Source organism: Sturnira hondurensis, unplaced genomic scaffold (genome assembly GCF_014824575.4).
Source record: "Sturnira hondurensis isolate 20B ecotype Veracruz unplaced genomic scaffold, ASM1482457v3 Scaffold0006505, whole genome shotgun sequence".
In the NCBI taxonomy this organism is placed as follows: domain Eukaryota; kingdom Metazoa; phylum Chordata; class Mammalia; order Chiroptera; family Phyllostomidae; genus Sturnira; species Sturnira hondurensis.
The window spans coordinates 4,057,950-4,634,665 of NW_028079136.1; the positions used below are offsets into that span (position 1 = coordinate 4,057,950).

General features: G+C 44.1%; 2 protein-coding genes, 1 long non-coding RNA gene and 3 pseudogenes across 9 annotated transcripts; 2 read left to right on the plus strand and 4 right to left on the minus strand.

Annotated features, from left to right (window-relative positions):
- Positions 1–78,073: 78,073 nt before the first annotated feature.
- On the minus strand, positions 78,074–80,421 carry LOC118989796 (L-lactate dehydrogenase A chain-like; annotated as a pseudogene).
- Positions 80,422–124,416: 43,995 nt separating this feature from the next.
- Positions 124,417–128,687, plus strand: LOC118989797 (ATP synthase subunit f, mitochondrial-like; annotated as a pseudogene).
- Positions 128,688–174,631: 45,944 nt separating this feature from the next.
- LOC118989798 (60S ribosomal protein L15-like) lies at positions 174,632–175,221 on the minus strand (annotated as a pseudogene).
- A 5,643-nt stretch (positions 175,222–180,864) lies between these two features.
- On the minus strand, positions 180,865–185,647 carry RASSF10 (Ras association domain family member 10). Its single transcript, XM_037050047.1, has one exon. The coding sequence runs from the start codon at positions 185,405–185,407 to the stop codon at positions 183,881–183,883; it is 1,527 nt and encodes a 508-aa protein (XP_036905942.1). The 5' UTR covers positions 185,408–185,647; the 3' UTR covers positions 180,865–183,880.
- Positions 185,648–225,444: 39,797 nt separating this feature from the next.
- Positions 225,445–473,865, minus strand: TEAD1 (TEA domain transcription factor 1). 7 transcript variants are annotated; one of them, XM_037050048.1, is made up of 14 exons: positions 473,800–473,865; positions 398,431–398,686; positions 303,393–303,457; positions 300,930–300,992; positions 300,778–300,840; positions 288,243–288,254; positions 287,300–287,434; positions 286,132–286,178; positions 285,206–285,267; positions 284,156–284,280; positions 267,329–267,502; positions 243,455–243,595; positions 238,544–238,696; positions 225,445–232,987 (listed from the first exon to the last, which is right to left on the minus strand). In XM_037050048.1, the coding sequence occupies exons 2-14, from the start codon at positions 398,585–398,587 to the stop codon at positions 232,874–232,876; spliced, it is 1,311 nt and encodes a 436-aa protein (XP_036905943.1). In that variant the 5' UTR covers positions 398,588–398,686; positions 473,800–473,865; the 3' UTR covers positions 225,445–232,873. The 7 variants fall into 7 exon arrangements, with proteins under 7 accessions (XP_036905943.1, XP_036905945.1, XP_036905946.1 ...); XM_037050050.1 differs by lacking the exon at positions 300,930–300,992; XM_037050051.1 differs by lacking the exon at positions 300,778–300,840.
- Positions 473,866–501,770: 27,905 nt separating this feature from the next.
- Positions 501,771–506,252, plus strand: LOC118989742 (uncharacterized). Its single transcript, XR_005067076.1, has 3 exons — positions 501,771–501,999; positions 502,210–502,249; positions 505,580–506,252. It is a non-coding gene; the product is annotated as an uncharacterized LOC118989742 (long non-coding RNA).
- Positions 506,253–576,716: the final 70,464 nt, after the last annotated feature.

Consider the following 576,716-nt stretch of genomic DNA (forward strand, 5'->3'; position numbering starts at 1 on the left):
ACAGAAGGGGAAACTGAGACTCAACAACATGAGCTACTTGCTCAGTCACACACATACACACATGTCTCACACACAGGTCACACCAGCTAAGAGTGGCAAGGGTGGGACATAAACCATTCTGATTCCTTTATTGATGTTCCTGCCATTCTTCACAGCTTCCTCTGCAGAACAGCACTCACTCATTCTTTCATTCATAAACTATTTATTGAGCACCTACTATGCACCAGGCGCTATGCAAGGCTCTGGTGATACGGCAGTAGAAACAATAAGCAAAACCTGCTGCCTCCAAGGAGCTTACATTTTAGTGAACAAACAACTCAATTCTGTGACTTGGCAAATGGTTCACCTTCATTGGATGGTGTGGAGGGAGAGGGACATGACAGAATGCAGAGGTGGCTGGGAGCAGGGTCTCTGTTCCTCCCCTGATCCCACCAGCATGGGACGGGCCCAAGGCAGGCACTTGGGGAAGGTCTGAAAAGAGTGGTGGTCCATGAAGCTGTGACAGCTCCTATCAGGGCCCTGTTCCCCCCACCCCTGGCAATGTTTAGGTTGTCTTTGGGGGCTCAGGGTTTTGACAACACGAACTGCTGCTCTAGGGAAGGTAGAGACCAAGCCGTGGGGCAAGGCACTGTCAAAGTGGTGAGGACAGAGAAGGACCGGGATCTCCAGGTATTCAACAAATAATAGTGGGCACCCTGTGACCACAAATAGCCCCCTCCTCAAAATTCTGTGGTTGAGTCGATGGAAAAATAAAACTTACCTTCTTGCTGTTATTTTCCAAAGCAATATTGCTAGCTACCATTCATTCAACAATTCCTCTGTGTCAGGCGCCTGACACAGAGGAATGCACAAAGTTCTTTGTGCACATTGTCTAGTTTAATTTCAACAATTCTCTGAGTAGTTGAAACTCAAAGACTCTAGTGAATGGAGGAAGTAAACTTTGAATTCGAATCTGTCCAACTGTAAAGCTCTTGTCCCTGCCCCTGCCCCCCATACCACACTGCCCTGTGGATCCCCAGAAGGCTTTAAGGAGAATGTGGAAATAATTCATTGTTTCCTCTGTGTCTTTATAATCTGAATTGTTGTTCACAGGCCAGCAACATTGGCAGCGCTTGGGAGCTAGTTAAAAATGCAGGGCCACAGGCCTGCTTCAGACCTACTGAGGCAGAATTGCTTTTTTAATGAGACTCCTGGGAGCACTGGAGTTTGGAAAACACTCCTCTGTGGCTCTTGCTGAAAGAGATGAACGTAAATACTCTGAAAAATGGTGGGGAGATACTTATCGCTGACTGCAAAAATGATCATTTCTAGAATTGAATTCATGGTGACTATTCGATTTAGTCAAAAAGTGAAAGTTTAAAAAAATTGTCTGGGCACCTGTTAAAAAGAACTGGAATGGAAGAACCCCTGAGTGATCTAGGAAGTTAGCTAAAGTGTAGGAGATGAATTTCTCCTTCAAGAATGTTCTCATAGGCTTTTTAGAAAAGGGTACCTTTTTCATGTGAGAATTTTTTCCTCAGGGGGCATCTCAATCTTATAGACAGCTGGTGAAAGGAGGAGGAACAGTTTATTACCTATGAACCTGGATATAGGCTCAAGCGTGGTAAACTTGAACTTTCACCTCACATTTGTCCCTCAATTCACTTTAAGTTCTTAGGAAAATAATCAGCAGCTTTCTGTTTATCTAGTGCTCTTGACCTGGGAAAATTCAGTGTAACGGGTGTGTTCCTATGCTGATAAAATTGGGAAACTTCTTTTGAAGGCAAGTATATTAAGTAGATTAACATTAAGGAATCTCAAAAATTCATAGGAGTTTACTAAATGATTTACTAGTGCCTTCCATCAGCCAATGACCCACTCAACCAAACCATTAAAAAGTGTTTATTGGGAAGTCGCCACGTGTCTTAAACTACAAAGGGAGTTTTGCTCCTGGGACAGAAAGTAGTAACTCGGAATCGCTTTTCACCTGCTCTTTGTCCCACAAAAGCCAAGCGCGGTGACAAGCGTAAGGAAGCCGGAGGCAGGGCCTGTGCACAGGGAGGGGGCGGGTGTCGGGAAGGGGACCCGTGGCTGTCCTGTTTTCCTGCTCAGTCGGGTCTGACCCCTCTTGCCTGGCGTCCAGAGCAGACTTTCCAAAGGCCTGTTGAACCTACACCTGGAACGCAGACGGAGTCCAGGTGCCGTGCTACAAAGGAGAGGAAGTTGGGGCTTGCAGTCTCCTCAGTCCTTCCTCCCTCACATCTCCATCCAAACCCTGAGTCCTAACCATCGTGCCTCAGTGATATCTTTTCTACCTGCCCTCCACTCGCCATTCATTAGCTCGAGCTATCTGAGGCCTTCGGAAATCCAGGACAGGTCAAGTCCCTTGCTTCCTCCACAACCTTTAAAAGCTCCACATCGGAAGTGTAAGTCAGTCCCACCACCTTAGCCTGGCACTCAGGATCCTGCACCGCTTGGCCCTACACTGTCTCTCCAGCCTCTTGTTTCATTCTCGTCGTCTCTCCCCAGTCTCCAGTCATGACGCTGCCATTGCCGTGTCCACACCACACCACGCCTGTAGCAACGCCACACTCACTCACACCCGACTGTTCATTCCACTTAGCCTGCTCTGTCTGACCACTCTGCAGGCAGCAAAATCTTCCTTCTCCCGTGAGTGTGTTTGTACGTGATGTTTGTGCAAATGTTCCTAAACTGTACTTACTCCTTATCACAGTCTGTTTGGCATTAAGGTTTATCGATTTATTTTTCTCTTTTGTCAGGCTCTGGGCTCCCTGAGGACAGTGATCATATCTTAACCACCTTTGTGTCATCAGAGGCTAACCCAGTTGATGTTTCTTACATGAAAAAGATCCCCAGGCAAGGGCCACCATGACGGGATGCCACAGGACATACTAAGGGATAAACAGTGCGAAGAGGCTCTGGAGGGTTCTTCATAATAAGACAGTAGGGTGCTATCGCTTACCAGCTGTGTGATAACAGGACACTGACTTAGCTTCTCTGCGTTCTCCATGACAAAGGGGGACCCTAACGACGTCTGCTTCGTGGAGCTGCTGCGAGGACGCAGGTGAGTGTAAGTGCGGGAGCGTGCGGTTCCTGTTTTCTGAACCTTCCAGTCTGTGGCTGTTGCCCTCGCCTCTGCCCACACCCCTTCCCTTTCACCTGGCCTCCTCCACCGCTCCTTCAAATCCCAACTTCGACGCCGCTTTCTCCTGCGCATGTTCCCTGACCCCCAAGTCTGTGGGCCGTGCCGCTGGCCCGTCTTCCCACAGGACCCTGGAGATCCTCCATCGCACACGCGTTTCACTGTGGCATAGTTCCTTCTTAATAAGTCAGTAAGTGGAACAAGAATGGTAATATTTGTTGAGCCAAGGACTCTGTGCCAAGGACTATGGCAAGTTCTTACAAGCACTGCCCTCATCCATCCTCATGATGACTCTAGAAGACAAGGCTTTATTATTTCCATTTTACAAATGAGGAAATGGGACAAAATAGATTCGGTAAACTGTCCAAGATCACCCAGCCAGTGAGTTTCAGGACTGAGATCCAGACCCAGCTCTGTCTAATGTTGGTCCATATTCTCAACATTGTGCTGAGTGGCCTCGGCTCCACCTCCCATCGGGGTCTACCAGGGGTGTCCTGCCTGTAGCCTGTGGACCGCATGCCGCCCACGATGGCTGTGAATGCAGCCCAACATAAAATCACAAATTTACCTAAAACATTATGAGATTCTTTTTGTGTGGTTGCATGTTGCAATGTATTTAATGTGTGGCCCAAGACAACTCCTCTTCTTCCAGTGTGGGGCAGAGATGTCAAAAGGTTGGACACCCCTGTTATAGAATATGCTAAAGCCAACAAAACTTGAACCCAAACTGTGTTGAAAGCAAGTGCTTAGTAAACTGATCAGCTCCGAACGTCTCCGCCGCCTTTCCCCTGGTTCTTTGGTTTGCGGCGTCACCGGGACTGGGGAACTGCTGCGGTGAACTGAGCTTGTGAGAAACCCACGGAAGTGAATTAAGGAAGCATGATTATGCCAGCCTACCTAGCCACATTGCAGGTTCTTGGGGCATATGGGCACCCGCTCATTAAAAAGCATTTTTAACAAAAGTACACAACAGAAATGTTCAGCATATGTCAGAGTAGGTAGGGATTCATGAAATCTTAAATCAACTTGCTTTTTATAGCCATTTGGAAAGGGGCAAATTAACATGAGCCCTCATTTCCTGCAGCGCACACTGAGCAGCGGCGGGGCTGAGGGGAGGGGGCAGGGCCAGTGTCCATGGTGAGGACTGGGGGTCCCGAGCTCCCAGCCCCCAGCCTGTCTCCCACCCACCCACCTTCCCACGCTCACCCCCCCAGCGCAGTGCCAACTATAAACACTCCCCCCAAGAGAGGTTTTTTGATGACATAAGTAATGCATGCTAACTCAAAGATAAGTTTAAGTTTTTTAAAAAATCTTTACTCCCATTCTCCTAAAAAAAATTGGGTGTGTATCCTTCCAGCACTTTAGGGCTTTGTTGATGATATATATGATATGATATATAGACACATGGAATTACACGTGCACATATATACACTTACCATACATATATGTATGTGTGTGCTTCCTTCCCCAAATTGTGATTACATTAAATGTTGTGTAATTTGCACCCCCTTTAATCTGACCATTTCAAGTCAATAATACACACCTACATTGTCATTCTAAATGGTGCTATGGCATTCTGTTGTGTGACTTGCCGTAATTTATTTAACAGCCCAGTATTGTTGAATATTTACATTGCCTAACCAGCTGCTATTGTCAACAGCCCCTCCAGGAGCATCTTCATACTCACCACTGTGAGCACCTGTCCCATTATTTCTTAAAATAAACTTCCAAGGCACCATATCTTAAAAACAAGTTACTAATTACCACCAGGGGTTGTAATCACTCCTTAATAGCTTGGTGTGACTTAATTTGAAGACTCCTCTTTTATCAAAGTTATGAGCCCTGCCAATAAAAGGACGCTTGTTGAAGGTGAGGTTGGATAGGCGTTTGGGGGAGGAGAGGTCAGGAGAAAAAACATCTTGGGGGTAGAAGACATTGTCAGAGAAAGATAGGACCTGGTGCCACGGGACTAACTGGAAATTTTAGGACCAGGCTGAGGAACGTGGATTAAACAAAACAAAAAAAAAACCACACAGAGAGTAGAGATGGAAAGCCTTCACGAGGAGTGTACCTCCTCGATGTGCCATTTCGCCAGCACTGGACCTTTGGCGTGGAACCTGGCCATGGCCTTCTTTGTGGATCTTTTGTAAATATTTTAGCAATCAAGAGCCACAAAAATATTCAGAATATTTGCTTCAGTAATAATATTTCTGGAAGTACATTCTAAGAAACTAACATCAAAGAAATATATAGCTATTGCACCAAGATGTTCCTTGCAGAGTTATATAAAATAACAGAAATTGTACTCAGTGAAAATAGCCAACAATTAACTATGGTACACCTCTCTAATAGAATAGTATGTAGCTATCTGACTCTAGCTGTGTGATCTTGGACAAATTATTTAGTCTGTTAAATGGGGGTAAAGACATTTATTCTTGCAGGCTTGTTGTCAGGATTAAATGAGGTAATACTTGAAAAGCACCTAGCATGGTGCCTGACACATGGGAAGTGTTGAACAACTAGCAGCTAAGTATACAAAGAATCTGTTACACTTATGGAAATGAATGTGATACAAATAAGAAGCTGCCTACGAAGCAGATGTGTACTTGTCAGGCACAGGGAAGCCCTGCATTAGGCACTGTGCATCTCTTTGTCTCAGTGTGGCCTTTGTGAGTCCCCAGGCCCAACACCTGGGCACTTAGTCCTGTCAATGCCCTGGGGTGTCAGGCTGTGAGAGTCTGTCCTTTCCCTAAATAACAAAAGCCTGAAGTAGACACTAGAGTGCCAATGTATTGACTTACTAAGAGAATTGTAAATGCCATGTGGAACAGACTCCTACCCTGGCACCATGGTGCTTTCTCTCCCCAGAGGCTAGGAACAGAGGGAGACAAAGCAGAATTCATAATATAGGATAAAATTATGGCAGTGACAAACCCTAATGGGAGAAAAAAAGACCCAAATCTTCATCAATGGATGAATGGAAAAACAAAGAGGCGATAAATACCTGCAATGGAACACTATTCAGCTTTTAAAAAGGCAAACGAAATTCTGAAATTTGCTGCGACACGGATGAGCCTTGACAACATTATGCAAAGTGAAATAAAACAGACACAAAAGGACAAATACTGTAGAATTCTACTTCTATGAGGTGCCGAGAATAGGCAAACTCTGAGAGACAGGAAGTAGAACAGAGGTCACCAGGGGCTGCTGGGAGCAGGACTGGGGAGTTATTGTTTAATAGGGACAGAGTTTCAGCTTGGGATGACGGTAAAGCTCTGAAGATAGGTGGTGGAAATGGTCGCACCGCAGTGTGAGTGTACTGAACACCACTGGGTTGTACACTAAAACGTGTTTAAGGTGGTAAATGTAATGTTACAAACATCTCTAAGAAACCTCTAAAGACCTCAAACTTAACAAGAGAGGCTGCGCAGCCTGGTGGTTAAGGCGTGGGCTGCCGTCTGGCTCCGCCTCTTCACCAGCCAGGTGTCGTCAGACAAACTACTTCTGTTACCCGTCAGCACAGTGCAGGCTCTAACAGTGTTTGCAGTTCCTAGAGCCTCAAGAGGATTCAAACGAGGAGATTTATGTGAAGTAGTGAGTGTTAGAACAATGCTGGGCACAGAGCAAGTCCTGTGTAATTGAGAGAGAGAGAGAGAGAGGGAGAGAGAGAGAGAGAGAGAGAAAGACTTTCTTGGTTTCCCATGGAAGATCGTTAACATGGGGATCAGAGTCATTCAGGGTCGTTGGAACTGGAGCATCGCCTTTGTGCAGCAGATCTACGGAGCCATGAGGGGCTCGGCAACCATGGGACCAGAAGAGAGGAGTTAGGGAAATTGTGTATCGAATAGTATCCAGCTAAGACAGCCCGATTTTATCACAGGGATGGTCTTGCCAGCAGAACTGGCAATGGTCGAAACCCATTGACTAAAGCCCTGTGTCTCCCAAGAGGGTGCTGGTCAGCGTGGCTGTGGCTTGGTTTGGACGCTCTCCATCACCAGCCCCTCCAAGGCCGACCAAGGCACTCTCCAAAGCTTGTGAACACCCCAACTCCTCTGGGGAACCTTCCTCTTTCCACCCCATGTTAGGGTATGGTCTTCACAGTCTTGTTCCCTGAGAGGTTTCTAGTTCTCTGGAAGGAAACCTGGAAAACGACAGCAGCCTGATTTATTGGTGGGTGCAGAATTGTGGGTAAAATATTTTGAGTTCTGTTACTTCAGCTATCATGGCTGCCAATTTTTAAAAACAGATTTTAAATGTATTAGTGTTGCCCAGCATTTTCCCATTTGTAAGCGATTTTCAGCTGCTCTCTGATTGTTCGGGGCACTGCACGCAGCGTGAGTAATGGATGTGAAAGGGGGCCGGACCAGGTCACTGGGTCCCATATTCATTCCAGCCTGGTACCCATCTCTGGGCTGTCTTTGAATCCTGAGCAAGTGTAATGAGGGGCTTGACGTGGTGTCTGAATGTATGATGAGCCCCATTCACTTGCTTTTACGCTCCAGCAAACAGATGTTCAGCTTCTCCTGAGTGGTTTATTCTTAGCTTTCTATGGCTTGAAGTAACTTCAGAACCAGCAGTGCCGTACGCACTCGTGTGGGTCTGCATGTCCCCACCCACCCGTGTCAGGAGCTGTTGCTGCTCTTAGGGTGTGATTTCCAGATGTGGCTCTGTTGGAATGAATGGTCCCTTTACATCTCACCTTACCCTAAACAGGGGCTTGTTCTCCCTGGATGCTGTTGGAGTCTGAGATGATCATTACTTCTTGTACTTGGCTGGTAAGGAGAAGAAGGAAGGAGCTGGGCTGGGCCCCCTAAGGCATGGAGTGGTGGGCCTTGTTAGTCTGTTATTCACATGCCTCCAGGCTAACCGAGCCAGGTGCCTGGGCCAACCTGTCTGTGTCTGGTGTCTGAGGATTTTTTTCCAGAACTGCAACAAGCTGGAAGTGCTGTGGAATTAATACACCTGGGAGAATCCCTAAAGCAAGGATCCTTGGTAACTGGGGCATAGACAGGAAAGCTTCCTCATCCCTGGGGTGGGAGGATTCCGAGGCTTGTGTTTTGGATTGTTTCCCAGATTTCTCCTGTAGGGTCCAGTTCCAGTTGCCCACTGAGTTCACTGGTTCAATGCACGCTCCTGACGTGCTGCCTCCTCCTCCTGTGTCACGTTCTCGTCCCCGACTAGTGGCCCTGGAGCCATCCGATTGCACCCTGGCCCTGGAATCCCTGTCTTGAGGTCTGCTTCTGGGAGAACCCACAGTGAGATACATGGTGCTGAGAGAAGAACACAGGTTTAGAAGTAGATGTGGCTCTGGTACCTGTCCCATGACTTTAGGTCACAGATTTCAATCTCTCTGTCAGTTCTCTTAACTATAAAAGCCAGAGGAAGATAGCCCCTATGTTATTCAATGGGCCATTTGTAAGGCCTAAGAGAGAATATGTAAGAGGAGGAGCTCAACAGGATGAAGATCTTTAGAGATGTTCATCGTGTTGTTTTACGTGGCTCTGCCACATCCCCTATTGTCTATAGAATGTCCCCCCAAATATTTATTGACACTTTCTCTTATCTGTATCCACACAAAATCCTGTGTACAACTCAGGTGAATCAGCACTGTTATGAAAACACCAGGATTTTTGTATTTTTATGACTAATTCTTTCTTTATAATTTTAATACCTATTTTTTATTATGAAAATTTTCAAACATAAAAAAATTCAAACAACAGGCCAATAAACCTTGGACTTTGATTCAACAACTGTAAACATTTTGCTATATTTACATTATCTTTTGGCCTATCTATCTATCTTTCTATACTATTTAAAATTAATTTCCAGACCCCAGACACCTCACTCATAAGTATTTCAGTGCACATTTCCCAGCCAGGCCAGTATCTCACATGCACAACACCCTTCTTGTACCTAAGAAGATTAGCCTGATTTTTATATCATCTAACATTCTACCTGTATTCAAATGTTCCAATTGTGCCGGACTATCTTCTGTAGCTCATGTGTTTTCTAGCTGAGATCCATTCTAGGTTCATTGCCAAATGCCTTTGCTTAGAACAACCATCCTGGCTCTGACTCTGTGTGTGTGTGCACATGTGTGTGGGTGTGTGTGTGTGTGTGTGTGACATGGTTGTCCCTCAGCATTCTTTTTCTTTTTTTTTTAAATATTTTTAATTTATTTATCTTTAGAGGGGAAGGGAAGGAGAGAGGGAGAGAAACATCAATGTATGGTTGCCTCCCGTGAGTCCCCTGCTGGGAACTGACCCGCAACCCAGGCATGTGCCCTGACTGGGAATCGAACCGCGATCGTGTAGTTCCCAGGCCCGCGCTCAATCCACTGAGCTACACCAGCCAGGGCTCAGCATTCTTTTTCAATGAAGGCAGATCAGCCCCGTGGCTCTCTGGGCACTGGTTGACAATGGCACAAACCTGAGCCTTGTCTGGATGCGTGATCTTGCTCAGCTTGGTGGCCTCTGCCAGCAGCAGAGGATTCCAAGCAGGTGGCACCTGCCAAGTCTGCTGGGCCACTCACGTCAGGGTGGCACTAACCACCTCTGTGGCCGTCTTCAGTGGTCACCTGCCAGCCACGGAAGTGCTGCCAGTGGCATCAGCTATGAGGTCAGGAAGAAGGCATCCTGCCCACTGATTAAATGAGAGATAGATTTTATCCTTTCAGGGGAAAAAGTCAAACTACTTGGCAGGTAGAATGCCTGTCTAGACAAGTCAGTATACGCTGTTACTCCAAATTATCAATGCTCTTCTGTCCCTTCCTGTCTTCACAGAGATGTTGAAATAATGGAGGCAAAGGTTATGGAGTTTAGAGAGCAAACAAGAATGCAGACCAGGATGATAGTAATAAATATTAATCCCCTGTGGAATTCACTTAAATCTTGTCGGCCAAAGTCTTCTCCTTTTTCTGTACTTTCTATTTTAATTCACAATAGCACCAGAGAGTCATTCAAACTAGAAAAACAAACAGGAGAGACAAACGGAGTTTCATTTTTCTGCCGATGCCAATCATGTGGGAAGGGCTGCCTGGCACGGTGTGTCGAGGAGGATTCTGAGGCCACATCATGGCTGGGGTGGTGGGCAGGGAAGGAGGGCGAAGGGTAGGAGTGATCCTTGCATTGAGCACAGGGAGGGGGCTGGCGGCCCTCTGTCTGCCAGCCAAGACTTACAGTTAGCTGAACTCTTTTTCCTCACCTTTCAAACGTGTAGGGTCCCAGAGCCTTGCTTCTCTAGCCGATTCCTTTCTCTCCATCCTTACCATGCCTTCTCAGTCCTGGCCTCCTTGTGTCTCATGTGGCTGTATTGCTGGGCTCTCTGCCTTCAGGCTCTCTCAGATCTAATCCATCTGGCCCACAGAGCAATTGTTCTCAGCACATCCCCACACTGCTGAACATCTTCCATCGGCTCTCTACCATGTGCAGGGCAAAATCTAGAGTCTTCAGCAAGAAATATTAGACCCTCGATGACCTGGTCCCTGTTGATTGTTCTATCTCTTTTCCTGTCACCCCACGACTTCCTCCTCAGGTAAATATGCCAGGTGCGTGGAGCTCCTTGTGGCTACCCCTAGGCCATGCTTATCCGGGCTCTGCCACACCAGGTTTCACTCCGTGCAGTTTCCCCGTGCTGGGTATGGGCGAGTGCCCCTGGTGTGTGTGAGGTGAGGGATGCGCCAGGAGGGGCAGGAAGTGAGTGAGGCTGAAGGAGCAACAGGAAACATGTCAAAGTCAGAAGGAAAAGAGGTGGGGCCATCGCATACTGGTCCTTCTGGAAGAGAATAAGGGCTTTGGAGTTATTCTGCACGATCAGGGAAGTGTTGGATGCATTTTGTGCAGAGGGGTGACATAATCTGCCTTGTTCTTTAAACGCACCGGGCTGGGCTGGCTTTTGTGTCGAGAATAGACCGTAGTGATGAAGATAGAGACAGTACTCCAGGCAGACATGAGGGCTGACCGGGGTGGGAGCAGGGGTGATGGTGGGAGAGGATGAATTTGTGACAGATTTTCAAGGCAGAGCCAGTAGGATTTTCTGACAGTTTGGACGTGGGGCGAGAGAGAACTGGTCAGTTAAAGGTGACTGCAAGAAACTGCACCTGAACAGTCAGTGTACACGCCACTATCTCCTACATCAGTGGTTCTTAACCATCTCCCCCCACCCCACGTTTCTTAAATTCCAGATGTCTTTGAGAATCTTGTCAGAGGTATGGGTTTTTCTCCCTGAAAAATTCACAGTGTGCATACACACAAACAATTTTGTCTATAATTTCAGAGGGTCTTGGACCTCCTGACTCCCACCCATGAACCCTGGGGTAACGCCGCCGTATGCATTTGTTTCCTGAAGACAGTGGCTGATCAGTAAATGTGCTGGAATGAACGTGTGAACACCAGCTGCTTCTTCATTCTATTTGTCCTGGCAACAAGGAAGCCTGTCTCGTTTACACCCCTACCAATAACTGGGGCTATTATTGCACTACAATGATAGCCAAACAGGAAAGCTGGGGAGAGGGGAGAGGGAAGATGAGGCAAGGGAATTATAGCAGAAAAGCATTTTTTAAAATGTTCTTTTCAAAAAGCGTTGGTGGAGGAAAACATGGGAGCAAAAATGTAATCATTGTACTGGTAACGTTGGGACATTTTCCACCTCAGCTGCAGGCAGAGGGAGTGGCTTGCCGTAGAATCTCTGCCCAAGAAGAGGGGGATTCGGGGGGTTCCCGCTGTAGTCAAGCCCCAGGCCAGGCTCCCGGGAACACATTATCCTGAGCATCCTAACCTCAAGACCCAAGGTGGGGGAGGCAGCGCTGCCAGAGGACAGTCTGATGGGATTGGTGACTGGAACTAGAAGCAGGACAGCTCGGAATGATCACCCCGGCTCTCAGGAGTCAGAGGATTAACCTGGTTGTGAGGACACACTGGTCATACAAAACATGTGGTTTTCTGGAAGGTGCCAAGAGAATATTGTCAAGACAAGGCTTTTCTCTTTGTGAATTTAACAGGAGCCTTATTTAGAAATTGAAGAAATCCAGGAAGAAGTCTCCATCTTCTTTTAACTCTTTTTAACAAAGGAGTTTGGAACCGTAAAAATAGGTAAAAACAGCTTTAAATTAGGCTTGTTATTCTTGAATCTGCCCATTGAACATAACTGCCGATCTCAATTGAGTAGACATTTGTGGAGTCCAGCCCTTCCAGTACCATATTTCCTCTAATCCTGATAACGACCCAGCAGGTTGTTATCATGCCTGTTCCCCTGACAGGTGAAGGATACGAGGCTTAGGGACATGCTCACTGCTAGAAAGAGGTAGAGCAAGAGCCAGATATGGCCAATACCAAGTCCAAGTTCTCTCATTCACTAAGCAGCCTTCTTAAATGCCTACATGCTCATCCAAGAGAAAAACAAGGAGCTCTCCTTTGTCCTGTGAGTCAGGGAGCTCGGAAAGGGCTTCCTGCTCACGACCCTTTTCCCAGCGTACACAGCTCTCACAGGAATGCCGAGGGGAGCCCCAGCCCCGCCGGAGAGCCAGGCCTGGGCTGGCGGCTGCTGGGGAACGGGGCTCTGGCTGCCTGGGTCCCGCTGCGGACATCTCTTTGCACCTTGTTCTCGCTAGTTCCTGCCTGAGGAGCCAGCCTGGAACACTGCTGCTGTTTGGGGAGAAAGAATGTTCTCGTCTTGTCCTTTTCTGGGAGGAGGCAGCTGGCCCAGTGGAGACATAGCAATCAGAGCAGATTATATTCAGATCTTGTTCATTTTACTCCTGTGCCCAGGGGCTCAAGGACTGATGATAATTTTGGTCTTCATTTTCCGGATGTTTTTTATTTTTGCCTCAGAGTGGAAAAAGGTAGCACAAACTTTTGAAATGATGTACAGCAAAGGGCAAGAGAAGGAGGTGGGGGCACTCGGGGGAGAAAACGACCTGAGTCTCTAATGTGTCTGTTTGGAGCTTCTTACAGTAAAGAGAGAGGAGCCCCAGACGGGGAAATCTTAAGAGGCTCTCGATGGGAAAGAGGCTGGCACTTGTCAGCTACCCAGAGGCTCCTAACCCTCTTTCCCGAGCTGACATCCCCTCGAATGGGGCTATAATATTCCTCTTGGTAGAAGGCTCTTCACTTGAAAATGCAAAACCCTTCACTGAGAGAGAAAACAAACACCAATTTGAAATGTCTTGCCTTAGGAAAGAAGATGGAGGCAGAAGCCTGAAGGAGCCCTGCTCCTACCTGTTGACGTCTCAGTTCGCAGGTGTGAGGGGAGCTCGGAGGCCTGGAGGTGAGGGCATCCCTTCCCGCGCCCTCTTCGAGTCAATTGGCATTTCTTTCCCCAGGAGTCGTTGCTTTGACTTGTTTTTAAAAATTAAGCATTCAGCAAAGGGAAAAAAAAACCTTGTCTAGAAGACAAATAGCCCTTTGAAATGGCCCGTAATTGGATCAAAGTTTCCCTCAATGCAGGAATAATTGCTGGTAACTGGCAAAAGCCTACGACCTGGGATGACATTGACAACTCAGGGGGATTAGAGATAAACTGGCAAAGACTGAGGGGCAGAGGGAAGGGCAGTTGCTGGAGCGTTTTCTTGCTGACAGCAGCTCGGATGGCTCTCACAGACCGTAGGATCCTTCCCCGGCTGCGCACCCCACCCCTGCTATACGTCCTGCCTCTGACCTGTTCCTGCCATCTCCCGTCATCCCATTCTCTCTTCCGTCTCCTGGAGTGCAGTTTGGCAACAGTGTACCTGAGTTTTCTGAACACCGCTCCAGGTTTGCCAGGGTAGGGGCTGGGACTCTGCTGCGTCTGGAGGAGGGAAAGCAGCGTCTGGGAAGAGCGGGGCCTCGGTTAGGAGCGGAAAAGTGTCCCTAACTCCCCGTGCCGCCCAGGGGGTACCATCCCCAGGATGCCGTTAAGCATCTCAGCGGTAGGAACTGAGACCCACCGCTGCTTCATCACTTTGTGCTTGACATTGTGCAGGTTTTTTAAAGGGCTGGCAATTATGGGATTTCCTTAGTCGGCTGTGTTAGGATCTGCAAAAACTGGGGCTGCCTCCACACTCTGAGGTGTTTATCTCTCTCTCTCTCTCACACACACACACACACACACACTCAGGAATTGTATCAAGAAGCAGATGGGTCAAAGAGTCCCAACTCTCCTGGATAATCTATGCACGTGATGCAAAGTTGAAAAGATCCCCAAGAGCAGACAGTGAGAAAGACGTTTCCCCCCTCTCTTCTGGGCCCAGCTCACCTCTGGGTGACAGTGGTGTTTGGGAGAGACTGGGAGTAGGAGACAGGAGTGAGGCACTCAGCTCCCAGCCTGGTGTGAGAGAGGACAGGGGTGTGAAGAGAGAGGGCTGGGCGGGGAAGGACAGAGCCGGCTGGTGAGATGTCACTGTGGAGGAGGAGTGGGCAGGCCTTGGGGCTGATTGGAAGTGAGGAGGGGCAGGGCGTAAATATGGGGGTCCCAGGGACAGCGAGTCAGTTATGGAAGGAGAATGAGGGGCCTGGCTAAAAAGCACAACCGAGGGTTGGGGCAACACCGACTGCAGGTGCTGGAAGGCGCAGCGGAGGCCAAGGGCGGACCCAGCAAAGTGGAGTTTTTTCTCATAGACAGTGAGTGAGTTTGTGTGTGTGTGTTTGTCTGTGGCTGTCTGTCTGTCTGTCTCATAAGGGACAGGATTTCTGCAGGGCAGGCAGCCTGCTGGAGAAACTTTTCTTAGGTTAATGAAGCCGTGCCTGGTGGCTTTCTACCACAGACAGTAAGTCCTCAGTTTAGCGTATTGACAGTAACCATACTTTCCAAACCCCCAACTGGGGCACGACGTCTGACTGAGCACTGAGTTCTGTTTCATGAATGCAGTCCCGTGAGCTTCTCCCCGAGACACATCATCTGTCATCAGCCATGTTAAGCATCACCTTCAAGGGAGAGATAAAGGCAGCATGTCAGGACCACAGGACCCCCAGCACCAGGGGCCTTTCGGGAGAGATGCTGAGTGGAGCCTCTGCCCCACAGACTGAGTGGGCCTTGGTGACCGACCTTGCTCACATCCCTGCGGTTAATGAGCTCACCCCTGGGCCGCCGGCGGGTCTGCTGCTAGCCAGCTGCCAGCCTCTCGGGCTCTGTGTGAGTCAGTCATGGTCTGTCACTCGATCCAGAGCCTCGGAGCCTCCCCAAACCCCATGCTGCTCTTGCAGCTGGAGTGTGGCGGGAAGCCTGCCCTGCCCAGGCCCCCTCCGGGCCTCCCTTGCCCTGGTGCCAGCCGGGGCAACAGCTCAGTGGATCAGCATTCAGGGCATCGTTAAGAAGCTCCTTGTCCCGTGCACAGTCCTGCTGCCCCTGCCAGAGGAGCAGAGCCCAGCTTGGGAAAGGACTCCCCACACACAGGGTTTCTTTGAAGCACTCCAGAGATTTTACTGAATTAATCTCCTTTGTCCTTCACATAATTCCAGTAGCATTAGTCAGCTTTAGTGGGTAGCATTTCATCCCACTTCTCTTTCTGCCTGGAAGCACACCCACGAGATTCTCCCTCCAAACCCTCCGTTTTCAGTTCCTGGTTGGTGGCTATTCAGACTGTGCTGTTAACCCTTACACAGCCGCACTGGACGCAGAGGAGGGACGCCGTCTGTGTCGAAGTTGGCTAAGGCAGCTGCTGTAGTAGGAGTGTTTCCATGTTTCATCCCATTGAATCTGCACCTTAGGCCTCCCAGACAGGAGTTACTGTCTTATGGATAAAGAAACTGAAGGTTGTGCAAGGTGTACAATTTGTTCAAAGTCTCACGGCTGGTGAGGGGCAGAGCATGGATTCAAATTGGAGTCCATATGATTCCTTAAGCCCTGCTAATTCTCCTAACAAGCAGAGATGTTCAGGGAAACCTCTATTCCTCATACTGCTTTTGTTTATGGTTGGGGTTTGTTCTTCTTATTTAAAAAAAAATTCTCCCAAAGTCCCTCATTTTAGGAAATATCATTGACTGCATGACCCTGTTCTCAGTCATGGGCCGATTTGGGGTGGTGCCGTGACACAGTGTTGCAAATCGCAGACAGGGTGCGGCCCCCTGCTTGTCCAGGCCACTTACCGGTCTGGACGATACCCAGACTCTTCCGGAAGCCGAAGATCAGGCTGTTGCTGGGCTTTCATCCTAGGAGTTCAGAGAACAGTCACTTACCAAGCCCGTGCGCCTGCCGGCCGCTGTGCTCCCCGCTACCCCAGCCTCTCCCCGCCTCACTCTCCTGCCCTGGCCTCCAGGCCTCTGCTCTGTGCTCTTTCTTCCTCACTCTTCCTCCTAGAAACTTCTAAGCCCAGATTCATATAGCATCGTCTGTTAAAAACTGCCATAGGATCCAGCAGTCTCACTCTGGGTATACATCCAAGGAAATGAGCTCGGGATCTCGAAGGGACACCTGCCTCCCCATGTTCACTGCAGCTTTACTCACAATAGCCAAGACATGGACATGACCTAAGTGCTCACTGGTGGGGGAACGGGGGGTGGAAATGTGGTGTATGCCTACAGTGGGATGTTACTCAGCCTTGAGAAGGAGGCGAATGCTTCCGTGTGTCATTTGCAACGACATGAATAAAAGTGGAGGGCGTCACACTAAATGAGATAAGCCAGACCCAGAAAGATGCACACGGCATGAGCCCACTCTCGTGTGGAATCTAAAATAGCTGAACGCACAGAGCAGAGCGGTAGCTGCCAGAGGTTTGGCGGCGGGGGCAGGAGGGACAGTGGGAGGCAGGGGAGATGGTGGCCAGAGAGTAGCACATTTCAGTTGTGTGAGATGAGGAAGCTCTGGAGACCTCGTGTGCGGCACAGTGACTGTAGTTACCAGTGCTGTACAGCACCCTTGACATCTGCGTAGAGGGTAGATCTCAAGTGTTCTCACCACAGGAAAAAGAAACGTAACTATGAGAGGTGTTGGATATGTCATCTGGCTGGATTGTGGGTAATCATGTCACCATGTATATGCACATCAAGACATCCATTGCACACCTTAACTATATACAATTTTTATTTGTCAACTGTGCCTCAATAAAGCTGGGGGAAAAAACAACCCCAATCCAATACTTCCATGACTCCCAAACTCGGGGGAAAACAGTCAAAACCCCTAGATGAGTCACACAGGCCTTTGCTGTTCTGCTCCTTTGTCGGCACCACCCCCAGACGTCACCACACGTGCACCAGGGTTAAGCCCCTGAGAAGGTGCACCGCCCCTAACCGGGCAGCCCTTGCCAGTTCCCCCAGGCTTTGCAGGTGCTCTCCCTTCTACCTGGAACGGCCTTCACTCCTGCTCCGAATGGCAGCCCTCCACCTTCAAGAGCTAGATCTAATGTCACTTCCTCTGTGAACGCATGTGCCCTTCAGGGCATGCTGTGGGTGCCAACCCCACCCTTGGCTCCCTGAATTGTCCCCAGTAGCCCAGCACCCTTCAACAAAGGGGGCAGCATTTGCTGGCATGCTGCACTTGGGCAAGCAATTTACATTATTACTAGTAAAAGCACCAGCATTTCCAAATGAGCTGCCTTTGTTATAAATGGGAGCAGATTCAACGTTGTTCGTATAATGTCATTTTCACTTGCTTGCATGTTTTCCTGAGTAGGCGAGAAAGGGGTGGGCTGCAGCTAGCTTGCTGATAATTGTTCCAAGTGCTAAAGAAAAAGGATTAAGAAAGCATCAACAGACCCCGAGGCTCACTGGTGGGCTGTGGCTAACCCACGATGCCGGCAGGGGCGCCTGTCTGCACGGACAATCTATTATTTGTGTTTGTGTGTGCAGATGTGTGTCAGTGTGCATGTGTGGGGGTAGGGTGCCTTACATGTTCATGATAAAAGGTACCCCCGGGGTAAGAGCCACAGTGACTTCCACTGTATTGAAGGTTAACTGTGATAAAGATGGAAGGATGTGGACAACAACTCATGTAATCTTAGGAGGAGATGAAAGACGAAATCCCAAACTATGTGTACATTATAAGAACAAAAAAGTCAATGAGAATCTGAAAGGAAGGCAAGCTAAGAAACAGAAAAGCTCTGATTTGTCAGATGGTGAGGTTTTAGGTGAGATTTTTTAAATAGTGGTTTGAGCAGCTTCTCTGTCTTGTAGACCCATCCCCCAGGTCTGCTCTCAAGTCCGCCCGACGCCGTGTGGCGGGCAGTCCTGCAGCTACAATCGGCCCACCTGTCTGGCTTGATGTTCCCGAGTGTCGGCGGGTAACAGACAACCCCATCTGCAGCCGGTAGATCTAGTGCCCACCCTCCTCCGAGGAATATTTGAAATAAAATGCTCCATGCTGGTCATCCCTATTGTAATCAGTCAATAACCCAAGTATGAGTCATCTCAGATGTCACTTGGCTAATGTTCCCTCCTTACCATCATGCCTTGGACCTCCATGCCTTTGACCTAGCTCTTGATGACTGAGACCTCTGGAATTGCTTGTTCCCCAACCACCAAACCACTAGAGATTTCCACCTTCTTGTCTGAGTGCTCCTACCCACCCCTTCCTTGTAACAAAGGCTGGCTTGCCCCGAGGATGCCATGCACCCTGTAGCCCTGTCCAGTCTTGGCATTCCTTCCTCTGCACCCTACAGTCTTGGGGTTGGAAAGCATTGTTGCTGTCATTGTTCCCAAATGCTGCTTCCACAATATTCTGTCTCTCTCCTTGGCGGGCCGCACTGCCGTCATTTTCCTGGCCGCCATTGTGACTGTGTACCCGTGGGAGACTCGAGCGCTTGGCTGTGGTCTTCCCCCCTACTCTCATCTCTGCCTCCAATCTGGTAGACTGGTTTCGGTGAGGATGTCTCATTCAGCAAGCACCATGGCCCTGTCCATTCTTTTCCTTTCCAGTTACGTCCCTCCCTCCAGAGAACTGCCTCTACTTCCTGTCTCTATTTTCCTTGCTCCCCAACCCCCCCCAGAAACTCTAAGAAGCGGCATGCTGGTCCTGCATGCCACCAGAGCAGCTCCAATTCAGGTCACTGACGACTTCCATGCCATCCAATTGAAGGGACCCCGTCCCACCCTCATCTCACTCGCCCCCACAGCAGCACTGGACACCGTGGACCACTCATTCCTTCTAAAACCACTTTTCTTTTGGTGGTAAAGACAAAATACTCCCCTGGTTTCCGGTACGCCTCGCAGGCATGCCCTTCTCATTTTTACCCGCGAAGGCTGACGGCCCTCTCCTCTGCTCCCTCTGGAATCTCCTCCTGGGTGATCACATCCGCAGGCGCAGCTCCAGTTCTCTATAGAGAACACGGAAATTCACGTCTCCAGATTCGACCTCTTCTCTGGATTCCAGGCCCATGGCTCCACCTCTTGACTTGCTGGTTCCACAGGGAGGCAGCTCAGACTCAGCAGGCCCCATGCCGAACCCACGGTCCTCCCCCCACAGCTGGTCCTGTCTCTGTCTTGGAGGAGGGCACTTTGTCCATCCAGTGGCACAAGCCAGGAATCCGAGGGTCATTCTTGCTGTCTTCTTATTGTGCATATCCTATCTGCAATTGATTGCCAAGGACTATTTCTTCTCCCTCCTAAAAGTTTCTCAAATTCGTCTGTTGTTCTTGACCGCCAACTCCATGCCCTAGTCCAACGTCATGATTTGTAAAGACTGTTGCGGCAATTTGGGCTGTTGCACATTTAGTCGGAGTCTTTCCAGTCCAGTCTCTACACAGTACCTGTAAGCATCTTTTTGAAGTCGTCATCTCATTATGGCATCTGATGCTTCAAACCCATGATGACGTTCACCCCCTGCCCGGTATCCCATTCCCTCCTCTCTGGCCTCTTTTCTTTCCGCTCCTTCCCATTTGCCCTTGCTCCCTGGTGCCCCAGGGCCTTCGCACGGCAGCTCCTTCTGCCCGGAACATTCCCCATGCCCTCAGCACAGTTAACTTCTACTTCTACTTACATGTCAAGTGCAAACATTCCTTTCTCGGGGAAGTCTTTCCTGGCTTCCCCCCCAAAGGCCAAATTTTCCTATGATAAGTTTTCCAACACCACGCACACACTTCACCGTGGCGCTAACAGCAATGGGCAATCACGCGCGCCCTCATGTGAGCAGTGGCTTCCTCTTCCCCTGACAGAGTCCCTCGGGGGGACGGGAATCATATCCGATTTTGACCAGCACAGAACCTCCAGCACCTGTACAGTACTGGATCTCCTAATTTAAAATACCAGCCCCCGTCACGTTATTTTTTATATATATTCTTTTTCATAGTAATACCGCTATATTCTTTTTCACTTGCCACACACACACACACACACACACACACACAGGTTTATTTTTTTTATCTCTTTCATGAGATTAAAGGTCTCATGCGGGCAGATAATTGTATTGTCACCAAGGTATGTTATTATTTTTTTAAATTTTTAAAAAATTTATTTAATTATTTTTCAAGTACAGTTTTCTGTCTATTACTCCCATCCCATCTCACCTCCTGTGCTCCCCCCTCCCTCCCATTTCCACCCTTCTCAGTTGTTGTCCACGTATCCTTTATATCTGTTCCTCTAAATCCCTCCCCTATTTCGAGGTATGTTATTCTTAGCCTCTAAACAGTAGCACCTAAAACTACTCTATACGTAGTTTTTATTAGTGTCTAATAAATAATTGTTTCAAGAATAAAAGTATTTTGCATAATATCAAAACCAGCAACTCTCCCCAGCAACAATACATTATTTAATTAGCCCACCTAACTATTAAATAATTATGTACTTGGGTACCTGGTTATGCCATAAAAATCCATTATATACAGTTATGACAATAACTCCCAAATTTACCAAATTGACTACCTTACCCTAATGAATATATAACAGAACATTGCCTACAGTCAGCAGGCAACTTGTTTGTTTGCTTATCGACCATTAAAATGACTCACTAATCAACTGATCCCCAAAGAGGAAATTCAAATAGCAATTAACATCTCACCTATAATTACGGTGCAATCTTTTAAGTAAGTCTGGAGTTACTGCTTGTCTCCTCCGGGCAAGTGTTCTCCTTTTCATAGGCACTGCTGAATTGCCCTTCAAAGGGGTTTTGCTAGTATTTACCGCCGCTGGTGGAAACGAAAATGCTCATTTTTTTTCTCACAAGAATGAGGGTTTTCAAAGAACCAAACTGGCCATAGTGAGGGTGGATTAAAGAGGGTGGAGAACAGAGGCCAGAAAGCCAGATATCTAGGAGCTGAAATCGTAGGAGGGCACACTGACATCTACCATTATGTCTTGTACCACAACAGGATTGGGAGAACAGGCTCAGGATAATGCTACCATCGCCCCAGTTTTCCCCAAACCCTACCTTGTGCCTTCCTAGGGGATGGCTGAAGAAATCTAGGTCACTTGTGCCACCTGCTGTCCAGATTGGGTAATTGCTGGCCAACGTCAGTGTCTTGAGATTTTTGTTTCAGATTTCTACTCGGCTCTCTTCCTTCTATGGCTTTCTTCTCCTTTTCTCCTTACAGCACACCTTCTGAGCTATGAATGGACACAAAGGCATGGTGTGAGAGGGTGGCTTTGGGGAAACTTGGGCTCAGAGCTTCCACCTGTTCTTATGTCTGACAACGTTTTAGCCACGTATTTCAATTCACTGCGCCATCAGGCCTTGAGTAGGCCCCACCTGGAGTAACGAAGATGAATGAGGTGTGAGTCTGCTTCCCAGGGATCTCACAGGCTAGCAGGGAAGTCAGACACCCAAAGAAATAATTTCAATGCCAACGTCATGATAGAAATGATGCAGTCATGGAGGGAAATGAGAAGTCCCCTGGTGGGAATGCAGAGGGCTTTGAGAGATGACCTCTCCCTAAGCTCTGAAGGACCAGCGGGGGCTCACAGGTGGAGAGGAGGGTTAGCATTTGAGGCAGAAGAAGGGCGCATGTTAACGCCGGGCAGTGAAAACATCTATAACCTATTCTGGGAGCAGCAGGAAGTGGGTAACTACTGTTAAAAATTTGTTACAGGTCCTTTCATGCTTTTGAGATGCATTTTCATGTGAATATTTGAGGACAAATATGTGTGTGTCTCTGACTTTCTTTCATTCACTGTATTTAGAAATCCGTGTGGGTGAGTCAAGACTCATCTCATTGTTTCACTTTTGTGCAGGTTCCATTGTGTTGAAGCATCATAGTCCCTCTTTTTTAAAAAAATTTTGTTAAATTTTATTTATTTATTTTCAGAGAGAGGGGAAGGGAAGGAGAGAGGGAGAGAAATATCAATGTGTGGTTTCCTCTCATGTGTCCCCCACTGGGAACTGGCCTGCAACCCAGGCATGTGCCCTGACTGGGAATCAAACCGAGATCCTTTGCTTCACAGGCCCACACTCAATCCACTGAGCTACACCAGCCAGGGCCATCATAGTCCCTCTTGAACAGACATTTTAGGCGGTTTCCACTTTTTCACCTGTATGCCTACCTTTACAAACACACACAGGTATTTCCTAGAAGACAACTTGCCAAGTCATTTAAATTTTGCTCAGTGTTGCCTAAATTCTGCAGAAACATTGCTACATTTAAGTTTTGATTGCTATTTCTTAATGGCCTTCCAAAAATGTTCTACCAATTAACACTCCTTATGGAGCAGCTAATGTAAGTCGTGTAAGCTAGTAACTTTTTCAAATTGTTCCCTTTCTGGTTTAATCCATGCATGTAATGTTTTTTTGTCCCTGAAATCATGATTGTGAAAGTAATTTTATATGCACTGAGCGGTTTGCTTTTCAACCACTAAGTCACTGCAACAACCACCTAAGACTATTGGTGCTGTCCCCACTTTACAGACAACAATAAACTGAGACTCGGAGGAGCTGGGTCTTGGCCACAGTGACCTCAGGTAGTCAGAGTGAGAACTAGAACTCAGGCGTCCAGAATCCTAAAGCTCTTTCTAATATTCGGTTGCTAGGCAACACTTCTCCCTTTTGATTCTTGTGCCAATGCTACTTGTTGCCATGGTACTGCTGGGACAAGGAGCAGTAAGTTGTAATTAAGCAGTGAGCTAGAATCTTTGCTCTTAACAGAAAAGAGTCTTTATGCCCTTATACGCGTAGGTGGATGGAGAGGGACAGCTGGTTGGAGCTGGCTATCGTGTGAGTTTCGTGTGGGCCAGATGCTTGTCCCCACCTCGGTCCACTCGAAATGGCTGCTCAGGAGTGGGCAGGCAGGAGTGCTGTGTGGGGTCCCTGCCCTCACACTGTCTCGTCAAAATCAGCACCCAGCTACAGCGCGTGCTTTCTCTGCTCAGTCTGGAAGAGACGGGGGCATTGGAAAGGGCAGCATTTTGGAATCAGACAGACCTGAATTCCAATCTTGTTTCCGACACTTTCCTGCAAATTACTGTATTTTTAGGACTACGAGACACACTGGACCATAAGACGCACCTAGGTTTTAGAGGAGGAAAATTGGAAAAATAATTTTGAAGCAAGAAATGTGGTAAAATATTTAATAATGTAAATAACATAATATTTCACCAATGTAAATGTACACTACATTTACTAGCCAGGTAAGCTATATTCGGACTATAAGACACATTCCCTCTTCCTCCTAAATTGGGGTGGGGTGCATCTTACAGTCTGAAAAATGTGCTCCCTACATTTTCTGATTCTTGGTTCTCTCATGTGAATGAAGACAATCACGCTCATCTTGTAAGGCTCTAAATGTGGATAAAATGAGAGAGGGGACACCAGCCACTTAGCCAAATGTCCAACATTCTGTACCATTTTTTTTGAAGCACTCAGTACATGTAGTCAATGTTTCGATTGTTATTTTTATTTTTCACCCACCCATTTCTCTTTGGATATTTTGCAGTAATCAAAGAGGCTCCAAAACATCTTTAGCATTCTACCACTCAGCGCCTGAGTTAAGGGATTACAAAAGCTCCTCATGCTTTTGTCTTTGGAGAAGAACACTCACGGATTTTCAAAAGATTTGGTGTAGTGAAATTCTGTACTTAGAAATGCATTATCTGCCCCAGGAATGAGTCATTTGTAGTAGGAGGAAAAATGAAACTTTTTAAAAAACAGCAAAATGGAAATAGCACAATTCAAATGACTGCAATTGCCTTTTCAATTGAATCCAAGGAATTTAAAAAAAAAATCCATTCACTTGACTTTTTGAACACCTACTATATGTCAGGCCCTATGCAGGGGGTGAAAAGATGAATAGGGTCTGACCCTTGCCCGGGGAGCTCGCAGATTAGCAACGGAGACAGGCAGNAACATTCTGTACCATTTTTTTTGAAGCACTCAGTACATGTAGTCAATGTTTCGATTGTTATTTTTATTTTTCACCCACCCATTTCTCTTTGGATATTTTGCAGTAATCAAAGAGGCTCCAAAACATCTTTAGCATTGTACCACTCAGCGCCTGAGTTAAGGGATTACAAAAGCTCCTCATGCTTTTGTCTTTGGAGAAGAACACTCACGGATTTTCAAAAGATTTGGTGTAGTGAAATTCTGTACTTAGAAATGCATTATCTGCCCCAGGAATGAGTCATTTGTAGTAGGAGGAAAAATGAAACTTTTAAAAAAACAGCAAAATGGAAATAGCACAATTCAAATTACTGCAATTGCCTTTTCAATTGAATCCAAGGAATTTAAAAAAAAATCCATTCACTTGACTTTTTGAACACCTACTATATGTCAGGCCCTATGCAGGGGGTGAAAAGATGAATAGGGTCTGACCCTTGCACTGGGGGAGCTCGCAGATTAGCAACGGAGACAGGCAGTTAAAATAATTACAGCCACATGACAACGGCTGCTGCAACAGGTCTGTGGATGGTGCTCTGGGGACACAGAGCAGGATGTCCTTAACCTTCCCGGGGGAAGGGGTCGTACAGGGAACAGTCCACAGAGCTGGAGCTGGCAGAGCAGGCAGACGGGGCAAAGGCACGTAGAATGGTGGGCAAGCAGGAGAGGGCACGTGTGCTCAGACCTGGCGCAGGCTGCACACAGGGGGAGGTGAGGAATGAGACCGAAGAGGCAAATGTCTACCCACATCCCTCTCCCGTGGCCAGGCCTGGCTGGGCCTCACAGAACTCAGCCCTTCCGGAAGCACCCCTGCCTGTTCCCACTCTGGCAGTGTTCTCAGCTGCAGGGCTGAACCTCCTGTTCGCCCTGTGTCTGCTCCTCCTCTTGCTCCAAACCCGTGTCTTCTTACCCCACAATTTACCTTCTTCCTTTCTCTGATCCTCAGGCACTCATCTTTTGCAAAGATGGCCCGCGGCCTCTGGACTCCTCGAATAAAAGATACTTGATCTTATCCTGGTGCAACCCTCAGCAAGCTCAGAACCTGACACTGGTTTTGCCCCATCAGGATGTGAGCCTCACTCCAGGGCAGCCAGAGGGACTTGTCTCTGTTGTGAACGGCGCTGATTCCCATTCCAAGGCTGTGTCCTGGGCACAGGCTCAGGTCTCAGACCTCCAATGTAGGGACGGCCTCATGTCGGCAGGTGAGGCAGAGCAAATGCCATTTCTGGCCTCTCACTGACCCGGGAGGGGAAGACATAGGTCGCCCCCCACACGTGGTTCCCGTGGGGTCCTGGCAGTGCCCGAGGATGCGACTTTTTGTTGTTCTACCTCTGATTAGTGAAACAATACCAAACTGCCTTTCATCCTTTCTCCTGGGCCATCGAATGTCAGCTATGGCCCCACGGAGTTCTGTGAGCTGAGGACTCTCCTTTGGGATGGAATTGTCTGCTCTGTGGGTGCAGTTCTGGGACTGTGAACCCATCCATGATGCGCTGTCCCAGGTAACCGAGGACAGATGCCTGTGTGAGGCTGCTGGTCTGAACACTGCACTGAACGAACCTATCTGAGCAGGGCCAGGCTTCCGACAGCACTTCTCATGGGGATGCCAGGCCCTGGAGCAGGATGTGAACGTCGCCTCCCGGTTGACGGTTTTGCAATGCAGGGCCCTCCCCTGCAAGCTCTGGGCAGATCCCTTCAAGGCCGAGAAGGTACAAATGTGTGCATGAGGGAGAGGAGAGGGGGAGTACAGCGGCACCCCACCCGCCCTCGTGACAGTGCCTGCGTCACCCCCTCAAATACTGTTGCGTCTGAATGGGCTCCAGGACATGAAGTTTATCACGATCATCTTTGTACTGTGCCCTGGCTGCGTGGAGGCTAGGTTCTCCTCTTCCTCCTGGAGCTCCTGGCCCAGATTAAGATAAAGTAAATCCAGGTATCACCTCTTCTTCATAACACGCAGAAATGAATCTCACTGCTGGTAACCTGTTATTAATTTTCCTTTTCTGGGTGTATTACTGGAGAGTGTTAGTGAACATTAAGCTCCTGACCGGTAGAAAATGTTTGGCTTAGATGTTTGTCTCTTTCCTGCATTACTGAATGTTTACCGAAGTAGTCCAGGGAAATTAACGATCCTTGAGTCTTATTTCTGACCCAATGGCCTAAAACTGTTCTTTATTTCCGGAATTAAAAACAGAAGTAACAGGCTTTCCTGCTCAAAGATATATACCTGTGCTTCCTATCAACTTAGAACATCTTTTAAAAATAGAAATACCCACTAGGACACTGAGTCCCGGGAGTCACTTTGGGATGCCCCCCGTCAGGCACATGTGGGGAAGTGAAAAGAGCCGAAGACCCTGTTGCACTAACTGAGAGAAGACCAAAGAGTCTTCTTCCAAACTGGCTTTTCCACTTGCTGTGGGATCTTAGATAAATTACTGAAGTCTCCATTTTCTCAAATAGGTGTAACAGTAGTGCCTGCCTTAGGGGTGTTTCCAAGATTAATGAGATATTTAGCTGGAAAATACTTAGCACTGACTTGGCACAAGTAAGCTGTCAGGAATAGACTTCGGCCAAGACGGAAGCATAGGTAGACACACTTTGCCTCCTCGCACAACCAAAAGAACAACAACAACTTTAAAATAAAATTAAAAACAAAACAAAACAAGAACTGCCAGAAAATCAAACTATATGGAAGTCTGACGGCCAAGGAGTTAGAGAAGAAACATTTACCCAGACCAGTAGGAGGGGCGGAGACGTGCTGCTGGGGTGGAGAGGACTCTTGCTCGGCAAGGCGGTGGCTGGTGGACCCCGTGAGGAGGTGGCTGGCAGACTGGGCAGTCCCACATTTGCATTAGGATAAACTGGGAGGAGCAACTGGGGAGCAAGAGAGATGGCTTAACCCAGGCTTCCAGTGTGAGGAAATGAAGCTTCAGAACCTCTGACTGACAACACCTGTGGTGGCTGTGGGAGAAACTCCCAGCTTCGCAGGAGAGTTCATTGGAGAGATCCACAGGGTCCTGGAATGTACACAAACTCACCCACTCAGGAATCAGCACCAGAAAGGCACAATTTGCTTGTGGATGGCAGAGGAAGTGACTGAAAGTCAGCCAAGAGCCAAGCAAATGGCATTGTTTTCACTCAGACCCCTCCCCCACTGACAGCGCCCCAAGGCAGCCATGTGGTTTGCTCTGCCCTGGCAATACCTAAGGCTCCACGTCTTACTATGTAACAGATGAGCCAAGACAAAAAAATATGGCCCAAATGAAAGAACAGATCAGAGCTCCAGAAAAAATACAACTAAGCGATGAAGAGATAGCTAACATATCAGATGCGGAGTTCAAAATACTGGTAATCAGGATGCTCACAGAAATGGTTGAGTATGGTCGCAAAATAGAGGAAAATGTACAGGGAACCAACAGAGAAGGGAGGGAAACTGAAGCGCAAATCAATGGTTTGGGGCAGAAGGAAGAAATAAACGTTTAACCTGAACAGAATGAAGAAACAAGAATTTTAAAAAATGAGGACAGGCTTAGGAACCTCTAGGACAATTTTCAGCATTCCAACATCTGAATCATAGTGGTGCCAGAAGGAGAAGAGCAAGAAATTGAAAATTTATTTGAAAAAATAATGGAGAACTTCCCCAATCTGGCAAAGGAAACAGACTCCCCAGAGAGTCCCAAAGAAGCCCAGGAAGCCCAGAGAGTTTCAAAGAAGTTTGACCCAAGGAAGCACACACCAAGGCACATCATAATTACATCATCCAAGATTAAAGATAAGCAAAGAATCTTAAAAGCAGCAAGAGAAGAGACAGTTACCTACAAAGGAGTTCCCACAAGACTCTCAGCTGATTTCTCAAAAGAAACCTTGCAGGCCAGAAGGGGCTGGGAAGAAGTATTCCAAGTCATGAAACCCAAAGACCTACATCCAAGATTACTCTATCCAGCAAAGCTATATAATTTAGAATGGAAGGGCAGATAAAGTGCTTCCCAGATAAGGTCAAGTTAAAGGAGTTCATCATCACCAAGCCCTTATTATATGAAATGTTAAATGGACTTATCTTAAAAAAAAAATCAAAACTATGAACAGCAAAGTGACAACAGACCCACAACTATTAACAACCAAACCAAAAAACAAAACAAAACAAAACAAAAATGAACTAAGAAAACAACTAGAACAGTAACAGATTCACAGAAATAGAGATCACATGGAGGGTTATCAGTGGGGAGGGTGAGGGGTGTAGGGGAGAATGGGGGAAAATGTACAGAGAATAAGAAGGGTAAATGGTAGTTACAAAATAGGGGGAGGTTAAGAATAGTATGGGAAATGGAGAAGCCAAAGAACTTTTATGTATGACCCATGGACATGAAGTAAGGTGGGGGAATGATGGTGGGCAGGGGGGTACAGGGCAGAGAGGAATAAAGGTGAGAAAAAAATGGAATAACTGTAATAGTATAATCAATAAAATATATTTTAAAAAACCTAAGGAAATCTGAATGAGGTATGGGTTTTAGCTAATTAAAAAAAACAAACAAAACAAAATGAAAGCTCTCAGGAATACTAGCTACAATGGTTATTGTTTTATTTTTATTGCCAAGCATCTGAGTATTTCTCATAAGGGGTCAGAGATAAATGGACAGTTTGGGGCAATGGTCCTTATCTGAATACACTTACCTGTATCGCCGAATACAACCTGGGCCGTGTACTGATTAACCTCACATATCTCCATCCTATCTCTGATTTTAAGACGTACAAGTTCACAGGAGCAGCCAATTGTTCGAACCAAGCCAGGAGTGGGGTCACTGTGGTTGGCATCTCTCAGCTGCCTGAGAGATCGACCGCTGCTTTTCCATTCAAGTCCCAAGTTGATGGAAATGACCACAGGAAGGCCAGGCAGCCAGGATGGTACAGAGAAGTCTTCCCCCGTATCCACTCTTCTGCATGAGAAGACCCAAAGGCAGGGCAATCCTAACCACAAGTCTGCCCTTGTACGAATAGGGGGGAAGCAAAGGAGAGGATATACCATGACTTCTCTCCGAGACCTGGACCCAAGCAAATGGCTTTTATTTTAAGGCGCCGAAAGTCAGGAAAGCTTTCCTTGCACTACCCTGGGAAAACAGTAGCTGGAGGAGCTGGAGACAGCTCTTCCTTCCGCCAGGACAGCGATGCTAGCATGACTGTGGGTGGCTCAACCCCATTCCCCATCTTACCTCTACTCCCCCTCAAACTGTGAGGACTGAAGGCCCGCGTGCTAGAATATTCCAGCACTCCCTTGCCAGGGCTGCGTGCGAGAGTCAGAGGTATCAGTTGCACAAGATTGGGGACGTGGAAGGTAGGTGGAAACCATCGTCTTGCTCCTCTGACAGGGGTGAACAGGTGTGTGGCGTTAGCAGGTGTGACGCACTGCAGAGGTCTCCCCTCTTCCGCGTGCACCAGCAGGCCGGGCGCTGTGGCCAGCTGTGAGCATCGCTCCTTTCCTCCGGCTGCTGTGATGACCTGCAGTAGGTCTGCAAGCCAGCCACGGCTTTCCCTGACTTTTGCTCTTTCAGCCCTTTAAATTGTCAGTAAGTATTGAATACTCTGTATTAAACCCTTTCCTTCTTAAAATTCCTGGGAAGGTATTTCTGTTTCCTTGACCAGCAGAAAAGGCTTGGCTTAGAACTTTGTCTTTTTCCTGCATTATTGAATGTTCACTGAAGTAGTCCAGGCAAATTAATAATCCTCGAGTTTTATTTCTGGCCCAGTGGCCCAAAACTGTTCTTTATTTCCAGGAGTAAAAACAGAAAGAACAGGCTTTCCTGCTGAGAGATGTAGGCCCGTGCTTCCTGTCAATTTCAAACGTCTTTTAAAAATATAAACACCCACTAGGCCACTAAACCTCATGCATTCTTTGATTTGATAATCACCTCATTTAACCCATAACGAATACCATTTTAGGAAAAAGCTTAGTTTAATTTCATGCATAAAGAACAATATTACTGCATTAACAGTTTTCAAATAAGAGAAAATGTATATCTGTATTTAAGCATCTTGACAGATTTACTGAAATTTTTTTTTGCAGTCTGCTTGTCTTATCCACTGCATATGAGATTTTACATGGTGCTAACTACTGTGAACACACGTTTTTATAGTTTGCTTTTTGTACTTAACAGTACATTAATAAAATTTCCATCTTGTTATATAGACTCCCTTATTGTCATATTTAATTACTTCATACTATGTAATTGATTAAATTACTCGTAATGTACTAGCCTTTTCCCCCATGGCTGAGTGTGTAGGCAGGTTCTAATTATTTTGTTACTATGCCTACTGCACCCGTGAACATCCTTTTGCGTCTGTTAATTAATCTCCTTGGGATAAATCCCCATGAGTAGAATTTCTAGGCCAGGAAGCCTAATTGACACCTTTGGAGTGGCTTTCCACTCTTGTCTTACCTAACCTCTTGTTTATGCTTGAGTGGGACAGAGGGATAGATGGACAAGGGAGAAGTAATCAGAGGTCCTGTGGTGGTTCTACAGTCAAGCCCACAGAGATGCAGGGGACTCTGCCACCAAGCGGCTGTGTGAGGAGAAAGGGCCTGAGAGATTCAGAAGAGAGATTCCGGGAGTGGGACAGACACAGACGTAGCCTCCGAATTAGTCAGGAGAGGTAACCACAGCGCAGCTTTTCACAGAAAGAAGGTGTGTATTTCGTACATAGTGATAGGCAGGGTGAAGGACCACCCCTTGTTCAGGCTGTCTCATGCTGGGGCTTCACACTGCTGGTGTTGGGCGGGTGGCTCTCCGCGAAGCCAGGGGGTAGAGAAAGAGCGAGTGCAGTAGCGCCCCCTCTCGTTCGCAGTTTTGCTTTCTGCAGTGTCAGTTACCCATGCTCAACTGCAGTTCTCAAAAATATTAAATGAAAAATTCCAGAAATAAACAATTAGTAAGGTTTGAACTGCCAGCTATTCTGAGGAGTGTGATGAAATCACGAGAGTCGTCCTCCGTCTGGTGCAGGAAGTGAATTATCTCGGTGTTCAGCGCATCCAGCATCCACGTGATACCCTCCCGTCAGTCAGTAGCCAACCGGGATATCAGACCAACTCTTCAAGTAGCTCTTACTTTATTGGGTTGACCAAAAAGTTTGTTTAGTTTTTTCCATATGATGGTTCTAGTAGCGATTAGTTGTCTTTAACTTCCTCCAAAACAATTTTGTTAGACCGTATTGTGACAGCTGTGTCATATCAGCATGCATTAACTATTTTTTTAATCAAAATTGGTGAATTTTTGTGCGGCCATTGTATAGTGAAGATGGAAGAAAATATGTAACATTTTTGTTGTATTATGCTTTATTACTTCAAGAAAAGTAAAAATGCAACTGAAATGCATGAAAAGATTTGTGCCATGTATGGAGAAGGTTCTAGACTGATCAAATGTGTGGTTTGTGATGTGTCTTGGTACTGTTGACATTTTGGCCAAATAATTCTTTGCTGTGGGGCTGTCTTATGCACTGGAAGATGTTTAGCCGCATCCCTGGCCTCTACACTAGAAGCCAATAGCGGGAGACAGCCGACATACTCAAAATATCCAAATCAATAAAGTTATTGGTGAAAATGAAAAAGGTATCTTTTATTTGACAGAAAAAACCTAAATGGACTTTTTGGCCAACCCATATTTAATAGTAGCCCCAACGCACAAGAATAGTGATACTGGCAAGTCATATGCCAATAGAGAAGTTGTCAAATGCTTGTTATGTATTGTCAGAAAGTCAATAGTAGCCTCCATCATTCACTCACCTCACTTCATCTCATCACACAGGCATTGTCTCATCTCACATCATTACAAGAAGGGCAAGCACAATAGTACAACATTTTGAGAGACAGGGAGATACCACATTCACATAACTTGTTCTTTTCATTACTAGTTATTGTTATGACTTACTGTTCCGAGTATTGGTATTGCATGTCATTCTCTTACTGTGCCTAATTTAGAAGTTAAACTTTATCACAGACATGTGGGTGTAGGATAAAACATAGGTTGGTACTCTCTGTGGTTTCAGACATCTACTGGGGGTCTTGGAAAGCATTTCCCAGGAACCAGAAGGGACCACTGCATCACGTAGGAAAGTTTTCATGGGTCAGAGGTGTAAGTGGTCTCCACTACTTCTGCTTCTGTTCCATTGTCCAGAGCCCGAGGCGCAAGCCGTCACTTAACTGCAAGGGAAGCAGAGTTTAGGCTCAGGAGGAAGAGGGGGCTCTGGGTGCAGGTGTGCACAGGCAAGTCCCTCCCAGAGTCGTTTTTGAAATCGAGCCAATGAAGCCTGCAGGGCCGGGCAGTGGGGAACATGGGACTCTGCGGCTGGCACACACTGTGCATGCAAAGTGGTGCATATAGAATATGCCTTCCCAGGTTCGGGCAGCTTTCAGCACTAGTCAGGGGCACACAGTTCCTGAGATATCTGTCCTCCCTGCTCCTCCCACTCTCGCCACCTCCAGTCAACACAGGAAGAGGGACAAAAGGAGTCATTTTTTTACTTTTTCCTGGATTTCAGGGGAGGTAGACAGTAGTAACCTGCTAACCCTGTCTCCTGTCTGTCCACTCCCTCTTTGCAGCCTGGTTCTTTCCATCCTAAAGCTTCAGCTCTTTGGTTCCAGAGTTTGGCTCCAGACCTTTTTTTTTCAATTTTTCCAGTTTTATTGAAAAATAATTTGGCATACATCACTATGTGAGTTGAAAGTGTACAGCATAATGGTTTGATGTACATATGTTGCAAAATGATTACAGCAGGTTCAGCTAACACCCATCTTCTCGTATAGACACGATAAAAAGAAAAAAGACAAAAAATTTTACTTGTGATGAGGACTCTTAGGAGTCATTCTGTAACAATGGTCACACATACCACACAGCAGTGTCAGCTGTGGTCGTCCTGTTGTGCTGTGCATTAATTACATCCTATATGTACCTCGTAACGGGGAGGCCATGCCTTCTGACTGTCTTTCTCGGACTTCCCCTCTCCTCCACCCCACTGCTGGTAACCGCAAGTCCGACCTCTATTTCCATGAGTTTTGGTGGGTTTTGTCATTGTTGTTTTGTGCTAGAGTCCATATATAAGCTTACACAGTATTTATCTATCCCCGACCCACCTCACTTGCTGTTTTCCACAGTGGCTGCACCTGCCTCCAGATTTTTAATCTCATTTGCCCCATTTCCTGCTCTCAAGTCTTCCTACCCTATTTATTAGTTATTTATTCTGTGCTAGTCACTGTGTTAAGACTTTTATACATGTCATGGGAGGAAAAAGAAACATTGCTGCAGTTTGAGCTTCTTTACCTACAAAAATGGCAGAGATTTGTTAAGGATGAAAACGATCTTTTTGTTAGGGACACACCTTAATGGACTTGTCTGGCTATAAAAGTGGAGGTTCCCTGGGCAGAAACAAGCAGGAAGAGGTTTAGCAGGCAACCAGGCTTGGCTGTTGGCTGTGTCCCTTGGCCGAGGAACTCCTCTCTGACATCCCTCTCCTGCAGCTATCGTCTCTGGGTCCTGGTGCCCTCTCCCTTCTCTTATTCCTTCAGGCCTGCAAATACCAAAGACAATGAGATGTCCTTCTTTACCAGGTGAGGACAGAACACATACAATCCACCTGTTCTTTTACACTGATGCAAAGTGGGTCTCGAGGTTCCTAAATTGTAGGAAAGTTGCCCCTGCTCCCTGGCTGGTGTGGCTCAGTGGATTGAGTGCCAGCCTGTGAACCAAAAGGTCGCTGGTTTGATTCCCAGTCTAGGGGACATACCTGGGTTGTTGGCCAGGTCCCCAGTGGGGGGAGTGAGAGAAGCAACCACACATTGGTGTTTCTCTCCCTCTCCATCTCCCTCCTTTCCCTTCTCTAAAAATAAATAAATACAATCTTTTAAAAAATAAATAGCACAACAAATAACTGATAAGAAAAGAAAAAGAAAAGTCGCCCCTGCCCTTCTCTGTCTCCCAAGGAGACTTCCCAGCTGCTCTGTTTGGCAGCCCAGTGGGGCTGGAGTGAGTCACTAAGGGAACCCACTAGCCTGCCAGGGGCATGGACACATCAGCCAAATAATTACCCCCTCCCTGTACAGAACAGTGCCTGGGAGTCACTCTGTCAGGCCTTTCTGGTTCACCTTTGATGATATCTCAGCAGCCAGCAACATCCCCTGCAGGTGAGATTGCTTGGTTTGGGTCTTCTGCGGCTGTGCTGAATTCCTCTAGCAACTCCGTTCCTACCCAGGTCCTTAAACATCCACACCCTAAGCCACACAGTCCTCAGAAACAGCACCAGCCCTGACATGCATCTGCTTGGGAGCCCTTAGGTGCTGCGGTCCAATTGTGCACTTGATGAGGGAGAAGTGTGTGTGACCAGAAAGCACGTTTATGTCATCTGAATGCTTCCTTGAGTTAGCATTTGAGTGGTTGTCTCGTCTTTAGTATGGGCTGTGATCAGTTTTGTGTTTGAATGTGTGCGTCTGAAGTGGCTCTCTGAAATGATCCTAGATATCAACAAGTATATGGGTGCATCTGCTTAATAAATTGTAAGATTATAACCAAGCTGGAGGCAATATGATATGAAACAAAACAAAACAAAACAAAAAACCCATGAGCTTTAGCATTAAATCAGAGTTACAGTTCAGGAACTTGACTTAGCGATATGTCCTCAGCAAGGATACTTAACTGCTCTGAGTATTTTTCCTTGAATGTGAAATAGGAACAATCACACCTGACTTAGCTCACATGGCTGTAGTAAGTATTCAGTGGGTCAAGCATGTAAAGCATCTACTCATTACCAGGCACGTTTGAAGCTGCTCTGTAAAAACATATTCAGTATCTCATTTCAAACACAAAATAAATCTACGCCTATTGGCTGCATTTACTATAATGAACAGTAGAGGGCAGACCTTACAAAGTTATTTGTAATACGTTGTCTTTCAAAGCATTTCCAACAGGAAAGCCCAAATTCCAGAAATGACTTTCTTAAGCACTTTGGCTGAAAGATGCCTCCCTCTATCACTACTTTTAATTCCTTCACAGAAACTGGGGTTTTCCTGTTTTGCAAGAATTTCAAAGAAGGCTGTTGAGCAATGTTTAGCTGACAACTTTTGTCACTGTGATGCATCCCCAGATTAAGGTGGAGCATTTTTGACAGGTTTCTCTGACCACCTTTCTGCCTGACATCGATTTGATGACAAATAGAGGCAATAAAAGATGCCAACCTCTCCTGACATTATTTCAAGTTGCATAATTTCAAAATAGCCTGCAGTTTGTGACGAGAAGCTGTGTGGAATTTGGAAAGTCAGCCTGCAGCGGGCTGGAGGTCAGAACATGTTTCGTTAATGACTGGGGTTGCAGTGGATGGGACTTCTGCCCCGACGAGGAGAGAATAAGGGGGTATTTGCGGAACTCTGAAGAGGTTCTGAAGTGTAAGTGTTTGTTCCGGTTGACATTGCCACCCTCAGTCTGTGGGAACCAGCCTCACCTGCTCTCTACAACATTAAGTGGTAACACTGCTTGACATTTTTGGTGATTTAGAGACGAAAAATGGCAGCTCACGTTGCTTAAAACTGGCATTTCTCAGGTTACTAAAGATGGACATTTTTTTCCTCTGTGAATTTGAATGTTATTTCTTCTCTTATGAATAGCCTAAACGATATGTTTGACTTATTCTTCTGTTTGAGTCCTGATGATTTATTTTTCTTAACTTCTGCAAAGGGTTCATTGTAAATGATCGATATCATCCTTGGAAAACATAAGTGATCCAGTTCCATCAGTCTGTGATTTTCCTAACATATCACATAGCATATGTTTAGCATTCAAAATGCTTATTGAATTGTTTTTCTAATTATTTTATATTTTAAAATATAGCTTTTAAATATAAATAAAATAAATACTCATTATTTTTAAAAATCTTGGATATATAAACAAAATAAGAAGATCACCAACCAAAGGCAAACACTGTAGTTTTACTAGACACTTTTTATTTTAATGGTTAACCACTGTTCCATTGACCTATTATCTCACTCTTTTTTGTTGTTCATTTTCAGTTTGGCTCTATGATAATCTTATATGAACAGAAACACCAAATTATCAATGTTTGTATTTATAGTCTAAGCCCTCTCCACGCCACATAATCCACACTACCCACTGCGACATACACCGACTCTTCACCCTCCCATCCCATGTCCCTGTTCAGAACCACAGGTCCAGAGGAAGGCACTTTTGCGTCTCTGAGCTGGGGGAAGGAGAAGCCTTATGAATAGCTGAAGGTGTGAGGAACAGTTTACTAAGAAAGTAAGTGCAGTTACCCAAAGGGATCGAATATCAGAAACGTAGGTTTTGAGACAGAGAAGAACAGAGAGCTGAGCATTGAAAAGAGAGAGATGGTCAAAGAAGTTTAAGAAAGTTTTTGCAGATTTCTCTATTCTGAGTGTCATTAAAGCACGTACATAAAGAGCGCAGGGATGTGTTGTCCCCCATGAATCATGTGTCATCCGTCTAACCTGGGCCAAACAAGTTAAAGGAAGAAGGAAGCTCATTTTTCACATCAAAAGTTTCAATTTTTTTACTATTATAAATATTGCGGCTTTTCAAAGTCTGAGTATAGAAGTTGAACATGAATAATTGCTATTTTACTCATAATTTTTTCCTTGTTTACATTGTTTAGTTACAATTACAGAATGACAAAAGTTACAAGTGTAACAATTATTTTCTCTATCAATGACATATGTGCACAATTTCTATCAGTGCATAAAGTTCCTGTATTTTATTTCTTATGTTATTCTAGTTCTGATTATACTTATTGAAATTTAATTGTTTGTTGAATCTAATAATAAAATTAGACTTTGCATATATTTTAAAATTTCATTTCTCTAATTACTTATTTTGATTGCCTCTTATGAAAATACCAGACCATGATGGATTGGAGATTTTAAAATCCTGGTCCTTCAGTACAGTTTGAGAAGCACCCGTGAAAGGACTTCTAAGGGCTCCGTTGAGGTTTGCGATGAGAACCTACATTAGCAATCAAAGCTTTGGGAAGGCAGTTTTGCTTGCTTTCCAAGCCCCAGCTATTCCGAGTTGTGATCGTGAGTAACCCCCTTGCTGAGGGAGGCTTACAGCAGAAGCAGGTTCAGGGTTAGCCAGGTCACCGTTTTGTCATTCTGACTTGGATCGCATTTATATTATATGCAAATTGTGAAATTATATTAATTTCCTCAGAAAGCATCCGAGAAGTGGAAGGTTAATTTATCAATTAATTTCAAAGCTTGAAATCGCAAGTTTTATAAAATTTGTTTGACATATTAGAGGCAAGAGAGACGGCTCTGGATCCCAATAAGAATCAAGTCCTGATGGTGAGAAGACCTGAAGTCCGATCTTAACTCACCTAATCTACAACCAATAAAGACCTACAAACATTTCCCTTGATCTCGCTCCTTCTACAGACCACCGTCCCCACTCTCTTTTGGACATAGTAGCCAAATGTTTCAACTTCCCTTAAAACCGGTGCCCCACACCTATTGCCTTCCTTTCTGGTTTGCTTGGGTCTCCACTCGCTGCTTGCCTCGCCCTTCCACCGCACGCCTCACACCCAAGATCGCTGCTCTCTCCCTGGCCAGTAGCATTGCTGATTTCCTGTTCCTTGCCTTCCGTGACACTCTTGGTTCTTCTCTCACTTCTGACTCATCTTTAATCTCCCTCACTCTCCACCTTTTCTTTCCACACCCTCAAGGAAGGTGTTTCTCAACCCTTTCCCTTCCATCCCCTTGGGGATCTCACTGAAACTCACAGGTCCCAGTGTTCATCTCTCATATTTTTACATAAGCCACATAGCAGTGGGTACACATTTTCCAAAATTCTAACTATTGTTTCGCAGCTCCAAGTTTGGTACTGATTTTTGAAAAGTCAGTTGTTTTCTTGAACTTCATTCATTTTCATAGACTTACTTCATAGGCTTGCTTAATTCATGTTCAAGAAAATATGTACCGAATTCCCACTCTGAATGGCAATAGTTTATCAGTCCACGAGAAGAGCAACTGCGTCAGTTCATAGGTCGAGTGATGGCGCATACGCTTTTCCTTGGTGCGCAGCATCCTACTTGCCGTCTTGACAGCGTCATGGCTGACAAATAATACGCTTTCTCTTTGCTTCGAGACTCAACAAATTATTCCCAGTCTTTGGGCTTTAAACTGTGATGATTTTATTTTCTGCATCTCAGATCAGATCACAGTTTGCAAAACTATGCCAGTTTGAGATACAAGAGGCAAGATAAAAGGTAGGTATTTTAATGGCTTTCGTAGTTTCTGATTGACCACGAGAATGCTTGAAATTGAAATGGTATGTAGAATGCTTGACATAAGCCCCCAGTGACACTGCTGAATGCCAAGTGCCCTCATGAAGCTGATGAGGAGCCATGGGACCCTGTTGCCGGCCCACTTGGAAACAGGCAATCCTTGAAAGTCAGACCAGTCATGGCCTGATTTAAGTTGACATTCGCAAATGGAGCTGCTCAGAACTGTCTCATCAACGCTGTCACCAGATACCAGATACTGAGATACCAAGTTAAGGGCCAGTCTGGTAAAGACCACACCTGTCCTACCTGCCCGCTTGCATACACGGCTGGCGAACATGTATACTAGAAAGGCTGGATGGACTGTTTATCTGCCTGATTTTGGAGGTGGATCAGATGGGGTCATGTGATCACAGGTACCACCTGCTGGGGAGGCGAGGCTCATCATTAATCCATGATTGTTGGAGAAGTGAAAAAACGGGGCATTGTTGAGGGAGGGAACTGGTTACGGTCTCCACGCCTCGCCCACCTGGCAGAGTTAAAACACAGCACACGCTGACATATGGCCACTAGCTGGAGAGGAGAGAGAATTACAAGATACAAGTGATAAACAGACACCATAGCTTCCCTTTGTGGCCAGTATGGGAGGGGTATTCTTTTTAAATTTTCTTAAAAGTATTTGTGAAGAAAAAGTTCTTTTCCTTTTAGGCCCAGTTCTGTTGTCCGGGCATTTGAAGGCTCTAGCTGAGCATGCCGCCTCTCCGTTCTCTCAAACAGGAACTGTGAATATTTCTGCTCGTTTGCCTTTCTGCAATGTGTGCATTTTAACTGATGTTGGATGATGGATGGTGGGGGATTTATGGAGGAAATGTTATATATGTGTATGAGCCATCATTACTGTATTATTGTAATTTCTCTCACGTTCCTTATTTGGTATAAAGGCAATATGTAATGTGAAGTGACATTTACTGGGTTATTGTGTGGTGGGCATTTCAAATGCACAACGTGTTAACTCATTGAAGTCTCATGAAAGTCATACAATATAGAAACCGTTTACCATCCTTCACTATCCCTGTTCTACAGAGGAAGAAACAGACATGGTGTAATTAAGGAACTCGTCCAAAGGCACACAGCTAATAAAATGGCAGAGTGAGCTGATCTGACTGTTGGATTCCAAAACTTGTGTTCTTCACCATTTTGCTTTACTGTAGGTAAAATGGAAAGAACATAAAATAAGGGGAAGATCCCTTCATTGTCTATGTGCGCTTTAACAGTGTCTGAAATAAAGGGCCTCCAGGTTCATTTTGTCTTGAGTGTCCCCAGTTCTGTGAGTATCGCTCTGCTGGTATCCTCTCCTGGGAGGAGGGAGGTTGGGAGGGAGAATGTGTTCTGGAGGTGGATGGTCTGGATCTAGGGCCTGCTTCTATCCATCCTAGCGCTCAAAATGGGAACGATGGCAGCCCCGTCACAGTAAGACTGCAAGAATTAAACGAGGTGGTGTGCATGACTAGTACTTTGCAAACCATGATGTATTTTGCAACTGTTGGTAATTATTAACATTATTAGACCAAAAGGACTCTAATTCATCCATTTGTAGGTTTCTTTCCCACAAGGTTTTCAGCTTCTGTGATGGGAGGGGTGCCCTCTCTCAAAGCACTAAAGATCCAATACTCAGTTATACCAAAGGAGAAAAGAGAATTGCTGTTTAGCGCTAATATGTAATTAGTACTTGAAAATAAGATTAATTGTGCAGGCCTTTGTTCCACTAAATGGTACCTCTGTGGCTTTCCAGACTTACATGCTCCAGTGCAGTCAAAGGGGAAACAATCGACCCTGCTCCAGTGGAGGTGTGTGATATAATTGCCTGTTAAGTGATAGTTAGCATTCGAAAGAAAGCTGAGTCGGCAGCAAAGCCAAAGGGCTGTGCCACTTTAGCAGTGCTGCTGATTCTCATCGGCTGGCACCTCAAAGAGTAATTCTGCTCCATTCGGCTCAACTCAACTCTACTCCATTCAATAAAATGAGGTTTGCTGGACATTGTGACAGGTGGTCTCAATGAGCCCAGGAAGGAGTATGATACAGCTTCTGCCCTCCTGGAGCTCACAGCTACAGGAAGGACACAGACAGAAACTCCGAGATATGGTGTGGGAGCAGTTAGGCTGGAGGAAATAAATCCTAGAGGGGAGCAAAGACAAGGTTTCTTCTTCACAGACTTGTTCTCACTGCGGGAGCACGAGAGTGGGTGAGCTTTACAAGGACAATGTGCATTTTTGCTGGTCTCTGTCTTGCCAAGGCACATTCCTAAGGGGGGAGGGGGCGTCCAACGTTAGCAGGTGCCTGTAGAGAGGTTTTTTTCCCTTGATATGTCCCCACCTTTTTAATGACTATTTCTGTTCCTTCAACTTGAGATACTGGCATGATTTTAAAACTTTTATTTTTAACAGCTTCATAAATGGGAGCTTTATGAGTTGGTTTTGCTGACAATTTCCTTATTTGAAAAGTAGCAGAAGCAAGAAGGTTTAGTTGTTCAAGATTAACTTCTGTCAAGAAAACTTGTTGAAAGGCTTTGAAATGAAAGAAAAAGATTGCTGGGTGTCCTGTCTAGCGCATCCTGTGGGTTCTCTTTCTGTCATGTATCTGAGCTGGGGGACAGAGCTGTAAGTGGTAGAAAAGGTAACGCAGATGGCTCTCACACTAAGTGTCCTTTTCTAACAGGGGAATTTGGAGACATACACAGAGAGAACACCATGTGACTGTGGAGACAGAGAACTGAGTGATGCACGTACAAGCCAAGGCGTGCCCTAAATTGCCAGCAAACACCAGGAGCCAGGAAGGAGGCATGGGACCGGTCCCCCCTCAGCCCTTGGGAGAAACCTGCAGACACTTTGACCTTTAACCTTCAGACTCTGGCACTGGGTGACAAAAATTCCTATTGCTTTAAGCCACTCCGCTGTGGTACGTTATTACAACAGCCCTGGCCAACCAATACAGGCCATTTCAAAATTCTATATATTTTTCTACTTTAAAGAACCACTTCTATTTCATTACATATGTAAGGGACCATCCAGTGCAGGAAGACCCATTTCTTAGTCAAACCCCATTGTTAGCTCACAAGCTCACAGTGAGATCTAAGTTGAATTAGCAGCCCTGAGTATCTGACAGATATCTGGACCTCAGGCAAGGGGATTGGCAGGCAGGGGACTGCCGTGTGTGCCACCTAGGCGAAGGACCAAACAGCAGGGACATATCACCTCCCTCACACCAGGTTCCAGTGACAGGAAAACTAGCCGAGGCTCCTAGCTATCACCAGCCTAAATGGATCACATTATCCTCTGCTGTCCTTAAGTTTAGTGGCATTTGTGTAACAAAATGAAATGGCACGACCTTTTCCTCTTGGAATGACCTGAAATAAATGATACCGTGAAAAGGAGTTGAGATTTTATTCCAAGTGTTACAGGGAAGCGATGGAGGGTTTGAGCAGCAGGGGCCCTGAGCTAGTTGATATTTATAAAGGACCATTCTGGTGACTGAGCAGAGAGTGGAGTTGCCTGTGGGCTGCAGGGGGGGGGGGGGGGGTGGGGAACATGCAAGTGGGGAGACCACACTGGAGGCTGTTACAGTAGACTAAGGGAGAATGGATGCTGGCTTGCATCCCGAGGCTGCTGTAGAAATATTAAGAAATAATCAGGCTCAGGATATTGGGAGGGAGAACTTGGAGAGTTGAAGGTGGCAGGCATTAGAAGGAGAAAAAATCAAGGTCGGCTCCAATGTTGTATTTCTTTCCCCAGTAAACTGGATGGGAGCCAAATAACCAGGAGGGGAAAGGCTTGGAGAAAAGCTTGTTTTTTGATGTCTACCATGGAGGTAAATGCTGAGAGGGGCCCTGGTCTCTCAGAAAGCATATTCATAGAAGTTCATAGAAGCTTAAATGCTCTTTTTCCTTCAGATAAACAACACTAATTATATGATTACCATGACAAAGTGCTGTGTAGGAAGCTGCCAGTCTCCTAGACACAGATGGAACAATGGGGGCCTAGAAAAAAGGGTGATACGGATCCTGAGTAGAAGGGAGAGCTCTTCAGCATCCTTACCCGCTCGGGAGAAGTGTTATAACTCCCGAAGTAGAGGCAAGTTTGTAGGAAGCTTTCAGCCCATGGGAGCCACTGGGACAAAGACAGCCAGCTGTCTTTGGTCAGGAAGCTCCAGGCTTGGGATCCCAGGGGCTGAGATCCCATCCTGGCTCCTCTCTCTGTGGGAAACCCAGTTCCCAACTCTACATTTGACCACAAGTTTTAGTCTTATCTCCCCACCCAGGGTCTACACAATGCTTCACATAGGAGACTCAATAAATCTTGTTGAATACATGAAGAATGTATGTGAGGGGTGTAATTATTTCCTTTTCTAAGCAGGTTATGAGGTTGGCAAATAAGTGAATACTATAGAGAAGGTATCTCTTAATTTCAACAACACATTTGAGAGAATGCTCCTAATATTTTGAGATTATTATGAAAGTATCTGGAAATGAATATGGGCTAGATGGTCATACACTTAGGAGAATGAATTACTATTGACTTACTACACAAAAGGAAGCTGATGTATGAATTACTGTTCCACAGGAGGTGGGGGAGGAATCAAGTGACCTCAGAGCTAACCCCTGTCCTGTACAACATTTCTAACAATGACTTTGATGAATATGTAAAAAACTAAAAGTCATCAACTACACAGCTCTTTTAAAATTGAGAGGGCTGATAATGCCAAAGAGATAAGAATCAAGATTCCAAATTTATCTAAATGGCATTGTATTCTGTATCACAACTAATAACGTTTTATACAACAGGAATAACTTTTTAAATGTAATAAATAAATGTGATCAAGAAGAGAAGAGGGGACTCTCAATCTTTCAGCACTTCCTATAGAAAAAGCCTAGACCATTACTGAACATAAATTCAGTATGAGCTCACGTATTAACCAGGCTGTTAAAAAAATCAAATGCAGTGTTAGGGTATGTTACTAGAATTAAAATACCTAGGACATAGGAGGTGAAACCCATAGCACTCAGCACTATTTTGAGTACCTGTGCTGTCCACAGTTCCAGAGGGTATACTGATAAACCAGAATTTGTTTATCCTATTTTACTGCTTTCTAACTGTTGAAGGAATACATGCTCCTGACAAAAAAAAAAAAAAAATTCAAAACCATGAAAAATATAAAAACCACCCAGAATCCATGATCCAGAGGTAATATTTCTTTCTAGTTCTTTTCCTGTGTATAATGTTTCCACTATTGGACTTCTGGTCAAGGTGGAGGTATGGGGAGACATGCTTTGTCTCCTCATGCAACCATAAAAAGAATTGCAAATAAATCTCAAAACTACACCCAGAACCATCAGAAAATCAAACTGTATGGAAGTCCAACAACCAAGAATTTAAAGAAGACCCAATCACCCACACAGGTAGGAGTGGGTAGGGAAGGAACAGAGAGGCGAGGAGACACTGTGTGACACGCAAAGGCAGTGGTGGCAGGGGAGTGAGCATGGGGCGGGGGGTGTCCCACATTCATGTGTGGTAAATAAAAATAGAGAGGAATATCTTATGAGAAAGCAATGCCAGCTCCAAACCAGACCACATGCCCAGGGTTCCAGTGCTGGGAAGATAAATTCCCATAACTTCTGGCTGTGAAAACCAGTGGGGAATTGGGATGGTGAAGAAACTGGTGGGTTTCCAGAAAACTGCACCTAAGGAGCCTGCACAGTCTTAAAATGTACACAAACCCACCCACTTTGGGATTCAACACTAGGGCAACAACTGGAAAAGTGCTAGTCACATATGGGGAGTGGATGACTGGAAACAGGGCAAGTACTGGCAAACCCGTAGAAGCTAGGCAGCAGCACAGTTCCCCCTATAATCCCTCCCCCTACACAGAGCCACAAAGTGGTGAAGCAGGTTGCCCCACCCTGGTGATTTACCTAAGGCTCTGCCCCACACAATTTATAGGTGCCTGTAACAGGGGCCAAAGTAGCTCTACTTAACACACAGAAACAAACACAGGGAGGATGCTAAATTGAGGAGACAAAGAGATATGGCCCCAATGAAAGAACAGAACAAAACCCCAGAAAAAGAACTAAACTAAATGGAGATAGCCAACCTATCAGATGCAGAGTTCAAAACACTGGTGGTCAGGAATCTCAGAGAACTCATTGAGTATGGCAACAACATAAAGGAAGAAGTGAAGGTTGCACTAAATGAAATAAAGAAAACTCTACAGGGAACCAACAGTGAAGAGAAGGAAGCCAGGATTCAAATCAATGATTTGGAATTGTCTGAAACAGAAAGAAGAAACGAGACTTCAAAAAAAATGAGGGTAGTATAAGAAGACTCTAGGGCATCTTCAAACATGCCAATAGCTGGATCATGGGGATACCAGAATGAGAAGAGGAAGAGCAAGAGATTGAAAACTTATTTGAAAAAAGAGTGAAAGAAAACTTCCCTAATTTGGTGAGGGAAATAGACATACAAGACTAGGAAGCACAGAGAGTCCCAAACAAGTTGGACTCAAAAAGGACCACACCAAGACATAATTAAACTGCCAACGGTTAAAGATAAAGAGAGAATTTTAAGAACAGAAAGAGAAAAACAGTTACCTACAAAGTAATTTCCAAAAGACTATCAGCTTATTTCTGAAAAGAAACTTTGCAGGCAAGAAGGGACTAGTAAGAAGTATTCAAAGTGATGGAAAGCAAAGACCTATATCCAAGATTACTCTATCTAACAAAGCTATCATTTAGAATGGGAGGGCAGATAAATTGCTTCCCAGACAAGGTAAAGCTAAAGGAATTCATTATCACTAAGGCATTATTACATGAAATGTTGAAAGGACTTATTTAAGAAAAAGGAGAAGATTAAAACTATGAACATTCAAATGCCAATAAATTCATAACCATCAACATTAGATTCTGTTTAGATTTGGAATTGTCTGAAACAGAATCTAAAACGAAACAAATAAAGCAAACAACCAGAACAGGAACAGAATCATAGGTATGGAGACCATTTGGAGGGTTATCAACTAGGAGGGAGAAGGGGATGAATGGGGAAAATATGCAGTGATTAAGAAGTTTAATTGGTAGGTCCAAAATGGACAGGGGGATGTTAACAATGGAGATGCCAAAGAACTTATATGCATGATCCATAGACATGAACTAATGGTGGGGACTGCGGGGGGGGGAAGGGGGGTACCAGGTGGAGAGGGCAAAAGGGGGAAAATTGGGACAACTGTAATAATATAACCAATAAAATACACTTAAATTATTTCTACTATTAATATTGTACCATATATGTAATTTGTATCCTGCCTTATATTTCTTTGTATAACATTATATCAAACACTTGATCACAGGTGAGTAAGCCTTTTGGCTCAGAATCAGATAAGTTGAAATTAGAATCTTGGTTCCACCACTTACCTAGCCAATTTGATCTCAGATAAGTCAGTGAACATTAGTTTCTACATCTGCAAAGTAAGAATAATATTAGCATCATTTCAAAGAGCTTGTTACTCATGTTTACTTTATCATCATAATCACCATCATTATAAACTACTTTTTGAGTTTCATTTGAAATCAAAACTTCCTTTTCCCCCAAAAACTTATTTCTAGTTCACAGTAAAAACAAATTTAGTTTTAGGACAAAAAATTCTTTTTGAAAGTACCTAAAGAATAATAATTGTTTAGTATTCTATATAACAGAATCTCATTAGTGTTTTCTATATCAGTTTATATTTGGTCTGTGTAATTTTATAGAAGCAAATACATTTTTTAAAAAGATTTCTTTATTTATCTTTAGAGGGGAAGGGAACGAGAGAAGGAGAGAAATATCAATGTATGGTTGCCTCTCGTGAGTCCCCTGCTGGGAACTGGCCCGCAACCCAGGCATGTGCCCTGACTGGGAATCGAACCGGGATTGTGTGGTTCACAGGCCCAGGCCAAATACATTTTTAAGAGCTTTATTTCTTGAAATCTTAAGAGATGTACTGCAACCAGATGTTGAGTTCTTAAGAACAAGCAGAACTTCTCTGATCTCCTCACCAGAACCTGGCAAGAGACCCAGTCAGTCCTGGCTGCTACTCTGAAGGCGCATCCTCTCGGGACAAGACACCACGGGATGGTGCCCCTGGAACTAAAAGAAGTGGTAAAACTCCTTCATCATCTTCTTTGACTCAACATTCCAGGGAAGTAAGTGGGTAGACAGGAAGAAGTGAGGACATTTCTGGCCCTGCAGGAATTCCTGGCTATCCTTCTGTTTCTCCCCAAAGACCACGTGGGGGGAAGGACAGTATTTTATGCTTCTTGGTTTCCCTAGTACTAAAACTTGGCAAACTGAGGCAAATGGCGTTATTCTCTTTGTAGTTTTCTCTCTCTCTTTTTCCCTAAGCATATTGCAAAAGTCTTTCAATGAAAATGCAATAATCAGTTGTGTGATGTTGGGCAAAGTGACTTAATACTTTCTTTCCCTATCTGTGAAATGAAGATGTGAAGTTGGTATGTTAAGAGAAGGCTGAAAGGCAAAAAAGTGCTATGTGAATATGCCAGGCTTTTCTGTTGGTGTTGTCAATGCTGTGACTGCTGTAAATTTTCAAAAATGTTTCTTGGGGATTTTGCTTGGCATGAACTTCTTAACAAATAACATTTCCACACAGCTGAGTTTTTTTTTTTTCTGCCCAGACTCTGCTTAGCTCCGTGGGAATGTGTTCTCAGCTCACATAGTGGGCAGCTCAGAGCCTGGCGGCACTCCTAGCCCGGATCAGACAATTGGGCAACTCGGCAGCTTGGAGTCTCACCTGCTGGTGTGCACTTCCTTTCTAAAGCTCAAATCTTTGTACTTTCTCAGTCCCAGGGGCTGAGTCACAGCCTTCAGAAGGCCTTAGATATTTGAATAACCACAGAAGCCCAGGAAAGTCCTGAATTCCATTAGATATTCATGGAGTGCTTCCTGCATGGAACATCAGGCCTCTGGGGGGAAGGTGAGGTCAGGTGGAAAGATCAGTGGGCAGGCCGTCAGACTGAAGAGAGTTCTAGTTCTTACTTTGCCCTTGTGCCCATGTTCAAATCACTCTAGGAGCCTCAGTTTCTACTTTTGTAAATCAAGAATCCTTTTCCTGCTTGCACAGCCATGGAACACCAGTCACTGTATCTATGTGGATGGTGCCTTTTATATGTATGACTTGAATGGTGCTCTTGGAGTTGTAGAAGGCCTGCTTACGGGTGTTCTTTTCCCTGTAAGAATCAAAATGTAACATATACAGAGGTTTGTATAAATGGGAATCCTTATGTATTTTTAAAACTAGACGGCTGTCCTCATTGTTAACTAAACCTTTGTATAAACCATTTAAACTTAAAAGTATTATGGTGGGCAGGGTGAGCTCAGACGGAATTTGGATTCCTTATGCTGATGGCCAGACCTGGAAGGCCAGGATGTCCCCTTGCTTGAGAGAATGACAGAGAGTGTTCGGGCTGCCCACTCTTTCTTTGCAGAAGCTTCTCAAGACTCAAGTTCATGACAGTGACTGGCCTCCTGTAGCGCTCCCACTCTGGCAACACTCCAGAGCCCACAGCTGGTGTTTTGTCAACCACAGGACATGGCAAGCCAGGGTTGACTCAGGGTGGCACTGAGGTCTAGAGCCCTGGTGTCTGGGCACACCTTCTCTGCCCGGCTCACTTTCTGCTTTGACTGACCCTTAAGAAAGACTCTCAAAGGCAGACTGCCTTCTGCTGTGGTAGCTGAAGCTCTTTCCTTTTAATCAGACCCTTCCGGGCACAGATAAAAACTCAGCTCCTTCAAGGAGCATGAAAAAAGTCACCAAAGTGATGGCCTCGTGCAGATGTGTCAGGTTTACGTGTTACTCAGTTTGGGTTTCTAACCACAAGCACGCCTGCTCTGGGACAAGGGGGTGGGAAGACCTGCTGGACATTTTCCCTGAGATTAGCGGCTGAGAGATATTGCAACAAACCCGAACCCCTTCTGGGAATGGGCGTGCTGCTTATCTCTGGATTCCACCGCCATGGTGGTGAAGGCTCAGGGAGCGCTCCACACCCTTTTTGCATCGCTCCAGTCCAACATGCGGCTCTAGCTGTAGCATCAGGTTCCAGCCTGCAGAGCCGTGTGGGCTGCTGGACAGAAAGAAATGGTACTTTTCCTGTGGTCAGTTCGGGCTCCGTTCCCCAGGGGAACACTGTGCGTCCTTTGAGGCTTGGTTCTTTAGCCTTTGCAGCTAAGCCAAATGGCCTGTCCGGGAGAGGGCCCTGCCTTCCGGTGTGTGGATGCTCTGGTCAGGGCTGAGGAGGTTCCAGCTCAGAGTGTTGGGAAAGGCACTTTCGGCCCTGGACCTTCGCCTTCCAAGTGCGGCACCTGTCTGACAGGACACGGCCTCTCTTTGCAGTTGGAGCAAAATCTCACTTCTACCCAACCCTCTTCAGGGTTGGGGTGGCGATGGGGGTGAGACCACAGTTGTATACATTCTCTCCCCACCCAGAAATGGCTGACTCAGCAACGAGACCCTTTCTCGGAATTCCCTCTTCTCACTCACATAGTTCGAATAACTATGAGCAAAAAAAGAAAGAGTACTAAATAACTTTTTACAAATAAATCTAGTACCTTTGGATATTCTCTTCTTTGGGAAGTTAGCTCCAGTTATACCCACTAGAAAGCTCTGTCTACGTTGTGCCCACACAATGGGCTGAAAGTGAACCCCGAACCAGATCACTTGCTCTCTGTCTATGAATGAATGAGTTCCTCTGGGCGAATAGCTAGTTTTGTTTTGCTGCTTTGGTTAAAAAAAAAAAGTGCCTAAAACACAAAGCTGAATTAATTATAAATGCCTTATCTATTCTTTTTAAAAAGATTTTATTTATTTATTTTTATAGAGGGGAAGAGAGGAAGAAAGAGAGGGAGAGAAACACCAATGTGTGGCTGCCTCTTGAGCACCCCTCACTGGGAACCTGGCCCGCAACCCAGGCATGTGCCCTGCCTGGGAATCGAACTGGCAACCCTTTGGCTGGCAGGCTGGCACTCAGTTTATTGAGCCATACCAGCCAGGGCAACCTTATCTATTCTTGAATATGGATTTCAGAACCAGACAGGAATGGATTAAAATTCCACTTGAAAAACTTGGCAGCTCCATGACTTTGGCTAATTCACATGTAAACAACTTGAGGATCAGGTGAGAAATTTTCACCTATAAAATTGTACTAACAAGGCTGGCTCATAGTTCATCATGAAGATTAGATGAGATAGCAGATGTAAAAGTACCCCAATGATGTCACATGTGGAGGTAGGTCTAGTGAGAGAGTCAGGGACTGAGCCAAGCAGCCTTAGAAACCATAGGAAACGTCTTTATTCTAAAAGCATTGGGAGATAAAAGGAGGTTTAACCATGGCAGCGATTAGTGGCTGTGGCATGGAGAAGGCATCAGCAGAAGTGGAAAGGGTCAAGATCAGAGGCAGGGAGACCAGCTTGCTGCTGCAGGAGTCCACGTGACTGCATAGGTGGCCCTCTGTGACTTCCTGGCTTTAGGCACTGCACCTGCCTCTAATTCCATGAAAGGGCCTTCACTTCATGTTCCTAATGACGGGCACACCATTGTTACTAAGTTCATTCCTTCGGTCAAATATAGTTTCAGTTTGGTTTGGTCGAATCAATATTTATTATATGTGCTAAAAAATAACTCTACTGGCTGAATATAGAGTTTAATGCAGAGAGGGCAAGTAGTGTTCAACTACTCACTAGTAGAGCATGCAGTGAAAGGATGCCAGGGCCCCACAGTGTAGAGGGCTGGGACTGGGTAGCTGAGTCTGCTGCGGGTGAGGGGTGCGTGGGCAGCATGTACGTCTCATGTTCCACCTTGGCCCTGTGGCTCCCAGCTCCTATATTCTACCCTAGCTTGATCCTGGTTCTGCCTGGACCACATTACATTCAGACAGCTCCCACTAGTCTAGACAGAGCAGTAGACATCTGTACTTGTTTCCTGCCTTGGAACCATTGGACAATGGACTGCTCTGCTAGCAGTTTGTTAGCTGACAGGGACCTCCACATGGAGAGAATGTGCTTGATAATGAACATGGAGGAAAGTGAAGCTGAGTGATAAAGAGGCTGATCAGGAGTAATAGTTTGAAGCCCTGGATCTATCTGGAAGCTCTCCTCCAGGGGAAGGCATCCACTTGGGGGGAGGGGTTGGAGTCTTGGAACGTATCTCCCATGGATAAGAGATTACTGTAAAGGCAGTAATCAGAGCAAGTGATTTCTGCAAGTTGGGGAGATTTTACGAGTGATGCTCGCCTCTCACTTGACCTCTGACCTCTGCTGGGAAGGAAGATAGAGGGAGCAGGGTGGAGTGCTCAGGGGAAAGTTGGGTTGGGGTGGGGTGAGGAGCAAGAGTAAGAGGAAGAAGGCATAAGAAAGAGAGAAAGAGCCTGAAGGTAGTAGATTCTAGAGAAAAACATATTTAACTCCTAGCATTGCAGAGGGATGTCAGTAGGGAATTTGCAACAGAATGACCAGAGTTATTGAATTACAAGAAGGTGATGCTTAAATAATTTCAGGTGGAGAGACTAAGGATTCTCTGCACTGATTAGCAAAAGCCTTAGTATCTAGAGGCATGCATTATGATGTAATGGACCCAGATTAGCATTACCAAAGAATAATAATAATTTTAAAAAGAGTTGAGTATTTGAGCATCCAAATATGACCAAAATGAAGGCATTTCCCTTAGTCTGAAGAGGAGGATTTAGATTTAAGATCACATCAGGGTTGTATGGTTTTCATTACTTGTGTTAATGTTCCCCTGTGGCTCCAGAGATACAAATGGGAATATCTGATAGAGGAAAAACTGGGTGTGGGCCTTCTCCATAATTAACATACTTAGTACAGCATAGTGAATTGGAGGAGTATGTGAAGCACATGGAGTCAACTCTTTCATTGCCTCATTGATTCATTAATTCCTTTACTCACTCATTCAACACATGTGTGCTGCGAGTTGGCTGAAATGTGCACAGGGTCTCATGGGGAAGGCAACCATGCACATTAACCCATCATTACACAGTGTGAGAAGTATTGTCCTGATGGAAGGTCCAAAGTGCAGAGAGCATAGCCTCAATGGGATAGTATATTCATGAACCTGTAGGACTTCCTGGCCAAGGGATGGGAAATCACAGGCCATGGAAGGAGCATGACATGCAGAGTCAGAGAGGTAATAGGTGTGGCCAGTTTGGAGGACCAAGAAATATTTTGTGTGGCTGAAGCTTAGGTGTGGGGAGTAGTAGCCTGTGGTTCTGGAGCTAGATGGTGAGTGGCCTCCTTCCTGCACGCAACAGTTCTCAACCTTGGCCAAGCATTGGTGGGGGAGTTTTCAAATATTGGTGTCTGGGTCCCAGGCAGGGGTTCCAGTTTAATAGGCCTGGAGAATGGGGTGGCCATTGGGACCTTAAAATCTCTCCCAGATGAATCTGTTGTGCAGCCAGGGTTGAGGGCCATTGCTCAAGGAGTTGGAAAGTCCTTGAATAACTGGATCAATTTTGGAGTTTACAACATTACTTTGGCATTAATATAGAGACCAGAGACTAGTTGCAGAGAGGCATGCTAGAGATCAAGTGCACTTGTCCAGGTACGGGAAGGTGGAGATCTTAAACAAGACACTGACTGTGAGGAAGGAGGGAAGGAAACCGATCTGAAAGATATCGAGGAGGGAGAATTGGTGGGCTGGGATGAGGGGAGGGGGAAACAACTGTCAATACTCCAATTTCTTGCATAAATGCCAGTAACTTCACTGAGATAGGAAACCCGGGAGAAGAAGATAGGTTGGTAAGTGCTTAGGTATTAGGGAAACAGGACTGAAAATGATAAATGGTCTGTTGTTGAGTTTGAGGAGCTTGTCTAAGTTCCCATCTTTCAAGGCCTAGCCAACAACTTACAGACTTTTCTGGTCGTGTGAATACTGCAGCTCGATTGCTCGTTATTCATCTCAGCCTTCTTCTAGGTGCTTTCTGACACGATGAAAAGGCTGCACAGGAAAAGACTATTTGCTAGACCCAATACAGCAAGGGTTCTGCGTGATCTTTAGGCTCTGTCAATCAGATATATCCACGTTCGGCTCAGCAGGTGGAAGTAAATCATGATGTGTTGGAAGCCGCTATCCTGCTGCTTCTAGTTCTGCTGGCAGGAACGCTCATGCAGGCACTTGGGTTTGGGTTGGGGTTTGTCTGGTGCAAATTAACTTCCACACCGGCTGGAGTAAAATGCCCCTGGATGCATCAGCCTGCTACTGAGGACCAGTGTTCGAATACATCCCAAACTAAAACAGAAGGAAAGATTTCAGGTCATTGGCTGCTTGCGTTATTCCTGCCAACGGTCCCCTCTGTCGGGCTAATCCAGACTTGACAAAAATGAAAAAAGTGTGAGCATGTCTTGCTGGGATGTGTCACACACGTCACTCCACCATTTACACACGGCTGATTTTACAACTGTTTACAACTTTCATTGACCGGCTGGAACATGTTAGTTTGTTTATTAATTGCTGTTTTGGTAAGTGTCAAGGGTTTATGAATTGTTCCATATTATGGAGCAAGTGAAAAATGGGCCACTGACATGCTATTCTTCACCTTCCTTCTCCACTTGGCCCCCATCTTGGAGGTTCCCTCCTTTACCTGCACACTTGAGGCCCTGCCTGGCTCTTGTGAATGGAAAGATTTTAAAACTCACTGGGGGGTCTGGGGTGGTCTCCAGGCGACTTCTCACCTCAAACTGCCTGTCTGCCCAAGAGTTAGAAACCCCACTGAGAGCTTGCCATCTTCCAGTCTTTGTTGGGGAGCCAAAACCCTCCGGCAGCTTCCCCGTTGTCAGCGCCTTGGCAACGCCCTGGTTTGAACACAGTCTTAACAGTGGCTAATTCCCTCAGCTAAGGCACTGCCACAAATGGCTCATCGTTTACAGGCAAGTTTCAACAGTCGTGTAACCAGAGGAGAATATTTGTCCAAATAACAGCATTGTGGCAGAAAACAGCTAAGGCACGCCAGGGGGACAGCTGTGAAGCAGGTGACAAATGGGAGGTGGGATGAATGACCTGCTCTCTTGGGTGACTACTTACTTTTTAAAAAGTTTTAAAAGTTTTAAAGCTTTCAAAGTTTCTGAAGGAAAGAGGGTTGTTGGCAACTACAGGCATTTATAATGTTCAAGAGGGCGTTTGCACTCAGGGATGATGGCTACCAAAAATGGGGGCCTAGACGGTGAGAGGACTTATTCCTCAGTTACAAGTCAAGGCTGGTGAGAGGGAAAAGCCACCCTCTGAAACACTGCTGGAGACGTGTAGGCTTGAAGCCAAATTCATCCGTGGCATTTGAGGTGCCACCACCCCATCCTCCCCACCCCCTACACCCACCCAGGGGTCGTCGGAAATTCTGCTGCTCCTTTGGGTGCTCCAGTGGTTCATCATGCAGGATTCTGCTCCAGGATGGTGATGGGTGGTGGGAGGGCACCAGGAGACAATGTGCCTGAGGCTAGGATGTTCAGTCTCTGCCATGTCAACCTCTGAGACATATGGCGTTACTCAAACATTTGTCATTTGCCTTTTAGCCTGTTATAAACCAACCTACCAATTCATTTAGAACCACGCTGACTCTAGCTGGAGGTTCAGCTTGGGCCACCTCCAGCCATACAAAAGCACAGATGACGCATACTCATGAAAAGCTCACATTTTCCTGCATTCATTTCCAATGAGAGTTATTGCTCTCTGAAAATCTGCTTTGGGACAGGGTCTTTTAGCAGACTAATGTGAATTCTCATCTTTGTGCTACCAAGGAAATAGTCTTCCCCCCTTTTCTCCAGATAAAGAAGCTGAGGCTCAGGGAATGATTGAATTTTCCCCAAGTGAGTGGCTTCTATGGAGAAGAATCTAGTTTATCTCACTTGGGAGTTTGGGCCATTTCTACTACATTTGCTACCATTACCTCTGCTTTCCCTGAACTTGGGGTAATAAGTCCACAGTCTTGACCATGTGCCTTGTGATTGTGTAGACTTTGGCATCTCTGAGTTTTCCCAACAATCAAGTCCTGTTTGTCTTAGAATCCATGAGAAGCGAGTGGCTCTAGGCTGCCACTTCTCTCAGATGCCCTTCTCTGGAGCTTCTCCGGATTTGCCAAATTTCCCTTGAGTTTGAAAGGCCAGGCCTGCAACCAGTGCCTGAGAGGCCAACGTTCTTTGCTTTGGTGTAAGGATAAGGAGCTATTTCTTGCTTGTGTTTTAATTCCCAACATTGACCACAAATTCCCAAAAATTTGAGCTGGAAAGAAGCTTGGGAATCATATACCAGTGGTACTCAAACTTAAGTGCGCATCAGAATCACCGGCAGGGCCCGCACTGTTGTTGTATAAGTTACCCAAAACTTAACAGCTTAAAGTAAGAAAAATGCATTGTCTCACACAGTTTCTGAGGGTCAGGAATTCAGGAGTGGCTTAGCAGAGTGGTTCTGGCTCAAGGTCTCTGATGAGGTTGCAATCAAGGCACTTGTTAGGACTGCTGTCATCTGAAGGCTCGACTGGGGCTGCGTCATGAGCTACAGAAAGAGCTTATGTCCACATGGGCCTCTCCATAAAGTTGCCTGAATGTCCTCACAACTTGGTGGCTGGCTTTTCCAAAGCCAGCAACCCTAGAAGGAGCAAGAGAATAACCAAGACAAAGGCCACAGTGCACTTTGTAACATAATCTTGGAAGAGGCATATCTTCACTTTTGATGTATGTTAGTCATCAGACAGACCAATTTTAGTTCGAGGTGGGACACAACTACAAGGGTGTGAATTCCAGGAAGTGGGGATCACTGGGGACTGTCTAGGGGTTTCGACATCAGAGCTTGTTGTAACACGGATTTCTGGGCCCGGTCCCTTGGGTTTCTGATTCAGTGTGTTTGAAATGGGGTCCCAGGCTTTTCTAACAGGTTCCCAGGTAATGCTGATGCTACTTATCTGGGACACACGCTTTGAGAACCAGTGATCTATCTCTTATCCTGGTTTTGTAAATGATGAAATTGAGTCTCACAAGAATGGAGAAATACACGAAGCAGGGAAGTATACCAACAATTAACTACTGAATATCTACTATGTGTCAGGCACCAGGCAGGAGGCTTTATGTACATTTTCTTCTTTAACACACCAAATTTCACGCATTCCATGGATGAGAAAACCAAGAGCAGTTAAGCAAAGTGCTCAGATTTACCTGCATCGTTCCTGACCAGGCAAGGATTGGAACGCAGATCTCCTGACTCTCAACTCAAAGTCAAAGTGCTTTTTAAAATCCAGGTAGCCCCCAAATCTACTATTCTCTCATATGTGGAATTATTTTTCTTGAAAATGCGTTAACTGAAGTATTATGGCTCAATCACACAAGAGTTGGGAATGACCCTGTAAATTATACCCACTGGATTTGTAGCCTATAGGCTAAAAATTAACCTTAGTTTCATTTGAGGACTTAGGGAGTCAACATTCACGGTGCTTTCTAAGTCTGGCAGCACATGTATATATATAAAAACAACCAAACAAACAACCAAACTGGCTTTAATAGGAATTTTCCAGAGGACTCTGACAATTACACCAATTACCCAGAGGATATAACTTCAATCCATCGAGGTGTTGAACTTGCTCCCTGAAGTCACAGTTCCACCATAACCTTGGCCAAGTCTCTTAAAAGCACTGTCTCTTTGGTTGATTATTTGTACAACAGAAAGAATAATACTTGCTTCTTTGCCCACCTCATACAGTTATTGTGAAGACTAAATGAAGTAACATATATAAGGTCTTGCAAACTGCCAAGTGCCTCGAATGTAGAAGATCTTATTGCTATTAACTGTATTTATTGATCCAGTATCTGCTTATTTCTGCTCTTTGGTTCTTATCTCCTATTCTTAAAAACAGGATGCTGGACTTTATTGAAAATCCTTTAGACATCTAAATAATGATTTGATTTTTTTAATAATTTTTTAAAAGATTTTATTTATTTATTTATCTTTAGAGGGGAAGGAGAGGGAGAGAAACATCAATGTATGGTTGCCTCTCGAGCATCCCCTGCTGGGAGTTGGCCTGCAGGGAACCGGTCTGCAACCCAGGCATGTGCCCTGACTGGGAATCGAACCGTGATCCTCTGGTTCACAGGCCCGCGCTCAATCCACTGAGCTACACCAGCCAGGGCTGATTTGATTTTTTTTGTATAACAGGTACTTCTCCAGGCAAAAATCAAGTACAGTGTAAGGATTTAAAAAAATAAAATATATATAGGGAGAAAACCAACTCATACACTCATGGCCCTGTGCTGGATGCTTAACTTATTTGACTCCTTGTAACAAGTCTGTAAGGGTGACAGCAAGATCTTTGTTTTAGATGTAGAAACTGAGGAAAAGAGACATTAGGTCACTGCTGTCAGTAGGAAAGCCAGAATTTTACTCTCTTAAAAGTACTCAGCACAGGGTCCGGCTCACAGAAAAGGTTCAGTGAATGGAAACTCTCAATGTCGCACAGATGCGTCTGTTGGTAACGATCAGGACTCCTTCCCACCCGGTTGGTGGGCTTGCTGGAGTCAGGTATTTGGAAAGCAGCCACAGGAAGGACTTACAGATCCTTTCTTCTCAGTGTGGAGTATGGTAGAAAGACTTCCTCTGGTAGAAGGTCAGATTTCTACTAAGCCTGCTGTTGCTGACTTTTTCCTTTATTGTGGACAATATTGAAGCAGGATCTCCCAGTGCTGACTGCTCGGTAGCATTTTAGCACATCCAGAATGTGCAGTGGTCACTAGGAGGCAGCATGGGTTAACTAAGAACCAGAGTGATTTGGGGCTGGATTATTAGATGTGTAAATGAGAAAAATGCCATAAATGTAGTGCACCTTGATTTCCACAAAATGCTTTCAGTCAGATGGAGAAAAGGGAACTGGATGCAGGGAGCTTCAAACAGCTGGTTGGAAATACTTGAGAAAATACTGATGCAGTGACATGTTACAAGGTTTCCTTGTGGATCCTGTCTTATGCACCACTCTCATTAGTGCATTTGTCAAAGGTTGATGACTTGCTTACCACATCTAGGGGTGTTGTAAATCTGGGAGGGGTAGAGAATATGCTGTATGACAGATTAAATGTTTAAAGTGGGTACAACTAATTCAATAAAAGCAAAATCATAAAGACAGGAGGGAGGACTGGTTTGTCTGTAGCTCATACAGTAGTAACTTGGGTGTTTTGTTTCATCATAACCACAGTCAGTATTTTTCAAGTTCATTTAACTTAGTTAAGAAGGTAGTGAGTTAGAGAACTTGAGACAATATACTTTACTCATGGCTCCCCTTGGGCTATGCTGATGGATGAGAAGGGGAAACATAGTTGTAAATTTTCAACACAGCTGTACCATGGCTGGGGGTTTTGGCTGCTGCCCTCCCAGAGGGAAACTGACATATCTTGATGTACAGAAGATGGAAATTATAAGTATTAGAGACACAGATGCAGGAAAATTTTGTAGGACCTGGGACTATTCAGTCTGAGGAAGAAAAAGCTGGAGGGGGAGCTTGGTGGTTATGCTGAAATAGCTGCTGGAAGGGTTAGAGCCATCGTGGACCGCGTACATGAAGGGTGAAGGTCGTCACGATCTGCGTTATTGCCTTTACCCCTGAACCTACTTTATGCTCTCTCCTTTGCCTTTCTTGGTGTGTATTCTCTTTTTAATTAAAAACTACTACTGAGATATAATATATCAGCAATATATGTTATGTATACAGCATGATGGGTTTTTATATAGGTATCTACCTGTGTGGTCCCCCACTCAGATCAAGTTGTAGAGCAGGTTCTCTCGGGCCCCAGAAGTAACCACTATCATTACCTTTATGACTCCAGGTTAGTTTTATCCTCACTGGCATTACATAGAATAGACACTCTTTGTCTAGGCTTTTGTCATCCACGTTATTTTGAGCGCATCAGCCATACTGTTGGGGGAAGTGGCAGTTCGTGATTTTTCACTGCTGCTTGCTATTCTGTTGTGTAATACAGGGTAGAGCCAAAGTAGGAAGATAATATAATGATTAATAAATAATACAAGGATAAACTCTGTGTCTCGCATACTCATAACTGTGAACCTACTTTGGCCCCACCCTGTATACTACAGCTTATTCCGTCCACCACTGATTGACATTTGGGTTGTTTAGAGTATTGGCCTGTTTTCATGTGCCCTTTCTTTAAAGCCATAGTAGCTTGTCTTCTTATAAATATTTATAGTTTACTTAAAGTAATTTTTTACATAAACCCCTAATTTGCTGAAGAATTAGATTGACTCTGTGTTGCTCCACAGGCAGAAACCAGCACTCAGCGTCTTTGCTGGCACACGAAACATGCTCAGCAAACGCCCGTCTGATGAGTGTGATGAGCTGTTGGTCAGCTGCTCAGAACCAATGAGTAGAAGTTACAGAGGCGCACATTTTAGCCCCTGTAAGGAAGAATTTTCTCGATGTTAATCCCAACGAACACTGGGAAAGGATCAATTGTAAAACAGGAAGTACTTCTTTTCCTAAAAGTGTGAAAACAGAAAACAGGATCCCCCAACAGGCAAGTTAGTGTAGTGGACACTGTGTGGGCTCTGCCCAGATCTCCCTGGACCCCCTTTGCCATTTCTTGTGCCTCCCTCTCAGCTTCTGTGTTCTTTTGCATTTAATGGTCAGCACTGCAGCCGCTGGGAGCCCAGCTCCCTTGCTTGGCATTTGGAGAAACTCAGATGTGTAATTTGTCTTCCAGGGCTCACCTGTGGTGTCAGGCAGAGGCTGTGACTCGGTCTCAAGTCTCACTCTGGGTTGTCCTCTTTCTCTTCCCTTTCCTGCTCCTCCCATCCTCTTATTAATTTCTTTTGGGAGTGATTCCCTTAATATATTGCTTAGATATAAGTCCTTATCGCAGGGCTTGTTTCTAGAGAACCTGACCAAAGACATTTGGTAAAGAATGAATTGATCTGATCGTGTCTGACAGATGATAATTCAGCCCAATTTGTGTGAAGATAGAATGATTTAGAAAACTCACTGTATCTGCCATTCAAAAACCTAGATGATATGCAGTCCTGAATTCTGACTATGTAAAGTCAGAATTCACAGTTAAAACCTGAAGGAGCTGAGTTACCAGGCAGTGCTGGAAACTCAGATGGGGGATCAGCTTACGGAGAAAGAATGAGCTAGGAAAATGGTAATTGTAGGGAATGCCCTCTATGCAGAGGTAATCAATGATCCAAATCACAGGATCCAAATTACGTGACTACTCAGACTCCAGCATTTATCTCCAAGGGAAATAGTCAGAGCCCATTGGGAACAGCACCAGGGTTCCTTGAGGTTAGTTCAGGATCCCAGCTAGTGTCTGGTCGCCATTATCCAAGGCAAAAACCTATTCATACTGGCTAGCCAGGAAAGCCAGGACCAGGAAAATGTGTGACTTAGGGACATAGAGGTGTCTAGCTCTCAACAGAGGTAACCAGAGCTGGACTTGTTTGCAAAACAACATTCAAACTTCTAGTGTTAGGGGAGTAGCAATTTCTAATAAATAGATGCCGTGATCTGGTTGGGGCTGGAGACAGGTTAGGAAAAAGAAAACAGGCAGGGAAATATGTTAGAAATAATATATGCCAGGTGCACTAGTAGGTACTCTTCATACAGTATCTTTAATTTTTGCAACAACTCTATAAAGAAAGTGTTATTAGCCCTAGGTGGTGGAGCTCAGTGGATTGAGCACGGGCCTGTGACGCAAAGGGTAGCCGGTTCGATTCCCAGTCAGGGCACATGCCTGGGTTGCAGGCCAGGTCCCCAGTAGGGGACACATGAGAGGCAACCACACATTAATGTTTCTCTCCCACTCTTTCTCCTTCCCTTCCTCTCTCTCTAAAAATAAATAAATAAAATATTTTTAAAAAAGAAAGCGTTATTAACCCCATTTTTCAAATTTGGAGAATGAGCCTCAGAGAGGTTAAATTCAGTGCCCTAAGCCACTGGTGAGGGCAGAATTCACACACACTGAACAATAGCTAATTGAACAATATCCTCTGCATCTGTGCCGGGGGAGTGGCACAAGTGATCACTGCCACAGGGGTGTAAACAGGATGGACAGAGGTGCCAAACCAACTTTGTGATAAATGAAAACAATCAATCAACCTCATGTGTTGCCCCTAGTGACAGGTGTTGGGAACTAGAACATTACTTCCCCCAAAGCACTGTCCTGGGCTGTATGGTCCAGAAACTTTCCTTCCCTATTCATAGAAACTCCTCACTGGCCTGGGGCAGAGGAGGATGGAGCAGATTGTTGTAGTCCTTTTATCTAGGTAACCTTATTTAACCTTCTCAATAGCAGTGAGGAATGTACACCATCTTTTTATTTAAGAGATGGGAGTACTGAACCCCAGAAAACTTGAACTTTCCCCAAGTCTCACAACCTATAAAGTAATCCGCTTTTTTTTCTGATCCCGAGTGTATGTGGATTATTCTTTACCCACACTCCTCTCTCTGTCATGTTCTTGAAATTATCATGGAATTCATCAACCTGTGGCTGGTTTGTTGCTTGGCCTTTACACCTACTTCTTCACCAGTTGAGGTATTTTTCCCCTTGCTATGTGAATGAGTGTTCTTGGTGTATGTCGCCTACTCAGGCCACAGCCTTGGTAATAATCATTCGGGTCCTTGGTCAGTCAGTATAGGCAACCAAACATGAGAACTTGTGTCTACCTTCAAATTGAGGTTATCCAGATAGATGGGGCATACTTATGAAATACAGATATTTTCAAAGTCCCCCGTTATGAATGCATATTATCCTGACTAACCAGGACCCTTTTTATCTTCTAGAAGTAGAACTTCTCCAGCCCTGACCAGTGTGGCTCAGTTGGTTGGAGGTCATCCCGCAAAGTGAAAATTTGCTGGTTTGATTCCCTGTCACGGCACAGGCCTGGATTGCGGGTTTGTCCCCAATCAGGGTGCCTTTGAGAGGCAACTGGTCAATGTTTCTTTCCCTCTTTTTCTCCTTCCCCTCCCCTCGCTCTAAAAATAAATACATAAAATCCTTTTTTAAAAAAGAAAGAAATAGACCTTTTCTGTTTGGAGAACTCTGACACTCACTCCAACACGGCTTTAGCGGAGACTGACATCCTCCGCTTTGGCCGTAGAAGTTGGTCCAGGGAATGGGCACCTGACCCAAAGCAGATCAATCAGAATAGTTCCCTGGCATTATTTGAACTGGAACTGAGTTGACTTTTCCTCCGATGGTAATGAGGGGAAGATAGGAACCTGCATCTTTTGGGAGCATAGGTCAATCTTTGGAGAGAAAGCCAGTTTTGAAGGATGAGCTTGTCATGTGGAGAGAGGCCGAGATCAGAAAGAGAGTGAGAGCACCTGAGTGATGGAACGCTGATGACCGCCATGTCCTGGGTCTCTGGTTTCAGCTCCCCGGTTGCCCCACGGTTATTTGACCCCAAAATATCTCCTTGTTGCCCAGGGATAGTCAGCGCCATCCTCCTGTAAGTGGGAGCCCCTGGGAGACACAGGCAAAGTGCACCTCCCCCATCTGTGTAGCACAAGGGGATTTTGTGCAGCACCCTGTACGGCGTGTGAACTCAGCCAGTGTTGGCTGCATGGAATATTTATGCCTTGAAGTACTTATTAAGCAGATACACCTAAAAGAAATCAATTTGACTGATAGGCATTAGTCATAACCTGGATTTCTAGTCTTTTACATTTAAAGGGAGCCTAACATTTACTTGTTGCAGAAACTTTGAATATATACTTTCAGTGAACTCTTCAGAATAAGTCTCACCTTCATTTTTATAGGTTAGGGAATTGACCATCAAAGAAGTGCAGCGCATGCCCCTGAACCTGACCTGAGCTGCCCACCACACCAACTGGAGTCTGCGCTGTTTGGGGGCTTCATTCTTCAGAGTGCCATTTCACACCGTAGAGGCTGAAAGGGAAACACTACACAGCCCATACTCTTTGATAGGTTGGGTTCGGGGTGTGGCTCAGGTGCCCCCACCTGATGCTGCACTTCACTGACTGGGGAACTGAATTAATTCCACCAGGTGAGAAGACTGCCCAGGGCACCCTTGTTTGGGGGCAGGTCACGGCCGCAGCAGGGTAGTCCTGGAGCCAGCAGATGCACGTTCCCACTCTAGTGGGAGTGACTTCCTGATCCTGGTGGGAGCCGCAGCCCCCCGCCCCGCCCCGGGACCCAGATCCAGAGTGGTTTTGGCTGTGGATACAGCCAAAATACAGGTATTTTCAAGCTACAAGCTCAGCCTGGAGTCTGATTCTCCACTTCTGCCACTGATTCTTTCTGTAAGTGAACTTTCACTTTTGGATGATGTCTGCACAGACCTAGGGGCGTCACATTTAAGATTCAAAACAGCAAGATGGGTTGATTTCACTTCTCTCTCAATATAAGCTATTCATTTTCTTCTTCCCTTTGGTAGTGGAGACAGGATCTAAGGATCCTCATCGAGGCTTCTGGTTCCTCATTCAGTACCAGAGAGGTCAATACCTGCTCACTTCCAGCTGTCGTCTGCCTGGTGGATCATGGTCACTGCCGAATCTGATTCAGACAGAGTCAAACGGACAAAGGACCAGCATAATCATGACCACCCCCTGCCCCGCCCCGCTGTACTGATGTAACCATGAGATAATGGTCTAGAGCTTCCCTTAGATTGATATATATGGTATTGTAGAACTTTCTTTTTCTTTATATCAGGGTCAAGTGAAGGTATGTGTCTTTTATTTATGGCCTTGAAATGATTCTTAGATGATAATTTTCCTTAGCATAATCACAGCATGGTTTCACATCCTCACAACTGAGCATTTTTCTTTTCTTTTGGGAGGAGATAACTGGGAATCATAGAGAAATATTAATCATTTTATGTGGTTTTCTTGATTAAAGGAATTATAAATGGCTATTTGAAAAACTCAAGGAAGGCTCATTCTTGGATTAATATCAGATAAAACTTGTGTCTGTAATTCATCTTAGAGAGCAATTGACTATTCTCTAAAGGTTCAAACACAGTAAAATAAGGAAAATGAGAATAATCATGCCGTTAAGCCTCAATTAGCAAAATGTCTCAGGGAATGGGCTGTCTGGTTATTAGAGTAAGTAGAAGGACTTTTCTCACTAATTTCCATGTAGTGTAATTTGGGCAGCCTCAAGAAAGACCCACACATCCAAGAAATTCCCCTCCCCTGGCTCACAAGTGACGTTGAATTTCTTTAGGAAGGTGTGATGGTTAATTTTACGTGTCCTGACTGGGCCATGGGGTGCCCAGACATTTGATCAAACTTGATTCTGGGTGTTTCTGTGAGGGTGTTTGGGGATGAGAATAACATTTGAATTGGTAATGTAGGTGGGCCTCATCCAATCAGTTAAAGGCCTAGATAGAACAAAAAGTCTGACCCTCTGCTGGGAAAGAGAATTCTCTTGCCTGACCTCCTTCAAGCTGGGACATTCCCTTTTTTTCTGCCTTCACACAAAAACATCTGTCATTACTGGGCTTCGAGCCAGCCCACCTTCATAGTGGAACCACATCACTGACTCTCCTGGGTCTCCGGACGGACAACTCACCCTGCAGATCTTGGGACTTCTCAGCTTCCCTAATTGTGTGAGCCAATTCCTTATGACGTGCAGGTACAATATTATTACAACATGTATTAATCGTATTGGTTTAGAGAATCCTGACTAACACAGAAGGGACCCCCCCCCCCGAAAGTGCCCACATAGTCCAGAGGGGAAGTGGGACTCATATCTGCACACTAAAGAGTAACTGATTTCTCTGATTTCATCTCTCTCTTGCTCTTTGTACAGCTTTAACTCCCAAATATCTTGGAGCAGATATTATTCCCAACAACACATTTTCCCCCCAAAGGAAACTAGGTAATGTGTGTTTTTTTGTTTGTTTCATTTTTTAAGAAGAGATGGTTATCCTGGTGTTGTTATCTTGGTAATTACAAATTACTTAACACCTGAAAAAAGTAGCCGCCCAGGGGATGGGAGGAACCCATTGGAAGGTGGTTATCACACAGCATTTGCTCCCTGCCCTGCCCATTCTTCTGGACCAACTCCCCACCTCAAGCCTCTCACGTACCCCTGGCTGCGTTACTCCCATCTCTCATCCTGGGTGTGGTGTGGCCTCAGGAAGTCTGCCTTGGCCCATAGAATGGGGTTGGGTGCCTGGATCAGACACTGATGCTCCATTAGATCCTCTGGGGTCCCTTTACTATTTTTCTGTACCCCTCCCTACCTTCCTCTGTTTCCCTTTTGGAATGTTTTTGCTTCTTGCAGCCTACACCTACTATTCTCCAGCGGAGGTGCCCTGGGCCCCCTGGCAGTGGCATGTATAGTGTCTGGGGATGTATGTGCCTGTCTTTACAGCAGCTCTTAACTAATGACCAGTAGGGTGGGAGTCTGAAATCCCAGGTTCTTCCTTCCTGTAGAAAAATTCTGAGGCCTGGCTTAAACTCTAGTCCCTCTTCAAGGTCAGCTCCAAACCACTCTCAATGGGACTTATGACTCCAATCTCACCTTTGTTGGTGAGAGGCTTCTTACCCTACCCCGCCCTGCTTTCCCACTCTCTGGTTATCCCTGGGAGCACTACTTGACAAGTTGCTTATGCAACAGTCTATCAGGGAGCCAAAGCTACGCTGTGCTCCTGTGGCCCCCTGGACATGCCCCTATTACAGTACCGATCACGATGAGTTAAAATTCCTTGTCCTCTAGCCAGCCCCTGCCACTGGACTGGGAGCTTTCTGAAGACAGGGACTGTTTGGCTCACAGAAGTATCTCAACCAACTCAGGTCCTGCCAATGGACTCAACAAGAGCTCATGAATGAATGGATGAACCATGACCTCCAGCTATCAGAACCAATCCCAATGGAAGGCAGAACTCGGAAAATATCTGGGCACCTCTAAGAAAGAACAGGTATTAAACAGAAACTGAATTGAATGCTTTCCTGAAAATAGGGTGAGAGGGGTCACCAGCCTCTGGGCCTAGAATGAAGTAACCATTTCTTCCTCACGCTGTTCTGTGGATTGTCACCTGCACAGTCTTGGCCTTTGGTTGTGAATCCTACTTCCCAACAGGCCTTCCTCTTAGAAATGTGCATATGTTATATTTACATCTGTCTTCTTAATTTTTAAGTCCTTTGCAGCTTCTGTGTCCAGAGTCTTAGATTCCACCACAGGGTCTATATTTGTCTCTTAGCTTCTATCTCACCGTTGGCTACTGACCTGTCTTAGCATTCCACCTTGACCCTTACAGCTGCCTCATTAGGTGTGCTGACCTCTGCCCTCAGAGGTCTCCAGTCTCCGGGTAGTCACCGTCAGCTGCCCTTTCCAGATGGCAGGACCCGAGGTGTTAGACTCTAATCACAATACCCCCTGGCCCACATCTCTGTCCCCACCCAGTGCCAGCACAGTGTGGAATGTGGTTGTGACAGAGAAGCACAGTCTGTTACCACCACACCATCTCCGGCACGTCCAGGCAGGCCTGGGCAGGTTGCCAGGGGTTTTGTTGACATGAAGGATGGCCCATAGGTTTCCCGGAAGAAACTGTGATGAAGCCTTGGAACTGACACTGGGCCCAGATGGGACCTGAGCAGATTGGAAGGCCTTGCACCCTTAGCTATTTGGAGTTCAGGAAGTTGGTTGGCCACAGGCTCAATTTATTGTGAGGGAAGATACCAAGGCCCACTTGCCCAATTTATTTGGGGCTAAGTGAGGCACAGAAAGAACAAGCGGTATAAAAGATATGAAAGAGCCCAAGAAAAAGAGGGCCCTGCCAGAAGAGAAGGCCACCAGTTCAGGAAGAGGGTCCTCCAAACAGTTCTAAGAGGAGAGAGAGCCATTGGAAAGGGCTGTTTAGTTGTTGAGAAAAAGTGCCTAAATCTTATGGACTGAAAAAAAAAAAAGTGCTTGAAAACGAACTTTGTGAACTTAGGTTCCTTTCCCCTTGCTAAGGTGGCAAATGTCATCCTTTCATCAAACATTCACAGGTAAGCTGTGAGCACTTGGGAGTCAGGCAGTGCAGGAAATGATGGTGACCTTGGCTGAGCAGTCGGAGGGCAGAGGAGATGTTAATGGTTTACAAGCCAGAGGCCTGGGGATTCTTCCACACCGACTCACTACAGATCACAGCACTGGGGGCTACAGAAGGAACTGCAAAGATGAAAAGGCTCCATGCAAGATGATCCCAGGAGGAAGGTCTGGGCAAACAGGCCTGGTTTCAAGTTCTCTCTCATTATCTCTACCACACGGCCCATTCCAGATCCTCATCCCTCACACCCGCGCAGTTGTTAGAAACGCCAAACAAATCTCCTCTCCTTCCTCCTTCCTCCTTCTTTCCTTCAACAAATATGTATTGAGTGTCTGCCTTGCACCAAGCACTAGGGAGCCGACAGTGAAGACAACAGATCAAAATCTCTGACCTGGTGGATTTGCATTCTGGAAGAAGTACACAGACACACACATAGCGTGTCAGAGAGCAATAAGCCATGGAGAGGAGGGGAAAAGGGAGTACTGGTGATAGTGGGTGGGGGAGGGGTGGCAATGTTAAAGACAGAGGTCAGAGAAGGCCTTGCATTTGAAATCTTTATTAAGCTCCTTCTCCACACCAGGCATTGTGCTGGCCACTGTGTTGGGCATAAATTCTGAATAAAAAGATATGATTTTTATCCTTATAAAGCTTATCCTTGTAAAACTAGTTCCTTTTCTGCACACCTTGAATCTCTCCTCAATAGGGCTACCCTGATGATCTTCCTACAACATGGGACAATCATATCATTACCCTGCTTAAAAGTCTTCAGCCCTGGCTGGTGTGGCTCAGAGGATTGAGTACCAGTCACGGAGCATGCAAGAGACAACTAACTGATGTATCTCTCGCACAATGATGTTTCTCTCCCTTTCTTTCTTCCTCCTTTCCTCTCTCTCTAGAATAAATAAATAAATAAATAAATAAATAAATAAATAAAATCTTTTAAGAAAAAATCCACACCTTCAATTCTGGCTCCAGAGGAGGGTTAAACCCTTTATCTCCTACCCCACTCACATTCCAGTCCAGTGCCCAGTCATGGCCATCCTCTAGGTAGGTGGCCACAATTTGCCTGAAATAGTCCTGGTTTATGCTGTTATTCTGCCATCACTGTTAATAGTGTGTTGCTTTACTTTCAAAAGTGTCTCAGTTTCTAAATTATAGTCACACTCTATGTAACACCCACCCAATGCTTCAGCTACACAAACGCCACAGTTCTTCCAAAACACACTTTACTTCCAGCTCAGCACTTTGCTCATGCTTGCCCCTCGGTTTAGGCTACCCTTTCCTGCCTTACTCGTCTGATGAAGTTCTCTTTATTGTTGAAAACCAGCTAAAATGTTCCTGTTGCTCTGCCTTCTGGTTTGTCTCACCACCTGCAACCCTCTCCTCGACAGCATTATGTAGCCCCTCCTCCACATCATCCTTTCTCGAGTACCATGTGCTGTTCACCGTTGTCTTGGGTGGTCTCCCACTCTGCACTGGGAGGCCCGTGCCCTGTCGAGCCCTGTGACCCCAAGGCAGGTTCTGAGTAAGTGCTGATGAGGTTGACTGCAAAGAGGTTGTGCAGTAGCTGCACATACAATGGCCGAAAGCTTCAAATGTTTTCAAGGAAATTGCTAGAACTGGAAGACAGGATTCACCATTCATTTCTGTCCATCACCGCCTGCCCCCCAAAATCTATCACATAATTTCTTCAACATAGGGTGAAATTTGTGCCCCAACAGTGGCTTTCTTGTTGATCTGCGCCTTAATTTTCCAGCTCACAGGTGCTCACTCACTGGTACTCCGTAATGGCGCGCCCTTTCAGCTTCCCAGCCTCCCTGGGGAGAGCCGTTGTGACATGTGCCTTAGCACCGAGTCTTGGGTCAGGGGAGCAAAGAAGAATATTTTCAGCCCAAGGACTGGCACAGAACGGAAGTGACATGTGGTGTCAACAGTGGGAGCAAGGAAAAAGCACCCCTTAGTCAAAACTCACATGAGAACTTTCTGAAAAGGGAAACATCTGAGGGTAAAGTTTTGGTATCAGCAGCAATTTTTCAAGCAGCTGGAAAAGACATGAGCAATTTTAAGTTTATCAGTTCTGAGAAAAGGAAGACAATGGAGGACATTTAACTAAAAACTTTAAACCCAGGAGGCAATGGTTGGAAGAGGGGGCAGGAGCAGTGGAATGAGCACAGACTGTGATGCTTAAATCTTGGCCTACCATTGAGTCAATGGTAAGCCAGGTGTTGTTTTATTCATTGCCATCAGTCATATTTAAACAATGAATATGGAGTGCCTACCTTAGAGTGGGCACTGTGTGAGGCATTCAAAGTACAATGGTGTGGGAAACAAGAGACCCCATCCATACCAGTCTAGTAAGGAAGTCGGAAGACAATCAAATGGTCATAAGATAAAAATGCCCATTTTAAGTGGTGGTAAGTGCTCTGAAAGAAGCATACACAGGCTTCCAAGTGTGTGTAACAATGCTGGGGAGCAAGTCCAGGCTTACCCGGGGGAAGAGATGGGTGAATTGTGAGATGATGGATGAATAGGAGTGAACTGAGGTCTGGGTGGGGCCAGGGAGATGGGCCTGGCTCCCGAGGTGGAGGTAATAGCACGTGGGAAGGTCTTGGGCCAGAGAAGCATGGCACACAGAGTTGATTTAGAGCCCAGAGGGTGAAAGGAAAGCAGGACAAGATGAAGCTGAAGAGAGAGGAGGGGACAGATGATGCAGTTCACATTGCTTACCCTGGGGCTTGTGCCAGGAGCATGGGATGACAATGGAGGATTTATAGCATTAGGGTGGAATGAGGGGTTGGGTAATATATGAGTCACTTGATCAGATGTGCACTTTGAACACTTCATTTTAGCTTCAGGGTAAAAAGATTTCTAAGTGGAGAAAGCCCTTAGAAATACATGACAAGAATTCAGGTCAGAAATGGGTGAGAGTTTGGACTAAGGAGGGGGCTATCAGACTTCGCATCACCTCCCTGAGTCTCAGTGTATAATCCTATAAAGGAGATAATAAGACAAGGCTTAGGAGGAGTAAATAGGCAAAGTAGCTCACTGAAAGTGCTCAGTAGATATGTGGTCTCCCCTCCTCCTGACATGAGGCGGGCTATTTGGCCGAAGCTCCTGAGCCTGATCAGCTCTGCTTTTTGAGCTGATTTTTGTTTTGTTCACAGATGCTACCCTGTGTTTGTGCAGGGAAGTGAGGACAGGAAGCAGCCCAAGACACATTGTAGAAAAGTTCCTTTCCAAAATATTTTTGAGGTATAAAATAATATAGATCCCAGGAGCATCTCTTTGCTCTCTCTCTCTTTCAATTTCTCGCCCCACCCACCATGCCAACACACACCATTGTGAGGTTCCTTATGTAAAAAATGACATTGGTCCTGGCTCACTATAGGGAGGACAAGTGTTCTGGTTAGGAAGGCTGTCGACTCTGGAAAGTGTTGTTATATCTGAGGCTTCCTTGGAAGCCCCTTCCGGTCTCTTGCAGCCAATTCAGTAATGAAAGTTTCATAGGACTGATCAGGTAACCCAGATAAAGGCCTCTTCTGTTCATCCCAGTAGGTGCAATATCAGATAACATGCTCTTCCAATAAAATAAAGAGTGGCCATCCTTCAACTCAGAAGGCCTTCCCTCATTTCATGTGGACAGCTGGAACAAAGTCTTCTTCATTGGTTAGTTTACCAAGTGCACAGCAGAGGGAGACCCTCACATTTGCACTAATCAGATGGTGTTATTGTAAGTACAACCAGAGATGCTTCTGGTTGAAAGGAGAATGTAATTTCACTCTTTTTCCCTGTGGAAGAAACAACCAATGCAGGAAAGTTCATGTTGAAGGACTGAAAGTAAATCGTTCATTCCTGAAGATGAATCTGGGCAAGAACATTTTTCCAAACTTACTGTAACATAAATAATTTCTGCCTTAAGGCCTGGCTGGTGTAGCTCAGTGGATTGAGCGTGGGCCTGCGAACCACACGATCGCGGTTCGATTCCCAGTCAGGCCACATGCCTGGGGTGCAGGCCAGTTCCCAGCAGGGGACTCACAAGAAGTAACCATACATTGATATTTCTCTCCTTCTCTCCTTCCCTTCCTCTCTAAAGACAAATAAATAAAATCTTTAAAAAATAAAAAATAATAATTTCTGTCTTAAAAGCCTGCAGTCAAGAAGTTCACACTTTCCTTTTCTAGATAATGATGGCATTAGCTCTTGCAACTGGATTGCCAATAAATAGCTTTTCTCAAAGTGTTCCTCGGGACTTCTGGCTGTAAAAACCTGTGGGGTTGTGGCAGTGGGAGAAACTCCAAGTTTTACAGGAGAGTCCATTGGAGGGACCCATGAGGTCCTAGAATGTACACAAATCCACCCACCTTGGAATCAGTACCAAAATGGCTCAATTCACTTGTGGGTAGCAGGGGAAGTGATGCAAACTGGGGTGAGAGCCAAGAAAGCAGCGTGGTTCTCTTCCAGATGCCTCCCCCATAGACAGTGCCACAACACAGCAAAGTGTGTTGCCTTGCCCTGGTGAACACCTAAGGCTTCGCCCCTTATAAGGTAACAGGTATGCTGAGACCAAAAAAATATGGCTCAAAAGAAAGAAAAAAGAACAGAACTCCAGAAAAAGAATAAAGTGATGAGGAGATAGACAACGTATCAGATACAGACTTCAAAACACTGGTAATCTGAATGCTCACGGAAATGACTGAGTACAGATGCAAAATAAAGGAAGAAGTGAAGGCTATGCAAAGTGAAATAAAGGAAAATATACAGGAACCAACAGTGAAGGTAAGCAAACTGAGCCTCACATCAATGATTTAGAACAGAAGAAAGAAATGAACATTCAACCAGAACAGAATGAAGAAACAAAAATTCAAAAAAATGAGGAGAGGCTTAGGAACTTCTGGGACAACTTTAAACACCCCAACATCTGAATAATAGGGGTGCCAGAAGGGGAAGAGGAAGAACAAGAAATTGAGAATTTATTTGAAAAAATAACGAAGGAAAATTTCCCCAATCTGGCAAAGAAAATAGACTTCCAGGAAGTCCAGGAAGCTCAGAGAGTCCCAAAGAGGTTAAACCCAAAGAGGCACACACCAAGGCACATAATAATTACATTACCCAAGTTTAAAGATAGAAAGAGAATTGTAAAAGCAGCCAGAGAAAAGGAGACAGTCACCTACAAAGGAGTTCCCGTAAGCCTAACAGCTGTTTCTCAAAAGAGACCTTACAGGCAAAAAGGGGCTGGAAAGAAGTATTCCAAGTCATGAAAGACAAGGACCTACATCCAAGATTGCTCTATCCAGCAAAGCTTTCATTTAGAATGGAAGGGCAGATAAAGTACTTCTCAGATAAGGTCAAGTTCAAGGAGTTCATCATCATCATCAAGCCTTATTATATGAAATGTTAAAGGGACTTATCTAAGAAAAAGAAGAAGATCAAAACTACGAACAGTAAAACAACAACAAACAACTATCAACAACGGAACCTAAAAAGCAAAAACAAAAACAAACTCAGCAAACAATTAAAACAGGTACAGAATCACAGAAATGATCACATGAGGGTTACTGGTGGGGAGGGGAAGGAGGGAAAATGTGGGAAAAGGTACAGGGAATAAGAAGCATAATTGGTAGGTACAAAACAGACAGGGGTGGGGGCCATTAAACATAACGTAGGAAATGGAAAAGCCAAACAGCTTATGTGCATGACCCATGGACATAAACTAAGAGGGGGGCAATGCTGGTGGGAATTGGGGTACCAGGTAGAGAGGGAGAAAGGGGAGGAAAAACTGGGACAACTGTAATAGCATAATCAATAAAATATACTAAAAACAAATAAGTGTCCTTTGGTTATTTCAGAGTTCCCTATGTCCCAGTCCCTGCTTCCTCCTTTCCCCGTGGGCTGTCCACTCAGCTGGAGCTTCCCTGCCCTTCCAGCCTGCCAGGAGAGTGCCCATGGTCCCACCAAAGGGCTGCTCCACGAAAAAGGAAGTTGCTGTTTGTTGGTCAGGAAATATCGGAGGGTTCTGTGCAGAGCGAATGGTCTCCTTACATTTAACAAGATACAATTGCTGCTGCGTTCAAAACAAACTGTAGGGGGCAAGAGGGGCCCCAGGGAGGCCTGTTAAGAACTTCCTGATTGCAGGTGAGAGCTGATGTAGTTTATACCTGGGTGGTGGCAGTGGAAGTGATGACATGTGGTTGGATTCTGGGTAGATTTTGAATACACAGTATTTCCTAATTGGAAAGTGAGAGAAAAAGAGGAGCCCAGGATAACTCCACGGTCTTTGGCAGAGAACTAACGTGGATGGAGCTGCTGTCAGTTGCCATTGCATTCCCTGAGAAGAAAATTAGCTCATCTATGTTGCTTGGTATTTTTTCATCTTATTTATTGAAGATTATAATTACAGCAAACACACTAGAAGTCACTTGTCAAGCCCAAAAGGGAAACTTTCAATATATCATTTTAAAGTAGCAATTTGAGGAGCAAAATTTTTTATCATACTCTAATATCTAATATCTGTAAAAATAAGTTATTAAAAGATAAGGAAAAATATATATTTAAGTGTTAAGAAATATGCATCTAGTTTTTGGCTCAATGTGGACATCAGAAGGGAAATTTTTATTGCTAAAAGAAAGAGAAACACAAAACTAAAAACCAATGACCTAGCAAAAGTTATCCTCAGAGGAAATTCATGGCCTATAACACTCTTATAATTAGAGAAAAAAGATAAAAATGGAAGGAAACTAAGGACTTGTCTGAAAGAACTAGAGAAGCAACAATAAACCAAAGGAAACTGGAAAGAGGACATTTATTAAAATTAAAGATAAACTTAATTAAATATTAGTTAATTAAAATTTAATTTATTGATTTATTAAAATGTAGCTATAACATTTATGTAATGCTTAAATAAACCTAAAAGCTAGTTCCTTAAAATAGCTAAATCCTTAAGACACCTAAATAAGTAACAAAGATGAAACAAAACAGGGAGATTCAACCCTCTGGCAATAAATTCAAGAATTTAGAGAGAAAAGATGACTTCCTGGCATAGGACATATTATTAACACTGGCTGAAGAAGAAGGGAGAAACTTGACCAGATCAGTTACTGTAACTTTAAAAGCTGATTAAAGATGTGCACTTCAAAACAATCCCAGAACCAGGTGGGTTCACAGCTTGGTAACAGAAATTTTTCCTCCCTCTCCCTCTTTTATAACCCAGTCACTGCACTTGGTTCTGTGAATAATTATTACCTAGTTGTATTATTTGAATTCTGTTTATTGGTTTTCTACTTTAGAAGTGAACCTATTGACCAAGAAAATCCAATTATGACTGTACTACAATATTCAAATGTTATGAATACCTTGTCATGTTAAAATATGGTGAGCTGACAAAATAGGATGATATAAGGAGAGAAGGAAATGGCAGTGTAAATGCATTTAATAGAAAGCAAGTGTATAAATATATGCAAATTTGATAGATCAAGATATAGAAGCTTTAGTATATTATTAATGATACTTATCAGAAGAACTCAGATTAAGGCTATGGCAAAGATCAAGCAAGGAGAGAGGGGATGGAGAAAGAAAGTAGGAGGTGGACCAAGTATGCTGATTTCATTGTATTTCCCATTGTGGAGTTGGAAGAGACAGTCTATGTAGATAAATAATAAAGATCTAAGTGTAGAAGTTAAGGTTAGGGTGGTAACCACCGGAAGAACTCGAAAGAGAAACAGTGTAAAGAACGCAGTCATTTCTGGAAAGGGACACTGGCTATAAAATAGATACAGTACTTTAATTTTATTTTCCACTCTTATCTTCTGCTTGCATTTTTATTAATTCTTGTAAATATCAATATCCATATATGCATATATAAAAATAGGGGAGGGAAGAGCCAACACAATGGAATACCCTTTAGGGGAAGGGAAGCGAGAAAAGCCCTTGGTTGTAGCATGGCCAAGGAGGAAATTTCATGGGAAGACAACTGATGAGCAGCATTCAGGTGTTTGCGGTCGGGTGTGCCCTGTGAGTCACTCATGATCACTCCCACGAAGTCTGCTTTGTTCCCAGATGGATCAGCGTTCCTCAAGAGCCCCTGCCTTGAGCACTCAGGTGGGCTCGGGGGGAACACGGACAGCACATGTGGGTTTCGGAGCTGCACGGCACAAAGACAGCCAGCACGCTGGTTACACAAAGATGGATCCTCTAGTTTCTATCTTCAGGAGTTCAAGGTCTATAGGGAGAATCAGATCTGGAAACAGTCCTTTGCTTGGGACTGTGTGAAGATGGAAACAAACTGCTAGGTAAATGTGGAAAAGGAAACTCCTGGAAGAGTTAGGGAGGTCACTGTAGAGAAGGTGACTTCTGAGTTGTACGGTGAAGGCTGAGTAGAAACTTGCCAAAAGAGACAAGCCTTCCAGGCACGGGAAGAGGAAGGGGGCCTAAAAGGAGGAGGCTTGTTCTTGAAACGATGGTTGGTCGGTGTGGCTAGACCAGAGGCTCTATGGGGTGGGGAGACTGGCAGGAAGTAAAGCCAGAATAGTAGGCTGAGGCAGATCACGAAACACACATATGTAAATGGAGAGCATTAGCCCATGGGCGGTGAAGCATCGATGAGGGGCTAGGAGTGGGAAAATTGTATGACCAGCTTCAGGTTTTTAAAAGGTCACTATAACTTCTGATGCTTATTCAGGGAACAATTAATATTAGCTGTTATTATTAATATTATTTCAGTGGAGTCTTACTGTCTCGGGATGAGAGAGATGACACACAGAAGTTTCTACGTGCAAAAAGAAGCCTGGAGGGACATGGCAGGGACTAGAAGCATTAGACTTCTCTTTGGGATTTTGATACAAAAGTAATGTTAATCATTGGACAAAGTCCTGCTTTAGGACAATACACTATGGCCAGTTTTGTTCTGAGATATGCCCGCTGGCACCACTGAGCAGGGGTGTGGGTGGGGGAGGGGCACAGCATCAGCAGGAATTCTGTCATCAGGAGACAGTACCTTCGTAGAGTGAGGCCTTAGCTCCCACCCCACACCCAGCTATAGGGTCTGATTCCCCTCTAGCCTAGCTCCAGCCTGGGCTTTAAATCTTGTTTGCCCGACACAGCTGGCAGCCGCTGTCTTCTTGTTTCCTGGGCCTTCTCTCCACTGATACTGTCTCTCACTAGACCACTCTTGGCTGAATGGCACCAAGAATCATCCACCCTGTGTGAGAGAGGCCTATTCAATATGCTTTGGAACAGATCAGAAGCTAGGCTTCGTTTTGTTTTGTTACTTGCATGCCAAGCTGTCACCTAGAACTTAGTGAAGGGTATGAACATGCCTATCAATTATCCAGTATTCAAAGGCGATTTTGATATTCCTACCAGGAGTCTCTTTATGCTCAAATGAGCATGCAGTATTTCGCAAAGGTAAGCGTTCCAGGAGGGCTGCTAATTATTTGAAACTAAGGTTCTTGGGTGACTGCGAACAGCAATTGATAGACCCCAGGAATGGTTCCCCGTTGGACACGATCTACAGTTGGTGAGGAACTCTCTGGGGAGCTATTTGAAAAAGTAAGGGGGACCCACTGGATGTTTCATTAGCAGCTCATGTGAGAGCAGCGATGAGACTCGAAGGGAACTGCAGGCATTTTTGTGTCCCTGATGGGAAGCGGCATTGCCCCTGGGCAGCACTGTGGTTACTGAGGGGCTCGGGTGGTGGCCTGAGGGCAGCATTGAGTCGCGGCTATTGAAGGAGCAGAACCTGCAATAAAATTCTTCTGGGGTGTGGGAGAGGGAACAGTTCATCTGAGGCCCATGCCCTCTCCCTTTTTCTCTACTCCTGCAGCTGGATCTGTGGATGGTTCCAACTTCAAGGTCAAGCCTGTTTCAAATTCTGAGCCAATCTCAACAGGCAAGGGCAGGGACTTTCAGTCATTCATCTTGTCATGCTTTCATTTATTCAACACATACACACGCACTCAGTGACAGGCATTGTTCAAGGCATAAAGGGATAAGAATATGGAAGGCATGATTTTTTCCCCACAAAGCAGCTCCCCACCTACAGCTAGAAATGGACACATAAATCACCCTAATCTTTGATTTGTTCTTCAGGTCCTGCCCCGCCCCAGAGTCAGTCTCTGCCGGACTCTGACTTGCTCCACAATCTCTGCCCCGATCGGCTCCTCTTTCTAGCCCTATGCTGCCAGGAAGCAACAGTGTTTCGTGCCTCCCTTCCAAGGTATGGGATCGTCTCACACACAGCGAAGTGAAAAACGAAGGGGGAGGCCAGAAGAATGAAGGAGTAGGCCCTACTGAGAAGGCAAGGGTGTCAAGAGTAGATGCGGGACAAGGCTAGAACATTCGACGGGACAAGGAGGAAAGGGGCAACACAGTAGGCCTGCCCGTGTCTGTGTCGCTGTTATCTAAAGCTTAAATTTCTAGCTTTGTCATGAAAAGGAAGTTTGGTATGATTCCCAATATTTCACAGTGGTCATGATCAGTGGTTGGAAGTCAGGCCAACCTGAATCCAAGCCAGCACTTCTCTTAGACCCAAGTGGAAGGGGCCCCTCCCTGCCCAGGCCCCACTCTCCTACACACGTGCACATGCACACTCACTGAAAAGAGACTTCCTTGAAATTTTCCACGTGCTTGTCTGGTGCTGTAAAGGTCCCCTAATCTCAGACAGGATCTGCACGGTCCCTGTCCTTGTTTGTCCCCTTGGGATGTGTATGACCTTCTACCCATGCATGGGGTCAACAAGATGTCCCCTGTCCCCTTCCCAGAAAAGCAGCCTGGCCATTCGTTGCTTCTGCTGGGTCGCATGGTATTTCTTTCACATGATATTAAGCTGCCTGAACAGTAATGATAGGCTGAATTTTGTACTTTCACTCCTGTACCACAGAAGACTCCTTCATGGCTCTGGGTTACCAATGTCCACCCCTGGCCCTTGGGCTTGAGTGGCATGCGTGCCTGTGCTTAGACTCACGTGTCTGCATTCTGATCACAGTGCTGGCTCCAGACTGTAGGCCCATCAGGGCTGAGGTGACGCAAGCTGCATTACTCTGCACACTCCTCCTCAGCAGTCTTCCGGGCAGCTGTGTCTGTCTCCTCTGAGGGGTTTTGGAGAACAACTGTCACTCTGCAAGACCAATTGGTCTTCTGATTGATGATGTCCTCTCCTTCCTCCAGCCAATGTGATGACATCTGTTTCCCGAGTTAGTTTGGACTCCTGGGCCATGCAGACAGTCCCGTCCTGAAGGGACTGTTTGTTCTTGCTCTGCAATGAACCTCTTACCTGTCTTTCTTCCCCACTGTTCAAGGTTTATTTGGTGTTTTTTAGTTGGTATGACATTGAATAGTTGGCTGTATTATTTATATGTAGACTCTTCATTTTACATTATATGGCAAGGTACACTAATTTGATACATGTGGTACACAAAATAAAATCCTTAAGGACAGTTATGCACAAGATATGCAACACTGGATTTAAACATTGGATCCCAGGATGTGATTGACTGGAGAGGAAAGAGTTACACTAGGCACTCTGGGTAAAAGAACCACAAGTTACGTAACACACAGCGAACACTCATCTAGTTTGAAGGGCAACTGCGGTGTGTGCAACATTGGCAGTGGTGCCTTGAGGAGGTGGAACTGTTTCACACTAACCAGGTTAGGACTACGTAAGGTAAGTACCACCCAGCATCAGGTCAGAGATGCAGGTGAACCATTATATTTCTGTCTTTAGGACATTGGTGTTTTTAGTCACAGATCAGATAAAGGGGACAATATGCACTAAATCTCCAACTAAAATCCTGTGGTAGCCTCGACAGTGAGGCGGCACGGCATTAGAAGACTTTAAAACTGCAGCTCCTTCTGGATCCCCCACAGCGTATCTGCACTCTTCTTCAAACGGGCCTCCTCCTCAGGTGTCAGGGTCACCTTCACTACATCTGAGATTCCATTCTGCCCCAAGATACAAGGAACCAAGGCAGATGACTTATTTTATTCCATAGAGACCCTTAATTATGATAGAAATTAGATGCCCCTGCCTAAGATTTTCCATTTTTCCTTTTCCGAAATCTGCCACAGACAGTCCAGTGGTGTAGGAGGTGTAACCTTTCAGTTTGACCACCTCATCCGCACTGTTAACCACCTGCTTGTGAACTTTCCCCCGCTGTTCCTCATCTACATCAGTGCCTAAACCAGGGTGCAGAGTCTTTAGAGATAACAGCAACTTTTACTCTACTGCATATAGGCACTCTACTACATACAGGGAGTCTCCATGCTCCCCAAGGACCCACCCATGACAGCGTAATGAGTGAACTCTCAGCCCTTCCCCCATTAGGTAAGGGATTGGGCTGAATCCAGATTGCAACTACTTCAAATACTTAGCGTTTGGGAAGCTGCCTATCTCCCAAGACACGTCGGTCAAGACATCCACTGGCTTGGAAACAGTAAGCAATTTGCAGTTAGGACTGTATTTTACAACATTAGGAATGATGAATGTAAAGATGTTCATGTTGTCCTGGACCAAATGAAGATGGTTCCTCCCTCTTGTTGGTGTGCCCCAGCTGTGGCAATAACCAGCTTAGAATTGGGAGTCATATTCTGGTCTTTGCCACAGACAATTTTTGGTGTTCTAAGGAAAAGGCTGAGAGCCTTTTCATCTCTTCCTTCAATTTGCTTTTCGTGACATCAACAAGAACAAGTTTATCTGCCAAGTTCTTCATTACGATGCTGATGGCACAGATCATGCCAACAGCACTAACCCCAGTGACTGTGATTTTATTCTGGGCACTTTTTTTTGAGAAGAAGATTCACAATCAGCTGATCATTGAGAACTGCCCTACTGGGCTCAGAACCAAAAAGAATGGCATGTGGGCCTCAGTGGCACGTGGCATTGGATCCGGACTTGGCAGCGGCCGATCCAGTCCTCACCTGTCTTAAGAAAGACTATTTTGGTTTTATGTTTCCTCTTTAATTTTAGTTCATGCATTTGGACAAGAGGGCTCAGGGAAAGAGACAGAGATTAAAATGACCTTATGAAGTTAAGGTTGTGGGACAAAACTGAATTTTTTATGAAAACAGTTAAGGAATCAATTTTGAGGTCTTTTTGGGAGAAGGCAAATGGGTGGTTAAATTATTGCCTTTGAGTACAGGCAATGATTTTATGCAGGATATATAGAAAATGTATTCCTTATGTCTGAAAAGACTAACAGTAGGAAATGAAATTAAGTTAGGGCCAGAGAGATTTCAGAATAATAAAGGCTAACCAGAGAAAGCCTTCCCCTGGGAGGGCATTGGAAGGGAATTAGACAACCACTCACTCAACCAGTGTTCTCTTGAGAATTGTCAGGGTTTAGGGAAGGGGGGGTGTTGCAGGTGTGATCCCAGCCGTTTTTATCCAGATGTTCGGCCTCAGCAGAAATGTAACTGCTTAGCTGGGGACCCTGAAGAGGTAACAAGTCTTGACCTCAGGAGCAAATGATTTTCAGGGACGACCCTGGACAGCATAACAGACCTTCTGGACTGTGCTTTTCCCCTTCCCTGGCTGTAAAAAGGGAACCTTGTCTTTGCTCTTTAATGTCCAGGAAAAGTCACTGAGACTTATATGCAAAAATAAGTTCTTTGGAGGATTCACAGTCTCACCCAAGCCCACATCAGCCAACTTTCTGTGCACCATGTTCTGGGCACACCGAATGTTCCCACCATTTCTCAAACATACACTGCTCCTTCATCATGACATCTTCTTTTCTTAAAATGAGTTTCCCTACTCTTCCCCATCCCTACTGTGGCCAATTCCTACTCATCTTTTAAGCTCAGCTTAAATGTCATTGCCTCTGTGGAAAGTTCCCCGCTGCCTCAAACTGAGTCAGACTGAGTCCTATTTCTGTGTTGCTGAACTGCCCTGACCACACTGTTGTCTCCTCTCAGGACTGAGCTCAGTGTGGATAGAAGTCATATTTCAGTCAGTTTTTCAGTTGCTCCATCGATAAGCAAATGATTTGTTAGGCACCTTCCATGTCACAGGCACCATGCCAAGTACTGCAGACACACACAGGAACAAGATGGATGGGATTACTTCCCATCTGGGTGGGATGCTAATAAATAAAGAGGCAGTTACAATACAATTTGATCAGTTGAATTCCTGTAGATGAAGAGGATGCAGAAAAGTGTTTCAGGCAGAGGGAACCACATATGTAAATGTTGGCAGCCAGGCAAAACATGGTACATTTGAGGAAGAAAAAGAAGCTCATTATTGCTGGAGAATACTGGCAAGAAGCTAGAATGACATGGGGATAGAGAGAGGACCAGGAGCTGTGTTATCCTGTGCCGCCCGAGCCCTCAAAGAAGACTAAACTTCATCCTAAGAGCAAGGAGGACCATCTGGAGGGTTTTAGGCAGGTAAGTGCTATCTCCGATTTGCATGTTGAAAGATGATTTTGGCTGCATTTAAGGAACAGATAAGCAGAAAATTAAAGGCCAGGATAGCAGTTAGGAAGGATTCTAGTGAAATCAGGGTAGCCTGCTCCAAGCGGGTAGCAGCAAGAAGACTAACGGATTGTTAGCAGAGGCAATAAACCAAATGGCTACGGGTGGAAGGTAGAGGTGGTAATGGAGGAAAGGGCTCAGTGGAAGCTTCTTGGCTCCTTTCTTGGACGATGTTTAGTGAAGGTGTGCTAGCTTCCCAGGGCTTCCGTAACAAGCATCACAAATTATGTGGCTTAGAGCAACAGCATTTATTGTCTTGTAGTCTTGAGGTCAGAAGTCCGAAAGCAAAGTGCTGGCAGTGCCATGCACCATCCAATGGGGTTAGAAAGAATCTGTTCCAGGCATCTCCCTAGCTTCTTGTAGCCTCAGGAGTCCCTGGCTTGTAGGTGGCTGTCTGCCCCATGTGTCTCCCCACATGGCATTCTTACTGTGTCTGTGTCCAAATATCCCCTCTGCATGAGCCTACTCTGTTCCAGTATGACCTCATCTTAATTAATGACTTCGGTAACAACCCTATTTCCAAATAAGGTGACATGATGAGGTACTGAGAGTGAGGATGTCAATATATACATTTTGAGGGGATATAATTCAGCCCATATTGGGGGAGGGAGTGTCATTCATTAAGACCAAGAGCTCTTGTAGGGAAGCAAGTTTGAACTTGGGGCATGTTGTGCTTGTTGGCCTTGTGAAAATTCTACAAGAAGGTATTTAGAAAACTATCTGATATATTGGGTTGATGTTTAGGAGGAGGAGGGTATGGGATGGGCTGGGCTGGGAGTACAGATGTGAGTCTTCAGCCTACAGAGTGGGTGAGATGGTGAGCCTTTGGGCAAAGTCAAACCATTTGGGGAAAATGACCAGTTCATCTTTGTAAACCCAGAGCCTAACTCAGCCTCTGCCATGGTTCTAAATGTTGGGTGAATAAGTGCCTGTTAAAATACAAGTATTTCCTCAACTCTCCATTTGTTAGGAAGAAGAAGGCTTTGCATGGACGATGTCTTCCAACCCCACACCGGCTCTGTGACATGAGGGGAATGTCATTTGTAGGAATGAGAAATATGCATCTTTAGGTTTCACCTTACATTCACCTAGAGAAGCAATTTTCATCAACTGGTGTGCTGCAGGAATTTCTAAAACGTGCAATATCTAACTACTAGGTCAGGGGCACTGACCTCCTTTCCCTTGGATGGTCAAGTTAAAAATGACAAAAGTTTAGTTTTCAATAAACTAAACTATGCTGCAGTTTCCAAGTAAAGCCCTTTCTACACCACCTCCTTTCCCCCCAAATCCAGAAACTAAAAATCCAGATAGTAATTTGATCTTGAGGGAATTTTGGGCCAAGTGGCTCTCCCACCTGGCTGCACTGGAGTGTGGGCTATGGGGGGGCAGGGGGTGGGGGCGAGGAGCTGGGGGGCAGTGTAATCGGCTGCCGGAGGGTTGATCCAGCCTTCTTTGTGTCTGTTGCCAGGTGACATCCAGAGGCCCTTATCTCAGAACCATATTCTGGCTTGCTATTGGTCCGGTGGTGGCATTTGTTGACAATAGACACTTCATTGGCCCTGGACTCTGAAAGAGACCTCAGGAGCTTGGGTTTCAGGCTGCAGTGCTTGTCCAAATGAAATTCCTTAACTCTTGATGTTCCTGGCTAAGAGGGCCCAGCTGCAGCCCTAGATTGCTGTGAGTGTGTGCTCCCAGATCGACAGCCCCACCCTCCTCTGCTTCCAAGTGTGCAGTCCGACTAGGCATTTCCCTTTCTGCTAGGTTTCTGTGGCCGGACAGGATTGGGTGATTGCTGTGGTTTTTTAATCTTCTCACATCTTCCTGGGTTTTCTTGTGAGACAGTTTAAAACAGACTTTGTTGGCATAACAAGTCATCTGAGCTGAGCTAGGAGAGGCAGTCGATATTAGCAAGAGGAAAGGTTTGTTTTGGCAATCTTCTAGTCTGGAGAGTCTAAAAGACCTAAAACCTCTTCTTGGGGTGCTCAGGAATCTGTGGGTGTGACTACAGCTTTTTTGAATGGAGCTGGGGCCAGGCAGGAGAAGAGAGACTGAAAGACCAGAGGACCATGGGGGAGGGAAAGGGGGAGGGACCACAGGAGGAATCCTGGATGCTTCCAAGGTGGACCCTGTTGGACCTATGAATGAATCCAGCCCAAAGGGGTGCTGCCATTTATGGAGGTCAGCTCTCTACTTAGATGAGCGCTCAGCGACGGACACAATTCCTGTGTCCTCCCCATCTTCTGCCTCCAGCACCCTTTAGAAAATGGGCCAGCTGAGGGTCAGGCAGTGACAAGCTACCTCAGGGCAGCCGCAGTGAGAATTGGAGGTTGCCCAGTTAAGGGAAGCAGCGTTCTGCCGGGTCTCCTCAAAGGTCCCAGCTCTAATCTTTTAAACCCATCACTGCTTGGAGGAATGTATAGGCCCAGCTTCCTGGAAAAGCCCCCATTCCCTTCCCTGCACCCTCATGTCTTTCTCTTCTCCCACCTATAACAAAACTGATACAGGGTGCAGCCAAAAGGCAGGGGGCAGAAAAAGGGATTTGGAATGGGGTCCAGAAATCAGAGTGTCCAGGAAATATTAGAAAGACATATAAGATGTCCTCACCCCTTCCCCCCTCAGGTGGGAGTTGGGGGAAGGGACACATGGAGCAGGAATATGCAGAGCTGCTTTGTACAGCAACAGCTTTGCAGCTAATTGATGGCGTGGTCATCTAACATATCTGTAGCCTTTGGCTGGTTGCTTAGATATGTTAAATAGCAGTGGCCATGCTCTGAGCCAGGGGCATGGAAAGGGACTCCCCCCCAAGAGGTAATGGGGGGCAGGTCCCCCAAGTTACGGTGTCTGTGTGGGAGCTTGAAGAAGATTGGCTCCATGACATGGGGCCACCCCTGCCCTGACTCACAATGGCAGCCCAGTAAATTTGGAATAATACAGGAATGCTGGCAGGTATAACTGATTGTAGGAGGAGTTGGAAATGGGGGTACAGAGGAAGATTGGTGTGGGGATTTAAACACAGACATGGCAGCCACTGGGGAAGAACCACGAGTTTTTGGCCAGAGTGAGGACCCCCACAGCTCTGATGGAGAGAAGAACCATTCAGTTTTGGCCAGAGTGGGGACCCCTGCATCTTTGGTAGAAGAGGACCATGTGGTTTTGGGGTGCTCCCTTTGGCCGTGTGACCTGGAAAGCAGGAGAAACTTTGACTGGATGAAGGGGGAAAGAACCCTTGCCAGTAGGTCATGAGAAGGTGACACATGGCTTTGTATTAATTAGAGATCCTGCCTGGAGGGTGACACAGCTGACGATGCTAGCAGCCTGAATCATGGACACCTGCTTCTTTTATGGAGCTATGGTACCCCAAATTAGGGCAGGGGGAGAAGGAAGCACTGTGGGCATCTGTGGGTATGCTAAAGGGCTTTGATATTTTTAATGAAGACACTAGGTCTCTATTTAAGTCTGTATAGCATTAAACAAACATTTCCTTTCCTTTTCACAAATCTCTGTCATTGAGAGACATCTTTCCTATCTGACGATGGACAATTGAGCCCCGTAGGGGTCCTTTTGGTAACAGTATATCGTGACCCCCCTTGGCCCTGTATGTTGGCCCTTTGTGTTCTGTAACAAAACCACTAACTTTTAGGCAGGGAAAGCAGAGAATCTTTCAAAGACCAAGCCAGGTTGCGCGTCAGGCGTGAGGGAACACTGGGAAACAGGTTCCCTTATGCCTTCTCCTGACCCTTGCAACCAATCGCCTAAGCCCAAAGTACGTTCCAAGAGAGGGGCCCAAAGAGGAGGATCTCAAAATAGGAAAAGTACTATGGGTTTCAAGCTGCAAATTCAAGATCAATAGACCTATGTCCTCCAAAGCAAGCAGGGTTTGGGGCTGGGGCAGAAGGGCCAGGATCCCAAGTTTAGGGAGAGACGTCTACAGGGTCCCAGTGACCCATGGGTCACGGAGATTCTGCTGAGACCCACGGGAGCCCAGATGTCTTGGCTGTCTCTGTCTAAAGGCCACTGTTGGGTTGGATGCAGAGAAAGGACTCCTGTCTCCAGCAGGGCTGTGGATCACATTCATGCTGCGTCTTTCATTTCCTGAGGTTGTCTTTCTGCCAACAACGGTTGTTCCTCAGGGCTTCTAGTGTGACTCTGCCTTCTCTGTGCCTCTGAGATCCAAGGAAAAGGAGCCACTTATACCCAACGCAGGGGTAATGGGCCTGCTGAGAATGCAGTGGTGCTTTGCTACCATCCGTTTCCACATGCTTTTGGGGCTAAGAACCAGTAGAAAATATCTCCTGAATTGGGCACAGCTAGATTTTTGTTGTATGTTTCTTTTTCCCCCCAGAAAGAGGGGACTGGTTCTGATTTAAGCACAGTCACTTGCAACCATTTTGCGGTTTTGCATTTTGCTTATAGGCATTGCAGAGAGTGAAAGACGTGTTGGGATGATAATTATGTTAAGATCCATTCCAAAATGAAAAGTAGAAAACAGGTCAATTTCACATAGCAAGGATCAGTGACCTTGAAATCACTCTGAGAACGATTGTAAAACAAAATTTTTGAGAGAGATTGTTAGCTTCCTAGGGCCACGATAACAAAAGACGCCAAACTGGGCAGCTTAAACGACAGGAATTTATTGGTTCACGGTTCCGGAGGCTGGAGGCCTGAAATCGAGGTGTTAGCAAAGTGGGTTCCTTCTAAGAGCTGTGGAGGAGAATCTGTTCCCTGCCTCTCCCCTCACTTCTGGTGGTTGGCTGGCAATCTTTGACATTCCTTGAGACGTTTATCTTCACACAATGTTCCCTCTACGTGCATGTCTGTGTCCAGATGCCTTCTTTTTATAAGGATCCCTGCCATACTGTGTTAGGCCCCTTCCTATTCCAGTACGGCCTCATCTTAACCAATTATATCTGCAATGACCCTATCTCCAAATAAGGTCACATTCTAAGGCACTGAGAGTTAAAGTTTTTTTCATTTAAGGGGAACGCAACCATAAAAGAAAGTTGTTTTTTTTTCAATTCTTACCCAAGGACATTTTTTTTCATTATTTCTTAGAGAGAGGGAGAGAGAGAAACGGCAGTGAGAGAGAGGAGCATCGGTTGGTGGCCTCTCGTACATGCCCAGACTGGAGACCAAACCTGCAACCTTTTGGTTATGAGACTATGCTCCAACCAACTGAGTCACACCTGCCAGGGCAAAAATAGAGAACTTTTGAGCATTTAGTAGAATAAATCAGTCATCCCTGGGAACCAGTGTGAGCCCACGGAGAACATCCTACTCTCACAGTGTTAAAGCCGAGTAACTAGACTCACCTGGAGAGAGGGGCGGGGGCCAGAGCCGGACTGCCTGTGTGTGGCACACCAAAGGAGGAGGAATGCTGGCCCGCATCACGCAAGGCCTGACTTCTCGTTTGTTCCAGGGTCTCTAAAGTTCAGAAGTGAAACCGTTTGACAAGGAAAGTACAGTCAGCCCCAGTGGCTTCGACATTTGGCCTGGTGGGCAAGGAGCTATAAGAATTACGAGGGTGACAGCCAGTATGTGTCCAGGGGAGGAATTTTCAGAATCATTTACGCTGAAATCTCTAAAGCTCAAAAAACAACCTCCTAACACTTCCCTTGTCATCATACGACTTCCTTTCAATTTCCAAGCCTCATTTGCACCTTTTCCCACAGAGTCTGTCTGAACGAAAGCAAATCTCTGTTTTCGCCAGGAATAACAGTGCGAAGGAGTGTGGATGGCAGAGCCCTAAAGCCCAAGCTTGGGCCTCCATTTCCCGCCATTGTTCCCTCAGTCAGGTTCCCAAACCCTCGCCTGAGCTGTCCGGGGGCAGTTTTTCCAGATAAAAATGGCCTGGTTGGCTGCCAGTGATTCAGGCAAGTTCACAGCCCCAAACCTGTTTTATCTCTCCTGCTTATCACTTATCACCAGCTGCCAGCAGACAGACAATAGGGGCAAAGAGGCATTTTGGCTGAGCCAGGTCTTAGGGAGCCCCGAGGGGTTTAGGGGCCTCCAAACAACCAGACTCCGGCAGTCTCGGGTCCCTGGAGGCTTCCCTGCTAGGAGTCCTTTCCAAGGGAAAGTGGGAAAGGGGCAAGGATTCAGGGAGGTCCGTGGGCAACGCAACACTCCCCTGGGGCCCACAGAGCAGGAATGGGTCTCTGTGTGTGTTGATTCAGCCCTTCTTCAGATCATTGTTTCAAGAAGCCCCCAACTTCAGTGAGTATTCAAGCGTCCACGGAAGAAGAGGCTCTGAAAGACCTTTCAGGAAGTCTTTTTAGTTTATTCCCCCCCCGCCCCCAGAAAATTTGTTTAACTTAAAAAGTAACCTGGTGGTAAAACTAGTAAAATCTGAATAAACCCTGCATTGAACGAATGTCCATTTCCTGATTTTGATATTGTACTACCGTTAAACAAGGGTATGATTTTTGCAACTTGCTGTGAATCTGTCATTACTCCAAAGTAAAAACAACATTTATTTAAAAAGTAATCATGATGGCTTCCCCAAACTCAGTCAATAGGCCTTGTCTTTGAAAAGCCGCAGAGTATGAATAACTGAGAGCACAGGATTCAGGCCAGACAGACCTCGATTCAAATGCAGGCTTCACGCCTACAAGCTGTGTGGCTTGGGCAAGTTACTTAATCTCTCTGAGTCTGATTTCCTTATCTATAAAATAAATCTCAATGCTTCCGGGAGGGGGGGAGTATGAAGACTAAATGAGGTAACTCATGGAAAGCACCTAACAGGATGAATGGTAAAGCAGTTACTAAATGTCCTTTGAAAACTAATCTATTGAATAGAAAAGCCAGGTGTGTGTTTTTGAGAAGCTCAGCAGGTCACCTGCGTAGCTGAAAGAAGTTTTTAGAGGCCCCGGGATGAGGGTCCACACCTGGACATGATACTAACATGAGTCAAGTGGCTGTGGAAGAATTGTTTGAATTCTGCCCTAATGTTTTCCCTATAAATTGTCCAAAGTCCCACGTTTCCTAATGTGGAATTAGATTATGCAATTAACATCACAGAATAAACAATGTTCCATTTCCACTTCAAATAGGAATTGGCCGAAGCCTACCAGCCAGGTGCCTGGGGCTACGGTAGGGCAGGAAGCAGCAGGGGCTAGGAGGTATTGGACCCTGTTGTCCCCACCTCCTGAGTGAGAGCTAATTAAAGGAAAAATACTTGTGAAGCATCCCAGGTGCATGCACTCTGGGAGGAGAAGGGCCACCTCCAGCAGAACTATCTCCAGCAGAAGCCTTTGGCCACCCATCACCTCCTCCTGGAGATTTAATAGATTGAGAAGCCAATTTTGGTCATTCTCTTTCTAGTCCTACTCCATTTTCCAAGCCCTATATTCCAGACATGCCAGTTACTCATTTCTCAGACACCACCTGGGTTTTTCCGATGAGGTTGTCCATCCAGCTAGAAAGCCCCTTGCTCCACCTACTCCTTCAGGCTCATTCCCCCTGGCAGGTTCCATCCCACCCACTTTTCAAAGCTTCCACCAAATGCTTTGTATTCCTTGCAGCCTTCTCTGGACCACCATCCAGAGGCCATCCCCCTCCTTTAAACTCTCCCAGCTCCTGGTTCATCTCTTTGTCATAGCCTTTACCACATTCATTCAAAAAAAAAATCTAAGTGTTGTGTCACCAAGCTCTGTGCTGGGCCGCAGAGATTTGGGGGTGGATAACTCTGTGTGTGTGTGTGTGTGTGCGCGTGTGTGTGCATGTGTGGGTGTTGGGGTAGGGGTGCCAGGGATGGGTGTCAAACAAACATTCCCACAAATAAGTACACATCTGCAAATTGTGTTATGTACTCTAAGGGATTAAAGAATTATGATGCGTGCTATAAAGGCAGCTCTAGTTTAAAAGGAGAGACCGGGAAAGGCCCTTCTGAGGAATAAATGTTTAAACTGAGATTTGATGGAGCAGTTGCAGTTGTATGTTATGTAAGCGAAGAGAGGGAACAAGAGCCTTTCGTGAAAAACAGGAGATCTGAAGCCCAGGAGGCCAGAGAATGACGCGGTATTCGAAGAGCTGAAAGGAGGCCAGTGAGGCTGCACAGAGTGGAATTGAAGTGGAAGTAGTAGGAAGTCCAATCAAGAAGGACTGTGAGGTCATGGTAAGCATTTTTGAAAAATTTCCCAAGTACAAGAGACTTCTAAGCAGTAAGCAGTGTGGTCTGATATGTAATTTTAAATATTCCTCTGGCTGCTATCTAAAAACAGAAGCAAGACTACAAAAGACGTCTACCAAGAGCGGGTCGTCCCATCCCCTGGTAAGAGATGGTGGTGGCGGCAGCAGGGGTGGTGAGAGAGGAGAGACCCGAGATCTGTCTGGAGGCCTGACATTTTACTGGATGTGGAGACTGGGAGAGAAGGAGGTGTTAAAGATGACTCCCAGATGAATGGCTCGGACGTCTGAGTGGACGGTGCAGCCACCCAGTGAGAAGAGCCATGTTGGAAGAATTGCAGGTTAAAGCAGAAATTGTCTGAGGTGTAATTTTAGACATAATATTGAAAGCAGAGATGTCAAGTAGGCAGTTAGATCTATTGATCTCGAGCTAAGAAGAGAGGTCCGGGCCGAAGACATACTCAGAAAGCAATCAATGTGCAGCTTTAAGTCGTGTGAGTGAATGAGGTTGCCGTGGATCAGGGTGTAGAAAGAGATGATAAGATGCAAATAGGAGAGCAAAGAGGAGAGGGGAGCAGAGGAGAGTTGAGAAAAGATGGGAAGAACATACAGAATCAAGCTCCAGAGGACCCTATGTCCTACTTTGTATAAAAATAATCTCTGTTCCTCTGATCTGAGTCAAATTTGTATCCTGGGTTCAGCACTGAATCTGAACTAATTTCCTGGGGTCTGAATTGTAAATGTAAATTGTTCAGCAAACATTGACTGAGCATCTACTGTGTGCCAGGCACTGCGGTAGGAAAGGAGGGTAAAATATGCAAAAGACCGTCTCTGCTTCCAGGGACCTCCCAGATTAATGAGGGGAACAGATGTGGAAAGACACCAACATCTGTGACACCTACGTTGAATACAGTGAGTGCTCCCTAGATCTGAGGTATATGCCTACAGAGTTTCACTGTAATATTTCACATAATACTGAAATCGACCCAATGGGATGGGTAATATAATCCTCATTTTATAGATAAAGGAGATGAGATGAACAGAATTTGCATTATTTGCCAAGATCACACAACTGGCTGATGGCAGAGTAAAGATGGAAACCCAGGCTTGCCTGGCTGTCACTCTGTGTTCTTAGATTTGAGAAATACTCAGGCCCCTTATTCCTAAGTCAGATGTCACTGCCCTCTTATTTCTTGCCTTGGGTTTCTGCCACAGCCTCTTTACAGCTCCCTGCCTCAAATCTCTCTCTAGTCAGATCCATTCTTTACTTTGTAGCCAGAGTGGTCCTGAATGACAGACCTCAGGTCTAGCCCTTGCTTAAAACCCTCAATGGCACACCACGATCCTCCAGATGAATCCCAAATTCTGAGCCTGATGCTCTAGGCTCTTCTCTTCTGCCTTGCACATTCCACACTTTAACAACGTTCTTTGCTCCAGCAAGAAGGAGATGCTTGGCCCTGACTAGTGTGACTTGGTTGGAGTGTTGTCCTGTGAACCGAAAAATTATGGGTTCAGTTCCTGGTCAGGGCATGTGCCTGGGTTGTGGGTTTGGTCCCTGGTCAGGGCATGTTCAAGAGGCAGCCAGTTGATGTTACATCAATGCTTCTCTCACTTGTTTTTTCCCTCCCTTCCCCTCTAAAGATAAATAAATAAAATCTTGGAAAAAATAAAGAAGGATTTGCTTTTAATCTCCTTCCACACACTTGGCTGCTCCTTGGCTCTGGGCCCCTATCCTTGAAAACATGCTCTCTCTCCATCTTTACCTGGATGACTTCTACTCATTCCTCAAGACTTAGCCAAGTGCAGAAATCACACAGGACCTCTTCTCGGACCTTCACCTGGTCATACTGTACAACACCCATCTCCTTATGTGTTGGTTTTCACCACTAGATTGTGGGGACAACCAAGGTTTCTTCATTATCTCTCTATCTCCAGCACCTACCATGGTGACCAAAAATAAGTCACTCAGTAAATGCTTGTTTAAGTAAATGAATGAGAGAGTGAGTGAGTGATTATAAGGACTAGGATGTATTGGGTGCCAAATGAGTAGGATAGACAATAAATGTAAGAGAAAGGAGGAAGTGGCCACTTCCAGTTGAGATAGCTCCAGAAGCCTCACAGATAAGAAGAAATTTATGCTAGGCCTTGCAGGATGAGATAACACATGGGAAAGTGCTGGCCCCGTGCCGACCTGCAGTTGGTGTTGAATAAAGGTGAAATGAATCTGATTTGGCTAGGCTGAAAGAAGCAGGGAGACATTCCATCAGAGCAGGTGGTGAGGACAAAGGTTCAGAGGTTCTGAAGTGGAAAAGCGCAAGGCAAGTTCAGGGAACAAATAAGAGACCTGTTTGACTGAAGCGAAGAATTTGCATCCAGAAAAACAAGTAGGTTGGAAGCGCAGGTGGGGGCAAGCAGTGGACAATGAAGAGATGTCTCATACGTTTGTCCAGAGTGGTAAATGTACAAGAGCCACAGTTCTGTCTACACCTGTCTTTTCCACCAAAGAGGTATCAATTTGAACTTGATTAAGGGAACATTTAAACAATGCAATCAAAGCGTCCAAACACTCAGGGTCCTGAGACGGGGGCAGAGAGAGTGAGGTGCAGAATAGGCAATTACTTGGTGTGTCTGCAGTGGAAACAATAGGTGACAATAACTGACCAGTTTTCACTTTTCTCTCTTTGTAGTTTTCTCTGAATCAGAGAGCAGATGAATTGAACTAGGAAAAAAATTGCTTTGGGCAGGAAATGCAGTAGGGAGGAGAATGGGAAATCCTCAAATCACGCCAGGAGAGGAAGCAGTCAGTGCTGGTCAGGCTGAGAAGAATGGGGCCTGCTTGCTGCACTTGGCTCCTGGCCTGTTCTTGGGAACAGCCTACCTGTGAGATGCTTGACAGTACAGCAAATGGGCATGTGTCCTGGTGGCCACCACTGGCTGTTTGGAGCCAACACCAATAATATACTGTGTTTGGAGAAGGAAAGCAAAGAATGTAGTTGGGCAACACAGAGGACAGCTCTCTCCCCTCCTCAGCCCCACCTGCATCCTGCGTATGACTCAAAGGAGACAACATGCCGCAGTGCAAAGACACTGGGAGCTCGTCCACACAGCTGCCGTGTACCGGCTGCGTGTTCTTCACAAGCCACTGAAACTCTCCGAGATGTGGTCTTCTTTCCCTTCTGTTGTTCTAATGAGGAAGGTGGGTTAAGGGTTCCTTCCAGATCTCAAGTTCTATGAGTCTCTCATGCTTTGGCTCTAAAAAGAGAACCAGTAGAATGTATATAAAGAGAAACAGATTTGCTCTAAGGAACTGGTGATCGTGGAGGCTGGCAGGTCGCACAGCCACAGGGTAGGTTGGCAGGCTGGAGATCAGGGGGGCTGATGCTGCCGTCTCGGTCTGCAGGCTGCCCCCATGGAACAGGGAAGGGACGGTGCTGCAGATGAAGTCGGAAGGCAGGCTTTCTTGCCTGGGGGAAGCTGACCTTTTGTTCTATTGGGGATCTCAACTGATCAAATGAGGCCCAGCCCCACTAGGAAGGGCAATCGCTTTACTCAAGGTTCGCCGATTTAAAATATTAATCTCAAAAAAGGAATCTAAAATATTAATCTCATCCAACGAACACTCTTACAGAAACACCCAGAATAACATTTGACCAGATACCTGGGTACCTATGGCCCAGCCAAGTGGCACATAAAATTAGCCATTATACCTGGTTATCCAGCCTTACATCCTATGCCAGATCTCACTCACCCTTTGATCCACAGAAGCACCTTCTCCACACTGGCCCTATATTTGCCATCCTTCACTCCTTTGCTTGCATGGTACCTCCCATCCCTCCCCATCCATCTCTCTGTTCCACTTATTTAAATCCTACATTTCTTTCATTTAGCACCTCCTCCTGAGAGCAGTGTCACATTCTAATAGGAAACTTCAGATAATTTCCACAACCTTTGGATATCTTAGTTTCCTCTTCTGTGAAATAAGGATGATGACCCCTATCACAGTGAAAGTTCACGAGCTAATACACATCAGATAGTTGGAATGATTGTCTCTCTCTCTTGAGAGCATTGACTTTTTATTGCTATTCTCTGCCTCCCTCTCCCTTCTAGAGATGTGTGAAGAAAATAATGGTGGCTCGGGGTTTCAGTTACCTTAAAAGTAAAGTGATTTGAACACAGACACTTACGCACAGCCTTTACGTTTGTTCCTCACTTTTGTTTGTAACTCAGTGGGCTTGAACTTCCCATGGTTATGAGAATTACTGCCCAGAGTTTTAAACACGCAACAATGTCTGCTCTACCCACAGGCATTGAAGGATGTTGAAGGATTCATGTGACTGTACGTGATTTTCATCCTATGCACTGATTCTGTGTAGAATCTAAACAGTGGCTCTGCTGTGTGGGTTTGGTTTTAACTACCAACTCCTTTGTCCCTAGGGAACTGACGAAGCCCTGTGTGGGAAGGGAGCAGCGAAATGTCGTCAGCTCTAGGCAAGGCGGAGTTGCTCTTAGTTGTCTCACGATGCCTCTACTTTCAACGGTGTGCCACAGAGCACATGCTTACTGATGCCTACAAGGTCAGAGCTAGCACAAGGGCCCCAAGTCCAAACCTTAAAGGGCAGGCTTTCTGGCTCAGTTACTAGATGTTTAGCAACTGTATTTCAAAATTCTGTAAGTCATTCCCTACTGTGGGGAACTGTAAATGAGGGACAAATGCCTAATCAAGCCAGTGCCATCCAGGCATAAAGGCCACAGAGATGCAAACGACCAATCTGAGACAAAGGGACACCTATTGTCATGCTTGGATGTCACCTTCAGCTGTGAAACTGGGAAGGGAAAACAATGGCCCCAGGACCCTTGATACAGAGCCAGAAGAGGAGGGGGGAGGTAAACATCATCCTTGAAAATGAAGGTGGAGGTTAAAAGTTTACACACGCTTTTATTTACTACATTTGGGGATTTATCAGGAAGTCTGGCCCAGTGGAGAATAAAAAACTTTGTAAGAGTCCAGTATCTGTGTTCTTTTCCTATATTTGCAACTTGTTTGCCCAGTATCTGTGTTCTTTTCCCATATTTGCAACTTGTTTGCCCAGTATCTGTGTTCTTTTCCCATATTTGCAACTTGTTTGCTCTCAGGCTGGGCTGCCGCTGGGAACAGCAGTGAGACCTGCGAACCTGTCTTTGAGGCTGCCAGGAGAGGTGGCGGGAGTGGCTGCCTCCCTCCTCGTCAGGCTCTGGTGGGGAGGAACGGGTCCTTAAGGTAAATGACAGGTGGAGGCAGCCCCTCAGAGGCCAAGTTTGAATCCCTGGGAACTGCTGTAAACTAAGCCGACAGAGAAAGCTTAACTAGCAGGCCTGGGGCTGAGCAGACCCTAGTTCCAAGAAGTATGAAGTCCCCTGTGAGGCTCCTCAACAGACTCCGCAATGTTAAAATGACAATGCCTGCCCCCTTGCTCCAGGGTGCCACAGAGACCTGCTTTTATATACATGTGTGCGGTATCCCCCTTTGGACTCTCGGCTCATGGAGGGTGGGGGACATCCCCGGTTATGTTGTCATTCCCAGGGTCTGTTGTAGGGTGTTGCCTACAGAGGCTGCACTTCAACTATTTGTTGCTACATTACAACAAACTCCCCCAAAGGAAGCAGCTTGAGACGGTAGCGCTGTATTATTTCTCTCAGTTCTGCCAGGTGGGTTGTGTTTAGCCAGATGAGTGGTACCCCGTGGCACTGGCTGGGACACTAGCTGTGCTGCATTCAGCTGGTCACTTTGGCTGTGCCGGAAGGTCCTAGAAGGCCTCGCGCTCACGTCTGGTCTTTCGGTGATCTTCCACCTGCCCGCGCGCTCTCTCAGTCTCTCTGTGTGTCCCTCTAATAGTCTAGCTACCGCTTCTTTACAGTACGGTAGTGGCTTCCAAGAACAAAAGTAAAAGTGGACATACTACATATGGGTACATCACATATATGTCAGTGACATGCTTTCGATAAAAAATAATGGGATATTTTACATCCTGATTTAAATTTTTGTACTAAATTCCAAGATTTGGTGTGGACTTTACACCTACAGGACACCTTCATTCGCACTGGCCACATTTTGAGTGCCGCAGAGTCCCAGTAACGAGCGGCTACCATACTGGAGACCGCAGAGCTGGAGAATCTAGTCATTTTCCTCATCTCTGAAGTAAGGATGGTAAGGTAGAGGAAACACACATAACGAATGAAATAAGGTAGAATATAATGTGTATATTTAGTGCTGTTATGGCTACAAATGAGAAAGAATGCACCAAACATTTAGCAAACACCTTGCACATACTAAGTGCTCATTTAATGTTTGTCTTAGTCCATCCAGGCTGTCATATAACCAAGTACCATCGACTGGGTGGCTAATGAAAAAACAGAAATATACTTCTCACAGGTTTGGAGGTAGGAAGTCTGAAGTCTAGATGACAGTAAAATCTAGATTTCAGTGTCTGGTGAAGCCACTTCCTGGTTCATAGGCAGCCATTTTTTGCCATGTCCTCACATAGTAGAAGGCGGTGAAGTTGTTCTCCAGGGCCTCTTTTATATGGGTGCTAATCTCATTCATGAAGCCCCCTGCCCATGACCTAGTCACCTCCCAAAGGCCCTATCCCTTAATACCACACTGAGGGGTAGGTTTCAACCTATGAATTGGGGTGAGTCTGCTGTTGTTCCCATTTCACTGTGTATGGGTATTTCAGGAATGGAGGTCCTCTCAGGCTTGCTCAAGGAAGGCTACGTGGTCCGCGAGCTGGAGGCCATTTATGACCCGCTCTTACCTGGGGCTCTCAACCAGGTTTCTCATTTTTCTCATTTCTCGGATTTTCTTGAAACTCCTGTTCCCTCTGCATATCCGCTTTGCTTTCTCCATCATTCTTTTCCTCTTCATTACAGCTCCTGCAGCCTTTCCTGCTATGACATGACCTTTGATGAACTATGACCGACTAATAACTGCTTTGGGTTCTCCAGGTTTTCTGATTCAAATTCCCAGGACAGGTAATCTAGTTGGCCTGGTTCGTCCTTTCATGCCAGTTCATGTCCTATTTCACCTGAGAACTGGCTGCCTTGGGTTCAGGTACCCATCCTTGGTCTAATCATATGTGGCTAGGGATGCACCTTCTTACGGTACTCGACCTGGCCACCTGGAAATGAGGGGGTGTGGGGGGGGCAGTTTCCCTCAGTGCAGGTATGGGCAGACAGTCACTGACTGTTACCACAACACACTGTTTCTTCCTGTCACTGAGACTTACCAGTTGAGCTCATCCGTCTGACCATTTACTTGTTACTCTCCTTGACTTTTGGGATAGCTTCACCCAACAGCCAGAGCCCTACCTGCTGAGAAAGTCTGCTTAGGGATCAGGAAGCGCTCAACTTCCCAGCAGGTGGGGCATGCACAGTTTTCCTTCTGTGATTCTTGAGGAACGAATGGCCCAGACACTTATCACAATAGACTGATGCAAGTGCTTATTTTGCCAACATCTCCGTAAGTCAGTGTTTTTAGAAGTCAGTGTTTGTATAATTTGTCACATGACCCTTTTGCATTAGAATCAGTTGGTAATGCTCATCGAAAACTGTGGATCCCTAGTCCTCACTCAAAGTCTATGGATGAGAAGCCCCGGGAATGTGGCTTAGGAATCTGTGTGTTTATAAGCTCCATTGGTAACTGCAATGCGCAGTGAGTTTAAGAAGCATTGAACTAACCCATCCCGTGAACCTCATCTGTTTCAAACAGTGCTGCTCCATTCCCTGGATTTCATGAAAACCCCTCAGGACACTTGATTTGCAAAACCTAGAATTTTTCTAGAAATGTCCAGGTAGTTGTAGGTCCATCCAAGGATTCTCAGAAGCAGACATAAGTAAGCATGCAGGCCCTGGGCACCATCTATCCTGACCCAAACCCCTGAATTCAATCAGGGAGCACCCAAACTTTGCCCCCGACTTGACATTTCCCTTGGGACAGCAAAGGGATTTACCTGGCATCTCTTGTGCAATAAATCAGCACAAATCTCAAGGCACCACCCTGGCAAGAGGGCCTCCTGGCTGTCTGCCGGAGTCACAGCTCAATGGGATAAGCCCTAAGAAACCCCAGGCAGTGCAAGCGGGCTGCCTCTCTGCGGAATCACAATGGAGCCAGTGTTTGCAGTAGAGCCAGACAATGACTCTGATTCAAGGGACAGGATGCCAAGGCTGAAGGGCGCTCTGGGTGAGGGGGAGGACCTGGGCCCCTTTCTTGGCTCAGTCTTTGCCTGGAAGTGATTCCACTTTTGTCTTTAATCTTATTTGGGCTTTTTTTCCCCTCATGTCTTTAGAAGCACAAATAAATGACCATCCTTTTCTTCCAGGGTATTCACATCTTTTCCGTATTTGACCCAAGAATTCAGACACAATCTATGCCGGCCTGTCCTTGCAGTAAGTGTGAGCAAGCGAGGTGCACTGCCCAGATTCTGGAGAAATGAAGTAATCTCCCTAACAATGGGTCAAAATTAGCATTCAGCCAGGCTCAGCAGTTGACACTGAACACTCCTTTGCAATGCCTCTCTGCGATGTGTCACGGGTTTCCAGCTTTAGTCACTCTAGGACAGAAACCACCATTGGGTTTGTGGACACTGAATGAATTATGTACTTCCTAGAGAGCCTGTCCCCTAAGCACTTGTCTTTAATCATGTCTGAGAAGTTTTCAAAGTAGGTCAAATGTACAAATATGGTTCCTATAGGGTGCCTATTTTTTCACTTACCAGAAAACCTACTACGACTCTCTTTCCGGCCTGGAGCTGAATGAAGTATATTTAATTTTCTAGTCTCAACCTGAGTATATCTCATCCCTAACAGAGTGACTGAGGGGAGAAAGAAATAAAGGTAGGCCTATGAAAATCAACTTTAACATATGAGAAGGAGAAAAATGGCCCAATATTCTAGAGTAAAATGCAGATTTTTCTCCCTCTGATACAGATGTTTTTGCATTAAATCAAAATATGTTTGGACACGATTTGCCTTGTGTTTGCAGTAACTATTACTGAAATTCTCCTATGAGATAGGAACCAGGCTTATTGAAAATACAATTGGCCAAATTAGAAAAAGTATATTAAGAAAGAGAGAAACTGAAGAAATTATACTAAAAAATAGAAGAGAAGAAAAAGATACGTAAGTGAAGTATAAAAAAGGCTAGGGTGAAAAACAGATCCTGAGATCTATCTTATTAATTAATACTATTGAGAAAGGGAAACTGAAGCAGAAATAAAGGAAAATATTCTTGACTTTACAAAAAAAACCTAACCCAATTGAGTGTGCATTCAGTGTGTTTGATCCAGAATAACCAACAGCTATGAAGATACTGGCAACTAAAAAACTTTGGACAGAAAGAATGATTCAGTCTCACACAAAAGAAAGGGGCTCTTGACAAAAAGGGAACAAGAGACTGGCCTCCCTTAGTTAGGCCTTCCCTTCACAGAAACAAGTGCAAAGGCTGATGGGAAAATGTCCACAGAGATGCGTGTAGATGAGATTACTACCTACAAATCCAGGAAACTTGTTACCTGTGTGATAGGACAATAGAAGTATATTCTCAGAAATGCAAGAACTAAGGAAAGGACATCTCATTCACGCTTCCTGAGAGTCTCCTGAGAGTGTTCACTCTAACTTCATGAAACGGGTCCCAAGGAAGGTCTCAGGACAAGGAGGGGGAAAGAACTGGAAACGGGCACCAAAACCAGTTGCAGACCTACGCACATCCACTTACGCACACACACACCATCATATATGCGCTTATAGAGACCTGAACCCTGAAAAGTACTAAATGGATAATTATATCTTGTTTATTTTTTATCTTTATTGTTTTTTTCCATTACCATTAGTTCCCTTACACTCCCCTACCCCAGCCATCAACACACTGTTGTGTATGTTCACAGTCCTTTTTCCTTTTGTGCAACGTCTCCACCCCCTGGCCTCCCCCACAACTAGCGGCCATCCTGCTCTCCATCTATGAGTCTGCCTTCAACAAATGGATAATTTTATTTTAAATGGTTCAGTTAAAATTGCTGGAAAAGTGGATGAGGAAGAACATTTGATTCCTCATTTTGTATAAAGAGAAGTGAAAGCCTAATGGTTTTTTTTTTTTTTACTACAACAATAAATATGGTCTTCTGGTTGTCTATTACCAACTTGCTATCACACTGCACGGCTGCAGAGAAGCCAGGAGCTACCTTCCCTAGAATCACCTTCCCCACGTGGTTCTAGAAGGAGAAGCCATTGTTCTCCCCAGACGCTTGTGATTACAAAAATAGGTAATCCGGGACTTCACAGTGGCTCCTCACTGAGTCCTGAGAAATCACCTGCCTCAGACCCTCTGGCTCAGATCGTGGTAGTCAATTTGCTGACTTTTAAAAAGCTCTGCTCTCTCGAAGTAGTGCCAACCCTAGGTCCTGCATGAACCCCTTAATTCCTGGAATCCTAGATAGATGTTTTCATGACTGAATCCTTGGCTGATACATTTGCATTTAAGAATTACTTCATAATTTAGTCACCAGTCACAGAATTTGAAGTAGAAAGTCTACTTTTCAAATCATTGCAGAAAACAAAAGCAAACAAAATACTATCCATAGAGCAAAAGACAAAATAGAAAGTACACAAAGAAAATGTAAGGCATTAGCAAGATGACAGAAATAACACCAGGCAAAACAGTTATGTCAACAAATGTCAATTCTTTTAAACCCCTTTAAAAATAGTCAAAGGCTCAGGCTGGAGCAAAACCAACAAAGCAATCCAATGGCTGCTTACTGAAGATGGCTTAAAGTGATATTGCAAGGTTGAAAATGAAGAATGAGGTAGGGGAATGTCAGGCAAAGGCAAACAAAAAGAAAACAAGACAGGGCTTAAGGTAATAAAGATTAAACAGGGTGATTTAATTGAAAAGATGTTTACACAAGTAGTTCATGAACACCTTCTCATTGTAAAAAGTTCAAACAATACAAAATTAAATAGAAATAAACGTAAGCACTGCTAACGCTTTGGTGCTTATCTTTTTAGTCTCCTATCTACTTATCCACTTATCTATTTACCTACCTATGCTGTATTGACTCTAAGATGCATCTAATTTTAAAAATACTATTATTTTCTGTACATCTAAGGAAGGAAAACTACCAATTAAATTATGACATGCTAGAAATTATGAGATGCATTTCAATTTCAAACAGTAAAAAATAGCTAAGCCTATTATTTGTTTGTTTGTTTATTCAGAGGGGAGGGGAGGGAGACAGAAAGGGAGAGAAACAGGGATGCAAGAGAGAAATATCAGTTGCCTCTCTCACGCTCCCCACCCAGGTACCAGGTCTGCCACCCCAGCCTGTGCCCTGACCACCAGGAATTGAACTGATAACCTTTCACTTCCTGGGAAGATGCCTAACCAATTGAGCCATGCCAGTCAGGGCAGTGTCTCATAATTTACATGTACCATCATTTATTGATTCTTTCCTCTGAATGTTAAAATTAATATTTAGGTTTTTTCCATCTTTTGCAATGACGATGCTACAGTGACCGCCTTCATACATTCCTATGGAACACTGTGTGCAGAGATTTTGGAACAGATAACTTGATGGACACATGCCCTTTCAAGTATAAGCACCTTTAAAAGGTGGGTAAATGCTAGCAAATTGTCTTGCTACAAGACCGTAGCAATTTACATCCCCATCAGTACGTGCTTTCTCCCATCCAAGTACTGACTAGACCTGACACTGCTTAGCTTCCAAGATCAGATGAAATCGGGCACATTCAGGGTGACATGGCTGTAGCCAATACCTGCTTTCTCATCAGAATGAATATTGTTATCATTATTTAAATTTTTGCCAGTTTGGTGGATTGCTTTCACGTTTCCTGTCTTGATGACCAGAGCAGCTGATCACCTTACCATGTTTATCATTCATCACAATTTTTCTTCTATGAATGACCTTTCTATATTCTTCAGTCATTTTTCTACTGGAGATTTTTCTTTTTCTTTCTCATTGATTTCTGGATCTCCTTGGGGCTATGCATCACAGTCCATTGATCTGGTTTGTACCTTACAAATATTGTCTTGCCTTGTGCTGCTTCTATCTTCACTTTGTTTGATGAGGTCAGTCATGTGGAGTACTGAGTGTCCACAATCAGTTATGTTGGTCTTTTTCCTTCACGGATTTTAGTGTCTATGTCCTGGCTAAAAAAATACTTTTAAATTCCAAATTATTTAAAGTATTCTCCTGTATGTTCTCACAATAAGGAAATGTATTAAATGCAGAAAGAGCGAGGTCTTTCTCTTTCTATAAGGTCAGAGTCCCATTGGTTTAGGGCCCCGGCCTCACCACTTATTTAACTTTGCCTCCTGAAGACCCTATTTCCAGAGACAGTCACACTGGGGGTTAGGACTTCTGCACACAGTTCTGGGGTGGGGATACAGGCGGTCTATAACATTAGGCTTATTATTGGCGTTTCATGTGTTTGAAGCTACTGTGAGCAGAGAAAGAACTGTTTGGCAGAGCAGATTCACGAGAAAGCATGGGGAAAAGTGAAAGTTGGTCTTTGCCTGTACCCTATGGAGTCCAGTTATTCAATAAAGGTTTCATTCTGATCGACCCTCCAAAAATAGCTCTACCAATATATCTTCCCACCAACAGACTCCCAGCTTTCCCAGAGCATGACCTTCTCTTGTATTTCTAAATTCTTTGCTATGCCAATGAGTGAAACCTTATAACTTGTTTTTATTTGCATTGCCTGATTGATAGTGAGGGTGAGCATCTTTCATGCGTTTCTGCTCCACTCAGTTTTTCTCTTTCTGCGCATTACTTGTGTGTATCTTTTCCCATTGCTCTGTTGGGATGCTGTCTCTTCCTTTTAAGTTGTAGACCTCCTTTATATATTTGTGACACAGCTACTTTGTACATTATATATGTGTGAATATTTCTTCCATAGTGTCTCTTATCTTTTTGTATTTTAAAAATGATATCTTCTGATAAACCAAAATTTTTCACTTGAATATAGCCATATTTATAATTCTTTTATTAGCGCTCTCTCCTCTGTTGTATTCTACTAGATTCCTTTCACTTCTGTTTTAGTTTCCAAGCTCTTCACTCAGCTCCTGCAGTGTCTCAGTCTCCTCCTGTATCCAGAGGCAGCTGGCCTTGTAACAGGAAGGACGGTGCATGTGGGTGTCTGTGTACGTTTGACAGGGAAGGGTGGGAGTTGGATCCTGTGGTAGCGTTTCAGATCTGAAAGGTTTACTTAGCTATCAAAAGCTGCGCCCTCTTAAAGATTTACGATAGGGTCCCGTGTGTCAAGAACTATTGCTCTAATGCTATAAAAACCTTGGTTTGCAGCACCCAGAGTTTTTGCCAGCAGATGAAGTGAGCTAGTCAAACTCACTTTTGTACCCGAAAGCATAACCACAGTTGCCTTGCAATAGTTCAAACAAGGTGACTTTGAGAGTAATGGAGAATGTCCTTCTCATTCTATGGCATTGTTTGGAGTGTGGGGGTTGGGGAGGGTTGAAATTGTGCATAATTCCCCTCCTCCTTTAAGCTTTTCTATATTTTCTCAATTTTCTACAGTGTACACATTTGGCTTCTATTTGCCTATCTATTAGGAGTGTTGCAAGAGTTCTCAGTGACAAGAATAGAAAACCCGACTAATCATGGCTTAAAGGAATAGGGAAGTCATTGGGCAGAGAGCCCAGGGCTGAGCCAGGGCCATAATACTGTCAGGAACAAGTCTTCTTAGATGCGGGCCTTCATCCTCATGCTTGTCACCTCATTGTTACAAGATGGCTGCTGCTCCCCCAGGCTTCATGCTCATATTAAACGAAGGGAGAAAATGGAAAAGGAAAGAGGAAGTGGTGTCACCTTCGTTAAGAAAACAGAAGCGTTTCTGGAAATCCATCACAGTAGTCTACTGATGTCTCATTGGCCATCATTACTTACAGGTGTAAGAGTGTCTGTTGCACGGAAGGTCGTAATATGGGAGGCTGGCAAAGAAGGGTCCACCGGCCGGATCTAGCCTGATGCCTGTTTTTTTTTTTCATTATCATTTAACCCTCTTATACACATACCCCCATGCAATCACCACACTGCTGTCCATGTCTGATGCCTATTTTTGAAAATAAAGTCTTGTTACAACACAGGCACGCTCATTCATTTACATAATCTCTATGGTTGCTTTTGCTACAACACAGAATTAAGTAGGCACAACATACCACATAGCCACAAAACCAAAAATACTTACTGTATGGCCCTGTATAGAGAAAGTCTGTGGGCCCCGAATGTAAGGAAGAAGGGAAAAAGAACAGATGTTGGGAGGCAACTAGTAAGCATGAAAGGAAATCCAACACTACATTGGCTGCCAGTATAACCGTTAAGGAATGACACGCGGTCATCCTAGGGGTGTAAGTTGTCTTGATGGACACATCCCACGAAGAAAAAGACAAATGTTTAAAAATAAAAGCCTAAGTTAGAAAGGGACTTATTGGAATAAATATGTTTCTATGCAGTGTCTAGGTCCTGCCAGGCACCAGTTCTGATATCTGAAGGGCAATGGCTTCATCCTCTATCCCTATTATTTTCTCATCATTTTTTTTCTCATTAGGACAGAGGAGAACTCTCCTCAGGTTTCGTAAATCCCTTCTTGGGTGCTTTAGGAGGGAAGCAGCAAGGTGAGAAGGCTATGAGAAGTAACCTGTTGTCTGTCCTCACACTGCAAGAAAGGGAAACGAACCTTACACTGCATTCAAGTCACACCAAGAGGAACGCTTCTCATCGGATCTGAAAGAGCGTGCGGTGGTAGCTGAAAAGGAGGTCATGGTATCAGCAAGAAGGTGCCCTCTGAGCTTTTGTACAAGTCCCACTGGCCACTGGTATCTTAGCTTAGGTTCCCTTTCAATAGTCTCATGGTATAGACAGATCATTCTGTACTTTTGACTTGCTTGACTATGGAAGACGAGCCTGTGTAACCTGGCAAAATGAATAATGCTCATCCTCTTTGATCCTAAGTAAGGAAAATAAATCCAATATGAGACACAGATGATACAATGTTCTCATGACAGTCCCTGGCTGAGCTGACTCAGGGATGAGGCACCAGGGGAGAATGGGGCAACCACATGTGTGCCTGTGGCTCACACTCCCTCTGCAGTGACCCTCATCCACAGTCAGGGTCACGGCAGCTTTTTTCCTTTTCCTTTTTAAAATTTTTATGCAATTTCTTGGGGGTGATATTGGTTAATGAAATTGTATATGTTCAAGTGTACAATTCTATAATACATTGTCTGTATACAGTATTGTGTGTTCAGCACCCAAAGTCACCATTTATCTCCCTTAACCCTCTTCTACCTAACCCCCACCCACTTTCCCTCTGGTAATCACCATATTGTTGTCTGAGACTATGAGTCTATTCATTTGCTTAATCCCTTCCCCTTTTTCATTTAGCCCCAAACTGCTCTCCTCTCTGACAACTATTCTCTGTACCCAGGAGTGTTTCTATTTTGTTTGTTTGTTTTGTTGATTAGATTCCACATATAAGTGAGAACAAATGGTATTTGTCTTTTTCTAAGTGGCTTATTTCACTTAGCATAATGTTCTCCAGGTCCATCCATAGTGTGGCAAAGGTAAGATTTCTTTCTCTTTTTTTTTGTAGCCAAGTAGTATTCCATTGTATAAATTTACTGCAGCTTCTTTATCCACTTATCTAATGAGGGGCATCTGGGCTGCTTCCAAGTCCAGGCTACTGTAAGTAACACTGCAGTGAACATAGAGGGGCACATATTCTTTTGAATGAGTGTTTTGGGTTTCTTTAGATACACACCCACAAGTTGAGTCACTGGGCCATAGGCAGTTCTGTCTTTCATTTTTTGAGGAAACTCCACACTGTTTTCCACAGTGACTGCACCAGTCTGCATTCCCACCAAACAGTGCAACAGGGTTCCCTTTTCTTCACATCCTCCCCAATACTTGTAGTTTGTTGACTTATTGATGAGAGACATTCTGATAGGTGTGAGGTGATATCTCATTGTGGCTTTAATTTGTATTTTCCTGATGATTAGTAACACTGAGCATTTTGTCACATGTCTTTTGGTCATCTGTATGTCCTCTTTGGAGAAGTGTCTTTTCAGTTTTGTTGTCATGACAGCTCTTTACAATTTACATTTGAGATGTCCACGGAGTGTTTTAAGACTGAGGCCAACCAAAGGCCCATGGCTTATAAGGATTTCACCTTCATCATGGCTGTCAAGGGGACCCATTCGTAAATGCAAATCTGATAAGGGATTTGGCGAGCTTCACCTGGTGAAGACACTGCGGTCAAAAGTTGCTGTCTGGAGCCCTTGTGCGCATGCGAGTCTGTGTTTGGGCTGCTGTCACTGGATTGGGAGGTCTGCATGGATGTGGAAGGAAGAAGTAGTGTCACAAATACCAGGCATTTATAATAACTGCCCATAGCACAGTCTTAACTTCCCTATCTTATAGATCCTGCCAACTTCTCCAGCCTCCTCTGTTACAAATTTACCAAAACATTTGTTAGAGGTCAGCTCAACCCTCACATTTTTCCTGATTTTTTCCAGGCTTTCACCTCTGCCTTCCAACAGGCAAATCTTTATCTCAACAACTCCACATTGATGAATGATGTTTTGCCTTTCTGGTTCCTGTAAGTTTTTAAGGGAACCTATGCAAACTCTGTGTGCCCACCACAATTCTTGGCACATAGTAGGCACTTAATAATGGGTTGCTTTTTGGTAAAATTCCCTTCATGGACAGATGGAGAATGTGGGCTTTGCACAGGGCTAGGGTTCAGAGCAGGGCGAAGCAAGGAATGCCTCACTGACAAGGTGCTGCTCTAGTTGAGTTTTGAAGGCCTTCCCTAAGCGGCATAGGAGCCTCTTGGGAAGAAAAAGCCAAATTTGCAAATGTACTAAGACAAGGAACAACATGATGTGTCCAGAAAACTGCTAGGAGCTTCATCAAGAAGTCAGAAATGTTGAAGCAGCAGAAAGAGGTTGCAGAGGCTGGTCCGACCAGATCATAAAGAATCTTGTGAATTAAACCAAAGATTCCAAACCTCATCTTAAAGCTGGAGAAAACATTGAAAGTTTGTGAGCAGGGGAGCAACATGGTGATATTTGAATTTAAGAAAGTTCACTCTGGTTGCAGAGTTGAGGATGGCTCGCTGAGGGGGAAGCTGGAGGCAATAACCATGCCAACTGCAATATTTCAGAGGAGAAAGGCTGAGCTGGAGTGGTGAAGAGCCTCTGATTGGAGAGAATTTTAGGAGGCAGAAGTTATAGGAATTGGTATCTCTTTGGATAGTAGAGTTGAGGGAGGTGCCCTGAATGACTTTGGCTTGGGTGTGTAGATGGAAAGTGGTGCCTTTCATCAAGACGGGTCCTCTGGAAAAGGAGCAGGTGTGCTGGGGAAGATGGCGAGTTAAGTTTCTGGTATATTTTTGCCATCAACTTTCTCAAGTTGTTGGAAGGGGGTGGGAATTGTACAATCCTTTGCAAAATAATAAGTAGCTTTTGACCAAGTGCCAATACCATTATCTTCTAGCATCCATTCCTTTGTCTGTTGCTGTTCCGTTTCTTCAGAAGTTTTGAATGTCTTAGGTGTGGGTTTTTGGCTTCCATCTTGTTCAGAGTTCATAGAGCCTTTGAATTCTAAGTCTCATGACTTTCTTTTACTGAAAAATGGTTATGTTCTATTTCAATGAATTAATATTCTCTCCTCCTTGGTTTTTTCCTGGTCTCTCTTTCTAACACTCCTAATGGTTGGACATTGGAGCATCTGGATTGAGTCTATGTCTTCTTCGGTTTCCTTCATATTTGCTATACTTTTATATTTCTTACATTTATGAGATTTTTTCTAGACTTTATCATTTAAATTTTTTTATATTTATTGCTAACATTTATTGAATGGTAAACTGTATATATTAGACACTGAGCTAACTGCTTTACTTGCATTATCTCTTTTTTAATATATTTTATTGATTATGCCATTACAGTTGTCCCATTCCCCACCTTCATTCCCCTCCACCCTGCACACCCCTTCCCTCCACATGCCCCCCTTTAGTTTATGTCCATGTGTCACAAGTTCTTTAGATTCTATATTTCCCATACTATTCTTGCCCTCCCCTCTGTCTATTTTCTACCTACCATCTATGCTACTTATTCTCTGTACCTTCTCTCCGCTTCTCCTCCTCCGACTCCTTTGTTGCTAACCCTCCATGTGGTCTCCTGATCTAGCTGTCCACTTAGTTTGCTTTTCTTTTAGGTGTGGTTGTTAATAATTGTGAGTTTGCTGTCCTTTCACTGTTCATATTTTTTATCTTCTTTTTCTTAGATAAGTTCCTTTAACATTTCATATAATAAGGACTTGGCGATGATGAACTCCTTTAACTTGACCTTATCTAGAAGCGCTTTATCTGCCCTTCCATTCTAAATCCTTCCAAGATTTCTGGATAGAGCAATCTTGGATATAGGTCTTTGGATTTCATGAGTTGGAGTACTTCCCAGCCCCTTCTTGCCTGTAAGGTCTCTTTTGAGAAATCAGCTGACAGTCTGATGAGAAGTCCTCTGTAGGTGACTGTCCCCTTATCTCTTGCTGCTTCTAGAATTCTCTCCTTCATTTTAATCTTGGGTAATGTAATTCTGATGTGCTTTGGTGTGTTCCTCCTTGGGTCCAACTTCTTTGGGACTCTCTGAGCTTCCTGGACTTCCTGGAAGTCTATTTCCTTTGCCACATTGGGGAAGTTCTCCTTTATTATTTGTTCAAATGACTTTTCCACTTGTTGCTTTTACTCTTTCCCTTCTGGTACCCCTATAATTTGGATGTTGGAACATTTAAAGATGTCCTAGAGGTTCCTAAGCCTCTCCTCATTTTCTGAATTCTTGTTTCTTCATTCTTTTCTGTTTGGTTGTTTCTTTCTTCCTTGTAATCCACTCCATTGATTTGAGTTCTAGTTTTGTTTCCATCACTCTTGGTTCCCTGTGCATTTTCCTTCATTTCACTTAATTAGTGTAGCCTTCATTTTTTAATCTAATTTGAGACCAATATCAACCAGTTCTGTGAGCATCCTGATCACCAGTATTTTGAACTGTGTATCCAATGGGTTGGCTATCTCTTGGTCGCTTAGAAATAGTGGCTCTGGGGCTTTGAGCTATTCTTCTGCTTGAGCCATAATGTTTTAGTCTGTTGGCACCTGCTATGTATGAGGGGCAGAGCCTTAGGTGTTCATAAGGTGGGGCAACCCAGTTGCTGGGTTGTGATGCTGTATGTAGGGTCAGGGTCAGAGAAAGAGCAATGGCACTTGTTCTACTCTCTCTCAAATTTCGGTCCCCTCTGTCACTTCCCACAAGAAAATTGGGCCCTTCTGGTGCTGGTTCTCAGGTGGGTGGGCTTGTGTACATTCTAGGACCCTGTGGATCTCTGCAACAAACTCCTGTGAGGCTGGGAGCCTCTCCCAGCACCTTAAGCCCCAAAAGTTTTTCCAATTGGTGCTTTATTTCCCATCACTGGGGCCCTGGGTTGTGTGGTCTGTCTCACTGCCTGTTTTTCGCCTGGTTTATCTGTGCATGAATGTGTGTCTGTGGTCAGCCAACCACCTTGTGCCCCTTACTGGGTTTGCTCATTTGCTCCTTGAGCCCGGGTCCACTAAACACTGCCTTTTCCTGCCAGGACTCCTCTCCACCAGCTACTGACTCCGCCCCTCTTACCAATCTGGATGAATGGTTCGTTGTTCTCGGACTTTGGTACAGTTCAATTTTCTGTCTGTTCTGATTGTGTTTTTTGTTTCTAAATCTTTGTTGTCCTTAAATTTGGTTGTATGAGGAGGTACAGTATTTCCACCTATGCCTCCATCTTGGCTGGAAGTCCTCATCTAAATTTTTTTTGAATTTTGTTTGGTAACCACGTTTTTGGTTTTTTTTTTCAATTCCAAAACCACTTTCTCTCTGTTTTTTCTTTATTGCATCTTTTAAAAAATAATTATTTTATGAATGTAATATTGTCTCAAAATTTCTCCAACAATACTAGTTGAAGTTTTGTCAAAATATGTTTTTTTTTCTGTTTTCTAGAGTATGTGTTTCCTTTGAAGTAAGTTTTTCAATAAATATTGGTCTTTCTTTTTCATGTCAGGGTCTTTATTGTCTGGCTGTATCATTCAGCATCCTTGTAGGAAATAGCTGACAAACATGCACTGAGTACTCAAGGCAAGTTTACTAAGGAGATTATTTATGAAGGTGTGAGAAAGACTGAAGGAAAGCAATGAAGAGTAACTTGGGGTAGCAACTGCTGGAAACTATACCTCCCCTAGGCCAGTAAGGGTATGGAGATGGAGTCATTACAGGGAGCCACAGAAGGTAGCTGTTTGGGGAGAGCTGTGCGCAGGACCTGTGGTCTCTCAGAGGGATACAGGCAAACCACAACAACTCAGAAGGGAGGGGTCCAGGGAAATGAATAGCTTGATGTCATTGTTCTTCCTTCTCCCCATCTCCCACCAGCACTTGCCATTGATGTGAAGCTGGAGATCAAGGAAGCTCCCGGATGCAGCTCACACGCGACAACCTCCTGATTACACTGCAGAGAGGGGAAGAGTAGAGAATGGATCTGGAGGGAGAGGCAGAGGTAACTATCACAGTGGTGGTCCTTGATTAGCTGTTCACATGGGAAGTCCGAACAACAGAAGACAGGGAGTCCTGGGGTACATGGCTGGGACTTTTGAATGATGTTTATTTCAGGGCAGGGAACTCCAAAATTATAAAAGTGTAGGATGTTACCAAGGCGGGGGGAGGCAATTTCCCCCTAACTGTTCCAGGACATATGGTTCACATTTTCTTTGCTTGGCTGTCTTACATAGATTACTTCATTTTCTTCTGGTACAGAGAGCATTGCTGTTGAAAAGTCTGGTGATAATGTTAGTTTTTATTAAATGCTCAAAAAATTTTTTTTCTTTAAAGGCTACTAATTATTAGAATATATCTTGGTGATGTTTGTTCTAGGTCAATGTTCTTTCATATGGGGTGTGCTTTTTAATATGTTTTATATCTTTTTAAAGGAAAGTTTAATTGTGTTACAGTTTTCAATATTTGCTTTTTTAAAAGATTTTATTTATTTTTAGACAGAGGGGAAGGCAGGGAGAGAAGGAAAGAAATATCAATGTGTGGTTGCCTCCCACGCACCCCAGGCATGTGTCCTGAATGGGGACCTGGCCCGCAACCCAGAAATGTGTTCTAGACTGAGAATTGAACCGGCGATCTTCTGGTTCCCAGGCCGGCACTCAGTCCAANTGTTCTTTCATATGGGGTGTGCTTTTTAATATGTTTTATATCTTTTTAAAGGAAAGTTTAATTGTGTTACAGTTTTCAATATTTGCTTTTTTAAAAGATTTTATTTATTTTTAGACAGAGGGGAAGGCAGGGAGAGAAGGAAAGAAATATCAATGTGTGGTTGCCTCCCACGCACCCCAGGCATGTGTCCTGAATGGGGACCTGGCCCGCAACCCAGAAATGTGTTCTAGACTGAGAATTGAACTGGTGATCTTCTGGTTCCCAGGCCGGCACTCAGTCCAATGAGCCACACCAGCCAGGGTCAATAGTTGTGGTACACTCTTGTTTTCTTACTCAGGGACTCCTACTATCTGTATGTTAAATCTTCTAAATCTATCTTCAAATATTTGCCACTTTCTAATTCTTTCTTTTTAATATTTTATTTATTTTTAGAGAGAAGGGAAGAGAGGGAAAAAGAGAGGGAAAAAAACATTGATGTGTGAGAGGCACATCAACTGATTGCCTCTCGTACTCCCTCAGCTGGAAACCTGGCCTGTGACCCAGGCATGTGTCCCAACTGGGAATCGAACTGGCGATGTTGGGTGCAAGCTGGCACCCAATCTACTGAGCCACACCAGCCAAAGCTCTAATTCTTTTTATCCCTCTTAATTCCAATATGATTTTAAAAATAACCTGCTTTGGGACTTCCGCCAAGATGGAGGCATAGGTGGAAACACTGTGCCTTCTCCCACAACCAAGTTTGAATACAACAAAGGTTTGGAGAAACAAAGACACAACCAAAGGACAGAAAATTGAATTATACGGAAGTCCGACTACATCTAACCATTCAACGGGGACGGTAAGAGGGGCGGAGCCAGCAGCGAGCAGGGTCGGGCAGGACAGGGCCCCCGACCCAGGCGTGCAGGCAGACGAGAACCAGTTGGGGTGAAGGGCAGACCGCGGGCGCATATTCGTGCACAGTGAGATGGACCACGCAGGCCCCAGGGGGCGAGGGCTAATGGCGGTGGCACACTCGAGTGCGGTGGGACGAAACGCGTGGGCCCGGTGACGGCAGCAACTGCGGCACCAGTGAGGGCCGTGGCGGCAGGCGGCGGACAGGACGCCATAGTCCCTCTTTGACCCTGCCCCCACATACAGCGTCACAACCCAGCGACTTAGTTGCCCTGTTCTAGTGAACACTTTAGGGCTCTGATCCTGCTATGGAACAGGCACGAACAACCCGAAAGATGGCACAAGAAGAACTCAAAGTCCCAGAGCCAATAACTCTAAGCGACCGAGAAATTGCCAGCCTCTCAGAAGCACAATTCAGGACACTATTTATCAGGATGCTCACAGAACTGGTAGATTATAGTCACAAATTAGAGGAACAAAGTCACAAATTAGAGGAACATATGAAGGCTAAACTAATTGAAATGAAGGGAGATGCACAGGAAACCAATAGTGATGGAAAGGAAACGGGGACTCAAATCAATGGAATGGACCAGAAGGAAGAACAAAACATCCCACCAGAAAGGAATGAAGAAATGAGAATTCAAAAAAATGAGGAGAGGCTTAGGAACCTCCAGGACATCTTTAAACGTTCCAACATCCGAATTATAGGGGTACCAGAAGGGGGAAAGAAACAGCCACGAGTGGAAAACGTATTTGAACAAATAATAAAGGAGAACTTCCCCAGTCTGGCAAAGGAAATAGACTTCCAGGAAATCCAGGAAGCTCAGAGAGTGCCAAAGAAGTTGGACCCAAGAAGGAACACACCAAGGCACATCATAATTACATTAGCCAAGACCAAAATGAAGGAGAGAATCCTAGAAGCATCAAGGGATAAGGGGACAGTCACCTACAAAGGAGTACCCATCAGACTGTCAGCGGATTTCTCAAAAGAGACCTTACAGGCAAGAAGGGGCTGGAAAGAAGTATTCCAAGTCATGAAATCCAAAGACCTACAGCCAAGATTGCTTTATCCAGCAAAGCTTTCATTTAGAATGGAAGGACAGATAAAGTGCTTCTCAGATAAGGTCAAGTTCAAGGAGTTCATCATCACCAAGCCCTTATTATATGAAATGCTAAAGGGACTTATATAAGAAAAAGAAGATGAAAAATATTAACAGTGAAAGGACAGCAAACACACAGCTATTAACAACCACACCTAAAACAAAAGCAAACCAAGAGGACAGCTAGATCAGGAGTGGAACCATAGAAATGAAGAACACATGGAGGGTTAGAAACAGGGGGGTGGGAGGGGGAGAAGGGGGGAGAAGGCACAGAAAATAGCATAGATGGTAGGTAGAAAATAGATAGGGGGGAGGGCGAGAATAGTGGGGGAAATATAGAATCCAAAGAACTTGAGACACGTGGTTATAAACTAAGGGGGGCAGAATGGTGGGGGAGGGAGTGTGCGGGTGGAAGGGATTGAAGGGGGGGAATAGAACAACTGTAATGGTATAATCAATAAAATATATTTAAAAAAATAAAATAAATAAATAAATAAATAAAAATAACCTGCTTTGGATATTCTTTTTTCTTTGTTCCTTCTATATTATTCTTAATTTCTAATAGTATTTTTTCTATTTATTTTATTTCTTTGAGTGTTGTCCCCATATTTTTGAGGTTCTTGAATTATAATTTATGTTGTTTTTTCATATCTTTTAGCTAATTTTGAAATAGAATGTTATGGTTTCCATTTCTGTGGGTACATCATTCTAGCATTCTTTCATTATCTGTTCAGATAATAGCTAGGTTCTTATTCTCTTTTTTCTTATAATAACTTGTATCATATTTGACCTCAGTTATTTTGGAGTGCTCATTTTAGTGAAAAATTAATTTTGTTGAACTTTTAGAATGGGTCATGGTTTAAGGTAGCCTTATTTGCTTTAAATTCAGAATTCCCTCTTCTGTTGTTTTCATGTAGTGAGGAGGGAAGCAAATCCAAATCTAGAAAAAGCATCTATTGCACATAAAACAAATCACTGCTTCCTCCATGGCAGAAGGAATCTAGTGCAACCAACTGCCCCCAGGGTGGAGGGTCATATTAGCAGTTCAAGTTTGGTCCTAGTTACTGGCAGTTGACTACTTAGCAGTGACCAGTCAGCCTTGGTGAGAGTAAATCTATTTTGCCGACTCCCTCACCTCCATCTTTGCAGCAATGGTGACCATGTTTATAAAACTGTTGAAAAAGTAGGGGGTGACTGGGGGAGAGGTGGAAGGACATCCATAGGGTGTTGTAGACCGCTCTGCCTGGTTCTAGGAATTGTATCTTGACCCCTTGTGGCTAAGGACGAGGGATGACCTTTGGAATGTGAGCTGCAGGAGACAAAGTTTGTCTCTGGTAGCAAATGCTGCCTCAGTTTCCTCTCCCTGCCCCCAAAGCTTGGTCGGAAGTCAATGATGGGTAAGACCCCTCACAGTGGGGACAACCTAAGCCAGACTCCATCACTTGGGAGGCCTTCATGGAAGGACTTGGGGTGGGGGGGCGGGGGGAGTGGCACTGCAACAAAGAGCAATGGACTCTCGCCCCCCAGCTTTGACAAAGCCTGTGTCCCCATGTTCTCTGGGAGAAGCCCTTCCTGGCTCTAATCCCCTAAAGCCTGAATACCTGATGGGGAGGGGTGCACCTCCTTGCCTTGCTAGAGCATGTCCTAGGGAAAAATCTGGCATTGCCAAGACTTCCTGATAAACTGGGGAAATCTGCTCTGCTAAGAGTGCTTTCATTCATATGTTAAGGATTTGAGCAGGAAACCCTAAAACTCTTTTTCTGACAGACTCGGACTCATATTAAGCCCTCAGATTTCTTTGAAATGTTATCTACTGTTTGATCCTTGCCACCCTGTATTCCTGTGTATTAGAACCCAATAAAAGGCCTTGGAGGAGGGGCCTCGAGGAGAAACTGGCCGCTGATCATGGCCTTTTTCCTCCAGGAAAATGGCCACTTCTCCTCCCTAAGCAGATCACATCATGTCTCAGTCCGTGGCACGTGGGGGGACTTGCGAGGAAAGTCGCCCCCACAATAGGGCAATTCTTCTTGTCTGCCTAATCATCTTACATGCCTTAGGACTTTCCTTGGTTAAGATTCTTCTGACTAAAATTCCAGCTTTGATGTCTATTGTGGCAACCATGCCAACTTTGCCTTTGGTAATTTAGTGCTGCTACGTGGCTTCTGCCACCCTAAGCTCCTTGTCCCATATTGCAGTTGTCCCATAAGGGGCCAACTGCAACTTCTGTACTTCTTACCATAGATCTCACCACAGTGCTGTTCAAGGACATTGGGTGTCCTTTCAGTAACACTAATGGGTAAAAGTTAATGGAAAACTATAGTAAGGCAGGACCACCAAGGCCAGTAAGCATATAATTATTAATAATTAAAAGCTAAAAATTGAAACAAGAATATGCCAATTTTCACCTATGAAATTGACAGTTGTACTTTTTACAAAGCCCTGTATTGATAAAAGTATGGGAATATTATATACTGCTGGTGCAAATGAAAATTCATACAACCTTTTTGGAAAGCAACTTGGCAACATGCAGAGCTTCAAAGCTGTCATAACCTTGGTAACCTTGACGAATCAATTACACCCAAGGAGTGTATCCTGAGAAATTAACTAGGTGCACAGATTTTATTTGTATCATTATTTATGATGACAAATTTTTAAAAAATGACTGTAACTTTCACCAGTGGGAGGTTGGTTAGATAAATTATGGTCCATCTACTGTACATGGAAAAGCATGTTCTACACCTGTGCTGTCCAGTATGGTAGCTGCTAGTGACCTGTGGCTATTGAACAGTTGACATGTGGCTAGTCCGAATTAAGATGTATTATAAGCATGATATATACACTGAAGTTTTGAGGACTTGGAATAAAAAAACTTAAATTATGCCCCTTGGTACTTTTTTTTTTTGTATTGATTGCATGTTGAAATGATAGTATTTTGGATCGGCTGGGTTAAATAAAATATATTTTAAAAATTAATTTGACCTGATTTTTCTTACTTTTTAAATGTAGCTATTAGGAAATTTAAAATTAATATGTGGCTTACAGTATATATCTATTGGACAATGTGTTCTTGATTAAAAAAATTACAAGGTGGGGAAAGTATGTTTTCAAACAATATTATGTGACAGGATGTTTTTATGGCTTAATATTATGCACCAACCAGCGTGGGAACTTGTCATGGGGTGAACTGACATCATGCACCTCCTGATGAGATGTACCAAAAGGCACACCGCATCACTCAGGAAGTATTCCTGCCTGGAATATATAGCCTGGATCTAATCAGGAGGAAACATCAGACAAACCCAAACTGAGGGACAGTCTAGCCTGTACTCTCCAAATATATCGACGTCATAAAAGACAAAGAAAGGCTGAGAAACAACACTAGATTAAAGGGATTTAATGACCAAATGCCACATTTTTTTAAATGTTCAAAGGTCATTATCGGGACAATGGGAAGAATATGAATATGGACTATATAATTATATTGTTTTAATGTTAAACTTCCTGATTGAAAGTACCACCTTAGGAAGGCTCACAACTAACTCCCGGAATGAATATTTCTAACCCTGCCTGGCTGGCTTTTTCCTACTGCTTGCTACTCTGCTCTCAGCTGAAATGACACCCACTCTGAGGCCTTCCCTTACCATCCAGCTAATGCTGCAACCAGCGACCCCTGCCCCACCCAGCCATGACTTCACCTCACCCTCCCTTATGGTCTACACAGCACTTAACACTCCTGAAAATACTTTGTTTATTCATTTGTTTCCTTATTTATGATCAGTCTCCTCTACTGTAACTTACATGAAAGCGGAGAATTTCACCTGTCTTATTTATCACTATGGCCTCAGCCTAATACCTGTCAGAGAACAGACATTCAATAAACATTTGTTTAAGATACATATCTGTAATCCAGCCCTTCTCATGCATTCCTCCTGAAGTTTCTCCCTGGAGGGGGCGTAAACATGAAATCCCACAGGGTCTTGGAAGATGGACCCAGAGAGCTCATAGCAAGCCAAAAGTTAATATGAACTATTTCTTATTCTAAAAACTCAATGTATTATTTTTCTATTGCCACATAACAAATTACCAGAAATGTAGTATCTTAAAAATAGCTAAGTTCTCTGCTCAATCTCATAATGAAATGACAGTGTCAGCTGCTTGTGTCCTCATTCAGAGGCTTGACTGGGGAAAGCTCCCCCAGGGTGTTAGTAGAATTCAGTTCCTTGTGGTTGTAGGACTAATGGCTTGCTAGCTGCAGACCAGCTACTGCTCTTAGACTAGAGGCCACTCTCAGCTCCTTGTCATGTGGTCCCCTGCACCTCAGCAAAGGAGAACATCCCCACCCCTGCACACACAATCCTTCTTGGAATCTCTCTAACATCTCCTTCTGCTACTGATCAGAGAAAACGCTTTGCTTTTAAAGGGCTCAGGTGATTGTGTCAGGCCCACCTAGACCCTCTCCCTATCTTAAGGTCAACTATGCCATATAATATCGTCTAAATCGTCTATCGGCGGAAGTAAAATGTGTCATATTCAGAGTGCTGAGGATTACTCAGGGCACATACATCTGGGCCAGAAAATCTTAGGGGACATCTCAGAATTCTGCCTACCATGGTCAAGTTCATTCTTCTGTGTACTTCATTATTTAGTTTTTTATAAATATGTATATTTATATAAATATGCCTATTTATAATATATAGTTTATACACTTATATTTCATATACTTAAATATATTATATATTGCTTACATGTATCAATATTTATATGTAAGCAATATATAATTATATCACAATATATTATACTATAGCCAATATATATTTTATATAAAATAATTTCATTATATCATAATATATAGTTATGTATTAAACACACATTATTTACACAAATATAAGTGCATATATAAAACATGTATATATATATCAATCAAAATGTATACCTGTATATAATTTATATAAAACAATATTTAAATAAAATTAACTGGCTAGGAAGCTGCAGGATGCCCCCTGTGGCATCATGTCTCCTCGCCCACCGCTGCACACCCAGTTTGAAAAGCCCAGGTAGATGGATCCATCGACGTGATGGCATAAGCACCATGTGAAGCACAGCATGAGAGAGAAAGGAGAGCAGCGTGGAGTGGGTGTTGCATCTGCCTCTGCTGGAGTTGAGTCAAAGCCTTAGCCTCCCTCACTTGAGAGTACCCTAGACTTACACAGGTGGTGGCAGGAAGCTGGGGCCTGGCAGGGCTCGGGGAGAGAGCTGCTGTGGGTAGAAGGGGAAGCAATCGGAACTTCTGACTTGGAGCCAGACAGACACAAGCTTTAATCATGTCTCTTCCACTTGCCAGCTCTGTATCCTTAGATCATTCGTTAATTTGTTTTTGAGTTGGGGCTTCTTCATCCTAAAGCGAGGACAATTAGACTTGCTTGATAGATTTGCAGAAATGAGATAATGGTGTTCTCAGTCCGGGGCTCATATCAGAGTAGGTTCTCTGTAAATGCTTGTGGATTCCAAATCTGGAATTTCCCCCACTGAGCTGAACCTCTGAGTTAGGGCACTGTGTCTCCATGGAGGCTTTATCACAAGGCAAATATGTTCCTAAAGGGGAAAGACCTTAACCTTGGCTCTGTGCTTAGCACCTGCTAGACAAAGAGAAAAAAACCCTTTGGTCCTAAGCAGTCAGCCCTGATGAGAGGAGGGCAGTCCAGGCAGAGAGCTGGTGGCAGAGGCAATGGGACTGGAGGCCTGGGGTTGGCAGGGACACGTAAGAAAGTGCAGATCAATCACATGTGCCCCTGGGCTCAGGACTCAGTGGCAAATCTGTCAGGCCCCGGGCATCCGTGAGGCAGTGCACACTCTCTATGCCCGTTCTTCCCCAGAAGGAAGGGGGTCAACGCCTCACAGGCTGCAGGCCAGAAGCACACTCCCTCACCTCAGCTGACCTGTCACTCCACTTCAGCAACCCTCCCTCCCTGCCCTAATCCCCTCCCAGCCCACTCCCACTCTATCTGCCATCCGGGCAGATCTCTGACCTACAAATCCAGTTACCTTCTTCTGAGGGGCTCTCACCACACTTACGAGTAACTGTAACCTAAAGCAACTCATTTTTCCATCAGTACATAGGCAGAGGGCTATGGTAGCAGCAAGAAGGGCCCCTCAGCTGAGGGCGGGATGGGAGGGGAGGTGACCGCTGGAAGGCTCGGTGAGCTTGCTGAGTTGCAAGGGAGGGACTTCTCGAGGGAACAGGTTCCACAAACATTCTAGCTCTTTCCTGGGCACATGGTACCACTGCATTTCCCTGCTGCTGCTTCAGAACTAGGAGGGCAGAAAGAAAGGGAGGGGGGTGACGCGTGTGGGGAGGAACCGTGAGAAGAGAAACATAGTCAGAAGTTTTCTTCTCAACCTTTATTTACTTTAGATATTTAGCTAAATGTCTGTTTACTTATTTATTTTCAATTACAGTTGACCTTCAACATTACTTTATGTGAGTTCAGGCGTATGGCATAGTGGTTACATGTTATATAACTTACAAAGTCATTGCTTTTCTTAGACTGTGGAGAAAAACTATCTGTGAGGAGTGTGGTGCGGGTGATGTGAGTAGGTCATTTAGGATATGTGTGAGTGTGTGTGTGTGTGTGTGTGTGTGCATTAGATGAGTGTGAGTGTGTCTGTGTGAGTGTGTCTATGTGAGCATGTATTTCTCTGTGTGCATGTGTATGTATGTATGTGTGAGCGTGTCTGCATCGTATTTGTCTCTCTGCGTATGTGTTTATGTATGTGTGTGAGTGTGTGTATTTGTATATAAGTGTGTACAAGTGTCAGTGTGTGTGTGTGCGTAAGAGAACAGGGGCAGGGCTAGGAAGCCAGCGAGTATTTAAAAGTGAATCAAGCAAGAACCAGGCTGACTGGGAGGCAGCCCAAAGACCCTTCAATACTGAGGTAAGTCAAGGCATCTGGGGGCACCAATGTAAGGTCTGGTCAGGTGTTATTGCCCAACCTGTATGCTCTTTAACCACATCCCTTCCTATGAAAGGCCACACCAAAAATAGGAGGGATTTACAAGGTCCCCACTCTCTCACTACAGAGGATTTTTGCTCAGATTTGGGCTTGCAGAGTTATAGAGCCAACGAGCCCAGAGTCATAGAATGTACTGGGCCTTCTACTACGTCCTTTGGATACCCTCAGTGCTGCTAGCTGCCTCTGTAACTGCAAACTGACTCTCAGAAAGGGGAGGGGGCCTGCCCTTAACCTGACTGTAGACCAGGCAGGGAGTCTGCCGCCCAACAGGAATCCCACTGAATAACCCTTGGATTATTTGGAATCAGGAGCAGGTCCCAGGTAGGGCACTTCGCCCCAACACCTTGCTTCCCTGCATGTGTTCTGACCTGAATAGCATAGTCTATAATTACTGCGCTGATCATATTGAAATTATCAAATCAGCTAATCAAGTCCTAGGGTGATTAGTTGTAAAACAAAACAGAACAAAACAAAAATCCTAGGCTTGCAGATTCTTTAGCTCCCCATTGCAGATTTCACTCCCACAGTTGCCTGGCCTGGGCATTGACTTGCCCTCTCCTCTGAATGGTGAAGGGACTCGCGTGGGTGATCAGGACACCAGGAGGAGGAAGAGGAAAGGGAGGTGGAAGAGAGGGTGGAAGGGAAAGGCGTGACCAGGTGTTATTTTTCCAAGCAAACAACCTGGGTATTGCATAAGTTGTGAGGAATCATGAGATGGGAAACCCAGAGTTTCCAAGCAGCATAACAAAATGAATCAAGGAAAAGAAAGAGGATTCCCAAAGATCTGGCTCTGGGACACTTGGAAGGTCTTGTGATTTTTCTCTAGTTCTTATCATTGTGCACTGAACCTGGAGCATTCTGGCTCCTTGACAATAGGGAGAGGAGGGAAAGAGAGTAAGGCCAGGTTGGGATAATAATGCCAGGCAGAGAGGACAACCGAGAAAGGTAACCTGCCTTCTGAGGCAGCCCAGAGCAAGACAATGGGCAGTGCAGGTATACCCTACACAGTCCTGATGGAAGCTTGCTAAAGAGGGAGAAGTTGGGCTGCCAGCCTGGGACGTGGAGGGACTGTCTAGGGAGAACCCTCAGAGGAGGTATTAGGGACCGTGTTCTGCATAAGGGGGAAGCTGTCTTCAGCTCCAGGTCCAGAAAGGAAGAGACTCTTTCCAATTAAAGAGGAGTGGACTCCCTTCCCATTGCCATTGTGTGTCCCCCAACATAGTCCACAGAGAGAACAGGGACCCAAAGCCAGGAGACAGCCAGCAAGAGGCAGTACCACAATGCTGTCCTGGGCATTGCAAGCCACAGCAAGAATGTTCTTCCAGTGGAACTGAGTTTCCAAAGCAGGACTTGGCCTGGCACATGCTCCAAACTGAGTCGAAGAGCAATGAGGCACATGCAAAAGAGGATGACCCCCTCCTCTTTCTAAGAAGCTTCAGGACTACCCAGCAGTGGGCAGCTGGGCCCCCTCATCTCTCCCCTGCAGGCCCAGTACTCCTAACCTAGGCAAGACGAGGGCCATTGGCCTTGGCCTCCTTGTCCGTGATCCTGTAACTTGGTGACACTTGAACTCATCCTGAGTACCACTTTTCTCTCTTGACTGCTTGCATACCTGTCTGAAAGCACTTCTTTCCCTTTTGGGCTGCCATGTTCTAGCAGTACACAAGACTGAGCTTCGTCTTCCTCCACCTAAAGTCCTAGAGCACGCACACTGGCCGGTACTCCACCCCTCTCAATCCCAACCCCTGAATCTGCTCACCCAGCCCTTTCTCAGGGCTGGGTCCTGATTTTCTGCCTCCCTGGGGTTTGGCCACTACCTGGATCTCTCTGTCCTTTATCTCCCAAGTCCTGGGTACCAACCCACTCCTGAAATGCTATGTCTGTGTGCAGAGTCTCACCTCTAGAGAAAGCAAGGTCCCCTCAGACCCAAGTTTATCTAGGGAGTTGCTCTACTGATTTGCCCATTCTGGAACCAGAAACTGGATTCTAAAACTCATATTTAGAATCACTCATATTTTCAGCACTCATATTTAACAACACAGAATGTTGAGAATGAGACTTGAAACATCAAGAAGCTATAACATTGCCATTTCTGAGAACAACAGGGTCCATATTCACTCAGGAGAATCATACTCAAGAAACAAAAAGGACATACAGTGGCTGGAGTCCCTCATTTCACTGGCAGTTGGTAGACGTTTGTCCTTTGGTCTCATCTTGGTACATGCTCCAGTGAATTCTGATGTGACTTAGAGAGCAGTTTTCTGCTCTCTATAGACAGTTTTTCACTTTAAGTCCATTCTCCTCTCAACCTGCTTGGGCTTCAGGGTCTGAAAAATGTACTTTTAGGCATACATCTGCCTATCTTTCCATTGACTCATTCATTCAGTACATAATTCCAGTGACCTGCTATGCAGGAGATCCTGGCCTGGGGCCTGCAGCTTCCGTAGAATGATGGCATCACACAGTGGTTGTGAGTGCAGACTCATGCCTGGATCCAATTCCTGGGATCCATACTCACCAGGTGTGTAACTTTGACCCAATTATCAACATTCTGAACTTCAGCTTTCTCATAAGTAAAAAGGACAGGTGATGGTTGTGCCCAACCCATGGGGTTTTGTTATGCTGGGCATATAGTAACTGCTCAATATCTGTGAGCTAATATCTTGGTGGTTTTTTTTGCTGATCCCACCATAAAATAAGGACGCCTGTAGGGTTGTTTCCCATTTTTCTTCCTGTTCTGCCAGGAACAGAGGGGCATCATCATCTAGGGAGCGATGAGGTGGGATTTAGCAGGACCTTTCTTTGGAGATCTCTGCAAGCATAAGCCTGCTTATTGCCCCAGATCCTGCCTCCCCAGCCTCTCAAGCTGGGCATCCCCATATACCCCAGTTCATGAGCTTATCCAGAATAAAGCAGGACATTTATCAGTGGCCTTCACTGCTCCACTTTGCAAGGCTTAGGATGTAGTTGCTAACTCAGTTTGGGGCTTGGGGTCCAGAGTCAGGCAGTGGTGTCTCCCATGCCCTCTACCAGGTCCCCTTTTGTGCCAGCAGACCCAGCAACCATTGGCCTGGAGATCGTTCTGGGCGTCCATGTATCCTTCATACCCTATCACGTCACAGCAACCCAGTCCTCCTCCTGTGTTGGCCAACTACAAAGAATAGGCTTCTGCTTATGTTTCCTCTCCTTAATTCCCATGTAGGGCAATACCTCCTCCCTGGGCCAGGGGCCCTGCTCTGCATCTCAGACAGTGGTGGACCCAATTCCTACCTAGACTCTGAATCCTTCTCCTCAAGGCTGAGGTCTTTTTCCCATCCCCGTCTGCTGCTCCATTTGTATGGATAATATCCTTGGCTTATCTGGTTAGATATGCCCCTGCTTACTGCCCAGGCTGAATTTGAAAATTGTTTGCTGCTGTGTTCCTTCTGTTACCCTTGGGTGGACCAAACCACTTGGGTTTAGATTTCCGAGTCTCTATATCAGGACAGTTTTTCCAACCTTGAGACCACCCAGTTCAGACTTGGGGACTCAGGGAGAATGCAGCACTTGCTAGTAGTATGAGCTTGATAAAGTTAAAAACTTTCTTGCCCCAACTGTCTCAAGTATAAAGTTGGAAAATAAGGCCTATCTCATAGGCCTGTTGTGAGGATTAAACAAGGTAATACACACAGGGCACATAGTACAATGCCTGGCACTTAGTAAGTCAACAATAAAACACAACCACAGAAGTGTTTAAAGCAACAGATAAAAGGAAATTTGTTCACTTTTTGGCACTTAATTTTGTGTTCACATATTTCTTGTCACTCCCTTGAAAACTGTAATCATGCTCCCTTCTCCATGCAGCTCACGCTGTTCCCAACCACAGGGCCCAAGGTGGGGGTGCTGAAGAGCTTTGAGGTGGGTAGAACAGAGTCTGCCCTGGTACTGGGCAGAGTGGTTTGGGGGTCCAGTCACCTCCTGGTCACCAAAGGAGCAGCTGGTGCTCAGAACCATAGTGTAATGGCTGTAGGCATGAGCATGCACCAGGGGAGAGGAGAAGGAAAAGAGACGGGAGAGGAGGGAGAACCCAGGAAACGGGAATGGGAACATGAACAAAGGGCCTCCCGTAAATAGGGCAGAGACAAACCTAAAGGCTCTTCTGTGCTAGGCCAACTTGGGTGTGACAGCACACCAAAGCCAGGCTGCTCCTCCGCCCTCTCTGTTCCACACTTTCAGGACCCATGGGCAGGGCTGGGCTGGGAAAACGCTGTTCCACATTGATGCTATCTTCTCAGCAATTAGCCCAGCTTCATCAGCCCTCCAAGGCTCCACAATGCTCTAATTACACTTCCCACCAGAGACACGTTTCACAGATGGAGGTAGTGATAAGAGCACTTAGCCTTGGTCTGTGGGTCAAAGTTGCCTCTGATCTGGGCCTCTCCAAGCACAGTGCTCCCCCTCATCCTGGGGAAGATGAGCAGAAGTGATCTGTCAACTCATTAAGCCTGGGGCAAAGAAGGACACAAAGCAGGTACCTAGAACCTCCTTCCTCTGGTCCCAAGGAGGTCAGCTTAACTATTGCCATAAATGAGAAGCGGGAGGGGACCCCACCTGGATAGGATTGAAAAATTTGAGTTCAAGGGCTGGTTCTGCCACAGACTCCTCAGGTGAGACACTAAACTAAACTACAGAAAGAGATGCTCATCATCGCCATCATTGTCACCATCAGCAACATCATTTCACAACTGTGGGTTCATCCCCACGCACACAGTTGTACCTTCCTGCTCTGTGCTGCACTGGGTCAATGAACCTTTGTGGACTGAGGCTGGAGAGAACAAACCATGGGTGAATGCCGCATCACAGACTGCAACTACTCGAAGTCTTCGGGGCCATGTCAGCCTGGACACAAGATGATCACCAGCCTGATGTGGGTCAACTGGGTGAGGGCACAATAGTTGTGAATGTGTTTCATGAAACCAAGCAGCCTGTTAGTGCTCTGCTGTGTGTTCCCCAACATCACCTACCTGAGATCCAGGAGGGGTTTCCTTGAGCCTCACCTGTGTTTTCCAATCAAGAGAGCCCTCTCTGCTTGAATGAAGTTCCACAAGGTCATGGAGTTCTAGCTGTATTGTTCATAGCTGTATCCACTGTACAGAACACATAGGAGAAGAGTCAATAAATGTTTGATGAAAGAATGAATGAAGTTCTCCACTTCACACACTCGGGCCCCCAAGTGTCAGCCTGGAGCCATGCTCACCATAGAACTTAGCCTCTACTCGACTACAATTGAATACAGTTGGCCTCTTCTTAATATCCTCCTCAATCTTTTAGATCTTAACTATACATAAGAACCACCAGAGGAGCTTCTTTTAAAAATCTACTGCCCAGACCCCACTTCCAGAAGCTAGGTTGGGAGTAAGACCTCTCGTTGCTATATTTTTGAAATACCAATTAAACATTAGTGATTCCAACATGCAGCTGAGACTGAGAACTGCTGTTGTAGACAGAGCGGAAGGACAGAAGGGCAGAAAGAGATGAGGTCATTTTGTAACACTTTTAGCAACTTTTCCCAACAACACACCCTACAGCCTTTTCCTGTCACCTCTAAACTGGCAGGTGACTCTCTCTGGAAAGTCCCAGCCCTGTGTTTCAAGCCTAATTACCTCCCCCAGTGTACGCTTACCCCAAAGGAAAATCACGCTTCCTCTTCACACTAAAGCTGGTCTTTTTCTGTTCACTCTCTTTGCCGTGCCTTAGTGGGTGACTTCAGCCATGCTCTTGCCTTCCAAATTTAGCAGGGGACAGGCTGAGAGTCTCCGAACTCCCAAAGCTCTCTCAAATAGACCCACAAGTTTTGCAGCAGATTGGGACTATAAGATACCAGTCTGTTGTTTTTTTTTTTTGTCTCAATTTTGTCAGTGTCCCTTCTCTTGTTTTGAGGTGATGGAAGAGAAAAGAAAGATCACAGCACCCCCTGCTAAGCTAACCCTCTGCCTCAATAGCTCTCTTAAAGAATGCCCTCCAAATGTCTTGTTTTCTGTATAAGCTTGGCTGGGTCAACAGTTGCTAGACATATTTTTCTTTAACCTCTGAGAAGTCCCTTGTGGATATATTTAGCACCTCTCTCTAGAGTCGTTGGTACGTCTCACCTATGTCTTTGGTACAAGGGCTTCCTCACCAAAATTTTGGATCCATGGGAAGTGTTCCATTTCATATCACTTTATACCACCAATTCCTATTCCCTGGGGCCCTGAAACAAGGAAAAGCTGGTGGCAGTGACCGCCCGGATCGACCTCTGGGATTACATGCTGTTGTGCCCCGTCTGCAGTGGCACTGAGCTGGCCCGTGTCACATCGCGCTGCTCCGAGCTCAAGTGCTGCTGCCCAGACTTCGCAACCACTTAGGGGCGAGTTTCTTATTCTAACAATTCCTATTCTTAGTCGCTAAGTGTCCCACCACAAAGGTCGGAGGTTTAGCTCTCTCTCTTTGTAATAGGTGGAGCAGATCTTCTCGGAGTTAGTCAAAAAACAAGAGAGAATGTCCCGGGCTCAACACTTCCCGGAATCCTTTCCCCGACCGCTCAGAAATCTGTCCCTCCACGGTTGTTTCTCGTGTCACTTTCCCAAACATCTACCCAGCGGCAGCCCTTATGTGGCCTACTTCACGTCTCCCGAGAGTTTGGCTGATTATATGAGTTCATGGGTTACATACTTTGGCTTTATTTCTCTGTGTCCTCCCCATTCTCTTCTTCTGGTCTTGTTCTGCTTCCTTCCTTTTTCTCACTTGTGCCTCTGTTATGCTGGAGACTCAAAATCAAAGAGGTTTCTGAGCCCTGAATAAAAGCTCAACATGGCCTCAGTGGCTCCAAGATGCTCTGCGGTCTCGCTTCCCCGGGCTGGGCGGGGTCTCTATGCCCACTTTCAGGCCACCTATATGCTGTAGCCACTTTGACAAAAGCTGTTGACGTCCCACCAATATTGCCTCTACCTTTTCCACCTTCACACGTGCCAACCTGCTTCAACGGCTGCACCTGGCCCTCGTGCTAGGGTTCTTCTCCAGCTGCCGACCTGCAGTGGGTCAGGTGCTAGGAATTAACACCCTCACCATCCCCTAGAAATAGCTCTCCGTCAGTGACTAATGGAAAATAGTAGCTAAAGAAACCATTTCCCTGCTTCTTCAGTAGGATAACTCAGTGCTGTTCTACACCAGTTCCCAGGCTTGCTCAGAAGGATGAGGTTGCCACAACTTCACTGGGTGTCTTCCCTTCCCTGTTACGTTTTTCTGTTCCCCTAGCAGTCAGTATGCTGTCTCAGGGTGTGCTTCTAGGGGAACCCCGACCAAAAAAGGTTCTGAGTCAGAAATAAAATTATTGTGGGCGGATTGGAGGGACCGACAGATGCCAAATAGGTATTGCATCTCTCATTACAAGACTACGTATAGACAGGACATCTTTAAGAGAACAAACCTAGAAGCAGCCCGAAAAGGATGAAGAAAATGTATTCCTCTCTCTGTTCCTCTTCCTACTCCTTCCTTTTCTCTTCCCCTCTTCCTCCACTGCCTCCAACCTTTAGAGTATGACCCAAGGCTCTCTTACAGCTCAGCCCATTCTCCTCCCTTCACAGCACCCAGCTTTGTGCTGACCTGGGTGTGGGGCCTGTCTCCCTTTTCTGCCCGGCAAGTGGCCCTCAGGAGCAGCTGGCCTGCCATTGCCTGTGAGCACACCCCCAGGTGCCAACCTTTGTCTAGGTCTTTTAGAAAGAAGTCAGCAAAATTATTCACTGATGAAAGAATCTAGGCTTAGGAAAGAAATCTAATCAAACCTAGGCATTTTCTCCCCCTATCAGATGATGGGAAATCTCTTATCTTGGCGTCAGCTGTGTCAGGAAAGGAGCTACCTCATTATTTAATATTGGCAGATGCGACTTAAGGACTTGAGATAGAGGCCAGTAAAAATGCACACAACAGCAGTGATGGGGGTGCGGAGAAGGTGGTGCTTGTTCACCACCCCCCAAGCCTATGGGACCCCGCGGGCTGTTTTTCACTCAGCATGTGTTCATGCCGAAACCCCACGTGGGTTCTGAGGTGCACGGTGAGTGGGGTGTCAGTGACCTGACAGGGCTCATCGCCACAGCAAAATCACGGCCATGGAGAGCCACTGTCACTGCTTGGCATCACAACCCTCAAGGGCATGGGATACAGGAAAGGTTGAGGGACCCCTAAGAACGGTGACACTTCCACCTGGACCACTCCTTGTGGAGCAGATGGTGTCTGATACCCACCTGCAGGGGAGGGGAGTTGTACACCCATCCCTTTTCTGCTCCCAGAATGAGCTCGGGGCTCCACAGCAGCAGGGCTCCTCGGCCTATCTGCATGGGTGGGTCAAACACAGTCGTCCTTGGAGCTCAGGAGCTGGAGGGATGTCTTGCCTGCCCATTCTGCCGACACACAAATTTTCTCTGCCAGGGAGAATGATTTATTTGTATGTCTTCATTGAAGGCAATTATTTTTAAGCACCTTGCTGGGCATGCTGGGTGATCTCATGAGCGCCTGTCTCGCTTGGAGGGAAAGCGGGAAAAGCAGCCGCCCTTCTCCTGACTCATCCAGGGGATTCTCTTCTTTCTCTGGCGCTTTCATGCAAAGATGAGGAGCCTGCCTTTCCCTCTTGAGAGGCACCAATTCACTAATAAAACTCATCAAGGAGGATATTTTAAAAGCACTTCCCTTTGGGAAAGAATTTTTCTTTTTTAGAAAAAATATTCAGCTCTCCTGTTTTTTTTTTTTTTACATTAAAAACAAGTTGCGCCCAGACTTTAAGACAGCGTCGGTCGTACCACTGAAGGAGAAGAGGGAGACTCATGGATATCAGACTAGGGGAGCTGCCAAGCCGGATACTGATGTGGGATGTCCCCCCTAAAGGCATTGCGGGAGCATTTCAAGGAGATTGCTATTGGTCTTACAACAAGTATGTCAATGTGAAGAAAGGGAGTGTTGCTGGAGTTTCCATGGTGCTGGCAGCTTACGTGCTTTTTAACTACGGCTGTTCTTACAAGGAACCCAAACATGAGCGGCGACGCAAGTGCCGCTGAAGCGGACCTGGGGTGGACTCCCGCTTCCTGACCCTCACCTTTGCACAGCACCTCTGAATCCTTTTACGTCAGAATCAACACCTAATAAAAGGTGGCTGGTACTGGGTTGCTTCAAAAAAAAAATCCAAGTTGCATAAAACTTTATTCAATAAGTAAACTTAACACTAAACATGTCCTAGATGTTCAGAGTAAATAGTCGTGCTTGGGAAAGAGGGAAAGGAGTGGGAAGGAAAAGAGGCAGAAAGGACAGAGGACGAACCCTGGCAACAGAAAAGTATCCATAGAAAACAGGGGAAAGAGACAGAGTATTCCGGGTTCTCCTTTCCCTACTCGCCAGTTTCTCAAACAAGGGGCGGTTCTGCCTCATTCACCCCTCACTGCCTCCACCACTCCTCCACCATCCACACCTCGGTTCAGATCTCCACTGCCACTGACCCTGCTCCTAAAAGGCTTCTATGCCAGTTGTGTTTCCTCCGTAAATCGGTGCTGGATTTGACATAATATCCCCTCTCTGTTTTCTTTCCTTCCACACCACCCATGATGCTGGGGCTGTGTGTGGGGGTACATAGATTCCCACATTAGATCTGGTGTTTAATAATAAAATCCACCTGAGAAATAGGATGAGGTCTCAGCGTGATGAAATACTAGATGACAGTGTAGGGAGGTGAGGCCAAGAAGGCACCTCTGGGGCTAGAGGTTCTGCAGACACTTCTCAAGCACCAGGGACTGAGGGGTGGCAGGAGGATGATGCTTCCCACAGCAGGGCGGCAGGCCTCGCTATAGCAAGCTGGCGAAATAGCAGAGGTTTAGTGCACGGACTCAGCAGCCAAATCTTGGCTTTACTACTCGCTAGCTGTGTTACTTTGGGAAACTTTCTTAATGTCTCTGTGCCTCAGTCTTCTTGTCTATAAAATGGGTTGCCATGAGGATAATTCCTCAGATAAATTAGATAAATTCGTGTAGGGTGCTTACAACAGTGCATGAAGAAAGTGCCATCTGAGTCCTTCATTTAACAAAAGCTATGTTAGCTCTCAGTGACATTTTCCTCAAACGTTGCATGTTTACTTTTTTACTCAGGAGGGTTTGGGGGCCTTGCGGCAGCTGGAAAGCAAGGGGCCTGAGGACAGTCTCCACCATGCCTCACACAAAATCTTGCTTCATCTTCCTTTGTGCCATAATTCTCTCTCTGAAGTGAGACCAAGTGGGTGTTCATCATTTTCCATCCCACCCCCTGCCTCAGAGCCCAGCATGAGCCTCGGCACCTGCACCCAGGCCAGTGACATCACCAGGCAAGGCAGCCGAGCTTGTGTGGACAAGGAGCTGGCGTGAGGGAGGGATGAAAAGTGCCTCCAGGTCCCAGTTTCCCCTGCCCAGGTGACTCAGGCACATGGCGTCGTGGGTCATTCTTGGCGCCGTGGCCGGACAAGGAGGCAGAGGAGCTGGGTCCTGGAGAAAGAAAGAGAAATGGGTCCGAGGAGACAAGGATGAGGTTGCGGAGGGGCTCGTGCCCTGTGAAAGGGCTGACTTGGTCTGAAAGGGAGCAAGGAGAGACACGAGCAGAGTGTTCTTTGAGTAATCTCTCTGGCTCCTGGGTGGAGAACAGGGCTTTAGTGCAGGGCAAGGTAGGAAGTGAGGAGAGCAGGTACAGAGCTGTTGTGGAAGGAAGGTGGAGACCTGAATCTAGGCGTTAGTAGTGGGGAGGAGTGGAGAGTCTTGTCTGGCATGAGGACTTCGGAATAACAGATGAGAGAACGGCTTGTCAGCTATGACAAGTTTTATACTTGTTAAGGTGCTGCTTTCCACCTGGGAGATTCCACCAGGAAAAGGGCAAAATTGCAGTGTTCATCGTCTCCTTTGGCACCGTGCCTTTGGGGGGTTCGTGTCCGAGCTCGGGAGGCAGGCCTTCTGACCAAGCAGGCCCATACTGTACTGCCTGCCTCAGCCGGGCTCAGGTGAGAACCAGGGAGGACATGAGCTTCCCCCAAGGGAACGAACTCCAAGTGAGGCCAGCCTGAGATTCTACCCTGTCTACCCCTCACACCTATCCCTACAGCACTGGGGTGACATGGAGGTTCACATCCCAGTTACTGCCTTATCAAGACATTTGTCAGCTGGTCGCTCCATTTGTAAAATGGGATGATAATAAGAGAAGGAATCAGTTAAGTGATACATGTAAAGTTCGAAGCACAACGTTGTCACATAGTAAGTGTTCAGTTAAATGAGGCACTATGACTATTACATTATGATTATTATCAAATTCCCAATGGGCTCTTTTCTCTTCTTGCCTTTAATACCTCCAGCACGTCCCAGTCATTCTCCCTCTATGACTCATCTGAGACACAGTTAAACCCCCTCTCCACACACCAGAGAACTTGGTGAGCATCAGAACAAATTGCTGTAGGTTCCAGGCAGGTGGCGTCTGCTTCCTTCAGTGAGTGACCTGCTCTTCCAGCAAGCAAGGAGTCAGACAGAATCAGGGAGGAGAAAGGACTTTCCGGTTCCTAAGCCCTGCTCAGCATTGGACATGTCACTATACCACCTGGTGGAAGCCTCATGGCCCTAGCAGGTAGTATCATTGTCCGCAATTTACGGAACATGTAGAATGAAGTATGGAGAGCTCAACTGGCATGACTGAGGTTGCACAGAAGTAATCGGGGAGGCCAGTATTAAATGGGGGGAGCTATCTGACTCCAAGTCTGGGCCTTTACTTCTAACCTCGAAAATCTCATAAGACCTACTCTCCCTGGGTGAGCAGCTGCGGCCTTCTCTTTGGATAACAACCCAAAGCAGAAAGAAGTCATTCAGTTCCACAAGGCCTTCCTAATGTAATCACCAAAGGAACGAAGTATGTTTTCAACCTAAATTACACGGACTAGCTGTGTCAGGGGAATAGGGTTACTGTCTGGTTCCATCCTTTCTTGGTGTGGCCCAGACACAGCAATGGTTGTGAAATGGAAGGGCTTTTAAAGGAGTCAGGCCAGATACTTATCTCCAGGGCATCCAGGATTCTAGCCCAGCCTTTTCCCCAGCCAGGCTGCAAAGCAGGAGAAATTCCCAGTCATAAACTCCTCTGCTCTGACCAATGGGAAACAAACTTCATCTGCCCCCAACCGTCCTTCCTAGCTACTGGCTCTGGGAGGAGGAGTCTATAGTTATCACAGGGAGCACTTCTGCATTCAGTTTAGACAGCTCTTCCTCATCCATGATCTCATCCAATCACATGCAGAGGTGGAATCAAGAATCCTAGGTTCAAATTCAAGCTCTGCCAATTACTGGCTATGGGCTTTGGGTAAATACTTCTCTCTGTGTGGCCTTGTGAGATTTTCACTGGATTGATGAGGAACTTCAGCTCAAGAAGGGCACCAGGGCGATTGGCAGAAAAAGGTTTTGTATCCAAATTCAAGGTTCTTTCCAAAAGAATATCTGGTCCTTGGAGAAAGGAAAACCTCAAAATACAGCATCTTTGCTACTTCTCCACAATCAGCCAAACAAGTAGCCAAACTCAATTATTGATCAATTCAACATATTACACAGAAGGGCACAGCTCTCTGTGGAGCTAGAATGCATGTCCTCTCTGTACTATTCAGGTTCCACCAGTAAAGACACCCTCTGCATGCATGAGATTTTCCTCCTCTGTGGGATCCCATGCTATTTTCTGGGTAGTGTCTGGTTCAGCACAAACTAACTGTGGGCCGGCTTTAGCTCTGGAGTGTGCAGCTTCCCTCTGGGCTGCAAACGCTGACCAGCAATTTAAGAGGGTGGGAGTCTGGGAACTGGGGCTGAGACAATTCAGGTACCTCAGAGGAGGATCCTAGTAGGGAACTGGCTAGCTGAGGACCATATACAAGGCCAAGAGAAAAGGGAAGCTCTGAGGTATTCCCTCCTCAATTCCTGTACCTGTGAAGGGCTCAAATCAATGAGACTTCTGGACACTGGGCTGCTGTCCAGCACCCAGCAACATTATACAAACAGGCTGTACCTTCTCTGACTTGTCCTTCTTGGTCTCCTTTTTCCAGGAGTAGCCGAAGCCATGCTTTGCAATATCTGGTCTCACTGTCCAAGAGTGCATTTTACTACTCATTCATATATTCATTCTTCCTGCCAGGCCCTGGGGACACCACTGTAACAAGACAGAACATGGCCCTGGCCCTCCCAAGCTGAGTGAAATGACATGAGATTTGGAGCAGGTGGACAAGGCTCTCCTCTCCGCCCAGCCCTTACTGTCCAGGTGATCTCACTTGTTCCTAAACCCGCTGAACCTCAGTTCCCTCAGGAGTCTGGTGTGTGTGATGACGCCTCCCTCGTCTGGTTCAAGTGAGTGGAAGGATTTAATCAAATAAATGCGAAAGCACTTTGTTAACCATAAAGATCATATCAATCTTAATTTGTACTGTTAGTAATGTGACTATTATCATATTATTATTATTGCTTCATTTTTCCATTTGAGAACTTTTCCCTGTACAACCTGCTTGTTCTGCCAGAATCTGAGTGAAACAATGACTTTGCTCAGCAGGTCCTGACAATACTGATTGATCTACTCTGGATCATTAGCCTACCTTTTTTTTAAGGTACAAATTCACATATTATACAATATGTGAATATTTTAAGTGCACAATTCAGTGTTTTATAGTACATTTGCAGTGTTGTATAACCATCACCAAATACAATTTTAGAACATTTTTATTCCCCCTAAAAATATTCTACACTCTATGGCAGTAATCCCCCATCCCTCTGACCAACCCCCTCTCCTCACTGTAAGCGACACATAACCTTTTGTTTCTGAAGATTTGCCCAGTGTGAACATTTCCTATAAATGGAATCATAATTTGTGTGGTCTCTTGAGTCTGACTTCTTCTACTCAGCATAATGCTTTCAAAATTCATCCATCTGGAATTTTGTTTCTTTTTATTGCTTAATATTATTCTATCACATAGATAGATATTTTATTTATCCAATCATCAGCTGGTTAGATATTAGGTTATTTATGCTTTTTGGCTATTATAAAAATACTGCTGTGGACATTTCATGTAGAAATTTCTATGTAGACATGTGTTTTCATTTCTCATAGGTTTATACCGAGGAGTGGAATTGCTGGGTCATGTGATCTGTTTAATATTTTGAGAAACTGCCAGACTGTTTTGCAAAGGAGCTGCATCAATTTACTCCGATACATTCCCACAAACAATTTACAAGTGTTCCAGTTTCTTCACATCCTCATCAACACTTGTTATCCTCGGTCTTCTCTACTACAGTCAGCCCAGTAGATTGAAGTGATGTCTCACTGTGGTTTTCATTTGCACTTCCCTGATGACGAGTGATATCACACATCTTCTCACCTGCTTGTCGGTNGACATTTCATGTAGAAATTTCTATGTAGACATGTGTTTTCATTTCTCATAGGTTTATACCGAGGAGTGGAATTGCTGGGTCATGTGATCTGTTTAATATTTTGAGAAACTGCCAGACTGTTTTGCAAAGGAGCTGCATCAATTTACTCCAATACATTCCCACAAACAATTTACAAGTGTTCCAGTTTCTTCACATCCTCATCAACACTTGTTATCCTTGGTCTTTTCTACTACAGTCAGCCCAGTAGATTGAAGTGATGTCTCACTGTGGTTTTCATTTGCACTTCCCTGATGACAAATGATATCACACATCTTCTCACCTGCTTGTCGGTCCTTTTCGTATCTTATTGGGAGAAATCTTTATTGGAATCTATTTGTTTATTCACCCATGTTTACATTCATCAGTTGTGTTTTTATTATGAGTAATGAGAGTTCTTTATATATTTTGGATACAAGTCTCATCAAATACAGGGTGGGGCAAAAGTAGGTTTTCAGTTGCTCACATGGAAAAGAATATAATAATTAATAAATAAGAATATAAGAATAAACTCTATTTCTCATACTCACAACAGTAAACCTCTGTCTGTCCCACCCTGTACTGATACACACATATTAATCCCATTCTGTGAGTTGTCTTTTCACTTCCTTGACCCTATTGTTTTCAGTACAAAAGTTTAAAATTTTGATACAATTTATCTTTTCTCTTGTCGCTCATGCTTTTGGAGTCATGTAAGGTCTATTTATTAAAAGGGCTCTGATTTTAAAAACACATGTCTATTATTGAAGTAAGGCTTTGATATTAAATATCTAGCCCTAATTCCAAATCAGGGAAAATATCAATGTATCATCACTATGATTTTACATAAGTTACAATAACTGAATACAGGCACTGGAAACCTTCCTGCCATGAAGGAAACGGGGGAAGGATGGAGTTTCTACGCTGGCAGGAGAGCAATTGAGGTGAGCAAAAAGAGGTGTGGGGGGTCGGCTGGGTGAAGGACTGGGGAGCCGGAACATTCCAGGCAGAGGCAGCAGTGAGTTCAAAGGCCCTGTGCCCTGTCAAACCTCTTGAAGAGCTCCATCGTGCCCACAGGCGCTCCCAGGTGGTAAGCGGGAAGGGGTGGGTGAGAAGAGCGGCCTGGAAATCCAGTCCTGGCCTTGCTTGGCCGCTGGGTCATGTGACAGCCGGGCTTCATTCCTTGACGACTCAGTCCCAGTACTTCTTCCTCCCGTATAGCTAGTCCCACTGCAAGTATGTCGCACTGGACTAGCCTAAAGAAGATGCTCAGGAAATATTTGTGGAATAAATGAATGTATGAATGAATGAATGAATTACAGAAACAGGAAATCCCTCCAGAATGACCCATTTTTTTCAGAGGGGTTTATTTTCAGGGACCCCATGGAAGTAGAATAATACAAAAAGGTCACTTCTCAGCAAACAGAGTAGAAAAAAGAGCATCTTCTTGGTCTGCGAGGTGATTTCAGTAGTTCAGGACCTGCTCTGCCATAGGAACTGACAAGAATCTCAGGAAGGGCAGGGAGAACGTGGAGGCAGCGTGAGAAGCATAAGCAGCTCAAGAGGTCAGCATTCCAGGGTGGCAGGCACAGAGATTTATTATAAGGTATTGGCTCAGGCAATTATGGGGGCTGAGAGGTCCCGTGATCTCTGTCTGCAAGCTGGAGATCCAGAAAGGTCGGTGGTGTAGACCGAGGGCCTGAGCCAGAGAGCCAGGGGTGCAGGTTCCAACCCAAGTCTGAGGCTGAGAACAGGAGCACTGCAGGCAGATCTGTGTCAGCTCAGATAGTCAGGGAGTGAAGTCAATCTCCCTGCACTGTTTTGCTCCATTCAGACCTTCAGCAATCGGATAATACCCACTCACATTAGGAAGGGCCATCTGCTTTACTCAAGCTGCAGATTCAAATGTTAATCTCTTCTAGAAACACCCTCACAGACACACCCAGAAGCAACGTTTAACCACTATCTGGGCATCACTGTGATCCAGTCAGGTTGACACATAAAATTAACTGTCCATAGGGGTAGGGAGGAGGGTAGGTGTCAAGAGCACACAGAGCTCATGATTATTCTCTGGACATCAGCTGATGGAGAAATGGAGGCTGGAGGTGGGCATCTTGCAGAAAACAAGGACTGACGTGGGGCGCTCTCTTGATTTCTGACAATGGCACCCAAGAGGGTGGGGGAGGGCATTCATCGCTTGGCAAGAACTCAGGATGGAATCCAGGTGAGAATGCTGCAGAGTCAGAAGGGTCAAGGTGCTCAGGGAAGCAGGCGGTGCTACTTCTCCAGCGGGCCAAGGATGGTGGGGGTAGGAGGGCAGGAGTGTTCTGCAGGACAAAAGACGCTGCCAAGTTGCTCAATGTCAGAGTCTAGTAGTCTATTGTTTACCTAGGGTATGAGTAGGTGGCATTGCTTTATTTTAACAGCTGTGCTGTGTCCCCAAAGGCTTCCTGGGCTCTTCTATTCTGAACGCAGTCCCCTAATGTTTGGAGAGTATAATTGAAGAGCTACAAATAAAGATCAGCCTAGATTGGTTTTGAGAGATTTGGCAATCAGTCAAATTTCACCTCATTTGGGTCAAGTTTTCCTGCTTCTTTACATTCCTAAAAGTATTTTTTATTGCATGCCAGACACTGCGAGTTTTATTATGTTGGGTGCAGGATATTTTTATATTCCCAATAAATATTCCTGAGCTCTGTTCTAAGCTACAGTTAGTTTAATTGAAAGCAGCCTGATCCTTTCAGGTATTGCTTTTATGATTCATAAGATGAGTTCAGAGCAATGCTTAGTCCAGGGATAATTATCTCTGTTACTGAGCAAGACCTTCTAGAGTATTCTACTCAATACCCCTTGAGTTGTGCATGTTTCCTTCATGGCTGATGGCAACAGGCCTATTCCTGGCCTTAAAGGTGCACTGGAGACTATTCCTTGAATATTTGGGGATGGTTCTTTCTCCAACCTTTGCCAGTTTCCTCACACTTACGTGCTGACCATGTCCTGCTAAACACTTGAGGGGAGGGAGCGCTCTCTGCAGATCTGAGAGGTTTTCTCGCTGTGCAGCTCCGTCCTCTTTGGTCCTCTCTCCTGTGCTGATCATTCGAGCCACCTTGTCTCTTGGCTCTCTCACCCCGACTCTTCAACTCAGGAAGTCTGGCTGGGCCTTGCTTGCAGGCCCCCTCCCGAGTGATGAACCGGAAATTCTCCCCTGGCAATAAGTGTGGGCAGTCGCTGGGCCCCCTGAGTTTGTTTCTCATATCTCAGGCATCACTGTAATTTATTGTCTGCTCTCAGTGTCTTCAAAACTGTTCTATATTTTGGGTTTTGTTGTTTCAGGGTATAATCCGGTCCTTATTATTCCATCTTGGTCAAAAGGAGAGTCTCTCTCCATTTGTTTTCTTCCTTTCTCTACAATGAGATTTGTGGAGGAAGATCTTTTTTAGAAATTAACCATAAGCCGTCAAGATAATCATGCCATTCTCCATTGGCCCAGATCACGTTACTAATATGATAAAATTTGATTTAAAAACAAAACAAAAATATTTCTTGATTCTTCTGAAAGCTTGAGGATCTTTTAAAAAAAATGTATTACACTTGGCCACTGACTTCCAGAAACTCACAATCTAATGAGACCAAGGCTATCCCAAAATAACTCCAGCAAGACTAACTGAGCTGTCATCCTAACTGCTGAAAAACTGATGCACCGTCTCTCCCTTCAGCCTGCGGGGCTGAGAGGAGGGTAGGGTGGGGCCCGACAGGGGCACGCAACCCAGGGTATTCATCCCTGAATTGTAGATTTCAAAAGACTCACTGATAAATGGAGAGTCATAAATTTATCTGCGATGTTTATCTTCAGAGATTTAGGGCAGCAGCTTGAAAGACGCTAATATAGATGTAATCTTAGTTTCAGTCCAAGTTGGCAGCTGGGTTTGGTGTGTATGAGATTAAAGTCTTCCTGGGGCCCTGGAATTGCCATCAGCATTCTTGGCTGTAGAGCTAGTGGTTCCGATGGCTTCCTGAGCTGAAGGTGGCATTGTGGACCATGTGTGGGTCTTAGATTTGGGGGGGAGATGGCCTCAGGTTGAAATTCCAGCATCGCTGTTTACTTTTTCTGTAACCTGGGGCAAATTAATTGTTCTCTCTGAACCTCAATTTCCCCAGGCTATATTCTTCTCTTTAAATCACTACATCTCAAGTGATAAAGTAACACCAGTAATAATTCCCTATTTGAAATCCCATTCAAATCATCTACCTTCTGTTAATAGTCCTCTCCCACACAGTGGTACATAATTGTTGAGCTTTCAGCTTTATTTGCTGAGAATTTTGTGCTTGCCAGGCCCAGGCGTCTAAGCTGAATGTGTGCAGCCCATGTCTCTAAAGTTTATTTGCAGACTTGCCTTGGGTCACCACCAGTGATAGTTACTCTCCATGTGTGCCGTTTCCGTCTTCTTCTTGGAGGTTTCCAAACACAAACTGGGCCAATCTTCATTACAGTGTTTATCACACTGCTTTGGGAATTATTTGTTATTTTTCCTGAATGCCCACCAGAAGATGAAACCCTTAAAAGCTAGAACTTAGTATTACTCATCTTGATATGACCAACACCTGCACTATGGAAGAAAACAGAGCGGGTTCTTTTGGAAAGAACAAATAAATGATGAAGGCACATTGTATCTGGAAAGGATGCACCCGAAATGGATCAGAGATTGGAGACCAGCAAGTGAAGAGCCCTGTGGGAATAATTAAGTGAGGTTAGTCAGAGCCCAAAGAACATGCGGGGCAACCTTTCTGGAAAGCAGCTCCGACAAACAGCAGAGTGTTGGAGCGGAAATAGCACAGACTCCATTGTCAGATGGACTTCGGTTGAAATTCTAGATTTCCAGTAGTTAAAATATGTGACCTTGGACAAGCCATTAAACCAGTCTGAGATTTATTTTTATTTAAAAAGTAAAAAGGGAGAAATTATAATAATATTGTAATACTCATTAATGCCTGTCACCAAATATTTCTGCCTCTTCTTCAGGCATTTGGTCAGGCTGAATGTCCCTTCTCCCTTGAAATATGGGAGGCTTTAAATCAGTACAAATTTTGCCACTGTTCCTTGAGGGGTTGGGAACGTTCCAGAGGTGAAGCTCCACCAGCTGGGTGTCTGAGTGAGTGAGTATGAATCACAGCAGAGCCCCACTGACCTAAAGAAATACACCTCTGTTGTAAGATTTCAAGGTTGTTTGCTATTGTAGCATAACCAAGTCCATTGTCATTGATGGAAACATTGATACATTGTTGAAATTATTAAATGAGATGTCTTTAAAGTGGCTTGTCCATTTTCAAGTCTTTGTGAGTGGACATTTCTGGGTTGAAAAGTGTAAAAAAACTTATAAGCTATGTACTTTGATTATGGGGATCTTTGTGGCGAGGCAATAACATAGTGAAGTCTATCAATAAGAGAACTCTTGGCCTCAATAATTCTCAACTGATTGAGGTGCTAATAGCCTTGTTAGCACACACACACTGTCAAGTAAACATACTTAGTGCATACCTAGTGTTGGCAATCTGTATTTAGCAAGACCTAATAAAGTGTGCAATGCGTGGCAAAGAGAGTTAGTGGAAGGAGTCCAGTTGTTACTAGAGGAAATGGTGAAGGGAGTTTCAAGAGAAGTCCTGAAGAAAGGCTGGGTGGGTATAAGTAGACGGAGGTTAGAGAAGACTATAAATTTCTAAAACAGCTAAGCCTTGTTCTTCTTATTGCATTCCTTCAATAAGAAATTGTATCTGAATATGAAAAGCTGCATTTTTACTTTTCTTTCCAGGGAGTACAGTATCATCAAAACAATATGACCTAGCACAGTTCTCGGCACATAGTAGGGACTCAATAAATACTTGGTGATGTGAAGTATGAACGCGCAGATGGTTGGACTACACAGAAAGGCAGACCTGGCTTTAAATCTCGGCTCTCTCTCTTAGTGTGTGACCTTATAAAGGCTACTTATCGTTTCTGTGGCTTACTTTGTACACCTCAGCATAGTTTTCTGTTTAAACATGACACAGTGCCCCACAGAAGGCAGCTCAATAAAGAGAAGAGTCTATCCCTTCCCCATGTGGCAACACAGCTTTCATAATTATCACAGCCAACACTCTTCACAAAGTGGATATACATTCTTGGCATGAACGGAACTTTCTAATGTATCTCTAACATAGAAAATAAACCTATAAACATTATTAGGCCTCTAGTTTCTTTTTTCACATGATTTGCAGGCCCCAGGCTCCTGTTAGGGGAAGGAGAAGGGTTGATTGTAACAATAGCTGGCACAATTGTTTTGGTGCCATCTGAGTATAGGCTATTCCATAATAGGACTGATCCAACATTTCACCTCTGGCCTAGTCCAGGACAGCACTGGGTTACATACACCTGGTACGTGAGAATCAATTCTCAAAAACAGCCAAAAGAGGCAGGGATGTTCACTCGTCAAGTGAGGAAATGGAGGTTTGGGAAGTCAAAGAGAGTCACCTGGATACACAGAGTTGGTCACTGTCAGGGTCAGGATTGAACTAGCATGTCGGTCATGGTCTCTCTCTCTCTCTAGAGTGGAGCCAGTGCTCCTTCTTCTACCCCGTGTAGCCTACACGAACACATTCCGGGAAAGGCCAAACAACATGAGCGTGGCCTCACAGTTTGTGTCTGAAGGGGCCCAAATGCTACCCACTCACTCTTTGACCCTATCTTTATTTACATATATATTTCTTATGGTTTATGCTCTTATAGTCCCCCCTCCCCCTTTGTCCCTATAGTTTCTTTTTATTGGATATTTTCTTTAGGATCAGTTCTGAAGTTTGGACTCATTGCGTCAAATGAAATAAACGTATCCATGGAAAAATCAACATCTCGAAGGAGGCAGACCCAGCTAGTGGCAGGATGGAGCATAATTGGAAGAGCCCAAATTCAGCTGATGAACCAAGATGGGATCGAAAGATCTGCCCAGGCTTGTTGGCTGAGTCTGCCTAGCAAAAATTGTTTTCCTGTGAAAACTCATTCCCAGCTTTAAATTAATCTTTAGTCTTCCATCTCGCTGCTTCTCCCATCTCTCAAATTTATCACTGTGACCACTGGAGTCATTTCAATTCCTTACTAGCGAATGATACCATCTGAGGGTAGTATAGCTGGCTGGATGTTGCTTAATTATTTACTGTGCAATGTGTGGGCCTGTCCTCACTCCTCAGGTGTCCCGGGTTCCTTTTCATATTTTTCTACACTAAAGCTTCTCAATGTGTTTACCATGTAAGTTATAGAAACTAATTCAAGTTACAGCAGAGAAGGTAAATTCCATAATGTTATGACAATGATGGCATTTCTAAGAACTCTTCTGGGAACTGAATTGTGTCTGTGCGTGTCACTCCCCAGTACATCCAGTTCATTCAACAGCATCTCATCTCTAAAAGCAAGCTCATGACCTTCTACTTTCTCGTATTTCATCTTTTCCAGAGTTAACTTGGTGAATTGTACCATCCATCCATCCCATTGGGCCAAAGCAGAAACCTGGGAGTTATTCTTGATTCTTCTTTTTTCCTCAACACCTCCACCCTCTCTGCATCAAATCCATTAAGAGCTGTAGCATTTCAACAACTGAACCATCCTAGAATCTGGCCGCTTTTCTCTGCTTCCACTGCCACCATGCTGATTCAGGCCACCATCATCTCTCTCCTGAACTACTTGTTACCTAAGGTCCTTTCAGCCTCTTGTAGTAGAAAAGGAGATGTGCAGCCCAGATCCCCTTTCGGGGAAAGACTTACTGCCCAGCTGTAGGGAGTGTACCCAGCAGGCAGCCTTCAACTGCTAGCTCCTGCAGAGTGTGCTAACGCTGCAGGCAGCCACCTCACCCACGACATCCTCTACAGATGACTGGCCACCATGGGAATATAAAAGCCCGGTTCCTTCAGCCAATGCAGCACAACTCTGATCAACCATACTCCAGAACGCCTCAGGAGGTCAGCTAAGCTCCTGTCAGCTGAAGCACTATTTCAGTGTCTCTTCCTTGGGAATGCAACCTACAACACCTGTCACCCCTGTGACTGCACCTGTCACTGCAGTCACTTAGAACTGCTCAATACCGTCCCATTGCTTTAAGGCTAAAGCTCAAGATCTTAAACACAGATACGTGGCCTTTTCAACCATTCCTTTCTCATCTCATACTCCTCTCCCACTCTCCACCTGATGACTCAACCACTCTAGCTCCATTAGTTTCCTGGGTGCTCCCATAAGAAAGTTCCACAGACTCAGTGGCTTACATGATAGAGGTGGAATCCCAACGCAGGTGCAATCTGGAAGCTAGAAGTCCACAAACAAGCTGTTGGCAGAACCATGCTTTCTCTGAAGACTATAAGGGAGCCCTTCTCTGCTTCTTTCTAGCTTTTGGTCGTTTGCAGGCAACCTTAGGCATTTCTTGGTTGTAGATGCGTCACTCCAGTCCTCCGTCATCACATGGCACTCTGGCTGTGTCTCTGTCTTCACGTGGCCTTCTTTTAAGGGTGCCAGTCATATATTGGATAACGGGTTCACTCTACTCCATTGTGACCTCATCTTGACTAATTGCATCCACAACAACCTATTCCTAAATAAGGTCTTATTCTGAGGTAGAGGAATTGGAACTTCAACATGTCTTTCTTTTTTCCCCCAACATACCTTTGTCCGAGAGAACACAATTTAATCCATAGCACTGGCATTCATTCAACCCCTGAAACCAGCCACACTCATCTCACTCGGGGTCTTTTGTGTATGCTGTCCACAATTCCCCAATTATCCTATCTGTCCTTCATTATCTCAATCTTGGTTAAAAACTCATTCTCCTTAGACAACCTCCCCTTGAGTTAGGTCAACTCTTCCTACTCACAGCACCATGTGTTTCCTTTCCCAGCATTTGCCGACACTTTTAATTATATATTTGTTTGGGTAAATCTCTAAAACATGGCTGTCTCCTCCACTAGTGCATAAGCTCCGTGAAAGCCCAGATTGTGTGTCTTGCACACTATTGTATTTCCAGTGCTGAGCATGGTGCCTGGCACATACTAAGTGCATAATAAATATGTATTAAATCAGTGACTTCAGAAATCTTTTACTGAGCTATTAGGTTTTATTCCTCCTTATGATTTTTAAGTCATAGGTGTCCCTATTTCCAGGAGATATGGTGTTCTCCTGACACAAATAAGACCACTTGCTGAGGAAATGGAGAAGGGAAATAGAGTAAGTCCCAGCGAATTGCACTTATAGTTGATGCTCAAGATATCCCCTTCAGAGAGAGAATAACTCATATTCCTAGCAGACAAAACCTTCTTCCAGGGGCCAGTTGCAAGTATTTGCTACCCAACATAGAAAGCAGGCAAGGACTATATTACTCTCTTGAATTGTGAAATTATCTGAAATCAGGACTCTGCAGAATCTCAGGCTTCTCACAGGGACCATGCCAGAAAGCTTAATGAATAACAAGGGGCAGTATGCAATCCCTTAAATATTCCTCCTAGAGAGGAAAGGATGTCTCATTCATCCAAGTGATATTCTGGAAGGTAGAATAGCAGAAACAACCCAAATACAGGAAAATAACGATTTACAGAAGGTTGACATTTGGAGAGATAGAGAAGAAAGTTCTAGTCAAGATGTTAATAAACTATACCTATCAGATGAAGGGTTACTGGTCAGCTGGCTATTTCATGAAAAGAGAGGAGTAATTCTTATTTGATGAAATACCATTTTAGCTATTTGTGGGCTATGCTTCCTGAAGTGTCCTTTCACCCTCTCTTTTTGGGTGAGGTCCTTTCTTTTTTCCTTCTGTCACGAGCCACAGCCATTGTCATCCCATCCTTGACTAGGACCAAGACTTACCCGGCTGTTTCCTGGTTGGGGTACTCTCATCACACTGCACTGTGGTGTACCAGAGCAGAAGGATCTTTTAAAGGGGCGGGTCTAAGAGGAAGAGTTAATATTTTGAACTCTTTAAAATTGTTGTATTCTAACCTTCCCAAATACATGAACTTTATCACAGAATGCCTTAGAAAGATTTGATTTTATGGCAGAAAGAATGTAAAAAGAAATACCAAGGTAGTAATTAGCTCTGGCACTCACAATTTAGGCAGCAGGATAATAACTTTGCACCCAAAGCTACTACTGTCTTGATAGATGGGTTTCCAAATTCTTTTGTCTCCTTCTTAGAGGGTCAGCAGAAGGACCGGGTTCAGAGGGTGCTTCCATGGGGTAGAGACGATACCCTTGCCCTATGGGAGCTCGTTGCACTCTATGTGAAACAAAATGGAGCAGAAGTAAAAGACAGGCCTTCCACTTCCTGGAGCAGGGAATAGCAGGAGGCAGAAAGAACAGCAGTCAGGAGAGCAAAGCTATTGGTCTTGTTGGCTCCCCCTTGGCAGGCCAAGGAAAGAGATGTGTTGGGTAAGTCTAGGAGAGCCAAGAAGCCTGGACACTCTGTTCTGCAACCCACTGAAGACTGGGAGGAGAAGGCTAATTGCCAAGGGGCATACACTGAGCGGGGGAACCACCTCCTTGCCCTGGTGGCTCATCAGTAAGGCAGAGGCAGGCCCTAAAGCTCAACTCTGCTAAGTCACCTTTGGTTCTGACACAGGGTGCAGCCAAGGGAGGGCAGGGGCAAAAAAAGGTTTGGAATGGTGTCCAGAAGTCCAAAGTATATAGGAATATTGGAGAGACATATAAGATGTCCTCACCCCTTCCCTCACAGGTGTGAGTTGGGGGAAGAGACACATGGACCAGGAACATGCAGGGCTGTTTTGTAAAGCTACAGCCTTGCAGCTAATCCACGGCATGGTCATTTAACATATCTATAGCCTTTGGCGGGTCACTTGGATATGTTAAATGGCTGTGGCCAGGCTTGGAGCTAGGGGAATGAAGTCACTTCCCTCCAAGATGTAACTGGGGGGCAGGTCCCCTGAGTTACAGTGCCTGTGTGGGAGCTTTGGGGCAATTGGCTCCAGGACATGGGGCCATACCTGCCCAGACTCACGATGGCAGCCCAGTAAAGTTGTAATAATACAGAAATACTGGCAGGTGTAACTGATCGTGGGAGGAGTCGCAAATAGGGGTACAGAGGAAGACTGGCGTGGGGATTTAAACCCAGACACAGCAGCCACTGGGGGGACAGCCATGAGGTTTTGGGCAGAGTGAGGACCCCTTCTTTCCCAGGTGAAAGGGAAAACCATGCAGCTTTGCCAGAGTGGAGATCCCTGCAGCCAGGTGAAGGAGAAAGCCACGTGCTTTTGGTGGAGTGCGGACCCCTGCAGCTTTGGTAGAAGAGGCCCACGCAGCTTTGGGGTGCTCCCTTTGGCCACATGGCCTGCAGGAGAGACTTTGACTGGAAAACTTGGTACAATGAACTCTTTATTTTATTTTATTTTTTAATTTTTATTTATTTATCTTTAGAGGGGAAGGGAAGGAGAGAGGAAGAGAAATATCAATGTATGGTTGCCTCTCGTGTTGGGAACTGGCCTGCAACACAGGCATGTGCCCTGACTGGGAATCAAACCGTGATCGTGTGGTTTGCAGGCCCGCACTCAATCCACTGAGCTACACCAGCCAGGGCTGGTACAAAGAACTCTTGCCAGTGGAAGGTGCCGCATGATTTTGGATTAATTGGAGATCCTGCCTGGACATCAACGCAGCTGACGATATCAGTGACCTGGAAAAATGAACGTGTGCTCTTTTCCTGATTTACAGTACCTGGAATTAGGACAGAGGGAGAAGGGAGTGCTCTGTGTGTGTGTGTGTGTGTGTGTGTGTGTGTAGGTGTATACCTGAAAGGACTTTGATATTTTAATGAAGGTGTTAGGCCTGAATAGCATTAAATAAACACTTTGTTTCCTTTTCACAAATATCTGGCATTGCGAAATGTCTTTCCAATTGGCTACGGACCATTGAGCCCAGTAGGGGGGTCCGGACGGTATTAATATACCATCCTCTAGAGTCTGGGGCCCTGGTGTATCTGTTCTTTAACAGGTTTTTTTGGCGTCCCTGGCTGGGCCAAATATTGCCCGCCCTTGGTCCTCTGCTCAGTAACAGTTCCAGGGTGGTATAGACAAGCTTCAGAAATACCTGAGAATCCAGCAAAGGAACTTGCCAGAGGATCACTGTGGTGAGGGTGAGGGATCTCAATTCCCAGGGCTACTAAGGAGAAATAGGGGCTACTAAGTGAAATACTCCCTCAGGCCAAATAGAAGTCTCATCAGAGAAGTTTCTGATACTTGAGAGAGCTAAAGTCAGGATGAGTCAGCCTGAGGGTGCTCCCAGTCCCTGAGCAAGCTGAGTGAGGCCAGATCCAGAGCTTACTTCCAGGGGCTAGACAAAGGGGGCGGGGCATAAGCACAGAGACTGAATCTTCCCCATGGCCATGAGGTTGCACAAACCACCACCAATCCTCAAACACATGTCTGGACACATCTTTGGGAATAAAAGAGATGAAGGAAAATTTTTATATGAGAGACTGAGCAGTTTTATCCAAGAGAGGTTAATCTAAATAAATATTGGATTCCACTGAATTAAACTTTAAAGTGAATACATTTTCTCTGTGCTAACCAGCTGGGAGGAAGGCTACCTGAGATATCAAAGGCAAAAAGTATATTTTCTCAGCTCATCCAAATTATAGTGTGAAGTTAGTATTCTGCCTATGACACACAGAAATAAAGGAACCGTGAAATCACATGTCAGAAATCTCAGCAATGTTTAAAAAAACACAGTTGTGGCAGGGTTGGGTGGTCACATTCCAAAGGCCCCACTAACAGGGCTGACTGCAACTTTCCCAGCGGCACAAAACTACGGGAGGAAATTCAGGAGTGTGCCGGGGTGGTGGGTTCCTCCCGCAGTCACTCTGCTCTGCACTTGGGGGAGAGGCGCCCATGCTCAACCCACCTCCTAGGGGTGGGTCTGACTGGTTTGCAATTTGAATAATGAACTCATGGTGGCCCCCCTGTGATGTCCACAGAGAAGGGACCTGCCCATTCACTTTCCCTCTTGAGCAACACTGTGGGGGGTATGTCATCAAAAAGATCTGTTTAAAATAACCAAGCCCACAATATATGATAAACCACACACACGTTACAAAATTGTTAACTTGAGCATAAATATTGTGATAGTAGGAAAAATATAGTATGTGATTAAAACAACCCCATGGATCTGGTGATCACTACCTGTCCCTCCCCATTGGACAAGCCATAGTCACTTGAGCAGTCTCTTCCCTATTTCTGTTCTAGATTCCCTTCTTTCCTTAGCCAGGTGATTCTCCCTGGATCTCCTCCCGCATGCTGTGCTGGGCCACCTTCCATCGCTTCCCCTGCTGGTCCACGAGGGCCTGTTGTTCACTGCATCTGGGATGAAGCAGTAACAATCAGCAAGCTCTTTGTCCTTCCAACTTCATAGTTTTCATCTTCTATAACTCTGTCCATCCTTTTGTTTGTTTCTGTTTGTACAACAAACTTGTCCAGTGAAAACTCACTTGGTTAAGTGCCCATTGCCAAAGGTCAGTGGATGTCAGCTTCCCATCAGTGCTGTGCACGCAGCCCTTCGTAATGCTGGTGGGAGAGAACCGCCCGCAGACCAGGTGCCTCCTCTCTCCCAACGCATTATTCACAAGCTTTTACTCTGAATCCCGCCTATCCCCACTAGTATGTGTCCTGCCAGATGCTCCCTCAATGGCTTTTTCTGCTTAGTTCTGTAATTCTTTCTGCATATATAGATAAAACCATTCTTATGCATGCACACTTAGTCACAGGCTTATTAATTCGGAACCCTCAATATTGTCATTAGAAAAGTCTATAAAAGTACAGAGATGTTGCTTTATACTTCTTTTAATTCCCTCAGGGCCAAGCAAAAAAGTTACTACTTTGATTTGAGATGACTTCATATCCAATTAATATTTGAAATCTAACCCGTGTTTAATAATTGTTTGCAATAGGCCTGAGCCTTTCTTACATGTTCTCTTATTCAGTCTTCACAACAACCTTAGGGATTATAGTATATTTCCACATTTACAGAAACAAAACAAACCCAAACAAAATGGGTTCAAGGAAGTCAAGTGACTCGCCCAATTACTGAGCTAGAAGGTGGCAATCCTGAAATTGGAACACGCTTTTTTCCTGCTTCATGGTACAGGGCTACTTTCTAACTCACCGCTGCTTCTCCAGTGGTCATTCTTGCCTTAAAGAAGAGGTGTTTTAAGGTTACAAGAATTGCTCACTTAAGAAGAAGTCCCTGCTATGAAAAGGGAAGATCCCAGCTACATGGAGCAGGGTCTAGAGGCCTCAGCGCATAATAGGCACCAGACTGGCAGGTTCCCAGGTCTCTGGTTGGGTCAGAGAACTGGCCACAAAGTAGTTTTTGATGCATGTGCAAGGACAGTCTGGGTCCATCTCACTACTCCTGCTAGGGATGGGACAGAGGAGGATAAAGTCTGGCTTGGCAGGGTCTTCTCATTCACAGTGCCCAGGCTTCGGCATTAGCCCTTTCATTAAGAGGGTTATCTGGAATCAATCCAGCCTTCCAAATTCAAGAAGGCTGTGGTGGAAGTGACAAGTGAGACTCCCATATCCTGCCTATTTTTGACCATGATCATGCAAGGCCCTAGGTGCCATCCCTTGAGCAAGTAATGGAGTCATTCATGTTATCCAAGCAGGCTTAGCAGGAGTTGACAGAGCCAGAGACGGCCAGGTAAGTCTACCCTGTCCCATGAGCTCCGTGAGAGCTGAGACCTTAAATGTCTTGCTCCCTGCTTTTTCCTAGTGCCTTGACTATGCCTGCCACGCAGCACGCACCCAACAGATATTGCTGAATGGATGATCAGACTGAAGAGCAAAAGAACCAAGAGACATGGTGTATCTTTTAAAATTTTTTTTTAAATTAGTTTACATTGAATATTATTTTGTGTTAGTTTGATGTGTATAGCATATTGGTTGGACACTCACATACTTTACCAAGTGTTCCCCCTGATATTTCAAGGTTCCCACCACCACCATACAGTTATTACAATATTGTTGACTATCTTTCCTATGCTGTACTTGAGATCCCCATGACTATTTTGTAACTACCAATCTGTACCTCTCGATCTGGGTACCTTTACCCTTTCTGCCCAGTCCTCTGACTCCCCTCCCCTCTGGCAACCTTTAGTCTGTCCTATCTGAGTCTGTTTCTGTTTGTTTGCTCAGTTCTATTGTTTGCACAGAATCCCATCTGCAAGAGAGACCTACACACAGGCCTCCTATTTTTAAAGCACTCCCCTTATGCCCTGCCAGCCCTACTTTCTTCTTCAACACGTAGTGTTTCCTGAAAAAACATCTCTGAATGATCTCTAAGCATTGCCCTTAAGCTGGCACCTTCTTTTCCAAAGGCAAGAAAAACTTGTCCATCAAGTTTCTTTTAGTTTGAGCAGAGGCCACTGCCACCAGCTTCAGAACCAAGGATCTCTCACCAGCAGCTGAGCCCTGTCCACTGGACCCCACTCTCCTAAGCTGGGCAGGCAGAAGCATGCCGGGATCTGGGCTCGCTCTCCCAGCCTCCAGCTGCCTGAGGCAAGCCCTGCTGTGAGGCCAGGCTCTGCTGGACATCGGAGAGACGTCACCACTGCCCCTGGACTCAGGCAACTCTCGTCTACACTCCTACACAGTTCGTTGTCTGAGAAAATCTGTAGTGTGCGTGGCCAAGAGTCTCACCGGATATTTGACAACTGGAAAGTTTCTTACCTTGGCAAAGCCTCAGTTTTCTTTGTCTATAAAATCGGACAAACAATACTATCAGCCTCATTGAATCATTATGGGAACTAAATAAGAGAATATGTGTAAAGTATTTAGCACAGTGCTTGCCATATCACAAGAGCTCAATAAATCATAGTCTTTATCATTCCTGTTTGATATGACTTGCTCCCGTGCTTTTGTTGTACAAAACAAACACAACTCACCATCTGTGACAAAGGGAAAAAACCCACTCAGCACTACTATCAATACGTTCAACAACGACTGCCTCAGGTCCTGTGCCAGGTCCCGGGCGGGATGGGGAGTGTTTGTAGAACATCTGAGCTGAGTCTGTAAGTTCTCTGGGATGTCCCTTATGCTGAGCCCTCGAATGAATCACATATACTCTCTGTTTGCTTGTCTCCCTTTTAGTTCCAAGACGCAGCCACATGGAACCTCCTCCAGGATGCTTCCCCTGACTGGGTGCATTCCAGGCTGAATTGTTTGGGATTCCACGAAGGAAATTTATAGAGGAGTGCTTGTGGGATGGCTACATGTAGAAGGGAGCAGAAGAAAGTAGGACGGGTAGAAGGAGAGGTTGAGCAGCAATACAGCCCCAACAACCTGTTGCAAATTGCAGTCAGTGGGCCAGGCCTTTGAGTTCCCAAGTTGAATCAGTCACTGGATGCAGGCTGCCTCTGGGAGGTGAGACCTTGGGTGAGACAGTTATCTTCAGCCAAGACAATCCCCAGAGAGGGCTGTCAGCTGACGGCTAGCTCTGGAAGCACTCCCTGGAGCTGGGGAGTGAGCTCTTCCTTCCTGAAAGAGGTTTCGGGCAGTGCAATAGCATCCGCTATGTACTCCAGCCTAGATTTTATCAGTAATAAAGAGATGTTGATTTCCATCTGCTTGCCTCCTATCTCTCAGTTGGTATATTACATGGATGGGAAAAAAGAAAAGGCATGAATTGGGCCCCTGAACTTCAACTCCATTAAAATCTGTTTTATCCAAATTGGGAGGCCCTCCTCTTCCATTCCACAGCTCTGGGTCCTTTCTTCACTGCTAAGCATTCTTGCTGTCAAGGCTGGAAGTCAACAAACATTGGCAGAATTGATGATAAATGCAGTGAGTCAAAGAATGTAAAGTAATAAACATGGAATAATGGCTGAAGAGTTGGAGAAAGGACACGAATTGAGTTTATCTCCAGAGTGGCCTGAGCCGTTTGATTTTCTCCTTATATATATTCTCACCTGAGGACATTTTTCATTGCTCTTAGAGAGGGGAAGGGAGAGAGAGAAACAGAGATGTGAGAGAGAATCATCAATTGCCTTCTGTACACACCCTGACTGGGGATCAGACCTATAATCTAGGTATGTGCCCTGACCAGGAATTGAACATGCAACCTCTTGGTTACAGGACAGCACTCCAACCAACTGAGCCACACCTGCCAGGGTGCCCCACGCCTAGTTTGAGACAATTTTTGATCCTTCTGCACCAAAGGAGAGAGAAGAGGGCAGGCAGATCTCAGCTTCCCCTGCGAGAGCAGCGGGGAATTGTTTCCTTGGGCTCCCAGGTAGATGTGCTGCCCTCGTCAGTTTAGTACAATCTGTCTGAACAAAACGTAGCCGATCGTCCTGTTGTCTGTCAGCACGCTCCAACCATGCCAAATTCGAGACATATTGAGCATAAATGCCTATCTGAATGAATTCTGGGATTACACGGTGGATTTGCAAGCATGTTCTTAATTAAAGGCTTCCTTCAGGAAGCTGCAGCTGCCTTTCCGCCCCAGAAAGAAAATAGCCACAAGTCCAGCTTCAAACCGAGAACTGAACTTGTACTTCAGGCTCATAACAGACTTTTATCAAGGGTTTCTAAGTCCCCAGGATATTTTTCAGATACCTCATTGAAAAATTATGAAAACTTTCATGGAGTTAAAGAATTGTAAACAAATCCTAACTCACTTTAGGAAGGTTATGGTAATGGCACAGGTGAAGCAGCTCTGAAGCCATTGTGTATGTGGTATAAGATTGAGGAGTAAATCCATTCGTGGTAAGGTTTTCACTGTGGAAGAAGGGACACACAAATATGGGTTGATAAACATGTGAGGTGATAATGTGTTAATTAACTAGATGATGGGAATTCTTTCATAATGCATGCATATATCAAAATCACCATAATGTACACTTAAAATATCTTAAAATTTTGTTTGTTGATTATACTTCAGTAAAATTAAAATGAAAAAAAATGGATTGGGAAAAGGCAAGAAAAAAATCCCAGGGGACGGCAATGGAGATACCAGTGTAAACACATGATTTCTAAAACATGTATATGTGGTGGATATGCATGTTTTATGTGCATATATGTATGAATATGTGTGTATTGTCACCTGGGCCGGTCTACTAAAAGGTCGAGAAGCACACATGTCCATCCCTAATGAGCACACCTATGGCTAAGACCATTGCCCACTAAGGGGAAACAAGCTTCTCAGAGAAATGGCAAATTCCAGGGTTGAGGGCAGGTAGGGGTGACATGAGCCTAGAATATCTCGTCATGCCAGGAATGAGTGAGAGAGAGTGAGAAAGAGGATACAAGTGTGCTATTGGGGCGTGTCGCAAGGACACAGGAGCCGCAGTAGAGGGACTCCCACTGGCCAAACCAACTGAGCACAGTAATGGATTATAAAGCATTGGAAAAAACAAGAATGTGTACTTCCTTACAAAAACAAACAAACAAACAAACAAATAAATAGAGAAGGAAGAGCTCTAGCTTATAATAAAATGACAAGGGCCAGCAGATAAGTGTGGAGAGAGGGCTATAGCTGAAAATACTCATTTTGCAATCATGATAAAGATAGGATTAGGCAAAAATCACCAGTGGAGGCTAAATCTAGGAAGACATTTTGACTAAGAACGGAATATCTGAATCATCTCTAAATGACTCCTACACAAATTGTTTGTTACAAAGAATAAAAAAGAGTAATTATAGGGTGGAGAACAAACAACACCCTGACTGGGTGGTCAAAATTAACATCACCAAGAGGGACAAGTGGACATCATGAGCTTCCAGATGTGACACCCTGAGAGGACACAATGTCACCTATGCGGTGTTCTGGCCAAGAATGAACACCCCCAATGTAATTATGAGGCAACATCAGATAAGCCTAAAATGAAGATCATCCTGTTTTTAACACAGAGGGGAAAGGAATTTCGTTCTCTGAAAATAGAAATATCATAAAAGGCAAAACATAGACAAAGAAATGTGGATAAAGAAGACCGAACACCAAAGGCAGATAATAAGTGTTAGGGAGAATGCACAGAAAGTTGGACCCTCAGACACGGCTGATTGAATGTGAAATGCTGCAACTGCCTTGGAAAGCAGTCTGACAGTTCCTCAGACTTTCGACATTGAGTTGCGATGTAACTCAGCAATTCCTCCCCTACATATACACTCAAGAGAAATGAGAATATACACGTATGTCCACATAAAAGCTTGATATTTGTAGAAGCACCATATATAATAGCCAAAAAGTATATAACAGGCAACAGGCAAGTGCCTATGAATTAAAGTACAGGTAAATATAAGGTCAATATAATGAGGTATATACATCCCAGGGGTTATTATTTGGCAGTGGAAATGAATGAAGCACCTATACGTGCAACATGGATGACCCTCATGAACATTTCACTAAGTGGAAGATGCCAGTCACAAATGACCACATATTGTATGATTCCATTTATATAAAATGTTCAGAACAGGCAAAACTGTAAGAACACAAGGCAGTTCTGTGGTTGCTGAGGACTAGAGAAGGGTGTGGGTGGCGATTTCTAATGGGGGGAGGGTTTATTTGGGGCCATAAAAATGTTTAAACTTCAGTTGTGGTGATGGCTCCACAATTCTGGGAATATACTAAAAATCATTGAACTGCATGCTTTAATGGATAAATTTTATGGTCTTCAAATTATATTAATATCTAAATAAAAGAGTTTTAAAGGTCTAATGTTGTTTATTCAAAATAACTGGGGAGCAACGATATTTAGTAGTATGATTTCTCTCTATAAAAAGCAATTTAAAAAATAAAGAAAGAAAACTCATACGCATACGGATGGACTGAGAAGCATGGAGGCCATTTGTGACCTTGGACACAGAAGCTTTAGTAGAGAAATAAAGACAGAAGGCAGACCGGACTGGCTCAGGGGAATGGAAAGTGAGGACGAAAGCACATCTGTAGTGTAGACAGCTCTTTGAAGGAGCTTCCCCGCGAAGGAAAGCAGAGAGATGGAATGAGAGCTGGTGGCATGTGGGGGCCGGAGAAGACTTTCATCTCAGACAACGCGTATGCTTGAACCACAGTTCCAGACCCACATACTGCATTTGGTTGTTACGTCTCTTAAAACTTTTTAGCCTAGAGCTTCTCTTTCCCAAGCCCCCACCTTAATTTTTGATGCCAGGGCTTCAGGGGAACTAGACCCCAGAGTCTTACAAAGAGCCCCGATTCCTAGATGAACTTTTTATGTCCTGTAGTGGAATTTAACTTGCTCATTCTCCCCCATAATTTTTGTAAGTTAGAAGCTGGCTTTAGACATTCGATCCACTTCAGCACTCTCGCCAATGATTCTTTGAGGTGGTGCTGTGTGCTTCACGCTGGGCCACGTTGGGAGGTCACTGCTGATTATCCCACTGTTGACAATGCCAGGGTTGATCACTGGGCTCAGGTGGTTGTCCTGCCCTTCTCTAGGGTATAGCAACCATGACGTAAGTCACCATCAGCCAGCCACTCCATTGAGGAAATACAACATAAATAAAAAATTCTCTCCCTGCCCTTGAGAGAACTCAGTGGGGTGATAGAAAATAAACATGCCAATTGTTTTGGTCTTACCTTATAAATGCCTTCCACCTATGTAGGTTCACAGCCTTATAAATACTTATAAGACACATCCTGGGGGCCAGGAAGTGCTAACACTATCTCCTAAAACTTCATATTGCCTTGAGCCTACAGCTTTCTGGAACTACTGGTCGCTTGGGACTCTCCTGTTCTGCCTAAAGAAATGACGAGTTTAATAACCATAAGACACCCAGGTCGAGTCTACTTTGAATTCTGAAAAGTTTGACTTTATAATCCCATGGGCAGTTGAACTTCTTGTCTTGTCTGCCAGATTTTACCAAGTTAAAAAAAAAACAAAAAACCAAAGCCCACTTCCCATGGAGTGAAAGGGTCTCAAATGCAGTCGCTTTAAAATGCCTGTGTCTTAAGTGCCATGCGGCTACGTGTGACTGGGAAGACAAGTCAGCACTTGGCAAAATTAGAATTTTAGAACTGGGTCAACTCAGCTTTTGTGTGCTGTTCAAATGCCTCACCCTTCCAGAGCTCTCACTCTGCTCGAAACCCCCCAACAAGCCTTCTCTGCTTGAATTCAAGAGTATTTTGTATTCAGACCTTGTGTGTGGGATCTGTGAAAACAGGGCGTGTAACTCACCACCAGTGCTGACACCTCAGAGAAAGGATGTCAAGTGTACTCTGACGTTCAGTATCCTTTAAAAGAGGCTCTGCCGAGTCACCTGGTGTCAGGTGTCCTCGGAGGCGAACAGAGTGGGAGCAGCTGAGGGCTTTTTTTCCCCAGCAGGGTGGACACTCCATGCAGGGCCACTTATTTCTTGGTGTATTTGTATTATGGATATAGACACCTTTAAAAAGTGATGCAAGCCATCTCTATTGCACAATCTCCCTCTGTTTGCATTTCTAGCAACGTTTCCTAGCCAGTGTTTGGCGTTGGAACAAATTCTTTCCTCCACCTGCCCCTCCTTCCCCTTTTCTCTTGAATGCCATGCCAGCCCTGGAGACTGGAACAACAAATGACACATCCGCCCTGCTGCTTCTCCTCGGTGCCCCACCCACCGCCTCGGGGACCTCCTCCCAGGAGAGGTCACCCTGGTCCTCACCAGGGCTCAGGGCCTTCCCCACAGGTTCAGTTGAACAAGGTTCCCTTGACAACTGCCCTGGAGCCTGAAGAGATCCAAAGGGGGATTTGCCTCCCTCCTCACCTGCACTGGAGCCCAACCAGCCACCAAAGGCCAGCAGCTGCGACACCAGTTGCATCATCCCCAGTCACCTAGTTTGACACAGTCTTTCTTCTGTTTTGTTGTTAACCTTATATAACTTTGGCTCATGTCATTGGGAGGCCTCCAGACTTGCCTGTTTGGGGATTTATGAGACAATTCTGAAGAATATCCAAATGAAGGGAAATGAAAATCCCAGTTGCTAGGGCGGTAGGGTTGAGGTGAGATGAGGATGGTTTTGCGTACGCTTGCATATCTAACATCTCCGATACGTATACATGCCACGTACACTTCCAGTGACCCTGAAATAATAGTTGCAGTGGGAAAATCACCAGAGTTACAGCGGGTCTTTTCCCAGCTGTTTTTTTTAATAATCATTTAAAGTAAGACATTTTGATTTATTTGCAGTTTCTTGTATCTGGGTCATAAATTAATATTTTATTAAAACAAATTTACAAATCGTTAAAAGTCAGATGCTCTCATATGTGTATCCTTTGCATTAGAAGGAGGGAGCAAAAGAGACCTATAAAATCTAAACCATCATTGAGAACCTCCAATGTGCTCAACCTTTTTCTAGGAAGGCAGGATGGTGTAGCTTTTTCTATTGCACCAGGGTTCAGATTCTAAGCCGACCACTTGTCAGTCCTGTGCAGCTAACACTCCACCTTCTCATGCATAATTAGGGAAGCTAACACCCAGTGCTAATAAGTGTGTTGAGAGACTTAAAAAAGAGAGCACATGTACAATATTATCCCCCAGCGAGTGCTTATTACCAGTTAGTCCTCTTCCCTATCATATTAAAATGTGAACGCTTTTTAAGAATTCACTGAATCAGTACAGTTACATGAGCTTTGAAGTTCAACTCCCTGAGGTTAAATCCTGCTTCCCCCTCTTATAAGCCCTATGACCTTGAACGTGTTCATTATGTTTGCCCTGTCCAAGTATCCTCATCTGGAAAGTGGATGAAGGTAGTGGCAATAGGTATCTCATTAGGCTGTTGTAGGGTTTAATTGAGATAACAGTCCCTGGCACCTAGTAAGTGCTCAATAAATATTAGCTACTATATTCCAGAAGCTGAGAAGTATGAGAGTTGGGACCAAATTGTGCTTTCTACTTGACTCGGTCATTACAAAAAATTTTTCTCAATTGTAAAGAAAGATGCTGTCACTTTTCCCTAAGTGAGCAAAACTGGCCTTTTGTGCCATTGCTTGAGTGGAAACTTGCCACCAGCAAGTCTTACTTTTGATGGATCATGGAAAGTTCTGTACAGCACGCAACCTGTGAAACGAAATAGGTTACGTTTCTGTAAGCGCTTCCCACTCTGAGGTGAGTGCCATTCAGGGTTCTCCAGGGACAATGCTTGCTTTTGTTGGGGACTGACATTTAAAAGTGTTTGATTGTTCAGTACATGTTGTTTGAAGAGTTGCTTTACTACAATTTAATGGCAAATTCCACTCTGGATTTCCTGCCAACAAATCTATAAAGCTTTGTGTGAGACTGAAAGCATTCAGAAGCTTTTTTTAAAAGTGGGAGGTGCTGGGTATACATTAAAAACAAAAAGGAAGAAAAGGAGGAGGAGGACAAATCCTGTGGGTGTAGGATGAGTGTTTGATGTAAGAACTGGCTGGTCGGCTCCAGAGTGAAGCAATTAAGAAAGCTGTAAAGGGCCAAGATGAAGAGTGGGCATGGCAAGCAAGCAGCTCCATCAACGCCCAACCCAGAAGACACAGACTGGACTCCCTGCCTCTCATTCAACAACTTGATTCCTGTGCTGAGGTGATGTGCTGACAAAGCAGCTTCAAGGTCATGCTCACCAGAATGTAACCTTACATAACACTTGCTCCGCATGGCCTGACGTGTGTGTCACAGGTTAATATCCAAGACTGGCATTCCAGTGTTAGGCTCAAGAAATAAACATGTAGTAGTTTTCATACCAATGTTCGCAGATGGCACCTGGTTAAAGAACATTTCAGGCCTATGTCCCTAAGATTGTATTTGTGTAAACTATTCTATATCCATGTTGAAATAACACAGGTTAGAAATGAAAGTGTCCAGCCCTGGCTGGTGTAGCTCAGTGGATTGAGCGTGGGCCTGCAAACCAAAGGATTGTGGTTTGATTCCCAGTCAGGGCACATGCCTGGGTTGCAGGCCAGTTCCCAGCAGGGGACTCACGAGAGGCAACCGTACATTGATATTTCTCTCTCTCTCTCCTTCCCTTCTCCTCTGACGATAAATAAATAAAATCTTTGAAAAAATTGAAAGTGTCCATTAATAGATGGCTTTTTAAAGCTGGGTAAATATTGTACATAAAATGTAAAGTGAAAAGAGATATTTCAAAAGGATATGCAACTGTATGAATCAATTTATGTGAATTTTAAAATAACACTATATTACATCTCATTTACAGAAGCAAAAATGTGTCTAAAGTAGAAAAAAAAATAAGAAATGCCCTGAGATTTCATATACCAACTTCTTCTGGAGAAGAATGAAAAGATGAAGGAAGAGAAGGAGAGGAACAGGAGCAGGACCTTAACTGTATTTGAAAAATCTTTTCTTTAAATCCAAAATGAGAAGACCTAAAATTAATATGTCAAATTGTTGACATCTATTAAACCTGGGTGATGGATACATAGATATATGTTACCTATTCTGTAATTTGATGTTTTCCAAATATTTCAGAATTTAAACTTTTTAATTAAAAATAATGGCTTATTTTTAGAACAACATGTCATGCAACCATTGAAAAGATAAAGGAATTGTATAGATTATTAATGAAGTCTATAGAATAAATATTTTAAATCAAGACTTCTGGTCAAGATGGAAGCATAGGTAGAAAAGCGTTGCCTTGTCAACAACCGCAAAAAAGAATTACAACTAAATCTCAAAACAAATAACACCCAGAACTGTCAGAAAAATCAAACTGCATGGAAGTCCAACAACCAAGGATTTAAAGAAGCCACGTTCATCCAGACAGGTAGGAGGGGTGGAGACACAGAGATGGTGCAGAGAGGCAAGGAGACGCAGTGTGGCATGGAGAGGCAGGCAGCAGACTAGGCACTCGGGCTCCCACATTCACAGGTGGTAGGTAAAAACCAGGAGGGACACCTTGGGAGCGAGCGATCCCAGCCCCAGGCCAGACTGCACAGCCCAGGGTTCCAGTGTTGGGAAGGAATATCCCATAACTTCTGGCTGTAAAAACCAATGGGGATTGGGGCAGCAGAAGAAACTGCCAGATTTTCAGGAGACTCCACTTACAAGGCCTGCACAGACTTAAAACATATGCAAACCCACCCACTCTGGGAATCACCACCAGGGCAACAGCTGGAAGGGCACCAACTGCATGTGGAGAGTGGGTGAAATGACTGGAAATGGGGTGACTGCTGGGCAAACTGTCAGAAACTAGACAGCAGCACAGTCCCCTCTCTGAACCTCTCCCCACACAGAGCCACAAAGCAGTGAAGTGGGTTGCCCCACTCTGATAATTACATAAGGCTCCACCCCACACAATTTACAGGTGCTTTTACAGGGAGTCAAAGCAGCTCTACCTAATACACAGAAACAAACACAGGAATGCTGCTAAATTGAGAAGAAAAAGAAATATGGCCCAAATGAAAGCACAGGACAAAACCTCAGAAAAAGAACCAAACAAAACTGAGATAGCCAACCTATCAGATACAGAGTTCAAAACACTGGTGATCAGGATGCTCAGAGAATTCATTGAGTAAGGCAACAACATAAAGGAAGAAATGAAGTTTACACTAAGTAAAATAAAGAAAAATCTATAAGGAGCCACAGTGAAAGAAAGGAATCTGGAATTCAAATCAACAATTTGGAACATAAGGAAAAAATAAACACTCAACAAGAACAGAAAGATGAAACAAGCATTAAAAAAAAAATAAGGATAGGATAAGAAGACTCTGGGTTATTTCCAAATGTGCCAATATTTGAATCATAGAGATGCCAGAAGAGAAAGAGCAAAAAACTGAAAACTTATTTGAAAGAATAATGAAAGAAAACTTCCCTAATTTGGCAAGGGAAATAGACATACAAGCCCAGGAAGCACACAGTGTCACAAACAAGTTGGACCCAAAGAGACATCAAGACACATCAAGACACATTATAATTAAAATGCCAAAGGTTAATGATAAAGAGAGAATCTTAAAAGCAGTAGAGAAAAACAGAGAGTTACCTACAAAGGTGTACCCATAATACTGTCAGCTGATTTCTCAAGGAAACCTTACAAGCAAGAAGAGACTGGTTAGAAGTATTCAAAGTGATGAAAAGCAAGGACCTACAACCTAGATTACTCTGTCCAGCAAAGCTATCATTTAGAATGAAGGGTCAATAAAGTGCTTTCCAGATAAGGTAAAACTAAAGGAGTTCATCATCATCAAGCCATTATTACATGAAATGTTAAAGGGACTTATTTAAGAAAAAGAAGAAGACCAAAACTATGAACATTAAAAAGGCAACAAATACACAACTATCAACAAATGAATTTTAAAAAACTAAGCAAACAATAAGAATAGGAACAGAATCATAGATATGGAGATCATTTGGAGGGTTATCAGCTGAGAAGAGGATGAATGGGGGAAAGCTGCAGGGATTAAGAAGCATAATTTGTAGGTACAAAATAGAGGGATGTTAAGAATGGTGTAGGAAATGCAGAAGCCAAAGTACTTATATGCAATTTTAGACTTCCGGCCAAGATGGAGGAATAGGTAGATATACTTTGTCTCCTCCCACAACCAAAAGAAGAACAACAAATTTAAAAACATAAAACAACCAGAACTGCCAGAAAATCGAACTGCATGGAAGTCTGACAACCAAGGAGTTAAAAAGGAAACATTCATCCAGACTAGTAGGAGGGGCAGAGACAGGCAGCCAGGGTGGAGAGGATGTGAGGCAAGGCGGAGGCTGGAGGACCTGGCAGGCAAGGTGGCAGCTGGCAGACCAGGCAATCCCACATTTGCATGCAGATAAACCAGGAGGAACAACTGGGGAGTGAGACAGACCACACAACCCAGGGTTCCAGTGCAGGGAAATAAAGCCTCAAAACCTCTCATTGCAAAAACCTATGGAGTTTGTGGCAGCAGAAAAAACTCCCAACCTCACAAGAAAGTTTTCTGGAGAGACCCACAGGATCCTAGAATGTACACAAACCTACCCATGCTGGAATTAGCACCAGAAGGGTCCAATTTGCTTGTGGGTGGACCCTTGTTTGCAGAGGAAGTGACTGAAAGCCACTGAGAACAGAGCAAGTAGCATTGTTCCCCTCTGACCCCTCCTCCAGACACAGCACCACAAGGCTGTGACCTGGGTTGCCCTATCTGGGTGAGTACCTAAGGCTCTACCCATTACAACATAATAGGTGCACTAAGACAAAGAAGTATGGCCTTTGCCTCCAGACAAGGTAAAGTTAAAGGAGTTCATCATCACCAAGCCCTTATTATATGAAATGTTAAAGGGACTTGGCTAAGTAAAAGAAGATGATAAAAAATATGAACAGTAAAATGACAACAAACTCACAGCTATCAAAAACTGAACCTTAAACAAAAATAATAAAAAACTACGCAAACAACTAGAACAGGAACAGAATCACAGAAATGGAGATCACATGGAGGGGTATCAGTGGGGAGGGGGAGGGAGGAGAATGGGGGAAAAGGTACAGAGAATAAGAAGCACAAATGGTAGGTACAAAATAGACAGGGGGAGGTTAAGAATAGTATAGAAGCCCTGGCTGGTGTAGCTCAGTGGATTGAGCACAGGCCTGCGAACCAAAAGATTGCAGTTTGATTCCCAGTCAGGGCACCTGCCTGGGTCACAGGCCAGTTCCTAGTAGAGGACGCAGGAGAGGCAACCATACATTGATATTTCTCCCCCTCTCTCCTTTTCTTCCCCTATAAAGATAAATAACCAAAATCTAGGGGGAAAAAAGAGAGAATAGTATAGGAAATGTGGTTGATGTGGTTCAGTGGATCAAGTGCCGGCCTGTGAACCAAGGTACTGCTGGTTTGATTCCCAGTCAGGACACATGCCTGGATTGCGGGCAAGGTCCCTAGTTGGGGACCCATGAGAGGCAACTACACATTCATGTTTCTCTCCCTCTTTTTCTCTCTCCCTTCCCCTCTCTCTAAAAAGAAATAAATAAAATCTTAAAAAAAAGAATAGTATAGGAAATGGAGAAGCCAAAGATCTTATACGTATGACCCATGGACATGAACTAATGGCAGTGGGGGAATGCTGGTGGGAGGGGGGTGCAGGGAAGAGGGGAATAAAGGGGAGAAATAAGTGGGACAACTGTAATAGCATAATCAATAAAATATACTTTAAAAAGAGAAACCAAAGAACTTATATGCACAACCCATAGACATGAATTAACGGGGCAATTGCTGAAGGGAAGTGGGGTACTGGGTGGAGGAGGCAACGGGAAAAATTGACAAAACTATAATAACATAATCAATAAAATATACTAAAAAACAGGCTGATGCACTGTTTTTTAAATAGTATTATCTATTTTTTGTGTAATATGATATGCGCATACACAAACACACACCCCACACATTGGTCTAAACCTTCCACTGGGCCTGAAATCTCTATTTGCATGTTATTCAAGTAATCAAAAAAATCTACTGGGTCCAAAACCAACCTCTTGACTTTCTCTCCAGATATTCTCATCTTCTACTGTTCTCCATATCAGTACTTGACATCCATCAGTTGCTCAGGTGAGGGTTGATGATAATGTCTCCTTTTCCCTTCGCCCCGCTGCCCTACCTGCCTCCTCTCTCATCCTTCCCGTCTCCCCTCTCACTCTCCCCCGCCCCAGTCCATTCCCTCACTGGAGGCTTTGCAGGAATTTCCCAACAGCTCTCCCGCATCAACTGTTGCTCTTACAATCCATTCTCCATATAGCAGCCAGAGTGCTGTTCAGTAAAGACATAAATCAGCCCTTACTTAAAATCCATCAATATTCCCACTGTTCTCAACTCCTTAATTATAGGTCTGGATCTCTGACCTTCCCCTGCCTCACCCAGCCCTGGCTGCCCCCTCACCTCTGCACTCCAGTCACCCTGGAGAGCTTTCATTTCCCTGGGGACGTCGTGCTCCCTCCAGGGCCACTGCACCTGGCTGTTCGTTCCTCTTGCTTCAAATGCTTGATTCTTTTTTGTTTTGTCATCAGAAATAACCCATAAATATAATTCCAACATCCACACTGACGGAAGATCAAATGCATTTGTTGAGCGTATTTGTTTGCTCACCATGTTGTTTATTTACTTAACGTAGCAAGCGTGGAGCCACCAGCTAGGTGTTGTGGTTCTCTCGTTCGGCCTTTATGTCTCAAACGCAGTGACTACAAGGTTTATATTAGGGCTTTCATTTTTATTGTAGCCCTTAGTACAGAAACATCTACGGTAGTTCTGCTCTGTGGTGGGTGAGACGCAAGAGAAATGCAAGCACACTTTCACTTCTCATTGGGCAGAAAAGTATTGTGATAACAAGCCACCTTCTTAGAGAGACGAGGCTAAACAGCTGCCAGTGCAGTCGCTTCCCTCTTGCTATGGACAGCTGCCCGTCCAGAACACCAGGGGTTTTCACCGTGTTGCCACTGAGCACGTGTTCTGAGAGCTCTGCATCAACCCTCTCGTAAGTCTGCAGCCCTGTTGCTAACTTTGTGTCTCTAAATGGTTTGCCTGGAACCTCACCGAGGAGCTTCGGGGCCGGAGGCCAGTGTGAGCAATTTCTGGGACAGACAAACAAGTGCTCAGTGTGCTGTGTGCCCTGCCCGGTAGAGCTGTCTCCTCTCCCCGGGCGCAACAAACGCCTCACGTCGATATCCTCAGGGTAGAAATCTGCAAGGAAAACATCTCTTTGAAATACCTGAATTCTTTATGTTAGTTATTAATAGTAAGTCAGTTTCAGTTTTTCCTTCTTGTCTCCCTTACACACCTGAGTGCGCAAGAAAATACTCAGGGAACATCTAATTGTGAGATGACTGGGGATAGTTCAGCATGGCGTTTAAAGTATGGGCTTTAGAGCGGAAGAAATCTTGCTCAGGATGCTCTTTCCTTCGACCCTGACCTTTGCTTTCAGATAAACTCCTACTCATTCATTAACACCGCCTTGAACATCAGTTGTGGACAATTTTCCCCAGTGCAATCTGAGAAGGCAGCTCTTTTTTTTCTGGATTCCTAGACCACACCTATTATACCTAATTTACTACTCACTGTATTGTTTTATAATTATTTGTTTATTTATATGTCTCTTGTGTTGAATAACTAGGTTCTTCAAAGCCCAAACCATATCTTACTCAGTTTACCATAGGGTCTGTCATGTATAATAGTGGTCAAATATGAGCACTAGTGATCAGATATGAGTCAAACCGGGGTCCAAATTCTGCCTTCACTGGTTCCTAGCTATCTGACCATGTGAAGTTACTTAATGTCTACAGATTTCTGTTGCATCATCTAAAAAGATATCTACCTTTGCCCTGGCCAGTGTGGCTCAGTGTATTGAGCAATGGCCTGAGAACCAGAGTCACTGGTTTGATTCCCAGTCAAGGCACATACCTGGGTTTCGGGCCAGATCCCCAGTAGGGAGTGTGCAAGAGGCAACCACACATTGATGTTTCTCTCCGTCTCATTCTCCTTCCCTTCCCTCTCTAAAAAACAAAATGAAAATAAAAATCTTTAAAAGATATCTACCTTCAAAAATCATACTCTTAGAAAATTAAATTAGGCATAGCACATAAATACTTGACGCAGTAATTGGTCCATAGTGAGAAATTTTACACTCTCGTTTTCACTAATCACTGCATAAATGTTTGTTAGCCAAACTAATAAATGAATGGCCTAAATCTCTGATCACAACTCCATAGTGCAGACCAAAGAAATCATTGTGAATTAAATGCTGTGGAAAATGTCATTGACATAATGTTCACTTTTTTCCCCCATAAAAATACAGCTTGTTTGTTAGAAGAAAATAGGCTAACCTTTCTATACTGCTCCTTAAGCTATGGTAAAAATGAAACTCAATTTGAATGCTGAAGGTCTTATAATATACGCTTCAGTCTACCTGTTTGGGCAAGTGATTTTCTCTGGGAGCCTGCAAGAGACAGTTTAATTAGTGGTCATTAGAATAGATGCAGCTAATTATACATCATGTAAAAGCATTTCAGGTTGATTTTTTTTTCACTTTGTAATCATCTACCCTTATCCTTCCCTGGCAGATTTTCTGCTTACTCCTCATTGAAGTTTAAGAGATAGACATATTTTCATAAAAATTTACAGCCTGTCAGTCTGCCTCGGGTTCTTCATCTTTCCTTAATTATGGTAATAGTAGCACCAGTTTCTAAAATGCCTACTATGTGCTAGCCAGATAGAGTGCTAGGTGCCTGGTATACCTTATCTCTCCATTTCCCAGAGCTTCTCACTGTCTAACATATCAGATGATTTTATGCCCCATTATTTCATTATTTATCTTCTAACTCTCCTTCTCTCCCACCTTTTACCTCCTAGGAAAGTAAGAGCCCAAGCAGGAACCTTTGTGTCCTGATATATCCCAAGAAATTAGAACAATGCCTGGCATATAGTAGATACTCAAAAAAATATTTGTTGAACGAACACATCTTCACACAGCCATGAAAGACCTAGCATTATCTTTATTTTGAGGTTGGGGAAACTGAGGCCAAGATGTAAAATACACAGCCCTGCATTACACAATGAGTAAGTAGTAGCTGCGACCCTTGGAGTCATGTTTGACTCTAACTTCTGTACTTTCTCCTCGAGGGGACACCTTGTTGAAATCAAGTTCTCTTCTGGAACACACACATCCCCTCTGCTTGGTCTGCCTTGAGATCTGGATTTGAGATCTGGAATTGGCCAGGCCAGGAGGGCAGGCATGTGAGGGTGTTGTCAGATCTAGACAAGGAAACAGGTCTGGCTTACGGCCACAAGGACGGGGCTTGGAGTCAGGTTGTCTGACCATAACATTCTCTGGCTTTGTGCTCAAAGAACTTTCTGGTGTTCTCAGAATATTTTTTGTGTGTGGGAAGCAGTATAATCTCCCAGCCTGGAACAGATCTCCCAAACTTTCTGTGAAGACTCATGGTGTCTGGGCAGAGGTTCCAGTTCTTAGGAGAAAGGTGCTCTCGAAATGCCAAGGGATATTAGTGATCACTTACTCTTACTCATTCCCTTTGCTCTTCAGTATTAGGTACCTACCTTAGTTCCTGGACCTCTCTAGTCAAAACCCAAGCCTATTTTATCCCCAGTTCCTTTCTTTTATATTTAAAGGTTAAGAAAATGTTGGCTGAGTTCCGTATTCCCATTCTGGGGGTGGGTTTTGGTGAATGAGCCAACTTAGGAAACCATGACCTATTGCAGGAGGTTTGGTACCTGCTCCTCTTCTCATTGTACATACTTCCTGGGAAAAGCCTCCCAGTTCCATCGCTTCTGCTGCCGTTTCCACGTTAATAGCTCCCCAATTAGCATCACCCTTCCACGTTGTTTTCCAAACTCCAAACCCATTTTGCAGCAGCCTCCTGCAGACCTCCCCACCTGCGTATCTGAAAAGCATCTCACATCCAGCATGTTCAAAGCTCAGCTTATCTCACCCCTAAGTCTGAACAGCCTTCTCAGTTCTTCATCCAACTAAATGGTATCTGTCATCTTACTTCTCAATTCCAATTTCCTCACCACCCACATTCAGGCACCAAGTTCTATCTGTTCCACATCATAAATGCCTCACATCTGTTTCTCCCTCTCCATGTCTACAAACACTGCCTGAGTGCTGGCCCTAAGCCCTTGCTTGCCTCCTCTCTGCTCTTTCTGTATGGATTTCTTTCCTGCGTACATGGCCACCACAGCCGTCTTTTGACATGACAGGTGAGATGATGTCACACGCTCCAACTCTAGGATCTTCAGAGCTGGTCCCAGTCTACCATGCTAGCATCATGTGTCCCATCATGTGCCAACATCTGTCTTCACTACTCTCTTCCATATATACCCTATGCTTCATATTTTCCCCTCTCCCCTAACATGCAGTGGCCCTCAATTCTTTATGCCTTTGCATACTCTGTTCCCCCTGTCTGAAATGCCTTTCCTCCTCTTTGCTACCCATCACTCTCACATATATCTTTTTTTTTTAAGATTTTATTTACTTATTTTTAGAGGCAGGAAAAGAGAAGGAGAAAGAGGAAAAAAACCCATCAATGTGTAGGTGCCTCTCATGTGCATCCTACTGGGGACCTGGCCCAAAACCCAGGTATGTGTCCTGACCGGGAATTGAACAAGCAACCCTTTGATTTGCAGGCTGGCATTCAATGCACTGAGCCACACCAGCCAGGGTTCACATACATCTTTCAGGTCCCATCTCCTCAGTTTTCTCAAATTCCTGCAGGTGAAGTAACAGCCTCCTCTACAGTTCTGTAGCCCTTTGTAAATGCCCTCTTATATTATTAGTCAGGGTTCTCCAGATAAACAGAGCCAATAGGAGGATGTGTGTGTGTATGTGTTTATTGTAAGAAAATGGCTCACGTTATGTGAAGGCTGAGAAGTCATGCACTCTGTTGTCTGCACGCTGGAGACTCAGGAAAGCCAGTGGTGCAATCCAGTCCAAGTCTGAACACCTGAGTACCAGGAGCACCAAGGGCAAAACAAGGTCAATGTCCCAGCTCAAGCAATCATGCGGGACATATTTGACCACTATTTGGTCATATTTGACCACTATTATACATGACAGACCCTATGGTAAATCCAACTTTTTGTTCGGTACAGGCCCTCAACAGATTGGATGATGCCCACCCACATTTGAGAGAGCAAATTGTTTTATTGATAAAACCAATTTAATGCTAATTTCATTAGGAAACACCCTCACAGAGACCCCCCAGAAATAATGTTTAGCCAAACATCTAGGCACCCTGTGATCCAGTCAAGTTGATGCAAAAAAAATTAACTATTACACCTCTCAAAACAGTCTCTAATAATAGCAGACATATAACATATGTTTTTCCATGTCATTTTTCTTATCTCTTTTATACATTCATCTAATCTTTGCAACAACCCAAAGCGTAATTATTATCTTTATCCTCATTTTATGGATCAAGAGGCTGAGATTAGAATTAACTCACTTGTTCAAGGTCACCCAGCTAGGAAGTACAACTGCCCAACCCAATCGTGGCAGTCTGAACAAGAGGCCATGCACTTGACTGCTCCTTTTTCTGACTCTCACTGTGAGAGTTCTGTATCTGCCTAGACCGTAAGTTTCTTAGCACTTCTAACTCCAAAACTTGGTTAATAATTACTAATGCTTATTTTTCAGGCTTTGGGAGAACACTAACAAAACTTAGAAAGTAAACAGAGATGAAGATGGTGAAATGCTAATTGAATATTAAGCTATTACGATTATCACCCTCAACTGCTGCACCAGTCTCCTGACTATAATTCATCCTTCCAGTCCATCGTCATTTCTGCTGCTAGGTCAGTCTCCTAGAACACAGATTAACACAAATCTGAGGCTTAAAATCCTTCAACAACTCTGTAATGTCTCAAGCACACTATCTAAACTCTTTAGTGAGAAGTACGGACCTTTCATAACCTGACACTGCTATGCCCTATGCTATTTTCTCTGCCGTTTTCTTGCAGGTAACTTACACTTAGCCAGCCATATAAAATCACTAGCCATATGCTGAACACACCCATAACCCAGTTCCTCCCAGATCTTTGCCCAATCTGTTCCTTCAACTTGGAATTCCTTCTCCCTTTACCTATTCCATGAACATCTACTCATTCATTAAGACAACTCTATGACACTCCTTTTGTGAAGCTTACCCTGACATCCTCAGGCAGAATTAGGTCCCCTTACTTCATGCTACCATAGCCCTTGAGACACAATGTTTTGTCTCACCCCACCATAGAGGAAGTTCCACTAATTTAATTCACTTAACTGAATTCGTGTAACCAGGTGTCAGGTAGAACTCCCTCCCCCATGGACATGTGAGTTTTCTAGGGCAGCAATAACAAAGCACTATAAATGGAGTGATTTCAAACAACAGGAAACTTCTTGTCTCACAGTTCTGGCGGCTGAAGTCTGAAATCAAGGTGTTGCCAGGGCCTTGATGTGTCTGACAGGTCTATGGGAAGACCATTCCTGGACTCTTCTACCTTCTGGTGTTTGCCAGCAACCGTTGCCGTTTCTTGGCTTGTTAGATGCATCACTCTGGTCACACGGTCATCACCCCCTATATGTCTTCACATTGTCTTCCCCCTGTGTATGCCTGTCCTGTGTCCAACGTCCTTCTTTTTATAAGAGTGCCAGTCATATTGGGTTAGTACCAACCCTACTGGCTTCATTTTAACTTGATTATCTTTGTAAAGACCCTATTTTCAAATAAAATTACATTCTGAGGTGACACTCTGAAGACCTTATTTTCAAATAAGGTTACATTCTGAAATTTCATATATTTTGGTTGGGGGTGGGGAGTTACATAATTTACCTCATAACAATGGGAACTTGTACTCATCCAGAACCTACAATTCTGTAGCCTCAGGCAGTCAAAAGCTTTCTACAGAATGTCCATTTATTCCCATGGCTCACCTCATCCTTTTTCTATAGCCTCTTCTGTGTTCAAATACACAATTTCAGTTCCAACATATGAGTTCCATACCGCATGTCTTCAGTAGTTTCAATAACTAATCCAGTAAGCTCAGGGATTCCAAGCATTTAGCAACATCGCTTATTATGAGGAGCTGGGTACATCACTCATCTGCCTTTTTCCTCACTGTATCTCTCTCCACAAGCTTAGTCAACTTTCCACCCAGGAGACTCCCAAGAGACCTTCTTTTTCATTGCCGCCAGCTCCCCGGGAGACATACTCCGGTTCTCATCCCCCACCTCCACTTGCACTGCTTCCCTCACCGAGATCACCCCTGTCGAAGCAGCTTGGCTTCCTCCACCACCTTCCTCCGGCTGGGGATTCTAGCAAGGAAAAATTTGCTCCATTGTTGCATTTTTTATTGATCAGTTACATGCTGGCATGAGATGTTACACAGAGAATGAGACAGATATACTTCCTGTATATAGGAGTGGCAGCGGGGGATAGCTATTACGTGTGTGGTTGCAAGTATGATGAGTTACGATAGGGGGCAACATATAACAACAATAACAATAAGTGATGCAACTTCATAATGAAGATACACTGTGTGCCAGGCACTGTTCTAGACCACGAGAAATCACTATTTTCATGGAGTTTACATTAATGGGAAACATACATCAATAAAAATGTCAGTAGTGGTGTTACAAAGAAAAATAAATCAGGATAAGAGGGATAAAACAGTCTAGGGGGTGTGGTGGTTAGGATTAGTTTCACGGCAAAATAAGGAGGCTTCATATGGGGTTCATCTGTTTCTCTGAAATTAAGAAATTCAGAGACAGGCAGGCCAAGATTTTAGAGTAGTTATCAGGCTCCCTCTATCTTTCTTTTCAGCTCTTCTTAATGTCTTACTTTTTCAAGACTACCTCATTGTTCAAAATAGCTGCAACAGCACCAGCCATCACATCTGAGGCCAAGAAATGAAGAGGAAAGGGGGGTAGTGAGGCCAAATAGAAGACACCTCTTAACTAAGTCAACTTTTTAAAAGCCCATTTACCAGAAATCTCATAAAACATCTTTCTCTTAACATCTTAATAACCACTGTAAAGAAGACTGGGAAATGCAACTCATTGGCTGCATACAATACTATCTAGAATATAGCCAGAGTTTATTCATAGGAAGGGGGGGAAAATGGTATTGGATGGACAACTCACCGTATCTACTGGGGCCTATGGAAGGCTCTCCAGAAAAAGGGAGGCTTAGGCTAACAGTTGAAAGGTGAGTTGCAGTGGCCAATAGGAAGGCAAAAGAAAGAACACAGCTGCAGGTAGACCAGCAGCAGCTCTGATGCTCCCAGGGGGCTAGGACCAAGCTCATCTGTGTTTTGCCGTGCCTAGCTCAGAACCTAGCACAGTGCTCATCTTAAGAAATATTTGTTGACTAAGTGTTGGCCCCTGATCAGGTGCTTCTGCCACCCAATGTGTAATCATTACCCCAAGGGGAGTAGCCCCCAAAGAGATTCTCTCAGTTATTTCCATTCTGCTTACAGCAAAGCAAATGAATCTTGGTGAAAAAAAAATCATCCGGTGTCCAGATCCAGAAAGACTGTGCACATGGGTAACCAGAAATCAAGATATGAAGCACGTATAGCAATAAAACCTGACCACAACTTCCTAATGAAGCAGGAACACTGCTTCACAGACCAATGCATCTCACATATTAAATACCCTTTGTTGTTTATAGCTGCAGAAGCTGCTGAGGTTGAAATTAAGGCAAGGAAATGAGAAGAAACCTGCCCAGCCCTTCCTGTTGATGAAATTCCAGTGGAGCCTTGTTCTCAGGTGTGATGATTACTGGGCCAAGTCTGGGAGCTCTGACACTGAACCAGTCTCCCCTTTGCTCACAGCCCTGGAAAGCTTGGGTGGGGTAGCACGGAGGAAGGACCACATGAATACATGCCTCATTCAGAGGCTGGCACATGCTAGATGTTCGATAAATACCAGCTCCCTGAATAAATGGTGTGGGCATTTAACAAAGGGTTTTAGAAGTATGACATTTGAACCAAGCCATAAAGGTTGACTAGAGGTTCTTGCAAGGATAGGAAAAAGAAACAGACATCCTTCGTGATGAAAGGAACAGTATGGCCCTGGCTGGTGTAGCTCAGTGGATTGAGCTCTGCCTGCAAACCACACGATCGCGGTTTGATTCCCAGTCAGGGCACATGCCTGGGTTGCAGCCCAGTTCCCAGCAGGGGACTCACGAGAGGCAACCATACATTGATGTTTCTCTCCTTCTCTCCTTCCCTTCCTCTCTAAAGATAAGTAAATAAAATCTTTAAAAAAAAAGAGAAAGGAACAGTATGTGCAAAGGGAGAGAGGTGTGAACAGGAAAACTCAACTGGTTCAGTGATGCTGGCGAGGGAGGAGGTGGGAGGTGAGGATCTTAAAATATATTGTGCAGATCAGTGCTAAGATGTTTGGATTTTCTCCAGTGGGAAATGGGAACTTATGATAAATGCTGAGCTGAGTAGGGACATGATCAGAGTCACAGGGCCATTTGCCCTCTCCTCCCCAGCACTGCTCCAATGCAGGCCTCCTTTATTGCCAATTGTCACAATATTGCTTCTATTGACTTACCTCTCTCTGTTCCTTCACTCCCAGGTCTTTTTCTCTCCCCATACCAATTCCTGACATCATCATGGGGGCCTTCACTATCCACCTACATCCATGTAGGTGGATATCCTAACATCTTTGGCCTTCCACCTTTGATGATCTTGGTCTTCAGCCATTCCCATTAGCCATCCACTCCCAGAGCCACATCATGGACTTTCTCCACCTTATGATGCTCAAAGCCCAGGTGTCCCCCACTTTTGTCATCCATCAAGCAGCCAGGGGAATTCAGCCATGTCATTCTGCTGCTTAGCGCCCTCCAGTGATTCCCAGAGCATTGCATACAGACATCCCAACCCCTCCCTGGCCCCTGAGATTTTCCTAACCATGGCTTGGGCCACTCGCCTTCCACGCTTCCCTTCTTGGTCCCTCACTTTTTACAACTATAGTCAATCCCTGCTCCCACCACACCAGACTTCTTAGACAAATTCTCATGACTCGCTACCCCCACCTTTCTACCTTCCATTCACTCCTCAAGCCACTAAATGTGTCTTCATCTCCCACCAATCCACAGAGATACTCCTCTCTCCAGGGTTGTATTTATGAACTGTCGAATTTAATGGGTCCAAGTGGGCAGCCTTGTCTTAAAACTCACTTCCCTCAAACATGGTTTCTATAGGACTTCCGCCAAGATGGAGGCATAGGTGGAAACACTGTGCCTTCTCCCACAACCAAGTTTGAATACAACAAAGGTTTGGAGAACAAAGACACAGCCAAAGAACAGAAAATTGAATTATACAGAAGTCCGACAACAACGAACCATTCAACCAGGACAGTAAGAGGGGCGGAGCCAGTAGCAGAGCAGGGTCGGGCAGGAAAGATCCCCAGACCTAGGCGCGCAAGTAGCCTGGACCCAGTCAGGGTGCGGGGCAGACTGACTGTGGTTGCACATTTGCGCACAGTGAGACAGACCGCGCAGGCCTCAGGGGGCGAACCCAGTGGTGGAGGGCTGATGGCGGTGGCACACTCGCGTGCAGTGGGATGAAACGCTCGGGCCCTGGTGACCGTGGCAGCTGCCGCACCTGTGGGGGCCGCAGCAGGAGACAGCAGATGGGACGTCATTGCTCCTCATTGACCCCGCCCCCAACATACAGTGTCACAACCCAGCAACTGAGTTGCCCTGCTCTGGTGAAGACCTAGGGCTCCGATCCTGCTATGAAACAGGCACGAACAGCCCAAAAGATGGCGCAAGAAGAACTCAAAGTCCCAGAGCCAATAACTCTAAGCGACCGAGAAATTGCCAGCCTCTCAGAAGCACAATTCAAGACACTATTTATCAGGATGCTCACAGAACTGGTAGATTATAGTCACAAATTAGAGGAACATAGTCACAAATTAGAGGAACATATGAAGGCTAAACTAATTGAAATGAAGGGAGATGCACAGGAAACCAATAGTGATGGAAAGGAAACTGGGACTCAAATCAATGGAATGGACCAGAAGGAAGAACAAAACATCCCACCAGAAAGGAATGAAGAAATGAGAATTCAAAAAAATGAGGAGAGGCTTAGGAACCTCCAGGACATCTTTAAACGTTCCAACATCCGGATTATAGGGGTACCAGAAGGGGGAAAGAAACAGCCACGAGTGGAAAACTTATTTGAACAAATAATAAAGGAGAACTTCCCCAGTCTGGCAAAGGAAATAGACTTCCAGGAAATCCAGGAAGCTCAGAGAGTGCCAAAGAAGTTGGACCCAAGAAGGAACACACCAAGGCACATCATAATTACATTAGCCAAGACCAAAATGAAGGAGAGAATCCTAGAAGCAGCAAGGGATAAGGGGACAGTCACCTACAAAGGAGTACCCATCAGACTGTCAGCGGATTTCTCAAAAGAGACCTTACAGGCAAGAAGGGGCTGGAAAGAAGTATTCCAAGTCATGAAATCCAAAGACCTACAGCCAAGATTGCTTTATCCAGCAAAGCTTTCATTTAGAATGGAAGGACAGATAAAGTGCTTCTCAGATAAGGTCAAGTTCAAGGAGTTCATCATCACCAAGCCCTTATTATATGAAATGCTAAAGGGACTTATATAAGAAAAAGAAGATGAAAAATATGAACAGTGAAAGGACAGCAAACTCACAGTTATTAACAACCACACCTAAAACAAAAGCAAACCTAGAGGACAGCTAAAATAGGAGTGGAACCATAGAAATGAAGAACACATGGAGGGTTAGCAACAGGGGAGTGGGAGGAGGAGAAGGGGGGAGAAGATACAGAAAATAGCATAGATGGTAGGTAGAAAATAGATAGGGGGAGGGCAAGAATAGTGGGGGAAATATAGAATCTAAAGAACTTGAGACACGTGGTTATAAAATAAGGGGGGGAGAATGGTGGGGGAGGGAGTGCGCAGGTGGAGGGGAATGAAGGGGGGAATAGAACAACTGTAATGGTATAATCAATAAAATACATTTAAAAAAACATGGTTTCTATAATGTTACTTTCTCCTTCTTTTCCTACTTTTCTGTTCTTTCTTAGTCTTTGTAAATTCCTCTCCCTCTTTTGACAATTCATTTTTTTGGACGGTCCTAAATTGCTTATTAGGTAAGAATGTTACAAATAGGACACGTATTAGCAGTGATGGTGAAGCTAGAGAGTACTGTGCCTTCTCCAAGCTGCACGGCAAGAACCATCAACAGTGTGGTGCAACCTGTGGTCCTTTCCAAGGCCATGGCTCTGAGGCCTGCTGATGTCAGCCCTCATGTCTCCCTGTGCTTGTGGACAGGTTTGGTGATGCATTGGGTGTCAGGATTTCTTCTGACAGCCTTATGGAATGGATCAATGAGGATAACCTCAAAGAATCTGTACACGGAATCTTCACCAACCCAGTAAGAATTCAAGACTCTTAGAGCCCTGCAGAGGCAGCCAGCCTGCTCCTCTGAAGGCTTTGGGAAAACTTCAGCTGGTTAGCACCATGATAGACAGCTTTGCCACTTAGGAACAGGCCGTTTGTGGCCACCACGGCACACGTGAATCCAATATACGACATAACCTTGCTTGGCCTTGTATCCCAGTCTGCGCTTTATCGGGCCTGGTGGGGCAGGCGTCTCTGTGGAGCACAGAGAGCTGGCGGCCCGGCCAGCAGCGCACCCTGAGAAGGAAGCGCATCACATTGGGCTGTGTCCCCCCCACAGCTCCTGGATGTACTGGTAAGTCCCCATCTTGGCTAACCTGATGGCTGCGGCCAGACAGAAAGAAACTTTTCTCTCTTCCAACAATTTAAATATCAGTGTTCTCCAGAGCTCTACCGTTAGTCCCCTTATCTTCCTACTCTACTTTTCTTTGAGCATCTGAATCCTTGTCCATGGCTCCCCCACCTCCCTGTATGATAACACCCACAGGCACCTCAACATATTCCAAACTGAGTTCACCACCTTCCACACCCACCCCTTGTCGAGACCCACTTCGTAACATCCGAGGAAAGCACACACCTGTATCTTTCCATTTGTCCAGGCTGGAAACCTGGGGGTCATTCTAAGCTACTCCCTCTCCTTCCTGGTCTACCCATAACTAATTACCACATGGGTGGGGCTAGCTTCTAAATGTCTTGGATCTCAGTTTTTCCCCCTCCTCTAGTTCAGATCTTCCTCATCTCTCTTCCAAACTGTTGGACCACCTGATCACTCAGTTCCCTGCCTTTGTTCTGTAACTCTTTTCCTCACTGGACTATGAAAACCATGTCTTACTCAGCTTCATCTCACAGCCAGAGTGGCGGACACATAATATGTATTTGCAGTAGATGTTTGTGACCACATGAATAAAGTGAATATGTAAATAGATGAATAAAAGAAACCACTTTCACAGCAACCCCATGAGGTGTTTATTATTGTTCCTAACCTATGTGGTTAAATAATTTGACCAAAGCCATAGAATTAGTAAGTCATAGAATTAGCAAATGGGAAAGCATGGATTTGAATCCCTGCATCCAAATCTTAAGCTTGTACCAAATTAGAGAACTTTTCTCAGTGATTGTATTATTGTTAGGTCTTACCAAAGAGCTGGTATTAGCCAAACTGATTATCTATTCTGTTTAGTAGCCTTATTTCTAAGTGACATGTTTTTGCCCTCAGAAAGTGAAGGTGTTCATTTCCTCAAAGCACAAAGATTTGTCTTCATTGTTGCTGTTTCAAAGACTGTGTGATATCGTGTGCAAGCCCAGGCAGAGATTTCAGTCCTAGTGTGTATGTTCAATATCTGACCCCAAGTACCAAAGGCAAGAAATTTGAATGCTCCTCTGTAACTCCAGACATCGCCTTCCTTGGTGATTCCGCAGCCAGTCATCTCTTAAAAACGCTGAAGTCAATAAAACACTATCCAAACAGTTTGATTTCCTGTGCTCTCTTCCCCCACACCTCTTCCTCCTCCCATACCTCCTGTCTCAGTGAGTGTCACCCATCCCCCAGGCCAGAAACCGGCTCATCACCTCTGGGTCCTCCCTCTGCCCAGCTAATCTGTCCACTCAGTCAGCTTGTCCATCAGGTGGCCCCTGAGTTTAGACGAAACCACAAAAATATGTAACAGTTCTTCACTTCTAAGGAACATTAAATATCAGAAATTTGAAATTTCATAATGATCCCCCAAAAGATGAAGAAAAATGAAAAAAACTCATTAGTCACCTTTGGAAAATGCCAAGGAACAACCACATTTCTTGCAACACTGGTAAATAAAAATGAAAGGTAAGAATGTTGATTTTGTTCTGTATTTTAGGAGAATCAGGATTTAAATTGTCCTTCAGGGTGACACTTGATAAAAGGAAGAAACTTCTTATAAAAGTACTCCAGTTAATCAGTGATGAAGGAATGAGGGGAAGAGATGAGGGAGAAAGGAGTAAAAGAAAAAGAGAAAAGAAAAAGAAAAAAAGTATGAGGCTAATAGAAGAACATATAGAAGCAGATCTCTGTGACTTAATTTCTTAAACAAAAACCCTAAACCCTAAACCCTAAACCCTAAATCAGAGGGACTTGGTGGCACTGAAACTGACTGTATTAAAATTAAAGACGTTTTTCAGCAATGAATGCCATAGATAGTCTTTAAAAATGGAGGAAAGATCAGAATGCTTACATTTGCTCTAAGGGTAACAAAAAGGTAGTATTCAGGACATATAAGTAACTCCTACAAACCTCCCGGAAAGGAGACCCAAAGGAAAAATGGTTGGTAACAACAGGCAGTTAACAGAAGGGGAACCCAAATGACAATAAGCTCATTAAGGTCAGTTTCATGAGAATTCAAAGATTTGCAAGTTAAAGCAAATCTGTACACAGTAGAAAGCTGGATAATGCCAAGTCCTGGTGAGGCTTTGGGGAAAAAAAGAATCTCTGCCTCTAGTAAGTGCCGACCCTGATTAGCTGTTCAGGAGAACATTCCAGTAGTCCAGACCTCAGAAATTCCGGGTTTTAAGCCTCAAATTCTCACATATATCTACCAATTTCTACAACGTTAGAAATGTGTTCTTACAATGTTGTTTGACATAGCTAGGAACAGCTAACAACCAGGTTGCTAAGAAATATGTAAATTAAAATGAGGAAAGACCATGCAGGTCAGAAAACAATTAACTAGATTTGCATACTGCAATGTAGAGCGCCCACACAAGCATAACGTCATGTGAAAGAAGAAAGGAATATAATGAGCTTTATAGCCCAATAAATGTCATGTATATTAAACATAAGCACATCGATAGCTTCATTCTACTTTTCAAGGATGCATAAAGTACCTGAGCAAATGGATTATGCCAGCATATTGCTCAACTTCAGAATTCCCATTCAAAGTGCCTCATGTGAATGGTGCCCTCTGGGGTGTGGCTCCAGAACACATGAAGAGCGCCCCCTGGAGGTGTGCAACATGGCACATCCTACATATGCAGGGTGCATATGTAGGATGGCTTGGAAGCTCATGGGTTAAACACACTGGGATAGGTGCCTCTGGGGGAGTAAAAAGGGAAATAAGAGCAGAAATGGGAGAGGAAAGGTAATATGAAGTAAAATAAGACAGAAGAGAACACTTGCACGAATGGAGGAAGACAATGAATAAAGAAATAGAATCCACTCAATTCTGTGGTCTTATGGTCGGGGGAAGGGTGGACTTGGGAGAGGGTTTTGAGTTGGATAACCAACCACCTAATAAATCCTGCTAGAAACGTAAATTTTATCCTGAAATCTGTGGGGAATCCTGGAAGTGTCTGCGAAAGGAGAAGTTTTCATGGGGACAGAGGCTGGGGTGGCATCCTTCCAGGCAATCCATGCTAGTCTCCGCATGGACAGTGAAGTCAACACAGCCAAAGACGCTCTCAGGCAGGGATGCAGGCCTGAGTCCTTGGACACGGGAGTCCGAGGAAGGCCCCTCCCTCCCTCCCTCAACCCTTCCCTGATCCGCACGTACCTGGAGGCGCAACCAGAAACAAGGCCTGGGTAGAAGTGCTGGGGACAATTCTGACACAGGCATGGTGGCTGATACTGCTTTCCAGATGTNTCTTATGGTCGGGGGAAGGGTGGACTTGGGAGAGGGTTTTGAGTTGGATAACCAACCACCTAATAAATCCTGCTAGAAACGTAAATTTTATCCTGAAATCTGTGGGGAATCCTGGAAGTGTCTGCGAAAGGAGAAGTTTTCATGGGGACAGAGGCTGGGGTGGCATCCTTCCAGGCAATCCATGCTAGTCTCCACATGGACAGTGAAGTCAACGCAGCCAAAGACGCTCTCAGGCAGGGATGCAGGCCTGAGTCCTTGGACACGGGAGTCCGAGGAAGGCCCCTCCCTCCCTCCCTCCCTCAACCCTTCCCTGATCCGCACGTACCTGGAGGCACGACCAGAAACAAGGCCTGGGTAGAAGTGCTGGGGACAATTCTGACACAGGCATGGTGGTTGATACTGCTTTCCAGATGTGACAGTAAATAGTGCACAGCTGTCTGCCCCGACAGCTGGGGATTTCATGCCGTTTTGTGCACCTGTGCTCTTGAGGGGTTCCATCAAAACTTTCGTACTGATGCACAGGACATTAATCTTTTGTGAGACATATTTTTCACTGGCAAAGACTGCATCCCTCAGACAGATGCCCAGAGATTTATGTAGGAATTTCTCCTCCTTTGTCTTTTCCTAAATCCTCACCTGGAAGATAGTTACTGGCTCTGCGATCCTGAGAAAGCCTCTCCACAGCCGTAGTGGAAACACTTGGACAAGACTCAATAATCTCTGAGTCCATTCCAATGCCAACACTCAGGGGCTACGCCACTCTGAGGGATGTTTTCTCCGAGTGTGCCAAGTGCTTCGTGGGTATAATGCGCTGGGTGTGACATAGCAAAATGGACACACATTTTGGAGTTAGATCCCTGCATCTGCTACTTACCAACTTGGTTTCTTTTATCTGTATAATGAGAGGTTAAAAGCTCTGTATCATGAGATGAATGCATGTGAAAAACTCAGCACCAGGGTCTGGCACTTGGAAAGCACTCAACAAAAGACAGTTCCTCCCATCCTCCTTCCTATCTGGTCCCAAGAACGCATCTGACAAACATTTTCAGAGTGAAAAATTCACAAAGTGTCATGATCAAGTTTTCCCTTGTCAAGAACTTAAGGATGCGCTCAGGTGTAGCATCACTTGTATTTCACTTATTTTGCGTATTTATTTTATTTTGCTTCATTTTTGACACAGGTGGTGATAAGCACAAAATCAAGCATGGCATCACCTTCTAAGCGTAAGCTTTTCTGATAGACTCGAAATGAGAAGAGATAATGAATTTTTAAAAATAAATCTGGTTGGGCCCTGCTGGCGTAGCTCAGTGGATTGAGCGCGGGCCTGCGAACCACAGGATCGCGGTTCGATTCCCAGTCAGGGCACATGCCTGGGTTGCAGGCTGGTTCCTTGCAGGCTAACTCCCAGCAGGGGACGCACGAAAGGCAACCATACATTGATGTTTCTCTCCCTCTCTAAAGATAAATAAATAAATAAAATCTTTAAATAAATAAATAAATAAATAAATCTGGTTGGCTTATTTGTTAATCCCCTTACTCTTGCTACTATGGAGTTTTGGCCCCTCGTTCGGAGAGTTCCTTGGCCAGCTCTGATATGGGATGAGATTGCTATTCTGAAGCCGAGCTCAGGGAACGCAAGGAGAGGGGAAGGAGAGGAGGTGCCATGTCCTTTTAATACTCGTGGGAGGACGGCCTGCCTTTTGTGTTATACGGGTCCTTTGTGTACGGGTATTTTAAGGCAGTCCTGTGTTGTATGGGTATTTATTGCCAGCCCTGGCTTCCTGGGGTTATAAAGAATGAATTCATTAATTTTGATTAATAGATTTTCTCACCAAAATATAGTATCTAATGAAAGCCAGGGGGTGGTGAAACGGTAACTATCATGCATAATGGATTGTAACTAGAACAAATCCTTTGAAAATCAATTTGGCAATTAAGTATCAAGTTTTTAAGTGTTTGTACTCTGGGAATTTTCTTTTCTGGGAACCTATCTTTTTGGCAGGGGTCTAATTAGGGAAACAGATGTGGGTACAAAAAGCTTATCACAATGTTACTTTATAATAGTAAAAAATACTGGGAACAATTTAATAACAGAACAGTTATATGCATTGTATATAGTGCATCCAACAGATAGGGCCACTTACAAGGAGTTTGTTGAAACCTGAGCATAAAAACATATATACAATCTCATTAACATTACATACATATTTAAAATATAAGCAAAATATTAAAATCCACAATTCAAAAGATCTGGAAGGAAATATATCAAACTTCGACTGCGATAAGCTTTTAGTGTCAAGACTTTGAGTGATTTTCCTTTCTTTTTACTATTTATTTTCAGGCCCATCACAAGGACTACAGTGTATAACTTTTCCAATGAGCAAATCGTCTTCTTCATCTTGCTTTATAAGGAAGTAAAGAGAAACGCCAGATGGGATCTTTTGGTCTGGTCAGATGGCCAAGAGTGGGATAATGAAGATAAAAAATACAATAAATTGTATTCATTCCAAAAGAGGGATGGGGCTCTCTGGGAGGAGCCTGTTTCGTACTCGCCCCACCGGGGTCCCGGGTCCCCCTGAAGAACAGGAGAGGGGTGACTCTTACCAGGGGCACTGAAATCCTGGCGCAGGGGCCGTGAATGCTATGCATTCATTTTCATTCTTAATGCCATGAGGCTTATTTAAAAAGGGAATGAAATATTTTAAATGCCTAGCATTTATTAGCCACTTTCTAGGAACAGGCCCTGGTTTACTTTTTTATGTCCATATTTCACCTTTCTCAGGCCCAAAAAAGCACTTAGTAAAAGGAACTATTGTCTCCTTTCTTTTTCCCTCACCTGTTGTGTTTTCTCCTACCCACAAGAGAGTGCCTTTTGGGGATATAAGTGATTTAGATGGAGAGGGAAATGGGCAGACTGGGCTTCTTTTCATTACAAAACAAAGCCTGCTTGGTGCCTGAGAGTTGACTGCAGGGGCATCTTGAGGTGGCCAGGACAGGAAGGTTCTGGAAAAAGGACACCAGGAAAACCCCACAGGCCTTCTCTCTGTGATGTGGCTTTATTTGCTTTACAGGCTGCAGGCATATTTGCTGACGTCAAAAGTTTAAAATAATAATAGTGAAAAGGAAAAACAGACCCTTTCTGCCAGGCAGTCCTGTTCTGCCAACTTCTGTGTTCCCTTCAGAGTTAATAAATGTCCGAGAACCACCTCCCTTCCCACCCTGAGGGGGGAAAAAAAGCACAATAATTTTAAAACCACTAGGTCAGCCCATTGCCAGCATAAACCATTCAGACAAGTAGCGTTTGTCACACTCTAATGAGGATTTTACCTTTGCCTCAAAAGTAAAGTTATCATTAGACTTTGTGTTTACAGGAGCAAATGATTGTCTAGGGACAGTGGGTTTCTTTCGGTCCCTTCCTCATTTTAATCATGCTCAAGAGCAAATACATAGATGTTTTCTGCATCAGACGAAACTGAAAAACCATAATTATGTGAGCTAATGTCTTTTGAAAACATCAATTAAGAAACCAGCCTTTTAATTCCCATTTTACTTGAAAATTTGAGAATATCTACACATGTTGTCATAGCATTGGTGGGAGTGGGGGTGGGGGTGGGGGGAGGAGGTACCAACTCTCAAAAAGATACACCCCAAAAGGCTCCAAGAGTTCAGGTGAATGGGCCCGGGTGGCAACAAGCAGACAAAGAATCTCTCTCCAAGGGAAGAAACCTCTGTAAAGCAAGACCTCTGAAGTTATCTTCACATGTAGAGTTGAAACTGGAGCCGGCCCCTCCTGGGTTAGGTTGATACCAGGCTTCTGCACCAGGCTGGCACCACACACACACCCCATTGTTCACACCTCCTCCGGACAGATTAGATCCCACATTCCTCGGAAGCATGGCTGCCTCTGGAGGGAACACTGCCAGCAGGCTCCTTCCACAGGGGCAACAGCTAGCTACAACTGATAAGTTTGCATTGAAGTAAACTGCAACAATTACATCTGGTCCCCACCAGGGCTGTCTCCAGCTATCTCGAGAGAGATGTTGCACTTGCACCTCCTGGCATGTGCAAAGGTGTGAGCCAGACGAGAGTAACTGGAGTCAAATCCTTAGCTCACTTTTACATGCTTTTTATCTACGGCTAAACGCTGCTGTTAATCATATTGTTCACCCAAGGTGTACTATGAGATTGTATTTTTTTTCTTTTTGGGGGCCTGATCTAGTAAACCCTGGTATCTACACTATCTCATTTTCAGTTTGGACAAGTAACTAATTAATCCCCAACCAAAGATACTGGAGTTAGACGAGGGTTGGGTAAAATGTGTTGAGGTCAGAGTTGGTTTTCAGCACATAGCTCAGTTCAAAAGCTGAACGCTAACAAAAATCTCTGCTGTCAAATCTTAGTTTCAACAAGAGTGCTCGTTACACAGCAAGTTGACTTGTACTTCACCCGGATTCTAAAACTTCCCTTTTATTTTTTTACGAAATAAGTCACTGAGGGGATGAAGTAGCAACATGAATGAAAGGGCAACACACACACCTTTGCAGGAGCAAATCCCAAAGGCCCAGATTACATTTTAACCAAGGCCTGTGTGTGCCAGGAGTTTTTATCTCAAAGCGGGTGTGCTTGGCTTTTGTAATAATAAAGCATTATTTTGGGAAAAGAACCCCATTTTAGTATATACTGCATTTACTAGGAGGAAATGTGGGTTAAACTTCAATAGTTTAGAAGTTGAAAGAAAATAGGGGCAAAGATTCGCAGGTGGGCAATTCTCAGATCTGCAGAAATGTAAACAGCCAGGATTTTAGTGCCTATGGGTTTTATGGAAGATGTAAGCAAGGCTGAGACCAACGCCAGTGAGCCCTCTTTGGCTAGTTTTAACACGTTCAGCATCACAATTAACATTCAAGGAATTTCCTTTTCACCCAAGTGTTTCTTTTAAAAGCACGTTATGCTACCACCTAAAATTCTAGCTGCCATCCGTCTTTCCCGCACAGAAGAGTGGTGACATTTCCGTAATACCTTTGTTTCTGTTTTTGAAAATGGGCTCGGACCACGTCAATTTTCCTGGAGCGTTTGTTTTCTGCTATAAGGGTTCTCACATCTCCCTCCCTCCTTTCCCTAAAAGTGCTTGGATTGGAGACGCAGCTTCCTTGCCCAGCACTCTCCTCCACACTCACCCCCAGCCAGAGGAGCGCCGCTGCCAGGGAGCCCTTCTGGGCCCAGTTGTAGCCCTGCTGCCTCGCAAGAGCCCCGGGCCCACTTCCAGCCCGGTTTCTACGTCCCTGAGCCGGCCGGGCCTGGACTTTTTGCAAGAAGGGGGAAAGCTTCCGTCTCCCTCTCCGGCCCTGCCCCCTCCTATACTAGGGATTCACACACGGGCACGGAGTCTGAGTCCTGGCTGTGCATAGAGCTCAGCCCGGTGTCTGAGTCCTCGTCGTTACCAGGACAGCTTTTGGCCAGTCCACGGGCCTGGTCCACCCACACCTCAGCGCAGGCCTGAGGCCTGGGTTCCCGCGAGGGTCCGGCAGAGCCGGTAGACCCATTCGGTGCTACCGTCAACTCCAACGTGTGCAAAGTCTGGAGAAGGCCCTGCAGCTCGCGCTCCTTGCTGTCCCACTGCTGCTGGCTGTAATCCAAGTCCGACTTGATGGCCTCCAGGTCCGTGTTGAGCCGGAGCCCAATGTAGAGGCTGGTGCTGAGCTGAGTTTGGACCCGCTCCTGCTCCAGCAGCAGTTCACCGTCGGGGTTGCCATCGGACTCCGGGGACTCCTCTCGAGCTGCGAGCTCCTCCTGGCGCCGCCGCATCCACCTCTGGTTCAGCTCCTCCTGAATCTCTGCGGAGAGGCGCTCCAGCAACTCCTCCTGCTGGGCTCGCTGCTCCTGCAGCCGGAGAAGGTCATCGCAGCGCCTGGCCAGCTCCTCCAGTGCCTCTGCCTGCACCTTGCTGTCCAGGGGTGCTGCAGCTGCCACAGCCGCCGTAGCCGCTGCCTCTGGCTCCTCTCCCGGGCTGGGCCCGTCGAGCTCGATGCCGGAGCCCACCAAGTAGGTGTCCTGCACATAGTTGACTCCATGCCGCCGCATGCGGTCCAGGTGCACCTTGGCCTCGTAGCGATCGATCTCGCGGTCCAGCTCCCGGAGCCGCTGCACCTGCTGACGGATGGTATGGTCCTGGGAAAGCACCAAATGCACCAACGTCTCCATGTGCTCCACGGACGCGCTCTCACTGGCGTGCGGCGGCGACGACGACGAGCAGGAAGAAGTAGTGGACGACGAAGTGGAGGAACAGGGCGACGACAGCTGCTGCTGGCGCCGGCGATTGAGCTTGGCCAGCTTGCGGAAGGCCTTGCGCACCACCCGCCGCTGCTTCTCCTGCGTCATGACCACGCTGGGCCTCGGTGGGACCCCCCGGGCCGAGCAGGGGCGCTCACGGCTGAGCACCACGCGCGCTTCGGCACTGCGAGGACCTGTATTGGGAAGCGATGCTTCGCTGCGCACCAGCACGAAGCGCACATTCTCCTGCTCATCGCCCCAGGCTGCCCAGAGGCGCAAGATGCGCGTCTTGTTGGGCAGAATGCGCTCAAAGCCCCGCCACTTCTCCACGATACAATAGCACTGCGGGGGCCCGCACAACAAGCCTGGCGGCAGTGCCTCATCATCCTCCTCTTCATCGTCATCGTCCATGGCTTCTGGGAGCTCCCCGGGGCCTGGCGGGTTGCTGACCACCCCCCGCCGCCGGCCACGCCGCTGTTTCCGTCGTCGCCGGCAGCCGTCTTCCAGCAGCACACGGACCACATCAGAGCAAGTAGTGCGACGAGAGAGCCCTGAGACCAGCTTTTCCTCCTGGCAGATCCACACTGATATCTTCTTCTCCGAATGATCCATGGTGTAATTGGGATGCAGGTGGCGGGGCGGAATACACTGGGGCGCAGGGACAGAGGGCAGCCCAGCAGCTCTGGGACAGGATAGGAACCTGAGACCCTCGCCCCTCTCAGCACTGGCCCCTTGCCTCCGCTGTGCACCAGGGCAAGCGCGGGGGTAAGCTGGAGCGACTGCGGCTGAGATCCGCCCGGACGGCGCGCGCTCCCGGGGCAGTGCGCCCGGGATCAGGCCCCCGCGGTTCTGGCTCTGCGCAAGGTTGCTGGGGCCTCCGGGTTTTGCTCCTCCTCCCGTCGCTCCTCCCCCTCCCGCCCCCAGCGCCCTGAGCTGTGGCCAGATCCTGGAGGCGCGGCTCGCAGACCCGCCCCTCTGCGGAGCTGTTAGCTTCGGGAGTTTCGGGCCCCCTCACAAAGTCACTTCTCCCTTGCGCGTGGGCTGGAGGGAGGACTCGAGGTCCCTCTCGCTGCCGAGCCTGCAGCCCGGGCCTAGTCAGGGATCAGCTTTGTGTCTCCCTTGGCTCTCTGGCTCCTCTCCTGGAGTCTAGGGCTCGCTAGACTAATGTTGACTTTCCCGAGCTCCCAGACCAGGTTCCTGGTCCTTCATGGCGGGGCCCTCTAGGAAATGCCCATGAGCAGACGGGGAAACCAAGGCACCCGGTGTCTCTAACAGAGACCAACTGCATTGCGTGACCTCCAGCTCCAGCTGGGAGCTAGAAGCGCTGCCTTGAATGTGGAAGGCCCTCCAGTCTTCCTAATCAGAGAGCAGTGTTTGCATACCTGAGAAGAACAAGATATGGCAGTTCACTTTGCGAACAAGTGTAGATGCACAGTCATGCGGAGGACAGGGATGTGTTCTGGGAAACACGTCCTTGAGCAATGTCATGGTTGCAGGAACACTATGGAGGGCACGGACACCATCCTAGATTTACAGCCTTCTGCACTCCTCCACGGTACAGTATAGCTCATTGTTGCTAGCTACAGACCTGCATGACACGCTACTGTACCGAACACTGTATGCAACTGCAACACAGTGGTGTTCGTGCATCTAAATGTACAAAAAGGTACAGTCAGAATAAAGTATAAAAGACAAAAAATGGTACATCTGTCTAGGGCACTTACCCTGAAGGGAACGTGCAGGACTAGACGTTGCTCTGGGTGAACGGGGGAGTGAGCGGATATGAAGGCCTAGGACGTTACTGTTGTCAATGAAAGGTGGCAGCCACCAATTCAATTCCAACAGGAGTCCCCAGTCTGAGGCACGCGAGTAAAAAGAGACACTTTATGCAAGTGAACAGTTTGCAAACTGGGAAATGTAGCCTCTGATGAAAACCGAAAATGCTCTCCCAAAGACCATTGGGAAAAAGTTCCTGATTGGTCCATATTTATGCCCATGAGGAATCCGAGTTTAATTGTTTCAAACAGCACTGTCCTGATTGGTTAGATTCATGTGTTCTCATCGGTCATTACGGACCTGTTCTGATTGGGCAGTAAAGATGCAAATGAGGATAAAACTCTATAGTTCTGATTGGACAGAACAGGCCTCAGCCCACTGGTTGAAAGATGCTTCCAGGAACACCTTTATAAGGGTTGGCTCCCAGAGCAGGAACATAGAGCAGGAGGCTGGCAGTTCAGTCTGTGGCTTCCTGCTGAAATGCAGTGTTGGTGAGAGGCCCCTGTCAGCAATGGCTGCTAGACTCTGATTATAAACTTGAGCCCGGTTAACCACATGGATTCCTTCTTGGAAGGTATGTTCCTTCTTGGGGTCAACATCGTACACTATTGTGGACTTTATAAATACTGTACACTTAGACTACACTAAATTTATAAGATAACATGAGAGTAAACCAAGCACAAGAGAAAATGATGTGATCAAGAGACTTGGTAAACAGGAGCTGTAGGATGCTGCTGCCAGTGTAACACAGCATACTGTTCCACAGCTAACAGTTTTTAACAAGTAGAACGAGTATACTATAACAATAAACAATAATACATAAGCCAGTCACATAGTTGTTTATCATTATAGAGTATCATGTACTGCGTATCCCTGTGTGTGTTATATTTTCATATGACTGGCAGCACAGTAGGTTTCTTTATACCAGCGTCACCACAGATGTATGAGTAATGGCTACAAGGTCACTAGGCCATAGTTTTTCAACTCCATTGTAATCTTACGGGACCACGGTTGTATACAAAGTCAGTCCCTTGTTAACTGAAACACCAGTTATGCGGTGCATGACTGTGGAAAGGTCCGGGCTGGAAGGGGGTGTTTAGAGGCTGCTCCCGGTGTCCCGTAGGGTCATGTCTGTGGTCCCTCACATCATCTAGGCTTCCCACAGCCTTCTCGGCAGGGGGACTCCTGATTCTAGTCTGAGATGGAGGCCCAGACCCAAGTCACAAGCTCTTGTTCCACAGCCCAGATTACATAAAGGGAAGCCTAGTCACTACTATGACAGTTTCTGGCATTTTCCAGCACCTGATGTGGTCAAGAAGAGATAGGAACCACGTTTCACAGCTCACAAGAACCAAGAACACAATGCGAATAAGCTTTCTTTCCTCCTTAGGTGCCGGTGAGAATGGTCCTTGTGGATAAGGCTTACCTTGAACTTAACCACATGAGCGCAAGCCTGATAAAGTCACTCCCTTGCTTCAAGACCTTGGATGGCTCCCCTTTGCCTCCTGAATGAAGCACTTTTATTCATTCACTCAGTAAATATTTATTAAGTACCTACTGTGCTCTAGGCACTGTGCTGGGGCCTCAATGATGAACAAATCACACTTTTGGCCTCCAGGGAGCTCCCAATGCAGTGGAGAGCACAGCTGAGTGAATGTTTCCAAAACAGGGTCTTCTGCTATCTAAGGAGGAAGTTGAGGTATCAGGGGAATGCTGGAGTAGCATGCTACCTAGTCTGGAAGAGTCAATGAAGGCTTCCCTGGTGAGGTAGCGTTTGAGGCAAGACCTGAAGCACCATGAACCTGCCAAGGAAACATAGATGGAGGGGAGGAGGCAGGCAACATTCCAGGCAGAAGGAACCATATGTGCAAAGTCAAGGAATGAAAAGATCATGGCAGTTACTGGAGCTGCAGGGAGTTTAAGTGAGAGGAGTAGCTAGCTAAGAATGAGGTTGGGTGAATGAGTGAGCAGGAGCTGGATTCCTTTAAGCAAGAAAAATTGAAGGAGCAAGAAGGACCTTTAATTCCATGCATCTATATTTGGACCCATCCTAAGGGCAATGAGAAGCCACAGAATGCCGATTCTGAGGTCACACTGGATTGGAGGGGGATTTCCATCTCCTTAGCATGGTGTGCCTGTGTGTGTGTGTGGAACATCTCATAGTCTGTCCCGGCCCACTCCTTAACTCCTCCCTCTTATGCTTGAATATCCTTTTCTCTTTTATTTCTCACACGTGATTATTAGAGTTTCGTCATCGGTTGTCATCCCTACTGGATTTTAAGTTCTACAGGGGTGGATAGAGGTCATACCTCTTTGGCTCACTTTTGAACCCTCTGCATTTAGCACAGTGCCTGGCACATTCTAGGTTTGCTCTGTTGACTAAATGGATGAAGGAATGAATCCTACATTATAGTAACACCCGACTCATCTGGAACAGCACCTGCATCCTGATGCATCATGCTTTGGTACACGTTTCCCCCACTGATTAGAATCCCTCTTCACTGAAAAACTCCTAGTCATCCTTCCGAAACTCAGCTCAAAGATCCCATGCTCTGGGAATCCTTTCTGCCCGCCCTGTTCCTTGCTCTTCGTCTGCCTCTCTTAATGAAGAGGTTGCATTGTGTTGTGATGCATTTTAAATGTTTGTTTATTCCATAAGACTTCACTTTTCAAGAGCGTGGGTTGCTCTCTTATTTATATTTTGGTCTTCTGTGCCTGGAGAATGCCTGGCATATAGCAAGCTCTTGATCTTCCTCAACGCTGTAAAGGAACACTAAGATGAATAATACCTAAGGGGTTTTGCCACCCTCAAGATTATTATAATTGCTTTCTAGAGGCAGATGGACACATGGAATTCCTGTTGTAGGAATAATATGTGAAATTTCTGCTTGGGTAGTTAAAGGCTGGAGGGATTGAGGGGGCCTGGGAAGGCTGAGAAGGTGGGGCTTTAATACTTGGAGGGGAGCAGCTGGGGATAGCCTTGGTGGGAGAAATTACAACCTCGTGTTAAGTTGGGTGTGCATGGGGTTGTGCACCAGTGCTTCAGAGTGCGGGTTCTGGGGTTGTCTGCCTAGATTTGAATACCAGCTATGAACGTTCTAAGCTTTAATTTGTTCATCTGGGGAGAGGGGCAGAGAATAATAGAACCTTCCCTATAGAGTTGCCATGAAGATGAAATGAAATACAACACATAAAAGATTTAGCACAGTGTCTGGCACATAGCCATTGCTCAATAAAACATTGCTAGCTTTATTCAGAACCTACTCCATGCTGTGTCCTGAGCTAGACATTGAGGATACAGCAGCGAACTAGATAGGCACGGTTCCTGTCCTTACAATGCTCACAGTCGGGACTAGTTTGGTATTTGATTAGAAATGTATATGTTAAATTAGGCTAGGCTAGAGTAGCAAACAAATCAAACATGTATAATGGCTCAAACATAACAAACTTTGTTTTTGTTCATATAATACTCAAAAGCAGGTGCCCTAGTTAGGAGGTGGCTTTATTCCAGAAAATGATACAGGGACCCTGGTTCTCTCCATCTTGTGGCTCCAGAATCCCCTAGACCTCATCATCTATATCCAGCCATAAAAAAAAGAGAGGAGGAGAGGGGCCACACCCTCTTCTTGGAGAACTTGGCCGGGAAATGGAGCACACTACTTCTGCTCACTGGCTAAAGAATCCAGTCACGTGGCCACTTGTATTGGCAAGGGAGGCTGGAAATGCAGTGAGTGTGTCAAAAGAAGATGAAGTGGATTTTTTTAAAGATTTTATTTATTTATCTTTAGAGGGGAAGGGAAGGAGATAGGAAGAGAAATATCAATGTATGGTTGCCTCTCGTGTGTCCTCTGCTGGGAACTGGCCTGCAACCCAGGCATGTGCCCTGACTGGGAATCAAACCACAATACTCTGGTTCGCAGGCCCATGCTCAATCCACGGAGCTATACCAGCCAAGGCCTGAAGTGGATTTTTATAAGCAGCTAGCTACCTACCTTAGTATCTTTATAAGAAATGGGAGATAAGGCACAGAGAGAAATTTCAAAAGTCTATAAGTTGCAAACAAGCAGTGCAAAGGCCAAATTTGGCTGCCTTCCACAGAATACATTCTTTCCAGGTAGCCATGAACCCAACACTCTCTGTGTCTCATATATGACCCAATTCACACACAGACAACATGGCCTGACCACTGTAAACATTTGAGTTTGACTCTTGCTTCCCGGAATTATCCCATTCATTGCAGGGACTTAATACTATTGAAACGCCATGGTTCCCAAAGCTCCACATCCCTTTCCTATCTCCAAATACACATATTCAACTGCTTGCCTCATACCTCTACCTACATATGCCCAAAACACCTTAAACATTTGCCAAAAAGATAAGCTGAACCTAACATGTATCTTCCCAAACCTGTTCTGCCTCCTGAACTTCTACCCGGAGAATGGCCTCATCGTTCACCAACTGAGATCAGTAACCTAAGGATCACCCCGCATGACTCACCACCTACCTCATTTGCCCCACAGTGTATTGAAGTTCTGTGAGGGCAGGGACTTTTGTCTGTTTTGTTCTCTGTTTCATTTTTGGTGCCTAGGACATCAACCAGCACACTGTAGGTGCTCTGTGTTTGTGAAAGGAATGAATGAGTGAATGAATGAATGAATGAATTGCCTTCACTTATACCCTTATTATTTCTTACCTGGATCCTGCACTTCACACTACTTTCCTTGTTTCTGGTCTTGCCTTTCCCTCATACTCCCTACTGACAAATGTTTCATGACTCCCTGTTATCTTCAGAATCAAGTCCAACCTCCTCAGCAGAGCTTGTACGCTCTCAGGATCCGATGTCCGCTTTCCCCAGTCTGGACGCTCTAGCCACTGCCTTGCTCACAGTGTTCCCTCTGACCCCCTGGCTAAGACCTACTCACCCTTCAGGTTTCAGCTTAATTGTCGCTTCCTCCTAGAAGTCTTCACTCACAACATCTTCTCCAGGAAATAATCCAAATAAAACTATTTATTTTAGAAAAATTCATCTATGTCAGTAGGTGTAATAAATTGAATATATGATATGCTTTTGTTAGGAAAAACAATGAGCTATAGGGGAAGGTGAAGAATGGACTTAAAAAATTTAGACTGTGGTCACTCAAACAGTCAAATATAAACAGAGGAGATGCCTCTCAGTACATCATGGACATTTTCAGTATTAACCCTCAGGTTGGCACTACCCAATACAGTAGCCACTAAGTATATGTAGGTAGTGAGCACGTGAAATGTGGCTGTTTGCACTGAGACATGCTATTAGTACAAAATGCACACTAAATGTCAAAGACTCAGTACAAAAAATGGTGTCAATACCTTATTAATAATATGCTATGTGAACTATGTGTTGAAATGTCACTATTTTGGAAATATTAGATTAAATCACTGAAACTATTTACCTGTTTTTTACTTATATTTTAATGTAGCTACTAGAAATTTAAAAGTATCTTTGTAGTTCACATTATATTTCCACTGGACAGTGTTGCTTATACAAAGGTCCCAGAAACTTGAGCAGATTGAGGCTCTGCAAGTGTAGACTTACCGTAAATATTCTAAACGAGTGCATGCATATCTGGATGGCGACTATCTCCAAAGAAAGCCATTGCATACCTTTTCTGATTTTATAATTTGAATGTTTCTTTTTGTTTTGTGATGTTCCTCAAGAAAGCTTCTTTGCCCTGGCTAGTGTTGCTCAGTGGATTGAGTGCCAGCCTGCAAACCAGTCAGGGCATATGCCTGGGTTATGGGCCAGGTCCCCACTTGGGGGCATGTGAGAAGCAACCACACATTGATGTTCCTTTTCCTTCCTTTCTCCCTTTTCCCCCTTCCTCTAAAAATAAAAAATAAAAATTTAAAAAGCTTCTTTCTACCTAAGCTGCTCCTCTTAGGCATCCTAAGGAACACACTCTTTTTTTTTTTTTTTAAGATTTTATTTATTTATCTTAGAGGAGAAGGGAAGGAGAGAGGGAGAGAGAAATATCAATGTATGGTTGCCTCTCGTGTGTCCCTTGCTGGAACCGGGAACTGTCCTGCAACCCAGGCATGTGCCCTGACTGGGAATCGAACTGCGATTGTGTGGTTTGCAGGCCCGCGCTCAATCCACTGAGCTACACCAGCCAGGGCTGGAACACACTCTTAAATCCCACCTTCCAGTTAGATCCGATGAAAAGTCCAAGTACAAATGGTTGCCTCCCAGACAGGACCTCAGTGTCCTTGCTCATCTACTACTGCTAATCCCTAGAGGTGGCACATAGATTCATTCAGTCAGTGCTCTGAGCCAGAGAAACATATAGGCCTCACAACAGGAGAACGTACACAAAAAGTACAATTATAACCTGGAGGGAGGCACTCATAAACTCTACATAAAGATGCAAAATTCACAAAAGAAAGGAGGAATAAATATGACCACCTCAAAATGTAAACCTTCTTACTAAGAAAATACACAAGGATATCATATATAATTTTTTAAAGTCAAACCCAGGAGAACATATTTGCAGCATAAATACTAAAAGATAAGGATTTTGAATGTATAAGAACTCCCAAAATTTAATTTACAAAAATATCATGCAATAATTTGTACAATGGATGAAGAGTGGATTACTAGTAAAGGACAAAAGAAGAAACAAATAGCTAAGAAATGAACTAATGCCCAACTGGATCAGAAATCAGGAAATTGTAAATTTAAGTGAAACAAGGTGTCCTTTTTTCTGCCAGCAGATTGGCTCATTAAAAAATATATGATGACAGACTTCTTGTCAAGCATAAGCATGCTTCACCTCTTCATGCAACTAGAGAAAGAATTACAACTAGATCCCGAAACAAATAACACCCAGAGCTGTCAGAAAATTGAGCTGTATGGAAGTCAGACAACCAAGGATTTAAAGAGGACATGTTCATCCAGATGGGTAAGAGGGGCAGAGATGCAGGGACAGGTGGGGAGGCAAGGTGACGTGGCATGGAGAGGTGGTAGTGGTGGAACAGGTGGTCCCACATTCATGTGTGGTGGGTAAAAATCAGGGGGGATACCTTGGGAGAGAGGAATCCTAGTCCCAGACCAGACCACATAGCCCAGGGTTCCAGCATCGGGAAAATAAATCCCTATAACTTCTGGCTGTAAAAACTGGTAGGGGTTGGGGTGGTAGAAGAAACTGATAAATTTTCAGGAAATTCCACTTAAAAGTATTGTATGGACTTAAAACATATGCAGACTCACCCACTCCAGGATTCGGTACCAGGGTGACAGCTGAAAGGGCACCAGTCACATGGGGCAAGTGCCAGGAACCCTCCATCAGCCAGGCAGTAGCACTGGTCCCTCTCCAAGCCCTCCCGCCACACAGAGCGACAAAGCAGTAAAGCAGGTTTGCCCTGCCTTGGCGGTAACCTAAGGCTCTGCGCCACACAATTTACAGGTGCCTTTTCTATAATGGGCCACACTACTAAGACAGGGAGTCACAGTGGCTCTACCTAATAACACACAGAAACCAACATAGGGACACTGCCAAATTGAGGAGACAAAGAAATATGGCCAAAATGAAAGAACAGAACAAAACCCCAGAAAAAGAACTACATGAAATGGAGATAACCAACTTATCAGATACAGAGTTTAAAACACTGGTGATCAGGATACTCAAAGAACTCATTGAGCACGGCAACAAAATAAAAAAAGAGGAAATGAAGGTAACACTAAGTGAAATAAAGAAAAATCTACAGGGAACCAAAAGTGGAGGGGATGAAACTGGGAATCAGATCAATGACTTGGAATGTAAGGAAGTAATAAACATCAAACCAGAAAGGCAAGAAGAAAGAATTACAAAAAAATGAGGGTAGTCTAAGGTGCCTCTGGGACATCTCCAAATGTACCAAGAGCTGAATCATAGGGAGGCAAGAAGAAGAGAAAGAGCAAAAAATTGAAAACTTATCTAAAAAAATAATAAAAGAAACTTTCCCAATTTAGTAAAAGAAATAGACATACAAATCTAGGAAGTACAGAAAGTCTCAAACAAGTTGGACCCAAAGAGGACCACACCAAGAAACATCATAATTAAAATGTCGAAGGTTAAAGATAAAGAATCTTAAAAGCAGCAAGAGAAAAGGAGAGAGTTACCCACAAAGGAGTGTCGTTAAGAATGTCAGCTAATTTCTCAAAAGAAACCTTACAAGCAAGAAGAGACTGGCAAGAAGTATTCAAAGTGATGAAAAGCAAGGACCTATATCGAAGATATAGCCAGCAAAGCTGTCATTTAGAATGGAAGGACAGATAAAGTGCTCCCCAGACAAGGTCAAGTTAAAGGAGTTCCTCATCATAAAGCCTTTATTACATGAAATGTTAAAGGGACTTATTTAAGAAAAAGAAGATCAAAACTATGAACATTAAAAAGGCAACGAGTTTACAATGATCAACAACTGAATCTAAAACAAACAAACAAAGTAAACAACTAGAATACGAACAGAATCATAGGTATGGAGATCATTTGGAGGGCTGTCAGCTGGGAGCAGGAAGGGGGAGGATTGGGGAAAAGGTGCAGGGATTAAGAAGCATAATTGGTAGGTTAAAAATAGACAGGGGGAGGTTAAGAATGGCATAGGAAATGGAGAAGCCAATGAACCTATCTGCACGACCCATGGACCTGAACTAAGCTGAGGGATTGCCGGAGGGAATGGGGGTACCAGGCTGATGGGGTCAAAGGGGGAAAACTGGGACAACTGTAATAGCATAATCAATAAAATATATTAAAAAATAAAAATATAAATGTATAATAACATCACTAGCCAAGATTAGGGGATATATCCTCTCATGTACCACTGGTTTAAATCAATCTACTTATTTTGGTAATGTCTATTAAAAATAAAAATGTGCATACCCCACATCCCAGCAATTTGACTTTATATTATCTCCCTTAGGAATCACACATGCTCAAGAGGAATGTATGGGGATGTGCACCAAACCTATTCTGTTTTAGCAAAACAATGGATACAATCAGAGTTCACCAATAAGGGAATGGCTGGTAGCCCTGGGGGGGTGGGGGGGGTGGGGGAGGGTAGCTGCAATTTGAAGGCTCAGCAGCAGTTAAAGCCAGTAGGTTAGATTTATGTACACAGGCAATAACAAACCTCTAAGATGTATTGTTCAGTGTAAAAGGCAAGTTTCAGATTGATGTGTATGAGGGGTTCCTATGTATATTTAAAAACATATGCACAAAACACATATACGTAAAGTCACGTTTTCTAGGGATACAGGCATCGGTGCCTGCATAGAGCAAGGTATAGAAGGATATTCACTGCATTGAGAGCAGTGAATCCCTCCTGGAAGAATAAGACATTTGCAGAGAGAGAGGATCAAAGAGGAAGTTAGCTTCATCTGCAATGATTTTATGAGGAGGATTCAGTCACATATTACTTAAGTATGCAATTACAGTGTATGATTTTCAAGAGTGAAAGGGTGCGGGTTGGGATCACCAAGTTCTGGTTCTCCTTTAGTTCTTTCCTTCTGTGGATGCTGCCCCAGGACAAGTGGCATCTCTGCTCCCTGACATCTGAAGGAACATGTATAATCCACTACGGTATTTCAAAGGGGTGCGAAGATTAAATGGGCTACTGGCTGAGGAGGAGTCCAGTTGAATGCCTGGTTTAAAGAATGTGCTTCACACTGGATCTTCTCTTTTTCTTGTGGGCAAGGTTTTAAGGAGACTGTGCAGTTCTCACAGTGGCAACATAGATATTTGCTATGTAAGTCACCAGGTTGGATCTCAAGGGTGGCATGTCATTTGATACTGTGGCTTTTTATTCATTTATCTTCTTAACACCTATGAGAGGTAAGACATAGTTCCCTAACCCATGAGAAAACGGAGGCCAAAGGGAAGGGATTGGCCAGTTTCCCAGCTCACAAAGCTCTGCGAGCCGGCATTTTGTCTGGAATTTCTACCTGTCCAATCTGTCAGTCACAGTTCATGGCGGCCGTGGAACAGCCCAAACAGAAACTTCCGCCCTTAATTACCTTGAGCCCTGTGGAAGCGTGACTGGGCCTTGCTGTCTGAACCAGTTCCTCCTAACGTTTAACCACAGAAAATAATCCAGCCAATTGTGTTGATGGAAACATTTGGCTGCTCCCAGATGCTCTGGGGAAAATCTGGGAACTGCCACACTCATCCCCATCATTCTTGACTAAACTGAGCTCCCAGCTGGGGCGGAGACGCCAGGCGATCATCCTCAAAGACACTGCTTCTTAAAGTGTGGTCCGCGGGCCACCTACCCAGAATTGCTCGTGGTGTTATTAAAACGCAGGTTCCTGGGCCAAACTCTCGATCTAGTGAGTCAGAGTCCCTGGAATTTGCACTGAAAGCAGTCTCCCCTGGGGCCATGGCTGGGTGGCTCAGTTGACTGAAGCATCATCCCATACATGAGAAGGTTGAGGGTTCGATCCCTGGTCAGGGTACATACTAGAGGAACTGATTGATATTTCCCACATTGATGTTTCTCTCTCTCTCTCAAATCAATAAACATATCCTTGGGTAAGGATTAAAAATAATAATAAAATAAAACGGTCTCCCTGGAGAGTCTTAGGCACACTACAAGTTGATCCCCAACTGCATTAGAGGAAAGAGCCAGAGACAAGAATGCTCTTCAGCCGCCTTGGCTCCATAGACGGCGATGATACATAAATGAGACACATACACAATAGGGCAGTGGCAATGTGACAGGTGAGAAAGAGATGCCCCTGGGAAGAAGGGAAAGGAGAGACAGGACAGAGCAGGGGAGAAACCATTCATTCTTTACCCTCTGAATTTTATTTCTTTGGTAGAAGCCTAGATTACGAGGTGATAACATAGAAACGTTTAGGTAAGTGAGTCTAAGGTAGCAGTGACTTCAGTCATTTGAAAAACATTCTGGAAGATATTTAGCGTTCTGAGTCTTTGTTCCAACAAAACTGACTTAGCTCCCGATTCACAAATCATCCTGGGAATGTATAGCACTTCCAGTCAGAGAGAAGTCTCTCGAGGAAAAAAGCATCATTTAGTCAATGGTCTATGACATCACCACTGAAGACTATATCAAAAGGGGTTTTGTTTGATTAATTTTCATTATCTGTTGTTACCCGATTAATGAAAGGTGATACTATTAATGAGTGTGTGAACGAGACAGTGTCTTGGTTGCCACATCTGAAACACTCCCCAGCTTTTTCAGGGGAGAATAGCGCTGACCCAAAGTGTGGCCTTTCTTCTTTATAAAGAGATACCAACGCTTTCCCTCCAACTGCCCCAACACCAAATTATTGTGTGCCAGCTGCTCACACCCGTGACAATATGAGGCCTGTACTTGAGTTACAGTTATGTGAGCAAAATGCTAGCTTTCTTTTTTTCAGTGAAGTCCATTGAGTTGGGAGAAGTTTCAATACCGCATTTCTTGGCTTGAAAGCGTGATTGTTTTCGTTGCTGGTGTGAGCGCACAGACCTCGCCAGTTCCCTTTAAGAAATTATTGTCTAGTAGAAGTTAAATTTGATTAAATGGAACCTTTGATACAAATAATGAAGCCATCTTCACAAGGAGATGCTCTTTTCCCCACTGAGGAAGAAACGGAGACGTGTTTCCATTGTCATTTCGTCCTGTCCGGATTGAAAAGGAAGGCTGTGGGCCAGATAAGCAAAACTGGGCTACGTCTGGGTAACGCAGCAGCCCCTCCCTGCTTGCTGAAGAAGTTCCTCTTTGTCTCACTCTGAAGCACAGCGTTGTTTTCTTTGGGCCCAGGCTCTGAGTTAAACCTGGGTTAAACTATGGATCTCTTCCACTTGATTCTGTGATTGGGAGACCTACACAAATGCAAACCCAGACCACAATTGAACCCTTAACAGCTTAAATCTCCGTGAATAGGAAAGAAGCCACCTGATCTTCCCAAAGGTTTGTCTGGCTGCTTTCTCTCTTATATCTCTTGTTAAACTATAAAATGAAATCACTGAATTTTCCCGTCTGTGAGTATTTGCTACTTTAAAATATACATTAAAGAGTTTTATGAAACAGAGCTGTCCTATAAAAGGTATTTCATTGATATGACCCAGCAATTCCACTTCTCAATATGTATATATACCCACAAGAATTGAAAGCAAGGTTTCAGAAAAATATTTGTACACCCATGTATGTCCACGGCAACGTTATTTACTATAGCCCCAAAGTGGAAGCCACCCAAAAGCCCATCAGTGGATAAATAAAATGGGGTATATACATTTAATCCCACTTTAAAAAGGAAGGAAATTCTGCACATGCTATGACACAGATGAATCTTAAGGATATTATGCAAAATGAAATCCACGAATCATAAAAGAGACAAATACTGTATAATTCTACTTACATGAGGTACCTAGAGTAGTCAGTCCTATTTACACAGCCAAGCAGTGGGGTGATGGTTGCCAGGGGCGGGGCCAGAGGAGTGATTGTCCCCAGGTGTGGGGTTTCAGTTTTACAAGATAAAACGTTAGGGCAGGGACAGTGGTGTGGTCACACAGCACTGTGAATGTCCGTAATGGCACAGAAATGGTCACCTCAAACTAGTGAAGATGGTAAATTGTTTGTTGCATGCATCTTACCACAATTTAAAAATCATAACAATTTTTAAAAAGTATTTCAGATTTAATGCCAAAGCTCTTATCAAGGGAAGCTTCAACTTTTTCAAAGAAGTATAAATGCTTTCCACATGGCTTTCAGCGTAAATGTTATATTCTGCTAATTCCCTGGGTCTTTCGGGAAACCAAATTTCTGATCCCTGTTCATTTGAAGAACATCTTGGTTCTGTTCTGCTTTCATACCTGTTCTCCCTGGCTCCACCTATCAGCCAGCTTTCCCAGCATGCGATTTGAGGCTTTAGTGCTCAGGTCTTTATCAGAAACATAGGTAAATAGCTGAAAGCTTTGGTAAACCTGAAAAGTGATAGCTGGGGACTGATACGTCTTTATGTGAAGAAGCCTGTAACTATAAAGCATATTTTTAATAAAATGAATGTTCTACCTAGCTCACAAAGTTGTGTATAGACTAAAAGCACAAGACCTGTTGAAGTGCCTGGAGACAACATGAACACCATGCTGTCCTATAGGTATTTGCTTTTATTTTCCAAGATTTTACTTATTTATTTTTGGAGAGGAGAAGAGAGGGAGAAAGAAAGGAAAAGGAACATCAGCGTGTGGTTGCCTCTCACAGGTTTCCAACTGAGGACCTGGGCCCACAGCCCAGGCATGTACCCTGACTGGGAATCGAACCTGCAACCCTTTGGTTTGCAGGCAGGCACTCAATCCACTGAGCCACACCAGCCAGGGCAGTATTTGCTTATTAAGCAATAGCAAGGAATAGAGCTGGATGGACTCAAAGATAGTTGTATCCTTGCTTTCTGGAACACTGGGTTTCTAAACAGCTCTCTTAGAAGCAACAAAAGGCAGGACTCTAGACCCCCACTCCTATATCAGCTTGTGAAGCTCCATTTACTTATATTTTATATTTGGGGTTTTGAAATCCACTGACCATGAACTTGTATTGCTTGACTCTGCACCGTTCTTCCTGCACTTCCTGCTTCCCAACCTTTCCGATTCCCCTTGAGAATGAGTATAGTCATTGGAAGACTAAATCCACCCTCAGCAGTGGGAAGGGACCTAGAACCACATGACTTAGGCCTGGCCAATCATCATATTCCATCCCCTCTCACAATGATTGGTCCAAGGACCAGCATGTGACCTCCGAGGGTGTGGCAGAGTAAATCTTGGGATTTCTGCTGGTAGTGCTGCCACTAAGAGTTTGTGTTTGTCCTGTCCTTGCAGGTGGGCACACAGCCCCAGGGAACAGCTGGAAGCTATTTCGCACTGAAATGAGGCAATGCTGAGGAAGCAGAGCCGAGAAAGGAATGTAAGGGGGAAATTGGTTCCCAGTTACATTGTTTGAGCCAGCTCTGAAGTTTTTCAAATCATTTTGGACTTTTCAATAATGTAAGCTAGTATGAGCCAGATTTTCCATGGAGCAAGAAAGATTTTAACTGCTACACCATTGATTCATGTCAAACGGTCTCTTCATTTTATAGATGAGGAAAAAGTCCCATCAATGCTACATGGCTGGTTAAGAGGCATAACCTTCTAAGTCCCAGGCCTTTTTTTTTTCTGCTATCCTAGTCATTTAGAGCATTTTTGTGGTGAGCGTGGCAACCATGAATAAAATGTTAATTCTCCTTATTAGTAAGCACCAGCTGGGTGGCTCTGAAGCATTGAAACAATGTTCCTTGTTTGACTTTTGGTAATCAACCACATTGCTTTATGGCCACTCTGGGTATATGGGTCCTGTTAATTCATTAGAAAATACAAAAAAAATCAAATAGTTGGAGAAAGGTGTGGGGACCTCATTTAAGAATTTTATTTAATTTGTAACTAGTTTACCAGTAACTTAGGAAGCTACTTTGCCATTTTCTCCTAGACTTGTCATATACTTTCATTTCTTGGTAATTCTTTATTACCATTTCTTATCTTTAGAAATCACAGACTCATTTCTGTCTCCCTACCTTCTGGCCACCTCTACAGCTTGAATTTTCAGATTGTGTGGGCTCTTCCCCTGTACATGGAAAATTCCAATTCACCCTTCTATTCACATACCATCTTTTCCACCAACATCGATCTTATCTTTCCTTGGGACTCTGTTATCTATCCTTAACTCTAAAACTACTTTTTTAAAATGCTCGTTGACTCTTCAAGACAAGGTCCCACAGTGGAGAGAAACGAGAGCAGAATCTACATTTATTGTGTGTTTGGAGAGGCACTAGATGCTTTACAAATATGCTCACAACCACCCGATGCCCCAAAAATAAAGAAACTGAGATTGGGTGAGGTCCAAGGTGGAGAATCGAACCTGGGTGTGTGCAATTCCATGACATTTCCTTCCACTGCTTGTGCTGGACAATAGGCTCTGCACGTTTTTTGCCAGCTCCGGATGACAGTGATAGCACCTGGATCTAGTGCCAGCACCTGGATCTAGTGCTGAGGAGGCTGAGGCCTGATTCAGATCAATAAAGATGTCTGTCAATCATTGCCTTGCTCACTGCAGTGCCTTCCCAGTATTGCCGGAGGCACAGCCCGGAAGCAAGAGGCATCGGGGAAAGAAATTTTCCAATCTGGTCTCCCGCTTCCCTTTGATCTCCAAACTGCGCCTCCCTTTGTCGAACCCAAAAGGCACCACAAGGCGAGGGGCTGCGGTGATACTTTCCAGAGGGGTTAGGCCCCCAGGGCCCAGAGCAGGCTGAGAAAGGCAACAAGTGGTACTGCGTTGAGAGAGCAGGGGCGGGGAGGGAATAACCAGCTCTTAGAATAAGGCAAAAGAAATCTGAAAGGAATCACTTGTAACCTTGAAGTCTCAAGTAAGGAACTGAAAGGTTTAGGATCCCAATAAGAATGTTAATTTTTTTCTTTCTGTGGTCGTAGATTGTTGAAGGGATGACATGAAGATAGAGTTTGGCATGAAGACAGTGCTTAATAATTGATGGTTTTTAATGATAAAATTATGTTTTAAGCAAGGAAGGGTAGAAAATATATCCAAAGAAAATAGGATAATGATGACACAAAAATAACACTGAGGTTTCAAAGGGCAGGTTCTCCCTATTTTCTTGATCTTGGCATCCCGGGTACCAAGCCTGGGCCTGGCAATGAGGAGTCACTCAAGGCTGATAAGTTCGTAGAAGTGACCTGGAGAAAATGTTAATGGGAGAGAGGCCCAGAGGTCTGGAGCAGGTGGCCACACATGGGATGGAGTTAACAAGCCAAACTTGAAGTTTTAATCGAAGGATGCACATACCATTTAACTCATGCCTTTGGAGAGTGAGGGAATGGAATTACAGCTGAGTACTGTTGGAGAACCCTGAGACTGACTGTTCAAAGTAAAACAGTGGAGCCAGGAGACAAAGACAGCAGCCCTGCACGGGAAGGTCTGAACGTGCCAGTCTCTGCATGTGAGCACCCAGGTGGAGAAGCCAGGTGAGAGCACAGCGGGGCTCTGTAGAGCTCTCTTGAGGTCATTGGCTTAAGGACGCTGTGAACTGAGATCCCCTTAATAATAGCTAACCTTTATTATTGTTTACTACCAGCCAGGGGATTTTTGGAAATCATGTTTATTAGGCTCAGCAACAACCCACGTATCTTACAGATGTGGAAAGCAGAACTCAGAGAGGTTAGATAACTCATGTATGGTAGCACAGCTAATACATGGTGGAGCCAGGATTTGAACCTGCGTCTTATGCATTTTGAGTCTATGCTCTTAATTACTTCTTGTGCTAGCCGGCTTACACATAGCCCCCAACGATCCTGATTACTTGGTATTTATGCCCTGTGTGGTCTTCTTCCCCACTGTTTGTGCGACTGATAGAACATGGTAGCAGTGATGGTATGGCACCTACAAGCATAGGTCACAAAAGACACTGTGGTTTCTGCCTCTCAGGTAACTTGCTCCAGGGAGGGCCGCTGCCATGTCATAGGAAAAGCCTGGTTGCTGAGAAACTAAGGCTTCCAGCCGAGCCGCATGAGTGAGCTTGCAAGTGGACCTTCCAGCCCGAGCCGAGCCTTCAGAGGACTACAGTCACTATTGACATTCTTGCCCGCAACCTCATGAGATAGAACCGCCCATGAGATAGCTGGAACTCCAAAAGTCCTGATCCACAGAAACTGTGCGCAAATAAATGTTTGTTGTTGTAAGCTACCAAGTTGTTGGGCAATTTGTTGTGGAGAAATAGATAAGTAATATAATACTACAGCAGCAACACAAGCTCAGAAACCAAATGTCTTTCTCGGAATTCCAAAGTGTCTAATCTGGGCCTGAGGAGATGAGGAGGGACTCTCCTGGAAGGAAGGGCAAAGGACACAGATGTGCAAAAGTAGAGTACAAAGGGACCCTGGAGAGCTTTTAAATCATACGGTTCAGCTGTGAAGAAATGAGCAGAAAAAGTGGGGCTGATGAGGAGGGAGTTGTCATCTTTAAGATGGACTCTGTCCTGTACGTGAGGAGGAGCTGCTGACCAAGAACAAAAATGGGCCATAACAGTGAGGGCAGATTTTTTTAATGACCTAAGGAGAATGAACAACTCAATTTTTAAAAGAGCAAATGATTGGAAGACCTTCTAATCTTTTTTTTTTTTGAAGACAAAAGAACAAACATGGATGGCAACCAAATAAGCCTATAAATGTGCTCAGTAACATCAGTCATTAGGGAAATACAAATTAAAACCACAAATCAATACCCAATCACACCTATTAAAATGACTAACATTTCTTAAAACGCGTTTTACAGTCCGACCATACTGCGTACTTGGAAAAGTGTGGTGAAAGTGGAACTCTCCTACAGCAGACCCGCTCACAGGTGTGTACCCGAGATAAGTGAAAAGCAGCACTCGGACAAAACCTGCACATAAACGTGCGTAATGGCTCTTGATAATCACCAAAAACAGAAAACAACCCAAATGTGTGTCCTTCAGTGGATGAATGGGTAAACCTATGGCGGTGCTTCCAGGCAAGAGAGGACCATGGGGCAATCTAAAAGAAAGAACTACCGATTCCTGCCACAACAGGGATGAGAGCCGAATGAAATCGAATCAGTAGTGTTTGTAGATCTAAAATTGCAAAGCGACCCCGTCTGCTTGGCAATTCACGTCGACTCGTCATGAGCGTTTACCTTTGCACAGGTGCCGTCCGTCAGTGCGCGGTGGCTCTGTGAGAAGGTCTAGAAGGTCTCCCCCTCATCAAACAGAGTGCAGAGGGGAATGCAAGTGGTTTCCCTTTTCTGTCACTTCAGCATATAATTAACATGTGGTTTTCCGTATGTGCCCGTTTGAATTGGAATGGTTTCTGACAGTATTCATTTACCGTTGCAGGTGATCACTGCAGGATTTTTATGAAATCAGATCTTATGGCTTATGTGTTCTCCTTTATTCTTGGATTTGGGCTACTTGCTACTGAAATTTTTTTACCACACACCCCAAATCCCTTTTATGATACTACATTTAAGAAAAAGTAAAAGTCACTGAAACCTGACATTCGGTCCACATTTCCCCTTCCCCACAATGTGATATGAAACCGTAGAGATGGATACTTATCAGGAGGCTCATTGCTCTAGTCCCGATGGGAGCTGGTGAGAGCCCGGAGCTGAGCAGGGATGTGGGGCTGCAAGGAAGGGACAATATATAGAATAGACTTGGCAAAAAAATCCCCATGTGTCCGAGAGAGAGAGAGAGAGAGAGAGAGAGAGAGAGAGAAAGTCTTGGCACAAGGGACACTGATTTGCCTCTTATTCTTGAAATATAGGACAAGACCGGGAATTAATATGTCCAAAAAATCTGTAAGGAAAACCTTTAGAAGATAGGCGCACGCTGTCTCTCTCTCTCTCTCTCTCTCTCTCTCTCTCTCTGTCTGCACAGGGAGAAAGTTTAAGCTCTCCTCACTATGAGTTTTCAAGTATAAAAGACTTTTTCTTCCACAAAGTTGACATCTTTGGACTGCTGAGATAAGGATAAGAGGAAAGCAGCTGTAACAAGAGCTCTTGGTTCTGTTGAGGCTTCCACACCCCGAGGGTTGCCAGGCGCCCAGAGAGAATAAGGGGTGCCACCACCACGCTGTAGGTTCTCCAAGAGAACAGTTGCCCACAGGAAGGGGCAGGCTGGACGCTCCCTCCAGTCTCTTTCAGCAGCTGGAGCTCTGTGGGCAGATTGAGCGCTCTCTGAGGACTTAGAGGGGAGGGATCCACTCATCCATCACTAGCAGAGTGTTGTTTCCACACTTCAGAGCATCCTCTTGTTATTTAAAGGGTTTTTGCCTTCTCAAGTTCCTTTGTCAACAGTCTCCAGGAAGAAGCCCAGGCTGCCCCTGGCAGAAACAAATGCAGGCTCACATTTTATCTGTGACCGCTTAATCATTGCCAGTCACCACTCCGGCACTGCCTTTGTTTACAAAGGTTACATGTGGGAAAACTTTCTTTCTATGTTGAAATTAACAGTGGGGCAGACAGAGTCCACTGATAAGCACAACATTAAAACTCATGAAGGGAAGATCTTTTCTGTTTCTTTTTTTTTTTTTTTAAGAAAGAACTTTCCTTAGTGCGTGTGAGTGGACCATAAAGGACTCAGAGTGACAGCAATGATCGTTGCAGGTGAAGACATTTCTAAGTATCTGACAGTATCTGACATTTCTCAGTATCATTTCTAAGTATCCTGACACCTCTGTCTCCTCTCTTCCCCTCCCACGGGCCTGTAGGACCCAGCTACCCAGACAGGCAGGTCAAGAGAAACTGTGACTTAAAAAAACAAACAAAAAAACAAACCCCCCAAAAACCCTTTAGGTTCAACACAGGTGGCATGGAAGATGTAAACCATGGGAGGAAGGGACAGTGACTCTCACTTTTCCCTCTTTTGTTTCTTAAGCAGCATTTTTCATCTTCATTTATTTTGTCCATGTCTTTGTTTTTATTATTATCCGTCTCCTCTCCTCAAATGAAAACTCCTTGAGAGTATGGCTGTTTTCAGTCTTACCCGTCACTGCTTCTCAGGCTGTGGACAGAGGTAGACATTCAGTAAACATGTGGTGAATGAATGTGAAAATGACCCCAAAGGTGAACTCTCAGGAAAGAGGGCCTGGCCAAAAATGTTCAGCTCCAGCTCCATCCAGACCACACCACTGCATGTCATAGGAAAAGCCCGGTTGCGGAGAAACTATTCTAAAACTAGAATGCATTCATTTCGCTTTGTCGCACACTCCCAGACTCACTTGGGGAAACGAGCATCCCTTAGAGCTGCAGCATCTCTGGGGGTATTAGTGGCTGCTCCCAGTGCCCCCTGATCCCAATCTGCAAGCTTTCCCGAGGACAGGCACTCAGATCACCAGCACTGAGGAGATGGGCATAAAGGGCAGCGGGGCACTGGGAGCAGAACAGCCTTGATGGGTCCATGCAGTCCTGGATTGAGGGCCAGCGGGCAGAGCCCCAGGGGCAGCAGGAAGAGGGAAGAGCACCTGATGTGAATTGTACCTGTCTACAAGCTTTCCAGATAGCTGGACTTGTCTGTGCCTTAGGGAAAACAAAATGTGTTTCTCCTCCTTCTTCTGTTATCTCTTGGTGCCAGACTCTGCCGGACCGGGACTTGAGTCATATCTAGCTACCTCATTCATTCATTTATACATTCATTTAGTCAGTATTTATCGAGCACAAATTTGTGCTGGAAATTGTGCCTCTGTGTCCTCAAGGGGTTCAGACTTGTGAATTCCAAAACTTGTTGTGGCCTACTGGGTAGTACATTGCTTTCTGAAGTGAGAGTCTGATGGCTGAATAACACATAGAAGAAACCTCCTGGGACACAAGCCATGCTCCGAGTGGGATTTGTCTGCATTGCCTGACACTGTTAATGAGTTGTTTCCCAGGCTGAGGGGTGATCCTGGAAGACACGCCTGGGTCTCACCCTTGTAGACATTGCTGACGTGGGGGTCTAATTCTGCTGCTTTGTGACTGCTTTGCAGTTGGTTTGTTTCTGTTGCTCCCTGTGAGATTGTTTCCCTGTGTGTTCCACGAGTTTGGATTGTGGGCTCGTGTCCAAGGGTGTTTAACTGTGGGATTTCTGTAACCCGGGTGGTAAGTTTGTCTTGAAAGAAGTTTTGCATTTGCTTCTGCCAGTCTTGTCACCGGATGGGGATGTTTCAATTGCTGGGGACTTTCCTGCCACTCAGGTGGTGTAGATTTGAACTTTAAACCCTGAGGGTATAAAGCCTATAGTTATAATTGTTTTTTTCCTAAATTTCTCAGAAGGGAATTTTTTTTCTTATCCAGAGCCCTTTACAGGTGAGTAGAATTTTTCCACAATGTGCCATTAAAAGGTATCGGCTCTCTGCAGAGGACTGTGTAAGGCACAGGTGTAAGGCACAGGCGGCAACACGAGGCCCTCGGGCTGAATCCAGCCCTCCACCTTGTTTTATCCCGTCCGGCACACTGTTTCTACCGCAGTTAAGCAAGAGCTTAACTGGGAAGGAGCAGTTACATTTACACAGTCCTAAAATTACATTCGGCCCTTTGAAGGTGATGGCGAGGCTGGGTGGCTGTCAGTGAACATGAGTTGCACACCCCTGGTGTGAGGCCTTGTTCCTATCCCTGAATGGACAATGAACCTCCCATGTGACAACTCCACCGCAAGGACAGCCAAAATGTCATCCACTTAAAACTCCCCTTTTCAGCTTCTACTCCATGTTTGGACCCTGAGCATTTCCTCTTTTTCTCTCTCGTTCTTCTGGAGAAGTGTATTGCAAAAATAGGTGTCTACATTTATTCTACGACTGTTCTCTAATTGTTCATAACTCACAATCGACATGGTTTTAAAACCAAATCAATGGACTTTCAAAACATGCTTTATAGGAGGTCCATGTGACTCACAAAGAGGGAGAAAACGCTGTGAGCCGCACACCTGAGACATTCACGCATGTTGCCCTGTTTTATTCGCACACCAACCTTAAGCAGCTCACTTAGTCACTTATCTCATCGGTGACCAAACCAGCATTAAATCCACATCCGTCTGACTCCACACCCTGTGCTCCCCAATCCTGCCCTGCCAAGGGTTCACGGTGTAGCTGAAGAGAGAAGACGTAACCAAAAAAGGGCGCAACACAAAACGAGAGCAGAGAAAGAGAATAATAAAAACTGCATTGCAAGAGATGTTACAAGGAAGTAAGGATGTGAGTGGTTGCTGGTGGTACAGGCCAGGGGGCGGTGACTGCAGGGGGGACATGGGGAGCTAGGAGGAGGAGAGACTCCACTTAGGCCTTAAAGATCCTGTCTCAGTGAAGCAGGGGAGAAACACATTCCTGACAAAGTGGGGAGCATGGAATGAGGCACGGAGGAGAGAAGGCACATACCTGTTCTGGTCTCCATGAGCAGGCAGGCCACGGTTTTGTGGCATGTGGTTGGAAGATAAGAAGGCAGAAGGCTGAGGCCCGGTATGGAAGGCCTTGAGTGCTAATGTGTTTGGGTTATATTGCATAGGTAATAGAGCCTTTGAAGGCTTTCAGCTGGGGTGATGCGGTTCAGGAATACGTACCTGGTTCAGGTAAGTGGAAGGTAAACCGTGTAGTGGTTTAGGTAAATGGAAGTCAGCGACAAGATTGGCAGGAGAAAACAGAGGAGAGCAGAGAAGCCAGTGAGCCTGGATTAAGGCAGAGCAGTGAAAGCAAAGGGGAGGGATGGATAAACAGACATTTGTCCTATGCAGGGGGCTGAGGCCTGTTGTTTTTAATTAAGCACCAGTTCAATGGGTATTTCCAATATTACAAGGAAAACAGAACTGCAACATTCTGGGGTGGACACAGCACCAGCCAGGTCACTGGGGCTGAGGCCGTCAGGCAAGCGCTGGGCCAGAAAGCGATTGGCCAAAGTTGCCAGGAGAAAGGGGGTCAGTGTAGGCCACATCCTGGGAAACACACTGAATTTCAATGCTGGAAAATTCTGAGTTATACCTCTAAGCTCATGGGTGAGAATGTGACACAGAGTAGGAGGCAAAGATAAAAGGTGAAAAGACAGGTGTTGAGTATTATGAGCAAAGGGGACTAGAAGCAATGAATGGAAAGTGAGACTTATTTTAATTGGCCTTACGATGCCTTGAACATGGTGGGTCAGCTTAGTTTAAGAGGCTAAAATGAGCAGCTTTAATGTCTGAGCTGGAAGGGGATGTAAAGGTTGAATTCCCTCCTCCGAACTGCATGTCTCTGTCACAGCACTCACCACAATGGGTTACAATGACCTAGTTCTGTATCTGTCTTCCCACCTAGACTGCGTGCTTTCTGTGGGCTGGGAGTGTGTCCTGTTTATCTACATTCCTGCATCGACACAAGGGCCAGCACGAGTAGGGGCCCAAGTTAATTTAATGATGGCTTAACAGCAGTTGGAGTGCTGAGAATCGGTCCGTTTCTAGACACATTTTGAAGGTAAAGCCAAATGAGTTTCCTAATGGATTGGATGTGGGATATGCAAGCAAGAGTGGAATAAAGAATGAGTCAAGGTTTTTTGCCTTCAGAAATGGGAAGGATAAAATGACAAGCATCCAAGAAGGAGAAGACTGCAAGTAGAACAGGTTTCAGTGGAAAGATGAGGGGTGGGTGTTTGAACAAGCTGGGCTGGGGTGTCCATTAGCTATCCAAGTAGAGATCCAAGTGGCGGTTTATTTCTCAAGTTTGAAAACTGCAGGGAGGTTTGGCCCAAAGAAGTAAGTTGGGGGGTCGTATACACAAAAGAGGGTATGGAAACCCTTGAAATGGGGCATTACCATAAAGAGAGTAAGTTCAGACAGAAAAAGGAAATCCAAGGTCTGAGCCCCAGGATATTGCAAACAATCTGGGGAAAAGCAAAGACGGCAGCATCTCAGCCTGATCAAGAGCAAACAAGGAGACGGGGGTGGGGGTGGGGTGGGGTGGGGAACCCAAGAGAAAGGAGAGTCCTGGAGGCCCAGGGATGACCATGATGAGACTTCCATGGCTCAGTGGGGGCAAAAGCCTGGGGGTGAGTTTAAGAAAGAATAGGAGGCACGGCATTGGAGACAAAAGGGCTGTAAGGAGAAAGGAAAAGATGGGGCAGTAACTGGGTGAAATGGGATCGAGAGCAGGCATTTGTTCAGATGGGAGAGATACTAGCATGTTTGCACACTGATCCAGTGCATAGAAAAGACCAAGATCTTAGACAGACCTAAGCTCAAATTCTCAGTCTTCCATCTTCTAGATAGTACTCTGTTAATGGGTCGAATGTTTGTGTTCCCCACTCCCAAATTCGGATGTCGAAGCCCTACCCCACAACGGGAAGGTGCCTGGGAGGTAATCAGGACTAGATTAGGCCATGAGGGTAGAGGCCTCACGGGTAGAGCCCCGGAGAATGGGGCTTATTTCCTCTCTGCCTCCTGCCATGTGACGATGTAGTGAGAAATCAGAAGTTTGCAACCTGGAGGAGGACTCTCACCAGAATCAGATCGTGTGAGTGCCCTGATCTTGGACTTCCAGCCTCCAGAACAGTAAGAAATAAATATCTGGTATTTAAGCCATCCAGTCTATGATATTTTGCTACGCAGCAGCCTGGGCCGACTAAGATAGATTCCTACATTGTGAGGCTCTTCCAGACTGTGCGTTCATCAAGAATGAGGGCGAAGTGTCTTTCCTGATCTTTGACAACTGATATGTAGTAGATGCTTAGTAAATATTATTCCAATACATTCTGTACATAAAATACTTTTTATCATCTTTGAGCTATATTTTCAGGCACTAAACGAAGGTAATAGCATCTACTTCAGAGGATGAAATAAGATAAGGCATGTATATAGTGCATAGCAAAGGGCCTGGTACTTAGTCTGCACTCAGTAATTGCCATTCTATTATTAGTCCAATGCCCTCAATTTATGGATTAGCTACTTGAGGCCCTGAAAACAGTTTGCTTTAAGTTGCACGGTTAGTGACAGAGCAGTTAAGTCTACTGGACTCAGATTCCTTAACTCTCCCCACATACCCAAGAGAAATCACCTACAATGCTCGGGGAACAAGGATGGGATGTGCTTCAGCCGCTGTAGACGGGCTGGGTTGCTGAGAAACCTAGATAACGAGAGTGCACAGCAGCTCTGAAATCTCTCCAGAACCTTCCCATGGGACCAACATGGTCGCCCACCCGACTTCCTGTCTGGTTTGTCAGGCAGGAAAGTTTGGATTGAGTTTGGATCAGGGTGCTCAGCCAAGGGGATCCTCAGACAAGGTCCACATTTCTCTCACAGCTTTTTCTTCTTTTACCAGAATTCTGGTTTTAACTTTTTCGGTAGCAATCTTTGTCATTCTTTTCATTCCTAAGTCAAGAGACAAAGCTGGGCAACATGCCTGTTCTGTTCATTATTAGTTATTAGAGTATTAGAAATCTAGATGGCCAATTCTATTAGTGGTAATTCCAGGTGACACTATAGATATAGATCCAAAATATGTTTCTGGGCAATATTAATATAAAATTTTATGACCTTGAAAAACACCCTCTCTTATCATACTTTGCAATAGATGAATAGCTTGTCTTTACCAGGATGAATGAAGAACATTCAGTTTGTCAACATTTATTAGTGGAGTTCTATATGCTGCTATTTTTTTAATAAGACAGTAAATCTTCAGCAGAGTTTATAGGTTGTCTTTAATCTGAAGACCTCAAAGTAACTTTTCTAACACTGTGTCATTATTAATCATCCAATTTGCCCAAGGAGGCAAGCCGTGGTTGTTTCAAAGGGAGAAACTGAGGTTCCAAGAAGGTGATGGGACTTCTTAGGGTTGTGAACAGGGTCAGAGACAAGAACTGGGAGCAGAACCCACATTCCTGTCTCTCAGACCAGAGACTCAGCTCTCCCCCAAAATTCTCTAAACGTTTCCTCTTGATAGAAAATATGATTCTCCATCTTGATCTGTTAAGCAGAAATGAACTCTGGACCCTTCTTCAATGACTTTGGGACACAAAAGTTTATTTTTGAAGTTACTTCAAGTCATCAAATGCTTGATTCAGTAGACTGAATAATAACATTGCAGTAAGTGAATAGCTTTGTAGTCGTAACGACAGCGTGGGCTTCCGTGCTGCCTGAGCTCTGAGGAGCGCTGCAGTTCACAGGCTGCTAACGACCTCTGCTCATTGTTATCTGCTCCTCTTCGACTTCAACTCTTTCTCATGTCTTTTCTCCACTCCCCACTTCCTTCACACACTCCCTTTTCCACTTATCACATTATTTATTCTGACGCACTGGGAGCACCCTCGAGATAAAAATAATTCTGCTTTTGAAGGATACGAAGGACTCCCAGGGCCTCTGGAACGGGGTGCGGAACCCCATTCTAGCAGATCCTCTAACAGGCTCCTCTGCGGTTGAGTTTGGATCCAATCTTGCTTAGAGATCAAGGATCAAAGTCACAAAGACTTATTAGATCTCATCACACATTCAAATGGTCCCCTAAATATCCCAGCCCCCCTCATCCTTAGATTGGCAACTAGTCGTTGCCAGATAACTAGTCTGGCAACGAGAGGAAAGTCAGTTGAGAACAGCACACATCCTCTACCTCTCCCAACGTGCTGAGTGACTGTGGAGGTCACACCCTGATGGTACAGATACAAGATGGAGCGATGTTGCCACCCAACTTCAGACGTTGAATGAGTAAGACACAAACTTTGATCTGCTTGAACCCTAGAGATTTCGATTGTGTCAGCTGCTGCTGTTAAGCCTCCTGACTAGTACCAGGGGTGGGATATCGCCATAGCTAAGAAATTGGAGCTATGTGGCTCGAGCTTAGCAGTCAGGCTCCCAGGATGGCAATCCGTGATCGACAGTGGCAAAAAGCTGAATAAATCTGGGCCTGCAATAACTTGGAAAGCAGACCTTGAGCCGACGCAAATTTTAGGTCCAGAGGCAGGGGTCAGCCCTGGCTGGTGTAGCTCGGTGGATTGATCACGGGCCTGCGAACCAGAGGATCGAGGTTCGATTCCCAGTCAGGGCACATGCCTGGGTTGCAGACCAGTTCCCAGCAGGGGACGCACGAGAAGCAATCATACATTGATATTTTTCTTTCTCTCTCCTTCCCCTCCCCTCTAAAGATAAGTAAATAAAATCTTAAAAAAATAATAAAAATAAAGGCAGGGGTCAGCAAAGTTTGTGGTAAAGAGCTAGATAGTGAGCTTTTCAGCTTTATGGGCAATATGGTTTCTTTTGCAGTTCCTCAAATGTGCCGTTGTAGCATGAAGACAGCCGCAGATGATATGTAAATGAATGAGCATAGCTATGATCCAATAAAGCTTTATTTACATTACAAAACAGGCAGTGGTGGATTTGGCCTGTTGGCTGTCATTTGCCAACCCCTGGTCTTGGGGAAGAGTTTGGATAACAGAATGTTAAATTTGTGTTGTCCCTGACTGCATGTGACAAGAAATTTCAATAATGAGATAAGTTCCAAAAGTATTGGCTTGTTTTCAAGCAGAAATTGAAGAGAGAAATCAGAAATTTGGGTCACTAACTTTTCATAAACTGTTAGTGTGCTAAGAACTAGGTTAGCTGCCCTGAAAGCCACCCCTTGGGAGGACGAGGACAAATGCACAAGAAGGAACCTTCTACAGAGTAGAGCAGGGTCCAGTGTGAGAAAATTAATATTTTCATAAAGACCTGAAAAAAACTGAAGGACAGGCTAGGTGAATAGATGGAAAAGAACAGAATTACAAGCAGATGCAAAGGCCCTGAGGCAGGAGCCTGCACTGGGCCTTCAAGAAACCACAGGAGGCTGGTGTGGCTGGAGCAGAGGAAATAAGGGTGGAGGGTTAGCAAGAGATGACATCAGAGAGGGTGGTGGATAGGCCTGGGGTTCCTGCAGGGCAAATCACACAGGGCCTTGTTGGTCATTTCAAAGATGCTAACTCTGAATGATATGGGGAGCCAACTAATGAGGTTGCTGAGAGTGTGAACACAGACACACTCTGACTTATGTTTTTAAAAGAATTATTTTGGTTACTGGATTGAGAAACAAAAAACAAACAGGGGGAAATGTAAGCGAGAAACCAGCCTGGAATCTATTGCAATAATCCAAGCAGGAGGTCATTCATTCACTCACTGAACAAATCTTCCTTGGACACCTCCTAAAATGACGTTGCCAGAGATAATTTTCCTGTATCACAGTTATGGTGGGAGATTTTGCTTAAACAACAATACTGTAACCATGCTATGAGAGAAAAGGTTCAATGTGGGAGTATGTTGTGAGTTCTTTGAGATCTAATGGTTTGAAAAATCATGAGAAAAATTTTCATTTTTAACTTTTGAAGAAATTTTTAATTAAAACATTTGCCTTCTACATTTTGAGAATGAAAAATGTTATGCTTAAAAGTCAGATGACAATCTTCCTTATGTTAATTGTTATAGAGTAAAAAAAAAAAATTAATGTAAATCTCTCTTTCCCTACCAGGAAATTTAAGCTGTAAACAAATGCAATGTGTGATTTGAGATTGGACCCTGAATTGGAGGAAAAACACCTGCAAAAGACATCACTGAAACAACTGAAATATTGGAATACAAACTGTAGATTGGATAATGGTATTATAGTGATGTCAAAATTTCTGAATTTTGTATCTGTACTGTGTTTATGAGACAATGTTTTTGTTCTTGGGAAATAGTGGAGTATTAAGGACAAAGGGGCACTTATGGATAGAAAAGAGGTGTGGTGCATGCAACTGACCCTTAAGTGGTTGAGAAAAAAGTATAGCAACATATGTGTACATATGTGTGCAAATATACACAGTGACTTATATGTATATGTGTGTATAGATAGAGCTGTAAATGTATATGTGTATATTTGTGTATATATGCATATATAAGTATTGGGTTGGCCATAAAGCCCATTTTATTTTTTTTCCACAAAATAAAAGACACATTTTTTATTTTCATCAGTACCTTGATTGATTTGGATATTTTGCATATGTTCACTATCTCCCACATGCTATAATGTTGATTGTTCTCAATTACTATCTGGATTTGATCGCTTTCAACTTCAACTGGTCTACCCGACTGTGGAGCATCGCCCAGCAAGAAATCTCCAGCACAAAACTTTGCAAACCACTTTTGACGCGTTTGATCAGACACAGCACCTTCTCCATACGCTGCACAAATCTTTTGTGTGTGTTTTTACCTTTCTTAAAATAAGAAAGCATAGTATACAAAGACCACACTTATTTTCTTCCATCTTTGGTATTAAAATGGCTACACCAAAATTCACCAATTTTGATAAGTTTTTTTTAATTCACACTGATATGACAGCTATCACAATACCATCTAACAAAATTGTTTCAAATGAAGTTAAAGAGAACTAGGCATTAACCAGAGCCATCATATGGAAAAAACCAAACAAACTTTTTGGACAACTCAATATATATGTGCGCACATTTATCAACAAATGTGGCCAAATATTAACAATTAGTGCTTCTGGATAAAGAGTATATAAGGGTTGTATTTATTATCTTGAAATTTCTCTAAATTTGAAATTATTTCCAAAAAAAGCTTTTTTAAAACTTTTATAACCACTCCAAAGTCAAGTTTACAAATAAAACAGTTAAACTAGTTAAGCTGTAGAGTTCCCTTCCAATGGAAGAAGTAGAAATATTTCTATCCCAAAGGACATCAAATTTTCATAGAAAAGGAAGGAGGATTCTAAGTCTTCTCTGGCTGATCACTTTCCTATCCAACCAGAACCTGATAAACCTTCTGTCTCCCTGCTGGGCCCTGGAGTCTCAGCATCACCTCAACCATTTAAACTAGTTCTCAAACTTGGCTACATGTTAGAATCACCTGAAAAGCTTGACATATGACTGATGCTTGGGTCCTACCTGAAGAGATTCTGAAGGGAATTGGGGGGGGGGGGTTGGAAGGGTGGGCTGTGCATCAGCATTTTTAAAAACTACCCACATGATTCTCCAGGACAGTCAGCGTGGAGAGCTCGCTGGTCTACACCATATTACCTCCTGCTCCGAGCCGAGCTCAGAGCCGGTTGGGGTCCCAGGTACCCAATAATCCCCCAGGTCTCTGGCTTTAGTCTTTGGCTTCAGGGAGACTGGCTTCGCTGTTCCTATCTGGGATGCAGGACCATAGGGTTCTCGGAAGTTTCCATCCTAGAGGGCCATGAGCACCACCAAAGGCCCGTTTGCCCCGGGGGGTTTCTGAAGTCAAGCTCCAAACTAGGGGTGTACGTGGGGGCTATTGGGCATTGCTGTGGGAAGGTGGTCTTCTGAAGAGCACTCAGGGCTTAGGGGAGTCTTTTCTTTCTATTAACATCCCTGTTCTACCCTGGAAGCCTTGGCCCGCTTCTCTAACAGCTGAGCAAATCCAGGGGCAGCAGGTAACGCTGCATCTGAAACTGGCAATCAGAGGACAGGTCCCTGCACAACAGGCACAGAGTGGCCCAGGGAGGTGGGTGGTCCCCAAATCGTCCTACCACACAGGTATGCTCTTTGTTCCCTCTCCCCTTTAAGTCACCCTCCTCCTGCATTCTTCTAAAGAAAGCCATTTTCACCAACCTTGCGATGCCAGCTTGGAAGAGGCCCTGATACTGCGGAAGGCACTGTGCACACGGTTTTTCATCTCTAATCGTCCTGCTTCACCTATTCAAAGATACATTTTCAAAGCAATGGGAGTAAGTTCCTCATTCAGATGCTGTTAACAAATAACAGGATTTAACTGTGTAATAGGTAGTTACTCGGCTTTGAAAATTTCCCCGGAAGAGTTAAAATTTCTGCTTCACTGGGAATTGAGGGTTGGGGGCAGAATGGACTAATGGGAGGAATTTCCAGCCCCTGGAATTTTACATCTGATCCCCCTCCCTGCATGTGAGCTGGAACGGGAGGGGGGGGCGGATCCAGTGAGAGACTGCAGGCAAGGGAGGGCTGGGGACAGTGCTGGGGCCTGCAGGTGTTCAGCTGCCAGGCCATGAGGCTGCTCCCCTCCCCTGCTGGCGGACACCTGCCAGGACTTGCTGGAGCCCATGTTGGGGAGTCAGCTTGTAAATTACGCTCTGGATCATCCTTCCAGGTTGGATGGGATCACAGAGGGTGGAGTGAGGAGGCGCTGCAGCCCAAGCCTCAGGTGGAGGTTCATCACGGAAAGGCTGATGGTCCGGCCTGACATGCCACACCCTCCCAGCCGACCCAGCAGGGCCTACTCCTTCTCACCGCAACTGCCACCTCTGCCGCAGCTGGGAGGGGAGCTGTACACTGGGGGACGGCACCCTTCTCTCCCCTGTCTAGTATAATTATGGCTTTTTTTCTTTAAAAAAATATTTTCTGAAGTCCTCTACTATGAGAACATGACATGAAGCCCTGCACTGGAAGACATCCTACACTATGGGGGCAACAATCCCCTGCAGGGGGTCTGCAGTCTGGTCCATATAGTAAGTGCTCAATAAATACCAGTTCTCCTCTGTGTTTAGGAAAACACACAGGCCCCAGGGTGGTACTAAAAGGTATCTGAGTCCTACAGTTGGGCAACGAGGGTGTTGAGGATGCTAAGACCACAGAGCAGGGCAGGAGAGGTGTCTCCCTCTGTTGGCCAACCACCCATTATTCTCCAGTTTGGCTCTTCTGTGGACCAGTCCCCACTGAAAAGAATTCTCACAGTTTAGGAATTCAGAAAATATTCATGGAAAGAAGAGATGCTGATTAAGTTAGAGATGTGTGAGGGCAAGCGCAGAGCCAGGTGAGTGGCAGAAGGAAAGGACTTGAGTTTCCACCTGAGGTGGCTCCTGAGTCTGAGCCTTAGGCAGAAAGCTGGGGAGGCAAAGGGCCGTAGAGAACGCCACTCTCCCCCCTTGGAGCTTCAAAGGGGGTGTGGGGGATGGGAGGAGGGGGAGAAAGAGGCTGAAGGAGAAAGAGCAGGAAGAGAGGAGTCAAGGGTCAAGTTCTCAAGTTCTTCTTTTCTGGTGATGAGACCAGCAGGCTCTCCTCAGGGGAAATTCAGCCCCCTTCAGGTCCCCTCTCCTCATAGATTTGGCCTCATCAGCCTTCACAGTCGCTGCAGGCCACCCACAGACAGGCACTCAAAGATTATACCTTGAGAGTAAATGCATTCAAGACCCAACCCAGTGCTTTACATATCTCACGTCCAAATCTAGAAATAATGCCTGAGCTCATTAGGATCCTACAACTTGGCTTTCTCTGCATAATCCCCTTTCAAAGTCCTTGTCTTAGATCCTGATCTGGATACCAATCTACATTTTTGTGATAATATTTCAATTACACACACACTTATGTATTGATTTTCAGACTGAGCCTCAGTCCAAGAAAGATTGGAGTCAGCTTCTAAAGTTTCAATGTGGCAACTGCAGGGTTGGGGGGTGTAGGGGGGGGAGTGGTAATGGAAAAAATACAATAAAAGCAAACACCTTGGGAGAAAGAAGTTTCGATGTGGTAACTTCTTTGATCAATCTGGTTTCCTCCTTCACAACAGCTGTATCCACAGCCACAAAATATAGTTCTTTCCAGTTCAATCATAAAACAGCATACAATGCACCTTTGGAATCTTTTAAATATGTGTAGCTTACTTTGTATCCCAAGAAGATCCAGGCAGCAAACTCCGCGTGTTGCGGGGGACCTGAGCCGCCTGCCTGTCGGAGCTGCTGGAGAAATGCCTATGCCCGTCCAAGTATGCACCCCCGCCCCTCCCCCCCCACCCCCCTCCAGCATGGTGCTGGTCCCGGTGCTGTGCTCGGGTCTGGCTGCAGAGTTTGGGACGTCCAAACGTCACACGGCCTCCTTGATTCTCTTTCCTTTGTTAGGTGGGGAGATGAAAGGTGAAAAGGTTGTCCTGGAGAGAGAAATTTTGTTCAAATGGAGGGGCAATAGAGGGGGTTCCCCTCTTCCAGGAGCCCCCGCTGTGCCCCTGACCTTTACCCAGCCACACCTGCCTCCTTTCCCCCAGGGAGTCAGCTGATCCAAACTGGACCTGTAATCCTTTGCTAAAAGGCCTCTTGGCCGATGATGCCCAGCTCAGCGTGGGAAGGTCCAGCTTTGTCCTTGGCAGGCTTGCTGTGTGGGGTCCCCCCCTCCGGAGCTCCCACCGTGTGGGAAGCTAGCAGGTGCCCCTTCCCACATTCCTAGAGGTTGCTTTCGGAGTTGCAAAGGGACTCACCTCTCTGGCGCCACCTCGGGGAAACTCCAGAAAATCCCTGTGCAGCCTCACAGGCGGGGTGAGGTCGGGGATTGGACCAAGGTCTCCTTTCTGCCAGAGTTGGGACCAGACCTGTTCTGCGCTCGCCCAAAGGGCTAAAGAAAGGGCAGCAGGGACAAAAAAGGGGGGCATTTCTCTCATTTTTTTGTTGTTTATTAATTTAAAATATATACCTTTCTTCTGAAAACACCTGAGAGGGCTCACAGAAAGCACGACCCGGAAGCAGGTATTTCAACATTCAATGAAGCAGCCTCTTGGGTCCCGGCAGGGTACCTGATTACCTGATGCCAGCTCGAGCGTGGGGGAGGGGTGGGGGTGGGGTGGGGGTGGAGGGTAATCCGAGTTTCCATCGGTGAGTCTGACCAACGCTTGGCATCTAATCATCCTGCTCATTTCTCACGACACTGTGATGGGATTTGTTGTCAGCACCATTTGACAGATCAAGAAACTGAGGCTCAGAGAGATGGAGTAAATTTCCCGAGGACCCGCAGCGAGTCATGGGTAGAAGCCACCAGGCTGGGCGACTGTGAGCCGTTCACTCAGCCCCTGCGTCGTGCTCCTGCTCTGGTGCTGTCACCGCCCGGAGCTCTCCCGCCCTGCTCCCCGCAGCCGCCAAGGCAGAGCGGGCGAGCCGCAGGCCACAGGAGCTCGCCGCGCACTCAGAGGGGCGCGGGGGCTCCGGGCTGACTGTTCGAACGGTCGATGTCTGTGGGTGAGACGTGCCCTGCCTGTCGCAGCTGACTGTCTCGTCTGTGGCGGTGGCCCAGCCCCGGCCTGAGTCGCAGGTCGCAACCTCCCTGCTACAGCATTTCCTTCGACTCCGAAAAATTCCAGCTCTGTCTCACTGTGACACCAGGGTCCCTGGGGACCTCTCCTTGGAGGTTACAAAAGTCCCCTGGATAGCTTCTAAATTTAATCCATTTGTATAAAGCTCTTATAAATGATTGGGCATGTAGGAGAGCTCACCAAAGACTGTTTTCGTTAGGTTTGACTCAAGGCCGAGTTTCTCCGTACAATAATAGGCTTGGAGGGAGAGCAGAGTGAGCTGTTGGATTATGGTAAAAAGAAAAAAATGTTTTAAAAAGTCCTTTTTTGTTTGTTTGGTGAGATGTGACCCAGGTCAGAGCCCTTGGGTATATGTCAGTTTTCTCGTTTCCCTGGGCCTGGGATAGGGTGGGGGTAGTCACAGGGGATTTGTTTCCCCTGACAAAGAAAAAAAAGGTATTTCCCTTTTTCCTTTTGTAAAGGTGGAATGAATTTATGAAAAGAACGCGCTTTGTCGGACCTAGGTAGATCAGGGTTCAAAGTGACATTTTCTCACTTCACAGCTGGTGACCCGTCACATCAAAGTGCATTTTTGAGCCCGGTTCCCGCCGGATGGTACTGCAGACCTTGCTGGGCGCTCCGAGGATGGGAGGCAACCCTTGGAAGACCGCTGGCCGGATCCCCGGGAAGGCCCTTTGAGCAGGTCTGGCTCTTGCAGGAGCAGAATGGCACGCGGCCCCCCTCGGGTCCCTGCTGCTCTCCTGGTTGAAAGGCACCGCTCTCATTCAACACGGAGACAGGCTACACAGGAGCAGCAAGGGCTGCGTGCCACCACACCTAGACCGGGCTCAGGAGTGCAGAGTTTCTGGCTCTCAAAGATTAAACGAAGCGGACACTCAGCAGCACCGCTGCCTCTGTCACCCGTCTTCCTTTAACAAACGTTTAGAGAAGTTTGCAAACCCCTAGTCCTCCCGAGAAGCTCTTTAGTGGCGGTTTGCTGCCCTCTGGCGTCCACCTGGAGAACTCCCTGGGCGCGTTTGGCCTCGCGGCCGGCCTGAAAATACCAAGGAGCTTGGCCGCTCAGAACTGCCCAACCATTTGGAAGGGTACGCCCCGGGAGGGGCGTTAATACCAGGACCGGCTACATAATCCGAAGGGTCCAGTGAAAAAAGCAGGGTATTTTGCTAGAAAATTTACTGAGAGTTTCGAGACAGTGACGACAGAAACATTAAGACCAAGTGATGAGCACTCTTTAGGGCAGGATTCTGTGCAGCTGCAGGTACGGTTGGCATGCCCAGGAAGCTGGCCTTTTCGCGTCACTACCTGCTCCTGACAGTAGACTTCTGGACCTATGGTGGAGTCTCAATAATTCCCCAAGGAACTGAAGTTAGTAGGACATGTTCCAAGAGGGGACGTGGGAGCAAAAATATTAAGCAATTTTTAAAAAAGCATACCTTGTCCTAACCTTGGGAATGAATTCAGACTTAGGAATTAAGAGATTCAAATATCAATTTTATTGCAGGACAGGCTGTACTTAAAGACAGAGCCTATGTATAGCTAAAGAGTGTGCTAAAATCCACTCTTGAAGTCCACAAGGAGAGATCAGCCCCGATGACAATGTGGACAGACTGCTGTCACCAGCTCACCGGGAACTCAGTGCACTGCCATGGGGGGAAGGAAGGGATAGAGCAGGGTGCGAAGAGTACTTAGGGGAAAATCCCTGTCTGTGGAACCCAGAGCAGTGACGAGAACGGGTATTAGTCAGGCACTAACTGGAAAAACAGAAACCACTCAAGTGTTTACAACCAAGGGCATCTGATGCAAAGCATTGGTTTCACAGGTGGCAAAGGTGCTGAGATGCCAAAGCCCAAGGTGAACAGGAAGGGGAAGTTGCCCCCACTTTCAGGAGCAGAGGGGTGAGGGGGTGTTCCAGATCACTCGTAGAAGCTAGAACCCTGGTGGGCGCCCCCCAGAAGAGCTGGAGCCCTGGAGGAGACAGAGGGGCTGGTCTTCCTCAAACAGAAAGAGGTGGAGAGCTGCGCTCTGGATCCTCCCCACGTCCCACCCTCAGTCCCCTCCCAGTCCCCTCCACTGGCCACACTCAGCTGATTTAAGCAGCTGACACAGGCACCTGGAGAAGACAGACAACAGGGGTCCACTCCCCTGCATTTCAGAGAAGGGGGAAGGCAAGGAGTGGGTGGGGCAGGGACACACTCAGAACCAGAGTGTGCCCTCAATGGGTAAAAACTCAGATGGCCAACTGCCTGGTGGCTAAAAGCTAAATTCTGCCCCGTGACGTGAAAGGTCTTTCACAGGACAGACCACTTTATGAACCATATTTCCTGCTGTTCCCTTTTTCTTGTTCTGTCAGGCCACTTCCCAATTCTAACCCCTTTGCCCTGCTCCCTATTCCTGGAATGTCCTTTGCCCACACCATCCTCTCCTGCCTTCCCTTTTCTCCTCACTCCCCCTCCATCCAGCCTCCTTCTCTTCACTCCATGCTTCTCCCCTTTTTCTTCCCTTCCCCTCCCTCTTTGTTGCCTATTAATGTGTATTAGTTGTTACTGTTTTCCAATAAGTGGAAACTATTAAATATTAAACCACTGTAACTGCTAGCCTCTGCTCCACCTCCACAGGTAGGAAGCCCGGACTCCAGATGTAACTCGTTAAAACCCGTCCCAACGTTATCAAGCCACTAGATGTCCTACTGATTTCACAGCACAATGGGGAAGCCCATATGAGAATCTAAAACCTGCAAAAAACAAACGAGCATCTTAATATTTGCACCTGAAACAGACTTCTGTTTACAGTAACGATTGAATGAGATTTGACTGGGTAGACATAAAAATGGAAGCACTGGGGGGTGAACAGAAACAGGCAGATTTTGGTGGAAAGTCGCTCTCCATGTCGGAAGTGGTAGGAAGTGAGCGCCCCATTTCTGCTGCTTTCAGCCAGGGGCCAGGTGCGGGGCCACGCTGTGCAAGCCAGTGGTTGTGCCGCGGGGAGGGCCGTAGTTTCAGTCCATGAAAATAGAACAGTGAGTCCAGGGCAATGACAGCTGCAAAGGGAGGAGAGGGAGGCCTGGAAGGGACAGAGCCAGAGAAGGGACAGAGCCAGAGAAGGGATCCCCACATTCTATCTGCTCATCCCTCAGGCCGACCGCTACACCGCGCCACACAGGACAGATGCCCCCACGCCTCAGCGGAAGAGCAGAGGACCTGAGATTGGAGCCCCCGCCAGACACAGAGTGTGTAGTTTAATCAAGGAAAATGCCTGCTAAAAATGAAACGAAATAACCTGTTTGAGAAAAATATCAAAATGGAGAACCTCCACAATGAACATTAGTAATATATACAACCTAAAATTCCCTAACAGGCAGAGAATCAGAAGAACAGGACCTATTCTCACGTGAAAAGATGTCATGCTAAGTAAAAGGAATCAAACACAAAGAACTATGTGCGGTGTGATTCTATTTAAGTAAAATTCTAGAAAAGGCAAAATATCACAGGCAAGGAAAGCAGATCTGAGCTTGCATGCGGTTGAGAGAGGCGGGGATGAACTGTGAAGGGGTACGGGCAACTTTGGGGGTGATGAGTACGTTCTGCATTGCGATTGTGGTGGCATACAACTATCAATATACACAATCACTCAATCTTAACAAATGCATTAAAATGAATTTTACTTTATATAAATTATCCTTCAATAAAGTTGGAGAAAAAGTGAGTGAAAATATCGCAGGCAACGGGCTCTTTCTCAAGGCTGTGAGATATCGGTACACATTTCAAGTGTTCTTTGTACTCATATTATGCTTATGTAAATGAGTCCATCTATTTTCTAACTCTACTGTCACCAGGCTGGATGAATGGGGCTAGAACGTTCTCGTACAAGCAGCTGAACCGGTTTGCAGCATGCACAAAAGCTCCATGGCCCCCTATCTTCACCCACACTTGGTATTATGAGATTTAAAAGCTTTACATCTACTGGGCAAATGTCATTGTGATTTTGAACTTACATTTCCCTGATGAGTCATAGAGCTGAGTATCTTTTCACGTTTATTGGCCGAGTGGATTTTTTTTTCAGGGTGGGGGGTACTGTCCTGCATCTGGCACGTCACACAGAGGCAAGGCTCTTTGGAAATGACCTCTTTATCCAGCAGGTGTGGGCTAAGGGAGACAGTGACTAGGGAGTATGAGGGTGCCTTCCACAGAGTAAGGACTCGGCAAAGCGCTCCACGGCCTGCCCGCTCTGCTCCGAGCGGCTCCCTGGCAAAGGCATGCCTCTCAAACAGTGGCTCGCTGGAAATGCGACTCTTTGAAGAAGCTGGAATGTCACTTCTTCTCTGTTCTCACTCCCGCCAGTGCCTCTTGGGATTTGAGGCAGGCTTTCCCTCAAAATTTCACAGAAATGGGGAGAAGCAAGACCCAAGGTCTAGTGCAAACCAAAGAATCCCAAGGAGCATGCGGTCCTGTTGTCAAAAGCCCACGGTCATCACGGTTTAAGAAAGTTGTCCCCTTCTCCAATCCAAACTTCTCCCTAGCCGTGAGCTGCATCCACGGACTGACACGAGCCAAAGCGCAGGGGCCAGGAGTCCAGGCCAAATACTCAGTGACTATTTAAGGCTCCCCCACTCCCCACCCCTCTGGATGACCTATCCTTTCGGAGCTCAGTGTGGGGGCAATAACGTCACTGCCATTGGGACTATTCTGAGAACCAAAGGGAACAACGCCGTATGCACTCCACACCAATACACTGGGCCCTGTGCCCAGCACACAGTGAAAACTGAGTGAATCCAGGTTTTGTTATACATGTGTGCTGCACACCTGAATCACGAATCCCACGGTGATGCTGAGGACAGGGGCAAGGGGTTACAGAGCAACACAACCCCGCTACTGAGAATGTAAGCACTGTGAAGACCAGAACCATGGCGTATTCACGTCGGTCCCCCATTGTCTGCTCTACCCCCGGTTCCTGGCGTAGGCCCAGCAAGTTGGGCTAACAGTCATAAACGCTCAGTGGCTGAGCTGCTGTGCCTTTTGGTTCTCCAGGGCCCTACTGTGGTACCATGAACATGGGGCGTGGCTTCTCAGGGTGGCCTGGGATCCACTGATTGGCTGTTCTGCAAAAGCTCTCTCGATTTTAACAAAGCACTGAAGTGGGGGAGAGAGAGAAACAAGCAGACAGACTGACTGACTTGTGGATGCTCTTGAGAAACCCGGCTGGAGTAACACCTAACGCTCCAATTACTGAGCCTGGGGGACACTGTCGAAAGAATGGTGGCTTTGGCCTCCTTTACCCTGTCCTTTATGCACACCCCCACAGTGCAGACAGCGTGTTCCATTTTCGACAACATACACTTTTGCGAGATAAAAAAGGTGACCCACACTTTCATTTTCTTTATTTTTCATTGATACCGTATGAATACAAAGTTTCTAGAAAGCTACAAAATGTCTACCACTTTATCAAGAAGGCATCAAAATGTGTCACTTTGCAAAGACATGAAAACACCTGCAGGAACTGACACAAAAATAGCATTTTTAGAGTGATGAAATAATTGCACTTAACTGTCATGGATATTAAAGTTATCACACATATGTACCGCAAAAGCTAGAATACATTTTTTTTTACAAAGCACTTTATAAAAAAATTCTCTGCACACAAACCCTATAATTTTCATATAACTATCATACTAAAGATAAATTCACTTTAAAGCCAACACTTAGAACATTTTTAAACAGAAAGGTACCAGTACCTAAACACAGACGTTAACAAATACGAGAATACTGTACTGCTGAGAGGGATAGCCAAATGCCTTGAGTTTCTGCAAACAAGTTAAGAAAACGTGTGTGAGAACTTACCCCCCGCCCCCCAAACTCTCCAGTCTACGCACCCGGAACCTCACGACCGAAGGCGGGTCGCACCGCCCACTCCCAGCAGCAGTACAACATCAAAGGAACCACCGAGCAGATGAAATGCGTACGTCACAAGCCCATTTTATACAAGTGACATGAAGACACAGACTGTGAGAATCCCATTACGTCATTTAGAATGTGAACAAACACACGTGGCAAAAACCGATTTACATAACATTTAAGCATATTAAAGAATTAAAGGCTATTCAGGTTTTTTTTCAATGTTACAAAATTTTTTTTGTCGTTTTTCAGGCACATACTGTTTTTGTTTTTACTCTTTTTTCTGTATCTGCAGTCATGAGCCTATTGAAAAAAGGCCTACAGAAGTGAATCAAGGAGGTAACAGGGAGATTTTTTTTTTAAAGAAGTGCAGTTAATATCTAATTTACACAGTGAAACTAATCAGAGAAAATGACTGATGCGAAAAAAATCAAAGAAAATCAGAGACTGGTTTCCAATTGATTTACACCTAGATTCTGTCAGCTTCTCTTAAAGAAAGGGGGAAGGAGAAATGACCTCATGATGGAAGCCAGACAAGAGTCACCCTGACAGATGGAATCTGCTGGAATCTGACCCCTTTGATGGATGAACAAGTGGGGAACATCAGAGCCATCCCAAACACGAGAACGTGGCATGGCATGTGACTGACCAAATGCAGATTCAGAGAATGAAACAGGATACGGATTAAGAAGCAGGACAATAAATACAAATATTTCATCTTACTGAATGGTGCATGACTTCGGTGAAACCATCCTTTGCGATGCAATAAATTTTAAATACAAAACCTTCATTCTTAACAGTCTAAGCAACGCGTTTCTGAAAGGAAACTGTTGCCAATCGGAGCCCAGCAACAGCTGAAAAGGGCAGCGGAAACACGTATTGGATGCATCTCTTCCAAGTTGTGGTAAAGTGCACGGACGGGGAGGGGCTGAATCCAAGCAGCTAACCACAACTTGTGTGGAGCAATTTCCTTTCCATTTGATTTTTTTCTCTTGTAGAAATTCTTATAAATACTCACAACTTGATGTGGATAGAAAGCACTCTTGAAATCTCAGAGCCCAGAGAGGGTAACCAGAAAGACACCAGGTAGAGATGGATGGGAACATAGGTGTTAAGAGTTCAGAGGTGAAACTTTCAAAGGTGTCTAATGTCATTTTGAAGTCTATACGGGTAAAGAAAAATCTTTTTTCCTTGGCTTGTTTGGCTGGTGTTTTGCTTTCTTGTCCTTCTCACTGCTTTTCTTTACCTCTATCTGCTTTCCCAGTTTGCACAAGGTTTTAATAAAAGCCAGCAAGGACTTTACAGAACCGCCCCCTTGAGGGCTGGAGCATTCTCGGAAAATGCCGAATCGTGAATGGTGCTCTTTGGAAGTTTCTCACAGCACAGTCGTCTGAGACACTCAGAGTCCACACTCCGCACTAAGGAGAACACTTCAATTGTCATGACCCTAACTCGTTTTTGTTCTGCACTGTCATCTCAGCTTGAGGCTTCCAACTTCCAACACGGTGTCACTGCATGAACCAGGTAGGTGTGCACGGTCGTCTGACCGGGAAAGAAACCTCCGCAGAGACCACGCTCGGACGTCAGGAAGAGGGCCGATCTGTCCACCAGCCAAGAGTCTGTTGCTTGTGGGGATGCATGGCCGGGTGACAAGCAGAGACGACGCGCTGGGTCGTTGGCACACACACACACACACAACAGTTCCTGGGGGCGCTCCGGCTGCAGTGTGCTCCTGGCGAGCGGTGGCGGAGGCTCTTCCACGGCACACGGACTCGCCGCAGGCAGGGGATCCACGTGGTGCGCACGCGCACAGAGGCCTGTGGTTGGTGACTCATTCCGGTGAACCAAAGGCATTACGGTGATCTCAAAATATTTTTGGTCTCTCTACAAATTATCGTTATTATGGCAGCACTTTTCTAAGCTGGAATCTCAAACCAAAGGCACTTTCATGCTAGAGTGCAGAAGAGTCACAAATAGCTAAGTATTTGGTCGTGAATTTAAAAGGCAACATTGAAAGTACAACTTGCTTTTCATAGTCAACTATGAAGATGCAAAACCTTTTGTTTGGTATATGCATTTGAGAGTCTGGTTAAAGAGCCGACATATGTTTGGTTTCAGATTTTGGACCAAGCAGTCAGCTTCCTGTAGAACTGGAGACAAATGGGCTTCCTAAACAAAATGCAAACGATTTTTGCATGTTCTGTGATAAATATGGGGCCAATCAGTGAATGGGCACTGGGAACAGGTGTCAGAGAAGGCTGGTGGCACGACTAAGGTATCACTAAGGCACTGCTTACTGGGACACTTTGGCAGCTCTAAATTTAAAACTTCCTAAAAAAGTAACAGTAGTAAGAGAAACGCTTCCAGCTTACAAAAGGGCTCGCGGTTCCGAGGCAGCCTTGTGCACACCCTACACGCGACATCTCGAAGGTTTAAGGCTTTTCAGAAACGACATGTGCAGGGCTTTGCCACAGCGACAGCGACAGAAAGAAATGAGCAATGCAGACACAGCCCCTTCACGTCACAGGTGCGAACACCAACAAAGTTGGTTCTAGCCTTTGTGAGGATAAGTGTGGTGTACCAGAGCATAGACAAAATCATACACATCATATGTACCTGGTTCGTAAAACTGACTGTAGTCTCATGATTTAAATAATTTACTGTTATACAAAAAGGAAAACAAACTGCTAAAGCCACTGCAGTATTGAAACCTAGCAACTCAGGTTTTAAAGTCACTCGGGTAACTGTACCACCAAGTGCTTGGAACGGGCCTGTTTTTTAGCTGGTCTGAGCATGAGACTTGGCTGCCGAGATGCCTGGCTATTAGAACTTTGACTCGGAGCCCGTGGCTGGTGAACTGTCCTCAGAGGAAGTGAAAAGGCTCATCAGTTTTCACATCTGCTTGCAGATGCCTCCAATAGCTCCAGCCAGACGAGACTCACCAGTTCTCTGTCCCCCTCTCTTCTGAGCAGACACTGCCCACGCATCTGCAGGGTCGTTTGGCGTGAGCACCACAGAGGAACCACCTCCACCAAAGGGACCCAGGGTTGAGTGGCAGGAGTGCTCGAGTCTCGCCCTTATTCTGTCACTGACCGAGCTGGGTGGCTTTGGGCAAGTCCTCTCCCCTCTGAGCCTCAACTTTATCGCTCACACAGTGAAGGAGAGGAGACTGCTCTTTTAGCTTGATAAAGAAAAAGTCCTATCAGCCTTCTTCTGGAACTGATCCCTCTCTCCTCCACCCCTGAAGATGAGAACACGTTCCAGAGGTTTCCATAAATACAAACAGCACTGAGTATAAGGCAGAAAAGTAGAAGACGACCAGAGGAAATTTACTGAAACAATTAAAGGTTTGATAATGAGACCCATGAGCTTATGAGAAATAAGGAAAATAAGCTGTTTTTTTTTTAACCCAGTAAACTAAGGACTGAAGGTCAAAATAGAAATGCTTTCTAAATAGGAGTGAGCTGATCACAGGGATAGTGGTGACCAGCCGTTCCCAGCTTCCCCCGGCATGAGTGAAAAGATAATGGGAGGAGGAAAGACTCGATCGTAAAGGAGAGGTTCTGAAACAGGAAGAAACGTGGACACAACGTCGCTTGTTGCTTGTGTGATGTCACTTGATGACCGACACAAGCAGAGATGCTATCTTGGGGTGAAGTGGAAGGAAAAAGAAACCCTCAAACAAGGTACCTGTGACCTGTGTGGCTTGGGCAGTGGCCCTCAGCTGGGGGAGACTTTGTGCCTCAGGGACATCTGGCAGAGTCTGAAGACGTCCGGGGGTGTGACCCTGAGGGAAGAGTCCTGCTGGTGCCTAGTGAGCAGAGGCCAGGGATGCTGCCAAACCTCCTGTGATGAATGCACAGGACAGTCCCCGCGACAAAGAACTTCCTGGTGTAAATGTCAACAGTGTCGAGGCTGACACGGGTCCCAGGCAGCTTGGGTGTTCTGGAATTCTAGGACGTGTTCTGGAAGAAGTCCTGATTTTATTGTAGGTCTCTTGCTAAGGTGGGAAAGATCATGCCAACAGACCAGAACCCAGTTTTCTAGCTACTCTGTGTAGGGAGTGAAAAGTTGGCCTCCGAGTTTGTGAAAGCATCTCCTGTGATGTCCCTCCTGTGATGTCCCTGAATCAGACCTGGTAGTGGCAAGTCACCAGGAGGTACAGCACCTGGGGGTGAGCGGTAAGACTCTGCCATAAAGGGTGAAAGACCGCAGGCAGACACGGGGTAGATGTTAAGCAAATGCCACCTAGATCTAATTCAGGAGAGACAGAGAGAGGGCCCAGAGTTTGGGTAACTGGACCAGTGGACAAGATGGGGAAAATACCTATTTTGGAGAAAATTTGAGAAGAATGAGACAAGAAGTAACATTAAAAAAATCTTAGAGCAAAAGATTTAAGAGCAAAAAGCTATCCTCAGGGTAGTTCAAGTAAACCCACCACACTCAACTACAGAGGGTCCAGAAAGAAGACACTGGCGGTGAGGCACTGGGGCCCAGCCCAACTCCGGGAGTCGGTGGACCAGCGCACGGCCTTCTCTGCCACCCACAGAACTACCCTCACCCTCCGGTGGGTCTTCTTGGGTCTCAGTCTATTTGTGCTGTGACAAGTAAATCCCAAGAGCTCTCCGGGCAGCATAGTAGAGCCCCGTTCCTGGGTGGGAGCGTGACCCAGACACCTTTCCCCTGAAGTTCTGGGATGGCCTGGCTTTGAGCCACATACATCATCTGCACGCTTCCAGTTCTAGGGTCCTGCTCCTGGAAGAGTGGAGGGTCCCTTGAGGAAAGACGCAAGAGACAGGAGCAAAAGCAACATCCCCAAGATAGGTGTCCAACAGAAGAAGCTTAAATGCTTGGGCTGAAGACCAGATGGAAGAGCAGACAACCGGGGCAATCCTTTGAGGGCCCAGCTGGGATCAGGGAACAAAAGCTAGTCTCTTGATGGAGGGAAATGTACACCTTCCTCCTGATTTCCGTAAGGAATATCCACTCCAAAAGGGGAAAATTTTGCACCTTCTCCTCTGGCCTCCCCAGCAACCAGGGATATGAGTCTGGAAGGCACCAGGCTTGTGCTGGTGTTCTGCTCGCCTCCAGCCCGTCATACCCTCAGGCTTGGGACCACCGGACACGAACCAGTGTGCAGGCCGGGTCGGAGCAGGCGGAGAGACAGGAGAGGGGGTGTCTAAGTTACCTGAATGTGACTGGACGAGGATTTTATTTTCTGGCTTGATGGAAAGGTCTTGATATGTCACATCCTATACAACTTACTTCACATTCTATTGGGTTAACACGTCCCCAACAGTGATAAAAATGCCCCCTTCTTCAGGGAAGTTGGGGGTGTGTCCGCGAGGGCACTTCCTAATGAAGCTCTACGGCGGGGACCTAAGAACTGTTCCGTGGCTGCGTGACACCAAGTCTGCCTGGCCCATACTTTGGAATATTTGGGTTGGAAGGCTGAATCTCTTCTGGGGAGGGAACCTCCCAAATGAGCCTGTTTGAAAGGTCACAGATAGAGAGCTGGGCCTCTTAAACCTCCGTCAGTAAAGTACTGCGCCTTACTGAGAGACGGCAAGAAAGTGGGTGTCCTTGGAGAACAGATCGAGATCTACAGAAACAGATGGAAATATACACAGAAATCAGCACCCAGCAAACTTAGTGACACTGACTAGGTGTGCCATAAACACACGTTAAACAACTACACATGTGTGTGTAGGTTTACACACACACACATATGTGTAGTTATAGCAGGTTAATATGCATACTGGATCACCAGAAATAAACAATGTATCTGCAGGCTGGTGAGGATGCTTGCCAGTTTCCGGGGAGCAGAGGTGCTAAGACTGATGAGCCTTCCACTGGTCTGGTTGGTGACATTTCCTCCCAGCCACAGGGTTTTCTGTACTCTGCAGCTCACAGTGCAGTATTCGTGCCAATTTCAATCGTCTGTTAGCAAATTTCAGTGGTTCAAATATTTACTCATCTGAATAAAAAAATTTGGTTGTCCATATAAAATATAACTGCACACATAAGACTATAAACATTGTAAGTTTAGATTTTCAGTATTTATCTACTTATTGCAAAAAAAGCCATCCTTTCTTTTTCATTAAATAATCAATTATCACATTAGTACAATACACTTTTATATTTTTAAATATACTATATATGTTAAGGATAAGGGGTGAAGTTTTCTTCCTTTGTAATACCTGTTCAAGAGTTTAATGGGTTAGGAGATTAGTTTTATCCTTGTGAAAAAGGTACAAATTTGTCTCTTTAGGGTATTTCTACCAAGGACTTCTTAAGGCTATATTTTAACATTTGGTTTCAAAAAGAAAGAAAAGTTTCATTTAAAAAATAATTTAGTGAATTACATTCTTTCATAACTTCCACCCTAATTAGTTACAAAGATAAGTCTAAAGATTCTTAGTTTTGTGTACTAATTTACATTTATATTTAAAGATTAATTTTACTTGTATCTTAAAACAAGAATTTTATGTTGGAAAAAAAAGAACTAAATACATTTGTATAAAGGCTGTAAATGTCCCATGGCCAATGCTCTGTCTGAGTATTTCCTACCACAATTCGGAGCAGGCCTCTGTGGACAGAGACGTGGGGTCTGAGGTTCACCTTTCCCGAGGGACGGTGGGCTGCAGATCTGAGGATCAGAGAGCAACGACTCGATTCTCTTTTCACAACTGTACCAGAACTTCACAGCTATGACGACAGTATGAACACATGGAAAGAATGACTTCACTCACACAGGATTTAGAAAAGTCAGGGGCGGCCTCAGGGCCGGGCACCACCCTGCGTGGTGAGGGTTACAGTCTGTCGGTAATGGAGAGGGTGTGTGTGCGCACAGGTGTGTGTGTATGTACAGGTATCTCTCTATATAAATAACCACGTTCAGTCCTTCACAAGCCTGTAAATATGATGTTGTGCTCCATGTTCACTATTTGAAACTTCAAATACGCAGGCCATGCAGAGGAGAGTTTCTTGTGTGTCCCTGTTTGTTACCACCTGTTTAAAAAAAGCACATACACACATAAGTGAAAATGAAACACCGCGTGGTGACCACACTGTCCGCCTCTGCCTTGAGGACTCTGATTTACCTGGAGGGGAATGGGCTAAAGTCGAGTAAGTGGATTACTGGGAATCTGTCCTGTCTCACTCTGCCCCATCCTTCTGGCTGGATTCAGGATATCACGGATGGGACTTGAAGCCTATCTGAGTTGCCTTAGGTAGGAAAGACCTTGCTGAAAGGGCCTTGCCCATAACCTGAGTCCCAGGAGAGACCAGAGGAATTAGTGTGTGGGTTTTTTTTGTGGGGGAGGGAAGCTGATTTTTTTACAACAAAGACAATTTCCTCCAATTTTGTCCCATGAGGCAGTCATTTACCCTGGGAATCATCTATCTCACTCCTAAACTTTTACTTAATCTTCTCCACCACAGCCCGAGATAGATACAGGCTTCCGGAGTGCCTTCCTCACCACTCTGAGCCAGCAGCGCCCGGACTGGTGAAACCTATGCCAAGTAAAGGAACAGCGCTATCATCATGTCAAATGATTGTTCTTTTAGTCCACACAAGCTTTACTTTTCAGAATGCAGTTTGAAATATTTGTTTCCCCTCGTGAGCGGAGTAGCTCAGATCCGTCTTCCTCCTCAGGAGCAGGCTCCTCGGCCTTTGTCCGCACCGTGGGCCGTCCAGCCCGGGTCACGGCAGCCCCCCTCACCAGACCTGCCTCTTTCCTCTCCTTGCTCTGTCTGAGGCCCCCATGCTGCTCTCAGAGGAACTTTCTGAAAGCACATCCAACCCAACTTCCCTACTTTCAATGTTTCCAGGACTCTGCTACCTGCGTGTTTCATTAGGCCAGCTCAGCGTTTTCAAATATTTTGAATTTGAGAGCCTAGTCCAGTTTTTCATGGGTCTCATTCTCCCCAGGTATCAGTCAGGCTGCTTCACCCACTTAGTTTCCCTTACCCTTAAGGCATCCAAGTTCATGGTCCCTGACTAAAGTCTCACAGTGCTCGTCATTTTCCTGGCACAGCAGCCTAAAGTAAGTAAGCCAGTTTGCATTATTTGTAAGTATATTGGCATTACTTATTTTTAATGCCCATCTCATCCAATGGACTGTGAGTTCCTGAAGAACAGGGACCATGTTTCCCAGTCACTAGCTCAGTGTTTGGCACACAACAATTAATAAATATTTGCTGGATGAATGAAAATGTACATGACAATAGCTAACATATAATGACTGTCTACTATGCACCTGCTCAGTATGAAATGCTTTACCCACACAGTCTCATATGGCAATAACCACTTCTATGAGCAGGTGCTGACAGGGAAGGAAGCTGAGGGTTAATTTGTTTAAGGGTATAGAGACTTTTTTCCATATTGGTATCCATGTGCTTTTCTAGGTTTATTTCCTGCCATTTCCCTCAGAGGTCGAATACTCCAAGCATGTGGTTCTTTCAACCTCTCATCCTCCTCCCTGCACCCAAACAAGCACCGTTTCCTGCTGCTTTTACCCCTGAATGCCTCACCACAAGCCCCACCCAGAGTCCTGTACCAGGATCACTCCGCACCAGACCCGCCTGTGCACAGCAGCCACAGAACCCTTCCGAGAGATGTACATCTGACAAGAGTGTACTCTTGTTGAAAAGCCCTGATGACCTCTCTTACACTTTTGAACTTCAGATGAAGAGAACACCTGTTCTCCTCCTACAGGGCCGAGGAGACCCTGCCCACTCTGGCCATTCCTCCCTCCCTCTGCGCCAGCCGCACGACCCTATTTCCGGTTCCACTTGCCTCCGCCTGCTTGCCTGCCCACCTGCAGTACCCTTCCCCACCCTCTGTTCACCTGGCAGGTATCTTTTAATTGCTCCTTCCTTAGGGAAGCCTTCTCTGACCTCTGAACTAGGTCACCCCCCCCCCCCCCCCCATTACATGTGCTCCCTTGGTACCAAGTACCTACCTCTGCAGCCATCAGCCACTGTTTAGTTTACACTCATTCTGTGCTTACTCGAGGAATGCCTGCCTCCCTCACCAGACTCCAGGGTGGCTGTGCCATCTGGCTAGCTCACGGAATCCTAGAACCTGACACTTAATTAGGCACCCATGAAATGGCACTCTTCTTGGTAAATCTGAAAAATGTCTGTTTATCCATCAAGAAAATTTAAAACATCATCTTTTAACACCTCTGAGACTCCTCTACCTCACCCCAACTGCAGGTACCTGCTCAGGTACCTGTGCTTCCACGGTGCCTGTCTTGTAAGCACACTACAGCCACTATGAACTTGTACTGCAATCATATGTTTACCTGCCTCATGCCGCTGCCAGGCCAAGGTTTACTGTGAGACAGGTATGTGTTTTATTTGTACTGTATTCTGGCAACTAGTTTAGCTGAATGAATTGAACCGCTATCAATAACTTTGAGATGGAGAGTACAGATTTGAGCATTCTGTTTGTAAACAGAGGAAGAAACTGAGGTCTCCAGATTTTTTTTTCCTGGAGTCTTATGATTTTAAATGGCTTATCCAAGGTCATAAACCCAAGTCTTCTGATTCTGTGACCATAAAATATGCTGCAAAGTATCTTTTCCATCAATTCAAGTCTTAACTTGTGCCCTCATTGGCTCTGTGACTGAACACATCAGGGTAGACCTGACATTCCCTATCCATAAAATGGAAATAAAAATGACCTCAGAGTTCTGCGATGAGAATTTCATACTATAACATTTACAAAAGGTTTAATGTGTGCCTGGAACATCTGTGATCTATCCTACCCTCTTGCAAATTTTCTGTGAAAGAATAGATGCTATTTAGGCTTCACGACCGAGATTCGAAAGGAGGAAAGAGAAAAAAAATGTTTCTAGCAACCTGTAAGTCTGAACACAGCCTCAAAAGGAGACAGGAAGACGTGGCCTATGGTTCGGCTGCCGTCTTCCTCTGCCTGTCTGGATGCTGTCGCGAGGGCCCTGCCTCTAAGGCTCTCTGCGATTCCATTAGAACCCTGATGGGACAGGAGAGTCGAGCCTGCCAGGCGGTCGGGTATGGAAATGGTCTTGCTGACACAGGCTTTGTGCCCAAGGCACCTAGGAAGACGTCTGCAGCCTCCACCCCTGCTGTGTCCCCACCCCCATCCCTGAGGAAAGCGGACAAGTACTCCTCACTCCTCTTGTCAATGACAGGAGTCTGTTCTCATAACCCAGGAGTGCTGGCTTAATCTCAGCTTTTCTGAAGCCGAAATGCTATTCTAGCAGGTATTTATTGACAGGCACTACTTCTTCATATCGAAGGGATTCATTTAGTTGCTTAAGAATACATTTTGAAATTAATTTAATACGTTGTGTTCTCCAGACCTCTAGGCTGCGTTAAATCACGTGTTCCGAGGCAGCACTACTAACCTAGTTACATGCGTGTTACGGGTAGTGGGTGCCTTAAATTTTCTCCCGGCCTATTTTCCATGGCTGTGCTCTATGAGGTAGGGCTTCAGGGACTGAGGGCACATTCTTTAAAATGCTGAACTAGACACAGAGCTGGTTTTCGTGAAACAGCTAAGACTCCTTCCAAGAGGTGGCGTGGCCATCCACTCAAAGAGCTGTGGTTGCTTCCTAATGTCCGCACCAGGGCGCCATACTCAACTTCTGCTCATCTGAGCACTGCGGTGACCTGTTCTTAAACTCAACGGGGAGTACCTACATGACAAGGGCCTGCCAGGCCCGCAAACCTCAAATTTCTCAATATTCACTAAAGTCCATCAGAGACAGGATACTAATGACAACTAGTTACTAAAGAACATGTTTTCCAAACTTTCCCCCACACTACCAGTTCCTCAGTTTCAGGGGGGGCCTGGATAAACTTAAGAATCCACTGAAGTTCTCTCCCTGAAATGAATAAAAATCAGCTCATTTTCTAGTCCCTCAGAGCAGGGATGCCAACCCCTGTGTGCAAAACTACCTGGGGATTCTGATTTCATTCGCCTCAGGCGGGGCTTAGGACTCAGAATTTTCAAAAGCTTCCTGGATGGATCTGATATGCAGAAAAATTTAAATTTTAAAATTTTTATTTATTCATTTTTTACATTGAATGGTGTGGGGAAATGGGCTCCTATTGTTTCTTCCAAGTTATTATTAAATAGCAAAAAATTTCATGAGTGGGACCACCACTGGTAGCTTGAAATTGCCTGTGGAGGGCGAGTTTACACCGTGGAAAGGAGCAGTCAGGGTCTGGGTCAACCTAAAATCTCCAGGTAAAGAGTTCCTACTTCGCGTGCTTTAGTTCTTACTTCTAGGCATGAAGCAGGCCTTTTGGAGAGCTATTTGACCACAATGTCATGTTGCTGCCCCTTTTAGCAAAATTCTTTCCACCAAGTTTTGTTTTGGCATTTTCCCTGCAATTTGATTAACAAATGCCATTTATTCTTAAAATGGTCTTTATGAAACCATTACTGTGTATACATTCTATAGGTATATTTTGAGGACAACTACTATTCTTTTTTTCCCTTTATATTTTATTTATTTATTTTTAGAGAGAGGGGAAGGGAAAGAGTGGGAGAGAAACATCAATGTGTGGTTGCCTCTCATGTGTCCCTCACTGGGGACCCAGCCCACAACCCAGGCATGTGGCCTGACTGGGAATCGAACCAGTGACCCTTTGCTTCACAGCCCCATAGGCCCGTGCTCAATCCACTGAGCCACACCAGCCAGGGCAGACAACTACTATTCTTAATAATCTTCCCAAGTCCCCCAGTGAAGCCTCCATGAGAAATATGCTTTAAAGTTGAATATCAAGGGGATCACCCCTCGCCCCCCGGCACCGCCCAGGGGAACCAGAAAGCTTCCCCACTGTGGACACCGAGCACCATCAATGTTTCCTTCCCCTTCACCCAGGAAGTTTCGATCTTCAGCCTCTGGAAAATATTTCCAACCCTTCCTGGCCATGACATTCTATTGTAATTTATATTTCTTCAGCACTGAGAGTTCATAGTTTGCTGCTTCTTATCAAGCCTTGTAAATCCTTCATGAAATGAATCAAGGTATGTTTGAAACACAAACCTATTCACTCAGTTTTTGCCTCATTTATGGTTGACATAGTATGTTTCTGCTAAGACTCAACCTTGGCTAATGCTCGACTTTCCTAGGGAACTTAAAAAAAAAAACCCACATGCCTGGATCCTATCCTTAGAGACACTGAGTCACCTGACATACGTTGCCGTTTGGCATCAGGGTGTGTAGGTCTCAAGGTCAGAGTGTTTGGTCTCAAGGTCTTTCACCAGTTCTTTCTAATACGTAGCCCGAATTGAGAACCTAAGACCAGCGCTTTTTATTACCCTTCCGAATCCCAGTTCTGTCAGGTTTAGAAACTGCAGCAGATGAGACCCCTTCTCTTCCACAGACTTGAGCCTGAACTAAAGCCAGGTGTACCTCGTGGATGCGTGAAGTCAGCTGCTGACTGACCACCCAGGACCCACCCCAGCAGCCCATGCAGTTGCCTCCCAGTCCCCACTCCATCCTGGCTTTCCTCACCAGCCTCAGGGCTAAGTCTCCCAGAACGAGAAAGAGACCAAACAGTTACCAATAAAATTGTGAAGTTTTCCAAAACACTATTCATCATATATTTCTCTGGTAAGTGTTTGAGCTTGTGGATGAAGTTGATCATATATTCACACATCGGGGAGCGGTTTATTCGGTATACAAATCGGCCATTCTCAAACCTTGCATACTCCGTCTGTGAGGGGAAAAAAAATGATTTGAACATTTTTACCGTCCTGACTTTGAAGCATGAGAAAAGATATTATTGCCTGTAAAAGCATTTTACTCTTTCAAAACGCAATGTCTGCTATGTACTGTACTGTTTATTCAGTTCACTTAATTTTTAAAAAAAATCCTTTATCCATACTTAATACTTATACTCAGAATTCATTAGTTTTCTGGAAATTAACAAAAAATTGGAAGGTGCCTCAGCACAGTAAGGAGTGCATCAGACACATTTAAAAAAAAAAACTGGAAAGATGATAGCTTTAAAAAGAGTTGTATAAACCCTTTTCGGCAAAGGTGAGGAAAAAACCACAACCACCTACTTAGTGACTTTCTGCCCTGAGAGCTGCAAGAGCAGGACACGCCATTGACAAGTCTTCAAGGAGCCCAAAGAAGGTCCTCTTTACTGTGATAAGGCCTCCCAGGCGGACAACCAATTCAGCTGATTTCTCTACTTTAGGAAAAACTACTTCAACACTCACCATGAGCCCCTGATGGTTAGTTATTTATGCCTTTAATTAAAAAAAGAAAGAAAAAATACTTGTATATACGCAGTTTGAAGATCGCACTGAAGCACTCGGAAATAAGAAACACACCCCTGGATAACCTCGGATCAGAGAGGAATTAAAAAGGAAATTGCAAACTCCCCAAAGAATAATGAAAAGGGACACGCATCAGAAGTCAGGGGACCCAGGGGGGCCGTACTTGCAGGAAACCTAATGAAGCAGCTCCGTGTCTCCATCATTAAAGATGAGAAATTACAGAAATAAGTACACATCTTAAAAATAATTAAAACCCCACAAAATAAACCAAAGCCACAAAAAAATTCAAAAGAAACCAAGAATAGGAAATTAATAAAAAGCTGAAATCAATGTAATAGAAATTTAAAGTGCACACAGAATAAATATAAAAGCTGGTTCCTTTAAAAGACAAAATAAAATATCTAAACCCTTTACAAATCTAAGAAGGAGAAGGAAGGAAAGGGATGAAACCAAGCTCACAGTACAGATTAGAAGCTTTACAAAGGGGTTACTGCACATAACTGTAAGGAGAAAAGCAAAGAAGACCCGGAGGACAGGATGCTTGCCTAGCAAAATGCAGATTTTCCAATACTGGGCCCTTTTAAGTTGAAAAATTCAATTAGTCAGTGATTGTGGAAATGGCTAGAAAGTTGCTCAGAGATCTACTGCTGAAAAGGGTACAAAGACCATATGGTTTTACAGCCAGATTTTAGGTAATCTTTAAAGAAGTTATTTTCACTGTTATTCATACTATGCCAGAGCACAGAAATGGGTAGGTGTCCCGATGATTTTTATGAAAATAATACACATTCAATACTGAAGTTTGATAGATTATTATAAAAAGCATAGACCAGTATCACTTACGACAGCAATTTTCAACCTTTTTCTTCTCATGGCACACATAAACTAATCAGTAAAATTCTGCAACCCACAAAAAAATATAGTAAACTTTTTACCAGTCTGACCAAAAAAATCAGGTATAATTGTGGTTCATTCACACTGTACAACTATTGTTATGTTGGCTGTTGCCTTTTTTAAATTGGACCATCTAAGGGAAAAGAGGTCCATGCCCTTGAGTAAGTAGCCAGGTATCGCACGTTTTACAAACTCTTGCAGCACATCAGTGCGCCTCCTACACCATGCTGGGTGAGGTCGCTGGCTTAGGAGAGGCAGAAACACTGTGCCAAACAGCCAACAGCACGCAGCAGCGGGACCCACCCAGGGCTTTCTTCAGAAAGCTGTGGCGGTGCACGCGCAGGACATAGACTAACTCGTGGTGTTAACAAATGGGAGAAAAATCGGAGAAAAATCATATAGTAAGAGTTGCTGAAAAGGAATTTGATAAAATACTATAGCTATTACTCATAAAAACTGCAAGTGAAATAATTATAAAAAGAAAGTACTTACATGTAAAATAAAAACCAAGAATAAATATAATCTGACATGGAAAAACACCAAAACCACATCTATTAACATCAGGAACTGTACCAGGATGCTACTACTCATACAGCACTATTTCTTTTTAACAACCATGTTGGAGGTTTTAATAAACCAAAAGGTGAGAAAATAATAATTTTTATTTCATTATTTGTTTTATTATTATTTTAAAAATCAGATAAGATTTTATTACACGGAATAATTTTTTAGTTTTTAAAAATTTTGTTCATTTATTTTTAGAGAGGGGAAAGGAGGGAGAAAGAAAGAGAGAGAAACATCAATGTGCGGTTGTCTCTTGTGTGCCCCCCACTGGGGACCTAGCCTGCAACCTAGGCATGTGCCCTGACTGGGAATCGAACCAGCGATGCTTTGGTCTGCAGGCCCACACTCAATCCACTGAGCCATACCAGCCAGGGCAGAAAGTAATAATTTCTTAAAAAGTAACACAAACATTGGCAAAGAAGAGATAAACTAAAGCTGCTGATGATATTATATACATAGAAAACTCAAGAGAAATACGGCAAGGTGATTTGAAAGAACACAGAAATACAAAAACCAAGAGCTTTTCTCTCTTCTAGTAATTAAAATCTAGAAAGGGAAAATTGTATTAATAAATTATGTAATACTTAGAAATACATTTCTCCAGAAAGGGATAAATCTATACATAAAAACTATAAAATGAGATTGAGATGTAAATAGGTTCTTAACTGGGAAGGTTTAATATCAATAATATATCAATTGATCCCAAAATAATATCTAAATCAAATGCGATTACAATTCAATTGCTCAACTAAGATTTTGTTTCTACATTTTTAAAATGATCTCATTATGTGGAAGAACGAATGCTCCTTACGAAGCTAGAACATACATGAAAAGGAAGACCAGTGGGACCGACTTCCTCGCCAGACACCAGAACACACCATAAAGCCACTGTAACTGAACCAACAGGGCATTGGGACAGGTAGAGATAGAGGGTGGAGAGAACAGAGAGATGCCAGGAACAGCTACCGGTTTGTGTGGTAACTTCAAGGGCACAGATTCACTGAGTTGGAAAAGGATGAATCACTTAATAAGTGGTTTTGACAGAAATGCCTATTTGGGAGAAAATGTAAGCAGACCCCCCCTTACACACACAACACAGAAACACATTCTAAATGGCTTGAAGGCTTCATTATAAAGCTCCACCCACCACATTCGCTACCTTCTCTGTGAAAATTCCTGGGATTTCGTCAGTCAAAAGCAATTTGCACTGCCGCCTGAACTAATACCTGAGGACGCAAGGAAGGATCATTTAAAGTCTGGGAAACTGACTTGTGTGGGTCACCTTTTCTCATGTGCACCTGTCCAGGCACGAAGTCCACTTACAGACAAGCCCTGACAACCTGGCTACTGGGGAGCGGTGCACAACACCAGTCTTCCGTGTCCCCAACAACAGACGGGTAACATTGCTTCCTCCTCCAAGGAGACAGAGGCCAGCGGTTCTAGTCTCCTGGTCTGTTTCTCACGCAGTGACCTTCTCCCCTCCCCCTCCCCAAGCTTCCCAGACCCTGCAGAGCTGGCTCCCCTCCTCCCTCCTTGCCCTCCGCTCCTCTGTGTCTCCCTTGCACTCACTGCAGGGCTGGCAGCTGCTTCCCAAACTGACTCCTTATTTCTATGCTCTTGCTGTTCCCTCTATGCAGCTACATCTACATCCCTGTAGCTTTAATTATCCTTAATGCTATGATTCTCAATTAACATTTTCAGTCTTTACCCATCTCCCAAGTTTCAGTCCTGTGTCTATAATCATGCCCTATTTCCCCCTGAACACCCCATTTCCTTATCTCTGCCGGTGACAGCACTGTCCTTCCAAGGATAAAGTGTGTGACCGTTGACTCTTCCTCTTTGATCTTAAATATTCAGTCAGTTTTTCAAGCCCCATTCAGAATGTGTTACTGGATTCCACTGCCACCAGCTTAGTAAAGCCCGTGACCCCTAAGCTAAATGGATCATCTAGTCAACCCACCTACATCCTCCTCTGCCGGTGTCCCCTCCTTAACGTCGCTCTCAGGACCCCTGTCCTGTACTCAGGTAGCAAGGGCTGCAGCCCCCAAATCCTCACTGTTCAGCCCAAGGTCTAAAAAACACACCCTTCCTCCTCTTACTCCCCAGTGCACACCCCCTCTCATGCATCTGCACAAAGTCTTTGTCACAGTCGGGTTGGGCTGCCAGGCCTGCGAGGCCCAGCACAGCTGTGATAAAAGTCTCTCACTGCTTTGGATTGACTGGGTGATGAGCAGAGACACTGGAAAAAACTTTAAGTGGAATGGCAACTGCAAATATCATTCACACGAAGCAACCCACTCTGACAAAACAGATATATATATATTTTTGAAAGGGAGGGAGGCATGAAATTACAAAGCCATACATTCCTACAGTGCCTGGGAGTGCCCTTGGACCTGGGGGTCAGGGGGGGAAGGCTTCCTCTGATGGGCAGCAGCTTCCAGAGCAGGGCACTCCTGTGAGACCTCATGCAGGCCCGGACACTGGTGGCCGGCTGGGCAGGGTCAACTTCAACAGCCAAGGAGGCTGGCACGGGACTTCCTCCTGGCCTTTCAGTTGCTTTCAAATTATTTTGCCTTGTCAGAAGCAATGGGGAAAAAATTGAGAGAAGGGGCGGGGGCTGGAAAGGAAGAGACACCGAAAAAAGTAGAACACTCTGCCCCAGTGAAGATTTAAAAGATGGCAACAGCCTGGTCTTGAATGGAGGTGCCAGTATACAGAGGCCAACTTACCTCTACTTTTTCTACTACTTGCTTCCCAAAGGAGCAGACTTTGGTGGAACAGGTGACTGTCATATTTTCCGAACTCTCATACTGACTGGTTACACCATAAAAAGCCCCCGCGTCATCTTGAATATTGCAGTTTAAATCGGCCTGTGGGAAAGGAAACAGAGGTGAGGGTCACGCTGGCACAGCAGGCATCATGGCAACAGTGGCTGCCCTCAGGGTCAGACCTGCACCCGGGTGAGGAGGGCCGGGTGGCTGGGGAGGCCGCAAGGGGATGCTCTCCCAGAAACAAGTGCTGTGGTCCATTGTCCTTTTATTTTGAAGCGAGTACTACCTGGGGCAGTCTTCACTTGAAATAACACGCTACGCGAACCTGCTTTGTTTCACTTTCTTGTATTCACTATCAGAATAAGGTTGTACCTTTGTAAAAAATGATCCATGAGGTCTTAAAATTGTGCAGAAAGCAGTACTGCTGACGCTTGAGCACCATGGGAATCAGGGGCTCTGACTACCCATACAGCTGAAAATGTGCATATAACTTTTGACCTTCCTCAAAACTTTACTAATACTTACTGTTGGCCAGCCCTAGAGATGATATGAAAAACTGATTAACACAGTTTGTGTGTGGCATGCGTTGTATACTGTATTCTTACAATAGCTAAAGGAAAAGATAGTTTAAAAAGTCGTAAGGAAAATACATTTACAACATTTGTTTAAAAAATCTGCATTGAAATGGACCCATGCAGTTCAAAATCATGTTGTTTAAGGATCAACTACATATGCACTGAATTCATATTCACTCGTCACTAGAGACTGAAAAGAACAGGAGAATCTACAGTTGACCGGCCATTTGTTATGTATGTAAAAACAGAAACTTTACTACAAATTAAACCTCTAGAGGGGAAATGGCTGTTGTGAAAGGCTCTCGTACAAAGATGCTAACGTTTACCAAAACCACCACTGTTTTAACACATTTTAACGAGTACCTGCCATGCGAGGCTCGTGCTGGACAGACACTGCATAGGACTTGACTACAACCTCGTGTGGCAGATACGTACATAAAATAGTTATAATTTAGACAGCAAATCAGTACCATGTCAAAGGCACTCAGAGTTCAGATAATGGGGGGACTTGCTTTCCCCTCGGAGTGTTACTGAGGGATGGTGAGACTTAAACATGCAGAGAGGGGCTGAGGGAGTAGTATAAAGGCCCAGAGAGCTTTATTCTTGCTATGGTGCAAGGTGTAAGGAACCTGGGAAAAACAAGTTTGGAAATGCAACTGGGCCCGGTTCGTGGAGGGCCAAACAAGGAGTCTGGATTGTATTCTAGAGAAACTGGGGACCCCTTGAAAGTTTTGGCACAAGGAAGAGATGTGATCAGATCAGTGCCTCAGAGGCACGTCTCAGCATGGCATAAGGTCCATTGGAAGGGAGGCAGGGAGGCTGAGAGGCTGTAGAGCCAACTGATGGTTTCCTTCCCCTGAATATCTTCTGGTCCCCTACTGCTCACCGGGTAGGGGGTGTGAAGCTGGGGTCTAAGACTAAGCACAAATCCCCGCTGTCAAGGGACTTACAGTTTCATAGAGAGGATATCACAACAGAGATTTGCACTCCTGAGAGAGGCACAGAGGGACAGAAGAACAAACAACAGTGGGCAGGGTGCCTCTGGGAGTCGGGAAGGCTTCTGTGGAGGATGTGGCTCAGACCCAAAGGAAGACTTGCTGGCTTAGGCAGGCAGAGCATGCTGTGAGAGGGGCGATGTTCAAAGGGCACATGGCCAGAAACAAGGACTAAAGAAAGCCTGGAACAGACAGCACCGGAGAGACAGTGGCAGACAAGGCTGGGGAGGCGGGAACATTTGGGTCTTACATCCTGAAACCAGAGAGATTTAGGAGTTATAAGCACATGGGATGGAGACAGTGATGGGGTGTGATCAAATCTGCATTCCAAAAAGGCAGCCCTAACCACAGCCTGGAGGGGACTCTGGGAGGATGAGTGAATGTGGAGATAGATGAGGGGCCCTTTACAGTAGTTCACATGAGAGAGGGTGTGAGGCCGCTGTTGTAATGTGGAGACAAAGACAGTAGTTCCAACATGCAAATGACTATACATATTTTGCAAGGTGTGGCATATTGTGACCGGCTCATTTCAATACCTTGACAGGCACTAATTAACCACCATGAAGGCCTGAGTCATTCTCTCTATATTTTTAATAAGGACCTGCATTTTGAGTTTCCTTCTTGAAGTGAGGATCAGGAAACTGTCCATTTCCTTAGGCAAAACTTGCTATTTTCTGGCTTCATATAAAAAGAACTATATACTTTATATTCCTCCTTTCATCTTACGTGCCCCCAAATTTAAAGCTAACGCCAGCGTTCAGCTGCAGCACCGAACTCCCCCTAGATCCTTCCGGTGGCCGCTAAAAATCAGTGTCCTGCTCCTTTTACTGGGTCCCAATCTGTTTTCACTCGTACTTGTCCAGTTTTATATCATCCATAAATTTAGTAACACTCCCTCGCACTCAGCTTCTTGGAATTATATGGGGCATAAATTGTAAATAAATAAAAATACCCAAGTGTGCACTTTTCTCAGAGGTTTGGCACTTGGCTCCATGAAAGAGCAGCTCGGCGGGGAAGGGGGCGGACGTGCCCCCAACTGAAATCTGTACCTACACTACCCGAGGCTGAGGAGGCTCCCCGAGCTCCTGCCTCCAGAGGAGAAAGGTGGCAACATACCCGAGGCGCACAGCGGCTCTGACACTGGAATTACCAGCCAGCTTTCCACCGGGCACCCGAAGTGGGCCTTCAAGAACGGCCACTGCCTCGCTCTGCCACCAGCTGAGAACACAGGGCTCTGAGAAGTGGCTCGGGTGTTGTGTGGCGCCAGGGTTACCAGCAATTGTCTTCATGGGATTTACGCCCCCACTAGAGCCAGCCCTCCCTATTTGTGGGTTCTGCAGCCATAGACTCAAGCAACCGTGGGCTGAATGTGTAACGGAAAAAAATGTTACGCTGTCGCCAATGTCTGCCACGTGGTGAGGCCTGCAATGGTTGCGTCTGCGCTGCTGTGAACAGACTTTCTTGTCATTATTACATCAAGAGTAGAGTGTGTTGACTCCTTCCACAGCAATTACACTGCATTCGGCATTACGTGTAATGTAGAGACGCTTTGAAGTTTATGGGGTGTGTGTGTGTAGATTATATGCAAGTACTACATTATTTTAGGTAAGGGACCTGGGAACTTGCGGGTTTGGGGATCTGCAGAGGTCCCTGGAGACAGTTCCGTGCGAGCACTGAGGGGCGACTGTATTACAAATGTACTTTGTGTCAACAAGATTCTGCATTTTTTAAATGTAAAAACACTCACATAGCAGTGAAGAAATCAAACCGGGAAAAGGGTGCACGCCTCCTTTCGACCCCTGAACTTCCCCGCCTCCCCAGGTGACCAGTGTTATCGGTGTCTCAAGTGGCCTTTTAGAAATATTTAGCATTTAGATATTTAAACATACACACCCCCTATTTTTGTACAAACAGCACTCTTCTAAACCTTATTTTAAAAAATATATCTAGACCCTGGCTGGTTTAGCTCAGTGGATTGATCGCGGGCCTGCAGACCAAATAACTGCAGTTCGATTCCCAGTCAGGGCACATGCCTGGGTTGCAGGCCAGTTCCCAGCAGGGGTCGCATGAGAGGCAACCATACATTGATATTTCTCTCTCCCTCTCTCCTTCCCTTCTCCTCTAAAAATAAATAAATAAAATCTTTAAAAAATATATATCTATAACTATGTCTTGGAATTCACATAGTCCTGATACAGAATGTCAGTATTAAAAAGAACAGCTATTGAAAAAATGAACAGCGGCTGTGTACTGCCCCACGGCCCCAGTGCTCCCTGAGTGAGTGAGTGCCCTCCTGACGGGTACGCAGGCTGCTTCCCAGCTGTGGTGCGACGGTGTGTCTATGTGGAGCAGCAGAGGGCGTGAGAATTACTTTTACTTTCCTTTCTTTCAATATTAAAAAAGAGATTCCAAGCTTGGAGAGAGTGGGCTAGAGATGCATTGCTGGCTAATACCGAACAAACTTGCTACTTTGATATGATCCAGCTGCTCTGAAAGACTGGCGAGCCGTCAGAAGCAGTTAGGTGCTTGTGGCGTACTGGGCGCAGTGTCGTGGGAGCGCAGGGAAATACGCCCCAGGTAGAGGCAGTGCAGGGAGAGTATGGGCAATTAGGTTTTTTTTAAACTGTCAACCTTAACTTACTTTGGTGATTGAACAGGGAGGGAGATTTCTTAAGAATTACACCACTACTTTCTAGGCACAATGATTTGCTTTCTTTCATTCTTTCTTAATGCTCTGTTTTTCTTTCTATTCATTTCCATGGCATTAGTTTTGACAAACAAAAGATCTGCAACGTAAACAAACCTGGGCACTGAAGATCTAAAGCAAACACAGAAATAAATACACAAAACAATCTGTCAATGGATACAACTTAAAGATGCTAATCAAATTCAGAAGGTATTCACCATAACGTGATGTTGGTAGGATTGCTGGACATCCTCACAGCTCTGTTTCCGTGCCCGAGTCCGCAGCCTAAGGCTGGGAAAGGAGCTGCCCAGGGCAGCGGCGTGCCTAGGGCACTTTGACGACCACGGTGGATCATTGTCAAGACCCTCTTCCTTTCTTGGACACAATTCTCTTTAATAATAATCAGCGTTCTGTTTCACTTTAAATTTTAAACACAGAAACTCCAAAAGCAGTAACAGAGAATAAGAGAATTGGGGTCGCTGAAGTTGTTTCCTGATTTTCATAATTAGTGTCATCATTCCTCATTTCCGACTCTGTGTTTGACCTGTGAAGGAGCAACACCCTGCAGGCTGCAGTTCAAATGATTCCAAACTGCTAAGGCCTTAATTTAGAAACAAATACAAGGCTGAGTCCACAGGTGTTATTAAAGGATTAGTGATACAATGAGTTTATGTAATACAAGCGTGTTAATTTAAAGTGTATTATACGTGTACATACATATGTTTATATGAAATAAAAACACAACGCTAACTTCACCAATACTTTAGGGCTTAGGCCAACACAGGATTGGTTTTAGGAGTATTTTTCAATGGCACTGTTTAGAACTGTGAACACACGGGGACAACAGAAACGAAAACGATTCTCCATGGCAGAACCATCCGCAGACAATAAATGTCCTCACTGAGGACCCGAGGCAGGCGACCCCCACCCTCTCACCTTCAGTTTACCACTGTCCCTTAGAATTCTCGAAATAATGCTAATTAGTTTTAATTGGGAACGAATAACCTGTAGCTATAATGACCGGAATTACCAAAAATGAAATGATGAAAGGATACACACTATGAAAACCTGTTCTTAGAAGCTCTCTCAACAAATTATGAGTTATAAAGTTATCCTGATTAACTTGTAAGTGAAATTGAAGTGTAACATATATTTAGAGAAACGCATAAATCACCAGCATGCTTAATTTTGCTTAATTACAGCATGCTTAATTTTCATAAAGGGAACGTTCCCATGCAACCAGCATCCAGATAAAGAAACAGAATAGAAGCCTTTCCACGCATGCTCCTTCCAGAACAGTCATCCCTGCACGCCACGAGTGTAACCTTGACCCTGAAACACTGCACATTAGTTCTGCCTGGTATTAGAACCTCAGCACGAGTTGACTCCCTTGTGTTTGGTTCACCCAGCATCGTGCAGAGAGAGTCGCCCGTGCTGCTGTGTGGAGGTCTCCCATCCTTGCTGGGTGTGAGTACTCTGCTGAAGGGAGAACACCACAGTCTATCGGTCCCACTACTGAAGGGCGCTGCAGTGTCCACATGTCAGAGCGGTGAAGAGTGCGACTCCGACTGTTCTCGACTGCTGGGGCACTGGGCTATGGACATTTTGGCCTTCATTTACCTAAGAGGGACAGAAACTTTCTCAATTTCCTTGTCTTTTTTTTTAAATAGTTTGAGAAAGCTTTAATTATTAGTGTGAATTTAATAAGTTTGATTTTAAAAGGCTTCCCGGCCAACAGTAAATAACCAATTTGCTATTATAACTGCTTTGTGATTACCCTTGAACATGAAAAATAATCATGGAGCCAACCAACCATAAGCACAGCTGCCCTTCAGGAATTTTCTAGGAGGAGGTACTGATGTGAAAAGATAATTATCTGTCAGTTGATGATATTACGATTAGCCCAGAAGAAATGCAGTCGCTGCATTCCCATGGAGCAAAGGTAGCATCAAAGAAGGAATGCTGGCACTGAATCAAAACCGAAGGGGGCAAACTCTGTGGTGAGGCTGCAAGTCAAGCTGTGTTCATCACCCACCCTGCAGAAAACTCACGGCAAACACTTCATAGAATTCTGAAGGCAAAAAAAAAAAAAAGAAAAAATGTGCTGGTATCAGAGATGCAAACTATTCCTGCTTAATTGGCTTTTCCCTGACCACAAGATATTCTCTTAAAGCAAATGAATACAAAAATCCAAGAAACAGCTAAAACCATCAAACTTATCTTCCCAACAAATTCCAAAGGCAGACCATACCCTATCCTTTGGAAGCAGACAAATCAGCCTAACATACGTAGTTGGTCAGAGGTGTTCAAACCAACCAACCAACCAACCTTTGCAAATATGGCTGGATGGGGAGGGCAAGCACAGGCAAAAGGGTCCTTCTAAGCAATCTTGACCAGCGTGTCTTAGAACAGAGATTACTACATATGTGCTGGGCTCAGAGGCCAGCACTTAGTCCTACCACTCAATGCAGAAATCCTTTCTACCGTATCCTGACCTGCTCTGCATTCTGGCTAAATATGTTGAGATACAGGAGAATCATTACTTAAAATACTCATATGTGCTACACAGTCCTAATTATAAGGTACTTCTTTTTCCAGCTGTATTAGTTTTCACTGTATAATACTGCTTTAACAAACTACCACAAATTTAGTGGCTTAAAACACCACAAACTTTGATCTTGTAATTCCGTACATCAGACATCCAACATGGGTCTCATGAGGCTAAGGTCGAGGTACTGGCAGGACTGCATTCCTTTTTGGAGGTTGTGGGGAAGGGTCTCTTCTCTTGTCTCTTCCAGACTGTAGAGACCACCCACACTCCTTGCTTCAGCCTCTTCCCTCACTTTCAGAGCCAGTGACCCCAGCTGAATCTTACACCACCAGCTGTCATCTCTCTAGATCTCTTCTTTTGCCTTCCTCTGTCATTTCTTTGAAATTTTATTTTATTGATTATCTTGTTACAGTTGTCCCAATTCTTCCTTCTTTGCCCTTCCCCGAGCATACTCCACTCCCTCAGGCAATCCCCACACCTTTGTTCAGGTCCACAGGTCAGGTATGTAAGTTCTTTGACTACTCCACTTCCTACACTGTACTTTATACCCCCCTGGCTATTCTGTGACTACCAGTTAGTACTGCTTAATCCCTTTACGTTTTCATCCCAAATGGCCCTCCCATCTGGAAACCACCAAAATGTTCTCCATATCCGTTTCTCAGTTCTTCTTGTTTGCTTAGTTTGTTGGTCAGATTCCATCGTTGTTAGATATGTGTTTACTGCCATTTTATTGTTCATAGTATTGAGCTTCTTTTTCTTAAATAAGTCCCTTAACATTTCATATAATAATGGTTCGGTGATGATGAATTCCTTTAGTTTTATCTTGTCTGAGAAGCCCTTTATCTGCCTTTTGATTCTAAATGATATCTTTTCTGGGTAGAGTAATCTTGGCTATAGGTTCTTGCTTTTTATGACTTTGAATATTTCTTGCCAATCCCTTTTAGCCTGCACAGTTTCTTTTGAGAAATCAACTGATAGTCTTATGGAAACTCTTCTGTAGGTAACTGACTGCTTTTCTCTTAACTGCTTTTAAGATTCTCTATCTTTAACCTCTGACACTGTAATTATGATGTATCTTGGTGTGGGCCTGTGTGCGCCCATCTTGTTTGAAACTCTCTGTGCTTCCTAGACTTGCATGTCTATTTCCTTTGCCAAATTGAGAAAGTTTTATTATTTATTCAAATAGATTTCCAATTTCTTGCTACTTCTCTATACCTTCTAGCACCCCTATGATGTGAATGTTGGATTGCTTGAAGTTGTCCCAGAGGCTCCTTACATTATCCTCAGCTTTTGGATTAGTTTTTCATCTTGTTCTGATTGACCACTTTTTGTTTGTTTGTTTGTTTCCTTATGTTCCAAAACATTGATTTGATTCTTGGCTTCATGTACTCTACCACTGATTCCCCATAAATTGTTCTTTATTTGTGTTAGTGTGTCTTTCATTTCTGCCTGGATCTTTTTCATGCTTTTGAGGTATTCATTGAGTTCTTGGCATCCTTATAAAGAATGTTTGAATTCTGTATCTGATAGGTTGCTCATCTCCATTTTGTTTAGTTCTTTTTCTGGAGTTTTGACCTGTTCTTTCATTTGGGCCATGTTTCTTGATGTCCTCATTTTGGTAGCCTCCCTGTGTTTGTTTTACTGCATTAGGTACAGCTGTTATGACTCCATGTCTTGGTAGTGTGGCCTAATATGGCAGGTATCCTGTAGGGTACAGTGGAACAGCCTCCCCTATCACCCCAGCTGGGTACTCGAGGTATACCCTCCATGTGGGGTGAATACCCCTCTTCTTGTAGTTGAGCCTTGGCTGCTGTTGGCAGATAAATGGGAAGGATTAACCCAGGCCAGTCAGCTGCAAGGATTGGCTGTAATCACTGACCACCAAGGTCCACCGTCCATCGAGTGTCAGCTAGCTGTGCAGAGGCAGGGTGGTGGTGCTCTGACATGGTCTGTAGCTGTCAACTGGGTATGCTGGCTCTGGGGTTTCCTGGGTGGGGCAGACCAAGGTCAGCTACCATCTGTGTTCCACCCCGGGGTCAGCCTACGCAAGGTATGAAGCAATCTAAGATGGCTGCTACTTGTGCTGGGCTTGGAGGTTCTCAGGCAGAGCCAGCCTGCTCCAAAGCTAGCTGCTGCTAGTGTCAGGCCTGGGGCTGCTTAGCCAGAGGTACAGGGGCTGGGGGCTCACTGAGGTTGGCTGTTGCTTGTTTGAGAGGATTTAGGAAGTTATGAAGCCTGAGCTGAATCACCAGCCATCCACTCATAAGGAAAAGCCACTGTTAACAACTTGGGTGGGCCCATAATTGAGGGGGTGGAGCCTCAGGGATTCACTAGGGTGGAGAGCAAACCATTTGAGCCAGGCTGATGGAGTCTCAATATGGCCCCCACCTGCAGGCTCTGTGGGCAGAGGTCAGAAGAAAAACAATGACCTCTGCCTGCCTTTCTGTGCAGGAGAAAACTGTCCCCCAGCTCTCACCCTGATGCCAGACAACTCAGTTCCTTCCTGTATACCACTGGTGCCTTTCAAGCTACTACCCCAGTGCTGAAGCTCAGAGGGAGTCAGTCTAAGTAAGTCTATATGTAGGCCCTTTAAGAGTAATTGCTTGGGAATCCAGTATTTTCTTTTACCAACTCAAACCCCTGCTGGTTTTTACAGCCAGAACTTGTGGGAACTTATCTTCCTGGCACTGGAACCCTGGGCTGGGGGGCCTGATGTGGGGTTGGGGACCTTTGCTCCCAAAATATTAAAAGGGGGTACAAAGCAAAGGACCCTGATATAGAGCATGTTCTCCCACAGCCCCTGGCTGGGGGTTGGAAGATGGGGGAAATGGACAATAGACAGTTAAGATAGTTTTCCTAACAATGGCAACCTGATGACTAGGTAATAGCTGTGCTACTGACCCAGGGAAAATGGTGTGTTTGTGACTTTAAGAATGTATCCTGATTTGTGACATAGCCAGGGGAGGCGGTTCCCTTTGCGTCCACTGAGTCACGTTTGCCCTGACTGAAGGTGGTAGCCAGGAGAATGTAAATGATATGGGAAACTGCAAATGTAGCTCATTGTAGGAGGAGCCACACAGGAAGTCATGTAGAAATCTCTGGGTCAAGACTAAAACTAAGGGCAGGCAGGGAAAGGCAGATCTGCCATGAGGGCTGAGAGACAAATTCAGCCATGTGGGTGGAGTAAGTATAGAGGAGAAGGAGCCATGATGTAGCTGCTAGGTAGTTTGTAGTCAGGATTCGGCCACGTGGCCTGGTGTAGTAAGAGAGAGAATGGCATGCTGCCTCTGATCATGGCCACTCCAGCTGACTCCAAAGCCATCAAGGACCCTTCCCTGCAAGACACTGACCTGCTGCCTCATGGCCCCAAACACTACCTGGACTCTTGGGACTTGGGATGTAGGGAAGGGCCACCCTCTTGGGACTCGCGCTTTTCTTGGACTTCACTGTAATCCAGTTCAACACGGCACATGCTTTTCTGGACTATAACACGGAGGTCAATGCCAATGTGCCCCAGATCCCGAAGGAGAAAGCTGCTGTGAGACTGTTTGCACAGCTGGCTTAAGCACAGATAAGGATGTGGGGAACCACTGGGCGTGGCTTTGGCTGTTAGCCTTTTTAGCAAGGGAAGTGCCAAATCTTGGGAAAGAACAGGCTTCTGAGCATAAGTGCTCTCAACTCCCCCAGGTTCAAAATCTGGTAAATCTCCACACTGCTGGATCATGCACCAAGGCGCCACGTGAATGGGCCCTGCCTGCTCGGTGACAATATCCCCCCAAATTTCATCCACCACACATGGGTGTGGGAGTAGCCCATTCTGCATTCCCTACCGGCCTGGATGGATATGGTTTCTTGAGTTCCATTGTTGTCGGATTCCATTCAACTTGATTTCTGACGGTTCTGTAGTTTGGTCATAATTTTGATGTGGTTGTGCAAGGAAGTGAGCTGTGTTTACCTACACCATCTTGACCAGAAGTCCCTCTCTTCCACTTTTGAGGAATCTTGTGAATACATTGCTCAGATCAAGAAGAGATTTTCCCTATCTGTTGATTAGCAACCCTGATTCTCCTTTTCTATGTAATGTAATATATTCATGAATATCATGGAGAAGGACTGGACATGACTCTACCTTCCACTCCCATTAAGTTGCAACTGGCTTCCCTGTAACTTCTACTCACAGCTCTGCCTTCAGGAATCACGCCAACCTAAGGACACATCTGTAAGACAATTCTGCAATTCTCTTGCATTTCCCCCTCAATCTCACCTTTCCTGACCCCTTCTCACCCACAAGGGTTCACATTACTTTTATTAAACTGCACCCTGACTTCAGACCTCCCTTCTATCTAGTCCAGATTGGGACTCTTTTATCTGCTGCATTCTCACCTCAGACATCTGCCTACAGCATGGGTGGCAGGCACTTACTTTGAGTCGCACTGTCCTCATTTTTAACCACAGAGAAGACCTGCTTCCAAAGGCCACCCTGGTGATAGGAGATGATTATAACATGCTACACAAGTGACAGCCATTAATAATATTGACAACCACTCTTATTAGCTTATTGATTTAAAAGATAGACCAGGACAAAGATAAACACAGAGCTTCATAACATCTACCGAGGTGGGATGCCTCGGTTTGTTATCAATAAACAAGATAAAAACTGTCCCCACAGAGCCAGTCTGAGCCCCAGTCAACTCTTATCAGCACAGATGCAACAATGGCTTTTTCCAAACAAAAATCAGTACCTTTTCTGATCTGTGAGTTTATGAAAAGTCCTAAGTGTGGGGTATAACTGCTCAAACAGGTTCAAAATTATCGTTTTTCCCACACAGAAACGATTAGAAATGTTACAGAATTCTTTCTGGAAAGAAAAAAAGGCAATCACTAATAAATGGGTATTGAATGAATTAAAAACTTTCTGGTATATTTGTGGGCAATCCCTGGGAAACAATGTAAGCTCGAAGGACAGGCAGTTACAATATCAGGCAGCAAAAGCTGCCTGCATCAGACACAAGGAAACAGCGTTTTCCCAAATTCTTCCTCAAACCTTCCTTCTCTTCACACTCATTACTTTACACCTGTCGCTAAAACATCCAGGTCACCAGATAAGACGCTGGGTTAGTTTCTCTGTAACCTTTCCTTCAGTCCGCTCGTTTTTAAAAATAGAAGTGTTCTGCTGTTTCATTTCATGCTTTTGAAATTTAAAAAAAATTAAAACGTCATTTTTAATTACAACTTTTAAATTACACATTCAAAAAATGATCCTTCCCATTTCGTGGGTGTGGAAAAGTGAGGCCTAGCCCAGTTTAGCAGGATCCAGAGTTCTAAGGGGCGGGCTGGGCCAGAGGTCACCTCTGCAAAGCCTTGGGCCTCTGGAAACCTGGCTCCTGGGGCTGAAGTAGGAGATAGTGATCACTAAGGTTGCCAAGTGAAGGATGGCCTTGTGAAGCTCACTCAGAAGCAACGTGGGGCTGATGACAACTGCTTTGTCATCAGCTTCACAGGGAAAAAACCTGCTGGGACAAAGAGGACACAGACAACCCCACAGGCTGGGACATTTGTCCCTGCGACACTCCCTCCCCACCCTCTTCTCCCTTTCACCCCAAGGCTTAGAGGGGCTGGGCAGGAATTACTTGGTTGTAAAAATGAAAACATCAAGAGGACAGTCCTTGACAAGAGAGAGTCTAATAGGCACTGATGGATATAAGGAGACGTTGGCATTTTCAAACCACCACTTTGAACTGCTCCTCTTCATCCTCTCTGAGCAATGATCAAAGGACCAAGATTTCAAATTGTGAAGCAATTTCTTCCGATGGCAGCATCTGGCTCCTTGGCAGGCAGCACAGGAGCTGGGCTCAGTTGTGGGCGGGTATCCAGGTCTGCTGCATGCTGAGGCTGAGGCTGAGGCAGGCAGGGCACCTCAAGGGCCCAGCAGCTGCTCCTCAGGGCGCCAAAGGACCACTGCTCTGCACCAGGCTGTGAGCTGTGAGCAGTGAGCATTAGGCAGAAGTGCCCCACCAGGCAGTGCTGCAGGGGGGTCTCTCTGGGGGCGTCTCAGAGGAAGCTGGCTCCTCCCAAACTCTCTTGCCTGACATCTTTGCACATATCTGCCCCTCGCCAAGACCTCTCAAGCTGGCCTGTATTAGCAAACAGAGGCTGAGGGTGGAGGAAGCTGGAAGGCAGTGGGAGAATTCCCCAGGAAGGCAACCTGCACTTGGGGAGAACGATGAAGCCGCCCACAGGGAAGCGAGTCTTTGCAATCTGTTCACTTGGGGCCCTTGTACCGCCTGTCCAGCACAAAGGGACAGCAGCTGTAGTTCTCCCGCTACAGCTGTTTTTAATAAGAATAACAGGACCAAACTCAGCCTCCACTCTTCAAGTTACTGCCCACTAATTATGGCATATATTTACATCTACAAAATAGAAGATTTTTAAAAACACCAGCAAGAGCCCCTTTATTGTGCAGATTGGCACCCCTATTTGAATTTCATAAACAATTCGTACTTCAAAGAATCTTAAAAGCTTGCTCTAATTACAATATGCACCACTTGAAAGGCTGGCTGTTTGCATTGCAAATTCCCACAAATACCAGCATTCATTAAGAAAAAATTCAATTAATATCACCCACATGACTTCAGGTACCTGCCACTGGTGACTCCCCACAGCAGCTGAGATGAAAGAGCCGAGGTCTCAGCCCCGCGTACAAAGCAGCTGCACAGGCCAGCGCTTTCGATGGAGGCCGTTAATGAGCCCTGGGCGCCCAGCTGAGCTGGCCCTGCAGGCGCCACATTCATCCGCATTCATCAGGTGTGCGAGCACTGGCCCGGGACCACTCTTTCCAAACCCAGGAACAGGGCCTTTTTCTGGTCTGGAGTGTTTGTGTAAGCGAAGTTGTACAGAAAGCTACAAGAAGATCATCAATCAACTAAAAAGTCTAGAGTTGCCAAATAAACTGCAGGTCACCCAGTTAAATTTGATTTTTAGATAAACAACATTGGTTTTTGTTGTTGTTGTTGATGTATCTGTATGTCCCAAAGATTGTATGGGGACATAGACTACATAGTATGTATTGTTAACTTGAAATTCAAATTTAACTGGGTGGCCTGTGTTTTCTTTTAAAGATTTTTATTTATTTTTAGAGAGAGGGAGAGAGAGAGAGAGAGAGAGAGAGCTAAACATCAATCTGTTGCCTTTCCTATGCTCTCCCACCCAAACCTGCAACCCAGGCAGGAACTGAGTGTGACCTGGAATTGCGCCCTGACCAGGAATCGAACCAGCGACCTTTCCCTTTGTAGGATGGTGCCCAACCCACTGAGCCACACCCGTCAGGGCAGGTGGCCTGCATTTTCATTTGCTGAATCTGGCAACGACAAGTTACCTTTACTGAAAAGAATAACAACAATTGGGGCTTACCCTCAAATTCTCACTGCTGTAAGAAGATATCTTATGCTTAAGATACTTTAAGTGCGAAATAAGTGAAACTGACAAACACTACACGAAGTGAGACTCTGGTCTAAGTAGAAACCAGCAGTGCACGCACATTTGTAGGTGCAGATCAAAGTGCAGAAGGACACAGCGCTCAGGGGGAACGCTGCTTTCTCTTCTATAGTCTTCTGAACCGCTAGGACTATTGACAAGAAGTTTACATTGCTTTTGTAATGTAAAAAAGTCTATTAAAACGGATGGGTGGGTAGATGTATCTGCTCAAGGCAGAAAGGATTTCACCCATCCACAGGGGCCGAGTCCAAGTTTAGACACCTGGCCAAAATCCAGGGGGGTGGGGATGGGGGGGTTATGACTATGTCCAGATAATCCACTCCTTCCTTGCCAAATTAAGTCTGGAAATTAGCAGCGTCTCTGACTGTCAGGTCAACTTTTCCCTTCTCAGGCTTTTCTTGAGGTGCGATTACAGAGAAAAGCTAATTATGTCTCCATCAATAGGACAAATGCTGGGAAGTAGAGGAGTGCCCTGAGTCTGCTCTCCCCTGGACCTGAGGTTAGCAGCAGCTTTTCTCAGGACTGTGGCTTTGCATCCCAGCCTGTAACCATGGCAGGGAGCAGAGTTAAATAGCCCCACACACAAAAGGATGAACCCATGACCTCAGCTTTGTTAGCAACTACTGGGCCAAATGACCTAGGACACAAAGCATTAGAGGAACAGCTGTCAGATGGATTCTCCCATGAGGTGCAGGAAACTCCCGATTTAGATTCTGCATAGATGTCCAGAAGAGTTCAAGGTTAAAACAAAGAAAGTATCCATGGTGCAACTGAGGTTAAAAGACTGGGGGAAAAGGAGAGTGAGCCTCTGATCCCATTTTCCAGGCTATCCTGTTCTACCAGAAAGCGTCTTTTTAAATGAAGTGACGGCTGCCGAAAGGGTAAGAGTTTCCCCCTTGCCTCTCTCCATCCTCCAGGGTCCAGAGTCCAACCCATGGCCCAACACAAAATTGTAAATTTACTTAAAACATTATGAGATTTTTTTGTTTGTTTTCGTTAGTGTTTGTGTATTTAATGTGTGGCCCAAAACAACTCTTCTTCCATTGTGGCCTGAGATGCCAGAAGGCTGGACATCCCTGTTGAATCTCTAAGGTCCTGCAGTCGCAGGGACCTCTGCCACTTCCCAGTAGGACGGTCTGCACAAACATCCACTTCCCCTGAAAACTCCTTCCCACTTCCCTTCCACCGACCAAACTCTTAAGATTCAGCTCAAGTACCAGGTCTTTGCGAGGCCTTCTGAAACATTTCCAGGCAAACAGGTCCCTCCTTCTATCGCCGTGTGCCCACATTTCCCTTACAGCTTCGACCCTACATTGCCGTCACTCGTCGGCCTGTGTGTCTGCCTCTCACTCATGGCTGTCTCCCCAGCTCTCTAGGGATGTTTGCTGAATGACTCACTACAGATGCGTGTATTTATTACTAATGCAAATAATCACTTTTATAAGGGCCTAACAACTCCAGCCACAGTCTGCAACTGTTTCTGGGTGACTCTCTTGAGGTCTCCTCCCTGCTCTTCAGTAAATTCCTGGAGAAAGATCACCAAAATGTGATCAGATGCTGCCTGTGTCTGCCCACCCGATCAGAGCTGGCTCAGTGGCGATTACAGTACTGGATGTACACCAGTTTCACTAGTTGAATGAATTAACTTTCTGCCAAGGGGACGGGCACGTTGTGGGGAACGACACTATTGCAAATCTACCATGGACATTGCCCTGCTGAATAAATGATAGCTATAGATAGGACCCTGCTCTGTGGGGAGGCCTACAGAGAAGTTTAGAACCTGCAGCTGGGCCAACAGGAATAAAGCAATAACACACAGTGCTCAATGCAGGCATTTTTCCTATGGACTCAAACCCAAATGGGTGGGTGTGCAAGTTTACTGACTCCCTCTCCCCCTACATGAAATACCAGAACCTGCCTATCTAGAGACGCTATTTCAAAGGGCGGATTTGCAGGGAAGACAATCACGTAGCCACAGTCTACCTGAAGGGAATTACTGCATATTAGCCCGTAAGTACCTCTGAATATGGTGGTATTTCTAGCTAATCTTCCTTCCACCTACATCATTCCATCATTTAATATTGTTCACCCAATTTTAGAACTTTGAGATGTGACAGAAGGAAGAGAAATGGACAGTGTGCACTGAAAGGCCCTTTCCTTGGTGACAGCAGTTTAAAACGTGGGGAGGTAGTGATCCCATTTTGCTAACCTCCTTTTCCATGAATAGCAACGGGGACATGTGGTTCCAAATGATAAACTCAAGTCTACAGTTCACCCTAAATCGTGCAGAATCCAATTAGAACTGGGCTGAAACTCACCAGGCGTCCGTTTGGCGAGTTTACAGGTGCACCCGCACAAGTTTTTAATGTAGAGTGCCAGTCACTGCGTCCAACAAGTGTGATTCCATTCCTACTGAGATAAAAAAGCACCTTCCAAAGGCTGCCCTCTTTCCAGGTACACTGCTTTCCTTTCTGTGTTTCATAAAATCTCTGCTTTGGTCAGTAAAACTAGCCTTTCTCTCCCTGCCTAACCCCTCCAGAAAAAATAGGTTAAGGAAGTAAGTTGAATGACTATAAATATATTAATTGTTGACACGGAAAGTTCATAATTCCAAGAATTTTAAATAGATAACATTTATAACCTTAGGGTGACATCATATATCCTGGTTTCTAAGACACCACTACTATAAGAATGATTTCGAAGAAAAGAAATATTGCATTAAATATATATATATATATAAATTTTTGTTTTTTAACAACAGGATATACATATCCATTCAATTCCATTTTCATAGTATTTCCTTCTTTATGATTCCAATCCAATTTGAGACTAAGCCTTCATCACACTCACGGTTCTTCTGGATAGTTTTTGGCTGTAAGGTTATAAGGACCATGTTAGCAACATGTGCTTAACACTTGGTGCTCTTGAGCATTGTTAGGACAGAGAGTCGGATTTTGAGGCCCCTCAAGATATGACAGTTTCACTGAGTTTATTTGGTTAAATCCATAATTTCATTGTTTCCTTAAGTAAATTACATGGGGCTGGAAAGGAACTTTTTTGAAAGTCAGCTCAAGCTGCAGTCGGGTTTTCGCCTTCCAGGATGCATGACTGAATCATAGCCACCTCTTCTAGCTTTGGAAATTCTATGATCAATTCCAAGACAGTTGGCACTTCGTCTTACATTGGCGGCACTGCCTGCCATTGCACTAGTGATCCATCTGCGTGAATTCGATGTGGAAACGAAGCTTGGCTCTGCCTGCCTGTGGGTGGACATCTTCCTTTCTCAGGGCCCACACAGCACCTGATCGTTGTTTTATAAGGAAGAAAAGAAGGATGGTTTTCTGCCAGTACAAAATGTTGGCCTCTCTCATCACAAATCTGCTTCCATACTTGCCCTCAATAATAATAACAATTTCAATGGTGCATCAAACTGTAATGTTTTGAGACATTTGAATTAGGAACTAACATTTAAGCTGGAATGTTCACCAGATATGTTCAGTGCTACGAGCACAAATAACTCAGGTGACCAGGAGGTGACGAGAGGCCCTGTACCAGCGAGGGTCACCGAAGGCAGCAGGAACCACATCATTGCCTACCCCTCTGTGGAGGGGCGGGCGAGGTGCTTACGAGGTCAACTATAAGAAGCACCCACTTCTAGAACTATTGAAATGGGAACAAGTATATGCCTTAGAAGGGAGGAAACCGAGAATGAAGAATTAGAGACTAAGTAGAAAGAAAAATAACTGCAGACGTCAAGGAATTAAAAAGACAGAATGACGACGAGACAGTTGTTTAGCTTTTAACTTACGCCACACAAGGCTGACAGGATGTCTGGTATATACTCACTGCTTGACGATCTTAGAAAGCAATTTGGTTATTTATGCACGTACACAAATACACATATACACACATATATTAAAAGCCATATTATCGATGTCTAATAGAGAATGGTTAAATGTGACACACCCAGTAAATAAGATATCACATAGTCATTAAAAACAGTAATTAGGGATATAATGACATATGGCTACATGGAAGGGTGTTTGATAAAGAAAAAAAGCAGGGTGCCAGATTTAATGCATTCTTCAAGTCAAACTACGCGAACCAACTTTATATTATATTCACGATGAATTAGGAATTAAAATGTATACATCTCCAAGGCTGTCTAGAATATTTTATTGATGCCTTTATAATCAATCATAATGTAAAACGTATGCTGCTTTTCCTCCCAAAGGCGGCAAACAGGGAGGTGTCAACCTCTCGAGAAGACTTAGGCTAAACCTGAACTTCCTGGTAACGGCGGTGTACTCACTTCAGCTCTCGCGCAAACGACCCCGGAGCATCCCGTAATGGCAGGGCTTCCCAGAGAGACTGGGCTACTGCATTTGCCATCACCGGCTGCCGTGCAAAGGAAATGATGTCAGTGACAGAGCTGTGCTCCCTGAAGGGGCCAAGCGTGGACCTAGTGGGAAGAGCACGCATGCTGGAGTCCAGCACGCCAGCTGTTTACTAGCTGTGTGACTTTGCATAAGTCACTCTGCCTCTCGGTGACTCAATTTCTCTGTGTGTCAAATGAGAATAATCACATGTACCTCACAGCGATTAAATAAACACTCGACACATTGCTGAAGCCTGGCACCAGTGCGTGGCCCAAAGAGGGACTCATCAAAGGTCACGTTCACATGCTGCTGAAAAGAGGGGCACCCCTTCCCCTCCAGTCCTGAGAATCGCTCTTCTTCCCTGTGTAATCAAATGTGGCGTAGAGCTGAAAAGTACAGGAATGAATAATAAGTAGGTAAGAAGGAAAAGAAAATAAATAGGAGGCTGTCATAAGAAGGAAATATTAAAGAATAAAAATAGAAAAGGTAAAATGCAGAAAATGTCACTGTAACACTCGTCTTGGCTTGAAAATTGTTAAAACTGCCCTGGCTGGTGTAGCTCAGTGGATTGAGCGCTGGTCTGAGAACCAAAGGGTCGCTGGTTCGATTCCCAGTCAGGGCACACACCTGGGTTGCGGGCCAGGTCCCTAGTTGAGGGTACACGAAAGGCAACCACACACTGATGTTTCTCCCCGTCTCTTTCTCCCTCCCTTCCCCTCTGTAAAAATAAATAAAACCTTTAAAAATTGTTAAAACCACTGACTGCTTCCTACTGCTATCACGGCTGGATCCTGATTCCCTGTGTTTTCTAACTTTTCTACTCACCTACATTCCCACACAAGTGAAGACCCACCCACAAAGCCCCTCAATGCACACGAACTCCCCCGAATGCACCGCTCACATCCCCTGTCTTGGTGCTTTTGCTCGCCAGCCCCTTATCTAGAACGTCCGCGTGTGGTCTCTCCCTACCCTAACACTTGCAGACAAAACGGCAGGAGGAGGCGACCCCTAACATCTCAGGGTAGAATGTGGACTGGTACAACCACCTTAGAAAAGTGTGGCAATTTTTTAAAATGTTAAACATATGCCCAGCAATTTACTCCTAGGTAGTTACCTATGAAAAATAAAAACATATGCCCACACAAGGACTCCACAGAGCATTATTCAGAAAAACCCAAAGTGGAAATAATCCACAAGCCTGTCAACTAGTAAACAGAAAAGCAAACACGGCACATCCATTCGATGAGACAGCAACGGCGGTGAGCTCACGGCTCACGCACGCCGCAGCACGGATGCGCCTCAAAACACAGGAAGTGAAGGAAGCCAGATGAAAACCACCACGTGTCGAATAATTCCATTCACATGAAATGTTGCAAAAAAGGCAGGTCAGTACAGGCAGAAAGGAGACCAGCAGTAGCCAGGGGCTGGCAGTGGGGACAGGGATTAACCGTAAGTGGTCACAGATCTGTTTGGGTGACAGGAACATTCTGACATTTAATCGTAGTGACAGTTACTCAAGTCTGTCAATTTTTCTAAAACTTGGTACATGTTATGGTGTGTAAATTTTATAAATTATACCTCAATAAGGCTCTTTAAAAAAAAAAGACCTCATCAGGGGCCCTCAAGCGACCACACCACTAAGGCGTGAGCTATCATAAGGCTCACAGGGTAGAGAGACGGCCATGCTCTGCCATTCATTCATGCGTTGGGGGACCAGGCAGTGTTCTGAAACCAGTGGAGTGACTGCCACGTGGCCCCCCACTACCCCTTCCACCTGAAAGTGTCAACTGGCAAAGAGCTGAGGTGGCCACAGCGTGGGGTTAGGTGCAGTTACTACACGTGGCGCTCGGTATGCCTCCCCCAGCAAACCCCTGACCTGGTCTAGGCCCACTGAGCCCAGGTTAGACATGGCAGACATTTGGAAAACAGAATTTCAGGAGGAATTGTATGAACGAATTAACAGTAAGTCTGATTTTGACAACCTAGAGATCTTATGTGCCCTGAGAAAGAGGAAAAAGGGGGAAGGAAGAGTGAGTCTAGAATCTGTCCAAATTTACTGAATTCATAAAAATTTAGAAAATCTGCTAAGCAAATTGCTCACATGAAAGATATTTCAAAGGGAGTGTTACACCTATTAAGCAACACCGACTGGGGAGGAAAAAAAAGAAACACCTATTGGAAACACCGACTGATATCTACGAGGAGCTATGATGACTGTATTTCATGCTTAGTCATTAGAGGAAGCCAATGAGATTGAAAATTGTAGCAAATTGTGAACCTACAGTTGTCTTTCCTCACTTCCTTTAACATAGTTATGGATGAATTTCTCTATAAAGGTTAATTAAGTACTGTTAACTATATAGTAAGAAGTGATGTCTGCTATCATATTCATAGAAGTGCTCAATGTTAATTCTGCAAATCTGAATTCAATAAACTGGTAACTGATCTTGGAGTAATGAAGTCTAAATTTGCACCTCTCCTGCCAGCCACCACACTCAAAACATCCCTGAGTGATGGAAGGGCCCCAACCCTTTTATTAAAATCATTTATTCAAATCACCTTGTGAGTTAAATGGGTGAAATTCTGGAAGCAAAAACAAGAAAAACTTTCAAAGTACCTTCCATTCCACATTATAGTCAAATAACAGACTAATTATAAAAAGCTTATCATTAAAAACCAATACAATTTAACTTCAAAGTACTGAAAATGCTTTCTTTTCACCACATCTTGTAACTTCTGATGCAAGCTCACTAACCGGGTGGAACAGCCTCTTTTCCTACCCTTACAGCTGCGACTCTCAGTCATTTTGATCTCGGGTCCCCTTTCCACCAGAAAGAGCTTCTGTTCTGCAGGTTATATCTACCTATAATTTCTGTATTGGAAATGTAAACTGAAAAAAAGTTTAAATACTTATTACCTAAATAAAACAGTAATAACCTCATTATATGTTAACGTACATTTTTAAACAATTAGACATACCTCTATTTAAAAAAAGCAACAAGAGTAGTGTTGTTTTACAGTTTGCACACCTATTTAATGTGTGAATTAGCGGAAAACATCCAGATTCTCGTACTTGCTTCTACATTCAATTTGTCATGACACACTCCTTTAGTTAAAGTACACGAAGAAAATCCAACCTCACATAAATGTGTAACTGGAGATATGAAGAGTATTTTAATGTGCTCATTAGATAACTGTGGTCACTTTTCCTTGATATTACAGAAAAACTTGAAAACCGGTACTTTCAGAATGGCTAGCGGCAGGGTTGAAACTGCATCAATAAACTTACTCTGTTACATTAAAATCCTTTGGTCCACCCTGTACCGTATCAAGAAACCACATTTGTTACTATGACTGTGGACCTTACCAGAAAGGTCTTTTAAGTACTGGGAAGCTGTCACGTTTCCCGAGGTAGATAAAAGTTTTGCAAAATTCTTACTTTTACTTGAACACCCTAATTTTCTCTCCGGTGACAAACACTGTCAGCTGCTGTCCATCGAGTGGCAGGCAGGCTCCTGGCAGCCGTTCATGGAGAACATTCTAGGTCTGACTGCTTCTTGCTTTCCTTCGTTGGTGCCCGTGAGCACCTGCCAGCCCGATGGTGCTAAGGCTTCAGCGGTTTCACCCTACTGCTCCTGAACCACCAGAGTGCGCACACTGGCAGAGTGCGGAAGGCAGGCCATGTCACAAGGTCATGGTGAAAATACTCCCGACCTTGTTGATCCACTGACAGGATGTGGAGGATGCCCCTGGGGGTCTGCGGGCCACACTTTGAAAACTGCTGTGGTACCATATACCTGAGCCCCCAGCACCATGCAAATCACTACGTGGCAGCCTCCAGTTTAGAAAGGGGGAAATGACTATTATTGCTCGTTCACATTGTCCACACGAAATTACTCATCCCAAGAGCATTAGTGTAAGTAAAAGGCTACTTCTACAATTCAAGTTCAATCCAAAAGCATGAAAAATGAAAGCCAGTTACCATGCAAGGATAATAAAAACTAAAACTTAATATGTAAACTTCCCTCCAAGGAATTTAAAACATAAATTTTTCCTTAATTCATCCCCTTGTTTCCCCACATCTTGGGCTTTTCAGTACTGGAGATACGGAAAGTCCTCTGTTGATGGAGTCAGTGGCCACGGTCCACTGGGTGTGAAGCAGCCAGGAAATAGCAGGAGCACTAAAGTGAAACTCGACCAATTTCACAACCCTGGTTCCCACCCTGCAAGTAGCCTGTCCCGTGTAATCTCTAACTCTTTGTTTTCTTGGTTGAATGGGAGGCACATTCCCCTGAACACTGTGAGGCCTGGATGAGATGCATGTACAGCATTAGCGCAGCTCCCAGCCCACAGCAGGTATTCACTAGATGGTAGCCACTATTACCAACAAGGTCCCCTGGAGTAGTCGGAAGTCCAGAGAGGAGTGGGACATATTCAAATGATTATGACACAGCATGGGAACTGATTAACTACCAAGGAATTATACACACTCAGTGCTAGCCCGTCGTCAGGTCTCCTGTTGCCCTCTAGCCTCCCAGTACACACGCCATTACACTTACGGCTGCTTTAACATCTCTGACCCGTCAGCAGTGCCCCGGCCTGAGCCTGACTAGTGGAGAAGAAAGAACAGAGCTCCTCTCAGAGGCCGAGGGGCATCAGCAAGCCCCAGCAGCTGGCAGAATCTGCACTCAATGTTTTCAAGCATAAAGGAGGCGCAGACTGGGCAGAGCCATTTTGTATTCTCTCAGACACGTGTGAACTCCCGAGCATGTGACTTTGTCTTCATCCCAGCGCCACCTATGCTCCAGTGGAATCCACTGCTTTGCTTCATGGAGTGAGAAGAAAAAGAGGGCCTAGTGCCCTATGCTTCCCATCTGACTCCATCCATCTGTGAGGCCTCTTGTCACTGCATGAGTGAGTCCCGAAGCCCAGAGAGGCCACCAGTCTCTTGCTCTTCAGCAGGGGCCGCAGGGCACCACAGGCCAGCACATGGACCACACACAGGTGCCAGTCTGTGACCCACGGCGATCCTGCAGGTGTACACGACTGTGTCATTGGTGTGAGTCCACGGCCCCTGTGCTGGTCCACGCTCGTGTATGGGACTCGACCTTTCAGACAAAAACCAGTGAAATCAAAGCAACGTCTTACTCACCCAGAATTTTACGAGGAAGAAGGCATTCTGAGGGCCCTTTCCAAACAGTTCCTTTAAGCCACCTTTCTTTTCAGGAAATTTGTCATAAATCTGACGAATGTCCACGGATTCGAGCAATGGGTCACTGTAAGAATGGTTGGCATGCCCAATGTGCACGAAGAGGTGTTTGTTGTACTGTAAGAAACCAACAGAAACATTCCCATTACAAACCCTTCGATCAAACTGGGACACATCTACCTTGAGCTGGATAAAGAGCAAGCAGTCTTAAAACCCCAGAATTATGTTTTGAATGGCCCAGGGTCTGTCCTTTGAAAATGATGAAGATGTTAAGAAAAGCCATTATAGTTCAGGGTAAAACGGTCACTGTCTTTTTTAAAAATTAAAATTGACATACAGTAATATACCAGTTTCAGGTACACAGCATAGTGAGACAGTCATTGTCTTTTATTGACAAGGGTATATATATTTTCTAAATGCCTAAAAAAGGCTTTTTTTTTTTTTGTAGACACAGTAGGAAACAACAGCTTAAGTTACCCAGGTGCCAAACCAAGAAGCCATTCTATTACCCAGTTTCACAAGACTCAGCTGAAAATGACAGTGACATCCTTTGGAGCCTGCTGTTGACGGGCATAAGCCCAGTAACAAGTATGCGTGTGGTCAGCTGACGTCATCACCCGGAGCGCGCTTCTCATTCCAGCTCCCCAAGCAGCAGCGTGGATGTAGCCCTCCAAGCAGTGGTGCCGCCTGCTTCTTCCAGCAGGAGTAAGAGGGCTGAGCCTCTTTCTCATCACTCCCCTGGCAACCAATGGAAAAATTCTGCACAAGGGCTGGTCAATATGGGGTTATCCGTGCAAAGTTAGGGTCCGGGGAGAGGATTCATGGTGTAAGGCTATGAGAGGCTGGCAAAAAGGAATACCAGTCACCCATTTACACAAAAAAAGAAAGAAACAATGCCCCGGGGAAAAGGGCAGAAAACTGTACTTGAACAACAATTAAAATGTATTTTTAAAAAACAGACACTTAACTTACAAAAGAAAATCTTTTCCCTGCTTTGATATCAGATAGGGTAACCAGACCACGAAGGAGAATGCCCAAACCAATGGTTCTCACCCAGGCTGCAGCGGCATTACCGGGGAGCGTTTAAAAGCCACCAGTGCCTGGGCTCCGCCCGGACAAGCTGGAATCCCTGAGAACAGGGCCAGACAGCAGTCACTTTCAGTGCTCTACAGGAGAATTCCAATACGCACCCAAGTGTGAGAAGCACTGGCCTAGACTTCCTACTTCAGACCCTCCATGCCTGCCTTTCCTGCTGAACAGGCTGCAAGACCAACCTAATGTGACGCGGACAAAGACATCTGGGGGGTCCAGGGAGCTCAGAACCCAACAGGGTTCATAGGAGAAACCCCAAATCCTGATCACCTAGCAGTCTCTCTTCACTTTCTGAGTTTACATTGGCATTCCTCCAACTAGAGCCCTTTCAAGTATTGATCCCATAGGAAATAGAAAGCCCCAAATAAAAGAGGGATCGGAAGCAGCTGCCTACCAAGAGCGCTACAAATCAGCTATGACACTGGACGGGGGCTTCCCCAGCCTCTAAAGTGGGGACAGTGATGGCATCTACTTCAAGGGTTGCTAGAGAATTTCAATGAGACGCTTCTTACAGGAGGGTCCAACCTTTCGGTGTCTCTGGGTCACATTGGAAGAAGAAGAGTTGTTTGGGGCCACACATTAAATACATGACGACATGTAATCATCCCCCCCAAAATCTCATAATGCTATAAGTAAACTGATGACATTGTGTTGGGCCGCATTCACAGGTGTCCTGGGTTGCATGTGGCCTGTGGGCCGCAGGTTGGACACCCCTGGAAAGATCCAATAAAGAGTAAACACTCAATAAATGCTGGTTATCGTGATTTTTTTATAAAGCTTTCTTCTTTGAGATTCACAGCAAATACTGGCATAGTAAAAGCACTATAGTAAAGAAACATACCTTTAACCTTATATGACCCCAACTTCCCAAACTCATTTGACCACAAAGCCTGTAAAAATATTCTGAGGAAGTGCTGGTTCACATGGTGACCTGCTCCCCACACCATGAACCTCGGGCCACAACACCAAAGGGCAAGAGGCCTAACCCCCCCCCCACCCCACCCAGTGCCACTGCCGTCTGTATCACACATACGGCGAGTGTGCCAGGGCCTGGCACCTTCTGGGAGAAGGCTGAGCCCCTCTCCTGATGGACATTGGAGAGATGCCTTAACCAAGCCTTCAAAATCCCTAAACAGTATCAGGTGAAACCTAAAAGAAAAGGAACCTATCAGACTCTGAGTGGCCCCAGCCTCTGCTCCTTCCAGCAGCCCGGTGCCTTTCAGGTAGGCCTGGGACCTGGAAACCACTACGGAAGAACAGAGTGCACCTGTGCTGGAAGAGAAATGAAAGACATTTTAAAACCAAGCAAAAGCCGGTGCTGTGTTGGGGAGAGGAGGCTACAGGGCAGGGTGGGGCGCCTTTGATCCTTTTCTGCGTTTCCTTCTGTGCTGCTGCATCGCCTTTTCAGTTACAAGCAAATGGAAGCCCAGAGAGAAATGTGCAAAGCCCTACTGCGCAAGAGCTTCTGGTCTCCTCAGCAGGTGAAGGAGAAAGCGCAACACAGGCAGAGCTGGGGGCACAGACTCTGGGGTGAAGGTGAGGAGAGGTGAGGAGATGAGTGAGGGTGTGTGCCTCCCGTCTGGCTGCCCTGTCCACTCTGTGGTCGCCCACCCGAACAGGGGCTGAGGCCAGCTGTCTGTCCACTCCCTCAGCCGTATCAATAACCTTGCCTACAGCAAACTCCCTTTCTGTCATTACCTGTGTCGCCCGCAGGCAGTGAGTTCGTGGGGAAGAATGGAATATACGCAGCGCCTCGGGGACACCTGTGAATGAGACCCGAGTCTCTGTTGAGCTCTATCCTCTCAGCTCTTCTGCCCGGCCAGCCCCCACATTCCAGCACGGGGCCAGAGCGAGGTTAAGAAGCTGTGAGACTTGGTCTTTTTGCTCTTGACACTGAAAGCCCCAGCCGCGTGCTGTTGGAACTCAGGGTGAAAGCCCAGATTGCTCCATGTTGAGAGGTCAGGAAGGTGAATGGAGGGTAAAATTCACTGGGGGCCCTGAGGATATAGCTGAAAAGCAAGGTGCTGAGTGGGAAGCATGAAAATACTGGGGTCACACAAGAACCTGAATCCTCAGTTTTCTCATATGTACAATGGGGATATAATACTGTAAGAACGGGTTTGAGGATGAAAGGAAATAATGCACAGAAGGGGCTTGGCATAGGGCCTAGCATATAAGAGTTCGATAAACCATAGCTGCTGAGATTACTACTGTGTTGGTTTATTATTATGTGAGATTAACTAAATTCTGGGGTAGAAGCACAAAAAAGTTCCTATTTCAGCTGTCCCTCCTGCCCAGCAAAGAAAAAATAAACACAAGTGAGTCCACGCTGCGAGCAGGCTGTGAAGCGTGTGACTGTACTGTTCCTTGATGGTGACTGTCCTTTATAAGCTTCCCAGGGAGTGGGCCTCTCATCCGTGCTGGAAGGAAAAGAACCTGTGTCCGTTCCGAGTGTGGAGTAATGTGCTTTCTATACATGTGACCACAGGCACCCCCTGCCTCACAAGGACACTGTAGGTAGATTTTACTAACACCATTTTACAGCGGAGGAAATGGAAGCTCCAGGATGAACGGACTCGCCTGAGGGCGCATTTCCGGGAATAGTCCCGGAGTCAAGAATAAAACTTGGATCAGTCAAGGCCACCACCCATGCACTTGCTGCAGATACCAACCGCACAGTCTCCCAGAAAAAAATGCCCAGGCCCTTCTAACGGAGATCTACTTTTTTTCTGAGAGTTGATTTGGGGGGGAAAAAAAGGACCTAAATAGTGTTTTCAAAATTCTACGATATTAAATTAAAATTTGGGGGAAACATAATGATTCACAGATGCATTAGGTAGAGCCTTCAAAGGTTTCTATTTTGAGGACGTTACCTTTGTGCCCCAGCGGCCGAGTGAGCTGGGAAGGGGCAGGCTGTCCCTGCCAAAGGAAGTCGGGCACGGCCTCTCCAAGGCTGGTGACTTGAAACCAAACCCTGACTGCTGGCATCTGAGTGGCTTTACTCCTGCCAAGAGGCGACTTTGTTGCTAAGAATACAAAGGACTAAAGAAAGTGTTCTGGAGACCACAGCAGTGAGACAAACAGATCACGGGCCCCCCTTTAATTCCACCAGAGGAGGTCGGAGTCCCTCTGCCCCCAAATCCAGAAGGCTGAAGAGATCTACCTGGTAGGTTTGGGTTCAAGCTCCAATGAAACCAGAACTCCACAAACCATTCGGTGAGGCTGCTGCGTCCCATCCCGCCGGTTTTCCTCGCAAGGGAAGGAGGCCAGAGCAGGTGCTTCCTCCCTTTCTCTCCCCTCCCTCCCCAATAAATCCCATTTTCCTTCTAGCAGTGGTGGTTCCCCAAAACTAAAGGTGAAACCTAAAACCAAAAAAGGGTAATTCGATGCTATAAGGCAGAAAACAAACACGTGGAAACAAACAACAAACCAAAATCTCAAGTATCTGGGGCAACATCTAAGCAGAAACAGGGTGAATGCCAAGGAGTCACTTACACCAAAGCCTAAGACTAAACATCCTCTGCATCTAAAACAGAGATTGACATCGGCTTGTTCAATTACCAAAAAAGAAAAGAGTCTCCTTGGCACTCGGCAGATATGTCGATTATCAACATATCAAAAGCAACTTATGGATTTCAGCAGAACAACCAACACACCTATCATCCACTGTACGCCAGGCCCAGGGAACCTATGAGCCCGGAATACAAAGTCTTCCCTTTGCAGGCCCTACAGCGGAGCGGCTACAGAGAACCAGCTCACTGTCTCTACAGTCAGCCATGTGTTGCCCATGTGAACATGTGTCCCCAAAGATTCCTAGAGAAAAGACTGGGGTTATATAAAGACAGTCAACACCCCCATGCTTGCACATCTCATGACTTCAATCAGCATTTACCTGCTTTTTTATACGGCTGAGTTTGTTCCCCAGTGTGAAACATGCAGTGTCACTCATTAGCAAGGAGAACACCTCTAAGGCAAAACCATGACGAAAACCAAGTCATCCATCACATGTGAGAATATAAGGCACTCTCAGATCTGTAAGGCTTTGGAAAATTGACCCTCCTTGTAACCTCTCTCAGGTCACTACAGGGGGATAGGTTCCTATGAAATGCAGTAAATCAGAACCGAGGGAGATGGGGCCCTCCCCCAGCAGACAGGAAGAGAGACTCGGGCCCTGACCAGGACAGCTGCCAGGCCAGAGAGGACGAGGGGCTGGAGGGGTCCTGGGGGGGGGGGAGTGGGTGTGAGAGATTCCCTGACTTACAGGACCATCTGGAGAAGATTTGGAGAATTCTGTTAGAAATTTTGAGGATGATTGTGTCATGTAGAAACTGAACAGATAAAAAAAAGAGGACAGGACAAACCCTAGAAAAAAGCAAGTTTTACAATCAAGCAATCAAGAAATGGTTCTATTATATCACACATTAACCACACTGTGTACAAAACGGACACAGGTTTGCAATATAAACACTGAGTGTTAAGCCAAAACGTGTGCTATAACCACACTGGGAGGATTAGAAGTTAAAGAAGGAGGTGGGGGGGGCAGGGGGGAGTCACGTGCTACATTTAGAGACCTAAGTCCTGATCTTCCATAGTAAAAAATCAAGGGAAAATGTCTAAAACTGATGGATGGAGACAGAGGGTATGAGCATGCCCTCTGGAAACATGGGGACGATGCATAAAGAAACGGCTGAAGAGCTGCGCGCAGCCGTCCCCAAGAACAGTTCTGGGAGGTGGAAGACGGGGCTGGGGACGGCTGCTTATCCTCACAGGCCATGAATGAGGCTCAGTTTGACTCACACACAAAGCATGTACATTGTATTAAATTAAACAGCCAATCAAAAATTACCTTGAAGTAGCCTGGATTTTTTGAGGAAGGGAAAAAACTATAAAGGGAAACAAAAATATTAAGAGTCATGCTTCAAGATGTTTATCCTAGCTGGCCGCAAGTCTTCCTATGGCTCAGCCGCTCAGGATGACTACAGGCTCACCAAAACAAACAAACAAACAAACAAATGATGAAAAATGATGTTACACCAGCAAAATCCTACCTGGATCAAATCATCCCGCAGGGCCTGACACCATTCTTAATACAAGGATTTCTATACTGACTTGGGGAGACAATCATTTTCTCTTTTTACTGCTACAATCCCTCCAGTTCTTTTCACAGCAGTTTTAAACAGTGACAAAGGTAGATATAATCCTAGAAACTCAACAAAGTTACTTGTAAAGGGTTACTGAGCTACTCTGGGGGTTTCACACGGGACTTTCCTCCTCCCCCACGGCTGTTCCAAGAGGTCACTCTCTCCTGGCTCCCGGCTCTCCTCCTCCCTGCTGCTGAGGGGGGGCTGCAGAGAGGAGAGCTGACCTCCCAGACAGACTCCGGAGTCAGACGAGATCTGGTCTGAACCCGGGGGCTGGCACCACTGTCTAGTTGAGTCATCTGAGACCGAGATTCCAGCCCTCCCAGCTGCCTTTTCCACACAGTAATGCAGGGATCAGGAAAGTCACTATCTCCAAGGATGGTCACAGGATTAAATGAGATAGTGCGTGGAAAATACACTGCTGTGCCAAGCACATCATTTATTATTATTGTTGCTATTACTAGTTCCCCAAGTAATCCTGATGCTTTACGTTGGAAGAGATCATCTGAAATTCAGGCTGTCCTTCTCACAGCAACTCAAGGGAAATACTAAAATTCAAAGCAGAAACGAAGAGGTTCCAAGAGGTCACTCTCTCCTGGCTCCCGGCTCTCCTCCTCCCTGCTGCTGAGGGGGGGCTGCAGAGAGGAGAGCTGACCTCCCAGACAGACTCCGGAGTCAGACGAGATCTGGTCTGAACCCGGGGGCTGGCACCACTGTCTAGTTGAGTCATCTGAGACCGCGATTCCAGCCCTCCCAGCTGCCTTTTCCACACAGTAATGCAGGGATCAGGAAAGTCACTATCTCCAAGGATGGTCACAGGATTAAATGAGATAGTGCGTGGAAAATACACTGCTGTGCCAAGCACATCATTTATTATTATTGTTGCTATTACTAGTTCCCCAAGTAATCCTGATGCTTTACGTTGGAAGAGATCATCTGAAATTCAGGCTGTCCTTCTCACAGCAACTAAAGGGAAATACTAAAATTCAAAGCAGAAACGAAGAGAGGAAAGTCTCAGACATATCCCTACTGGTCCAACAGTGCCATTACCGACTGTAACATACGGTGGCTGAGAAGGTGGTGACATGCACGTGGAGCCTGGAGGGCCCTGCAGGCGTGCTTCCCTCAGGCACATCAGAGCTCACTCTGAACCATGAAAAATCCGTCCTCACAGGGCAGCCTGGGCGGCAGCCCATCACCACAAATGAGACAAAACAGAAAAACAAAACTCCCACAGTAGCCACTGAGGTTTTATTTTCTTCCTTTTCTCTTTTCTCAAAGTACTGCCAATACATTTTACTCTAGAGACCTCTGATGAGGCAGTTCACTTTTTGTGGAAAAGGAAGGAAAAGTCCTATAAATCTGCTAGTCCTTGGCATCCGAACTACTCCCCTGGACATGCCTTGGTGCTGCAGTACATAATCTGACCTGAAGATGGCGGTCTTTTCCCAAGCTTGTTCCAAAAATTCCAAGTATTTGAAGAACGCAGTTAAACCTTGAAAAATGACTGCTGTCAAATAATACCAAGAGAGAAATTATAATCCACTTAGGAATTTTAAAGAAACCAAGACAAATAACTCATGTCAAGGGATGGTAATGTACAAGTTGGAACAGAACAAGGACAAATCACCTACAGTTGCCTCTTGTCACGCTCTTGCCAGTACTATCCCTCCAGACACTCCCAGGGCAGCCCTCGCAACCTGTGATGACTCCAGGGAGTGGCTGTAGGGCCAAGCCAAGGAAAGTGACCTGCATGCTCAGCTCCTGCTACGGCTGAGGGGCTGGAGGGGTCACCCCGTGCTCCTACACCAACAGGCTCTGTCCTCAGCTGACTGCTCAGACACCAGCCCTGTTCTAGTCGCCTGTCCCAGGTGCCGCTTCATCCCTTCCCTGGGCCCTTCCCAGAAAGAGACAGGGAAAACAAGCAACTAGAAGCAAGTAAGTCCTTCCTTCCCAGATCCCACACCACAGTGATCACACCACCTGCACCCCCACTTCCCCCTTCCCCCACCATCTCTGTAGAGAGGCTGCTGTTTTCTTAGAAAGAGGTGCATCTTCCCCACCCAGTGCAGCTGTAAGGGCCAGTGGCTGAGTGCAGGGACCGCAACCGGGAAGGCAAGCGGGTGTGGTGCTGACCTGCCAAGGAAAGCAGATGGAACCTGGCTGGGGCCTCTGTGAAATGTCCATAAAACCCAGATTTCCAGATGCTTTCAATTGCCTCATCCCCAAATGGTATGAAGAAAGAGGGTGAGTGCCCAGAGCAGCTCAGACACTGGAAACAAACCATCCATTGCTGTTGCCAGAGGTGCACAGATGAGCCCACAGGACAGCTCGGCAGTCCTGCATGACAGGGTGGGAAACCCATACCGCACCACGGGGAGCCATGGATGTAGTCGCGGGAAGACACTTCATCTCCCACGACCTACTGGAATAGAAGCCCATACTTGGTAAAAATGTACAAGGAAAACCTGGGAGCCGCAAAAACACTGGGCACAGCCAACCGTCAGACCAGCTGTAGCCTTCCTCTGAGAACCTGGAGGGCAAGTGGGCTTTCTGACCATGTATTCGAAGCATGGGATGCAGACATTGACAACACATGGGTTAGAATCCAGGCTCTATTGGTTTGGGGCTGTGTGACTGGAGGCAAGTTGCTTAGCCTTTCTGGGCCTTGGCTTTTCCCTCTGAACACAGGGATGACACCTGGCTGACTCATCTCCAGGGGTCGATGTGAAGGTCAAATGAAACAGTAAACAGGATGGTTCTGTGTAAGCCATAGGGAGCTGCATAGATGCTGGCTCGAAGGTTTCCTGTTAATGAGATCCACACACAAGCTTTGAACTGGGGTAGAGGAACCTCTTTTCTAAAGGACCAGAAACCGGAGCTGCCCAAACAGCTGTTTCCCATCAATACAGAACCCTACTCTGAGATGTTGCATCAGCCTCAGCATCCAGTGCAGTGCTTGGAAGCTTCTCCACAGAAACATTGCCCTTCTTCGTCTTCTTGTCCAGGACACCAGCAAGGACCCTCCTGGCAACCTGCAACTTCAACCTTGCTTCTGATCTTGTTTCCTGATTTCTCCGATCTATGCCCCATACAAACTGCCCACCCTTCTTTCTGCCACAGGCCTCATCCATGTCACATTTCCTTAGAGCTGCACTGGTCACATTTTCCAAAGCAGAGCCAGGATCTGTGGTCTAACAAAGGAATTTTAGCTGATCTGTGAATTGCCTTTGAACGAAGCTATAAAGATACGAAGATTAAATCATGCTTGGGCCCACATTTGACCAAATGCCTTTATGGAAAAGAATGAGGTTATCTGCAGGATGTATTTGCATAACCTCAATGCAGCCCGCCCTAACTGGGAGCGCTAGGCTAGCTCAGGCTGTAAAGGTAGAGGCCCTACTCTTTCCCATCCAGGGGGGCTCCATAAACATCACAGAGGGTGATGTTTGTGCACCATCCGGGGGAGTCGAGAAGACAAAGCTTTTATCATTTCACAGGTGGCAGCCAGTGAAGGAAGATGGTCAGGACATTTGGAGTAAGAGAAAAGTAAGGGCACTTGATCTGAGTTCCCCAGGAGGAGAGAATTCCTGAAGGGTGCCCAGGCTTGGGTGACGGATGGCAGGTCTGCAGTCTGGAGGCAGGGGGTTGCTGCCCAGGCTGTCACACCTCTTATCTTTATTTCTAAGTGGCTTAGAAATACTATGTGGCGAAGCACTCGGGACATGATAAGATCTCCCTAAATGTTGGTGATTGCTACTCCCTTCCCCAACTTCTCAAACCATGGGCTCTGGGGTTAGGACAAAGTTCAACTGTCCAACCCTGCCATCTGTGCGCTGGGTGTTGGGCTGTTACTCAAACTTGCTGAAGGACTGTGTTTCCAATATCCACTTCCATGGGTTTCTTTTGAAGACAAAAGAAACAGCATTATTACAACGGCAGTCTGCTCTCCGCTCTCTAACCTTTCAAATTATACCACCGTCTGCAGTCTCAAAAACTCAGTCATTTCCAGTATCCTCTTCCTCCACAGCTAATCAATCCCTAAGACCCTTTAATGGTATCAACACAATGTTTATCTCCCCCGTCACTGCCCGTGCCCTCGTTTGGCCCTTGTCACCCACCTCCTGGACCAGTGATGTTGTTTCCCTAGCTCCAGCCTGTTCTCTGACCGACCGCAGCCATCGTCATCCTGCAGCCTGTATCGGATCACAGTGTCTCTTTAAAAGGGGGTGAGGTGGAGGAATTCGTGTTCATATTATACTGTGTGTGTGTATTAAAATCTATGGAAAGATTCATAGGAAACTAGCAACAATGATTCCCTATTTGGGGTGGGATAGGAATGAGAAAGTAGTGAAATCTCTCTCTATTCTTTTATGCTTAGAGATTTTGGATCACACAAGTTTACTACCTACTAAAAATTAATTAGTTAACTTAAAAAATGTTAGCTCCTGCCTGAGTTTCAACAGAGTCCAAACCACCCAGTGAGCAGACCTTCCCAAGCCAGGCCCCTCCACTGGTCTGGCCCACTTTTCCTGCTGCATTGCTCCAAGACATTCAAGGTTCAGAGAACATGTGTGGGGTGTTCAATAGGCCGAGGGGTGTCGCTGACTGCAATGGCCACAGCAGTGCAGGGAGAGTGGCCCTATCACGCCCGCTGTGCCAGGCTGAGCCGTGAAGTGACTGCCCCAAACCCTGTACTGCTGGTAAGAACTCCCATACCGGCTTCCTCACTCAACTGGAATGAGCGTGTTGTCCCAAGAGCACAGCAGGGGATATGTTCTAAGGTCCAAGTGGGAACATCCCTGGCTTTTTGTGCCTTGCCCCAAACCCTGAGAAGATGGACAGAACCACAGATTGGAAAGGGAGCTCAGAGAAATCCCAGCCCAATTCTCGCCCTCATGTGAAGGGCCCTCCTACAGGCAGCCTGTGCTTGGGGGGCGCATGCTTTGGAAGGCAGTGGTTTTATGTTTAAATAATTTTTTGGTTTCCCAAAAACTACGGTGCAGTGGTTAAGAATACAGAGTGGGGCCAAACCTTGGGACAGCCACTCCCTGGAGGTGGACCTTGATAACGCACCCTAACGTTTCCGAGCCTCCGTTCCTCCCGGGAAAGACCGTACATGGGAGCAGTACCTGTGTCAGCATGCTTGGCAGACAGTGCTTATCACACAGGTCGGTAGGTGCTGGTGATGATCAGCATCGCGTAATACAGCGAAGTGTTTGTTAGGGGCTGGATGTGCCTTCCCCGTTCGGGTCTGTTACCGTACCACCATGGAACTCTTCCTCTGCTTTGGTGAGACAGTGCTTTACCAAAACCTAAAGAGACAATCTCCTGTCCCTCCCTCCCCAGGCCGAGGTTTTCCCTTCTCTGGCTGTGTAACTCCTACCTAACTCAACCCTCACACACTCTCTTCCTGTACATGGTCCTGCTTATTCTGGTATCCGGACCATGACAGGCATTGAACACAGAAGCCTGGGCCTGGGCAGTCTGACCCGGCAGGGTTTTGCCATCTGTGGGTCAGGAAGTGGCTGAGCTGTGGGGGCTGGAGCAACCTGCCCTGTCCCAGGGTGGGGGTGGAGGAATTCCGTTAGGCTTTATCAGGAAAACCACTCCCCATGCACGCACAGGATTTGGCCTAGAGCTCACCAAGAGCAGGTTTTCGTCAGTCTCAGTCAGCAGCTGCTAACTCAGTCTCCAGGAACTGGGCCCTGATTGCAGACAAGGCACTGTTACACAGCCCACCACAGGTGGAGGATCGCACGTGTAACGTTTGAAGTCCCTTGATATGCAACACTGAAATCATGTAGAAAGTGTATTTTCAAGCACTACTAACCACTTCTAAAATTGCCTTAGTTTTTTAGATCTTCCTTTCTTCACCCTCTGCTGTTTTTCTCTTAGCTTCTAGTGGAGCCAAAGGTAACAGAGGGACTGACTTGCTGGTTCTCCACCAACATAAACAATCGACTTGGGGAAATGCTGCCTCATCTGGTTTACACTTGATGCAGAGCCAGCAGGGGGCGCTCACCCACCAGATTATTCTGCCTTTAGCTCTTTACAGATTACAGCCAGCTATGGGCTATAAAACAGGTTACTCATTGCCTACAAATGGCCAGACCATACACTCTGGTTACAATCTCAGGATGTGGAATCAGCAGACCTGGATCTGAAGCCCATTTCCAGAGTCAGCTGCCTGCCTAACACTGGGCAGGCCACGTATGAAAGAATTGCACAGTGTTGGCTATCTCCACAGGGGGTACTACTGCTGGCCCTATTACCAGTACTACCAATGCTAAGGGCGGCAGGGTCATGTATAAGTCTTCAGTGGTGGCAATGATGGCCTCTGTGGTAACCTGAAGAGTGAATCTGCAGAACAATGGTAACTACGGGAGGCCACCCTGGACCCAGGCAAACTAGGTTCTCCCCTTGGCTTTGTTGTTCATGCTTATTATGTACTGCTGGGAAACAGTACAGCCACAGGTTCGAACCTGGCCCCAGACACTGGCTACCTGCAAGACGGCAATTTCTCCAAGCCTCTTCTGTAGAAATGAATAAAATTACCTGCCTCATCAGGCTGTGATGAGGACAGAAGAAATCACTAATGAAAAATAGTTAGCACTGCCTCCGGTTTATTGATTTATTTATTGGCTTTTTGCCAGCACTATCTATTACCCCATGATTCCAATGAGCTTAAGCCGCTGCTGGAAGTAGGGAGAAATGTGTGTGTTCATGCCTGTATATAGACAAAGATCTACAGAGTCCAAACACCGAGCTGAATCTGTTTAGGGACCTTTGTTTGTTACCTTGTGGGCTTCCTTATCAAAGAAACATGCTTAATGTTTAATGTTCATTTTTTTAGTATATCCATCTTAGTTTAAATGTCCCAGATGAATTTTTAAGTTACTTTAAATTTATCTACAGTTGGAAAAAATATAGTAAAACAAAGTCTCAGAAGGCACAAAAAGTCCGAGAGCCAAAGAAATGTTCCACATGCTACAAGTGTCTCAGTGTGACCTTGGTCCTGAAGTGCCATTACACGTTCACGATGACAGCACCTTCTGTTTGCAAAATAAAGCGCCGATTACATAACCTGAGGAGCTGGTGCTGAAGACATCGCTGAAATGCTGTAAACACTTTCTGTAATTCTCCCTCATTTCAACCTGTCAATCACTTTCCCCCCAAGGGTCCCCTGCTTCCTCCAGCACGACCACCCTCTTTCGGACCCTTGTATTTCCACTAAAATCAAATACACATACTGTTCACACTCTGCTATGAATTCTTCTGTATATATTGAACTCATTTTTTAAAACCAATGCAAAATAGGGGGGTGTAACTCAGGAATATTAGAAGTGACATTTACAAGTGAGGCTGATGTTGCAACTTAGTACAATAATTTCAGGACAGTGGCACAGTTTTGGCTGGCATTATCTGATAGACACAACTTATACGCAGACTGTAACAAGCCGGAGCCATCCACATATACATGACATTTTCTGAAATTATACTTTTGTAAGCTAAAGAGCAAGTGATTTTCTACTGTGAAGAAGGAGCATTATCCACACGGGCACTTAATGTCACCTCACATTCTGTGAGTGTGTATGGGCACTGGTTTGGGTGGCTACGGTCTGTCTTCTCACTAGGATGGAGGCTCCACGAGAGTGAGGACGTAGTTTCCTTTGCTTTTGCATCCCTAAAACCTGAAACAGGGGCTGGTGTGCAGTGTTTAGAAAGGACTTGTTGCTCTGGCCGGGTACACAGTTAGAGCCTCTTCCCCACACACCAGCGTTGCAGGTTTGATCCCCGGTCAGGGCACATACAAGAATCAACCAATGAGTGCATAAATAAGTGGAACAACAGACCAATGCTTCTCTTTTCCTTTCCTCCCTCTAAAAATCAATCAAAAAGCATTTGTTGGTTTAATTCCAATTTCTCTCAGTCCCCATCTTGTGTCCCTTAAAATATAATTTTTTTTTTCAAGAGGCCCAACGGTGTTGACTCACACCAAGCATTCCATTTATAACAGGACTGTTTACGTCATGTGTTAAGAGTCCAAGCTATAGAGCCAAACCCTTTCATTCATCAGGGAAAGGCCAGTCAAGCTGAGCCATTCGGACTGCTACGTACATTCTCGCTTATGCACGGAACATTAGCTCTAGACCCCACTCCAAGGACCTGGTGGGCCCTGCCTTTAAAACTGTCCACCAACTTTCCCTTACTGCTTCCATACCTCACAGGCATCACCCTGGGATGTTCTCCATGCCTCCCCATTCCAAATAATCCTCCTCCCCTCAGTGTAGGGCTTACTCCCCAAGGAAGCTGTTCCACGTCAGTCGCTCCCAGCTTCAGTATTCTTCCTTCCCCGCGGTCACCGCGCTCCACAGTGACCTCCCTTGTGATTACTGCTTCACGCGAGTCTCTTCACAAGACATTGCCTCCACCAGGGAGGGGAATGGCTGCAGCGAGGACTGGACCCTCCTTGGTCCAGGGCCACGTATTGAATGATTAGAGAATGGACTGAGTCTATCAGGGATTCACAGAAGCCTGACAAACACTAACCACAAGAGAAGCTGGGCCTTCAGGGCTCTGTAGGTCCCTAACTGGAGGGGATAGTCACAATGTGGGGCGGCCACGGGCTTTTCAATTTAAAAAATTTTGTTTATTTTGATAAAGCATTCTATAATCTTTTTACCCAGAACAACGACCACCTTGGGACTTTTGCTTCCCAGTGCCTTGGAGTTTTATTCCTAGGGGGAAAAAAGTTCACAAGCAAAGAGAGAGATTTGTTCATGTTCGTGTAGTGGATACACAGACTGAATGTGCAATTCGAGAGACCTGCATAATAGGGATGGCTTACACTAGTGTAAAAGAATACTCTCGAGTAGATTTTGGCTCCTGGTCATGCTGCTCATTGGCTAAGCAACTTCAGTAAGTCCCTCAGTGAGCCTGGGCCTCAGTTTCTTCACCTATAAAATGGGGAAACAGCACCTACCTCGTTGGTACTGTGAGGACAGAATAAAACGGCAAATGACCAAGTACTGTGCAGGCAATGAGGTGCTATACAAACAGGAATCAGGAAAAGCAGAAGTATCTTGCCAAAGCCATGCCTTCAGCCAAAAAATCCTCTACGCCTCCCAGAAGGAGGCAGCAGCCCAGAGTCATGAAGGTGATCTGTGTACTTCAATGCCACCGGATACGGATTCAAGCCATCAGCACCCCTGTTCCCATAAACCACTCGGCCCCGTGAGAGGAGTGACGGCACTGGCTTCCTCTTCCCTGTTTCTCTCCCCCCATTTTCCCATGCCTGCCTTGACAGGCCCATGACCAATTTTACAGCTCCTTCATTTCTCCCTAATCTTGGAGCAGGCTTTGTTTTTCTACCAGCTCCCGGTGCTCACAGCTCCCAAACTGAAATGTTGGTGGGCTGCACTTGGTTCCCCCGAGTGTCTACTCTGGTGATGGCTGGTGGAAGCCCCTCTGCCCAGGCTGCCTCCCCTTCCTACCATCAGAGGCTTTCCACCAAGCTCAAGTGCAAATACTACCAGGAGAGGTAGTGTTTGTTCGGTATCTGAGGTATTTACAACAGACGGTGAAATCATTCATGACACTTTTCCCTGATAACAAACAGAATGACAGCAAGGCAGGGGACACATGGACGCACGGCACCTATGGCTATTGGAGGCCCTGGAGAGCAGCAAGGTGGGTGGACAGAATAGGGAAAGGAGTTGGTGAAGACCCCGAAGACAAACTCACAATTTCTTCAGTTTTGGCCTTGGACTCAACCGCACACAGATGCAGCACTGGCACTCACAGCCAGGGCATGGGGTGAGAAAGAGGTCTTGGGCTTGCTGGGCGGGAAGGAGGGGAGGCTGGTAGGTGTGGGAGACGAGGGGCCTAGCTGGGGACAATGGGCGGTGGGCGCTCGACGGGGTGAGGGGCGCAACCAGCAGAGTTGGTTGCGGACCTTACTGGTATTGATGAAATTAAAGTGCCTCGCATTCTACATCGAATTGTTAAAGTATCACCTTGTTACTTCCTCCTAAAGAGGTAACTCACTATCCTGAGGAAACAGACTTGGAAAGGCAGTACCAAATAATGGCTCAGTGTTAGGCTTGAGTTTTAAAGACACAAGTTTGAATCTCTAATCCATCAGATGATAACTGGGTGACTTTAGGGAAATTTCTTAACCTCTGTTTCTTCATCACACAGGGTTTTGCTGAAGATACAATGTGATGGTGTCTATACCAGTGAATAGCTTTGCCATGGACCAGCCACGTGCAATAAATGTTAATGCTACCAAATGCCAGAGCCTACTAAGCCCCTGCCCGTCAGCACCAGTATTCGCTGGAGTTTTAGGCCCAAAGCATCCTAACTTCCAGCTCTAACTTCTACATATTTGTCAATGGAAATACCTTTTACTTAATTGAAAGGCTGCTTGGTTTTTCCTCCCCAGGTCCGTGGACACTCAGGGGAAAGGACTTCGGGGATGAGTGGGAATGAACAGGAAATTCTAGGTACAAGGTACACCTCTGGGCACACTCACCGAGTCTGGGTCTCGCTGCTGTTCGAGGAAAGCGGAGAATTCCACCAGGCGAAGTTTGGTTGTGCCAATGGAGCGGCCCTGCCAGGCAGGGACTGAGGGAGCTGGGGCTGACGCAGGCTCAAACCCTGGAAGACCAATTGTCACCTTTACTGCTGGCCCATCGCCTCCCCTTGGCCTCGGGCCTGCACTGGGGCAGGAAAGGCCAGCAGCTGCTCCCGCTGTGTCTTGCGGTGGAGCTATTAGGGTGGGACGAGATTCTGTCCAGGATCCCAGAGGCAGGGTCCTGGAGAAGCTCGGTGCATGCGGCTTCTTGTAAAGCCAACATTAGCTCGTGTTATAGGCTGTGGCATGAGGTCATCCCGGACAAAGGGGCCTAGCTGGGGACCAAGACGAAACTGACTGAAGAGTGACAACTGCTGGACACTTTCTGGTGTCTCTCCACCTCCCTTCCCAAGGCTGCAGTCACCAACGCTACAGGACACTCTCAGAATGCTCCCTGATACGGAGCAGAGGGCATTTTCAGCGTGCGGCCTCTGTAAGGGAGAGCGGCTATACCAAGTAATTCTACATGCACCTGTGTGGGGTGGGGGTGGGGCTGGGGGCCAAGCAGACGCTTGTTTTCTAGCTTGGGCCTCCATGTGAGCTCTCCTATAAAGAAAGGGTACTAGGAATTGAAACCTACTTTAGTCACCCTATCTAAGAAAGGGTGACTAAAATCCCATCTGTCCTCAGGACTTGTATTGCCCAATTTAGCCTGTTAATGATGAGGAAGGAACTACAGCAACTTCCCCTTCCCAGGATGACCCAGGGTGCTGAGTGAAAGTGACCAGGCTTCCTCGTTCCTTAAAAATGCATCTCAGGAGCTCTGAGCTCTGAGGAGATGACGCATAGGAACCAGGACCTGGGAGGGGACACCTGCGTGACCCTCCTACAGGCCAGGCTAATACCTGCCTTAAGCAAGTTGAGGGTGAGGAGGGGCATTCATAGGTCTGCAAATAGGAGGGGCCATGCAGCTGTGGAACCAAGTGGGAGGGAGCCCACGAGACTCACCTGGAATGGGGGCTGTGACCGCTGGCTGGATGGGGTACGCCTGCTGCACAAAAGGCTTGACGCTGGGAACAAAGATGAAGAGTCAGAAAAGGAAGCTGTAGCAGCGCTACACCTGAGTTCTGGCCTTGGCCTCCTACAGCTAGGGAGCCAACCTGGGTCCTCCCTGCTCTGAGGGTCCCGCCTGCAGGCTGGGGGCACAGCCCAGGCAGAACTCCATCAAGACTGAGAGGGTTACTCTCTCCAATTGAGAGGGGCCAGCAGGCTGCTAGGGACGAAACCACCAAGCTCACGCCAGCTCAATGGGATGAGCCGGGCACCTGTCTCTGAAGTCTCATCCCTGCAGAGGCCGAGGTTACTGGTCACCATTTCTGGGCAAGGTTTGGGGCATGAATCAGGCTCTCCTTCTCTAAGCCAAATAGCTCATGTTCTTTTGAGAATGTCTGAGCAGGATTTCCCTTCTGCTTTCATCCCAGACTGCCCTCATCTTCTGGTTTACTGAGCTGGCCCCCCGGGCCCTGAGAGCATCAGTGGGATTTTCTTTTAGCTGCCACAACACAGGGAAAGACAGGATGGAATGGGCTAAAGCATCGCCCCCACCGCCCTCGCTCCCGGGCAGGCACTTCAGGAAGAGCCCAGGCTTTGCCCTTCAGAGCCATGAAGGGACAGGCATCCTAGTCCTGTTTCGGGCTAGATGAGCACTAAATCTAAGGCAGGAGGGATGTTTACACGTCTCCCGGATCTGAGCCATCAGAGCCTGCTATTGGCTTCAGTGGATAACAACAGGGCAGGACTTTGGTGATCTCAGGTTAAATCTTTCTCTCCCCCCGCCCCCCCAACCTCCGAGGCAATCTGGACCCAGGAAAACACCACCCGGCTGGGCTGTGACCAGCCCTTTGTCGTGAGGGCCGGCCCCTCCTCGGACTTACTCTTGTGAGGATCCTGGCTGCCCTGTTTGTATCATTCCTGGCCAGAACTGGAAGGCAAAATGCAAGAGGCTTCAGGATTATGAGTTCACTTCAAAGCACTATTCAGGATGTGTACGCATAGCAACCCCTGATAGAGACAGCAGGTTAAGATCGTCCACCAGCTGCAGTGACCCTCTCTAAATGCAGATGTGGTCACTGCTGCACACGAAATCAGAACCTATGGCCTTGGCCTGGCAACCCGGGGCTCTCTCTAGCTCCTCTTCCAGATAACCTCCAAGGGCAGGGACCAGGCAGCCGCTTCCGTGTTCTCCTGACACGTGGCAGAGATCGGGGCGTGCTGCAATGTTCATGAGTGTCTCACCCGACTGCCCTGTCCGTGGACCCACCCACCCTTCCCTTCTCCACTCTACTCTGAAATGCACCGGGGGTAACATTCTGCCTCCACCACTCACAGCATGGAGGGAGGGCCCAGTCAGGGGGAGGACAAAGCTCAGAACGAGAGGCCAGCACCAAATAGCAGACACCGCCTTTGCTGTGAGTTTTCCTGAGGCTACTGGCACGTGTTGACCCCTGACTCCCTGCTGGAGGAAGCACTATAAAGGAAGTCACAGCACCCTGGGTTTGAGTCCTGACATCACTATCCATGATATTATGATCACCTCATCCAAACTCTTGTTTTACTACTAAGTAACCTTGGTTTTCTCATCTGTAAATCAGCAGTAGCAATAAGAGGCATTTGAGATCATTATGAGGATAAAATGGGACAAGGACATTCAGCTTCTCTGCCCTTGCAGGTGCAAAATGAAAATGTTAATAGAATTATTTGTCGCTTTAGGAGCTAGCTGTCATAAAGTGACCTCAGGACACAGGGACAGAGACCAAGGGCTAGAAAAAAAAGATGCAGATCACAACTCAGAGGGACACCGGAAAAGTGACGCGGGACTCGGTGTCTTTGGGGACTGAGGCTCCCTCCTCTGCCCACTCTCTCCCTCTCACTCCCCGCCTGCTCTTCCTTCCTCCCCTTCCCCTATGTGCACCCATCACCAGCTCAGGTGGTTCTCTTATACCTGACCCAACCATGAGAAGTGCTAGGTGAACAGCTTCGTACTGGCCCACAGTGACCCCATGCCCCGAAGGCCACCGTTCCTAGATGCAGCCTGCGACTCACCCCCGGTGCCCCTGGGAAGGTGGGGCGTGGAATCCCAGGCAGCCCCAGCTTGTTGTGAATGGCAGTGGCCGAGACGATCTGGGCAGATGACATGGCAGCCATGTGTTGAAGGGCCTTATCCTTTGCGGTCTGATCCTTGAAGGTGACAGTGACACACAGACTTAATACCCAGGCACGGCTACCAGGCAGCTTACAGAGCACAGACACGAGCACATGGACTAAAATACAGAGCCACAAAAGAGGCCAAAAAAGCAAACATGCACGGATAAATAAACACGGCCAGAAGGCTGAACACACGGAACCTAATGTAACTCTGCACATTTACTGAGGATACCCAGTGGCAAGGTTTAAAAAAAATTTTTTTTTGTTAATCCATTTTCCAAAAGAATGGGAAGCCTCTGAGAAAAAATGGGCAAAGTTATTTATTTTTCCAGTTTCCAAAGGGAGAGTTCTCCAATTACTTGACACACTCAAGGAAAAAAAGGCCCTGCTTTAAAGCGTGTACATGGGGTGGGGGTGTGACTGTGGATCTGGGGTGGGACCGTCCAGGGTGGGGGGAGGCCTGGACAGTGTGCGCCATCCAGGGGCCACAGTCCCTGGAGCTGCTGGAGTCACTCATGCGAGGCCTGGAAGCCCTGGCAGAGGCCTGGTGGGGAGGCTCAGAAGCAGCGGGGTGGGTGGGGTGGGTGCGGTTGGGGGCGGTGACGGGGCCAAGCAGCATGCTGGTGGGGCGCATGCTCTCTCAGGTGTCCCCGCTGTGGGTCTAAGGCTCCTTGGGCTCCTTCTGTAGCAGAGGACAGAGAGGATGCTACAAGGTAAGAAGTTTCTCCCTTCCCTAAATGGGTCTTTTCTTAAAAAGCCAAGGCTGATAACACAAAGCTAGCCAAAAAGTCTGCCAAGCACAGCTAAAATACAGAATACTCAATGTGGTGAAAATACTTACCATGCTTGTCACCTGGATACAACAATAAACAATTTGTTAAAAGGATTATGTATAAAGGCAGGGTTATTTTTCTTCTTCAGTTAAAAAGTATATATGCATACAAACACACAATGGGCATCATAAAATAGGTAGGAGTGTGGGTTTTTTTCACATTTTAGGAAGAATGTACGACCCATGTAACTATCTAGAGGGGCAGTTATTGACAATGGCAACTACCCCAAACTACCCCCACCCCCTCCGAGTTGCCTCTGTGGCTCCCCCAGGACAGATGGGGGAATGGCCACGGCCCCAGTAGGGGACAGGCCCCAGTGACGCAGGCAGAGCTTCATGCTTGGAAAACATGTTGAGGTCCCTGGCTGCTGGTAGAAAGCCCATAATCTACCCGGCCCCAGAATCCAGGAAAGCAGAAAGGAAAGGCGACATCAAAAACAGAGAGCGCCCTGCCCAGCTGCCGTTCAGAGTCAGAGAGGGAGAGAAGGCCGAGGGAGGCCTCAGGGAAGACACTGCGCATCCGCAGAGAGGTGGCGTCAACAGGTACAGATTTACCCCAAGGTGATGCGTAAACATGCAGAAGTGCCAAGGGCGAGGCCAAAAGGAGACGTTAAAAAATAAATGAAAGCCTACAAGACATTTATTAAGGGCGTCTACGAAAGACCAAAGTGGTATAGACACCACTTTGCCCCAGTGACAGCCAGGAATACCATGTGAGTTTTCAAAAAGTCTCTATTAACCCTCGAAAAAGAGACTGACACTTGCATACATTTTATAATATTTTATATATTTCTTTGGCTGTTAACTGAAAAACTAATGAGCTCTTCAGGGATGTGCGCGGTCACTATGTGCACATGTGGGTCATGAGCTACAGCTGAAGGACACCATCGGGGCCCAGGCCTGCAGGACTGCTGGTCCCCAGCACAAGGACCATGGGTGACTGGAGTGAGGCTTTTGCCACCTGTGGTCAGATGTCATTCTTTGAGCTGAAGCAACATTTATTCATCTGCTCAATGCGCTAACCTAAAGCTAGATTCCTCTGGTAACTATTTTAAAAACATCCAAAACATTTTGGAAACTGAATAAAGACAAATCCTGAAGTCTGGAATTTTATGATAAACTGACGGAGCACGTGCAGGTGCCCGGAAGCAACACACAGCTCTCAGCACTGGTCAGTCTACTCTCAGCCGATCCTGAGGCTTCTCACCTGCCGCCTGCCCCATCACCTGCGCAGGGGGAGCCCACATATAACAAGCAGAAAAACACGGCTCTGGTCACAATTAACCCCCACCTCTGTCAACAGCACCTTCTCTGTGGACACAAACTTGCTGGAGGCTAGCCCCCAAGCCACTTCATCTCTAATGAGAGGTTATAAACGCCCTGGAGGTGATTTCTGAGACTGAAATAATGGTGGAGACATGACCTCTGGAGCCTTTCCCAACAGGGGACCCGCCTTACAACTTCTCCAGGGCCCAGGCTAGGGCAGCTGGGAAAATGGCAGCCCAGACTTCCTGCCTACCTGGCTGACTCAAATTCAGGAAGAGCCGCTTCCAGAAGCACATCACGGGGCCCGTCTCAGACCTGAGAGTTCTGTGTTTGTGAAATGCTGGCGACAAGGGCAATGCTGCTTGCCCAGATACACGGGGCATTCGTTTGGTGCACTTGGTGGAGGGACGTGGGAACTGGATGCCCAGGTCCAAGAGGAAATGAGTTCCCTACATCTCCACAGCCCACTCATGCTATTCCAGTTTGCTTGAGGTGTTTCCTTTTGCTAGGATGATTAAAAAGTTCCTCCCAACACTCATGAAAGTCTGACAGTTCTCTTTTTTAACAGAGACATCAGTCAACGAGGAAGGGAGAAACGTCACCAGCGTTGCTGTTTATGTCACAGAGCTTCAGAACGTGGCCTTTTTCTTTTGTTAAATGAAGTTTGACTCCCTTACTGCCCATCACTCCACGAGGTACTTGAATGAAAACAAAAGTTCAAAAGCAAGAGAGCAAACCAAAGGCTTCTATCACACCAACTTGCTCTATGCCAGGAAACGGCCCACTCGCCAGGAATCTGGACACCTGGTTCTGTACCTGCCTTGGCCTGGTGTCGATGAGTTGTATGACCTCGGGCAAGTTGTTTAGGACTCTAATTTTCTACATAATCAAGATTTGCACTCTATTCTCGAAACTAAGGCTCTTCTGGTTCTGAAAGTATTTGTGGCTATGAGTGTGAGTTCTGCACCAGGCAAATACATCTTAATACATAGAGCCAAGAAACTGCTAGTGAAAAGACAGCAGAATGTTAAAATTTGGGCAGCCCTTGGCCACCTATCCTAATAGAGAGAAAGCCAAGTGTGGAGAGGAAATTGCAGCTCAAGTAGAGGTTCTTTCTGCACTTGACCTACCTACTTGAGAATAGGCAATTTTCTGCAAATGGACTAAAATATCTGTACCAGCGATTTCCCACCTTTTGTGGCAGAGACACTGACTACTCCTTTCATTTCATAACCTCTCTCCTTTACATATCATATACATTTGAAAATTAAAAGGATTCAAGGTTTTTGTGTGTGTAAAATGTAAAGTAACCCTGCGGATAATAAGCCCCACCAGGGAGAGTTCAGGAACAGGCCAGGCGGCCTGGCTGCAGACCCACTCGTCCTGAAATGGGAGGAAGGGGGGGCGCCAAGCTGAGAGAGTTCAATGGCAGGATCTCCAAATTGTCATTTCTGGCCTAGAGATACATGCCTGGCTTTGAAGAAATTGTAACTCTAAGTGTCAGACCTAAGTAAATGACCTCTCCGTGTTCCTCTATTCTAATACCCTGGACTATCAAACATCCCACTCTAGCCTCACCACTCGTATCCCCAGACTACAGCGGGGAGAGGGGAGGGCATGTTGTTAATCTATCCAAACACTGGAGCTGAAGTAAATTCAAAAATAGATGCTACCGTTGCATACCATAATTTTATCCTAAAATGTTTTTACACCAACATTTATGAGATGAGGCTGAGATTTTCAAATTTCAAAGGATGAGCACATTGTTTTGTCTTGAAAAAACTGTTTTAATACTGAGTAATCATCTATGATATCTTAGGTTACAGGAAACACTGAGTGTGTGAGTGTGTGTGTGTACATTATGAGCATGCATGAACAAGAAAAATGGTTCCTAGGAAAAAGCTTGGACAACTTCACATGACTCCTTATTACTGAATTTAAGTCCCTCTATCCCTAAGATTACAAAGAATGAGGCCAAGAAAGCTGAATGTGGGGGCAATGAGAAGAGGCAAACCCTCCTTTTCCAACTAAACCCTAACTCAAGCCCATGACCTGGAATATAGGAACTGTTTATGAAGCAGGCAGCACAGGTCTGCCACTGCTGACGGGCTGCTAAGGACGAATGGCCCACCTGACCCGAGAATGAGGGCAGACGAAGCGCTGTAACTTGGGGTGCGCATCCCAGTAGCAACTCAACTCTCCTCCCTGTCCAATTTCTGCACACCACGCTATCAGTGGCCTCACTACCTCAGCCACATGGGGTCTAGCTGGATGTGTCAGTACAAACTCCTCAGCCTGAAGCCTTTCAAACTGTTATTGTTACTAAGTAAACAGGCTTTCATATTTCATGAAGCACAGCAAGGCTGCTGCTGCAGCTCTGGGTACGGCCGACTGCTCCTTGTAATGGTTGAAATGTACCCAATGTTTGGGAAGTGTCTACATGTAATATATGCGGCGGGAAGGCAGCTGCATCCCCATGACACGGCTGGAGTGGTGTGCTCCTCAAACTCATGGGCATGTCATGAATCAGTTTCTGGATAGTCAGGGAGCCTTATTCCCCTTTCTCCTCTGCTTCTCCAGCTGTTGGTAATTCTGGAGAATCAACCATTTCCTAATTTGTAGGCATTAACCATAAACAAATTGTAAAAATAGTGTCAAAGGTCACATGCTTGCATGTACCATATTATAGCTGTCAAATATAAAAATTTTAATGAACAGCTTACTAAACCAATATATTCCAAAGAGTTTATTCAGGGGCCATTCATTTCAGAATTTAAAGACTCCAATCTAATTTATTCACATGGAAGTCTCCTAATACATCAGGAAAAATAAAGTAAAAAAAAGGGGGGCCATGGATTCAAGACTCTTGATAGCTATTCAATGTTTCTCTCCAACTATACTTTTTCCAGCAATATAAAAATATAGTGCAAGAGAGGAAAGACAGCAATTTGCTTGCAAGATCACTTTTGCAGAAAAAGATAAAACAGAATACTTTTCTAAGAAGTAATTTTGCAGATGCTGTTTCTAATCTTGCACTATGTGGATTCACACGACCTCTGCAATTATTAGCAGTAGCCCCTGAGCGGATAAACATCACACAACTCTATGAGGGTTTTGGAGAAAGGATGAAGGGCACTTGAATTTTTCTAGCCATGATCTCCAATTTGCTTATTATTAGAGAAAGCAGGAGTAAATACAAAAGGGGGCTATTTCGGTCAGGCAACAGCTAATGCCGAGGAGAGAAGGCACATTCATACCTCTCCTGACTTGCCATGTAATGAGGAGCAATTAATTCATCTTATTGTATTTCCAAATGCCAAAGGCTCCATTCACATCAAAGGAAAATGTTTCAAGGCTTTTACTATTGTTCACTTTTAAATGTACTGAGCTATATTTAGCATTTATAATTGTCCATGGTGTTTTCTTTCATTCTGATGTGGGGCTTAGCATCATTAGGGATTGTAGAGGATCCCAGTGATTTCTAGGTGTGGACTATCCACCAGGAAGCCTGGGTTTAGTTCTAGGTGTGGACTCTCCACCAGGAAGCCTGGGTTTTAGATCAGCTAATGCTGAGTCTGAGGGCTGGGGAGAAGACATCCTTCTGATCCAGCCCCCTTCCCTTCAGAGGTAACAGTAAGAGGCAGGGAGGAAATCTTCCCTGAAAAGCCAGAGGAACCCAAGCAGGAGGCAGACTGAAGTTTAGCTCCAAGACTCAGTAACAACTCCCACCACTCACCTTCTCTGTTTAATCCAGACACAATGAAAAAGAGCTCAGTTGAGGGGAGAGAATGCAAAGGTATCTCAAGCCAAAGAAAGGAACCCTCATCCTTGACCAGCACTCTTTGGGGAGGCACCATGGCATCATGCAAAGAGCTTGAGCTTTTGTGCCAGATAGAACCCGTAACCAAATCTAGCCATTCCCCATCTATGAAGTGAGGGCAACAGCGCCCACTACAGGACTGGGTTGAGAATTGCATCAAGCACTTGACCGGGTGCCAACAGCCTTGCCATTCTGTGAACTTGTATCTGTGGGGCCCAGGTGACTGACCATCAGGCTCGCTCCTGCTCAAGACCTCAAATGCTTCGGATCCCTGGTCCTGATTACATGATCTTGGGGCTCACTGTTATTCTCAGTTATGTCTGCACTAGATCCTAATCAACAATGGGATTACTGTTGGAAGGGATAGAAACGTAGAATGACACTGTTTCTGTTACCCTTAGAAGGAGAAACCAGACCTGGCTCAGTTCACAGGGGAACATAAATGGTCCAGCCCTCTGGTTTACACTGTGAGCTCTGCATCACCACATCACTGAGAAGTTCTAATTTCAACACACCCAAGCCTGAGAAATTAACTGTCTTCTAATCTTAGTTTTAACTTGGTTAAATTAAAAACAAGGTAATGAAAACATCGTTGAGGAGACACGGTACATGTCATGAATGCAAAAGAACCCCCCGAAGACTGGGCAATGCCAGGCAAGGCAATGCATCATTTCCCAAATCCTGCGACAAGGCCAAGCGTCTCGGTGCTGGCGCGGAGACAAAGGAGGTGGCTGTTCCAGGCTTTCTTTGCCTTGTGCACTGCTAACGGCCACCCCCTGATGGCGCTGAGGGGCTCGGAGGGCGGTGGGGAGCACCAGTGGATGAAGTGAGGCGTGTCTTCCCAGTGGACAGGCCCACTCATGGATGAATCCACGGTGCTACAAGCAGGATTTGGGAGTGGGCTGCAGCAATGCCTCAGCGAAGTTCTTGAACTCCTCAGGAGAATTAAATCAACAATTTGAACTTTAAGCTCTCTGCTTATTGGAAGAAATGGCAGATTGGGAAGAATGGCCTGTTCAGAAATCAAATCACAAAGGCCACCAGGGTGAGAATGAAGAAAATGGCCTCAGGGAGCACATGTGGCTCATAAATTAGTCACCGGACGAATGGACACAATCAGAGAAACTCAGGCTTTTTTCTGCTCTACTGGGATGATGCAATGTCAGCAAGTACAGGCTTTTCTTTAATGCACATTCAGAGCTTGACACGAATATGTCCACTGTCTAAGATGCATTCCTGCTGAGGTTAGGGCAGAGTTCTGAAGCCTTCCCTTCTTACTGCTGTCCTGAGTCATCGCGCACCCACACACACTTTAGTCCAGAAATGGCCTGGTCCACCTTCATAGGAGCATGACGGTCGTGCCCAGTGTGGCTGTGGCTCCCACGGGCCTCTGCAGCTTGGGGAAAGGTGGTCTCTGGGCAGGGCCCGGACAATCTCAGGACAATCAAATACATGGAGATCCAGCGTGGCAAACTCTAAGTAGGAACTCTGAAGTAGGAAAGAAGACTGCCTAACTCACGGAGAAGGCCTCTGTGCTCCTTCTGCAGGCTGGGGATAATAAATCCCTGGAGCTTAAAAAGGTAGTTAATGACCTTTTCACGAATTGCTAGTGAGTAAAATAGTTCAAGGTACAGACTAATTTCTAAACTCTCAGGCCAGGTCTTCGCAGACAGGCTGCTGCCTCTCCCGACTCCATCGAAGCGAGGGGCGGAACGAGGGAACCGGCAGAGATGCTAGACAGCAAATGAAACTGGTGGAGGTGGCACTGCTGGAGATGCAGGTGGTGATGAAGGTCCGAGAGAGGTCTCTAAGCCACCATTCTAGGAATCCCTAATTGCATGCTCCATCTACCTACAAGCGACTTGCACAGTAACTGCACGGACCCGTCCTCTGCTTCATAACTAGAACCAGGCCTCACACACACACCTGTGGGTCGCTCAGAACCCACTGAACGCCTGGAAAGCAGTGGGTCCAAAGGGTTCTGCCCGGGCAGGGGCCAAACCCATGGCACTCCCATCACTGAGAAGTGACTCCCTCAAAGGTGAGTTCTCTTCACAAGCAGCAGTTAGCACTCTGACTTCTCTCTTAAAATTTTTAAAAATGAAAACAAAACTGAAAGTATATGTTCGATGTCCCCAAATCTGGCACTCTGGTCACAAATGCCTTGCATTTCCTTATCCACATCAACAGGCTCTTGAATCTCAGCCACATTCTGTCGCCCCTTCCCCCGATGTCCAGTTTCTCTGCGCCTCGTTCTTCACCTCCTCACACCACCTCTAGAGCACCCCACTATTCCCTGGGTTGTCTTGCCCCTTGCACCTCCCCTTACGGTTGTGTCTGTGTCCAAGGTCATCCCAAATTCTTGGCTAGGTCTATCCTGGGTGAGGTTGCTGGAAGTTGTAGAGAAAAAGTCTCATGATGTGTGTGCCAGAGGCTTCAGCACAAATTCATGGTAGACAGTGGGCAACAATCTAGACTAGTTTTATGACAGGGAAAAGAGAACAGACCGTGTTTATTGGATTTGATTTTTCTCAGAAAAATAAATGGCAAGGAAAGACACTGCTGGTGGAGGAATGGGTGGGGGAGACTGAGATCGGCTGGGGAGTGAGGGTGAGTTGAAGGAATTAGAGAACATAAGAATAATTTTAGCCACTTGATTTCTTCCACTTAAAAAAGGCTTCTAAAAACATGTCAAAATGAAAATGAGCATTTCCGGGTAACAGAAACATGGATGTTTAATATGGCCCGCTCTGCACTTTTGAACTTTGTTGCATTTTAAACTTAGCAACAATAAAAACTTTATGGTTAACCTTGATGCACACCCTCAGCGAACTGCCATTACTTTAAGAAAACCCAACCTTAAATAACCTACATTTTAAATGGTGCTATTGAAAAGTTTCAGTGCACACTTTCAGACTTAATAAGGACAAAACTTTTAAGCATAATTTACTCTTTAAAAACAACGGGGAAGGAAGTGCACTCAGAGTGGACTGGAATGGGGAGCCAGACCAGAATGGCCAGAAGGAGCACTGAAGGCCCCGAGCCGGGCCCCAGCGTGTGTGGTGGGCCCTGGCCCTCGCACCTCTCTCACTTGGACTTCATAGCGCTCCCTAAACCAGCAAGTATCAACGACCCCTGCTGCTCCCATGGCCCACAGGGGAACCTCACTGTCTGGGACGGTCCTGGACCTTCCTGTGAGACTCCCCCAGTGGCATCTCCCACTGGCGCCTCCAGCTAAAGTGGTGTTCTTCACGCTTCTCCAGACACCCTGCTGCTCAGTGGACACTCTGCCTCCCTCTTCGCTCAGTTCTGAGGGCTGCTCTCCACAAGGCTTTAACTCCCCCACCCTCTGAATTAATCATCCTGGCCCTAAGCCATCTTCACACCGCTCTGTTCAATTTCTCCCACAGGGCCCCACCAGCCCCCAGCTGAGGATAATCTACTGGAAATCTTCTGTACTCCCCAAAGCTAGCCAAAGACAACAGAAAAGCTGAGTGTTCCTCACGAACAGAGGTCCTGCTGATGACTCTCTGACATCTACTGAGGAGCCCAGAACACAGTGGATTCTCATGAAAAGTTCACTGGACTGAATGAAGTCATCACTTCTGTGCTTTCAGGTTCAAATCTACCGCACATGGAATCTTAAACCTTCACCATAACAAGTTCTGTTATAAAAATGAAAATGAAGTTAAAAAGTCTGCACAAAAAGGCGAGTGCCATGGCTCACAAACGAGGGCTGTGAGAGCCCTGCAGCCAGCAAAGACATGAGGCTGACCTTTGGAACCCTGACTTCTGCCGTCAGGGTGACGCACCCACAACTGTGGCGTGAGAGCGACCACTCTCGTCCAGAGTCTATTTCTGCAGACGAGCGTGGCAGAACAGGCGACACAGACCAGACAATCTGGGCTTCAGGTGGGGCATCGGAGCTTCCCTGTAAAGTGTGGGAGGGTGGGCCGAGAGGCAGCCACCTCCTTTTCTTTCCGCCTAAAGCAGCGTGGTTTTTCATACCTTATTCACCAGAGCAGCCAAAGAGGCCACTGCTAAGGATGAAAGAGTGTGAGCTTCCATTAAAACCGCCTTTATTCTTTTGTATGTTGAAGGCTTCAAGTAAGATTTCAATCTGAAACATGAGTTTTGCTGCTTAAAAAAAGTCTGGAAAATCACCTGACAAAAAATTCTACCACACCCTTCCCTGGGAAATGAAGAGAGGCTTATAGGCAAGAGGGCTCCCATGGAAGCCACACCGGGCAGGGGCCCCAGGTGTGAGCAAACCATTCATTCAAACTCCAAGAGAGGGCAGGACATGGAGTTTGGCTTCAGTCTTCATGGGAGGGCTACAGGCCTTCGTCCACCCCAGAGAACAGAAGTCCTGGGACTTCAGAGAATGTAGAAATAGTGAGGAGGCTGAGTGAGGCAGGAACTGCAAGGATAGGTCCTGAGATGGTCAGTCACCAGCCACCATCTCCAGGAAGCCGTGATCCATCTTCGTAGGCAAAGCACAGTGTTTCTTGTAAGTCTGGGTACTTCCTGCCACCTTCAGTGCCCGCCCACAAGCTACCCTGGTAGCTAGTTGGGATGACTTCAACTTTCTATAGCAAATTTATCTCCTTAGTTAGTGCGGAGGCCAAGAAGCTGTGGCTATCGGGCTGACCCCACGATGGTGTCAGCGAAGATGCGCATCCCCACCTCCCTCAGACGCAGGTTAGACTCTGGAGCTACATAGGCGAGTACAGATAGAGCGGTGAGATCTACTCTGTATAAGGCCAGCAGACCCAAGTCCATTTCCTGGCAATGGCCGGCTGGGAGGGTTGGTGAGGGTGTCTTTAACACAAAATGCCCATGGGAGGTCAAGGCGGTGACATCTCTGCCGGCAAGTGCAGCCTTATTCTCAACTGTCGTAACGCCCTCAGAGTGGTGACACAGCAGTTCTGCAGCTGGGGTCACCCCACCCCTAGTTATGACAATCACCAGTGTCTACCTCAAATGAAGTCCATGTTTTCAGCAAGAGCTCCAAGTTAAATATTCATCTCCTAAAATGTGCGTGCTAAGTAAAGGTTGGTAGCAAGGGCTGCCTGCCTAGTTCTAAGGGGCGTGAGGGGTGATTGGCTATCTACAGTGCGTGCTGGTGTGAAGCCTTCTACTTGAAAACATTCCCCCATCTCTAATGGATAAACACTATTTCTGAAAGAGCAGTGGTTTAGGATTCGGAAAGATCTGAGTTCAAATCCTGACTCTGACGCGAACTAGGAGTGGTAGTTTTTGGCAAGTCAATTAAGCTGCTGGAACCCTGGTTTCCTAAATACTATTCCTCAACAATGAGGCTTTTTCTGTAGTGTGGGTACACGAGTGAACAGGTGAGAGGTTCTGCACCACACTGACTGCCACCTTGCAGTTCCCCGACAGCAGCATGTTCTCCATGCAGCTTGTCCCTGAGATTCCCTCCACGTTTTACTCTGGCTCTGTTCGCTGACCCTTATCCAACAGTGCCCTAATTTCACATTCCCGTCTGCATGGCCAGCTCTGTGAATAAGGGGTTGGCTGTTAACTGCCCACCGTGATGAGCACCATGCCTGGAACACGCAACTGGTATTAGCTGATGGGAAGAACAAAGGCCTCCATTTTTCCAAGAATAATGTGGCCGGGAGGAAGGAAAGAAACTACAAGAAGATGGAGGTGGTTCTTGGACCTGAAACGCTGAGCCAGTTGCTACCCGACCGCCTCTGCTTCCGCCTCCTCCTCCTTGTGTTTGCCCCAAAGGAGAGTGGGCCAGGGTTCCCAGTGTGGGGAAGTCTTTTATTTATTTGTTTATTTTATTTTTGAAGAGCAAACGCAAATACCACTGTGTGTTTCTATGTGTGGTATGTATAAAGTAAAGGTAACATTGTTTCCACTGAGGAAGATTCTTAGAATCACCGAGAGAGAAAAAGAGCACACCCCATGGGGATCCCTTCTGAACAGGAGAGGATCATTCATCACTGAGAGGGTTTTTGGTTCAGGGCCGTGCGCCCTGGAGAGTCCACAGGAACCACACAGACAGCATAGAAATAGAGCAATTTATAACATCACAGATGGAAACACAAAATTGATGTCTGTAAACTTCTTGTACACCATTAATCTGTTAGCTCAGAGAAACTAGAAACAGTCAGAATGTGAGCAAATACTGCGGGAGTTACATCCACATAGAGAGGAATGCCCCTTTGGTTAAAAAGCAGGATCTAAGAGGTTATCTTAGCCTTTTTGACTGCTCAGCCAGTGCAGCTAAAAGCCAGCCACCATCAGCCACACGTGCCAGCGAGCCAGCATGCTGCCCACCGCAGAGGGCACACCAAATGCTTCTTCCTAGTCACTGCCTGCTACTCCACAGCCAGACTTGCTTGCATAAAAAAAGTTGGAGGGCTTTGGGAAGGGTCCCAGAGTTCACCACTCAGTGCTATGAAATCTCGCTTTATTCTTTCTTTAGGTTCACAATGAAAACACAAATTTACCTAAATGTATGGGGGGGCGGGGAGACAGAACAAAAAAGCATTTTTTGTCTTTCCCATTTTTTGACATATGGGAAAGACAACAACAGGAGCTACAAAGTCATTTTTATCATAAAGCAAAACCTGTTCGCGTTAAACTACAATCTATGCGTTTCTAAAACAGGTTACTATGGGGAAAAAGAAGTCATGTGAGCTAACCCTGGAAGGTAGAACTTGCCACTGAAAATACCGTCCTTGCCTTCATTTTTGCTATGAAATATATTTTAAGAGATGGGAAACTGAGGCATGTGTAAAAACATTTTAAAGTAAACTTAATTATAAAAGGAATTGCAAATATGGATTTGATCAGGGCCTTTTCCACTTTTAAGGTCTATCTTGATTTTTTTTTTAAGGCCTCAACTCAAGTTTCTTTTTCAACTTAGAAAACAACATTAAGTTAAGCACCGTGGAGGAAATCTGGCAGAAAATATTCTTCTGTGTTGGAAGGACACAAGAAAAATTAGACGAATAGCATGTGTTTTTCCTGAGCACTTTTGAAAATACATCAAAAGCCCAAGTTAATTTCTAGATATCTGATTAAAAGCAATTTCATGATGGCTGCTGTGGAAACGATTCTTGTTTATAATTTCTACACTAACTTTATGTTTCTGGATTCTTTTTTCCCTCTCCTAGCCCAGGGCTGCTTGGTGGACATTTGAAGGTTAAAAAAAAAAAATCATGTCTCTGTGCTGAAAAGTTATCAAGACCAGCTCCTGCTGCATTTGCATTGTTATTAGGGACACACGCGCACACACACTGGGCTCGCTGTGAGGCTAGTACAGAAACAGAGAGATTAGACACAAAGAAATGTAAACAGCTCTCACATGCGAGGAAACTAGGTTACGAGAATCCCAGCACCAGGCATTCGCCAGTCACCATGGAAAACAGGAAGTGAGATGCATAGCAACCACAAGCCAAAAAGCAGGAAAGCGCATACCTTTAGCTTGGAATGAAAATCACGAGATTTCCTTCTGGCAAGAACCTGAATGTGACTAGACACCTGCAGGGTAGGGGAAGGGAGGAAAACAAAGGAAAAGCCTGTAACCATGGAGATGAAAAGCCCCCTACAACTGGGCAAGCCAGACGTACCTTAATGGCGGCTTGAATTTCTCGAACTTTCTTTCTTGCTAAGACCTGTATATGACTAGACACCTACATTGTTCGGGTTTATGAGGGGAAACAAAACAAAACAAAACAAAACAAAAAAAGGAAATCAAATATAAAATTGCTACTCCTTAGGAGGGTTTTGGGGTGGGGTGGGGGTGGGGGGGAGGTTATTTGCATCGCAACAAAGCTCTGCAGTTAGGAGTACACAGTCCCAGCCAGACACCAAGCCCCCAGCGCTGCTCTCAGCTTTTCAGACTGGGTCATCACTGCAGTGACTCGATTCAGGAGGAAAGTTTAGGCTAATCTAGTTTTCTCTCACCCGGGAGCAATCACGGGAGCAATCACGGGAACGGGGTGAGAGAGGGAACGTGGGGTTGTTTTCTTTATAAAATTAAAAAGGTGGGGGTAGAGGTAAATGAAAATATTTATAGCTTCTCAGTATCAGGAGGGAAAATCCCTTTTTCTCAATTTAGAAGAGACGATCCATAAATTAGCACATTCTGCAGAATCAAGAAGCTGAAGCTATCAGCTGTATTCTGATCTCATTAAGAGCTCTGGATTCTGTAGCAAATGTTAAAATAATACTGACATGTAAATTAGATCTCAAAGTGAAATGGAAAGACCCAGTTAGCAGAGCATTTTCCCCCTTATAAATATCTTTAATCCTTCCACTCTTTTGGGTATTGACTGGGCGCCAAGTGGATTTGCATATTACTACAAAGCGCAAAGTGTGAATACAGCCAGCCAGCCATCCTGTTAAAAATCTGGGTTGAAAACCACATGGATTTGCTGAACAACAAATTCACATTGGAGAGGTATCACCAACTGCTGCCTAAAAACATCCCCAGGATGCCGGGCTGTGGAAACCAAGCCAAGCCTGGCTTCTGAAACACAGTGATTCCACTGGGTAAACAAATTTGCATCTCTTTCCACAGGACTTGGTTAAATTTAGAAGAGTCCCCCGTGAAGGGGTGGGGCACATGAGCAGAGCTCACAGAGCTGCGGACAGCCCAGGTCCAGCCCGTTCAGTGTATTGAGAATTAGATCTTGTCTGTTTTCGCCTGTTTCAGGAATTTAGGGCATTCTGTGTAAAAGTTCAGCAACTCAGACAGAGACCATCCATTCATTCCAAACAGTCTAGCAACTTTAAAAAACAGGTTTATGATCATAAAAGATCCCTTTATCTTTAACTTTGTCTTTGAGTTTAAATTATCATTTTTTTTCAATTTGCATTTTTTTTAAAGTATGGAGAAGCAGGAACTCCCCCATCCTCTTCACCCCTCCATCCGGCTCCTGCTTTTACTTGTTTCCGCCCGAATTTTGTTCTTATGTGGTTCTCGGACTTAATGAGGACCACCGTCCACTGTGGGCGGAACATCCACTGAATAGACAATGTCCTGTGTCTGAGCGCTGGCAGGGGGCCACCTCCTTCTGTGCTGACTCAGCAGCCAGGCTCCGGCTGGGGCACACGCATGCAGCACTCCTGGGGAAGAGCTCAACCCCGTCATAAACACTCAGGAAAACAACTCATCACCGAGCAGAGGACTGGAATCTGCGGCTCAGGCTTAAGGAGACCAAAGTCGAGCTTGTCTTTTGGTTTGATTATAGTTTTTAAAATCCACAGATCCATCAGCATCAGTCAACATTTAAAAAATGGGTTTTTTTTTTCTGTTAACAACTCACCAATGAAATTTGCTTGATTTTTCCCCCCTTAACCCTTACTTTACTTTTGCTTTTAGTTAAACACGAATTTCTCATCCATTCCAGTTCTGAACTGGGTCAGAAATTTGGGCTGCTTTATATCCGAAAGCAGGAGAGCCAGAGCTCTGACCAAGGGCAGAGGAAAATTCCTGATACTGCTCTGAACAAAGGTATTTAAGTCGTAACTTCATTTCAGTCACAGCAGCTACTGACAAAAAGCCACAGCTCACGGAGCAACAGTTCCCTGGACGCACATCATTCAGTACCGTATTCAGGCCAGTACTCATGGCTGCTAGTGTTACTTTTTCATCGAAATGATGACTCATATGTAATTGTTCCAGGATTTTACAATGCACAAAAATCTCCAACTTTCATGACTTGCAAGCATATCTGCACCTGCAGCATCTGTAGTGTTTGCAGGTGCATGGTTTGGGAAAGAAGGAAAGCTTCTGAAGTACAGTACAGGAGCAGTTCATACACCGTCCTTAGTAGAACTTTCCCAAAACAAGCATATAAAAGAATTCATAAAAAGAATTCTGGAGACCACATAGTCAAGGGTCACTGAAATGATGAACAGTGAAAACTGAGCCAATTTAAAACACCAATTCAACATCACTGACGTCCTTACAGGGAACTAAAATTGGGGGCTCCTAGGAGCCAAAGCACAGACAGCCACTGCAGCCAAAATGCCTCCTCGGGCCATTCGCTGACATGCACAATTTCCAGGTAAGGTTATTACTGTACCTGTTTTCTGGTCCTCGTCTTCCCTGTCCTGAGTTTGATGTATCTGGCTATCAATTCATTCCTACCTGCAAGAAAGAAGAATTTACAATAAGGTGGATGACAAAAACAAACAAACAAAAAACGCCTCTGAGAGCTAAGAAAAGAATTCAGTCAGTTGCAGCTGTAAGTTTATCAGTGCTAGAAAAATAAAACAGGACAGTTGTTTGGGAAAATACTTACTAGGGGAAAAGAAGACGAGGAACATTACATTATGAAGTACAATCAGCAATCGAGGATAGAAGTGTGCTTTTTAAAGTGTGTCTTTTTGTTTCTTTGCTAGCTTGCTTCTAAACAGGTGGTCCCTCGTATAAGCAATAAATACAAGGATCAGTGTGGGAGTCCATAGACCCCGTTCCGTTCTAGTCCGATTGTTCATACCCATTCCTCCTCACCCAGACTTCTCCTCGTGTTACCTCCAGTTAGTCATTGTAACCACAAGAGAATGAGCCACTGTGGCCACAGAAACACTACAATGATAAGGAGTTAACAGTACGAAAGCAGACTCCCCAGGAGCAGTCACTGCACCAGTAACTACATGTAAGACCGCGTTGGTGAGAAAGAGCAACTCGGCTCCTCAGAGTTTTGTATCCTTTTGGGGAAAGAAAATGCCTTGAAGTCTAAACAAGTACCTCCCGTCCATACCCCACGAGGAGACTGAGGGTGTTTCGAAGAGACAACCTGACTCTGAAGAACTGTAATATAATGGGAAAGTATAGCCCCAAAGCTAAGTGGGGAAATGCAATACCATTTTACATGAAGAAAAAAAAGCTCACTCTTACAAGACATAGGTCCAAACTGTAACTATAATTATGACCCTATACCTCGTTGTATAATTTGTGCTTGCTGTCTCACTTCCCAGATGCACTGCATACATGAAGGGAGCAGGAAGTTTGTCTTATTCCCCGGGGCCGCCACTGCCCCCACTGCCCCCAGCCCGGGCACACGGCGCCCTGCAGGACACACAGGAAGAATAAATGAGGAAACAGCCCAGCCTCTGCTGAATCAGGACAGTGACTGTCCTCGCCAGATCCCCCAGGCAGAGTGAAGAACTGGCAGCACTAACGAAGACCAGTGGGGGCATTATCTTCACAGGAATTTTGTCTGAGAAGTCTAAATACTGTTCCTTCACTGACAAGGGTGATCAACCTCTTGGCATCTCTGGGCCACACTAGAAGAAAAAGTGCCATCTCAGGCGACACATTAAATACACAAACATTAACAAAAGCTGATGAACAAAAAAAGGTTTTAAGTAAATTTAGGATTTTGTGTTGGGTTGCATTCATAGCCATCCTGGGCTGCAGGTTGGGCACCCCTGGTAGAACACCCCTGGTAGAACATGGCCAGTCTGTCCACCACCTGCCTGTGTTAGGGCTGTGACCTATGCACGGTCACCACTAGAAGATAAAGGAATTGTGGAAGTTTGGGACTGGAGAGTAACTCGGTGTCATCCATTCCCACCCTTAAAAGTCAAAGTCCTTATTAGTGTAAGCTAGCACTCCTACTAGAGTTCAGGAAGCAGTCCTTTTTATTTTAAAACATTCAAGAATAAAAGGACCCTCCTTACTATGGCCTCTTGAAAATTTCACCTTCATATTCTTGTTCCTCTTAACAAGACACAAGGCTAGTCACTTATACACATGACCAACTTCCAGATATTAATGGTGGCTTTTAGGTCCTCTTGAAGTTGTGTCCAGGCCAAACCTCCCGTTCCGTCATGTCTGTGAGCTGCTTTGTAACACCTCCCCATACATTCTCTGACCAACCTTTGTCTACCTCCCGCTCACAGCCCGAAGGCCAGAACTGCTGTGATGCTCCTGCTAGAATGAGTGGGTCTGTCACCTTACTCATACTCCTCAATTCCCCACTTCTGTTAACGCAGCACTTAGTCTGGGGGGACAACAAGAAACTGTCAACTTACGTCAATTTGAACTTCTAGGTTCTTTTCACATGGGCTACCTACCACTCCAATATATCCCTACCCCCACGCCCAGTCTGTTTATATGTAGTTAGAATATTCAGATGAAAATATAGAACCTTACATTACTTTCTATTGCATTTCATCCTGTTCGATTAAACCTGTCTTTCTGGCTTGTCAGGATCTTCTCAGATCCTGATTCTATGACTGAACTTTTACCCTTTAACCACAGAAAAGGGACCTGGAAATTCAGTTTTGAGAATTGCTTCTCTAAGGATTCTCTTTCAAACTTTTGAGAATTACCAGTATCTCCTGTAGTGTCATTGGGTCTACTTCATCTCTCAGATGGTTGTACAGATTTTGCAATTTGTCTCAAAGGCTCACTGACAGCAGAGCCCAGCTAGGAGTGCCCAATTACCTGAAGCCAGACTGAAATGACAATGTCTTCTGGCTTGGGGCCTCACTGTGCACCCTGTTCAGGGCGGTCTGAGTGGCCATGACAAAATAAATCCAGAGCTCCGTATTACATGTAATTCCATCTGAACCGTGTCCAGATGGCAAAAACATCTCTTACTCCATACTTGCTTATTTTCTGTGAAAGCAGACAGAATTCCTTGTTATGGGCGACATAGCATCTATATAACTAGCTTTCAATTTCTTAGGGCATTTATTTGGTGGAACGGATGAAGCCAACACCCAGGACAGCCACACTTGACTGTACACCCTGCTGTCCATGCAAATGGCACGCCTTGGAGTTAAACAATATCAACTTATCCGTTGTTGACAGTACCTCTGAAAATTGGTACCCCTACAACGGGCCCTCACTGGGCACCTACTATGTGCAGAGAGCGCGGTGCTCCTGTCGTCATCTCACTGAGAGCTCATCAGGCTCTCATGTCTCTGTGCTTTACAGAATCACCTTTCAAAAACCCCGTGTCCTCACTTTCACACCATGTTTCAGGCCATTATGAGGAATTAACTTTAGGTTCTTATGTGTTTTTTCTTGTCTCCACCAGAAATATTGTTGATTCAATTTTTAAATTCAAATTCAAGTAACACTAAGCATCTACTGTGATCTAGGTAGTGTCATTCACTTTATTTTATGTGAATTTTTTAACGACCACGAGGTGGCTTTGTGCACAGAAAATCACTGTTTGGGTTCACCCGGTTTGTAGAAATATGTATTTCATGTGGTTAGTTATTTTTTAAAACTGAAATACCTAGTTCATCTTTTAAGTTTAACTCACATATCTCACAATTTTTATAATCACTTATAAAATCACTTTTATAATCACTCCATTCAAATAATGTTTAGTCCATTGTATAAACCTAAAGTCCTTTAAACATTTAAAACCATGAATTTAATTTAGAATGTGACCAATTCTTTTAAATATTAAAACTATTTGACCTAACTTATAAAATATTTCCTTAAACAGATCTTAGAAACCTAATAAATTACCTTAAATTCTCTAATATTGCTTGTTTCTAGTAAGACTTCAATCCTTCCACAGAGCAAGTCTAAAATAATTACCCTGTGGAACATTTTAATTTGAAAATACAGGTGAACCTGTTGTATGGGCCAAATCATTTTACATAATTGCCTGAAATATCAACTATGCATAATTCTTTTAAATAAACACATCACTTGACTTTATTAATATCTTCTATTTTCATTTCTAAATCTTCTCAGAATTAAAATATGCTTACCTATTAGGAAAACAAGTATGCCATTCCAGATTATTTTGGAATATCTTTTTGGTTGCTTGGGATTACCCATATTTGGGGGAAATCAACAAGGCTCTGAATGGGGATTCTTTCTCGTCAGAGATCTTGACAGGTCGTCCTGAGACCGAAGAGACCTGCTTATATTTTATAGTATGGCCCTCTAAACGGGTGGCTCCATATAGTCCAGAGCTCTGGATGTGAATCGTGTGTTACGACACAGAATTCCCTCAGCAAGGCCCGGGGGCGCCATGGCACCAGCCATCATTAACGTAACTGGCCGTGGGCCTCCGGTCCACACAGCCGACTTGTTTGCAGCCACGATCAGGGTGTTGGGTATTGGAAATGCTAATCCTCATTTCTCTCTCTCCCAACACACACACACACACACACACTACAAAAATGAATTTCAATGAAGTTAACTTTAATCACTATATTCCTAAAGGAATCCTAAAGTCCTGTGGGGACAATCCGCTTTGTGCCTTAAGATGCCTGTCTGAGGCATCGGGGATGTAAAGAGAGGACAGCCTGTGTGTCAACACAGAGGTCGCTGTCCAATACAAGGGCTCAGACGTGAGAGCAAATCAGCTCCACATGCCCGATGATGACTACTGCCATAAAAGAGGATCTGGTCAAGGGCACGGGTATTTGGCCATGAATAATTTGGGGACTCCAGAAAGCCTCCCCCAAAGCACTAGATCTTAAGCTAGGCCTTTAAGGATAAATTATATTTTCTCCATCATTTTATTATGACCAATTTCAGACATACAGAAAAGTCTTTTACAGGGGAATGTTACAGTTACTATAGACCCACCACCTAGATCCTGCCATTCACTTTTTCTATACCTGCTTTATCACACCTTTCCCATCTCTCTACTCCTCTACCCATTTTACCAAGCCCCCTTATTTCATCATTGCTGTTGTTTCAAAATAAGTGGCAGGCATAATAACACTTCCCTCTATATACTTTAGTGTACACATTGCTAACCAGAGCAACAAGACTGTTTTTGCCAGGCAGAATGGAGGGGGTCAGGTAAAGACCATTTTAGACAAAGGAAGAAGCATTTCTATAAATACATAAGCAAAAAACTGGGGCTCTTAATTAACACACACATGCCTGCTGACCCTCAAGCTCCCCAAACCACTGCACACTCTTCCCTTCTTTCCTTCTGAGCCCAGGACCATCCAGGTTCTATACTCATAGCATCCACAGCCGTCATGACTCATCTCCTTTATGCTTCTTCTATACAACCCTGGTAGTAGCTTACAGAGCTGAGTGGCGATGTCACACGTCACCACTCAGAGTACTTACCCTACTGGTTCTCTGTAGCATACAATTTCCTCCAGCAATGTATACCCTATCTAGATTCTACAGCTGCAGCTGCCCTTGCTTTTCCCACAGACAGCAGCAAAGATAAACACAGCCTGACCTCCCACTTTCATACTATGATCTCCACCAGGCACTGCAATCCAGTTTTTATTTTATTTTTCCTTTTACCTGAATAACATAACACAGTTGAAAGTGAGCCCATCACTGGCTTCTCCTGCATCCCTATTGCCTTAAAATTTCCTGCTAACGGGGCGGGCAATAGAGAGAGATTTCCGCAGAAAGACTTGGAGTTTGCACTGGGCTTGCCTTACCGAGACAGAAGACTGGTTAACAAACGTTGTTGTGGGCTGTGTGTGTAATAGGATGTGGCCTCAAGGTCATGTTTAAGGCACAGCAAATGCACGGTCTGTGGCTAGAAATTGTAGCCCTGAGACTCTGGGCTTTAACAGCCTAGGAGCCACTTTGTAATTGAATGGAGTCGGGGAGCCACAGAGAAAGAACTAACAAGTGGACGCTCCCTTCCTTGGCTGCAGCCATTCCTCCAGCAAATTCACACCTGTGTGGGTGGGTAGGGGCTGGGGGAGCTGAACTGGCCTGGGCCCGGGGAAGGGGCTCTTGTTATTTTTTGAGAGGAACTCTCTGCTGGCCCTCCCTTCGCTTGGAGAGAGGTAAGGATTCCCATACTAAAAGAATAAGAATCAGAAAGAAAACAAAACCTCAAGCCTCTCTTGATTGCTAGACCAAAGCTGTATCAGAGGGCACCCTCTCTGTGGTTGCAGCCACAGGATCCTCTACTCGCCCCCACAAACCCTAACTTAGTCTAATAGCACCAGCAGACTACTAGAATGTTCCTTGTTAACTAACACCTTGACCTTTCTGAGCTCTGTACCTGTGTGCACAATTGCCTTCATGGCCTCTATTGCCCTTGCCCACTTCTGCATGTCTGGATTCTGCCCACCTTTCAAATGCTCCGCCCTTCGTAGGCTTTTCGGCTGAAGACACCTCTCCCCTCCCTAAACATCCACAGTCCTTGAGGCTGGCCTCCTCACTTTGGACTTGTGTCTTTTCTGCCTTATAGTTTATCATTTTGGTACATGTCATGGCTCCATCCAGATCATTAAGATATTAAGAACAAAAACTAATGCCATCCATCTTTTCTCTGCTTCTCCGAGTGCTTGTGGAGTGAGTCACTGTTAGAGGCAGAAAATGGTTTCCACGCCCTTACAGTCCAGTGTGCCCCCGAATCATCAACATAAAGTGAAACCGTGAATTAAGGAAAGAAGATGACCGAGTGGGAAGAAGCAAACAAAGCTGCCTTCCACAAGCGACAAGAGCATGGAGCATGGCTCAGTCCTCCAGAGGACGGAGCAGCAGCAGCAGCACCCAACACTGAGTGGTTTCCAAGGACCTTCCCATTTCTGCAAGATGGCGTTAAAATTGTTTCTAATGATGGACCTTTTTTATCAGCTGGCGTTCATCTAAAGGAAAAAAATATCTTAGGATTTTAACATGACCAACCAAAAAGGACAGATGTAGGGGACATGGTGGGAATCAAGTGTCACCAGTTAGGAAGAGGTCTCCAGAGGGATGTTTAATGACCCTGTCCTGAAGAGCTGGGGACTTCATATCTATGCACATGGCCACAGGAGGCAGAGTCTTTATTAACTAACCACTGAGGAGTTAATAATCAACCTTTTCCCCCACACTGCTGGAATTGCCTCAAGTGACACTGGGAGAGAAAGATCTACCAGAGCTGACAAGTCATCCACGGTCAGACACCAACTGCACCTACAAAAGCAGAAACAACATGCTAGAATTAGAGGGGTAAAAAGATGCCACGTCTACCTCTAAGGAGCTTACATCCGTGGAGGACTCTTACCCATGTCTACTCACCCTACCCTTCCCCAAGCCTCTCATTCACAGGGGGGTGCATCCAGCCGCCATTAATTGGAATGACTGCATGTTGAATGCCTGCCTCCCCCACTACCAGACGGGACATTCCAGAGGAACACAGACCACAGATTGGGTTGTGCTCCTCACTGTAATTCTGGTGCCAGGAATACGGGGGGTCCTCAGTATGCAGACCATGGTTGAATGAATGACTGAATGAGAGGGATGGAGACCCAGAGGGGGGGCGCTGCACAAGACTAGGACTGGGGGTAAAGGAAGGTTCATGAAAAAGAGCATCTGAACCAGCCCTATAGTGTTACCAGTGAGGACGTTCAGACACCAGTGCCTCGGTTAAGCCCTAACATAAATCATTGACTAAAACACAGCACCAATGTGGAAAATCACCAGGAAGGGCCAGGAGGCTTGTTCTGGGTTGTCAGGGTTGGTGCTCCGTGTTCCTGATCTTCAGGTTTACAAAAGGGACTGATGGCCTTCGGGAGGTAAACAGTGGCGAGTCCCTGACATATCCTGTGTTTGCATTCACTCGGGGGCTTATAGGAAACAGCTTTAGAAGAACACACAGAGGAAGGCTGCTTTAACCCCTCCTTAGTCAGAACTTACTCCTCTCATCCCTTCCAAATACCCAGCAATAGCCCAAGTCCCACCTTCCTGGAGTTCCTATCACTCCATTGCAGCTGATAACGCATCAAGCAATGGCCCCACAAAACACTACGTCCCCGTTCATCTTAGTGGGAAGCTTACCGACAGCACATTTGCATTAGACTACAAGGGTCAAGTAAAAATGTCTAATGCTACACATTGAATACAATCCCTCTACAGTGCATAGAAGTTCTTTTTACTGTGGGTATTTCTAGAAGGAAAACAGGAATAAAGTAAGTTTTTCTAATGGCTTATTCTCAATGAAGCAATAAAGAGATGCTACCCAACCACCTTTTAATCCTCTTAACAAATAATTTTGCTAGCCTTAATACTTTACTCTTCCCATTACTCTTCTTTTTAATCCATACTACACAGCTATCTAGAACAGAGCTGTTTCATGCGCGCTACTGCCTCAAAACATTCAATGGCTCCCCACTATCCACAGTCCGAGGGTCAAACTGCTTTAGTGTAGTGTTCAGTGTTGTCCCGTCTGCTCCCAACCTTTTAGTTTTCACCACCGCCAGCCACCACCTCCACCATCACCTCAGTCCACTTTACCAGCATCAAAATGCACCCCTAGCTCCGGCTCCCTGAACCGTTCTGCCTGAGGTTTTGCTCATACCTACAATATTGCTTAAGACTAGCAACCAGAACCCTTCCAGATTCAGCTCAGATGGTGTCTCCTCCATGAAACCCCCTTGAGGCATGTCTGAAACATGCACTAGCCATGCATAAGACCTGTTGAGAAGTGAGCCAGGGAGCCAGGAGCTGGAAGCTCACCTTGTAGACCAATATTAGAAAGCAAACCAAAACAAAAGACACAGAGTTAAAAACAAATTGCTCCTTATGGGAGGGAAGTGATGGCTTGACGATGATGGGAAGAGTAGTGTGGACTAACCATTCTGTCCTGGACCCCCAAGTGTATTACTTCTGCACGTATCAGAGTACTGCCCACATTCTGGCTCCAGTCAGAGTTCTTTGCACAACAGGGACCCACATAACAGGGTTAGTGTCTACAGCATCTCTGTATTCCATACATCCAAGGTGTGCCTTGGATTTAATGAAACCAAGTTTTGTTGTCCCCAATGGAAACCTAAATAGACCCTCACCCACAGGCTCTCAGGGGACTATCCACTCATCTTGTGAACACTCACCTTTTCTTCCATGCCCATTCCTCATTATGTTGCCTTCCTACATTAATTGTTCCTTGTCCATATAGGAACAACGTAAACTCCTTAGCCTGATGCCTAGGCCTAACAGCCCATTGCTGTACAGGGCTCCTCTGTTCTCACACAAGGAGCTTCACAGAGTTCCCCAAGTCACTGCCACGTTTTTCCATACCACTCCTCTATGGCTCTGTACAACCATCCATGCTTGCATGTTCTTTCCTGCAAACTCCTCTTCATCTTTGTAAGCCCCAACGGAAGTATTCCTCCCTGGGAGCCACACAAACTGAGCTGGTCATTTCTTCCTCTGTACCCCTATGTGCCAAGCACATGCACCCACTGCTGCTGCACTGCCGTGGCTCACCTAGGGGGCTATTCACTCCCGGTTTAGAACAGTGACTGCTCCATGGGAAGAACCCACCTAGTTCTCTGCAACCCCACACCTGATAGAAGTGGAGACTTCTCCATGAAGTGGAGACTCAGTAAGTGTTTTCCATAAATGAATGAATGAATGAGCTCATTTCTTTTCTATATGAAGAAAAATGACCCAGAAAGGGTTAATTGGACAGAACTGACAGCACCACCTGAGTGGTGTGAGCCCTTCTACAGTCAGGACCACCCCAGTGACAGGCAGCACCACTTTCCAGACCTTCGCTCTGCTCCCTCAAGTCGGCACAAGTGACGCCGACACACGCTCTTTTCCTCCTCGCTTCTCTCCCGCCGCCGCCCTCCATGTGCCATGGTGATGTGGACCTAGTCCAAAAAAAGCTAATCTCAACATTAACCCAGGAGAGTCTTGTTAATGAAAAACTTTGCTAAGAACACTCTGTTTATTTATTAATTATTTGACATTACAGAAGTGTGAAATCCACACATTCCAAAAGCTGAAATAAAACTGTTGGTCTTTAATAGAGAATGGATCTCTAATGGTAGCAATGCTGCAGACTCAGTTTTTAGTTCTCTTCTCTTTCTTTCCTGTGTTAAAATCAGATATCTGATTGCCTAGATCCTTCTAGGGCAGCTGGACTTATACTTATTGGCTGTGTGAACATAGGCAACTTGCTTAACTTCTCTGGATCTCTATTTCCTCGCCTGTAAAATGGGGACAGAGCACCTACCTGGCAGGACTGCTGCATGCATTCGCAAGAACAAACGGAGGCTAACCCCAAGACAATTTAAAGCGGTTCTATGCAATGTCACTGCATTTAGTTCATACGTTTTTATTGCTTGAACGGATATGCAAGGCTTCTGTCTAGGACACCATACCACATGACAACCAATACAAATGTCCAATGCTTCTACTTTCAATGTTATTGAAACTCAACATCTTTTCCATGCTTTCCTAAAAATGTTCACAAAATCTTTGTATCACCCTACATTTTCAAAATGTCATGGCCATAAGCACTAGTTCCTAGTTAAAGAAGCCATTTACTGTGATATCTTAAAATTAAGAGGGCATCATGCAACCTACTTCCTTGCCACAATAATCTTTTAATTTAGAAGAGATTCTTCATTAAATAAAATAGCAGAAATTAGGTTTTTTGCCCAGGGATAAACAGGGCCAAAATTCTTATAAAGTATTGCAGATCATAAAATGATCTCTATGAATAGGCCGGAGGCGTTGCATTATAACAGCATGCCCCTCCCCACACCTACACACTAGATTCCCAGAATCTAGTTCTTAGTGTAAAAACACAACTATCACTAAAAGAATGAAGTGTTAACCTCTGTAACTACTATTTAGTAGTAGCTATACAAAGGTAAATTATGCAAGCCTTAAATTAAAATGACACTCACATGGGATTATGTGCTGCTTAGAAAACATGCTCAAGAGAAATCTAAATGTCTAGGCAATTAGCGATCCCTTTAAGAATAATGCGGGATCCATGCTCGTAAAGGGTATTTTTTAAATGAATGCAAAGGGCAGAAAATAGAATCTGGGGGTTGCCTAGATGCAACAGTATGGTGTGGCAGATAGAGACAAAGTGAGAGAGTGGAGAGCTGGATGACACGTGTGCTGGATGCCCTCTGTGTGTCAGCACTACGGAGTGCACTACGTGTGTCAGCACTACGTGTGTCAGCACTACGGAGTACACTACGTGTGATACGTGTGCTGGATACCCTCCGTGTGTCAGCACTACGGAGTGCACTACGCTTTGACACATCTTCAACCCCCACGCCCACCTAATCATTCCCATTTTACAAATGGCAAACCTAAGGTTCAAAAAAGTTAGGAAACTTGCCTAAGTTCCTACACCAGTAGTAGGTGGTAGAGTTGGGATTCGAGCACAGCTTTATCTTCCAAGCTCATTATTGCTTTAGACAAACTGCTCAGGAAATAGCCTCGATAGTAAGTTAACTTACAACAACTCATGACTAAGTATTTAATGGGAACAAAATCTGACAAGGGGGCACAACCCAATCATGAAGTGGACTGAATTGCATATGCACCATTTTAAAAGTTCTATATTCATTACCTACAAAACAGGATAAAACCTCACTGTTCTGTATATGCAAGGCCTGCAGAGTCTGGCCCCAATGCATTCTCCTCTCCCCTGTTCAGTAACATCTGTTGAATGTTTTCTACGTAAAAAGCATTGTGCTAGGCACTGCAGGGGATACATGCTGGAATAGACATATACCTACTGTTCTCAAGGAGCTTATCGTTTAGGAAGAGAAATGGGGCAAGAAGCCATGCAATAGTAATACAAGGAAGAATATTAGGAGAGGAAACACTGAAAAACAGTCAGATCCAAGTCCAGAGATGTTTCCTCCCCTTGGTTTGCAATGCTCAGACAACGTTCCACTGATCTCAAAGCAGAGAGAAGCCAACGGCAATAAATAATGTGCGGGCCAATCGTTAAGGAGAATGTGTGTCGTACGCAATGGGCTTTCTGCTTTAGATGGTGATCAAGCAAACCAAACAGATGCCCTTTCTTGGTTGAGTTTTAGATTCAGGAGAGTCAACTCATTTTTATTCTCCTTTTAAATTTCTAATTACCCAGCTATTATGCAATGTATTCTCCCTGTAAAAAATAAAAATGTTACAATACATGTATAAACTCACTGATTTGGCCTTTCTTCCCGCCACTCTCTATACACACCGCCATGTCGTGTTGGGTGTTACTGCCAACATGTGAATGACTGACTCCTAGACCCCCTGACCTCAAGGTTCCACCCAACTTTCCTGAACACTGACTTCAGAGCTGCCAAGACTCAGTTTAAACGGCACTTCCCAGCTCCCTGGCAGTTGCTTTGCTCTCCCCCTTTGGCTCGCCACACCTCATGCACACATCCAGCACGGTGTCTGCCTTACTGCACTCTTCCTGGAAGTGTTATTGCTCATCTTTGAAAAACTATGAACTTGTGAAGAAGGTAGGGTCCATCCACATCGTGCTCCCATGGGCCCCCATCCTGCAAATCCTGGCACTGTACTGAGAACATGCTCCTTAAGGCTAATGCTACTGTGGATTTTAGCCCCTTCTTGGAATAAAAAAATATCTGAAGAAGTGACATCATGGCATACAGGAGGTGATGACTGAGTGTCTTCTTTAAAGAGGCAGGAAGAGAGGGAGGGAGGAGGGGTGGGAAGAGCAGAAAAAGCAGACACAGGGGTATAAAAAACAAAACAAAAAAGAGTTCCTGCCTTTGAGGAACTCATTGTCTAGTTTAGTGATTTTCAACCTTTTTCATCTTATGGAACATATAAACTAATTACTAAAATTCTGCAGCACCACAAACAACACATTACATTTTTTGTGGATCTGACACACAAAAAAATAGGCATAATTTTGACTCATTCACACAGGACAGCTATTGTTGTGTTGGCCTTTTTCATTTTTTTATTTGACCATCGAAAGGAAAAGAGGTCAGGGCCTCTGACTAAGCAGTCAGGTGTTGCATGTTTTAAAAACTCTCGCAGCGAACCAGTTCAAAGTCGCTGGTCTAGCTGAGTGCTCTTGGAATGCCGAAATACCCAGGAAACCTTTCCTCTTCCCAAACTCCCAGATATGGGAGAGGCACCCATAGGCATTAACTGGGATGGAAGGTGGCAATAAAGAATAGTGGGTGGCTATTTTATTCCTAATGGAAAGAACCTAAAAAACTCAATGCAGTTCCCTCTTCTCAGTCTACTCTTTTCTTAATTCTTACGTCATTCCTTAATTTCAGATTGAGCATCCTGTCCAATCCTCCAACCACACAGATAATGACATTCAGTTATTGATAGAAAAAAATAAATTTTCTAAGAAACATCTCAACTTTTTCATAGGTAGAATAGGTAAGAATGAACCGGATAAAATGCAGATGGATCGATGTGGCTTCATCCGCAAGCTCATTTAACACACATAAGTTTGATTTTTAAAGGCAGAGCCCAAACTACTTATCCTTCACATGGCTCCAGCCCTGACGGTTGGATTGCAAAGATATGTCAGAGTAAAATTACCCAGCAAAACCTTGTGTGGATGCAAGGTTCCGCAAGTCAACAACAACAATCGCTTAAGCAGTTTAAACCAACAAGCAAGATGCCCTCTATTTAAACGCTTGAGAGACTCTATTTTAAGCTTTTAAAAAATCCTTCGGGCAGGTGTTTAAGCTGTGTACAGACTGAGCCTGTGTAGGCTCTGGGGGTGGGGGAGGGTGGGCTCCACTCTCCACGCAGGCAACATTTTGTTCAGGCAATCTTCCTGCAGCAGGTCACGTGACAAAGGCCAAATAAACAGCATCTGGGGATTTTCAATTACAGACCTTCGCCCAGCATGCCTGCACTGTAATCTCTACCAGATGAGGCTCAGGCCTCCCTATTTTCAATAATTCACACACTGTGTACACATAACATGACAATAAGGGCATTCATGGTGTGGCCTGATTCGCAGATCAAAGCTAGCAAAGGGCCAGCTGTAAGCACGCTCTGCTGCTGGATGATTCGTGCTTTTCACAGGCTTGGAAAGACACTCTGCAGGACCTGGCAAACTGGCTGCTTTCCTGTGCGGTACGCTGAGCAAACTCGGAGCATGAAATGGGCACATCCACCCAAGATGGCCAGAGGGGCACCCAATTCCATGTGCCTTTGCAAGTACTGGGCAACTTCAAACCCCAATCTACTCAACACGCTGCCTCTGAGAGAGAGGGACTTGCCTTTGCCAGTGCAAGACCTGTGCAAAAACTCTATCAATACTGCAGGCAGGTGGTTCGTGAAAACAAAAGCTGCTCTAAAAAGACAGTGAGGTTCCTGCACTTAATAAACCCTCAGATACATGTTCAAGTTTATAAATCTACTGTCTGTGTAGATTCCATTTAGCTGTCCCACACATACAAGAGACTCAGACACAAACTACATGGAAGTATATTTTTAATGCATGGCACAGAGCTTTGAGTCTGGGAGATGAAATAGGACACTTGTTATTACTGAAATCCCTACACATTAACTCAATTAACGTGTGTGTGTAGACTAACGAATTTAGCCAGTATGTGTATGCGCACGCACACACGAGGGCTTTAACAGCATTCAGAATCCTCAAGTCTGCAACATTCCAAATGTCTATTGCCCTGCAGGAACAGTTGGGACCGGAGGAAATAAGGACACTGCTTCCTCATATAGAGATTTCATACCCGTCAATCAGGGCAGGAACCCAGGGAAAACCATAACAGTGACTTCCTTGGCAGCAAACACATGCTGTTCACCAGCTGTAGGCTGTGTGTCCTTACCCCCTTTTCTCTCTCATTCAGAATGGTTCCCTCTTAATCACAATAATCCCCAAAGTGCTAAAACATATCAATCGTTGGATAAGCCCTGCCTACAAAGGGCCAGCCGGCTGGCTTTTATGGGCTTGTCCAACAGCAGCTGATACTTCATTCAGTGACAAATCCAATTTAGCAGTTACAAGAGGTTTTAGCATCCCTGAAAAAAAAATATTGGGGTTGATCTGGCATTCTGAAGTCAGCAAATGCTCCGCTGCCATATTGTTGCAAAGATTATTCTGCTGTCGTATTTGGACGTCTACAGCCGTCTAGCACCTTCTCTGTTCCTGCCCCCCACGATCTGATGGTGGGGACAGTAGTGGTGGCGGCAATAACAATTTAATCCCCAAGTAAAAAATAACAGGCAACAATCATACTTGAAAACTGACTAAATAATATGATTTTACCACCCCCCACCTCACACAGAGTAATAATTGGTTCTATTTTTCAAAAAGGGATTTCTAATACAATGAAGGAAAAAGCTACGGTGTAAAATTGATTTCACTGTAACCTTTGGATTCTAGATCAGCTTTGAAGAGTAAAAGGAGAAAAGCAGAGTCTAAAGATTTAACCCTTGGATCAAAATTTGTCTTGTTAAAAAATTATTGCAGAACATGAAGATCTTGTAATTAAATTCTTTGCATGCATTTCAAACATCAAAATGTTAAAACAAAGAAAAGTTTTAAGTCATGATGAAGGGAAACAACTAAATTGACCCCCCCAAACTGATGGTTTTTAAATATTTAATCTTCTCAACTGATATATAGTCTTTACAGACAACTACATAAATTCAAGTTAAGAAAATCTGCAACGAAAACAACTTGAATAATTTAGGTGTAAAAGGGACACACAGCCAACAAAATACCATTTTTAATCAATACCACAAGGTAATGTACAGAGTAAAATAAAAGGGAAATGATCTAATAGGAACATGGGCTGATTATTTCTATTTCTTTAATATTAGACTTTGGAGTCAACAGTTGCTTATTCATCCTAGCTTCAGTTTTAATGATACCAAAAAAGTGACCACAGAGACATCTGGCTCACACACATAAAAAAAAGGTTTCAATGCCATAAATGAGACGCAGGCAATTGTGGTTGGCAAGATGTCAACGATGGAATATTCCATACATGGAGTTCTTATTTCATGTGGTTTTAAAACTGTATTCTTCTCTCTGAATTTTTGCAAACATATACTGAAAATTAAAACAAAACAAACACCCAAAGCCTGCAGACTACAGAAGACATTTAGCTTCTGTGAACAACAATCCATTAGATTAATATTTTGTTAATGTCACTTGTCACAACAAAAGCAGCAGCATTTATAATTTACTCTAAGACTGGTTTAATTAAAATTCAAAAAACCACGACAAAGTTATATTGAATTTCATTTGCTGCATTGTAATTACTTACTTTGTAGCTGACTATAAACAGTATTTTATTACATCCACAAAAATGCATTTAAAAACTAACAGCCATTTACAGACACTGGAAGAACTAACGGAACAAGTCCAGTACTTCTACTCTGAGTACAGTTAGTTCCTACGTTAATATGACATCGGAAAGTAAGGACCCACAATCCTTCTCAATGCAAGGGGTTCCACCAGCCTCCCACATTACCTCGCTCGGACTCCCCAGGAACACAGATTTGGCGGAACCCTCCCAAGACTAAGAAAGAGTCTCACTTGGCTCAAACTCAACAATGAGACAAAAGGGGCTGCCAGGCATGATGGATGACTTAAAGGCTTAAAACCACCATTTGCATCCTCCCAGATAAACAATTAGCTGGGGGAAAAATTTTTTTTCCTGGAGGCAATTTCCAACACTGTTAGTATGCCTGGCAGGGGAGAGTTGGTTTAGTAAAATTATTTTCTGAAAACATTTCTAAGACATTTTCTGAAAACATCTTACTGGAATGGGAAGAAATAAGCCTTTCATTTTTGGAAAACAACAACAACAATAAAGTTTGGAATATTAAAAGTTAGGAAAAGCTTAGAAACTTTTAACTCCCTTAAGACCAGTATCAAGGTTTTCAATGTATTTGATTAGTTAAATTTTCCATTCCCTCTTCCTTTTAAATCCATGTAAGTCAAAAAGTTATTGAGCATAATTCAAATTTCACTTATTGAACAAGGCAGGCGGGCAGGCATAAACATGATTTAAGCATGAAAGAAAGGAAATGGCCCCCACACAGGCTTGGTGGTGCTGAAACTGCGTATGGGCAATTTGCTGGAGCTTGTGAGGACTCAGGAGCGAATGCTTGAAAAATGAGAGAAATATCTTAAAAGTCAACCTGCATTTCTCTAGAATGAATTTACAGGACAGGGCAGGAGTGCCTCCGGAAGTTCACCAAGCCGCCATTAATAAATGAGGCAGAGTGTGGTTTCTGTGGCAACAGCGATCCCAAGTCTCCAGCAAGCTTAGTGCATAACCACCAAAGGTTCCTCCTGAAAGCTCGACTTCCAGTTCCCAGGTGCTGACAAAATGAACTGTACTTTTGAGCTCGCGCGGGGGAGGGGGGGTGGCCTGTGCGGGGATTTTCAAAGGGGATTTTCTCACACGGTTTCGGCAGAGGGGGCGTGGCAGCGCCACAGAACCTACAGCTCCATCTTGCTATAACAGAGGCTTGGAACATGATTTTAAAGGGAGTTAAGAGCCCCCTGAGACTGTTCCTACGAGTTAAGTATATTTCTGTAATATTATAATGTGTTATGACAAGTTATATATCACTGTAATAGGCTCCCATGATTAATATTAGTCTGACTTTTTTCTTTGCTCTGCAGAACTCAATTGAGGGGTTGGGATCAGCCTGCTCACTAGGATTCTGAGGAACAATGACTACATTTCTTTAACATATGTAACCTTGAGGTTTATACTTCATGAGGTCATGATACGTTTTCTTTTTTTTTAATATTTTATTTACTTATTTTTAGAGAGAGGGGAAGGGAGGGAGAAAGAGAGAGAGAATCATCAATGTGTGGTTGCCTCTCATGAGGCCCCCACTGGGACTAGGCCCCCAATCCAGGCACGTGTCCTGACTGGGAATCGAACCAACAACTCTTTGGTTCGCAGCCCGCGCTCAATCCACTGAGCCACGCCAGCCAGGGCATGATACATTTTCAAAAGAGACTTTTCCAGACTCCTCCATATGAACAAGGGAGTGTGGGAAAATATAGACTCTAAAACTCTGCCACCAACTACTCACTCACTTCAGGAAAAGTTACGAACTTTGTTGAGCCTCAGTTTCCCCAAAGCTCTAATACCTTATAATGCTAAGATATTGTGATGAGATCTACCTACTTTTACATCCCCTCCAAACACAGCACGAGGACACCAGAAAGCACTGGTATCCTTCGATCCTCCACCTTCTAATTTCCTCTGTACACTGAAAAGAGCCGTCTCCAGGGTGCAAACCAAAGGAAACTGGCATACTTTCCAGCAAATGCAAGAAGCTATAAGAAGGACCAACCCTTCCAAGAACAACATAAACTCAACATTCACCATAGAGTTTCACTTGGGGAAAGATGAGGAGAGTAAGTACCATCTGTGTGCTAAAGTAGAAACACATTTCGTCTCCAGCATCCACTTCTGCCATGTCAAGAGCTGTGTCCTCAGCGGGAGGAGACACTCTCTACAGCCAGTGACTTCTGCGCACCCATTATGACAGACGTGACTTGGGCTACGCACCAAAGAAAGACAAAGGGCAGCACTTCTGTGCCCGCAGAGCCAACAATCTATCTAACTTCATGGCGTATAGGAGTTGCAGTTAGGGGGACAAAAAAAGCCACAGGAGCTATTTATTTTTTAAGGGTTCTCCTTTTTAATTTCATTCCTTTTTTCCCCTTTCACATGTACAGAGTCAAGTTTTAAGTCCTCTTCTGTACCCACATGATAATATATCTTCCCACATGACACTCTCATACATGTACTGTCTTTAGCATGTTTTCATGCTAAAGGCTTTAGCAGACAGTAACAAATTCCTGACAGCTACAACTGATAACTTGAAAAGAAAAATAGTACTCCATTTCAATGTTCAGACAGGGCTGGCTCGGGGGCAAACCAGCTGAAGGACAGGGAGGCTAAATTTCCTGTACAACTCTCTCTGTAAAAGCCATAAAGTTACTTTCCTGGGGGAGCAATGAAATATCTACCAGCACTCTGAAAACCACTGCATATCTGATTTCATTCCACTCATGAGGTCACATACAAGGAGCCTCCGTGTACATATAAACTCCGTTAATATGAAGCCTACATCACATTTTTCTACCTCAGAGAAAAGAGGTTTCTGATGCAAATGGGCCCCCGCTGTCCTTGAGACCCGCAGCAGCCTGACATACCTATGAACACACGCAGCACTCCCCACTCAGGGGCTGCACACACGGAGAAGTGTCACAGTGACGCACATCTGAGTCCTAGACCAAGGCATCAGGGTGCCACAGGATGATCATTTATGTCATGAGAATAAAAATAAAAGTTGAGAAAGAAAGACGGCTCCTCAGAAACAACCATCCCCATGATGTGAATTTTGATTGACCCTTTTCTCCAATTTCATTACAGACCTTTCGATGTGAGTGAGCAATCAGCAGCATTTATTTGCTTGGTTTCTGAAGTAAGTAGCTAGAGGAACAGCAGAAGATGAGTGACGTTTGCTATAGTGAGATAGCCATGCCCAGAGTTTGGTGTGCATCCTGCAGACAGTGGAAAGTGCTAACATGTGTGCTCAAGAAAGAGCATGGTCCAACACTGCACCAGGGCTTTGGAAGGATACACCTATGGAGTGTAGACTGGATGGACTGAGCAGGCTAATTGGAGACTGGGAGCCGGGCAAGAAGAACAGGCAGCAGTTCAGGTGAGAGGTGAACACCTGATTTGGGGAAGCAACCCTGAACAAAATAAGGCCTGGTACTGAAGCAAAGATGTAAAAAGGCCGCATCTCCTTGACATACCTGGTATGAGTGGGAAGGAAACAATTTAATGGCAGCTGGCAGTCTTAGCTCCAAGATGATAATCACATCTTAGACACAAAGAATTCAGAAAAATCAGGAGATTGGAACAAAGGAGGCAATACACTTCATTTTGGGTATTGAAATTTGAGGGCACAAAGTGATATCCATGTGGAGCTGCCCAGCAAGCAGCTGGATGTACAGGGCTGGAGATTAAAAGGTTTGGGCTGAGCAGGAAACACAAGTCTACCAGTCGAGGGCCTATGGCTGGTAATTGCACCCTGAGAGCAATGAATTGCACCCCAGGCAAAGTGTGAAAGGAACAGAGAGCAGGGGAGAACTGAGGGTTGAATAGAGGAAAAGGAATCAGTAGAGGAAGCTGAGAAATGGAAAAGGGAGGTGTACTTGGCCCAGTAAAAACATGGAAGGCAAGCATAAATAAAAGTTAAAAAAAAAAAAAGAAGAGTTAAGAAAGTTAACCATTTCAACTGCTGGAGAAAGGTCAAGAAGCATGGAACCAGGAAGCTATGTTATGGGACACATTAAATCCTATCTCGTAAATGCTGTGATCAACATGCAGGAGTAGCTGTGTTGGTGCCTGCTGCCCACCCACCCATCGGTTTGACCTAGGATGAATCTGGTTCTGTGACAAGGGTTCTCAAGAGGGATTTCAAGGATCATGGGTCCCTTTGGGACTTTCATGACTCTCATATGACCTCACATGCCAGGACCCTAAACACTGACCTAGGATGTGGGGAAACGAAAGGAAACAATATCCAAGCAGTTGCTGGATGGTACTCTCCAGGGGAGAGTACTGACGAAGTGTGGGCCTGCATCCAGCAGTCCTTCGGGCGTAGAGTGCGGGAGGTGAGGCTTCAGGGCCCACGTCCCCAGACCTACATGCAAAGGCGGGGGCTCCGGAATAATCAGTTTCTGCTCCACTCTAATCACAGTTTGACTATGAATACAAGAGTCCAGAAAAAAAATTGGTAAAACTATTTCATGATAACCATTTGACTATATAAAATTTACAATCAAAAGCATTATGCATTTTATTATCATCTACACATGCTTTACATTAGTAAAAATTTTAGGCAACACATATATATGTGTGTATATGGATGTGTGTGTGGTTTAAAATATTTACCAGCACATCACTTGGTATCACATCTTAGTTCTAGTCATTGCTTCTAAAAGTTTCACCAAAATGGTAGTACTTCTTGTATCATCAAGAGATGCCATATTTGAAGATCCAAAGAGCACTCCCTCGCCAGGGAGTCTCAAAGCTGATCCAGGAAACGCCCACAAGCTGGAGACCCCACCGCCACGCAGAGCTTCCTCTGCCGGCGCCCCACCCTCACAACATCCTTCCACTGCACAGATACCCATGCCTCACATCCACCCACGCCTTCAACCCTCCCTGCCTCCGGCCTTGCCATTTTCTTTCCGACATTTTGAAGTAGCCTGATAACCGCTTTCCTTATCCACTGTCCCCAACTCTCACCCTTTTTTAAGGTTACTGCCAGAGTGACCTTAAGATATCAACAGCGCTTTCTGTCACGCAGCTCACAGCACCCAGAATGCCAACTCTTGTTGCTGTCTCCAAACTTCTACTCATCTTTCGGGGACCAGCAAGTAGTGATTCCCTGATCATGCTCCTTGTGTTCTCCTGCTCTCGTAACCCCATCACATCAATCATCATTTGTTTCCATGACCACCTTCTCTACTAGTCTTTGAGGTTCTAAATGGCAGGGGCTTTTTCCTCTAATTTTCCTCTAATCTGTCCCCAGGATACCACCTGATACACAGATGATCAATAAATGCTGACTGAATGAATGGACCACAAAAAATACACAGAGTGTGTACAGTACTTCTTTCTGAAGCTTAGGATCTTCAAAAATTGTTTTACTTTATTATTTTATTTCTTTTTAAAATTTTTACTGAATGTATTGCGGTGACATTGGTTAATAAAATTATATAGGTTTCACATGTACAATTCTATAATAATCATCTGTATATTGTATTGTGTTCACCCTCCCAAGTCAAGTTTCCTTCCATCACCATCTATCCCCCCTCTTACCTCCCCCTACCCCACCTTCCCTCTGGTAATCGCCACCCTGTTGTCTGTGTCTATGAGTTTTATTTGGTTTGTTTGCTTAATCCCTTCACCTTTTTTCACCCATTTTAATAAGTTGGAAGAAAAATATTATTTTTAAAACATATTATTTGGGAACATTCCCAAGACTAAGAACAGCAATGTGCAAAGGTCCTTCATGAGTTGCTTGTGTAATAACAAGGTTTCTGTAACGAGAAATTGATCAGCCCAGTTCTCTAGTCGGTAACACAGATTTTATGTGGCAACAAACTTTTATGCCATGTGTGTGGTTCTGCATCTACCCAATGCTCATAATTACAAAATATTTTCCCTAAAACCAAGATGCAAACAATAAAAATATTTGCAGCCAGAATGCCTGGACTTAGAGAAACTCCCTTATAGATTTTAAAGATTTAGAAACGCTTGTCTCTAGAAGATACTTTAGAGACAATTTCATCCAATAATGTAAACTTGTTTTGCAGATGAGAAAATTAAAGCAAAGAGAAGCCAGAAGACAGGCCTACGACCACACCACACAGAAGCCTGCAGCTGGGAAGGGCTGAGGACTCCTGCCCGGAGGCAGTCAGCACTCCCTCCAGAACCGCTCTGTAACAAACCGCTGTTGACTACTGACCTTTTACTTAAACGTTAAAATTTATCTTTGAAGTGCATCTTATCACTTAGTAAATGCATATGATAGTCCCTAACTTTGTTTCCAGTAAGATTTAAGTCCAAAATTCTTCTTTGTTAGACTGAAAACGCTAATCAGTTAAGACTGGTTCTCCCCTCAAAGCACCCGAGGTCCTGAAATACTCTGGGATGCTACACGGCACTGTGCACATTCTACTACCCAAGGGCTGGTCAGTGGTCCAAAAGTCCCTTGACCCTGGAATCCTGTCACACATTTCTCGCGAATGCATTTAAAATCTCACAAAAGAGAATTTCGTACCAACACAACACCCATAAATTCTGTCACTAGGATTCGCAGGGATATGCTGTATGTCATGGGGTAACAGGGCTGTTTTCACAGATTCCAAGTTCCCCTTAAGAGAGAATGAAATATCTTTTTTTAACCAAATGGACAATGTGGCAAAGACAAGAGGAAGTTATGAGATTTGTTATGAGCAAGCCCGCAGTGCAGTCCCACCCGTGACAGATGACAAAAGCCATCCTTTTGATTCCCTGCTTTACCCATAAAGAGTCATCTACCGGGGTACAGATGGCCTGCCCCTCAGGCCCAGTCTGCCTCGGGTAGCTGGGGGAGACACTCTGGTCCTCCACCCATAATGGCAATCTTAAAAGTTCTCTCTCCAACGCACGCTGATCCACCGAATCATTCACTCTCAGAATCATTCTCAATGGATCATTCCTTCATCCACACAATGTCTACACCAATTAAATTTCAGCTGTAACAAGATTTGAAGTGGATAATGCAACCCTCTCTCCTAAAAAAAAAACAAAAAAAAACCTCCCTTTTATTTTCTAATCACATCATCATTGAAGCATTTAAGAAAACAATGGATAAATCTACATTCATCCTTTTTGATTGCAAGTTTCCTTCACGTCTCCCTTTAAATTTCCTTCCTGTCAGAAGGCGCCCAATGTCTTTATCCATCCTTACCTAAAAGCAATCCCCAGGATCATTTTTGTTGATGAGAAGTATGTGCCTCTCTTCATACCTGCTGCAGCAGCACCAGCATCATTAACACTGCACAGGGTATTCCCAGGGCCAACTCAAAACACATGGGATAGATGCTTGTATGAAAATACAGAGACCGACCATCTTCTACAAAGGGGAGGTTTAATGCTTTCGAAGGCAGGGCCCAGGTTCAGGTGTTGGGAGACCCGGCTCAAACTCCAGTTTGAATTTGTCCAAACCTCAGTTCTCCTATGTGTAAACGAAGTCTAAAGCTCCCTTTCAAAAGTGTTGTGAGGACAGACAAAAAATGTTTCTGTGAACTCAGCAGGCACAGTGTCTGGCACATAACGAACACACTGTACGTATGAGCTGAATATCGAATCGGATATAAATGAACCCCTCACTGTTAGGATTTCTCATCCACATTACTTTAAAGAGGATGGGAATGCGACGACTCCTGCACTCCCCAACACACACCACTGCCCGTTCAATGAGGGGAGAGAGGACACAGACTCCTCTGCGACTCTTTGTTCACCTCAAAGCTCAACTACAGCCATAGGAAGGCTGGTCAAAGGACAGTGAAGACTAATTCACAGAAGAGGAAACTTAAATGATTTGGTAAAATGACAAAAAGTTTCCACCTCATATACACAGCCAAGTCAATGCAACGTGAAACATCAATAAAACACCTTCTTTTGCCTATATTGGTCGCCTGGGAGCATATATTGCTGTTGGTGGTACACAAGGTATGTCCAGAAAGTATCTAGCCATGTGCTATGAAAACTATTGAAGATGATACAACTATTTATTGAAGATGATACAAGAAACCTTGTGCATAGGACAATGACACTTCAGTCCCCTTCAATGTAGGCACCTTGGGGCCTCACACAGTTCTTCCAGTATCTCTTCCACCATTGAAAACACTCTACAAAATCCTTATTTGGAATCACCATCACTTGTCCCACTGCATTTTCCTGCATCTCAATGATGGTCTGCAAACTCTTCTCTTTCAGAGGTGATTTTAATTTTGGAAAAGGCCTGAAATCGCAGGGTGCCAAATCTGGGTGGCAGGGGGGCTGGCTGAATCACCTGGGTGATTGGATATTGCACCAAAAAATTCTTGTGAGACATCATGCATGAGCGGGCGCATTGTCGTTATGAGGACGCCAATCACCAGCTGCCCACAGCTGTGGCGATTGTCATGGTATTGCAGCTCTCAACGATGAAAGAACATTGAGAAAGTACTTATTATTAGTTGTTTGGCCTGGAGGGGCATACTTGTGATGGACAACGCCTTTCCAATCAAAAACCATGGTTAACATGGTCGTGATCTTGCTGTGACTTTGCTGTACCTTTTGCAGGTGTGGAGAGCCAGGTGATTTTCATCGGGATGCTAGCACCTTCATTTCCAGATCGTAATTGCAGACCCACAAGTATGTCTCTGGTTATGACCTTCTTAAGGAAATCTGGTTCACTGGTAGCAGTCTGAATCAAGTCATTAGTGATGATGTTCCTTCTGCCCTGGTAGCAGAAGCTGCAGATCGAATTTTGCCACAACATGTTTCATGCCAAGGTCCTGCATCAAAATCTCGGACACAGTAGTTTTTGGAATCCCCAGATCAGCTTCTAGTTCTTGCACTGTTCGTCGCTAATCTTTGTTGACTGCAACCCGCACATGTTCAGCATTCTCAGGTGTTCTGTTTCTTGCAGGCCTTCCAGTATGTGAATTACTTTCAACAGATTCTCGACCATCTTTGAAGTGTTTGTGCCACACTTTTATTTGCACTGCACTTATTTCATCATCCCTGAAAGCCTTTGAATAGTTTCAGCAAAGGAATGTTCAAGCAAAATTTGATGCAGATTACTTGCTCAGTCATTTTGAGTACAACAGCCACACAGTACAGATGCTCATTCGGTGGCATCTACCAACTGAATAGTGAAGTGAAGTCATCATTGTTCATACACGTGCATTCCAGTCTACTCTCCTTGGCTGCCAGGGTAGATCGATGTCATGCAAACTGTTCTCATAATATTAACAGTGGTTGGGCTTTTTCATATATTGGTATACTGACTCAACCTTTTTGGGTAGCAATTTGATTATAAAAATAGCCTTTGATCCTAATATAATTTAGGGAAATCATATGAAATATTGGAGGGGGTATTATTAAGAGATGTCTGTCGGTTATCTCAGTGGTGAGGGAAAAACCCTCAACAACTAAAATTAAGGAATCATTAAATAAACTCCAAGTAGAACATTAAAAATTATACTTAACAGGAAAGGCTTATGTTAATCCTTTAACATAAGGTAAAGGTAAAAACACAGAATCATCACACTTTGTAAAATAAAAAGTCATATGAAGGAAATACTCAAAATGTTAACAGTGGATGGTTCTGAGTGGTAGGTACATGGGTGGGTCTTTCCCCTTCCCCCATCTCCTATTTTTCACTTGGTCAATCCACTTTGCCCTTAAGCCCACCTGCCAAGCAATTGCCTGCAGAGAGGTGGCACCTGTAGGTGGTAAAGGAGAGGGCAGCCGAGAAACCCAAACAGAGCAGAACAGGTACGTGGGGAGGATGCTTACGCGGTCAATCCCATTTCATAGCCCTGATTCTGCAGAGGTAAAAGGAACCTGCATTTCATGCCACTTTCACGTGAACACCACTCACAGATCCAAGGACAGGACACACTGAGTTTGCAGAGTTGATGCAATCAAAGCTATAATTTATGTGCACATGCATTCAAACTTAAGGGTGAAAAGAAGCAACTATTTCTAAATTCAGTCACACTGTACCCTGACATTTGCCCATGTCCCTGGACCTGCAAACATGTAACCTAACGTATTTCTCCCCTCCCTTTCTACCTGGCCAATTCCTACTTCCATGCCAGTCTGCATCTCAGACAGCCCTCATCTCCACTAACTCTGCCCTGACCTGGAGTGGGGGCATGCACAGGGGGCCGCCTCCACCCATGTCAGTGATTATTAATGTGTGTTATAGAGTAACTGAATTTATATGGTAAAGCCCTAACTCCAATGTGACTGTATTCAGAGACAGAACCTTTAAAGAGGTAATTATGGTTCAATGAAGTCATGAGAGTGGGGCCCTAGTCAGATATGACCGGTGTCCTTACAAGAAGAGAAAGAGACATCAGGGATGGGTGTGCACAGGGGAGGGCCACACAGTAGGAAGGCAGCAATCTGCAAGCTCAGAAGCGAGGCCTAAGGAGAAACCAAACCTGCTGACCCCTTGGTCTTGGATTTCTAGCCTCCAGAACTGTGAGCAAATACATTTGTTAACGTGTGGTCTTTTGTTATGGCAGCCCTAGCAAACTAACACAATGTGTCTGTAGCTTCCAGAGACTAAATTCATAGTCATCACATTTGCCATGCCCACTACTGAGGGTCCACAACGGCTCCCACAGGGCAAGGGCTCAATGAAAAAAATAACACCCCCTGAAATAAGAAATAACAAACGAGAAATCTTGAGTGCTGGGGGAAATGAATAACCATTTCAAGCAAGCAGCCACAGAACATGACGGGAGTGGCTACTATCATATTCCCAGCTGCGCGGTCCAAGAGCGGAAAGAGAGGGTAGCCCATCGTGCTGATCCTTTTACTCAGATTTGAAGATGCACTTGCAGTGCCAACTCTTGGACACAACAGCTCAAGATAATCATGGACAGAAAGTAAGTTAATTAAGTTGTTTGCCTCTATGCACTGGGGTATACGTGCAAGTGCGCCTGCTTAAGAAAGAGTCACTAAGGGATGCACAGCCACTAATTAACGGGGGCTTAGTTGCTGAATGTAAAGAAGGAAGCGCACATTAAGTCTGAGTGAGTTGCACTGAAGGAGACGACTTTTCATAATTCAACACTTTTCAAAGGCAATCTTTGTCGAAGGAAAATAGATCTGCTCACTCTTCCTATGACAAACGTGCCGTTGCTCTTCATCTTTACTGCACTACAACCACAACCACAGCCACAATATGGTGACGAGTCATCCAAATTACCCTCCGGGATGAGAAATCTGTAGGGGTTGTTTTCCACAGCCAAAAGCCAAAAACTGAAAGGTGGTGTAACCTTCGCCTGAAAGACAATGTATACAGCTAATTTCCAGCTCATCCACAAAACCTTGGTGAGCTCATAAATGCAACATTGGTCCACAAAAATCATCCAATAAGAGAAAGACTACTGCCAGTGACAACCTGTGTTCTGAGTTGCTAAAAAAAAGAGAGAGACTTCATCCACTCTACCCCAGTCCCCCCTAACCCCCAGTTAAAAACAAGGATTTCTTCTATCACTCCCCCGCCAGCTCCGCTTCTCGTCACAATCCCACCACCTCTTTCTCCATGTGCTCTACCCCTGAAGTCCAACAGGCTCCAGACTCACTAAGCTCCCCCTGCTCCAAGTTAAATTCCCATCCCCTCAGTGTAAGGATCCCAGTTAGGGGTTAGGGGGACCTGACTGACCTCGTTCACACCACCACACTCAGGGCCTGTGTTTGTCATTGCAGGAAAAGTAACATTTTTTTTAAAAGATTAGTATTGCCTACAAATATAACTCATTGGAAAGCAGCCTTAAGACATTCATGCATTCATCCACTCATCGATCCAACAACTTGCAAACCTACTCAGTGCCAACCCTTTCCATTTGGAGAGATTTGTGTCAGTCAGGTTCACATGTAAGTACCAGCTTCGGTTTCCCAGGACTGAGGTCCCTGAGTTTGCCTCTTTGCAGAAATTCTTTCCCTGAAAGTCAGAGAGAAGCAATACATACTTCTAGGCCAGTCATAAGTCAAAAGCCAAGGTTTCCTTATATAATTTCACCATTTATAATCTTGCTGCCAAACAAATGTATTCTCCTACAAACATGAAATGTTCTGTAAGTATAAAAGGCCAGACCTAGATTGGGCAACAAACTATCGGCATCACCAGAAATCTATCCCAAATCAGTGGAAGTTAAATACCGTCTATCACAATGGCAGATCTGCTGCTTTCTAGTAAAAGGTATTAACCCTCCCCCCCAAACAAGATTTGATATCACACATATTTTCTGTTGGTGTGTTGGCACACTGCTGCCGCCTTCCCCCTGCTGCATTTTGACTGTAGCACGATGCTCTGAGTCCCATGGAAGCTACATGTAATCTCTTAGGCGTCCAAGGCACCCTCATGCAACTACAGGCAGGGTTAAGAAAAAACAGAAAACTCTAAGGCATTTCCCTACACACACACTGCATCTACTCTCCACCTTTCTGAGAAGGAAGTGTCAAAACATAAATCGTAACAGGTGCCATTTACGGAGTGCCTACTGCGTACCGGCTATGGTGCAACCCATTTCCTAAGCATCACTCTTTATTATCACAAAAGCCCTGCAAGACAGGGACTATTTTTACGCCCAGTTTACAGGTGAGGAAGCTGAGCCTTACGGCAGTTAAAGGGCTCATTCGAAGCACGCAGCTATTAAACGGCAAAGCTGAGCTGCAATCAGAGCCCCAGTCTGTCGGGCTGCATTGCCCTTAAAAGGAGGCCATGTGGGATGTTTGCAAGTCCAAAGTCTCTGTGGATATCTGTTCCAGCCACTGTCGGCCTAAGAAACGCGTGGCCTAAAAAGGATGAACAGTCTGTAAATCACACATGAGAAAACCTAGTCTGCAAAGCTCATACCTCACCCTTCCCTCACCAAATGTGAACTGGGTAATTGATCTTTCACACCTCAAATGGCTTGTTTTACATCAAACTATAATTATCTCCCAATGCTGGTTGCCAGCCACTTGTTGACACTGGCTCTGAGACATACTGCTTAACGTCTAATTTTAGCCAAGTCATCTTTCTTGAATTGAAACTTTTAAATGCTCATTCCCCAAGATGTAACTATTGCAATGCACCTTAACAGATATCTAGTAAGTCCTTAGGTAATCACAGATGACGAGGGATGCAGCCCTTGCACAAGGCTAGCTGAAAGTCTAGTCGGGGAAACCTGGAACCCAATGTGTAAGGTCCTCGGAGCAGGCGGCTCATCACGTTTGAGACATTCGAAGGAGGCACCCAACGGGGTTCTTGAAGTACAAATGGGGATTTCTAAAATGGCTATGTAGTATTAGACCTTGGACATACTGACAAATTGTGTGTGACTACCAGTGTAGGGGGAATAAACAGTGGTAACGGGTTGTGAACATTTTTATACGTGAAAAACTTTACCCTGTGGGAAAAAGGAAGCCAACACTCTTTTCAGCAGCATAGTGCCAGGAGTAAATTTAAGTTTCAGGAAGATGAGACAACTTACCCAAACATTCTGGGGTGTGACTTACTCTCGAAGTAAGAGGTGAGAAATTTCCACATTTTCAGGTTTTATGTGCCCCGTCGGGCAGGTTACTAATGATGCATGTCAAATAGAGCCCATTAAATTAAGCTGTAGCACTCACCTGCTTTGCATACATCGGATTCGAGTTATACCCTGCACGTAAGCATTTCAGCAACAGGCGGCTGGGGGAGGCAGACCCGCATTTTAGCACACCTCTGTGGGCTAGAAAGCAATGTTCATAATTAAGACGATCTGAATTCCAGCCAAGTCTTTTTTTTTTCCAGTTCATTGATAAAGTGTTGATTAAAAATACAGACGTTTTGTCATCCTTACTACATTTACCTCATCTCAAAACTCTCTTGACTGGGTGAAAGCTAATGCTGCTTCTTCTGTCTGGTCAATTATTGCATGGACACAAGGGACCAATTAATGCCATCCATAAAAGCCTGAATCATTCTGTCAATTAACGAGAACTAACTATGTCATCAGATATATTACTGGTGAGCAAGTCTATTTGGTTGCAATATGTCTTGAAGGAGAGCAGTATCAAATGAATCACAATTGACTTGGACAACTGCTAGCATAATTTCGGAAGATGAAAAGACAGATGTGGTAGTTATTAGTGGTCCCCTGAGGAATTACAGCCAAGCAATTGCAATGTGCTAAGACTGCACTAGCAGGTGCCTGCAGTACAAATCAGACAGAGGGTTAAATCAATATTTTCAATTTCTTAGGATCAATCTGGTGTTTGAATGAGATGGAAACTTGTTAGCAATTGGCAGGATGTGTAAATGAAAAGTCAAACTTCTTATTATTTGTTAAAAAGGAATGAGTGTACTGCATCATGCCCTTGGCACCGGGTGATACTTTCATGATCCAGTAGCTGGGGCATTCACCAAGGATCAAGGGGTTCTTAAATTTTAATAGAGTGCAAAAGGTTAGCTTTATGCAGGTTGAACATTCAGGATCTTTAAAAATGATTGAAGTGTCAATAGGGAAGTTTGAGCTGTGACGACGGTCTGGTTATTAACAATTAGTGCAGGAACCAGAAGGAAACCTTAGACTCAACAGAAAGAGGGAAAAATAAGGTCTTACTGAGAATGCGCCAATTAAATACAGCCTTGGGAACATTCCTACTCTTCTCTTGTTTTACTAAAAAAGCAGTCTGGCTTTGAATATGATTTACCAAGAAACTTTGATTAATTTTCCTCAGTCATCAATATTGTGGTTATAACCCTTGATGAGTGAGTGTCTACATGGACTGAATGACCATCTATGACAATACTTCATCTTGGGCTTTGTTCATCTGCTTGCTTTTAATTCAGCAATAGACAATCCTTCATATGCCATCAAATTAAGAAGATCCAATAAATACAAACAGAGCTTGGCATGGTACACAAATAAAACTCTCAACCTAATGTCTTCTGTGAGCACACAGTAACCAGCCGACCCATCACTGGGGAGGGGAGCAGAGGTGGGGTTCAGTGGAAGGAGATGGAGAAACGTGACTGTGAATCTGGAACCTGTAGACCCCTTGCTGCTTCTGGACGACAAGTCACATCGAGGCTCTAGGGTCAGTTACCCCACCGGCACCAGAACGGGCACTAACACTTCCTACACCTGGGAAGCAGTAAATCTCCAGCCCGGCACATCCATTAGAAGGGCCAATGTTCCCTTCCTGTTTAAAATAAAGTGGCACACTTCAGTAAGAAACAGGTAAATATGAAACAGCACAACATGAAACTTAAATATGTAAAGCCAACAGAAATAGTCCCAGACAAATTGAGGCTTTATAATTTCCCTTTTGCTTAAAAAAAGGAAAAACCCTCTCCAGAGTCTATTAAAAAACTAATTCAAGCAAGCACTTCTTGACAGTGTAAGAGCAAATTTTTGAGACACAAAGATAATGAGGCAGAGCATGTGCCCTCAAGGAGTTGGAGGGGAATGTGCGCCCAATTAATGGTAAACAAGGTATATCCCAGATCAGCTCGGGGCACTGGGGGAATTCTGGGAATGGAGAAAGGCAGGGGGGTGACGAGGGAAGGGCAGGATCTGTGAGGAAAAAAAATCCATAGAAGGAGTGATATTTCAGACAGGCTCTGAAGGACAAGATTTAGACAGGACAAGCTGGAAAGGAAGAGTAGGACACAGAAAAACAGGCAAGGCAGGCTTCATGGAGAAGGGATCCTGAAAATCTGGTGACTAAAAGGGGGTGGGGGGACAGTATTCAGGCAGAGACCTTCATTTGCAGAACTAAATGGTGGGAACTGGCCTATACAGCAGGGGAATGGGGGCAGAGGAGGGCACACCTTACCAGCCCTGAGTCAGGACACAGGGGAAGGCAGAAGGCTCAGCTAGAGAAAGAAAGGACAGCGAAGGAAAGGGGACCCAGAGTGGGTGAGGGGGCCTCACTCACTCTCCTTACACTTCTGGCTTGACTTCTGCTTTTACACTGGCCAAAAATAGGAACTAAACTTAGGGCATACGTGCATAAAATGCAATTATAAATATAATTAATATACAATATACATACCACCAACTTACAACTGTGTAAAAACATTGTGTGTATACATATTTATGTGTATTACTCACACGCCAACAGGTTTTTTTTTAAAGAATGAACATGTTCTAGATCCTGTTTATTAACCATACACAAGAGGCTGACACCTAAGAACAAATGGGGCTGGGCTGTGTTGTACAGGGAGGCAGTTCTCCCAGACGAGATGAGGCCCTGACAACTTGGGCACAACCCCCGCCCGCCTCTGCATACGAAGATCCCTGTGCCCAGAGGTAACTGGGTGAAGCTGTCCCTTCACCTGCTTAGGATGAGAAAGGGCCAGCCAGTTCTCAGGCTGCTCAAATGGGTGACCAGGTTTGGGTTGAGTGTTCTTTAGGGGCCAGGACTCGGGTTGTGTCACCAGCCCTGGAGGGCAAGAGCAAACTGCCTGGTTAGCCCAATGAAAGAGGTATACCAACCAAAGGGAGGCTGCCCACTTCCTGCCAAGACAATGTAAGTAGATGCAATATAAGTAAAAACAACATAAACAGAGAACTAACAAGATGAGCAGTTCTGATTTCACTAAGGGCTTCAGAAATTAAAATCATAATAGAAAAAGTAGCTTCTTAGAATTCACAGCATATTATTTCTTTTTATTAAAGAAATGCTAAAGAATTCACTGGAGGAACTGAGCATCTTGGAATTTGCAGGGAAGTGTAAGAGTAAGCTGATTCCTCTAAGACACAACAGGGGCTCCCACCTCTTGCTTATCCCCACTCTACCCACCAGGATACCTCCACTGGCAGCCTTTGTGGGTTTCTGCAGGGCAGGCTGTCCTGTGACCTCACCTGCCCAGTGAGGTGAGGTACAGGTCAGTCTCCAGCATGTTCTTTTTCTTTATTTGGTCATTGTTACCCTACCTCTCTCTTGGTTCTCTTCACCAATTTTAGCAAAGCTAAGCTCTTCTACTTCCTAATGACACATGGGCCTCTGCCACACGCTCCTGCAAGGTCCTTTCTCCACTGTCCTTTTGACCTCCAAGTCCTTGTACCCTCCTCCTTCAATCTCTCCATCCCCAAGGCCAACCTCAGCAAAATTCTTCCCAATAAGAAATGTCCTCGTCCTGTTTTGGGCATAGTCACTAACTAACCCTCCCCCTGCGAACCCTTCAGTTAAAAAGCCTAAGTGTCTTGTCGTGAGTATTACAGAGAAATAAAGATGGCCTCAATAGTCTTGCGATGTTAACACATGTGTCCTAGCTCATGAATTACACAGCCAAATCCAATTAGGGCACCAGGCGCTGTCATCAGGATACAGCACATGCTCAATATACTCTAACTCTTGTAGCTTTCACGGTGATTGTACTGCAAACAATTAAGCACATGCTTAATCTCTACACCTCAGTAGTAAGGGATCTGCAGAAGCATCATATATCTTCATGCTTTTCCATCTCTCATGCTAACACTGGACCCTCAAATGTAGAATATGCTCAATAAATGGATAAAGGGAGAAAACTATTTGGCCAGAAGATCAGTATAAGCACTATAGCCAATGTTCAAAGTCAGTGAGAATATGAAGCTTTCAAGATCCTTTCGTCTGGTTTAGGTTTTCCCTCTAAAGACAATAAGCAATGTTTTATGCTTTCAGCACAGTTGGCACCAACTGCTTCAGAGATTTCAGTTGTTCCTCAAGGCACACCCAGGGTCCCTTGATGACCACAGCTCCGTGGCACAACTGAATGGGCTGGGTGAAGGCTCTCTGGTTCAGGCGAAGCTAAAGGGATGCTTACTCCGAGGGAGGTGAAGGCTGGGTGGATGGGCGCATTTGCTCATTCATTCTCACATATATTTTTTGAATAACAACCTTGGGCCAGGTACCACAGTAGGCCCTGAGAATTCAAGGGTGAACACGAGTCACTGCCATGCAGAACCGTAAGGTCTACTGGGGCAGAACTGGATGATAATCCTGCCTGCTGCGTCTCAGTCCGGGACTCTCCTGCGACGTGGGTGCCTCTGCAGTCACCATCACTAGGTACATTACTCAGGCTGGGGAGCTGAACCCACAGTGAAGGAGGAAAAAAAGGAAGCAAGAAATTTATTTTCCCTTTTCGCTCGACTGTCTAACATTTAAAAATCCTCACAAGCTTAAAACAGAGAATCCATGCTCCATAAACATTATCATCTGCGAAAACAGTCTGAAGGATATTTGTAATAGAACTTAACTAATTCATTTATACTCCACCTTGTTCCCAGAGGGTTTGAGACAAGTTCAGTTAAAAAGAAACAACTGTCTCAAACCAGGGAAATAAAGTGTGAAAACAAAACAGGAGTAAGATTATACGGAAAAAACATAAAGCAAGATGAAACATGGATTCACCAGTGAAGAGACGTGTGTAGAAAAACCATTCACTTGTACTTTCGGTTAGTAAGTACTATTAATATGTATATCAATCGCTTAAAAAGTAAAATCGCACTGCCCTGGGGTGGGCTGTGTGTATTGCTTGACTTCAATTCTGTGAAAAGAAAAGCTATGGCTTTAAGAAATTCAACTCCCAAAAGCCAGCTTTTGAAAACCAAGGTTCAGCCAAGAAGAGCCAATAAAAATGCTGTAACTTGAAACCAACCCACAGAGCACAAAAAGAAAGGAGAGAGGTTGCCTGGTTGCCCTAAAACACACCCTTCTAACTTAGTTCTAGAACAGCAGTGCCCAGTTTGCAAGACAAGAAGCTAATTGACTCGAATGTCTGCTGCATAAGCTATAAAATAAGTACATAAAGAACAATATGAACATACAGCGCCATCAGTTACATAAAAAGGCCTGCTGTCCGACGCCACACTGTGCACCAAACAAGCTGGGCGATTGTTTCAGCAGGCTGCAAGAAGGAAGAATGAATAATTAGTGTACTTGTGAACCGAGTGTCCACCAGGAAGAGATCTCCGTCCTGGAGCAGCAGCAGGGCAGCCCCCCTCAGCCCTGCAGAGTCAAGCTGGGGTTTTTTAAGACCTTTCTTGACAATCGTGATGCAAGCAGATACATCCTTCAGCCAAATAAACCAACAACTGGCTCCACTGTGGCCGTTTCTTATTCAGCAAAACACACACACACACAGCCAACATTTCTAAAGTTTCACCAACTGCTACTTTCTATTACCAGGAAATGTCATTTTTTCTTAGTTTTTTATTGGCTAGGAAGACAACGACTCCTGCCAAAAAAGTAGGGGTGGTGACAAAAGCATCCATTTGAGCTGTCCTGGCACAAAGGGCAAAACATGATATGAAGTCCATAAACCATAAACGTTTGTCCAGAAGGATGGGAGGGTAGGGGGTGGGGGGTGGGAGGAGTAAATACCTTTGCTCCTAGGATTTTTCTCATTCTCTAACATACTGAAGGTGAAAAAACTTTTTTCTTCCTCCAGAAAACCTAAAACTAGGCAAGCAGGATGCACGGTCTATCGCTTGGTCAAAACTCATTGCTATGATGACATTTGATCTAGGTGATAATCTGCAACACAAGCAGCAGGAAGCTATAGAATATGCCTTTCTGACCCAGAGTCCACAGATCTGTGTTCAAATCTCTGCTCTCCCCCTAAGAGCTTCATCATTTTTAGTAAGTCATTAACTTACCTAATTTTTCTATTTTCAGAATAAGGAAAATGTGCTACCATTCTCATGACCTCCCTCCAAGGATTGTTAAGAGGACAAAAGGGATCATAAATATGACTGTCATTGGACATAAGTATGATTCCTTGACTTAGTCTATTTGGAAACACAGAAAATGTCAGGCGCATTCCCGGCATTTCCAGAATGCTTGCTGTTTGCCCAGCACTGAGGCAGGTGCCTAGGAGACACAGAGAATTAAAAGGTGCAGTTCCTGACTGTGAAGTACTCTCAGGCTAGTTAGAGGCAAAACATGCAAGTTTAGGGCTAAAGCCAGAGTAGGCAAAGTTTGATTTAGATAATAAACTCCAAATGGATTCCCCACACCTCACTTAATTCTTCTGTACTCGAGAAAATCCACCGGGTTCTACCCAGAAGGCTTACAGCTCTAAAAACACTAACAACAGAACAGATGAGTGGCATCTCACCAGCACCCAGAGGGATTCTCAGAGACAGAGAGTTGAGAGAGATTCCCTCTTGTCCTTTAGTTACTCTATGAATTCAAACCACAGGGAGCACTGCAGCCCCAAAGGGAATCATGTCTAGAGTGACAAAAAGACCTTGCTCCCCACCTTTCCACTGAACTGTACTTGCAAAAGAAGAGAAGACTGCATGGAATGCCTGGAAGAACCTCCTTCAGGAAGCTCCAGGGTCCAGGCTTCAAGCCCAGGGACCTGAAATCCAATCCATGACAGTATCAATTAATAATGGATTCCTATATGTCAGGTACAGTGCTAAACCTTATTTCACTTGATGAAACAAATGAGACACAGCATTTCACTTTCTGTTCAAAGCCACCTTAAGAGAGGGAAGTAATTTCCATTTCTCCATTTTGCAGAAGATGTTAAGGACCTGATGAGGTTAAGTACAAGTCCCAAGGTCTGCATAGCTGGTAAGGAGCAAACCACGATTTGAACCCAAGCTGATGGATTTAAAACCCCACACTATTTTTAATCACACCTGATTATTGTAATAGTCAGGTCTATGTCTACTTACTACTTTGCTGTTCATTTCTTGAAAATTTAATCACTCACTATTTTTTTGCAAAAGGTCGAAAAACACCATGGATCTACCCTGGAGGCCCATTAAACCTACAGTTGGTCAGAAAAGTATAATTCAACGTATAAAGTCCTATAAACTATGTTCCTCTTCAAGGAAACATTTTCCATTTTCCATGGAAAGGTTTGGTAGGTTAGGAAAAGACAGGACAGAGAGGTAGAATAGTCCAGAGAGTTTTAATATTTTGAATGGTTAATAAACTTTAAAAATTCAACCTTACTGTGAACTAGAGAATATTGTTCAGTAATATGTTCACTTTTACCTACTGAATAAGTGAAGATTTTAAAAAAGACATGTTTCAATGCTAGCAAAAAAAGACTGAGATGCTCTCATAGGCACAGCCATTAACCCTCCTAGATAGTAGTTTGGCTGCGCTTCCAGTTTCATGTCTAAGAACTCTTTGCTTAACCCAAGGTAATAAAGATTTTTTTACTACATTTTTTTCTAGATGACTAGTATTAACTTTTACACTTAGGTGTACAATCCATTTTGAGTTCACTTCTGTGTATGGCGTGAGGTAAAGGTTTGAACTGATTTTTTTCTTTTTTTGGACATACGGATATCCAATTGTCCCAGCACTATTTGTTGAAAAGACGACCTTTTCTCTATTAAATTGCTTTGGCATCATTACAGAAAAGTCAACTGACAAGAAATGTAATGGTTTATTTCTAGCTTCTGAACTCAGCAGCACTGGTCCCCAGTAACAACACACCGTCCTGATGACCACAGCATGGTAGAGAGTTTTGAAGCCAAAAAGTATAATCCTCTATTTTCTTCTTTTTCAAAACTATTTTCTTTATCCCAACTCCTCTGCATTTCTGTGTAAATGTTAGAAGCAGCTTGTCCATTTCTATACAGAAAAGCATGCTGAGATTTGTATAGGGATTCTACACATCCATCTGGGGAGAATTAACAATATTGAGTCTTCCAATCTATGAACATGGGACACAGCTCCATTAGTTTAGGTCTTTAATTTTTCTCAGCCATGTTCTATAGTTTCCAGGGTGCAAATCTTACATTTCTTTTCGAAGTTTATCCCCGTGAATTTTACTTTTGACACTATTTTAAGTGGAATTAATTGTTTTTTAAATTTAATTTTCAGATTGTTTTTGCTAGCATATACAATTGATTTTTGTATGTCGATCTCATACCCCCCAACTTTGCTGAACTTGTAAGTTCTAACAGGTTTGTGGCGTGTGTATGTGTGTGTGTGTATCTCCTAAGATATTCTATATGCAGGCTCAATCCATCTGCAGATAAAGACAGTTTTACTTCTTCCTTTACAATCTGAATGTCTTTAATGTTAATCTACAGTACAATTTTGGAGAGAAGTGGCAAGAGTGAACATCTCTGCCTTGTACCAGATCGTAGGAGGAAGCCATACCCATAATTTGCACAAAGTATTCTACTCATGCTATTATCTTTCCTGAAGACTTTCCAAAACAGAGCTCCATAAATATTTCTCATACTGTTGATCCATGATCGCACACAAATAAAAAACACACTCATTAACTTCCAAAAATATCAACGCCTGTTTTAACTTGAGAACAGAGAACTGAAAATGTCATCTAATTAGATAAAACATATAAGCGTATTAACAACTAAATCTATGAAAGAGCAGCACTGTTTCATGCAAAGATTGTGTAAAGTGGAGAGAAGGAGACGTGAGGGGGGACAAACGGGCAGCGCAGTCGGGAAGGTGACACCACCGCAGGCTGCTGAGCAGCCCCCAGGGCGGCAGGGCCCCACCAACTCTCCCCACCCTTCACTCACCCCGGTTTCCAGAACTGGGAGGGACTAGGGAAAAGGAAGCTCTGGAAACGTGAGCAGCTGGGAGTGAGCTGGGCCGGGGTCTGGAGGAGAGGGGCCTTCAGTGGGAGCTCTCACGCAGCAACTTTCACACAACAGTCTCTTATCTTAACAAAGCAGTTGGACTTCTTGTTTTAAAAAAAAAAAATTGGTTCCAGAATGGAAACAACCCGGCAGCATCCAGCATGGTTTGAAAGAACACACTGGTTCCAAAGACCTTGTTTTCTCTGAAAGGTGAACATTTAGATGCCCCAGCAAGAGGCACAGATGGGTGTTCAGAGTCCAAATGGTGGGCGCCACTGCCAGCTATGACACACCCTCACATGCGATCCCGTACACAGTTTCCAGCCTCTGCCATGGCGCTTGCCTAGAACGACTACTGTTTACACTCTCAGACAAGTTGGCAGACAATGACTGAATACCCACTGCATGTAGCACCCAGCACCCACGGTGCACATTTAGTGCCTCACAATTCATGGATTCACGCACAGTGCAGTAAATCTGGTAAGAAAAGATGAACAGATGAATATACAAACTAGACATTACAAGTGAGGATTTCATAGAGAATAAATTAAAAATAAAAGTCTCAAAGGATTTAAAATCTACTCAAAGAAAATTAATGAAGTGTATGAGCAGAATTAGAGTTCATTTCCCTAATTGTATAGAAGTTATCATTTTGCAGTACCTCACAGAGGTCTAAAGCAAAAATCACTTGGTTTCTCTAAGATCTAAAATAAATATTTGTTTCAGGTGGGGCAGCCGGACCTCCACCTGCTGAAGGGAAAGCTGGCGACACAAGTGCTCCTCTGGGACCCTTTGCTTACCCCCCCCCCACATGTTCACCACGTTCCATGGACCATAACTCTTTAGCTGCCACCCCCTCACACCCTCCACACCTCCCAACAGCGGACTGTGCTGAATCCAGTGCCACCTGTACACCTTAAGGTTCCTCACGAGACAGGAGGCCACCTCCCATCCCAAACGGTCTAACCACCCCAGAGCCGTGCAGATGGGGCTCTTAATTTCCGTCTGCATGCTGAGGGGACTCCCAGTGAAGGCCTCAGTTATGTCCCCTTTTCACTGAAGAAACTAAACTACACTGTGACAGAGGTTAACTTTCCTCTGTGTCTGCATTAGCCTCTCACGGTGAATACAGACAGCTCTGACAGTTTCTAAAAGATTTCAGGACGAGGCCAGGGTTGCCAGGCAAGAAAATGACAAAACTGAGGCCAGAATTTTAAAATGTAGACTTGTCTGCACATAGGAAATGGCAAATCACTGCTCTGAAAGCCCCATGTGCTAGTCAAGCCCTGCGTGTTACCTCACACACTTCTACTCGATGACTCATCACACTGGGGCCTTGAAGAAAGTCAGCCCACACAGAGTCCAGCGTTGGGGAGCAATAGGGAAGTGGACAAACTGGCAAACAGGACGTTGCTTCTAGAAACCCTGGACAATAGCAGGAGTACACTTGCCCGTGTTTAAGGGCATACAGTCTAGCTCAAAGTCCAAGGCAAAGCCTGAACAAAGCACTCAGAAAGGTACCGAGCCCCTAAATGCCTACAAACACCTCCCCAGCCCCAAAGCCCTTTATGAAATCAGCCTTGGGGAGACTTTTGTACGATGAACCTTCCTGGGTTCCTTGCTTGAGTTTCAGACTCACGTTTGCCACCTTATTATGATTCAAATTTGCTTTCTTTAAATTAATCTATATCGGTGGCCCAACAAAATACTATCATAATGGGCTCATTTTATTTTGGGAAACCATTCCTCACCATACCACAGCCCGTGCAAGCCAACGGTCTTCCCTGGTTGGGGTTCCCTTTTGGCCCTTGACCCTGAAACAGTAGCCATAATCATGAAAGAGGCACAACTTTGTATTCTACTTTTTCTTCATATAATCACACTTCCTCAATGCAGGCATGCCGTGTGACCCTGGCGAGCTCCTTCTCCAAAGGCTTCTTTTAGGTGTTCTAATTGCGTCACCAGTGTAGACAACTGATCTCAAAGAAGCTCCATGAACTGTCTGACTCGTAACTCCTAAGGTCTGAGATCATGGTTTGGGTGGGAAGGAGGATGCTCTGGGGGCAGGAGAGGGAGAAGGGAAAAACAACCGCGCCTTTCTTCTCAGGAGACAAAGTGCTGTTAGAGGCGAAGGCTTTGGATGGCCTGTGGGTGGGTGGGGGCTGGGGAACGTCTCTGCTCTTAGGCTACGCAGCCATGATGTTGCCACAGAATCCAGCCACTCTCCACTCCCCAGAACAGCAGTGTCCTGGGGTTGCTGCATATTACTCTACGGCAAGAGCTTGAACACATTTCATTCAAACTGAACCATGTTATACCAACATGCTTTCCCACTAATGTAACACTTGCCACCTGGCTCTGCGCTGGTGGAGGAAATGATACTCTGCAGTATGGCACACAGTTCCCTCCAATGCCCAGCCCTCAGCCGCGCCCCTGCACAGGCCCTGAGTGCCAGCCACCGGGTTCCTGCCCATCTGGGCACTCGGTGCACTTAGTTCCTCCACCTCCAATCCCAGGAAGCGTGAGAAACTGTCCTTGTCTTCAAGGAGCTCACAATCAAGATAAGAAAACAAAGATTTTGAGTGTAGGTTTATCATATGAAAATCAACAAGCCATTTGGTTGTTTGTGAAACCATAACAACATGTTAACCCCTCATTTCAGATGAGTTAAAACGGGCCAATAAATGACAAAATAAGACTGCTTCTAAACATTTTTTCTACTGTGATATATAACAGACACATAAAAAGTACACAAGACATAAATGAAGGATTATAAAAGGAATACTCATATACAGTATTTTTTTAAATTAAAAAATAATCCCCTTTATACAACCATCTCAGGGTTTCCCTACCAGTGATAACAATGCGGTCACACAGCCTCCACCCATGGTACAAGGAGAAGATGCTGAAACCCAGGCCTCTTCCTTAATTGGCTCACAATTTGCATGACTCTGAATACCACACCATCTGTATTTCAGTCGAGATAAATTCAGGTTTTCCAGGACAATACCAATTCCAAAATTTAGGTTTTCCAGTCTCCATAAACCATCAATCAATAGTGCCCCCAAATTCCTATAGATCTCCCAGACTTCCTGTTGAACCAAAAACATCATTAAAAAACCTTGAACACGCCATAAATGCTAGTTTGGGGTTCAAAATATATTTACATTACATTTTCTCAGTCTGCTTTCTATTTATAGCCCTCTTGCAAACCCTAAGAGGATCCAGTCGCTTCCTATGGGTTCCAAGTCAGTCCCCAACTGGCTCACATAGATTTTCTCATTTCCACCAGTAAGCGTGATAAAGGTTACAAGTATTTCCAGTGCAATTATAAATTGCATCTGCACACCCCAGCTTGTGAGTGCCTCGGGACAACTTCACACTCCCCTGGTTCAGTGTCTCCCTGTTCCTCTCTATGCTTGAGAAACCCATTGGTATTGAATCTCCTTTGACAGCAAAGGCAATTACGAGATTTCCATGTGGGGGGAGAGGGGAGGGCCCGGCAAGGCTCAGACAGAGGGCAGTTCTGAGGAGCTGGACTTGACTGACCCTCCCAGACTCAAAGGGCTTTCATCTCTCAAGCAACTGGACACCCTGACTCTGGGTCATCAGCACCACCACCGATCCCCAAACCAGACATGTCCTCAGAGAGGACCCAAAGTGCTACTTCCTCACCTTTCATTTTTTGACTCTGGGGGAAAACCTCCCCCCAAAAAACCTTGTCATTAGAAAGAGCTTAATGAGATTTGGCCACATGAGAACGGTCCAAAACGCATCACTCTTTATACAAATGTTGACAGTGGTTCCAGCGACAATGTCTGTGACCCCAAATGTAATGGAGGCAGAACGATTCTAAGTCTAGATACACTCTGGAGCACATCTGCTGTGTGCTATCAGATGGATGAAAAGTAAGCATGCAATTTCGCTCTCTCAGAGTTCAGGACAAAGGTTAAAACTAAAAGGTGTCTAATGGTTATTAGGTGCAACCACCCACATACATGAAAAGTAATGAGGGCATGTCTCCCAATTTCCTACAGGTTGTCTGCCAAATTCCTGCCTCCCTCATAAGACAGAATATGCAGTGTTTTCTTTGCCATACAGATACACCCCATGTCACGATAAACAAACGCCGCTTTCTCTGCAGCTAATAACCACAATGTGTGGGTAAGAAACCTCTCCAGTGTAAATCCGTGGGGACAAGGCTGCATTGTGGGCATTAAATAATTATAACAATCTGACATGAGGCAGAGGATTGTTTTTCAATGGCCCTGTTGCACTGCAAACTTTCAAGTCAACCCCAAACTCTCTTTCCTGGCACTCTGTCCATGTGCTGGGCTATTATGAAACAATTCTCATTCTTTATAGTTTGGTCCCATTGCAAGGAGCTGGCAACGTGGGCACTCATGAAATATTAACACATCACATTGATTTTTTTTGTAAGTGTGGCCAACAGTGGATCAATTATATTACTATGAAAAGCTTTTCATAATTCATTTGGGGGGCATCAAGATCTCATTTCTAGACAGCACACAGATGATGAAGTCGACAGTTTTGAAGAGGCCGGCACTCACACGCACAGAATACATTAAATGTGATAGATGGAACAAATACACTGTTTACAAAAGGGGGGAAATGTTTAAATCTGGCAAACTGATTAAAATAGGGCACACATATCAACAAGATGGGAATTATGAGCATGGAAGTCTCTCTTTGTAAACAAGAATGGAAAGACTCCAAACGTTGGCAACTGATACCCCTTCTGCTGACCACCATATGTTTACCCCAGCCTCCCTTAAAAGTAAAACTTGCTAATATCTAAATAATAGATAAATTATCCTATCCCTGCCCTGAAATACCTTTTATTCCAAGAACATTAACAGCTGGACTGAAGGAATCAAATCTCCTGGTTGGTGTGAGCCCACGGAGTGCCTGGAGTGAGGTTCTGCTGATCTGGCAGCTGGTGAACACGAGACACTTTTCTCTTCAGTTGTGCAGTGTGCATGAACTTCACACAGGCCACGCCACCAAATGTGGGGCCCTTCTTTCATCAGGCCTGGGCACAAACAATACTCTAAGCCAGCAGGCCTGTGGCCATGCTGCCTAGGGGGGGCATCATGAAGAGAAAGGGGCCCGGCTATTGGTTCTCAGTTCTCCACTTTCACGTTGTAACACTGGAGTGACCTGTGTCCAATGTTGCCCCCTCCACTAAACTGTGAGTATCTTGAGAGCAAGAACTCAGTCTTATTCATCTTGATATCTCTTACTCTGGTAATAGAGATTGGTACAAAATACATGTTAAGTGAATAGCCACAAGGTATAAATTTTCCCTCCCACTCTGAGAGTCTTGCATCTGGCTTGTGTGTACAAATTAAATTTACCCTTTCTCTTGCATGGGTCTCTAGTCTCTCTGGGAGAAAAAAAGTCACTCAAAGGTCCATCTTCCTGATCTTTGGTATTAAGGGCCCCATATGGAATTGCCCCTAATTATCTAACAAACACTTTCTATTACTTTGGAGCTTATAAGCTATTAAAGAGGGGCAGAATGAGTTAGACTGCTGAAGCAGCCCTGAAATCCCCTGGAAAATAGACATGCAGAAGAAAAGAAGCTCCTAGGGGCGCACAACCGACAACGCTGGCTCAAGTGTCTTGAGACCTGGACCACATGCGAGAGAACCACTGCTTGAATGCTTTCCAAAACACTATGGGGGCTTTTCAGGGGGCCACATGGGAATATGGTCACATAGGCACTAGAGTGAGAGAAGGGGATAGCAAGGTAGGCAATCTGACCTCTATTTAGCCCTAGGTGAGACATGAGTGCAATGGTATTGGATTGGTTAAAAAGAAAAAAATAATAAAAAACTAACCCACACAATGGCGCAAAAGTAGATGGACAGCCATCAGTGGCTCCCAAGAAAGAGAGGACAGGGCGGTCACCAGCTTGCTTGGCCTCACCAGAGACCCTGCCTGGACTACANAAGGGGATAGCAAGGTAGGCAATCTGACCTCTATTTAGCCCTAGGTGAGACATGAGTGCAATGGTATTGGATTGGTTAAAAAGAAAAAAATAATAAAAAACTAACCCACACAATGGCGTAAAAGTAGATGGACAGCCATCAGTGGCTCCCAAGAAAGAGAGGACAGGGCGGTCACCAGCTTGCTTGGCCTCACCAGAGACCCTGCCTGGACTACAAAGAACCTTCTATCTTCTGAAAAGCTAAAAAGACTCCAATCAGGACCAAATCAAAACTGAAATGCTGTTAAAAATAATTTAAAAGGATTGGGTTTATGTCATGCTTATGATCCTAACTTTGTGCCTTCCTTCTTTTCCCTGAGCTAGTGAGGCCAGAGAAAATAATTCGCCACCTTTAAGGTAGACAATTCATGTGCGCTGACGTGGCCAGAACCTGCTCTTCCCCTAGGCCCTCGTGCTGAACACATACGCTTCTCCTTTGTCCCCACCTGTGTTCTGAAGAACAGGTGAGCAACACACACACACACACACACGACACAAGCACTCTGTGAATCATCTGATGCCTGTGCGTCTGCCTAGACTACAGCCTAGTCCCACCGTCACCCAACTGTTACAACAACTCTCTGCTTGATTTCATTTAGCCAAATTTTCCACCTGGAACACACCCGTTATCAGCGACATGACATCACATCCACACTAAAGTTTAATTGAGGAAGAAGGCCAATGCACACCCAGCCTCACGAGTGTGTTTTACATTTTTGTACCTTAGGTCTGTTACATTTCTGAGATCTCTTCTTCTCCAGATTCCTCTATTTAATATCTGTATTTTCTAAGTCATTTTAAATGGTGTGTTCAAGTAGCAATGAAAAATTTTGAAGGACAAAAATCAAGTGGAAACCATTGCGGCGAAGAGAGCATTGTTCACTGCAGAGGCAGCGGGGAACCCTCGTTCTTGCCCAAGGATCTCCACTGCAAACAAGGGCAATGGCCTGGCATTCTGGCCTCAGCAGGCCTGCCGGCCAGTTAACTGGCAGGGTGGGGTTGGGGGTGGCAGGAGAGACAGCCAGCTTCCATTTTAGAACTAACCCTGTCTGCGATTTGGGGACAGGGGCTCTGGAGCCCCCCCGCAAAATGAAACCTACTCTTATCTATAAACAAAAACCAGCTTTGATGTTGGCCAGCTTGCTTGTTTCTTTCCTTTTTCAACTGTGTTTTATCAGCAGCAATATCTCCATTAAGCACTTAGTCAGCAGCTCTTAGGGAGCCCAGTGCTCCACTGGGTGCTGTTCCTGAAAGGAAAGGAAAAAGCATGCACCCTGCCCACACGGAGGGTGGGTGGGTGGGGAGACACACACAACAGTGCTTTGGGACAATCAGACGACTGGAGATCACAATTCCTCACTCTCTCTTTGGGGGACATATTTCCTAACCTGTCTGAACCTCTACACCCTTCCTGCTGCTGGGGATGGAATGAGATGACGTGTGTCGAGATTATCAAGTGCTGCTGCTTTATGCCTTTACTTGACTTCTGAAATCACTTCTGATGCGGACTCCCTCTCCAACAAGTTGAGGAAGCGCCCTAGCACTCCTGATGGGGGCAAGCCCCTAAAGGCTCTTTCTGGAGGGTCCCTTCCATAAAGTTTCTAGCTAGGCCAGTGGGGACTCAAACAATTGGGTGTGTGTGTGCATGTATGTCAACTGAACCTCTTCAGTGCTGGCCACAGCCGCTGTCACATACTCTTATGTTGGTTCCTGCAGCTTTCTAAGGTACCCTTGGCCACATGCACATCTGTTTCAAAGGGAAACAAAACCAAACTCTCTCTTCAAGAGTGGAACCAGCACTCAGACACAGGACCAGTGACCCAGGGCACCATGCTCTGAGGACAGAGGTTCCTATGCACTCCCAAGGCACCCAGCGCCTCTGTGGCCTCCAGCCCAAGTGTGGTCTCCAGTCTCTGCCAGACACCCCCCTTCCACAGAGTGCAAACAATGACATACACTGTCGGTGAGGCTGCTTTCCTCTCCTCCCCACATGTCAGCCCTGGTGACCAGCAAGGGTGGCAAGCAGCATGCAGGAGGCAAAAGGGAATAAGAAACAGCTACCAGAACAGTTTGTTTGTGTCAAACTGTCAAGAACTGAATGCAGTGCCAGCGGGGAAAGAAACACCCTCCTTGTAGCATTTTTTCAGGGCCTCAGACCTGTGGTCAGCACCTTGAAACCTGGTCCAAGAGAGCTTGACCCAGGCTGGACCCCACCCTCTCTCCTTTACCATGGACTGTGACTCAAGATACCACCTGCAGGCGGACAGGACACTAGCACCCCAGCTAAATCTGTGCAACAGGGAGATCCCAGGTGAACTTGCGACTCAGTGCTCTGTCCGCCATCATCGGTACCCTCCTCAAAGAAAAGAAGGACCGGATGTCATCTGATCCTGTCATTAACACAAACTTGCAAAGGCGTGAACACAAACTTGCAAACTCACAGACTAAGCTCCGAGAAGTTGTGTAGCTCATATAAAAATTCACACAGCCCTTATCTTGTACAGAGGCCTCTGGGCTCATGTTTCATTTCTAGAAATGAAAAGCACAGTTCTTGGCATTAACATTATACTGCTTACCAAAAGAGCCCCTGTAAAGAATGAGATGAATGAACAAGCAATGAAATTTGAAATTTTATTTTCCTAGGCTGAAACCTAGGATGCACAGTCCACATAGGCTGCTGAAAGGTCTTGGGGACCCTGGGCACTCACTTTACCTCAGCAACTCTTCCCTCTCTCTTATCCCCCTATTTGGCTCCCTTGAAGCTCTCTTAAAGTGAGCTCCCCAATGGTTGACTGAAAGACAGTGTCTCTACAATTTCATAAAGAAAAGAAACACCCAACAGCACTTCCATTTATCAAGCGTCAGAGTGGTAGAAGCTACTACCGGGGAGCCCCCAGCTTGCCTCCCACTTGCCCCTGGAGCTTTAACACTGCCAGCCCTGTGAACATCCTCACCAGACTGAATTCCTCCCTTCCAGCTGCAGGCCGTCCCTCGATGATGTCTGCATTAGGTGCTCCTTCCAGGCTTTCTGACCAACAGAGCCTACTGGTACAGGCTCGGCAGGAGCACTTGGGCACCAGCGATTCTGCCATAACTACCCAACCCACTCTGAAAGACAGCGGGCTGCAAGTCTTGTATCATAACATCACGGTCACTAACCCTTTGCTTTACCCCAGGCACCTGCCGGCAGCCTGCCCGGGTGCCTTCAGAGAGGTAGTGGTCTATCGTGTACTGTCGTGTTTGTATTCTCACTCGGGATAGACAACCTGCTGCACAGCCCATCTCGGGCGATGCTCTGGCTCAGTGTCCTGAACCCAGAAGAGCGCTCAGCCATCCCCTCCCCAAAGAGAGTGATTTCAGTGAAGATACGTGGCATGGTTCTCTCTGGTCCTCAATGGAAAGGATTCGTTCTTATCAGGGAGAATTCAAGAAAAATGCCAGCATCTCCAAGATTTATCTTTCTCTTGATAAACATCCTAAGTTTCACATTAGACACTACATTTGAGAAAAGACTGGATACCATCAGTAATTCAGAATTCTGTTTAAATTTATTTTTTAAAAACTGTGCCAATGTGAATCTGTCCATCTGTTATCACTTATCACATTTATTACAGATCTGTTGTCCAGGAGGCTGAGAACTACTACAGGTTAGAGACAAAACCTTCATCATTTCTATCTCCCCAGGGACCGACAGACAGTGAGTGCCCTCCCAATGGCCACCTTTGTGAGGTTCTAGTAACAACAATGTGCTAGGTAGGATCAGGATGTACTCTCCACCCTGCCTGCCCAACTGCCTCCCTGCAAACCCCTGAAGTTTGCCTGTCACTCACCTTCCGCCCCAAGTGCCCACACCAGGAAGCCGTACTGACTAAGTGGTGGCAAGAGGGTCATTCCCCTACCTTCCCCGTAAACCCAGGAAGCAATTTTCTCAGTCCACAACCACAAGTCCAAAACCACAAGCTCCCAAGTCCCCGTGCACCGTCAGGACGGTATTTCTGAGCCTGGCCTGGCCCTGCGGTGAGCCCCACTGCTGTCAACGGCTGTGTGAGAGGCGCTGTCCAATGCAGGTGTGAGTCATTATCGACAATGAACAGCGGCTTCGAGGGGCTCTTCTCGGCATAAAGGCAGGAGGTATTTCAAGTGAGAAAGAGACAGCAGAGACCACTTCCAGAGAAGGTACATCTACAATGGTCCGGACTCCCCGACGTTACAGATCTTACACTTGCCCCCACACCCCAATACTCACTCACAGTCTGCAACAACTGAGGATCTAGGATCTCCATCTCCGTCCTGGAAACGTTTTTTTTAATAGACTTTTTTCCTTAGGGCCAGTGGAGCTTCACAGCAACACTGAGTAGAAGGTGCAGAGACTTCCCATACACCCACAGTCCCCATTACCAACGTCCCCTATTAGAGTGGTATGTTTGCTACAACTCATGAGCCTACACTGGCACATCATTACTACACCTAGTCTGTAGCTTGCATTAGGGCTCACTCTTGGTGGTATGTGTTTCATAAGTTTGGCCAAATTCATAACGACATATACCCCTCCTGGAATCTTGGATGGATTGCCACTGTGAACAAGGCTGCTCCCTGCTACCAGTCCCAGACCACCCGGGGATCCCTTCCAACCCACTGTTCCTCTCCGGGTCCCTGAGTTTTTGGGTCCCACCTCAGGCTGCTTTTCAGGGACTAGAGACACCCTTTTCTGGCCCTGGCCCCCTCAGCAGAAAGTAGGAGCCATGCTCAGGACCTACCTGCCACAGCTGACGGGAGGGAGGGCCTCCGGCTCCATGGATGCCGACACCCAGCCATGGTACAGTCTTGGAAGGAGTTTGTTAGAAATTCTTCAACAAACTCTCAGTAGGAAGGGTCTTCTTATCAGGTTACTATGTTCCAAGAAACAACTGAAATTGGCTTTTAAGCCAAGGACAAGGGAAGAAGTCTTACCAGCACATTTAACTAAGAAATCTTGTTCCAGCCACTCTGATGACATCATCACAAATCTACCCCCCACTGAGTTAGCTACTGGTTACAACAAGTGACCAGTCCTGTATATGTGTAGGTTCCTCATGAAGGAGAACTGCTACCACAGTCCTGACCTCGTGTCCTCATAACCATACCATCCACGGGACATGAGAGTCTCATCCAGAATCTTCAGCAAAAGAAAGCTTTTCTTTTCAAAAAGTACAGAAGAAAATCTTACCTACTTGACTGGCTCTGACTGGGTAACCAATCCCCACGGACATCTGCTATTTGGCTTGTGTCTAATTGGTGTTAACTGCAGGCAGCCAATGGACGCGGAAGAATCAGTGTCCCAAAAGAATTTACCTCAGGGCCAGGACCAAGGAGCAGCTTCTTCAGGGGCACAAAACTGTCTGAGACCACTATGGCCCAAAGCTACGGGAAGAACTTCAAAGGAATACTCACGGCGACTAAATGGACTCCTGGGCCCAAATTCCCGCATGTGGACGGTGGATGGTTTCCTGCACCACCAGTGAGCCATTCCTGGACACCAGCAGGGTGCCTAAGAATTCCACTCAGTTCTGATGCCTATTTACTCAGAGGCAGCACCAGGTTCCACAGGCGCAGTCCCACAAAACTGCTGCCCTCAGCCCCCAGCATCCACATCTTTAGACACCATGTAAAAGCCCAGGCTGTTGCCTGTGCTTCTGATCTACTAGCTACACAGACTGGAGGCCTGTGCATCAACCACTGGGCATCAACCACAGCTGGTGACAACTAACTGCCAGACCCAGGGAGGTACAGCACAGGTCCCGGTCACACTATAAGGACAGAACCATCAACTACCAGAAACCCTGAGTCTACAAAAACACTTAGAAGACTTAGACAGACATGGAGAGGGAGTAAAATGTGCCTTGGCCAGAGGTGTCAAGACGAAAGCTTCCTCGGCTCTCCTGTGGGCAAGGAGCCCAGAGTTCTCCCAGCACACCCCGACCCTGAGAAAATGGGGAGCCATCTGAGATGTTCCTAGGCTTAAACCCCAACAGAGAATACGCTCCAGCTTCCGTACATCTGTATGTAAATTCCCAAACTCCTTCAATTCTAAAAAGCCTCACCTGTCACCAATTACTTAAGATTAACACCACAGTTTTTTTTTAATTCTTCCTTTTTCTTAGTCTAAAGAAGGGACCCTCGTGCCTTAGGAGCATTTCCATAAGAATATGGCTATATGGCTCACTCGTCAGGCATGGGGGGTGTCTGGGAACTCGCAAGGTAAAGCCCAGTTCCTATGACTGGAGCTGGGGCTGCACAGAAGGTTACTGTCACCCTCTCCTGCATACATACGTCTCCACTTCTAAAGATCTTAGTGGTCTCCCTTACAGCAGTCAAGGGTGAGGCACAGGAAGTTGGATTTTGGTGGGCCCGCCCTAAGCTTCCGGGGCAGCATTAATGTTTTATGCCCACTTCAAAGAAGAGTGGTATCCCCGAGGCACAGAAAGGCTGTGTCTCAGACTGCTGGCAGGAAGGGGCCCTGTGGCCAGATCAAGAAATATGGTCTTTGAAAATCTGGGGATATACACAAGGACATCAACCACATTGGTGACATTCCTCCCAATGGCACTTCCTGAAAGTCTATTAGGTACTCAGTGGGTTCAGAAATGGGGGCCGGTGATGTGTAAAACATGGTGCCTCCCCCCAACGCTCTCAATGTCAGCGGGGAAAGCAGTGCTTTTGAATCTTCCAGATTCCACGTGCCTCCACGTGGAGTGGGCTTCTGGGCTCTACCACTGAGTAAAGGGAAGGGTAGAGTTCATTATGAAGGAGCAGGAAACGGAACAGCCAGAAATCCTAAGGGGGGATTTCAATCTTCTCTGGTAGGACCGGGGTCCGACTGTGACAGGTTCCACCACTGGGGTCCTCTGAGTTCCCAGGTTCCTTCACTCTTGTGGGGTCTGCGAGGCTGCAACTCCAATCTTTACCAACCACATTAGGAATGAAAACCAGTGTTCATGCCCTATTCAATGAGGATACCTTTGGCTTCTACTTTGAGATGGGTCTCATTCCTTTTCTTAATACGGGTTCAGAATTCAAACCCCCAGTTCCCAACAGGTCTCGCAGTTCCCTGCCTCCTTTCCCCAGAAGCACCACGCTCCTACTGGAGTCACCCAGCCTTTCACCAGCATTACTCGGCCCTTACGACCAGCAGCTTTATGAGGTGGGCACTGTTCTTTCCCCCTACTGACAGAGGAAGAATCTAAAACGTAAGAGGTGAAGGTTTTGAACACCAAGAATGGAAAAGAAAACACAGTTGACAACTTTAAAGTACGTGTATGAGGGTGAGCATGGGTAGAAATGTTGAAATGGTGCCTGTTCAGGAAATTGTGAATCACACGTGTTGCTTTCTCCCTAGTGTTTCAAAGAGGGGCTTGGCGACTAGTGAAGCCATCCGCCTTCCCACCAACAAGAGAAAGAGAAAGCTAGCGCACTCTGGGCATCCCAGTGCCAGAAGCCTACTGCTTCAATCTCACAGCACCTTGGCAAACTGGGCACTTGTCTCCCTTGTTACTAGGGAGAAAACTGAAGCTTAGAGACGAGGAAGACAAGAGGTGCATGCACTGGGGCTGCTAGAAATCAATTAAGTAGCAGCTACTCCAGCAAGGAGGTCACACCCTGCACCTTATGGGCGATTTGATCCCCTCTGGAGAAGGTTCCGGGGCACAGCTGAGGACACAGGAATGGTAGGAGCTAGGAGCCTGCTGCCCCATTCCACGTCCAATTGCCAAGTTCACTCCAGGCACTATTTTATGAGCCTGCTATGACCTATAATTCCCATCTATGTTCAAGGCCAGTATTTGATTATTCCTAAGGGAAACTAAGCATAAATCACTAAAAAAATAATGATAGCCACAAGTTACTTGGGAAGTGGTATGAATAAGTGCATTTAGAAACAAAAATAATTTTCTTTCTCATCCTTTCCCCCATATTTTCTGAGGCTGTGCATTGTATTCACTTAGGAAAAGAAACTTCTAATTTTTCCTTGATCCTCTTTCGTTTTATACCCAAAGAGGAAAAAGCATATCCTTCAAAACTACTTTGCAGATAAGGAATAAGTCATATCAAGGGCTCCGGTCACTCAGGGCCCTTTGTGGACGGGTGAGGACTACCACTAGGACAGGAGGCGAGGACACGACAACCATAGGGGCCACTGAGGCCTCAGCACTGTCCAGGGCTGGTCACTGCCAACACTTAGCAGGTAAGTTCCAGAAGAAAGCCAACCATCCACAATGCTTTTTCCTTGCAGCCCTCTGGAGTTTTCACAGGTTCCCCTGGGAAGGTTATTTTGCCATAAAATGTTGCCTTTATATAAATCTTTAGACCTCCCTCACACAAGAGAGCTAATGATGATTATTAGTTTCCATTTATTAATCTGCCAATTAACTATTACCAACAGTTTCCTATGTGCTAAGCTCTATACTTGTATTTTTAAAAATACTTACGAACACCTTATAGCAAAGATGCTATTATTCAATGCATTAAAATTCGAATTAAAATGCTTTAAAATTCAAAGCATTTTAAAGATGAAAAAATTGACTTGCAGACAGGTGAAGTGACTTGCTCCAGGTCACACAGGTAACCAGGAAGTGGCAGAACCAAGGGCAAGATCCAGGACTGTAATTTCAGAACGCATCAATCCACACCAAATCATGGTGTATGTGTGTATATAATATTAGCCTTCATAAAAACTATTTTGAATTGACACAAACAGAACTATACCCTGTGGCAAAGAAAACACTAAAGGTTGATCAGTTGTCCTTGCCTTAAAAAACTCATGAGACTAAAAATTATCTTAGGCTGATCAACTTAACTGCACATGCAAACATTATTATTTCCAAATGCCTTTGCAAAAAAGGAAGGCTTTCATACTCAGGGATTTTACTGTGAAAACTGGCATAACATTTCTACCTGTGCTATTATGCTAAGTGTTTTCTCATCATGCTTTAAAACAACCTGCAATGCAATCTACTTCTCCAGAAAAATGTATTATATTTGATTCTTTACTACTTAGTTATAATTTGTAAGTTTTTTTCCAAACGGCCTCAGGATTTTGCCCTTGGGAGCCTACTTACCAATTTGTTTGACTGTTCAGCACAACCTGAAATTTTTATGAGTAATTTCATAGTTGCAGGGATTTCCTAGTACACGTCTGCATATCTACAAACTAAAAAATATAAGAAAATTCAAACCTGACCTAATGATCATTACCTATGTTTTACTCAACTCTCAGACCATGGTGTTTAGATCATTTATAAACTGAAATGGCCAAAGCTACTTAGGCCAACCCAACTACTTGGTTCAAACTACCTGGTTTCAAGCTCAGAAGCTTAAAAGTGAGTTGGAAATTGGTTTTCATCCACATTCATTACTGTCCTCAGACCTGGGCCAGAGGGCCTAACTGGTGCCCTAGGCTTCAGAAGGCCCTGCTCTGGTCCTCTTTCAGTCATACTCCTCCTCTCCAAGTGAGGGGTCTTGAGGGTCAAGGAGGCAGCCCACTCAAGCACCCCTTACCTTTTAGACCATGAACTAAGGACCTGAGTCCTCAGAATTACTCACCGAAGAACCCCATTCCTTTTCTAGGGCCTGTGGTGGCCACTTCCCTGATCTGTCCTCAAAAGAATGTTTTTGTCACTGGTGTGTGCACCTTTAGCTACAAGGAATGGACAAGTGGCCCCTGTTTGGGGGAGGAGGGAGTAGAAAAGGGTTTGCTTGTCTGGGGTAGTCACACACACACACAAGATTCCAACCAGGATGGAAAGGGAGGGGAACAGACGCCTAAATTTAAAGGCGATTCCAGGTTATTATGAAAGTATATTTGTCAGAGCAAGAGGTTAGGAAAAGTTATTTAACAGTTTACTATCTTGATTTATGACTTTTAAATAATTGGACATATAGCATATGAGCTTCCACTTTACACATTCTTGCTTCAGGCTCCATAAATGTTATGGGCAGGTCTGGCCAGCCACACTGAAATAGGAAAGTGCTGCCATTATAAATAGACAAATTAAGAAGCTCCCACAGACCTCAAAACTTATAAACCAATCTGTTCATTCCAGCATTAAAAACTACCAAGTAAGCCCTGACTGGTGTAGCTCAGTGGATTGAGCACAGGCCTGCGAACCAGAGTATCGCAGTTCGATTCCCAGTCAGGGCACATGCCTGGGTTGCAGGCCAGGTCCCCAGTGGGGGCCAAGTGAGAGGCAACCACACACTGATGTTTCTCTCCCTCTCTTCCCTTCCCCTCTAAAGATAAATAAATAAAATCTTTTTTTAAATCACTAAGTAAAATTACTAATGAAAGAACAAAAGAAACTCCATAAAAGTATCTAATCAACCTAGAGGAGCAGCAAATGGAGCTGTGATACTAAATTAATTTAAATAGATCGGTTGTTTAGAAGGTACAAGGTGTACCCATCGATGCTTCAACAAGTTTCTATAACTACTAATCTTTATTTAATCACTCAATGCCTGACTTTTCAGGCAGACTCCATTTCTAAAACTCCATGGGTTGTCTTAAAACTATGACACACAACTATCAAAAGCAAAAAGATCACTATTATGTTTATTGTTCATGGAAATTTGTAGCACCCTTAGGAACAAGCATTTTTAAAACAAAAAGAAAAAAATTCAATATGGGTACACCTAAGACTCAAACTGTAGTGGTTCTACATCAGAGGCAATTTTTATAATAGCTGTAATGCTTTTACAATATCTAGGATATATGTCACACACTTTTCTAGGCTCAAAAAATAATGAGACACCAGATATCTCATTAGGACGCAACAACTACAGTGAACTGCTAACCTCATAAACCACAGTTACAAATGTTCTAATGTCTCCACATTTATCATATTCAGCTGTACCTCAAAAGAGATAAATAAATAATTAAACAGGTAGACACCTTAACTGTGATACATATCTTCCCTCACTATTAGCATTTATCTTTCAGGCAGATGACATGCCTGGTCTGCAATAAAATTTTTATGACTAGAATTTTAAAGAAAGTTAATTGTATTCTTTGATCTGTACAGCAAGCCACCATGTGGACATCTGACCCTTTCTTGACTGTTTCTCACTCTGTCCTACAACAGAAGCCTGGTCCACCCTTGCAGGGCTATCAGAAAACACTCCTTTTATAATTAAGCCAAAGTGTGTTTACTTCCATTATTCCTAGGGACGACAAGACCCATGTGCCTCCTCTTGGCCCATGAGCACGTTTCCCTCGTTTTCATACAACTCTCACAGCTTTTGCTGATTCTTCAATAAGCTGGGCCACAAAGCTCCTAACCCCTTTGATGACTTTGGGCAGCATATGGTTCTTGTTCTCTTTATTTTCTGGGTTGTTTCCCACTGAACAAAGTTCACAATACTCACATTCTCTCTAAAGACTGCTTTCTTTGGCCCACCCCTGCATCCCCAACACGCAGAAAGGTGCCTAGCACAGGCTACAGGAGAGAGGGAGAGGAGGGTGGAAAGCAGGAAGGAAACAGAACACCTGCCTCCAGGCTCAGTCTAACATGGTGATCGTCCTCCTCTCTTCTGTCACCTCGGTCTGAGATGACATTCACTTCCGCAGAAGCCATGTCTGTGAACCTACTGTGAGTGAACAAAACTCACAGGATCCTGCCACGTCACCTGTTTATCGTCTACACTGGGACTTCTGGGTGCCTTTACCCCGCCAGCATGGGCCGCGTTTTCCACTCTGAATCAGGACTCTACTGAGGGGTTTTCATGTTATCTTAACCAGGACACCATACAAATGTTGGTCAGAGCACAAGACAGTGTGGCAACCACCAAAAAACATTCTCTCGTTTTGCCACCTGCTCGGCACCTCAGGCATTAAACCAGCTACAGGTTAGAACCAGGGTCCTTGCATTCAGCACACTGAATACGTCTCCATTTTTAACAAAGGAAATATGATGTAAAATGTTACCAAAAGTCTTGTTTATCCTCTATGTCAAGTGCAGTTTTCTGCTGTCTAACACATTTTTCAAAGAAAAAAGAGAAGCTGGATTGGTAAGAGCTGTTCTCAGTAAACCCACGCGAGGCCCAGTGATAGCCACTAGGGAACAACTATACTTTTCAGCCCACAGTTGCAGAAGTTTTGTGCTCAAGAGTTGTGTGTTGCATTGAATTCAAAGCTGTGTCCCAAGCTCGGAGAGCCCTTTCCCCCACAGAGGTCCCTTAAAAACGTTGGAAGAGTGGCGACGTCATGAAGCACAGTCTTTTCAAATTAATACTTTGAAGACAGCGACACTGACTTAGGTATCTATATAAGCCCTGGTACTGTACATTGTCTAAAAATTAAACTCAACCACTTTATCACTGGACCCAAGAAAACCTCAGAAACACGGTTTTCCTGGACATAACTGAGGGATCTGATTACTCACATACACCACCAGGTCCAACCGGCCCCTTGGGCAAAAGTCTCCCAGAGCGCTCGGACCGAAATCCTAACTGAGCCCTTCACCAGGTATGGACAAAACCCTCCAGTACCAAATCCTGACAGAAGGCTCTGCGTCCATCCTGCTTCCTGACTTCAGGGAAGAGCTGTGTCTTACAGACCAACAGAGTTGGCATTCTACAATTCTGGTCTGGCGGCAACATTTTAAAACACGGATTTTCTGTCTTTAAAACACAGATCCCAGACCTTCCCTTTGCAGATGTGAGCTAAAGCTCCTACAAGTCCCAGCACAGCGGTCCATACAATAGGTACTAATCAAAGACAGCCTCGAAAATTATCGTCTTTGTTGCATGGCTAATGAAAAGCCACAGTTCCCGTCCTATTTACCAACAAGCCACCGGAAGTCATCTTTTTTCACTCCCTATTGACTTAAATCATCTAAGCCACAGGGTAAGGAGGAGAGCAGCTATTGTAACTAAAAACAAAACTGCTCTGACTAATTCACATGCAGACTCATAATCCTTCATCCAAGGGCCTTCAGAAATGCCAAGACCCTCAGGGAAGTAAAATTTCCTCGAATGTACAGCAGCAGCCGAGAGCACCCGGGGTTTCAAGATGACTAATAATGGAAATGTACTATAAACAGGGAATATTAAAGAGCTTAGAAAGCCTCTGAGGGAAAGGGGGACAAATCCTCATAATTCTGGGCTTGGTGGAGAGAATGGCACTTTTCTGGCAAACAAAAAAAATGAAGGTGTAAATGTTAGGCCCTCACAACTTTTGTTTACACAGAACTCGGAGCCCAGGTTGGTCCGGTCAGGGAGAAGCTTCTTGCTACCATGGTGTTTTTTTCTATCTTGACAATTCACTTCCCCAACAGGCATGCCGCCAACTCAAATGAGACTCAGAGCAGTGAAAAGCCCTTCAGGTAAACAGTGTGATAAGCTAAACTGAAAAACTAGACAATGTTTTTGGACTATGAGGTAGTTGCTATGGAGACAGTTGCTAATTAACTGCTTTCAACCAGGAGAACAAAGGGCTCGGGGCAGGCAGGCCGCTGTATCTCTGAGTGAGCAATGCTCCGAGCCTTGCACAATCGGCACATCGCTCATATCTGGAATACCTGAGACCGGACTGGGTTTGCAACATGCCTAAAGAAATGACAAAAGTGAATTTTCTCCATCTTTACCTGGATGAATAGCACCTGGCCACCTGCACCTCTTGGGGAAGCAAGCTGCACAGGAAAATGAGGATTAATGGGCACTAGCTCGCCACCTACCCCCTATCAGGCACTTTCATAAATACTATCTTCCTCCGTGTCCAACAACTAAATTGAACTACTTAGAGGAAGGGAGTGAGGGGACAGACACGATGACATATAATTGTTTTACTTTACATGTTTTACTAAAGAGAACAAAATACAACTCCTAGGTTCAAAGGGGAACAAATAAATCTCTCCTTCAGGATTATCTTCCTCATGTGAAAAAAACCGACAGGATATTTCTCAAAAACAAACAGCAAAACCCACGATCATTCCATATTTCTAAGCCCCATGTACTGAGGACACTCAGTAAATAACAAAAACCTTAACTGTAATCTGACTTATCACTGATGAATCTTCTCCTCCGACACCATCCCGTGCTGACCCAGCTGCCTCAAATGTGCTCTCATCTCAGGAAGTTAAAATTGGTGCCCTGAGACCGAAATGCTCTGTTCTGAAGGGCTGACCTTTGAGCTACATCCAGTTAAAACCAAAGATCTATGTTTCGTTCAGAAATATTTAAAATCAAGCTCAAAAGGCAAAGAACAGAGCTGAGCATAACTACCTCTACTTACTACGCAGCACCCCCCAGAGGGCCTATTTCAGCCCTCTGCCTAATTTCAGTTTACACTAAATATATCCACATTAAGTAAACATCAAACTCAGCCACACTATGGTGTGATCCATTCTGCCTCCACTGAATATCATCAAATGGTCTTTTCTTTCCCTCCCTCCCTCCCTCCCTCCCTTCCCTCCCTTCCTTCCTTCCTTCCCTCCCGCCCTCCTTCCTTCCTTTTCTTTTTTTTTTGCTTGTAAGAAGTGCCAATCAATATAGCCTGTGAGCCACCTACCTTCATCACCTGAGGCAGAATCTGGATGAAGGCACCTTATGATTCTGGCGGAAATGCAGCAATATGATTCTCAGTTTGACTCAGGGATAATGCGCATAAACATCTTTAGGGACGTCCAATCACCTGGTCTCACTGAGATCTATTTAAGAGCAGGAGCTTTGGAAGCAAATGGGCCCAGGTTCAAACCACAGCTCCAATTCTACTGACGGTTCGATACTGACCTTTCAGAGCTTCCGCTTGCATGGCTGTAAAAAAAGGACACTAAAACCTACTTCAGAAAGTTGCTGGGCAAATTAAAGTTTTTACTACAGACCCTAGCCTATGGCAGTTACTCAAGATATTGTAGCTATCAATTAAAGCCTCCATTAACTTACTGCTTTTCTTTAACATGGGATAAAACTGCTGTAAGGCCTTAGTTTCTACCTGGGGAGCCGAATTCATGAACACAGACAAGGAGAGTACTTTTAGGCTGAGCTGGGACCTTTTCTGTCCACCAAGAACCCATTTCTCTCCACACCAGTCACCAGGTAGAAGTTTCACTACTGCACAAACTGCAGGTTTTAGGCGTAAATGTCAAACCAAGCCATTTCTTGGGCAAACTCAGTCCTTTCTTGTGAAACTAAGGAGTTAAATTCTTACTTAGCAGATGGCAACATTTTAACAATGCTTCCAGCACAAGCCCCTCCCTGCCTGGGTTAAATTTTAGTAGCCACTGCCCAAGAGCATCTCATCTCTTCTCATTTCAGTCTCTCTTTCCTCTGCTCCTTCCAGCAAACCCTCAACCATCCATCCACCCATCCATCCACACGCTCAACAGACCTTATCAGCCACCAACTTTGTGTCAGACACAGTGCTGATGCCAAGAACACAAAGATGTAATTGACTCCATTTGTAAGGGATTCTAAGGTCAGCGAGAGATACAGACATATACACAGGATACTTTAATAAATCTGAGGTTAGCCCTGTGTTAGGAGAAGCACGTGGTCCTCAGGGGCACAAGCACCAAGGGGAGATCAGGTGCCTGATCACAGTATTTAGAAAGGAGCGGAGGAGTATGGCTGAGCCTCTTCTTCCTTTTGGGGTCACCATTTGCTTTCATCACATACCCTACTGCACTCCCACCTACAAGCTGAGTACCAGGGTCAAGGAGGGATACCGAAAGGGGGGGGGGGGCAAGGTTTAGGAGATGGAAAGAGAAGGAAGCTAATATTAACTCAGTATATTAGGGAACATTCTCTGATTGACATGTAGCTCTACTGTCTGGCTTATTGCCTCCCACCATCTCATTAAGCCCCCAGGGCTTATCTCTAGCACAGAAAGAACCATAACTGTGTTTCCTGGCAGGCTCCTCCACTGGTCTGACAGTGCTTCCAGAGCAGAAACTTTATCTGATTTGAATAACTATCTAGAGGACCTATCACAGTGCCTGGCACACAGCTACTCCATAAAAGCCTGCTACCCTGAACTGAGGTTTAGATGATGTGGGTGACTTATGCAAGAGCACATTAGGGAACACAGCTAAGTGGTGGAACTGGACTGAAACCTGGAGCTCTGACTCATACTGCAGGGTCTTCCTAGAGGAGACCATTTAGCTCTAGAAAGTACAGGAGGTAATCATCTCCAGACTTGGGTATTTACGTAAAAATGGACTCTCTAGCCTCTAATCTCTTGCAGAAACCTCTCACTCAATTTTAATGGCCCAGGTAGGTAGAACTGCAAACACTCCCTTATTAGAAACTGTATTTAATCATTTGCATTATGCACACATTTCCCTGCAGTGTCCAAGTCCAGAGATACCAAGAAAAACCCTGCAAAAAAAATCTTCTGGGCATATGATAATCTCCCCTCTTTCAAAGAGATTGCATACTCAATACCCTGTGGGAAGAGCAAAGGATTAAGAAGACTTGGGTTCAAATTCCGATGAACTAATCATGTAAAGGCCACAGTCCAATCCCTTAACCTCTCTAAGCCACTTACTGCATCTAATAAATGAAAATTAATAGTAACTCTTCTCACCAGGGTTGTTGGACTAAGGGAGACAGCATTTAAAAAAGCACTTATAACCTATATGGCAGTGTAGATCTTTATCAGAAGATGCTAAAATGTAGGCTCGCACACACACACAACTGTTGCCCGTCATAGAGAGGAACACAACTACAGCCAGGACCATAGAAAGAAATCAGAATGATGTGTAAGAATAAAAGAACCAGACACGTGATTGGGAATAACAGACAGTCACCTGAAGAATTACTGGAGGTCAAGAAATATGAAAAATAACAATTGTTAAGTCTTTCAAAAAATAATTGCCCTAAACTAGGTGTGTGATTGTTAACAAGCCCCTCGACCACCTTCGTACGCAGGTTCCTCATCTGTGCAATGAGCTAATGACAGTAGAGTACCCACATCATGGGGTGGTTACAAAATTTTAGAGAGTTAATATCTGTAAAGCCCTTAGGTCAATGCCTGGCACATTTTTAATTTTATAGCTGGGTAGGGAGATAAGTAAACAATTAGTGGATAAATATGTATGTCTCACTTTTCCACAGTACCTACTCAATCAGATTTTGACCTCCCCCCACCCCACTGATGAGGAAGGCCTAGATTGATACCTCAAACTTCACCTGAATGAGCAAACATAGACATTATGCATTAAAATCTATTTTGCTATGGTGCCGGCATCAGCATGCCAGACTTTTTGTTCTTTTGCATGTGGGGAGGTAGGGGGAGGAGGAGAGCAAAAGCAAACCAATTCAGAGACCAAGCCCAGATCGACACTGCGATGCTTCCTAGTAAGAGAGATGGCACTGCCTCGAGACATGTGACATCCATCACCACCTCTGCAGAAGTTCATGCTCCTTTTACAGAAACAGCGCATTCGAGGTTTTGTAACATCTGTACCAACGAGGCAGAAACCAGTGCGGATTTGGTGCCGAACTTGACTATAAATACAGTGTTTTTTAAATTGGTAGTTAAAGATGAGAACTTCACACTACTGGCATATACAGTGTAAGCATTCTTGCTTTATATATGTAAATAAATATACCCACCACAGGTTCCAATTCCCTTCATTCATTTATTTAACTACACATAAGGCACCGAGTTCCCACCATGTGCAGAGCAACGCCTTGCATGGGAGCGAGGGGGCAAACCCTGAAGGAGAGAGAGTATACCACCAGTGCAGCCCTGCCTCGACAGAACTCCCAATTAAGGGAGGAAACAGAACACCAGCATGTTACAAGTTTGAAATCAATATAAGTGAGATCAAAAGAGAGTCAATGAAAAGGTACGAGAGAAGATGCGTGCTCTGTGAGTCAGAAGAAAAGAAAGAAAAATCAAGGCAGGATTGAGGGTGAGGAAAGACCTGGTGGAAGTGGAACTGGAACCAGGAATCTTGGAAAGCAGGAAGGCATAGATAGGCAGGGGGAGGTGGGCCGTGTAGCGGATAGGCATGTACCCCCTCCAATCAGCCAGCCAACTTCCACAGAACCTTTCAACGCCAATCACAGAGTATGGATGTGGAAGGGAAGTGTGGAGAAAGCAATAAAACTGGTGTGGCTGGAGCTGAGGTCACCGAAGTAGTAGTAGAAGATGGAAGTGGAAATATAAGTAGAGTTTATATTTTATGCAAAAACCCTTAGTAGCATACACACAAACACTCATACCAGTTGTGTGTGGCTCAATGACGAGGATACGTTCTGAGAATACATCCTGATCCTGAGGCGATTTTTGTCTTTGTACAAACAGCATAGAGTGTACATACACAAACCTAGACGGTAAAGCCTACCACACACCTAGACTACACAGTATAGCCTATTGCTCCTAGGCTACAAGCCTCTACAGCATGTTACAGTACTAAATACTGTACTCCGGGGGCCCCAACCTCCAGGCTGTGGACTGGTACTGGTCCAGGCCTGTTAGGACCAAGGCCACACAGCAGAAGATGAGCTTGAATGTAACATGCTTGAATTATCCCCAAATCAGCCCCGCTACAAAACCTGTCCCTGGTGCCCCAGAAGTTGGGGACCACTGCCACAGGTGATTGTAACACAGTGGTGTTTGGGTATCTAAACATATCTAAACAGAAAAGGTACAAAAATACAACATAAAAATGATACAGGGCACTGTGGAGTTTGCAGGACTGAAAGTTGTTCTAGGTGAGTCAGTGAGCAAGTGGTGAGTGCATGTGAAGTCCTGGGACAGTACTGGACACGACTGTCCACTTTATAAATACTATTCCACAAGCCCTCCCCCCCACCTTCCAAAAGGGTCGGAACTGAAATCGTCAGTGTTGCTCCTTGAACAGGGATGTGGGCTGCCTGACTGGAAGTACCAAGGAGACACTGGCTGGGGAGGGTGCAGATCACGGCGACAGGGACTGCCAGGACAGAGTACGAGGTGGCGTTAGCACCAGAAGGACTAAGAAATCGAGAAACACAGGGGGTGGTCATGGCCGTGTAATTTTGGTTATTGCATGTTGGAGTAAGGAGCTTTTGTGTAATTCATCCCCCCAAAAAGGGGAGGGAGGTATTTAATATGGAGAAGGTATAGAACTAAGGATTCAATATTTTGACTTTGGAAAATTATTTTTGGTTCCATTAACCCTATTTGGCACAAAGGGCTCTCTCTAGCATTGAACTAATTAAAGAAATTAAACGTGTCTACTTTTTACATCACTACAACCTGACACGGAGAGATTTTACTAAAGTGGGGTGGTACTCCCTCCCTGCTAAGGTTCTATCTACATCCTTGTACAGGATCTTAGGTCCTCAACCAAGAATTGACAGCAATGTGCTCGGAAGACCATAACGCTGGATCTAGAAGGGCTGTAGTGCCCTTTGAACTCGTAGTGCTGGGGAGACAGGCTCCTGCGTGCTGAAACTGGTCAGTGGCTGACTGGGACGTAATCTGTGCACTCAAAGCGGAGGTGCTATGAGTGAGAGCGAACCCCTTGTCCAGCCCCACAGACAGTGCTCTCGTCAGAGGAAAATCCCTCCTGAACCACACATCCTCCCACTTCTTACAGGAATTCCAGCTCCATTATAATCTTATGAGACCACTGTCATATAGGTGGTGCATTCATATGACTGTCATGTGTCATGTGAGCCACATGTATATATGTGTATGTACATGCACATGCATGTGTGTGTAGAGGACTACCATTTCCCACCCAGATGGATGTCTGGATGGATGTATATGTGCATATTTATGGAGAGAGAGGAGGAGAAGTGAGTTCCAATTTACACGGCAGTGACAGAAAACATGGTTAGAGGCTCCTCCCAGTATCAGGTAATTAGAATTTGGGTGGTGGAAAAGGTAAGGGAAAAAATGGACACGTTGTCCCAAAGGAGAATACAGGAGTCAAGGATTCCACAGGGTCCAGTGGTAGAGCTAACTAGGTAGGCAGTTTCAAGGATAAAGAGTTTGGGAAAAAAGTATGGTAGATGGGACATAAAAAAAGGAAGTCGGAAAACCAGTTAAGAGAAGTCAGTGGGTTCCGCTTTGACTGTGTGGAGTGTTTTTGCAGACTGAAGGACATCCATCGGGAAGGGAAATGATGGTCCTCTGCACAGAGGTAGCAGTCAAGTTGGCAGAGCAGAGGAAACTCTTAGAAAGAGGGGAAAAAAACCTTGAAGATAACCATTTAGTAGAGTCCAGACGAGGAAGAAAGGTCAGTGAAAGAAGACCAAGAAAGTATCTAAGATGTCCGTGGAGTTCAAGCGAGGGGAGACTTTCGGGATGGCGGCGGGGGGTGGGAAGGATTGGTGGGCGTCAGGAGTACAAGATGCTGCACCAATGTCAAGGCTTCCGGGATCGAGAAAAGCACACTAGAACTGTCCATGGAGAGTTGCCCACTATCTCTGAGATGCCTGGTCTCAGGACTGAATGCATGCTAAAGCAAGACCCCCCCCCAATTAAAATGAGCACTTCCCTCATGTTCTAAAACTTCCAAAGTATCAGCCAGGAGAAGGAGGACCAGAGATGCAACAGAGTTTGAAGGCACAGCAGGGGCCTTTCACCCGTAAGCCCATTTGGGTGAAGGGTTAAAACCTAAGATGTCACCACACAGAGTAACAGTGCCTCCCCTCACCAACAAAATCTACTGCAGGAAATAAGTCTGTAGGTGGTAAGGGTTATTCAGATTTTATTCTCAAAGCTTCCAATAACCCATTTGCTTTTACTGATATTTCACAAACTAATAAGCATCTTAAGTGCTTGTGTGGCCTTCCATGTCTGCAATGTTTCCTTGTACCCCAAAGCGGCACAAGGACTTCCCTATAAATGACAAAACTCAGTGAGACAAACCATGCTGTTTTTCTGTGTGTTTCTTTTTTAATTTAATAAACACTGAGTGCCTGCTACGTGCTGTCTCCATACCACCTTTCATGCTCCCCCAGGCTCCCAAGCTCCATAACTCCATTGCTGTCCTTCACTTAGTAAGAGGTAAGGTTGGAAAAGAAATGCAGTGTGACTGTCTTCACTCCAGTCTTCTGCGCTCCCTGAAATAAACTTTCCCCAACTGTGTCCACACACATAGAGTCCCCAATCTTAGTATTGAAGGTTCTTGACACTCTTGCAGAAATAAGTACCTCCAGGCCCCCTTTGGTTCCCAACTCCCATGGTGAATCAGAATGGCCTGGGCAGCTTTGAAAAGAACAATGTCCACTGCCCAATCAGACATCTGATTTGATCAGCTTGGGTGAGGCTGCTATTGCTGTTGTTTGGTTGGTTTGTGTGCTTTAAGGCTTCTCAAGAAATTCTAACATGCAGTTAGTGAGAAGCAGGACTCTGCCTGAGTCAGGTGTCTCACCAACACAAGTGTGCATATACACAAACCCCTGGGGACTTGTAACTGCACAGTCTGATTCAATAGGTCTGCAGTGGGCCTGAGGACCCACATTTCCAACCAGCTCCCAGGCAATTTGATGCTGCTGGTCCAAGGATCACAGATGGAGAGGCAATGGAGTACAGCCCAGGGCTCTGTGTTGTTTTATTAGCTCTTCAAGTGATTCTGATGCACCAGTTTAGTGGAAAGAGAATTAACTGGCTTTGGGGTCGGACTGACCTGGGTCACAATCCTGGGCCCGAAACATCCTCATTGCAACTGTGGCCACATTACTGATCCACTTTAACCCTACATCCCTGTGTACAACATGAGTGTTACAGAGTGAACTGTGCCCCTAGAAAGGTATGTTAAACCCTGGCCCTGACCGGTGTGGCTCAGTTAGCTGGATGTTGCCCCATAGAGTGAAGGGTCACTCATTCAATTCCCAGCAGAGCACATGCCTGGGTTGCAGGCCTGGCCCCGGCTGGGGTGCTTGTGAGAGGCAACTGATAAATGTTTCTCTCACACATTGATGGTCCTCTCTCTCTTTCTTTCCCCTTTCCCCCCTCTCTAAAAATAAATAACATCTTTAAAAAAAAAAGATACTTAACCCTCAATACCTCAGAATGAGATCTTCCTTACTTGGAAATGGGATGGCTGCAGATGTAATTAGTTAAGTTGAGGTCATGCTGGAGTAGGGTGGGCCCTTAATGCAATAGAACTGGGGTCCCGAGTCATGCAGAGACACATTAGGAACAGACGTTACGTGACGAGGGAAGCAGAGACTAAGGGATTCAGCTGCCAGACCAGGAAAACCTAGTACTGAGAGGGTGACACCACAGGTCTTGGATGAAGGCGTGGAAAAGACTGCCCTCTGAGCCTCCAGAGAGCTGGGCCATCCCGACTCCCTGACTTTACACTTCTAGCCTCCAAACAGTGAGACAAGAAACTTCTCTGGTTGTGAGCCAGCCAGTGTACGGTCCTTTGTTTGGGCAGCCCCAGCAAACTGACACAATGGCACACTAACATCTCCCTTGCAGGACGGCTGTCAGAATTGGGCTCTGTGGGGAGTGCAGGCACTGCTGATCAGAGCCGGAGAGATTTCCTTTTCTTGTGAGAAGTGTTAGGGGAGAGTCCCAGGCCATAAGCATCCCCTTTCAAGGAAAAGTAACTGCTCGGAGATGAGTCCTGGCACCTGGCCTCTGCTACAGCCACAGCGGAGCCCATTATGTGTCTGCACATCCGCTCGGGCGCTCCCAGTGGGTCGCAGAAGCAGCTCTGCTCTGTCTTGAGTGGAAACAATTACAGGCCCGGCTGCGCCTCGGCAGCCCATTCTGGCCCAGTAGGTTCTACCGGGTACTGGGAGGACTACCCAGGGGGAAACTCAAGGTTCCAGGGCCCACCTGGGTAGGCCCAATCAGCACTGTGGCATCAGCCCTACCCCTAACGCACAGGGGCCTGTCACAATCCCAAAGAGAGGATTCCAGGCCACAAATTAAGCAAGACACTCCCAAGTCAGTGTGCCTTGATTACCCAAAGTCATGAACACTATAAAGTATTTTAATACTTTTATACCTGTTTATAAAAGTAATGCACAGAAAATGTTTAGAAGTCAATTCTCACTTTTCAAAGTGATTCTACACTTATGTGAGCTGCTGTGCTTGGCCCCATTCATTCAGTCGGCAGATAATCACTAAGGGAATAAGGGGCTAAGGGGCTGTTGTGCACATGCAGTAAGTACCGTGGTGGACGCGACATAGAACAGGCCTGGAGAAGCTCACGGTCTCTGGTGCAAAGAGAAAAAGTAACTGGCAAACATTCACCGGATGTCTAGGACATACCAAGTGGAACATATATATTATCTGTTTTACCAACACAGCAAACCCAGAAAACTGAGACTAAGCAACATTATAGAATCTGTGCAGGGTTACACAGCTGACAAGTAGAAGAGGTAGGATTTGAACTTTTGGCTCCATGCCCTTCTCACTATCCCATAGCTGTTTCCTATCAGATTTGGCCAAAGCAAGCAAAATTTAAGATGGGATGGAGTAGACCAAAGGTCATGGCCATTTGACTCCAGGGCCGTAAGAATGAAACGCTTGCTTCCGATATCCTCCAGAGTGATCCCAAAGTGATTCTCCAAAGCAATGCACTGCACATGTACCTGGGACCTCCTCAAGGAATATCCCGTGTCCTGACTTGCCTGGTGAGGAAGGGCTTCTGAACAGTTGCAGTGAATCAGAAGGAAAAGATATTTGGCGCTCAACAAGACCCCCACCTGCCCTCTGTGTCGCAAGCAATCACTGGGCCTGAACAAGAGAGAAGCCGTTCTGGATAGTTTTTTGCGTCCACGTTCCACAACCTGCATGCCTTTTCCCAACAAAGTCATACTGTCAGTGGTACCTAGATCTGCTTTAGGGGGGAAAAAAACAAAGAAGAAGAAATGAAATGAAAAACTTAGTACATCTACGATATACATGAAAAGGTTCAACAGCCTACAACAAACTAATAAAAAAGATAATATTCTAATGGAAACATTGAGGAAAATACTAAATAAATAATTTATAAAAGAAATAAATACACAATAAACAGATACAATTATTTAAGCTCAACTGTAACCACAGAAATACACATTGTATTCACAGTAAGATACTTTCTACCTATCAAAATAGCAAAGCCATTTCAAAAATTAAACACCCAGCACTGATGGTGGAAAATGAGCGTTCTTACTGCTTTTTTCATGGTGTCGACACAGGTGATTTGGCAATGTTTTCATAGCTCTTAAGGAAACCAATCTACACTTAGACCATGCCATTCCACTTCCTGGACCTGATCCTAAAGAATAATCAGGTATAATATTCAAGAGCATTCACTATAATTACTTGTGGGAGGGAAACTGCTTTAATTGTTCAAAAAAGGGCAACTGGTTGAATAAAGTATACACACGCGTGCGTGCACACACACACACAATTCTAGATAGTGTTAAAAATAATTTTACAGATCAAGGGTGGGGATGGCTGGGGGGAGTAATGGAGAAAAAATGGAGACAACTGCGCTTGAACAATTAAAAAAATAACTTTACAGATTGTCAATAATAAGCAAAAACCTAAATTATGATGCCAATGGTTCAATGGTATAAAATAAAATGTATATATAGGCATAGAAAAAAATGGACCAAATATATAAATACTAAATTGATTAATTTCCAGACAATTGGAATTTGATTTCCACTTGTTATGCTTTTCAAATATTTCTAATGTTAAAGTCAGAAGAAACACAATAAACGAGTATGTATTTTAAATCTAGATATTCCTAACTGTAACTTGCGCTGTAAGATAATTACTTCTATATAAGGTAATGAAACTAACACTTGAAGGTTTACCATGTTCCTCGCATTATAATGGACGCTTTACTGCGTATCTCATTTAATCCTCACATCAACCACACATGTTGGTATAACTGCCCCTTTAAAGATAGAGAGAGGCTGAGGGACTTGCCGAGAGTTGCTCAGATGAAAGCTAGCCAGCACGTATTCACGACTGATGCTCTAAAGCCAGGGCGCTGTTCTGACAGAGCAACACTGTGGGTCCCAAGAACAATTCCCCATTTCCGTTTCAGCGACCGTCACAAGGATATGAATAGAAACAGACTTACATTAAAGAAAGCAAACGAGAGGAAAAAAAGCAACAAGTTTTCAGATTTGCCTGTTTTTATGTCTGGGCCAAACTTTCATCATCATACTACACAGTACAATTAAGCTTTTCTCCCCTTACTTTCCTGGTTACTATAGTAATAGCCTTAGAACTGCTCCTTCCCCAAACATACGAGGGGTCAATAACAGCTGCCTAGAGAGAAAATGCCCCAGAGCAGAGAGGAACTATTTATCTACCAAACAAAGCTTAATGGAAATCTCCCTTAAAAAACACTCACTGGCTTTTGTCCTATTTCTGGACTCAACAAACAAGTCTCTAATCAGTGAGGTGATCTCCAAGTGTCCCCGTGCACCTGAGGGAGTGACCTAAGCAGATGCCCAATGTCCATCACCCTGCAGCCTCGTCTCCCAGGGGGCACTTTCAACGGTCATCTAGCATTTTCCCCTACCATTATAGTTTTATTATAGGATGAATTTGTATCCCAAATACCAAGAAAATTACTACTTAGAGAACTGGCTTAAACTGGCCCCAAATCTCAGTCCAGAGGCTGATACTCACTGACTCCTCACCTTCACAAACTCACGGAAGAGGTTCCGTTCCCACGCCCGCCTGCCCATAACCCACCGCTAGTCAGAGCCAGGAAAAAGCCTGCTGACTAGGTACCTCAGCCACGAGAGACCTCTATACGGAGGAACCCCCTCCTCCTGAAAGTGACCAGGCCCTTTTCAGCACCTTCCAGAGATACCCCATCATTGACAGAATCTTTTATCTGACCAGGAAGTCATGGTTTTAACTTGGACTTTCCTAATGAATAAAGATGTTGAGCATCTTTACATGTGGTTTTTGTTTTGCTTTGTTTCGAATAATTGCTAAACCTTTTCTAAAGAGATATCTATCAGGATTCACCTGCTAAGCCAGTACAAGTTTAAGTCAGTAAACGAATATACACAAATTTGCTTCTTTTTAAGTTCTGAGTTTCTTGACACAGTGGAAATCTGGAAGGATCAGAGCCTCATCAGGAAATGAAAGGGCCCTCCCCTATTCCTCATAACAATGTTCTTCCCTCCCCAGCACCACTCAGGTCTGGGGATATGTGGGTAACATATCCCCATTTTTTCAAATTTAAGCTATTGTTTACTGAGCACTTACTATGTCCAAGGGACACAACAATGAAGATGACATGTTAAAAAGTTCACTGCCTATTAACAGAGGAAACAAATCCCAAACAGCACCAAGCTGCCCCAAGTCATTTAACCTTGATGCCCAAGCCTGGGTGTCACAGTGCCCTCATGCAGGAAGAAAACCCCAGGCTCTGGCTGTGCCATGGAGAAAGGTCCACTAAGGGGGACAGGCACTGGTAGGGCCAGTAGAGCCAAACGCTGGGCCCACCCTCTGCAGGGCTGGGACTGGCACAGGAAGGCTGCAGTACAGGCCTCCCCACCTCCCTTAGCCACCAGGCAGGACTCCCACAGAGGTAATGAGTTGAAGCCTGTAGCATACACACACTCTGTCTGCATAGGCTAGAAGCAGTCGCCACTGATGATGGATTTAAATAGCAGAGCAGGGGCTTGAACTGTCCTGGCTCAAGAGAGACTGCAAAGCAGCTGGAGGCCATAGGCCTCAAAAGGGGCATGTCTGCTCCTCAGAGCCTTAGGCAGGGACAGTGTCTGGGCACCAGCTGAGACCCAGGAGGGCCCAAGTCAAGGCAACACCTCCACCAGCCCAGCTGAGCCCTGCTGCACACCCCAAGCAGGCTCAGGCCTCCTGTGCCACGTGCTCCTCTGGCTACATATCCACGCTGCAGAAAGCTCCCCCGGAGACTCTCGGCTTGCGTCTGTTGAAGCTAATTATCAACCTGCTGAATGGCCATCTGGAGGGTGATGTCAAGTGTAATGGCACATTCACCAGGATTCTGGGTTCCTACTTCCCACTTATTCTGAGCCAAAGTCTCCCCTGTCTACTTGTTATCTCCCAAGGCATTCAAACACATGTTAGCTGCACACCCACTACCTGAATCTGGGGGACCCTGGAAGTCATTAAGTCATACACACTGTACAGTCTCAGTCAGGAAATAACAAGCACTGCCAATAAGAATGACTCCCACTCACCGAGATCTCACCATGTGTCAGCACTGTCTGAGGGACTGGTACATGTCACCCCACTTCATTAGCACAAACACCCCACTAAGTAAGTTTCACTTCCCCCATTTTACAGAGAGGAAACTAAAGGTTAGAGAAATTAGGTCATACAGGTTGAGGTGGTAGTGCTACACCTTTCTAACTCTAAAGTAAATATACTTCTACACTGTAATTCTAAACTGAGGTGGCAAAAATCTCAATTTATCATGGCTGGGGTCTCCATTACATTATAGTGGTCTACACTGAATTTTAATCCCTGCTTAAGAAAACAGCTAAAAGCACTAATCTAGAATAGGCTGAGTCTAAAATGCCTTTCTTTTTAACTGTACAATGTACATACCTCTGTTTTAGCGCAATTATATTTATTCAATGTTTTTACAGTGTCTTGCAATTCTATATTCTTTGTACCCAGCATATAACCCTCAAATAAGTCTGCTTATATCTTACTTTACTTTAAATATTGACTCAGTCTTAATATATTCCTCACTGCTCTGGTAAATGGTCCATTTTCACATTTGGAATGTGTACATTATACATTTTCAGAAGTGCTTCATTCCTGTGTACTTTCAACTATATTTATGGCTATATGTGAAAACTTAAATATGTATTAGTAATACTACCTACCACAGCTAGTTTACCAGTACGCCATCTCTAAGTCAATAGGTTTGCCAAAGATATTTGAAAAGCATTTATCACCCCTTCAGAATCACAACTCTCATCATCAAAATTTGCTGACATTTAAAATAATCTTACTTACAAGGCAAGTTTTTATAGGCTCAGTATTTTTCTCTAAAAATGTAATTATTTTAAATAATAACAAGCATGTATTCTTTGATTTTTACAGGATTTAATTATAAATACAAAATGCTGGCTTTCTGAAAGAAAGTCTAAGTCAGAGCATTCTATACAGGTGAGGCCGAGGAGGTTCTTTACTACACAGCTCGCTCTTCCCTTTCCATTTAAAGCCTGGAAGAGAAAGACGTGCCTTCAAACTCTTTAAGCTCTTAAATAATTTAAATTTAATTTAGTCCAAAAAAATGTCCCCACAACTTCCTTCTACTTTAGGAAAAACCAATCCACTGAAAGCTCCAAAATTCCAGATGCATAATGTCCAGCGAGTCACTATTTTTTCTAAAGCTTAATAGGAAACCTTAAAGAACTGTCCCTCAAACCAGGCATATACCATGGAGTGATTGACAAAAATGAATAGATAATTACAACATGTCCCTCCCCTTCTCTAGTAGGAATATAGCACTCAAATGGAAAAGCCAAAGTTAGGAGAAAAGATCCTATAAAGTGTAGTGTCCAGGTAACAATATCCCTTTATCCCAAGTGACAGGCATGTCTCAGACCCCACAGTCCACCTCAGGAGACAGAGTGGGAGAACCTGAAACCTGGCTGGCTTTTAGTCTGTTCTCCACCAGTAGCCAGTGACTCTTAAAACCTGATCAGATCACACCCCGTCCGGTTCAATACCCTGCAATGGCCTACCATTCAGAGTGAAAGCCAAAATCCTGAACAGAGGCTTCCTGGGTTCTACAGGCCCTGTGCCCATGGAGGAGTTGGCTCTTCTCCCACACTTTCCTCCTGTGCTGTCCCCGCTCCAGCTCACACCGACTCTCACACCCTTCAGACACGTCAGGCACACCAGGGCTTCAATGTGTGAGCCGCCCTCTGTCTAGAATGTTCTTCCCCAAATATCTGTTTGGCCTGTCCCCTGAACCCCTCACCTCCTCCAGGTGTGAGCCCTCCCTATTCCCACTTTCTCTGCCGTACATTCCACTGCTCTACATTCACCATCGGACGTATTCACTGCCTTATTATCACCCCATTAGACGGGAACTTCCTGATATCAGGAACTCTGGTCATCTGTCGCTCACTGCATATCCCAGAGCCTAGAGCAGCATCTGACATACAACAGGCACCCAATAAATACCTGCCGAGTGAAGGTCTTACTGTGAATGGTTCCATCATACTCTACAGGCAAGCAAAACCTGACCAGTCCCTACTAACTAGAGTTGCCATATAATCTACAACTATGGTGTGAGATATACTAAAAACCTATGTGCACTTCAAATTTAAATGAAAATCAAAATGGTAAACCTGGCAACTATATTCCTAACTCTAGTAAATAAAAAAAAGGGTCAGATCCAGGCCTTCCAGGTCACCTGGGGGAGCAGAGGTCAGAGGACATAGTCAGGAGACCAAGGGAGAAGCCATTTCCTCTCCTCAGACCTTTTTCATTGAAGCCCAGTGGAGATCCGCCAGCTTTGGGTACAAAGTCAGGCCAGTGCAGGCTGAGAAAGCCAGCAGACTGACATCTCATATCCACCTCCTGTACTCTCAAAAAGGAATACCTTCTTTCCCTAAATCCCATTTGGCTTGATATCAGAGAAGCGCAGATGCTTGAGTTCCCTCCCACCATCCTCTGTGCTGTGGAAACCACACACACACAGCATAAACAAGCCACTTATTCCTCTTCTCCCCTCGCGCCCATCAGGAGCCCAGAGCTTGGAACTCCCCCACAGCCACTTCTGGGTCAGGACACTGCGTGGCTCTGCTTCTGAGCTCTCTACCAGGGCCACAGATTTGCAGAGAAGGATGTTTCTCTCATTCTTTGCACCTTAGCTGCAGGCCACCTTATGCCACATATGAGAAGACTGAATATATGTGAAAACGATTTACTGCTTACAATAAAAATAAGTAAATTCTGAAATACCCATACTGTCTACTCTGAACAGATTTTCAGATACATGCTTCCCATGGTTATCCCCAAATTTCCTGATCCTACAAACTTGGAAGATCCCTAAGGTTTCTGTTCTCCAGACCAAATCTCAAAGGTCCAAAATATGTAAGTCCTGGCCCCCAAAGTCCGGACATGGAATCGGGGGAATTGAGGTTGGAGGGGACCACCTGGGGTGGAGGTAAACATTGAGCCCAAAGTAAAAGCTCAGGTAGAAAGATCGTATATTCAGGTTCGCCGAGGAGGGTCCCCATTTATTTCTGTTTTCCTGGTGTTATTGCCAGCTGCTGTTCCGTTTTATTCTCCAAGGTGTCTTGTTTGGACACCAGTAAAGTACATTGTCATCCTAGGCACAAGGCAAACTGAGAATGACCTCTGCACCCTGGAGCCCAAGATCTGTGGGACAGGAGGAAATGGCCATGCAGGAGCAGCTGGGATCAAGCCAGGCCAGCTTGCCCCAGAACTTAATTGGGAAAAGGGCATCCGTGGGCAGCAGCTTCCAACATGACAACTGAGGAGGCCAGGCTCATCTCTCCAGATCCCTCCAGCTCTGAATTGGAAGGGAGCAGCTGGAAGAGGTGCCTGTCACAGAGCACATGCCGGCTCACACGTTCCCCACAGCTCCCAGGCACAGGCCAGCAGGAGCCTCAGCCCTGGCACAGACACAGCCTCACATTAGAGTGTCAAATGACTGAAAAGTCAGTCTTTGATCTGACACAGAGAGGGCAGGCCCTCATTCTTGTGACAAGTCATGCCTACTGTCTCTGGGTTTTCTCCAGTCCTCTCAACCCTCAGGCTGGCCCCAGCAGAGCAAGCTGAAGCAGAGTGTGAAGGGGCCTGAGGCCCCCAAGATCCCCTGGACCGGACATGACTTTCAGGGGCTCCAGGCAGCTTGTCACTTCCATCCAGTGCACACTGAGAGAGCACTTCTCAGTTGCAGGAGCTACAGTTAACAGGGTAGCTGATGCTTTACAACTACAACTACTGAAGGGAGCTCAGCAACACTCCCAGGGAGCCTGGAAGGAAGGAAATCACACTTCAGGCCTAGATCAGATTTGGCTTAAGGAAAAGGAAGGAGCCAAACTAAGGATCACAGTGTGACCCATTAACTCACCCTAGGGAGCCACAGAGAGGAACATGCCAAGACATTCAGCACCCCATTAACCTACAAGAAAAGCATCCATGCTTCCAACAACACATGGCCAGGAGACAAACTTAAATATTTCCGCATACTTAGTACAGGAAAAATGCAGGAATTCAGGCTCCCTGGCTCCAGCATTTGTAAAGTTTCACGTGGAATGCAAGATGCTTACCAAGATGCTCATGTAAGCATGAATTGGGGCTTGACATACTGGTTCTTAATTGGCTGCTGGGTTCTCCCCTTTACCTTCCTCTCTCTTTGCCTTTGCTGTCTCCTAGAGGCTTCATCTACTTCCAAGGTCTCAGCTACAAACTCTGAGATGTTACCTTCCAAACTGTTCTCAACCAAGGATGCTGAATACCCAAGTGTCTTTTGGTCCCCACCCCAAGGAGAGTCCCAAAGCCCTGCAAACCCCATACAATTCAAACTCATGACTCCAGTCCTACCCCTTAAAACCTACCCTCCCATGCTGTATGCTGTCCTTGTCTCTACAGATGCACAACTGTCCACACAGCTGAAACTATCTCTTCCCTTGCCATCAAACCCTACAGAGCCTTCTGATCTTGAAGGCTGATATCCAGTGTGAATATCTAACATACCTTTCCAACAACCTCTGACTTAGTTCAAGCCCTCCACCTCTCCTGCCAGGAGCACTGCAGTGATATCAGCCTCCTCATGGGTCATCAGGCCTCCAGAATAATTCTCCTCAAATACCAGTTCTATGTCCCCAAAACAAGGGCTCCCACCCTACCCTCATGCCTTCCAGAAATGTGCTGTTTATATAGACAAATTGATCTTTAGTGTTTAAATGCGATCGTTACTACATAATCTCTCATCCCACCTTTCTGAGCAACTAGGCCACTCCACTCCATCCTTCACAGCACCCATGCTCCAGCTCTCCCAGACTTCTCACTGATCCCGAGAACATACATGTGCTGTAACGCTTCCCTGCCTTCTACTCTCTTTCTCCTCTGCTTCGTGGAGCCCTAGGAGGTAGTTCAGCCTATTGGTGAAGACTAAGAGTAAACTGTCTCGTCAGACAAACAGACATAGGGGGTTTCTGTGTCCTGGCTCCATCACTTAGTACTGCACGACCGTGGGTGCTAGTGTGTGGTCTAAGCATCTGAAAAGTAGCTCACCTGGTTTTCTTTAACACTGAAATGGGAAATTCCCTATAGTGGTAGATTCTAGGGAAAAAATAGTGTGAGCCATGTTAGCAAATTAATGCATCTTAGCAGAGAAGTTCCCTCTAGTGACACATGACTTCCAGCTTCTAAAGGAGGAGACACTGGTCACCAGCTTAGGACATCTACGGTGCTGATGTGAAGCCTCTGCAGGGACCCATCTCCACAGTATGAGGACTTGGGCTCTGGCCTCCTCTGCTTGAGGGGTTCAAATATTCAGGCCCCCCAAAACAGGGTGCAAAATGCAGAACCATCTGCCTTGGACTGAGTGTGGGCGCTTTGTCGACCCAGACAGTGTCTGGGAGAAATATATAGTGCCAGAATGAAAACTCTGGTCTTCATGCCATCGTTACTGTGATTTAAAAAGGAAAGGCACATCTGGTTTAGTGACTCCTAGACACAAAGACCCTGGCTTTATCACATTAATTTGTGAAAAGCACCTGGTTTAGTGACATCTAAGGTCCCCAGGCCCAAGTTCAACCACATTTTAAGGGCAACTAAACTCAGATTTCCTTCACAGTCTTAGGTGCCAGGCAGTTGTGCCACATAACTTCACTTAACCTTTACATTAGTTCTCCTAAATCAGCACTCGGCTCCTAGCCCAGACCTGTCACAGAGCTCTCACCTTCTCTATCACCTGGTGTCTGGCTTAATTGGTATGGTCACCTAGTTTCTCAGTGTTCTCCTCTCATTCCATCTTTACTGCCACAAAAATGAAGAAGGACAGTTATTACCACAATGCTAGCTAACATTTATTCACTACTTTCAAAGGGCCAGGAGGAATGCTAAGCATATACATATATAGATCAGCTTTATTGAGACGGAATTCATATACTATATAATTCCCTCATTGAAAGTGTACAATTAAGTAATTTTAGTTTATTTGGAGAGTTGTATAACCATCGCCACAACCAATTTAGAACATATTAATCATCCCCAAACAAAACCAACCCCATACCCATTATCAGTTACTCCTCAATTTCTCTCAAACTCACCAATTGTAGGTAACCATTAAACTACTTCCTGTCTTTACAGACTTGCCTATCAGGGCATTTCACATACACAGAATCATACTATATGTAGTCTTGTGACTATCTTCTTTTGCTTAGCATAATGTTTTCAAGAGTTGCTTATGTTATAATATGATATTAGTACCCCATTCCTTTTTAATGTCAAATAATATAATCTACTGTATGAATATACCAAATTTTATTTATGCAGTCATCAGTTTATGGACATTTGGGGTACTTGTACTTTTTGGCTATTGAATAATGCTGCCGTGAATACTGGTGTACAAGTTTTTGTAGGGACATATGTTTTCATTTCTCTTAGTTGAATACCTGTGAGTAGAACATCTGGGTCTATGATAATTCTATGCTGAACCTTCTGAGAAACCCCTGGGCTATTTCCCAGCATGGCTGTGCCATTTCATATTCCCACCAGCAATGTATGGGGGCTCCTGGTTCTCCACGTCCATGGCGATACCTACAACCATCGGTCTTTCTGACTGTAGTCTTTAAACGTGGCATGAAGAAGCAGGTACCTTGCCGAGGTTTTAGTTTGAATTTCTCTGATGCCCACAGGTGCTGAGCACCTTTGGATGTGCTTACATGGCCACTTAATGCATCTTCTTTGAAACAAGGCCTGTTCAGATCTTTCGCCTACTTTTTGACTGGATTATTTGTCTTTCTGTTAGGATTCTAAGAATTCTTTATATACACTAGACATAGGTCCTTTGTCAAATTTAAGATCTGAGAAAACTTTTCTCCTCTTCTCTGGGTTGTCTTTGTATTTTCTTGATAGTATCCTTGAATCAGAAAGGTTATCATTTTAATGTAGTATCAATTTATCTATTTTTATTTTCATTACTTATGCTCTTGATGTCATATCTAAGCAGACTTTACCTAACTCAAGTTGGAAAAACACTCTTTTCTTCTAGAGTTTTATAGTTCTATCTCTTACAGTTACATCCATGACCCATTTTTAGTTAATTCTGGTACAGGATATGATAAGTGGGTTCAACTTCCTTCTTTGCACGTGGATATTTAATAGTCTCAGCACCGTGTGTTGAAAAGGCAATGCCTCCCCTCTACCCTGGAACTGCCTTGGCACATTTGCTGGAAATCAATTTATCAAATGAGAAAACGGAGGTGCAGGAATACTAACTTGCCCGTGGTTACACACCCAGCCCAGTCGCAGAACCAGGATTAAAACCCAGACAGCCCCACTCCTGACCCCATGCCCTTAATAACCATGATGAACTTACTACCAGAGGCTAATTGATAAACCCCCATATAAATCAGCCAGTAAACTGATTAGTGGCAGGTTAAATCTACACTAACCAGATTTTGTGACCTGGTCATAAAGGTCTGGTAACTTGCCCTAACTTAACATCCTTCTGAACTCCACAGTGATACTTAGGGCATTGTTCCGCTTAAGTGAATCACTCAGGATCAACACTGTCATCTTAGAATAATCAGTGGTGGGCAATCAGATGTTCAGATAGCTGAAACTAAACCCAGCCTGAAACAAGTAATGTGCACACATTTGGAGACATCTCAAAGAAGCTTACCAAATCAGGGGTGGGAGGAAGGTACGTTCAAGTCACCACCATAAGCAAAAGAACTCAGCAATCCTTTATAGCCACTGAGCTCAGCAATCTTTTGGGGAGGGGAGAGGGGGCATAAAATTTTTTCATCTTTAATTTTTGTTTTTAGTTCTTTCTTAATTTTTTGCTCAATCCCTCCATCATGCCCACCAGCAATCCTTCATGGCCACTGTATGTCCATCCACAGAATCACTGTACTATGGACCTAAAAACACAAACTAAAATAAACTGGTTTTGTTCACACCTTAGGCACATGGGCAGTACAGCTGTACTGGAAAAGTGTACACATGTGAGTCGCTGCCGTTGGTTCTCCCCTAAGTTCCACTTCACCAGGAAGTTCCTCAAAATAAAATGTCCTAATGGAAAACTTACTGGGCTCTGTGCCTCAGGTTCCTACCTCTGAAATTATAATAGTTGCCCTCTTTTCATTACTATGTTATAACAATGTGATAACAGTGATAAGACTATGGGCAAGAACATCTTCTAGAGATAAAAGGTGGAATTGTTCTTATTAGCAACTTCCACTAATTCAAAGATTTTTTTGAGGGCCTAATGTATGCCAGGTACTGTGTCCGAGACCAGAGCTACAGACACGCCAAAGTCACAGCACTGTCTCTGAAGGGGACCGAGATACAGACACACATGCGTAAAAGGAATCTGAAAAGTGCTTTGACAGATGGGCGAATAATGTGTGGTGGAAACACAAAACAGAGGGCTAAGCTAACTCTGCCGATGGAGATATGGGAAGGCTTCAGAGAGGAAGGGGTATTTTTTCCAGGGTCTTGAAGGACCAGTAGGAGTTTGCCAGGCAGGAAAAAAAATGAAGAGCAGCCCAGACGCCAAGGAAGCCCATTTTCCTTTTCATTGTTTACTTAGAACCAAAACTCTCCTCTGCACCAGCCAGGCAGCAATATGGGGATGCTATGTCCTGACAACCGCGGCTTGTAGTTGGGTCGCAACCTGGGGTCAACGGAAAGCAGTGGGTACGAGCTCAAGCACTGGAGCCAAAATGACAAGGATTCACATCCTGGCTCCAGAAATTGCTAGTTGTGTGATCCTGGACAATGCACTTAACCTTCCTGGGCTCTGGTTTCCTCATCTGTGATATGGGAATAATAGGAGCTATTTATAAAATTTGGAATGAGGCCTAAATGACTTGACAGTAAGTGTTTAGAACAGTAAGTACCCAGCACACTGTAAGCACTGGGTAAATATTTATTATTATCATTCTGAATCCCTATCACAGAGCCGCTCCAGTTGGTCCAGGCCTTACAAAGATTTGGCCACCTCAAAAGGCCCTTATCCCAACACATGTCGTCACCCCACCTGGCACTTCCCTTCACCTAACAACTGTTCATGTGGTTGTCTCAGGACACATGGGAACTGAGAGAATGCTTCCTAATACATGTGGCTTACGATCCAAGTAACCCAAATAGCATCTTTCATAATCAGGATCGTATCGCCATTGCATTTTGTGTTGCTGTGAGACAGCAAATACAAAGGCACCTCCGAGAACAGAGATTGCAGTAACAGTTGAATAAACATGCAATCCGATACCTCACATATGGCATGTCATCAGCCTGATACCTTCTTCGCAATCAAATATGTTTAAGGCTGTGGCTACTTTACAGGTAAAAATATCTTTATCAGGACATTAATGTGCACCAAACCTCTCTCAATAAAAGGAGTAATAAACAACAATCTCTTCTAAGCTGTCACGGAAGCTACTGTGTTTGTAATAGAACCATTCATCTAAGAGACAGTTGCCAAAGCCTGTCTCAACACAATAGCAAGGAGTCACAGGGCACAGAGGCAGACCCAGTGAAGAGGGCAGGCAAAGAGTGAGTAATTAGGACCTTTGTAAATGACTGGAAAAGAAAAAAAAAAAACAAAACTCAGCTTATTAACATATGTTAACTATTACCCCGGATGCTGCAAAGCTTTGGGGTGATCAATTACATTTCCCCCAGAGCATTCTCTTTTAAGGTAGCCTAAAAGTTCCCCTGACCTTTACCAAAGGAATAATGTCTATGGAAATTTCCAGCTAATGACCAACTTAACTGGCTGTGAAGAAAAGCAGTAATTCTATTTTTAAAAATTCTTAATAAACTGAATGTCCTAGGCAGCAGGTCTCATTGTCACACCTTTCAGAATGCGTTCTGAAGGGCTAAGTAAGAAGGGAGTATACAGATACAGCAAGAGGCTTTAAAGAAATAATAACCATATGGGCGTAGAAGAAATAATTTGATGTGAAGCATTTGAGAGAAGAGAAGGTGGGCAGACCGAATAATCTGCAGTGTACGCAGAGCTGGTAAATATCAAGCAAATGGAACATACCCAGGGTTAAACCTAATGATTATAATCACAGGAGAATTTGTAGCACACCATAATATCTCCAGAGCATTTCCATACACCGAAAGCCACCCACCTCTGCCCAAAGTCAATGCTGGGAATCTTGTTACAGAAATCTGTTACAGAGAGTAACATGGACCCAAAAAACCTACCAACATTTTTAAAAGAGAGGCCCCCAATCCTTCAGGAGTAAAGCATGTCAGCGCTCAACTATAAGTGACACGGTAGCTACTGGCTCAGCGGAGACATGGCATGCTCATTTCTGGTCTTTCTGGGGTGGCACTTTAGCGTGGGCACGTGGACACCGAAAGACCAGATCTGAACGCTTTCTTCTCTCTCCTATCCCTGTTTCGCCAGAATACATGAATGTCAGAACAACGCCACTGTTAGTCCGGACAGCTGACGGACAGATCCAACTGACCGGGGCACCTGTTGAACTGCCCGACTAATGTCCTGAAACCTACAATAAGAACACCCTGTCCTGCTTCCCAGCCCTAGAGCCATCACTGTCTGACCATCTGTCCTTCCAGATCACTGCCCTGACAACCCATACCTGAAAGGGAGAGCTCTCCGGCACGGCCTCCTCTCCCAACACCACCCTGCTGCCCACTGCGACCCTGCAGCAGCGTCCCCTCCCCGATGCACCTCGGTGAACACACCAAAGTGAAGCAAGATGGTTTGCTTCTAATGCTCGGTATTTTCCACATTGTTTTTTAATGAGTGCTCCTTACTCAGAATCGGAGGGAAAAAAAATAAGCTTAATATATTTATTTTCCCCTCTAATTCCAAAAGTAACATATGTTCACTATAAAAACCTCTATTAATAAAGAAACATATAACAGAAAAGGAACGAGTTGCCTATAATGCCTGCAGCAACCCCTATTGCTATGCTGTAAATTCCTTCGGATTTTTTTTATCCCAACCACAGAATAAATCTATATATTTAAATTTACCAAGTTGAAGGTTCTCTAAGATATCACCTTTACTACAGAGGTCAGTGGAACAGTATCATAATAATAATAATAATAATAATAATAATAATAATAATGATACTTATTATTAACATGACCACTTTAAGCACTATCGATGCAATGGGACACAAATAACAATGATAAGAAATTAGAGATGCAGGCCACAGCTACAGGGGAGCAAGGAACCGAAGCTCTGGCCCTGGAAGTCTGTGGGGGAGGAACAGAGGCGGCCTGGGGACCCGGCCCTGTGCTGCTACCCACAAGGAAGCCTGTCCTGCCCCGCCCCGTGGATGCCAGGGAGAGCCAACTCTGTCAGGCAGCAGGTCCCCTCCACCATCACTGGTGACTCTGATCCAGGCAAGTTACTCCTGGATCTCCGCTCTCCAACCCCTTCCTTGGAAAGGAGGAAAGGAAGAAAGGAAGAAAGGAAGAAACCCTCAAAGGCTGGGGGGTAGAGCTCAGTTCAATCCCTGCCTTAACCAAATCCTCTTCTACCAAGGCCAAGGAAGCTCAATCCTGTGTGACAGCTCCCAAATGGTCTCTTCTACCTTCGCAACAAGCTGCCCCAAAAGGGCTTAACCTCATGAAAGTATTCTTTTTAGAATTCAGTTTGAAGCACTTTCCCATACATAACTGTATTTTCTCTCAACATTGCTGAGAGGTAGGGAGAAACATGTTGAATTCCTCACTCCACTCCACAGCTGACGGTGACAGAACGCAAAGAGCTTATATGGATGCCCAAAGGTACTCCGCAAATAGGTATAGTAAGTTGGGATCAGCCAAAGAATTTGGGAGAGGGGAGGTACGGAATGTTGGAACTTTCTTGTAACCCAATGTTCCTTCTGTCCCACCAATCTGCCACCTGCTTTTCACAAGGTCCACACCACTCACTTATACCAAGCTCTTTCCATTCACATCCATGGGGCCATCCAGAAGTTTTTCCAACACCTGTTTACTTTGGTACAAGTATTTACAAATCCACACTTCACTACTGTGAACTTCAAGGCCAGTGATTAATCAGTCCAGTGCTGATGGGCCTCACAGTACTTCCCGCCTGGCCTCCCGTGGCCGATGACCACATTCATATCAGTCGTCCACATTTGTGGCCACACCTCGAAACTCATCACCTGAAACCTCTCCACCTCTCATCTCAGCTGCTGCCTCTCCCATGCATGACCGCAGCCTCCTGTCCTGCCACAGCTTCTAGTACAGCAGAGCCTCTGAGCTCCACACGTCACAACGTACCAGCCCCTCCAGCGCCACCTTGTCCCTTTCAGCACCTACACTGGTGCAGCGACGCACTCACTGGCACTTGAGTGGATCCCAAGCCTTAACAATTGTCAAAATACGAATAAACCCTAATCATACATATATAATGTAATCATGCCAATGGACTCTCCCAAGAGTAACACTCCACCTTATATAAAAGCTAATCCCAAATGGATCATATACTCAAATGTTAAAAAAACAAAAACAAAAGCTAAGTATAAACCTTTTAGAAAAAAAACACAGAAGAAAACTTTCAGAATCTAGGTCTAGGCAAAGAATTCTTACACTTGACACCAAAAGTTAAAATCTACAAAAAGGAAAATTAATAAATTGGATTTCATCAAGATTAAAACTTTTACTCTACAGAAGTCCATGTGAAGAAGGTGAAAAGATAAAAGTGAGAGACAAGGGAAAAATATCTGCAAACTATGTATGTGAGAAACGACTTGTATCTAGCATAAAGAACTCCCAAAGTGCAACAGGCAAAGTATAAATAATCCAATTAGAAAATGAGACAAAAGACACAGGCATTTCACTGACAGGAATATACAGATGGCAAATAAGCACATGAAAAGATGTTCAACATCATTAGTTATTAGGAAAATGCAAATGGGAACCACACGAGCTACCACATGAGCCACACACCGACCAGGACGGCGAGAACGGCTAGGATAAGCTACAGGGACAACAGTGGATGCTGGCGAGGGTGCAGGGAACCTGGACTGCAGGTGAGAGTATAAAACGGTACAGCTGCCCTGGAACACAGTCGAGCATTTAGTGAAAACCTAAGGACAGAACTATGATATGACCCAGTAATTACACTCCTGGACATTTATCCCACAGAAGTAAAAACTTATGTGAAAAAAAACCTTGCAAATAAATGGTCATAGAAGCTTTATTTTTAATCCCCAAAGTGTAGAGTCAGCCCAGATACCTTTGAACAGGTGAAGAGTTAAAACACACTACAGCTCTGGCTGGTGTGGGTCGGGGGACTGAGTGCCAGCCTGTAAACCAAATGGTTGCTAGTTCAATTCCCAGTCAGGGCATGTGCCTGGCTTGTAGGCCAGGTCCCCAGTTGGGGGAATGCGAGAGGCAGCCATGTATCTCTCGTACATTGAGGTTTCTCTCACTCTCTTTTTCCCTCCTTTCCCCTCTAAAAAAAAAAAAAAAAGCTAAATACATAAAATCATTAAAAACAAACAACAACAAAAAAACATGCTCCAGTACATATATGCCATGGACTACCACCCAACAATGAAAAGGAACAAGCCATTGATAGACACAGCAACATGAATACATCTCCAGGGAATTATGCTAAATGGAAAGGAAAAAAGCCAACCCCAAAAGGTTATATACTGTATAATGCTATTACATAACACATTTGAAAAGACAACATTTTAGAAATAGAAGATCAATCAATGGTTGCCAGGAGTTTGGGATAAGGTGGGTTGTAGGTGGGAGAGAACAGGACAGAGTTTGGTATAGCTGTGAAAAGATAACCCCAGGGATCCTTGAGGTATTGGGACTGTCCTATGTCTTCACTGTGGTGGTGGACGCCTGAACCTACACAGGTGATACCATTATATAGAACTTAAAACACATATCCATACACACAAGGACAAGTAGAACTGGGGAAACGTGACTAAGATCAGTGCACTGCTCAGCAATTCTTTCTCACTCCTCCCATCCATATCCCATTCCCCCACAATATCTCTGCTACGCTTACTCTACGTTTCAAAAGCCCACCATCAGGCCCTCCCTGGACCCTCCACCCATCTGATTATGCAACAGAATGAAAAAAGCCTCTTTCCCTTTGAAGTTTCTCCTGGGTTTTCTTCCACCAGATACAGCGTTAATCTATAAATTTTTCTCCCCTAGTAACTAAATGACCAAGTCTCTCCCCTGTTCTAAAGTAAGTCTTCCACCCTGGCTGGTGTAGCTCAGTGGATTGAGTGTGGGCTTGAGAACCAAAGGGTCACTAGTTTAATTCCCAGTTGGGACACACGCCTGGGTTGGGGGCGCACACAGTGGCAATCACACGTTGATGTTTCTCTACCTCCTTCCCTTCTCTCTAAAAATAAAACAAATAATTTTTTTTTAAAGTAAGTGTTCCTTTAACTTTTTAGGCCCTTCAAGATACCACCTCGTGGTTCCTTCCCTGCACGGCCAAATCTCTCCACAGAGAGGGCCAGAGTAATGCCCCCTCTCAGTACAGAGGGGCATACACTGGATGATACAGTTCATCTCCTGCACTCCAACCCTGTAAAGACTGCTTCGTATGCTGGGCTCATTCTCTCCTCATCTATTTCTTTTACCAATCTAAAAATGTGGTCCTGTCCTCTTGGACTCAGGCTGCAGCCTAACTCAATGGCTCTCACACTGGACTGATCACCCAAACTACCCACAGAGCTTTCAGAAATACAGGTTCCCAGACCACACACACTCCCAGAGTCTGATTCCACTGGTTTGTGTCTGTTTGGTTTTGTCTTCTTTAAGTTTCTCAAAAGCTTCTGCTGATGATGGTAAGGCTTGGGAGTCACTGATGCTATCTTCCTTCTCCTTAAAAAGGCAATCTCTGTCTTCTCCCCACTGTTACTGGTATGTCATTGAAAATCTATGCCAATTTTATCACAAGACATTGTGAGTCTATACTTTGCAGGCCATTGTCACCCACTCTTATAGCTTCAGGGACCACCTCTCTGAAGGTGAGCCCCAAACTATTCCTGTAACTTCAACAGGTAACCTACATCTGGACAGCAATCCAGTAGTGCCCGAGTGCATGGCAAAACTCAACTCCTCATTCCTTTCCTCTCTACAAACCTGCTCCTCCTGTCTCCACTCCCCATTTCATTTGATAGTCCCACCATCCTCCCTACTACCCAGGAGCAGAACTCTAAAATCATCGCCAACTCCTCCTTCTCTTTCACAAATTGCCTTTAGTCAGCCAGTCCAGTCGGTTGCACCTCTTAAACTTCCCCACCAACACTGCCAGCAACTTGATTTGGGTCTCATCCTTTCCCAATGGACTATTGCAACAGCCATCCAACCTGTCTTCACGCCTTCAGAGCTGGCTTTGTCAAACACTGAGTCATGGCTGTCTCCTAAAACAGAATGTTATGGCTTCCTTTGTCCTCCGAATGAGCACCAGATACCACGGGGAGGCATTCGAGGCCCTCCAGGATGCAGCCCACATTTCCAGGTGTGTGTACCCTCCGGGACACACCCTTGTTTCTGAGAGTATCACAGCTATGCCCTTTTGAACTCTGCACATTTATCACACTGTTCCCTTAGGCTTGAATGCCTTTTCCCCCCCCCTCTCTCTCTGCCCACAGTAGCACGCCTGAATCTGGGCTCCAGAAATCACCTGAAGTTTCATGCAGCAATCCTATAACTACACACAAACATGCACTGTTCTGCAGAAAAGATCCACAACTTTCTATACATTCTCAAATAGGTCTACACCCAAAGTAGGTTTAAAAAAGAAAAGACAAGAAATAAAAACAAAAAACTTAGTGGCCTTTTCCTGTTACTCAGACAAGTCTATCTGTCGGACTCCCTTCCACTCCCTTGCATTCTTAAATACAGTCATGTGCATCCCCCAATCATACGCGACTTCATTTGCGTTGCCCTACCACTAAGCTGTGTCTATCTCTAGTACAGAATGTACTGTGCTTCCTTAAATGTCAGTGATGCAGTTAGTGTATCAACTGGCTTGGTTTCAAATGTCAGCTCCACCACTTATTTCCAGTGTAACCTTGAACGAGTAACTTGACCTTTGAGGGCCTCGACTTCCTCAGCTGTAAAATGGGGATAATCACAGTACCTGTACCATTGGATTATTGTGAGAAATAAACAGATAATACATTCTAAAGCAGAGAAAATGACTAGCACATGTAACTGGTCAAACAGGACGGTTATTTTTATTATTTTTTATCTGTTGTCCCCACATCAAAGTACAGTGCAGGCCCTCAATGAATAATTGATGAATTTCTGTCTTTTTCAATCCCACGGCTCATCCACTGCCCCAGCAAAGCTGTTGGAAAGCATAACTTGGTAATAATTTAACATCCTTTCCTCTTTCTCCATATGACCAGTTCCTGAGCCATCCTAATTAGCTTTTTTTTAACCCGGATTGCACGAGGACTCACACCTTGTGTACAAATCTCTACATGGCCCCCACACATTCAACCTCCCAATCAAAATGCTGACGACGCCGGCTTTGCTATTCTCACAGGAACCAAACTATTTCTAAACCCCTCATTACTCATCTGTGCTGAGGATTCCAGAATGAACCCTTATTCTACTACTGTGCCAATCTGGGCAAAAATCTCCCCTAGCTCTTGACTTAACATTTTCGAACACACAGCAAAAAGCAGGCTCTCTTCTTTCACATCTGGAAAGACCATTAAATATGCTAACATCTTCCTCTTTTTCTCTCTCTGTCTTCCTGTCCTCCCAGCCAGTTCTTGCAACAGCAGAGGCCCTGGGGCCTAGAGGCTTAATTGCCTTCTTTTATTTTAATCAACAATTCATGTATTCATATATTTGAGAAAAAAGTTACTGACACTTCCTATGTCCCATAAGACAGCAGGATGAGTTCCCTGTCACATGGAGCTTCCAGCCTGTTCTGGGGGTCTTTGTTCTTCCTGTTTCTGGTCAATTCACTTGAAATACTGCCCTGAAACACAGGTCAGAGAACAGAGGAAATCAATCAGTGCTGCTGCCTGATGTTCAGATGGAGAGATGGGAAGAACACTTCAGCTCAGGCCCCAAGGGGCACTTCCCCCTCGGACTGTATGAATAGTCACTTCCACATAAGGGCCTCTAGGGCCTCCACAGACACAGACCACCTTCCTGGACCTCAGAGAGATGTTGTGCAAGTCCCCTGTCTTCCAAAGGGACATTCCTACCTTTCCTTGACCAGTTCTCCAGATCAGATTTCAGTCTCCTTGCCCACATTGCTTAGTACACACTCAGTCTGCTTGTGGGCACTCACTGTGCTGTTCCCTGGTCTGTTCTGCCACCACTTCACTAAAGCAGCCCCCTTCCCTCACCTGTCCTGTGTTTGAATGAGGTAAGCAGCGGGGCAACCCCAAGTCTTGTGCTTCCCTGACTGGCAGGTCTCAGGGCAGCAATCGGGGAAGGCTGGCCCAGAGGTGCCTTCCTCCTCACCTGCTCCAGGCCTCACAACTCAGCTCTGTAGGGCTAACTGGTAGACCTGGCATCCCAGCAAGAAAGAGGTCGTCCCTGGACCTGTGCAAAGTAAGAACCTGAAGACATCTGCTCAGAAAGAAGAGAAAGTCATTGTCCAGCCATTGTTCTTCCCAGGCTGCCTGTAGCATCCTAGGGCACCAGAATCTTCCAGACATCTTTCTGGCCACCATCAAGGCCAGCCTTGTGATCTAGGATCGTCCCGCTGTGTCATTTGAGAAGCTTTCTTCCTGCCAGCAATTGGGCCAGGTGCCCTGGACATCTGTGGCCAAGAACAGGCTGCAAAAGGCTAAGTAGAAGGTGACCATCTTCAAAGGGCCCTCAGACTTCCCAGAAAGCTCTGGCACACAGCCTTGACCTCAGGTCAGTGTTTCCTGCAAATGAACTTGTGATGGCTCCATGAGGGCAGGGGCCATGTCTGTCTAAGGGTTGTGTCCTTGACAACCCTTAGTACAGGGCTGACATACAGGCGGCGCTCAGTGCTTACTTGCTGGATTAATATATGACTGCCACCAAGGAAGGAATGAAAACCCAATGGAAAGAGCCCAGGTTTTGGAGTCAGAAAAACCTGGATTTGCAACTTTCTAGCTCTGCAATTTATAATGATCATGTGCAAGCCATTTTACCCCTCTTAGCCTCAGCTTCCTCACCTACAAGGTGGGGTTCATAATATCCACCTCAAAATGGTGCTGGGAGCATTAGATGGAAATTATATGTAATCTAGCACATGGCAGACAACACTTGTTTTTAGTTCATAAACACTCTTACAGCTTTCAGTGTGCACCAGACATTGTTCAAACATGGTAGGGGAGATCCTAGATCACAATTAGTTTTAATTCTTATAATAATCCACTGAAACAGGATCTATTTAAATCCCTACTGCACTTGAGAAAATGGAGCCACACAAAAGAAGAACAGCTTGCCCAAAGTCCGATACCAACAAATGGCTGAGCTGGGATTCATATCAATGTCAAAGCCCAAGACTTGAAGTGCTAGGCTTCTCTGTCTGTAAAGGAAGCAATCACTGAATATTAGCTCCTGTTCCTCCCCTGGCTTGATTATGGGAGATAGATGACTACACAGCCAGACTGGGGTTTTCAGTTGCCACAGACACACATCTGGGCATTCTCATGTTCGTCGTTTTGTTCTGTCTTGCTTCAAACTAAGGTCTGCTCCTCTGAAATGCAATTCCAGACGACTGCTGATCAAGAACCGCCCTCCCACCTTGTGCCCCTGCTATCCCCTCCCCAACTTTCCACCAGAGAGAGGGATACACAGCTGTGTAAAGTAGGAAAAGAAAATATACAGGTCATTACCAAAAGAATAAATGATCCAATTTAAAAACGAGCAAAGGACCTGAATAGATACTTCTTCAAAGAGGACGCACAGATGGCCAATAGACCTATAAAAAGATGCTCAATGTCACTAATCATCAGAGAGATGCAAGTTAAAAGCGCAACGAGCTATCACCTCGCACCTGTAGGAACAGCCATGATCAATAAATCAACAAACAACAAGTGCTGGAGAGGATGAGGAGAAAGGGGAACCCTAGTCCCTGTGCACTGCTGGTGGGGGAGCGCAGACTGGTGCAGCCACTGTGGAGGGCAATGGGGATAGACCTCAAAACATTAAAGATGGAACTGCCTTATAACCCAGCAATTCCACTTCTGGTAATATATCTGAAGAAACTCAAAACACTAATTTGAAAGAATATAAATTCCCCTATGTTCACTGCAGTGTTATTTACAATAGTCAAGATCTGGAAGTAGCCCAAGTGCCCATCAGTAGATGAGTGGACAAAAAATCTGTGGCACGTTTACACAATGGAATACTGCTCAGCCATTAAAAAGAATAAAATGTAGCCCTGGCTGGTGTAGCTCAGTGGATTGAGCACGGGCTGTGAACCAATTTCCTCTCCCTCTCTTTCTCCTTCTCTTCCCCTCTCTAAAAATTAAAAAGAAAATAAAATATTTTTTATAAGAATAAAATCTTACCTTTTGTGACAGCATGAATGAACCTAGAGAATATGACACTAAGTGAAATAAGCCAGTCAAAGAAAGACAAATATCACAGGATTTCACTTCCATGTGGAATCTAATGGAAAAATAAAATAAAATAGAACCACAGAAAAACAGACTCATAGATACAGAGAACAGACTGGCAATTTTTAGATGGGAGAGGAGCAGGAGGGCTGGGTTAAAAAGGTGAAAGAATTATGGGGGGAAAAACACCTCACAGATATAGACAACAGTTTGGAGATTACCAGAGGGAAAGGGGAGTCGGAGGAGGTAAGAGAGGGTAAAGGGGGGATAAATGGTAACAGAAGGAGACTTGACTTTGGGTGGTGAATACACAATACAATACAAATATAGATGATATATTATAGAATTATATGACTGAAGCCCTGGCTGGCGTAGCTCAGTAGACTGAGTGAGGGCTGCAAACCAAAGAGTCGCTGGTTCGATTCCCAGTCAGGGCACATGCCTGGGTTGCTGGCCAAGTCCCCACTTCGGGGCACGCAAGAGGCAACCACACATTGATGTTTCTCTTCTTCCCTTCCTCTCTCTCTAAATATAAATAAAAATAAAATATTTTTAAAAAGAATTACATAATTGAAACCTACATAATTTTATTAACCAGCATCACCCCAATAAATTCAGTATTTTTTTTAAAAAAGAAAGAAAAGGAAAGGAAAACACAGCGAAAGAGAATGAGTATGCAAGCTCTCAGAAACAAAATTAAAGAGGTCTTATCCTCCTTCTAACTACCCCTAAGAACAACTGTCCACACATACGGTGCCGAAGACAGAAGTAATCCGTCCACATGGAGACCGACCATACAAGTCTCAGCTTCCCTACAGAACCAGGGATGTCAGCCATCTCTTCTGATGGCCCAAACCTCATCATAAAGAGAGCTTTCTCTTCTTCCCCAATATAAGATTGCATTTGCCCTACTGCCAACCACAGAGGAAATTTCATTACCAAAATAAATCAGTGCTGCACTTGACCTTGCTTCTCCCATAGCTCAGGATTAGTGACATCACAATGCGCTCTACAAATGCTCAGAAATATCAAAATAACCCCCTCAGGTCAAAAACACTTGGTATTTCACTAAAAGCCATTAAATTATTTTGATTTTACTCCATGGAATCCAAAATGCTTTCAATGTTTTCATTTTCAAAATGCTTAAGAGAGAAAGTATGTACTCTGGACCTTAAGAAACCTCGACTCCCGGTCTGGTTTGTGTCCTGATTCACTTATGGTAGGATGGGGAACAGGCCGAATGCCAAGGAACAGTAGCCCTGGCCCACAGTACTCGCATGACTCCATCCCCGAGTGGCTGGGGCCTCATTCTGGAGGCTCCCAACTCAACCTTTGCTCATCCTCAAAGTCACAAACAGGTCATAGGCAGCTCCAGGGCACCCGAGGCAGTTCTTCTTAAGGGGTCCAGTCTCCACTCTCCAGGGCCCAGCTAACTACCGCATTTCCTTCCAAAGTAGTAGTAGAAGCAAAGCTCTGTGTGGAGAGTAAGTTCGGGGCAGCTGTCTGGAGTCAGGTGGCTTTAGGGCCACTGCAGCAAATGCATCTCCTACACCCCCACATCAGGACACATGGCCCTGCAGCTATAATTCCTAATGCCACTTGCTCAAAAAGATGGCCCCATTTTTAAATCAGGTTGGCCACTGACACAGCCAGTAAATGGCAGGCCAATTTAAGGGGGAAAAGGAACTGCCCATCAAGAGTATCTCCTCAAGAGCTGATAACCATGGGTATTAAGGACATGCTCCGACAACTACTGCCACATGTTTGTCAATGCACTGATCACTCGTACTGAGGTGCGTCACAAAATCACACCTCATAAAAGGGAAATATCCCAAGGATCCACGGACACGATCTACTTCACCCTCTTTTCTTACAGGGGGAAAATCTGAGACGCAGACCAAAGGTAGGACTGTCTGAGTTCACTGCTGGTAGATGACTCAAATCCAAATCTTCTCACAGTTGTTTTTTAGCCAGCTGCCTCTGACATCCAGTTATCAACAAGAGCTCGTACACAGTTGTTTTTGCAAACAAAAAATTATATTTATGATACAAGTTATCAGCAAACTGGTTATATCTTCCATGGCTGCTACCTAAAAAGTACACTCAACAGAGAAAACAAAACTGAAGATGAAAAGATTAACTTTTGTTTTGAATTATGTTCTTAGCCCTGCAACCTAAAGAGACAGTGACTTTCCCAGAAATAAAGGGACATAGTTGCTCTCCACCAGGGTTCCCAATACTAGGCCAGTATTTTTGGTTACGACAATTTCTGGGTAAATAAACGAGAGCTGTACAACGTAAAGTGGCCTGAAGCCACCCTCACTACTCATGATAAAATCAGTTTCAAAGAAGGCTTGAAGATTAAAGTGCTTTTCTCTGCCTTTAAAATGGGGATGATACATTTTTAGGTATAAAGACAAGACCCTGAAAGCAAATACAGGCCGAGAACGAGCAGCCCAGGAAAGATACAAACACAGAGAAAACTAAAGGCCTAAGAGTTCCTACCCCCAGCAGCTGAGACATTTCACCCTGACCATTTCAGCAAACCCAGAGAAAGTTCTCTGGCTACAGTGGATCACATGAGAGCATAAAACAAATGATGAAGGGTTGGGTTCTCTCTCTCCCCCCATGTGTGTGACACAGACAGGCTTAGAGACTCCAGTGCTGCAGAAAGCGAAATTTTCCTTGTTTCCATTACATCATCCAAGTTGGAGAGGGGGAGGGGGAGGGGGGCACAGCTGGTGGCAGCTGCACCACCATCTGCTTTCTCCTTAGTAGTGTGTGCTAGTTTGAGTTCCAGCCTCCTACGGCTCCTGATAGAGGAGACACAGTATTAAAGGTACAACACCCTATTATGAACAAGCTTTCAAATTAGTTAGAAATAAACCACACTTGTGATAAGTTAACAACCTAAGGTAGGTTGCTGAGCCGGTTCTCTTTGCGTTTAGGTTATTTGTTTGCATCTCTTTACACTCAGCTATTGTGCACACTCTGGCAACTCAATGTACCTATTAGACAAGCAGAATGTACAAGCAACCACCTGCCATCTGGTTCCTAAAAGGTAAGCAGCCAAAAAGTACAGGTCTGAAACCAGAAGCCTTAGTGAAAGAAGTGGGAAATGCCCAAACCTAGCACACAAACTCCAGACTTCAGCACCCCAAGCCATCTGGTCAACTAGTCTTACCATCTTAGACACTCACGCAGTTTCCCTCAGAACACACTGCCTGGTGTCCCCATCTACAAGGGCAGATGGGTGAGAAAAGCCTGGGAGGAGGAGTTGATGCCTGGACTACCATTCAACTGCAAATTGTCAACAAAGCAATAAAATGGTGGTTTAAGGGTCTGATTAAGCCATATATATGTTCTAACTAGCCTATACAGGGTTATACTAAAAAAAAGGAAAAAGCCTTGACTTTTATAAATGAGATTTCCTATGCAAGCATCTAGATTGCTAGCTCTTCCTGGAAAAAAAAAGTAAGAGATTCGGCAGCACCAGACCCCCATTTCAGTCACCTGACGCCAAGGAGCCACGCCTCCTTTCGATTGGGCGTGCACTCTGAAGAGCTGGTCCCCACACTAGTATTTGCAAATGCCATTGCAACTGCCTAGGTTTCCACCTACACATCCAGAGCTTTTGATACAATGCCACTGAGCTTGGAGAAGAAGAAGAAACCCTCAGGGAACAATTGCCCAATGATCCTTTAGTGATTCTCCTCTTTAGCTGAGACTTACTCCCTTGTATGTCCAACTAAAATTCTACGAAGATCGTTCAACACAACACGATGAGCAGATCTAGGCAGAAGGCTAGTTACAATGATCCTTTACTGCAAAAGCAGGTTGCAGTGTTTCAAAGGAGCATTCCAGACCACTTACCATACATCTTGCCTTCGTCTGATAAGATGATTTTCCGCCTTCCACATGGTGGATAGATAGCCAAGGCTTCCTGAAAGCTCTGCTCAATGTCAGGACTCCAGACCCCTTCCGCATCGTTGTCAATGGGCTTATCTGCAGAATCACTCATCCTTTCCATGTTTTCGGCAGGGCTCTCGCTGCCGCTCCAGCTGCTGGGCTCAATTTTGGCGGTTGGATTTTCCAAGCCGAGGCCTGGAGCCTTTTCAAGAAAACAAACCTAAGAGAGAAATCAAAAGACAATGTGAGAAGGACAAGGTAACCACCAACACACTGCTCCTGCTAGTTTCACTGCACATTCTTCAGTTGGCAGCTTTGCTTGAAGAACGACTACTCGCAGAGAATATGGAATTCTGAAATCCAAGTGGCTTTTTTCTTCATGTATTCATGCTAGGAACTCAATACAGAAATGCACCGGCAGACAGAAGCTGTAGAATCTTTGCAGAGGAGAGGAAGTTTTCATCCAAGAACAGGACTCACTCCAAGCTGCAAATTCACAGCGAACCATGTATAATCCTTTACTAAATGCCTGCTATCTACCAAGCACTTAGCTCAATGGTAATCACATCTCCACAGAAGAACAATTTCATTGAAAACAAAATTTTTTTTAAAAGATGTCTGCCTTTACTATGGCAATTGACATAATAACGCTGAAAGTTAGACCATCCTAATAGTTGTCACTGAGATCACCAAGATGCAAGATGGTGGCAGGAAGGAAGGAGGAAGATTACTCGGTCACACCAATTACCCACTGGGCCCAGACAGTGGTGGCAGCTGACCCGGACCTGCTGGTCCACAGCATTTCTCTGTGGGACTTGGGTCCTGCACAGTCCGGTCACCTGGCCACTCTCAGCTTCTACACGATAACCCTGAGGCAGGGACCAAGTCGTCCACTTTCCTGCCCTCTCTGTGACAGCCACAAGTGGCCAGCACACTTACGGAAAAAACTGTTTTACACCTCCACGGGCGCTTCATCAGGTAGCCTACCTGAAATTTCTGACCATAAGAAAGCCATGGGGGAGACTTTCATTTATTTCTCTGTAGCACTGAAGATTACAGAACCAAAAGAAATCTTTCTCAAAGATTTATTCCCTTAAATTATGCATGAAACCTATGGTCTTAAAAGGCTAAGCCTTCCAAACAAATGTCAAACTGGCACAAACACCGATGTGAAAATGATCTAATCCAGTACCCCCTGCTGTCCACATGCTAACATATCAATATTCCTTTGTTGAAAAGGCATCAGATCATTAATTCAAAGGCTTTACTGAAAAGCAGGGAATTGCTCCTGGGGACTAATCGAAGAAGGTAGACACAGGGCCTTAGCAGAGAGAGCTTAGTGGGACCACCATTCCCCCCTGCCTTTTGCCCCCTCAAGTCCATGCAGCATTACAGTAGAGGCAGCCAGGAGGGGAGCAGGTGCTGGCAGCCCCACTGGGCACCAGGGGCTGCTCAGTGCTCCAGGGCAGTCACCTGGGAGCAAGCAGCCTGTCTTCTTTCCTCCTCCCTCCCAATTGTATCCCTTTCCCCTGCCCTCCCCCACTGGTATATATCAACAGATCCCAGGTGCAAAAACTCTGAGGCACATGAGCATTACACAATTAATGGTATAACTAGTGGGTGATTTTGGCTTTGTATCCTGACAGCTTTTTGGATTTGGCAGCACCTGGATAAAAAAAAAAAAAACCCAGGTTGTCTGCCTTTAAATGCTGCCACAGATCCATCATTCAAAGAACTTGTCAGCAAAATATTTACTACTTCTTACCAACACATGTACATTGACATGGGACTTTAAAAACTGCCAAATGTTGAGGTATAAATTATGCCACAAAAAAGGGTTTTGTGATTGACCCCCAGATGAACTCTTCAATGCCTGCAGTATGGGCCTTTTGAATTCTCAAATTATTACATTTTTTGTTGGAATCTAAGAGTCTTATAAAATTCAAGCTGAGCTGCAAGCTCCCCTAGAGTCTGTTCTAGCTCCAAAGCAGTTTATTGGAGAAATTATGAGAATACGAGTGAATGCTTTGAGCAGTGTTAGCGCACTATCTTTCTCCCTCACCACTTCACCCCCCAAAAAACAAAACAAACAAAAACAAAACAACAGACACAAACACACAGGCCACTCCTTGAGCTCTCAGCAGCTCAGAGAAGTACAAATTCACGCCAGGGAGGCACATTTTAAGGCAAACAGTGGGATGTGTCTAGCGCTCAACCGCTATGGTAGAGGGAGGGAACCCAGGACAGTGAGGGTAGGTAAAGGGACTGCGGGAAACTTACTTGCATAAAAAGAACACTACCATATAACTGAGAGCCTCAGAGTCTTCAGACCAAAGCACACCAACACCCCCCTAATCTAATGCTAGAAGTACCCTCTGACACTTCTCAACTGGTCATACAGTCTACACTTGAACATCACCAGTGACAAGAAACCCACTACCTCCCCCAAACCACCTCCCTTTGCACTGACAAGTTGAAATTCGTCCATCTGTTGGGCTAAAACCCATGTCTGGGTTAACTTCTACACTAACCCATCCCTTGCAGAAGCAAATCTCCTACCAAAACACCCACTTCCATAAGACAGGAGCAGCCCCTCGGTTCCCGATTGCGTCCTAGACTAGACAAAACACACCACACCTGGCTCAGCCTTCATGAACGCAACCCAGTTTGTCCAGGGCCCTCTACGACTGACACTCGGGGACTGATGATGATCCACAAGCCCTCCAAGCTCCCACACTCCTAGTGCTATTTCTGAATTCTCTTCTCTAGCACAATTGGTTTAGGAGCTAAATGCAGGAGATTATATTTATTCATATTAAATTCCATTATTTTAGCTTAAACCCCTGGCTCAAATCTGGTAAGATCTTTTTGAATCATAATTGCTACGGTTAGTGTTTAGACACTGAACATCCTCTGAAGAGCTGTCTGCCACACGGAGAGGGCACCGATCCACCCTGTAGAAGTTCTAAGGCAATTCTGGCTCAACAGGAGAAAGAAGTTCCTGCTGGTAGAAACTCAGCCAGGGGTGGACTGCCTTAAAGACAGACGGCAGAGTCTTACAGATGACCCCTTGAAGTTACCTCTGAAGCTAGGAGCCGCATGCCCTGGCCCTTGGTTGTTTGGGGAATGCAGTATTATATTAGCATTAATTGGACCAACCAATTAGTAAGCACAGGCACTGTTCTAAATGCCCCCCATGTTTTTATTCACTTATTGCAAATGGAAGAACTCTGTGTCCAGGCTCTGGCAATATGGTCAAGTGGAGCTCAGCAAGATGGAATTACCTACTCTGGAACAGGGCCAGATACATAATCCACAGAGTTACACAGGCCCTTGATTTTACAACCCAACCGTAAGATGAGGCCCTGTATGGGCAGAGAGTTTCCAATCACAAGACTGGGGCTGGCTGAGAAAAGCTCCCCGTACTAGACACCGAAATAACCATTCTGGCATTCCACCCCTCGGGGCCCTTCCAGCCCGGCTCAAAATCCACCTCATCCTGGGACTGCCCTTGTATATAGTGGTTCACAGTATCAGCCACACATTAGGAGTGTCCTGAAAGTGTGCGGCACTGGTTAACTACCACCCAATCTACCTGGCTTCCAAATGCATGACAAGAATTATCTGCTTATTGCCAACAATAAGATCTCATTACGTGCATTAAGCATAGGATATCTGTGCCTGTAGAGCTCATGCCCTCACCTCCTCATCCTGCCTTTGAGCAAGGGAGCTAACTTTCACTTCAGTAAATAAAGAACAATACAAAACTGGGGGGGGGGGTGGAGGGAGAACATGATACTGAGGCTCAAACTGATATGAATTCCAAACCTGCCTCTCCCACTAGCCATGCAGTCCAGACTGAAGTAGTTAATCTCTCAGAAGCTCGGGTTTTCTTCGTAAAGTGGTGATAATGAATTAAATTCAATCTCACCACAGAAAAATCATTAAGGGGTGGAGGGCCTCTATCCAGCAGGGTTGCCGTAAAGACTTAGACCTAATATGAGCGAAGGTGCTCTGTCATCTGTAAAACCATGACCAGATGTTCGTTTATTTTCCAGACCATTATTTCTAGACAGTGATATGGACTCTGTGGTGCCCAAATACCCACTGATATTGGGATGGTGGAGAAAAATGCAGGTGATTTCCTAATGGTTTCCCTTTGGGAAATAAACTTTAAAAGGATCTACCTTCTTATGGTCTTCAGATGACTAAATGGGAATCTGTAAATTTGTAAAAACCCCTTTACTTTTAATACTTATCTAAATCTAAACTTATACTCATGGGCTCAATAATTTTCATATTCTTCTGGGAAGTTGGGTTCAAGCAAATACTGCAAATCTAAATGAACGGCTAAAAGGAAAGCAGAAGGGAACTCCTGCTGCTGAAAACCTGCTGTATGTCCACAGGCCCCGTGTGCCTCCGCTTTCGTCATTAACACTTTTCTAGAAGTTCCTTTTATTTTTTTCTGAAACTCTCCCTAGAAACACCAAAGTAAACTCCAAAGAGATCTGTTAAGAGGGACCCATATATTCCCGCTCACTGCCCCAATGCAACACTTCCTAAATAGATCATGCTTTTATAATTACCCACTGACACTCCAAAAAGAGTAAGATGAGTGCAGCGAAATGACATCATATGTATATTTGACCGATCCACATTTTAATAGAAGGGCCTGAGGGAAGAAGGAACTGAGAGTCAAATACAGGTGCTTCTGGTACCAACTCTATTCACAGCACATACGCACACGGGATATGACGCAGGACACAGGAATGTGCTGCCCCCTTCATCTTGATTCCTGTGGGTCTCTCACGATGGAAGCACCTCACCCACTCACGGTGATTTGAGAGGTCTTCAATAAAGGGTTAGTTGTAGCCCTGGCTGGGTAGCTCATTTGGTTAGAATACCAATCACCCCAATATGCCAAGGCTGTAGGTCTGGTCCCCGGTCAGGGCACAATGAATGCATAAATAAGTGGAACAACACATCGATGTTTCTCTTTCCACCCCCCCTTAAAAATTAATAAATAAAATTTTAAAGGGTTTGTTTTAACTAACCTTCATGACTAATGAAATGATACTGAATATGAAGCTCACAAAAAACCATACAGCTTGTTTTAGCCAATGTCTTCACATTCTATGAGGCAAAAGGAAAAGAGCTGGACTAGGGGTTAAGACTCTGTCTCGACCTGAGTAACGCAGGACCGCAGGGCACGCGTAGCCCCTATGTGCTTCAATTTCCGTGATTAACACTGAAGGAGGCCCACTTAGTCATCCATCACCTTGTGATTCCATAAACTCAACCTATAATAGAACTCATTAAGTTGGTTTATTATTATCGTTGCTTCCCCCACCATCCACACTCTAGTGTCCCTGAGGGCGGGGACTCTTAGACTCACCAGAGTACCCCTAGGGCTAGCAGATCACCTGGCATAGTAAATACTCAGAGAAAGAACGATTAAACCAACAACAAGATGACATGAACATTCTTTGATAACAGGACTAAATTTATCATCAAGCTGCGCCTTGACTCTGGCCAAGGTTCTACCGAGTAGTAAGAGCCCACAGGAAACACCCAAATTAGGAAGATATAAGAAGACAGACTTAAGTCTGGCCCAGTTTGAATAACCAAGAATTGGCTATCTGATCCAATTTCTTAATTATTAGTCACAATTATTGACAAGCAAGAGTCCTTCTGTGTTGAAGGAATAAATACAGTTTAGGTCCTCTACCAGGTAAGCTCCTTCCACCACAAACAAACCTGATTTTGAGTGGAATGGTACCGTTACCTTTGCTTCCCCCTGTCTTTGGGCCACCAGAGAGAACAAAAACCAGAAGGGGACAGCTTTAAGAAAAGCCATACAGCAGGCAAACTGGTGAGGACATAAGACCAGAAAACGAAGAGGTGGCCAAGAAAAAGGTAAAAAGGTAAAAAAAGGTAAAAAATGGTAGCAAGACACAATTGAGTGAGTAGGTGAGTGAAAAAGGTGATATACAGGGAGTTGCACTGAGAGCAAAGCTAAGAAAAAAGATTTCTAAGCACTCGGGAGAATGTGAAAACAAGCACAGGTGGAAGCCACTTCAGGATTTAAAGAAAAAGAGTCACATGGTTGAAATGGCATTTGTAGGAGACAACTTTACCAAGCATTTGATGATTCAAAGTTCACTGTGATCTTAATGAAAGTCCAAATTTTTCTCTAATGGAAAAGCTGCCCTCCAACAAAAAGACGAGGAAAAAAGACGCTTTACTTCCAAAGTGAACTGGTGCCTCAAATCCAAATTCAGCCTTTCCCAGTTATCCAGATTTCAAGCACAATGCCTGAAGCTTTCACCTATAAAATCTTAGTTAATCACCGCACTGCCCTTGTTGGGTACTCTCCCCACCTTATGAGGTCCAGAGGTCTACATAAGTTGACCAAAGTCATAGACTTAACAGAATTTCAATCTAGAAGTCATTCCTCCAGAGAGAGACACATCTAATATCAGACTCGCACCACAGGCTCACTAGCTGTAGGCTGGCTTTCAAAGGGAATGTAGGCAGTGCTGAAGTCTCAGCTTTGTCCATGACTGACACCATCAAGCACAGACTAATTAATTCTTAATGAAGAGTAATGATACTGATTCACCTCCCTGGGTAGTTGGGAGGAATGTCAGGCACTAATGGCGGTTAATTGCTTTTGCATATGTAAAGTAGGACAGGTTATTATTTTCCTACCACTTCAGACACTAGCCAAACTTGCTAACAAGTGGCTTGTGAAATATGAGGACTGGCAGCCTGGACTTTGAAGGCAGCCTCCAGAGAGACGGAACTACAGAACATAAGTCACTGTCAAAGAAGGAGCAGAACTTTTAGGATGCTGATGCTGAGAATTGAGGCCACGTCTGCTGTGGAGCCAATACTAGCCAGGGAACCTTGGTGTCATATACTCTAAATGCCAATAGGTTCCCTCTAATTCCAGCAGGAAGGAGTGGATAATTACTCCTTCTCATTTTCAGAACTCACTTCCCCATCAACAGGATTCATCAACAGGCCAATACCTCTTCACCGAGCTCTGGAGGCTGGGTACCTCATCAGAGGACTTAGCGCTGCCCTCCTGACATGCCCGAATTCTCTGCTCCATCAGCTTTAAGCACCTGCCCAGGTGACAGCTCAAGAAAGGCTCTGGTTGATTTCAGGCTATGCAGCTCTGTGTCACCAGCCTGCAGGGGAATCAAGCTCCCAACCCCCTAATGAATCCGTTAGCCTCTGAGAACAGAAACTCTTGCCTCCTCCTTCCCCTCATCACCACTACCAGTCCAGCTAATCACTGCTCTCCATCACTCAAGTCCTTCAAAAGGACACCGCCAATGACCCAGGTCCGGGCAGTGCATCCCATCTGACCGTTCCAACGTGAAAAACCTGACATTCAAACAGTGCACGGGCAAGGGGAGCATGTGCTGGATGACGTGACTTGCAGGCTGAGTCATGGATCCTGGGAGGTGGACAACTTAACCTCAGGAAACACATTTCCAACCCGGATACAGAAGTTTCTTTCCTGCTCTAAGAGAAAAAAAAAAACAAAAAAACGCCCCAGTTAGCAGGGAGCAGCTGTCAGCAAGCGTTTCAAAAGGGAAACGTGGAAGCCCCTGCCCAGGTGTGACAGTCAAAGAAAACCCCAAATGAACTGCCCAATTCCTATAGGTGTGTAGAGTGGGCATATATTTGAAGTACACTCACCAATCACACTGCTTACTAAAAACAAAGAAAAAAATACTCTTAGTCACTAAATTACGGATACTATCACTTTCTTAGTTGGTATGATTCACCAAATTATCACAATGCCTTAGCATTTTAAATGACAATGAGTACAAATTCAAAATCGTAAGTGGGCAGTTCGTATTTTAAAAGATATCAACATGTGAGATAAATACAAACACTGCCTTCAGCCAAATCTAAGACAAGCATTTCGGGAGGGTCCAGCCCATCCCGTGCCCGAGGGAACGCCTACAAACAGGCCTCACGCAGCCAGAGTGCTGCTTCCCTGGTGTCTGTGGGCCGTGCCTGAGGTGTCGCCTCTCCTACAAAAGGCCAGTGGAGACTCACTCAGCATTACACAGCCTGTTGACAGCCAACCTAAGGACATGCTGGCTCTGGACTGACTCGGAGTCCCAGCAGTGACCTGCCCAGACGTAGTTCCTCTGGCTGATTCGAAATTCTAATTCTGCTTCCTCAGGAGAAGCCCTCTCTACTCCACGTAGAGGTAGGTGGTCCTGGACAACCTTCTGCAGCTTCTAGGACTTAGGATGGCTCTCTCGTTCTGGCCATCTACATGGGAGTATTGAGACAGCATGCTGGGGACAGTGGTAACTGGTAAATACGAAGCTTACTTTGGATTAGGCTGTCAGACAATCAACAAGGAAAACTAGAACCAAGGTGGCATTTTATAAAGGGCTGAAGTATGTAAGAAGTCCAAGTCCTTGGGTACACACACTGGCTTTCAGTTGCTCCCTAAAGATCCTACTGACTCCCATGGATCTCATCAACATTCACATCAGAGAATGTAAAATTTAAGCTCCAGCCTGTCCAGAAGGAAAACACTCCGGCTCCCTGTCAGCTTGGGGTGACCAAGAACACAATTCATCATGACACGTTTGGTCCCTTTCCGTCATCGCGACCGTCAGCAATCAGAACATCACTTGTGCGTGGGGATGTTGAGTCTGGCCTATCTGCCCTGACGTACCCATTTCTAACGGGTCAGAACACACAGATCCAGATGTGCTCCTTCAATCATGCAAGAATATTTTTTGAGTCCCAAAACATGATCACAGAACTCCTTGGGAGCAGAAATAAAACTTGTGTGACCTCTAGGACCGAGGGCAGGGGCATGTAGCATTAATACTGGGTAAAAGTGGGACAACACAGAATAGGCAGAATATGTTTGTTTCAGTACGTTTCTGATCAGTTACATTAGAGAAAGTTTATTCCAGGAACTCTGAATAGTTGCTTTTATTGAATTAAGCTTTTATGCGATGCCATCAGCATACTAAGAACCATCCTATGAGCTAGTCTCTGGGTTTTCCTCAAGGATGTTGGGTGTCCCTCATCGTGTCACACAGGCTGCTCTCTACAAAACCCCCAAAGGAAAGCTTGATAATAAACACAACACCATGTGTTCTGTACCTTGTGGTCACCTGGCTAGGCCTCGGCTTTACTCGCTGGCTGCCAGGGGGCAGGAGCCACTCTGGCAGGCCCCCCGGAGAAAGCACAGAGGTTATTTTGGTCAGCAAGTTTGGTTTCATTCCAAAATCCACTTTAGGTCCCTACCTCTATTCTTTTCTTTTTCTTCCTTCTTTCCCCCACTTTCAATGTACACTATTTTAAGTTCATCCAGGCAAGGTGCCTTAAATTCACTCTGAAATGAGACAGGGAAATTTTTTTTTTTATAATTACCTCCCTTTCCCACATTCCCCTCCCATGCAACAGGCAATGGAGAGATGGAGATGAATAGATGTGTTACCCTTCCTGCCCTCAAGGAGAACCCTTCCAGCAAGGAAACTGGTAGGTAAGTTAATTATCCCTCAGGACCTCAAGCCCCTTGGGTGGGAAATGTCCCCTGCCCTCTCCCCAATGACCTCCCAACCTCCTCAGCATCCCGCAGGCGGTATCTTCGCTCATTCACTGCATAGGCAGGATTCATGTGTCTGACACCCTTGTTTGTGGGTCTGTGAGATCCATGCCTTTAATCATTTTTCTGTCCTGGACATTTAACTGAGTATCTGACATGTAGTAAACAAATGTTCCCCCAAAACAGTGACTAAATGGATGTCTCCATAGCGGGTCCCTGAGTCAATAAATGAATGGACAAGTAAATGAATACACGATGTCCATGGAGGAATGGACAGAGTGCTGCTGAGACCTCACGGGTTGTGACAAAAAATCTGCACCGTTTCATACAAAGGCAACAAGGAACTGGGGGTAACGAACAAATAATTTTATAAATTTGGAATCAAAATGTTTTAAGCAAAAACATTTTCACTGTGTCCCAAGGCCAGAAGAGTTTTCCAAATTCAACTGTTACAATGTGGCATATCCTTTAAGGACTTCAAATGTAGGAAGGCGCTTTAATGAACCAGATGACGGTTTATACAGGTGTGCTTGTTTAAACAGCCCGGAGCCATAGGACGATTAGCTCTGCTAGGGACCCAGTCACTCAGCTCCTCCGATAAGAGCTCATCAGACTTTGTCTTCGAGCACTCTCCATGATTTCCCTGGTCCCTAAAGAGGGCTGTGTGCTGACGGTGTGATCATCCCCGAACCCTGCATGGGGACTACAATGCTTATGCTCACACAGTGTGCAAACATCAGCTAATACCCACATGAGCCAACGTGCCAACCAACCCAAAACACATGATGCCGTGTTCAAAAGTGTTCCCCCCGTTCCCAATGTTCACTGATACAACTGAGTCCCCACCCTGCAAGTGACAAATAATTGAATACAACCTGCCATTTAATGATGACACAGTGAAGGAGCAGCTGCAAAACAGGTCTTACACTGAGAGGGATGCAAATTCAGGGCCAATGAATGCCTCATCCTGGCCTCCATCCCTGCCCTCCAAATTTAAACCTGGTCCTTGGTTTATACTTAGTTCAATTTCAGCAGGGGAAAGAACTTTGGCACTTTGGCTGGAAATTGGCTGAGGCAAGAGAATTGAGAAGTTATTGCCCCCACTTTAGACATTTAGACAATAAGCCACTCATTCAATTAACACATATTACTTGAGCACCTACTGTGTGCAGAGCACCATCACTGAGTGGTCCACAAGCACTGCAAGAGCATGCAGTGGGGTAAGACCCTCTCAGGCAGAGAGGCACAAACATCCAATTCTGAAATCAGGCCTTACTTCTACCTTCGCTTCCACAAGGCCTAGGGTGTTCTGAAGGGCTCTCTCCTCCTGAGTCCTGATACCTCCAGCAAAGGTATCAAGTAAAAATGGCAAAAGGCCACAATTCCATCAACGTTTCTGCAGCTCCCAAGCATGTGTACACACACACACATACACACACACAGAAGGCATCTCTTTGGGCGGTGAGGGGGAGGAGGGAGGGTTATGCATTTCCTTCCAGGATCTCTTCGTTCGACAGATTCTGCTAACCCTGGGAGAGGAGGTGGAACCCTCGACTCCTCTCTCTAAAATGTAATCCGTTTTCAATGACTCCTACAAAGCCACTGAAGCTCTCCCTCTCTTCCAAGTCCAATGAGGTGCAACTTGAGAGGCCAAAAGGCACAAAGGCAAAGCAAACAAAGCCAAACCATCACATCCAGCCTGCAGGTGTCCCTCACAGACATGGCACACTGAATTCTGAGAATTCAAAGTCACTTCCTTGCATCTAAGGACCTGTCTGGAAAAGTGCCCATCAAAACCCAAAAAGGATTTTCCAGGTCCTGAGTGAGGGAACCCAACCCCACAGCCCCTTGAGGGATTCCACTCAGAACCTGGCTGAAGCAGCACCCAAAGGTGGGCCATGAACCCAGGCTTCTCCCATCCCTTCTGATGCAACTCGTCGCCAAGAATGTCTACATATGCCCTCATCTCTCAAATATATCCCTTCCACTCCTCTCCAACCCATTCACTCTGCTCCTGTCTCAAGGACAAGACCCCACTACCTCTCTCTCTGAGCTGGGATGTCACTGAAATCCCCACACCACTCTCACTGCCAACAACCTAGTTTTGCCACGTTCCTAACCCAGCATGTACATCTGGACAACACAGGTGGCTTCTTAGAAATATAAATCCCAGCTCTGATGCCACAAGTACTGAATCAGAATCCACAGGAAATGTATGATTAGCAAGACTCTCCCATGCTATTCTGCAGCCAGAGAAATTAACCAAACATGTAAATATGCCTTTTATCATATACTAATTTGAAATCTTTCAGCAGATGCCCACCCCCAGGACACTACTGCATAATAGGGCACCCGTGGTCTTAACCACCTGACCTCAGTCTGCTTCTCACACACCTGCCCAGTTCCCTATATTCCAGCCACACAAGCCCTCCACGGTGCCCAGACACAGCAGGCTGCCTGCCGCACCCCTTCAGCCCCCTGGATCTCTCTGCTCCGCCTCTGCTCTCACCAGTAACCCTGCCTAATGAGTGTCCAACAGTCACTTCAAGACCAAAGCCACCAACCTCTTCTCTGGGAAGCCTGAGCAGATTTCTCCACTGAGGCCAGTCGCTTCTGCATCCCCCAGGGCCTCAAACGTCCAACAGCACAATTAGTACACTTCCCCATGACCTCTCTGACATACTGTCAACTCTATGTCTGACATACTGTACATCAGTCAACTCCTTGACATTCCTATGTTTAACATCTCTCAGTACAGACAAATTGTTGGGGCTCAGAAAATGTTTGCTAAATATTTTCCTTCATGGGTACCCCTAAAGTTGGAGGGGCCACACTGGAGGGTCTACATGGCAAAGCCGTTCAATACATGTGAGGGTGCACAAGCTGTAGAATCCTAAAGACTTTGAAGTTCGAGCTCTCCACTTACCAGCTGTGTCTCAGGTGTGGATGTTTTTCTCCTGTGCAAAATAAAACTTACCATTTTACCTATTGTAAAAACTGAATGAGAGGACCCATGCAAAGTACCGCCATCCCAATCACTGGCAGTCATTACATACATCACTGACCTGAATGCCTGCAGACTACTGGCCATGTGTGTGCACACAAATCTCACAGCTGTGCCTGGCACAGACTTTCAAATAACTGTTGAACAAATGTGTGTAACTATAATTAATAATTACTACTTATGTATCTCTCTTTCCTGCTATACTGCAAATTTTCGGAAGGCAGGGATTCCGTCCCATTTATTTCTGTACCTCATCCCCACTCCGGCTCACAATAAATAATTGTTCAATTTAATTTCATATAAAATATTAATACAATTTTATGACTATGAACAAATTCATCCTTGTCTAAGGAATCACAAAGACTGCCTCAGGCACACTCTAGAATCAAATAAGGAGCTCACGGACTCCAAAATCTCCCTCTAGTCTCCAAAGCCCCGGCTCGCTGGCCACCCGTCTCAACACCAAAGCTGCCGACCCCCCACATCAGGGCAGGGCCTATCACCTACCAAGCCACAGCCTGAGGTCTTAACTGATGACACACACCCTCCCCAGTTGTGGCACCACAACCCTGTGGCACAGTTATGGTACCCAGGAGAGGGGCAGCCCGAGCAGGAGCGGGTCCGCCTTTTCAGCTCACAGCCAGTTCAACCCCCAGGGGACTGAGGGGGCACCATCAGGAGAAGTGTCAGGTTACCACAAAAATAACAGAGGACCAACACCAGGCGGGTGTGCAGGCCAAGTGCAGAGGGGAGAGAAATAAAGAGGCCCAAGAGAAGAAAAAGAGCAGACGTTTGATTCTGAGTCGAAGAGGAACTGGGTTTTAAGAAATGTGCTTTTAACTCATTCATTTAATATCCAGTCCAGAGCAGCTTACACTTATACTTAACTAGTTTGAGTATGCTTTTAAAAACACTATTTTAGGACAAGAGAGGGGTGGGTTTTTTTAAATTCATTTATTTAATGCTCTCTATGAAAGTCAGACTTGGGTCAATGAAGGTTTTGACAAGTATTCCCATTCAACAAATTCCTAACATCACTCAGCTTTGATTTTCTCAAAACTATATCCAAACATGACAAAACTAATAAGGTCTATTGAAGGACGGGTAAACTTTAAGGGCGGGGAGGGAAGCTAATAAAGAGCATGCATGCATTTTTATTTTTCCTAAAATGACATCAAAGTCCACCCCTGTGCTACCCCTCGTACAGGAAGACTGCTGGCTTGATGTGGTCGGAGCCGGCCCCAGCACTTCAAATACGGTGAACTTCAATCGCTGTGGCCAGTTAGCAGGTTACTGATTCTCCGTCCACTGTGCTTTTATCTGGTTTACTCCATAAGCTATGCCTCTTTAATTTGCTTCCAGCCAGTGTTTTACAAGAGAGTGGGTACAGACCCAGCTACAAGAAAAGATGCCTTTGGCTGGGCAGGTAAACACCAAGATCAGGCCATGCACCTCGTGGATTAGGTTCCTGCTGTAAGCCCTTCTGTGCAAGAGCTGCTGCGGGTGCCCCTGCAGAGGAAGACTGAGCTAACTCTAAGACACAGTAGAGTCCCGGCCTGAAGGTGTTGATAAGGACGTAAGGAAAGAAAATTCCAACCCCCTCCCCCAATTTTTTTTAAATCAGCTCTCTACTTTTTTTAAAAGTTATTTTTGATGGGAAAAGGTTTCCCAATGTCACATTATTTTGCAGTTACTGTTTCCCTTTAAATAATCAGGGTTATGAGCATTATAAGGCACAGCAGTGTACCCAAACAGGACTCAGCTGCAAATACTTTAAAAAAAAAAAAAGGCTTTAAAATGACAATTCTTAGTGGCAGCCAGACCAGACACTGGTAGACATGCGGACAGGCAGATTCTGTGTGTGTGTGTTTTAACTTTTAAGAAATAGCCCTCCCCCAATCAAATCCATAGAAACTTTAGAGAAGAAACCTATTACCAGTGGAGTTTGAGTTCTGTAAAGTTAGAATACCACATAAATAGTAAAACAAACAGCAGTTTCATTCTGTCTTTAAAACAGTCAGAGTCTAGCTCCTGGAAGACAGGACCTCGGCCACATCACTTCTCGAGCTGTCAGAATTCACACAGTTCATGCCCAACACATCACACCGTGCAATTACCAACCAGCATTGCCACTGCTAAACGATCTTTAAGAATCCTGATTTTTACCATAAAAGCTCTCATTATTATCTCAGCTCTCTTTGCGTGTTCAGCGTGCCTGGTCACTTACAGGAGGAGGAGAAAAAAACCGGGACTCAGCTCATCTTTCCACAGCCGTGTCTCCCAGGGAGCTGTTCGTGACTCCACAGAGCAATGCCACACCACCGCACTGGCTGACCAGGTTTAAAATTAGCGGAGCCCTGGAGAGCCACGGGTAACCTTCTGACAAGGTTAGCCAGCAGAGCAGAGCACCGCTCAGGGAGGGACATTAATAAGAAGCCAAGCAGAGCCTTTCAACAAGCCCATTAGGGCCTCTCAGAACCCCAGTAGTATGGGAAGCTGGAGGGGCCGGCACGCCAGCCTCCTCAGGATGACCCAGGCCATTATTTTTACCCCATGGAGTTAGCAGCTTCCTTTACCAGTGGCGACAAGCACAACCCCCAGGTGTATTTTTCCACGTTTATATTCAACATATATGGCTGCTGATTATACGGTAATTTTTAAACTTTCAACTGGATTTTTTAAATGTAATATTTATGAAAGAGTTCCAATGATAAAGTTACTACCCTAGAGATAGGAAACATACAGAGCAGGAGATAAACTTGCCCCACAGTTACCCACCAAACAAGAGCCAGCACTAACAATGCATTTTGATGCATTTTCTTACACTAATAACTTAGTCTTCTTATTCCCTATAGTCTGGGGTTCTTGTATTGTCCACCTAACATTTCATACTCAGCATTTTCCTGAGCCTCAAAATTTTCTTTGTGTTTGTGATTTTTAAGAGGTAGTGTATCCCGTGCCATGCATCTACCATTATTTGGCTATTTCCCCATGGCTGAACATTTAGATTTTGCCCCAACTTTGCACTGTTAGGGCAATATCATTTCCTAAGGACAGACTCCTGGAGCCCAAGGGCAGGAAACATCTGAAGTCACAGATGTGCGCTGGGGGCCAGTGAAGACAAAGACGGCACCATGTCACACTGCAGGTATTTTCCAAATAAAGTACCTGGCTGGTACAACCATGCTGCTTGGTTAAAATACTGGAGTAGTTCCACCCAAGTCGTTAAAAAGTCAGTGGTTCCCACCCACCGACTCCCTGTCCCGTGGCGCCTCACTCTCCAACAAGTACAGGGCAAGTGGACACCTGGGGGCCTCCGGTGGTTTCCACTGTGTCAAGGTCTATCCCGCCCGTCCAACAACGTCCCTGTTCACTTATAACTTAAGATTTGCTTTTCAAATTTTGTTAGGCCTCCTTCCCCAGAGGCCACATTTAAAATCTTAATTACCACCACTTCAGCACGACTTCTTAAATTCACTAAATTTCCTAATATTTTATCTTTAAAACTGAAGTGAATAATGAATAGGAAACACTTACTAAGATGCCTAACAGGGAGGGGGCTTCTCCCCCTACGTGATTCTCTAGAAAGCACAGTAAGTGGGGTTAGATGAAGATTAATATCATCATAATTAGATCCATGAACCTAGTACTAGGACCAGTGATACTGGTTCCCTAAGGATAAAAGTTATCTGCTGAAGTCCCATGAGATTTTGAAACACTCTCAGATCATCAACTATATTCTCAGAAAACTGAAGCAGAAATATCAAAATGCTAAAACCTAGCACTAAGTAGGAGAGCCAAATACAGCCCAACCTATGTCCAGACCTCCCCATCTACCTCAGCTCTCTTTGCTAAGCTCAACTATTTCCTGAGGGAGTAAACAGATAACTAATACGTGGAGCAGAGTTTCATTTCTTCGTACTGTTTCTGTCCATCCTCTACTGGGGAAGCCAGGGCTGGAACACCAGCCAGGAAAGGGATGGAGGGAAAACAAGGGGCCGGCAAAATCAGACTTTGAAAACCAAGAAGGTGCTAGCCTGGACACATCACAGCACTGTCCAGCTCAGCAGCTGGGACCACGGCCCAGCTGGAATCAGGTCGCAGACAGGGCCCGCCCACATCCCTGCTGCGCAGGCACGGACTCCGAACTCCAAGTCACTGTGGGAGCTAAAGGGTGAGCTGCATGCAGCCCCTCCACCAAACCAGCCAACTTCTAATCAATGGAGATTTAAAAAAAAAACAACGACAACAACTTTTGGCTCCTAAAATCAAACATAATGGCAAAAGTTTAAGAAAATACCTTGCAGGAGTCAATGGAAATACTATCCACAGCTAACATTTATTCAACACTACTGAGTAAGGCCCAGGGGTCGGGACTTGACTTTTATTATTTCTTCTAACCCTCATCACAACCGTATTAGGTAGAGGTGTAATATCACTACGTCCACTATTCAGATAAGAAAATGGAGTTTAGAAACACTGAGTCGTCTGTCCACTTGTCAAACCAAATTCTGGGGCACCCTGCTGCAGGGTCCCACAGCATCGTGCCTCATACCAGAGCACCTTTGTAAGTGCCTGTCAACGCAACACATTCAGGCCCCTGTGTCGAGCTCCACGAAGGCAGCAGCCTTATCTTACTGGGACGTGTCCTCAGGACCTGGCTCAACACACATCGCCTTCAGTCAGCACTGAATTTTTTAATTAACTGCCAGAAAAGGAGAGGCTAGAATACTGTTCTAATTTCAGAGCTCACACGCCTGGTTGTGTTCAGGAGTAGTTAACAAGGCAAGTTAAACTCACAGAAAACTCAATGGTTTTTTAACCTGACACGGGAAGGAAAAGACTCTAACTGCAGAGGATTCCCAGACAGGTGCCACAGCTGCTTCTATTTAAAAAAGACTTGCTAGGAAGGTAGTTTCCATATTCACAGCCCTACAGAGTTAAAGCTCAGTCGGTGCCTGTCTTCTGATATTCCAGGCTGAGACTCAGGTGCCAGGAGCCGAACACGGGTTTAGACACATGACCTCTTCAAACTCTGTTGAGGTCAAGGCAATATTTTCTTCTTTGCAGGTACAAAAGTTTAAATTGCAGTTTGATCATCTGTCAAGCACCTATTTTCTGGGACAAAATTAGAAAACATCCTTTAAAGCTGCTAACGCTTTATCGATACTTGACGGGTCGCTCAGAAGGCAGGGGCGATAATTGCTATTCTTTGCCCAGTCCATTTTCCATTATTTAAGGCAGCTAGTATGGGCACAGCATTTCATCTTTGTGTGTTTCTGTCATATAATTTACTTAATGACCCCTAAAACTAACCTGCTATACGCACCTTCAGGTCTCCTGCTGTATGTTTCACACAGGAAAACAAAATCTTTCCATTTGCTACTGGACAACATATGTTGCTTCTTTTTATCCCCCGCCCCCAATTACTGAACAAACTATGGGTGCGGCTAACAGGCAAGCATAAGCTACGCTCGTGCACACTGGAACCCCACCATGCAGCAAGCTGCCAGAGTATACAGCGCCCCAAATGAAGAGGACAAATGACTTCTTGCACGGCTTAAGTTTTGCTTCAGGGCAAACCCACATGGGACATTCATGTATTTGAACTATAGCTCCAAGCAGGTAACACTGAAATGACACTGTAAATGGAAGAAACGTACCTATGTGTGAGCTGTCCGGGCACCCTCTGTAAGTGAGCAAAGTCCCTGCACGAACCTTGGGCTTTGATTCTCACACATTCAAAAAGAACTGTCACAGGTAAGACATGTCTGAGAATCTGAGATAGGGAAGCTGAAACTCAGAGAGCATTTTTACATGTAGATAATGATTACTTCTTTTTTTGCTTCGTCTTTTGTTTATTTAGTCGAACCATCCTTATTATGGAACACATGAGAATTACAAAGCCAGAGAGATGTCATCACACACTCTTGACTCCAAGAACATTAACTTCTGCTGGTAAGACACAAATATCATATAACCATGAGCAATTCCTTGTTTTTTCCAACCTGGGCCTCAGTTTCCTCATCCGTATGCAAGGGAGCTAAAACCAGATTTGTAGGTAGCCCTCAAGTATAAGATTCTATTTCTATGCCATTTGGCTGTCAACCAGAACAAGTAAATTTCTGGTCCACACATGGCTGGACTGTCCAAAACGTAAATGTTTATATTTTTTTTTTAACTTTAATTCTATTTTTTAAATTTAATTAAATCTTTTTCAAGCCTCAACTAAGGATACATTTATTGATTTTAGAGAGAGGCAGGGAGGGAAGAAGGAGAGAAAGGGGAGGAGAGAGAGGAATAAACAGAGAGAAATATTCACGGCCTGCCTCCATGCGCCCCAACCAAGGACTGAACCACAACCTATGTATGTGCCCTGACTGGGAAGTGAACCTGTGACCTTTTGGTGCACAGGACAATGCTCCGACCAACTGAGCCACACCAACCAGGGCAAAACTTCAATGGTTTTAAAGTCCCATAAAATATTACTAACCACATTATGTATGTGTGTGTGTGTGTGTATATATATACACACACACACACACACACATACATACATATACACACTAACCGCATTTTTGTTTCTAAAGAAGCAGACTGTTTCTGACAAGACAAAAAAAGATGATTATAAATCTGTTTTAAAGTTAAGAAAATTTTAAGCCCTGGCTGGTGTAGCTCAGTGGATTGAGCGCGGGCCTGCGACTCAGACGATTGCGGTTCGATTCTCAGTCAGGGCACATGCCTGGGTTGCAGGCCAGTTCCCTGCAGGCCCCCTCCCAGCAGGGGATGCCCGAAAGGCAACCATACATTGATGTTTCTCTCCCTCTCTCCTTCCCTTCCCCTCTAAAGATAAATAAATAAAATCTAAAAAATAAATAAATAAATAAATAAAGTTAAGAAAATTTTAAAAGAAAATATATTTTCATGTACAAGTAAATGTGAAAGAGAAGCAAGATTCATCTAGCTCCAAAATACATCCTCTTTTTTCCTGCTTTACCCATGATACTTATTTGTGAATGAACAAGAATCAAAAATTAAGGTTCTAGCTGGAACCCATCACATCCTGTATGATCACCAAATCCGATGAATATTCTATATTGAATTAATATGTTCAAGTGCCTTTCAATAAGCTTGGAGGATTCTATCCGCACCTGACACTGAGAACACGTGCAGTGCATAGTCACAGACTCACAGGTGGGCTTCAGAACAGTCATTGATAAGATGTGTTTTCAAAGGAAGAGAGGGGATCACGTGTACCCAACATTACAACAGGAGCTATTGAGTTTAACAAAGTATCTGAAATCTTAAATACAAATAACACTCTAATTCCACGTCCTTCTTCAAACTGAACTCCTTTTTGTTGTAAGGCTCCCATGCAAGCCTGCCTTTCCTGAGTACTTTGATCTAGGCGGGGCAATGGCAGAAGGGAAAGAACAAAAGGCTAGAAAAAAAAACCCAATAAAGCTCTTTGGTCTTAATGGGCTGTACACATATTAACATATTCCCGTTTTAAATGGAGATAGTAAATGAGAGGAAGAAAAAAGGATGCATTTGGAATTTCAGAACATTTCTGAAAGGCAAACTATTTGCCAGAGTAAATAATTATCACAACCACATTAACACTTTAAGAGAGACTTCTGTTCACAACCCACACATACTGATGCAGTTGCTTGACAGACTGACTCTTCCACTTCTCTAGGTGTCCAGGTGAAATACAGCCTACAAAGTCAGGTTCGGCGGGGCTACTTCTGTAGTGCTGACCCAGACACAGAAGCGGCAGTACCTGGATCATTCAGTTCGGTTGGTGTCGTGCAACACGGAAAAGCATGAAGCCAGCTTCAGGCCGGGCTCTGTGCTGACAAAGATGAGTAACAAACTTGCTCCTCCCTCAAGACCTCACAGTCCAGGGAAAGGCTGACACATGAACACAACACTAATACAACCCGGTAACTCTATGTATAGAAAGACGTGTTGGCAACCTGGGGAGCAAAGTGGTGACAGGGCCAGAGGATGCACGTCTCATGGTTTCTTTATGTTGGCCTTGGTCACAGCTGAAACTCCGCAATCCAGAGCAATGCATAACACATAGTAGGTGCTTAAAAAAAAAAGCAGATGAGGAGGCAGCGAGGACAGGCAGAGATCTGCCAAGAGACTGGGAATTTGGTGGGAAGCCTGGCTCTAGCACACAGGCCTGGGTTTTGATGCCCACTGCACCACTCCGTAGCTGTGTACCAGGGCAAAGCATTCACTGCCCCCTCATTGTCCTCATGTGCTCCCTCCTAGGGCAGTGAGGAGATAACATACACAGAAATGCCTGGAACTGCAAATATGTTAACCCCACCACTACCCACAGCTGCCCCATGTCTGGGGCATGGACCTGGGGTGACACTGTAGGACAAGATCTTTTTTTCCTCACCTCCTATCTCTTTCCTAATCTTTCCTCCAGTAGCTCCTGTGCCCATGCTGACTCAAAGTGAATGCAGCAAAAAGGAATTGGGAGGGAGAGAAAAAGAGAATCCTCTAACTATAGAGGAAGGAGTGAGCCATTCCTTGGAATGGAAGCTGTCAGTAGTTCTAAACTGGATTAAAAAAACAATAATAAACTCCTGAGCCAGACACTGAACAGGTTCCAATTTCTGCTGGATACACCGCTTTTCTGGACTGCCTTGGATTCTTGACAATTGGTCGGAGTTATTTTCTCCCCATCTCCCTGCATGAATTTCCTTTTCTAAATTAAAATAATTGCAGCACATTAACACTTGATCAACACAAAAGACAAAACCAAGCTTTAATGTAATCTTAGACCTTACATGTTCTTTAAAAACAATGAGTATGTATTTGCATATTTTAACTAGCTGTGCTTACACGTTTGTTTACTTATACATGTATATTCATATATACATGTGTGTATTACTTGAGCAGGTATGCACTGCTGAATACACCTCCCCAGAAATATGCAGTACACTTCTGGTAGTTGGGGAATGGACAAACACTAACATGCACCAGGAAGACAGCGGGGGGAATAAACTGTGTCTACCTCGGAGCCTACCTGCAGGCTCACCCTGCGCAAATGGCTAAGCCCCACCCAGTGAAGAAACCCTGAAACTTCCAAGATGACCACTGGGGCAAGGCTCGAGGTGCTCAGAGTCCCTGTAATTGTACCCGGCCCCAAAGAAACCCATCTCCCTCCCTGGACAAAAACTTCCCTTTTTGTGAACAAGGGCCTTTGCTCTAACCAGGAGAGCTAAACGGGTTGCAGAGGGAAATAGGGACCCCAGACCCACCTGGAAAATGCCACAGACACACCAAGGGAGCTGGAACACTCAGGTTCCTGTCCCTTAACTCTCTGAGGCTAACAAATGCCCAGTTCACTGTCATTCACTCAGCAGGCCTTGCCTTAGAAGCAACAGTGTCCAAAGCCCAGGTTTCCGAGCTTACTTCTTCTCACGTGTGCTTCACTACCCAGAAAGGCAAGCAGGATGGGGTGACTCTGCTTTCACTGGTGAGGTTCTGAAACTCAGAAATGCCGATGGGGCCCCAGACAGGCCCCAAAGTGGACAAATGGAGAAGTCATCACACTGCCTTCGCACCATGAACCTAGTTTGTTCAGAGTATGGGCCAACAGGGAAGAATCTGAGCTCCTGGGTTCTGATTTCAGTTCAGCCTCTGATCTAAGAGTAATATCAATCACGAGCAGGTATTAACTTAATGCATCTGGAGCTCAATGAATAAAAAGGAAAGAGGGAGGGCAAATTCTGTTCTGCATCTCATAGAACAGAGTCAGATAAAACTGCTCCACGAGATCAGTGTTCAACACAAATCTCAGAACAGTGGGTGGGTGGTTTTCTGTCATCGGGTCTCCTAGCAAACATCTCTGCTGCCATCCCTCTTGTCTCCAACTCCAGTTTTTAGTGCCTTGGGCACTCACCCATGGTGCCTGAGAAATACCTCCACCGCCTGCCTTTCTGCAAGACATCAGATCCACCTCGGCAATCCGCTGAAGTCCAAACACTCAACCCCGTGCAACATCAGAAGAGCGTCTAAGCTGAGCTTTACTCAGTTACTTATCTGTTACTCGGTTTTTCGGCCTCCTCCGCCTCGTTGTAAGCTCCTCACCCGGAGCCCTAGCCTAGACTTCTTCCTCTGCTGTTCTCCACTGTGATACCGGCATCACCACCACACCTTCATCCCCAGAGTTCAACAAAACAAATGTTCTGTTGATGTCTGTCAAAACACACGTCAACATTTTCTGTGCATCTACTAGGGTATATATAATAAAATGGAAGTTAAGAACAGGGTTTTTAAAAGAGAAATAATAGCATATGGTCTTGGCCTTGAAAAACTCACAAACCAGCGAGGACAACAGAGATGAAAACGACTGCTGGGATTTGCCGAATCATCTGACACTGGAATTTGCCAGTGACTGGGAATTGGAAGGGACAGTGACTATGAAGCATGGCAGAGTCTGCTGCTGATACTATCTCAAAGGATATGATGACTGGCTGACTTTAACAAGGTGGAAATTTAATAAGGATAAATGTCAAGTCATGCACTTAGTCCAAAGGCGTGGGGGGTGGGGTGCGGATGAACTCACCAGTATAAGGTAGAGGAGATCACATGAGAAAGTCTTAAGGGATTGGGTTGCCCACAAGCTCAATGACTCAGTGTGATGAGGTTGCTGGAAAAGCTAATGTACTATGAGGCCACCCTGATTAGAAGAGCTACATTCATGGTAGGAAAAGTGAGATCTGAGATCTGGATCCCAGACACCGTTGAGAGAGGAATGGTCAAAAGTGAGCATATTTCAGAGAGCAGACACGAGTGTGAAGCCACAACCAAAGAGGAATGAGGATATGAGGCTGGAGAATGAACCTAGAGGGCCACGAGAGTCGCTGTCAAACTCATCTGGGACCTGACCATTCCTCTTCCAGGAACAGAGGATGGAGATACAGTTTACCTAAACAATGAAGGCAGAATGACCTATAAGAATAATGACCTTACAGCATGATTGATAATTGCCCAAAAATAAGAGCAAATAGGCAAAATATCAAACAAAAGGAAGTACATTACCTATCCCATTAGAAATTATGTTCCCAATTGCAATATCAACTATTTATTGAAATGAAAGATAAAATTCTATGCACCAGAAAAGGAAAATTACAAAACATTCACAGACAATATAATTCAATTTGTAAAACTGACGACAAATACAAACGGCATCAAAAACGCTCTACAAGATTCATTCTCTGTGAGCGCTGCAGTTATTGATAGTTATTTTTCATTTTGCTTCTCCATATTGTCTCAAGGTTTCATAATGGGCATATATGCCAAATTTGGTAAGAAAAAATGTTTTAGATTCTTCAAAAGGAAAAACCCTAAATGCTCTAGCACACGAAAAGAGGTCTGTGCTGTCACTTCAGCAGGAGGGGAAGGATTAGGGTTAATGGGTGAAGGTTCTAGGGGGCCTAGAACCTTTGCTCGGTGTGAGAGAATGGTCTGTCAGTGAAATGAACAGCACTTTGTTATCACGAAACCCCCATGGGAAGAGCTGTGCCTCTGGCTGTATTGAGACCGAGAATGCAATGCAGGAGAAGTCTCCACGGAGTACGGGGTTAGCTTCTCCTAAAGGACCTTCAAGGTATATATGGCAGGTCCTCAAACAATGTCATTTTGTTATAACAAAATGGCGTGGTGCTATAGGAACTTAACTACTGTTTACGTCAATTAGCCTACAGTAAAACTGGTTTCACTGTGTCATTTTGCTTACAGTTATGGAACATGTCAACAGCACCAAGTGAGGGCTTACTGTACTCAACTCCTTCAACACAGCTTGAGTCATCCCTGCTCCAGAATCCACAATACCTCCACTTCTTCTCTCCAGTGAGTTCAATTGCTCAGTCCAGCTTTTAGGATCTGCCTCTCTGCTTCCTCACCCCATCAGGGACAAATGGAGTGTGGTTAAAAGAGCATTTAACTGGCATCCGAAGGCCTGGATCCCTGCAGCACCTCTGTAAGGAGTACAGCCTTACAGAAGTCACTCAAGCCCTAGGGGCCTCAGTTTCTGCATCTGTACAATGGCAGTCTACACAATACATTCCTGACCTGAGAGCATATCAGCAGAAGCTGGATGGCCAACTGTTAGGATGGCCGTAAGGACCCTGCTGGATCGAAACCAGACACAACTTGAATTCCAAGATCCCTTGATTCACGAAGAAGCTCTTCACTCCTTCAGCTTTCGCTGGACCACTATTCACACCACAGCATGTAGCAATGAACTGCCTTTCCTCCAGCTTCTAAGGATGTCTTGACTTTTTACTATGATTCCATGTTTTTTTTCTGAGATTAGGACCAAGCCTTTCATTTTTATCCAAGACCCCTAGTACTGCTGGGAATTCATTAGACTTATTAATCATTTGACTGACCCTAAGAGAGCCCTGCAACTAAAAGTGCAGCCTATGGACCAGGACGACTGGCAGGTGCTTCGGATCCACTGACTCAGAATCTGCATCCCCAGGTGATGCACGCGCCAACAAGGAGATACTGCTGCTGAAGCACAGACAGCGCAGGCGGTGAGGGGAAGGCCTGCGGCCCTCTCCTCCCACAAGGCCTCCAAAGCCCAGAAAGGGGCCTCCATCCTTCATTCACTCCTGTCTTTGGTCATTTGCTCATTCAACAACTATACGGGGCCCAGTACAAATAACGCCCCTTTTAAATTACATAAAAATAATTCATTACAAAATCATAAGCGTGTAACTCTGTAACATAACAATACCACACTCAAGCACACCATGTGACAGTTTGAAATGTTCAAATTTCTGTCCATCCCATGCAAGACAGTCACGTACCCCACCAGCCACACTCAGTGGTGTTACTTCCGCAGGACCCTGAATATTAAGTGTCTACATCTTGCCAGGAACTTTTCTAGGAACCTGGTATTCAAGCCAGGTGTCATTAAATGGTAAGGCTCCTCTAACATTAGACAGAATTGTCTATTACAGCCGCCTGTCCACAGCCTTGAGCTAAAAACAATTTAAGACGCTCTGAATTCCCACTCCTACAACCCTGGACCAGCTCCTCAAATGTTCTGCAGGTGTCAGAATGGGTACCGCTTCACAGTCCTCAAGGAACCACCCAAACAGTCGCCACGGCCCAGTGGTTTGGGCAGAGCCCCTTTATATTCCTGCAGGTGCTACATTCCAAAGATAGTTCTTCTTCGAAAGCATGGCAGGAATTCTACACTCAGGGAAGAAGAGAGGTTAAAGGAGGGCTTTATTTTTCCCTGGGGAGAGAAGAGACTGAAACCACTCACGGAGAGGTTTACATTTTTAAAATGTATTTATTTTATCAACCACAGGCTTGCAAGTCAAACATCCACTCAAAGACATTCTGCAGAAAGAGATATTCTGGGAACACACTGGAGGCAGCTTTACTTACTGCCATTATGACAAGGCTAGCCCAAAGGGATGAGTATCAGATGCTATCTCCCTCTGAAATGGCTTGACTGTCTGCCTGACTGCCACCTACCTCCATGCCAGGTCACAAAGACAGCTACTTCATGTCCCTCAAATACCCCCTGCAGAGCCCTACCTAAGTAGCTCTGCCCCACTGGTCCTCTGCAAGCCTTCCAATTATCCCTGGTCACTCCCAACTGAGGAGGGCCATCTGGTCTGTGTGCACCACCTTTGGGGTCTATAACTGACGATGAAAAGTGTAATTCATATACAGGTGCAACACGAATATCAAACATTGTCAACAGTGCTGGAAACCCAGGAGGGCTGGTAGGATCCTTGGGAAACGCAACTCCTCAGTGTCACTGTCCAAAAGGAAATTATAAGAAAGTGCCCTTTCGTCAGCTACCACTGTCCCTCAGCTCCCTCCTTTGTGATCTTTAACCAAGTCATCCTTTGAGTCACAGGACTTAACCACAAGGAATGACTTCCATGTCTCCCACAGGTCTCCACCTTGGCCTGGAACCGGCCTCATTCCCCACAGGGAGCATGGTGAGGGCAGGGCCTGGGTCCTGCTCACCGCAAGTCCCTGGAGCCCAGCAGATACCTGAATACATCCAGGTTTTCAGTAAATATTGGTAGATTGACAATTCATTCATCAAGCATGTAACGAGTGCTGAGTTTCAATATCAAATACAGTATTAAATAGCTGAAGATAAAAAAGATACAGAAATCCTGTGTTTGGCCTTTTCAAACAAAACAAGGATGGAGGACTCTGAAGGCCTGGGTACAAAATCCAATGTGAGGGGTGAGGGAATTCCTGGAGCAGAGCAAGCCAAGGACAACAGAAATGGAAGCTTCTTATCCACACTATCACACACAGACCCTCCCCTGGTCTAAAATTAATTCCTTGTGTACTAAATGCATTTCCCATACACTGGCCTCTTATTCTGCAATTGGCCAACTTCCTCAACTGTCCTTTAAAATACCAGTATACTGGGTAGTATAGATTGTCCCAACCCCGAGCTGTTTTATTACAAGGGGAACCACTGCTCACAAGGGGGTGTGCTTTTCATGGCACTCTGACTCCATCCTCAGCCCCAGCTGGAAGACTGTTACTGCCACGTTAGAGAAGAGGCAGGGAGGTCCAGGGATGTGAGAGCCTGCCACAGTATGCCCCCGGGACCCTTCACACCTCTTCTCTCCAACCCCTGTGCTCGCAGCCCCAGCCCAGCTTCCTCTTCTGGGCCCCTCCCCACCACCATCGCTGTCCAACGGAAACTAGACGTGAGCCACACGTGTCATGATACACGTTCTGGGGGCCTCCCTAAGGTGCAGAAAAACAAGTAAAATTCATTTCACACCTTCTTTTGTTACCCAGCACATCCAAATATTGGGTTGGCCCAAAAGCCCGCACATTTTTTTGTGTGTGGAAAAGGACACATTTTTCATTTTCACCAATAAGTTTATTGATTTCAATGTTTTGAGTATGCTGGCTATCTCCTGAGTGGCACAATGTTGATATTTCTCAATTAATGTCTTGATTTGATCACTATCAACTTAAACCGGTCTACCTGACTGTGGACCACCGCCCAGCAAGAAATCTCCAGCACAAAATTCCACAAACCACTTTTGACATGTTTCATCAGTCACAGCACTTTCTCCATACACTGCACAAATCATTTTTTGCATTTCAGTTGCATTTTTAGCTTTCTTGAAATAATAAAGCATAATATGCAGAAAATGTTGCTTATTTTCTTTATCTTCAATATTAATATGGCTACATAAAATTTTACCAATTTGATATTTTTTTTAAATATATGGCAGCTGTCACATAGAATCAAACAAAATTGTTTCAAATAAAGTTAAAGACAATTAAGTGCTACTAGAGGCATCTCACAGGGGAAAAACAAAGGGACTTTTCAACCCATCATCAGTATAAAGAAGAAGCTGTTCATGAGGTACTTTACATTCTCTTTGTACTAAGCCCTCCGAGCCCAGCGGTCACTGCACACCTGTGGCGCATCTCCAATCTCAGACACCACCTTCCAAGAGCCAAACAGCACACGTGGCTGGTGGCCACCACTGTGTTCTGGGCAGTGCAGGCCTACGGGGAGCACTTCTTACCACACGCCAGTCTCACAAAGCTTGGAACCTGTTGGCATCTAAGCACCAACACAGAGCGAGCCTTTTCCATGGCACCGCCTTCTGCTGAACTGGAGACGGGGGCAGCCTCAGTTTGCAGTTGGCATCGGCTCCCCACGTTTAGATGACTTTCAGCTCCAGCTTTCAAGTCTCAGGCACCACTCCCTCAAGGAAGCCTGCCCTGACCATGCGCACCCCCTTCCCTGCCCCTCCTCCGTGCCGGGGCAGCCGGACTTCAGGCATTGCAACACTGTACTCTGAGTGCCCGCTCCGACCTGTTCTCCACTGTCGTATGCTCCTTGAAGACAGGCCTGTGTCTACTTCATTCACACCCGAAGCCTTACCTCCTAACCCAGCAGAGGCTTAATAAACAGCTGCTGGATGCATGGAGGGATAGCTGGGTAAATGAGTGGAATTCTTCCCAAGACAAAAATCTCTCCCTCTCTGGGCCACAGTTTCCACATCTGTAAAAATCTCCATGGGTCCTTCCAGCTCCGAAAGTCAACAGGGCCATGCACAGGGATCTGTGTCACTTACGCCCAGGTAACAAACCAACTAGGACACTTCCATTTGGTCCTCGCTGCACACCAACCTTGACCTACCATCTGACACAGGAAGGAACACTTCAGAGTTTAGTTTAATTTTCTGGACCAGTGCAAAATCAGGCAAAATAAACTGCTTTTAGGTCTCCAGAAACACCCGGTGACCCTCCTGCTATTCCAAAAAATAAAGAAATGTATATTCTCACATATAATTCCTGAATAGCTTCCCTGGCCAATCACTTAACACATTTTTTACCCAGAAAATGCAGAATTTTGCCCGTATTGGATAAATGTCATAAAGACTGTATGGTCAGGTTTTAGATTTCAGAGCTCTGGTTTCATCAGCACTACCTGTTTGTCAGCTTGCTGCTTGATCATGAACATGTTCTTTAACTTCTATGCACTTCAACTTCCTTGTCCATAAAATGGGATAACAATATAACAAACTCAGAGTGGTTATAATGTCCAAATGCCTTATAAACTATAAAGGACCAAGGGATGGATGGTTAGCTACTTTGTAAACTATTTCTTCTGAAGCTCATCAAAGTGGGATGATAGTCAAGGCCAGATGGAACCCAGTGCACTCGGGGGCTAACATCAAAAGGCCCAGAATTCATGGCCAGGGGATCTCCCGTAGGAAGCCACCCGGAAGGGCAGGTAGGTCAGGCATCGGTCCTTTGGCCCCACTGGGAGGAGGCTGTGGGGCAAGGCTGCCTGCTGGAGCACAAAGGAGACAGCACAAAGGAGCCACCCTTCCGAGGCTGGACACGGAGTTCTGTCCCCGGAGGGCAAAGGCCCCACTGAACAAGGCGTCTTGCCATCAGTCAAGCCAGGGAGCTGGAGAAGTAGCTTTGCCTGCCTTTCTTTCTCCCCGCTGGAGTGTTTCAGAGGCGGCTGAACTTTTCCAAATGGGCTCTGCCTATTTCAAACAGGAACTAGGTTTGCATGTCCCCGTGCGAGCGTATGCATTTCATGATTTCAGAAGAAAGCACTCTGCTGTCGGAGAATGAGTCATCAGTACTCGTTGTCAGTTTGCCAGCAGCCTGCCCCTCTTCATTACACACAGAAAGATAAAAGCTCTTGCACTACATTAGCTGGCATACGCCTCCACAGACAGTACAAATAAATTAATTGTGCCTCATATCAAACAGCCCGAGAGGTGTGCGGAAGGAGAAAATGTGCTCCGTCTTGTTTCATTAACAAATTAAACTAAAATTGTGCTGCGACCAGTCTCTTATGTATACATGCACCCTGCTATTCAACATCAGTCTCCTAACAGGTGCCCATCTGGGGTAGCATAGGACAGCGCCCACCGAGGGACAGCGAGCCCGTACGTATGCTCAACAAACTGTCTCCTGCACAAGGAAGTATGTGTCCTCTAGTCCTTCTGTGGACCCTGTGGGTGGAGGGGCAAGGGTGACCACAGGGGCACTTTCAGGGTGCCTGGGGTACAAGAGTCGCCCAACAAATGCTGGGTGTGCTGGGCAAACAAACAAACCAGTTTGGCAGCCTCGCATGTACAGAAGAGTGAAAGAGTCTGTCATCAAGCGAACTCTGTTGTGCTGAGGATGGTGAGCATTCCAGAAGGAACAAAGTTATTCAAGACCAACTTGAAAAACAGGTTGGACTCCCCTTCGGCTCAAGTTAAGATTACACCCTCCAACACACCTTTCCACAATTCCACAGGAGACCACGTGAGACATTTGCTTTCGCAGTACGCTCAGGGGCAATTTGTCACAATGCTGTGATTTTCTTTATCCTCCTTCCACACTAATACATAATTTAGGCAACCCATATTCTGTAAGTTGAAGGAGCATGACTGAAAAGCAGACCCTTTCATGTTTTATCTCCAAAGAGAGAAAAACAGTACTTACAGGGAGCAGGGGACAGGAAGTAGGAGGAGGATGGAGGGGAAGAACAAAGGGGACTCCAAGAAGAAAAAAAAAAGCCCTTCTACTCTCCAAATGTCACCCCATTAACTGGTGACCTGCAAGGAAGTTAAGATCATGAGCAGCTAACACAACCGTAAAATATGTCCAAAGTATTTATTATACAGATGGGCTCTGGGATTGTTTGTTTTTTCAACTGTAAAGTCCAAAATGTAAAAAAAAATTCTAGGCATTAAACCTGACAAAACAAAAAAATTAAATCAAATCTAAAAATACAATACTAAAGCCATATTCAACCTCACCATAATCAAAGAAACGCCTGTCAAACAATGCGGCACCACCAGGCCAAGCCTTTGTGACAGTGACAGTATCTCATCAGACAAAGATGCCCAAACGGGGAGCTTCCTGCACTCCAGTGGCACTGCAATCCAGTATAGCCTTCTTAGAATCTAGTTTAGCAATATCCATTGAGAGCCAAAAAAAAAAAAAAAAAAAAAAGTTTGTGCTCTTTCACCCAGAAATACTGCTCCTAAGAAATAATCTACAATAAGAAGCATGAAACTGTAACTCCAAGTACTGTTTTTAATAATAGCACTAAACTGTTAAGAAAACAAGCTAAATGTCCAATAACAGATGAATGGTTAAATAAATTTAGCCCATGGGATGACAGATTGTGAGACCATTTAGAATCATCTTCAAGACTATGTAACCATTTGGGAAACATTTGCTTAAGGTTTACTGAAAGGAGCAGAACACAAAACTGAGTCTACATATGATTACAACTATATAGAAATATGTCTGCATACAGACAAGGCTAAAAGGAAAAATGCAAACAGTTGTGTTAGGATGGTGAGCTTGTGGGTAAACTTTTTTCCTTTTGTTTCATCTCCTTTAATGTGGTTACAGCTTTTTATCTTGTGAAATAAAGAGAAATCACAATGTGTATATGCAGCAGCTCAACTCACATTAAGAAACAAAGCAGGAATCTGAGTAACCATTGTGCTAGTTTTGGGCTTGAGGCAATACCTAGCATGGGAGTCTCTATTCCTGTTTCTTGCCTGGGTCCCTCCTACCACATCTCAGCCAGCAAGGCAGGCTGATGAGCAAAGCAGTGGCCGGAGTGGCAAGACGACCTCCCCAAGGCTGTGTGAGGCTACAACAAGATGATGGAGACAGGATGCGACGCCAGACTATTCTGCTCCACAGCCCTGGCCCAGCTTGTGTGAATCCTTCCCACGTACAGTTCATAGACCACCTGTACCCTACTCATCTGGCCTGCAGCTTAAAGTGCAAATGGTGAGCCCCGACCCAAACCTAATGAATCAGAGGATCTAGAAGGGAAGCACCTGAATCTCAATATAACCAGCCACCCAGGCAACTCTTATGCAGGGGGATACTTGCAAACCACCAGCCTAAGAATCATCAATATCTGCCAAACTGAAACACCCCAAATTCGTGTGTGCAACTTCCCTTACAAACCAACACACACAACACCCTGTTGGATGTGGGAAAAACATGTTTTTTTGAAGCTTTACATGCTCAAATGAGTATTTGAACCCCAGAGAGTTCAACTGTCTATGATGGAAGATCACAGAGAAGCATCTGGTTTCTCGGACACTTTTTTTTCCAGCCCATTAACTGAAAAGTCACAGGTTCAATCCCCAGTTAGGGTACATACCTAGGTTGTGAGGAGTTTGGTCTCCAATCAGGGTACATATGAGAGGCAACCAATCGATGTTTCCCTCATAGCCACATGCCTCTCCCTCTCTCTCGCCTCCCCTCTCTCTCCCTAAAATCAATAAGCATGTCCTTGGGTAAGGATAAAAAATTAAAAATAACAAAGAAATATAAGTCTAAATTAAGATCCAGTAAAAAATATAAGGTCCAAAGAAAACCCTCAAGATGCTGAGGAGGTTCTGGCCAACCTCAGACAAGTCGCAGACGGGAGTCACGCTTGCTGGGGAATTGATCCTTTCTCCTCGGAGCCCCCACTGGTCACCTCAGGGCCCATCTTTCTTCCTTAAAGCAATAATGGAGGCACTCATGTTGCTCCAAGTTACCATCAGCTGCAAACACTTCAGAATCCCACAGATGAACGCTCAGACCACTGTCGAGTTCCACTGGCTGGAACGGTGGAGCACCCATGACAGCACCTCACAGTCTAGTGCAGAGTCGACTTTGGAATCAACGGGCGGGATTCACATCCTGCTCCACCATGCGCTCACTTCAAGACCTTCATCTCTAGTGCCTCGATTTCCTCATCTATAAATAGAGGTAATATTGCTGACTTCATCGAGTTATTCTGAGAATTAAACAAAACAATGACCTCAAAGGCCTTCCCAGACACCGGCACACCGTAAAGCTGCAGTCAGTGACACCTGTTGCAACATTACTGCGAGCGCTGTAAAATCCGATCTGAACTCCAGACGTTTCCCCAATTCTCAAGCACACAGACTTCCTGTGGGTTCTGCATCCTCTACCAATATTTTCGCATCCCACATAAAAAGGTTCATGTATTAACACAGGGCATATACTTGTTATTTTTAATAGGCAGGGAATAAGTATCTATTCCTCTCCCCAGGGATCTAACTTTTTAATGATTTCCACATTAGATTTAACACTAAATGCAAATTGATCCATAAAGTCATCTAATTAGAAATTAAGCATGTCACAGACATCATCCACGATTTAATTAGAAGAGCAACATGATACGATGAGAAACAGCCCTCACCAGGAGGAGAAGCAGGGGCAAGAGCTCCACCCCAGCCAATTAACTGGCTGGGATCTGCACGGTCACTTGCCTGACTGGGTCCCTGCGAAATGAGGAAGTCAGATTTCAAAGATCCCTTCCAGTCAAAGAAAAGAAAGCCACATAATTCAAATCTCTTCTGTAACTATTTATGAAGAAAACAGGCTGTGGGGATTCAAAGACTCAGTCATGACTTAAAAAGTTCACACATTAAAGAAGTCACAGCTGGTTTCCGCAACCTGGCTTGCAAAGTGGAAGTGTTCAAACTTTCATTCTAGATAATGCTACCTGACTTGTGTTCCTCCCGCCCTGCCCCACCCCCACCCCCCACCCCCCCCGGTCAGGTGGCTCTGTCCTCAGTGTTTATTTCCCAAAGCATAATTTCCACGTCACAGAGTCTCAGAGCTCACAGCTCAGGACTAGTACAGCTGGTCAAGCTCTTTGCTGTTTAAACCATTACTCCCACCCACCCAACCAAGAACTTCTCCCAGATTAACTTCTGAAAAGGTCACCAAAATTTATTTCAGCACTGCTTGCCCTTTTCAGTGCAAAATGATCCCTGTCCCTAGGCTGGCCTTTGGACCAAAAAAGCGGAAAGGGAAGAGGGGAACAGATGGAGAGGCCCTGAGAAGTCAACTGGAATTAAGCAAGTGGCACAGCGTGCAAGAGGTCGAGGGGCGCACAGGATGGCAGGGACTGCTGCTGCCTGCACTCGACAGGCACGGGGCTGACTCATCGGTGGCGTCTCCCTCTCACGGAGCTGGTGGGACAGTGTCTTACAACTTATCCACATTAATGTGTGTCATATTCGGAGATACTCTCCTTACCTCTCACTATGGGACAGTCCCCCCTCTCCCGGGAGACTCCAGGGCACCTTCATCACCTTCCCACACTGCTCTTGTTTTACTCTGTTTGGGGCTGAACAGGAGCTGCTGCTCATGGACAGATCCTTCAGGGGAAGCTCGGGATGACCCAGGCCAGGACAGGGAACCTTGTCCTGATTCCGGGAAATGTTGCTGCCAAAGAGACGGCCTCCCGTGCTCTAGAAATCCCAGAAAGCAACTGCGTTTTAGAAGTCGTCATTCAGAAGATCCCTGGATCCCCAAGGATGCCCCAGAGCTAAGTTTGCAAACTCTTCAAGTCAGCAAACAACCCATAAACTGAATATGGTCCATATAAAGCATATGGATGCAAAATTTATACCACTCTGCCCAAATGAGAGTGGAGGAAAAAACTTAAGGTAACATTAGGATGGAGGTTATTAAAATTTTATGAAATTTATCCTTTTTTTTAAAGCCTGGATTGCCAGAAAACAAATGTAAAAAATCATCTGACCATAGATTGGCCTTGCACTGTACTTGCGCACCCTACAAGGATCAGACAAGAGTGTAATTTAGAGAAGAAAAAAGAAAAGGAAAGAACTGCGTTCAGAAATAAAACCCTCTCACAAAATCAAAATGTTATTCATACAGAACTTCAAACGAATTATGTCAATAATTCGACCCCCCCCCAAAAGGTAGGGGGACACTCAAATCTTTACCGAAGAACCACATGATTTTATGAACATATCGAAGCCCCATCCCACAAGGGGATGGTGGGAAGCCAAGGGTGCAATGAGGTGGGTGATGCCAACAGTAATGATGCCTTTCCCCATCCTTCCCTCTGAAGAGGAACTTTTCAGGTTATAAAGCACTTGCACTTCCATTGACTTCTTTGTTGCCCCCAGGACAGTCACGGGAGGGGTTGGGGGATGTCTGCTTATCTCTATTGTGCTCTGAGAGTTGTGGGACCTGCTGAGGGTCCCACAGCCAGTGACAGGTCTAGCGTGTGAGCCTTAGGTCATGCCAGGGCCAAGCACTATCCCTGAACTACTAATCACAAAGAACAGCTGTGATCACTCCCAGGAATGCTCACACATCTCTATATGGGGGGCGGGTGTGGGGGGAACCATGAGCTTATTTTGAACTACTACTATCAGAGCTTGCTGTACCCCACCTCATAGCATAAGGTTAGGGGGAAAGAAAACCACTTCCTCCTTTATCTCAATAAAGACACATTTGAGTCAGACAGGGTTCTAAGCACTTTATATTCATTAACGCATTTAACTCTTACAACAGCCCTATGAGGTAGACACTCCTGTTAATACCCCCTATTGTACAATTCAGTAAACAGCAAGGTTGAGTAATCTGCCCAAAGGCAAAGAGCTGGAAACTGGTGGGCCAGGAGCCAGGATGTCTGGGCCTAGCTGCCATTCTTCAGACCACAAAGCTATACTGCCTTGCACCAGGCCCCAGCGTTAGTGGACTCAAATGTGCCATGGAACTGGGGTGAGGAGTGGGGAACAGGACCCTAACAGCTCACTGTTGATACCACACAAAGCTCCTTAACTTCTAGATGCTTCCAACTTCAGAGATATGCAGGTCACCACCTTCTCTCCCTCCCTCCTTCCCACCTTCCATTATTGGGTTACTACAGGAAGATCGTGTATTAAGGCAAACACCACTTTGACATAACCTAATAACCACCCATCTCCCAGCACCGGCAAGAATGAATGCTACAGGGCACACGTGCAAACCTGATTCTCAGCCCAGGAGTGATTTCTGTGGGAAGTGTAATTCCATTGTCCACCTCACCCAGCACATCTTACATCCATAAAATGCAAAACCTCTATCAGTCAGGACACCAGGAATTAAAGGCCCTGACGTCTAACCCATGTTTCAATGCAGCAAGACCCCATCTGGTGACAGAAAGTCAAACGTAATCTGATCTTCCTGTTTAAAAACACAATACCAAATGCACACTGCTGTATGTAGAAGACAGCATTATAACACAGACATACAACTGTCCCACATTTCAACTGTGCTTGTTACTTATTTGTTAGGGCAAAATTACTCCCGATATGGTAGCCTATGATCACTCTAAACTACTTTCATTATAATAATGATTCTGTGGCCACACTTTTGACTGTTAATGGCTCATTCCCTAAGGAAGATGTACAAATCAACAGGAACCTATGAAATGTGGGTCTATACCTGCGCCGTAGGGAGCTGAATGGCGAAATCCATTGCTAAAGACGCCAGCACAGTCGATCGCCTGGTAGCAGCAGAAGCTATGACCTCAGGGGGAGAGGCCACTCAGCCCGATGGGGAACTGAGAGCCAACTTCAGATCTAATGTTCTCTGCTGCTGACTTACTACAGGGTTGACAAACGAGCTCACAGGCCAAACCTGGCCCGCCACCTGCTTTTCTATGGCCTGCAAGCTAGCAGCGGCTTTTACATGTTTAAATGGTTGAAAATAATCAAAGAAATAATAAATTACATAGCATTCCCATTTCGGTGTCCATAAAGACAACTTTCCTGGAATACAGCCACACCCACCGGTTTGCATCTTGTCTACTGCCTATGGCTGCTGTCCCACCAGCAGAGCTAAGTCACGGTGACAGAGACCACCCGGCCCGCCAAGTTGAAAACACTTACTATCTGCCTTTTACAGAAAAAGTTTACAGACCCGAGTTAAAAAGCACAGCTAGAAATAGGATTCAGCAGCGCAGGCCCAAGAGAAAATGAGGCTGACTATATAATCAACCAGTTCTGTTAGCATCCTGATAAACAGTGTTCATTATAGTCACAAATTAGAGGAACATATGAAGGCTAAACTAATTGAAATGAAGGGAGATCTCCAGGAAACCAATAGCGATGGAAAGGAAACTGGGACTCAAATCAATGGAATGGACCAGAAGGAAGAATGAAACATCCAACCAGAAAGGAATGAAGAAATGAGAATTCAAAAAAATGAGGAGAGGCTTAGGAACCTCCAGGACATCTTTAAACACTCCAACATCCGGATTATAGGGGTACCAGAAGGGGGAAAGAAACAGCCACCAGTGGAAAACTTATTTGAACAAATAATAAAGGAGAACTTCCCCAGTCTGGCAAAGGAAATAGACTTCCAGGAAATCCAGGAAGCTCAGAGAGTCCCAAAGAAGTTGGACCCAAGAAGGAACACACCAAGGCACATCATAATTACATTAGCCAAGACTAAAATGAAGGAGAGAATCCTAGAAGCAGCAAGGGATAAGGGGACAGTCACCTACAAAGGAGTACCCATCAGACTGTCAGCGGATTTCTCAAAAGAGACCTTACAGGCAAGAAGGGGCTGGAAAGAAGTATTCCAAGTCATGAAATCCAAAGACCTACAGCCAAGATTGCTTTATCCAGCAAAACTTTCATTTAGAATGGAAGGACAGATAAAGTGCTTCTCAGATAAGGTCAAGTTCAAGGAGTTCATCATCACCAAGCCCTTATTATATGAAATGCTAAAGGGACTTACATAAGAAAAAGAAGATGAAAAATGTTAACAGTGAAAGGACAGCAAACTCACAGTTATTAACAACCACACCTAAAATAAAAGCAAACCAGGAGGACAGCTAGATTAGGAGTGGAACCATAGAAATGAAGAACACATGGAGGGTTAGCAACAGGGGAGTGGGAGGAGGAGAAGGGGGGAGAAGGCACAGAAAATAGCATAGAGGGTAGGTAGAAAATAGATAGGGGGGAGGGCAAGAATAGTGGGGGAAATATAGAATCTAAAGAACTTGAGACACGTGGTTATAAACTAAGGGGGGAGAATGGTGGGGGAGGGAGTGTGCGGGTGGAGGGGAATGAAGGGGGGGATAGAGCAACTGTAATGGTATAATCAATAAAATATATTTTTAAAAAAAAGAGAAAATGAGGCTGGATCGGAGTCCAGGGATTCTGCTTGTCCTGTGGCTCCAACGGAACTGAAAACGAGGGCAGAGCAGAAAGAGATCACCAGGGCTCCTTCCAGCCCTCAGCAGGAAGCCAACGGGCAGAGCCAGGGAAGGACGGGAAGTCACTAGGCTATGACCTCTTTGTGAGGTTTCTCAGTGGAAAGTCTCAGTTTTGGAGGGAGGGGGTGCGGTGAACTAGGAAGTGAACACAATATTCCTTTGTCGAGATTATATATACTTTTTAAAAGATGATATCAGATTATCCCTTCCCCTATCTTCTCCACTATCTTAGTTTACCCAGGAACCCCCAGTGCCGGGGTTGCCAGATTCAGTAAATACAAATACAAGATGCCTAGTTAAATCTGGATGCCATGTAAATAACATAATTTTTAGTGTAACTTTGTCCCAAATATTGCTTCTCTAAAATTCAAGCCATGGGCCCTGGCTGGTGCGGCTCAGTGGACTGAACGCCAGCCTCTGCACTGAAAAGTCACTGGTTCAATTCCCAGTTAGGGCACGTGCCTGGGTGACGGGCCAGGTCCCTGGTTGGGGGCATGAGAGAGGCAACTGATGGATGTGTCTCTCGCACACTGATGTTTCTCCACTTCTCTTTCTCCCTCCCTTCCTCCCTCTCTAAAAAGTAAATGGATAAAATTTTTTTTAAAAATTGAAAAATAGAATTCAAGCCATGGAGTAAGTAGGCTTATACTAAAAAAAGGTACTGATCCTTTTTCTGATATTCAAGCTTTACTGCACCTCCTGTACTGTATCTGTATCTGGTAACCCTACTACGTAGAATTCAAATTATGCTGACTCCCTGACCCCAGTGCCTTCTGGTTAAGACCCTGCATGCCAGGTCCTGTCTCAGGAGTCCCACTTGCACTCCCAACGCGCATCCTGGGCTCCCCAGTGTGGGGGCTGGCCTGCTGCAGCTTCCAGAAAGAGGCTCCCTCAGGAGCAGCTCAGAGGAATACCATCCCGTCCTCCTCTTGACACACCAGTACGGAAGGGAACCGAGGTACCCAGAGAAATCCCATCCAGATGTGGGGAGAACGTGACAACTTCACACAGTGGTCCCGTGGGAGTCAACTTTTTTCTCATCAATCTTATAAAATGACATCATTCCAGGGCCTGCTGTATCTGGCCCCCAACGTGAGACCCCTCTGACTAGACAGAAGGCCAAAGACCTTATCAACTCAGTTTAGCTCTAAGTTTGATGCTTTTCCTTGTCAGCTCACACCCAAGTACTATTTAAGATTCACTTCCCACCCCAGAATGTCTCCCCAGATCAGTTCAAAATCGCCCTCTGATGTTTGCATAATCAACCCCAACCATACTGGATTTGACTTATTCTCTCCCAATAAAAACCTGGCTTCTCACTGTCCTTGTCCCCTAGCGCCTCCCACGTGACTAACACATGTCCCAAGGGCGGGAAGGTTGCTGCTGATAGCACTAATGCTGACGCAGTGATGGTGGTGGTGGTGGTAGCAGTCTGCCACTCAATATATTATTATAGCCAGTGTGCAAGTACTTCACATACATTATTTAATTTCATCTTCAAAGCAACCTTTGAGGTAAGTATATTATTATTCCCATTTTAACACATGAGGACAGTGAGACAAAGTTTAGGTAACTTGCCCGAGACCACAAAGCAACCCAGTAGCGCAGTGGAATGGGAGTCACCCCCACAGAGCATCAAGTGAAGTTGTCGGATGGGTGCAGAAAAAGTGACTGGGCCGTACAGGGGGAAGCAGTGCCAGTGACGAAAGGTTCCAGAGGGGAATGGTTGGAATGGTGGGATGAGACCTAAGGGCCTCTTGGCATGTTTACATCTGAAGGCTAAAAACAGTGATGAGCTCCAATAAGGAGCTCATATTATTGGATGGACGGATGGATGGATGGATGGATGGAGGAAATGGGACAGTGGAAAGATGGATGAATGAGCAGGTGGGTGGGTAGGAGGTGAAAGACTTTTAAGGAAAACAAGGGAGATTCCATGAAGAAATAATTTCAGCAGACTGACTATATAGGGCCATTACACAGTGCCCCCCAAAAGGTAACAATTGCCCAAGTGGACCTGGAAATGGACACTCCACGTTTAGCCCAGAGCACCCTAATTAAACATTTAGGCCCAGCAGTGGGCTGCAGGACCCTGGTGGAGAAAGAGGCAGGGAGGACCCGGAGAAGGGAGCTGAGAAGAGAGGCGGGCTTGGCCCAGTGAGCCCTGGAGAATGACAGATGAGATTAGGAAACCCAATGCAGTGTAACCAGGAATCACAGACAATGGCTTTGTAGGAGGAGCAGAACCTTTGTGAGGGACCCCATGCTTGCTTCACTGCTCCCTTAATTGTTATCTTGCTGGCTCTGCTACTTTACCTTTGTTACTTTGTAACCTTTACTTCTTTATCTGTTTCTTTGCAGCAATTCTCAGTAAAACCCAAGAAAGTAAAGGACCTGTTTGCAATCTTTAAGGGACAAAAGCGGACACAGAAATCTGTACCTCACACCCAGACATGAGGGAGGGGGCCCTAAAGGACTAATGTGGGTACTGGCAAGAACTGGTCTAGCCTTCAGGCCTCAGCCCCACCAGTCAGGACTCCTGGGAGAAGGGTCTATTTGCTTCCTGGAGAGGTCCATGATGTATGGTACCCAGAGGCAGAGCTTCATCTTAGAGGGGCCATTGGCGAATAATGAGGTAGCATTAGACAAATCTGGATCAAATGAACAGATATTTCAAAACAAGGTCAATCTCTTTGAACTCCTGTTCTGCTTAGGATTTCTGTTCTTCTAATAACCAGTCCTGCACATTCTACTACTTATTACTTCCTTCCACACTCTGAAATGGCCTGACCATCTCTGTTGATTTATTAAAAATCAATTATCTAATTTTTCTGGGCACCTCTTTATAAACAGTTCAAACCATAAGGAAATATGTGAGATAGAAAATGGGAATCTTTATTGCATAATCCTAAACCCTAGATAAATGGTCACTATTAACATTTCATGTCTCTTCTCCCCCACAAAATTAATGTATATAAAAACATTACAATATGTACTCATGCAATACACAATGCATACTGGAAACAGAATCACACTATAAATACTGATCAATAATCTAACTTTCTCACATAATTCCTTTGCCATCTTTCCATAGCAATACAGAAGTTGACCTCATTTTCAACAATTGTAGAACATTCACCATATGGTTTTACTAGAGGTTATTTAACTACGCCTCTATCAATGAAGGTTTTCAAGTCTCCATTTATCACTACACCTAACAGTACGGCGAGGAACTTTCTTGTACCTACTCCCAGTATTCTTCCCTTAGGACAACTCTGTGGAGTGCACGCATTGACATCTCGAATCCCTATTGTCAAAGGGCCTTCCGGAAAAGCTATACAACTTCAGACTCCTGCCCATAGCCTATAAAATTTTCCCCCACCCTCAGCACAATGAAAGGGGGTTTCTGATCAAAGGAGGTAATACCTCAGCAAGGACCCACAGAACGGCCCTTGGCACTCATCCACATTCACCTCCCCAATTCTGCCCCATCAAGGAAAACAGCAGTTTTATTACACTTATAAGGTTCAAGGGCCTTCCCAGGGTCAGCTCCGGGCTGCACTGGAGGACAAGTAACGACACAGACCTCAAGTGAAGATAACTAACTGTTCCACAGAGAGGTCCTCCGTTCTGGACTCTGACCACGGAGCAAAGAGAACACACATAGGACTATGTCAACATACAGAGAGCCTGTAGCTTCTGCAAAACAGACCCCCATGAATGTGCAGCCACTGGAGCTGAGATACATGCACACATCCCCACTCATCATCCTTGTCCTCTAAGGGACTTTGGAAACCGCAAGAGCAGAGCTAGGGCCAAGAGCACATATTTTAGCAATAGAAAGGAACGTTCTTTAACATAAAACCCACTGCCACTAATCAGTGTAGCATAAGATTTCAAGTTACCAGTACCCTTAGGGAAAAACTGTTCTTTGTTAATATACTTTCAGTATGAATACCAACCAGGACTATGCGCATCAACAATTTTGTTTAATTTTTTGGAGACTATTTCTGGAATTCTTCCCTGCCTTCTTAAACAGAGCTCACTAGACAGAAGGATGCTGCTCCTTGAGGATCACTGTCCTATTACGGGCCCCCAGCATCCCACTGCTACATGGCATTGGCCACTCCAAACAACAGGGCAATAAGAGATGAAGAATCCCAGCTTAATATGCTTTTTAAATGTGCCTACTATCATGCTTATCTCGTCCCACATTATCGGCTATCACCCCCTCCCTACCTCAGAGCCATAAATGGCACTCTCCAGTCATGTATGCTGTGAGAAGCAGAAATTAAGCAGAGCAGAACTGCAGATACATTACGAGTAACAGAGCTTAAGGTTGAGCAGATCGCCTATGAGTGAAGTGGTTGAGTTCTGGTTGCAGAGACTTTACGAAACTACCTCAAAGTGCAGTCCTTACATCTGATCGTGTGCCTTAAAATGGCCTGCAGAGAGCTCCGTCACGCCCGTGGTGGAGGGCTTTTGTTTTTGACACATAGAAGCGGGCAGCTCAGCCAGCCGCCAAAGCGAGAATCATGAGGAGAAGAAAGGTGATCCCAGGCCTTGGGCCTAGTGGCCGAGTGTCTTCAAAGGAGCACATCACCCGCTTTCCTCCATAGCAAGCGAGACAAAACGCCCAGTCACAGACGTACGTCCAGTCACAGACGTACGTCCAGTCACAGACGTACATCCAGTCACAGACGTACATGCAGTCACAGACGTACAGCACCACAAGTAAACAAGCCTTCTGCTGGCATTAGGCTGCTGCTACAGGGGGGGGGGGGGGGAAGTACCGAATCACTGTTCTTTCTTTCCCTTAAGCCGTCTGGAAAATCTCCAAGTAGCCAACAATTTGGAGAGTTTTTTTAAACCAAAACTTTCCTCCTAGGCACAACAACTGAGATGTACAAATGCAACATCGCATGGTAAAGAGAGTGCCGGGCTCGAGGTCAGGAGGTGAGCCTGGGCCAATCGCATGCCCCCTTTTTCAGCCTGGTTTTCCCATTAGTGTAAAGTGAGGGTGACACCTGCTCTTCTACAGGAAAGGGGGCCACCATGGGCAGTGCGAGGTGACATGACTTTGACCATCCCCACTCTGAGGGGGTCTGCCAGGCTGAGCCTCACACTCAAGCTTGGAGTATCCACTGACTGCAGGACGTTTGCATCAGGGGCGTTGTATCTGGTCCAGCCACATCAGAGGACCCTGAGAGTCACAGAGGGGCAAGGAAGAAAAGGACAGCAAGGACAAGTTCCCAATTCGACCACAGCGGGCTGCGGCCCAGGAGCTCCACTGCCAGCTTTGGAAATAACCATGCAAATGGCTTTTCACCAAAGAATCCCCCTCTGACAGGGGAAACCTTATCTAGAACCTCAACATATAAAACACATAAAGAGTGCTATTAGAAGTTAATTGTTTAAAGTATGGTGTTTACTTAAAAGTACGAGACTCTTTATGAATGTAATTTTCAATCTCAAGTGATGCATTTAATACATTTTCTTTTAACTACGATGTACAGAAAGTCCTGATCTACATATATTTGCAAATGATATCTATTTAACCTTTTACTTGCAGCCTCAGGAATCCAATCAGCTAAACTAACCCAGAAACTTGAAGGTAGATGAATAAGAAAAATTTTTTAAGTTAGGTAAAGCTCATTGGAAAATGTTCAATCCAGAGAGAGTTGAGAGTGGTTTCCCTGGTCAGCTTTAGCTTCTACTTTTTTTTTTTTTTTTGAGAAAAAAACCTGCTAAAATGAATCTTAGAACATAATTCGAACAGCAGTGAGATCAGCTCTAAAAACCCTCCGATACCAGGCTGTGACAGATATTTACGCAAAATTCCCAGAGTCAAATTTATTTTGTTTCACACAGTTAAGTTCAAACTAAGTTTCGATTTCATCACTGATACTCCGTACAGCCTTTGTAAATAAGTATGGTGAGAACGCAAGCCCGTATTGCCTAACGGAGATCATTCGACTTCCTTTAAAAGTTTCAGCAACATACACAAGTGAGGGCAACCAGATTATATCTGAGAGATTCAAGCAATGGAGTTTTTTTGTCAGTCACTGTAGAAAAGTGATTTATCACCTCATATGAAATACTTGTAGCTCAACCTTTTCTTGAGCAATCAACAACCTTTATTATATGAAAAAGTAAAGTCCTAAGAAGTGTTATCCACATCACTACAAGTGACTCATAAAAGTGAAAGGACAACATCTTAGTATAATGCACACATTGTGGGTCACATGTGCAGCATTGTTCTAAAAGGTTACCTACTTAAGCAGACTTTGTATATATACAAGACGCAATTTCTGGTAATAGCTGGTGTACAAACCAGCATCTCAGGAATTTTCGCTGTCATTGTTCTCACAGCGTAAAATAAGATTTTCTTCACTTCTCTACGTGTCCATTGTTTGGAAAAATGGGTCTTTCTCACATTGGGTGCACACACACAAATGCCAGCAAAACACCAACAACTGCAACACCCACACTTCCGTGGAGACAGATTACAAGGGCAGGAGCACCCAGCCTCGGGACCCTCCCTAACCAGGGTGAGCACGCGGGTGCCTCTCCGCCCCGCGTCACTCTATAATGACACCCACTGTTTTCACAGAGGATGGTGAGATGAGAACTTTGAAGTCATGAGTGTGTTTTTCATGTTAGACTGAAACTTGATGGTAGAATTCTAGGATTCTGAAGAACAGGGTAAAAGCGTGGGGTCTAAGAACATGCGAGAAGATAACGAAAACCTGCCTGTTCTCAAAAATGGACATTTTTGACTACACAGAAGACATGTGGTTGGTTTTTCTGTCAGCTCAGCTCCTGCTTCGGCCCTCAAGCCAAGCAACCAATTCAACTTTCAAGAGAAGTGTAGAGATTTAGTTCATAGTATCCTTCTTTTATTCCCAGAGGATGGAAGCTCTTTTTATTCATTCCCTCGGTCATTGCACAGATACCCACTGGATGTCTCCGCATGGCATATATCGTCATCAGCACAGATCCCACTACATTTTACTTTGCAGAGTTCTTTCTTGAAAGATAGCAGAAATGAAGGCCCTGGCTGGGGCCAGTTCCCAGCAGGGGATGCACAAGAAGCAACCATACATTAATGTTTCTCTTCCTCTCTCCTTCCCTCCCCCTCTAAAGATAAATAAATAAAATATTTTTTAAAAAAATATAGCAGAAATGAGTGACCGACATCAGAGCCATGACTCACTCTTGTTAGTAAAAACAGTTACAACACTTGGAAGTGTTAACTATTACTATCACATCCAAATACTTTCACTTTTATGCACATGCTCTGAGCTTCCCTGCACCAGGCAGAGCACAAAGATAAGATACCGGTACTGCCCTCCTGGGGCTCAGAGGGAGAAAGGGGGGTAAATTCAAGATTAGAGGACAGGTGATTAATGTTAACGCAGAGTCACAATATGGGGCACTAAGGGAAAGAAGGAAGGCTTAGTTACATTATGGTACAGGAGCTGGGAGGGCTTCTGTGAAATAATGGACATTCTTCTCTTTAGAAGAACAGTGCACAACGGCAAGAGTGTGTCCCAGGGAAGTGCAGGTAGAGAAGAAGGAATGGAGGAGGCATCGAGATGGCTGACTGTGGCCGAACCAGAGGAATACTGGGCGGGAGTGGCTGGTGAGGAGGTTGGAAGAGAGGACCAAGATTTTCCCACTGGTCGTTAAAACGACTGGGGTCACCTGGTGTCAGACACCTCAATCAGCTGTAATGTCCCAGAGTGGGAAAGAGTGGCTCCTTCAGCAAATGCCACAGGCCAAACTGAGTGGTCACACTGCATTCTCCCTGTGCTTGTCAGGGGTCCCGTCCAACGCACACATCATCTTCCTCTGGCCTGGGTACATGGAGGGGAGCTCCCCAAACCAACAGACCACAAAGCTGACTCGGCTGTAATAGAAGATAAATATAATAATACATGTCTCTGACTTGGCAGGAGTCGAGTTCTTCCAACATAACTCTTTCCATGCTCTAAAATAAAATCCATGCAGTGTTTTAACAGCACATCCAGGGCCACTCTGCTTCAAGGGATTTGCAGTTTTAGCCAATTTGCTTAGAAGATGGCTGTGCAAATTTGCACTACCCCATGAGCCTGGGTTTGAAAAGGAGGGGAGGGATCTCCAGCTAATAACAGGAAAGAATTTAATAAAAAGCAGAAGCCAGAGCTCCTGTGATAGAAGGCTGCTCTTGCAGGTCAACTCACACTGGGCACCGCTCACCCAGCTCTCACACGAGAAATGCAAGAAATGAATTCCAGTGGCCCCCGATTCATTCACTCCACCAGCTATATTCTGAATGCCTATTATATCCAAAGCACCATGGAGATTATCGAGTTGTATGTGCCACAGCCCACACCATGAAAGAGCGTATGATTTAGGAGGAAGAGAGAACATCTGCAGAGGACAGTTAAACTAGACGGGTGGTGAAAGTGACAGGAAGACACTGACGAGCCAAAGGAAGTGAAGATCCGCTTCTGGTAAAGGAAGAACAAACTGTGAGAAGACCCGCTGAAGGAAGTAGCTACTGGAAAAACAGGTTTTGACAGACAAAACAGATGGAAAAGATGGCACTTGCTATGCCTCACTCAAATCTCACAACAAACCAGTGTGCTAGAGGCCATTATCCCCATGGACTGGGCAAAGAACCCAGGCTCAGCGAGCGTGAGTGACTTGCACAATGTCACACACATCATCAGTGGCAGAGCCAAGAACCAAAGGCCTACTTCTCTGCTAAAGGAAGCCTTCCTGTGAGGACAGCATACTGGGACAGTGACAGTTTGTAGGAAGGTTAACTCCTGGGGCACCAGGCTAAAACAGGACACCGAGACCACACTGCGGGCTCTCACGCTCCAGGCTGAGGAGAACGTCCGCGTTGCTTGGGTGATGAAGCACGTAGGGAAGAGGAAGCTTTAGAGAAATGAGAGTCTGGGATCCAGTGCAGTGACTAAGAGTCATGGGGGCCCGCCGGTGTGGGTTTGAATCCCAGCTCTGACAGCTATGCAAAATGCTGCACAAGGTATTTAATTTCTCTGGGCCTCCACTTCACTTATTAAATGGGGCTGAGAATTCTATACCTACTTCAAAGAATTATTGTGAAAATTAAATGAACTGCAAAGCAGTAAGAATAATGCTACCCATAATAACTGCTATAGAAGTATTATTAGATAATGATGGTGATAATGATGAGCAACTTAATTAACCAGATGAGACACACTGAGGTTGGCATTATCGGAGAGAGGACTGGAGTAATCCAGACAAGAGAAGATGGTAGTAGCTTCTGGGAGAATGGAAAGGAAGTAACCAATCTGAGAGATCAGAGATCTGGGGACAGGAAGAGAGACGTTTCAGGAGGCTTGCAGCCTGGGCAAAAGGTAGTGCCACCGACGGGGCCACAAAAGACTCAGAGGATTCTTTGCTGGACTGTGCTCCCTGCACATCCAGGCACACTTTTCTGAGCCTCGGGTCTTCCATCTCTATAATGGGACTAACAATCCTTATCCTTTCTACTGTTGGCATTTTCTAAAAATAATAGTAATAATAATAATAATACAGTGGGCTTGGCCACAGAACGTTAAGACATAAAGCATTGTACAGATAAAAGGCATGAAGCAAAAGAGTTGTGACAAGGGATCAGCCTGGAGAACGAGCCCTGGGAAAGAAAGGAAACTCTGCCTAACCTTGCCCACTTACGACGTTCCCAGATAGCAAGACTGAGGGTCAAGTCCAACACTTCTCACCCTGCACGGCTACAGACTGGTGCCAGCCCAGGACCACTGACACCTGAGGCTGCCACGGCACGGCGGAGAGGACACATGAAGGGTCTGGTTCAAGTGACAGCCCAGGAGGCAGCCCCCAGTGCGGGCAGAAGGATTCGCCATTCCAGGGCACACCAGAGATAAAGGAGTCCAGAGAAAATAATACCAGTTGGCTCTACCTCCTCCAACTCTCCAGTTATAGAGCCTGTGAACGGTCAAAAGAAAGGTTCTGGAGCCAGCCAGAGTCGGGGAGCAGAAAACCAGCCCCAGGGCAGCAGCAGGCAGCCCTCCAGCATTTGCTTTCCACTGTAACCCTGTGCTTGTTTACATCTCCTGCACTATCTCGTCACTCACTGGGTAAGATTCCTCACAGAAACTTCTATGTTGAGTGTACGTAGTCTGTGCAACCCAGAAAACCATAAAGATCAGCAGCTCCTATTCCTATGTAAGTTGTCTTTATTTTCGCTTCAGTAAGGAGTCAGGACCCCAGCCCAACTCTCTTCTCTGGCAGACCCCGCGCCGCCTCCTCACGTCACTACCCACCGTAGATTGGAAGGGTCTCTTCAACACAACTCTCTCTCCCATTGGCCTGGAGTTCTCGTTGCCCTCTGACCTCTACTACCCATCACAGACCCTGGCACAGACCCTGGCACAGACCCTGAAATTTCTGCCCATCCTTTGGCACCAGAAGACAGTGGGAACCCATAGGCAGGCCCTCTCCAATCATTCAACTTCTCCCCTTCCTCAAAAAAGACTTTCAACAAAGCAGCATTTACTCAAGCCTTCCCTGTTTGGTTTTCCAAAAACCTGACTTCTCGGATTTAAAAAAAAAAAAAAATCCTAATATAGGCTTGAGATCTTAGATTGTGTTTAGAGTTTTGTTCGACACAGGTTCTGGAAGAGTAAAAGGCCCGCTCACTCCAAAACGCAGTCGCTGAATTCAGAACACTCTAGAAGCGTGCCTTCTCACTTCAACCAACTTTTTCTTTTGACTTTCGACAGTTTTTAAGTTGATAAACCAGAGGAAGCCTTAGTTAAAGAAAGAAAAAAATCTAAGTACACAGTTTCTAGTGTCCTCTAAGAATTTAGGCTCTAAGGGCACAATCTGTCTACACAGGGATAAATGCAGTTTTATTAAAGAAAACACAATGCGCTTACACACTCTCTCCCAACAGTGTACACTGTACACACGAAGAAGCAAGCACAAGCTCAAGGGGACAACAAGAATCACCGGCGGGGGGCTGCTAGGCGGCTGCGCACAAGCTGCACCGTGAGGCAGGCGCCTATGCTGGAGAGAGACTCCTGGCTTTAACCCTCCTGAGGTGGCCTCTCGCACGAGCATCAAGGGAAACTCAAGGCGATGACGGCAGAATCATGGAATGAAGCTACTACAGCTGTTTTCAAAATAATATTTATTGAAGAAACAATCAACTGAAGAGAGTATCATCCACAAAACCAGGCCCCTTGGCATTAAATGTGTTTAAGATCTCACCCTGGCTGGTGTGACTCAGTGGACTGAGTGCCAGACTGAGAACCAAAGGGCCGTCGGTTCCATTCCCAGTCAGGGCACACGCCTTGGGATGGGCCAGGTCCCTGGTAGTGGGCGTGTGAGAGGCAGCCACACACTGATGTTTCTCTCTCTCTCTTTCTCCCTTCCTTTCCCTCTCTCTAAAAAGAAATAAAATCTTTTAAAAAATCTCAAACATTCTGAGAGTTTCAATTTATTCTAAATACAGACCTGCAGTCCTAAACCAAGAAGTGAGAGCAGCAGTGTTTTCAATGACTGACCAGCTCCATCCAAACAGCCCACACTTCTCTCCTGGGAGAAAACAGATCAGTTACAAAGTAAAACTTCTAGAAATTCTTCCACCACAGCAAGACAAGATTTTAAGATCAGTGTGCCTTTTCAGAACATTAGTAAAAACTAAAATATATGCAAAACATTTCTCCAGGTCACTCCACAGATAAAATGCCACTTTTTGTTTAATAATTTTAAAATATATTGTGTTTATAGTTTGGGTCCTCTCACTACCTGGGCATTTTTCAAGCACCTGGATGTTGGAATTATAAAAAACAAATGCAGTTCCACTCCTGCCCACAAGGAGCTCACAGGTTGGGTTATCTGTACCCAAAATGAAAGGGTTTAAGAAATTTTTAGTAATAGGAAAAGGTCCAGAGTTCTTTGCAGCAATACTTAATTTTCCTTACTTAAAAAATTTTTTAACACACCCAGAAGGATTTTTTTAATTTTTAAAAATATTTTATTTATTCAGTGTTAGAGAGACAAGAAGGGAAGGAGAAAGAGAGGGAGAGAAGCAGAGGTGTGGGAGGCACATTGACTGTCTGCCTCCCAGAAGGATCTTTTAAAAGGGAGATGCTGCAAGACCCAAAGTTGTGTCATTTGAATCAGAGCATTATTCACTAAAGGACCTACTAGGTGACAAGGCCTGCGGTAGATACTGCTCGTCATTAATCTCCATTCTTCATAATGGATTCATACCACCAGGTTAGAACACTCCCAGGCCTGTGCTTGATTCAGTGGAGGATAACTTACTGCTTCCCCCCAAAGACCACACATTCACTTTGATTCGTCTGAATAATTCCTCAAACTGTGGGCTGGATTCAAAGTAGGACTCAAGGTCAGACAATCCTACATGAAGCTAATCTTCAATAAAAGGGGCCAAGGAGTTCTGGTTACTGGGATTTCATTCATTCCAGCTCATTTAACAGATAGTTAATTAAGTACCAACTGGCATGCCAGGGACCTCCCCAACACCAAGCAGTTATACTGGCAAAAAAAGTAAACCAGCCATGGAACCTTCGCTTCCGGGGCTTACAATCTAGCTGGTAAGTTAGGCAATCAATAAATTTNTCAAGGTCAGACAATCCTACATGAAGCTAATCTTCAATAAAAGGGGCCAAGGAGTTCTGGTTACTGGGATTTCATTCATTCCAGCTCATTTAACAGATAGTTAATTAAGTACCAACTGGCATGCCAGGGACTTCCCCAACACCAAGCAGTTATACTGGCAAAAAAAATAAACCAGACATGGAACCTTCGCTTCCGGGGCTTACAATCTAGCTGGTAAGTTAGGCAATCAATAAATTTTATTAATTTATTCATTTTATTGAGGGAAAGAAATGAACAGGATGCCGTAGTTCAGAATCACAAGCAGCTGGGCCGGGGGTGGGGGTGGGGGCTGGATCCGCACACCTCCTAGGTGAGATGGTGAGGTCAGGGAGAGTCTCTCAGAATATAAAACCCACAGACATATTCTTCTAACTTTCTAAGTATCAGTTATAAAGAACAGTATGACTGTTACTGAAAAAGGTTCTGAGTAACTAGTATACACAATTCAGAAAAGACAAAAATACTTTTTAAAAAAGAATGAGGCTAAACTAATCTATAAATTTAATAAATATAGGCTCTGAAAATTTTTTAAACTAGACAAAGTGTTTCTGAAATGTAATAGATGGGTAAACTTGTAAGAAAAACCAGGGGGAAATCTCAAAAAGGAGAGTAATGAGAAAGGAGTAACTGAGTTAGCTATCAAAACCCATTACAGAGCTGTAATAACTAAAGCTCCAGGTAGAGAGTGGAGCACATGAATGTAATGTATGGATCCAGAGAGAAAGGATTCGATGAACAGCTTGGACAAGCCAAGCAGCATTAGGTAAAAACTCCTGCAACCCCACCTCACCCCGTTTCCCACACCAGACCAATGCTAGACACACGCAACTATGTAAAGTACATTATGACTTCATTTTTGCTTAGGTAAAAGACTTTTTTCTAATAAGTAAGATAGTCTTTGGCATGCAAATAAAAAACCCCAAAGACCATGAAGGAAGATTTGATAAATCTGATTTAAAACTACTAGTGCCTGGAAAAGTTATATAAACAACAAGAAAAGTGAAGAGCCCAATGGCAAACCTGGAAAGTGTATGTGCAATTACCCCGCCCCCAAAGTGTCCCTGAGATGTCACTGGTGCTTCTTGAATTGTCACGTGCATCCTGTTCACCTGGAATCTTGTTAAGGGAAGATTCTGACTCGGCAGGCCTGGAGCGGAGATCTCAGCTTCTGCGTTTCTTAACAAGCTCCCACGAGATGTCATGTAGCTAAACTTTATAGAACTTTTCTGAAGAGATGTGGGGCTTCAACTGAGTAGGACTCAGATGACTTCGGAGAATCACCTAGGAAGGTATCAGAACACTCGCAGAAGCTTCACCTTGGGCCTTTCTGATTTACATCAAGGGCGAATGAACAGCAGGAATAGGAATCAGTATTTTTTAAAAAACTCCGTGAGTGACAAAGACACTCAGCCTGCTTTGAAATCCAGTAGAGAGGGGTCATCTGAGTGAGTCCCTCCTTTCTCTTTCTGTGCTCTGAATACTGCAGAGAGACCTGCCTGAACTTGTACTTAAAACCATTCCTTTCCCCTCCTAAGACCCCACTTGCTCTCCCTCCCCCACCCCCAAGTCATCTTTCTGCAGCCTTGTCCAATCTCCTCCCACAACAAAGGCTGACAAAAAGGAGAGAACACAGCAAAGGAGGACTACAGCGTGGCTAAGCTGCATCCGGCACCCCTGTGATGGCTCACTGGCTTGGTCACTGTTTAACCACGACTGCTCTGTGATCCTAGGCAAGCCTCCTAATCTTTTAGACTCCACTTCCTCATTTACAAAAACCAAGTTGTTGTAAGGGATAAACAAGTTGACCCACTGAAGAAAACATGGGAACTATAAAGCATCACAGGAACATTAGCTACATATTAGATATGTATATTAGATAGGTGACGTGTGGGATCACACCCACACAAGTCCAAACCCTTCACATCCACATACAATGACTTTCTACATCACCCCCCTCCCCATCCCAGTTTAAGGAAAACAACTTTCTCCAGGCTTCCATTTTCTAAATACACAAGCTGAGCTCTATGAACAGAACAGGTGGAATATAATAGTCCATACAAGAACCTAAACTGAAAAGGTCTTTAAGTGTGTAGCACATGCCAGTGAGCAAACACTGCCTGATGTCTGCTTATGCACATGCTAAGAGTTTTCCAAAACAAACTGTACCTTCCTAAACAACATCTACTCTATTTCTAAATGTTAAGTCTCCCCTGAAATTTCCTCCCTGCTCATTTACACTGACACATCTCCCCACCTCCAAGTCTGGGGGAGAGTGGAGGAAGCAGGCACTTTGTTTTTGATACCATCCACGCAGACACACATCTTAACTGGTCTCCTCAAGAGAGGCATCTGGTATTTAATCCATTTGCTACAAAATCCATTGAATTTGGAAGATTCCCTGACAGAGGAAGCCTGAAGCACGTGCCCATCATACGCACTGGATTTATCACAGGGAAGCATCTGCCAAGGGCCACTGAGAGCATGCCTTCCCCATTGCTCAGAGATGGGAGGGGGGGAGGGAGGGGTGGCGCCAACAGGCAGGACATTCAGGTCTAAGGACACACCTGGTTTCCCTCTCTCCAGGTGCTCAGCCAACCAGGACTCCTCAGTGCCCACAGGGTATGACTGGGAAAATTCCTCACCTGCCACGTTGGAACCAAGAAACACATAACCTAAATCCACAAGGCACAACAGGCAGCAGAAAGGCCTAGGTCAGGCCTTGAAATGTTCCAGTTTGAGCTAAACATCTTAACATTGCTCCCCAGGAATAAATCCACAGTAGAGAACAGGGGGCAGGACATCAGCCCTGCATGGCCAACCAAGCAGATGCCAGGTGTTACCACCCTGAGCTAGCTGCCTTCGGTGAGCGGGGCCTCTCCAGCATGCCACACAGGGCATGTTTCCCAGCACACTGGTTGGCCAGAGACCATTTGGTCTCAATGAACCTAAGGGGGAAAAAAGGGTAGGGGCCAGGGGGTCTATCAGAAGAGCAGCCAGCTCCAACAGGAAATGGAAACCAGGAAATGGAAAACCATCAGGAAATGAGACTGTTCCCAAGGTCCCTCATCTCCCCCTCCGCACGACTGCTTTGTTCTTTTCTCTCTGCAGAGCCATTTTAGTCCATGGTTCTCTGCACCCGTGGGTCAGATACCTACTCCCCACTTACCTTTTCCTTGACCTACAGTGTGAGCATCAAAGACAAGGCAGGATTGCTGTCTCAATCCCAAAATACTCAGGAGACAGAGTTTAACTCAGCTGGGGTCAGATGTTCACCTTTGATGCAAACATCAGAGAGAAGGTGGGTAAGCTGGTCTAACTATAGAGGATATCTACCTGTCCAGCATAATTACAAAAAATAATAATAATAATAACAGTACAAATGGCAGCTTAATGAACTCTGACCTTTGTTGAAGCCACAAGGTTTTCTGAAGGTACCATTTTGACTTCTTATTATCACTCCAAAGAAGCACAGCTGTACAGCCAGATCCTCAAATAACAGATAAATGTCTTCTTTGTACATTGCTTGTTGGTTGCTCAGGTGGGAAAAAAAAAGCATTTTGTTGTTATCAAACAGGAGTTTATTTCTGGTTCGTCCTTTTGCCTGGAAACGAGCAAAAAACCTGGACAATTCACGAAAATGTCCTTGAGATCATGAATACAAGGAGGAGAGAGGCAGCCGTGGTGCAGACACACACAACACACACAGAACTGAAGACTTCTGAGGCGGACATATGAAAAATAGTTTTCCACAGGTAGAATCTGTTCAGGGTAAAAGGTTATGCAAAGCTCTTTCCTTACAAAAGACACTGGGTTTCTCATAAAGTAGCCCCAAAGAGCCCATCAGTGGGGGGTTCACCTAGGGCAACAAACACATTCCTCACTGATCCAGGGCTGCTCTGTGTGGTTGCTAATAAGATATCTATTACAGGAGGTTTACAAATCCATTTACATTGATTTTAATTAATGAATCAATCCCTGGCCCTGAACAACTTGGTTCAGAGACAGTAAGCAATTCAAGATCCAGTCTGTATTCCCAGCCTAAAATCTACATTAAAAAGAAGTTAAGTCTCAGATCAATACAGGGCAAATAAACAAAAAAGAAACATCGCTTCCAAGTTTAGACAATAACTCTTCACACATTAATAAGAGGAATGTATTTTCGGTGATTTCCTAACAGCCTCACCTAGGGTAAGAGTTTGGTTTTTTGTTGTTTTTTGTACAAGCCTGGACTCTGGAAAACCAGAGTCAGATATTATGATTCTTGGTCAAACCTCTGAAATCGACGAAGCCAACTTTTTCAAAAACTTATCAGAACCTTGTAGCCTAGACCGAAGTTGAACAGAGAATCATCCAAACACAAAACACACATGACAAAAAGGAACCAAGTGGCACCCACCAGCCTGGCTGTGCTCTGAACCAGCCGTGCCTCATTAACAAGGCAGTCAAACTTTTGCATTTGCTTTCATTTTATCTTTTACAAAGGCTGAAGTAGAATTTGACCTTTCTGAGCTATTGTCAATTATAAATTGGAAACAAGCTCCATTTAAACGATAGCATTAATACACGAATCCTCATCATTTCATGGGGTTTTTTTCCCTTCTTTTTCCTAGTCTTTCCACAGGGTTTGTCTACCCAGTCTATTTTTAAACTGTTATCAGAACTTCCAATGACCCCACATAAACTCATAGTGGGGAAAAAAGCCTAGTTTCAGTGCCATCTTCTCAAATCCGACAGCTAGTGTAGGAAAAGATCAGAAAAGTTACTCAATGCATCACACTCAATTTTCATTTTTTAAGATGAGAACATCCATAAATGCACAAGCAAAACAGAAAGCGACAGTGAGCACCAACCCCACACAGTCAGAGACACCAGCCCAGGTCTGCTCCAACTTAGAACCCAGACAAGTGCAGGCTGCTCGTAAAAGAGAATCAACAAAAATGCAGCAGACCCATTACAATGGGAGACAACCACTTCATGTTTCTTGCCTACTTTTGAAAATATGTAATAAAAGTGATCAAATTGATTTTGAAATCAGTAAGACTGGTCTGAAACACTGCAGAAAAGAACACTCCCCCCACCCCTGATCAAAGAGCCTGTGTATAAGGAAATAAACTGCAAGCAAAAGCAAGAGACAGGCCAGAGCTCAGGCGGCTGGCACACGCATGTGTTCTCTCCTCTCTCCTTCCCTCCCTCCACCCTCCCTCCCTCTCTCCCTCCTTCTCTCTCTCCCTTTCTGTTTCTCAACTGGGTGAACAAAACAAAAGGAGCTGACACTAAAAGCTATACATATGGACTCCAGAGCTCCCTGCCTAATGTCAGCTTGCATGCCCACAAGTTTTAGGATTCACTGGAACACTAAAGCTCCTTGAAATGCTGCCATGCGTTTGTCGGAGAGCGCGTCGGCAGATCCAGCCTGCCACCTTCCCCGGCTGAGTCGTGCAGGGCTGCACAGCAGAGCAGGGCATGCCAATGTGGCCTGACATCAGATCAAGACCACAAATTATAACCAGTTTCAGTGAATTGACTCGAGAGCCTTTGTTCCTCAGACATACATCTTCCTACCGCTTACAAATGCAGGCAGCAAAACCTAACCACCAACGCGACTATAGCCAGGACTGGGAAAGGAAGTTATTGAAGCCTGGATTTCCTGCTTTTGCTTGTAGCCAAGAACTATGAGGCTTGTAGTGGTTTCAGGAACTGACTCATCTAATGATTCATGGATAAGATACTGCTTTTAATATGCTTCTGACCCAAAGACTCAAGAACTTCAAAACCAATCTGAACCTACGTTTCACTCTTATTTGCAAATGAATAGTCATAGCAAAATAGCAAAATAAACAGGAGGACAATGGTTAATGAAACAATGAAAACATCACACCAAGGGCAGGAAAAGTGGAATGAAAATATCACATGTGAGGTCATGAGCAAAAGCCTAATCCGTGGGCTGTGACTTGACAGTGTCCAAACTTCCCAAAAGTCGATAACAGGTGGGACAAGGTTTATTTTTAGATGTCATTCCCCTAGATGTAAAAATAGATTTAGCACAGCAATATTTTAATTCAGGAGCATCTGGGGTTGTGACTCCAAATACCCGAGATGTAAAGAAGCACGCGGCTCCGAGTTTAACTGTTACAGTTGCAAACCAGGGAGAGTCCCGGGTTGACCATCAAAGGAGCCGTGGATAATCAAGGACGCGAGGTGGAGTTCATCCTCTTAAATAATCCTCTACAGAAAGTCTCCAATTCTTTATTTCCACACATCTTCAGACCATTCTTCTCTTTACCACCAACCCCCCCCGCCGCCACACACACACACACACACACACACACACACACACACACACAGTCCTGAAGAGCAAAGCTCTCTAAAAGAACAAAGTCGGGAGCTGGCACCTCTGGCTGCTCCCTGTGATGTCCCCGTGGCTCCATCCATCCTCAGGAAGTCCGGCTGGAGAACAGTTTTCAACCGTCCCTCACCTGCTAATCCTTGGGTTTTCCCTGCCCCCCAATATAGGACATCAAGCACAGGCCCAGTTTCAGGGGCGGCTTTCAACGTGTTTACAGGTTTCTACACAAGCTCAGTGGCGCAGAGGGAAAGGGGGTAAGAAAACACAAACGGAGGCTGGTTGGGGGGCAGGGGTGGAAGAGGCAGTAGGAACAGTTGACCAGGCGAGGCCAAAGTGCAGGGGCTGGCTGGCAGGCGCTGCTAGGCTGGGCTCCTCCACCAGATTTACTGACATGACGTCAGTGGCTCCAGTCCAGCTTTTTCTTCAGCAGCCTTTACCACTTGCCTCCTGAAGCCTCCACTATGCTCGGGAGCCACAGGACCACAGGGAAAATTCCCTTTGTGAAACCAAGTTTACCTCGGGGCAGAGAGGCCAGCCATGAATTACAGGCTCCTCACCCTCTCTCTGCGCCCATGGAGGAACGGGAAGGGCATAAACTCTAACGACGCTGTACTTTCCTTAATACAGAAGAACCATTAAACAAAGCTAACTGCCTTAAAAAAAAAAAGCCCAGAGGCGGGGTGGGGGGCAAAATTTCACAGGCCAGGACACTAATTAATTTCTCAGGGATGTCATGAATGATGATAATTTCAGGACTATTCACTCATTCCGTTATGAGGCTGTGTTGGCTGGACTGTGAACGCATACGGCTTTGTTTCACCAACAACAGAAAAATATCACTGAAGCTGAAACTCCAGGCCTGAATGGAACCTCTACAGAAAGCATTACAGCTTATCTTTAAAATGAGTTTGTGGTTGCTGTTGTGTTTTGGGTTTTGTCTAAGTGCATATTCGGTGATGTACCAACGTGAGCATAACCCAATTTCCAAAAAGCAAAGACAGGAATTGCTAAAAATAACTCTAATAGCAGACCTGTTAAACAAACAAAAAAAATTACTCATTTCAGACTTACAGCCTTTCTATAGTAAACCCACAGCAGTGCACCAGCTGTGTTTCGTATAAGACTCCACTGCATAAATTTGACCAAAACGACAAAGATTTAAAATTCTTTCAGCTTCTAAAAAATGTGCTAGTGATAAATTCTTCAAATGACTAGAAAATTAAATATATTCTATTTTAAACATTTCAGAAGAGGAAGGTATAAAACTTAACAAGTATTTATTCAAACAGGTGTGTGCAAATGACCCCAGCAACATCATCACACTGTGGCTGGCAGTCTGAGTGGTCCGGAGAGGTAATAAGGTAAGAAATTTCTCACCTTCTGCTTATTTGAACAAGGGGTAGAACAAACATCACCAAAGTCTTCTGTGAAGTCTACATTACCGTGAGCTTTGGCCCCAAAGATGAAAGTCAAAACCTGGGGAACTCTTTAATCTGGCCTTTTTCTTAAGAGAGAAAAGGACAAAATGACAAGCACAGGCATGGAAGTGGCAAATGACAGTCAAAGGGGTCAGCTTGAGACAAGTGTGCAAGAGAATTTCTTTACTATCGATCAACAAGCTGACATGGTAGGTGGGATCCATTTCTGAAGGCATGGAAAGGGGGGAAGCAGAGACCCTCGCATCTACACTGTAGCCTTGAAATACCATTTTCCACCAAAAGGAACCAAAACTCTGGAGAAATGGTCTGCTTTAAGTCCAAGAATACACAAGAATGAACTAGACATCAAGTAAAAACTAGCAAAAACTATCAGGCTCAGATCATAAGGACACAGGACCCCACTAAAGAAACTCCTATTGGCCAAAGATGGTGAAGTCTGAGCATCAATAAAAAGAGTAATTGCGGCCTGGCTGGTGTAGCTCAGTGGACTGAGCGCGGGCCTGCGAACCACATGATCGCGGTTCAATTCCCAGTCAGGGCACATGCCTGGGTTGCAGGCCAGTTCCCAGCAGGGGACTCACAAGAAGCAACCATACATTGATATTTCTCTCCTTCTCTCCTTCCCTTCCTCTCTAAAGACAAATAAATAAAATCTTAAAAAAAAAAAAGAGTAACTGCAATGGACTTAAAAGCATCCAATCATTTAAAATCTGACTGTATTAGGATACAAAAACAAAACAAAACCCAAACAAACAAAAAAACAGACACCTGCCTTTCCTACATAAACTATATACCAGGTTAACCAAATAATTGATGAAAAAAGTCTCTCTTTCTCTAAAAGGGTATTCTAGGAGTAAATGAAGAAGGAATTAGAGGATTGGAATATTATCAGTGGCTCCTATGAAATAACAGGCATAGGCAGAGATCATTAATCAGTAGCTGCTAATACCACAAAGACTACCCAGCAGGGTCCTCCTGGTGGAGTATGGGAATACTAATTACAAAATATTCCTGTCAAAAAAAAGTTAAACCTGAATCAGATCAAGCTTCTAGATCTAAATTTACAGGAAATACACAAGATAGTAGAACATGATAAAGGTGACCATGAGGACACAACTGCAAAATCCAAATGAAGGAAACAATGAGGCTTTTTGATAACAAATCAACTGCAACAAAGGAAAAAAAAGAAGAAGAAGGCAGGAGGTCTTTGAAGAGTTTTAAGAAACATAGTAACCAAATGTAACCTGCTGGTCTTGTTTGGAATCTGATTTGAACAAACCAACTGTGGGAGAACAGTTACGAGATGACCAAGAAAATCTGAATGGTGACTAGGTATTTGATATTACGGAACTATTGTTAACATGTTCCTATGATATTATACTTGTTGCTTTTTAAAACCTATATATTTTAAAAAATACAAGCCAAAAATTTACAGACGAAATGGTACGACATCTGGGAGGAGAGGATGGGGTTTAGAAGACACAGGAATGGCCACAACTTGATGACAGCTGCAAAGTGTCGGTGGTCCGCGGGGGCGCCTCACCTTCTACTGTGCTGGATTTTTCCAGAACAAAAATTTTAAAAATCTAAAATAAAATTGAAAGCAGACACTGTTCCCAACCCCCTCCTTCAAAAGGAGAAAGACGCTCTAGGAAGAGGCACTTGGCACTCGACTCCGTGGCTGCTGCGGGGTGGCAACCGCAGTCCTAACTGCATCCGCAGCTGACGTTTATGGGATGCTTAGCGCCAGGCCAGGCCCGTGCTGACCCTCCGTTAACCCTGGCTATGACCCACAAGGAAAGCACTCCTATGTCCATTCTACAGGTTAGGCCACTGGGCTTCAGAAAGATGAAAGAGGTTTGCCTGAGGACGAACAGACAAGTGAATGAAATGTGTGTGGTTCTACAAGCTCATAACCATAATGAGAATCAGAAAGAGTTACTTCTTTTCAAAACAGTCACAACTTTTAAGAGGGCTGGCTAACTCCATAATCCAAAGCGTCCATGCTCTCCAGCGTTCAAAAACAGACAAGTGGTGCTTTACCATTTTTGGTGAAACTCAGGGAACTGCACAGGCAGAGTTTCTAAAATCTCAAAGTGATATGAGGAGAGGAGAAAACATGAAAAAGTGGAGGGTGTACATGGAAGTGTGTGTGTGCATTCAAGTGTATGTGTGTACAAGAGTGTGTGTGTGTGTGTGTGTGTGTGTGTGAGTGAAACCATGAAAGCAAAAGGGAAATGGGCTGAAAAACGAGAGAGAGAAAAACAACAGAGCAGGAAGCCCAGCAAGAGGGGAAGCTGGGGAAAAGCTTAAAGCTAAACCCAAAGGAGGAAGATGGAAAAGCAAATAAATGAGCTCCTGTCAGACTAGTCCAGGCTAGTTGGGAGAAACTCTCCGGATCTTGGACGGACACACCGAAGGGCCAAAGAAGCAGGAGACTTCAGAATGGGCCAGGGGCACCAATGGAGAAGCTCGCTGTGAGCCATTTACACATCTTATATTCCACTTTAAACTCACACTCAGGAAGTAGTACTATTTTCTTCGTTTTTCAGGTGAGAAAATAGAAGCCCAAAGAAATTACCTTACCCACTACCATAGCCAATAAGCAGAACTCAGGTCTGATTTTTAAAGCCATGTTTTTAGACTACTTTATTACATATATCAAGCATCAGGGAAGCATACAAAGTTAGGGCAACACCAAAATGGCCAATAGCAGAAGTATCAGAAATGTAGTAGGAAAGACTGAGGAAAGGACAGGTCCTGGGAAGGCAGGGACTACAAGAGCACAAATCCCAGAAATGGGCCTCGAGTGGCCAAGCACTATCTGCCCATAGTGACCAGAACTAGGTGAACAGAAGGAAAAGACAGTATCAACCAGTCCACTCCCTTCCACTAAAAACCCACCACCTCGGAGATGTCAAAGGTGGATAGCAATCCCATTAGCAACCCCATCCCAAAGCCTTCAAAGTCTTCTTTCAGTAGCCTGATTGTTAAGGGTTTTGAGGAAAGCCCTTCACTCCCTTCCCCCTCCACCCCTACCAATGCCCATCACAAATCACAGTCTAAGACATACCACAGCCTAAGACAGAGCCTAAGTCACCTGGGTGGGGAGGGAGGAATTTATCCCACCTCCCAGGTTCGCCACCAAGGAGTAAAGTCAAGGTCATCTGCCTAAACCCTACCCCCAGTGTGAAGCAATTTCCATATCCAAGCCTTCAGGGTAGTAGAGGGGGCTAACTTACTCTGACAGCCTGCCAACAGAGCACATTCCAAAGAAAAACCAGATAAACTGGTAGGTCCAGTTCCAAGTTTCAAAACCACATCAGCCCCCTCATCTGCTCCTCCACGCCCCCCCACACACACACACTCACACACACACACACACTCACACCCCTACAGAGATGTCTGGATCAATCCAGTCCCTGGTAGTAGCTTCGCCCTCTCATTTTCAATGGCTGAGATAACCAGTCGGAGAGGTGAGGGGTATTACTGTGTCTCCAGAGTCTTTGAGGGCTGAAATCAAAAGGGAAAAGCGGATCTTGCCCCTTCTCAGGAAGATAAACGACTAGGGTGGGACAATTCCCCTAGGGAAAGCTTGATTGGGTCACACCCTGAATTTGAGGATCTTAGTCACAAGTTCTGAAGCTGGAGTAAAATGGGCCACCAAGGACACAAAACACTTTGTGGTTTTCTGTGCTTTGTGTACTTGTTTTGTGTATTTTGCCTTTTCTAAGCAGAGGCTCCAAGTGAGGGAAAGTCTACCTTTGTTTCAATGTAACAATCTGTCTTAAATCTATTCAAATGCCACAATAAAACCCAGGTGACTTAATACACAGACTTCTGTTAGCCTGGCAGCTGTGAAGTCACATAGACCTGGGAAATTGGCTTCAATTTTTGGCCCTGTTACTCTGGCTGTGTGACCTTGGGCAGGTTACTAAACCTCTCTGAGCTTCACTTTCTTCAACTACACATGGAGCTCTTAGTTACCAAAATAAGTTAATGCTGAAAACAGGCTTAATACAGAACTTGGCCTATCAGCCTTCCCTTCTTTTCCAAATTCACATAGAGTGGCCTGAAGGTTGAGTGCCACTAAAAGAAGAGATAGGGAGTGAACTCAGCAGACTTGCATCTCCGCCACAAAATCTGGTTTGGGGAGGGGAGTGTGGGGTAGTGGATGGGATGACTCAGATAACAAGACAATTTTCCAAAACTTTTCTGCCTAAGGCACTCACATTTTATCTCCTTAATCTGAACCTCAGCTCAAAAGCTGGCTGGAGGGGCAGGTGGGCCAGTATCTCCTTCCCAGAAAGAGAAACTGAAGCTTTTCAAGGGACCTGCCCAAGGTCACAGGGAAAGCCAATATCGAGGGCTGCCCAACCAAGCCTTCCTTCCACACAGCTAGAAATGGAGGACCCAGATCTCAGCCCCTGGAGGAGCCTCAAAGGCCTTCTCCCACATAAGCTGCCCCAACAAGGAAAAGTTCTCCAAACTCTCAACAGCAAAGCCCAGGCACCACTGCTTCAGCAAGACCTGAAAGACACTACAGGGGCCTGAACACCTGCCCAAGTGACTGCCTCCAGCGTGGAAAAAACAACTCAGTGAACAGGGATGGCAAGAGACTCACCTGGAACTTAGTGTCATTGCAACTACCTTTGGTTTTGGGCGAAGCACAAAAATTTCTGTAATTCCTAATATTCCACTCCATTTCCCTGGCCTTAAGTACTCAGGCCCACTGCAGAACATTTTTACACTCTCCCAAAGAACACAGATAAGCAAGTTCGAAACCAAAGACTGTCAAGAGCTCCAAAACCACAGGTTGGGCAACATAATCAGATTTTGGTTACAAATTTCAGTTACAAACCTTTCAGAATCCCACCGGGAAAACTTCTTAAATTAAACTTTGCTAGTCAAAAAGGAAATGAACCAAAGCTGAATCACCCCTATGAATGATGAGAATTTTTTGCTTAATATGTGAGGAATTGATTCTTAGAAAAACAGAGGATTTTTAAACAATTTGGTTGAAAACTAGAACAAGTTTAAGGGACAAGTTGTTCCCTGAAATTCCCCTCTGTTGCAGCTCCAGGCTCACAGGAGCTCAGGACACCCCTTCAGGAAGGCGGGCGGTCAGGAGCTCACCACCGGGGCACCAGAAAGGCCTCCTGCCCGGATCTTCTCGCCATTCTGCTTAATTACAGGGAGTCGGCCAGTTTCCTCAACAGTTTCCTATGAGTAGAATGACCATGTAGTTTACCGTCCACAGGGACATTTTGAAAGTAAAAGGGGGTACTAAGGATTAAGGATTACGCCAAGACGAGAAGCAGAAACCAGGCCTGTCCCAGGCAAGTTTGCACAGCCACAGGGAACAGTAAAGGACAACCCTTTAGGAAACACAAATGGATAAAAACTGCCACAAACAGTTGTTATGAGAAAGACGGCCAGCACTCGGTGGGAGGACACAGGAACTAGGAAAAGACCACGTTGAAATTTTTAAAAAAAGTTTCAGGCAGGGCACAGCCTGAAACGTAGGGTATAAATTAACCTGACTCTGGGGGCCCCCCACCCATCTTAAATCAATCGACGAATCAGATTCAATACTTGACTTGCAGCCTCAAGTGCCTTCTGGGTCTCTCTTCCTCGTGAACTCCGAGCTCATCCTTATGGTTTCGTTCTCGGACTGTTTAAAGTAAAAGCCACACAGGCAGTAAACACAGTCAACACTATTCATTAAGGAGAGAGTCATCCCAATTCATTGAAATCATTCTCTACAAAGAAAAAAAAAAACCTTTCACTTTAGACATACCTGTTGTAGGCTCCTCACTAAAACCAGCATACTAGGAGAAATGTAAACTCATACTAACTAGGTCATCACTTTGAATATCAAGCTTAATCCCTTGACCATCGAAACAAATGCACGTCAGCGTGAGGAGCGCTGGGGGCGCAGCAGGGAGCACGGCCGACACTGCTCCATGTGGTATAACCACACTATCTTAGTTTTCCTATGAGATTAAAATTCATCTACCATACAAATTCACCCTTTTCAAGTGCAGTAAGCCCAAACTTAACATTGTTCACGGGTTCCACAGCTTTAAGCAAAAAGACATTAAACAAAACTGATTTTACCATAAGCCAACAGGTATAAACAAGAGTTAAATTCCTACAGCATTTCTTCAGTGTTATAACACAACAGCGCTGAACAAAATGACGTTTTTTGAGAGCATGCCGTGCATAATTCAGTGGCTTTCAGTAGGTTCGCAAGGTAGGTTCGCAAGGTCGTGAATCACTATTTTTAAGTCGACCTTTTCCCCATCTTCAACTGTCCTCGGGCGCCTGCCTCTAAAAGGCCCTATCCCCAGCAAGTTTGCTCACCCCACAGCAATCTCTAACATAAAGACTGGGAGGCCTCATTAACTACCACACAGTTCTGTATTCTATGGTTAAGAAACAAAAGGAGTGGGATAAATAAATGCAGGTGGTCCTGGGCCTTGGCTCACACAGCGCAATCTTAACTACTCAAACCAGTCACTGGAAGTGAGTGGCCCAGATCAAAACACTAGGGGACACTGACCACACTGAAGCGTAGCTGGGAATCTGAGCAGAGCACAGCCAGCTCAGGGAATGGACTGAAGACACAGGTCCCTACCCACCAGCTTTCAGAAAGGACTCAGCTCACTTACCCAGGAAGTACCTGGCTATTAACCCAAGTAGACACTCATCTTGGATTAACAAACATGCTCTTACATATGCAAAAACACCGGCAAAGGGACGAGCTGCCATTCACATAACAGTATTATTATTTAAATCATATTTAAGGCCCAAAGCAAAAAAAAAAAAAAAGAGCAGCAGACCTAATTCCTAAGCTTAAAGTACCCACTTGGTTTGGGCTTTAACAGCAGTGACACTGAGCTAGCTAGCTGTTCGCTAAACTTGACCATAATTCTTCAAAGCAGGTAACGTCCTTCCCATTTTCCAGATGAGAAAACAGAGGGCACAGACAAGGTAAGCAGCCTGGGCTAAGCAGTATTAAGAAGAGCAGGAGGTGGCGAAGGAAGGGGGAGGTTCCTCTCTACCTTTTGTGTGGCAAAGGAAGGGGGAGGTTCCTCTGTACCTTTTGTGTTATCACCCAACTGAAGCTTAAAGCCCTCAAAGCACCAGCAGTGAGGAATTCCTCGGCTGCATAGCCAGGGCCCTAAGCGCCGTTTCTCAGAGAAGAGTTCCTCACAACCACCTTAGAGAAGGACTTTTAGAACCCAATCCCAAAGTGAGAAGTATGGTTTCTAAGCTAGAACCTAAGAAATTGGCTTCCTTTTGGGCTGATGAAGGTATATCTATCATACTACCCACTTTTAAGAAGCATTGCCATTTAATTTATACTACCATTTGGCAAAGAATAACTTCAAATACGATGTGTTTACTGATGGACTTCCTCTACTTTATTTATAGGGGAAGTGTGGCACAAAGCGATTAATGTAGGACTTCATGGGTTGCCCCGGCCTGGGACCAGAAGTCCAGTCCTTCTAAGTAACTTTGCCTCAGCCCTGGGTGTTCCTCAAGAGTCCCTGTCCAGGCTGACCCAGCAGGAAATCTGTGAAGACCTGGTAGGCTAGATACCATTTGAATTCGTTATTTACTGAGCACTTACTAAGTGTGAGGCATAGAGGAGGCATTCTACTGGAATTTCCAAATGGGGACACCATGGGCTCAGAGAGGAGGTGGTATGTCTAAAGCCACAAAATCAGCGAGTAGCGGAGCCAAGACTCCAACTACGGCGTGTCCAACTCCAAACCTCTGGGGGCTTTTTGTTTGTTCGATCGACTTTATTGGGGCAACACTGGTTTGCCGAACCACACAAGCACAACTCAGTAAAGCATCATGTGCACACCGCATTGTGTGACCAGCGTTCCAAGCAAAGTCTCTTTCCATCCCTGTTCCCCCGCTATCTGCCCGCCTTCCCTCACCCACCTCCCAAACCCGTGTTTTTCAACACACACGATTAGCTTGCCTTTTTCCAAACCAGAATCAGGCAACTTCCTACTCCCCATGTTAACCAGTTCCCTCCTTTGTCCCTCCCTCTGTCCCTCTCTCCCTTTTTCTTCTTTCAATTAATTGTTCACAGCCAAGTTTCAGATCTATACTAGCTCATGATTGATTGGCAATAAACCTTTACCACTATTTGAAGATTGAATTCATTACTATGGATTGTATTTCGGGGTGGGGGGTGTCTTTTTTTTAACAACTTAGACCCACTCTACTCCCAAAACAGCATCTGGCAAGGAAAACAGAACAGAACAAAACAAAACCCTTTCCCTTCAAGGCCCAGCTCCAACATCACTTCCTCTGCAGACCTGTGCTCAGTCTCCACCACCAGGCAACAAAGCTCTTTGGAAATGTCATCAGTACTAACTCCATTGACTTTTTCCCCTTTATTCTGATATTACATTAAAAACATCCATGTTCCTAAAAGTACAAATGTGTAAAAACCGAAAGTCCCTCCCCTTCCCAATTCACTCCCTCCAAGCAAGCCCTGTCAATAACGCACAACCTCCGAGACGCTCCTCAATAGAGATGCATATACGTTTCATCAGCTCTAAGACACCACTGATCGGAAGATGCAACATGATTTTCTTTCTAAGAAATATTATTGCGCCCTGGCTGGTGTAGCTCAGTGGATTGAGCACGGGCCTGTGAAGCAAAGAACTACGGTTCGATTCCCAGTCAGGGCACATGCCTGGGTTGCAGGCCAGGTCCCCAGTAGGGGACACATGAGAGGTAACCACACATTTATGTTTCTCTCCCACTCTTTCTCCTTCCCATCCCCTCTCTCTAAAAATAAATAAATAAAATATTTTTTTTAAAAAAATTTAAAAAAGCAAAGAAATATTATTGCAAAACAAACCATCCCAGAATGCTTCCTTATCACTGAGAAATCATACTTAATATATAATGAAGCTTTTTCATCATGTCCATCTTGTGCATATATGGGAAAGTATAAGCAAAACAAGCTGCGTACAGTGTTCTTAACACAACTTCTCAGAGAGATCGACATCCGTGCTGTGTCTCACCATGTCGCCCTCTGTGACGACGAGCATTCTGCACTGGCTCCACAGGTTTTGACGGGGGTGGGCAAGTGCATCATGGGTCATTACCACAGCCTGGCCAGTCACGTCTGGAGGACACGTTCGAATACGGAAGGCATTTGCATCTTGGAGCTCATGAAATATGGGATACACGATTTTCCCACTGGACAGTGATGACCTCCTACATGCCTGTTTCCCTTCCTGTAAATTTTGCTGATCACCATTCACTGACCACCTTTTAAGGATCACCAAATCTTTGGCACACAGTAGCACCTGTAAATGTTTAAATGTCCAGGGTCAAGTAGCAGCAACATAGAGAGCATCTGAATTTCAAGGAACCCGAGGTGGAGAGAAGGGAGAAGAAACAAAAGAATGAAAAGCCACATATGGTTTAACAGCAGCAGGTTTGTCTCCGGGATGCTATCAGGATCACCGTTCCGAACCCCTCGCTCCACGGTGTGAAGGGATACCATCTGAGGGGCTCAAAGAGCTCAGAGAACATCCCCACTACTCAAAAAGGAAAACTACCTCTGCAGACAGGCCAGAATGAGTTTTTACACCCGTCGCCAGCAAGCCTGACCCAGCCACATCTGGAAACAACTGCTACACTCCCAGGGGGTAACAGATGAGAGCTAGGCACAAAGGAGGGGGTTCTGCTCATTTTACTGCTTCTTGGGCATAAAAAGGTACAACTGTATTTTTGTGCAGTTGTGTCTTTAAAACCAACCAAGAATATCTTTCTTGTATTCCCACAGAGATTCAGCCTATGTGCTTAGGCACATCACCTTATAATATGGGGGGAGAAAAAAATCTCAGTTCAAGAGTTAGGAGAGATGGCCAAATGTTGTCTGATTCAATCTAAGGATAAAAATTGGGGCACCTGGAGCAATGGTTCCCAATCAGAGGTGGACACCACTAAGGGTCTCTTAGTGACACAGAAACCATGCACCACCCCCCCCCCCAACCCCCGTAAGTCCACAGGAGCGATGACCAGGCTGCAGAAAGCTTTGTGCTGGCTGCCATGCAGTGGCTCAGGTGAGAACCGCTGGTGCGGCAGAGGCTCCCCGGGGCAGGAGCAGAACAAGGCTGCCCTGGGTTTGAGTCAGAACCATCCTGAATTAGCCATGGAAAAGGATCCCAGCCCTGTTAGTTACTAACCCCAAAGTCAAAACCTGGGAAAGGTGAGACAGTGTGCCAGGAGAGCCGGCTGGAAAAGGCACAGAGGGTCTTACCCCGGCTTCCCCGGGGCCTGACACGCATCAGGGACACCAACATGTGCTGAACGAGATTCGAGTGGCTGATAAGCACATGGTCATGCACATCATCAAACTTCCACAGAGCCACCTACTGTGTGCAGAAAATCCAAGCGGGTTCTGGCAACTCAGGCAAGAGTTATCGCCCACCCCTGCTCCCCTCCCAGGAACTCACAGAGGAACAGATTTCAGTTTTTCTCCAGCTTCACCTGACATCTGAGTAGGTGTTCTACACGCGTTTCCCCATTTAACAATTCCTAGTCAGAGAGGAAGCTGCTTCCTGCCTCCAAATCACAAATAACACTCCCTCTGATCTCCAGTCATACAGATGCTAATCACCTTTACATTGTACATTTTCTGATTATGGTAAAATGTAAAGGTGAAAGAAAATTAGGGATCTATCTTTAATGCACAAAACTAGAAACCTTTTTCTCTCAAAATAAGAACAGTATCAGCCTTATCTCTCCAGTACTTAAAAGCAGGTTTTGAATTGTGGGGATTTCTTGGCACTGCCCATATGAAATGGGCAGTTTGTTTTCTGTTTTCCTCTCAATGAAAATACCTGATGAGGTCTTCTACGTGTCCCAGATTTCAAGACAGGGCTGAAGGCTGGGGACTGAAGGTTCCCCCAGCTGATGGGGCTCTTTCCAACTCCAACCACCATTGTCCCCCAAAGGCTTTCCGATGCAAAGGCAGAGAGGCTGAAAGGGATCCCACCAAAGGAAGCATCCCGCACAACGGTCTCAATGGTTCTGGAATCAGCTAGCCCCCAAGACACCCCCAACCACACTGATGGGTGATCTGAAAAGGAAGCATATCCAAATGCTATTGATAAGCTAAATGACCAGACAGCTTATCTGAGGCCCACATCCGCCATATGGTGCCCCAACTTCTGCCGCCTGTTGCTGCCACAACAATAGACACGCCTACCCGGAGAGCACCACCGGACAGAAACCCAGCAGCAGTGGTATGCGGAGTGGGCTAGTGTTTACATTTTATTTTGTGCTGTTAGCTTTGTGGACCCCCCAATCCCAACAGGGACTTGAAACACACACATATTCAATGTCGAAAATAGGCGTTACCTGCAGACACGGGCATACACACCTCATGGGTGCATGCGAATGGGTATACATCAGGTGAACAGAGAGAAAACCAGATGTCAACTTCAGAACCGGAGCTGCCTGGTGGGGGAGGGTGAGCCAGGCAGGCTCTCTGCGAGGGCTGCTAGCAGACAATGCTCTTTTCTCAAACACTGGGGCGGGCGGGCCTTGGGGAGTGGCTATTTAAAACACTTGGCTCCTTTTATTTCACCACCATGGAAGCGAATTCGGCTCTGAAGTGCCAGAGCAAATGAAGTCATTTGGTTTCCGCGGGCTCCCTTCACATTCTAGCAGTAGAAGTGAGACCAGACAAGAGTCGGAAGGTCCAGCTGAAGTTGTTCTTTCTTCCAATTAAAACTGATTCCACAGAGGAGTTGGTGCCTGGGCTTATTAACTTTTTTCTTTGAAAAGACAATGAGGTCACAGGCAATTTAAAGGACACTGGACACTGGAATGAATGCCGTCAAAGACGACTCCGTTGATGAAACGCCATCAAGTCAAAGTGGACAGACAACCTGATAAGGAGACCACTTTCTAAAGGCTCGGTTGGTATGAAAGATTAATGGGGACTCATGTCAAATGAATTCATGAGATTTCTGCCTTTCTTTCTACTTTCTGCTCTCTCTAAAAAGGTTCCTATCTTCACAGAGATGGCATCACTGATAGTAATAAAATATTCATTTTGCAGTTTATTATCTATTAGGGGGAAACACTGGTTTTCAAAGAGACCTCAAAACATATAATATCTAGTTATGCAAAAATGCACCAGATGCAGGTCTGGATAGGTGCAAAACCAAAAAAAAAAAAAAAAGTAAATAAAAAGCAATCTCTTTCCTAATATTCAGATCTAGTTAACTATTACATAAAGGCACTTACTTCATTCATCCCCCCAAATTACCCACACCTCAGCAGACAACATTCTTAGATGAACTTTTCAAATTTTCTTAAACATTCTCAGTTTAAAAAAAAAAAGCCCTTTCAAGTTAAATTGAGATTGCACTTGAACTCCATCCAAGAGCAGAGCTGAACTGAATTATGATAATTAGAAAGCTGTGCCTATAAAAATGCAGTGCAGTTCATGCATTTTTTTAAAAGTTCATGCCAGAGAATATAAGTTCAATATGTTCTCACATAATTAACATTTCCCACCATTAGCAGCAGTTTTTCAGTTTATATATCAGTAAAAACAACAGCACTCGTCATTGTTGTATATTCCCAGTCAATAGTGTTCCAGTCACTTTACACATACATCTAAACCCGTCCGGGGCCTAAAAGTAACCAAAACTTCCCGCTGGAGATGATGGCAAAGTAACTTGTTCACCAATAAACTGTTTTTTTCTTTGAAACCCATTTTCCAGTGCTGGGCTCTGTCCCTTCAACTAAAACTGCTAATGAAATCCTAGGGCAGAGCTTTCATTAATTAGTTTTTAAACTAATGTGGAAAAAGGCAGAAACCATTGCATCAGGATAGTAAATACTGACTTAAAAAGCTGGGGGGAGGAGAGAGGGGCTCACAACACAGCCAGCATGGAGCCTTCCCTTGGCCAGCCACGAAAGTAGAAAAGACAGCCTCCTGGAGCCAACCTCCCCCACCAACATCCAATCAGAAGACAGACCAGTGGTTTCACAGTTAGCCAAAGACTCCCAGACGATGGAAACTATTTTTTAAGAATCCTCCCAACCATGCAAAAAGTCAGTGAACAAAAGAACTTAAGAGCCGAGAGTGCGCCACCCTGTGAGGACCACCATCCCAAAAACCCACTCTTCAGGGCATCCTTTCGCTTTAACTAAAATAAAAAGACATATTTTAAAATTCTCCCATTCTGCACCAATACACAGCCCAAATGTTTCTGAAGAAATGGCGGAATTTCAACTGTGAGGGTAAATATAGGACAAGGTCAAGGAAGCTTGTGATGAGAATGTTACTTACAGATTAAGGACTCTTAATACTTAACAGCTCTGAAACAAAACAACATAAAAACCCACACAAAACACTTCAGATATTTAGATCCAAACATTCTAGCTTTCCAAAAACTACCCCAGAATAGAGAAGGCCCCTAACCTCCCTGATTTCAGACGTTTCCAGTAATTGCAAAGGGCAAGGGGGCCTAACTTGGTACTTGTCAAAAAGCCTAACCCTGAAACATTAAGTGATTGGCATGAACCTGAATTATTTGATTGTATCAGCTTTGTGAATATGAAAGAATAAAATACATCACTGGTATTGTTCCAACATGACTGGAATCTAATTTAAATGCCACAGGGTAATCTGTGCCTTCTACGGATAAAATTTTTAAAAAGCACCACGCAGCTACAGAAGATTATTCCAGCCATCCGTCAGCTCCCGAGAGCCCAGCAGCAAAGCCTAAGTTTGTGAAAGGGCAAAAAGCTTACAATATATTCTTCTTACCAAGTTCAGAAGTAGGACGTGAGCACTCTGCTGCTCCAGTCATTGAACTCTAAAAGAGAAGCTGTAATGCTTGCATTTATCAACAGCAAGGTGGGCTCTGATTTCCCTGCAGTTAGTTCTACAGAGAAAGCTGGACAGCAGACTTTCTTCAGTCTTTGGAGAAAACAGGCCCAAAAAGTTTTATCACTAAACAAACCCAACCTCGAAGCACAGCTTTCACTCAGCAATATTTCTTCTTTCTTTGCAATTTATCGGAAACTGGGTGCCTAAAATACACGCTTAAAAGTCTTATCTACCTACTATTTGTATGTGAACATGGTGGTCTTACACACACTAGATCATACATGCACTGCAGTTATTTGCACCAACCTTCTGAGTGATAAAACACAACAGTTTTCATTTGCAGGCAATACAATCATGCCCACAATTAACACATAATAACAAGTGAGATTAGAGCGAAGAGTAATCCCACAGATGTGCAGGCTCTTGTACAACACCACTACGTATGAGATATCAGTCCATTTCTGAAGCAAGAAACCTTAAAATACTGTTAATGGCACAACTCATTTCAACAGCCTCTGTAACAATTGGGATCTACTTTCTCTAACAGTCCCTGTTACATACTTTTCTACTGAAATGTAACAACAAATATTATCTAGACACAGATGACAGACAACCACAAGCATATCCTTCCCAAATTTCCCCATTAAGAAATGCCCTCTTATACTTGCTGCTCCGTATTGTCAGAGCCAGCAGAATTCAAAATTGTTTATAAACGACTGGAGCTCAAGCAGCAAAAACAAAAAACAAAACACCCCCCCAAAAAAAACCCAGAAAACTGGTTTTCCTTATGACCAGCTTGTCCTTTTTCTAAATAAAAGGGGGTGCCAATCCCCAAAGTAAGTGTATGAATAGAGAATTCTTGCTCTATAAAGCAAAAGATGGCCAGAGAAGGCAGAAGGGAGAAGAAAGCTGCCCTCCTCCAGGCTGCCCTCCCCCACCCCCCACCCAACTCTCCCTTCTGTGCAATTAGTTTGCTGCCGCCGCACAGGCACACACTGCACCACAGCGCAAGGAAGCACCTCTCGGGGAGAAATTCATTTCGGGTCTGGCCCCATCCAAGTGAGGGTGCCCTCCCTCCTTAAATTAAATTTCACTAAATCTATGTCATGGTGAGTCCTGGTTTACGTTTTGGGAAAAGGAAAAAAAAATCTCCAATAATCTCTCAGGGACATTCTCTGGATGGAACTCTGTTACCTTACAAAAGACCACCCAGAGGAGGACTCTAAACAAAGATTCTTTCCTATATTTTTACTCTCACTGTCAGCGCAGAGTGTCACACTGGTTTTGTTTCAAAGTTGTAAAAAAAAAAAAAAAGGAAAGAAAGAAAGAGAAAAGGTATTCTAGTAGTCCCCTAAAACTGTGGATCAAATAATACTTATCATTTCAGTAAAAATAAAATGGTCTACACTGGCACTTTTACACCATCAGCAAGAACCAGTAATGGATACTGCTTATCAGTTCATTTTTTTTATATCAACAACAAATAAAAGAATTGTAAACTCCATTTAAAACCTGAAACCTGAGAGTTCAACACAGAGTTGCACATACAAAGAAATGCTAAACAAAAATATCTGTGACCATTTATGGAAATACTGAGATTAGAAAAATAAGCCTTTCCCCGAAAAAATTATCAACAATTCAAAACCTCACTGTTGACAAAGGTTCAACTAATCCATTTGTCTTTCCTGAGTCACTCTGTAATTAGTTCTACTATTTCCTTCTAAAGAGAAAAGATTCTTACCAAAGTTGGATCTCAGTCTGGCCGGTATAAGCATTCAGACGTGATTGGGCCCAAAGATCCTATTTACGGAAGGGCACAAACCCAACTGTGAAAGGATGAAGTGTGGGGCACCGCCTGAGGTCTGTGCCCCAACCCCTGCCTCCAGAATACTCTGGCAAAGAATCCCCCCCATGAATAAGAAACAAGCAAGATGCATGGCAGACTGCAGAAAAGAAGCCCACTGGTTGCATTCCCAGTGCAGGGAGAGCGCCTCTTTCTGAAGGGATCTGTCTACTCGGGTAACCACCTGCAGGAACCTGACACACCACAAATGATCAGACCACCTAAACTTCCAGAAACAATCACACTGAAGGGGGGGAGAAAGAAACATGTGGTTGTCCTGAACTGATAGTGTTCTCTTCTCCGTTGCGGTATCTGTAGCATTTTATTTTTATTTTTACACTATTTTGAAATCTGATAGGTTTTGCAGACCTTTCTGTCCCAGGACCTGGGTTTCCTCCAAGGCTCTGTTTTTCAAAGATGGCTTTTTTACATTACTCGCTCCTGCAACATCATCTGTGTCTAAGTTTCCAGGGCTTACTGAGGTCAATTTTCATTTCTGCAAATCACAGGCAGCCACTTGCTTCTGAGAAGTTAACAAGCCTTCTGAGAAACGCTTAGTGGCTGGTATTTCATTGTTTCACAAATATTTTTGTCCAGTGACACCATTCGACTTTAAATAAATCTTTAAAGAGAATTAAAAAGCAAGGGAAATTATGATCTGGACTTTATTTTTTTCGTGGGAGGAGAATAGGGAGCTGTGAGCCCTCCATTGTTTTCGACTCATTTAAAATGTTGCCTCCGTTAAAAAAAATACACATTTTTTAAAAAGGAAACTCACAGAAGTTGAACTTTCTTTAAAGCGGGCCTCTAGACTTTTGAAAACAAGTGTTGCTGCTACGAACAAAGACTAGAAGTGCACCCTGATTTTCTCCCCTCCTGGGGATCATTTCTCTTCCAATAAACAAACAAATCTCCCAGTATTTCCTACCGAAGGGAAGTTTTCCAGGGAAAGTCTCCTCCAGGGTTTGGTGGTAACTGCGACTCAGTCTTTTTTGGACACAATGTTTCTGCTGACTCCTGAAAATTTTCCACTTGAATGTGCAATGAAGCAGCGGCGGCGGCAGCAACAGTCCTGGAGAAGCAGCAAAGACGACCGTGCCTTCTTTCATCTTTGAAAAGGAGCGAAACCCCCGCCAGCGGCACAAGCCGACGAAGACCCTGGGCGGGCCTCGGGGTGCCCGGGAGGCTCTGTGGGGGTGTCGAGCCGGCTTCGGGCTCCCAGGAGGATCTCCCCGCCTGCGCTTGCTCGAACTTCTGACTTCTCCGAGAAAAACGTGAAAACGGCCGGACGGTGTGAGGGTATGTGCAAGTGTGTGCGCGTGCGGGCGGGAGAGGGGGGCGCTGGGGGCGCGGCGCGGCCGGCCCGGCGCCTCCAGGGCCGCCATCGGGGGCCGCCTGTTGCCGCGCGGGCTCCGCAGCGCGCAGCCCAACTTGGTGTCCCGGCAACTCACGCGGCGGCGCTGGGCCGCTCACCTTGAAGGGGGCGCGGGAAGGCAGGCACGGGGGCCCGGCCCGGACCACCGCCTGCCGGCTCGCCCGCCCGCCGCACACAAAGCAGCGCCCGGAATGAAAGAGCGGCCCGAGCGGAACGCGCCACTGGCCCCCTACCCCGCGGCGCCCAGTGCGCCCCTCGCTCCCAGTAACAGCCCCGCGCGCCAACTTACCTCGCGAAGGGAGCCGCCGCAGCGCCCGGTGAGTCCAAGGCAAACTTCGGCGCCGCTTCCCCCGCCCTCAGCTGGGTGCCCGGCTCCCTCCGGACTCCTGGTCCTCGAGCTGGGCTACCCCACCCCTACTTAGCACCGCTCCTGCCCCGGGGCCGGCTGGGCTCACTGGGCTACTGCCCGCGGATCCGGGCAAAGGTGGACCCGGTGGGGGGGCTTCACTGCATGGCCTGTCCCCGGACTCGGCCGCCCCGGGCCCGGGCCCCGCCGCGCGGACTGACCCACAAGGTGGAAGCGAGTCTGCAAAGTGCTTGGTGGGCGCCCGCGGCGGGCGGCGGGGCCGCGGCGGCGGCTGGAGAGGCTCGGCTCGGCTCGGGCGGCGAGGCGCGGCGCGAGCGATGCTAAGAATGTTCGGAATGAGGACAGGAATGAAATGAACGCCAGGACCGAACTCGCTCCGGAGGGGTGGGGCCTTGGTGACGTCATGCGGCCGGCCGCCCGGGGCCGGGGGCGTGGCCTGCCGCCGCCGGTGACGTCATGGGGATTCGGGGCGGGCCTGGCTGGGTTGCCTGGCTGTTGGGGCGCGGGCTCCCCGCACTGAGCGGTGGTGGGGCGGAGTCTCGCGCCCACGGAGGAGCAGGGCGCGCGCGGGAGCTGCCCTGCCTCTTCCAGGCGCGGGCTCCGGGCTTTGTCCCGAGCTGGGCGGGGTGGACCGGAGGAGGGAGGCCAGGAGGAGTCTGCGTCCGCGCGAAGCACCCTGGAAGCCTGGGTTCTCTCCTTGGGGCGGCGCCGAGGTTGGGGCTGCGTGCGCCGCGCCAGCTCTGCCTCAATTTCCCTCCTCCGCAACCGGGAAGCTTAGGTGTCCTCAAAGCTTCTGAACTCACGAAAATCTGCAAGTCAGGGGAAGTGAAGTTCCTTTTCTGGAAATTCAGGTGTTTTTCCTCCAGCGCGGTGGACGCCTTCCCAGGGCCGGATTCCCAGCCTGCCATTTCTTCCCGTTTTCTTTCACTTTATAAAAGTTCATGGCTCTCTTTGAAGTCTAAGACGGCCCTACTGTTGGGCAGAAAACGTTTAGCACAGCAGAGAAATAATAATGACAAAGTTCGAAATAACCCTACTTTGTTAGCATGGTCTTCTTTTAAGTCATTCAAGAAATTAAGTTCACTCCTCGCTGTGGGTTGTACTTTTCCAAAGTAATGGGTCAAGTAAAAGCTCCCTAAATTATAAAATGCTATATATGTCACGTCACACCTTGAGGTGGGGTGGGGGGGTGGAGGGCTTAATTTCCATAATAAAAGAATTATGTTAATCCTACCTTTGGAGGTAATAACCCAAAAGTGACTTAGCAGACCCAGTGGGAAAATCAGAAAGCAGCTGGGTGAAGTTTACTCGCTGTGACAGAACTGTCAAAAATTTGGGGTAATTGTAATCTTCAGTTTTATTTAGATCAAAATAGCAAAACAGTACCTGTATTGTTGACCTCATCCTTTCTAGGCACTTTGCTCTTTCTTCCATTTGGGGCCTCAGGATATGTAAATAATGGTGCCTAATTTGTGTGCCCCAGGAATCCCCTAAATATAGATAAATGGAAGAAGGGGAATGTGACTCACTTACTAGAGCATACTATTATTGACATTTTTGTTGAGAAAGTTAATTCACATGCAATTGTAAAATAATAATAATAACACAGAAATTGTTCACTGTGCCCAGTTCTCCCCAGTGGTCTTGTCTTCCAAAATCACAATCAGGATGTTGGCATTGATACAATCCACCAAACTTAAATTTTCCAAGTCCTACTTGTACTCATTTGCATGTACCTGTATTTAGTTCTATACAATTTTCCTCGCCTGGTAAGTATCTACCACCATGGTAAGGTACTAATGTATTTCATTTCTAGTTTGTACGCAGTAAGGTAATACAATGAGGTTCACAATCATGAACCCAGACACCTTGGCACTGGTTTTTGGAAATGTGTAAAAACATAAATAATTAGGCATTAAAATTATACCAGACATATCTCTCAGCTATTCTCATCTTATAAAAGCACCTGATAGAATCTGATGGTAATGGCAGCCAACAATAGGGTTTCTAAACCAGTGTTTGTTGGCCCACTGCACCTGGACGCCTTTCAGAGTCTAGCTCCTATCTCACAGCCACCTGGCACTACAAGAGCTCCCATTCCTTACTGAATTGAAAAAAAATTCTTTGGCCTGGGATTCAAAGCTCTTTGTGATGTACTGTGACTTCCTGACCAGTATTTACTCCAATTTCTCCCATCTGCATGCATATTTTTTCTTCCAGGAAGACTGCTCTATTAGGTATTTCCTCCCTAAGACCCTTGGAGCTCTTTGTGCCAGACATATTGCTTGGATTCAGTTAATTACCAGTGTACTGGGGTGATACCTCCATATCTGAGCCTCTAGAAAGTGGACTGGGTCTCATTCAGCCCCATGCACACTGCCCGGGAACTACACGTAAATGGAAATAGCTCTTGTGAGTGTGGACTCAGAGGCAGTCCAGCTCCAGATTTCAGGCCTTTAACTGTCCATTCAATTGCCCAAAGGTAGTACTATACAGAATACTAAAGATCGGCCATCTGCCTGAGTGGCCAGTCCTGAGATATAACAATTATTTGTATCATAATGATACAAGACAGTCTGTTACCAAGTATTAATAGGGAAGAAACTAACTTGTTACACATTAGAGAAACAGTAACTCACTTAATGGTCACAAATCATGCTGAGATGGAAACTCTTGAGTGGGCTTTAAACTAGAAAGGAGAGCCAGTAGGTTAGAACAGCAATTTTCAACTAGTGTGCCATAAGAATTTTTAAAACATGCAATAAATAGTCAGGGGCACTGACCTCTTTTCCTTTAGACTGTCAACTTTAAAAAAAAAATGACAACAGCTAACACAACAAGAGGTGTTTGGTGTGAATGCATCAAAATTATACCTATTTTTATGTCAGATCAGCAGAAAATATATTTTTTGGCGTGCTGCAGATTTTTAATAATTTGTTTGTATGTGTCATGAAATAAAAGAGGTTGAAAAATCACTGGATTAGAACTTACCCTAAGGAAGCACCTGGCTCAGGAAGCTAATACTTTCTAAGACAAGTAAAGATGTCTCTATAATGATGATGCAATTTGTCTCATTCCTAATAAAGTTGAGCACCTTTTTTGAAAGGAGTATAAATTGATACAACCATTTTGGAAAAGTTTGATATTGGCTAGTGAAGTTGAAGATATGTTACTCTATGACCCAGACGTTGCTCTCCGAAATACAGCCAAGAGACACTCAGGTACTTGTGCACCTGGACACATATACAAGAATGTTATCTGGGGCATTTTTGTAATAACCCCAAATGAGAAGCAGGACAAATGTCCGCTAATGGTAAAGGGGATAAATGCATTGTAATGTAATCACACTATGGAATACTACACAGTACTGAAAATGAAAAAGGTATAGCTTCATAGCTTCATGCATGGATGAATCTGAAAAATACAATATTATTGAGTGAAAAAGCATGAAATAAAAGAGTCCATGTAGTATAGTTGTGTTTATATAAAGTTTAAATGCAAGCAAAATTTAACAGCATTGTTTAGGGATATATACTCAGGTGGCAAAACTGGAACGAAGGAAAAAACTAGATAAAAGAACATGAAGTCATTACAAGTCAGGGACAGTGATTATCAGTAGGGATAGGGTGTGTGTCAAGGAAGGGAAACACAAGAGGCAGCTTCCAGAGTACTGGCAATGTTACACTTTTGCCTGGTTTCGTAGGTGTTCACTGTAATGATTCATTAGGCTACCTATTTGTTTTAAGCACTCTTTTCTACATATCTGCTATATTACACAATTTTTAAACATTAAAAAATAAATCTTGAAGACAGCTGCCAATATTTAAATGTCTCTTATGTGTTCAGGCTTGACCTGCTTCTAAATCCTATCTTCTCTCTCATATTCACAATCATTGTAGTACACATCATTCCCTCTCTTCTAGGTCGTTGACATCACTTCATACTGAACCCTTTCCATCAGCATTTAAATGTACAGAAGTCTCTTGCCCATCAATACATGCATACATACATACATATATACATACATAGCCTATTGCCCTAACATCATCCTCAGCTACTGTCCTGTCTCACAGCTAAATTTCTGAAAGGAATTGTCTGACCTCATTATCTCCATTTATTTACCTCTCACTATTCCTCAGCCCTCTCCATTTGGACTTCTGTCTCCATCACTTATTTTATCAAAATAGGTGTCTCTCTAGCCTTCATTACTCAGTGCAGCTAGCTCAATGGGCCTTTCATTCACTCTGTCTCAATCATTCGACATTGTCAACCATCCCCTCCCTGAAACCACCTCCCTCTCTCCCTGGCATGATTTTTTCATTTTCCTCCTATTTATCTGGCTGCCCTATCTCATTTTCCTTTGCCGACCCGTTCTCCTCTAGCTATCTGTTAAAGCTCACAGTTCTGGATCCTAGGTTTCCTTCTATCCTCACTTGCTGTCTAGTCTGCAGCTGAAATTCACTCCAATGGTTTCAATTACTCTTTGTTTTTGTTGTCTTTCAAATGTGTACTTGCAGTCCATTCCTCTCCTTGGAACTCCAGACATACCTTTCTATTTTTCTGCTTGACGGTATCACCTTGGTATCTCAAAAATTATCTTGAACAACCTGTCCCAAACTATGATCTTCCACTCTGAATATGGTCCTTGTCACATGTTTCCCATATCTGGGGAAAGCACAAGCAACCTAGATGCCAGGCTTGGTACATTCTCTACCTGCTGAACGCCCTTCCTGATGGTCTATATAGGAAAAGTTAATCTAAGATCCTGCGTGAGCCAACCCCTCCCAACCTTTTCAGACATCTTCCATCTCTCCCTTTTAAACTAGGTGTTCCTGGAGCCCACTCAATACATTTTAGTTCCTCAGACATATCATCTGTTTACAGGGCCCTTGTTTGTGTGTGTGTGTAGCTCCTTGGAATGCCTTTCTCTCCTTTTTGTCTAATTCATTCCTCTCCTCCTGTTATTAGCTCAAATGTTATTTCATCGGGTGAGGTTTTTGTTCCCGTATCTTCAGATTTTATCATATGGTTTTCTATTGTATTGGTTCTCTAATGCTGGATAACAAATATCCCCCAAACAGTAATAATCATTTATCATCGGTTGTGACTTCTGGGGGTCAGATATTTGGGAATGACATGGCTGAGTGGTTCTGTCTTGTGGTCAGTCCCTCCCAAGACTGTAGTCAGATGTCAGCCAGGAATGCGGTTACCTGAGGGTTGGACCAGGGCAGGACTGGACTTCCCGCTTCAGAACTGCTCACTCACATGGCTGGCAAGTGGTGTTGGTTGTGGTAACAGGCTCCATTTCTTTTGTGCATGGACCTCTTCGTATTTCTCAAGCTTGGACTTCTTCACGACATGGTGACTTGAATTCAAAGCCAAGCATTAGGAAAGAGAGAAGGAATGGGAGAGGGAAAGGGAGAAAAAGTCTTACCCTTTTTCTGAAGTAGCCTCAGAAGCCACAGAGCATCACTTCTCCCATATTCTCTTTGTTAGATGTGAGGAGAATTATATTCTGCCTTTTAGAGGGAGAGTGTCAAAAAATCTGCAAACATTTAAAAAAGCATCTATACTCTCTTTTCCTGGACTATCAAAGTCTGAAAGTTTATATAACATAATTATAAAGATATGGTATATAACTCTATAGTATAGTGTGTGTGTGTGTGTGTGTGTGTGTGTGTGTGTATGGTGTGTGGGTGTGTATGATTATTTGATTAATGTCTATCTTACCACATCAGAACATAAGCTAGTGGAACAAGAAGCATATCTGCTTTTCCCTACTATTTTATTTCTAATACCTAGCACATTAGCTGGCAATCAGTATGGAATAAATATAAGCAAGTTATTAATTATATTTAACACCAGCAACAACCCATTTAAGTAGGAGGTCTGTCCAGAGGGTATCTCGCCATGTACTATGAAAAATTAGACATTTATTAAAGAAGATCCAAATACAAGAAACACTGTACATAGGACAATGATGCCTCAGTCCCCTTCAGAGTAAACGCCTTGGGACCTCACACAGGTCTCCCAACTGCCATCAGCTGCCTCATTTTATTTTCCTGAATCTCATCAAAATCTCTTCCTTTTCAAAGATGATTTTAGTGTTGGCAAAACCTGAAGTTACTGGGCGCCAAATCTGGGCCGTAGGGGGCTGAGTCACCTGGGTGATTTGATGTTTCACTCAAAACTCTGCACAAGACATGATGCATGAGTGGGCACGTTGTCATGATGAAGCTGCCAATCATGAGTTGCCTTTAACTGCAGCCTTCTGAGTCATCTGAACAGTTTCCACAGAGGAATGTTCAAGCTTAATGCCAAATTGGATGCAGATTTGATGCTCTGCTTGCTCAGTCATTTTGAATGCAGTGGCCACACAGTACACATGCCCGCTCAAAAGCGTCTGCTGCCCCACTGACTACAGTGAAGTCAGCATTGTTCACCCATGCACATTCCAGTCCACTCTCCTTGGCTGCTGGGTTACATCGATGTCACATGAACCATTTTCATTATCATAGCAATGGCTGGCCTTTTTCCAGACAGATCTCATAGGTGTTATTCTTTCCATTTCATAGATGTGGCTTTAAAATGCTTGTATGACTTTCTTGAGGACCAAAATTTGAATCAAGGTGTCTGATACTAAGCCGGAACTATTTCTAGAACTGCAGACATTCTCCCTATGACCACAAAAGAAGCACAAAAGCTACTTCGGCCTGAGTAAATAGTCTCCTGTGTTTCCACATTTCCTCATCAAGAAGACTTGGGGTAGTTAATGTGGCTTCCCAGGTGTATGGATTGGAGGGCAGGACTGTCATTGAGGTAAGAAAACATTCAGAATCTAATCATGAAAGAAAATTATTCTCCCAAATAATTGATCTTTGTAAGTGTGTTTGTCATGAGCAAAACAGAGGAGAATGCGAAATTTCAGAAACTACTAGATTGTTCTTGGGAGAGTCAATAAGAGCTGTCACTGAGAGAACTAGTACCTCTCAACAAATAGCAAAATCTTCTATCTGACCCCATGCATTCCTCCACTCCTGTGGAAGGCCTTCTCTCCTTCTTCACTAAGGAGCAAGGGGCCATGCAATAGCTGTTCTGTCCAGTGAGGTGACCATTAATTGTGTGTGGCTATTAAATTTAATTAATATTAAATAAAATTTTAATATTTAGTGCCTCAGTCACATTAGCCACATTTCATGTGCTCAGAGGTCACCCTGTAGCCAACGGCTACTGTATTGGGAAGTGCAAATATAGAACATTTATATCATCAAAGAAAATTCATTTGAATGATACTGCCAGAGAACCTGGGTAATCTTAGCCCCAGAGAATACCAAGTCCATGGAACAAAGAAAAACTAAGGGCTGGAACAATGTATCCACCCCAGGGAGAGCCCCAGCTTGTAGGAAAATGTTACTAATCATGGGGTTCTGGGCATGGATTGCCTCTGTAGGTTTGTGGTCTCTCATCCGGCTTTCTTCTTCTCCTTCATCTCTCCCTTGAGCTATCAACCTATTTTATATAATTTTATTTTTTATTACAGTTTGCATTCAACACTATTTTGTATTGTTTCAGATGTACACCACAGCAGATAGACATTTATGTATTTTTCTTTTTAAAATATTTTTCTTTATTTTTAGAGAGAGGGGAAGGGAGGAAGAAAGAGAGAGAGAGAAACATCATTATATAGTTGCCTCTCACACACTCCCTACTGGGGACCTGGCCCACCGCCCAGGCGTGCGCCCTGACAAGGAATCAAACCAGTGGCCCCACTGTTCGCAGGCTCATGCTCAGTCCACTGAGCCACGCCAGCCAGGGCAGATAGACACTTATATTTTACAAAGCGTCCCATCTGACAATTCAGGTGCCCACCTAACACTGTAGAGAGCCACCACGATATTGTTGACAGGATTTCCTATACTTCATCTTATATCCCTGTGCCTATTTTAAAACTGCCAGTCAGTACCTCTTAATCCCTTCACCTTTCGACCTCATTTTAAATAAGTACCATCACTCTCCAAATCAGACCTCTCCTTGCCCTGCTGCCCTAAAGCCAGTGAGCCTTGGTCTAGCCTGGAACAACACAGCTGTCACCCCTCCCTCTGCTTCAGACCGTTCTGTCTTTATTCTTAGGCCGCTCTCTGTCTCTCTCGTATTGAGACTCTCGTATTGAGAGTATGTGACTTCCCTCTCCCTCAAAGACATCCCCTCCCTCAACTTCTCCATCAAGATGTGGTTTGGATTCCATTGGGTTAAACTGGCCAAAAAGTTTGGATGGCTTTTTTCCATAAAATAAAAGATACATTTTTCATTTTCACCAATACTTTTACTGATTTAGATATTTTGAGTATGTTGGCTATCTCCCACTTGTTATAATGCTGGTTGTTGTCAATCAATGTCTCGATTTGATCGCTATCAACTTCCACCAGTCTACCCAACTGTGGAGCATCTCCCAGCAAGAAATCTCCAGCACGAAATTTCACAAACCACTTTTGACACGTTTGACCAGACATAGCACCTTCTCCATACACTGCACAAATCTTTTTTTTTAATTTCAGTTGCATTTTTACCTTTCTTGAAGTAATAAAGCATAATATGCTGAAAATGTTGTGTATTTTCTTCCATCTTCAATATTAAAATGGCTCCACAAAAATTTCACTAATTTTGATGTCTTTTTTTAACGCACACTGATATGCCAGCTGTCACATACGATCTAACAAAATTGTTATGAATGAAGCTCAAGACAGCTAAGTACTACTAGAACCATCTCACTGAAAAAAAAGAGAAAAACAGGCTTTTTGGCCAACCCAGTATGTCCCTTCACCTCACTGGAGAATTTGCCTCACTCATTATTGTCTGTCTCTTCGGCTTTCAGGAGTACACAGCTCCCTCAGTGATGTTAACGGCTTTAACTGGGGCTACCATCTCCTCTTCCCCTTCATTTCTCCACCAGTGGCTTTGGGGAACTCCTCATTTCCCTCATTTCCCACGTAGGGCCTCGCTCTCATTTGCCCCAGTTGCTTCCCAGTTATTAAAATTCATTCTGGATGTGGCGTTCAAGTCTCTCCACGATCAGTCTCTCACCTAACTTCTTACCCATTCTTCTCTTTGTTACCTATCCACACTCATCTCTCCACCATCCACCACACGCGCCTAAAACATTCCTGTGCCTGAATCTTTATTAATACCATTTCTCTTGCCAGAAATACTTGCTCCAGGCACAGCCCCTTCACCTTTGGGGGCTGAGCTCAAGTTGCTCCTTCTTGACCAAGTCTTTCTGGTTATAAAAGCCTGTCATACTCTGATTCTCACCACAGAGCACAGACCACCTGGGCTACTGTGTATAGTTGGGTCAATATTCATCTTCTCTCCCTAGTTGAACTTCAAGTTCCTTCCTGGCAAGGACTTAGCATGCACATCTTTGCACTTCCAAGACTTTTTAATGTAGCATCTTGTGCACAGTGGATATTCCGATATCCACTGGGTTGGATTGGGTCGACTGACTCACACGCTGACATATCCCATTATCACTTAAAAAGGAGCCAGGGTTACACCATGAAGCACTATTTTAAATGCGTCTCCTGAAAAGAACATTATGGAATAAAGGCTGTCACAGCTATTTGCCGTGTAAGTAACGGGAGGATGAAAGCGGCACATTGAAACATAATACACCTTTTGGATGATCCCAGGACTGTGGGTGTGAGTGGGTGCAGGGAACCAGGGAGAGATGCAGAGCTGGCAAGCGTCATTGCCGTCACGATGCATTTTGGTGGGTTTAAAAAAATCTGTGCTGAGTTTTTTGTTTGGGGCTTTTTTTTTGTTGTTGTTGTTGTTGTTTTCTGTTTGGGCAGGGAATGGGATTGGTACAGGAGAAAAGGTACAGGCTTTGGAGACAAGCAAAACTTGTCCTGGATCTCAACCTTATTGCTGATTTGATGTATGAAAGCAGGTAAACAATCTTTTATATTGTAGAAGGACATTGTTTATCTGAGGAAAGGTTTATGATAAAAATGTAAATAATATAATATCATCTTTATAATTTGTTTTTCAAAAAGTGTGTGTGAATATACATGAAAAAAGACCAGAAAGCTACATGCCAAAATGCTATTGATATTTTCTTTGGCTTTTTCTGTGTTTCTCAAGTTTAAAGTGCAGTGGGTTTTATAAAGAAGGCTCATTAAAATAATCTGGGCTAAGGGACTTCCGGTCAAGATAGCAGCATCGGCAGACCTGGCTTGCCTCTTCACACAACCACAACAAAATTACAACTGAAATATAAAAACCATTGCTCAGACCAACAGCAATTGAGTTGAATGGAAGTCCAGCAACCACAGCATTAACGAAACCAGACCCATCCAAACTGAGCCTGCATGCTGGTGCCATATCTAAGATTCCATCATCCTGGCTAACAGTTTGATTTGCCTTGGAGATCCTCCAGAGACTACACCCCACAGGATTTATGGGCCCACCCCAGCTGCTTTTCCATAGGAATGGCTGGTCTTGGCTCTTGCTAAACAACTTCCTAAATCCTCTCAGACAAGCAGCAGCTGGCCTCAGGGAGCCCCAGGCCTGGAACTAGCTACCTAGATTCACAGTTTGGCTTTACCTGGAAATCTCCAAGCACAAGTAGTAGTCATCTCAGATTGCTTTATAACTCAGTCAAGGTTAACCCAGACAAAACAGAGTTAGGAGCTAATCTTGGCCTGCACCACCCAGGAAACCCCGTGGCCAGTGCACCCAATAGACAGTTACAGACCACCACCCTGCCCCTGCACAGCTGAACTATCACAAAGAGTGGAGGTTGATGGTCAGTGGTCACAGCCAATCCTTGCAGCTGGCTGGCATGGGAAAATCCCTCCTGTTGACCTGCCACCACAACCAAGGCTCAACTACAACAGAAAGGTGTACCCAGCCCACACGAAGGGCACATCTGAAGTACCCAGCTTGGGTGATAGGAGAGGCTATGCCACTGGACACCTACTACATTAGGCCACACTACCAAGACACAGAATCAAAGCAGTTCTACCTAATACATTAAAACAAACACAGGGAGGCTTCTAAAACCAGGAGACAAAGAAACATGGCCTAGATGAAATGACAGATCAAAGCTCCAGAAAAAGAGCTAAACAAAATGGAGATAAGCAATTTATCAGATGCTGGGTTCAAAACACTGATTATAAGGATGCTCAAGGAACTTAATGAGGACTTTACAGCGTAAAAAAGATACAGTCAGAAACAAAGGTATACTAATTGAAATAAAGAACAATTTCCAGGGAAACAACAGTAGAGAGGGTGAAGCCAAGAATCAAATCAATGATTTGGAACCTACAGAAGCAAAAAACAGCCAATCAAATAAGAAAAGAGAATCCAAAAAAATGAGGATAGTGTAAGCAGCCTCTGGGACAACTTTAAGCAATCCAGCATTCGTTTCATAGGGGTGACAGAAGGAGAAGAGAAAGAGCAAGAAACTGGAAATCTATTTGAAAAAATAATGAAAGAAAACTTCCCTAATTTGGTGAAGGAAGTAGACATGCAAATTTAGAAAGCACAGAGCGTCCCAAACAAGATGGACGCAAAAAGGCCCACCCCAAGATGCAACATAATTAAAATGCCAAAGTTTAAACATAAAGAGATGGGGTGGGGGGGATGAGTGAGAGGTGAGAGAATTAAGAAGTAAAAATATGTAGTTACAGAATAGCCATGGGGATGTTACATACAGCATAAGAAAGGCAGTAGCCAAAGAACTTATACACATGACCCATGGACATGAACAAGGGTGGCAGGATTGCCTGAGGGAGTGGGGGGTGCTCGGTGGAGGGGAGCAAAGAGGGGAAAGTCAGGACAACTATAATAACATAATCAATAAAATATAATTTTAAAAAATAATCTGGGTTAAAGAATTCTAAACCCCTCTAAGTGTCTGTGTTTTAAGTAGATTCAATTCATTCTTTGAGTTTAAAGCTCAGTGTGTTTTTATTTCAACAATCACTAGTATTCAGAAGAGATGAGAGGAAGTTGCAGCATGACACTCCATCACTCCCAAATTCTTTATTGTGTCTTTCCCCCAAACAAGGAAATCCCAGTAGACTGAGTTCGGTTCCAGCCCACCACAATGCAGATAGTGTTCTGATAAAGCAAGTCCTAATCTTTCCGCTGGTGGAGAATCTCACCTTCACTTTGTAAAAAAAGTGACATAAAAAGATAAAGCAAAATCAGTGAAGTATAATAAAGCAAAACACAATAAAATGAGGGGTGTGCCTATACAACCTTATACAACCCTCTAAACTAGGAAATTAACATTGACCCTTGAGCCTCAAACCTCATTCAAGGTTTCCTCAATTATCTAATAGGGGCCTTCATAGCAAAGGATCCAGTCCCAAATTATGTGTTGTACTTATTTGTTATGTTTCTTTAGTCACCTTTAATATGAGTCAGCTCCTCAGCATTTGCTCAAGTTGGGTGATTTTAATGCTTTTGAAGTTTATAGGTCAGCAGTTTTGTCCCTTAATTGGGGTTTGTGGTGGCCAAAAACTCCAAGATGCCCCACAAAGATTCTCATCCCCGGGTACTCACACCCTTTTTGCTCCTTCCCACTCTGAATCAGAGGTTACCCATGTGACCAGCAGAGTAGTGAAGAAGCGATGGAATGTGTCTAGAGGCCAGGTCATAAATCTGCCTTGCTCTCTTGCATTGCTTGCTCTGCAGAAAGCCAGCCACTGCATCATGAAGACGCTCAAGTGGCCTTGTCGAGAAGCCCACGTGGAGACGAGCTGAAGTATTTCATGAGCGGCCACATCAACTGGCTGGCCATGAGGATAAGCCACTTTGGAAGTGGGTTTTCTTGCAACCTCAGGGGAGAGCGTAAGCCAGCGCCGCCCATCCAAGCTGCTCCCAAATTCCTGACCCTCAGAAACTGTGAAAGATTTTAAATGCTGTTTATTTTTAATTTCTCAATTAAATGTGTTGGGGTGACACTGCTTAATGAAATTATATAGGTTTCAAGTGTACACTGTTGTAATACATCATCTGTCCATTACATTGTGCGTTTACGACCCAAAGTCAAATCTCCTTTTGTCTCTGTATATTTACCTCCTTTTACTCTAATAAATACTGTTTGGATCCTCAAAGTTTGGGAGTGATTTTTTTTTTTACACAGCAAGAGCTAGCTAATACAGGTTTCTCTGTTTCCCCCTGGTTAGATACAAGCTACCTGTCTTTGGCAGGCACACCACAGTGCTAAAGCTGTGTTCTTCTGATTGCATCCTGTATGTCACGTGTGCTTTCAATTCGTCACACTATTGGTGATGCAAGTAGGCCCCTTGGTTGAGGTGGTGTCTGCTGTGCTTCTCCACTGCAAAGTCACTCTGTTTTCATGTGTGTGATCAACAATTTGTGGGGGATACGTTTCATACCATGTAACTATACTATGTCTCACCAAACTTTCATCTCATTCATTAAGTTTTTAAAATATCTGGAGGGATGCTTGCCCTCCTCCTATTCTATTAGGTGAGTTCTAACCCATTATGATCTTCATTTCTCCATGATCAAGTCTTGCCATATTTGGCTGGTCAGAGCCCCTTCGACTGGCTTCTACATCCTTTCGACATCCCCCTCATTTTTTGAACTCTTTGCAACTTTCTAACACCAAAAAATGTTCCTGACACATCTGATACTTTACGTGGCCAGGGCTTGAACTAGCCATTTCCCCAAAGAGATGTGATTTATTTTAGTGGAGGATGGCTTTTAAAAGTCAGGATTTGGCTGCTGGGAATGCTCGCTGCCCTCAGGGTGCCACTTCTTCTGGTGTGTCTTAGGGGGCAGGATTAGGTAATGTGTTCATGTATTCACACATATATTTTCATATGTAATATGTATTTATGTGGATGATGTACATATAACCACAAATTTATATTGCTACCTCCAATTCCAGTCAAATGCCCTTGGATTTTCGTTTTCTTTAACTCCATTTTCCAAGAGTGAGAAAACTGACTCCCGTTATTCTTAACATGATTTGACCAATCCCCCGATTGTTACCAATTTCATTTCCGCCCCTCCCCGCCCCCCTCCTCCCAACATGAATGCCCTCTTCACTCCTTCTAGGTTCCTAACCTCCACACTGGGAACAGTCTTTTCCAGCAATATGGGAAATTAAGGATCCAAAATGACCCTTTGTATCAGTTTCCTATTGGTGTAACAAACCACTCCAAATCACAGTGGCTTAAAACAAAAATAATTGATTTGCGCTCACAGTTCTGTGGACTGGCTGAGAGGTTCTGCTCATCTCATCTGAGCTCACTCGTGTGGCTGCTTTCAGTTAGTGGGATGGGTGGGGTCTGTTCGGCCATTCTCAGATATCCTCACTCACACGTCTGAGTTCTCAGCTGAGATGGCTTCCATGGCTCAGCCTCGCTCCTCATGTGCTCTTTTATCTAGGACTACGTCATGTGATGCTGGAAGTGTTCCAGGAAAGCAAAAGCCAGAAGGCCTCTTAAGTCACTTACACCACATTCTATTGTCAGAGCAAGTCACAGCAGAGCCCAGGTCCAAGGGGTGGGGAAGCAGACCTCACTTTTTGATGGCAGGAGCTAGAGAAGCAAAGTCACGTTGCCAAGGAGAACCGACACAGGGAAGCGTGATTCACTGGGGGCCGTTAGTGCAATAATTTACCATACTTCCCTAATTAAATAGGAAAGTTAAAATATGTTTTCCAAAAAACAGTATTCTAAATGTTTCTCCAAACTAGAAAGAACAACATAGAGAATCCACAGAGCCCTAAACAAAGTACAGACTTAAACCTTGGGAGACAAGTAACCTGTAGATTTGTCTTTTTTCCTAGGTTTTCTGCCAATGCTAGAGAACTTAACTTAATAACTATATGGGGCATGGGGAATAGAAGGCAAAGCTGGGGGCTACAGAAAGCAGGGAATCAAATGTGAGACCCTCCCACAAAGCTGGGACCCAACCCCCAGTGTAAGGTGAAAGAGAAAAAGCAATCTTACTACAAAAAAAAAAGGCAGCAAGAAAAACTTGCATGCATGTCTTGTTTTTGGTGCTAAGTGTTGTGAAAAAGAATCATCTGAAAATCTGCAACCACAAACTGAGCATTGCATGGGTTCACAGAGTTTTTTGAAAAGAAAAAGGCAAGCTGATGATGTTGTTTAAAGTGACCCCCTTTTGTTAGGCCCTAATAGTCTGAGAGGTGCAAATGTCAGTCTTCCCTGGAAAAATTCAAACTCAATCCAGGTCTCCAAGAATTCCTACAGATGAAGTTCCAACAACAGTGAGAAACTCAGTGTCAAATTAAATCACAAAATGCACTAAAAGGCAAGGCATCGTCTGTGAGAACCAGCAGAAAAACAGAAGGCAGAAGTAGAGTCTTTATGCATCCAGGTGCTAGGCTATAAGGCACAGACTTGAAGAACCTAATGAAGTGTAATACATGATACGGACTGAAGTGGGTCTCCTCCCTAGAACTTACTGCTTCCAGCCCTCACCTCCAGTGTGACAGTGTGTGGAGTAAGGAAGTAACTCAAGTTGAATGAGGTCGCAGGGGTGAGCCCCTGGTGGGGGTAGTGCCTGTGAGAAAAGACACCAGAGAGCTTGCTCTCCCTCCACTGTCTGAGGGCTCCTTGAGAAGGTGCCATCTGGAAGCTGGGAAGAGAGCTCTCACCAAGACCCTGACCATTCTGGTATCCTGATCTTGGACTTCCTGAGTCCAGGCTGTACAGAAATACATTTCTGTGGTTGGAGCCACCCAGTCTGTGGTGTTTTGTTATGGTAGCCTAAGCTAATAGAATATGGTTAAATACATATAAGACGCACTTAAACTATGAGCATGGAATAACTAGGCAGAACTGAGAAAAGTTTACATAGAAATTCTCCAAATTAAAATTTCAGTAGTTGAACGTAAAAAAACACATTTGAAAAGTGAGTTCTACCACTGAAGATAGGATTAGTGCACTGGATGAATTTATGTGGAATATAAGGAGGCTGAATACACAGGAGGTTAATAAGGTGGGGTAGATATATACAGGGGTGGGCAAAACTAGGTCTACAGTTTATATGGAAAGATGTGCAGGTTATTATGATATTGCAATAACTTTATTAACTCAGAAGAACGGCACAATGGCACAGTAATCCTCCGTTGCCCACCCCTGTAGTGAGAAGTCTAGCACACATCTCATCATAGTTCCTAGAAGAGAATGGGGATGGGAAGGTGGGGACCCGAACGCATCGCTGGTGGGAATGCAAAATGGTGCAGTGACTTTGGAAAACAGCTTGACGGTTCCTCAGTCTTAAACATTGAGTTAGCATCTGACATAAAAATTTCACTGCTACATATTTAAACAGTAGAAATAAAAACACACATCCACGTTAAAATGTATATACAAACGTTCACAACAGCATATTTATAATGGCTTAAAAGTGGAAACAGCCCAAATGATAAGTAGATAAATAAAAAGTGGCATATCCATGAAGCAGAATACTATTTGGCAATAAAAAGAAAAACAGTATGGTTGTATACTACAACGTGAATGAATCTCAAAAATATTACCGTAAGTGAAACAAGCTGCTAACGAATGATCTATTGTAGGGTTCTATTTATATGAAATACCCAGAATAGGTAGATCTATAGGAAAAGAAAGTAAGTTACTGGTTTCCCAGGACTAGGCAAGAGCAGGTGGATTAGAGATGGAGAGTGACTGCTAACAGGTACAAAGATTCTTTTGGGAGTAAAGTGTTCTAAAATGACCTCACGGTCAAGGTGCACAACTTTAAATATACTAAAAACCATGGAACTAAACACTTGATACAAATGAGCTTTGTGGCACATTCATCACATGTCAATAAACTATTTAAAAATAGATAATGAAGAAAATAGGGAAGAGCTGATACTCAACTCCATAATAACTGATAATTTTCTAGAAGTTTCCAAACACCCATCTTTAAATGCAGGAATTCCAATAAATCTGAAGCCCATAACTAGACAAAAATAAAACAAAAGCCATATCTAGACACATCATCACATAGCTGAAGAACACCAAAGGAAAAGAGAAGATATTTAAAGCATCCAGAGACTGAAGACACATCACCCGTAAAGGAGCAACACTGATTGCTGTCCGACTTCTCAACAGCAGATCTGATGGAAGTTAGAAGACAGTATCATCTTTATTGTGCTCAGAGAAAGTAGACCATAACTCTAAACCATGTGTAAATGATATTACATATTTGTGTCTAATATTTATATAAATTTTATATTTCAGGAATGGGCTGGAAATTATTAACAATTTCAGACAGTACAAACACAAGAGATTACACCACCCGCAGGCATTCACTAAAGGGAATTTAAAGGGCTGTTCCTCAGCCAACAGGAAAATGAACCCACAGGGAACTCTGAGGTGCATGAAGGAATGATAAATGTATTTATAAATATGTCAGTGACCCTAAACAAATATTCTAGCATTTTAAAAATACATTGTCTAGTTTGTGCAGGAATACCGACTAGAACTAAGATACCGGACAACGGTATCACATAAGGTGGGGGTAAGTTCCTATGTCCTAAGAGCCTTGATTTCTGCTTGTCTGACAGCCAACTGGCCTTGTCCAACTTCAGTTGTGAGGCAGTTGTTTTTTCAGCAAGTCCATGGTTTGTCCAGATCCACCCTGACTCTCTCCCGTTCACTCCCACTTCCCAACCCCCTATCTTACCTGCTACTGGCACGTACCAGTGACTGACTGACTAGGCCTGTGGGGCAGTTTCTTCTTTAACTAATAAAAAGCTTAAACAAGCCCATACAAGGATCAGCTTCATAAAATTATCTTCATTCCAAAAGTTTTTTTTAATGATTAAAATGCTTTTTTATTTTTTATTCAAAATCGAACCATGTTCATTAAATCTTAGATAGGAAAAAACATAAGGGACGTAAGTGTCATTCATTGTACCATATCATAAAACTAACCGCTCACAGGGGTGTCCAACCTTCTGGCTTCTCTGGGCCACACTGGGAGAAGAAGAGTTGTCTTGGGCCACATGTTGAATTCATTGCAACATGTAATCACAGAAAGAAACCCCTCATAACACTTTAAGTAACTTTACGATTTTGTGTTGGGCTGAATTCACAGCCATCCTGGGCTGCATGTGGCCCATGGACCGCAGGTTGGACACCTCTGACTCGGTATTTTAAAAAACATTTCAAAGTGTTCATAAAGTACAACAGATAAACTAATGTAACAAATAGTTATGTTTCTACCACTCAGAACTGAAAATGGCTAACATTTTGTCCTTTTAGACTAGGATAGATTACAAACAGAGGCCCAAATATTTTACATCTGAATATTCCAGCTTTAAGTCCAGTCAGGAAACTGTTTAAGTGTGTCTAATTCTTCTAGACTGGCAAATAAATTTCATGACAAAAAAATTATAAAGTTACTTTTTTAAAACTAAAATTTAGTAAATAACAAAGATGATTTAATTTTAATTATTACTGTGCATGTGGAGGAGTTTGCTGATTGGCTTGTTTTATTTAGATGGTTAATAAACTAGAATATATATAATTTATGAATAATTATGTGTTTTTCACAAAATTTATTTTTCTTGCCTTCATTTTGGCAAAATCAGTTATGATTTTGTTAAAAAATATTTTAGATACTTTATCCTCTGTTGATTATAATGCTAAATTAGACAACTTTTCTTCAGTCACTTAGCTTCTTAGATAATTTTTTGTTGCATTACAGCAACTTCTTTTATCTAGGACACTATCAACTGAAATTATCAGTAAAATTCTTAAAATTTCAGGAAAAAATATAAATTTTACATATCATGTTTACTGAATATGATTATTTTCTGAGGAGTAACCATCGCAAAATATATTTAAAATATGTTAAGATCGTCATATTGTTATCACTCACATGATGATTCTGGTCTCCTAAAATATTTTCATATAATAATGTGAAGAATTGTTGCTATTTTTTATATATGTTCATCCTACAACCCTGAACACAAATCCCAAGTGATTTCTTGTGTGCATGTTTTGAAGATATGTTCACGTACTTGTTTGTGATTATGTGAGAGAGCTTGAAGGCAAGGCCAAGGAAAGATAAGTGTTTCCTGGGTGAAAGGGTGGTAACTGTTTATCCTCTAAATTTTCAGCCTTTTCATCTCATGGCACATATAAACTAATTACTAAAATTCTGCAGCACACACAAAAATATATATTTTGCTAACAGACAAAAAATGGGTATAGTTTTGATTGATTACAAAAATAATAGTAATTACCTATTCTTTTACCTCCAAAGTGACTTCATATAAAATCAGGTGCCTGTATTTGTATGTAAGGATTTCTGGTACCAAGAATTAACCACCTGGCCAGATGGCTCTGTTGGTTGTAGCATCCTCCTGTACACCAAAAGGCTGTATGTGTTCTGGCCTGGTCAGGACACATACCTAGGTTATAGGTTCCATTGCTGGCCAGGACATGTACGGGAGGCAGCTGATCCATGTTTTTCTTTTCTCCCTCATCTCTCTCTCTCTCTCTCTCTCTCTCTCTTTCTCTCATCAATGAGCATGTCCTCAGTTGAGGATTAAAAATATTTAAAAAATTAACCAATTACATGCAACCTTACTATGCTACATGATCAGTAAGATGCAACTCTATTATATGACCTATAAACTTAAGGTTCAAGACTGGGTATGCACACCGAACTGCTATTGTTGTTGGCTGTTATCAGTTTTTTTTTTTTTACTTGACCAATTAAGCAAAAAGAGTTCAGTGGCCCTGACTAAATAGTCAGGTATTGCATGTTTTAAAAATTCTTGTGGCACACCCATGGAACACTAGCTGAAAATCTCTGTTCTAAATGAAGGAAACAAAAGATTACTAATCAATTCAGAACTTTTTTGATGTTTTCTTCCAACTGCATTCTCTCTTTCACCTAAGAAGCCACCATCATTATTAGCTTGGTGTAGATATCGCTAGGTATCTTTCATATGCATTCATAGATAATATCTGTATTATTTTTGTAGTGTTTTAAAATTCTTACACATGACATAATACTATGTGTCATTTTCTGAAACTAGTGTTTTGAAATTAAATTTCTGAGATACAGCCATGTTACATGTAGGGATCTATTTCATTTCTGTTTAATGTGGATTATATCATACTATCACATCTTATCTATCCAATTTTGTATTGATGAAGCTTCTTCAACTTGATTTTTTAAAAATATAATTATGTATCTATCTTGAAGACCATTCACACCAATACCAAAAGTTCTTCATTATTCATTTTAAATGTTGCATATTTCATTTTATGGGTATGGCTTCTTGAATGACTAATGTAGAATACCACAATAAGTGACCTTGGACATACTTTATTTTGTATTTATGTGTGCATATCTGCAAGATATATTCTTGGAAGTGGGGTTACTGGGCCAAAAGGTATACATTTTTTATTTTAATAGATATTGCCTAGTAACTTTCCACAAAGTTTGCAGCAATTTATATGCCCATTAACAATATAAGAATTCCTATTTCATCCTTAAAATTAACTAATGTAGTAGATTTTTAAAAATGGTTATCTCCTTGAAATTTTTATTAGTAATTTTAAATAATATATTCATATGTTTTATAGCCAGCTCTATTTCTTTGTAAATTGTTCATATCCTTTGCTTGTTATTCTATTGGATTGTTGGGTTTATATTCTAGTTATTGTATAGGCATTTATTATATGTTAGGGGAATTAACACTTTGTAACAATAGTTGCAAATACATTTTTTCCCAATTTTTATTTCTCTTTTGACTTTGTGATGACTTTTGTGATAGATACTATTTTAATGAACCACACATCCATTTTTTATAGTTTTGTTTGTTTCTTGTTTGTTTGGTTTGTTTTTTATTTTGATTTTGGTTTGTTTATTTGTTTTTTAAGACAGGGAAGGGAAAGAAAAAAAAAGGGAGAGAAGCACCCATGAAAGGCAGAAACACTGATGGGTTGCTTCTCCTAGGCACCCAGGCATGTGCCCTGACCAATAATAGAACCAGGAACTTTGTGCTTTGCAGAACAATGCCCAACCGACTGAGCCACACTGGCCAGGGCTGGCTTTTGTGCTTTATACCACATTTAGGAAGGCCTTCCCCGCTATTTTTAATTTTTTATATATAGTTATATATATGTATAAATATAGTTATATGTGTATGTGTGTATATATATATACACACACAGGGTGGGGTAAAAGTAGGTTTATATTTGTAAGTACAGGAAAGAGTTTATTCTTGAATTAGTTATTAAATATTATATTATTTTCTATATATAACCTATATATAGTTTTTTTTTGCTTTTTTAAAAGTACCTTTATTGAGAGATAGCCTATATATGGTTTTTTAATATATAGCTTATATATTATAGTTTATAATTATATATATAGTTTTAGTTTTTGTACATAAAGATTTGATCTATCCAAAATTCATTTGGTGTATAAGGTAAGCATTCAAGTTAGTTTTCTTCCCAGGTGGCCATATCCTTGTTCCAACAACACATAGTTAAATAGCTCTTATTTTACCTACTGGTATGTAAATGCCATTTTATAATGTGAATTTCCATATTTGTCAATCTATTGATGAATAGATTGACAAATCTATGAACTCTATTCTGAGTTCTTTAATCATTAGGACACTGATCTGTTTGTGTATTCCTACACAAATCCTACATTATTCAAATTACTATAGATTTATATAGATTTGTGTGTGAGGGATTTTTTCCTATTGAATTGTAACTTAACATACCATAAAATGCACAAATCTTAATGTTACAGCTAAAATGAAGGTTTATCTGTACATAAACCCATCTAAAGACCACTTGGATCCAAATATAGAATATTTCCAGTACTCTAGAAGTGTATGTTATACGCCTTCCCTGCCAATACCCTGAAAATGTAACCACTATCCTGATGTCATTATTTTTTTTAATTTTATTTATTTTTAGAGAGAAGGGAAGGGAGGGAGAAAGAGGGAGAGAAACATCAATGTGTGGTTGCCTCTTGCACACCCTTAACTAGAGACCTGGCCCGCAACCCAGGCATGTGCCCTGACTGGGAATCGAACCAGCAACCATTCAGTTCACAGTCTGGCACTCAGTCCACTGAGCCACATTAGCCAGAGCTGATGTCAATCATTGATTATCTTTGTCTGTTCTTGAGTTCCACATACTGGTATATGGAATCATACGAGATTCCCTCTTTTGTGTCTGTTTATTAGCTCAGCCTTATATCACAAAGATTTATCCACTTCATTGCATTAAGCAACAATTAGTACTTTTTCATGACTATGTAGAATTTCATACTATGGAAAACCAGAATTTATTGATCTGTTTCACTGTTGACGTACAGTAATATCCTTTCTGGTTTGGGGATAGTATGAATGATCTTGCTTTTAATATCCTTGGACATATTTTTTATGGATATAAGCAATTATTTTTGTTGGGTATATGCTCAAGGATTGAATTGCTACATCCTAGAGTCTAAGTTTATTCAGATTTTATAGACACTTTCAAACAGTTTCCCTTAGGGATTATAAAAATTTAAACTTCCTCAATAATTTATGAACATTCCAGTTAGTCCACATTAGCATTAACACTTCTATCCACTGTCTTTTCGAAGAGGGGGTCTAGTAATATTCGATTATAGCTTTAATTTCATTTCCTAGATTATTGATGATACTGTACAACTTTTTATTTATATACTAGAGATTTGATCATCCTCTTCTTGTGAGTTTTTTTAAATTTTAGCTCTTTTTTTTTTGGTGAAATTCATCTAAACTTTTACTTAGTGATTTGCCAGATCATACTATATATTCCATAGAGAATTCCTCTGATGGATGTGTACACTGCATTTTGCATTTTCACTCACTCAATGTGTGGTTCAATAGGAAATATTTAATGAGCTCCAGTCTATTATTGGGTTATCCCAAAAGTTCGTTTGTTTTTTTCCATAAGATGGCCCTAGTGGTGCTTACTATAGTTGTCTTTAACTTCATTCGAAGCACTTTTGATAGATTGCATTGTGACAGCTGTCATATCAGTGTGCATTAAAAAATTTATCAAGATTGGTGAATTTTTGTGTAGCCATTTTAATATTGAATGTGGAAGAAAATAACCAACATTTTTTTACATGTTGTACTTTATTATCTCAAGAAAGGTAAAAACACAATTGAAATACAAAAAAAATGGAAAGATTTGTACAGTGTATGGAGAAGGTACTGTGTCTGATGGAACGTGTCAAAAGTGGTTTGTGATATTTTGTGCTGGAGATTTCTCATTGGACGATGCTCCACAGCGGGGTAGACCAATTGAAGTTGATAGCAATCAGATCAAGACATTAACTGAGAACAATCAACATTATAACATGTGGGAGATAGTCAACATACTCAAAAATGTTTAGACCAAGCATTCAAAATCACTTGCACCAGCTTGGCTATGTTAATCACTTTGATGTTTGAGTTCCACATAAGTGAGGAAAACCTTGACTGTGTTTACTACGCAAGGGATTCTCTACTTAAATGTAATGAAAATGTTCCGTTTTGAGAACAAATTGTGACAGGCGATGAAAAGTGGATACTGTAACGAGGAACAGAAGAGATCACGGGGCACACCAAAGGAACCACTGCCAACCACACCAAAGGCCAGGCTCCATCCAAACATGATGTTGTATATATATATATTATGAGCTCCTTCCAGAAAACCAGATGATTAATTCCAACAAATATTGCTCTCAATTCAGCCAAATGAAAGCAGCGCTCCACAAAAAGCATCCGGAATTAGTCAACACAAAATGCACATTCTCCCTTCACGATAGTGTAAGACTACGGATTTCTTTCATGACCAGGCAAAAACTGTTACAGCTTGACTTGGAAGTTCTGATTCATCCATCACATTCACTAGACATGCACCTTTGGATTTCCATTTATTTCAGTCTTTACAAAATTATCTTAATGAAACAATTTTCAGTTACCTGAAAGACTGCAAAAGTCACCTGGAATAGTTCTTTGCTCAAAAAGATAAACCATTTTGGAAAGATGGAATTATGAAGTTACCTGAAAGATGGCAGAAGTTAGTGGAACCAAACATTGTTCAAGAAAATTATTGGCAAAAATGGAAATTGTCTTATTTTTACTTTAAAATCAAATGAACTTTTTGGCCAGTCCAATATATTTTCCTTCTGAGTGGTTATAATTGATGCTGTTTCTAATTTTATTTTTATTTTTTCACTTGTAGTCTGTAGAAATACAGTCAATTTTTGTGATTTGACCTTGTGTCCTGTGACCTTACTGAGGTCACATTAATTTTAGGAGTTGCTTTTTTTGTTGTTGTTTTTAAGATTCCTTGGGATTTTATGAGTAGATCATTATGTTATCTGAAAATAGGGACAGTTTATTTCTTCCTTTGCAATCTGCATGCCTTTTATTTGCTTTTACTACCTTATTGTGTTGGCTAGACCTTCCAGTATTACGTTGAAGTAGAGCAGTAAGAGCGAATATCCTTGTTCTTGAATTTAGAGGGAAAGGATTCGGTCTTCCACCATTATGTTAACCAGACAGTTTCTTATAGATGCTCTTTATCAAGATGAGGAAGGTCCCTTTTATTCCTAGTTTGTTCAGTGTTTTTATCATATACAGGAAGTGTGAAACCTTTCAAATGTTTCTTTTTGCAGCAAGTGATAAAATCGTGGTTTTTCTTTATCGACCTGTTAATAAGGTAGATTACATTATCAATTTTTTAATATTGAAACAGTTTATATGTTTTAAATTTTTCTCCACAATGTATTATAGTTGTCAATGTAGAGATCTTAAACATCTTTCTTCAGATCTATTCCTTTGTCTTTGATGCTTTTGCTTGTAAATAGTGTTACTTCTTTATTTTCATTTTCTCAATATTTATGGGGATGTGGAATAATACTGTTTTTAACATTGACTTTGTATCCAATAACTTGCTAAATTTACTCATTTCAACAGTTTTTTTCTGTACATTCTTTTTAATTTTCTATGAACTCAATCATGTTTTTATGAATAAGAACCATTTTAGTTTTTTTCTTTTTTTACCCTATTTTTATTGCCTTTTCTTGCCTTTTTTCATTCGTTAAAACCTCCAGTACAAAACTGTATAAAAGTGGTGTTTTGTTTCTGAGATCAGTGGACAAACATTCACTATTTCACTTTTGAGTAGGATTTCAACTATAGATTTTTGTGGGTTTTTTCCACACGCAAAATTCAGAGTCAATTTTTCAAATATTTTTTGGCCCTTACATGCATTATTAAGACCTACTCAGGGGCCAGTTAAGAAAAACCTAATCAATAACAAATAAGTAATCTTTTTTCCCAATCTCATGAGGACACTTGAAATATAGTATTTACTAATAAAGACAACCAACATTCTGCTTTTACTTTTATCAGCACTTATTTGGTGCTGAATTTACTCCTGGGCCATAAGTTTTTGTTTCTTTAGCTTCTTCTGAGACATCTTTTTCTTCTGTGCAACCTCCTCTCCTGGTTTAGGGACAATCTGCTCTTTTTCAGTAGGCTTCTCTCAGTGTGGCAGGGAGAGCCCATGTGTGTGTGGGGTCATCTGCCCACGAGCTCTTTAAGTTCTGCACTGCGTCTTGGGAGCCTTGTTCACTGCATGCTCAATGACCAGAGAATCTGCATCTGCACCCCTAAGTTCAGCACTACTGACTGCATTTTTAAGCATGTGCTGCAAAAATTCAGTACTTTTTGGGGCCACGGACCCTCAGTCCAGCCCAACTGTATGGCCTGAGTGCACCTACCAACTCCACCATTGTAACAATAGAGTGACATATACTTCTGTAAAGTGACAGGCATCAGTTACTTGCTGGCTTTTCGGATATGCATACCTTTGATAACCAGGGCAATTTCACAAGTGTTCTTAAAGTGAGCACAAAGATTTGGACCTCCTGATTTACAGAATTTTGTGAGGTTTACTGGATCAACTGAATACTGAACTATTTTCAGGTCACCTGAAGCCACTTATGGGAAGAGCTAAAAGTAATTCATTTTTTTTTCCTGCTAAAAATGCTTGATTTATTTATTTTTAAAGTAATTCACTTTAGATTACTATCGAGAATGTAGCAAATGTTTAAATAAAATGTTGAAATCAAAGTAAAATTTACATAGAGAAAAATGCACAGACCTTAAGGATATAATTAAATTAATTTTAATATACTCATATATCCAGATTTAAAACGTTTTTACACCCACCCCAATGTTATCTTGCCTCTTGGGTCTCTACACACAGCGAATAGGCAACCGTTGTTCTGATTTCTCGAATGGTTTTAGTTTTGCCTGTTCTGAAACTTCACATACATGGAATTGCAAAGCATGTGTTCTTTTGTGTTTGCTTCTTTTGTGTTTTGTTCAGCAAAATATTTTTACTATACCATAAATTTTTATTTATTCTCTTATTTGATGAGGACTTTAGCTCTCTCTCATTTGGGGGTATAAAAATTAAGCTACTGTAAACATTTCTGTACAGGTCTTTTTGTGATCCTACATTTTAGTTTCTGTTGGGATAATACCTAGGACAGGAACTTTGTTGAGTTATAGATTAAGTCTGTGTTTGACTATATAAAAATTTCAAAACAGTTTATAATAGTGGTAGTGCTGCTTTCCATTACCACTGGTGATATGAGTTCCAAATGTTCCAAATACTCAACAACGTTCGGTGTTAGTCTTTTTAAATGTTAGCACCCTCTCTCTCTCCCTTCCTCCCTCCCTATCTCCGTATCTCTCCCTATCTCTCTCCGTCTCTCTCTTTCTCTCAATAAATTCTTCATCAGATTAAGGAGGTTCTCTTCTATTCCTATCTATGACATTGCATCTATTGAGACATTTGTGTAATTCTCATTTGTTTTTCAATGTGGTGACTTATGTTCATCGATGGCTTAACACATGTATTGGAACACAATTACGTTGCTTAAATCCGCCCATTTGAAATGCACAGTTTGATGAGTTTTAGGAGTTGTGCTTGTTGTGCATCCGTTATCACAAACCATCACCCCAAGTTCACTTGCTCCCCTTTGCACTTCATTGCTATTCTTATCCAGACCCTAAGAAACCTCTGCAAAGCTTTCTGACTGTACAATTTTTTTAGTTTTAGAAATCCTGTATAAATGGAATCATGAAATAGGCGGCCCTTCTTTGCTCCTTTCCCGAATGGCAAGGAACTGAGGCCTCCTGCCATCAACCACCTAAACAAGCCATCTTCAGAGCCGTCTGATCTCCACCAAACCTCAGCCGACTTCTTGACTGCAGCCTCGGGAGGGACTCAGATCCAAATCTACGCATCTGAGCAACTCTCAAACCCCTGAGCCAGAGTAACTACGAGGTAAATAGTATTTTTCAAGCGTTGAGGATTAAGGTCATTTATTATTCAGTAATAGATACCTAATAAATACACTTGCATTCCTGGAACAAATCTAATTATCCTTTTTATGTTTCCCTGAATTCAATTTGCTATTATTTATATAGAATTATTGCATTTAGTGTCATGAGAGATAGTGATCTATAATTTTCCTTCTTGTAATGTCCTTTTCAGATTTGGTTACCAAGATTGTACTGACTCGTGAAATGAGTTGGTAAGTGTGCTTACATTTTTATGACCTCAAGGAATGTTTGTAAAATTAGTAATATTTCTTTATTGTGTTTTAGAAGAATTCAAGAGTGAAAACATTTAAACCTGGGACTATACTCTTGAGAAAGTTTTACAATTACAAATGAAATTTTTTATAGATATGGAACTCTTCAAAATTTGTTTCTTATTTTAGTTGTGTTAACTTTTGTTTGTACAGGAAGTTATCCATTTTACTATAGTTGTCGAATTCATTGCTATAAAGTCACTCCTAATATCTTATCTTTGTATTATAGAACTGTAGAATTCTTAAAACGTTTAAGTTTGTGTTCTTTCTCATTTTTCCATTAATCTTTCTATTTATTTCTTGATTTAAAATTTTTTAAAAGAACTTTAGACTTTACTGTGTTTCTCTATTACATGTTTGCTTCCCAAACATGTAATATTAATTTCTGCTCTTATCTTTATTGACTTTTTCTACTTTATTTGGATGAATTTTCTATTGTTTTTCTAGCCTTAAAAGTTGGAAACTTATAACGATTTCCAGTCTCTTTTTTTTTTGGTAATGCATACCTTTTAAAATTCTCTCCAGGCACTGCTTTAGCTGCTACCTACAATTTTTATATGTAGTGTGGGTTTTTTTGCTATAATGAGTTCAAAATATTTTCTAATATTTATTGTGATTTCTGAGCCATGGACTATTTCTTTATTTTAATGAAATACTTTTTAAAAATTGATTTGAGAGAGAGGAAAGGGGAGAGAAAGAGAGAGAGAGAGAGAGCATGATTTGTTTTTCTATTTATGTATGCATTCATTGGCTGATTCTTGTATGTGCCCTGACCAGGGATCAAACCCACCACCTTGGCACATCAGGACGATGCTCTAACCAGCTGAGCTAACCCAGCCAGGGCACTCATGGGCTATTTAAAGGAATGCTTAATTTTCAAATATCTGGGCATTTTCTAAAAATCTTTTGTAAAATTGATTTAAAACCTAAACTGACCGTGTTCAGAGAATATAGTCCATATTCTTGCTATGCAAAGTGTGGTGCAGGAGCCCCAAACCATCAGTATTTGGGAGTTTGTGGGAAATTCTAAATCTACGTTTTGTCAAGATCCTGGCTGATATTTATGCTGGTTAAAGTCTGAAAAGCCCTATTCCATATTATTTCCATTTGTTGAAGTGCGTTCAGACTTGCGTTGGGATTCACCATGTATGTAGTCTGTTCTGGTGTATGTTCATCTGCATTTGAAATAATGCACATTGTGTAGTGGTTTGGTGTGTTATTCTATAAATGTCTGTTATGTCAAGGTGGTTAATCATACATTTCAAATCTTTTATATCCTTATGACTTTCCGTTTGCTGTTCTGTAATGTCTTAAAAGGAGCTTGTTAAAATTTCCAACTGTAATTGTGGATTCCTGAAGTTCTTCTTTTAGTTCTATTAAGTTTTGCCTTAAATATTTTGAAACTGTGCTATTAGGTCTGTGCATGTTTAGAATTTTTAATCCTCCTGTTTACCTGTTTATATAAGACATTTTCTCTTTACCTTTAGCAATACTTTTTCCTTAGAGTCCTATTTTATGATATTTATATATCTATATCTCTGTCTATACCTATGTATGTATTTATGATATATATTTATATATATTAGCCTTCTTTGGATAGTATCAATATTTGCATCTTATGCCATTTTTCCTTTTTTCTTTCAATATATCTTAATTTTATATTTAAAAGTGTTTTGTGTAAACAGCTTTTTCTTGACCTTTGAAAAACCCAGTCTTTTAGTATTTATTATTTAGTTATGGTTTTTTAATTTATTTATATTTAATGTATATACTTAGTAATATAATTAAGCCTACCCTCCTATTTATTTCCTTTTAATCTATTTTTATTATATTTTTCCATTACCATTTATCCTCCTTATTCCCTCTTCCACCTCCACCTACCCCCCACCCCATCCTGCAGTCACCACACTGTTGTCCTTGAACCTGAGTCCTATTTCTTTTTGCTGGATCCCTCCACCACTGACCCCCCGTCAGAGCTGTCAGCATGCTATTTATTATTTATTTTCTATTTGTCCCTACTATTATTTTTATTTCTGTTATTGCTCCTTTCTTGCCCTCTTTTGGGTTAACAGAATATTTTAATTTTTACCTTTTTTCTTCTATTAGCTTTTGAGTCATAATATACCCCTTGATTTATTAATATCTACCTTAAATCTGTATTATTACCACTTTCTGCATAAGGCAATACATTTACAACAGTTTATTTATACTTGTCTCCTCATCTTTTGTATTGTCTTGTCACACATTTATTATTACTTATGTTTTAATCCCCACATCACATTATATCATTGTTTTTCCAAAATTATTTATATTATCTACATATTTGTCCTTTCCAGGGTTCTCTGTTCCTTTAGTTGCATGGTTCAATCTGGGGTCATTTTCATTCAGTCTAAAGAATTCCCCTCACTCTCTCTTATTGTCCCCAGTCTCTCGTGACAAAGTTTCTCACGAGAAACTTCTCACGAGAAGCTTTTGTTGGTTTGAAAATGTTTTACCGTAATTTTGAAGAATATAATTCTAAGTTGGCAGAAGATTTCTTTTAAATTTTGAAACTCTGAGGATGTCACTCACTGTCATATCTTCCATAATTTCTGCCAGAAAGACAATTGAGTTTTATTGTTTTTCTTTGAGGGTAATGTGCCTTTTTGCCCTCTATTTGCTTTTATTTTTCTTTTTCTCTTTGCTTTTCAGCTGTTTGTTTATATTTTTTTGTTTATTTATTGAGGTAGAGTGGACAAATGAAACTACACTGTATCAGTTTGATTTTAGATACAGTTTTGTTTCTACTTATCCAACTTGGAGTTTAAAAAAGTCTTCGGGTTTTTGGTTTGATGTATTTCATTAGTTTGGAAATTTAGGAGCTAGTATATCTTCAAATACTACTTCTGTTCCTAACTCTTTTTCTCTGCTTCTGGGATTCCACTTGTATGTGTGTTGGAGCTTCACGGCGCATCCTGTCCTTCCCTTATACTCCTTTCTACAGTTTCCGGCTTTTTCCCATCTGAACTTCAACCTGCATATTTTCACTTCTAGTTCCTTCACCCTCTTTTTGCTTCACTCTTGTCTGCCCTTAAACACATGCATTGAATCCTTCATTTTAGTTATGATTTATTTTATTACCTCTAAAATTTCCATTTGACATTTTTAAATAATGGGCAGTTGTTTGTTGAGATTTTCTATTTTTTTTACATGTGTTAGTTGTAATTATTTAAAATGCTTTTTTGATAACTCCATTATCTAATTCACTGTGGATCTTTCACTCCCATTTAGGAGACCTCACCTCCTACACCACTGGGATTACCTAACTAACATCCACAGTTTAACAGTATCATTTACTCTGACCCTAAAAGCACAGACAGCACAAGTAAACACAGTTCAATGGGCTACGTCAAAACTGAAAACCTCTGTGCACCAAAGGACACAGATACCAGTGGAAAAGAAACCAGATGGTAGAAACATTTGCAAGTCATATATCTCCAATCAGTTAATATTCAGAGTATTTCAAGAACTCCTAAAACTCAACAACAAAAAAACAACCTGACTGGAAAATGGACAGAGGACTTGAATGAACATTTCTCTAAAGAAGATTTGTAAATGACCAACAAAAACCTTTAAAAATGTCCAATACCACTAATCATTAGGAAGTGGAATTAAAACCCACAGTGAGAAACCACCTTATACCCATTAGTATGGCTACTATTAAAAAAGTGGAAAATAACAAGAGTTGACGAAATTGAAGAGAAGTTGGAGCAGTGTTGCCGGGAATGTAGAATTGTACAGCTGCTGAGGAAACAGTATGGTGGTTCCTCTGAAAGTAAAACACAGACTTACCACATGATCAAGCAATTTCACTTGTGAGTATACCATGTATACGCAGAAGAATTAAAATCATGGTCTCAGAGAGACATTTATACACCCATAGTCATAGCAGCATTACTCACAGTAGCCAAAGAGATGGAAGCCACCCAAGTGTCCATGGACAGATGAATGAAAAAACAAAATGTGATGCATGCATACAATGGAATAGTATTCAGCCTTAAAAAGAAAGGAAGTTCTGACATATGGTACAACATAGATAAACCTTAAGAACATTGAGCTAAGTGAAATCAGCCAGTCTCAAAAAGACAAATCAAATCCCACTCACAAGAGGTCCTTAGAATAGTCAAATCCGCAGAGACGGAAAGTCGGATGGTGGTTGCCAGGGGCTGGGGGGAGGGAGGAGGGAGGACTGGACATTTATTTAATGGGTAGAGTTTCAGTTTCACAAGATGTAAAGAGTTCTGGAGATTGATCGCACAACTATGTAAATACTGTTTAACACTATACTGTGCACTTGAAAGTGGTTAAGATGGTAAATTATATGTTGATGGTAAATTATATATTACCACAATTAAAAAATTAAAACATTTAAAAAGTTAAAATTAAAATCTTTTTAAAAAATTTGTTTAAAATATTTGTTGCAAGCAAGGTCAGTGTTTAATAGAAGCTTTTGGCACACAGGAAACTGGAGGGTAATGACATGGTTTTAAAATGTGTTCATATAAATTAACTGAGAGGGGCTTAAATGTGAGATCATCTGCATTCTTGGGTAAATCCAAATTAAGCATGTTGTTTTATTGTTAATAAAATCTGTATTCAATTTGCCCATTTTTAAAGGATGTTCAGTCTAATTTGTTGGATAAATGTGTATAAATTTTTTCTATACCATACTTGTCTACTTTAAATATTAATGTTTTATTAGACTCTTAAAACAAATTTAGTATCTTACAATCTTTTCCTCTTTTTAAAAAAGTTTATATAAGAAAGGTTATCTCTCTTTTGATAAACTTCAATCATAACACATAGTGCTTTTAGCATGAAAGGTATTTGGCTATTATTCAGTTTCTTGAATAACAGTCTTTCCAGGTTTTCTATTTCTTTTGGAGTCAATTTTGGCAATGTAGTGTACTAGATTGGTAATTTCATTTGACTTTTATTTTATTGAATTTATTGGGATGACATTGGTTAATAAAATTATATAGCTTTAAGATGTACAGTTCTATAATACATCATCTGTATATTGTATTGTGTTCACTACCCCAAGTCAAGCCTTCTTTCATCACCATTTATCCCCCTTATCCCTGCCTCCAATCCCTTTCCTCCCTGGTGATTGCCATGCTATTATCTGTGTCTATGAATTTTTTTGTTTTTTTTTAACTCCTTCACTTTTTTCACCCACCTTCACATAAACTTCTTCAGCATATTCTCCTATGATTTAAAAAAAATATCTACTGTAACAAGCACTCTTCTGGTTATTCTAACTATACGGTCTGGTTCCAGAGTTCCAAAATAGTTTATTCACACACCTCTTTCCAGCTCATTTGTTGCTTTGATGAACTAATCAACTCTTAAGAGTTTTCTGCTCCAACATTTTGCATGACATCACTCTGGTCTGGGCAGACCTTGCCTTTAAGAAGAGCTGAAGCCAGGAACAAGGGTGTTGGGCAGTCTTCTTCAGTTTTACTTTCTCGTCGATATTTGATGTAAGGCGTATCTACTAGCAATGAATATGCTTGCTTTGTTCATATAAAAATGCCTTCATCTCACCTTCATTTTTTAAAGATAACTTTTTGTTCTATAAGATATTTGGTTAATGGTTTAAAAAAAATTTTTTTAGTACCCTGAATATTTCATTTCATTGTCTTGTGACCTCCACTCTTTCTGATAAGAAGTCAACAGCCATTCTTACTGGTGTTTCCTAGACTGTGACCAGTAGTTTTTTTCTTCCTGCTTTCTAGATTTGGTCTTTGTTTTTTAACATTTTAACTATGATGTGTAGATTAATATTTTTCTTCAAATTTTGGGAAATTTCAGCCATTAATTTTTAAAATATTTTTGTACCTTTTTTTCCACCTCTCTGATACTCTCATTACATATATGATGGTGCACTTAATGATGTCCCATATTTCTCTCTCTGAGGCTCTGCTTTCTTCCTTTTTCTTTTGTCTGTGTTTTTCTGATTGAGTAAGTTATACTGATGTATCTGCAGACTAGTGGATTCTTTCTTCTTCCAGCTCAAATCTACTATTGAGCTCCTCTAATGAATTTTCATTTTAATTTTTGTACTTTTCAATTTCAGAATTCCATTGTTTCTTAAATGATTTTCTAGCTCTTCCATACTTTCTGTTTGATCAGACATTGTATCATACTTTTTAAAAATTCTTTAAGTTTGGTTTCCTTTAATTCTTTGAACATATTTGTAATAACTGCTTTAAAGTTTTGTCTGCTGATTCGACATCCATACCCCATCGAATGGCAATTTTTATTGTCTACCTTTTTTCCTACATGTGGGTCACACTTCCCTGTTTCTCTTTATTTTGCAGTTATTTTTTTGAAAAGTGGATATTTTACAATTTATATTGTAGTAACTTGTATACTGATTGCCTCCTTTTCCAGGGAGTTATTATTTATTTTCTGTGCTTGCTTGTTTGCTTATTTCTTTAGTGACTTTACTGAATTTATTATGCAAATTCTATTTCTCTTATAGTGTGCAGCCTCTAATGTATTTACTCAGGTCCCCCCACCCTTGTTTTTATCTTTTAGCCTCAATACCTGAGGGCTACTCTTTGGTAAGTATAAGTCACTTATTGGTCAAAGGTTATGTTTAAGCTCCCTGAGCCAATTGTATTCTTCATCACTTGTTGTTATGTGTGTGGATTGCAGTCTGTTATCACAATTCAGGAAGTTCATTTTTGTATCATATTCAGCTAGGGACTAGTAACTTGGAAGTTTCCTCTGTTCACTGCCAAAAGGGTGTAGTCTTATGTACCATGCATTCTGCCCAATTGCCAGGAATGAATGTGATTTAATTTTTAAGTTTGGCTTCTTGGGTTTTACCTCTAGAGCAGAATAGTTTATTGTTCAGTCAGTGTTTGGTTGTATTTAACCATCTCGCTCCATTGAAGCTTTATGTCATGTTGATGGGTGAGCGTGTGACTTGAGGAATGCTCCCAAGTCTGCCCCATCTCCCACTTTGATTGCACCAGCATGGGTGCAGCCTTGGACATGTACCCAGCCTTCCTGACCCCAGAGTTGACTGTGAACCCAGGAGGATACTTCTTGACTATCTCTTTTCCTTATTCTCTCTATTAAACCTCTGTCTGCTCTGCTATTTGGCTTGTGTAATGGAGCTACCAGCCTCCTTTTCATCATTCTCCACCTTATCTTCATGGTTTTTACAACTTTCTTAGGTGTGGAATTTCTCCACTCTCTGTTCATCAGTTACCTTATGCAGACATGCAGAGTTCTTCATCTCATTGCCTACCTCTCGCACTGGGCATAACCCCTGTGCCACTGCACCTGAATTGGGGGTGGAGACTCACTTTCATTTTCATGACATTTCTGGTGTACGAGAAGACTGGAAGGTGGAGGTGGGCCAGGGATTGGCAATTCCTTATCTTTTTAGTTTAACCCTCCTGACATGGAAGCTCTGCTCTATAACTATAGTACGTGGAGTGGAATGGAGGTAATTGGAGCCCCAGTATTCTCAGCCTTCTGTGCTTGGGTTAGAGTTCCTATCAAATAAGTGGGAGCTGGATAGACCCAGGCAGCTCTGCTCATCTTGGCTGTGCCTTCCTAAAGTAGAGCTTTTGCGATACAAGGTTGATGGTGGAGAGGAGGGTGGTGGTAGATGAGAAACCCTAGCAGCACACCCCACCTAGGTTGAACCTCTAACTCCAGACTGGAAGATTGTGGAAGAGGAATTCCTCCTTTTCTCAGCTGCTTCTGTACTGCTCTGCTGCCTGGAGTCAAACACCTGAGCTTCTATGATATGGAGCTGGGAATGAGTAAAGGAGTGGATGGTGGCTCACTTTTCTTAGCAAGATTTAAATTTTCCTGAATGAATATTTCTCCATCCGCTGTATGTCTTTAGGACAACTTCCAAAGACTTAAAATTGTTATTTTCCTAAAATAATTTTCTAGCTAAAGCCTTGTTTCTTTCTTTTTTGCTGGGGAGAGAGCCCAATGAACTCCTTGCTCTGACATCTGGAAGTCCCACTGTAAAAATGACCTTTTAAAAGCGGAAACCTAACACTGATTTTTTGCTCTGACACTATTTCTCCTCTCTAACTGAAAGTAGTTTAATGAATTTAACGACCTCCCCTTGCTTTGAGAAGAAAATCTAAAATTCCTAATCTGGCCAACCTATATAATCTAGTTTATCTTTCTAGCCTCGGGTTGAGCCAATTGGTTTCTTTCTCTCTGCCCCACCCCCTTAACCCTCCAGCCACACAGACCCTCTCAGTTCCCCAGATATGCCAAGCTCTCTTCTGCTGCAGGACCCACCCACACACCTCTCATGTGCCTGGAAAGCTGTGTCATTCCCAAAGAGCTCAACACAGACTTGACCAATAGCCTGACTGATGTACTGCAGAGTCTTTACACATGAAGAATAATGGTGGGTTATCCTGCAATACAAGGTAAGGAAATAACACAATGGTTACAAATATTTATTTTTTACTTTTCATCCCTTCAATATTTATGCAATTATTTTAAGGCAATTATGTTTTGGTCAAGGCATATAGCTACTTTTGGAGTTTGGACACACAGCTCCAGCCCATAACTCAGAGACAGTAAGTAGTAGGATGCTTCTTTTGGCACCTCCAACACAAATGAGAGTGTTCCTCTTCCCTCCCTTTACAAGGTGTCGCTCTGAAATCAAATGAGGTGTCCGGCTGAGGGGAACTTGTGGAGGCCAACACAGGAAATATGCTGACCTGTGTCTCTTTGCTATCACCTAATTTCATTTCATGTAATATGAAAATATGTCTGTCTTCTTTAATGGCACCTGTAGACACTTAATAAACTCCTCTTCCCATTTCTTTTCCAGTGCATAGGTAATTGTCTTAGTTCCATTACATACCTGTGAGCTCTTTGAGTTCCTTTCATTGTTTTCTAGCCCTTGCCAAGTTATCTCTGGAAAAGTCCTCAATAATCTTTGTTTCATTTGACTCAGAGCCCCCCAAATGGCCATGATTATGCCAATCAGTGTGTGAATATTATTGGTAGTATACCTGTATCAAGAAAAAGAGAAACTGTGCACTAAAAGCAAAATTACTCATAATTCAAAGAAGTAGTATAACTCTCTGAGTGCCTGGATGGTGCTCAGAAGTCTTTCAGAGTCTGTGCAAATGTCAACAATACTGTTTTAAAATCCTCTCCTAAATACACCCCCAAAATGGATTTTGAATGATGAGTGAACAGCACCTGCTTATCCTCAAGGACTAACAAAATGAAGAAAAAAATAATTTTCCAACTAAATTTTGTTGCTTTCCTGTCAGTTTAGTCATCACGGGTGTGGCCACAGACAGCCTCCTACCAGTGTTCAGGGGAAATGTGCAGCATGTGGTCTTCCATGTGCTTCTCTCTGTACTGGGTTTCCCAGGGGCCACAGATGTCTCCCCCTTGTGTGCCGTTGCTCCTGCCAGTGGGGAATGAGGTCTGCATCCCCAGCAACCGACTTAGAGACTTTTAGAATGGATGAGTTTGTTGCCTTTAGAATGTTCTGAATTTCAGAACAACACATACAATACTCAAACAACAAAAGGGGGTACTTTCATTGGGCTTTCTGAGTCTTCTTTACTTGACCTTTTTGTTCTGTTCATCCTTAAAAATTATTATTTAGTGAAACACCGGAGCCAACTCCACTCTATAATCTATGGTGCACGCTGAATCTCATTGACTGTCATGGTGCTTGGCCCAGACATAGCAGTTATCAAGGGAATGAATGGATGGTTGAATAAACAAACGAGTAAACAAATGAATATCACATGAAACATACTTGGAAGGGATTGGAAAATTTACTTATTTATTCTTTAAACTATATTTTATTGATAATGCTATTACCATTGTCTCAATTTTTCCCCCTTAGGCCCCCCACCACCCAGTACCCCCACATTCTCAGGCAATCCTCACAACATTGTTCATGTCCATGGGTCATGTGTATAAGTTCTTTGCCTGCTCCACTTCCTATACTGTACTTTACATCCCCATGGTTATTCTGTGACTATCTATTTGTACTTCTTAGGGATTGGAAACTTTAGACTGGAGAACATTTAGATAAAACTTTAAAGTTTCTTCAGATCTTTGAAAGCCTAAAATATAATTTAAAAAAAAAACATTTAATGGTTTTATGAGGCAGAAATGCAGGCAGAACCAAGACACTGCACAAAGGTTCATTTCCATCCAGCAAACACAGAGGACCTATTACGTGCCATGGTTGCCCATTGAAAACAGAATCGAACAGTACAGTCCTGTGCTCCTGCTTTGGGTCAAATGGGGGCCTGTGGCCGCGAGAGGGTTTCTAGAGAGGAAGCAATCTGTCTGGGAAATGGGAGTTGGGAACTTGTCTAGAAGCTTAAGTTTGCACAGTTAGTTCAATTTTAATGTAGTTGTGTCTGTTTGGAGGGACCAGGGAACAGTTAATGACGTTTCATGTGTGTGTGTGTGTTGGGGGGGGGTGTAGCAGGGCCCCCTTTTAGCACCATCACTTATAAGGCTGAATATTTAATGCTCTATGAACCCCATCCCTTCAAAACCTTCTTAGGCCAACATGAGTGACTTTGCTGACTAGGCAAAAGGTCAACAAGTTGACCTTTTGACCAGAAAGAAAAAGATTAATATTTTGAGATGTTTTTCTTTATATCTTATGTGTAAGGGATCCTCTTCCACTCAAAGCAGCTTGCTAAATAATTTCTTACCCTTGTGAGAAAATGTATTAGTTTCCAAAATAGTACAGTCAGAGAAGCCCCTACTTAGTTTGATTCCCTGCCTGGCTTTGTTTGGACAATGTGGTCACTACATGTATAGATTTTGCAAGGGGCTGACTTACAAGCCATTATCTCAGGGAAGTTGAGCCTTTGCTCCAGAGCCTCTGGTGTGCCTTGGCCCAAAGCGTTTGAATTAACTTGAGGTGTGGGAAGCAGGCTGATATTTTTCTACTGCTATTAATACCCCAAGGCCCCTGGGAAGGCCTGCAATCTACCAGCTCCAAGTGAGAAAGGCAGGCAGGGGAACTAGAGAGGCTGTCACATGCTGGAAGCAGGGCCATCAAGCAAAGAGCAGGCTGTGGCTGTGAGCCCATGAGAATGTCCAGGGCAGGACTGGGAGGAAACGTCAGATAAGAGGGCAGATCCTGAGTGCTCAGCAGCAAGGCACTGATGCTGGGCAGGAAGGCAGGCATGCAGCTTCAATAATATCACATGATCTCTTTCTTGCTGCAAGACCTTATCAGAGAGGCTCCTGAGCCTTGAAGAATTCCAAACTCCAGGAAGTGGAAAGTCACAGTCCTGGGATCTTCCTTTAGGAGCCTTTTGTCCCTCCACTAGCAGACAAGACCCTGCACTCCAGCCAGCGCTTTCCATTCCTAGCAAAGTCCTGATTGTCCTCCACTGCCTGCCCTGCTGCTCCTGGCTTGGGGACTGTGAGCCAGGGAAATGCACATGTAATGAGATTTGTGACCACATTTTCTACACCCCATCTGGGCACACAAGGCCTGACAAGTAATCGTGTGCTCGTGGTGTTATGACCAAAATATGTGTAATCAGAGCTGCCCAGAAGTCTGGCACCCACAGTGGCCAAAGCTTTGAGCAGTAGGATCCCAGTCTCTGTGGCCCTCACAACCCTCACAGCTGCCTTTTCTTATGCTATGGCCAAGCTACATTCATTTCAGATGACATTCAGGTGAGAGTGGAAACCTGTGATGATGCGGAGGCCCCGAAGCGCCCCTTCTGAGTACGTGACCATGCCTGGCTGCAACTTTGACTTCAGTTAATGTTCTCAGTGAGGATGCTCTTCACAAACAGTGTCAGGAGGGAGAGGCCATTTTTTTGCCTTTTAGATGAACAACTTTTGTTTTTAATAATACTCACTTTGGTGAGATTGGTACTGCAGGTAGGAATATACATTAGTGAAACCTATGAAAAGGAGTTTGCCTGTTTGTCTAAGGGGCCTTTTAAAAATTAGATGGAATTCTAGCCAATTCTTATATATTCTGTCTCATAATGCACCTTGGCCCAGTAATTAAACAAACTCCTTTAAGGAAATGATCAGCTGTATGGACAAAGATGTGTGATGTTTATCCCCATATTGTTAATGTCAGAATATGGAAGTTTAACTCAGTATCTAATAATAAGGGAATGATTAAATTAGTTGCATTAATTTATGTAGTGAAATATTATGCCTGCATAAAAAATGACATATTTAGAGAAAATACAGAGGTCATAGAAAATAAAATACAAATCCTCTTAACCACATAAAACACTCTGATTCTGAACTATTTTTCAATTCAGTGAATTTCACTTTGGTTATGAATACTAGGTGAGGGTTATCAGGGCCATCCTATGCCCCACATGGTCTCTGAGCAGGAAGACAGATTTCACAACCTTTTTAGGAGATGGTTTGCCATACCTATCAAATTTTAAAATGAACAGATTTTGATCCAGGAATTCCACTTTTAGGAATTTACCCTGCAGGCATATTTGCATTTGTCTAATGATATATGTAAACAGAGAGCTTATACAATATTGTTTTAATGGCAAAAGCTGGGAACAACTTCAATGTCTACTGAAAGAGCATTGGGTAAATACATCGTGGTATAGCTATTAAATGTAGTACACTACACAGCTGTTAAAAAGAATGAGGTAGGTCATTTAGCTAATAGCACCATAGAGCTATCGCCTAAATGTATTAAATGAGAAAATGTGGCACAAAAATTAATATACTACTGACATATGTGTGTATATACATATGGACTCTACCAGACAGGATGTAAGAAGCTGTTAACAACAGTGTCTTGGGAACAGAAATGAAGGGGACACTTACTACTTACTTTATGTTCTTTCATATTTTTCAAAATTTGTACCATGTAGACATATCACCTATTCATAAATTAATTTAAAAATAAAAATTAAAGTAAAACTAAAAAAGAAATAGAAATACAATGAAAATGACTGGGAAATACTCATAAAAATAAATTTATAAACCCCCATCATATTTATGGTATAATCTCATTTGTTTGAAAAAACTAATATAGAGAGGAAAAAAGACAGAAAAGAACACATCAAAATGACACTGAATGAGAAATAAACTTTTTCTTAATATTTTTGAGGGTTTTTTTACAGTGACTGTGTGTATTATTTCTGTAATCAGAAAAAAAAACATACAACTTATTTCTAGTTAATGAGATTGAGAGAAACTTATTTTCTTCTTTATTCTTTTTAGTATTTTTCCAGAATGGTTTTGTACTACTTTGACACAGAAAACAGAATTGGAAGCTCTAATCCAGAAGCCTGGATTAGAGTTTCCAAAGCTGTGTTTGGCTCTGCTGATCAGTGAGAGGCATCTGTCCCTGGACACCCTTGGCCAGGCTAGGCTCAGCCCCACCCACTGGCCCTGCAGAGCAAGGGAGAAAGCTTGTTCTTACTGCTCGGTGGTACTGTTTCCCAATCAATGACCTCTCTGTTCACAACGCCACATTTGCTGCTGCAGAGGGACCTGGGGAGTGGGGAGGGTTGGAAGGAGCCAGAAAAACAGAGGCCAAGGGGGAAAGCTGGGCACAGAGTAGGTTCCAGGCAGCAAGCATCTGGGTCACCGTGCCGTAGGCTGCTTGGAACACCTTGTAGCTCAGGCTTCTTTGCTCTCCAAGGTTGCTGGAGGTTTCTTGAGTGTCTCCCATGCTAGGAGTCTTTGCCTCCTCTCCCTCCTGAGAGCTATCCCTGTCATTCTAGACAGACCATGAGTGCCTACAGCTATAAAATTCCTGGCACAGAACCTAACCCATTAGAATAGCTGTTTCCCTAACAAATAGCAGTCATATAAATGTAGTGTTAAATTCAACAGTGTAGAAAAGGGCAGAGGAAGGACAGTCCCTGGGTACAGAGCTGAGATGGCTGTCATGTACTGTTGTCTAGGTTACATATGGCCACACCTTTCATGAATAAAGTAAACAGTATCCATTTGTCTATTTATTACAGCATTTTTTTCTGGAAGATGCCTATAAATTGTTTAATAAAACTAATATATTGTGACAATTTTGAGACATATTCTTCCTCAAGAAGACAAGTATCTTGAGGAAGAAACACATTTGTCTAGTTGTCAGTAATACCTCTGTTATGATACACAGAATTTTAATTCAGGAGCCACCTCTTGCCCTTGTTCACACATCAAACCAATCTGCTGCAAAACTCCTGGAGGAAAGCATGGGTGACTGGACAGAACTAGAAAGTTAGATTCATATGCATGTTTACAGCGGTAAGAAGAAGGTGGAACCATGGGCCTTTTTAGCATCTTGAATGGGTATAGGAGAGGCTGTCAGTCCTGCCCTCACACTTAGGTTTCAGGCTTCCCCAGTTACCAGAATTGCATGCTGATGTGGGGATTTCAAAGCAATTATTGAGACCTAAGGGCTCTATTAAGCAGAAATTGCTGCCTGACTCTGCAAGCTTCAGTAACTTGGTCGCTATGGTGTTTAATCCTGACTCATGGACCCACGCGTTCTCTCCTAGATTGTGGAGCATAAATTCTGTGATTGACCACATCTGACTGCTCACATCCTTTGCACCGTGTGTGTACTAGCATGTGTGCAAACTCACTCATGTGCATAATGAATGCACATTGGCTTCCCTCTAAAATTCTTACTGAAATACTGATACAGGTTACTTTGGGCCACATTCAGTTTCAAGGTGGGAAACCGAGACAAATGTAGCTGAAACGCGTCAGCCACCTTGGACTGCCAGATCAGGGAGGTGTTTTAGTAACGAGGGGCCCTAAGTGTGGGAATGGCCCCAGGGTCTCCCACACAAGGCCTCTTTCTGTGCCTTTGCTCTCTGCTCTCCACCTCCTTGGCTAAGATATTTATGCAAAAAAGAGCAGGAAGTCACCAAAACCCCAGGGCTCCTTTAGTACTGGTGTGCCTCCTTTGTGAGACTCCTTTTCTCACAAAACCCACTGAACAGTCACACGCTAATGTCCTAGCTAAGCAACTTAGACTTCTTCTTGAATTCTAGACCTATATATTTTGCTGGTCACCAGAGAGCTAAGAAGAAAAAATGTTATAAAATTCAATGTTTCCAGAAAGTGAACCCATTCACCAGCTTTCCCATTTACAACTTTCTTCTCCCCCCATACTTCCTATCTTGGTGTGGTAGCAATAAGAAGACCTTGCAGAACCTCTAACAAAGGGAGCATAGTGACTACAGGCCCAGGTTCTGTGCTCAGAAATCCATCACTTTTGCACTGAGACTATTTCCCACAGGCCGCTTCCTAGCAATGACTGAGCTTGGCAAAGATACGAAGGCAAATCCACTCCTGGGTGACATGGCAGAACCCTGACAACTGGCTTTGTCTGGAAGACACCCTAGTGGTCTCGTGGAATCTCCTATAGACTGCATGGCAGTCCAGGATGCTTTCACACAAACTTTCCTCCCTCATCCAATGCTTGGGGTCTCTTGCATCTGTAGTCTGATGGCTCTCCCAGGCTTTAATGGCTTCTTTTCTATGTTCTTAAATGAAAACTGCACATTTAATCCCACTTGGGCATCTCTTTCTCAAGGAGCCAGAATAACAAAAGTAGTAATGATTAGTACCATTGGCCTGCCTGTCTTCAGGGAGAAGCAGCAGTTCCTCCCCACAGAGGTGAGTACTTTCTGAGTATGGATTTCCCTTCCTTGCCTCTGGGTGTTAAGTGATACAATCAAGGGCTCACTTTGCCAGGGGCACAGGCAGGATCCTCTCAACCTATAGGACACTGATGTTCAGACTTTCTTTTACCAAAAGACATCATTAAGAGATTTGAAAGAATCAAGTACACACAATGAGATAAAATATTTGTAATAATGCATCTGATATGATTGCATACAGAATATATGAGTTCATACAAGTCAATAAGAAAAAAAGCGGGTAACCCAATGGGAAAATGCACAAAGGAGATCAGCTCACGATGATGGCACAGGTAAACGTGGCATTCACAACCTCCCACAAACTCAACTAAACTACAGAACAACCATCGTTCAGAACTGCATGGAATCTGGCTGAACAGAAGTCCTACAACTAGGAAATTAAAGTACGCACATCAAGACTTGTAGGAGGGACAAATACACAAAACGGGTTGGGCCCGCACCCACACGTGGCAGATAAATAATTGGTAGGGATATCCCAGCTGCAGAGATGCCCCCTGAGAAGCAAAAGGTCCAAGCCCTATACCGGGACCCTAGCCCAGGTTTCCACTGCCACAAAGAGAAGTCCCCATAACTTCTGGCTTAAAAATGAGCAGGAATTGAGCCTGATGGAGATAGGTCCTCTAGAGTTCCAGGCAGTCCCTCTTAAAAGGCCTATTCATGGGCTTACTTGGACTCAAAACCTTTGAGCTCCAGCTCTGAGACAACAGCTTCAAAGTCATCAAAGACATAGGAGAGGAAATTGTCAGGCATGAGAAAGAGCTGGGGTGAGAGCTGGGGGTAGGGGGCAGCTTTCTCCCAGACAGATGTGCTGGCAGAAGTCATTGTTCCTTTGATAAACCCTTCCCTTACAGAGGTGGCAGATAGGTACCATATCTGAGACTCCATCAACCTGGCTCACAGTGTTAGCCCTTCCCTGGTGACTTCCCAAGATCCCACCCCACTCATCTTTCAGAACCGCATAAGCTGTTTCCAGTGGCTTTTCCACACAAATGGCCTATCTTGGCTCATTCTTCAGATTTTCCTAAAATCTCTCAAACAAGCAACACCTGGCCTCAGGAAGCACCGTACCTCTTACTAAGTGGCCCCAGGCCAGGTGCTAGCAGCAGTGAGACTTGTTTGCAGTTTGGCCTATCCTGGGCACCTCCAAGCCCAGCACAAGTAGCAGCCATCTGAAGATTGCTTTGTAGCTCATGCCAGGTGGCCCTAGGCAGAACACAGGCAGTAGTTGACCTTGGCCTGCACCTCCCACAAGGCCCCGGAGCCAGAGCACCCAAAGAACATTTTCAGACCACATTGAAGCACTACCACCTAAGCACCACCACAAGCTACACACTCAAGTGGTGGGCTCAGCAGGTACCAGAGACCCGCTGAAGTAAGTCCTGCTTTGTGGGGTGGGCCCCTGCACAGCCAATTTTCCATGGTGATTGGTGGTCACAGCCAGTCCTTGCAGCTGATTGGCCTGGGGCCTTTCCATTGATGTGCCAGTAGCAATCAAGGTTCAACTACAACAGGATGGTGAACACAGCCCAAACAGTGGATGCACCTGCAGTGCCCAGTTTTGGTGAGCAGGGAGGCTGTGCCACTGGACCCTACAGGATACCTGCTACATTAAGCCACTCAAACCTGGGATATGTAGTAGCCCTACATCATACATAGAAATAAACACAGGGAGGCAGCCAAAATGAGGAAACAAAGAAACATGTTCCAAATGAAAGAACAGGACAAAACTCCAGAAAACCAAACAGAACAAAATGTAGACAAGCAATCCACCAGATTCAGAGTTCAAAACACTGGTTCTAAGGATGGTCAGTGAACTTAGGGGAAGAGTAGATGAACTTGGTGAGAACTTCAACAAAGAGAAAGGAAACATAAAAATGGAGATAGAAAGCATAAAAAATAACCAGTCAGAAATGAAGAAAACATTAAATAAAATGAAGAATATATTACAGGGAATCAACAGTAGAGCAGATGAAGCCAAGAATCAAATCAGTGATTTGGATGGAATCTAAGGAAGCAAATAATACCCAATCAGAACAGTAAAGACAAAAAAGAATCCAAAAAAATGAGGCTAGTGTACAAACCTCTCAGACAACTTCAAGCATACCAACATTCACATTATGGGTGTGCAGGAAGGAGAACAGAGAGAGAAAGAAATTGAAGACCTATTTGAAAATATAATGACAAAAAACTTCCCTAACTTGGTGAAGGAAATAGACATATAAGTCCAAGAAGTGCAGAGAGTCCCAAACAAGGTGAACCCAAAGAGGCCTACACCAAGACACATAATAATTAAAATGCCAAAGGTTAAAGACAAAGAATTTTAAAAGCAGAAAGAGAAAAGCAGTTGCCTACAAGGGAGTTCTAATAAGATGGTCAGCTGCTTTCTCAAAAGAAACTTTGAAGATTAGAATAGAATGGCAAGAAAGATTCAATTTGATGAGAAACAAAGAACTAAAACCAAGATTACACTACCTAGCAAAACTATCACTTAGAATCGAAGGACAGGTAAAGAACTTCCCAGATGGAAACAAACAAACAAACAAAACGTCCAGGAGTTTATTACTACCAAACCAGTATTACATGAAATGTTAAAAGGTCTTCTTTTTTTGTTTGTTTGTTTGTTTTTAAGATTATTTATTTATTTATTTTTAGAGGGGAAGGGAAGGAGAGAGGGAGAGAAATATCAATGTATGGTTGCTTCTCATGCTTCCCCTGCTGGAAACTGTCTTGCAACCCAGGCATGTGCCTGACTGGGACTCAAACCACGATACTCCGTTTTGCAGGCTCATACTCAATCCACTGAGCTACACCAGCCAGGGCAAAAGGTCTTCTTTAAGAAGAAGAAAAGTAAAGATTAATAATATGAACACTCAGATGGTAATAAATACATATCTGTAAACAATTGAATCTTAAAAAACAAAATACACAAACAGAACAGAAACAAACTCATAGATTCAGAGAACATTTTGACAGTTGCCAGATGAGAAGGAGGTTGAGGTGATGGGTGAGAAAGGTGAAAGAATTATTAAGTTCAACTTGGTTGTTACAGAATAGTTATGGGGACATGAAGTCAATAATATCCTTGTAACTATGTATGGTGTCAAATAAGTGTGGGATTTATTGGGATGATCACTTAATAAATTATATAATGTCTAGTTAACAGGGTGTATACATGAAATTAATATAATAATGTGTGTGAACTGTAATAGAAAAAATTTAGATGATTTTAAAAACAAACAAAAAAACAAAAGAAAAATGTATAAAGGACGTGAGCAGGCATTTCACAAAAGACAATATCCAAATGGCCAATAAACATTTGAAAAGGTGTTAAACTCCACTAATTATTTGAGAAATGTGAATTAAAGCCCCAGCGTGATGCTACTAGAAATGGCCAAAGTGACCCCCCCCCCCCCCCCCGCCCAATGCCAACAAGGAGTTGGAGTTGACTCACCAGAACTCTCACACTCTGTTAGGGGAAGTGTATGTTCGGACACTATTTTAGAAAACTATTTGATAGTTTCTACTAAACGGTACATACATATTTCCTACAGCCAACAATTCGATGTGTACATAAGTTCATTAGAGATGGAATAGGAACGCTCCTAGCAGCATTGCTCATACGCCAAAAGCAAGGAATAACACAGTTCTGATTGTTAAGTGCTTCAGATCAAACAAAACTAGTCTAGACTGTTAGCAGTCTAATAGTGGTTATATTTGGAGGGTGGGGGTGGGTGAAAGGGTGGCTTTGGGGTGCTGGCAAGTTACGTTTTACGATCTGAGTGTGAATTCACAGGTGCACTCACTTGAACAAAGTTCGTCAAGATGTGCTAGGGTTTGTGCAGCTCTTCTGTATGTATGTTTTGTTGCAATAAAATTTACCAGAAAAGTTTATTTAAAAAATATTTTTGTTATCAAAATTTTTATCAATACAGAATAGGAAAAATGTGCAATAAGACTACTCATTCTGAACATTTTAATGATTATCCCTTTGGCCTTTTCTCTATACACTCAGTAGTCCTCTCTAGCCCCTCCTTCTTACAGCTCAAATATACATTCAACTATATACATTTTACATGTATATATAGACATAGAAATATATATCTTTCTATGCCATTCCCATTCTTTTAATCACATTTGAAGGGCTGCTAGTTATCCACTGAATTAGAGTTCAATTGTTTATATAAAAAGTCATTTTTTAATGTTTAGATTATTTCTAGTTTTTTTCAATAATGCCATTCTTGTAGCTAAATCTTTACCCCACATCTGTGATTACTTCTTTACACTCAAGTGCTAGAAGTCGAATGTGTGAAAAGAAAGGGTATGTACACTTTTGAGATCTAGACAACTCACAGTTACTTTTTAACAACCACATAACAATTTTCACACAGAGCATTCTTTAAAATGATCTATCAGGTCATTCTTGGCATCCTGAGAGCCAGAAAAATGTTAATAATTGCCATGCTATCTGTTATATCACTTCATTTATTTCCCACCAAAACCCTGGCTCGGAGTACTCGTAGCTAGCTGTATTTTACAAACGAGAAAACAGGTTCAAATGAAGGGCCGTACTCAAGTTCCCTCAGAGGAAACCTAGATTCACAGTTAGGTCTGTCCAACACCAAAGCCCCCTTCCCCTCTTCAGGCTCTTCCCCAAGAAATTCAAGTCCTTTTACTGCACTGTCTCAGGCAGCCCAACTGGACTAGTGAGTAAGTTATCTCTCAGTGTGAGCTAATTCTCAATTTATGCTAACAGGCTGATCAGAAAAAAAAATGTAGGATTGAGACAGAAAAAAGAAAATGAGTCTATAAGGGTGGGTGCATGTAGGGAGGAATTCTGAATCTGATAGAAGTTGCCGGAAGATTAAAAAAATTGAAATCCTTTGTCGACTCACTTGTTGATGACATGTCACAAGCTTGTACAGGCCGCCTCAGCCACCAGGGCACCAGGCTGTTTGGCCTCATTCCCCAGAGTAAGATTGATAAGCACATTCCACTGAGACCAGATGTAGCTGGGAGAGCCAGAAGCCAGTTCACCAGAAAACGCAGAGGGAGTGGAGAGGTTTGTGCAAGCTTTCTGATTGTATCTTGGAGCTATGAAAGGTCAAGGAAGTGAGACTTTTGAGGGATGTTACAGTGAAACTCTGGATCCAGCTGCATCCATTTTCCCATAACATTATTAGCCTGGCTGCTCAGAACTAGCAAGAAAACTTTGCATGTGTGTATGTGTGTGAGAATGTGTGTGTGTGTGTGTGTGTGTTTGTGTGTGTGCGCGTGAGCATAAATGAAGGAAATGCTGTGATTGACACACTTGAGGGAAACTGAGGTATATGCCTTTTCTTAATTTGTTCTTGGGCCTTCCTCCTGCTGACTTACATTTCATCTCAGACTCCACATGTCCATCATTGATAGGGTAAGTAGGCTGGACAGGTTTAGAGAAGAGAAGAGGCAACATGAGGAAGTGGGAGAGAGAGCTTTGGAATGTCACCACTGCAGCTGCTAATCCAAATTTGGCCACCAATTACCTTCACGGACATGAAGCAATAGCTCACATGAATTTCAGCATCTGAAATTACTAAGTGTAATCTTCTGTATCTCACTTAATTTTAAAAACCACTCCACCTAAAATGTACTACTGTCCATTTTTTATAGATGAGGAAACTGACATTCAGAAGTCATCGGAAACGTGTGGGAGATCTCATAAAAATTTTCTAAGAAGCAGATTTTAACTGAGGCCCATCAAAATCCAATGTACCTACTATTCTTAAAGCTGGGCCTCTGTATCCTTTCCTTTGAAGTGCAAATAAACACACCTGGTCTGGAGGTCTAAATTAAATATGGTATTTTAGACCAGAATAGGGCACATAATAGGTCCTCAATGGGCGTTACTTTTTCTCCCTGCCCAGAGCTTTCAGGAAGAGAAAGGACATATAAAAAAACAAAGCAAAGAAAATCGAATCAAAGAACCTGAGAAACATCTGATGGCTTGGATGGAGCTAGATTGGATGAAGCACAAGAAGGATTCGGATTCAACTACTAGCGCTAGAAGAATGAAGGACACAACTCAGAACCACAAATACGCTGACTTGGCCGCCAGCTCTCGTGGATCATGGTATTGCGTCTAATGGCCAAGTGAGGAAATGATGCCCCAGAGGGCTTAGGACCTGGCCCTACGTCATGTTACAGTGATTCTCTCAAGGAAGTGAACATGTCGACTACGTTTTACTTTTTAATGAGTGAGAAGTCATATATTATGAAATTTACCTTTCGAGGTGTACAGTTTAGTGGTTTTTAGTATATTTGCAAAGAAGTGCAACATCACCACTATGTGTCTTTCTAATTCCAGAGTATTCCATCACCCAAAGAGAATCTCCATACTCATTAACAGTCACTCCTCATTACTCCCTTTCTCAGACACTGGAAACCACTGAACTTCCTTATATTTTTTAAAGTATATTTTATTGATTATACTATTACAATTGTCCCATTTTTTTCCTCCCCTGTATCCCCCTCTGCCCTGCAACCCCCTGCCACCAGCGTTCCCTCCCTTAGTTCATGTCTGTATGTTGTGCATATAAGTTCTTTGATTCTCCATCTCCTGTACTATTCTTTACCTCTCCCTGTGTATCTTGTACCTACCAGTTATGCTTCTTATTCCCTGTACCTTTTTCTCCATTCTCCTCCCTCCCCCTCCCTGTTGATAACCATCCATGTGATCTTCATTTCAGTGATTCTGTTCCTATTCTAATTGTTTGCTTAGTTCATTTTTGGCTTTGCTTTTTTAGGGTCAGTTGTTGATAGTTATGAGTTAGTTGTCATTTTACTGTTCATAGTTTTGATCAACTTCTTTTTCTGAGATAAATCCCTTTACCATTTCAAATAAGGGCTTGGTGATGATGAACTCCTTTAACTTGACCTCATCTGGGAAGCACTTTGTCTGCCGTTTCATTTTAAATGATAGCTTTGCTGGATAGAGTAATGTTGGATGTAGGTCCTTACTTTTCATGACTTGGAATATTTTTTCAGCCCCTTTTTGCCTGCAAAGTTTCTTTTGAGAAATCAGCTGATAGTCTTATGGGAATTTCTTTGTCGGTAACCGTCTCCTTGTCTTTTGCTTTAAAACTATGTGACTGATTCTAAAGTGTGTCTTTTGTAGACTGCATATATTTTTTCTCTTGCTGCTTTTAAAATTCTCTTCTTATCTTTAATCTTGGGTAATGTAATTATCATGTGCCTTGGTGTGTGCTTAGGCCTCCATCTTGGCTGGAAGCGGTGCAGGATTTTAAAGTTCTTTATATCTTTATGGATTTGCCCTATCTGGACATTTTATAGAAATAGAATCAGATATTATGTGGCCTTTTGCATCTGGCTTCTTTCACTTAGTATAATGTACCAAGGTTCAGCCCTGTTGTAGCCTAAATCAGTATTTTCTTCCTTTTTATGACTCACTAACACCTCATTGTATGAATGTATCATATTTTATTTATCAGTTCATCAGTTGATGGAAGTTTTTATTGTTTCCACTTGTTGGCTATTATGAATAAAGTTACTGTGAACATTTGTGTACAAGTGTTTGTGTGGACGTATATTTTCAATTATCTTGAGTATATACCTAGATATAGAATTGATGAAAGGCTGTTGGATTTGTCAGTGCTTTCTCCGTATCTATTGAGATGAATATATGGTTTTGTCCTTTATTTTATTAATGTGGTATATTACATTGATTAATTTGCATATGTTGAATCAACCTTAAATTCCTGAGATAAGTTCCTCCTGCTCATGATGTATAATCATTTTTATATGCTGAATTGGGTTTGCCACTATCCTGTTCAGGATTTTTGCATTTATATTCATAAGGGATGAAGTTTTCTGTAGTTTTTTTCCCTAGGATTTCTTTGTCTGGCTTTGGTATCAGTGTAATGCTAGCCTTAAAGAATTTATTAGTAAGTGTTCCTTCATCTTTAATTATTGCTGAATTGTTTATTTCTTTTTTTCTCTTTGTAAAAGATTTTATTTATTTACTTTTAGAGAGAGGGGAAGGAAGGGAGAATGAGAAGCTGAGGAACATCAGTGTGAAAGAGAAACATTGCGTGGTTGCCTCTCATATGCAGCCCATCCTGGGACCAAATCTGTAACTCAAGCCTGTGGTCTGACTGGGAATCAAACCTGCTACCTCTTGCTTCGTAAGTCAATGCCCAACCAAGTCACACCAGTCAGGGCTATTTCTTCTTCCAAATCTCTTAGTTTTTGCTTCATGCATTTTGGGGATCTGTTTTTTAAGTGCATATACATTTATAATGGTTTTATTTTCTTTTTTTAATTGATGTTATTTATTTATTTTTAGAGAAAGAGGAAAGGAAGGAGAAAGAGAAGGAGAAAAACATCAATGTGTAAGAGAGAAACATTGATCAGTTACCTCAGACCCTCAGCCAAGGGCCTGGCCCACAACCCAGGCATGTGCCCTGACTAGGAATTGAACTGACAACCTTTTGGTTTGCGGGGTGACACCCAACCCACTGAACCACACCAGTCAGGGCTAATTGTTTAATATTCTTGATGGAATGATTCTTTTGCAATTATAAAATATTCTTTATTTCTAGTAACAATTTTCACCTTACAGTATATTCTGCATAATAATAGTACAGGCACCCCAGCTTTCTCTTGTTGACTGTTTACAAGGTATATATCTTTCTCACCCTTTTACTTTAAAACTATTTGTGACTGATTCTAAAGTGTGTCTCTTGTAGACTGCATATATTTGGATCATGGTTTTCAATCCGTAATGGAGATCTCTGCCTTCAAATTGGAATGTTTGATTTCACTCATATTTAATGCAATTACTGATAAGGTAAGATTGCTTTGCCATTTTGTTACTTGTTTACTACATGTCCGATGTCTCACTTGTTCCTTAGACCTCCACAATTGCCTTCTTTTGCATTAAATAGATGCAGTCTAGTATACAGTTTTAATTATCTTATTGTTCCTTTTAGTCAGTTTTTTGCATTTTTTCAGTGGTTACCCTAGGTATTATAATTAACACCTTGCCTTATAACAACCTAGTTTGCATTAATACCAACTTCATTAAAATAATATACAAAAACTTATATGTTGTTCCATTACGTATCCTCTTATTTGTGCTGTTATTTTCATAGAAATTTTTCTATGTTGCGTAGCCACCAACACAGACTTTAATGATTGCTTTATGTGGTTGTCTCTCAGATTGGGGGAGAGTTACAACCAAAAAGCACGGCTGTCTTTGATATTTAATGGTGTAGTTATCTTTACCAGAGATCTATATTTCCTTATGTAGGTTCCAGTTATTGACTGATATTCTTTCACTTCAGTTTGAAGGTCTCCATTATTACTTTTGGTACAGCAGATCCGATAGTAACAAATTCAATCTTGTTTGTATGAGAGCGCCTTAACTTCTCCTTCATTTTGAAGGCATAGTTTTGTTATAAATAGAATTGTAGGCTGAGTCATTTTCTTTCAGCACTTTGGATGCACCATCCCATTGCCTCTTGGCTTCCATGGTTTCCAGTAAGAAATGGCTGTTAATTTTGTTGAAGATCCCTTATAAAGGACACTTTGTTTTTCTCTTTGTTTTCAAGATTTTCTATTTGTCTCTTAACAGTTTGATTGTGATGTATCCAGGTATTGATCTCTTTGACTTTACTGAAATTTGTTGTATAGATTAATGTTTTTTCACCAAATTTGGGACGTTTGAGGCCATTTTTTAAGAGATATTCTTTCTACCCATTTCTTTCTCTTCCTTCTGGGACTCGCATGATTAATATATTGGCACACTTGACGGTGTCCCGTCGGTCTCTGAGGCTCTTTTTATTTTTCTTCATTCTTTTTTTCCCTCATCCCTCAACATGGGAGGGTGGCAGTAAGACAGTGCAGAAGGGAGGGTGTGATGGAAATTCCTGCTCAGAGTAGGTGCATACAAGCTGACAAGGTTCTCACATTGCCTGCTTGAACATGATGGGTCCAAAGCAAATAGATACAGAGAGGGTTCCTGTGTTTCCTTCACTCTCCTGAAGCGATCTCAAATCTCATGGCTCCCCAGAACCCCTGGGACTCAAAATCTTAACTTTCAGTCCAATTCTTTCTTCTGAAGTGTGGGCTCTTGTGGCCAAGAGGTTAAGTTCAGGTCCAGATCAGTCAGACTTCAAAGTCTGTGGACTCAGTCTGATTCCAAAGTCTCTTTCTACCATTTCCCCTGATTCTCCACAGAATCTATTCTATAGTGACTTAGCTCCTTGATGGAGAAGCTTGTGGTGGGGTAAGGTGAGGAGTGAGGCAGGTGAGGAGTGAGGCAGGTGAGGAGAGCTGCCTCACTGGGACTAGATGAGAAGCCAAGTCAACTGAAGTTATAATTTGGTCCAAGTCTGTCCTGGACGTGCTCCTTCAAGCCCTTTGGAAGGTCCCCTTGCTTCGTGGATTCCCAATGACCAAATCAGGTTTGGAATAATGGAAAATAAATACACTGGCTCTGCTGAAGCTATAGATTGAAGCAATTTTACAGACTAATATGGAGAAAGGGGATGCTCCTTCTCTGCTGCCCACTCAGGTGGCTCTGCAGATAAGCATTATGGGAAAATGGAGGAGTCATCTCAGAATCCTAAGATCCACCCAGTTTAATAGTCAGAGAGCTGAGAATCATCTTCAACTATTCCTTTCCTCCTCTCTCCCTTTTTCTTCCTTTCTTTCTCTTCTAATATTTTTATTCTTCCTTCTCTCTTTCCTTCTTCATACCTTCATAAATCCAATAGGCCTGAATATCTCTCTTTTCTCTCCTTTTCACTCCTCTGCCTTCATGAAAATTTCTTTGTGTTTCCCATTTCCCAGTTGGAGAAAACCTCAACTGGTTCTTAAATGATCTTTGCCTGCAATCTTGAGCTCTCATCTATCCTCTACACCAAATGTGAGAGATATTTCTAAAGCCCAAATCCCACCAAGTAGATCAGATATTTTGGTATTTAGAGACATATATATAGATCTAGATATATAGATATATATATAGATATGGTCTGACCAGAAAGTATCCAGCCATGTACTATAAAAAACAGAGACATTTATTGAAGAAAATACAAGAAAGATACAAGAAACATTGTACACAGGACAATGACCCCTCAGTCCCCTTCAAAGTAGTCACTTTGGGACCTCACACAGTTCTCCCATTACCATCACCTGCCCCATTATATCTTCCTGAATCTCATCAGCAGTCTGAAATCTCTTCCCTTTCAAAAATAATTTTAGTTTTGGGAAAAGCTGGAAGTCACGGGACATCAAATATAATCTGTAGGGGGTCTGAGTCACCTGAGTGATTTGATGTTTCACATAAAAAACTGCATGAGACGTGGTGCATGAGCAGGTGCCTTGTCATGATGAAGCTGCCAATCACCAGTTGCCCATATAGCTGCAGCCTCTGAATAATCCAAATAGTTTCTGTGGAGGAATGTTCAAGCTTAACGCAAAATTGGATGCAGATTTGTTGCTCTATCTCTTAGTTATTTTGAATGTGATGGCCACACAGTACACATGCTCCCTCAATGGTGTTTACTACCCCCACTGACTAGTACAGTGAAGTCATCATTGTTCATACATGGGAATACCAGTCTACTGTCCTTGGCTGCCAGGTTACATTGATGTCGTACAAACTATTCTCATTATATTAACAATTGCTGGACTTTTTTCTGGACAAACTATATATATATTCTATATTTTTATATGTGTATATATATATTATATATTATATATTACATATATAGACATATATAGATATATATCTTCCAAGTACAAATTCATCTTGATTTCTCATAAATGGTCCTTCCTAAGGTATATTTTTATTCTTATAAAATTAACTATGTACCTTTTGACATCTAGTACATTAAAAACAGAACTTCATTTGGGCTGTGGTGGGTCAATACATGAGATATAACAGGCACCCAGAGGTTTATGCTGGTTATCAGATCCCAAAGTGGCAAAGAAGCTGCTATCATAATGTAGAGAAGGTAAGTTGAGTACATGGCCAATCCCTTATAGTCAATGCATGTTCAGTCTGGTTTCAACAGAAAAACCCATCTTGTAGCAACTACTTATAAGAGAATCCCAACACACAACCTTTCTTGTTTACAGACAATCTTTGAAACTGCATCTCACTCTTCAGCTGATCCTCATGGATTCTCTTGGCTAAGAACCACAATACTTGTTCTCTCATCCCCCCCCCTTTTGAGTCAACACATATTTTTCTTATTTGTGATTATTTCTAATCTGATTTTGTCTCTGTTCAAGCAAAGTATGTCAAATAGCTCAAGGAACTCATCATCTAGTTATTTTCTGCCCTATAAATGCCCTCTTTCAGGAGGCTTTTCAGGAGAGTCCTAGCCTAAATGTCTGCAGAGGGCCCATATAGTTTAATAATGTGTGTTGACTAAGGGAGAAGTAAGGTGTGTGCTGGATCACACAGTGGGGTCTTCATGGACACAACGGAGTTAAGTTGAGCCTTGAAGGACAGGAAAGACTTGCAGTGCAGAAGAGAGAGAGGTCATTCCAGCTTTAGGAAACTAGGTAAGAGGTTCGCAGCCCTAAGTCAGGACTTACGCTGCACTTGCCCAGCAGTGAAGAGGAAGCCTGATTGGAGCTGCGCACGTGAAACCTGGTGAGGCAGACAAACATGCAGGGAGGTTTCAGAGTGTGGGGTTCTAGTTCACCATTTAGCGTTGGGTTCTAGTTCACCATTCTCCAAACTACATTTCTTAGCACACTAGTACCCCTCTAAGTATTTTTGTTGAAATAAAATTGATATATAACACTGTATAGGTTTCAGGTGTACAATAATAATTTGGTATTTGTATATGCTGTGAAATGATCACCACGATACATCTAGTTAACATCTGTCATCATATATAGTCACAAAATCTTTTTTCTGTTTTCCTTTTTTCTTTTCTTTTCTTTATTTATCTTTAGAGGGGAAGGGAAGAAGAGAGGGAGAGAAATATCAATGTATGGTTGCCTCTCGTGAGTCCCCTGCTGGGAACTGGCCTGCAACCCAGGCATGTGCTCTGACTGGGAATCGAACCACGATCTTTTCGTTTGCAGGCCCGCACTCAATCCAGTGAGCTACACCAGCCAGGGCTCTTTTTTTCGTATGATGAGGAGTAAGATTTACTCCCTCAGCAACTTTTAAATATACAATATAGTATTATTAACTATGGTCACCCTTTAAACATTAAAAAAACGTTTCCTAATTTAAAAAAAGTAAGAGGTCTCATGGTCAAATCCATTTGGCAAATGTGGTTACAGTTTTTATGGAAAGATGTCTAAAAGCCTTCATTAAGTGAATACTATTGTGAATTTCCAAAGGAGATTGTAGTACGTCAATTTTCCCTGCAATATTTGGCCACAAAGTCCTGTTTTCAAGAAAATTCAAACAACATAGTTAAAATCAGTTGTTCCATGAAATACAGATTGAAAACTGTGGACCTAATCCAACACCTTAACTTTTCAAATGTGGCCTTGAGGGAAGAAGTGCTTCCTTAAGGTCACACATTAAGTCAAAGACTATGTTGGGGCTAAAATCTCGGTCTTTTGGCTCTGGACCAGGATAAAATGTGATGGGCCTTGGTTGCCATGTATGTCAGCTGGGGGTAACACTTGATGCTGTGACAAAACAAGGCCAAAATTTCAGTCTTGGCTCAGCAGAAGTTTGTTTTTTATTTATCTGGTAGTCCATTGTAAGAGTTCATGGTCCGTGGGTAACTTGCCTCTTTATGGCTAATGGGATCCTATAATTGTGTGCCTCAGCCATCTCCTGGGCTACGGGGAAGAGAGAGAAGCCCTGCTTGCTTTTTTGAAAGAAGATTTTGTTCATTTTATCTTTAGAGAGAAGGGAAAGGAGGGAGAAAGAAAAGGAGAGGCACATTGATGTGAGAGAGAAACATCAATTGGTTGCCTCTCCCTCACACCCCTGCCAGGATTGAACCTACAACCCAGGCATATCCCCTGACCAGGAATCAAACCAGTGACTTGTGCTTTGCTGAATGACTCCCAGCCAAATAAGCCGCACCAGTCAGAGAAGCCCTGCTTGCTTTTTAAAGGCCCTGACCCAAGAGGAAGCAAGTGGTTAAAAGTACAAAATCTGAAATTAGAATTTCTGGGCTAGAATCCCATCTTTGTGACTTATTGGCTGTTTTCCTCTGTATTACTCCACTACTCTGATCTTCAGGGTTTTTTTATCTGTAAAATGGGGACAATAACAGAACTTACAATAGGGAATTATTATGTGCAGTAAATGACTTCATGTTTGTCTAACACCTATCTACACCTGGCACATATTATGTGTTTTATAAGTGTTTTCTATATAATGATAACATAAAAAATAATTCCTGCTCATATTTCATTAGCTATACTTGGCTTCAAGGGGAGTTAAGCAGATATTTCCCAGTGACAACTTCACACTCTGGAAAGGAAAAGGGAGATTTTTGAATTTTCAGTAGAGAGCTAGCCATCTTTGCCAAACAAAATATTAAAATTTGGATCTGAACAGAGAGGTAATGGAAAATTTTAAAGATGTTGAACAGAGGTGAAATAATAACAACAAACCACTCCAGATATTTCTTTCCCATCTCAAATATATTTTCTATAAATTTAAGTTATTATAGATAAAGTTATATGTAATATTTTAGACTATGACTGTGTTTAATTGAGAATATGTGAACTTTCAGTTGTTATGAGGAGTTAAAAATAAGACCAAACAGGATCCTGGCTGGAATATGAAATCATAGAAAAGTACCTTTTCATATATGCTATCCTTACTTAACTTGTATATTTTAGATCTCACATATATTATATATAGTACACAAAATTAAAATATAAATAACACTGAAACTTCTGAAGAGAGAAATTTTAAGTTTTCCAGAGAGAAAATCATGATGATAGGAAATTAATTGTATAAAATCTTTATTTAAATTTAAAACGTGTAAAAAAAAACTAATACTATTTTGTCTGCTGAAGTAATTGCCTTTTTATTGAAAGTTTAAAAATACTAACAAGATACTTCAAAGGTCCTGACTCTATTTTTCCCATAAGGTTGTATATTTCACTCATTGTATTTTATTTTAAAATATTTATTTATTTATCTTTAGAGGGGAAGGGAAGGAGAGAAGGAGCGAAATATCAATGTATGGTTGCCTCTTGTGAGTCCCCTGCTGGGAACTGGCCTGCAACCCAGGCATGTGCCCTGACTGGGAATGGAACCGCAATTGTGTGGTTTGCAGGCCCGTGCTCAATCCATTGAGCTATACCAGCCCGGGCTATTTCACTCATTTTAATTCTCCTGTTTTAGAAGTAGGAGTTTTGAGGGTTGGTCACAGTATTGTATTTCCCTCTGCAGGGGCATGGTAGGTTTGCATATCCCTGCCGTCTTTCAAAGTCAGGCATAGCCACGTAACTTGCCTTGGCTAAAGAAATATGACTCTCATGGATGTCACTTTCAGGCAGAAGATTTAAGTGTCAGTGTGTGATTTGCCATATTCCCTTCCTTTAGTTGTGGGTATTATGACCCATTACAGCCTTCCTCCACTGGGTTCCAAGTGTCAAAAAGGATACAGTCTCCCCTGGTTGGTTAGCTCAATTTGTTACAGCATTGTCCTGATACACCAATGTTGCAGGTTTGAGCCCTGATCAGGGCACTTACAAGAAGAAACCAATGAATGCATAAATAAGTGAAACAACAAATTGATGTTTTTCTCTCTCTCTCTCAAATAAATTAAAAAAAAATACAGTTTCACTGCCCATCAGTATTGAGGATGCATCATAAACAGGAAGTAAACTTTGACCTGGAGGTGTTCACTGCCTCACCATAACCTAACCACTCCTCACTGATACAAGGAATGTCAGGTAGAAAAGGACAGCTCTTTTGTGGGTTATTTTTCTTTAAGATGATTTGTTTGCAGTGTGTACCATGTGGGCTGATGCACAGGCTGGAGTTAGGAACATATTCCTATAGACTGAATATCTGAGTTCCCCCAAAATTCATATGTTTAAACCCAATGGCTAATGTGTTGTATCAGTAGGTGAAACCTTTGGGTGGTGCTTAGGTCCTGAAGGTGGAATCCTCATGAACAGGATTAGTACCCTTATAAATAGAGCCTGCAGGGCTCCCTAGTCCCTTCTGCTATGTGAGGACACAGTGAAAAGACGGTTGTTTCCAAAACAGGAAGTAGACCCTCACCAGACAAAGAACTTGACCATGTGGTTTCAAGCATCTGGCCTCCAGAACTGTGAGAAATAGATCTCTCTGTGTAGAAACCACCTAGCCTATAGTATTTTGTTATAGCAGCTTGAATGGACTAAGACACAAATGTTAAGTGACAAGGGCCTGAGCTAGGCTTACTCTAGTGGGAACAAAGGAACAGTAAAAAGTAAAAGCATGTCCGTGCTGTGTGCTCTTAAACATCACGCTCTCCATTAGGCCTCAGCCAGCCTTAGGTACAGAGGCGACTACGGTGTCTACAGTCACGTGGCAATCATAACATCTTCCCAGGGAATGACTTGACTCTGACTTTGAATACTTTTTAAATACCTAAGGCTAATTATGTTTAATTCACTGATACAGTTTGGTTATTGGTTTATTGGATATCATCTAATTGATAGGATTTCTTCCTATCTTGCAGACCCAAATCTCTTTAACATGATAATTTTTGCTGGACAATACAGTATTCCATTTATTCGGAAAGTAATCATGCTGTAATATCATGCTTTGCTTTTTGCAGTCAATGGAGACAATTTTTTTTCATTATAACAGAAAGAAATACTAATTTTAAGAGCCACAATAGAACGATAAGGTCCAATGGGGCCATTATTTGTACAGGCAGCTGATTTTAGATCATTAGCTAGTGCTGTTTGCTGAAGCACAATAGAATGAGGTCTGGGGCTGTTTGTGTAGGTAAAAATGTTCTGATGTAAAATACACACCTAACTTGAGGGAATTACAGAATGAGCCCTGTGCTTCCTAGAGATCAGCCAAACTACAGAACTGGTCCCACTGTCTTCTTGGTCTGGAGGATGAGATTGGGGAAACACTTTCACAGAAAACGGACTCATCCAGTATTCAATATCTAATATCCGGGTTTAGTATGTGATCACTTATCATTTCCCAGAACCAACAATGGATGTGTCTGGAAAGGTATTAGTCCATTTGTTGGTATAACATTCATTACTGAAAAAACTGCCAAGACAACTAAGTTACGAAAGTCAGCAAATATTTTCTGACCAACTACCTTTCCCATTTATTATAAACAAAAGCCCTCACTGCAATGAATGTGCTTAGTTTGGAAAGTGGGATGAACAGTGCGTGGAAAAGATATAATTTAAATAGACGCTTATCTGGTCCTCTTATAGACATGAACATTTTAAAACTGCGGCTTTAGAATCCAATTGCCATATAACTTCATGTATATTTTAAAATTTTTGTTAGTATCTAGTTGTTTAATTTCTGCAATTTTGTTCTTTTATCAAGTTTGTTATGAGTTTTCTCAGCTTTTGCATTTTCATGTACATGTTAGAAAAGCTTGTCAAATTTCCCCTAAAGAAACATTCCTGACCCTTTGATCAGAGTTGCATGCAATTTACAGATCAGTTTAGAGGCTATTGGTATCTTAAAAATACTGTCTTTCATGAAAAGGATACATCCTTCCATTTGTTTAGATTTATTTTTATTTCTCTCAATAATATTTTGTGGTTTTCATTGTTAGGATCCTGCACATCTTTCCTGGGGTTTAGTCCTAGAGACCTGATCTTTTTCGATGCATTTTTGGTAGGCTGAAAACTGTCCCCCCAATGATGTTTGGTCCTGATTCTTGAAACCTTTAAATGTGACCTTATTTGGAAAGGGTCTTTGAGGTGTGACTAGATTAATGATCTTGCGTTAGGGAGGTTGTCCTGGCTTTTCTGACTGGGTCTGGAATGCTGCCACAGGTATTCTTTGAAGAGGGACAGAGGGATGTTTGACGCAGACACAAAGGGAAAAAAGGTCACAGAAGGTTGGAGTAGAACAAGATCGGAAGATGTTGGCATTCAAGGTTGGAGTGATGTCACCATGAGTCTAAAAATGCCAACAGCTTCCAGAAACTGGAAGGGGCGAGAACAGATTCTCTCCTACTGCTCTGGAAAGAATGTGGTCCTGCTTGATTTTTGTCCCCATGAAACTGGTTTTGAACTTTAGGCCTCCAGAACTGTGAGACAATAAACCTGTGTTGTTTTAAGACAATTCTTCTGGGGTTAAGTGTCTCTAGGTTAAAGGGGTCCCAAGTTCCTTGATACCTCCCTATTTCTGTTTTTTCCATCTGGGTCTCTGTTGGGTGCTTCAGTGACTCCAAGCAGGTTTAATTTTTTAATCCAACTTTTATCAATGTTCTCAGCAGAAGGGTGATTTTATTACCCAGTTTCACATTACTCAATAACCTCACCTGTCATTTTCTTGAGTGTATTATAATTTTTAAAAGTTTATTCATTTCTGGAGTTGTTTCTTTTATTTTTATGTTTTATTTTTATTGTATTTTTCCAGTGCTATTTAGTCTTTTTATACCCCACTCCCTGAAGTCACCACACTGTTGTCCATGTCCATGAGTCCTTTTTCCTTTTGGCTCGATCCCTCCACTCCCTAAACTCCCCCCAAATTGTCAGCCTGCTCTCTATCTATGAGTCTGTCTCTATTTTGCATGTTAGTTCAGTTTGTTCATCAGATTCCACATATGAGTGAGACCATATGGTATCTGTCTTTCTCTGACTGGCTTATTTCACTTAACATAATGTTCTCCACATCATACCTGCTGTCACAAAGGGTAATATTTTTCTCTTTTTAATGGATAAGTAGCTAAATGCTTCCAGGTGCTAAATGCCGATTAAGGTGAAAGAGAGAGAATTAGTAGACTTCGCTGATCAGGGGTAACCTGGCCATTTCCTTGAGGAGACATTGAATGTCCATACATGTAGGTTCTTTCTCTTGAACAAGGGTATATACCTGGTTTCCAGTGTTCTGGGAGTTCTTACCACTCAGTGTGATGACTTTTTACCTGTTCACTATTCAGGCCACCTCTCCCCCACTTCCTTGAGTTGTTTCCTGAGTTGAGATCATCGCAGCCGGCGGGGAGAGTCTGACCGGCTGGACTGCTGGCCCTATCAACGGGGATCCAGGTGCCTGGTTGCGTAGCATAGGCAGCCACCACTTTTGCACTGAGGCTACGGTATTTTTACTAGAGAATATCGAATGGGAGGACATTATGAGCACACTTTTCAGAAGGCGCATTTCTTGCTTTCTTTCTTCCTCTCCTTCTTTTTTTTTACATTCTGACTTGCTTTCTTCGTGGCACTTTTGAAAGTGCTGAGATCTTTGTACATGCTGAGACACTGATCCTCTTGACGTGGGTGAGTAGGAAAATCACCAAGCTTTCTTGGAAGATCAGCTACTTCTCTTCACAGACTGAGACTTTTTCATAAAGCCAACCAGGGACACATTCCAGCCAGTGGAATGTCTGTTTATCTGCACATCATGCAGATACTTGGGCTCTTTCAGAACAACATCTGTGGGAAATGCAGGCACAGAAAGATCAGATTAGAAACTTCCTTCAGTCTTTAGGTAAAGACTCATTCTGTTAGTTTTAAATTTACAGGGGAGCCTTGCGGATAAGCAGGGTCCTTCTGTGTATGCAAATCCCCCAGTATCAACCTGGTACAGTTAAACAAGAGAGAATCAACTCTGGTCAGAGAGACTTTACTTCGGACCACAGCCATTCGGACCACAGCCACACCCACTTGAGTGACCTAGGGCACATTATTCAAACTGAGGGGTTCCGTTTCCCTGTCTTTAAAATGGGAGAATAAAGAAAACTTGTTCTGCTGAATTCTGTGAAAACAGTAACTGTAACTGTGTTAAACACAGGGTAGTTTTTCCTTACACTCTTATGTCTTATGTAATTCTAGTGGCTTGAAGGCATTGTGTAAAATTTTCCCCCCAGAAGGAGAGCAAAGACATCCTGGATAAGGACACAGTGTCCAGGGGACCTGAGTCACTAACACGTTGGAGCATCATTCATACAAGAGCTGAAATGAATGGTCTGAGAAAAATGACTAGAGAGACAGCATTTTGTTAAAAAAAAAGTAAATTAAAAGCTAGACAGTCAATTTGTCAATTCAAAGGAGCTGGGTCAAAAGCAAAAAGCTCAGTTGTGTGCAAATTAGACTAAAACCTGAAAAATCAATGATGACTATGACTTTGAAGTGGGCTTGGGAGGCAGAGTCTGGAGTAATGCCCAGAAGGAATCACTAGGTATGGCTCCTCTGCTGCAGGCAAGGTGTGGCCTGATGACTTCAAGGCCAGGCCCTGAAATAAGATAGTCTTAAAATTTTTACTTTGAGTGTATGTGTTGTTGTTGTTTTCAATAAAAAAATCTAACATCTACATGAGTATAAGGAGTGAAAAGTAAAGGCCCATGTCCTGCCCAGTGTGGCTCAGTTGCTTGGGCGTCATCCCACAAATCGAAAGGTGGCTGGTTCGATTTCTGGTCAGGACACATGCCTGGGTTGTGGGTTCGGTGCCCAGTTGCGGCGTGGACAAGGCAGCCAACCAGCCAGTCCGTGTTTCTCTTTCTTATTGATATTTCTCTCTCTCTTCTTCTCCCTCCTTTCCCTCTCTCTAAAAATAAAAAAATAAAAGAAGATGTAGGAAAAATATAAAAGTGAAGGCCTACTTCTCTCTTCCCAACTGCAAAGCAAACATAATATATGCATTTACACATATATAGAAACACTTGTTTTTGCATAAATGACATCAATCCATACATAGCATTATTTTTTATTTAATAATATATTCTGGCAGTTCAAGCAATTAACAGATATTGATTATGTACTATTTCAGGTGGTAGAGATGTAGTAGTGAATAAAACAGAAATCCTTCTCCCCCCAAATCTTTTTATATTGATACACGCCACTTATTTTTAACAGTGACAAAGTTAATTTACAGTTTGCACGATATTTTTTGTTCTCTCTGAGTCTGGCCTTTTCATTTCAAATGGTGTCTTTCAAGCACATTTTTAACTTTGATTAAATCCAGTTTATAACTTTTCCCCCTTTTATGAGTAGTGCTTTTTAATTGAATTGAATTTATTTATGTGTTGGTGTTTTATTCCTTCACCTGTTCCAAAGCTGTTAAGATTCTATCATGTTTTCCTTTAGAAGTTCAATGGTGTAGCCTTTAGGTTGTATCCATCTCTTGATTCAACTTGGTCTGAATCACAGAAATTGGTACAAAAAATGTGTGGCCGTGGTTCAAACTAGAACATGAGATTCTCTTTACCGTTCAGAGTGGTGACATCTGTGAGATAACTATGGCTGTTGTTGGCTATCTTTGCTGCCTGAGAACAAAACCTATGCAGAAGAAAGCAGAGAGGAGAGATAGAAAGAGGCATGCTTCTGACGTTGTTTGAATACCTGGATCCTGTTGGCCCTCAAGCCATATATCCTTGAGGTTTTCCAGTATATGAGCCAATAAGCCCCTAGTTTGGTCTCAGGCAGATTGAGTTATATTTATTTTAACTATAATCGGATGTAGCAGGACTAATGAACAAAGTGAGGATGTAGCTTAACTTATTTAGGCAGTCTTATATGGGTGCATTCAAGTGCTCTAACTTTTAGCTCTCAGAAGCCTTGAAGCCCCAGGGGCTGAGGTGAGGAGGAGAAGGATTTTAGATAAACAGAAGGGTTATGTTTTGAGGAAAATGCACTGAATTTCAAAAGAAGAATGAAGTCAGCAATGAGCTGCTCTGAGCCTGCGTAGCTGAGGGGACTGTTTCATCAGACCTCTGCCCAAAGGCAAAGGAGTGGCCAGGAGGAGATGGGGAAAGGCTGCTGCCCCTGCCTGTGCTCCTGAGCTGAGCTCTCATCGGGCCCTTGACACGCTCACCATCACGGACACCGTTCCAGCCCTCTCCACACACGTCTTCCTGCTTATACGTAGCGCTCTGTGGAGGTGACTTGTAGACCCTGAGACACAAGACCTTGAATATAATCTTAAATATAAATCTTGACTATGAATAATTATTAGATTAACTTTAAGTTTGATATTCAAAATGTGTGCAAAGGGATGATGATGATGATGATGATTAAGACTCATTTAAAAAGTGAGAAAGGCCTGGCTGGGGTGTCTTAGTGGATTGAGAGTTGGTCTGTGAACTGAAAGGTCACTGGTTCAATTCCCAGTCGGGGCACATGTCTGGGTTTGGACCAAGTCCCCAGTCAAGGGTGTGTGAGAGGCAACTGAAAGATGTATCTCTGGCACATTGATGTCTCTCTCCCTCTCTTTCTTCCTCCCTTCCCCTGTCTCTGGATGTAAATAAATAAAGTCTTTAAAAAATAAAAAAATAGAAAAGTGAGAGAGTATTTTGGAAATAAAAGAGTGTTTCAGCATCAACTTGAGTCAGAAAGATCTCAACATCTCTCCTGGATTAAAACCTCAGATTGGTTACTTCTTATGCCTCGGTTTTTAATTTACACAATTGGGATAACAAACACTTACCTTGCTATAATTGTTGTGAGGATTAAATTAGATTATTTTTGGCAGGGTGACATGTGGAACAGAGCCAATGAATGGTCACAGATATTATTCGTAAACAAAGGCTCAGAAAAGCAGAGACATGCCCCAGTTCTCATAACTAGGGACAGTCCAGAACAGTCTTGATATCATGGCTTCTTACTCTTTTTCTTTCCACTGTGCTATTACAGCTTCTGAAATGACTAGCCTCTCAGCCAGGGAAGGAGAGTATGGAGATAATAGGATGTTCTGTAGCTCTTTTTTCATTTAGTGTTGGACAGTTTTCCTTTCACAAACATTCTCTGAACACTGGTCTACTTAGAAGGAGATCCTTACTGGCACTGACCTAAGGCCACCCCCAAGATTCTTACTGCAAGGAAGACCTCAACTGTGGTCTACCTTCCCGGAGCTCCAGCCCGGGCTCCCCCTAGCGGCCACTGTAGGGCGTGCCCAGTGCCAACTGGGCCAGGAAGCCTTGGTGCCTACGGAGGAGAGGGGTCATTTACTAAACCCAGGCAAGACAAACACTTCACAGAAGTACCCAGCTGTGATGCAATGTTTCCCCAGGGAGAGGGCACACTCACAGTCTGCTCTGGGATTCTGGGGCTAAAAGGGTAAACAGTGGTGGGGGATGGAGCTGAGGCCCTCCAGGAGGAGTGACTGAAGACCAGGGCACAGGACGATAAAGCCTTTAGGACCCCATGAAGTCCTCATAGCCATGTCCCTCGGGGCTACGATGCCTGGCCAACTGACTGACAGAACATTCTTGTTCAATTGGGACCTGCTCCTGGGGGACCAGCTCCATAGATCCGTGCCCCTGGGCCGATTCTCAGTCCCACACAGGCACGAACTTCGGTCTCTGACAGCCTGTCTCTAACATATTTTGGTGGAAGCCAGTGCTGTTTTTTCCTCAAGATGTCCTGTGGGCTTGATTCTGTTATCACCCTGGTCTTAGAGGTGAGGAGGCTGCGATTCAGACACCCTACCTCTGCTGCTAAGGATCATACGCCCAAGGAATGGAAAAGTTGGCATTCAAGCCCGAGGCGGAGAACTTCAAAAGCTGTTTTCTTTTCATCAGGCTATCCTGTACCAAACACTGTAATCGTTTGTTACCTACAGACACCATCAATCACAGAACTGAAGGAGAAACTTGGAATCTCAGCAGAGAGGAAAAGCCTTCTTACCACAATTCTACTCGCGTTTCCTTTCCCCGCGTCTTACCCATCTCCCTCCCTCTGGTTTGTTCTACATGCGTTCCTTTTATCTAAGAACCACTGCCANGTGGGCTTGATTCTGTTATCACCCTGGTCTTAGAGGTGAGGAGGCTGCGATTCAGACACCCTACCTCTGCTGCTAAGGATCATACGCCCAAGGAATGGAAAAGTTGGCATTCAAGCCCGAGGCGGAGAACTTCAAAAGCTGTTTTCTTTTCATCAGGCTATCCTGTACCAAACGCTGTAATCGTTTGTTACCTACAGACACCATCAATCACAGAACTGAAGGAGAAACTTGGAATCTCAGCAGAGAGGAAAAGCCTTCTTACCATAATTCTACTCGCGTTTCCTTTCCCCTAGTCTTACCCATCTCCCTCCCTCTGGTTTGTTCTACATGCCTTCCTTTTATCTAAGAACCACTGCCAAGTCACAAATTACTGCGTTATGTCATTTACCCACAGAAGAAAGTAGAGTCTGCTAGCCTGATCTGCAACTCGTAGCCATAATCACGTCATTTACCCACAGAAGAAAGTAGAGTCTGCTAGCCTGATCTGCAACTCGTAGCCATAATCACTCCTGGACTGTTTGGGTCCAAAGGGCTGGCTCAACATCTCAGAGAGATGCCACAGCCATCCAGTTCTTTCACCTCATTGGTGGAAGTTAAACCGAAGAGGACTACCATTATTGGAGCACTATTAAGTATCATATATATTCTGAAAAAAATCTATATTAATTTACATATGTATAAATGTATTCTTCACCACAACTTTTGGCTGTGTCAGTATCCTCCCTATATAGATGAGGAAACTGCGCATCTGAGAGGGAAAGTGTTCCGTTCAAGGTCACATCTCTGGGATACAAGAGCTGAGATTTGAACCCAATCTGTCTGACTACCAGTTTATGGTCTATGTCTTGTACCTCACTTCCTTCTTGTTAAAAACATTTTGTTCATCTTAAGTCAACTCTAATTAGATATAATGAAGTTATAGTAAAATTTCCTCATTTTAAGTGTATAGTTTGATGAAGTCTGACAAACATATGTACCCTTGTAAACATCACCACCATCAACATGTAAAATATTTCCATTATCTTAAAATTTCCAATGTGCCCCTTTGTGGTCAATTTCACCCCAGCCCAGGTAACCATTCACCTGCTCTCACTAGAGATTAGTTTTGCCTTTACTAGAACTTCATGTAAATGGAGTCAGACAATATGTACACTTTTAGGTCTAAGCTCTTTAGCTCAGCCTAATGGTTTTGAGACTTACCTACAGGGGTGGGGCAAAAGGAGGTTTACAGTTTATTCTTGTGTTTTGTATATTTGTTTGTTTTTGTATTATTTACTTGTATTATGTAAACCCACTTTTCCCACCCCAGTACATTGCTGCATATGTCAGTAGTTGGTTCTTTCTGAATTCCTTAGTAGTATTCTGTTGTGTCAATATACAAAAATGTTCTTATTTACTCATTGTTCCTCTTGATAGATATTTGTGTGGCTTTCAGTTCTGAACTATTATAAAAATGCTGCTAGGAATTCCCAAAATAAACCTGATTGATTCTGATTTGCTATTCTTTAGAAATATTCCTGGGTATAATTTGCTAATTGGTTTTGAAGAAACTTGTATCCGGGTTCATAAACAATAGCAGCCTGTAGTTTTCTTTTCTTGTAACATTGTTGTCAGGTTTTGGTGATAGGCCTCGTTTTCTATTTTCCAAAGAGCTAGAATTCATATTACTCCTTCCTGAAATATTTGAGTGTTGAATGTAGAATTCACTAAGGAAGCCATCTGACCACAGAGATTTCTTTCTGTGAAGGTGTTTATTTCAGACTGTTCAGCTGCTATAATTAAAATACCATAAACTGGCTGTCTTAAACAAGAAATGGTCATGTTTCACCGTTTTGAAGGCTGGGGAGTCCAAGAACAAGAAGCTGACAGATTTGGTGTCTGGCGAGGGCCTGTTTCCTGGCTCATAGATGATCGTCTTTTTACTTTGTCCTCACGTGGCGGAAAGGGAGGACTCTAGTCTCTTCAGCCTTTTTTCGGGGCACTAATGCCATTCATGAAGACTTCACCTTTATGGGCCAATAACCTCCCAAAGGCCCCTCCTCCAAATAACATCACATTGAGATCAGGCTTCCACGTGAATTTGGGGGGGGCACACAAACATTCAATTTATTCAATAGAATATAGGTCTATTCAGATTTTCCATTTCTTCTGAGTCAGTTTTGGTAAGTTACATTCTTCTAGGGAATTTGTTCATCTCATCACAGTTGTTCAATTTATTGACATTATGTTACTCATAATATTTTCTTATTACCCGATTAGTATCTGCAGTGTCTATTACTATAATAATGCTTCCCCTTTCATTCCTGAATTGGCACTTTGTGAGTACTCCCTTCTTGAAAAGTCTAGCTAGAGTTTTTTTTCATTTTATTGATCATGTCGATAGTTTTTACTTTCACTGTTTTCATCTACTGCTTATTTGTTTGTTTGTTTTTAATTTTATTGCTTTCTGCTTTTGGTTTTACTATTTTTCTTCTTCTACATGACTTTGGTTTCATTTAATTTTCTTTTTCTAGCTTCTTAAGGCGAAAGCTTAGATCATTGCCCCCATTCTTTCCCTGTTGATTCAGAGTTTATATTTTGTCTACTCTAATATAATCTATTTTGATATATTTGATAGATAGAACCATGTCTTATTCTTCTTTGCATATATGGTGTACTGTATATAGCAGGTACTTAATAAATGATTATTAAAATAACAACTAATAATTTTGTGTGTTTCCAAGCACCAGACGTAGATAGAGAGTGGGGACTATGCACTGAAAGAGGTTGGGCATAATACTCCTATCTGGTGGCCAGAATTCAGCTCAGACATCATGTCTCCTCATAAGGAGTCTCCACTGGTAGAGAGAGTAGCTCTCATTCAATTTTTTAAAACAATTCTTTTTTAAGTTTTCAATTACAGTTGGCATATGATATTATATTAATTTCAGGTGTACAACATAGTGATTAGACATTTATATAACTTAGGTAATGATCACCCTGATATGTCTAGTACCCATATGACACCACACATGTATCATTCAATTTTCTTTATATTGCATGTATTCCTATTGCTGCACTTCTGTTGTATCATAATTATGGAAAATTAATTTATAGGTCTGTCTTTCCTATGCTAGTCTTAGTTTTTTGACAAGAGGGGTCGTGTCTTGCTCCTCTGTGGCTAGCCTAATGCCTGACATAGAGAAATCATTCGATAAATGTTTGTTGGGTGAATGAGAGAACAAAAGGCCTTTCTCTGCCTCTGGAGTCTGGGGAAACATTCAGAACATATGTAACACTCTGTGCGTTCTGTTGTGTTGTATTTCAGAGTAAACATGCAGACCTATTGTATTTTTGAAATGCGTGTTAAATGGAAAAACCTTCAGCATGTGTTGTAAGTTACTGCTTTCTCACTGAGTAGGGCCCGGAATCAATCAATGCCTAGAACCCAACAGCAAGTGGACAACATCGCCACTCCTCCCCCACCGTTGCCTTTGTCTTGAAAGAAAATAACTGATTTAAACCAAACTAACCTCTTCCGTCTTTGCTCCCAGAGATGAGAACTGTTTCACAAAGAAAAGAGGGCCTGCGTCTCCACTGGTTCAGAAACACTGAATTCAGAGCAATTACATAACAGGAAATGTCCCTAAACTCCAGCCAGATCAATTTGTTCCCCCTCCCCAGGGCCATTATCACAGTGCCCTTGCCAAAGCTCTCAACAAGTCTTCGTAATCTCTTACATGCTTAGTTCTCCATGGAGTTTTCCAAGCACTTTCCCACCCATTATCTTTTCTAATCGTCACAACAGCTGCTCTGTGTTCCAGAGGGCACTGCATAAAGGAAAGAGATCCAACTCTGGAGCCAGCAGCGCCGGCTCCATTTCTGCCCTGCCACTGATGTGTGGAGGTGGGCAAATATCTTTATCTTGCATAACCTTGGTTTCCTCACTTATAAAATGGAGATAATTGTACTTATCTCATAGGCTTCTTATGATGGTTAGAGCTAATATGTATAACCCACATGGCAGGGTGTTTGGCACATCATAAGTGCTTGCTAAGCAGTAGCTATTACTATTGTTTTTATGTTCTGTAAATATAATTATTTTGGTTTCTTGTAGCAACTCAGGGCAAGATTAAACCAGGTGTGATAAAACAATGCTTCTGGATATGATATAAACTGCACAACTTCTAAGGACAAGAAAAGAAGGAACTTAAATAAACAAACTAAAACCAAAACCCAGAACCCCTCCCCACAAACTAAATGGCACAAAGGGAGGCCCTGTAATGTAAATAATACTGGAGTGCAACCAAACCCATCCCGGAATCTGTGTAGACTTTGTGCTTAATGCGATTGCTTTGGAGAACTTGACACTTGTCCATCTGTTTCTATGAGTATAATTTAACAAAAATTGAACGGTACCTGCTTGAGCTAGGTACCAAGGTTAGAGAGATAAATGAGTGAATAAATCGGTTACTGAAAGAATCTTTGTTCTCCAACAGGAGGTTGTACACAGAGCAGAGGATGGACTCACCAACTCTCTTCAGCAGGACTGGGGAAGGCTCCACGGACGTCCTGAAGGACAGGCTGGGTTTTCCTCAGCTGGTGCCATCACTCATGAGATGAGATTTTGTGAAGATCTTCCACGAGAAGCAGTAGAGTTACAGGGATTAGCTTGGCATCGGGTCAGGGTTTTGTTGTTCTAGAGCTAGACAGAACTGAGTGAGAATCCAAGCTCTCATGAATGAGCTAGGGAACTTTGAATAGGTGGCTCAGTGCTTGTGTTGAGTCAGACTAAACTGGAGACACTAACGATACCTACTTTGGGGATTTTAAGGGAACAGCAAATAATTTCCCAATTTCCCTATGTAAGTTTGAAGTAGCTGAAAAGGCTAAAATTAGATAGATGGGTATAAAAACATCGCTTCACTCCTAACAAAACTCTACTGGGATACTTGGATGCTTAGAAAGGATGGCTTCCTAATCCTGTACCCCAACATTAAACACATTTTCTAGGCACAGGCAGAAATGGAAACTACAGGCTTCTCTCCTGGAGCAGTCTGTTCCACTACGCTCACCATGGGACTCAACAAGCAGACCAAAATGCATTCTTTCTCTAGGCGTGCAGATGAAAGCGTCATTCTATCTATGGCCGAGCCAAGCATGTCTAGTTCCTTCTTCCCAAACAACCAATGAAGTGAGTGACCCAACTCAGAGCACATGAGGGGGTGAGCAAGAGGCCAAGGGTTTTACTCTAGTGGAGAACATTCCACCTGAGAAAGGAAGCCAGAGGAGGGGAGGTTGTTTTCAATGTTTACAGTAAAGTGTGGTTGTGAGGGTGAAACAGAAGGTAATGTATAGGAAATACTAAGCACAGTGACTGGAACATAATAAACACTCAACAAATGTCAGCCTTTTGTGGTTCGTATTATGGTAGCAAATTAGCAGGACGTAATATATTGTCCAATGCCCTCATAAAATATTCATGAAAATATGCAAAAAGACAAACACTGAAGGTAAAGAGAAGGTCATATGCCAAAGGTTAAGAATTAATTTCTTCCACTAGTACTGTCGATAAAGATATACATCTTGTACTATATTCTCCTTTAGAAAGCATGGTACCTCCTTTTTGGCAGGAGCCTTAACTGATCCAAAATATTAGCAAACACTATGCAGTGACATCCTTTCCTACACTGGGAGTTCTCTCTTCAGCTTGATAGAAATAATCCTATCCTCTCATTTCCATACATGCCACTCCACATGCATCTGGAAGCTGCAATTCTCAGGACAAGGGATATATTGCTTCTTGAAATCAGCAGTCAGACAAGGAAAACGTTCTGGTGGAAATCATAGGGTTCTGGGAACAGTGCAACAGGTAGGGATGGGATAGTGACAGGGGAAGAGGCGGGGCAGAGTGGGTAGTCTTTCTATTTTTTAAGATTTTATTTCTTTTTGGAGAGAGGGAAAGGGAGGGAGAAAGAGAGAGGGAGAGAAACATCAATGTGTGGTTGCCTTTCATGTGCCTGCTACTGGCGATCTGTCCTGCAACCCAGGCATGTGCCCTGAGTGGGAATCGGACCAGTGACCCTTTGGTGCTCAGGTCCATGCTAAATTCACTGAGCTATACCAGCCAGGGCTAGGAGGTGGTCTTTATGTGTTGCCAAAAGAACTAGTGAATACTTCCGACCCAAAAACCAGAGGGAGAGGAGAGCTTACCTCAGTCCTGCTCAGTCAAGGGAGATGATGTCCTGCCCAGCCCAGGTCTAGGGGCCATGTATATTCACTCCTAGGTCCAGATCTTTAAGACTCCTCCAGCATCCAAGTGCACAGGGAGAGATACCAAGGAGATTCCATGGCCTCTACCTGTTGGCAAAGATTGGACCTTGTTTAAGAATAAGTCAGCAGTGAAAAGAAGGAGTCCTATATAAATCATTATAGCCTAAAAAATGGAAAATTATTCTCTAGGTTCTAGGTTCTGACTATAGAAGTCAGAAAAGTTTTGGGGAGACATCTGCTTATTATTTTCAATATGGTCTCTCTGAAAAAGGATGAGCTTTACCAGCAGTGGTTTAGATAAAAGGGAGCTTGCAAATCAACTCCCAAAGCAATACTAGTAATATCAGCATTGCACAGGGTTGTACACAATTGAATTGTTCCTGAAGAAAAGATTGCAACAAATAAAACACACATAAAAGATCTAAGTTTTAATAAAAGGAACGATTCTTTAGCAGAAGAAAAATCCAGTTTTTGAAGATGAATATGGTTTGGTTCTAGTTAACATTAATAAATATTCCTGATGATATTTTTTTAACTTTAAGAAAAACTAAAAAAGAACCTGCACAAAACTCTAGATTATCTATAAATGAACAAAAATGACACTTCTACATTAAAAATTTTAAGAAAATAGAGGTATACTTTCCCTCTCAGAAGCACACCCATGCCTTAATTCCCTTTCAGGGGTACATCTCCTAACCCTAAGGCTCCCCACAGGACTTGCAACCAGGGGAGCGACAGGCAGTGGCAGCTCCTCCTGGGCTGACCCCTGAACCTGTTTCCAAGGCCGCCTTACTCTGTTTCCAGTGAGCTGAAGCAGCCCCACCTAGGCTTTCCTGTTGCTTCTTCTATCTAAGCCCTTCTTTGTTTCACTGTTGAATCAAAAAGAAAGAGAGAAAGAAAACAGAGCAAAGTGTGCATAATTTTTTTAAAGATTTTATTCATTTTTTTTTAAAAAGGGAAAGCGAGGGAGAGAAACATTAGTGTGAGAAAGAAACATCAATTAGATGCCTCTCGTATGCGCTCCAACTGGGGACCAAACCCACAACCTAGGCCTGTGATCTGACTGGGAATCAAACTGGTGACCTTCTGCTTTGTGGGATGACGCCCAACCCAACTGAGCCATACTGGTCAGGGCCAAAGTCTGCATAGTTTTAAAGAGCACAGTGTGAATCAAGTATTGGTCCGAGAAACAAAGTGAGAGATGAATCTAAAATAATTCAAGAATGTCCAATTGTCATTCAAGAATGTTAAATTGTCATTCAGTAGGTGATGAGCACTGAAAAATAGTGAACACCTGCACATAAAAAGTTAACCTCGTCAGTTAGGTTCCTGCCGTGCGGCAGAAACCCACTAGGCATTTGAGACAGAGGGAAGTAATGCAGGCTCTCTGTTACTTAGGGAACGGTCTTTCTGATCACACAAATAGGCCCTTGCTTTTCAAACTTTGTATTTATTCAAATCACCTCAGATTTTTTTTTAAATGTGGATTCAAATTCCATAAGTTTGGGGTGGTGCCTGAGATTCTGCATGTTTAAGAAGCTCTCAAACAAAGCCAGTGCTGCTGGTCCGTGAACCACTTTTTGAATAGTAAGGAAATTGGGAAGTTAAGGCAACTAGGTGTTAGTAATAGCTCGAAGCCAGGATTTTCCTCAGAGCTGAGAGAACACTGAGAGGAGCTGCTGTTCCCGAAGTCTAGAACTCAGCCCCCATCCACGGGCAGCACGGCCAGGCCTTTCTGTTGGAAGGTGGAACCAGGGGAGGGGCTGTCTGGAAGCAGCTGAAGTTACAGTGGAGATGCAGCTGCTGCTGGGGACTCAGCTGGAGGCTGAGAGATAGGGAGTGGGTCCCCTGGCTTCTTCTCTCCTAACCTCTGATCTTCTTTCTGCAAGTTTTTCCCACCAGCTAGAACTGGCTTCCCCAGTGCAGCAAGGCAGCTTCTTACTCTCAGCTTCTCCCCCCAAATCACTGTTAACTGCTCACTCCTTTAGATGCTGAGCAATGACAATGATCTCAACTTGATTCTAACTTCTAGCTCCAACATATCACAAAGGGTTCTCTAGGCATAGGGTCTACCTGCTTAGAAAGAGCTGGAGAGCTGTGGTAAAAATCGAGTGAAGGGAAAATAATAAATATAGTTTATATTAATACTAAATGTAGTTTTGCCCTGGGTGGTGTGGCTCAGTAAATTGAGTGCCAGCCTGCAAACTGAGAGGTCACTGGTTTGATTCCCAGTCAGGGCCCATGCCTGGGTTGTGGGCCAGGTTCCCAGTTTGGGGTGTACGAGAGGCAACCGATTGATGTATCTCTAGCACGTCAATGTTTCTCTCCCTCTCTTTCTCCCTCCCTTTCTCTCTCTAAAAATAAATAAATAAATAATTTAAAAACATAATTAATTTACTTCTTTTTCATGCTTATTACCCACATAGCTCTTACCTTTCAGTGCCTTGAACACACCAAGCTCTCTCCCACTTCAAGGCTTCAGCAGAAGCTAATCTCTTATTATTGAATGCTTTCCCCCATAATCTGTGTCTGGTTATAATTTAGATCTCAGCTTAAATGTCTCTTGTTAACAAACAGCTCCTCTAACACTTCAGACTAGGTAAGATCTGCCCGAAATAATTTCTCATAACACCCTTTCCTTGCTGTTCAACTTCAATGTGAAACTACCCATTCGTTTGATTGTGTTCCATGCCCCTCACGAGGCCATTAAGTTCCACGAAGGCAAAAATTGTGTCGCCTTTGTTCAATAGTGTATTTCCCCTGCTTGTAAAACCAGACTAATAAACAGATGCATCTGTCCATCACATCAGCACGAAAATCAGGTTGGATGTGCTAGTGGCTGAAGAACATAGTCCTGATTTTAATAGTTGAAATAATGTGATTTTTAGAAGGCATTTTGCTTTGGTAAGGAGCTAGTTAATCAGGAGTCAATATTATTTTAAACTTTTGTAATTTGCATCATATGTGAACCCACATAAAGCTGGCCTTCAAAAACTAATAATAGCAATGGTTACCATTTGTTGAATCATTAATGCCAGACACTGCTGTTTTGTAGACTTTATTGCATTTAATCTTCACAACCACCCATGAGGTTGTTATTATTCCCACTTTTTCTGATGAGGATTTTGAAACTCAGAGTGCTTGAAGGATGTCCCACAGCTCGTCAGTAGCCGAATAAGGATTGATTCATGTCTGCCTATCTTTACCAACCAATGTAACTAATGTTTATTATAACTTCTAAATAATTTATACTAGGTTTAACTTAGACATTTCCCTCTCTTTCCATTTAAGCCAAAAGAAAGGAGGGAAATGACCTAAGCTGTGAATAGCAAACAGTCTTCAGGGACATCCTGCCTGGGTGGAAAAGTAAGTAGAGCAGGCACCTGTCTGTGCAGAGGTGTACCAGCCCCATAACCCAGCGTGTGTGCGTACAGATCTCCTCGCTGCAAAAAGCCAAGAGAGGTCTTTGGGGGAACTTCGGTTGGAATTGCACACGTGTGAAAGAATCCAGTGGTGGGCCCGCTCACAAGAGCTGGTTGTTAAATTTTCAGAACTTTGCAAGCTGGTGATTAGATATAGCCACTATTAAAAATTAAACATTATAAGCTTATCATTGAAATTATATTAAAAGCCAAGATAATACAAGCTCAGTGCTCATCACTTCCTAATTATTTTATTAGTACCTGTGCTCTCTATTGTTTGTATCTAGTGCAATGGAATAATGCAAATGCTCTGTAACCATGTGCCTTTTGTGCATCTCTTCCTAATTCTATACTCAGTGACATCAGGTAGGTAGCTTGAAATGGCCCATAGTGAAGTATTTATATCATGGGAATCAGCAAATGCTACAAATCAGCTTCTACCCTGGTTGTTTAACATTTCTCAGGACACCATTGGTTTAATCCTTAGGAAAGGGTCCGAATTCAGAGCCAAAGTTAAAAGCAAAAAGCCCAGTAGTGATTGAAACTGGTTGGTCCCTCTGTAATTTCAGATAGCCAGCACTTACAGGGCTGAGGAATGGGGTTTGGGTATTTTACAAACCAAACTGTTTGATACAGGTGTTCTTTACCAAAGAAAAGGAAAATCCTGATGAGAATGTTAGTTACGAAGCAAAAATTAGACAGCATTAATATAAACTCAATTGGTAAAAATTTTTAGGGGCTAGAAAATTTCCTTATAGTAAGAGTTATAAACTAGATGATGGAATTCTTTTTTTATTTTAAAGCCGATTAAACTTGAAGGTGGTGGGTGAGGTTTAATCTATATTTGTAAGTTTTACACTTGCTACATCCTGCCATGGTTCTGCTCCTGCCCTGTTTTCTGTGGCTCTGGAAAGCTATAAGATGTCTGGGTAAACTTTGGAATTTCCTTGCCTCTTGTTATATTTGCAAAGGGCTATGGGATGTGTCTAAAGAAGTTGAGAACTATTTATAACAGGTAAACCTACTGAGAAGTCAGGTGGTGGTGGGACTGTGGTTGGACAGTTATTGTCAGCAGCAGGATTTCGGCTGTGCTTGTGTGATACGTTTTCCATAAGGGCTTTCAATTGGCCTTTGAAATCTAAATCTCAACAATCCAGGCAACATGGTGAAGAATGTAAAAGTTTATAGAAATATCTAATTTGAATTATTTGGGTGAAAGTTAGCTACCTCAATATTTGGCATATTTTTTCCTGGCATGATCTCCTTGGTTATTTAAAGGTTTCACTTATGAAGTAATTAATTACAAAGGAATCTGTGCTTAATGCTAACAATTCAGCTAAGATAAACTATGAAGATCTTACAAACTCACAACCTAGAACCCCACAGGTCAGACCCCATAAATTAAGCAGTTCTTGTAGTATTCCAAAGTTTTTTTTGTCCCTTAGCACCTAACATATCAATATGAACATTAAATAAGATCACATTGCTTTCAATCTGCTTTTTTTGTTACAGTTAAAAAAATATGGTATGTGTCATACATACAGATGATTATATAAGTGGCTGGGCAGATTTCAATGAATCATAACTAAATGTACACCAGCACAACTTCTAAAGTTAAGAAATGGGAATTTCTTGCACCTTCTACGCATTCTGAGCCCCTTCATGACCGCAAGCACTTCTCGGTCTTGTATAGAAACCATGACCTTGATTTTTGTAACAATCATTCTTCTGCTTTTCTCCATACTTGCATTTCGTATCTATGTATCTCTAAATAGTATTTTGTTTAGTTTTGACTATTTTGAACACTATCTGAAAGGAATCATACTGCATGCGTTTTTCTGTGACTTTTATTCAGCACCGTTAATGAGATTCATTCATGTTGCTGCATGTGGATGAAGTTCATTTATTTTCATTGTTGTATAATATTCCATAGCATTGCTATGAATCATTGGACTGCTGATAAATGTTTGTGTTGTTTCTGGTATTTTGATATATTTTTCAAATTTTTATTTATTGATTTTAGAGAGAGATAGGGAGGGGGTGAAAGCAGAGAGAGAGAGAGATTTATTGTTCTGCTTATTTATGCACTCAATGGTAGATTCTTTCATGTGCCCTGACCAGGGATCAAACCTGTAACCTTGGTGTATTAGGACAACACTCTAACTAACTGAGCTACCCAACAGGATCTGTTTTGATATTATGAATAATGCTATTATAAGAGTTTTATATACATCTTTTGGTATAAGTGTATTAAAGTTTTCTTATGTACCTAGGAGACAGATTGTTGGATCATAGAGTTTGCACATGTTTATCTTTACTGGGTAATCCAAGTTATATTCCAAAGTGGTTATCAATTTACTCTCTGACCAGCAGTAGGTGAGATCTGTGTTTTCACATCTTTGTCAATACTTGGTATTGTCAGACTTAAATTTTTTGCCTATATGATGAATCTTACTGTGGTATTAATTTTCATTTACCTGATTCCTAATGAGACTACATTTCTTTTCATATGATCATTGACCATTTTAGTTTTCTCTTCATCAAGTGTCTATTCAGGTCATCTGTCCATTTTTCCATTGGGTTGTTCATTTTATTTAATAATTCTTAAGTATTTTTTAAGATTTTATTTATTTATTTTTAGAGAGAGGAGAAGGGAGGGAGAAAGAGAGGGCGAGAAACATCGGTGTGAGAGAGAAACATCAATTGGCTGCTTCCCACACACGTCCCATCCAGGGCCGGAACCTGCAAACCTGGCACGTGCCTGAGTAAGAATGGAACCAGTGACCCTTCACTTTGTGGGGTGATGCACAACCAACTGAGCCGCACTGGTCAGGGTGATTCTTAAGTATTCTTTACATTTTTCATGAACTCTAAGATGCTATTGATTTTAAAATACACTATTATTTTATTGCATTAAGAAAAAAAGAACATTATCAATACCATGATATACACCTAAATATCCATGATGGTAAAATGTGGAAAACTGTATGCTTTAGAAACAAAAAGAATCGTATTCTGAGTAATGTAACCTTGCCCATCATACATGGTGCAAATTCTTCTAATCTGTGGCTTGGTTTTCCTTCTATTTATGGTCCTTTTGATTAATTAAAGTTTTAATGAAGTCAGACTTATCTACTTTTTTTTTCTGTGGTTTTTTTTCTGTAGTTTTATCCTTCTCACTTGATCTTTGATCTACCTAAATTAATTTTAGGTACAGTGTGAAGTAAGGGTCCAATAGTGTAATTTTTACATGTGGCCTGTTCCCTTATGAGTGAGTTTGAGATTGGCTTCCATTCTCTTCCATTATTTGTCAACCTTTGTGTCGATACTGTATTGAATTTCCTGTAGAGCAAGAACTCTTTAGAGCAAGTTACTTTCCATTTGTTCTTCTATCAGGGCCTTTTGGCTATTCTTGATACTTTATACACATTTATTATACACCCCCAAAATACCTCCCAAACAAAAAATTGTTAGAACTCTAAGACTGCACCAAGTTTAGCCAGGTAGCTCAGTTGGTTAGAGCATTGTCCTGATACATCAAGGTTGCAGGTTCGATCTCTGGTCAGCACACAAACAAGAATCAACTAATGAATACATAAATGAGTGGAACAACAAATCTCTTTCTCTCTCACCCTCGTCCCTCCTTTCCCTCTCTCTCGAAAATCAGTAAGTAAAATTTTTTAAAAGATTGCTTTGAATTTATAGATACATTTGAAAAGAAATGACATTCTAATTTTGTCTTACTATTCATTGGTTTATATGTATCTCCATTTTTGAGTAGTCTTTATTAATTTCTCTTGATATGTTGTTTTATGGTTTTTGGATTATCTTGCGCATTTGCTATAAGATTTATTCCTGGGTATTTTTATGCTATTAAAGCAATATTTGTGTTTTGTTGTTATACACAAATGCATATGTATATTATATAAAATATAAATTTTATATTTACACATTTATATGTAAATTATATATATATTTATAAATAAATAAATTGAATTGAGGTTTGTATACTATCTTTGTATTCAGTATAATCCTAATAATTTGTTCGTACATTTAAAATTTTTTCTACATGTATAATCATAACACTTGTGAATAATACCAATTCTGTTTCTTTTTTATCTTTTATTTTGCTTGCCATATGTATAATTTAGAATTTTTTAGTATGATACTGAATAGAGGTAGTAATGGTGGACAATCTTGTCTTATTCCCTATCCCCAAATACTGTTCCATAATTCAACAGTAAGAATGACGTTTGCTGGTTTCTATTGTTTGTTATTGCTGTTGTTTTGTAGTTGTACTGTACAAAATTAATGAATTTCCTAGGGTTCAAAGCCAAGCTTCATGAATAACTAGCTGGATGATCTTTCTCATGTGGAAAAAGGGATTCCTTATTCTAAATTCCCTAATAAACAAAGACTGGGATAAATTAAGTGCTAATGCCTTACATGAGAGGTGTAATCCCAGGGTAGCAAGAATGAATAAAATGGGAAATGAGGCAGGGAAGCATGGGAAGCAATGCAAGCTGATGTCTTACTACCCCTGCCACTGTTGCATGACACTGGCTCAGCAAATGAGCTCCTCAGCCAGGTAAGATGCCTGCAGAGGCTGAATGACAACTTGGTTCTCAGAAGAGTGAGTAGGGAGGAGGAGAGTGAGGGAATGTATCCTCCAGCTTCCTGTCCTTTCCTGAGGGTCAACATTTGGCTCATAGGGTGTTAACTTTCCCTCACTTCTGGTTTGCATTATCAGACTTTTAGGCAGCTGTGGGGAGGGCAGCGAGATCCCAAACGCTGTGGAGGGGCATTTCATCTGAGCCTGGAGGTTGTGGGAAGAGCCATAGACTCCTGGTCAGTGGCTGCCCAGCTTCAGGCAGCAGAACTACAAGAGCCCGTGTGAAGTCCTTTGGCCTAGGAGGTAAGTGAAGCTTTGGCAAACGGATAAGAGTCCAGGAGACAGGTGAAGCTGAAAGACTCTGAGAACTTGCATCAAACGGGTCAGTTAATGGGGCTGCTATTCCTCGTACCTACATCATAGGGTTGTTGTGTGGGTTAAATATGTTACTAATTGTAAAATGCTCAGAAAAGTGCCTGGTGAGACAGAGTGTACTCTCAAATACAGTATTAGCTAAAATGCAATCCAATTTATCATCTTTTTCTCTATAGACACTAATCTTTATAAAATGCTTAGAGAAGTCTTCTCTACTCAGCTATTATAAAAATAGCATCCATCTGGTTTTTATTTTGGCATACAAAGTGAGGTCAGACTCACGCTTTATGCTTTTCCAAATGACTTGACACCCGTCCAAAGACCATGTATTGAATATTCCATATTTTCTCCCTTTGCTTTGAAATTTGATTTATAATATATTAAATTTGCATATTTACTTGCTAATTTGCTAACTTTTATTCTGTTCCATTGATGTATCTGTAAATTCTGTTGTACTATTTTAAGAATTGTAGCTTTGATAATAATGTATTGTATGACATGTTCCCATTTCTTGTTCTTCTTTTAAAAAAGATTTTCCTGGCTATTTTCACATGTTTATAATTTTAGATGAAGTTAAAAATCAGTTTTTCAAGTTCCTTCTTTTAAAAAAATTCTGCTTGGATTTTGACTGTGAATATGTTGAATTTATGGTTTACATTAGGAAAAGATTATGATGGTGACATTTACTTGCAAAAAACAAGATATCTCTCCTTATTTATTCAATATTTAATGTTCTTAGTAGAATTCTGAAGCTTCCAACAAGTTCCAAATATTTCTTGTGCCGTTAGATAATTTATAAGTTTCTATGGTATTACAGGGAGTGTTTTCTCCTATCCTACATTTTGCTTGATTACTGTTTATATATCAGAAATCTATTACCTTTATTTTAACAGTTTTACTGCGGGACATTTCACAGTGTCACACAACTCACCCATTCAAGTGTGCATTTCAATAGTTTTTAGTAACATTGCTGAGTAGTGCGACTATCACCATCAATAAATTTTAGATTATTTTCCTCCTCCAGTAAAGATTTCTCATGCCTGTTTACAGTTAATCCAGTTCCCATCCCTAGCCGCAGGTGAATACCCATCTACCTTCTGTCCCTATACATTTTCTGGACAATTCATATAAATGAATCACACACGATGTCACCTCTTGTGTCTGTCTTTCATTTAGCACAATGGTTTTCAAAGTTGATCTCTGACCTATCTGCTCACCAGCGATGGACATTCGGGTTGCTTTTCAGTTTCGGACTGTTATGAACACTGCTGCTACAAATATTCTCATGAAGTCGTTGTGTGGACATCTGGTTTTATTTCTCTTGGGTAGATAGGTAGGAGTGAAATTGCTGGGTTGTATGGTAATTGTACATTTAACTTTTTGAGAAACTGCCAAACTATTTTCCAAAGGGGCTACATTATTTTATATTCCCACCAGCCAGGTATGAAGGTTCTTTGTTGACTTTAGAAATATTTATTTTGTATGTGACTATCTTATTGAATAATCTGTTATTTTTTATCATTTTTCTATTGATGCTCAGATTAGTACTTAGGTATTGCGAGTGACAGCATTCCAACTCAAAGTAGCTGAAGGAAGAAAGAAAAATGCATTGGCATGAGTAATGAAGAAGGACAAATGAAATGCTTGCTCGTATACAACTACAATTCGGGCACTTAAGGCATAAGCAGGAGGTTTCTCTCAACTATGCTTCTCAATATCTTTTCAGTCTTGAACATCTTGACACGTGATAGATGCTGAATGATGATACAGTTTTTCTTCTTTCATTTCTTTATGCGATGATTATTTTGATCAATCTTTTGTACCAATATTGTACCTTCCTTGAATCTCTAAAATAAATACCCCTATTGGCCATGTGGTATTATAATTTTATATATGGCTACCATTTATTTGCCAATACTTTGTGGAGAATATTCTTTCTAAATAAATGTGTGATCTGACTCTTCTTTGTGTTACACTATCTTTAACCATTTTGATTATTAAAATATATGCTAGTAAAATGAGGTAGAGAGTTTTCTATGTTTTTATGTGGCTTAAATAATTTAAATAGAATTACAATAATTTGTTCCATAGCCTAGATGAAGCTCAGTTGTAAATCTCTTCGGACTTGGTGCCATTTGTAATTGTAGATTTCTTGTAAATTTTCCAGCTACTTTTTTAATTGGTGTATTTAACTTTTCTACTTTTGGGGTGTTAATGTTGGCAATTTTTTAAAATGTTTTTTAAAAATTTTATCTATTGATTTTAGAGAGAGAGAAAGGGAGAGAAACATTGATTTTTTGTTCCACTTATTCAACTATTCACTGGTTGACTCTTCCATGCGCCCTAACCGGGGATCAAACCCACAACCTTGGCCTATGAGAACAATGTTCTAACTGGCCAAAGCTAATGTTGACAATTTTTGTTTTGTTGGGAGATTCTGTTTCCTATGGATTTTCAATTTGTGGATATGGAGTTTTCATACGGTATTCTTTCTTAATTCTTTAAATCTCTAGTATGTCTTTGGTTAGAAATTACTCATAACAATTTATAAATCTATCTAAAATTTTTAAAAAAACAGTTCCTGTTTCTATATACCTACTTGATGATATCAAAAGACTTTTAAAAATTGCCAAATTGTTGCCAATATTTGTTGATAACAAATATTATCCTATTAACTTTCATTTCCCTGGTTATAAGTGAAAAATCAATATTTTTTCATATGTTTATCAGTTTATCAGTTTATGGTTTTCGACCACTGCTGAATCTATTTTCATAAACTTCACCTTAAAAACATACTTGTTTTTTTCAAAACTTATTTGTGACTTCCAGTGCTGTTTGAGATGGAGTAAGTCCACTACAGCCTCTATTTCCCACAGATTACAGCTAATAATTCTGAATGATATTTAAAAAATAACGCTTACACGAAGACTCTGAAAAATAAACAAGAATATTCAGATTGGGAAGGGAAGTCAGATCTGGAAGAACAATCAATATGGGAATGAATTTCCTGGTTTCATTCCCTCCTCTGTCTGCCAGCTTCACCCCGGGTGGCCCGGGTTGTAGAGCCACCCCAGGTGCGGAGGCAGAAACTCGGAGGAAGCCTTCTTCTGGAAGAAAACCAGAGAAGGGGGGCCTCTGCTCTCTGTATTTGAAGTGAGTTTCTTGGGCCTCACATTTTTTATACCCAATCTGAAAATTTTTGCTTTTTAATCAGGGCAATCAGACCACATAATATGATTATTGATATGGTTAGGTTTAAATATATCATCTTCCAACTTTTTCTGTCTCACCTATTCTTTGTCCCCTATTTTTCTCTTTGTAAATTCTGTCCAATTAATTGAATATATTTTGTGATTTCACTTTACCTCCTACATTAGGGTGTATAATATACATCTTTAACTTATTATATTCTACCTCCAAGTGGTATTGTACTGCTTCACATACAGTATTAATATAAGAACTTTTCAATAGCACGCTTGCATTACTTTCCACCTAAACTTTGTGTTGTTGTCATATGTCTTGCATATGTTTAAAAAACCTACATTAACTAGTTATTGCTTTTGTTTAAAGAGTCAATTACCTCCCTGTGCATTCATATAATAAGAGAAACATCTTACATGTTAGCGTATGTAGTTACAATTTGTAGCCCCTTCTTCCTTTGTATAGTTTTTTTTTTCTTTTTGGTAAATCCATATTTTCATAGTATCTTTTTACTTTTGTCTAAGAACTTATTTTAATATTTCTTTCAGCTGGTGGTGAATTCTTTCAGTTTTTGAGTGTTTGAAAATAATCTATTTCACTTTCATTTTTGAATGATATTTTTGCCACATATAAAATTCTAGGCTGACAGTTTCTTTTCTTTCAGCATTTTAAAGAAGTCTATTATTTTCTCACATGCATTGTTTCTGTCAGATGATCTTTATTCCTCCACATGTTACATGTTGGTTTTTTTCAGCTTAATTGAGAAATAACTGATAAATAAAATTGTAAGATATCTACAGTATACATTGTGGTGATTTGATATATGTATGTTTATACATTGTGAACGGGTTCTGACCATGTAGTTAATTAACACGTGTACTGTCTCACATGTTTATACATTTGGTGAGAACATGTAAGTTCTACTCTGTTAGCAAATTTCAACTGTATAATACTGTAGTTTTGTCACCTACAGTAACCATGGTTTACATCACATGCTCAGACCTTTTGTATCCTTTCACCCACCTCTCCCTATTTTCCCCAGCCTCAGCCCTGGCAACAACTTTTCTACTCTGTTTCTATGAATTTACTTCTTTTTTTTAGATCTTATTTATTTATTTTTAGAGAGAGGGGAAGGAGGGAGAGAAACATTAATGTGCGAGAGATATATCAATTGGTTGCCTCTCATACGCCCCCAGCTGGGGACCTGGCTCGCAACCCAGGTGTGTGCTCTGACAGGAAATTGAACTGGTAAACTTTCGGTTCACAGGCTGGCACTCAATCCACTGAGTCACACCAGCCGGGGCTTTTTTTTTTTTTTTTAGATGCACTTATAAGTGATACCATGCAATATTTGTCTCTCTCTGTCTGGCTTGTTTCACTTAGTGTAATGCCCTCGGGGTCTATCCATGTTGTTGCAAATGGCAGGATTTCCTTCTTTCTCATAGCTGAATAATACTCCATTGTGTGTGTGTATATGTATGTGTGTCCACATCAAATTTCCATGTGTTTATCCATCTATCCAGCAATGGATATCTTAGGCTGTTTACATATCTAGGACATTGTGAGTAATGCTGCAATAAACATGAGAGTACAACTATTTCTTTGATTTCCTGTTTTTGTTTTCTTTGGGTTTATATCCAGAAATGGGATAGCTGAATTATATGGTAGTTCTATTTTTAATTTTTTGAGGAGATGCTTCTATACTGTTTTCCATAGTGACTGCACCAACTTACATTTCAACCAACAGTGCATAAGCATTCCCTCTTCTCCACATCCTTGCCAACATTCGTTATTTCTTGACTTTTTCGTGGTAACTATTCTAACAGATGCGAGGTAATACCTCACTGTGGTTCTGATTGGGATTTCCCTGACAACTAGTGATGTTGAGCACCTTTCTGTGTCCCTGTTGATCATTTGTATGTCTTTTTGGGGAAACAAAGGTCTATTCAGTTTCTCTGCCCATTTTTTCTCTGCCTCTTGTGTTCCATATAAATAAATTGTTTTTATACATTTATATGTAAAAACTCCCTATGTTTCTTCTGGGGGTTTTATGGTTTCAGGACTTACATCCAAGCCTTAAATCCATTTTAAGTTGACTTTTGTGTATGGTTTAAAGTAATGGTCCAGTTTCTTTTTTTAAAAGATTTTATTTATTTATCTTTAGAGGGGAAGGGAAGGAGAGAGGGAGAGAAATATCAATGTATGGTTGCCTCTGCCAGGGACACACAATGTATCGTGTGTCCCCTGCCAGGGGCTGGCCTGCATCCAAGCATATGCCCTGACTGGGAATTGAACTGCGACCCTCTCGTTCGCAGGCCCGCACTCAATCCACTGAGCTACCCCAGCCAGGGCAAAGTAATGGTCCAGTTTCATTCTTTTGCATGTGGCTGTCCAGTCTTCCCAACACCATTTATTGAGAAGGCACCCTTTCACTATTGTATGCTGTTGGCTCTTTTGTGAGAAATTAATTGGTCACATATGTTTGGATTTATCTTGGGGCTCTTTATTCAGTTCCATTGGTCTATGTATCTATTTTTGTGCTAATGCCATCCTCTTTTGATGACTATAGCTTTGTAACATAATTTGAAATCTGGAAATGAGATGCAACCTATTGTTTTGCTTTAGGTTTTTTTTAAATATGGCTGTGTTAAGTTATTTTCTTTCAATCACTGGTTCTAAACTATTTGATTATGATGTGCCTCCACATAGCTTACTTAATATTTCTTGAAATTGGGTTTGCAGAAGTTCTTGAATCTGTGGGCTTATAGGTTTCATCAATTTTTTTTAAATTATAATAATTATTTCTTAAGATATTTTTTCTGCTTTCATGTTTCTTTTCTTTTAGAAAATCCTACTTGAAGTTTTTCTATAGTTCACTGATGCCATGCTCATTTTTAAGAAAAATCTCCTTTCTTTCTGTGTTCTATTTTTTTTGGATGTGTTTCTATTTTTCCATCTTCAAATTCATTAACTTTTCCTTCTGCAAATTTAATTTGCCATTTTCCATCTAACACATTGTAGTGTTCTTCTCTAGAAATTTTATTTGTTTTTTTATATTTAAATATCTCCATTCAACTTTTTAAAAAACAGGTAGAATATAGTTATAGTAACTTTTAATGACTATATTTGCTAATTCTAATATCTGTGTCAGTTATGGTTTGGTTTCAATTTATGTACTTATTTTTCTTGTTACGGGTCATATTTTCCTCCTCTTTTGTATCTAGGAATTTTTTGTTGGATCCCAGACATGCTGCATTTTTCTTTGATGGGTGCTGGACATTTTTGTTGTTGCCCTTTTTTCTGGGACACAGTTAAGATACTTGAAACAGTTTTATGCTTTCAGGTTTTGCTTTTAAGATTTATTAGGGAAAACTGGATCAGTGCTCAGTAGAGAACTAATTATCCCCCATTATTGACACAAGAGTCTTCTGTGTACTGTCCTTCACACTCTGAGATTCATAAGGTTTTCCAGCTTGGCTGCTGGGAACAGGCACCATTCCTAGCTTCGTGTGAGCACTGGACACAATTACTTATAAATTTTTTGGATGGTCCTTTCCCTAGCCTTGGCTAGTTTCCTCACACACATGTGCTCATCATACTCAGCTGAATACTCGGAGGCCCCTCTGCAGATCCCTGGAGTTCTCTTTCTGTGGTACTCAGTCTTCTCTTGTACTTTGTCCTGCAGATGCTACTCACCTTGGTCCCCCCAGTGGGACCAAGTCAAGGATTGATTTCCTTTTGATACATTGACCCCTTTATTCTTATTAAATGTCTCTCTTTATCCATCACAATGTTCTTCCTTTTAAATCCTGATATTATTAATGAGGTGACATCTTTTAAGTATTCAACCCAATGACCTTGAATTATGTGGGGTATCAGGATGGCTGGTGGGAAAATGAAGTATTCCTGGCTTTGTGTGAGCTTTGGGGATTGCTCCCTCTGCTCTTTTTGGTTGATTCTTCCCCTATCCTTTGGTAGTTTTCTCACAACCATGTTCTGGTCTGTTTTTAGCTGGAAACCCAAGAGGCTCTGATGATCCCCGGAACTCCCTCTTCAGGTGTTTTTCTCTTCTCTAGTTCTGTGTCCTGTGAGCTCTACACATCTCACCCTCCCAGTCTCCCAGCTCTCTCTTCTCAACTCAAAGAGACTGCAAGCAGCTGCTTCCCTTCTCCCACCCTGTGTTTTGCCTGGAAATTTCCTCCAAACAGTAGGCTGAGGCAATTTTGGGCTCACCTTCCATGTTCCCTCTTTTTCGGGTGTCATTGTCCAGAACTGCCTGATGTCCAATATCTGAAAAATGATTGCTTCATATGTTTTGCCCTTTTTTGTTTGTTTGTTTTTGGCTTTTCAGGTGGTAGTGGTGGTGTTAGTGGGGGTGAGGGAGAATCCAATCTGTTACTTCATATTGGCCAAAAGTGGAAATTCTCATCTTTAATAACTTTCAAAGTACCTGTTTCATGGGTACAGTCGACATCTAAGATTCTTGGTGATTACATTGTTTTGGGGATGCATACTGTTATTCACTCATGGTGAATTATGTTTTCAAATGTTTAACATTGTTGCTTTTTATAATGAGCTCATCTTCAGGTATTTTGTTGTTGTTTTGTCAGAATCCTGTGCAGTTTGTGTTAAAGGCATGTCCCCCCAGAGAGGTTTTGTGGGTCCTTCTGTGAAATTATGCTAACTTTGCAGTGGCACAGTATTCCCACAGATAAAAACCCACCAGAGATGAGCTTCGAAAATATAATTGTTTTCAGACACTGGACATCTCTGGTGTTTTCAGATCACATCGGGAGTGGTGTCTTCAGATTGTATGGGGAATGTTAATTCACAGTTTAAACCCATGTAAGGTAAGGGGCCCATGTTTTCATTTGGTCAAGAGAGACTTTTCCTTTCCTTTCCTTTTTTTTTTTTTTTTTTTGGTTGTTGTGTCAATCCAGAGCATAAGAGAGGTCTCTGACAACTGTCTTATGATCTTCATATACTGAGGGATAGTATTTTCTCCCTGGAAGGTGTCAAGCTTTGTGTAGATATCTCATTTCTAAACCAAGCATTACATGGGGCTTTTCTGTCCTTACATGGTTGTTGGAACCAAAATCCCTGGATTCCTTAAAGTAGCATCTCTTCGTTTCTGCTTGGACCTTCAGAGTCAGTCCCCATATTTATTGTTCTGATTTTCAGTTTCTTCTTTATTACTGTAATGTTAACTTTAAGGGTGTGTGTATTACATGTATTCTTTCTGATTACTAGTTAATAGCAACTTAGTGAACTATCTAGCCTTCAGTAATTTGGAGTTAAAAAGCAAGTGCCTAAGTTCTGGCCAAGATGGAGGTGTAGGTAGAAACCCTTTGTTTCCTCATACAACCAAAAGGAGGATACCCACCAACCTAAAAACAATAAACAACCAGAAGTACCAGAGAATCAAACTGCATGGAACTCTGACAACCAAAGACTTAAAGAAACATTCACCCAGGCAGGTAGGAGGGACAGAGACGGGCAGCCAGGCAGGCGGAGAGGACTCATGGCATGGCAGTGGACTGTGTGGGCAAGGCGGGGCTGGCTGAATGGGAAACTAAAGACTCAAGCTACCATGGGGTTGCCACAGCGGGAGAAATTCCCAGTCTCACACAGTGGAGTTCGTTGGAAAGTGGGGCTAGAGCCAAGCAAGCAGCATCGTTCCCTCTTGGACCCTTCCCCCACTGACAGTGCCACAGTGCAGCTAAGAGGGTTGCCTTGCTCAGGTGAATACCAAGGCTACACCCCCCTACAACAAAACAGGTGCTCTGAGACAAAGAAATATGGCACAAATGAAACAACAGATCAAAACTCCAGAAAAAGAGCTATGCAATGAGGAGATAGCCAACCTATCTGATGCAGAGTATAAAACACTGGTAATCAGGATGCTCACAGAACTGACTGAGTTTGGTTGAAAAATGAAGGAACAAATGAAGGCTAACCAAAGTGAAATAAAGCAAAATATACAGGGAACCAACGATGAAGGAAAGGAAACTGGAACTCAAACAATGATTTGGAACACAAGGAAGAAATAAACATCCAACTGGAATAGAATGAAGAAACAAGAATTTTAAAAAATGAGGAGGCACTTAGAAATCTCTGGGACAACTTTAAATGTTCCGATATCTGAATCATAGGGGTGCCAGAAGGAGAAGAAGAAGAGCAAGAAGTGGAAAACTTATTTGAACAAATAAGGAAGGAAAACTTCTCCAATCTGGCTAAGGAAATAGACTTCCAGGAAGTGCAGGAAGCCCATAGAGTCCCAAAGAATTTGGACCCAAAGAAGATTACACCAAGGCACATCATCATTAAGTTTACCAAGATTAAAGATAAGGAAAGACTCTTAAAAGTAGCAAGAGAAAAGGAGACAGTTACCTACAAAGGAGTACCTATAAGACTGTCAGCTGATTTCTCAAAAGAAACTTTGCAGGCGAGAAGGGGCTGGAAAGAAATATTCAAAGTCATGAAAGACAATGACCTATATCCAGGCATACTCTATCCAACAAAGCTGTAAATTGTTTCCCAGATGAAGTCAAGTTAAAGAAGTTCATCATCACCAAGCCCTTACTAAATGAAATGTTAAAGGGACTTACTTAAGAAATAGAAGATCAAAAACTATGAACAGTAAAATGACAACAAACTCACAACTATCAACAACGGAACCTAAAAACAAAAAAGAAAACAAAAACTAAGCAAACAATAGAAGAAGAACACAATCAAAGAAATAGAGATCACATGGAAGATTTTCAGTAGGGAGGGGAAGGGGAAGAATGGGCAGGGAAGGTACAGGGAAGAAGAAGCATAGTTGGTGGCCATAAAATTGATGCAGAGAGATTAAGGATGGTATAGGAAACACAGAAGCCAAAGAACTTGTATGTACAACCCATGGACATGAACTAAGGGGGGCAGAATGCTGGAGGGTTGGCGGGGGTACAGAGTAGAGGAGAGGGTAAAGAGAAAAATTGGGGAAACTGTAATAGCTTAGCCAATAAAATACATTTAAAAAATAAGTACCTAAATAAGAAAAAGGGTATTTATAAAGATATTGTCATTAATTACAGGAAATGGTGCTTGGGTAACAGTACTAGGAAATTTTAAAAAGCAAGAAAAGAGGAGTGGGGTCCAGGGATCAGTATAGTACAGCTAATGTCACCTTTTATTGGGTGCTGTGTGCAGGGCACTTTGCACGTGATGTTTCGGTGATCCTCCCTTTTAGGGAGGAGTAGTATCCCCACGGTCCGGAGAAGGGATGTAGAGCTCAGGAACCAGTGTGGGAGAGGTGACTTACATTGGCTCTATCTACTCCTTCCAATAGACAGCGCTGCCTCCCTTGGGTGTGCGGAACATATTGGATTCTTGTAAGAAAGAAGACTAAGGCTAATATGACTATAATCTCTTTGAATGAACATTTTGTTCCTGATCTTAGTGTTAGTTTGTAGTAAGAGTGTGCTACTATGGTATGTATGTACATATATACACACGTAATATTGGGTTGGCTAAAAAAGTTCATTCGGTTTTTCCCATAAGATGGCTCTAGTAGCACTTAGTTGTCTTTAACTTCATTCAAAACAATTTTGCTAGATCATATTGTGATAGCTGTCATATCAGCGTGCATTAAAAAATACCAAAATTGGTGAAATTTTGCGTAGCCATTTTAGTATTGAAGATGGAAGAAAATAAGCAATATTTTTGGCATATTATGCCTTATTATTTCAAGAAAGGTAAAAACACAACTGAAACACACACACACAAAGATTTGTCCAGAGTATGGAGAAGGTGCTGTGACTGATTGAATGTGTCAAAAGTGGTTTTGGAAGTTCTGTGCTGGAGATTTCTTGCTGGATGATGCTCCGTGGTCAGGTGGACCAGTTGAAGTTATTAGGGATCAAATCGAGACATTCATTGAGAACAATCAATTTGATACTACTCAGACAATATCTGACATACTCCAAATACCCAAATCAATAAAGTTATTGGTGAAAATGGAAAATGTGTCTTTTGCCCTGGGTAGTGTGGCTCAGTGGACTGAGTGCCCGCCTGTGAACTGAAAGGTTGCTGGTTTGATTCCAAATCAGGGCACATGCCTGGGTTGCAGGCCAGGTCCTCAGTTGGGGGCACGTGAGAAGCAACCAATCAATGTATCTCTTGGGCATTGATGTTTATTTCCCTCTCTTTCTCCCTTCCTTCCTCTCTTGCTAAAATTAAATAAATAAATTTAAAAAAATTTTGTCTTTTATTTTACTGAAAAAACTAAATGGACTTTTTGGCCAACCCAATACATATATGTATGTGTCACACATACACATACCCATATACTTTCATATGATAATGTGTTAATTATCATATAAAATATGATAATTTTAGGTATATCTGTATCTCCAAAGCAGGATTTTGTAGTGGTTATTCAGGCTGCATGTGCTCTCAGGCCTGTCTGATTTTGTCAGTGGGAATCAGCTGGATGCCAGGTCTGAGCGCTCTTGAGCAGGGTTCAGCAGAGTTTCTGTAAAGGGCTGAACAGTAAATATTTCTGGCTTTGTGGGCCATATGTTCTGTTGCTGCAGCTACTCAGCTGTGCTGTTATAGCATGAAAGCAGCTATAAACAATACATAAATGAATGGGTATTCCATGTTTTAATTAAATTTTATTTACAAAAACAGGCAGTAGGCTGACCCCTGCTCTTGAGTCTATTCCATGATGAAATGCTATAATCGCATAAATATATCCACAAACCAAGGCTTCCGCTGAACTCCAGGAACCCTCAGAGGCTGTCTGGGTCAAGTGGAGAGAATCTGGATGGCAACTCTCAGAGCTCCAGAGACAAGAGAAAATAAAATGGCATTCTCTGGCACACAACTCCTGTCTTATCACAGTCTGACTGCAAAGAGAAGCCAAACAATGTTGCTGTTGGCCAGGGAGCTTTTCATAAACGTAATTATATTATTGCACTGACTTTTGGAACCATCCTTGTCTTCCCAGAGCCTGGTGGGGCTGGTAGGATGACCAAAGTGAGCCTGGAGTTTTAGGTTATTATATGTTAGATATAAAAGTGTGCATGTTTTAAATAAAAACATTTTTAAGTTAGATTTAGTTTTCATTTTAATAGTTAGTTTCATAATTTTACTAAAAGACAAGCAGATTTGTGAAAAATTTTATCTCCAGAAACCCTAAGAAGCAACCTGAAGAAATTTTACTGTTTCTTACTCTAATCAAGGGAGAGAGATCGGCTGGTTTGGTAGGACTGGGAGGAAGCTATGTTATATATAGTTATAGAGCTATAAAAGTGATTTGATCAAATGACCACATCATCTCATTTTATTAGAGATGAGGGTTGTCAGATGTGTAACCTAAAATTCAGGGTAAAAGATTTCAAGTGGGTAAAAAAATAACGTAGGCAAAAACATACAGACATTAAATTGTGGAAAAGAAAGACGATAGGTGGGTTAGAAGAGATGAATGAGATCATTGACATTAATTTTGTGTTGACTGGGCCTCCGTAGTTTGCATACATGTTGTGGCTCAGGAATAGAGCAGTAAGACCAGGAAGCGTAGTAGAAGGCCTAGAAGGAGACTCGTATTTATGGAAATTCAATATGTGATGAACATAGCACATCAAAGAATAGCGATAGGAATACTGGGTTTCTTCGTAAAAAGTTAGAGCCTAAGTTAAATCCCCAAATAGGCTACAGATACAATATAAAGTTAAACATAATAAAATGTTAGAAGAAAAATAGAATATCTTATAGTAAGTGAGAAAGGACACAAAATTCAGGAGCCATAGGTAGAGGGAAACTGATGAATTAAATTATATCAAATTTTAAAAATTCTGAGTGACAAATATATCATAGAAACAGACTAGGTGAAACTTTTCGCCACCTTTGTAATAATATTCAGTGTTCTTAAAACTCAATAACTAAAAGACAAAGAACCCACAGAAAAATATAGGCAAAGAAAATCAGCAGGTAAGTTATAGGAAAAATACAAGTGGCCGATTACCACTGCAAGAAGCTCAATGTCCCAGGAAGCCAGGAAATACAAATTAAACGAACAAGAAAATACTATTTTTGCCTATATTTTAAAATCACTTAAAAATTGATAACATCTGTTATTGGCAGAGGTGTTAGAAAGCAGATACTCTCAAACAATGACAGTATTTTTGGAGTGAAATATTCTTTCCCTCAGACTTAACAATTCAACCTCAAGATAACTACCCAAATAGAGGGTCTCAGTGACAGGAGTGTGGCCTTTGGAGCAAGGTTGCCTCTAGTGCAAAGCCTCGCCTGTTAACGTGTTTGCTTCTGACCTTTGGGGCAAGTGATTTAACCCGTTTGTTTCTAGGTTTTGTCAGAAAAGTGAAAAATGGAAATGATAATAACAACACCAACCTCAGATGTCTGTTGTGAATATTAAATAAGTTAATGCATGTAAAATACTTATCTTAGCATTTATAACATACTGAAAACTCAGTGATGATGACTATTTTTAAAAGACATTTCTAGGAGTTTATCTGAGCCAAACTGAGGCCACACGCCAGGGGACAAGGTTCAAATGCCCCTCAGTGATAACTCCTTCTGATACACAAACACTATTGAGAATTGAGCTGAACGTTCACTGCTGTATAATTGTAAAGGCAAAAACAATGACAACGACACAGGAGTCACCAAAATGGTTACATTTGTGGGAAAAGGTTGAATAAACACTATTGAAGACCATGCAGGCATTAGAAGAACAAAGGAGACTGGTTACTCATCAGTTCAGACTCTCTCTGTTGACTTCCTGTTATGGGCCATTGGCACTAGAGATACAGCCATGGACACAGAATCTTTTACGGAAAAGAAAAAAGCTCCATGAAACGCTGTTCAGAAGGCATTTGCAGAACAATGTACTTAGAATGAGCCTGTTGAGGATAAAAACTAATAACTCTACAAAAATCTACAGATATGTGGAATGATGAGAAAAATATTTGGAAAGATACCCAACATGCTGCTACATCTCATTTTACCTTTAATATCTCTGTGAGGGGGGTGGTGTCTCAGACACAGAAAGCATGCCACAGGCAAGGATCACCCCGGAGGTGGGATCTATAATTGAGTGGGTATGGTGGGAGACTTCTGTATTTATTCTATGTAGTTTTATTTTGTTTGAAACTTTACTAAGAGAATATAAATATGACTTACTTGTGTAAGAAAGCAACAAAAAACCCTTCTGAGCTTGTGGAGGAGGGCAGTCCAAACCAGGTGAGAACAGTAGTAATCTAACCCTGGCACCCGGGTAGACATCTTTACCTTACAAATCTTCCTTAAACTCTCTCTGGTTCTCCCCTGGCCTGTGGACCTTCTTACGCTTCTGTCTTAGGCGGTGTTCTTTTGGGTACAAGTAACAGAATCCCACTGACGGAATAATTAAGGAGAGGATATAAGGAAGATTACATGCAGGTGTGAGAAAACAAGATTGGGACTGGATTACAAGATAGTTTGCAAGATGGCGTGGTCTCCTGAGCGTGGTTACAGTTTATTTCAAAAGTGTGTTACTGCGTTCACCTAGATGGGCAGACACAATGGACAGGGCTTGCTTAAGATAAAGATAAACCTTTTACTTAAAAGTTACATACCTGAGGAGTGACTACGTACCATGACCGGCCCAGTTAGGAATTTATGAGCAGATGACCACATGAGGTTACCTTCCACGTAATCCCTTTTTTCATCCACACAAGAATAGATGGGTGTTGCAAAAGCCAAGGATGTGAGCAAGCCTGAGCAAAGATGCCCTTAGGAGCCAGGGTCAGGGTCTCTCAGAGGCCGTCTGGCCCCATGTGGTCTCTCTCTGCTTCTGTTCACCTGGTCGGTTAATCCTCTCCTTCAGAAGTGGTTTCAGGCTTCTCCTGACAGTGTGAAAGGTGGCCACCCCATCGATTCCAAACTGCATCTTTTCAATTCAAGTGACCAACCAGGTCAAAGGACAACAGGGTCCCTGGATTCCAAATCTAAAGTCCTAGGAGAATCTGATTTGTTCAGTTTGGGTCAATTAGCTGGGTGACAGGGGGCAGAGCATAGGTTCTGATATCGCTACTTTTGTGGCCAAGAGAATTCAGCTTCTCTGGAAGGCAGATTATTGGCTGGACAGAGGACTTCACCACTGTAACTCATTAATGTCATTTCCAAGCCATCTTATTCCCTTATTCTTTTCATTCTGGTCTTAAAGTCTTCTAAGGTTTTGAGGCCCTATGGCACCAACAAAGTCAGGATGCCTTTCCCTCTCTAGAAACAATTATTTCTCACCAAAATGGTCGCTCTCATGTAAACTTTTTAGCCTGGCTTCCTGGCCTTGGGAGGGACTGCTAGTTTTGCCTTCAGGAACAGTAGTTAGATAAGGCCTCTCTGACAAAGCCAGTGACACACTAGTTTATCTCTTAGCCTTTGGGGATGACAGGAAATGTGTGTGGTTTTTTTTCAAACACTGGGGGTAAGATAAATCAAAGAGAAAATTCAACTCAATAGCTCCCAGTGTCTCCATTCCTTCCATATCGTAGCCTTAAGTGTGCGAGGATGAAACAGCCTTAACCATCAGAGTTACTCTGATGGGTGGAAAAGAGGTGCTATAATAAATCATAAATTCCTAACTAGGTAGGTCATGAGGGGTAGTCACTTCCCAGCCATATGACTTTTTAGTAAAAGGCTTATCTTTGATTTAAGCAAGACCTGTCCATTGTTTCTGTGCATCAGGGTTAACAGACCTTTGAAATGCCTCTTTTCAGACTCCAACTTCTAAGACATGACCACCCTCAAGAGAGCAAATAATCTTAACTATCCTGTAGGCCAGTCCCACCTGGCTTTCTACCACCTGCATGTGATCTTCTTTGAATTCCTTCCTTAATTCCAAATACATAAAAGAAATGGCAAAACTCATTCACTGAAGCATTTGAGATCTTGCTCCCTGGCATATGTGGTCAGCTTGACTCAAATAAACTTGTGGAAAATCTTTGCGGGTTTGGACATTTCTGACGTCGACATTGCAGAGAACTCTTCTCAAGTGCTCACCATTCCCTGGTACCAGTGCTGCCGGGTATACAGGGAATCAGAACACAGGGGAGTGTGTTCTGATTTGCTGCTCAAACAGGGAGGATTTCTCAGGATTACCGGCACAGCAGATGTTTGGGGTACATGCAGACATCAGCGCTTGGGCAGCTTTAGGCTCAAGCTTTTTTTTTTTTTTTTTTTAGTATGGCAACAAAACATTTTTATGAGCTTCTCTTTAGGGGAAAATATGAATACCATGGTTTCTGATTTAAACGTAAAATTCAATTTCCAACATCGTCATTGATCAGATGCAACCTTTCCTAAAAAACTGGAGGGAGTTGTAATGCGGGAAGCTGGTGGATTCACCTGATCTCTGGAGCACATTTTAAACAGTACAAGGGAGTACTTGAGAGAAATGGAATTGCGTTTGGGTTTCAGTGCTCTTCGTGGGTAAGGACAGGAAAGCTGCACGTGAGGAAAGTGAGAGGAAGAGGGGGTTGGGTAAATTCCTCTGAAGTCCTTTTTTTCTTGAGTATCAGAGAAGAAGAACAAGTATAAAGATCAGCTGAAGAAGTGGGACTCCTTGATGAGATTTTTGTGATGAACTCACATCTCTATGATGCTACAAGTGGCCCATCGAATTCAAGGCCTGGGCAGCCGGAGGAAAGACCTGGACAGTACTGTCTCCGGGCAAGAGTACAGACCTCGCTGGTCCTTCACGAAGCATCCTCGCTCCAGCAGCGCTCCACACATTTTTCTGAGAGTTGGGATCATTTGCAATTTGCCCCACAACTCCCACACATTTGCCTCTTCGTGTCCCAAAGCTCTCGCTGCTGCAACGTTCCCATAGGAATGTGGACGCCTGCCAAGCGACCTCATGAACATTCCATTCATCTCCTTGGCTCAGAGGCAGCAAGAAAGCCAAATGGGCTGGTGGTTTAACTGTTTGGGTCCCAAATTCACCCCGAAATGAATGGTCAAGCTCGTTGGACTTTTCCGATAATCAGGAAGAAGAACAGAAGATGAAACAAAAAAAGTACTTATTTATTCATATGATCCCATTTGAAAAGCAGCTATTTTAAAAGGTAGTCTAATGAAAACCACATTCTCTCTGGTTCTCCTTGTTGTGAAATCATCTTCCATCAGAGAGGCATTTTGAAGCGATGAGGCTTTGTGAGGTGAGACTAAAAACAACGTGACTGATTTTTTTAAAAAGCAAACACAGCAGAATGCAGCCATCCAAACGAAGGCTGTTGTCTTCCAAGTAATCACAGTGGGATGCTATCCTGCGATTCCAAGATGCTCAAACATGTGTAAAAATCCTTTCAGGGAGTTGCTGGCCAAGTGTTGCTCTCACCGTTTTGCTTTCTGTGGATCATTCATTCAGCATGTATTAGGCACCTCCTGTGTGTCGAGCACTCTGCCAGGCTGGGGGGACAGAGTGATGAGGGAGACGCAATCTCATTGTGCGTTCCATGTAGGGGTCCCCAGGGGCCAGTGGAAAAAGTTAGCCCAATCTGGGTTTGAATCCCAGTTTAGCCTGTGGGTTATGTAACCTCAGGCCATTTTCCTAAACGCTTTAGTCAGTGTCCTCATTTCTACAATGAAGACGGTAAAATCAACTTCAGTGGATTGCCTTGAGGAGGAAAATTAAAAAAAAAAAAGTGCAATAACTAGCCTTCGCAGAGGCTGATACAGAGTAATTGCTCAGCAGATGAGAGTTCTTGTGATTATAATTGTTTGAATTACATAGCTAGTGCAACCATCTTTTTTGGGTTTTTTTTTTTTTGGACTAGACTCTGAATGTACTTTTGGAAAAATCAAACATTTTGTTATTGTGTATATGGGTAGTACAAGGCACCAAATTCAAAGTGCACAAGAATTAGGTGATGGAAATGAACTTCCCTTGCCTTGCCCCTCTGCCACCCCTGTTCCTCCCAGAGACAGCCGGGATGACCGGGACCTTGTGTATTTCCTGATTTAACCATGTGTCTTGGAGATAGATTCATAACAACACATGTTGATTCCTGCTGCCTCTATTTTTTAATGATTGCATGGCATTCCATTAGCTGGATATATCATCATTTATTTTACCAGTCTCCTATTGATTAGCATTTGTTCCTGATCTTTGGCCATGACAATAGTTCAGCAAATGCCCTCCTTGGGCTTAGCTTTGACTAAGAATAATAAAACCAAAGACATATAATAGGTTCCTAGACCAGCTTCAGGCATTATCATTGGAATAAGGTGACTGATTGGAAACAGATAATCATGATCTGATTGGATGCGTTCGAGACTGTTTCTTCAGAATACATCTTGCTCTTCTATTCCTGGAAAATTCAAACTACTCCTCAAATGCTACTTATTGGAAAAGTGCAGAGTCTACACAATAATATCACAAAAATGGTGGCACTCACCTGAAACATATATAACTTAAAAACATTTTTAAAAGATTTTATTTATTTATCTTTAGAGGGGAAGGGAAGGAGAGGAGAGAAATATCATTGTGTGGTTGCCCCTCATGAGTTCCCTGCTGGGAACTGGCCTGCAACCCAGGCACGTGCCCTGACTGGGAATCGAACCGGTGACCTTTAGGTTTGCAGGCTGGCTCTCAATTCACTGAGCTACACCACCCAGGGCTGAAACCTATCTAATTTTATTAACCAGTGTCACCCCAATAAATTAAAAAAGAAAAAAAGAAGGATGGCATTTTAGCTCAGACAGAACTCTCTTAAACCCCCTCCAAGATGGATAATAAACGGACACATATCCCTGTGGTTGGCATCAAAGAATCAAGGATGCAGAGATGCCAGACAGCCGCTCTAGAAACAGCTGTTAAGAAGATTTACACCCCAATTTTCTGCCTCAGCTTGAAACAGTGAAACGTATTAAAATGTGCCACATCGGTTAGGATGGGCTCAATTAGATGAAGGCTGCCAGTTTGGAAAGAGGACAAGTGTTCCCTGGTGGCCATCTTTGCGGATGTCTGGGCCTGCACCGGCGGTGTGTGGAGTTGAAACACGGAGAACCTATACTTGAGGTTCTGGCACAATCCAAGCACAAATAAAACCTGGGGATCAGCCTTCCTGGATGAATACTTATTTCTGAATTATGAGAAGGACACACGTGAGTGAACAGGACGCAGGGGGATGGAAGTCTTTCTAAGAAGTCTCCTCTGTCAGAGGCGCACGCGGATCCTGAAATGAGCTCCATGCAAATGAAAACCGGTCCCAGTGGCATCTTGAGCCAAGGAAAATTCTTGGTTGGGGTTGAAAAAATGTCAGATAAATAGTTTCTCCTTGCTTCTCAGCAGGCCCCAGCTATCACTGCAATCCAGATCTGGCCTCGGAGCGGTTCTGGCAGGTTTATCTTGGACCAGCTGCTGTGATGAAATCGCAGTAATTCCAGGTTTCCCTCAAATCTAGACTGAGCCAAAGGCAATCTGGGCTTCTAGCATCCGGCTGACTTCACTGCCTCTCTCCAGTCCTTCCTCAACTTTAAAGCTTCTGACTAAAAAAAAAAAAAAAAAACTGAGATAGAGCTGGTAGAAGAAACCTTTCCAGGACAGCTGAGAAATGTGAAAATTGTTTATTTCAGGTTAATTCAGGAAACCTATATGGATCACTCGTAGTGTATTTAGGCAGGCCTCTGCCATTAGTCACTGGTGTGACAATGACGAACATGGATTGTGTACCCTACAGTAAGCCAGGCGAGATACCTGGCTTCCTACATGAAAGATCTCATTTAATTCACCAATGACACTATGAAGGAGAAATTATTATTCTTATTTTTCAAAAGAGAAATGAATGGGCTTGTTAATGTTTGGTCTCAGAAAGGTTGAGTCTCTTAGTAGGACTCACAGCTGGTGTTTGAACCTGGCTGTGGCCTGAATCTCATGCCTCTGCTCCTTAGGCTATAGCCCTGGCCA

Bases quoted from the DNA above. Each gene is read 5' to 3' on its own strand.
- RASSF10 (XM_037050047.1), bottom strand. From the start codon at position 185,407: ATGGATCATTCGGAGAAGAAGATATCAGTGTGGATCTGCCAGGAGGAA.
- TEAD1 (XM_037050048.1), bottom strand. From the start codon at position 398,587: ATGGAAAGGATGAGTGATTCTGCAGATAAGCCCATTGACAACGATGCG. The intron at 303,458-398,430 runs GTAAGTGGTCTG...TCTTTCTTGCAG, and splicing joins AGACGAAGGCAAGATGTATG to GTAGGAATGAATTGATAGCC. The intron at 232,988-238,543 runs GTAACTGTTTGG...TTTTTTAAACAG, and splicing joins AAAACTTCACAATTTTATTG to GTGGTAACAAACAGGGACAC.